General features: G+C 37.2%; 6 protein-coding genes, 2 long non-coding RNA genes and 3 pseudogenes across 11 annotated transcripts in view; 5 read left to right on the forward strand and 6 right to left on the reverse strand.

Annotated features, from left to right (window-relative positions):
• Positions 1-179574: 179574 nt before the first annotated feature.
• LOC122491374 lies at positions 179575-187118 on the reverse strand. Its single transcript, XR_006299342.1, has 2 exons — positions 186638-187118; positions 179575-182374 (listed from the first exon to the last, which is right to left on the reverse strand). It is a non-coding gene; the product is annotated as an uncharacterized LOC122491374 (long non-coding RNA).
• Positions 187119-187181: 63 nt separating this feature from the next.
• On the reverse strand, positions 187182-274648 carry IMPG2 (interphotoreceptor matrix proteoglycan 2). Of its 2 annotated transcripts, none has more exons than XM_043594035.1 (19): positions 274325-274648; positions 273613-273864; positions 260755-260921; positions 257541-257572; positions 249458-249507; positions 248464-248546; positions 242598-242759; positions 238233-238291; positions 236836-236856; positions 228927-229171; positions 225289-225374; positions 202404-202707; positions 200133-201415; positions 199058-199277; positions 193915-194125; positions 192502-192690; positions 190919-191114; positions 190340-190419; positions 187182-187933 (listed from the first exon to the last, which is right to left on the reverse strand). In XM_043594035.1, exons 1-19 carry the CDS (start codon positions 274407-274409, stop codon positions 187921-187923), a joined length of 3738 nt encoding a protein of 1245 aa, XP_043449970.1. In that variant the 5' UTR covers positions 274410-274648; the 3' UTR covers positions 187182-187920. The 2 variants fall into 2 exon arrangements, with proteins under 2 accessions (XP_043449970.1, XP_043449969.1); XM_043594034.1 differs by having other exon boundaries at positions 190919-191117.
• On the forward strand, positions 210297-211646 carry LOC122491376 (annotated as a pseudogene).
• Positions 274649-276919: 2271 nt separating the features above from the next.
• SENP7 (SUMO specific peptidase 7) lies at positions 276920-434647 on the reverse strand. The gene is given in 25 exon segments (XM_043594036.1): positions 276920-278777; positions 280807-280957; positions 282064-282132; positions 282227-282276; positions 283694-283746; positions 285585-285709; positions 286366-286458; positions 296036-296158; positions 300464-300580; positions 302173-302306; positions 304229-304491; positions 306091-306270; positions 315183-315216; positions 320390-320536; positions 323141-323295; positions 324390-324729; positions 325794-325978; positions 329976-330094; positions 351865-352059; positions 360169-360293; positions 360295-360367; positions 400065-400162; positions 418435-418533; positions 429041-429093; positions 434534-434647. Coding segments are annotated over 25 exon segments (3159 nt in total). The 5' UTR covers positions 434574-434647; the 3' UTR covers positions 276920-278639.
• On the forward strand, positions 342846-343697 carry LOC122491380 (annotated as a pseudogene).
• Positions 433977-447129, forward strand: LOC122491378 (putative protein FAM172B). Of its 2 annotated transcripts, none has more exons than XM_043594037.1 (2): positions 433977-434220; positions 445644-447129. In XM_043594037.1, the coding sequence occupies exon 2, from the start codon at positions 445935-445937 to the stop codon at positions 446736-446738; it is 804 nt and encodes a 267-aa protein (XP_043449972.1). In that variant the 5' UTR covers positions 433977-434220; positions 445644-445934; the 3' UTR covers positions 446739-447129. The 2 variants fall into 2 exon arrangements, with proteins under 2 accessions (XP_043449972.1, XP_043449973.1); XM_043594038.1 differs by lacking the exon at positions 433977-434220 and adding an exon at positions 434720-434814.
• An 8293-nt stretch (positions 447130-455422) lies between these two features.
• Positions 455423-468605, reverse strand: LOC122491383. Its single transcript, XR_006299345.1, has 3 exons — positions 468512-468605; positions 459743-459816; positions 455423-455700 (listed from the first exon to the last, which is right to left on the reverse strand). It is a non-coding gene; the product is annotated as an uncharacterized LOC122491383 (long non-coding RNA).
• On the forward strand, positions 455697-460099 carry TRMT10C (tRNA methyltransferase 10C, mitochondrial RNase P subunit). Its single transcript, XM_043594039.1, is given in 3 exon segments — positions 455697-455851; positions 458674-459067; positions 459070-460099. Coding segments are annotated over 2 exon segments (1269 nt in total). The 5' UTR covers positions 455697-455851; positions 458674-458685; the 3' UTR covers positions 459957-460099.
• Positions 468606-468667: 62 nt separating the features above from the next.
• Positions 468668-485815, forward strand: LOC122491382 (PEST proteolytic signal containing nuclear protein). Of its 2 annotated transcripts, none has more exons than XM_043594040.1 (5): positions 468668-468790; positions 474638-474852; positions 477920-477994; positions 483302-483357; positions 484025-485815. In XM_043594040.1, exons 1-5 carry the CDS (start codon positions 468727-468729, stop codon positions 484149-484151), a joined length of 537 nt encoding a protein of 178 aa, XP_043449975.1. In that variant the 5' UTR covers positions 468668-468726; the 3' UTR covers positions 484152-485815. The 2 variants fall into 2 exon arrangements, with proteins under 2 accessions (XP_043449975.1, XP_043449976.1); XM_043594041.1 differs by lacking the exon at positions 468668-468790 and adding an exon at positions 474544-474614 and having other exon boundaries at positions 474690-474852.
• A 7268-nt stretch (positions 485816-493083) lies between these two features.
• On the reverse strand, positions 493084-493159 carry LOC122492559 (annotated as a pseudogene).
• A 14620-nt stretch (positions 493160-507779) lies between these two features.
• ZBTB11 (zinc finger and BTB domain containing 11) overlaps positions 507780-525243 on the reverse strand; it is a 34690-nt gene continuing 17226 nt past the window's right edge. Inside the window, exons 4-11 of the mRNA XM_043594042.1 lie at positions 519649-520490; positions 519238-519417; positions 515948-516193; positions 514480-514624; positions 513555-513672; positions 510644-510802; positions 510346-510521; positions 507780-509967 (exon numbers count right to left, since the gene is read on the reverse strand). Of these exons, the coding sequence (XP_043449977.1) occupies positions 509450-509967; positions 510346-510521; positions 510644-510802; positions 513555-513672; positions 514480-514624; positions 515948-516193; positions 519238-519417; positions 519649-520490 (2384 nt within the window). The 3' untranslated portion in view covers positions 507780-509449. The remainder of the gene's footprint in view (positions 509968-510345; positions 510522-510643; positions 510803-513554; positions 513673-514479; positions 514625-515947; positions 516194-519237; positions 519418-519648; positions 520491-525243) is intronic.

The following is a 525243-nucleotide window of genomic DNA, read 5'->3' on the forward strand; positions in this document are numbered from 1 at the left end:
AGCAGCATGCCACCTCTTAAATTGGTAAAAAGAAGACATCAATTTTAAACGATCTGCTCTCAGCTAACCATATGGGCAATTGCATTTGTCTTCCATTACCTGAGGTCAATTTCTTCCATTTATAAGTGTTCCTACTGGACTATAGGCTAGTGGAGAAATAAATGTAGAAAATGTATGTAATTGCTCCAATCAACAGTTTTATAACTTGCCCTGAAAATCATAACACTAAGAACACAAATCTCCATTTGCCTCCAAATAAATACTGTGTTGACTATAGTTATGATTCCTGGAAATGTGTTCAGATTGTTTCAGTACAGAAAAGGAACTGAGTCTAAATCTAATTAGAATATCAACAAATATCCAGGTATTTCAAGCCAAAGCATTGTACACGTTCATGCTACCAACACTTGGCCAGTCCCATCCCCTACCACCCTTCCTACCTAGAGGCAGATGTGAAGAGGATTGTAGCATATATTCTTTCCAGTCCAAGCTTTTATACTTTCACCATATCTATGAATACAAAAACAATATATAGCATTGCTTTAGGCTTAATTTATGTAAATACTATTCTCTAACATGAATCATTCTGAAACTTGCTTTTTCATCTACCTTTGATACTAAGATTTCTCCATGATATGTATAGTTCTAGTTTGTTTTAATTGCTATTAATTTTCCAATATATAAATAAACTACATCTTATTCATTCCCCTCTTGATTGGTATTAAATATCTTCTAGTCTTTCACTATTACAAAAATATCACAATGAAGATATTTTACAAATCTTCCTATATACATGAGCAAGAGGTTCCAGATCAGCCTAGATCATTCTAAATCTAGGTCAAGGGAGTCATAGACTATCATTTCACTAGACATTGGTAAATGTCTCAAAAAGTGATGGGAACTATTAACACTTAGCAGCAGTGGGTAAGATTCTTTTTTACACACATCTGACTTGATGTTTGTCAAATGGATGTGAAATGGTATGTCATTTTAATCTTTTCTCCTGATTACTATATTACTAGTTAGGTTAAGCATACTTTCTATGTCTATTGTCTATTTGGTTTGCCTCTTCTTTGAACTGCTGTTCATATCTTTTGTTCATTTTTACACTCACTTGTCACTTTCTCCAGAGTTCTTTTCATACCATACATGTCTATACCTAAGGTAACCCAAATATAAAGCTATCCCTCCCAGTGTTCCAAATGAGAAGATACAAAAAGTTCTGTACAACTTTACCAAAAAAATATGTCTGTGTAAGGATAAAATGTCTATGTGTCATGTTTGATATCAATGTTATTTCAAATGCATATTTTAAATCATATATTACATAATAAAATATTTTTAAAATATTACTTTCTCCTTCACATTTCTTAAACAACTTTCATCAAATTTGTAATGAGCATGTCCAACGTCATTTGTCATTATTGAGGCACTTTATGCATCATTTACAGTTTTCTAAAGCAGATCGTCACTTCTATTCAGATGAATTTTGAATCTGATTTTAATATACTCACAAGACTTTGTTCTAAGCTACCAAATATCATATACTATTCAGGATCTTCACAATACGATCATGCATTATATTGCTTTTTGTGCCAGTTATCTTCTATTTCTACTTTCTGATCCACTCCCCTTCCTTCTCCACCCTACCTCCTGGAAACCTGATATGTATGAACCATATCCTCACAATCCCTTGGTCTCAGGATTCCTGACCAGGCTCCCAGCTCAGCCTATGGGAAGTCTAATAGGAGATGAGAGGGAGGGCAGACAATGAGGTTGGGGTATTTATTCTCTGGCTCTTTCTCTTAAACATCAGCTCAGTCTGGCTGCATCACTGGACAGAAGGCACCCTACTCCTCATGACTTTCTTCTTCTATGTCTAGAAAACTGTCCTTTCCCTTGATTTACCTCTGCAGACCTAGAAGGGGGCACAGTTCTGAGCCTGGTAGCTCTGGTTCCTGCAATTTTCCTTGTACCTCCCTTATTTCCCACCACACCTTATAATTAGTCTTTTGATTAATAAACCATCCTTGAATTGTCCAAACTTGAATGTGCCATCAATTTCCCATTGAGAAACTGATTTTGATATTCAAAAAATAATCTTTAGAAAGCTCATTTTCTATAACACCTAATCCTTAGTTTTGGGTCATTTCCCAGGAATCAATCATCTATATTAACCTTCTTTATAACATTTTGTTTGTTTATTTTGTCATTTTAACCAACTTCGATCTGAGTTTTGTCCACATAGGCAGAAATATCACTGACTGGGTGGTTTTAGGCTGCCATACATTTCAGATAAGCTCTCTTTTCTGAGCAGTCATTTTCAAGAAATAAACATTACCTTATGTTTCATCATTTATAGTATTCTGGATCCTAATCTTCTTTGTGTTGCAAAACGCTTCTTCTCATCTATCACTTGAATTTTAATGTTTTTTTTTTTTTTAATTTTTTTTTCAACGTTTATTTATTTTTGGGACAGAGAGAGACAGAGCATGAACAGGGGAGGGGCAGAGAGAGAGGGAGACACAGAATCGAAAGCAGGCTCCAGGCTCCGAGCCATCAGCCCAGAGCCTGATGCGGGGCTCGAACTCATGGACCGCGAGATCATGACCTGGCTGAAGTCGGACGCTTAACCGACTGCGCCACCCAGGCGCCCCAATGTTTATTTATTTTTGAAGGAGAGAGAGAGAGAGAGACAGCGTGAGCTGGGGAGGGGCAGAAAAAGAGGGAGACATAGAATCCGAAGTAGGCTCCAGGTTCTGAGCTGTCAGCACAGAGCCCGATGTGGGGCTCAAACCCACGAGCCACGAAATCATGACCTGAGCTGAAGTCAGACGCCTAACCGACTGAACCACCCAGATGCCGGATCACTTGACTTTTAAATTTGTTTGTGTTGTGTTTTGTTGAAAGGGATTTGTCTTAATTTAGATAAATCTTTTATTTTATAACTTTTGGGTTTTATCTGTTCTTTAAGAAATTCTTCCCTACCCCAAGTTCACAGATATTCTTTATGTTTACTTCTGAATGTTTTAGTTTCTTTTTTTATGTTCTGATATGCAATGCAAGATGGAGATCTACTTTCATATTTTTATGTATGGAGAGACAACTGTCATATTCATCTACTCAATAATGATATCCCCCAATGATTTGAATGCCACCTCTATTACAAGGGTTTGGTAGATGCACGGATCGTCTCTCAGCTGTGTCTTCTACTGCATTGTGTATTCCTGCACCAATTCTACACCATGGTTCTACAATGAGTCATGGTATCTAGCAGAACAGATGTACTCATTGTGTCTTTGTTCAAAATTCTTGATTATTTTTGGCCTTTGTACTGCTAAAACAGATTTCTTCTCCAAAGAATAAAATCTGAACAGTATCCCTTGGGTTGAGCATTTATGCTATTTGAATTTTAGAATCTAACCATCTCGTTACATGAAAAATCCTGCTGTGACTGTGTGTGTGAGATTGCATTAACTTTATAAATTAATTTGAGAGAGAAAAAGAATTCTTGCTTTTGCTTCAACTTTTCCATATATTCTATAGCTGAGTGCTGGGGGAGGCACTTTCCTTATCAACTCCAGTTTAGAAGACATCTCTAAGATGACATTTGGAAAAGCATCACTGGTCCAACAGAGTAGAAAATATTGAAGTCATTGGTCATTTATTGATCCCCTTGCTCAGCAAATTTTGTGAATGCCAGGTGTGTTAATATGTTTTATCTTCAGAAATACAAAGATTTTTCTCTTGGTTTAAGATATTCAATAAGAACACGTGAACATTTTAAAAACAAATTGTTTCACATTTCCATCAGATTTACAACAGGAAGAAAAAAACAAATAAGAACAAAATTGCTTCAGTAGTTAAATTATATTCTTTCTCCTTCCTGTAAACTGGCTTTGGAAAGAACACCCTAATTCATCTGAAATTGTTCATGTTTCCCATAACTTGAAGAAATGGCGTTTCTCTTTAGTGTGATTCTCTACAGCTGTAATGAGGTAGTCTCTAAATTTGACTACCAGGTAGAAATAACAAAGGAAACTTATTGTACTTAGGTGTTTTTTATCTGATTCCATTAAAAATATACAATATTTAGTAGCTATTTTTAAAATATTGACATCCCTAAAAGTTATACATTTAAAAAGTATTCAAGATTACATATTTAATCAGAGTTCAAAGTATCTCAGGAGAATTATTATTTGTTTTTGAGCTTCATGATCTTTTTCAACTGTATAGAACAAATAAATTAAAACATTTTAAATATATTACATTAAATATATTTTAATACATTAGAGAAATTAAGCACAGACAAAACTACCTTCTTAGGACTTATGTAAACTCACAGTAGGATCTCAAATTACAATGAAGAGCAAGAATTTAGAAATTTAAACCAGAGTAAAAATATTCTTAGCATCTCAGTCTTTAACAATCTCCACACACCCACTGTATACTTTATTAGCATCTCTATGAGAAGTTAGTTGGTTCACCCAATTGTTTATTAATACCAACAGTCATGGAGGGTACACACTGCCATAAATTCTGCTGCCATTCAGAAAATGTAACAGAGTAGCTAATAATTTAAAATCTAGCCTGTGTTGTAGTATGTCTCTCTTTGTTAAATTAAATGGTGGCTTATTGAAGCTAAATTGATTAATATGCCTTTAGCTGAGTTCTCCCCAATTGGAATTATTCTCTGATCCTTAAATGAATTAAGAAAATTGGTATCATTGTTCTCTGTGTTTGTATCCGTGTAGTATGTGTCCAAAAGTTTGTTTGGAAAAATTCTGATCAACTTAAACTCCATGGGGCAGATTTATCCACCATAATATAAGGTATGTTCTAGGCTCATCACACAAGCATCAAATGAATTCAAAGAACAAATGACAAAGAACAAAAGAATTGACCAGCAGTTGCAACTTTAACAAAATTTGAAATCTACAATCCCATCTAAATATTTAGGGCTATGAAGCTATTTGACATATTTAGTCCAGCTTTGATATCAGCTTCTTATAATTTTTCCCATGCCTAGTTTTCATTTAGGAAACTTTTTGTTTGTTTCAAACAACAGATGGGAGTAATCATAGCTGAAACTCTCACCCCTCCTCCTCTGTTGCTGGCCTAGTCCTTCCCAAGGGCACATCTGGGCCTGGGATGGGACCTTTTTATAGTTTTCTCAAGAGCATGTGACTAATACATTTCATGTCTTTAATTAAAAGCTTTTTTGTGTGTACCATGTGCAGTGAGGACCTCATGTGTTTCCAAGATCACATGTCTAAACTATAACACTGTGAACCTTTAATGTCTCACTCTGAAATCAAATTCATTAAATCAGAATGAGTGGATGGCTAGAAATGAATTGTTATAAATTAAGGATGTGCCCTAGAACATTACCATCAGCAGATCTTCTCAAATCAGATCTTCTCAAATCAAATCTCCCCACCTAGAATTGTCATCCTTGAGAACAGGAAAGGCCCCAGACAACACCTAGTCCAGTCCCCTCACTGTACAGATGAAGAAACCAAAGTACAAAGAGATTATATGATACACCCAAGATTGTACAGCTTGTTAATAATTGACCCAGAACTAGAACTCAGGTCTCCTAACTTGCATCTAGGGTCCTTCTCATTATACCTTAAACATGTTACTGAAATTTTAAAGCCAGAGTTAAGAAAAGCAAATTGTGTCCCTACCATTATTAGGCACTGTGCAATACCTGAAATTACAAAGATAAATAACTTAGGAGTCCTGCTCTCACAGGGTTTAGACTCCAGGGGGACAAAGGTAACAGATAAATAACTACCCACTGCAGTAACTACTGAGGTACATTAGCAAAGGGCTGAGAAGCCCCAAGGACAGAGTAACTTCTTACCTGGGAATTAATATTTTCTTAGATCTTGAAGGGTGAGTAGGAACTTGCCAGCAAAGAAAGGCTGTACCAGGCAGAGAAAAAGCAAAGGAGGACAACAGAGCCTTAAAGGATCTGGTGTGTTCCTGGAACTGAACTATACAGAAAGGAATAGTACAGAATGAGTTTGACAAGATTGATTAAGTCAAAGCTAAGAAGTTTCAGTTTGGTAATTTTAGCCACTTGAATTTAATAGATTTTCAAATCACATAGACAGTATTACTGAATAATCCTTTTGAAAACTGGCGTTGATTAAATGCCCAACTATTTTTAAGACAGACTAGAGTGGAAAGAGATTAATCTCAGGGACATGAATTGGGAATTGGTTACTACTCATCCCAAGAAGCAAAAGATGATGACAAAAGAGAAGAGCTGCATTTTATTTTGAAACTAAATGAACTGGTAGATTCAGAAGGGGGTTATAAATAGAATAGAGGAAAGAAAAGACTGGATGAAACACTGAGGTTTCTAACTTGGGAAGCTCAGTGATTTCATCAACCAAGATCAAGAATAAAAAAGATGTTAATTCTAAGAGTAAGAGAATGAGAATTTCATTTAAGAACTGTTCAAGTAGGGCATAAAAATCTAGAAAAAAGCTTACTTAATTCTATGAAGGAAGTTTAGAGATATTCTGGGCAGTGTGAAATATCCAGTCCTATAATTAATAACAGATTACTTCTCTGACTCAGTGATTACAGTTGAGACCCTAGAAATAAAAACATTATTAGTTTAAATAACCATCTACTCACAGTTGACTATACACGAAAACTTAATTATGACTAACAGATCTTGAGAGTAGCTGTTTCCTGTTTGTCTAAGTACAATCTTTTACCAGCGGCATCTAAATAAAAACATTATCATTAATTAAGATACATGAGTTCAGTTTTAAATAGCCTTTACTGAATGTCTACCTGGTACAAAACTTGTACCTCATTGCCAGGAAATGCAAAGAAAAATAAGGCACAGTACAAGTGATTAATAGCTTGGAGTGTGAATAATAGCAAATGTAAGTTTCCAAAATGCAGAATAAAACATCCTCTGGGTAAGGGAAGAACTCTTAGGGAAAAAGATACTTTTGCTGACTCATGTATGAAGCAGGAAGAGTTTAAGAATTAGTGTTGACAATAACAAATGAGAAAACGCATTCAAGGCTGGTCATTCTAGGAGAATAGTACAAAAAAAAAATGCATGGACAAGGAAAAGAGTTAAAATATTCAGAGAATATTACAGTTGCCCAGTATAATTGTAACTTATAGTATCTAAAAGTAAATGGTTTGAGTTGTGGCTGGAATGATAAATTGAAGTCAGTTTATGAAGGCCTTCAAAATGTTTCTAGACCTGACAGAGACAACATAACTTTGGAGAATATAGATTAGAATAATAGAGCTTTGCTCAGGCTCTGATGTGGAAGCCCTTGCTTCCTACATGACTGGGCTGCATCATTCTTGTTGCAAAGACTGGTCTAAGACTACACCTCCCACAAGACTGTTTTTATTATTATTATTATTATTATTATTATTATTATTATTCTTGCCACACCCTAGTTTCCACTTGACCCTCACCAAATTAGAAATATTACAAAAACCTTGCTTAATGTACAAAATACATGGACTTCTCAAAGCAGTCTGATATCCAAAATGAAGTTGTAATGATTATTAAAATAATAATAAAATTAGTAACAATAGCTAGTATTTGCAACATTCTCTTTATATGAAGAGTGTGCTGATTGTGTTGTTTGTTGGTTTGTCTCTACAATAATCCCTTTAGGAGGATACATTATCGTATCAGTTTTACTATTGAGAAAGGTTTAAACCTTTCCACTGTTGAGTATCCTGAGAGCGGGGTAACCAGTATTAAAGCCCAGGACTGCTGAACAGAAAAGCTCTGCTCTTTCCCTTATGCCACAGTTAGCAGTCACTTCTCTACAACACAACAACAACTTTTAAGGCATTTTCCTTCCAAAACTCATTTTTTATAACCCTCTTGTAATCCAAGGTAGCTGTGGCTTATAAAGACACATAAATGGAGCTATGTTGAATCTTTTCATGTGAAATCTCTAAAAGGAGGGGGTGAAATAAAGGAAGAAGCAAGGAAACCAGTACATTTGGGATTGTTACTTCTCAAGTACTACCCTGGTAAAAGAACTGCAGTTGTTCTCCAGTAATTCGGGAATAAACTCCCTCTGAGTCAGTGAATTTAGCAGCAAGACAGAAGATCTAGCCATTCTAAACCAATGATTCATTGACCTTGGAAATCTGGCTGGTTAGATATCTGATAAAAACAACCCCCTTCAGTTTAATATATGAGAAATTTACTCCACACCCAAATGAATTGTACAGGGGCCTTAGAAACTTTAAATTGCTTTTTCCAAAGCTGCGCAGATTTCTTCTCTTTCAAGAATGAGTAAAGCAATACTAAATAACATAAAGAAAGGAAATCCCTTAGGGATACAGGGCACACACATAAAATGATTTACTGTAAGAAACTGAAGATATTTTTAGAAATTATCTACTTTGTATTTTTAATAAAATTAAAAGAAAACAGACTTTTTGAAATGTAAGTCAAGAAATAAGTTTAAGGTAAAATAAACCAGAATAAAAGCTAAGCTTTAAATTAAAAAGGAATTGACCACTATAAGAAAAGAATGTAAGAAAAATCTTGTATTCTCATTACCAATTCCCTTGCCAAAAACAATTATAAAAGCTGAATCAAAGACATTTTTTAAAGTTTGAAACCATCGGTGAAGGCATTAGAGAACAACTAAGACAATCAGGAGTTGGGGGCAAAGACCCCACAACAAAGAGGGGCAGATTAAGATGAACCCACTTTGATGACTAGCTTTTCCCTCAGAGGTATTTTGGACCATCATTTTTAAACACAAGTGGTAGACTGTGGCTTAGAGCAGTTTCATCAGGCTAGGGAGACACAGACCAAAGGGGACAAAACATTACAGGAAGAGAACAACAGAAAAACCCAAAACGCAGCAGCAATTTGCCCTTGAGGAATTTCCAACTCCCAAGCCTTTCCAATGGAGAGTGAGAGTTGAAAACCCAAGCAAAAAAACCCTAGCTGACATGCCAGAGTATAAAGCCTAGACTCCAGGAGTCTATCAGTCTATCAGTTGGAATTCATGACCTACCCATGGGGAGACCATAGAAAACATCCCAGGATTTCAGTTAAGATATAAAAAGGAAGAAAGTCATAATTTTTAAAATTCCCTACATAATTACAATATCAATAATAAAAACCAAATACAAAAAAGATGTTAAGCAAAATAAAATTCAGATCCCTATAAGCCAAAACTTCGGGGTTATTACTGTAGATGTTAGAAATACTGACCTTGAAAAATAAGAATAAATGAATAAACATTCCATTATAAAATTAGAACTAGATTAAAAACAAACTTATAAAAACAAGGATAACAGATACAAATAAAGCAATGAAATTATTTTTTAAAAAAGTAGAAGTGACAGATACATCTGGCACACAACTAAAAAATTAGTTCTTTTCACTATTGAGAATGATGTTAGCTATAGGTTTGGTATATATGACTTTATATGTGGAGGTACATTTCTTCTATACATAATTTATAAGAGTTTTTTTTAATCATAAAAGGATGTTGAATTTTGCCAAATGCTTTTTTCTGCATCTATTGAGATGATCATATAATTTTTATTCTTTATTCTGTTAACGTGGTATTTCAGTTATTGATCTGTGTATGTTGAACCAGGAATGTATCTCACTTGATCATAGTGTATGGTTTTCTTAATATGCTGTTGAATTTGTTTGCTAGTATTTTTGTTGAGAATTTTTGCATCTATGTTCATAGGAATACATATATTGGCCTTAAAGTTTGTTTTCTTGTAGTGTCCTTGCCTGGCTTTGATATGAGGGTATTGCTGGTCTCATAAAATAAGTTTGGAGGTAGTCCCTCTTCTTCACTTTTTGGAAAAGTTTGGAAATTAGCATTAATTCTTTAAATGTTTGTAAAATTTATCTGTGAAGCCATCTGGTCCTGTGCTTCTTCTTTTGGGAAGTTGTTAACTACTGATTCAATCTCTTTACCCATTGTTGGCCTGTTCAGATTTTCTATTTCTTTAAGATTCAGTTTTGGTAAGTTGTATGTTTCTAGGAATTTATCAATTTCTTCTAGGTTATCCTATTTGTTGGTATATAATTTTTCATAGTAGTCTCATGATCCTCTGTATTTCCGTGGTATCAGTTATAATGTCTCCTACTTCATTTATAATTTTATCTATTTGAGTCCTCTCTCTTTTTCTCTTGGTGACTCCACCTAACAGTTTACGAATGTTATCTTTAAAAAAACCAACCCTAAGTTTGGTAGATCTTTCTGGTGTCTGTTTCATCTATTTCTGCTCTAATATTTATTTCCTTCCATCTGCTAACCTTGGGCTTAGTTTTTTTCTTTCTTTTTTTTTTTTTTCTAGTTCCTCATGGTGTAAGTTAGGTGCTTATTTGAGATCTCTTTCTTTTCTTAATATAGGGATTTATGCTATAAGCTTCCCTCTTAGAATTGCTTTTGTGGCATCCCCTAAGTTTTGGTATGTTGTGCCCCCCTTTTTTTTTGTTTTTCCCTATAATACTCTTATAATACTCCCTATAATACTCTTACAGCACTCACAAGAATTAAGTCAAACTAGATTAAAGCCTTAATTGTAATACCTGAAACCATAAAACTTCTGGAAGAAAACATGGCGGGTGTGGGGAAACCTCCTTGACACGGGTCTTGGCAATGATTTTTTGGATATGACAACAAAAGCACAGGAATGGGGCGCCTGGGTGGCGCAGTCGGTTAAGCGTCCGACTTCAGCCAGGTCACGATCTCGCGGTCCGTGAGTTCGAGCCCCGCATCGGGCTCTGGGCTGATGGCTCAGAGCCTGGAGCCTGTTTCCGATTCTGTGTCTCCCTCTCTCTCTGCCCCTCCCCCGTTCATGCTCTGTCTCTCTCTGTCCCAAAAATAAATAAACGTTGAAAAAAAAAATTAAAAAAAAAAAAAAAAGCACAGGAAAACACACACACACACACACACACACACACACACACACACAAAATTTATCAGTAAGACTACATCAAAATTAAAAGCTTCTGGAGACCAAAGGAAACCATCAATAAAATGAAAAGGCAACCTATAGAGGGGGAGAAAATATTTGCAAACCATATATCTAATAAGATGCTTATCTCCAAAATATATGAGGAACTTCTATAACTCATTAGAATAAAAACAGATACCTGATTATAAAAAGAGCTAACGACTTGAAAAGACATTTCCCCAAAGAAAACATACAAATAACCAACAAGTATATGGAAAGATGCTCAACATCATTAATCATCAGGGAAATGCAAATCAAAACCAGTCAGATATCACATCACATCCATTAAAATAGCTATTATAAAAAAGATAAGAGACAACAAGGGTGGGTGGGATGTGGGGAAAAGGGACCTCTTATCCACTGCTAGTGAGAATGTAAATTTGGTATAGCCATTATGAAAAACAATACAGAGGTTCTTCAAAATATTGAAAATAGAACTACCACTAGATATATATCCAAAGAAAACAAAATCAGTATATCAAAGAGATATTTGTATTCCCATGTTTATTGTAGCATTATTCTCAATAGCCAAAATATAGGAACAACCTAAGGATCCATCGACAGATGAACAGGTAATGGATATGTAGTGTGTTTGAACACACACACACACACACACGCACACAGGAATATTCAGTTATGTAAAAAGAGGAAATCTGCTATTTGTGGCAACGTGCATAAACCTGAAAGACATCATGCTAAGAGTAAGTGAGACAGAAAAAGACAAACACTACATGACCTCATTTATATGTGGATTCTTAAAAAGTTGAACTCAGAACCAGAGAGCAGAATGGTGGTTGTTGGGGGTTGGGGAGGAAGATAGGGGGTTTGGAGATATTGATCAAAGGGTACAAACTTTCAGTTATAAGATGAATAAGTTCTGAGGATCTATTGTATAACATAGTTATTATAGTTAATGATACCGTATTACACACTTGACAGTTGCTGAGAGAGTAGATCTTAAATGTTCTCACCACAAAAGGAAATGGTAACTATCAGATGTGATGGAAGCATCAGCTGACACTCTGATGGTAATTGTATTTCAAAATGTAAATGTACCAAATTTATGAAATCAACATGTTGGATACCTTAAACATACACAATGTTATATGTCAATTATATCTCAAAAAAGCTGGAAAAATAGCTTTGGAAATTAGTTTACAGAATGTACTACAACATTTTTAAAATATATGTTCATGGAAAAGACTAACAAGACATATCCTAAAATGATAAATAGCAGGATATTTATCTGGGTAGCAGGATTACAGGTTACACTATGTTCTTCTTTAGGCTTTGAAATTTTCCATAATAATGATTGAGAAAAATGATTAAAATAAACAAGTATTGATCTTCCTTAAACTGTATAAATACTTAGAAATTTTTTATTAACAAAAGTATGTGAAAGTAAGTGGAAGAAAAATGTGCTTTAAGTCACATAGTATTTATTTGTTTATTCTGTGAGAATTTTCAATAACATCTTTTAATTTGTTTTTTAGTCGTTTCATCACTTTGCTATTGCCTAAAAAAGACTATTCCCAACTTCTAGGAGTTGGAAAGAATGAATAAGCTACATACTACAAGTGTGTACCTGTCTACCTATGAGGCAGATTTTGTCAACTACTCAGCAATCAGCTATTTCAAGGAGTTCCGAGAGCTGAAATAAGATTTTCACTTATAGAAACCACAGCAAGTCCTTTTCTGTGTCCCCCACATTCCAGCTACCATTGTTCAGACTGTATACCATTACCATCAGGGCATTTCATCACAGACTACAGCTCTATCACTTGCACAAAGGTATCATTAACGTGAAAGAAATTGCTGCTAACCACAACAACAAAAATTTCAAAACTGATGTTTATCAAAATCATGGTTACTCTACTGGCGAGATGATGCCATTTTTTCCCACCTTGCACTGATATCCACTGGATTTATGATCTATGGGAACTATTTCCATTCAATATTTGTCCTAATTTAAGCGCTAACGGTTTTTAATATTTTTTATATTTTATTTATTTTTGAGACAGAGAGAGACAGAGCACAAGTGGGGGAGAGGCAGAGAGATGAGGGAGACAAAGAATCTTAAGCAGGCTCCAGGCTCTGAGCTGTCAGCACAGAGCCCGACACGGGGCTCGAACTCAGAAGCCGTGAGATCATGACCTGAGCCAAAGTTGGATACTTAACTGACAGAGCCACCCAGGCACCTCAAGTGCTAATGGTTTTTAAAGGATTATTACTTTATTAGTAATTGAGTTCTTTAAATTCCTTTCTATTTTACTCTCTCTCTACATCAGTTATTTCATTGGTAAAACTGAGATATGGTCTCCCATACATGGTAATTGTAAAGGTTAAATATATTTTTGCTTCCAGTAATTGGGATCATTTCTCCCACTGGGACCATACACTCCCACTGAAGATATGACAAAATACAAACCATGGAATCATTTGAAATCTAACAAGGTTGATAAAAACTATCAAACCAAGATATAAGAGAAGGGTAAGCCAGATATTTGGGACCTCTTTTCCTTGAAGACTGATTCTGTATGGGATTACCGAGAAATTCAGTTCCTAAGAGAGCACTGGACAGCCTCATAAGGTCAATGGACAAAAACTGGGCTCCAGGGGCTGCCAAAGACAAGAAAAAGTGGTACAACCCTCTGAGTTTTGGGCTGTAACACTGCACAACTACATACAAAATATGTTCTCTGACTACAACTGATGTAAGCCAAATATAAAAACAAGATAGTTTTTAAATCCTCAATTATTTGGAAATTAAGTACACATTTCTAAATAATCCACAGATTAAAAAAATCAAAATGAAAATTAGAAATCAATTGCAATAAATATACTATATATTAAAATGTGTAGAATGATGGGGCGCCTGGGTGGCACAGTCGGTTGGGCGTCCGACTTCAGCCAGGTCACGATCTCGCGGTCCGTGGGTTCGAGCCCCGCGTCAGGCTCTGGGCTGATGGCTCAGAGCCTGGAGCCTGTTTCTGATTCTGTGTCTCCCTCTCTCTCTGCCCCTCCCCCGTTCATGCTCTGTCTCTCTCTGTCCCAAAAATAAATAAACGTTAAAAAAAATAAATAAATAAAATGTGTAGAATGTAATGCAATTACAGTCATGGTCAGAGGGAAGCACAGCTTTAATGTTTATTAGAAAAAAGGAATAATTAAAAAGTGAGCTAAGAATCTACCTCAAGAAGTTGCAAAAAATAAAAACCAGAAGGCACCTGGGTGGCTCAGTCAGTTAAGCGTCCTACTTCAGCTCAGGTCTTGACTTTACGGTTCTTGAGTACGAGCGCTGTGTTGGGCTCTGTGCTGACAGCTCAGAGCCTGGAGCCTGCTTCAGATTCCTGGTCTCCATGTCTCTCTGCATCCCCACCCCCTCACGCTCTATCTCAAAAATAAATAAACATTTAAAAAAAATTGGGGGGTGCCTGGGTGGCTCAGTCCGTTAAGCGTCCGACTTCAGCTCAGGTCATGATCTCGCAGTCCGTGAATTCGAGCCCTGCATTGGGCTCTGGGCTGATGGCTCAGAGCCTGGAGCCTGCTTCCGATTTTGTGTCTCCCTCTCTCTCTGCCCCTCCCCCATTCATGCTCTGTCTCTCTCTGTCTCAAAAATAAATAAATGTTAAAAAAAAATTTTTAATAAAATAAAATAAAAAAATTTTTAAAAGACCAGAAAATTATACCCAAAATTAGGATTAAGAAAAACAGGATAAAGAAAAACAGGAATTAATGAAACAAGGAGACATTCGATCAGAAGAATAAATTTTGAATCTAATTCTTTAAGAGACTAATAAAATTTTTAAATTGGTGATGAAAGTGATCAAGAAAAAGAGTAATCTTAGAAATCTATTTTTGAGGGGGTGCCTGGGTGGCTCAGGTGGTTAAGCCTCCGACTCTAGATTTTGTCTCAGGTCATGATCTCACAGTTCGTAAATTCAAGCCCTGCATCAGGCTCTGCACTAGCACTGTAGAGCCTGCTTGGGATTCTGTCTCTTTTTCTCTCCCTGACCCTCTCCAGCTCTCGCTCTTGCTCTCTCTCTCAAAGTAAATGAGCAAACTTAAAAAAAAAAAAGCAACAGCAACAAAAATCCATTTTAAGGAATAAAAATGGGACATCACTAAAGATTCTACAGACATTCACATTGTGATAAGAGGATATCATAAGCATTCATGCCATTAATTTAAAAATTTGGATGAAATGACAGATTCCCATAAAACAAAACATAATTTACTGATATTGACTCAGGAATAGAAGTTCTGAATCAATGACCTCCTTTAATTTGTGTATCTAATTCATTATTTTAAACCTCGCTAATCCTCCAAAAAATATTTCCATACACAGACAGCTTTACTAATGAATTATACCAACAATTTTAAAGAAACAACATCTATTTTACAAAAACTCTCCCAAAGAATAGAAAAAGAAATGCTTCCCCTCTTTCTATGAAGTCAGTATAGCCTTGATATAGGCCAATTTTGCTCAAAATCATAGATGCAAAACCTCTAAACAAAATTTTAGCTAACTGATATGGAAAAAGAATAACATATCATGGCTAAATTGGATGATTCCACAAATACAAGATTGATTAAATATTAAAAAATCAAATCGTCACAATAGTGGAAAAAATGAGAAAACATAATTGATCATCTCAATAGATGCAAAAGGGCATTTGATAAAATTCTATATACAGCTCCTAGCAAACAAGATATATAATTTCTTAGAAGATATCTAGTGGGGAAAAATTGCACTAGATGTCATCCCCAAAATGGTACAGCACCAAAAGTTTTTTGGTTTTCCTGAGATCAGGAACAATACAAGGATATTTACTGTCTCTTTACTATCAAATGTTGTACTGGAAGTTCTAACTAGTGCAATAAGGCAATAAAAAGAAGAGATTTGAAGTCCAGCAAAGTAAGAAATAAAACAGTCATTATTTGTTTATGAGCTGCTTATGGAATATACAAGAGAATCTATAATAAATTATTAGAATAAATGAGTTTAGCAAGATTGTCGAATATAAGATAAATATATCAAAAATCAATTGTATTTCTATACCAACAGCAAACAGAAAATTAAATATTTAGAGATGTCATTTATAATAATATCAAAAATATTAAATCCCTATGAATAAATCCAACAAAAAATGTGAAAAAATTCCATGATGTTTGATAGGAAAAAAAGACCATGTAAGGAGTAGGACAATTTTTGGAAAACTCAATAGTGTAAAGAAGTCAGTTCTTCCCAAATGAGCCTATAGAGTAGTCAATAAAATCCTAATCAAAACCCAACAGGGTGGCTTAACCAGTTGGGTATCCAACTCTTCATTTCAGCTCAGGACATAATCTCACAACTCATGACATCAAGCCCTGCATGATCAGGCCCAGACAGTGCAGAGCCTGATTGGGATCCTCTCCCTTCCTCTCTCTCTCTGCCCTTCCCCCCACTCGTGTTCTCTCTCCCTCAAAATAAGTAAATGAACTTAAAAAAAACAAAACAAAACAGAATTTTGTGTGTGTGTATAACCTGACAAGCTTATTCTAAAATCTATATGGAAACACAAAGCACTCTTAAAAATAAAGAAGAGGGGCACCTGGGTGGTTCAGTGGGTTAAACGTCCAATTTAGGCTCAGGTCATGATCTCGCAGTTTGTGAGTTCAAGCCCTGTGCTGACTGCTCAGAGCCTGGAGCCTGTTTTTGATTCTGTGTCTCCCTCTCTCTCTGCCCCTCCCCCATTCATGCTGTCTCTCTCTCTCTCTCTCTCTCTCTCTCTCTCTCTCTCTCTCTCAAAAATAAATAAACATTAAAAACAATTTTAAAAAATAAAGTAGAAAAACTTATTCATATTATAAATATTAATAAATCTATATGATTAAAATCATATGGAATCATCACAGAAATATGCAAACAAACAAAATAAAGAGCTCAAAGACAAACCTAATGTGTACATTCCCTAATTATGATATGATAATTTAGGATAAAAATGGTACTACAGAGAAATGAAGAAAGGAATCTTTTCAACAAATTGTTAGAGGCAATTGGATAAGGGAAAAATATTAAATCAAGCCCTTATTTCACACCATACAAACACACAAAATGATTCCAAGCTGGATTGTAGATCTAATTGTAAAAGACAATACAATAAAGTTTGAAGAGTTGCTCTGACTGTCTGGTATAGTAGCTTTAGTAGTATAAGTAGATTTTTAAATTAATTAAAATTAAATAAAACTTAAAATTCAGCTCCTCAGTCACACTAGCCACATTTCAAGTGCTCAACAGCACTTAAAATTACTATTTGACAGTGCAGATACAGAACATTTTCATCACTGTAGAAAGTTCTACAATGTAGAAATTTCTAGAATATAATAAAAAATATCATTATAGTCTCAGTAATGGAAAGATTATTTGAATGGAACATACACATGTACACACACACACAACACGCACAACCTAACCATAAAGGGAAAAATTGATCAACAGCCTATAAGAAGTTCTATTCATCAAAAGACACCAGTAAGAGAATGAAAAAGCATTCAGATGAGAGCTGTCATTTGTAATACATATCATAAACAAAGGGCTTATATCCAGAATATACAACAAACTCACAAAAACCAATAAAGAGACATCCCAGTAGTAAAACAAATAGACAATCCAATACTATAATGAGCAAGAAATTGAAAGGCGCTTCGAAAAGAAGACATCAACATGACCTACTTTTCAGTAGCTGAGGAAATGAAAATTAAAACCATCCAAAAGGATGGCTAAAATTAAACAGACAGAAATACCAAGTATTGGTGTGAAGAAGGAATACTGGGAAAGGAACACTCATATATCGCTGATGAGACTGTAAATTCAAATAATTACTTTGGAAAATTGTTTGGTAGTATCAAATAAAGCTGTATATTTAAACCCACTCATATCCTATAACCAGCACTTCTACTCCTCATTATGAACCCAACAGAAATGCATACACGTGTACATCAAAATAGGTACAAGGATATTTAAAGCAGCAACATTATTCATGGTAGCCCAAACTACAAATATTCTAAATGATCAATCAGAAGTAAAATGGATAAATAAATCATGATATATTAATACAATAGAATAATACATGGTGTGCCTGGGTGGCTCAGCCATTTAAACACCTGACTCTTGATCTTGGCTCAGATCATGATCTCACAGCTCATGAGATTGAGCCTCACATCACTGCACTGACAATGCAGCCTGCTTGGGATTCTCTCTCCCCCTCTCTCTGCCCCTCCCCTGCTCATGCTCTCTCTCTCTCTCTCTCTCTCTCTCTCTCTCTCTCTCTCTCAAAATAGATAAATAAACTTTAAAAAATAGACTAATACACAGTACTTTTCCTTAAGCAGGTAAAACCAGAGGGTTAGAAGTCAAGATAGTGGTTTCTTTGGGGGGTGGGGAGGAGGAAGCATTTGAATGGGGACATGAAAGAGGCTTCTGGGATGCTGGAAACCCTCTACTTGTTGATCTTGGTGTTTATGTGAGTATTTGTTTAGTGTTATGAATACATTACATATGTTTTGAACACTTCTATATATGTGTGGTATACTATATAATTACAAGGTTAAATGTTTGTTTTACTCTTTAAAATAAGCCTCTAGGGACATAATATTTCTTGGAAATGTTCCTGTGAAATATCACATTAGTGACTCAAGCTTTTAAAAATAAAATGAGGAGCCCCAAGGAATAAAAGTTGCTCTAGTTTAAGTAACCATGGACAGAGTTTAGCACAACTGCTTAGTCTCTCTCATTCCCTTCTATATCACTCCCAACCCCCAAACTTGGGGCATAGCTAAAGAGCCCTAATCTCCTTGGAATGCAGTTTAAGAAGCACTGATATATAATTTTCTCTTTTTACAAATATTTGAGATCTTATTGAGACTGGAGGAATAGAAGACAGAACAATGAACAAAGCAAAGCCTTTGCCCTCATGGACCTTATATTCCTACAGGACACTGAAATAAATAGCTTAGCACATTTTCTTAACAGGAAGTTTAGTTTACAGAATTAGAGCTTTGAACTTAAAGAATTCAAGGCAATTTATTCCCATAAAAGAAATTTTGACATGACATTAGCCAGATCTAATGCTTTCTAAAGAGTATTTATAACTCAGATCTTTTTGTAAGCATTTCTCGGGGCATCTGGGTGGCCCAGTTGATTAAGCCTCTGACTTCGGCTCAGGTCATGATCTCATAGCTCATGGGTTCAAGACCCACGTCAGGCTCTGTGCTGACAGCTTGGAGCCTGGAGCCTGCTTCAGATTCTATGTCTCTGTCTCTCTCTGCCTCTCCCCTGCTCACATTCTGTCTCTCTCTCTCAAAAATAAATAAACATTAAAAATGTATAAGAATTTCTCTATTCATTCCATAATATTTTAGAGCCAACCATATGCTTAATACTGAATAGAGCCTTGAGAATACACAACAGATAACAATACAGAGATGTTCCCTGATCTCAGAGAGTTTACAGTCTAGATGGTGTGAGAGACATTAAACAAAGAACACAATCTGTAACTGAATTTAAGGAAAGAACAAGGGTTGAACATTATGCTGCTTCTTACTGACTGATCTGATCTGATTTGATCTGATATTATTTAATTTGACTCTGTGAAACGCCTGGATAAAGTCAATAAATTCTAATATATTTCAGTCTGTCAAACAGTTTTACCTAAGGCAGCTTTCTAAAAACCTTGATGGCTTGGGCACACCCATGACAAGATAAGTCAGCCTGACGTGTGACCAAAAAAACATCATGATTCTTAAAGCTCCTCATGTGATTCCAATGTGCAGCCAAGGTTGAGAATCTCTGCTCAAGGGATGAATTTAAATGTTTTAAATTTCTTTTATATTAACTTGCAAACCTATTTTCCATCATATTTAATACTTCAGGGCCTTCTAAATCATATAGGTTCTTACTCAAGAAAATATTTATGCTTAATTACCAAGTGCAAAATTTCAGAGTAAGCACCTATCCTAAGCCTAGTAGCTGGAATGTAAAACTGGCCATTTCAGATAATCTCAAGGAAACAGGAAGCAAGTTGTTCATCTATTATTTATTTCAGCTATTATCTAACTCCATGCTTCAAATTTCACCATAATTATATGTGAATCTAAACAAGAGTCACTTTTTTAAAATTTTTTAATGTTTATTTATTTTTGAGAGAGAGACAGACAGAGCACAAGTGGGGCAGGAGCAGAGACGGAGGGAGACACAGAATCCAAAGCAGGCTCCAGGCTCTGAGCTGTCAGCACAGACCCTGATACAGGGTTCAAACTCACAAACTGTGAGATCATGACCTGAGCTGAAGTCAGATGCTTAACCAACTGAGCCACCCAGGCGCCCCAAGAGTCACATGTTTCTGATGCCCTTTTTGCTTTGGAAAAGTGTGGTGACAGTGAAGGTGTCACACTCCCCTATGATGATAGCTTAATGTCACTACCTAAAAGCTAAATATTGAGCTCTGAAAAATATTACACTGATCCTCTATAGTCCTCTTTATATTACAAGACTTATCTAATATGTGTATGGACATGGGACAAATGTTAGGGTTTAGAGAAGCACTCCAAGTACTGTGGAGAGAATATAAAAAGTCTTATTACCAGAGAGGCAAAGAAAAGAAACAAACATAAACAGAGACCAGTGGCGCTCCAAAGTTTTCCTCCATTATTTTCCTCATTAATTATAAGGCTGTTTGAGGCTGTGATGTTTGGAGATCAGCCTGCTGGGCCTCCAAGGCCAAGAGCAAGCTGTCTGGCTCCAAGTACCTTGGGCTCCAATTTTGATGCAATAAGGATTTCTCTTTATGGGATAAAACAAAGTCCTGCCATTTTTCTCACAAGTTTCTAAGATTTATTGAGTTTCAGGACTCTTCCTAAAGCAGCAGTTCTTGGAATGATGTATTTACATTCAGAACTCACAAGTCTCTTCAAAGGCTCCCTTATCCCCATGTAATCACTCAAAAACGAAACCACAAGGAACACGTCTGTAGTAGGGAAGAGTTTTCTACAAAGCAAAAGATACATGAAGGATTCCTTAAGACTCCACAAAAAAATTTTAGTCTGTTTTCTAATTAGGGAGTTATTTCACAGCATTTAGAAAGAAATAAACCAAATATACATCATTGTTTGAAACTAGTTTGGCTACTTACTTCTAAGAGTCAGGGAACTGCAGAACCAGGAAAACGGACTCACATCCTGCAGCAGCTATTCTTTGCCAGGTGCCACGTTAGACCCAGAGGTTACAAGAGAAGAAAGAACCCGAAGTCTAGGGAAAAAAAGAAGACATAAATGACTTTATGAGGAAAGGAGTCAAGCAATCTTATCACCAGATTCCTTTGCTTCATGAGTTTTCATCCAGAACAATGTTCTCCCCTCTGCCTCCCAGGGAGGTACCTGGCCTTGAAAGCTCTGTAGTTTAAAAGCTCAATTTAATTTCCAGCTCTTCAAACACCATCAAGTTTTCTTCTTCAGGGACTAAATGGGAAAATGTTTTGTGATTCCCTTTGCGTATTATAATCAGTTGCAAAGAACAGAAACCAACTCTACCTGATTTAAGCAGAAAAAATAATACTAAAGGATATTGGTATCTCACATTTACTGAGGAGGCTGGAAAATCAGGCTCAGGATAGGTGGGGACAAAGAAAAGCTCTGCAGCTAGAGCCACCAGAGTTGTGGTACAGACCGCCTGGTGCAGCCCCTCCCCCACCACATGCACCCAGCACTGATTCCGGATTCTGGTTCTCCAGACACTCCTGCGGCTGCCCTCAGGGAGCCCCTTTCTATGTGTGCCTCAGCTCTGCCTCAGGGACTCCAGGGTGAACGTTCCCGCCACTACTGCCTACTAACCTAGTTTCAAAGGAGCTAAATAAACAGTTTCCGAGAATTTTCTGTGTCTATGGTAGTAAGGAATTTTCTGCTTCAGTAGTGCCCAAGTCATCAAGTTTGGGCTCTGTTTCTATCAAGTCATTTGTAGCAGGGAATTTTCAACATATAGGAAAGGAGGTAAAATGCTGGAGAGATGGAAAAAAAAGTGACTAAGAGACACTCTTCCACAAATTTCTCAGGCAATTCTTTCAGGGAGTGTGTTGTGGGCGTATTCTCTTCTCCCAGTACTCTAAGGAAAACTGGATTTTGATGGTCGTTTATATGTAAATAACATGTCTAATTTCAAAGGGAAGTCCAAACTTCTGTTACCCAAACGTTACTCTCTGGAAGTCCTTTACAAGACTGAAACGACAGGGTATTTTTGTGGGTGATCTTTCCCATAAAAACTGGTCTCTACTTCAGGCTCAACTGCCTGCATTATTTTGAAATCTAGCTCACAACTCACAGCCTCTTAGCTCGGGGAGAGGTTACACTAGGTTTTACTGATCTGTGAGATATCATTATCTTCTACCTTGCTTCCTTTGCTGTCCCAAGAGCCATGTCTAATGTACTTTGAGTCCTCCTTTCCTAGTCAAACCTCTGGCCAATTTCCCCTTCTGTAAGAACCCTTCCTGAGTTGCCATGATTTTATATTTGAATAAATTTATCAAATAGAAAAAGGTCACATAAAACAAAGCCCACCACTTTATAAAGTAAGCAGCAATGTCCTTGGCTAAATCTTAATTGAAGTTGAAGTACGTCTGAATGCTCCCAAGTATCCCGTGTCAACTACTTTCCTTCTACATCCAGTAGTACCATTTCTCTTGCTTAATACCTTCCAGCAAGAATCTAGAACTGGATCATATTAACATGTGAAGGAATGATACTAAGAGAAATCTGTCAGGGCTCAAACTTTTGCATCAAACAGCAATATCCTTGAGCTCTGCCAAGGTATTGCAAGGCTTTTTTGAAAAGAATTTTCCATACAACATTGCAAGCTTACTTTAACCAAAAATTCTTGCTTTTCCTTATTCTATTTGGTTTCTACACATATTTAGAATAGAGGGTCCAATACAAGGGTCAAACACTAATGCCAAATATTTTGAGGAAAAATCCATAATTCTATTTTTGGATGCTGAAATTCTGATTTACTTTTTTCCCCACTTAAAATTTTATTAGAGATTCCCCCCCAAAGAGTTACAGTCCTATGATTATGATTTAGATACCAAGTTTCCTTTAGTCAAAAATTTGTAACAAAAATCACTGTGCTTCCTATCTAATTTTATCAGGTCTGTGATGGCTGACAACCTAAACCATGACTTAGTTCAATAGTGCTTTTAAAAGGTACAAGTTCAGGGTGCCTGGGAGGCTCAGTCTAAGTATCTGACTTCAGCTGAGGTCATGAACTCATGGTTTGTGAATTCAAGCCCTGCACTGGGTGCCCTGCTGTCAGCACAGAGCCACCTTTGGCTCTTCTGTCTCCCTCTCTCTCTCTCTGCCCCTCCCCCATATGCCCTCCACACTCTCTCTCTCAAAAATTAAGAAAAATTTAAAAACTAAAAAGTACCAGTTCATATTCAGGTTAGTACTTATTCTGACAATGATATTGAAGTATGTGATCAAAAGGAATCCCATTAGCATCATTTGGACAAAACTCTAGAGCCATTTATCAGTATCATTTTTCTAAACCAAAATATCAAAGCTAGGTTTCTATGGTAAAAAGACATAATCAGGTTATTAATAAGACACTCCTTGGCATCTTATTTAATAAAGAAACTGTATGATGAGCCCATGAGAACAGGGTGATGGAGTGGTGAGTACAATTCATTAACTAGACATGTTGTACAGATAGAAGGAACCTAGATGTCCTTTACTCCAGAGGTTTCAATCTAACAGTTGTGTTTTCTTTGGTCTGCAATGTTTTGATTTAGTTCATTGCCAATATAAAACAATAGTACACTTCATATAAAGTATTCAGACTTTCATTTCTTCTTAAAAATCTAGAATGTCTGGCCCAATTTCTCACATTTATATGGGGCAAGTGTCTTCTAAAATGCAAAAGTTTCTCCACATCCTCTCCAGCATCTATAGTCTCCTGATTTGTTCATTTTGGCCACTCTGACTGGCGTGAGGTGATATCTGAGTGTGGTTTTGATTTGTATTTCCCTGATAAGGAGCGATGCTGAACATCTTTTCATGTGCCTGTTGGCCATCCGAATGTCTTCTTTAGAGAAGTGTCTATTCATGTTTTCTGCCCATTTCTTCACTGGGTTATTTGTTTTTTGGGTGTGGAGTTTGGTGAGCTCTTTATAGATTTTGGATACTAGCCCTTTGTCCGATAAGTCATTTGCAAATATCTTTTCCCATTCTGTTGGTTGCCTTTTAGTTTTGTTGATTGTTTCTTTTGGAGTGCAGAAGCTTTTTATCTTCATGAGGTCCCAATAGTTCATTTTTGCTTTTAATTCCCTTACCTTTGGGGATGTGTCAAGTAAGAAATTGCTGTGGCTGGGATCAGAGAGGTTTTTTTCTGCTTTCTCCTCTAGGGTTTTGATGGTTTCCTGTCTCACATTCAGGTCCTTTATCCATTTTAAGTTTATTTTTATGAATGGTGTAAGAAAGTGGTCTAGTTTCATTCTTCTGCCACTTTGGAAAACAGTGTGGAGGTTCCTCAAAAAATTAAAAATAGATCTACCCTAGGACCCAGAAATAGCACTACTAGTAATTTACCCAAGGGATACAGGAGTGCTGATGCATAGGGGCACCTGTACCCCAATGTTTATAGCAGCAATTTAAACAATAGCCAAATTATGGAAAGAGGCTAAATTTCTATCCACTGATGAATGGATAAAGAAATTGTGGTTTATATACACAATGGAATACTACGTGGAAATGAGAAAGAATGAAATATGGCCTTTTGCAGCAACGTGGATGGAACTGGAGAGTGTTATGCTAAGTGAAATAAATCATACAGAGAAAGACAGATACCATCTGTTTTCACTCTTATGTGGATCCTGAGAAACTTAACAGAAGACCATGGGGGGAGGGTAAGGAAAAAAATTGGTTAGAGAGGGAGGAAGCCAAAATATAAGAGACTCTTAAAAACTGAGAACAAACTGAGGGTTGATGGGGGCTGGGAGGGTGGGGAGGGTGGGTGATGGGAATTGAGGAGGACACCTGTTGGAATGAGCACTGGGTGTTGTATGGAAACCAATTTGACAATAAATTTCATATTAAAAATAATAATAAAAAATAAGATGCAAAAGTTATTTACTTAAATTACCTGCACAGCTTTTAATTTTGAGATTATTAACAGACTCTCTGCCATCACAGCTCCATCCTGGTATAGATGAGTATTCTAAACATGATATTAAAAAACAAACAAAGAGGAGGAGGGGAAGATGGCGGCGTAGGAGGACGCTGGGCTCACCGCGCATCCTGCTGATCACTTAGATTCCACCTACACCTGCCTAAATAACCCAGAAAACTGCCAGAGGATTAGCAGAACGGAGTCGCCAGAGCCAAGTGCAGACGAGAGGACCACGGAAGAGGGTACGAAGGGCGGCGAGGCGGTGCACGCTCCACGGATTGGCGGGAGGGAGCCGGGGCGGAGGGGCGGCTCGCCGGCCAAGCAGAGCCCCCGAGTCTGGCTTGCAAAAGCGGAGGGGTCTGACGGACTGTGTTCCGACAGCAAGCACGACTTAGCGTCTGGGAGGTCATAAGGTAACAGCTCTGCTCAGAAAACGGGAAGGCTGGAGGACAAAAGGAGGGAGAGCTGCTGAGCCCCCGGGCGACAGAGCTCAGTTTGGTGGGGAACAAAGGCGCTCGCCAGCGCCAACTCCCCCGCCCATCCCCCAGCCAAAATCCCAAAGGGAACCAGTTCCTGCCGGGGAAATTGCTCGCTCCGCGCAAACACCCAACTCTGTGCTTCTGCGGAGCCAAACCTCCGGCAGCGGATCTGACTCCCTCCTGCTGCCACAGGGCCCCTCCTAAAGTGGATCACCTAAGGAGAAGCGAGCTAAGCCCGCCCTGCCTGCCCCCGTGCACCTTGCCTACCCACCCCAGCTAATACGCCAGATCCCCAGCATCACAAGCCTGGGGGTGTGCAAGTAGCCCAGACGGGCCATGCCACCCCACAGTGAATCCCGCCTCTAGGAGAGGGGAAGAGAAGGCACACACCAGTCTGACTGTGGCCCCAGCGGTGGGCTGGGGGCAGACATCAGGTCTGACTGCGGCCCGGCCCACCAACTCCAGTTATACACCACAGCACAGGGGAAGTGCCCTGCAGGTCCTCACCACACCAGGGACTATCCAAAATGACCAAGCGGAAGAATTCCCCTCAGAAGAATCTCCAGGAAATAACAACAGCTAATGAGCTGATCAAAAAGGATTTAAATAATATAACAGAAAGTGAATTTAGAATAATAGTCATAAAATTAATCACTGGGCTTGAAAACAGTATACAGGACAGCAGAGAATCTCTTGCTACAGAGATCAAGGGACTAAGGAACAGTCACGAGGAGCTGAAAAACGCTTTAAATGAAATGCAAAACAAAATGGAAACCACCACGGCTCGGATTGAAGAGGCAGAGGAGAGAATAGGTGAACTAGAAGATAAAGTTATGGAAAAAGAGGAAGGTGAGAAAAAGAGAGATAAAAAAATCCAGGAGTATGAGGGGAAAATTGGAGAACTAAGTGACACACTAAAAAGAAATAATATATGCATAATTGGTATCCCAGAGGAGGAAGAGAGAGGGAAAGGTGCTGAAGGGGTACTTGAAGAAATCATAGCTGAGAACTTCCCTGAACTGGGGAAGGAAAAAGGCATTGAAATCCAAGAGGCACAGAGAACTCGCTTCAGACGTAACTTGAATCGATCTTCTGCACGACATATCATAGTGAAACTGGCAAAATACAAGGATAAAGAGAAAATTCTGAAAGCAGCAAGGGGTAAACGTGCCCTCACATATAAAGGGAGACCTATAAGACTCGTGACTGATCTCTCTTTTGAAACTTGGCAGGCCAGAAAGAACTGGCACGAGATTTTCAGTGTGCTAGACAGAAAAAATATGCAGCCGAGGATCCTTTATCCAACAAGTCTGTCATTTAGAATAGAAGGAGAGATAAAGGTCTTCCCAAACAAACAAAAACTGAAGGAATTTGTCACCACTAAACCAGCCCTACAAGAGATCCTAAGGGGGACCCTGTGAGACAAAGTCCCAGAGACATCACTACAAGCATAAAACATATAGACATCACAATGACTCTAAACCCGTATCTTTCTATAATAACATTGAATGTAAATGGATTAAATGCGCCAACCAAAAGACATAGGGTATCAGAATGGATAAAAAAACAAGACCCATCTATTTGCTGTCTACAAGAGACTCATTTTAGACCTGAGGACACCTTCAGATTGAGAGTGAGGGGATGGAGAACTATTTACCATGCTACTGGAAGCCAAAAGAAAGCTGGAGTAGCCATACTTATATCAGACAAACTAGACTTTAAATTAAAGGCTGTAACAAGAGATGAAGAAGGACATTATATAATAGTTACAGGGTCTATCCATCAGGAAGAGCTAACAATTATAAATATCTATGCGCCGAACACTGGAGCCCCCAAATATATAAAACAATTACTCATAAACATAAGCAACCTTATCGATAAGAATGTGGTAATTGCAGGGGACTTTAACACCCCACTTACAGAAATGGATAGATCATCTAGACACACGGTCAATAAAGAAACAAGGACCCTGAATGAGACATTGGATCAGATGGACTTGACAGATATATTTAGAACTCTGCATCCCAAAGCAACAGAATATACTTTCTTCTCGAGTGCACATGGAACATTCTCCAAGATAGATCACATACTGGGTCACAAAACAGCCCTTCATAAGTTTACCAGAATTGAAATTATACCATGCATACTTTCAGACCACAATGCTATGAAGCTTGAAATCAACCACAGAAAAAAGTCTGGAAAACCTCCAAAAGCATGGAGGTTAAAGAACACCCTACTAACGAATGAGTGGGTCAACCAGGCAATTAGAGAAGAAATAAAAAAATATATGGAAACAAACGAAAATGAAAATACAACAATCCAAATGCTTTGGGACGCAGCAAAGGCAGTCCTGAGAGGAAAATACATTGCAATCCAGGCCTATCTCAAGAAACAAGAAAAATCCCAAATACAAAATCTAACAGCACACCTAAAGGAACTAGAAGCAGAACAGCAAAGGCAGCCTAAGCCCAGCAGAAGAAGAGAAATAATAAAGATCAGAGCAGAAATAAACAATACAGAATCTAAAAAAACTGTAGAGCAGATCAATGAAACCAAGAGTTGGTTTTTTGAAAAAATAAACAAAATTGACAAACCTCTAGCCATGCTTCTCAAAAAGAAAAGGGAGATGACCCAAATAGATAAAATCATGAATGAAAATGGAATTATTACAACCAATCCCTCAGAGATACAAAGAATTATCAGGGAATACTATGAAAACTTATATGCCAAAAAATTGGACAACCTGGAAGAAATGGACGAATTCCTGAACACCCACACGCTTCCAAAACTCAATCAGGAGGAAATAGAAAGCTTGAACAGACCCATAACCAGCGAAGAAATTGAATCGGTTATCAAAAATCTCCCAACAAATAAGAGTCCAGGACCAGATGGCTTCCCAGGGGAGTTCTACCAGACGTTTAAAGCAGAGATAATACCTATCCTTCTCAAGCTATTCCAAGAAATAGAAAGGGAAGGAAAACTTCCAGACTCATTCTATGAAGCCAGTATTACTTTGATTCCTAAACCAGACAGACAGAGACCCAGTCAAAAAAGAGAACTACAGGCCAATATCCCTGATGAATATGGATGCAAAAATTCTCAATAAGATACTAGCAAATCGAATTCAACGGCATATAAAAAGAATTATTCACCATGATCGAGTGGGATTCATTCCTGGGATGCAGGGCTGGTTCAACATTCGCAAATCAGTCAACGTAATACATCACATTAACAAAAAAAAAGAGAAGAACCATATGATCCTGTCAATCGATGCAGAAAAGGCCTTTGACAAAATCCAGCACCCTTTCTTAATAAAAACCCTTGAGAAAGTCGGGATAGAAGGAACATACTTAAACATCATCAAAGCCATTTATGAAAAGCCCACAGCTAACATCATCCTCAACGGGGAAAAACTGAGAGCTTTTTCCCTGAGATCAGGAACACGACAAGGATGCCCACTCTCACCGCTGTTGTTTACCATAGTGTTGGAAGTTCTAGCATCAGCAATCAGACAACAAAAGGAAATCAAAGGCATCAAAATTGGCAAAGATGAAGTCAAGCTTTCGCTTTTTGCAGATGACATGATATTATACATGGAAAATCCGATAGACTCTACCAAAAGTCTGCTAGAACTGATACATGAATTCAGCAAAGTTGCAGGACACAAAATCAATGTACAGAAATCAGTTGCATTCTTATACACTAACAATGAAGCAACAGAAAGACAAATAAAGAAACTGATCCCATTCACAATTGCACCAAGAAGCATAAAATACCTAGGAATAAATCTAACCAAAGATGTAAAGGATCTGTATGCTGAAAACTATAGAAAGCTTATGAAGGCAATTGAAGAAGATTTAAAGAAATGGAAAGACATTCCCTGCTCATGGATTGGAAAAATAAATATTGTCAAAATGTCAATACTACCCAAAGCTATCTACACATTCAATGCAATCCCAATCAAAATTGCACCAGCATTCTTCTCGAAACTAGAACAAGCAATCCTAAAATTCATATGGAACCACAAAAGGCCCCGAATAGCCAAAGGAATTTTGAAGAAGAAGACCAAAGCAGGAGGTATCACAATCCCAGACTTTAGCCTCTACTACAAAGCTGTCATCATCAAGACAGCATGGTATTGGCACCAAAACAGACACATAGACCAATGGAATAGAATAGAAACCCCAGAACTAGACCCACAAACGTATGGCCAACTCATCTTTGACAAAGCAGGAAAGAACATCCAATGGAAAAAAGCCTCTTTAACAAATGGTGCTGGGAGAACTGGACAGCAACATGCAGAAGGTTGAAACTAGACCACTTTCTCACACCATTCACAAAAATAAACTCAAAATGGATAAAGGACCTAAATGTGAGACAGGAAACCATCAAAACCTTAGAGGAGAAAGCAGGAAAAGACCTCTCTGTCCTCAGCCGTAGCAATCTCTTACTCGACACATCCCCAAAGGCAAGGGAATTAAAAGCAAAAGTGAATTACTGGGACCTTATGAAGATAAAAAGCTTCTGCACAGCAAAGGAAACAACCAACAAAACTAAAAGGCAACCAATGGAATGGGAAAAGATATCTGCAAATGACATATCAGACAAAGGGCTAGTATCTAAAATCTAGAAAGAGCTCACCAAACTCCACACCCGAAAAACAAATAACCCAGTGAAGAAATGGGCAGAAAACATGAATAGACACTTCTCTAAAGAAGACATCCAGATGACCAACAGGCACATGAAAAGATGTTCAGCGTCGGTCCTTATCAGGGAAATACAAATCAAAACTACACTCAGGTATCACCTCACGCCAGTCAGAGTGGCCAAAATGAACAAATCAGGAGACTATAGATGCTGGAGAGGATGTGGAAAAACGGGAACCCTCTTGCACTGTTGTTGGGAATGCAAATTGGTGCAGCCACTCTGGAAAGCAGTGTGGAGGTTCCTCAGAAAATTAAAAATAGACCTACCCTATGACCCAGCAATAGCACTGCTAGGAATTTATCCAAGGGATACAGGAGTACTGATGCACAGGACCACTTGTACCCAAATGTTCATAGCAGCACTCTCAACAATAGCCAAGTTATGGAAAGAGCCTAAATGTCCATCAACTGATGAATGGATAAAGAAATTGTGGTTCATATACACAATGGAATATTACGTGGCAATGAGAAAAAATGAAATATGGCCTTTTGTAGCAACATGGATGGAACTGGAGAGTGTGATGCTAAGTGAAATAAGCCATACAGAGAAAGACAGATACCATATGGTTTCACTCTTATGTGGATCCTGAGAAACTTAACAGGAACCCATGGGGGAGGGGAAGGAAAAAAAAAAAAGAGGTTAGAATGGGAGAGAGCCAAAGCATAAGAGACCTGTTAAAAACTGAGAACAAACTGAGGGTTGATGGGGGGTGGGAGGGAGGGGAGGGTGGGTGATGGGTATTGAGGAGGGCACCTTTTGGGATGAGCACTGGGTGTTGTATGGAAACCAATTGGTCAATAAATTTCATATATATATAAAAATAAATAAAATAAATAAATAAATAAATAAATAAATAAAAAACAAACAAAACATCTAGCAAACCACTACCAAAAGGAATCATCGTTCTTGATTTCATTAGGGCCTGAAACCTACTTGATAAAACAGAGTATCACTGCTTAATCTAACTGAGACATAAATACTCTACTTCTAAAGCTCAAGGCAAGAATCCCCTTTTGTTTAATATTGCAGGATTACAGGGGCAGACCCAGATAGGTGAGGAGAGTATACTAATAGTTAAATTAGATACAACCCTTGAATTTTCACTATAGACAGAAAAAATAATTTTTACAGTGGCAGGTGCTTAATGTATGTTGTATCAAAGCAAAAGCTATATATTTTCTTTATCCATGCATCCATCAATGGACACTTAGGTTCTTTCCATACCTTTTTTTTTTTAACATATAATTGGCATACAGTGTTATATTAGTTTCAGGTGTACAATATATTGATTTGGCAATTCTGTATTTACTCAATGCTCACTACAAAAAGTGTAGTCACCATACTTATTTCCATATCTTGGCTATCATTAATAATGCCACAATGAACATGGGGGGTATAGAGAGCTCTTTGAGATACTAATTTTATTTCCTTTAGATAATACCCAGAAGTAGGATTGCTGTTCTGTTTTTAATTTTTTAAGGAACCATCATAGTGTTTTCCATAGTAGCTACACCAATTTAAATTTCCTTCAACAGAGTACACAGACTCCCTTTTCTCCACATCCTCAACCAAATTTGTTATCTTTTTTTTTTCCAATATATTGGTCATCTTAACAGGTGTGAGGTGCTATCTCACTGTGGTTTTGATTTGCATTTTCCTGGTGATTAATGATGTTAAGCAACTTTTCATTTACCTGTTGTCCATTTGTATGTCTTTGGGGAAATGTCTATTCAAATCCTTTTAAAATTGATTGAAATTAATTTAATTTATTTAAACATTTTTATTTTTTTGTCATTGAGTTTTATGAGTTCCTGACATATTTTAGATATTAACTTCTTATCAGATATATGACTTGCAAATATTTTCTCCCATTCCATAGGTTGCCTTTTTACTGATTTTTTTCTTTTGTTAGCACAGAAGCCTTTTACTTTAATGTAGTCCCACTCATTGATTTTTGCTTTTGTTGCTTATATTTTTGGTGTTATATACATAAAAAAATCATTGCCAAGACCAATGTCAAGTCTTTTTTTCCTATGTTTTCTCCTAGGAGGTTTATGGCTTCAGGTCTTCCATTTAAGGCTTTGACCCATTTTGAGTTGATTTTTGTGAGTGGTATAAGAAGATATGGGTCCACGTTCATTCTTTTGCATGTGGCTGTCCAGTTTTCCCAACACCATTGACTGAAGAAGCTATCCTTCCTCCATTGTGTATTCCCAACACTCTTGCCAAAGATTACTTGAACATCTATGTGGATTTATATCTGAGTTTTCTATTCCTTTTCACTAACCTTTGTGTCTGTTTTTATGCCAGTACCATTTTGTTTTGATTACTATAGCTTTGTAATATAGTTTGAAATCAGGAAGTGTGATGGCTCCAGCTTTGTCCTTTCTCAAGATTGCTTTGGCTGTTCAAATACTGCAGTTCCATGTGAATTTTAGTACTGTTTTTCATTTCTGTAAAAAGTGCCTTTGGGATTTTGACAGAGATTGCATTGAATCTGCAGAGTACTTGGGGTAGTATGGACATTTTAACAATATTAATTCTTCCAATCCCTGAGCAAGAATATATTTCCATTTATTTGTATCTTAATTACTTTCATCGATTTTTTGTAGTTTTCAGTGTATTGATCTTTAATCCTTGGTTAAATTCATTCATAGGTATTTTACCCTTTTTGATGATACTGTAAATGAATTGTTTCCTTAATTTCTCTTGTAGAAATTAAGGTAGTGTAAATGCAACTGATTTTTGTATATTAATTTTGTATTCTGAAACTTTAGTTTATTGGTGTGGTCTTTGTTATTTTGAGGGGTTGGTTTTTTTGAAATTTTTTGTGGAGCTTTCAATGGAGGGCTTTCTATGTATAAGATCATGTCATCTGCAAGAAAAGACCATTTCACTTGGATGCCTTTTTTTTCTTGCCTAATTGTTCTAGCTAAGACTTCCAGCACTATGTTGAATAGAAGTGATCAGAGTGGGCATCTCTATCTTGTTCCTGATCTTAGAGGAAAAGCTTTCAGCTTTTCACCACTGAGTATATTAGCTGTGGTCTATTATATATGGCCTTTGTTTTAGTGATTAGGGTACATTATGATATATATATTCTGGCATATTATGGTACATTCCTTCTGTTCTTAATTTGTTGAAAGCTTTTATCATGAAAGGATGTTGAATTTTGCCAAATGCTTTTTCTGCATCTATTAAAATAACCATATGGGTCATTCTGTGAATGTGGTATATTACATTTACCGATTTATGTATGTTGAACAATCCTTGCATCCCAGGGATAAATCCCACTTGATCATATTATATGATCCATTTGATGTGCTGTTGAATTGTGTTTGCTAGTATTTTGTCAAGGATTTTTGCATTTAGTTCACCATAGATATTGGGCTATAATTTTATTTTCTTGTAGTGTCCTTGTCTGGCGTTGGTGTCAGGGTAAAGCCATAAAAAATAAGGAAACCCTGTCATTTATGACAACATGGATAAATCCAGAGGATGTTATTCTAAGTGAAATAAGCCAGACAGAGAAAGACAAATACTATATGCTCTCACATATAATCGAATCTTTTCCTTAAAAAATTCAATTCATAGAAACAAAGTAGAATGGTGGTTGCCTGGAACTGGGGAGTGGGGGAAATGGAGAGATGTTTGTCCAAGTGTACAAACTTTCAGTTATGAAATGAATAACTTCCGGGGATTTAGTTTATAGCCTAATAACTATAGTTAATAATACTCAATTGTCAAGTTGAGATTTGCTGAGAGTAGATGTTAAACATTCTCACCACACAGAAAGAAAAATGGCAACTATATCAAGTGACAGATGTGTTACCTTGATTATGGTAACCATTTTATCTATGTATGTTGTCATGTTGTACAATTTAAATATATACAACTTTATTTGTCAATTATATCTTAATAAATCAGAGCAAGAATTAGCTTGAAAATGAGCACGGGGCTCTAGGAACTAACTCTGTGCATTTACCCTTGTGGTAAATGTGGTAAAGATAAACTTGTGGTTAGAATTGCATTTGTTACTTTATTGTAAGAAAGCCAAAACTATAGAGAATATGACCAAGTTTTTTGCCATCTTACATAAAAATATCCTTAATTTTTCCACCTACCTGGGATAATAAAGCCATTTTATATTCCTTAATAGCCTGGTCTGATATGTCAAATTTATAATCTTAAGGGATTGTCAGAAAGCAGCATGTTAGAATTCAAAATAATCTAAGAAAAATACTCCTTTAGAATGTTTATCTAAAAGCAAGTAACTTGTATAAAAGTTTACAAAAGCTTAAATAACCTTATTTTTAAAAAGTTCTAAATTCTTCCAAATTAGTACTTGTTTTAGTTTCATGGAGATACGTATCTAAGAATACCACTATATAATTAAAGAATAAAGAAGCAATATTTTCCTTATTATAAAAAAGTCTATAATAAAAATGGGTTGTTAGGCTTAAACAAAACATAGGTTTGCTTTAACAGTAGTTCCCTAACAAAACAATATCTATTCTGGAACATGGAATAATCTAATCCAGTCTTTTACACAACCATAGAGAGTTAAGACAGACTAAAAACAAACATTTAACAACAAAGCCTATAGAAATAAGTCCCAATTAAGGTCAATGCAGCAGCCACCTGTGGGAATATAAAGTTTGTTTCCCCATAAAACATCGTTTTTAAAAGGAAGTGCAAACTATAAAAGCTTAGGTTCTTCTGAAAACTTTCTGGTTAGTCATCTATTATCTATCTCTTCAAGCCAGTGGCCCACAGGCAACCAACTGTACAATGTATCACCCGGAAGAGGTGGTTAAGATAGATTTTGGTATGGTCAAACTTTATGAGTCAGTTGCACCAAATCTATAATCCAGTGACAGGGGTCTCAGAACAGAACCTCAGACAAAAGCTTCAAAAGCTGTAGTGCAATAAAGATTAAAGTCATAGGTGCACTCTGAAAAACAAACAAACAAAACTCTTAATGAAACTCAGAGTTTATTAAGAGATGGCCATGAAAATAGATTCCAAGTAACAGCTAGAACTTACTCATTTATGTGCAGATCTGAAGGCGACAAGTCATGTTGTAATTGTGGCCCCAGAGCTAAATGCTGTTTTGTAGCCAAGTTCCTTCCTAATACCATAAAGAGCATCAGTGCTGAGTGGTCTGCATTCCTTAGAATGTAGCAATGATCGGGATTCAACAGCTCCTGGTCATTAGGGAAGGCATCCTCATGCCAGCCAATGATTGCCTTCAATGGAAAAAAGCTACATGGGAAACCCTTGCCCCAAGAAGTCCAGAGGTTCTTGCATTGTGTCTGGAGTAGATGCAACAGGAACTGGATGGTTTTTTTTGTTTGTTTTTTGTTTTTTTAATTGGGTGGTCAGGCAATGACTAGCATCACTGAGGCAGTAATATGAAAAGATGACACAGTTTCAACTCTACAGCTGTCCTCTCACCAAACCCTCTGATGCTCATCAAACTAAGAGCAGTTCTTCCTTTCTCGTGGTCATCAGATTACTGTCTAAAAACAGCATGACGGGGCGCCTGGGTGGCGCAGTCGGTTAAGCGTCCGACTTCAGCCAGGTCACGATCTCGTGGTCCGTGAGTTCGAGCCCCGCGTCGGGCTCTGTGCTGATGGCTCAGAGCCTGGAGCCTGTTTCTGATTCTGTGTCTCCCTCTCTCTCTGCCCCTCCCCCGTTCATGCTCTGTCTCTCTCTGTCCCAAAAATAAAAATAAACGTTGAAAAAAAAAATTAAAAACAGCATGACAGGAAAACCTCTGAAAGCCAAGAAAATTTCACTCAAAGTTGTCAATGGAAAATGTCTTACAAAAGAATAACAGGGACAGCTATTGACAGTTTTTATAGTTAGTTTTCTCATGGTGTAAATGCCTAGAACGCTGATACCTAAAGGTCAATCAGTTCTTTTCTTAGACCTTTTGGCTATTTATCTAAGTGACTGCCAAAATCCATCCACATCCTCCACATGACGTTAGGAACTCCATATACTCTCCCTGAGATATCTATGCTCCTCATTCCCAACACTGCCATGTAATCCTATCAATCACTACAGGTTATCTTTCTATGAGGGCAGAATTTGACACATAGTTTGTTCCTGGTGATTATTAACCAATAACGTATATACATGGAAATAAATGAATTTCCATGAAGAAAGTAAAAACAAATTATGATCTTACTGATGGATCTCATGGAAAATGTGTTATAAAGTCTATTTTTTACTTTTTAACTACTTTGTGAAGGAGGCTTAGAACTTTAATCATAAAAGGCATAATTATCAATTATTGATATGTCATAATAGCTTTTTGTTTTAAGCTCCTGGTTAATTATGGGCATTATTGTAATTACTGCAGCTTCTTATATTGACTATGGATCTTGTCATCTGCTGTTGCGACAGTCAGAAATAATGACATCCCCCCTAAGATGTCCACATTCTAATCCCCAAAACCTGTGAATATGTCACCTTACATGGCAAAAGGGACTTTAGGGATCTTTAGATGGGGAGGTTACCCTGGATTACCTGGGTGAGCTCAACATAATAGCAAAGAAGACATGACAACAGAAGCAAAGGCCAGCATGATGTAGCAATGAGACAAGGAATGCAGGCCAGCTGTAGAAGCTGGAAAGACCATGGAAATAAATTATCCCCTACAGCCCTGCAGACTTATTTTAGACTCTGAACTATAAAATAATACATTTGTATTCTTTTAGCTATTAGTTTTGTGATAATTTGTTACAGCAGCAATAGAAAATTAAGATAGCTATGTATTGGGCATATGTAAAAAAAAAAAGTGATTGGTCATGAAAAATGGTGATAAGAGGAATGAAGCACACCTAGCAAAACCAAGATGGAGACACTAATGAGGGACACTAAAAGACACAATGCTGAGCAAACTGTTACAGGGAAATATCCAAGGTCTCCTGGAGAATCCATGAGCAACTAAAGATAAAGTTCTCTTTGCTTGGTGCCAACTCATCCACATCTTGCCCAATGAAAACAATTCGTTGTTTCTTCTTCTCCTCTTTGCTTCTTTTTCTTATATAAGTCCTGTCTTTTCCTTTAATAGATTATATCAGTCTCTTATTAGGTGTATTATTAATAGAGTACTAAGAATTAGTTATATGCTGTTTAGTTATATTTCAAAGTCTTTGCAAACAGAAGTTGCAAACAGATTTAAAATAATAGGTGATGGGGATTAAGAAGTGCACTTGTCATGATGACCATGGGGTAATGTATGAAAGTGTTGAATCACTATACTGCACACCTGAAACTAATATAACACTGTATGTTAACTGGAATTAAAATAAAAACTCTAAAAAAATAAATAAAACAAAAGCTACATTTTGAAATATTTGTGAAGGAAAACCTATTAACAGGTTTGGTTAAATGCTATTCAGCTAAGGAAAATTGCAAAAAGTAACTTAAAGCAAAAAGAAAAGAAAAGCCAACATGTAACAGTCTGAGTTCTTGGTCCTAAATGAAACCACTATTGGCTAATTAGAACAGAAAGGCAATCACATTATTGATATAAATGCAGGTCATTAAGTAAATTTATTAGATATTTAATAGATACTAAATATATACATACACACCAATTAAAAGATTCCTCAAAGAATTATAAATGCACTCTATTCTATCAACAAAATGCATCATTCTTTACACTCTAAGGACCTTCAATTTATGAATATAATAATTTTTAAAAATAAAGCTTAGTGGGGGTTTTTTGTGGCCATGGAAATTCTTAAGAGCATCACCACCTAACCCAAACTTTTCATTGTTGATGTCTTAATTCCATTTGAGTTTTTATAGAAATATATGGCTTAAAATACATTATGCTCATATCCCGTTTTTGTCTCAGCAAAGACAGTTTCCCCTTTTCTATTCTTTAATAGAAACAGAGGCATGGAGAGATTAAATAGCTTGCTCAACTCATACTACTGATTAATTCCAAATTCAACCTCCTGACTCCTACATAGCCCAAAACTACAAAAAAGAGTACCATGAAAAATGACACACACTACCAAATTCCACTACCATAAGAATTCAAATTTTGGATGGTTCAGGTTAAAGAGACTCTCAATTCAATCCTCTTCAGCTCTTGTGCATTTAACACTATGATTCAATACATTTTAGAGAAGGAGGGGAGATATGTTCCCAATTTCCACAAAGAACAAATATATTTTTTCTTTGTTTAAAGGTATACACATGTAAATATAGACCCTTGTTAAGATCCTCTTTGGTTTCATTCACCTGTAAAACTAACCCATTTTTAAAACCAGGAGAGATGAGGGTAGGATCTCTACATTAAAGAGACAATAAAGATTTTTAAATAAAGTTTTACCACAATTCACACCAGCAACTGTGTAGTTAACATCTCTTCTTACTTTGGGTATTCAAATGACATTTTCTCCTCTTCCTACTGAAAAATGTCCAAGAACTTATTTCCAGACTGTTTATTTTAAGTTAGATGAATTTAAACAAAGGTTAATCAGTCTCAATTGTTTAAAAGTGGGTCACAGATTTTGTTTCCCCTTAAATTAAAATGCCTCGTGGCTGTTGATGTGAGAATACAGAAAGGTCACCAGCTTCCTTCCCTTGCCTCTGAAAATAAACAATACACTGGGGAAATCTTTTGACCAATTAATTTTTAGAAAATTATTTATTATGTCTAAAATAATAAATACTAAGAATCCTTCCCACATACCATTTTCCCCCAAGTAATTGTATAGTCATAGAAATCCATGTAAAACATTGCCAAGAATAGGTGTAACATCCTCATGGGCTCCAGCTCTGTGTTGTATACAAGGTAGAGACTGCCAGAGCCAATGGCATGAGCCCACTTGGGGATTAATCACCTGCATGTTAACAAGAGGCTTCATGAGAGGTTATACTATAAAAACTCAATGTCAGCCTAATGTATTGTCTTCAACTTAATAATTACATACCATGGGATCACCTATATCACCCTTAAATCTAGCACGGCATTCCTACTATACTATTGGGGTGCTATACTATTTATAAAATGTTTACAAATTTTGAATTAGCTTGACACTTCAACTATCTAGTTCAATTTTCCGAATTTAAGAACTGATAGATGCATTCCACTTACACTTTTTTCCCTTTCTCACAAAAAAAGACCTAACAAAGAAAACTTGCAGATATAAGATTTATAGATTTGGATAAGCTGTGATATTTCATGTACTGCAAGCAATTAGGAAGAAATTTAATATTTTTCCTATGGTCACAGAAGGCTAATACAACAAGGACCATTAAGCATCTGACTCTTGATTTTGGCTCAAGTCATGATCTCATGGTTCATGGGATCAAGCCCCACATCAGGCTCTGTGCTGACAGAGTGGAGCCTACTTGGGATTCTCTCTCTCCCTCTCTGCCCCTTCCCTGCTCACGTGTGCATGCTCGCTCTCTCTCTCTCTCTCTCTCTCTCTCTCCCTCTGAAAATAAATAAACATTAAAAAAAAAAGACACAAGCTTTAAGCACCAGGTCTTCCCAACTAGTACTCAAACTAGTCAGGAACTACCTTATTTTGGGATGCTTTGCCCTTTGAGAATACAGTGGTCACTAGCACTAAACTTCCCTTTCCAGCTCATTCTTCTAATATAAAATTCATCTTTTATACTTATGATTCTTTAATAAGTCATAGCAATCACCAAACTTTATCTTTTATTTTTGTCTGTAAAAGTTACATTTAAGTAATGCTCACCATCATCATTATTAAAGTTATTTTCCATAATTTATTCATAATCCTAATGGGCTGATCAAGTTCCATGTGGTAGAAATTTACTGGCTTTAAGGACACAGAACTAAAACACAGGGATTAAGAAAGAAATTGATACAGGATTTTTCTGAGGTTCAATAATCCAAGGGATCAATCATGGTAGAATACATTTTATGGGAGGAACATGATGCTGTATACGGTTGAGGATATAAAGAAACTACTTAAGCAAAGCCCATTGGCAAGATGGAAAGCATTGAAGGAATAATTAGTAGTTAAGGAACAGAAGGGAAGTCATATTATTATCCTGTGAGATTAATGTCCACTCTACAGGATTGCAATACGGCTGAGAGTAAGGTACACACTATGCCACATACTTTCACGCACATGCAACCTTGCCCAAAGTAGATGACCAATAAATATTTGTTGAACCCCTGAATATGAAGAGCAGAGAGCGGTAGAAAAGTAAAAGTAGGAAGATGAAGCTTGGTTCTTATTTGAGCACTAGCTGCCTGGGAGGAACTCTACATAAATGGAACCATCTTTTATGGCAGCTAGAATCAATTCTCTTAGTTTTTATGACACATACACTGAAAACCTTCCTGTGTGAATTTCTCACTTTAACACATTCAAGTTTTTCAAGTTATTCAGATCTGGACTTATCTGTGAATTTAATAGTATACATGACCAAAAGCGCTAGAACTTTGTTTTAAAAAAAGCCAAATTTAACACGACTTTTGAAAATAGAATATAGTATAGCAAGACAACACCGTAAGCAACATATGAAAAATCAGCCTTACAACTGCTAAGATCCAAAGTTAACAAAACTTTGGACAAAACTGGCTCTACCATTAATTAACTAGTCACCATTTACATACCAAGCGAGACCTCAGTTAGCAAGCCAGACCTCAGTTTTAACAAATCCAGAGCCAGTGCGTGGAAATTCTGATTGTATTTCAAGCTTATTTAGAAAAAATAGTTCAACTTAATGGATCTATAAATATTTTATGGGTTTTATCATGGCTTACATTGAGCAGAAGCAATATGGCACAGAAAAAATACATACTTTTGAACCAGAATAGACTTCAGACTAGTTTCTTAGCGTCAGGGTAATCAGTCTTCTTGATTACTTTTATATATTAACCTCATTAATACCCATTTTAAAAGATTGTTATAAAACTTACAATAAAAGTATTTAAAAATACATCTCACCAGGAACTCTTATCCATTGTTAATGGAAAGCAAAATGGTACAACTACTATGGAAGACAGTTTAACAGTTTCTTATAAAGTAAACATATTCATACCATATGATCCAGCAATTTCTCTCCCTGGTATTTACCCAAAGGAGGTGAAAACATGTCCATGCAAGAACCACACACATCTATGTTTGTAGCAGCCTTATTTATCATTGCCAAAACTTGGAAACAACCAAGATGTTCTTTAGTAGGTGAGTCAATACATAAACTGCAGTCTATCCAGACAACGGAATATTATTCATTACTAAGAAGATATAACCTATCAGGCCATGAAACGACATGGAAGAACCTTAAGTGTGTATTACTAATTGAAAGAAGCCAATCTAAAAAGGCATTTTTACCTGTAGCACCAAGACTATTGAGTGTGGGGGATAATTCTGTGTCAATTAGGTTCATCATTTGTAACAAATATACCCATCTGTTGCAGGGTGTTGATAGTGAGGAAGATTGTGCCTATATAGAGCAGGAGATATATGGGAATTCTCTGTACTTTCTGCTCAGTTTTTCTGTGAATCTAAAACTACTCTAAAAAAGATAAAATTCATTTTTTCAAAAACTACAATGCACAAAAGGGGCTTTCAGAAAATTCTAACTTTGGCTATTTTCAGAGGTAAACAATGACTTATACATATGCATATATTTAATGTTATACATATATTCAACAAAATGGTTTTAGTGATTGCAAAAGGGATATGCTCTGGTTGCTCCAATTTACTCACAAGGGATGAAGGATAGAGAGAAAAAAAGTCTATTTGTACAATTAAGTATTAAAATACATTTATTTTAACATTAACCAAGTCATAATTATGAAATGAGTCATCTAATAAAAATTTTAGGTAGTATATAGTGAAGTGAGAGACAGAATAAAAAGCTATATCTTTAAGCTCTTCCTTTGGTCAGATAACCACAAACATCTTTTCAAAGAAGCATGACAAGATCCGTCCCACTCAAGCAGCTTCTTTCCAGACAGTGCAGCTGGGCTGTAATCTGGGTTATTGGAAATGCTCACAACTGTGGTATTATAGCCTATGAAAAGTAAATTAAAGCATTGGAAAAAGTCCACTGATTTCCAAAAAGAAGAAAAAGTACCTTGCATTTGCCCATAGTGAGTCATATATGTATTTGTTTTTCAAAGATAAAATCTTTCCAGTGTTGTTTCAGAGTCATTAAAAGTTTTTAGGCACCAGTCTGCAGAACTTTCTGTTACTTAAGTAAACAGATCACAAGTCGGAACATTTTCAAATACCTATGTAGGTGTTAGTTAGAACTGCACAGAGAATAGGAGACAGGTGGCGTTATGGAATCCTATCCATCACATAATCATTTCTTTCAAGTCCAAATCCCTAGCCAAGAGCATCTTCAATCTCTCTGGGTCATAAGCATATAACCAGATTATCCCTCGTTCAGCCAGTCACTCCAGCACAAACCAGAAAATATGAGGAGACGGAATATTAATATTCAAAGACCAGCCTCAAAAAGAAATATAGAAAAAGAATTCTAAAACATTTTTAAATTTTAAAACAAATGTCTTGGCTCTGCTCATTTGGAACCAAGCCTTTACTGTGCATCTGCTGTGCGTAAAGAACAATGGCACGTCTACAGAATTTTTGGATAATTACAGTAGAGTCTTCTCTAATTTCATCCCTTCTCTTTTCAAGGACTAAATAGTTATATATTATTTTCTTTAAAATAAACAAACAAACAATCAAAAAACCACTGAGGCCTGTGTTATAAAAGCTCATCTAAGGAAAATGAGTAACTCAGCATCACTGTTTATTTTCCAGCTAGGACTAAAGGTTTAACTAATGAGACTGGTTGAAGGTACGTTAGATTCTCTCTTATATGATATACTCAGAACCAGTAGTTAACTGTTTAAAGTAAAAGTTGGTTAATTTGGACAGTCAAAAATTGATTAGTATTCATATATGTTAACTAAAACATGTAAACATACGTGTATTTGCTCATCGTCAGATATAAGGAAAGTTATCACAATATCATCTTCAAATTTCCAATTAGTCTCAGGGCAGGAAGAAAACACAGGGTCTCCTGTCAAGCAGTTTAAGTGAAAACCCTTTATAGATTAATACAATTCCCGCCTCCAATCTCAATTACTCAGTCACACCTAATTAGGCAGCAAGCACAGTGTCATGTTTTTACCAACACCCAAAGCATTCAGTCTTAGTGTCCACAGAAATAATTCCCATCCCAATATTTATTTCATTGATTTATATAGTATCTAACTTGATTATATAATTATATAATAAATATATATTAAATTGTATAATAAAATACAACTGGAATAGATGGATTTTGGAACAATTTAAATAGTGGTAGCAGAACATGGATGTGCTAGAAAGTAGTCTACAGCTATGTGTTCTGGAAGCAGTCTTTAAGAGGGAACGAAAAATTTCTGCAAACCCAGAAAGCTGGTGAATAAAGATCAGTTGGAAGTGCTTTTATCAAATTAATTAGGGATTTGGATTATGCCCTTGAGAAAAGAGGCTTAATTAACACCCTTCCCAAATATAATTCCAAATCCACATCACTTGGTATCTCCAAAGTGTCGTACTACAGTGTGTGTGTGCACTTAGTGGAGGATGTTGTGGGCTGTATATAAGTGCTCTAAGAATGTTTTTAAACCTTGTATTTTTACTCAACAATTTAAAAAATGTATGTGAATATATTTCACATCATCTAGAAAGCAACCTCAAAGCTGAATGCTGCCGTCCAGGTATTAGGGTCATGGGAACACAACTGATCACTGAAAGTCACAGAATTTAACTGTATGTGTAAATAAGCATGACTAACTCCTCTTTGGTTAGTGCCACCTAAAATTAAGCTAATTGTTCTACACAGTATTTGTACTGAAAACTTTTTACCAGTCATAAGACAGTTTCCCTTTTATCAAAGAATCTGTAGTTGAAAGTCATGTCTTTCATAGGAACAGACTTCAGTTTAAAGTATTAACATTTAAGCAAATTTAATGTAAAAACATAGTACACTAGAGAAATATACTAAATTGATTGTCACAAATTATGAGAAATACCATAAATCTGGACTTCAATATATAAATGTACCCATATCAAGCCAAGGAAAATCACACCCAATTTATTATAAAAGGAGTTTTCAACAGTTCAAAATTTCTAGTTAAAGATCAAGAGAAGGAAAAAGGAAATTTGAGTTAAAGTCATGTCATTTTAAATGGGTGCACAAATTACTTCAAGTATCTATGGAATGATCTCAGCCTGAATCAGACTCAGTGTTTAAACTAAATTACTATTTCGCTTAGGATAATACCCTCCAGTTGCATCCACATTGTTGTAAATGGCAAGATTTCATTCTTTTTCATTGCTGAGTAGTATTCCATTCTGTATATATACCACATCTTCTTTATACATTCATCAGGTGATGGACATTTGGGATCTTTCCACAATTGGCTATTGTTTGTAGTGCTGCTATAAACATTGGGCATTATGCTAAGAGAAATAAGTCAGTCAGACAAAGTCAGATGTCATATGATTTCATTCATGTGTGGAATTTGAGAGACTCAACAGGTGAGCACAGGGGAAGGGAAGGAAAAATAAGATAAAAACAGAGAGGAAGGCAAACCATAAGAGACTCTTAAATATAGAGAACAAACTGAGGGTTGCTAGAGGGGAGGTTAAGTGAGGAGTGAGTTAAATGTGTGATGGCCTTAAAGGATGGCACTTTTCAGGATGATCACTGGGCATCATATGCAAGAGATGAATCACTGGGTTCTGCTCCTGAAGCCAAGACTACACTATATGTTAACTAACTTGAATATAAATTTTTTTAAAAAATGAAAAGGAGAAAAATAAAGTAAATTGTTATCTTGCAATGTCTGCAAATATTGAAAACTTTAGATATTTTTCTTCTGCAGCAATTGGACTTAGATGCCACTGTAATGTAGAATTCAATAACAACACAATAATCTTATCTGGAATGAACATGAAAGCTTTACAGTCACAGTAATATGTCATCAAGAATGACTTCTGGGGCACCTTGGTGGTTCAGTCAGTCAGGCATCTGACTTTGGCTCAGGTCATGATCTCATGGTCTGGGAGTTCGAGCCCCGCATTAGGCTCTGTGCTGACAGCTCAGAGCCTGGGGCCTGCTTTGGATTCTGTGTCTCCCTCTCTCTCTGCTCCTCCCCTGCTTGTGCTCTCTGTCTCTCAAAAACAAACATTAAAAATTAAAAAAAAAAAAAAAAGAATGACATCTAAGAGGGGCACCTGGGTGGCTCAATCAGTTAAGCGTCCGACTCTTGATTTCAGTTCAGGGCATGGTCTCACAGGTCGTGAGTTTGAGCCCCACATCACGCTCTACGCTGACAGTGTATAGTCTGCTTAGAATTCTCTCTCTCTGCCCCTCTCCTGCTCACACATACTTTCTCTGTCTATCTCTGGCTCAAAATAAACAAACAAACTTAAAAAAAAATGGCATTTAGGATTATTCCTTTGTAGATTTTTGGTTATAGGGTAAATCTAATTGTGTGTTTCAACAAATCTTCAGGTGAAAACAGTTCATTTGAATCGTATTTATTTTATTGTTTGTTTATTCGTAAATTTGGCTTACTTATATTCTGGTATAAGAGCCACAGGTACAAGGAGTTTACAAACATGTGCTAATGTAAAATAATATAAAATGTCTAAGTAATAGTTAACATAAAAAATAGTTTAAGTCCAAGTGGGAGGCCCTCCAGGCAGCTCTCACACTTTGGGGGTTTCACCTTGACACTGAGCATACATTTTTTGCTTGCTGGCACAAGGTGTTAGAGGCTCACCTGTGCCCTCCTTTCCCACGACTATAATCAGGCATTTCTCCAAAGAAGGAAGGAGAACACAAGTTCCAGGGACTAGGTAAGCTCATTATTACTGTAGTGTTATTGCTTCTATACTCTTCTATTGGGTATAATTAAGAAACATTTTTTTTTTTAGTACTGATGTCTCCAATTCAAATCCATTAATACAAGATTCTTTCTCACATTCCCCATTCCCTATTTGCTTGGGACCCTCATTCCCAACATCAGTAATTTTTACTCAAATCCTTTCTCACACAATGCACATAAAACAGTTTCAGAATTAACTCACCAGTAGCACAACCAACCTCAATGACTGTAAGTAAAGTTCAAGAATTCCATACTCCTCTACTCTGACTTCTTCCCAAACGCTTCAGTCCTAAAGCCATTAGATGCGGCAGAGCAGGGCAAGCATCCCTGTGTGATGGGGGAACATGGTAGTTCAGCATAAAGAGCAGAAAGCCACCCAGGGATCCCTGAGACCTGTTCAAGTGCTGTATAGGGTCAAAACTATTTTTTAAATAACACTAAGATATTACTTGCCTCTTGCACTTTTATTATCTAAGTGTTCTGTGGAGTTGTTCAAAAGCTATAGGATTTTATAACTGTATGGGGATGGGTTTTCTTCATATATTTCAACCAAAACAACCTAATACAATAGTTTGAATGCAAAGCAGATACAGAATACAGCTCTCTTCTAGTAGCCCAGACATTAGAGATTTGCAAAAATGTAAAACAATGCTACACTTCTCAGTTTTGCTTTGGAAAATATTTGTTTCTCATAAAACATTTTATTTATGTTAATATGCAGTGGGTTTGCTATTATTTTAAATGAAATTCTTATTTAAAATATTTTCATTAATAAAGATTTTAACTTCTTAGTTTTATTTTATGATATGGTAAATATCAATAGCTATTATTCACATAAATTAAACAAATTAAATTAATAAATAGCTCACATATATTAAAGGTCTTTGGAGTCCTCCATAATTTTTAAAAGTGTAACGAAGTCCTAAGGCAAAAAAAAAAAAAAAATTGAGAACCAGTACTCTAACGTATCACTGACAAGGAAAGAAGAGGGAGGGAAGAAGAACCCTAATGGATAGGAAACTTACATAACCAAATGCAATGAATGTGTCATTTTTGAATCCTAATTCTAAAAAGTCAAAAAGGACATTTTTGATATGCCAGGAAAATTAAAGTACATACTATTAGATGAAATTAAGGGGTTTTAATTTTTTTAAGTTTGATAATGGCAGAATGATTATGAAAAAAAAATACATGTGAAATGAAATGATGACTACAATTTGCTTTAAAATACTCCAGAAGAAGGATGCCTGGGTGGCTCAGTTGGTTGGCATCCAACTTTTGATTTCAGCTCAAGTCACAATCTCAGGGCCATTAGACTGAGCCCCACCTCGGGCTCCACACTGGGTGAGGAGCCTGCTTAGGATTCTTTCCCTTCCTCTCCCTCTGCCCTTCCCCCACTCAGGCTCTCTATAAACAAACAAACAAACAAATAATAGTCCAGAAGAAAAATGGTGGCAGAGGATAGATGGAATATAATTGGGAATGGTTGATAATTCTGGATGATGGACATAGAAGTTAATGATAATACTCTACATGTGTGTATTATTGAAATTTTCCAAAATAAAACTTATGAAAAAGAGAAACAACTTAGAATACATTGATTTTAAGATTTTCATGGCTACATATAGTTTAAGAATCAAACTTAATTTTTTAATCAATAAATTTCGATTTCTGCTTTCTCAAATCCCATGTCTAGTTAAAAGGAAATCCAATACATCAGTAAGCTAAGCACAGTTAAAAATAATGGGAATTTCAGTAGATGTTCACACACTTCATCTCCTACTTGACTTCAAAGATTTTCCTAGATATTCCTATAAATATCTATGGTTGGATGGGAAATCTCAGGAAACGGTGAAATTACAAAATAAATGTAGTTATTGGAATGAGAAGTGTCTAAATGGTGGATCTTATGAAGGAAAATAGAGGAAACAGGAAGTGAGCTTTTTTATTATTAACCAACTAAGATCAGTAACATTTTCTAGCAGAAAAAGGACGCTTGCTCAAACAATGAAGTCTTCTGAAAACAGGCTAATCAATGTTATGAAGCAACCATCTTGTGCAAAGCAGGATTTTGTGAGGTAAAGTATGTATATAATAGAGTTCCTACTCTGTAATCAAGTTAGAGTTTTAAGAGAAAGAAAACTTAATTATACAAACAGTAAAGTGTCCAAATGTTCATTAGAGATGATAAAAAGTTTACTATGTGCTTGGGTAGGAGCTATTCCAACCTATAGCACTATTCTTACCCTATCCTCTGATGTTAAAGCAAGGCTGTTCAGGAAAACTACTCACTCCATAGAGTCTTGGTAAGGATTTCAATTCAGGAAAGGCATTCAACTAGAAAATAAAACTATTCATAAAATAATAAAGAAGGCACATGCCAGTTATCTTATACTTTAATCATAAGTATAAATGAATAACCAAGGACTTCCAGGTGTATATGTTTGAAGAGAACCAACATTACAGAAGACAAAGATCTCTTCCTTCCAAAACAAAAAACAAAAAATAACAAAAGACTTTGGTAAAAAACAAAACAAAACAAAAAAAACAAATAGCGAGGTATAGAAGAAAAATTTTTAAGAGACAAAAGAAAATTTATAATTTACTAGAGTTAGAAATTACATCCATAATGCTAAAAGAGAAAGCAATGAAAAGAAAGAGAATAAGAAAGAGCTTTTAGGAATTTTTTTTAATGTTCATTTATTTTTGAGAGAGAGAAAGAGGGAGAGGCAAAGAGAAAGAAGATCCAAAGCAGGCTCTGCACTGAGAGCAGAGAGCCAGATGTGGGGCTTGAACCCATGAACTGGAAGATGATAACCTGAGCCTTAGTAGGACGCTTAACCAATTGAGCCACCCAGGCACCCCTAGGAATTTCTTTAATAGCCAAATAAAAATAAATGTTTAATAAAATGACTGGAAAATAATTTAGTAATCTCCTAGAATAATAAGACAAAGACATAGACTATGTTAAAGATAAGAAAAACGGAAAACTGATCCAGATTCATTTAACAAGAACCTCAAAGAGTAAAAAGAAAATAAATGGCAAGAAAAAAAATTATCAAAGGGGATAATTTCAGGGTTTAAGGACAAATCCTCAGACTGAAAGATGGAACAACTATACATTAAAATTATTTCCTAAAAATATATACTCAATTTTTAGGAAAGAAATTTTGAAATTTTAGGCCAAGGATAAAGAATAAATCCTAAACAAAAACAAAAGAATAAGAATTAGATTAGCACCAGACTTCTCATCGGCAACATTACATGCTAAAACACTGTGGTAAATTAGGTATATTAAAGGCCCAAAATAATGATCTTCCTGTAAAGAACCCTTTGTCTTATAAGTTTATTGTCCTCTCTCATCTGACTATCAGTTCAGCCACATGACTTGCTTTGACCAGTGAGTGTTAGTAAAAGAGATCTGAAAAGGAGCTTGTGTACTTCCAGTCTTTCTCTGGGATCTCTGCCACTATCATGAGAACATATTCAGGCTAGCCTGCTGGGAGAATAAGAAAGCAACATGGAAAACAGCTGAGTCATCCCATATGAAGTCATCCTAGACTAGCCTACAGCTAACCAATTTCCAAATATATGTGATTCCCGTTAAAATCAGCAGCCCCTTAACTGCTCTCAGCTGAACACAGACTCATCTGAGACCCAAAGGAGTGCCCAGACAACTCACAGAATTGGAAGCAATAATAAATGGTTGGATTTGTTAAAGCTACCACAATTAAGGTACTTTGCTATGTAACATTATTGTGGTGATAGATAATAGATAGAACACAGAGGATCAATGCCCTCAAAAAACTCTGAGGGAAAGTTTGAAACCTAAAAGTCAACAGTAGGCACCTGGGTGGTTCAGTCAGTTAAGTGTCTGACTCTTGATCTCTGCTCAGGTTATGATCACATGGTCATAGGATCAAACCCCACGTTGGGTTTTCTTGGGATTCTCTCCCTCCTTCTCTCTCTGCCCCTCTCCTGCACACATACTCTCTCTCAAAATAAATTTTAAAAAAGCATTTAAAAATAAGTAAATAAATAAATAAAAGTCAGTACCTAACCAAACCATCAATCAAGAGTGAAAGGCAAACAAACAAAAACTAAAGACTCCACCAAAAAAAATAAAAAACAAAACAAAACAAAACAAAAAAACACAAGAAACTATTAGAACTAATGGAATTCAGTAAAGTTACAAGATACAAAATTAATACACAGAAACTTGTTGTGTTTCTATACACTAATGATTAACCATCAGAGACTAGTTAAGAAAAGAATTCTACTTACAATTACATCAAAAAGAATAAAATACCTAGGAATAAATTTAACCAAGGAGTTAAAAGATTTGTATTCTGAAAACCATAAGACAGTGATGAAAGAAATTGAAGACACAAATAAATGGAAAGATACTGTGCTTATGGATTGGAAAAATTAATATTGTTAATATGTCCATACTACCCAAAGCAGTCTAAAAATTCAATGCAATCTCTATCAAAATACCAATAGTATGTTTCACAGAACTAATCTTAAAATGTGTATGGAACCACAAAATACCTCAAATAGCCAATGCAATCTTGAGAAAGAAGAACAAAGCTAAAGGTATCAAATCCACATTTTAAGATATACTACAAAACAGTATGGTACTGGCACAAAAACAGACACATAGATCAATAGAACAGGATAGAGAGCCCAGAAATAAACCCACAATTATAGGGTCACATTATAGTGACCTATAATTATAGGTCAATTATAGTATGGTTAATCTATAACAAAGGAGGCAAGAATATACATGAGGAAAAGACAGTCTCTTTAATAAATATGTTGAGAGAACTGGACAGCTACATGCAAAAGAATGAAACTTGACCATTTTCTTACACCATACACAAAAATAAATTCAAAATGGATTAAAGACTTAAATGTGGGATCTGAAACCATAAAACTCCTAGGAGAAAATTTGGCAGTAGCTCTTTGACATTGATTTTAGCAATATGTTTTTGGATCTGTCTCCTCAGGCAAAGACAATAAAAGCAAAAAATACAAATGGGACTACATCCAACTAAAATGCTTTTGCATGGTGAGGGAAACAACACAATGAAAAGACGACCTACTGAATGGGAGAAAATATTTGTAAATCAAGTATCTGATAAGAGGCTAATCCCCAAATATTTAAAGAATGTACACAACTCTATAGTGACAAAAACCCCAAACAATCCAATGAAAAAATGGGCAGACGATCTTAATAGTCATTTTTCCAAAGAAGACATACAGATGGCCAACAGGCACATGAAAAAAAAATGCTCAACATCATTAAGTACCAGAGAAATGCAAATCAAAACCACAATAAGGTATCCACCTCACCCATGTTAGAGTGGCTATTATAAAAAAAAAAACAAAAAAAACAAAAAAACAAGAAATAAATGTTGACAAGGATTTGGAGAAGAGGGAATCTTCATGCACTGTTGGTAGGAATGTAAACTGGTACAGCCACTAAGGAAAACAGCATGAAGTGTCCTCAAAAAGTTAAAAATGGAACTACCATACAATCTAGTAATTCTACTTCTAAGTATCTGTAGAAAATGAAAACCCTAATTCAAAAAGACATATGCATTCCCATGTTCATCACAGAATTACTTATAATAGCCAAGATATGGAAGCTACTTTATTGTCCATCAATAGATGAACACACACACACACACACACACACACACACACACACTGAAATGTTACTCAGCCATAGAAAAGAATGAAATCTTGCCATTTGTGATAACATGGAAGGACCTAGAGGGTATTATGCAAAGTAAGTAAGTCAAAGAAAAATACCATGTGATTTCATTTATATGTGGGATCTAAAAATAAAAATAGACTCATTAATAAGAAAAATAAACTGGTGATTGCCACAGGGGGAGGGAATAGAAGGATGAGTGAAATAGGTAAAGGGGATTAAGAAACATGATCTTCCAGTTATAAAATAAATAAGACACAAGGTAAAGTACAGCATAGGAAATATAATCAATAATATCATAACAATCTGTATGGTGACAGACGGATAAGTAGCCTTATTGTAGGGATCGTTTCATAATGATATAAATAGTGAGTCACTATGATCACTATGTTGTACACCTGAAACTAATACAATATTGTATGTCAATTATTCTTCAATTTTAAAAAAGTAAAGACAAGAACAAGACATTTCACAAATGCAAGAATACATACCTATTCTTTTGTCCCATGTCATTTTCTCAGGAAATTTCCTGAAAATGTTTTTCAGAAAAATGAGGAACAAAGTAAGATAAAACAAGCCACTCTATATAGAAAACAGTGAATCTGACCCAGAAATCTAGGATAAATTCATGCTGTAGACCCAGGGAGAATGTCAAAAAATTGGATAAGGAGCACACAGGTTCTGATCTGGGTGGGGGTGGAGTGACTCAATAAAACAGTTAAATATGACTGAGACATTAGAAAATAGTGAGAATGTGATTTAAAAAAAATAATAATAGTGCAAGAGTATTATCAGTGAAAATGGCAAGTAAGATCATTTGAAAAACTCTTCTCCATAAAAGCAATGAGAGCACTGGTAAATCTTGCCAGAACCAACCTTTTGGAACTGTGGAAATTAACCAAAGGCTTACAGTAATCCAGGGAGCATTTGTTCAAGACAGATAACTGGATCTCAGTAAGTACAGTGAGTTTTGCGGTATTTTAAGCTGCCCTACTCTCATCTCCCAGCCTTAGGCTCTGTAGCAGCACCCTATGATCATGGTAAAAACCAGTAGCTTGGAAGCCAAGAATTGCCATTATTTGACCTCTCTGGCCATTCTTTGTAAGACCCCACTCATGTCTTTACTTGACTATCTCAGAGCTCACCCAATGTGACAATTAGAGGCCCTATACAAAAGAATGAAGTTTAATATGTTTCTCACACAATATGCACAAATTAATAAAAATGAATCAAAGGCCTAAAATTAAGTGATAAAACTATAAAACTCTTATACAAAAATAGAGAATTTCTGTGGCCTTGGATTAGACAGTAGTTTCAGAGATATGACACCAAAAGCATAAAAACAATGGAAAAAATGGATAAATTGGACTTCATTAAAATTAGACAATTTTGTTCTTCAAAAACACTATCAAGAAAGTGAAAAGACAACCCACAGATGAAAATATCACATATCTGATAAGAGTTTAATATCCAGAATATATTTTTTAAAACTCTCAAAACTCAACTCATTAAAAAAATGGACAAAGAATCTGAATAGATACTTCTCCAAAGATATAAAAATGTTCAATAAGCTCATAAAAAAATGTTCACTGTCACTGGTCATTACAGAAATCTTAATCAAAACCACAGTAACATATTACTTTACACCCAGTAGGACGGCTCTAACTGAAAAAAAAAAGAGACAATAACAAGTATTGGTGAGATGTGAAGAAATCAGAACCCTCATACTTTGCTGGCAGGAATGTAAAATAATGCAAATGCACTACTCTAGTGGAGGACTTTGATAATAGGGAAGGATACGTATGTGTTGGGGTAGGGAATATATGGAAAATCTTGTTCTTTTCCTTTCAATTTTGCTGTGACTCTAAAGCTGCTCTAAAAAAACAAGCCTTAAAATACAAAAATCTATGTACTATTTTAATTACTTAATAATCATTTTCCGTAACAAACAAAAAACAGAGAGAGAATTCTGTAGCCCTGGAAACAAAGCACGTGGATTTCCAGGGCCTGGAGATAATGACATTGAATCTAGAGAGAAAGAAATGCAGTGAGGGTCAAGCTTTGAATATATATATAAAATAAAGCTATAATAATGTAGGCAATATTTATTGAATATAAACTTTTAGAGATAACCAAACACAGAAGAGTTAGAAGTGGTTGCAGATCAAAGGCAACTGAAGACTATAATAAAGACAGAAGGAAGGGAAAGTTCTCATTTTATAAAGAGGAGATCAAGAAATAATATCAAGAATTGAAGGACAAGAAAAAGTTATTTACAAAGGTTAAAGAAATACAAGTTAAAAATAACAGAATTAAATTTACAAATATAAATATCAGCACATCAGAAGAAAAGGAGGAAAAGAATCAAAAGATTCATCTTTTATATTGGGAGTCAATAGACATGAAGTAGCTAGGTCAATAAATAAATAAATACAAGTATAAGTACATTATCTACAACTTTTGAAGTGACCACTAGGAAGACAAAAAAGTTAGAGTGTGTTTCCTCTGAGAGTGGAAGTGCAGGTAGGGAAGGGAAAAGCAGAAAACACTGTTTTTCAGAAGTTGTTCTCCACTGCTCTGATGCCACGTACTTGAATTGGTTTATTTACAATGAGTTAATTAGGAACTTTACAACTCATTGGATTGGTAGCAAAGGAAAAAGGAATGAAGGCTGACCTTGGTTGAACCCAAATAATTGGGAAAGTGATCTCAGAGAAACAAAAAGCCAAGATAGGAAATTGGTAACTGGCCTGAGGGAAGAAGATAAGGACACTGGGAAATACAGTAAAAATATAACACAGTTACTGGATTATTGGGTAGCTCTATTGTTAACTTCTTGATAAACCTCCATACTGTTTTCCTGAATGGCTACACCAGTTTGCAAAGAGGGTTCCCTTTTCTCCACATCCTTGCCAACATCTGTTGTTGCCCCTGTTGTTAATCTTAGCCATTCTGACAAGTGTGAGGTGGTATCTCATCGTGATTTTCAGTTGTATTTCCTGGTATGACAGATATAGAGCATCTTTTCATGTGTTGATTAGCCATCTGGATGTCTTTTTTTGGAAAAGTGTCTATTCATGTCTTCTACCCATTGCAATTGCACTACTAGGTATTTACCCAAAAGATACAAAAATACTGATTTGAAGGAACACATGCATCCGAACAATTATAACAGCAGTATCAACAATAGCTAAATATGGAGAGAGCCCAAATGTCCATTGACTGATGAATGGATAAAGAGGATGTGATATAAAGATACACACACACACACACACACACACACACACACACACACACACACACGAATATCACTCAGCCATCAAAAAAAATGAAATCTTGCCATTTGCAATGATGCAGATGGAGCTAGAGTGTATTATGACACTCTAATAGTGTCAGAAAGACACTAATAGACACTAGTAGAGAAAGACAAATAGCATATTATTTCACTCATGTGTGGAACTTAAGAAACAAAACTGATGAATTTAAGAGGAATATAGGAAAAAAGAGAGAGAGGCAAACAATAAAACAAATTCTTAGCTATAGAGAAAAAACTCAGGGTTGCTAAGGGGGAAGGGGGATATGTATTTAATGGATGATGCATATTAAGGAGGGCACTTGTGATGAGCACGGGGTGTTATATGTAAGTGATAAATCACTAAATTCTACTCCTGAAACCCCTATTATACTATATGTTAACTAACTGGAATAAACTAGAAAGAAAAAAAGGAGGCTCAACCTAAAGAAATCTAGAGCACTCTTCTAAGACATAAACAGACATTGAGAAAGCTGAGGTGTGAGATTATACTGCTTGTCAGATCATGTACAATATGTTTAACAGAGGAATCTGGCTAAGGAAAGATAAATGGGCACTGCAGCCTGATTGTGTTAAACAACACATTCCAAGGTAGCATAAAGGAAAGAAACTTGAACAAATGGAACACCAGCCATGGAATCCTACTGTTGAATTTGTTTCTGGGATATCAGTTGATAAAACTGTTTTGTTATGCATTCTTTAAAGAAATCAGGTATAAAAATATGAGTGTATTACCAATATACTGGGTAGATGAATAGTACTTAGTACCGTTTATCTGTGTGGTCCTTCTAAGTTAACGTATTTTAATGTGACCAATAAAACTATTATGCTGTTAAAAAAAGAATATAATGCAGTTAAGTGAAAGTAATCGGTGGTAAAATACAAACTTGAGAGGCATTTACGTAAATGTGAGAGTTGAACTGATAGCTACAGAAGTTGGAAAAGGAAAACAAAAAAAAGAAAAAAAATTTAGGAGCATCCCAGTTAAACTTAGAGCACCTGTAGAGAAAGTGTAGCAACAGGAAGGAGAAAAATATCAGAGTGTAATGGGGTCCAAGGAATGAGAAAATTCACCACAATTATAAACACAGGCTTCATCAATTAGATTTAAAAGAGAAGAAAGTACAAATGCACCTGTGACATTCAAAGGTGATATTCAAAATAGGCACATGGAAATTGAAAGCTGATCCATAGCTTTCCTCACTATTTTTAACTGCCTCTTTCCTAACATAGTTGGAAAAAATACTGCTATTTATGATTTTTACTGCCTAACGCATGCAAAAAAAAAAAAAATGTTCTGCCAACTCTATTCTAAATCTCACTCACCCATTGTGACCTGATCCAAAAACATATCATTTGGGAGAAAGAGTACATGCAATCACAAAAAGCTTAAAGCCAATTTTTCATCAAACCCAGCAATGTAACCTTTGGGAATTACATCAGGCAGCATTGCTATGAAACAATTTGGCAACATTCACAGTTTGCTTATTTGTAAATGAAACTCTGTGCAGCTTTCACCTTGGGATCTCCAGAGAGATGGCATGCTATTACAAGTGTCATGGAGTTAGTATTAAAAGAAGGCTTACTATTGGAAAGGTCTCAAGTTACAATCTAAAGTTTGAAGGAAAGGTGCATTTGAAAAGGAAACCCAAGGGCCTTCTGAATAAATTATAAACACATATAGTTTTGTTTCTCAGTAATAGTATCAAAACCTCTATGTTTGTTTCATCCATCTAAGCTTCTTCAGTTTAAAACTCTACCATGCACATCCCCCTCCAGCTTTTCTCTCTATAATGGTCACACATAATTCAGAGATGCTTAAAGCAGTTTCATTTTCTTCCAACTCTTCTGATTTGCTTCCATTCCATCACTCTGTCCAAGCAGCTCTTGCTAATAAAGACTGTGATGTTTCGGAGCTCTTTCTATTTCATGTTAGGCTATATTTGATACCTTGAATTAGTCTTTCATTTTTGAAACACATTTTTTCCCTTGTTTTCAAGATAAAGGTCTCTTTCTGCCCCCACACAGGAACATAATTATCTACCAGGTTCCAATTACCCATCTTTAAGCCCAATACTGTAAAAGCTCACCGATATATACAAATATCTCCTCAACACCTACACTTGAACACCTGGAGGATCTCAACTGATCTCATGATATTTACCTGTGGACCTGATTTTCTTTGGTTCCTACCTCAATGAAGAGACTCACAAAGTATATGAGCTAAAAAAACTTGAAATTTTCTTTGACACCTCCTATATTCAACTCATCATTGATTTTTCTCTCTAAATGTCTCTTGAATGCATACAACTCTTTGTCTCCGCTATCACCCACTAGTCCAGGCTGCCTGTTACCTGAACTATGGCACCAGCTTCCTAACAGGACTTTCTACATTCACCTAGAACTCCTTCCAAACTGTTTTCCCTTATTGCAGAGTTATCTTTTATAAACCATAAATCTGACCTTGCACACAACCCTAATTCTATCAACCTCTCTTAAACACCCTCAATGTCTTCTCATTGTTCATAGGCTGCAGATCAAATTTCTTAGCATGATCTACCAGCCCTTGCATGACGGTCTGGCCGCTGCCTACTCCTCAGGCTCACCTCACACAACTCTCCTCTCTCTCACTGACTTAACTCTATCAACTGACATTCGAATTCTTCAAATAGGTCCTGCTGTCCTCACTCCCACCCGCAGCCCTGTTCACCCAGTCACCTACTGATCCTTCAGCTTTTCTCAACCACTATCTTCACAGAACATCACTTCTTGACTTCCAAGCCTAGGTTAGGTTCTTCCCTTATCTGTTCCTTTCTTTCACGGCATTTATCACAGTTTGTAATTGCACATTCAATCATGTAGTTCTTTTATGAATGCCATTCCTGGCCATTAGTCTGTGAGCTTCATGAAGTCGAGGGCCACATCGTTTCTGCTTATGATCCTATATCCAGATTCTAACTGTATTCTATATTCTTACATATAAAGTACTCGGTAAATATTTGCTGAATGAATGAATAAATGAATAAACAGCATATTTTGTTTTAAAAAAAAGTATATGGCTCATAAGTCCATCCCTCATGCTGATTCACACCTGATTTTCCACAATTTTTAGCTTAAATATGTTACTGTTTTCTTATGCATCTATGTTAATAAAGATTGTTCACAAGCCTGAAATGTTACAATCCTCATGAATATATTAAGTTCAGATAAACCGAATAGTAATAATATGAATACTGGATTTGTCATATGAAATAATTTTAGATAATTTCAGATAGATCCTAGACTAAGGGCCTGTTAATGCCCTTAGACAATACCAAAGAGTTGACCAATGTTTGTATGACATTCAGAGACATGTAGGTAATTTTACTGGCTCTTGTTCCGGCTCTCCTTCATAGAATTCAGGCAAGTATTTTAGGCCAGGCCTTTCTAGCCTGGGGCTGAAGGAGGGATAAAAACTTTCCCTTCCTTCTGCATTCTCTCATTTGACCTCTCAATTGTCATGGTGGTTCTTTGTTGTTCTTATTTTGCTATTTGATGTTATCCTCCCTTGGACAAAAAGGTACTTGTTGGGTGTCACTGGTGCCTAGGTCCTGTCTGTGACTGGATGGAACACAAGTGCATAAAACTGACTTTCCCCATGCCCAGGCCCCTACCAGGGGTGAAGGGCAACAGTAATTGCTGAATGGGGTAGGGGAGCAAGTGGCTGAGAACCCCACATGGAGAAGCAGAGAGAGGAAGGGAGGTGGTGGCAAGTGGGATCTCTCATGAGTCAAAGCTCCAAACCCCCACGTAAGTTTCATTCTGCCATCACACTTTACTCATAAAACACAAATTCAAAGACAAATTATTAAGAATTTTAAGACGGCAATAACAGCATTAAACCCCAAGTGCAGAGTTCCCTTTGGAGTATGGGTGCTATGCAGCTGCACTGGCCACACACACATGAAGCTGACCTTGCCCAGATGAGATGGTCTGTAGCCTAATTCAACATTATAAACTAGGCTGTAACACGAAGGGGAGAGTAATGCTCCCAGATAGTACAGTGGATCTTCACACACTCAAACATTACCATCTGCAACTGCGTGTACACTGTGCCTCCTGTCACAGTGTCAGATTTGTGTCCTTCTTTGGCAAATGTGAATCTCTGCTAAGCAGCCTAACTGTACTAACTTCACTCGGATAAGTGCATCTTGTGTAATTTACCCAAGTGTTGTTAGTACCTGGTACTTCCTCAAGTCCAACAGACATGCAGGCAGGAACCCATTGTTTTAAGAATTAATCTAGAGCATATGCTTTCTTAGGGCAGGACTGATCATCTTCTTATCTATAGCAACTCACAGTACTTTGGTATGTTGGTGCTCAGTAAATACGTCTTCAGTTGAAATCAGAACCCTGTGCTGCTCTTCATGTTACTCTGTTTCTAAAATAAAAGTCAACTTTTTAAAAGTGGATGTAGCTAGGGGCACATGGGTGGCTCAGTCGGTAGCAAAGTCAGCTCATCTGACTTTGGCTCAGGTCATGATCTTGCAGCTTGTGAGTTTGAGCCCCGTGTTGGAATCTGTGCTGACAGCTCAGAGCCTGGAGCCTGCTTCGTTCGGATTCTGTGTCTCCCTCTCTCTCTGCTCCTCCCTGCTTTCTCGCTCTCTCTCTCAAAAATAAATAAACATTAAAAAAATTTTAAGTGGATATAGCTAGAATTATCAAATCCCTTTAGTGTATGTATGTGTGTGTATATGTAAACACACACACACACACACACACACACACACACACACACAGAGTCTTAATTCCATACATGTATTCTCACAAGTTCAATGTGGTTATCAAGACTAATTCAACAAATAAATAGATTGAAAATTCACACAAAGTTATTGTCTTAAACAAAAGCTAATCCATTTTAAGGAAGCCCTAGTTAAAATGTAAAAAAAAAAAAAAAGCCTAAAACAATATTTACAAGGAAAATTTAAATAACATGGAGAAGAGCTTGTGGTATAGTTAAATGAAATATCAAGAGGAAACAATATAATATTGCAAGTCTTCAAAATAAGAACATGTACTTACATAAAATAAAAAGATTGGAAGGAAACATTATCCAGCAATATTAGTGTTTAAATCTTGGTGTATAAGATTATGAGGGACTTGGGGCATTTTCTATTTATTTTGCATATTAAACTCTTTCTCCCACAATGAGCATATGCTGATTTCATAATTAGAAAAAAATGTATAAAAAGTAAATCTTTGGAAAAAATAACTTTCATTATTTAAACAATACTTAAAATTATTTTTTAGTTACAAAAGTTTTTGGTATCAATATTCTGGAACCCCAATATATTTTAAAAAGTTAGTGGAGAGGAGGGCTTGGATGGTTCAGTGAAGCATCTGACTCTTGATCTCAGCTCAGTTCATAATCCCACAGTTTGTGAGTTTGAGCCTGCAACAAGCTTTGCACTGACGACACTGAGCCTGCTTGGGATTCTGTCTCTCCCTTTCTCTGCCCCTCCCCCACCCTCTCTCTATCTCTCAATCTCAAAACAAATAAATAAACTTTATTTAAAAAATTAGTGAAGAAAGGATTCCTTAGGCAGTTTAAATCTTCATCACAGGCAGAAAATTCTTCATCCTTTGGAAGCACTCCTCAAATGCCACTCAGACTCACTAATTTAAATCCAAATCCTATTCAGTGGTTGTAAAATAGGCACGTGGAGTGGCCTTTTATCCCATTTCACTGATTCATATTTCATGCATTTAAGTAATTCTCAGTTATGCCTCAATAACAAATAAATCTGATATCTCAGAAGCTTAACTACAATGGTTTGTTTTTCACTCATGTCAATTCAGTACACATCAGCTGGCCAAGCAGTGACCCAGGGGCCCAAGCTCTTCAATGTTGCAACTCCACCATCTTGGATTTCTTCTCTTCCAGCTACACTGATAAAAGAGAAAAAGAGATGGTGGAGACACTTGGTCCTTAACTGCTCTGGCCCAGAAACCATCTTTTTACCTATATATACACTTACGGGGGGGGGGGGGGGGGGAGGGGGGCCTAAAATAGTCACACGCCCCAATCTAAATGCAGAGGAGAGTGGGAAATGTCAAAAAGTACGAGAATATTTGGGTATTATTAACAGTGTCTGCCACAATATTTTGTTTTAAAATTTCAAATAACATTAAAGAAGGACATAAGATTTATCACAACAAGACAAAGGTTAAGAGAGGTTGTAAAACACTATATTCGCAGAAACTAATGTTTTTCTGAAGATTAATGTACTTAAAAAAATTCTAAGAGGATACAACCAGACAAATCATTGATATAAAGTAGTGGTGAGGATGAGATTAAATAGAGTTGAAACAATATCCTAAGATGTTCTATAATTCTACTTACCACCCTCTGATTTCTAAAGGTTCTATATTAAGACAGGTAAGTGGAGCTTTTAAAATGTCCCAGCAGAAGTAGAAAGCTGCCATAACTTAGGATAAGATTTGATTTGATTTGCGCTGCTTACAATAAATTTCAAAGAGATACATGCCAGTGGTTCCTAAATGTCATATAAACACAACTTCATGTAAACATCAGTCTGGAACTCTCCCAACCTATTCAGAGCTAGTAGACATTCAACAGAGCATACCAGCAAAAGACTTTATTCCCAAGTCTTCACAACTGAGGATAACATTGCCCATTTTTCTGCTTATTTAGTAGAGTGATTCTTTATTGTTTCCACTTTCAAGCAGCAATATATGTTCTCCACAGTTTTGCACTTCAGTTGTGATTCCTCAAGAACATTATAAACTTAAGGGAAAGACTATTTTCCAATCATGTATAACATACCTAGGATTGTGCTCTGTATACCAGCAGTCATTTCAGAATGTGGTGATTCATTTATAAATACAGGTACTGAAATCAATGGGAGATACACTTGAAAGATGATTCTACTAGCATATGTGCTTGAGATAATTTTTTATTTTTATTTTTTCTTTTCAAATTTCTATTTAAGTTCTAATTAGTCAATATATAGTATAATATGGGTTTCAGGATTTAGATGGAATTTAGTAATTCATCACCTACTTATAATGCCTAGTGCTCATCATAACAAGTGCCCTCCTTAACATCCATCACTCATTTCGTGCATCCCCTGCCCACCTCCCTCCATCAACCATCAGTTTGTTCTCTATCATTAAGAGTCTCTTAAGGTTTCCTTCATCATATAGTATTTGTCTTTCTCTGCCTGACTTACTTTGCAAACCATAATAACACTCTACTTCCAACCACATCATTGCAAATGGCAAGATTTCATTCTTTTTGATGGAGGAGTAATAGTCCATTGTATTTATATTCCACCTCTTCTTTATTCATTCATCAGTCAATGGACACTTGGGCTTTTTCCATAGTTTGGCTATTACTGATAATGCTGCTATAAACATCCGTGTGCATGCATCCCTTTCAATCTGTGTTTTTGTATGGTTTAGGTAAAATATCTAGTAGTAAAATTGCTGGGTCAAAGGTAGTTCTATCTTCAACTTTTTGAGGAACCTCCATACTATTTTCCAGAGTGGCTGCACCAGTTTACATTCCCACCAACAGTGCAAGAGGGTTCCCCTTTCTCCACATCCTTGCCAACATCTGTTGTTTCCTGTGTTGTTAATTTTAGCCATTCTGACAAGTGTGAGGTGGTATCTCATCCTGGTTTTGATTTATATTTCTCTGGTGATGAATGATGTTGAGCATCTTTTCATGTGTCTGTTAGCCATCTGGATGTCTTCTTTGGAAAAGTGCCTGTTCATGTCTTCTGCCCAGTACTTCACTGGATTATTTGTTTTTTGGGTGTTGAGTTTGGTAAGTTCTTTATAGATTTTGTATACTAACCCTTTATCAGATATGTCATTTGCAAATATCTTCTCCCATTCCATTGGCTGCCTTTTCATTTTGTTGATTGCTTCCTTCACTATGCAAAAGTTTTTTATCTTGATGAAGTCCTAATAGTTTATTTTTGCTTTTGTTTTCCTCGCTTCTGGCTGAGGTCAAAGAGGCTGCTGCCTGTGTTCTCCTCTAGGATTTTAATGGTTTCCTGTCTCACATTTAGGTCTTTCATCTACTTGGAATTTATTTTTGTGTATGACGTAAGAAAGGGCCCAGTAATACAATTCCTATCAAAATACCACCAGCATTTTTCACAGAGCTAGAACAAACAATCCTAAAATTTGTTTGGAACCACAAAAGATCCAGAATAGCCAAAGCAATCCTGAAAAGAAAAGAAAAGTTGGCAGTATCATGATTCTAGACTTCAAGCTATATTACATACAGTCATCAAGACAGTATGGTACTGGCACAAAAACAGATACCTAAATCAACGGAACAGAATACCTAGATCAATGGAAGAGAATAGAAAACCTGGAAACTGACCCATGGCTATATATATGGGCAACTAATCTTTGACAAGGCAGGAGAGAATATCCAATGAAAAAAAGACAGTCTTTTCAGCAAATGGTGCTGGGAAAACTGGAGAGCAACATGCAGAAGCATGAAATAATTTTTTTAAGTGTGGCCTCATTCCTATCACTGAAGTGTATCAGCACCAAAATGTAAGATCACTTCGTTCCATACCATATCTTCCTATAAATGTCTAAGAAAGTTTTAAGTTTAAACTAATGCTCAGAAATTTATAAAGTATAATCCTTGCTCCTCCACTCTAAAAGGAGGGAGGGAGGGAGGGAGGGAGGGAGGGAGGAAGGAAGAAAGGAAGGAAGGAAGGAAGGAAGGAAGGAAGGAAGGAAGGAAGGAAAGAAGGAAGGAAGGAAGGAAGGAAGGAAGGAAGGAAGGAAGGAAGAAGATATCTGTTTTGAAGTATTTAAAGAACATTTTGTACTCTCTTTAGATCATGGGTATTCAATTTCTTTATTATTCTCAATGGTTTTATACCTTATGGATGGCAAACTACAAAAGTCTTATTGGTTGTTAAATGGATAATATGAAATCAATAGTTTTATTCATTAAGGGATAGAACCTCTGAGTAAATAATTTTGTTTTATTACCTGACCTGCTTCTTCTCTGAAAAAGAATGAATCAACAATCTAATTCATCAAATCTCCAGGGGCACCTGGGTGGCTCAGTCAGTTAAGCCTCCAACTCTTGATTTCAGCTCAGGTCGTGATCTCAGGGTTCATGAGTTCGAACCCCTCACTGACGATGCAGAGCCTGCTTGGGATCTCTTTCCCCCTTTCTCTCTGCCCCACTGCCCACCCCCTCAAAAATAAATAAATATGTTTTTTTAATCTCTAGAAAAGTTCCCAAGTTTAACTTATTTTTTAAATGTTTATTTATTTATTTTGAGAAAGAGAGACAGAGAGAGAGCAAGCAGGGGCGGGGCAGAAAGAGAGGGAAGGAGAGAATCCCAAGCAGTTTCCAGGCTTCAGCACAGAGCCTGATGCGGGCTTGATCCCACAAAGTGTGAGATCATGACCTGAGCCAAAATTAGGAGTTGGATGCTTAACTGACTGAGCCACCCAGGTGCCTGAAAGTTCACTAGTAAAAAGTTTTAAAAGTTTAAAAAGGTGAAAGAGGTAAGGCCACGTCAGCAAATCTTTCAACAATCTTACCTGGGTCCAGAGACTGTTAAATTATCATATGAACGAATGATTGGATACATCATTTCAACTCTCCTATCTTGGGCCCATTGCTAACACAAACTTCCAATCAGGGAAATGAAATAGGTATGATTTGCTAAGAGCTTTGCTCCAATTGTTTTTGCTGGTAGAATAAGGCACTAAGATTTGTAACTGAAAACAATCTCAGAGACTTCGGACTCTGCCATTTTCCCAGCACCAAGGCTCCTGCAGCCACTATTCTACTCTTCCAGAACAAATGAGGACAGTCTTTACACTGCTGGACTTCTCATACGTGTGTAGCAGAATTAAGAACTTCTGTGACATCCAAAAAGCAGAGGGTGCTTGGGCATTTACATTGTTATTATTTTAATTATCTGCTTACTGGTCTGTCTCCCGTATTAAACTGTGAGCAACATGAGAGAGTTTCTGTTGCATATGATTGTGTTGTTTCCCATATATATCTCAACACTGACAAGTGTTCAATTCAATTTTTTTTTTTTTTTAAAGATGTGCCTGGGTGGCTCAGTTAGTTAAGCATTTCACTTTTGATTTTGGCTCAGGTCATAATCTCATAGTTAGTGAGTTCAAGCCCCACATCTGGCTCTGTGCTGACAGCATGGAGCCTGCTTGGGATTCAGTCTCTCCCTTTCTGTGCCCCTCCCTGGCTTGTGTTCTTACTCTCTCTCTCTCTCTCTCAAAAATAAATACACTTAAAAAAATTTTTTTTAATAAATAAAAATTTTTAAAAATATGTTCATGGAATACTAAATTTTAATTAAATTAATATATACAGAAGGAATTGGGGCAAATATCAAGTGGATATTCTTCTTTCCAACTTCTTTGCGAATTCTTTCCAAATGCCAATAATCCAACAAAAGGACCTCCTAGTAGCCTTGGCTTTAGCTAATGGGTGAAAAATAGAAAAAGGAGATTGTCTCAAATAAACTATGAATTATAACTACATAAAGAAAGATAAGAGGAACTTAAAAGGCTTAGAAATTTTATGTAAATTATTTTTCTTAACAAAAAAACAGAATATTAGTGAGAAACCTCAGCAGTTCTTTGATGGTAAAATTTCTGCTCATATTTGCAATCCAAATTTAGGTTTTGGATCACAGTTCTCTCCCTCATCTCCCTATTTCCTTTCCTGTCACCAACTTTCTTAGATGGAGCAAGACTTCTATTGTAAAATTTACTATGTAAGGAGCTTGGTCTAGAGAACTGGGAGCATTTAAAAAGCAAAGAAAGAAAGGTAACCAAGAAAATTACACTGACACAGCCTGTCACTCAAAATAGGAAAGAAAAACTAGAAGTGCATTAACCAGTTCTAGATCACTATTCACCTTAAACATGTCCTCCAGGCAAATTTCCACATATTCTTACCTAGTAAGAAACTGTTGGAATAATCTACGTGTGGAGCAATGCCAATCTGGACTAGACTCTAGGCCAGTGGTTATTGAATGCCACCCCAAATCAGAATCATTTGTCAACTGCTTGCCAAACCACAGTTAAAATACAGATTATAATTTAGAAAGTCTGGGATAGGACCTAGAATTTGCATTTCTAACAGACTTCCATGCTGTTGATCCACGGACCACTCACTCTGAGTAGCATTTCTCTAGACCACTGAGCTAAAAACAGCAAAAGCAAAAACTATTTTCACTAAGAGGCACGTGGGTAGCTTAGTCGGTTAAGCATCCCACTCCTGGTTTTGGCTCAGGTCATGATCTCACAGTTCATGGGTTCCAGCCACACATCGAGCCCTGCACTCACTGTGTGGAGCTTGCTTGGGATTCTCTCACTGTTTCTGCCTCTCCCTGGCTCATTCTCGCTTTCTCTCTCACTCTCTCTCAAAAGAAATAAATGAACTTTAAAAATTTTTATTAAAAAAATTTTTTTAACCTATTTTCACTAATATTCAAAATGTTATAAGAAAGCCTAGTTGTAAAAAGTAAGATACCAAAATTTCTAACATAATGGTGGGGTCAATGACCTTTATGGAAATTGGAAAAAAAAAACTGGTGGGACAAATGAGAGATAAATTTTGTTTTTATAAATGCTGGATTGGAGAAGGTATCAGGTTATCTACGGGTACATGATCTATAAAAAAACAGAAAATAGATGGCTGTCCCAGGCATATAGTTAGAATTCACATTTAAAGGTAGAGATATACAAGTCTAGTTAACAAAGTAACTAAACCCAAAAGACAATAAAGTCTCTGAGTTACAGGGGAAAAAACACAGCCATGCACTGAACCTCAAAGAATTTCTATTTCACAGGTTAGAAGAATGAAAGACAACCAAGAAGAAACAAGGAGGACTGGTTATAATGATTATGATGGAATAAGAGGAACTAATAGGTAAGTGTCATTGGCATTTAAAGAAGGGAAGGTTCATGAGGTGCCTGGGTGGCTCAGTTGGTTAAGCATCCAACACTTGATTTTGGCTCAGGTCATGATCTCAGGGTTCGTGAATTCAAGCCCCACATCAGGCTCCTTGCTCAGCCTGCCTAAGATTCTCTCTCTCTCTCTCCTGCTTGAGCTCTCTCTCACACTCAAAAAAAAAAAAAGAAAAACTCTTAAAAAAAATGAAAGGAAGAAAGAAGGGTTTCATTTATTAATAAGAGATCTATGCTAAACAATTCAAAGAGATGCACCAGGATTTGGCTCCACGGTCACTGATAAACTTGAAAGCATTTATCAGTAGCATGGAGCAGAAGCCAAACTGCAAGAGGTTAAGAATAAAATGGAAAAAGAAAAAGTGAGGCAGTTAGCATGATTAAAATAGGAGAATTACATTAAACTTGAATTAAACTTTGTTTACAGAACTAGGATTCCACGATATCTATTATGTTTATGGCTTCTTTTTCTTTCTTTTTTAAATTTCCAAAGAGCCTTATAAAGGTTGTGGAAGGCTAGATAATGGTCCCTCAAAAGGTGTCCACATCCTAATCCCTAAAACATGCGAATGTTACTGTATATGGGGAAAAAGCAGGGAGGGTCTTTGCAAATATGATTGACTTAAGGATCTTGAGATGGAAAAAATAGCCTGGACTATCCAGGTGTCTCCTAAATGCAATCACAAGTATTCTCTTTCCAAAAAAATTTCTTGAGTATGGTTGACACATGCTGTTAACAATAGTTTCAGGTTTATGACATAATGATTCAACACCTCTGTACTTTATGCTTTGCTCACCACAAGTATAGCTACCTTCTGTCTCCATACAATGCTGTTACAGCATCATTGACTATATTCCCTGTGTTGTGCCTTTACTGTCATGACTTATTCATTCTGTAACTGGAAGCCTGTATCTCTCTCTAACCCCTGCTTGAGCTCATCTTGCCCATCCTTTCATCCTCCTTCTCTCTGGCAACCAGCAGTTTGTACTCTGTATTTATGGTCGAATTCTGCTTTTTGTTTGTTTCTTTAGTTTCCACATGAGTGAAATCATATGGTATCTGTCCTTCTCAATCTGACTTATCTCCCTTAGCATAATACCCTCTGAGTCCACCCATGGTGTCGCAAATGGCAAGTACTCACGCTTTTTTATGGCTGTGTAACAGTCCATTGTAGATATACACCATAACTCTTTACTGCTTCATCTCTCAATGGACACAAGCTGCTTCCATGTTGGCTATTGTAAATTATGCTGCAATAAACATGGTGGTGTGTATATCTTTTCAAATTAGTGTTTTTGTTTTCTTTGGATAAATAGCCAGTGATGGAATTATTGACTTATATGTTATTTCTATTTTTAATTTTTTGAGGAACATCTATACTGTTTTAAATCTCAGGAATTCTTATGATGGAATCAGAAGGAAATTTCACACATTCAGAATAAGAAAGCATTGCTACACTAGAAACAAGATGTTACGTTTCTGGCTTTGAAGATGGAGGAAGAGGACACACAACAAGGAATCCAAGAAATGCTGCTCTGGGTGCTGGAAAAGGCAAGAAAACAGATTTTCCCCTATAGCCTCCAGAGGGAGTATGGTCCTGATAATGCCTTCATTTCAGTTCAGTGAACCTGATTTCAGGCTTCTGGGTCTCCAGTACTGCAAGAGCATAAATTTGTGCTACTTTAAGCTACCAAGGTTGTCATAACTTGTCATAGCAGCCATAGGAAACTATGGTCAATTCACAATCTGGTCTTGGTGATAAATTTAGTTATTATGTCATCTACTCTTAGATGAAAACAAACAAAAACAATTCTAAGTGATTATGAGATATTTCTCAGTTAAGCATCACAAAATTTTGTTGCTCTTCTCGCATCAAATTTGGTAAGAAACAGATGTGCTGTGTTATAAGACCTTGGAGAACATTATTTAAATAATTTGAAAACTTAGGGAGAAAATATGAATTTTAACTGCTAAAATGTAATCTTTTTAAAATATGGTTTGATCAACTTGCCATAGTGGTTTATCCAGCTAGCAACTAAATTAGAACACATGCCAAAAAGTACAGTCATCAGTATTTCATAACACAGATGCTAAAATGAAAATCCCAATTTCCCAGTAAACATGAAAACCCAATGAAAAAATTCTAACAGGAAAAAAAATGAAATTTGAGCATAGCAAACAAATTCCCAAAAATCAATACTATATGGAAATTGGAAACTTTTTCTAAAAAGATATTTTTTTAATATTACTCTTCAAAATGACATAGAACAACTCAACGACAACAACAACAACAACAACAACAACAACAAAAACCCAAGGCAATTAAAAATCGACAAAGAACTTAGATATCTCTCCCAAGGTATATTAATGGCCAACAAGCACAGAAAATAGATTGACAGTAACAACCAGTAGGGAAATGCAAAGTAAAAACCATAATGAATTATTACTTCATATGCATTGGGATAGATATTTATGAGAGGAGAGAGAGGGAGAGGAAGGGAGGGGTAGGGAGGGGAGGAGTGAGAAGGGGAGGGGAGGGGAAGGGAGGAGAAGAGAGAGGAGGGGAGAGGAGGGGAGGGGAGGGGAGGGGAGGGGAGGGGAGGAGAGGAAGAAAGAAAGAAAGAAAGAAAGAAAGAAAGAAAGAAAGAAAGAAAGAAAGAAAGAAAGAAAGAAAGAAGAAAGAAAAAGAAAGAAGCAGGAGAGAAGGAGGGAGGGAGGGAGGGAGGCAGGAAGGAAGAAGGGAAGAAAGAAAGAAAAAGAGTTGGCAAGATGTGAGGAAACTGAAACACTTGTGCAATGCTGGTGGAAATATAAGATGGTGCAGTCACTGTGGAAAGCATGGAGGTTCCTCAAAAAATTAAATATAGAACTACCACATGATCTGGCAATTCCACTTCTAAGTATATACTTAAAAGAATTGAAAGCTGGATGTCTTAGCTCAGGTTGCCATAAAATGTTATAGATGGTGTGGCTTAAAGCAAAAGAAATCTATTTTCTCACAGTTCTGGGGGCTGGAAATCCCAGATCAAGGTCCTGTGGGGTTCAGCTTCTGGTGAGAACTCTCTGGTTTGCAAATGGCCACCTTCTTGCTGCTTCAAATGACAGGGTGAGGGCTCTCTTCCTCTTTTTACAAAACCATGACCCTGTAGGATTAGTGCCCCACCTTTATGACCTCATTTACCTTAATTACTCCTAAAGGCCCTATCTCCAAATACAATCACGTTTTGAATTAGGGCTTCAACATATGAATCTGAAGGGACACAATTCAGTCTACAACACAAGAACTAAATCAGTACACCCATGTTCATAGTGCCTTATTCACAAAGCCAAAATGTGAAACAACCCAAATGTCTATGGACAGATGAATGAATAAACAAAATGTGGCACATACATTCAACTGACTATTATTCAGTCTTAAAAATGAATGATTGTGATACAGGCCACAATATGGATGAATCTTGATGTCATCATGGTAGGTGAAGTAGGTCAGGTAAGGTAACACCGAACTAGTTCAGATCTTCAAAGCCTATGTTCTAACTGGCCCTTCTCTTCTCTCTAGGCTATCCTTGCTGGAACACCTAATACAAAGTAAAAGGACAAAAATTTTTTTTTGTACAACAGGATGTTAAAATAGTATTCTTATGTCTGTTTTGGCTGAGAGTTCTAGGAGACAGGTAACTATTATTGTCACACCTGAGCAATATTCAGGTTGTGCAAGGCTTCTAAAAGAGGTAAAAAAAAAAAAAAAAAGAACCAGTTTTGTAAACCCTTGGCTTACCAAACATCGTCAGACTTCAGAAAAGAATGGGAAGCTAAATGGTGAGAAAACTTCTGTTGGTGGTATACAAACCTGGGGAAGAGGTCCTCAACTCTCCTCAAATTTCATGAGGGAGTCTTCATGAAGACTTGAGATATATATATATCTCCCTTGCATTTGGGAACACACAGTAGAGTCCCTAGATAAATGTCAGACACCAGAGCCCCTGCTCTAAAGACAGAGGAGGCATGATAGCTGCATTTTGGACAGTCTCTGTCTCAGTCAGCTTGTGCTATGATAACAAAATACCATAAACTGGGTGGCTCAAACAACAGACATGAACTTCTCACAGTTCTGGAAGCTGGGAAGTCCAAGATTGAGTTGCCAGAATGCCCCAGTTCTTGTGAGAACACTCTTCCTCACTTGTAGATGGCACCTTTATCCTCACCAGGTGAAGAGAGGAAGAGGAAGCAAGCTTTCTGGTGTTTCTACTTATAAGGGCACTAATCCCATCATGGGGAATCTACTCCTATAACTTCATTTAAACTAATTACCTCCCAAAGGCCCCACCTCCTAATACCATCATACTGAGCAGGTAGGGTTTCAACATACAAATTTTGAAGGGACACAATGTTCAGTCTATAATAGTCTGTAATCCCAGTATTCATGCTTCTCCGGGGCTAAAGATGATCAGGTGTTAGAACCTGCCCAGGAGGGCTGCCTGGAGGAGGGAGGACCTCAGCACAAAAAAAAACTAAAGTTGTACTGCCCAAAGTCTGAAGTCTGAAGGAGGAATTTTAAGTAACTTGCTGGAGAAAATGTATTAATCACTGAACTACATGTAAAGTGTTGCTGGTATTTGGTGGGGACAAGTTTCCTGAAGACCCTCAAAGCACCCTGTGAGCATTAGCTTTAAATATCCACCAAAGCTAGAACAAGTCAAGGTCCTCATAAATTGGGGCCACTCAAGTAAAAATCTTTTTTCCTTTTCTTCTTTCACTGTTTTCCAAACCAAGAGGGATCCAAAGCTGACACTAGGAAGTTAAGACTGGGGAAAAGGAGCTGGTGAAGAGCATAGTGAAGAGAAAAAAATAAAATCCCACCAGATCCCACCCTTCTGACTAAAGGCTGATGTAGTTTTGACTATTTTTGATTCTTGATATTTTATTAACTGAAATGAGACTGATGAGGAGTAAATAGGAGTGAAAGACAATACCTGGGCACAAGATTTCAGCCAGAAAGAGAAAACAATCTTCACAGAATGAGGGACCATACATGAATAAAAGTGCATCTGATTACACCTTCAACGTTTTGCTCCTTCAGCATACAAGTTAAATTTATAACTTGTATTAAGATTAAACAAGAAATTCACTTTTGTTTCTCCCTTTTATTTTAAAGCCAACTAACTGCCTCTGTTTCCTCACTACCCACTTATTCTTATAACCTTAAAACACATTTTCTATAGAAATTGCCAATACCAGTTATTGGCAGGTCCTGTCAAATAATTTTTTAAATTCTTTTATATGGCAAAATGTTTCAGAAAAATGAAACCCAGCCCAATCTTTTTTTTTTTTTAATAGGATTTTAAATTTTTTTTTTTTTCCAACGTTTATTTATTTTTGGGACAGAGAGAGACAGAGCATGAATGGGGGAGGGGCAGAGAGAGAGGGAGACACAGAATTGGAAACAGGCTCCAGGCTCTGAGCCATCAGCCCAGAGCCTGACGCGGGGCTCGAACTCATGGACCGCGAGATCGTGACCTGGCTGAAGTCGGACGCTTAACCGACTGCGCCACCCAGGCGCCCCTAGCCCAATCTTAAAAGAATGATACATGATGACATAGTTTGATTTCTTCCAAAAATGGAAGACTGGTTTCCTATTAGGGCATTATTAATATAATTCATCATATCAGTTGATCAAATGAGAAAAACTATATGATCATTACAAAATTCATAAAATCAGTACAGATTTTAAGAAATCTTAGAAAATGAAAAAAAAATGAATACTTTCTTGTGATAAAGACCTCAGACTTTCCAAGTCAACATCTTATTTAATGAGTTACCATGAAAGACAGTCTTCAAAGTCAGAAACAAAACAGCTTGAGAACCAATGAAAGATCAAGGATATAGAATAGAAATATTGAAAGAAAGATTCATTTATAGACAAAAAATATGGCCAGTATCATTTCAAATCAATGGGAAATTGATAGAGATGTCAATGAATGGCATTGGGACATTGGCCAACTTTTCAGGGAAGAAAACAGACTACTTCAAATACTTTCCACATGGATTTAAGATATAGCTATAAAAAATGATGAGAAGTGCCACTAGAAAGTATAGGTCAATATTATCTTGGGGCAGAGGAACCTCAGTTGTAATAAATAGGTAAAAACTATATACCCAGAAAGACATATTTGACTATGGAAATCTTCTATACAACAGAAGTTACCATTAAGCAAACACCCATCTGGAGGCACCTGAGGCTCAAGGACAAATTAAACTAGACTTATTCTCTGTCACCAGGTAATGCAACCATTTCAGAGTCTATCACTTAGACTCAATATTCATCAGAATTCTGTATGTGGACCTGGCCAGGTGTTTTATTACTTCACTCTACCACCCGCCTATGATAAGGGACTAGTGCCTGGGTCACAGAACCATGAGATGCTGTGATAAAGAGCTGATAATACCCCCAATTATTTCCAAGATGATTAAGTAAACATAATGTCATCTCATGGTGCAGTTGGGGTAGTGAGGTGATTCTTTACCCTAGCTGCACATTAACATCACCTATGGGGGGCACCTGGGTGGCTTAGTCGGTTAAGCATCTGATTCTTGGTTTCAGCTCAGGTCATGATCTCATAGTTTGTGAGTTTGAGCCCCACATTGGGTTCTGTGAAGACAGTGTAGAGCCTGCTCCAGATTCTCTCTCCCCACCCCTCTCTCTCTGCCTCTCTCTCTCTCAAAATAAATTAAATTTTTAAAAATATAAATAATAAATAAAATAAAATAAAATAAAATAAAATAAAATAAAATAAAATCACCTATAGGAAGCATAGGGCCTACCCCAGAGATTCTAATTCAGTTCATCTGAAGTGAGGCCTAAACCCTTTACTTTCTTATTTTGTGTGTTTGTTTGTTTTAAGTTTTCAGTTACATAGTATTTCATCAGAAAACAAAGGGGATGCAACTTACTACTAAGCAGCAAATCTGCAGCATAGGAAGACCTTTAAAAAATAAGAGTGATTTACTCTCTCTTCAAAAATATAGCCTTGGCAAGGGAATTAAAAGCAAAAGTGAATTTACTGGGACCTTATGAAGATAAAAAGCTTCTGCACAGCAAAGGAAACAACCAACAAAACTAAAAGGCAACCAACGGAATGGGAAAAGATATTTGCAAATGACATATCGGACAAAGGGCTAGTATCTAAAATCTATAAAGAGCTCACCAAACTCCACACCCAAAAAACAAATAACCCAGTGAAGAAATGGGCAGAAAACATGAATAGACACTTCTCTAAAGAAGACATCCGGATGGCCAACAGGCACATGAAAAGATGTTCAGCGTCGCTCCTTATCAGGGAAATACAAATCAAAACCACACTCAGGTATCACCTCACGCCAGTCAGAGTGGCCAAAATGAACAAATCAGGAGACTATAGATGCTGGAGAGGATGTGGAGAAACGGGAACCCTCTTGCACTGTTGGTGGGAATGCAAATTGGTGCAGCCACTCTGGAAAGCAGTGTGGAGGTTCCTCAGAAAATTAAAAATAGACCTACCCTAAGACCCAGCAATAGCACTGCTAGGAATTTATCCAAGGGATACAGGAGTACTGATGCATAGGGCCACTTGTACCCTAATGTTCATAGCAGCACTCTCAACAATAGCCAAATTATGGAAAGAGCCTAAATGTCCATCAACTGATGAATGGATAAAGAAATTGTGGTTTATATACACAATGGAATATTACGTGGCAATGAGAAAAAATGAAATATGGCCTTTTGTAGCAACATGGATGGAACTGGAGAGTGTGATGCTAAGTGAAATAAGCCATACAGAGAAAGACAGATACCATATGGTTTCACTCTTATGTGGATCCTGAGAAACTTAACAGGAACCCATGGGGGAGGGGAAGGAAAAAAAAAAAAAAAGAGGTTAGAGTGGGAGAGAGCCAAAGCATAAGAGACTGTTAAAAACTGAGAACAAACTGAGGGTTGATGGGGGGTGGGAGGGAGGAGAGGGTGGGTGATGGGTATTGAGGAGGGCACCTTTTGGGATGAGCACTGGGTGTTGTATGGAAACCAATTTGTCAATAAATTTCATAAAAAATATATATATATAGCCTTGGGCACATGGGTGGCTCAGTCAGTTAAGCATCTGACTTTGGCTCAGGTTATGACCTTACAGTTCATGAGTTTGAGCCCCCCATCAGCTCTCTACTGTCAGCACAGAGCCCACTTCTGATTCTCTCTCTCCGTCTCTCTCTACCCTTCCCCCTCCCTCTCTTAAAAATAAATAAACATTTAAAAAAATTACAGTCTTTTAACCTAAACAATCCTATTCAGTAATTCTGAAAGAAACACATTTCCTCAGAACAGATCTAGTTTCTGGTTAATGCTTCCAAAGCTACCATTTTGAGTCCCCCTGCACTCTAAAAACCTTTTACACTTCATCTTTGTCTCCCATACTTTATAACTAGTTTTTATGATTATAAATGTGTTCTCTTTAATGAGAGTACAATGCAAATGACTAATCAGTTAAAGAAACTTTATATTTGTATTTTTGAAGACAGGAGTAAAAGACAAGATCAGACAAGGCACATGGCACACATTCATGCTGGAACAATGAAAGCTCTTGCATTGTTTTTCCAAGACACTATGCTTACCAGGCAAACAAAACAAAACAATACAAAACCACCAAAACCTGCCGGGGGGGCAGGCAGACTTCAGCATGAACCCCTAAATATTCTGTACATAAGCAAAAAAATTTCTTCACACTGAGTACATAAACCCTAGTCGAATTCTCTCCCTGGAGAGAAAAGCATCCTTAAATTTTGGTGCTGTCTCTAATGACTTGGAAATGTGATCTTTACTCACCACTGAAAGCTTCACAACAACTACTTGGGCTGCTGGGTTTACATCCTAAAATTACTTATTTTTTGCAAAATTATTTGACCTTTTAGTGTATTTATTCTACTTAAACTATATAGTTTGAACTAGCTTCTTAAGGGCCAGGAATGTTCCTTTGTATCTTTATCCATGGTAATTGGTACCAATTAGCACTCACATAACAACTGAATAATAGTTTTTAAAAATCATCTCCTTCACCCTAAAGCAAGAGCTCACATGCACGTGAACCCAGGTACACAATCCTTAGGCAAAAGAAATCTCCCCAAACTCTATTTGTCAGAAAACCTGCCCTGTTAAGATACTCAGTTATAGGAGGAGAGGGGGGCAGGCAGCTGACAGTGGTAGAAAAGGCAGCATATTGGAGTTGGGAACATCAGAGGAAAGCTCCTTGGATCCTCCCTTCTCCAACCTTCGTCATTGCCACGAGGGGTTCCAAAGGGCATCAGAAACAGCAAACACCACCAAGGGAGAAGGAGAATAGGTTGGGGTTATTGTGGCTGTATACTGATTTGTGACCAAATGGCCAGCCCTTTGGGAGAAACCCAGAAATATTATAGGGGATGGTCTCTTTGTAAGAGGATGGAAAGTCCTACATAGGCAATTAGAAGCAAAAACAGGAACTTTGGCTTACTGCATCCTTGTGACCCCATTTGCATCCTGAAGCTGCTGAAATTTGGTCATATTGAGTTGTTACCATATGAGAATGCCAGAGATGTGCCAAATGTCCTTTCTCCTGATGCTCCTCCCAAGCCCTAAATCTATTTTTATTATGCCTTCCAGCTGTCCCAAACCCCTTCTCCAACAGCACAGCCCATATATGGGTAAGGGATGGGTTTGCAGAGTCAAGATTCAAACCTTATGGTGTATAACATATTCAAAACCCATGCATTTCCCCCCCACACACACCACACTAACATAGGTCAGACATACAAATAATTGAAACATAAAGTAGTATTTACTATTGTTAAGAAAAAATATCCAAAACAGAAATTTGGCAAAAGGAAGGCTGCATATCCTTTCAATGTCATACTTGAACATGATCTCATAGGTCCACCCAAGGATTATTTATTTCACTGGGAGAATATACCTTTCTTTGACTTGTTATTTAATATTGATTCTATGAGGTTATGTAAAACCTTGTAGATTTTTTTTCCAGCAGAGATGCCAGTGATTTCTATTCAGTGGAAAAAATAACCCCAAACATTATGATTTTACTGCCCTTTAGGATATTGACCATTTCGTCTCTAACTTAGCCAATTTAGTTAGTTTGCCATCCCCAGCAAACTATAGAATTCTCTGTTCTTCAAAAGGCCTGTGAGTCAATTTATTACCCTGCTAGCTCCTTTATTAACGAGTTAAATAAGTTTTTGACAAGGGCTCACTATGTACTTACATAAGTGTCATGTTAAATTCTTACAAATTATGCCTTGACACTACAACATGTTGTCAAGGTTTGACATAAGATGTGATTTCATGCAGTAGGGGCCAAGACAAAGGAAAGTTTGCCAATGAGGCTAGCCTCAAGGAACAGACGAGATTTCAGCTGCGGCTGTGGGAAGGAAAGCCATTGCAGACACAATTTTAAATATTTATACATTTACATGTAAAGCTAACAAAGAGGTTCTAACGTGGATCACTAAAAAATACTTATTTTAGACCTATTGTATGTGATCTTCTAGATAAAATAGTATCAAATAAGATCCATGAATGCATAAAGAGAACAATACATTATAACCAAAGAGAACTTATTCCAAGAAGTGAAAGGAGATTCAACAACTGAAAGTCTATTGTCATAATAAAGTATATCAAGAAATTACAGGAGAAATACCACGTGATACCAATAAATTCAGAAAAAGATACTCATAATCAGACCATTTCTAATACAGATGGTAAGCAAAATGGAAACAACTTAAATTTATCTAATCTAATCTAATTAGATTATCTAAATCTAATGAAAGCTATTTATTAAATTGCAATAGCAGATATCATTGTAGACAATGAAAACTGAAATCATTTTCCTTAATACCAATACCAGATAGAGATGATGGCTACCATCAGTATTTTTCACTGTCTTGCAGATGCTAATAAATGCCACACACATTTTAGAAAAATTAAATACCATGTAAAAATCATTGGAAAATGAGGTTAATCCCTTTGTTGATAAGACCATATTTTAAAAAAAGAGAGAGAAATTTTATATGAATTTGTCAGGTATATACATACAAGATAATTTTTTTAAAGCAATAAATTTTCCCTGTGTAGCAATAGTCACTGAGAAATGGAAATGGGGAAGGATTTCTAGTCTTAAGGATGATAACAAGAAAAAATATCTAGGACTAAGTTTAACAAGAATTTTCTATGAAGATCTACATGATGAAAATTTTACACTTTATTGAAAGACACAAAATAGGATATGAAGAAATGGAAAGATGCACATTATGTTCTTGGATTTGAAAAAAAAATATTATAGAAATACAAATTTCTCCAAAATTAATATATAAATGTAATTCAATTTCAATTAAAAACCTACCAGAGATAGTGAATTATATAATAAAGTGTTTATAGAATCTTAGTTCCCCTAGGTCCTATCTTGTGTTCTGAAAATTTCACAGCCTCATTGATAGCCTTTTTTTTTCTACCAAATTGCCACCAAAGGGAGGAAACAAAGCTCAGAATTCTTACACTGAGGGAGGAATAAGATGGGGTCTTTCTCCACCAACTCCCATCACTCATTGATTAAAGGTTGCTTCAAGAAATACCTCATATGAAGTTCTACCTGCCCCTGCAAGCCAAGAAAACTCCTGCAGCTAGAAAAATCATTCTGTAAAAAAGGTAAAAAGATGCAGGCATTTGGGGTTTGCTATGGTCTCAAGTTTTCAGCTTTCTACTTCTGTGTGGTTCCTGGCCAACAGAATACTCTATTAAGCACTAAAATAAGCAGAAAGGGGATTATTTTTCTAATCTGATGGATGGAGGAAGGGGGTGACAGAGATGAAGTGGGAGAATGTAGCACCACTCTCTGCTACAGCTTACTTTCTCTAAAGTATCTGAAGACAATTTTACTCTTTACTGTGAAGACCGCCCTCCTCATTACACGATATGGGTACAAGTCTATTGACATAATCTAGACCTCATTTCTTGAGAACAAATTACTTGCCTAAAAGAGCTTCTGCCCATCCCTGACCTGGGAGCATCTCTATATCATACAGTTTCCCCTCCTATTTTTCTTCCCTTTGTCCACTGGTCTGCAGCATAACAAGAATGTGTCAGCACCTCAGTTCATGCAGCCTCAATAAAATCGGTCAAGGAAAAGAATGGATATTTGCAGGTGAAGTTGCCTCCAGAGGTACTTAGAAGAGCAAGAAGCTCGGTGAAGTCTGACACTGACTTCATACCCAGCTCTGACACATTTTGCCTACAATTCCCGGAAACTTAGGACCTCCTGGAAACTTTCCAGACACCCTCGATGGCCATATGAACTTTTTTTTGCTTAGCTAAAATACTGTTGTGTTAAACTCTATTTCCTTTCACAAATCCATTTTTCCAAAAGAGGGATAGAAAATATTATTATCTCATTCAAAGTCTTCACTCTGTTAGAACTTCAGTTTAAAGTTTTGTAGAAAGGCAGCTACAATTAATTTATCCTAAGTCTGTCATTTCAACTTCCTAAAACCACAAATAATAGACTCTCCCCAGAAATAAGTGTCTTTAAATAGCAGGAGTTTTGTTGTTTGTTGTTTTTCTTTTTTAATAAAAGAGCTTTAGCCTCAAGAATCTCTATTGAAAGTCAGTCTCCGGAAAATCAGCTGTCCATACAGAGGAGTTAGAAAGAAGCTGGACAGGCTAGTTTGCCTTTAAACGACTTGAAACGACTTTATATGACTTTAAACCTTCATCCTCAAACTCATAACACTTTCAAACTCATTAAAAGAGGAATTGCTTCTGTCTGTCCTCTATGAAAAACACCAGCTGATACCACAAAAGATAGTAATCTGAGCAAAGCATCTTTTTTGGGAATAAAACCACAGCTGCTGTCCAGGCAACAACACTATTTATTATATTTAATTACTAAAGCAAAACAAATATAAGGTGTTTAAAATGGGCCAACTAATAAACAACCGTTATTTAGCACTTAAGTACCATCAGAAAATATTTTACATCATACATATCAGCTGATGAAGAAGACATTGTTATTGTAGTCAACATAAAGCTGTTTTTCAATCAATAGATACTCAATTCATCCTTCAAATCCCACTCCCTCTTCATCAATAATCATTTATAGGTACTTACTATGTGCCTGCCTCTAATGCTTCCTGAAGGATCCATATTAATTAGTGAGTTTTAACTTTTCATATTCTAAAATGTACCTTTCAGGATCGCCTGAGTGGCTCAGTTGGTTAAGCGTCCGCCTTCAGCTCAGGTCATGATCTCACGGTTTGTGAGTTTGAGCCCCAAATCGGGCTCTGTCTCAGAGCTCAGAGCCTGGAGCCTGCTTCTGATTCTGTGTCTCCCTCTCTCTCTGCCCCTCCCCAATTCATGCTCTGTCTCTCAAAAATAAATAAAATGTTAAAAAAATTTTTTTAACATACTTTTCACATCTGATAGTTCTAATGAAATGCAACTCCTTGTCATGTTAAGCAGTAGATATATTCTTTAAGTGTCACATTTTAAATCTAATCCCCTGAAGGGAATTCATTTTAGCAAATATGAATTAGCTCCTACAACACAAACTTTCCACTGCAGTAACTGTCTCTTGAAGGTTTTTTTTATTATTAAAATCAACCCCAAAGCTCAAGGCAAGAAAAAAAACTCCGAAAATCTCTTTGTCATTCCAAAAGCAACTAGGAAGTCCCAATGAGTGAAATGGAATTTGAATAGTTAATTACATCCTATTAAACATGCCAATAGTTTTATCAAAATATATATGTTCGCCAGCACAGGAAAACAGGTTGCTTACCTGTTTCCTGACATTGACTTGCTCTGCCAGCAAGGTTATTGTAAAAGTTAGGACATTTAGAAATGATTCAGACAGTGCTGGGAACATGTGGGTTCAGAGTGGCTTCCTGCTTCTATATGAAGCATTGTATAAAGCCATTAAAGCTGTAGGAAATGACTGGGGTAAGATGAGTGTGGCTGACATGTGATTATCACTCACCCCACCCTATGAGCTGCTCCACTTCTGAGCTGCTTCACCAAATCCCTGAAATGTTTTGAGAGCTTGATTCATCTGTTTGAAGACAAACCTTACTCAAGCCAAGTTCTAAATTTCTTGCAGGCACAGGTTTTCAAGTGCTCTGTAGTGTGATAAGAATCACATGGAGTGCCTCATTCTTGCTCTTCCCTCTCAGGATCTTTATGAAGCTGGGGGCTGGGAATGTGCTTGTTTATATGCTGCCCAGGTGTTTCTGAAAGAATTGATGCTGTTTTAGAAACACTGGTTTAGGACCAAAAAAAAAAAAGAGAGAGAGAGAGAGAGAGAAATCTACTCCCTAATGGACAGGAGGCAGAAATGAGAAATGACTGCTTTACAGTGAAAGAGGTCAGATTGGTGTTTAAAGGCTCCTACACGAAAAAGCTACCAGAGGTAGATAGATGATAGCTGACAGAAGATATAGATAAATGATGAAAGAAAGAAAGAAAGAAAGAAAGAAAGAAAGAAAGAAAGAAAGAAAGAAAGAAAGAAAGAAAGAAAGAAAGAGGAAGGAAGGAAGGAAGGAAGGAAGGAAGGAAGGAAGGAAGGAAGGAAGGAAGGAAAAAGAGTTGAGGTCTGGCTGAGGCTGGCAGCTAGATCACATCTCATTTAAATCTAGACCAGGTTATGCCATTGTTTCTTCAAAAGTGATACCATCCACTCTACTCAGTTAAATCACAGAGATATAAGACAGAGAGAAAGAGATGTCATCGAAATAAGATCGATTCTACAGTACGGAGCTTTTGGTACAGAAAGAGCCTGAACTAAGAACAAGATTATGAAAAGAATAAAATAACCTGTGTTCCCCAGAATCAGTGAGCTGAAGTACTTAAAAACAGAGACATAGAGCCCCAAATGAGTGGGGCAAAGGCATGACTATCCATAATGCCAGCTGTGTCTTTCAGATCTCAGACCTCAGCAGAAAGTCCCATGCAGCAAGATGCCATACCATCACACCTCTTCTGTCAACCAAGGTGACAAGCTCTCACTCTGTAGCCCACCTTCACCCTTCCCACCTGTCTTCTCCTTGATTAGCTCCCTTTTGGAAAGATCTAGTGTAAGCCCATGCCATTTTGCTGGATGGTAATAACTAGAAATGTATTGACGTAGATATAGGCATTAACTTCACTTATCAGAATTCAATTTGAACTCCATACTGGCCTCTAGAAAGCATCTTATTGAAGAAGGAAAGACTATCTCACCCTGTCCAGGAATTCCTTTGGAGGCACACCAATACTGAACCAGGTGTTTGGGGATCTGGCCATGCTTTCCTTCCTCAGCAGGGTTCCAATCCAAAATGGCTTTTGGGGGTTTGTTTGTTTCTTTGTTTGGTGCACTTATTATTAATACCAAACAATTAGCTCATATTATAGAGGTTTATTCAGTAAGTTCCATATGTGTGTCTGTTTTCTCCATGCTGAAAATTCCTTCTGGGCAAAGACTATGTGATTTCTCCTTTTATTCCCCTCTCATTGACACTCAATAAATTACCTTTGTTCTAACCATTATATCTTGAGAATTTCATAGGTATGATTTCAGCTCCTTAAAACCCCACGATCCCAAACCAGTCACAGTGGAGAAATACAGATATCAACTTTTTAAAAACATTAACTTGAAACGAGAAGAGAAAGGTTTTTTTAAGGTGTTATTCCTTATTGCTACCTGCACCTACTTCCTGTGAAGGATTTCCCCTGATATGTTTTAGAATAACATGCCATCAAACTAACAAGGGAAACTGATAATACAGACATAGAAAGCAGCTCAAACACTGTGCACGGAAGGGAACTTGACTATGGGGAAAAGTGGGTGAGATGCATGGTAAGCAGTGTTAGTTAGCCCTGCTGTACAACCCAGGATATAGTCTACAACATCTGATAATTGTTTGGAGGATATGTAGCCACACATCCCCAAAAGCAACCACTACCTACAACAACCAACAACAAACCAAGCAAACAAACAAAACAAGAAGATCCTCTTTTTCTATCTTCCTCAGTTTCATCTTTGGAAAGAAGCAGAGAATCTGGCTCCAGGCCAGTGGTCCAGGGAGCCCGGTCACACTTCTGCCTCTCTCCTCATTTTCCAATCTCCTTCCAAGTCCCTACCGGGAAATGTTTTGCCCACATATTGGGGATTGGACTGTACTGAGAATATGATCATTGAAAGTGAAACTGGGTCCTGACCCCCTGCAAAAACATTGCTATCTATGTGAACCAGTTCTTTGAATCAAGTGTGTATCTGGCCCCAGTATATTTCTACTGGCTGGTATTTCCATGAAATAGAAAAAATAGACAGTTAAAACCAGGTCTCTCTACCTATCTGATGAGGGAGCATAAAGCAAGCTGACGCCCTGCAAACCATTTCCCCCAAGGTGGAATATGTGTAATATTCCTCAGGCACTCCTGGCTGCCCAAGAACAAAGGAAAGGGGAAAACAAGTGGTTAAACTGATAGAGCTTCCATCAATTTACAAATATCTCAATAGCCTAATCTCTAGGAACTCCCTACTGTCTTAATGTTAATACTTTGCTAGAGGGAAAAGCAACCTTAGCTTGACAATAGTTAGGCCTTCAGTAATCTGTAAATCCTCTTTAGCATATGGAAATCCCTTTAAGAAACTTCCTCTTGATTTTACCTCCCTCAGCTCCACACAGTAAATAAGCAACCACTCTTTACAACCCCAGTACAGTTCTTTCTGCCCATTGATCCTGTCCCCATGCTTTAATAAAATCACCTTTTTGTACCAAAGACGTCTTCAAGAATTCTTTCTTGGCCATCAGCTCCAAACCCCCACCACTACCTCAAAACCTCATCATAACTGTCTCTCTCCCTCCCTCTTTTTCCTCCTACAACTAAAATGCTTACACTACCTTTTTCAATAGTACATGTTATTGAGTAGTAAAAACAGACTGTTAAATTGGCAAGAAAGCACAAGAAATCCTAGGTATCTAATAGCCTAAATTACTCAGACAGGGGATGCAGGTCCCCTACCCTATTGCACCTCTTCAATCTCCTTGGCATCCTGAAAATACTATTTGTTTAAATGTACTAAGCTACTTTCCTAAGTGTAAGTGATAATAGATATGGATTCAAATTGCAGGCTAAGAAATGAGAGCTTTGGAGATTTAAAAATAAAGAAAAGTGATCTCAGATGTATCATTCAGCAAATACTTACTGAATTCCTGCTGTGTGTTAGGCATTGTGATAGGAGCCTGGGGTAAAAGAGAACTAGTCAGACATGATGGGTTGCTCAGGTAGTAAAGGTTTTATCCAGAGAACTCTAAACACAGGATACATTCTCCCACTACCAGTATGGACTTTAGCCAGGTAACCATCTTCCTGCTGGATGCATGATTCTGAAGTTACCACATAATCCCATGCCCAGATCTACCATGGCACTGGCGTTTTTTCTTTTCTTTTTTCTTGTTTTTTGTTTTTGTTTTTGTTTTTATTTTTGTTTTTGAAAGAGAGAGCTCACATGTGTACAGGGGTTGGGAGAGGGGCAGATGGAGAGGGAGAGATGGAATCCCAAGGAGGCGCTGCCCTGCCAGGGCACAACCTGACATGGGGCTCAAGCTCACGAATTGTGAGATCATGACCTGAGCCAAAATCAAGTGAGACACTTAACTGACTGAGCCACCACACCATGGCACTGGTTTAAAGAGACTGTGACACTGTAGAGCATCAGTGACTGAGGCCTCTTGCCAAGTTTCCAAGGGTGACATCTTTAGTGTCATCCAGTGGGACATTTATTACAGGAGTTTTATTCATCAGACTGTAATTTTCTTAACCACTTGCCTCACTGTTAAGATAACATCTGGTTAGCACATTACTATCTTTAGAGGAAAAATACAATATAAATGTCACACCTCTGGTGTGCTTATTTTCTTATTATCTATATTGTAACTCTAAATTGCCATTCTTAGACTCTTGATTTGTAAGACACTGCACTCTTGCCGTTAGTATTTAATCTGTCTGCAGAGCAGTGGATGGGGTCACATTGGCCATAAGGCAGATCTGAGTGCTCTAAGCTTCAGAATTCTGAGGAGGGGCTGACTGGGAATGGGCAATTACATGCAGCTAAGGCATTCTCTTGTGACACCTAATTTTCCCTCAGGGTGGGTAGCACAGGCTCAGCATAATACCAGTGGGGTTCTGGGGGCCAAACCTTTATCTTGCCAATGGGTACACACAGTGGAAAAACACAGGGTAGTGCAAATCTCACCCAAGGAGATAGATCAAAACCAGAAAAGCATCACAAAAAGATAATACTGCATGATTCATTTATATGAAGTACCTAAAAGTGCCAAAGTTATAAAGCCAGAAGGTAGACAGGTGATTGCCAAGGGCTGAAGGGAAGAGGGGAATGGGGAGTTATTGTTTAATAGGCACCAAGTTTCAGTTCTGCAAGATGAAAAGAGTTCTGCAGATTGTATTGGTTGCACAACAATGTCAAAGTACTTATCACTGTTGAGCAGTGCAGTTAAAAATGTTTAAGATGGTACATTTTATGTCATATATTTTTTACCACAATTAAAAAGCAAAACAAAACAGGAAAATTAAGTGCTGATAGATCAAACATGTTTTAGTGGGGACAAAAATGGAAAGCAAAGCTCTAAACAGTTGGGTTTGGGCAGACAATGGCTCAGAGCAGAGGCCACAGTGAAGGAAGAGCACCCAGACTGTTTCCGAAATCAGGGTGTTATACTCAAAATATCTTTTTGTTGGAAATTAAATATGCATACTATCTATCTGTTCTAGTTTAGAGGCCCCCGTCACAGTGGTCATATAATGCCTCCCACACTATACTAAAGAGCAGAGGCATATACCTCAGAGATACGTAGTCCTGAACATAGTCCTATACATTCAGCTTAAGAACAGAACAAATCTCAAATTGTATTTAACATATTGTTTGTTTGGATGTTGCCTAGTTGGGCAGGGGCCTAAGAAAGAAAAGTATTCTTTCCTTGGTTAATGGTCTTCAGGAAGCAGAAAGAGGAGACGGAAAGAATTAAAATGCAAAGAGAATAAAAAAAAATATATTGAGTGTTATACTGTATCATAAAAAGTTTACTACTCATTCAGAAGTCTTTGTAATGTTCGCAATTTTGCCACTCCAAAATAATCTGGTCACTCCAAATTTAGACCAGGCAAGACTTTCAGCCTGCAGCCCATTACAACACTCTGTTCAAAGTGCCAGTCAAATGTTCAACTGCCAAAAGGCTATTGCCACATAGATGTGCCCCTGGACTTCAAGCTCAACATTTGCAAAACTGAGAAAACAGACCAGAGTCTTTTCCTTCTCAGTTCCCTTTCCAGTAATGGCACCAGGGTCCCCACAGTCACCCAGGCTTGAACTGTTGGAGTCAAAGAAATTCTCCTTAACCCACACCACTTCAGTTGCCAAACCCTTGAACTAAGTTTCAGTGAGATTTGCCTCACACATCTCCCCGCCCCACCTCTGCCGCTGCAATAATCCAGCTCTTTTTTATTTTTAATGTTTATTTATTTTTCAGAGAGAGAGAGACAGAGCATGAGTGGGGGAGGGGCAGAGACAGAGTGAGACACAGAATTCAAAGCAGGCTCCAGGCTCTGAGCTGTCAGCACAGAGCCTGACTTGGGGCTCAAACTCACAAACCACAAGATCATTACCTGAACAGAAGTCAAGGCTTAATGGACTTGAGCCACCCAGGCACCCCCGCAAATCCAGCTCTTAACATTAATCATTTGCTTGGTGTGTTCCTAGGGCTTCCTAACTGATCCAAGTTTACACTCCTTTTTTTTTTAATGTTTATTTATTGTTGAGAGAGAGAGCATGAGTGAAGGAGGGGCAGAGAAAGAAGGGGACAGAGGATCCAACACCGGCCTCACACTGACAGCAGTGAGCCCAATGTAGGGCTCAAACCCACAAGCCAGGATATCATGACCTGAGCCATGTTGGTTGCTCAACAAACTGAGCCACTCAGGTGCCCCAACACTCTTGACTTTAACTCCAACTTGGAAAAAAAAATTTTTTTTTTAATTTAATTTAATTTTATTTTATTTAAAAAAAAATTTTTTTAACGTTTATTTATTTTTGAGACAGAGAGAGACAGAGCATGAACGGGGGAGGGTCACAGAGAGAGGGAGACACAGAATCCGAAACAGGCTCCAGGCTCTGAGCTGTCAGCACAGAGCCCGTCGCAGGGCTCAAACCCATGGACCGTGAGATCATGACCTGAGCTGAAGTCGGATGCCCAACCGACCGAGCCACCCAGGCGCCCCAAATTTTTTTAATTTTAATTAGAGTAGTTGGCATATAGTGCTGTATTAGTTTCAGGTATACAATATAGCAATTAAACAATTCCATATATTGGTTTGCAAGCATAATTCTTTCTGGTAAAATGCTTGTAATCCAAAGCATTTGTATATCAAAGCAAATTTCAAGAACCATTGGCTCAGTTGTGATCCTGTGACATTTGGCATTGTGTACTATTCATATTGCAAGACATAGCTTGCTTATCATGTTAAAATTTATTAGAAATGTTTGCTTATCTTGTAGAACACTCACAGAACAAGTTACTCACAATCCAAGGTTTTACTGCATTTCTCAGTACTAATCAAGATAAGTTACTCTTCTCTCTCTCTCTCCCTCTGCCCCTCCCTGGCGTGTGCTCGCTCTCTCTCGCTCTCTCTCTCTCTCAATAAACAAACTTAAAAAAAAGAGAAGTGTATTTTAATGTCCTTCACCTATTTCACCCATAGTACCACCTCCCTCTGGTAACCCTCTGTTTACTCGCTGTAGTTAAGAGTCTGTTTTTTGATGTGTCTCTCTCTTTTTTTTTTTTTATTTGTTGGTTTGTTTCTTAAATCCAGCATATAAGTGAAATCATGTAGTATTTGTCTTTCTCTCTGACTAGCTTATTTCGCTTAACACAATACCTTCTAAGATCCCTCCATGTTGTTACAAATGGCAAGATTTCATCCTTCATTATGGCTGAGTAATATTCAGTGTGTGTGTAGACACTTGGGTTGCTTCCATATCTTGGCTATTGTAAATAATGCTGCAATAAACACAGGGGTGCATATATCTTTTTGAATTAATTTTTTGTTTGTTTTCTTTGGGTAAATATCCAGTAGTAGAATTACTAGATCATATGGTAATTCTATTTTTATTTTAATTTTTTATGCTATAAATGCTTGCATTAAGAAAAAAATTTCAAATAAATAAAATTACACCACAAGGAGCTAGAAAAAGAAACTTACCTGAAATTTAGCAGAGGAAGGAATTAACAAGAGAAAATCAGAAATAAATAAAATAGACACCAGAATAAATAATAACATAACATTGAAAGATTTTCCAAAAAAATAAACAAAATTGGCAATGCTTTAACTACATTAAGAAAAAAAAGAGAGAAGATTCAAAAACCAAAATATGGAAGACAGAACAATACAACAGATACCACAGAAATGAATAGTGTAATAACAGATTACTGTAAATAAATACTAACAACTCAGGTAACTTATGGGAAAAAAAACCATATAGTTCAAAAAATGCACAAGTTATCAAGATTCAAACATGAATCTTGAATCTGAGTAAGAGGAAATATTTGTAGACCAATAACAAGAATGGAAATTGAATTAGGAATCAAAACTCCCCAGCAAAGAAAAGTCATGTATTCTATTTTTTAAAACCTTACAGTGAGCTATAAAGAAAATATATTCTAGTCTTTACATTATTCTTTCCTATATTTTTTGTTTACATTTTATCTCTCCAGCAGGATTATAAATTTCTTGATGGCAGATATTATATCTCATTAATCTCTTTAACCACCAATGAACAACCTAATAATAGTGGTTTGAATTTAGTTGGTGCTCAATAAAATTCAACTGATTGAATGATAAAATAAATAAATAAATGGGGGCTCCTAGCTGACTCAGTCAGTTAAAGCGTTTGACTCTTGATTTTGGCTCAGGTCACGATCTCATGGTTGGTGAAATCGATCCCCACCTCGCGCTCCACGCTGACAGCGCCTGCTTGGGATTCTCTCTCTCCTCTCTCTCTGCCCCTCCCCCACTCACACACTCTTGTGCTTTCTCTCTCTCTCAAAATAAATAAATAAACTTTAAAAAAATGAGTGAATAAATGGAATAATTCATCTTTGTATGTCAATGTATTATACATTCTAGCCTTTCAAAGCAACGAAATTTCAAATATTTTCATTTGTGAGTTTTATTCCTAACCTGGAACTCAAAGTTATTCACACATTCTTTAAATCCAGTGGATTTGCCAAGCTGAAATCAAGCCACATATGCATCCCAAAATATCATGTACCTTCCTAAAAGGTTCTTTTTATTTATTTATTTTTTAATTGTTTTATTTATTTTTGAGAGAGACAGAGACAGAGCATGAGTGGAAGAGGGGCAGAGAGAGAGGGAGACACAGAATCTGAAGCAGCTCCAAGCTCTGAGCTGTCAGCACAGAGCCCGACACGGGGCTTGAACTCATGAACTACAAAATCATGACCTGAGCTGAACTCGGACTGAGCCACCCAGGTGCCCCATGGTTCTTTTTATTTTTTAACACCACTGCTAGTAGCCTTATTTGCCAGCTATAGAATGTTATATGCATCAATGTGGTATGGACATTTCCAAGAATATGCAGAAAAAAGTTGTTCTCCTCTCTAGTGTTGAATTATATTTTAATTCAGGGTCTATGGAAATGCTGAATGTGCACAAATTAGCCAGAATCTACAGCTAATACATTCTAAATTTTTGAGGTACATAAGTATATACCTTTGAGGAGAGATAGTGCTAGAGAGAATTCCACAAGATCCATAGAGAATCCTCAATCATTTGTCAACATTTCCTTAAGCAATATTCAAAAGGTAACGGGGAAAGATGCATGAACATCTTTGGTGGGTATGATAGATTACTGTTCAGAAATAGTCTCAAGCTCTCCCTCTCTGTCCCAAATTTGGCCATGGACTTGTGCACATCAATAGAACACTATGGCATATGACATGCCCGAAAGCTTGAAAAGCATTTGCTCAATTACCTTACACCCTTGCATGCCTGTCATCTCCACGAGAAAAGTATCCATGGGTGACATTGATGGTCCCAGGAGGAAGGGACACATGGAACAAGCTGCTCTGGCCAGCCCACCCCAACCAGGCCCAACCTAGAAAACACACAAACGTGGAAGCTAAATAAATGCTATTTCTTCATGCCACATTTTGTGTTGTTTACAGTGCAGCAATAATATGGTGAGCTAATAACCCCATATCCTCCGTCTGGCAAACAACCATCTTCATCATCATTTTTAGACTCAGTCCCATACCTGATATCTTGTGATGGACACATTTTATTTGCTCTTCCAGATCTATTCTCTATCTTTCTCTACCCTGCTTTCTCCCCTTGGACTCGGACCTGGAGAGAATGCATCAATAGGCTCCCTTCTCTCAGACCTCCAGTTGGGATCTGCCAGTGGGAAATCACAAAAAGAGATCACTGGAAGGGAGGAGAGTAAGACAGGGCACCTATTCCCCTGACTACCCACCTTATTGTGTCCCTTAACTGAAGGTCATTTCACTCAGAAAGGACTCCTTTACTCGATCTGGGTCCTGGGAACAGTTCCCTCCCTTGTCTATTTGGGCCTAGATAATAGTCCAATTGCCACTAATACCGGGTCATCTCCTGTGGTGCCCTACACCTCAGGACACTTTTACAGATAGTCCCTATGTAAATAAATCTACCTGAAAATGTCCTCATTTGAATGTTCGATCTCTTCCTTGTCAGGGTCTTGACTGATACGTGTCCCCCACAGGGCCTCTTGCACTCTCTGCCAAGCATCACTTTTCTGATGACAGCTGCCCTACTGGGTCCTTCACCAGTTGTCCATCCTTTAGGCCCCTGCTTAATCAATCCACTCAGGCTGATTTAACACCTCTGATCTCACACACGGTCAATGAGCCAGTCACTGAAATGATTTTGAGTGCATCCTGTTACTAGGCAGTGGAGATACAGAAGTCCCTACCTTCATCAACTAGTGGGAAAGATGGACAAATTAAAATCTAATGCGACAAGAATATTGACAGAGATATGCATAGAATGCTAATGAAGCCACAGAAGAAGGAATATTTAACACAGGACATTCCCCCTAAAATAGAAGCTGCAGCAGTCATCATGAGACAGAATATAATAATGTAAGGGAATAGCAGAATCAACTAACGGAATTGCAGGGCTGCATATGTCTAGCTGTGTGTCTTTGACCAGAAGAGTTCAGCTTTTATTTGTTTTACGTTTCATAAAATAATTCTTTTGAACAAGAATTCAAGGCATTTGAAATTTGAGAGCCTCTAAGTCAAGGAATAAGTGAAAACAAATTGGAAAACCGACAGTGCTAACATTTATGAACAAGGAATAATAAAATCAGATAGACAACAGAATGCAACTGGGAATGGTAAATGCTTGTGTTGCTTGGAACTAACAGCATTAACTGAACTAACTGCAGAAACTGAAGAGTAGCTTTTAGCAACACATATCTATGCTGTAGGGCAGAGGCAAAGGCAAAGGCAGAGAGAAGTTCTCATGTGTTTTGTTTTGTTATTTAATTGAGGATACACATGGTTTGATCAAATGTCAGCTTTAACTACATCTGATAAGATGTACTACCAAAAATGCTTTCTTGGTCTGAATTGCTGAATTCAAAAGATTATACTGTGCATACAAACATAACTAATAAACAGTTTTTTAAAAACCTATTCAAAAGACTAATTAGGAGTTTATTTTCCTGTCATTTGGAAATGACTGGGAAGGGAGTGTATGGAAGCAGTGGAGGGTTTGAGGAAAGGGTCTAAAAATACGTCTGGCCCAGGAAGAGCCAGTCAGTACTCAGGAGGGAGGGGAACAGTCTGCAGAGAGATAAAAAGACTCAATAATTATCAGCTATCACTAACTGAGCACCTGTTCTTTTGGGTTTTATTCTATGCACTGATTCTTATTATGAATAATAATAACGTAACCGGTATTGATAATAACCATTATTGATAATAAGCTAACCATTTATTGACTCCCAGTAATTATGCTATGAATTTTTATTACAATGATTGATAAAAATAATATAAAACTAATACTTTTCTAATAAAAATTATTATTAATTTTAAAAGAATCATTATTGATCACTTGCTACTTCCAGGTATTGTGCTAAGGATTTTATATACTTATTTCATCCTTACAATAACCATATGGGGTATTCATTCACTCATTCAACAAATATTTTACTTTTCTCCATTGTTCAAAAGAAACTATAAATTGTATAAACAAAAAAGACACAGATACATACAGGTGTTTTCTATATTCTGGCTCCTGTGCTGAAATTGGAGACACAGCCATGAACAAATAAAGAAGTAAATACAAAGTATTATGTATGGTAATAAATGGTAACATGATTTATTATCATTATAATAAATCATGAAGTGTGGAAAAATGAAAGAGAGTAAGAAAGATGATGAAGATATAGTAATGGAGGGGGCTAGAGAGGCTCATACATACAAGGCCGTAGGAAAGACCACTCTGTCTGAAAAACAGACATTTTAGCCGAGACCTGAAAGAGGTGAAAGGGGAGTTATTCCAAACAGATGTCACACCAGTAAATACCATTAGAAGACCCATCTGACAAATTAGAAATCAAGACCAGGATTGCGGCACAGGCAATGAAGTTCACCAGCTATTCCGCTATTCCATTTGTTCCCCTACATTTCCTGATCTCCCTTCAGCCTAGCGGCATCATGACAAGGTTAGTTGGTCACAATGAGATATACATAATTTGAGTCATTTGTGTTATTTACAGAATTATATGCCATTTATTGCATAATCAATTATGGTTTTGAAACCACTCCAACAATATAGAAATAGGTTAAGGAAAAGTGAAAGTCCCCTTAATCCTATGATTCCCTAGAAGGTTACTATAATGAATAAGTGTGTGTCCTTCCAAAAATTTTGTTATACTAGCATATTGTTTTGTAGAAATGAGAGCAATTTCATAACATGTATTAAAACTAAGTGTAGGGGCTCCTGGGTGGCTCAGTTGGTTAAGCATCTGATTCTCAACTTCAGCTCAGGTCGTGACCTCACGGTTGGTGAGCTGGAGCCCCACTCAGGCCCTGCATTGACAGCACAGAGACTGCTTGGGATTCTCTCTCTCCCTCTCTGCCCCTCCCCTACTCACCCTCTTTCTCTCGCTCAAAAATAAATGAAAATAAACTTAAAAAAATAAAAATCGAACAAAGTGTGAATACCACTTGACTAGCCAATACCACTAGTCTGGATGACTAAATGTAAGTGAAAATGACATATGTCACTTTCAGGGTAAGGCAGGGAAAAGCCTACACATGGTTCTCTAGCATTTCTCTCCCCCAGCTACTGCATATGTGGAGCTTCCATGTCCAGATGCAGATAGTGGAGACTTCATCAACCTGACCCACTGTATGGAACAGAGGCCTCCCCTCCTCCCTCCCTGGCTTGCATTATGAATGAACATAAAATTTATTATGCAAGTCTCTGAGTTGTGGACATTACTTGTTATTGCAGCAGAGTCCAGTCAATCCTGACTAATACAGAGAAGGTGAGGATACTGCCCAAGTTTTCCCAGCTACTAAGTGGAAGATCTACATTCAAACTTTGAGTGCAAAGTCTCCACTCTGTTATATGGCTCTCCATAAAATGTCATATTTGATTTTAATGAACAATCTGGGAAGACATATATTATTAGCCTCATCTTACAGAGGAGGAAACTGAGATTTAGAGATACTGTCATTTGTTGAAGATCACACAGCTGACAAGTAGCAGAGCTAAGATACAAACTACCTATACTGACAGCTCATACTCTCCATTCTTCCACACTGGAAATGAATGCTGCTCCTATTTATAACTCATCCTATTTAAGAACCCACAGCTGATGTTGGTATACTTTTTTTATTTTAGTAACCAATGTAGTTGAGAATTTTTAAGTCTTTTAGACTACCTCCCCATATATCTAATGTGAGGGAGTATTAGGAAAGACTTTCGGTAATATTCTCAACACTACCAAGAACCGATGTTGAGTAGTACACCTGCATTTCAATGTGTATGTGATTAATTTATACAATTTTGGAATAAGATAGTGAAAATATTATTTCACTTAAAATTTACCTACACACCACTTTCAAAAGTGCGTATGTTAGACCAACTGCCCGAACATGCCCCATCCCCCACATCAATATAGTTCAGGACCACTAGGAGCTGGCCAAGGGGGCGTTATGCAACAACACTCCCAACATGATCCAACGCAATTTCTCAGCTGGTATCCCCCAATCCAATCTCCACTAGATGCAGAAGCAGTGAAGGCTATTGACTGTAGACTCAAAATGAAAGGTGTCAGTTGTATAGGAAAAGGCAAGAGGGTCACATTTCTTAGGAAAAACATAGTAAAAGCATTTTCATCAAAATAAAAAGTGAACTTAGCTTGGAACATCAGAAACTAGGACAGAAAATATCCTTTGCAATTATGCCTCTGTGGGAGGAGATGCAGTGGACAGAGACTGTTTGCTAACAGCTCACAATAATAATCTATTATTTTTACCTCAAAGTGCTCATCTATTATCTCTCAATGTTTAGTGGGTTGCTAGAGTCAAAATTCAGCATGCATCAGAATCACTTGAAGAGTTTGTTAAAACACAAATTCCTGGGCCCATCCCCCAAAATTCTGATTCAGCAGGTCTCTGGGATGTCAAGAATTCCCATTTCTAACAAATTCCAAGGGTGCTTGGAGGGACCAATCTTTGAGAACCACATCATAGAGACTCTGCGGAGGATTGAGTAGATGGAAGAGAAACTTGTGCAAAGGAAATCACAGGAAAAAAAAAAAACAAAAAAAAACAGGTTTGTTTTTTTTTTCCTGAGCTGAAAAAACACTTCCCCGTAAAAGAGCACCCTGATAATTAGCAGACATTGTTGAAAGAAAATATAACTAAAATATTTTCTGGTGAGAGTTCTGAAATCAAAAATGAAGAGATGAATCTAATAAATGGAAAGACAAAATAAATATCCTTACAGACAGGAAAAATAAACTGAGAACAGTTATGTATAAACTTAATGCTAGGCAAAAATGGTATAATTTCTATAATATTCATTCACGGATTGTGACCCTGGAATTCAATATAGAAGCAAATTGTTTATTTTAATGTTTATTGATTTTTTTAATTGTTTATTTATTTTTGAGACAGAGCGTGAGCAGGGGAGGGGCAGAAAGAGAGAGAGGGAGACACAGAACCCAAAACAGTCTCCAGGGTCTAAGCTGTCAGCACAGAGCCTGACATGGGGCTTGAAGCCACGAACTGCAAGATCATGACCTGAGCCAAAGTAGGATGCTTAACTGACTGAGCCACCCAGGTACCCAGAAGCAAATTGCTGTTTAAATGTGATGGCAAAGAAGAAACACTTGCAAATGTGCAAGGACTCAAAAAATTTACTTCTCACTCATTCTTCCTGAAAAATATTGCTTAAGGGTGTCACCCAGAAAAATGGCTTAAAATTACCAAAAAATTTAAGAAAGCCAAATGGTATATAGGAAATAGCAATGAGACCGGTGCAGGGTTTCAAAATACTTAATTCTATATAATTGTTGCATATGGTTCTAATTCTAATAAAATTAAGAAAGGATTTCCAAAAAAAACACAAGGCAGGATATTTTTAAAAATCCAAACTGAAATTCCAAATGATTTCCGCCAAAACCTCTAGTGAGGGGTGACAGAGGTGTGGACGCTTCCTGCAGCTCAGGGTCGGCTGCATTCTACAAATCAGATGCACTCACTCTGGACTTTGAATCAAGAGCTGGGGACACACACGGAAATAAGCTCCACCAGGAAAAGCTCAGAAGTGGCAACTGAAATGGGTTGACTCTCTGGGGTCGGAGAAATAGTAGTATTGGATTTCACACCCAGTCCACGCCTCTGGTGCTACGAATCCAGATTCCGTGTCTAGAACTTGGCTTTCGTGATGGTGGAGCAAATATTCTCCCCCGGCCTCTTTCTGGGACAGTATATTTGGGCACTGTTCTTGGCTGTTTAGCCTCCAAGCCTGGTTCTTCAATCCTCATTACAATTCTGGAAGATGCTGAATTTCATTTGTAAATTGGAATGTTAAATGGGAGGCAGAGACTGAAAAGCACCTGAATACAATTGTCAAAACATTCCTAAGTGAGGAACCAAACCAACTGCAGAAATTTCCAAGCAAGTGGCTGAGAAATTACTCCTCCGCTTAAATTAACCAGAGTTACTTTCTACTCTTTGCAGTTGATACCTAACAGATACAATGACCTTAATCCCTAGCCAAAGTTGATTTGTCAAAGGATGGAAACTTCATTCCAGCTTGACTGTATGATTATGCAGTTTTGTGTAACAAAACCTAATGGCCTACAACAATAATTTATCTCTCAATGTTCAGTTGATTGCTGGAATCAGCTGGAAAGTATCACTTTGCATCTCTCATGCACTCACAATTATATATCAGCTGGGTCTGTAGTCGTCTTATAAAGGGCATTACAGTAAGCAGGAAAGTGGCCCTCCAGGGATGTTTATACTGTCATCTCGGGAACCTGTGACTGTATTACCTTACATGGCAAAGGGGACTTTGCAAATGTGATTAAGAGTATGGACCTTGACATAAGGAAATTATCCTTATTATCCAGGTGTGCTTGATCCCATCATATGAGCACTTCAAAATGGAAAAACTTGCCCTGCTCCAGAGAACCAGAGAGATGGCAGTGTGAGAAGGACTTGGCCCGTCACTACTAACATGAAGTGACGGAAGGGCTCAGGAGCCTAGAAAAGGCAAAAAAACTGATTCTCTGTTAGAGCTTCCAGAAAGGAATGCAGACCTGATGACACAGATCTTAGCTTGCTGAAACCTACGTTGGACTTATGACCAACGGAACTGCAAGCTAATAAACTGGTATTGTTTAAGCCACAAAATCTGTGGCAATTTGTTACAACAGGTAGTAAGAAACTTTTACAGGCATAACAGGGGGTATGGCTCAGTAGATCTTTGGACACCTGGTACCACACCCGATCTACAAGAGTCCCCTCTTAGGAATTTAGAATCAGAACTCAAAGATCATTCACTCTCTTAGACGAAAGACATTAAACCCAGAAACTGCTAACAGTAGCCCATTTTCTAATGACTGCTCTGTAAAATCAGAGTACACCACTTATAATTTTAAAAATAAATTAATGATGGCAACACTAATTGAAAAGTGAAAATTCTCAGATACTTAATATTTCATATTTCTTGTGTTGGACAGAGGCTTTACTGATTTACTTAAAACATCAGTCTATTTCCTTCAACCATGAAATTACTTAAGCCTAGAAAAGTCATTTTGCCTTAACTCATAAGTTCCTTGGGTAAGAAAGAAATGTATACATATGATTTGGAAGATATGAAATAAATATTCAAATGTACCCGAACTTAAGTAGGAACAAAAATGTGTAAAGCTGAGTATCTTGAGAGGAGCGTTTAAGAAACTAAGAATTAAACATATGAGTTGCCTACCTCATTGAAAGGCAACACATCTGTGCCAACAAACTGGAGAAGACTTGTCAGAGAGAGGTTAAATATTTAGGGGTTTCTTGTACACATTGTTTTCTGACTATACATCAAGTTTGGTTATAGGACAATGAGGTGAAAATAAGCTCAATTCTCAATAATGTTCATTTGCTTTGCCTTCTTCAATATTGTTCCTATAAGCAAAAAACTGAAATATAAATTTAGAGTACAAGGTTGTCCTGTTTTCAACTACCTCTTTCTACTCACCAGCACTTCCTTCCCCAGCAAATCTGTAATGAGATGATTGGCCAAGTTTGTGTTAATGGAAAGCTGCATTTTTAACTTCTTTAGAATAAACATAAAGTTGAACATACAGATAAAAAAGAACTGAGCTAGAATCTTCCCTAATACCAGAAAAACTTTGGTGGTGAATGAAGGAAAACCCTTGCCTTTAAATGTGCATGTCTCTGTCCTTCCCATCTAGACAGGGGACAGATATGAAAGCACCAAGAAAAAGTCATAGTTGCTTTAATAAAATAGGCCCAAACTATTTTTATGGGCAAGGTTAAGTTAATGAAACTTCTGGGTGATCCAAGGAGATAAAGGAGGTCAAATATTATAAGTTCACCCACAGTACTATTTATTATACTTATTACACAATTGAATATGTTGATTATTTTGTCTTTATAAGAAAAACAAATATACCCCAAGCATCCTTCCATCTATTTTGTACCCTACTAATTTTATTATTCTTATAATAAAGGTTTTAAAGATTGCTTTTCTACATGACTCCTTCAAAAAATATTATATAGAGAGCTGAAAATATTTCAAGAAATAATCTCTCCCCCCATGACCCCTATGACCAACCACTGCAAAGAAAAGTTGGGCAGGGGGTGTAGTACAAAATAACTTGGTCCCTGTTCCTTTCTATTTCAATCAGTTGCAGTGGACAATCTCACTCATCAGAACTGGAAGTCTCAGAGGCAGGAAACATGGACCACTCTCCTTCCTTTATCCTCTCAGTCCCCAGCACAGCCAATGGCACACATTCAGCTGACCTCCGTTGATGCCTTCTTTTCTATTCTCATTGTACTTCAGATTTCAGGTCCTTATTATCTGTCTCCCGTGGACTATCTTTAAAGCCTCTCAACTAGTCATTACCCTTGGACTTTACCTTCCACAATAGAACCATCTTTCACACAGAGTTAGACTCCTAAAATCCAGGCTTGAGGGTTGGGTTAGTCAGATTTCTAAAATCCATTCTTTGCTCACCCCCTGCAATGGTGTCTGTTGCCAACAGAATAAAATCCAAACTCTATATAATAATAAAGACCTCTATTATTTAGATTGAAGATCTCCTGTCTCAAACCCCTATGTCATTCCCCTCTTCCTCCTTCTCCTTCTCATCTCTAGCCTCATCCCTACTACTACCTAAACATGCGCTGCAATTTCCACCTTTGCTTACACTGTTTCCTCTACTTAAAATACCTTTCTTCTTCACCTCAATGTTTCCAAATTCTGTCCTCTCCCTAAAGCTTTGGTCCTCCACTCCCAAGTCAGATATAATCTCTCCTGTATATATGTACTATGGTGCTTCATTTTTATGTTTACTATATCCTCCATCATAGGCTGTCCTGTAGTATGGTTACTCATGAAATGAGGACAGGGATTGTGCCTCACACTTCATAACACAAAGCTTTGCTTATATTGAACCATGGTCATTAACTTTTTGCTGAAGTGAACTCAAAAGGGCTAGTCTAGACAAAAAAGGGGATGGGGTTGGGGGAATGATATTCTATTAAAATGAAAGGTTATCATTCTTAATTTGACAAATTCTAAATTCATTTACATCACAAAGAACCCACCCAAGAATACTGCTTGGGCAAAAGAAATGTGAATCTTTAAGCAAAAAGCTTAATGACAAAACCAAATCCATTCCTTTCAAAATTTTTATTTCAAAATCTTTGTTTTATCTCCTGGGACTTTTCCCAGTAAGAGCTGGAGGACTGGCTGGAACTGAGTCATGGATTCCACATGTTTATCGTTAGCAGACTGTCCAAGGCAGTGTAGACCAGAATTATCCATACACATGCCATTAGCCACAAAGAGCCTACCTGTGACTCACCTGCCATAAGCCAATCATCTGAGTGAGGGACAGGAGGATCTGAGATGACCATGTGCCAATGTGGATGATTTTTCATCACCCCTATTCCAAGAATATCATGCAGGAAATTGATTCTATTTATTAGCATCTCCCTGCCAATATCTGCTATGAATCCACAGTATGCCAGCAGACAATACACACAGCAGCCAGGGGTAACAAACACCATGTATTGTGCCCATGAGAATGGCTATATAACATAGTGATGAAGGGAACAGTTTCTGGATTTAAATCCTGACTATACCCCTTACTAGCTGCATAATCTCGGGAAAATTACTAAACCTATCTTTGCCTCAGTGTCTTTACCTCTTCAAAGAGGGCAATAATAGTAACTACCATTTTCCCCCCACTATTGGGAATATCTGAAGTTTGTTACTTAATTTACATATGGAAAATATGATCATTACTGGCCAGAATTAACACACGTGATAAATATTAGTTTTCACTATTAACATTATTATTATTTTAGTTAATGGAAAGATGTCTAAAGGAGAGCATAACTGAAATCAACAATATAAAGAAGAAAATAGATATTATAATTCTTACTTTCATTGGGAACATCTACACACATAATCAATCATAAACCCCAAACAAAATTAATAAAATCCAGATTGGCATTCATCATATTCATCTGGCAAAAGTTCCAAATCTCTTTATTAATAAATGCTAATATATGACTTTTCATCTCACACTCCAAGAAGAGCTCTTTAATGTGTAATTTATCTAGTATTTTCATCCTGTTCTCCATCAAACCCTAGATGGGCTAATTAATATAATAATATCAAGTGTTGTGTTGGCATATTCTCCTCCTTCCACTAACAGTATCTTAGGGGAGAATAAAGAGGTGAGAGGACAATATGGAGGCTCAAAAACAATCAGTGGTAAATATAAACACCCAAATCCAGGCAAAACACCAGATAGACAGTCATCTGACCATCAATTTCTGAATAATTGTGCATTGATTTTAGTAAACAAAATGAAGATATATTTGAAAGTATATGTTTTCAGCAGCACAGGATAAGAAGTGATGATCTGAATTCAGTAGAGTTGAATTTCTACAGCTCTTGAGACTATATCTCTATCCCCAAATGGTAAAATAATCAGCAGATTCCATAAAATAGTATTACAAGAAGTCATTTGATTTCTAACAAAAAAAAAAAATCTTGGCTTTCAAAGTGGTATTTGGAAGGCTGTTTTAGAAAAATTTTATTAGCCTCAGAAAGACAGAAATGAGCATCCCAGGTGTTATTCCATGAAATAAAGTAATGTGTTTCTTTCCTGCTTCATTATATATATTTAACAATCAAATGCCAGCTTAGTCCTTCCCAAAATTCAATTTTTAAACTAATTTAACTCTAAGAGCCATACTTAGGGGGAAAGTGGCAGTGTTCCTAAAGGGACAAGATATACTAATATATCTTACTGACTGTCTTTACATGTTTGACTCCCAGACCTACTATTTTTCCACTTCTGGAGTTCCTATCAGAAATGTGTGTATCTTCTTATGAAAACCATTTTGAAAGTACAATCAAGAAAATGCTTAGAGAACACTTGGTTCTCTAAGTGTTTCACATTCATGTTGTGGTCTCTGCAGAGAAATGAACAATAAAGTAAACTCATTGGGACCATACAATTTGACATGGTGGCAATATTCACATGCCAAAGATGAACCTTGAGCTCCAGATGAGCACTTGAGAGCACATAGCCCATATTTGATGCCTTTATAACTTTCCACCCCAGAAAGTCACAGGAACATGGAGAGTCAAGGAAGTTGTGTTCAATAAGTTCACTCTTGCCCCAACAGGTATTAATTATATTTTGTCCTCATCAATATAAGATCAGATGATACCAGCAGTGTCAAGGTGTGGGCTAGGATACAAATTTTCTCCATGCTGCTCATATTTGGGACTGCCTCACACTCTCCACATTGAACCCCACTGTGTTAGAAACAACTGTATTTCCAGGATCTTTGAACATGGTAAAAATTTTAAACAGTTTAAAAACAATACAAACTGAAGTCTCTTTAATTTGTGTTCATCTCTAACGGTATGAAACTGAGCAATTTGTTTATGCTTGTCTGGGTGCCCAACTTTTTCCAGGAGAGAGAAATTAGGAAGGTTGAGAGCTAAAAAAAATCACGATGCTCTCTTGGGAATGTTTAAGAATCATACCTTCTTCTAAACAAAAAATTATAGTCACATCAGGCTGTAGTTGTATATTGCACAACACAATGAAAGTTTCTTGAAATCAGTATCAATTTCAGGTCTATAAATATTTTCTTAAAAACAAGAAACCCACACACAACTATAATGGTGGCCAAATGAATGACTGCTATGAATAATCTGGGACCAGAACGTTTATCACAAGTGACCTCATATCCTCTTCTCTATTTCTAAGAACAGGAAAGACTTGTATGTACATGTTCAGGACTGCAATACAGTATTATTAGCACATGAAACAGTCTGAAGTGTCTTAATTTTGCTAAGTGTGGTGATGGCTACAAAAGAAGTGAGTTAGAGAACAATTTTACCATCATCTTCTTGTTAAACATGGAAGCAACTCTGTGAGAACTATTAGTTCTCTCGTGAGCTAATGTACTCCTCCTAAGATGTGGCAATTCTTCTGCGAAGCATTCTGTGAAACGCTTTCCAAGGCAAAGTGGTAAAAATGTTTCAGTAACTCAACATCCTCAGGCACTTCTAGTGGGAAAAATAATCCAGAAAGGCAATCCCCAGTATTGCCAGACTTTACACATGGACTTCAACCTTTGTTCTAATATCAGAGTTATTTACTGAAGCTGTGGGATGAAAGTGAAACAAATTTCATATTATATGCAATGAATCATGAATCATGTACACGTACCTAAGGGAGAAAATGGCAACTATTGTGAAATGTAACTTCTCAAAATTTAAAGGCAGTATATTACAAACTACCTTGTTTCCTAGGAATGTTTCCATGTATGATCAGTTCATACAGCAATTCTACATAAAACAGTATTGAGCAGTAATAGAGATAAACATATATTTTATACAGAAGTAAAATATTTTTTCCTCAATTGCTAGGTTTTTATTTTACTCAAATTTTATTTGTACTGAATTCTAAAACACTTCTGAAATGAAAAAATATTTTTCAGAAAAATAAAAGCTTCTAGCCGTTACTTGTAAATAAATGAGCGAATGAACACAATCTATACATAAAATCTAAAAAATAATAAAACGTAAAATTTCAAAATAAATGCCATCCTTGTATTTATGAAGCTAGTTACAACAGATGTTACAATAACCTATCAATATATTTTATAACTTCTCTCAGTCTCTCTGCAAAGGCTCTGGAGGAAGAGAAATTAGGTTACAATCCAGAAAGGTATTTCAGTTTATAAGCCACTCTAACCTTTATGAAATGGACCAAGTCCCTGAAAACCCACTTTATGGTTACAACTGATATAGATTATAGAGAAATTTAGAAGGCCTTGGAAATAGTATTTCAATTAGATACTGCCAAAATTCCATGAACAGCTACATCATATTTAAAATTCACATTTAGGGCATTCTTTTACTCAATTACAAGAAAAGAAGAGAAGGGACATCTTGTGTATTTTAGATATCTGTGACTCGATTTAAAGGGAATCTTCCTCTGAATTTAAATAGAAATACTCTTCTGGACAAGCACGTTTTTCATTTTAATGTGCTTACAAATCACTCAGACTTTGTTAAAATGCATTTTCTTCTTCCTACAGGTCTGGAGAAGGATCTGAGATTTTTTCCTTTCTAACAAGTCTCCAGGGGGTAGTGATACTGCTGGTCCCGGCCACACTCTGAATAAATAGCAAGATCCTGGGGACTTAACAGTATCTGACAAATCACTGTAGAGTCTCTTAAAATCATCAGTATCTCTAGAAACTTTGACTTTAACTCAAAATCTTAGTTGCTCAAGTGAGGAATCTAAATTTTTATTTCTTTTTTTAAATTTTTTTTTAATGTTTATTTATTATTGAGAGTCAGAGAGAGACGGAGACACAGAATCCAAAGCAGGCTCCAGGCTCTGAGCTGTCAGCACAGAGCCCAACGTGGGCTTGAACTCACAAACCACAAGATCATGACCTGAGCTGAAGTCGTAGGCTTAACCAACTGAGCCACCCAGGCTGCCCTAAATTTTTATTTCTAATACCATTAGATTTATTTTCTAAAACTGGCTACTTCCATAAAGTGCCAGAAAGACCTAAGATCTTCAGCATTTTTTCTATTTAAAAAAAGATAATAAGCAAAGAACATATTACATTCAGCTTCTTCTAATTGATACTATAAAGATTACTGTAGCCCACAGTAAATCATAGAAGAATCTAAATGAATGTTATATATGTGTGTGTTTGATGTAGTAGGGAGTTAGGATTGGATTTATCCCCTGGATGATATCAGTTGCCAGTTGGCTAAGCTTAAGAAATCCTGAACACTAGTCTTGCCAGAATTCTGCCCCCACAACCTGGCTGACAGCTTTATCAACAACCCAGGAGGGAGAACAGGCCCCAGCCTGTCCTCCATCTCTGTAATGCCAACTGTAGTCTGAATGTTTAGGCTTCATCAGTAATAGAAGCAAGCAGGCCTGAAAGATCTAGAGGGAGCATATGTTACTTTTACTAACAACAACAACGAAAAAAAATCTGTGATATTCAGAATATGTATGCACTTTTAAGACAATGATGCCTTAAGCAATCAGCAATGTAAGTTCCTCAGTGACAACTTACCGAATATTATATTCAAAATATAAATAATCACATTGATTAATTAAAATCACTTTTATTAAACACATATACTGTTCAGCCAGCTAGAAGGCAAACCATACCAAAAAGATCAGAACAATGAACAGATCAGAACAGGGAGTCAAGATATGTCAATCCTTCTTCACCTTCAAGGATAGTCAGAGCTGAAGATGACACACTAGAGAAAGAGCCTGTAAAGTTGGTGTGAATTTCTTGTTCCTTTACTATTTCTATCAAATGAAATTATGCTGGTGGTTCAAAATTGCCCTGCAGACTTCTCTATTATTCACTTATCAGTTTTCCAATGTTGGCTGGAGGTGACAAGAGGGGAATGATATCAACAAAGACCTCCAACGAGATAAGCAGCTCAGTCTTGGCAGTCTTGCTTTAGGGATAAGGCTATTCCAGAGGCAAGACTGGCTAGAAAGATGCAACCAGTGGCTCATAGGGACAAGCTAGGAAGCAGTAAATTAATATTAACCTTATTGTTTAATAATAAAACAACTAAAAAGTAGCTAAGATATCCATTAGGATGTCAATCACCAAAAAAGGAAGATAAAAAGAAAGAACGAAAGAAAGAATGAAAGAAAGAACGAAAGAAAGAAAGAGGAAGAAAAGAAAGAGAAAGGAAGAAAGGAGGGAGGGAGGGAGGGACGGGAGGAACAGAGGAAGGGAGGGAGGAAGGAAGGAAAGAACAAGTGTTGGCAAGGATGTGAAGATACTGAAATCCTTGTGCATTGCGTTGCTAGTGGAAATGTAAAAATAGTATAGCCATTGTGGAAAACTGTATGATGTTTCCTTAAAAAGTCAAATATACAAGTACCATTTGATCAGGGAATTTCACTTCTGAGTATATACACAGAAGAATTGAAAACAAGAACTCAACAGACACCTGTACACCAATTTTCATTGCACCATTATTTCACAATTGAAAACAACCCAAATGTCCATCAACAGATGAATGAATAAACAAAGTGGTGTGTGTGTGTGTGTGTGTGTGTGTGTGTGTGTGTGTAATATTATCAACCCTTAAAAAGGAATGAAATTCTAGTACATACTACAACATGGATAAATCTTGCAAACATTATGCTAAGAGAAATAAGTCAGACACAAAGGGATAAATATTGTGTCATTCCACTTAAGTGAGATACCTAGGATAGGCAAATACATGGAAACAAAAGGAAGAGTAGATGTTACCAGGGGCTAGAGGAAGAGAAACAGGGGGTTATTATTTAATGGGTAGTCTTTCTGTCTGGGATGATGAAAAAGTTCTGAAAATTCAGAAAAAGTTCTGAACCAATGATGGTTCAACAATGGTGTGAATGTACTTAATGCCACTGAATTGCCAGAGTGAATATATTTAATGCCACACTTAAAAATGGTTAAAATGGTAAATTTTGTTTTATATATTTTACTACAATAGAAAAACAGAAAAAATTCATTGAATATTTAAAGAATCTGATTTCAAACTTTCCTCTTTTATTCTTCCTCATAAATTAAATGTGGACAATTGTCCAAAAAAATTAAAAAGCTAAGAATAGAAAGTCTATTTTTAGAGAAAGACACATGTACTTGGAAGCATTTTCTTTGTTTTCTTTATTTCTCTATTGTTTATTTGATTATTGTCTGAACTAATACAAAGGATCAGATTCACACAAATTATGCTTTTAGCCAGTAAGCTTACAGTATTAAGGTTTTGTACTGATGTAAAAGATTCAAGTAATCCAGGGCTCAGACAAAGCAGAGAGAAGTCTGGGACATTGAGGGAGGCCCCCAGGTCCTTCCCTCCCACGATGATCACATGCTCTCAGGCCAAGGGTAATAGATGAGGTTTCCAGTGGAGAATTTATGGGTTCCCTCACACAGTAAGGGGAGCATTTCATTTATGAAACATCTGTTTTATTTTTTTAAATATAATTTATTGTCAGATTGACTTACATACGACACCCAGTGCTCATCCCAACAAGTGTCCTCCTCAATGCCCATCACCCACTTTGCCCTCTCCCCCACCCCCATCAACCCTCAGTTTGTTCTCTGTATTTAAGAGTCTCTTAAAGTTTGCCTCTATCCCTCTCTATTTGTTAACTATTTGTTTCCCCTCCCCCATGGTCTTTGGTTAAGTTTCTTAAGATCCACCTATGAGTAGAAACATATGATACCTGTCTTTCTCTGACTGACTTATTTCACTTAGCATAGCACCCTCCAGTTCCACCCACATTGCTACAAATGGCATGATTTTATTCTTTCTCATTGCCAAGTAGTGTTCCATTGTATATATAAACCACATCTTCTTTATCCATTCATCAGTTGGTGGACATTTAGGCTCTTTCCATATTTGAGCTATTGTTGAAAGTACTGCTATAAACATTGGGGTATATGTCCCCCTTATACATCAGCACTCCTGTATCCCTTGGGTAAATTCCTAGCAGTGCTATTGCTGGGTCATAGCATAGTTCCATTTTTAATTTTTTGAAGAACATCCACACAGTTTTCCACAGTGGCTTCACCAGTTTGCATTTCCACCAACAGTGCAAGAGGGTTCCCATTTCTCCACATCCTCATCAGCATCTATAGTTTCTTGATTTATTCATTTTAGCCGCTCTTACTGGTGTGAGGTGGTATCTCAGTGTGGCTTTGATTTGTATTTCCCTGATGATGAGTGACGTTGAGCATCATTTTATGTCTGTTGGCCATCTGGATGTGTTCTTTTGAAAAGTGTCTATTCATGTCTTCTGCCCATTTCTTCACTGGATTATTTGTTTTTTGGGTGTGGAGTTTGGTAAATTCTTTATATATTTTGGATACTAGCCCTTTATCCAATACGTCATTTGCAAATATCTTTTCCCATTCCATCAGTTGCTTTTTAGTTTTGTTAATTGTTTCCTTTGCAGTTCAGAAGCTTTTTATTTTGATGAGGTCCCAAATAGGTCATTTTTGCTTTTATTTTGTTAATATAATTTATTGACAAATTCAATCCCAATTAAAATTGCACCAGCATTCTTCTCAAAGCCAGAACATTTTTCCTTTTAATTCCCTTGCCTTTGGAGATATGTCAAGTAAGAAATTGTTGCAGCTGAGGTGAAAGGTTGTTGCCTGCTTTCTCCTCTACATGAATTCAGCAAAGTCACAGGGTACAAAATCAATGTACAGAAATCGATTGCATTTTTATACACCAATAATGAAGCAACAGAAAGAGCAATAAAGAAACTGATCCCATTTAGAGCTGCACCACAAACCATAAAATACCTAGGAATAAACCTAACCAAAGATGTAAAAGATCTGTATGCTAAAAACTATAGAAAGCTTATGAAGGAAATTGAAGAAGAACAAAGAAAAGAAAAAATATTCCATGCTCATGGATTGGAAGAATAAATATTGTTAAAATGTCAATACTACCTGGGGGGAAGAGCCAAGATGGCAGAAGAGCATGAAATTCTTTTGTGTGTCTCACAGCCAAGAAATACAGCTAAATCAACACTAACCCATCCTGCACACCTAGAAAACTGATTTGAGGAGTAACACAACAATCTACACAACCAGAACCACAAAACTCAGCAGGTATGCAGCGCAGAAAGGTGAACTGGGGGAGAGAGAAGCTGCGGAGGGCAGGAAACTGTGTTTGCTTTCAGAGAGAGGACAGAGACTGGGGGGGGGGGGGGTGGGGAGGAGAGTACGGGAAGAGCACCCCCCCCACCCCTGCAAAAGCAGCTGGAGAGAAAGTGGAAAAGTGGAAATAGCCACAGGGACTGAACTAAAAAGGAAGAAAGGAGAAAGGAGAGGGTTTAAATTCCATTAAGACTCTCTAAACAGCAGGAGCACAGAGTCTGAAACTCTGCAGATCAATACCTGGTGGTGCTCTGGTGGGAAGAGCAAATCCCCAGAAGCAGAGTAAAGTCTAGGTGGTCTTCGGGCTACATGGGGAGAGGTGGTTCCCTTGCTGGGAGGACATTTGGTAGAGGCTGTATAGCCTCCCCACAGTGGACCTTTGCCAGTGGCCACATCCACCGGTGTTGGAGTGAGGATGTTATGGGTGAAGCCTGGCACCAGATGTGTGTTGTGATTTGCCACAATCCCTGAAACGCTGCTGCTACATGATTGTGTGAACTTTTTCTGGGGTGAGCTGGCACCCAGCCACAGTCTGTAAGCATCAGCAGCAACACGGTCCTGCAAATGTTCCCGGGTACTGCTGTCACCTGGCCATTGCTCACTGAGACCCACCCACAGAGGGTCAGAACGGGTCAAAGCCACAGTCCCTCAGAAGTGAGAGGTCAGGAAACACAGCCACATCTGTGATAAAACTCAGGCGGGAGGTGCCGCCTGGCAGCCTGACAGCTTGGTCACAGACAGTGTAAAAGCAGGGAGTAGACAAAAACTGGAGACAAAGGACAGGTGCACAATTGCTGATTGGGGAGAACAGAATTCTGATACTAGAGACTGGGTAGCAGGGTGACGTCATATTCACCCCTCCTGCTCATGTGCATACACACCTAAGAGCGTCACAACAATCCACCCCAGTAAGCTAAGCAGCAGCATCTAGTGGAGAATGGAGCCATTACACTAAGCACAGGCCAACTGGACCAACCTCGCTCTTCAGGAACCCACAAGTCTCTCCACCTGATTAGTTTATGGACTATAAAGTGCTTCACAGTTCAACTTCCAGGAGAAAATGATGTAATTTTAATTGTATTTCAGTCTATTGACTGGTCCATTTTTCAATTTTCTTTTCTTTTTTTGTTTCTTTTCTTTTTCTTGAATACAGAAAGAGAAAAAATTTATTTTTATTTTCAAGTTTTATTTAAAATATTTTTAATTTTTTTCTACTATATTGTTTGCTTCTTTGTAAATTTTTCAAATTCTATTTTACTTCCATCATTTCATTTTATTCTATTTCATTGTATTCATTTTTTCAAATTTTCAAAAGTTTTCCTATTTTTTCTTTTTCCCTTTTTTCTCTAATCTATCAAGTGCCTTTCAGCAACCAGACCAAAATATACCTACGATCTAGCATCATTTATTTGATTTTTATATGTGTGTGTTGCTTTTAATTTTTTAATTTTAATTTTTTTACCTTATTAATTCCTTTTCTTCCTTCAAAATGACAAAACGAAGGAATTCACCCCAAAAGAAAGAGCAGAAAGCGATGACAGCCAGTGACTTAATCAAGACAGATATAAGCAAGATGTCTGAACCAAAATTTAGAATCACAATAATAAAAATACTAGCTAGGGTCAAAAATAGATTTGAATCCCTTTCTGCAGAGATAAAAGAAGTAAACGCTAGTCAGGATGAAATGCTATAACTGAGCTGCAGTCTCAAGTGGCTGCGATGTCGGCAAGCATGGATAAGGCACAACAGCGAATCAGCTATATAGAGGACAAACTTATGAACAATAATGAAACAGAAAAAAGAGGGAGACTAAGGCAAAAGAGCACAATTTAAGAATTAGAGAAATCAGTGACTCATTAAAAAGGAACAACATCAGAATCATAGGGGTCACAGAAGATCAACATAGAGAAAAAGGGGTAGAAGGGTTATGTGAGCAAATCATAGTTGAAAACTTTCTTAACCTAGGGAAGACACAGACGTCAAAATCCAGGAAGCACACAGGACTCCCATTAGATTCAACAAAAACTGACCATCAACAAGCCATACCATAGTCAAATTCACAAAATACTCAGGCAAGGAAAGAATCATGAAAGCACCAAGGGAAAAAAAAGTCCTTAACCTACAAGAGAAGACAGGTCAGGTTTGCAGCAAAACTTGCCACAGAAACTTGGCATACCAGAAAGGAGTAGCAGGATATATTCAATGTGCTGAATTGGAAAAATATGTAGCCAAAAATTCTTTATCCAGAAAGGCTGTCATTCAAAACACAAGGAGAGATTAAAAGTTTCCCAGACAAACAAAAATTAAAGGATTTCGTGACCACTAAAACAGCCCTGCAAGAAATTTTAAGGGGGGCTCTCTGAGGGGAGAAAAGACTAAAAAAAATCAGCAAAGACTACAAAGAACCAGAGAACACTACCAGAAAGTCCAACTCTACAGGCAACATAATGGCAATAAATACATATCTTTCAGTACTCACTCTAAATGTCAATGGACTAAACAATCCAATCAAAAGACATAGAGTAACAGAATGGATAATAAAATAAGATCCATCTATATGCTGTTTACAAGAGACCCACTTTAGACCTAAAGACACCTTCAGATTGAAAGTAAAGGGATAGAGAACCATCTATCATTCTAATGGTTGACAAAAGAAAGCCCAAGTAGCCATACTTATATCAGACAATCTACACTTTAAAATAAAGACTGTGATAAGAGATGAAGAAGGGCATTATATCATAATTAAGGGGTCTATCCACCAAGAAGACCTAACAATTATAAATATTCATGCTCCAAATGTGAAAGCACCCAAATATATATGTTAATTAATGACAAACATAAAGAAATTCATTGATATATTACCATAAGAGTAGGGGACTTCAACACCCCACTTACAGCAATGGACAGATCATCTAAACAGAAAATCAGCAATGAAATAATGGTTTTGAATGACACACTGGACCCCATGGACTTAACAGATATATTCAGAACATTTCATCCTAAAGCAGTGGATTATACATTCTTCTCCAATGCATATGTAATGTTCTTCAGAATAGATCACATACTGGGACACAAATCAGCCCTCAACAAGTACAAAAAGATCGAGAACATACTGTGCATATTTTCAGACCACAACGCTATGAAACTCGAAATCAACCACAAGAAAAATGTGGAAAGGTAACAAATACTTGGAGGCTAAAGAACAACCTACTGAAGAATGGATGGGTTAACTAAGAAGTTAAAGAGGAAATTAAAAAGTACATGGAAGCCAATGAAAATGATAACACCACAGCCCAAAACCTCTGGGATGCAGCAAAGGCAGTCATAAGAGGAAAGTATGTAGCAATCTGGGCCTTCCTAAAAAAGAAAGAAAGGTCTCAGATACACAACCTAATCTTACACCTTAAAGTGCTGGAAAAAGAATAGCAAATAAAACCCAAAACCAGCAGAAGTTAGGAAATAATAAAGATTAGAGCAGAAATTAATGCTATGAAAACCAAAAAAAAAAAAAAAAAAAAAAAAAACCCACAGTAGAACAGATCAATGAAACCAGAAGCTGGTTCTTTGAACAAATTAACAAAATTGATAAGCCCCTAGCCAATTTGATCAAAAAGAAAAAGGAAAGGACCCAAATAAATAAAATCAATAATGAAATAGGAGAGATCACAACCAACACAGCAGAAATGAAAACAATAATAAGAGAATATTATGAGCAATTATATGCCGATAAAATGGGCAATCTGGAAGAAATGGACACATTCCTAGAAACATATAAACTACCAAAATTGAAACAGGAAGAAATAGGAAATTTGAACAGATCCATCACCAGTAAAGAAATTGAATTAGTAATCAAAAATCTCCCAAAAAACAGAATTCAGGGCCAGATGGCTTTCCAGGGGAATTCTACGAAACATTTAAGGAAGAGTTAACACCTATTCTCTTGAAGCTGTTCCAAAAAATAGAAATGGAAGGAAAACTTCCAAACTCATTCTACAAAGCCAGCATCACCTTGATTCCAAAACCAGACAAAGACCCTACTAAAAAGGAGAATAAAAGACTAATTTCCCTGATGAACATGGATGGAAAAATCTTCAATAAAATATTAGCCAACCAGATCCAACAATACATTAAAAAAAATTATTCACCACGACCAAGTGGGATTTATACCTGGGATGCAGGACTGGTTCAATATCCACAAAACAATCAATGTGATTCATCACATCAATAAAAGAAAGGACAAGAACCACATGATCCTCTCAATAGATGCAGAAAAAAGCATTTGAGAAAATACAGCATCCTTTCTTGATAAAAACCCTCAAGAAAGTAGGAATAGAAATATCATATCTTGAGATCATAAAAGCCATATATGAAAAACCCACAGCTAATATCATCCTCAATGGGGAAAAACTGAGAGCCTTCCCCCTAAGGTCAGGAACACGACAGAGATGTCCATTCTCGCCACTGTTACTCAAAATAGTATTGCTTAGCCTCAGCAATCAGACAACACAAAGAAACAAAGGGCACCCAAATCAGCCAGGAGGAGCTCAAATTTTCCCTCTTTGCAGATGACATGATACTTTACATGGAAAACCCAAAAGATTCCACCAAAAAGCTGCTAGAATTGATCCATGAATTCAGCAAAGTTGCAAGATATAAAATCAATGCACAGAAATCGGTTGTATTCCTATACACCAACAATGAAGCCACAGAAAGAGAAATCAAGGAATTGATCCCATTTACAATAGCACCGAAAACGATAAAATACCTAGGAATAAATCTAAACAAAGAGGTGAAAAATCTATACACTGAAAACTATAGAAAGCTTATGAAAGAAATTGAAGAAGGCACAAAAAAATGGAAAAATATTCCCTGTTCCTGGATAGGAAGAACAAATATTGTTAAAATGTCACTACTACCCAAAGCAATCTACATATTCAATGCAATACCTATCAAAATAACACCATGATTCTTTACAGAGCTAAAACAAACAATCCTAAAATTTGTATGGAACCAGAAAAGACCCTGACTAGCCAAAGCAATCTTGAAAAAGAAAACCAAAGCAGGATGCATCACAATCCCAGACTTCAAGCTGTATTACAAAGTTGTAATCAACAAGACAGTATGGTACTGCCATAAAAACAGACACTCGTGTCAATGGAACAGAATAGAACCCAGAATTGGACCCAGAAACATGGGGCCAACTAATCTTTGACAAAGCAGGAAAGAATATCCAATGGAATAAAGACAGTCTCTTCAGCAAATGGTGCTGGGAAAACTGGACAGTGACATGCAAAAAAATGAACCTGGACCACTTTCTTACACCATACACAAAGAGAAACTCAAAATTCATGAGAGACCTAATGTAAGACACGAAGCCATCAAAATCCTCGAGGAATAAGCAGGCAAAAACCTTTCTGATCTTGGCTGCAGCAACTTCTTACTCAACATATCTCTGGAGGCAAGTGAAACAAAAGCAAAAATGAACTACTGGGACCTCATCAAAATAAAAGGCTTCTGCACAGCAAAGGAAACAGTCAGCAAAACCAAAAGGCAACCAATGGAATGGGAGAAGATATTTGCAAATGACATATCAGACAAAGGGTTAGTATCCAAAATCTATAAAGAACTTATCAAACTCAACACCAAAAAACAAATCCAGTGAAGAAATGGACAAAAGACATGAATAGACACTTCTCAAAAGACAACATCCAGATGGCCAACCAACACATGAAAAAATGCTCAACATCACTCATCATCAGGGAAATACAAATCAAAACCACAATGATATACCACCTCACACCTGTCAAAATGGCTAACATTAATAACTCAGGCAACAACAGATGCTGGTGAGGATGCGGAGAAAGAGGATCTCTTTTGTATTGTTGGTGGGAATGCAAACTGGTGCAGCCAGTCTGGAAAACAGTATTCCTCAAAACATTAAAAATAGAACTACCCTACAACCCAGCAATTGCACTACTAGGTATCTATCCAAGGGATACATGTATGCTGTTTTGAAGGGGCATATGCACCCCAAGGTTTATAGTAACACTATCAACAATAGCCAAATTATGGAAAGAGCCCAAGAATCCATTGATGGATGAATGGATAAAGATGTGCATGCACACACACACACACACACACACACACACACTGGAGTATTACTCAGTAATCAAAAAGAATGAAATCTTGCCACTTGCAACTACGTGAATGGAACTACAGAGTATAGTGCTAAGTGAAATTAGTCAGTCAGAGAAAGACAAATATCATATGACTTCACTTAGATGAGGACTTTAAGATACAAAACAAATGAACATAAGGGAAGGGAAGCAAAAATAAAATAAAACCAGGGAGGGGGACAAAACATAAGAGACTCTTAAATATGGAGAATAAACAGAGGGTTACTAGAGGGGTTGTGGGAGGGAGGATGGGCTAAATGGGTAAGGGACATTAAGAAATATATTCCTGAAATTGTTGTTGCATTATATGCTAACTAACATGGATATAAATTAAATAAATAAATTAAATTAAATGGTAAAAACAATGTCAATACTACCCAAAGAAATCTACACATTCAATTCAATCCCAATCAAAATTTACCAGCATTCTTCTCAAAGCTAGAACAAACAATCCTAAAATTTGTATGGAAACACAAAAGACCCCGAATAGCCAAAGTAATACTGAAGAAGAAAATCAAAGTGGGAGGCATCACAATCCCAGACTTTAGCTTCTATTACAAAGCTATAATCATCAAGACAGTATGTTATTAGCACAAAAACAGATACATAGACCAATGGAATAGAATAGAGAACCCAGAATTGGACTCACATATATATGCCCAACTAATCTTTGACAAAGCAGGAAAGAGTATCCAATGGAAAAAAAAGACAGTCTCTTTAGCAAATGGTGCTGGGAGAACAGGACAGCAACATGTAGAAAAATGAAACTAGGCCACTTTCTTGCACCATACACAAAAAGAAATTCAAAATGGATGAAAGACCAAATGTGAGACAGGAAACATCTGTTTTATACCTAAGCTTTCAGGTCAGTTTTCAAGGACATTCTGTGAAGAGTAGTCCATAGGAAAGATCCTCCTGCAAGTACATATCATTAGTGTATCTACTGGGAGGTCCAGAATCATTTTGTCTAGGAGATTAGACAGGATTACCTGCCTTCTTCATCCAACCCACGTGGAGCATTCCCTGGTAGTCAGGGGAAAACTGGGTCACTCCTTGAGTTAATTCCTTCCTATTTATTGACCAATTATTCTGACTGCACCCATGAACTAATACACAGGTACTTGTCTTTAGAAATAATCTTTTAATATACAAACATGGTATGATATTTCCATGGAAGTTTTCTACTCCTAAAGCTTGATATCTAGACCTCAGTATTAGGAACACTCCTTAAACAAGTGTATCAAACTATTACCTGGTGATGGTGAGGCAGAAAAGACAACTCCCTTCCCAGGGTCTCTAAGCCCTCATATAGCTTGACAAGTTCAGATGGAAGGAGGTATAGGCAAGGAAACCCTAAAGTAAAAGGCAAATTGTTTTTCCATCAGTCACACTTTAGGCTAAAAGGAACTGAAGGATCATTTCATCAGTGCCTCAGAAGGGCTTTCCAGGGTCTGCCTCGCTTACTCCATCTTTCCCGTTCTCTGTTGCCAACCTTCGATATGAGAGTTCTTGCTCTCCACCTACCCTCTGGGACTGCAGGATTCAGACATTTCTTCACATCCCAGGTCAACTCTGCCTTTAACATAACACAAATTGCCCCAAATCCTTGGTTAGGCCTTAGCCCATTCCATCCAGGTCCTAACTCTCCAGGACTAGAGCTGGATCAGGAGAAGCTAGATAAAACTCCCAAAGCCTTAGGGGTGCCTGGGTGGCTCAGTCAGTTAAGGATCTGACTCCCAATCTCAGCTCAGGTCATAATCTCATGGTTCATGAGTTTGAGCCCTACATTGGGCTTTGTACTGAGAGCAAGGAGCATTCTCTGTCCCTCTTTCTCTCTGCTCCTCCTCTCCTCAGGTGCTCACATGCACTCTCTGCCCTCTCTCTCTGAAAAAAAAAAATCCCCAAGCCTGAGAGCTGGTGGTGGCAGCAGTCTTCACCTCATCCTGACCACCACATAGAAGACTTGGCCCTTTCACAATCACTTGTCCTTGGCACAAGGTTTCCCCCTGCGCTGTTCCTCCTACCAGAGCAACTCCTTGCAAATGTGAACAACAGAGAAAGGGAGATGCATGGACCATGGTGTCTTAAAACCCTCCTCAAAGTTCCCTGATGGTGGTGGTGAGTCTGGACTCTACCACCAGTGACTCAAATTCTGAGATTAACAGTGGTGCCAGAGAGCAATGGGAATGGAACCAAAGCTGGCACTTGAGCCATGAGTATATAATGTCCTTAATTAATCCCACCTGGCTTCATACAATTATCTACGCAGAAGTGCCTTTGGCATTATTTGAATCACAGATTTAGCTCTGCCTTCTGCTGGTAGCTACCAAGCCCTTTCTTCAAAGCATGTAGCAATGAAAGCAAAAGGACTAATTTGCTTCTTATAGATATATGCCCTGGACAAGGGACATCTGCTGGGTGAAATACAACCAGAAACACAATTATAAGAACTACAACAATCCTTTTGTAAACAGTGCCAAATGCAATTTTAAAATCATGGTAGTTTAAACGTGAATGACACATCATAGCTTACAAAGTGTTTTCGCCAATTTTCCCATTTGAAAGGAAAATAGGGAGTAAATGTCACAACAACTTTAAACTAAAACAACAGAAGAAGACATAAGGCTGGTTGTATAGGCTTTTCAGAAACTCATAATGCTAGATAATTCATTCACAGGAAGAAAATTATTGGGTTTCAGCTACAGAATGTGTTTTCAAGAGCTTCTATGTTATGATCACACCCATCCTTTATAATCTTTATATTTCAGGCTCTGAAGAATGCAAAATATGATTTTCACCTCATTTATATGTGTCAGAGAAGTGCAAGAAAACATTTCCATGAAACCAACTATGGCAGTCTGCTTGACTGCAACAGTGTGTTTGATGTAGCTTCTGAACAAAGCAAACCCCCAAGGTTGGAATTGACAATGGATGCTTTTTTTTTTTTTTTCAACGTTTTTATTTATTTTTGGGACAGAGAGAGACAGAGCATGAACGGGGGAGGAGCAGAGAGAGAGGGAGACACAGAATCGGAAACAGGCTCCAGGCTCCGAGCCATCAGCCCAGAGCCTGACATGGGGCTCGAACTCACGGACCGCGAGATCGTGACCTGGCTGAAGTCGGACGCTTAACCGACTGCGCCACCCAGGCGCCCCGACAATGGATGCTTTTGCCAAAGCCTGCCAGTGGCTGGTGACCATGACCTGCCTGGTCCTGAATGCCTGACTCTTAGTGGTGGTTTCCTGTGCATGTGTGTGCCCCACCATGTTCTCTGGGTGGCCGACCTACAAAATATTTGGAAGTTATGGCCAACTTTGTCCACAATTAGGCTAATATATGAAATGCTGTTGCATGCTGTTTGTTGAGTGGCACCTACTTTATTTTCCCCAGAATCAAATCAAACACTAAGGATGCTATAAGATCATAGTTACTGTTAGAATGACTTCTTCATGAGCAAGAGGAGGAAAGGCCAACACATACAACATATCCTTCAGAGCCAGGGTGAAAAATGAATCATTCTTTGCCACTTCTTCAAAAAACAGAAGAGGAAGGGAGAAACAGAAAACATAGATTATATCCTGTGTGCGCCCATAGATAGCCTCTTTTTTCTACTAAGAGTTTCATTCTCTCTCTAGAGTTCTAATGTATGCCAAATCACTTTTCACATGATATCTCAAAATTTTGAATGTAAGGATTTCAAAGCAAAACAATCTATTGTTGAAAAAGAAGCCTCTCCTCATTATACAAATGATTATTCAAACACCATACTAAGTTATCATGTCTTCAATTTAGAAAAGTAATATCAAAGTACTTGACATCATACTTAGTATGAATAAAGGATATAACAATTGACTTTAACTGAAGAAGAAGGATTAAGAAGCTAACTCCTACCAATAAACAACTAACTTAAGACCAAACTTCAATATCAACTTTATATTTGCCATTTTAAGGGGACAAGAGAGAACCCATATGGGTTCAGATATTCCTACTAGTCTTAATTTCATCTTTGAAATGATGGATTCATTCCACATGTATTGAGCATCTAAAAGCATCTACTGTGTACTAGGCACTTTTCTAGATACTGAGAATAGAGCAGAGAACAAAATAAAGTCTCTGACTTCATGGAGATTTTAGTGCATTCTATCTTAATGTAATTACAATAAAAACAATGAGTACATTGATATCCAAATTTATAAAGCAGTGTATGCACCCACAACTCAGTACAAACACATAGTACCCTATTGTGATCCTCACTTTGGTCACCAATCCTTCTTTCCTAGGGATCAAGTCAAGACAACAAAAGTTTCCTCTTTAGCCCCAGAGTCAGACTCGAACCAATTTCTGTGCCTGTTTTGGCTTTTTCCACTCAGTCTTATTCTGTATCAGACTACATGGTCTGTGCACCAATCCCCATAACCCAGCTCTGGAGAGCTACCCTCCTCCGCTGAGAAACTGCCTCCAGCAACAGGCCAGTGGCAGAAACCCACCTGCTGCTTCTGGTCCACTCAGTGTCCTCAAAGCCTTCCTCTCTTACCCCCTTTCATCACGTGGCTTCTCTGACCTGCATGTTCTTAAACAACCCTAGCAGCACAGAACTTCTTTCTCAAAGTTCCCAATCTGTCTTGATTGCTGAGTGGAAAACAACAATTCCTACCCTTTGTTAGAATGAGACTATTAACTCCTCAGGCCACCTCTTTGCTATTCAGAGGCAGAAATTAGTTTCTGAAATGCTGCAGAATGATTCCTCCTACTAAAATAGCTCTTCCTCAACCTATCTCCTGTAAAGCTTTTTGAAAATACAAATGCCACCCTTGGAAAGTTCATTTTAATAGGAGTCAAGTGGAACCCAGACAACTATTTATTTTAACCATGTGGGCCATTCAGACGTGCACCTGTGTTTAGGAGCATTGCCCAGAGAGCTAATTCATTAAAATACAGTTGTTGTGGTGAGCTCTGCACTATGCCACTTGCCCTCACATGTGTCTTTCCCAGTCTTCCTCCAGACACATCACCTTCCATAGTATATTCAACCTTCACATTACATTTCTGACCACACTTGGGTTGCATTGTTCATGGTTTCATTCATCTCCATCCCTTTTATTCTCCTAAGTGATCTTAGCCTCAGTGCAGCCTCTATTTTGTTCTTTCCAAATTTATTCTAAACTACCTGTATTAGACTCCTGTCAAAATATAGGGTAACACCTTTGTCTAGGCCAGGCTTGACTTTAAGGTATTTTAAAACAAGTAGTAACTGACTTATTTCATTTAGCATAATATACTCTTGTTCCATCCACGTCGTTGCAAATGGCAATATATCATTCTTTTTTGATAGCTGAGTAATATTCCATTTTATATATATATACCATATCTTCTTTATCCATTTATCAGTCAATGGACACTTGGGCCCTTTTCATTAAGTCAGGCAGAGAAAGAAAAACATCATATGATCTCACTCATAGGTAGAATTTAAGAACCAAAACAGATGAACATAGAAGAAGGAAGGAAAGGCAAACCACAAGAGATTATTAACCATAGAGAACAATCTGGGGGTTTCTGGAAGGGAGGTAGGCAGGGGGGTGGGTAAAATGAGTGACAGGTATAAAGGAGGGCACTTGTGTGTTATATGTAAGTGATGAATTACTAAATTCTACTCCTGAAAACAATATTACACTATATGTTAACTAGAATTTAAATAAAAATTTGAAAAAACAAAAAATATGTTTTAAAAAAACAAGTAATGATGCAAACAATAACCTGGAAATCAAAGTGCTATCCTGCTTCCCTTATAACTTCCATTCAAAACAATTATACAGAATACTCTGGCTGTGGACCAGCCTGGATCTGACTGGGACATGGGCATCTATGGCCATCTTAGCTTCCTGGGAAAAGGCACTGTGAGCCTAGATTTCTTTATTTGGCATTAAGTAATAGAAAAAGCAACTTGTACCATGAAGTGGCCAACCCACCACAGTATTGCTGAAGACCATCGCTGAATGGAAAGGTCTATGAAGCAAGTGGTCTTTTAACACAGCAGGATTTGAAGGCCATTAACTTTTCTCTGTTTAAACCTCCACTAAGGGGCGCCTGGGTGGCTCAGTCCGTTAAGCGGCCGACTTCGGCTCAGGTCATGATCTTGCGGTCCGTGGGTTCGAGCCCGCGTCGGGCTCTGTGCTGACAGCTCAGAGCCTGGAGCCTGTTTCAGATTCTGCGTCTCCCTCTCTCTGACCCTCCCCCGTTCATGCTTTGTCTCTCTCTGTCTCAAAAATAAATAAATGTTAAAAAAATTAAAAAATAAAAAATAAAAAAATAAACCTCCACCAAATGCTCCAGAGAACAGAATACACTGCCCAAATAACATTTGAGCCCTTCAAAACTCCAGACTTGTACATAACCATGCAGCTGTTCTTGCACTGACAACATCCTGAGCATCAACACAAGTAAGAAAATTGGGGTGCCTGGGTGGCTCAGTTGGTTAAGCATCCAACTCTTGACTTTGGCTCAGGTCATGATCTCAGTTTGTGGGTTTGAGCCCTGCATTGGGTTCCACACTGACAGTGCAGAGCCTGCTTGGGATTCTCTTTCCTTTGCTCTCTGTCTCTCCCCTGCTCATACACTTGCGCGCGCTCGCTCTCTCTCTCTCTCTCTCTCTCTCTCTCTCTCTCTCTCTTTCTCTAAATAAATAAATAAATAAACTTTTAAAAAAGGTAAGAAAATTGATATGGTGTGACTGGTGTGATACCAGATAGTGAAGATGGCATCACTGCTGTCCTTCCTGTGGCTGAAGGACATGTGATCAACAGCTGTGGTAAGCACATTCCAATCTCAGGATGAGCTATAACATATTTCATTCAGCACCTGCTGAGAGGCTGAGAAGCACAAATTCCTCTAAAGCAATCCCTGGAAACAGTTATGGAAGTAAAGAAGTGCTATAGTTAGGTCTGCCCTGATTTAGTAAAAGAATTTAGCCAGTATGACCCAGAAGAGCCAAGTGGATTAAACAGTATACTGGAATCAAGGCAATCTTGAAGAAAGAATTTTCCACTGACATTCGTTATGACAGATCCTTGGGACCTGAAATCTTTTTCATCCAGAATTTGCTAATCTAGACTTCATACAACCTACCTAAGAAGTAGTAGATGAAGTAATTCAGAATTACCGTATTGGTGTCGGGGTTCTCTCTACAGGAACATTGATGTCACTGAACTGCGTGTGCGAGGATGTTGAGTGTCACTTTTCTATTTTGAAAGAAAAAGGTGACCAAGTAAGATACATTTCAAAAAGTAGCCTTGTTTATAACAAGGTGAATGTATTTAACGCCACTGAATTGTACACTTAAAAATAGTTAAAATGGTAAATTTTTATGCTCTGTTTTTATTTCCATAATCAAATAAATTTAAGAAAACACTTTAAAATAGCCCCATAACATTTGCCACTACTAATTTGTAGGGATTTCAGTAGTTAGGACAAGGGATTTCAGCAATTACGAATTGCTATCATTGTCACTAATGCTCCTTTTCACTATATCCTGACATGGTGAAGAAGAGATGCTCCAGTGTCTCTTCCTTTTCTTATAAGGGCATTAATTCCAACATGGGGGCTCACGACCTTCATGACCTAATCTAAACCAAATTATCTCCTTTCAAAGGCCCTCCCTCTTCATATCATCACATTGGGAGTAAGAGCTTCAGCATATGAATTTGGATGGGAGACAAACTTTCAGCCAATAGCACAACACAATAATATTCCCTTGTACAGATATATTACATTTTATTTATCCATTCATCAGTCAACAGGTATTTGGGTTGTCTCTGCTTTTTGGCTATTATGAACAATAGTGTTATGGACACTTGTGTATAAATTTTGTGTGGACACATGTTTTCAATTCTCTTGAGTATATACTTAGCAGTGGAATTGTTAGTTCATACGGTAACTCTATGTTTAACCACTTGAGGAATTGCAAATCTGATTTCCCAAGTGGCTGCACCATTTTACAATCCTACCAGCAATATATGAAGGTTCCAATTTCTCCAAATCCTCACTAACACTTATTATCTCTTTTTTTTATTATAACCATCCATCCTAGAGGGTGTGAAGTGATATTTCATTATAGTTTTGATTTGCATTTCCCTAATGACTAATAATGTTGAGCATCTTTTCATGTATGTATTGGTCATTTGTATATATTTATATTTCTTTGAAGAAATATCTATTTGAATCCTTTACCCATTTTTAATTGGGTTATTTGTCTTTTTGTTATTGAGTGTAAGAGTAATTTATATATTCTAGATACAAGCCCCTTATCAGATCTGCAAATATTTTATCCCTTACATGATTTGAAAATATTTTATACCATTCTTTGGATTGTTTTTTTACTTTCTTGATAGTGTCCTTAAAAGTACAAAAGTTTTATAGGTGCCTGAGTGGCTCAGTTGGTTAAGCATCTGACTCTTGGTTTCAGCTCAGGTCATGGTCTCACGCTTTGTGGGTTTGAGCCCCACATCGAGCTCTGTACTGACAATGTGGAGCCTGCTTGGGATTCTCTCTCACCCTCTCTCTCTGTCCCGCTCCTGCTCATGCTCTCTCTCTCAAAATAAATAATAAACTTTTTTTAATGCACAAACTTTTTAATTTTGATTACAAATTGCTTATTTAAAAATCTTTTGGAGATCTGAATCCAGAATAATGTTTCCCTAATATGTAATGAGTAGTTTCATAAAATTTTATAGCAAGTAGGAAAGTAATTCAGAGTGTATTACAAGAAGTTGAGAACCTAAATGACAACTAAAAGGGAAAATAGAAAAATATTTTCATGGATAGGAAATTAGTTACACATAGTTAATACATAAGAATAAGGTCTCTAATATATTTTTACTTCTTTTCATATGTGTAAATGCACATAAAGCAGATTGCAAGAAGTTATTTTACAAACACAAGCCAGAGAAAAATCATTGCTTGCCTCAAAATCTAAGTGTTGTTGAAGGGAAAATAGGCTTGATTACTCAGGTAAATGGATTGGTGTCTATAAATGACAAATGGCTATATTAAAGAAATAATTAACCTAATATTCTGAACCATAGCTAATGATATTTTAATTAATTAAAGTTGCTCTTGAAATAAACCCTTCTGGTTAATTTCTCCTCTCTCTTTGGGATCTTTGGTAGTTAAAAAAAAAAAAAACTGAACTAAATTCAATGCACATGTGAAACTTTTCCAAGAGTTCATGCAGAGCATACAAAATTAGCAGCTTATACATTCTCCTTACTTCTAGAAAGAAAATGGGAACAAGAAACTAAGAACCTCTATAGTCACCACTCCTGCTAAAAAACCTCTTCAGTATACTTTGAGCTATTCATCTCCTTTTTTCTTTTTCAGGTGTGATTGACATATGACATTCTATTAGTTTCAGATGTACAACATAATGATTTGATATTTGTATATATTGTGAAATTGTCACCACAATAAGTCTAATTATCATCTGTTACCACACATAATTATAAATTGTTTTCTGGTGATAAGAACATTTAAAATCTACTCTCTTAGGAACTTTCAAATATACAATACATTTATTAAATACAGTCACCATGCTGAACATTATACCGCCATGATTTATTTATCTTATAACTGGAAGTTTGTACCTTTTGACTACCTGCATCCATTTCACCCAATCCCCATCCCCCACCTCTGGCAACCACTAATCTATTCTTTGTATCTACAAGCTCTGTTTTTTGGGGTTTTTTTAGATTCCACATATAATTGAGATCATACAGGTATCCATTTTTCTCTGCCTGACCTGTTTCATTTAGCATAATACCTTCAAGATCCACTCATGTTGTCTCAAATGACAAGATTTCATTCTTTTTTAGAACTGAACAATATTTCATTGTGTATATATACCACACCTTGTTCATCCATTCATCCATCAATGAACATTTAGGTTACTTCTATGTCTTGGCTATTGTAAACAATGCTGCAATGAATATGGAGGTGCACATATCTTTTCAAATTAGTGTTTTCATTTCTTTCAGATAAATACCTAAAAGTGGAATTGCTGGATCATGTTAGTTCTATTTTTAATATTTTGAGGAATCTCCATACTATTTTCCATGGTGGTTCCACCAACTTACATTGTCATCAACAGTGCACAAGGGTTGCCTTTTCTCCACATCCACACCAACACCTGGTATTTCTTATCTTTTTAAAAATTTTTTTTTCAACGTTTATTTATTTTGGGGACAGAGAGAGACAGAGCATGAATGGGGGAGGGGCAGAGAGAGAGGGAGACACAGAATTGGAAACAGGCTCCAGGCTCTGAGCCATCAGCCCAGAGCCTGATGCGGGGCTTGAACTCATGGACCGCGAGATCGTGACCTGGCTGAAGTCGGACGCTTAACCGACTGTGCCACCCAGGCGCCCCATCTTATCTTTTTGATCATAGCCATTCTAACAGGCATGAGGTGATATCTCACTGTCTTTTTAATTTGCAATTCCCTGATGATTAATGATACTGAGTACCTTTTTATGTATCTGTTGGTTATCTGTCTTTTTTGAAAAAAATGTCTATTCAGATCCTCTGCCCATTTTTTAATCACATTGGTTTGTTTTGGGTTCTTTGGTTTTTGCTATTTAGTTGTATAAATTCTTCATATATTTTGGATATTAACCCTTATCAGATATATAATTTGCAAGTATTTTCTTCCATTTGGTAGGTTGCCTTTTCATTTTGTTTTATGGTTTTCTCTGTTGTGCGGAACCTCTCTGCTCTTTAATGGTAATATTAAACACCAAGATAATAATACTATATCATTTGTATAATAATAAGATATGATTTGTATCATTCCATTCTTGCAATAATATGAAATTTATCTTTCTTGAGAAAGATGCACTCAGATTTTGGTGTGCATTAGTTTTCAAAGCAATTTATTTCCATTTTTTCTCAAGGAAAAAGGATGAGACATTAATTGAATCTAAATACTAAGGGCTTAAGTCTTAGCTCTAATAAACTAGAGTCACATCTCACACAATTTATATACCCTCCATTCTCTAGCTGCTTCTGAAAAGAATGGAAGTGTTTTTGAGTAACACCTTTTACTGAGTGAGTTTTGAGACTCTCGCTGAGTCTCACCTTCCTACCCAGTGTCCTGATCAAGTCAATCATAGTTTATGTGGTCAGTAGTCTATGTCCAGAAATTTATGGGGCAATAAAAAGCCCTACAGTGGCATGTTATCCTTTCACCTTAGAACAAAATTTCCATCACCATCATCAATGTATAGAGTTGAGATGTGTTCATGTTTGTTTGTTTGTTTGTTTATAGTTCTAAAAAGAATAAGGAGGCTGGTAGATGACATGGCAAATTGGTGATCTGTTTCTGTACATCAAGCAAGCATTTATTAAGTATGTATTGTGTGGCCAGCATATAAAGCTAAAACATGGTTATTGTCCTCAAGGAGACTGCAACACATTTGGGAAGGCAAGATAAACACACAAGTTTTAGTCAGGAAGAAGCAGGCTTCAGGAAGGACATAGGATAGTGTCTCCTGGCTTAACATATTGTGTGGCACACCCATGTCTTGGCCAACCTTGTTTGCTCCTGATATTGGCTACATTGATTCTGGGTCCTTCCTGATCCTAACTCTCAACTAAATGAGAAGAAATCTTTTGTCCTTATTACTTCCAAAGTGCTACATTCCACCACTAGGTGCTCTGAAAATCTGAGAGGTCATCACTCTATCTACCCATGTTATGCTACAATGGAACATAGTGCTACCTTGTGACCTCAGTTTTTTGAAGATTTCACCCTGACTCTGGCTAGTCTTTGGAACTTGTCTCAATCCTACCTATTCCAAGCAATTTTCTCCAAGTGTCCCTACCCACTTACATTCTTAACTGTCCATGTTAATATATATTATATTCTGTCTTCCCCTACCTGTTAAGGTTCTGCATCTTTCCTAAAGCAAGTGAAACTTCCATGAGTTCAGATTCTTATGCTATACCCATAAACTTAAACTAGTAAGCACTTGACAAAGACATATTCAATTACTCTATATCAGTGGGTAACCCAAGAGGATGGAATTCACAGCTGTAGTAACACTAATATCAATAACAAAAATCTCAGTGATTGTACTGCAGACTCATTCCCCAGATTTTACACATCACAGGCTGAATCTGCTGTAGACCAATTAAAACCGAATGAATGAGACTCCAGGTCATTTCCCTGAGGTGCTACTCAAGGCTGATATTCCAATCCAACAGCTATTCTGTCACCTTTTCATTGTTTTGTGAAATAAAATGGGACATTTTGGAGGATCCCACAGCAAAACTTTACAATTCCTATAGCATCACAGTAATTAGTGATATTGAAGACTATTGGCACATTTAGGTTTCAGAACACAGAGGCTGTTGAGGCTGGGTATTAAATATGTGGGAAATAAAATGAATGAACCAGACTTTAAGAAAATCTTCAAATCCTCCTTTGTGATCCAAGTATGAATGAAACATTTTCTTTGAGTAGAATGGTCTTGAATAGGTATTTGCAAATTACCTTTACTTTTCTTCCTACTTTGGTTACAAACAATGGCTTTAGACAAACACTATTACCTCCATACCTTCTTGCCTATGAATTTTCAGGCCTCCCAAGTAGGAACCCATGACCTTCCTTATAAAATGCAGGGAACCTGAGGTCTTCAAGTGCAAAGCTAACCTTGCTTCAGGGAAGGACTTAAAATGGAATTATGACCAGTTATCCAGAGATACCATTAGGACAAGATGCACAGCAGACATTTCTCCTGCTGGCCTCTCCTGTTAATACAAGAGCTGAAATGTGACTAAGTGGGTAGGATTAGGAATCTATCATGGAGGACATATTGCTGATACATAAAATCTTTGTGGGAGTTTCCTTGTCTGAGTCAGCCTCAGACCAGGACATTGCCTGCCTCCTGTGGTATAGTGGAATCCATGTGGTCCATAAAATCTTCCAAGATTCTGCAAGCCAAGCAGTCATTGCCTCCCCTAAATTATCCGAGGATCCAAAAGGGGGTGTTTCTGGTGATACAACTCTTTCACTTACCACCAAAACTAGCTAAGCAAAGATTTCACACCCAGGCTCCACAAGTTCTATAGCAAAGACCCCACAATCCATCCACCCCTCCCACTGGCCTCCTCACCACCTGCCACAGCCACTGGGGCTGCAGAACTGCCACAGCGATCTCAAATGATTAATCCAGACATCAGTGCTTCTGCAAAGTACAAGTGCTCCCTCTCATTTTATGCTTGGTCAGGATGAGTTCCCAGGAAAATTGAGTCTCAAGAGGCTCCCATGTTCTTTCTCTTTATCCCTCCCTTTTCCTTCCCTTTGTGCTTTTTCTTTATCACATTTTTCTCTATCATATTTTCTCTCATTCTCTCTCTCATAAACACACACACACACACACACACACACACACACACACTTGAAGAGCCAGGTTTGGCTCATTATTTACTTTTCCATAAGTCACATTACCTCAACAGATTACCAAACATCAAAAAACTTTCCTAAGGTACTGGAAGAAAAGCACTGGCTTCTTTATGTGTAGATGTGTATGACATGCAAGGCCCTCTTGCTAGGTCTGTAGGTATACTACACACATGCACAGAGCTACCAGGATGCCTGACTGGCACAAATGCCACCAACCACCACATTGCTGGGTCTTCCAGGTCTTCATAGAAAATGCTCTCTCAGAGACCTACAACCTTTTTCTGAAATCTGGTCTCTACTGTTACACTTACGGTCTGCAAATAATTTTTGGACATTCCAGAATAGCAGTGCTCAACCTGGGCTGCACGTTAGAATCACCTGAGAAATTTTATTAAAAAGGTGATGCTTGCCCACCCTAGAGATTCTGGTTTCATTGGCCAAGGACATACTCTCAAATCAGGGAATTAAAAGTTCCCAGGTGGCTGTGATGTTTGGCACAGGTCAAGAGAACCTGGAGATAAAGGAGCAGGTCAGAGTTCCAGCCTCTTTTTACAAATGGCCCAGAGCCTTTATGTAAATTCATATTTGCAAGTAGATTTGAGAGATAAATGATATGCTAATTGTTCTCACCATGAGTATCTTAACCCTGCTTCTGCCCACCCATTACAACTATTTACCTTTCAATTATGACCAAAAACAAATATAAAAAAAATTTTATAAACAACATTATTTCTGGGGCGCCCGGGTGGCGCAGTCGGTTGAGCATCCGACTTCAGCCAGGTCACGATCTCGCGGTCCATGAGTTCTGGCCCCGCGTCAGGCTCTGGGCTGATGGCTCAGAGCCTGGAGCCTGTTTCCGATTCTGTGTCTCCCTCTCTCTGCCCCTCCCCCGTTCATGCTCTGTCTCTCTCTGTCCCAAAAATAAAGAAACGTTGAAAAAAAAAAATTAAACAACATTATTTCTCTTTTCATTTACTGTCTCAGTAGGGAGATGTTAACTGTTAGCATTGCCTTAGATAGTATAGAGAAAAAATATACCATTCCAAGGGACAGCAGAATGTGTTCCTCATATAATTTCGTTCCTCATTCATTGATTGTTATTCAAATTCAAATCAGGAAAGAGTCATAGCTCTTTTGTGCAAATATAAGCTATTTTAATTAAAAGCAAGCACAGTTAATTATCTGAAAGGTCTTCTATTGTTAGAAGCAAATAGTTCCTCCTAAAAATGCGAATAAATAACACCCTTACATGACAAATGATCATAATCTTGCTCCAAATGAGGATAAGACCAGTTTATCAGATTTTCCTCTGCCTCATAAAGTTCTCCACTCTTTCACAGCCTGCAATTTAATTGCAGAGAGAAACTATAAACAACCCTGCAGAGTGCATAAGAAAGAATTAGTGATTGTCTTTATTTATGAGTATTCTAAACAAAGAAGCTAGCAAATATGAATACAGTCAATGTCTCCCTGGCCACACCAAATGGAGGGTAAAAATAGGTCACCATATGATATAAAAAGGATTTATTGGCTTTGTTTTTCAATAACTCTGCCAAAACTCTGGTCCCCCATTAGATAAATCTCAAAGAATTCTGGGAGCCTTCAGGGGCCCAGGAACTAATGTTTATATTTGCCATGAATAGCTGCCCTTTTCTTCTGTACTGCTCAAGCTCATGAACATGACAGTGACTGTCTCAGAGGATTCCAGGGTTGTGAGCTACACCATCACCTCTCATTAAAGAAGACAGCACAGTTTCAGTGTTATAGCACTTGTTCTAAGAATGCCATGGCCACACGGTGAAGGGGCAGCCTTTATACCTGGAGTGGCTGCTATCACACAGCCAATCACATTGCCCTGGGACTTAAGTATGACTCCATGGAGTCGGGGCCAGAGCATAATATGGATGAAAGGCATTTGCTTTATTTAAAATCATCCCTCTCATCCTCCCCTCTGGCTTTGGTCCATTCTCCTAGAATCAAGTGTGTATCTTCATTTTCTCTTACCACATTTTTTAGTGGAGATTCTCCAGCGCACCTGTTCACCCCTCCTTACCCCCAGTCCTCTAGATGTATACATTCATTTATTTATTCATTCATTCATTCATTCACAGACTATGCTAGACATCGTTGAGGATACAACAGTAGCCTGGACATATATGGTCCTCTCCTCACAGACCAAGTACCATAGAGGGTTATGTGGTAGGAAGGCTCAGGATGCTGCACACACAGAGGGCAGGCACTTCCTCCTATTTGCACCATGAAGAAAAGGTTCTCAGAGGAAAGAAATGGCCTCAAAACTCAAACTTAACAAAACAGTAGTACCCAGGCAGGCAAGGTAGAGCAGGGCAGAACAAGAGTGCAAAGAGAGAGGTGGGGGGCAGGAAGAGGAAGGGGCACCTCCAGACATAAAGAACCTCATAATCAAAGCCCCAGAGGTTAGCTAGAACATATCAAATTCCAAAGATAATTTCAGAAGACTCACTTCCACCAAAATGTTAACTTTCTGCCCCAACAACTTGTAACCACAGAGCTTGATCTCCTGACTTTTTCTTGAAGAAGGTTTTAAGTAAAGACAGGCTCTGAAGTTCAATGAAAATAGAGTTGCCAGGTTAACTCCAGAACACCTAATTAAATTTAAATGTCAGACAAACAACGATAATTTTTTGGTCTCAATATGTCTCAAATATTGCATGGGATACACTTATACTAAAAAGTATTTGTTGTTTATCTGGAATCAAATAACTGGGTGTACTGTATTTTTATTTGTTAAGTCTGGCAACTGTAAATCATGAAAATGACCACATTCGCTGGAAAATCAATTGGAAAAAGGAGAGATAAGATTACAAAAGCAGACATCAATGGTAAAAACATAAAAATGCAACTCACAGAAAAAAAGACTACAACAGGCCAAGCAAATTTCCTTGTCTGAATTCTAAATAACTAAAACCCATGAGAATACTCTACAATAGCAAGTAGAGGGTTTGTTGCCAGAAGCACTTCATAAGAGCAAGACTGCAGAGAAAGGATCCCTAAAACTGAGTCCCCAGCTCCATAGTAACCACCAGCTTGGGCAATGAACATGATACCAACAGGAGACCTGCAGTCATTGAAAAACAGGGCCAGCCACCCCTGGATTCCTGGTCACACACAGCCAAGTGGTGACTGCATCAGGGTTCTTGAGAATTCTGATGGGTGGAAATACATCCAAATGCATGTGTGCTTGTCTTCTGTCATTTCATTATAATGTAGCCCAGTGCCCATATTTCAGGTTCAATCTCAATACGTAGGCCTCTGTCTCAGCAGAAAATGGATGAGAATCAGTGTGTCCTTGGAGAGATGGAAAGTTTATAGCAGCAGCAAACAAACAAACCAAAAAGATGGGAAGGAGGGAGGAGGAAGGCTTTCTGCTTTCTTAGTCCTAAAGAACAGTAGAGTTTGATGAATAAATTAAATAGGAAGGAGGGGAGTCGAAATAAAAATTTCATAGGTAGGGTTGCAGCAAATCTGGGCCTTTAATGTCTCCATAGCACTGGCTTTAGGTCTGTGTGCATGCGTGTGTGTGTGTGCGTGTGTGTGTGTGTGTGTGTGGTGGGGGGGAGAGACAAACACAGAGACACAATTCAAGGGATTAATATGATGGACACAAAAGAGAGATTGAAAAAAATATTCTTATTCTGTTGCAATTTCCATAAGATTGTTGACCTTAAGTAGAAATATACCAAATTTGAGACAGACAAGAACAAAACCAATAAACTTCATAAACCTGTAGTTAATACCAGGTGTTGAAAGTCTTACCAAACCAGGTGTCTGCTTTCATCTCTAAGAGACAAAAGAGATATATACTCTATAAACAGTATACATATATATGTATATATATGTACATACACATTATATATATATACACAAATATATACATATATATACATATATATAGATATATATGACACAAAAACAAGAAGCATTACAGATTACAAAGTGCGAATGCACAGCCCCAGTTTTAAAACCAAGATGCACCTTCATGGTCCATTGTCCATTTATTCCTTACTCCCAGTTTTCTACCCCAGACCCCTGAGCTTCCACAAGGACCTGTAGGTTTCAATTCTGTACATTCAGTCCTCATCTGAAATTATGGTTTGGGGTCCAGTTTTGAATAGTTCAAATGCCTAAAAGCCTTCTAATTCCCTACCCCCTTGAAACCATCCTCTCCTCAATAAACCTAAGTATATTCATTGCCAGCTTTCAAGATGGAGACAGCCTCTTCTTTCCAAAAGCAAGCAGAGCAGCAGAGTGGGCCAGGCAGGTTGATCTTCCTGTCCAGTTCTTTATATCACATTAAAATAAAAAATGGGTTTTGCTAGTAAGTTTCATACTTATAAACCTGAATACATATTATAACTTTTTACAATTAAAAAGTAGGATTTTTTTTTCTGGAGACATTCATAAAATGTAACTATTAAAAAGTAAAGTTAAGCTTTGCTTATATGAAATAACGTAAAATAGAGGTGAGCCATGTTAAAAATTATCTCAGATGGACATTCTAATGAACCAAAGCTGCTATGCTTAAAAATAAAATCAGCTATTGTAAAGTGAACATAGCCTTAAAACAGGTGATTACTTCCCATCCTTTTTCTTCTTTTTTTTTAAGAAGTAGTTTTCTTATTTCAAAAACATTAACAAAAGTTTAGGGAATCAAAAGCACAAAGAAGAACATTTAAATCACCTATAATCATACCCGTAAGAAGTAACCACTATTAATTAACAATTTTAACCTCCCAATCTTTGTTTTGTATTTACATGATATTGCTATAAAATGAGATCATCCTGTGTTTATTATTTACTAACAACTTTACCAATAAACATATATATAGGCAACAAGTATACATCATTAAAGATACTTCTAAAACACATAGGTTAATTTTTAAGCACTGTAAATATTTCATTGCTGACCTTAAATAGAAATGCACTAAATTTGATAACAAGTGAGAATAAAATCAGTACATTAGTTTTGTTTTGTGGATGTGCCTTAATTTATTTAACCAATCCTCCTCTGTTGTTGAGAATTTAGCTGCTCCTCTACCATATTAGTTCTCTCTCGTGCTCTCTCTCTTTCCCCTCCCTATCAGCATTAATAACTGTAACATCCTTGTAGCTAAACTTTTTGCACATTTAATTATTTCCTTGACATAAACTCCTAGAAGTGCAATTGCTGGGTCAAAAGGAATTTACTATGATTTCTAAACCAAATGTTTGTCTTTCTCCTGTTATTGGCTAGGATTAAGCAAGAGCTCCACATGGGTCTTCTCTATAATGCGTGCAGTTTACATGCATGTCTCTTCTTGTACAATTCATTGACAATTTCTAATTTCATCCTACCAAGTGGCAGATGCTAAGCACATGTGTATGTAATTATTTTTAAAAAATCAGAGCCACTGAAATTGTCTCATACTGATAGCTCCCATCATTTCCAGTTCATTAAACTATATCATAAAACTAAATCAACTCCTAGAAGCAACTTTACATTGTAAAACCAAGGAGGAATTCTGTCCAAAGTAATAGGGAGAACTATGTTATTTTTAACTCTAAAGTCAATAAACAGCAGGCACATACAACAACATGAATGAATCTTACAGGCATTATGTGGAGCAAAAGCTGAACACAAAAGAGCACATGTTTATGAAGGTTCATGAATAAACAGAACTAATAAAGGAGATAGAAGTCAAAATAGCGGTTACCTCTTGGGGTCAAGGAAGATGATATTGACTGGGAAACAGCCTAAAGGAAGCCTTCTTAGGTGTTGGAGATACTTTATCTATTGGTCTGAATGATGGTTACACAGGTGTATATAAAAAAATTACAATTTACATACAAAAATTGAATAATACACTTAAAATTTGTGGACTTTCATTTTATGTTCTGCATTATGGCTCAATTTTTTTTTAACTCAAAGAAATCTAAGTTCTACATCAATAATTTATGCATTTCCTAGGGCTGATTTAACAAAGTACTACAAAAGTGGGTGCCTTAAAACAACAGAAATGTATTCTCTCACAGTTTTGGAGGCTACAAGTTTCAAATCAAGGTGTCAGCAGGGCCATGCTACTTATAAAATCTTTAGGATAAACTTTTCCTTGCCTATTCCCAGCTTCTGGCAGTTTGCCAGCAACCTTTGGCGTTCCCTGGTTTGTAGATGTTTTGCTTCAATCCTCTGTCTTTACATGGCATCCTCCCTGTGTCTCTGTCTTCACATGGTCATGTCTTTATAAGGACACCAGTCATATTGAATTAATTCCCATATGACTTCATCTTATCTAATTCTATCTGCAATGGCCCTACTTTAAATAAGGTCATATTTTCAGGTACTGGGGGTTAGGACTTCAACATATATTTGGGGGAGCTGCAATTCAACCTGTGAAATTTTACAATATTGTTTTTAAATTCTCTTTCAAAAACTTAAATTCTGCAAAAGGAACCAAAATGAAGAAAATGGTGTCTGGAAGGGCTTATATTAGAGTTGGCAGTGAACAGACTCTTTGCAAGGAGATTCTGCAGGAAAGCCTCATAGTCAGGACTACAAATTTGTTCTTAGTTTCCAGAGTATAATATCAGAGGGAGTAAAGATAATTACTTGTAAATAATTACCCAAGGGGAATTTGAAGATATCATGAACGAGCTCACACAAGTAGCAAAGCAGTGTAATACTTCTGCCATTTTAAGATATGTTATGCTCATTGTTTTCCCACACCAGCCAGCTGGCTGCCTCAAAGGAAGCTTTTGGCAGTGCAGAAAACAGAATCAAACAAAGCAAAATCCGTATTTTGTGTTCTAGAGGGAGGAGATTAGATGTACAGACATAGCCTTTGGAGGCGAATCTCACCCCTGCCCCTTAGATGCGAGACAGATTCTTTCCACTTTGGGACACAAGAAAAAGAGAAAGGGGGCCTCCTTTCAGATTCCTAGTAGAGCCAATGAGATTAGGAGGATGGTTGTCAGATGTCAGAGAAGGAGTAACTACAGCAGAAAAGACTATGGACAGCCTCACAGATATTTCTGTGCTCAAGGTGTGGCACAACATCACCAGAGAAAGCTTCATGGTCCTGGGGCCATGTGGAAAGTCAAGGATCACCTCAAAAGAGAGCTACAAAAGCCAAGGACTGCATGAGCCTTTTACCTAACACATAGGGAAAAAAAGTGATTCATCAAATTGGTAATGAAATCCCACATAGTTTATCTCCATTTATAAGGCATTTCAAGTAAATAAATGCACAAATCAGAATAACCTATCCCTTGTCAGATCACATACTGTAATTTTTATTTCAGATGTCATGGTCACCTAAAAAATCCAGCAAAAGGGAAAAATATTTAGTGGCTCTAAATGTACCAAGAGGGACAGGAACTGAAACTGGATTCAAGCTAAAACCTGGAATCAATAATCTGACTTTTATTAACTGCTCAGTTCAGATCTAAAAAAGAAGAAACAAAAAGTATTTGTCAGGCTCTCCAGGATTTAAGAGCATAAAAGGAACTCAGACCAAGAATGATTGGTTAAGTCTTGTCCACAAAAATCAATTCAGAAGAAGAAAGCAACAGATAGGAAGCAAGGAGAGATGCTGTGAGAAGCATTTCAATGAGCAGGTCTTGTTATTTCTCTTAAATCCATCTGCCAACATTACCTTAACTCTGAGTGGCTCCTCAGTTGTAAAACATGTACTCCGCTAACAAAATGACTTTTAGAACAACACTGATTGAAAGCAGATATGTTTATACATACCTATACAAATTAATGTTGTCTTTAGCAGACAGAACTGGCCTGTATCCATTTGGTTTGTTCCTTCCTAAGTAGCTCTACTTAACTTTTAGCACCACTGAATATTTCTGCCTTTCACTTGACCTTGTAGATGACCGTGAGTCCTGAACCAAAATTTGGAAAATCTGATCCGAGAAAGTTTTTCCTCTGATTTGTGACTTTTTTTAAGAGAGAAAGTGAGTGCATGTGTGTATGTATGTGTGTGTGTGCACACGCGCACACACACACACACACACACACACATACACACACAAGTAGGGGAGGGGCAGAGAGAAAGGGAGAGAGAATCCCAAGCAGGCTCTAAGCTGCCAGCACTGAGCCTGAGGCAGAGCTCAGTCTCACCAACCACAAGATCATGACCTGAGCCAAAATCAAGAGTCTGCCACTTAACCAACTGAGCCACCCAGGTGCTCCATGCGAGATATATATATATATATATATATATACACATATATATATTCCTATAAATGCAGAACAATTATGTCACATTTAGTTAGAAATTTAATGAATGATTTTTCGAAAAGAATAAACTACATGAAATTGAGTCTCAGCTGGAAAACCTAGAACATATGATCATGATACAAAGAAAACAGGGCTTTGTAGAGAAGGGAGCAGCCATCATCTGGAAACTGTCCCTGGCTTCTGGCAACACAGGAATTTGCCTTAGGAAAATTGATCACTGTGAGCACAGGGTCCAGTTCGGCATCCCCTGCCAAGGAAGATCTAACTGTCATCTGGTGATGAAAACGAGAAAAGAATGATTCCACAAGCTGAAGCAGAGCATTTACTGTGACCCAATTCCCTTCCGCTGCATTCACATAGGCCCAGATCTGCTGTCATCAGTTCCCTACGTGCTCCTTTCCATCCTAAGTACACTTGTGCTGTTCCATGGACGTCTGAGGTTTCTTTCCAACAGACCTAACCACGAGACGGCCTTTTCCGCATGTTTGCCGATTCTGTTAGTTACATCTTGTGCCTTGCTTCTCAAATAATTCCTCAGCAGATGAACATTTTGGCCAGAGCAAAACTAGTGAATATTTCCATTTCTAAAATAGTAGAAATCATCAAAGAAAATAAACATTATTTCCACTCACTGATTACTCTCCACCACGTACCTATGCATTTAACTTTTAAAACAAAAGGCTGATTTCTTGGTTGAGGGTAAAAGTATCACACTTCCTTTTTTTCAATGTTTATTTACTTTTGAGAGAGAGAGAGACAGACAGACAGACAGACAAACAGAATGTTAGCAGGGAAGGGGCAGAGAGAGAGGGAGACACAGAATCCAAAGCAGGCTCTGGGCTCTGAGCTGTCAGCACAGACCGCAATGAGGGGCTCAAACTCATGACCTGAGCCGAAGTCATCCACTCAACTGACTGAGCCACCCAGGTGCCCCAAAAGTATCACACTTCTTAAATCATGAAAAAATAATTGAAATTTATCATTCTGGCACTATCCAGGACACCTGACAACATCTAATAAAGCAGTGCCTTTTATGAATGAGGAACTTGAGCCACAAAGAGCTTAAGGCAGCAGGTCTCAAACTTGAACATACACCAGAATTATGGACACGTTGACATCAGGACATATTGACAAATGAAACCCAACTCCAGCAGCAGAGATTGCTTCAGAGGCACTCAATGGGAGGGTCAGGAATCTGCTTGCAGGAGGGTATAACCTACATATTTAACAGCCATCCCGTGTGATTCTTATGCAGGTAGTGTCTAGAATACACTATGAAAATATATTGAAACCACCCCTAGGGTCACACAGAAATGTCAGAGTCTCAGCTTAGACTTTGAGGACTATGCTGAGAGGCAAGGAAGGTATCATGGCCCTTAAGCCTGACTCTTCCTCCTCAGCCCTGTTTCTCACTGTCCAGCTGCCCTCACACTGGGCAAAGCCATCTCATTTAATGATTATATTGGTATTAAAATCTGAATGGCACATTGCGAAATATACCTGACCATTATATACCTCACCATTATTAACTCCCCATAATAAATGTTAGGTACTTTTATTATTTTAATTTCACAAGAAATTAAAATGGGGCTCAAATAGTTAATCTGTCCAAAATCACACGAAAAGAAAGTACTGCAGCCATACACAAACCCACATTTTAGGCATATACCCTACCGCTTCCCTGAAGGGCCAAGTGCAACGGATCAGCTTTTCCTACTTGAAGTTTTGCCACCATCAAGCTTGTCCAGGTTCTCTCTGAGTCCTTCCATCAGTCAGTGAGTGGTATTTATTTGGCACCCACTGTGTGCAGAAAGCCAAGGAACTAAAACAAAGATCCACAATTGCTTTTACAGGAGCTTAGGATACTCTCAGGCCTTAGAATATTTTTCCTTTGTATCCCTTTGCTTTTTCACTTCTTCAGGAGCACATCTGGCCCTCTGAAGAGTGTTAACAATGGGTTATAATAAAACATTTTCCAAATTGCTTCCTGATTTGTATTCAGTTTTTAAAGCCCAACATGGTTTGGGAGGCTATTTAACTCATTCTAAAAGCAGAACAAGAATTCTTGAAAATAGAACTTTCACTTATCATTTAAGCCCCACTGCAAAATTCAGAGCCTTTTCAACTGAATGTGGGTGACCTCAAATTCGAGCAAAAAAATATTCAGTATCCTGAGGCACAAACACCCCCTCCAGGGCCAATCCAGGTACCATCACCCACCATCCCAGTACCACCCCTGTCTAGTCAGTATAAAAGTATTGGTGGGAGGGAGTGGGGTTTTCCAGAAGTCTGTGGAGAGTGTTTTGGCTTTTCCCACCTCTCCATAAGAGGGAGGAACTAAAAGAGACTATCTCGTAATATGAGGATTTACCTCAGCAGTCCTCACACTGTGGATCCCCAGGCTGTCTCCCAAACACCTTCAGACGGTTCACAAGGTCAAAACTCATTTCATCCTAAGACATTATTTGCCTTTGACCAGTGGTGTTTCCACTGATAATGCAAAAGCAATGGAGAGTAAAACCACTAGACCCTTCACACATATCAAGACAGTGACACCAAACTTACTAGTGGTCATGTGTTCTTTATTCCATAGATTCACAGTAAGAAAGGGGAAAGAAAAGTTCACATAAAGCTGGCCCTAATGAAGTAGTCAAAATTAATTTTATTACATCTTGTCATTTGGCTTCATGTCTTTTTAAAATTCTGTAAGACAATGAGTGGACGTGCAGGTCAAGCACTTTAGCTATACACTGAGGTACCATGTTAACTTCAGGAAAAGTACTTGCGTGATTGGCTTGTGAGCTGAATTGGCTGCTTTTTCACGGAATACTCTATTGGTTTCCTATTGCTGCTATAACAAAATGTCACAAACGTGGTATCTTCAAACAACACAAATTTAATATCTTAACATTTCTGGAGGTGAGTAGTGTGACACAGATCACACTGGGCTAAAATTAAGGTGTCAGCAGTGAGTTCTTTCTGGAAACTCTAAAGAAAAATCCTTTTCTTTTTCCTTTTCCAGTTTCTAGAATCCATCTGCATTTTTTGGCTTGTCGCTTCTTCCTCTATATTCAACAGTACAAGGATAGCATCTTCAAATCTCCTGCCTCTTTATGTTACTTAAAGGACCCTTGTGATGACTTTGGGCCCCACCATGATAATTCAGGATAGTCTCCCTATCTTAAAATCCTTAACTGAATCACATCTTCAATGCCTCTTTTGTCATGTAAAGTAATATAGTCATAGGTTTTAGGAATTAGGACATCTGGGGGGGGTGGGGGGGCGGGGCGCGCCTTATTCTAATTCCTACCATTTTTACTTGAAAGAATGAATAACAGACAAACTATTATTTTTCGGTCTTGGGTATTTGGCAAACACCTTCTTAAAATCAAAAAAGTAAGCCGATAACTTCTAGGAAAAGAGCTCATATTATTTGCTACCAAAGATAAAATTTAAGTTTTCAAGTAAAAATTAGAACGTTGGAAGACTTGTGTCTACTACAATGAAGTTAACAGTTTCCCAATATTTAACGACTTTTCTCTTTTTTTTTTTTCTTTTTCCTTTTTGGTAATGATTTTAATGTAGCTGTTTAAAAATACAAATGTGAAAACTGCCAAGTATCTTTTTACTCCTTCATGATCTTTCCATCTTACCCTTGGATTACTAGGTTTATCCCTGAGAGGTCTCAGGTGGTGCAGCAGAGTTGTTAGAGAATCTCCAGCTCCTGTGCCTTTTATCTTTATTCTCTTTTTTGGCCCTTCCTAGCCTCACCTGCCTTTTTATTCCTGTGCGACAACTTAGGTCCAGTTCCTCTCGACCAGAAGACTTCCTGCCCGCTGATATTTTTCTTTAATTATATGTAATTTATTGTCAAATTGGTTTCCATACAACACCCAGGGCTCATCCCAAAAGATACCCTCTTCAATACCCATCACCCACCCTCTCCTCCCTCCCACCCCCCATCAGCCCTCAGTTTGTTCTCAGTTTTTAAGAGTCTCTTATGCTTTGGCTCTCTCCCACTCTAACCTCTTTTTTTTTTTTCCTTCCCCTCCCCCATGGGTTCCTGTTAAGTTTCTCAGGATCCAGATAAGAGTGAAAACATATGGTATCTGTCTTTCTCTGTATGGCTTATTTCACTTACCATCACACTCTCCAGTTCCATCCACGTTGCTACAATGGGCCATATTTCATTCTTTCTCATTGCCATGTAGTACTCCATTGTGTATATAAACCACAATTTCTTTATCCATTCATCAGTTGATGGACATTTAGGCTTTTCCCACATTTCGCTATTGTTGAGAGTGCTGCTATAAACATTGGGGTACAAGTGCCCCTATGCACCAGTACTCCTGTGTCCCTTGGGTAAATTCCTAGCAGTGCTATTGCTGGGTCATAGGGTAGGTCTATTTTTAATTTTTTGAGGAAACTCCACACTGTTTTCCAGAGAGGCTGCACCAATTTGCATTCCCACCAACAGTGCAAGAGGGTTCCCGTTTCTCCACATCCTCTCCAGCATCTATAGTCTCCTGATTTGTTCATTTTGGCCACTCTGACTGGCGTGAGGTGATATCTGAGTGTGGTTTTGATTTGTATTTCCCTGATGAGGAGCGAAGTTGAGCATCTTTTCAAGTGCCTGTTGGCCATCCAGATGTATTCTTTAGAGAAGTGTCTATTCATGTTTTCTGCCCATTTCTTCACTGGGTTATTTGTTTTTCGGGTGTGGAGTTTGGTGAGCTCTTTATAGATTTTGGATACTAGCCCTTTGTCTGATATGTCACTTCCAAATATCTTTTCCCATTCCATTGGTTGCCTTTTAGTTTTGTTGATTGTTTCCTTTGCTGTGCAGAAGCTTTTTATCTTCATGAGGTCCCAATAGTTCATTTTTGCTTTTAATTCCCTTGCCTTTGGGGATGTGTCAAGTAAGAAATTGCTACGGCTGAGGACAGAGAGGTCTTTTCCTGTTCTCCTCTAGGGTTTTGGTGGTTTCCTGTCTCACATTTAGGTCCTTTATCCATTTTGAGTTTATTTTTGTGAATGGTGTGAGAAAGTGGTCTAGTTTCAACCTTCTGCATGTTGGTGTCCAGTTCTCCCAGCACCATTTGTGAAAGAGGCTGTCTTTTTTCCATTGGATGTTCTTTCCTGCTTTGTCAAAGATGAGTTGGCCATACGTTTGTGGGTCTAGTTCTGGGGTTTCTATTCTGTTCCATTGGTCTATGTGTCTATTTTTGTGCCAATACCATGCTGTCTTGATCATTACAGCTTTGTAGTAGAGGCTAAAGTCTGGGATTGTGATGCCTCCTGCTTTGGTCCTCTTCTTCAAAATAACTTTGGCTATTCGGGGCCTTTTGTGGTTCCATATGAATTTTAGGATTGCTTGTTCTAGCTTCGAGAAGAATGCTGGTGTAATTTTGATTGGGATTACATTGAATGTGTAGATAGCTTTGGGTAGTAATGACATTTTGACAACATTTATTCTTCCAACCCATGAGCATGGAATGTTTTTCCATTTCTTTATATCTTCTTCAATTTCCTTCATAAGTTTTCTATAGTTTTCAGCATACAGATCTTTTACATCTTTGGTTAGATTTATTCCTAGGTATTTTATGCTTCTTGGTGCAATTGTGAATGGGATCAGTTTCTTTGTCTTTCTGTCGCTTCATTATTAGTGTATAAGAATGCAACTGATTTCGGTACATTGACTTTGTATCCTGCGACTTTGCTGAATTCATGTATCAGTTCTAGCAGACTTTTGGTGGAGTCTATCGGATTTCCCATGTATAATATCATGTCATCTGCAAAAAGTGAAAGCTTGACTTCATCTTTGCCAATTTTTATGCCTTTGATTTCCTTTTGTTGTCTGATTGCTGATGCTAGCACTTCCAACACTATGTTTAACAACAGCGGTGAGAGTGGACATCCCTGTAGTGTTCCTGATCTCAGGGAAAAAGCTCTCAGTTTTTCCCATTGAGGATGATGTTAGCTGTGGGCTTTTCATAAATGGCTTTTATGATCTTTTAGTATGTTCCTTCTATCCCGACTTTCTCAAGGGTTTTTATTAAGAAAGGATGCTGAATTTTCTCAAATGCTTTTTCTGCATCAATTGACAGGATCATATGGTTCTTATCTTTTCTTTTATTAATGTGATGTATCACGTTGAGTGATTTCCAATGTTGAACCAGCCCTGCATCCCAGGAATGAATCCCACTTGATCATGGTGAATAATTCTTTTTATATGCTGTTGAATTCGATTTGCTAGTATCTTATTGAGAATGTTTGCATCCATATTCATCAGGGATATTGGCCTGTAGTTCTCTTTTTTTACTGGGTCTCTGTCTAGTTTAGGCATCAAAGTAATGCTGGCTTCATAGAATGAGTCTGGAAGTTTTCCTTCTCTTTCTATTTTTTGGAATAGCTTGAGAAGGATAGGTATTATCTCTGCTTTAAACGTCTGGTAGAACTCCCCTGGGAAGCCATCTGGTCCTGGACTCTTATTTGTTGGGAGATTTTTGATAACCGATTCAATTTCTTCACTGCATATGGGTCTGTTCAAGTTTTCTATTTCCTCCTGATTGAGTTTTGGAAGTGTGTGGGTGTTTAGGAATTTGTCCATTTCTTCCAGGTTGTCCAATTTGTTGGCATATAATTTTTCATAGTATTCCCTGATAATTGCTTGTATTTCTGAGGAATTGGTTGTATTAATTCCATTTTCATTCATGATTTTATCTATTTGGTCATCTCCCTTTTCTTTTTGAGAAGCCTGGCTAGAGATTTATCAATTTTGTTTATTTTTTCCAAAAACCAATGCTTGGTTTCATTGATCTGCTCTACAGTTTTTTTAGATTCTATATTGTTTATTTCTGCTCTGATCTTTATTATTTCTCTTCTTCTGCTGGGCTTAGGCTGCCTTTGCTGTTCTGCTTCCAGTTCCTTTAGGTGTGCTGTTAGGTTTTGTATTGGAGATTTTTCTTGTTTCTTGAGATAGGCCTGGATTGCAATGTATTTTCCTCTCAGGACTGCCTTCGCTGCATCCCAAAGCGTTTGGATTGTATTTTCATTTTCATTTGTTTCCATATATTTTTTAATTTCTTCTCTAATTGCCTGGTTGACCCACTCATTCATTAGTAGGGTGTTCTTTAACCTCCATGCTTTTGGAGGTTTTCCAGACTTTTTCCTGTGGTGATTTCAAGCTTCATAGCATTGTGGTCTAAAAGTATGCATGGTATGATCTCAATTCTTGTATACTTATGAAGGGCTCTTTTGTGACCCAGTATGTGATCTATCTTGGAGAATGTTCCATGTGCACTCGAGAAGAAAGTATATTCTGTTGCTTTGGGATGCAGAGTTCTAAATATATCTGTCAAGTCCATCTGATACAATGTATCATTCAGGGCCCTTGTTTCTTTTTTGACTGTGTGTCTAGATGATCTATCCATTTCTGTGAGTGGAGTGTTAAAGTCCCCTGCAATGACCACATTCTTATCAATAAGATTGCTTATGTTTATGAGTAATTGTTTTATATATTTGGGGGCTCCTGTATTCAGCACATAGACATTTATAATTGTTAGCTCTTCCTGATGGATGGACCCTGTAATTATTATATAATGCCCTTATTCATCTCTTGTTACAGCCTATAATTTAAAGTCTAGTTTGTCTGATAGAAGTATGGCTATTCCAGCTCTCTTTTGACTTCCTGTAGCATGATAAATAGTTCTCCATCCCCTCACTTTCAATCTGAAGGTGTCCTCAGGTCTAAAATGAGTCTCTTGTAGACAGCAAATAGATGGGTCTTGTTTTTTTATCCATTCTGATACCCTATGTCTTTTGGTTGGCGCATTTAGCCCATTTACATTCAGTGTTATTATAGAAAGATATGGGTTTAGAGTCATTGTGTAGTCTGTAGGTTTCATGCTTTTAGCAATGTCTCTGGTACTTTGTCTCACAAGATCCCCCTTAGGATCTCTTGTAGGGCTGGTTTAGTAGTGATGAATTCCTTCAGTTTTTCTTTGTTTGGGAAGACCTTTATCTCTCCTTCTATTCTAAATGACAGATTTGCTGGATAGAGGTTTCTCGGCTGCATATTTTTTCTGTTCATCACATTGAAGATTTCCTGCCATTGCTTTCTGCCCTGCCAAGTTTCAGCAGAGAGATCCGTCATGAGTCTTATCAGTCTCCCTTTATATGTTAGAGCACGTTTATCCCTAGCTGCTTTCAGAAGTTTCTCTTTATCCTTGTATTTTGCCAGTTTCACTATGATATGTCATGCAGAAGATCGATTCAAGTTACGTCTGAAGGGAGTTCTCTGTGCCTCTTGGATTTCAATGCCTTTTTCCTTCCCCAGATCAGGGAAGTTCTCAGCTATTATTTCTTCAAGTACCCCTTCAGCACATTTCCCTCTCTCTTCCTCCTCTGGAACTAATTATGCGTAGATTATTTCTCTTTACTGCATCACTTAGTTCTCTAATTTTCCCCTCATACTCCTGGATTTTTTTATCTCTCTTTTTCTCAGCTTCCTCTTTTTCCATAATTTTATCTTCTAGTTCACCTATTCTCTCCTCCGCCTCTTCCATCTGAGCTGTGGTTGTCTCCATTTTATTTTGCAGCTCATTTATAGCATTTGTTAGCTCCTCTTGGCTGTTCCTTAGTCCCTTGATCTCTGTAGCAAGAGATTCTCTGCTGTCCTCTATACTGTTTTCAAGCCCAGCGATTAATTTTATGACTATTATTCTAAATTCACTTTCTGTTATATTGTTTAAATCCTTTTTGATCAGTTCATTAGCTGTCATTATTTCCTGGAGATCCTTTTGAGGGGAATTCTTCCATTTCGTCATTTTGGATAGTCCCTGAAGTGGTGCAGAACTGCAGGGCACTTCCCCTGTGCTGTCTTGAATAACTTGCGTTGGTGGGTGGGGCCGCAGTCAGACCTGATGTCTGCCCCCAGCACACCACTGTTGCTAGAGTCAGACTGGTGTGTACCTTCTCTTCCCCTCTCCCAGGGGTGGGATTCCCTGTGGGGCGGCGTGGCCCATATGTGCTACTTGCACACTGCCAGGCTTGTGGTGCTGGGGACCTGGCGTATTAGCTGGGGTGGATTGGCAAGGTGCACAGGGGTGGGAGGGGCAGGTTCAGCTCACTTTTCCTATGGTGATCTGCTTTGGGAGGGGCCCTGCGGCACCAGGAGGGAGTCAGACCTGCGGCGGGAGGGATGGATCCACAGAAGCACAGCGTTGGGTGTTTGTGTGGTGCAAGCAAGTTCCCTGACAGAAACTGGTTCCCTTTGGGATTTTGGCTGGGGGATGGGTGGGGGAGATGGCCCTGGCAAGTGCCTTTGTTCCCCACCAAGCTGCGTTCTGTCATCCGGGGTCAACAACTCTCCCTGCCGTTGTCCTCCAGCCCTCCCGTTCTCCAGCCGAGCTGTTAGCTTATAACCTTCCAGATGTCAAGTCCCGCTTGCTGTCCGGACACACTCCGTCTGGCCCCTCCACTTTTTAAGCCAGACTTGGGGGCTCTGCTTTGCCGGCAGGCTGCCCCTCTGCCCCAACTCCCTCCCACCAGTCCGTGTAGTGAGCACCGCCTCTCCACCCTTCCTACCCTCTTCCATGGGCCTCTCATCTATGCTTGGCTCTGGAGAATCCGTTCTGCCAGTCTCCTGGCAGTTTTCTGGGTTATTTAGGCAGGTGTGGGTGGAATCTAAGTGATCAGCAGGACACGGTGAGACCAGCGTCCTCCTATGCCGCCATCTTCTTCCGTTGCTCCTCTTAACGACTTTTCTAATAAGATTGGTGGCATGCTTTTTTTTTTTACATTGAATAATGAAGATGTCCACCTTTGGAAGATCTGACTACGTAAACCAATATTTTTCACAAGACCGCTATGTACTATTACCAAATCATTCATGGGTAAATAACTATTCAATGTACAAAAAGGATCAATTGATTTTAATGTAAAGAGTATGAAAATTTGTTGATATGATTTTAAATTCCACATTACAACCATCCATTAAGAAACTACCACTTTCAAATGTTTGTGTAGTATTAAAGACTATTCACAATTACCTTAAGAGGCAATCAAAATACATCTCCCTCTGGGGTGCCTGGGTGCCTCAGCTTGTTAAGCTCCTGATTCTTGGTTTCAGCCCACATCATGATCTCCCAGTTTGTGGGTTTGAGTCCCATGTTGGGCTCCATGCTGATAGTGTGGAACCTGCTTGGGATTTTCTCTCCCCTCTCTCTGATCCTCCCCTGCTTGTTCTCTCTCAAAATAAATAAATAAACTTATAAAAATTAAAAAATATACATTTCCCTTTCCCACTGTGTATCTGTATTATGCCAGATTTTCTTTATTTGTCTCAATTTTTAAAAATCACAACAAATTAAATACAGAATAAGATTTTATTTTTTTAATTTTTTTTCAACGTTTTTTATTTATTTTTGGGACAGAGAGAGACAGAGCATGAACGGGGGAGGGGCAGAGAGAGAGGGAGACACAGAATCGGAAACAGGCTCCAGGCTCTGAGCCATCAGCCCAGAGCCCGACGTGGGGCTCGAACTCACGGACCGCGAGATCGTGACCTGGCTGAAGTCAGACGCTTAACCGACTGCGCCACCCAGGCGCCCCCAGAATAAGATTTTAAAATCCAATTGCCATCTATTAAGCCAGGCATTAAAGGTATTACCAAAAATAAAAAAGAAAGCTACTCTTCTCACTGACGTTTGTTTGGGAAGATATAGTTATTTTTCACTAAAAATAATTGATTATTGATGTGGAATTGGTTTATAAATGTTATTTTTAATGAATTAATAAATACTTTTCAGTTTCTCAGTTTTAATTTCTAATATGTAACTATTGACTACTATAATTTGCATAAATAAAAGACATTCAGTCCTCAATAATTTTAAGAATAAACTGGTCCTGACACCAAGAACTTCTCATCTACTTTATGCCTATCAGAACAGGAAACAGAAATGAAAAGATGATGGAGCAACAGTGAACCCTAATAATTATTCAACTAACACTGAGAAATGAAGTTTGAACCATCTTCACAGTGGTCTGTCCCCAGTGAGAGGGGATCCAAGTACAAAGCCAACTGAAGAGGATTGAAGAGGAATATACAGGACACTGTGCAATAGGTATCTCCCTACCAATCCCTGGGAGAACTTAATCATGTTCCCCACAAGAGCACCAACACTTGTGACACCTGCCACATAGAAGGCATCAGGATTTATTCAGGGTTAGCTAGAAAAGTAAGGTCATTCAACAAAATGTGACATTTGTCCCTTTCCTTCTCTTTAAAAAGAAAAAAGGGTAGGAGAAATAAGGATTACAGTATCACGAGGCATGGCAGTCTTCTCATCCAAGCAGATGAGTCTTTAAAGCCACTTCTGTTGTTAATTTTTCTTATTAGTAGTGTCCACAGCTCCTGGAATTTCTCAAGTGTTATACACAAAGAGACTTCTCAAGTGATAATCATTTCATAGTGTCTACCATTAGCATCATATTGTAAAGGACGCTGAAATCACACCTGGGCTCTGTTTGAAAAAGTATGGTTATTCATTAGAAAGGTCTGTCATGGTCATAGGAGAGAAAAGTAGCAGGATTCATGCCTCATATTTCTCATCCAGATCTAATCCTTTGACCTTAGCCCCAGATGCTTCTCTTGAGTTAAACCACCTGTAGATCCTCAAACTGTAAACATTGACTCTTCATTTTTGCCCCACTTACTGACCAGTCCAGACTCCGGTCCAAATTTCTCCCTTGGTGATAATGTTTAACTTCTAGTGACCTAGAGATTGTGTACCATCCAACAAGCACTACTGGCTCCAAATTCAAGTGCAACAATTGAGTCTTCACAGTTGTGCATTAGGCTAATTCCTCAATATGTTCTGAATGCCCAGACACAAAAAGGAGATGGCAGAGGTAGACTTAATTTCCAGTACAGCAGTGTTGTACAAACATTTCCACCCCTAGTGACCAAGGAGCATTAATTCCTTACCTCCAAGGCTCTGACCATATCACCACCAGTGGTATCATAGTTAACATTTGTGTATTTACTATGTGCCAGACATTAAGCCAGACACCTTTAATGTTCACACTAACTCTATAAGTCACATTAGCCACGTTTTATAGAAGAGGAAACTGAAGGGTAAGGAGGTTAAGTAACTTGCTTAGGTTTAACAAGGTTTTAAGTGGCTCACCTGAGTCCAGAGATTCCACTCTAACTATTACACTTTACTGCTTACATCTTGAAAATAACAACCAGGTGCAATACTGTTCTATGTTTTGAAGTCATACAGGTAACATTATCTACTCTACAATAAATCTGAGTGTTTATATAAAATATAAAATATATAAATATATAAAATATAAAACATATTATTTCCCAAACATCTTAATGAAGTTGATACTCCACCAGGAAATCCCATATTTATCCTAAGGCTCAATATTCCTCCTGGGGGGCCAGTACCCTGTGAGAGAAACAGTGCCAGTGCATTTGATTTTGGTGTACCTACACCTGCTGATAAAGTCTGTGAACTCAGAAAGCTGATGTTATTCTCCATAACATTCAACCATAGGCATCCTCCATAGGCATCCAACCTATGTTTGAGACTACGAACAATGGGGTGGAGGGTTCAAAAAAGAAAAAAAGGGATAGGATACTCTAGGCAAAAATAAGTAAATAAGTAAAGAAATAGAAAGAAAGAAAGAAGGAATTTCTCATTTGAATCATAGATACTCAGATTGACAGCATTTGAAAATTACTTCCTACTCTTATAGAGAAAACAGAAGTCATCATCACATTAATTGTAAAAAGCCCATTAAGTCAGTTTTATGTAAATGGTCATAAAAGTAAATAAGTTTTTTTTTTTTAAGTTCTAGGCTCCACTTCTTATTCCTTAGTCCCAGACCCAGAGCCTTTGCCCTATCATCTATACTAATATCAGTGACACATGTTTCACATCTAAGTACTTAGAGGAGAAAGTCCTACCTCATCTCAATCCCCATAGGCCAAAACTTGTAAGGTTGACAGCCACAAAGCATTGTGTAGTGAGACACATATAATTACAACATGAAATAGCACACAGCTTATGTCAGCAATATATCCTATACTGAGGCCAAATTTCCTAAATTTCGATTCTCTGGGGATAGAGTTGTACCGTATCTACCACAAAATACAACATTGCATACTTACAGTTATGTGTCATCCCCTGAAGTGTGTGACATTAATCTTGAGTATTTGATGAGTAACCTCCTGAAATATACATAATTAATCCTCAACATATCATGTGTTAGAAACCTGGCCAATATAAACCTAAAATCTTGACTCAGCTTTAGTCAGTGACAACCTACAGACAAAAATAATCAAAGAAACTAACAAACCAGAATGGCAATTGTTCTTCTTTTTCTGTATTCAAGAATACAGGAATGTTGTCCCATGAACAGAGGTTGTATTTTGAGTGTCATACTAGCAGCATATTGTTTTTCATATTCTTCTCCTCTATCCAAGTGGTGAGCCGATGTCACACTTAAGTAAACCTGAGGCCTGAAGCAGGAGGCCAAGCTTTCTTAAGTAGGAGGAAAGAAAAATATCATGTATAATCCCTGCTCCCAGCCCTTGACCAGCTACGGAGTCAGACTTTAACACCATCACAAGGAGGGCTGGCTATCAGCTCTACCAAGTCACTGGTGCCATTGTCAATGATGGCCAAAGACAGGCCTACCACCGGGGAAGGCAGAAGAGGAACAGGGAACAACAAAGTCAATGCTGACCATGTTGTTCCCAGGCAGAAGCATGAAGAAGAAAATTAGGTCTTCAGGCCACACCTCCTCTCCTCCCAGCCCCTTCATTACCCCACTCTCCACTGTTGGAGACAAAGAACTTATCAATAGATGCTTGAGTATCTGTATCAGGATACAAGGATATATGTATCTTTGTACCAGTCCTGGGCCTTTTGCTCTCGGTTCCATTCATAACCCTTCCTTTCCTCTGGATTCTACCTCAGGCTTTGTTTCCCAGGATCCTGTGGAGTTGGATTCTGGCCATGTCAGGCCAATGGGAGGTATTGAGAGTAGACTGGAGCGCAAGAAGAAGGAAGAAGCCTCCCCTCCTCACATGACTTATAGCAACTGCATCTCCTCCATGGCACAAGTTTACTCTGGACAGGTCCAATGTTTCTCGAGCTTATTCCAGATGACTTGACCTCCTGAGAACACTACATCCCTCTTTTGTTCCTCCAGTCTTAGGGTGTTAATGGTTACTCTGGGTTGCCTCACAGACCCCTATTGGGTTCTGGTCTCCCTATCACTAGTTTAACTGATTACCTAGATTAAATCCCCTCTGTTAGGGTCTGAAAGCAATGACACCTCAATAGCAATGAGCAGTCAGAACCAGATCTTGGTCTCTATATGTCATTCTCCACTTAAAAAGTCAGAGATCCTTAGAGATATGGCTGATCTCAGGGGCATGGCTGGGAAAGAGTAAGATGAGCCTGGAATATCTTTTGGGGACAGAATGTAAGAAAGTACTCAAAGGATGGTGGGACATGCCAAAAGGACACTGAAGCCAGCTTGAAGGGGCTGCCGATGGCCAAAATAGGGGCAATTTGAACATCAAAATAATGACAGTAATATAATTCTTTGAACAGATTACAGAACCAAGAATTTATACTGATACTGATTAATTAAAGTTTGATGATGAATAGGATATTTACACAGTCCCAAAGTAAACCCTCTCCTCAAATTCTTAGTAGCTACAAAGGGAAAAATATTAGTTTTGTGGTAAAGAAATCTGACAGACTCTACGAAAACAATCAAAATGAACATGATCAAAAACAGAAAAAATAAAAGTGTGTGCCACCTGATAGGATGCATGGAGAACATGGCATCACTTCTGTGCATTTTCCCCAAACACATGTAACCTGAATCCAATCATGAAGCAACATCAGACAAAGCCAAACTAAAGGAGAGTTTACAAAACAAATGGCCTGTAACCTTAAAAAGTGACAAGATCCTGAGAGTCTGTTGTCCTTTCAAAGAATGAATGAATGAATGAATGAATGAATCCCTCTGTTGAAAACTTAAAGTGGTTTGTTTTCTTGTCACACTTGATTGATACCCTTATCTTCTAAATAGTAAGCTCTTATTGGCAGAGAGCTTCTTTATATTTTCTACAACACAAGCCCAGTGGCACGCATATAGTTAATACCAAACAAATATTTGTTGGTTTGATAAATGTAAGAATTCAATAGTCCATGTTAGTGAATTAGTAAACTCCCATAGGCAAAGCCCGTTAGCCCAACTGACTAAATTGGTCCCAAGGTCAATCGTCCATCTTATGGCCATCTTATGCCGAATACTGGGCTTCATTTTAACTCCAGCTTGAGCTGGCATTTGTGCTGGGTATTAGGGTTTGGCAGCATGCTTTTACTTAAACCTCACATCATCTTGATGCCTTCACAGCAACCTGTGAGATAGGCACAGTGGGTATTTTACCTCTATCATATAGATGAGGACACAGGCACTCAGACTGCTAAGTGATTCAGTCAAAACTACCCAGTTAGGAAGAAGCAGAGTAGAGATTTGAACTCAGTTCTTCTGATTCCAAATCTTTTATACACATCTCTGAGCCTGGAAAGAACTAGGAAAGCAGTGTGCCTGTAAGGTGACCCATCCAGCCAGTTGTTCCAAAAAGGATTTAAATGGCTAAGAGTGTCAACAGTTTCATCTCCATATGTGAAGGGCCGAGTGGTTAGATAATAATGTCTGTCTTAAAATGAGTTCCCTCCTTGGGGTGCCTGGGTGGCTCAGCCAGTTAAGTGTCTGACTCTTGATTTCAGCCCAGGTCATGATCTCAGGGTTAGGGCCCCACGAGGGGCTCTGTGTTGACAATACTGAGGCTACTGGGGATTCTCTCTCTCCCTCTTTCTCTGCCCCTCCCCTGCTCTGTCTCTCTCTCTCAAAATAAATAAATAAACTTAAAAAAAAATGAGTTCCTTCCTGTTTTGAAGCAGAATTTAACAGCATCTTAACAGAGACTTAAAGGCCCTTAGGATGATGTAGCAATAACACCTTTATATACAATTGTACTATAAAAGCTTCTGGACATCAGAAATGTGGGTTATGAAAACCTGATCAGTTATTTTCAGAAGGCTTAAAAGCCATCTTGCTAATAAATATTCTATAAATTACAAGTAAATAAAACAAGGAACGCAAACATTAGACTTGATTATAAAGGGTGTTAGTTACATAAATATTTACATTTTGAAAAAAAACACACACAGGTACAAATACTTAAAATTAGGTTGTGTTTCACATTTTGCTTTATTTTCCAAAATCTTAACTGTGAGCATCTTCTACTTAATCATCTGCTTTTTCATTGCTATATTTTCAACACTAATTAGATTACTAAGTGAAAATTTGTTAAATTTATGAACCGATAGATCAATCAAAATGAGAATAAACCAAAATATGGAATCAAACTATTGTATTAATATTTTACTTCACATACTTCTTTCCATGTTTACATTTTTTAAATCAATATTAATTCAGATTACTAGACATTCCAACAAGATATTAAAAAGCAAAGTTGTAGAAGTTGTTGAGTTGGTATTTAGTACAACATTTAATAGTTTTACTTACTAAACAAGGTTTTCAAAAAAGACAGATTAGGGAATGTAGGCTAGGAATATAGCCAAAATGTAGACTTCAGAAAAAGAAAAATATAGTCCTGCTTAGCTAAAGTAAGGAATCTAAGCACTGACCTCACCCTTTCCCCTGTTCTATTAAGTGAAATTAAGTCAATTTCCAAGGATGTGTGGGTCTGACATCAGACTTCCCTGATGTATAGTGCAAGCTAGCCCAGGCATGTGGCAAATCCCATGGGATTAAAAATGGAGCCTTCAAGACACAGACCAAGAAAAAGGATACCTCCATAAAATAACTTGTTCTCTGTATACCATATATATGTCAAAAACAAAGGCAACAAAAAAGTCATAGAACTCTTGGAAAGGATCTTAGATGCTACCAAATTTAACCTCCTCCTAAACCCTAGCTCCCATTTACAGATAAGGACAACTAGGGCTAGAAATGGTGAGGTCTTTGCCCAGGTGGCAGAACTAGGAATAGAACAATATTGTTGAAATTCCAACCCAGCATTCCTTCTCCTTCCCCATAGTTTCCATAACTTAAATTTAAAACACAAATGAGGTACAAAACAAGGGTTAGCAAAATTTTTCTGTAAAATGCAAGACAGTAAATAATTTAGGCCTTACAGGTCATTTGGTTTCATATGGTCACAGCAACTCAACTCTGCCATTGTAGCATGAAAAGCAGCCATAAACAAAACAAATGAGTGTGCCTGTGTTCCAATAAACCTTTATTTTACAAAAAGAGGCAGCGGGCTGGATTTGTCCTGTTGGCAGTAGTTTAACGACCACCTGGCCTATAGGACAAAGTAGTGGACATCCTCAAACTTCTGATTCACTGCCTTCAGGTTCATTGTTCAGTCTATGGTATGAATGAGTGTGGAATAAGAGTTGTTTTGACAACCAATGTCATAAATTACTAAAATCACATACTAATACACACACCTCAGAAAGAGAGGTGCAAAGGTGGAGAGACATTATTAAAATAAATGGGACCTGGTTCTTTTTCCTTTCTGATGTTCAGAAAGTGAACATGTTGGTCCACCCAGCACATGTGACCATTGAGCATTTGAAATTAGAGTTCTAGTTATGAATCAACTACCTCTTTTTTCCTCATAGCCACTTAATTAAGATTTGAGATCAAGTCAACCGGCCAAATTTCTTTGGGTTTTTTTTTTTTTTTTTTTGGATTCTGGTGGGGGTTTTTTTGGCATTTAGGGTACTCATTAACTACCTACAAATCTCTGCTGCTCTCTGGTGGTAATATGAAGGCGTTAGAAGACATTCCAGAAAAGTTGAGTACAGTGGAATTTAGAAACTGAATTCACAAAATACTTTGGGACATTTTAAGAACTAAATAAGAGATGGAATATTTTCAAATTTGCTAGGAAGAATTATAATCAAATCACTAAAATACTTCTATAAATGGTTTTCCTTGGTCCTAAATCCCCATGTTTTTTCTATTAGGACAAGCACCAGTTTTTCTGACACTTGAAGGTTCTGTACTTTTTCTTTCTCCAAAGTAGAAGCATCATAATTGATGAACCATAGCTCAGAAGATGCTTTAATTCTTTCAGAATTTTTGGATTGGACACAAAAAAGTCCAGCAGAGAGTCAAAGGAGATTAAGTGTCTACCTGGCAGTTGGCTGACAGCAAAGGAATTTTTAATGCAAATTACAATTCCAGGCGGCACATGTATCTGAATGTCAGCAGATTTCACTTTGCCTTAATGCTGAAAAGATGATTCTCTCTTTCTAATTCCTTAATTACACTAGCAAAATGAAAAAAAACTCAACTTCAGTTTTCTCATTGCCAAAAAATGCCCTTTATGGATGGATTGACATTTTGTAGTAGGAAACAAAGTCAGACCACTGTTTTCATATCAGTAGGTTTGTGGCTCCTAGTGAATCATGCCAGACAAGGAGGAGAGGGATTCTAGAAACCAGGGATAAAGAAGAATAGAAACAATGAGACAGCTTGAATATGCTATGAACACAGGGGTCAAGCTTCTCCCACCCACTACTGTTAATGCATTCCAACTACTGGCACAGCAGCTGATAAATTGCAGGGACTCAATACATCTCTACTGAATGAGCAAATAAATTACATTAGAAGTAGAGAAGAGGTAATTACAAATCAGGAGATAATGGCAGAAAGTGGCACAGCTACTAAAGAAGGACGTTTTTTCCTAAATCATACTTCCATATCTCATTTCTCAGTATTATAGTATCATAAAATTCTGGGGTTGCAAGAAATTTTGAAGCTTTTCTTGTCTAAACAATCTATTTGATGGTTTTTATTCACAATATTCCTACCAAGCAGTGGTTACCCAGCCTCTTCTTGAATGCTCCCAGAGACAGGTAACTTGACATCTGCAAAGACATTTTGTGTTTTTGTACAGAAAGGGACTTCAAGTGGTTGATAAGAGTAGAAAAAGGAGATTCTAGGGGCGCCTGGGTGGCGCAGTCAGTTAAGCGTCCGACTTCAGCCAGGTCACGATCTCGCGGTCCGGGAGTTCGAGCCCCACGTCGGGCTCTGGGCTGATGGCTCAGAGCCTGGAGCCTGTTTCCGATTCTGTGTCTCCCTCTCTCTCTGCCCCTCCCCCGTTCATGCTCTGTCTCTCTCTGTCCCAAAAATAAATAAATGTTGAAAAAAAAAATTAAAAAAAAAAAAAGAAAAAGGAGATTCTAGAGCTGTGCTGATCAATATGGTAGCCACCTAGCACATCTGACCATTGAGCATTTGAAATGTGACAGGTTCAAATACTGAAGTCTGCTGTGATTTTGAAGACTTAGTACAAAAAAAAAGGATGCAAAATATTTCATGCATTCTTCATTCTTCATCATTCATTCATTCTTCATCATTACATGCTGAAATCACAAAATCCTGCATACGTTGAGTTAAATAAAAGATATAAAATTAATGGGACCTGGTTCTTTTTCCTTTTCAGTGTGATTACTAGAACATTTAAAACTATATATATAGTTCACATTATATTCTATGATCTAGAGAACATACTTTGGTTTTCAATTTAGCAGAATTAATGTCTCCTATGACCTTAGGAGACCCTGACTGGGAAACCCTGGTCTACAGCCATACCACCCTGAATGCACCTGATCTCATTTGGAAATCCTGGTCTACTTTTAGTAGGGAAATGAGTATCGTTACAATTTGAATTCCATTTACTCTTTTGTGGTGCTTTTGTCTGTGTCTGCTACCTATGAAATGGAAATAATATTTTCTTCTTCTACCTTTATAGACAGCCATAAGCTCATTATGAGCCTCTCATAATGACAGACTCCTACTGTCCTGGAGACCGTGTAGAAGAACTGCCTCAGCTCGGTAAATGAGGAATCTTCTAACATATGGAGAATGGTCAGCTTGATTGGACACTACCCTGGACAATAGGCAAATCCTACATCTTATATTATCTAAAGCGTCATTGCTGCTAAAAATAGGACAGGGAAAAAATGTTCTCAGAAGATCTTCCTGACAGCAAAAACAACAAATTTTAACCAGTTATTATAAAATGTACTGTTGCTTGACCATATGACTATAGCTTACATGCATGCCAATCACAAATAATAATTTTTCAGTTGAAAATGCCTACGGTATGTAGGATAAACAAAATCCTTCAGTAATGTGATAATTCCATTCTTAAAAATCCATTTGGTATCATTTGACATTGTACCTATACTTTATATTTTAAGCTTTTACAATAGTTTGTGGAACAGTCTTGAGACAATGGATAAAATATGAAATAATTTCACTGTACTCATTTTACTTCCTCATTTGCTCATTTTACTGTTATAATGTGTACAAGCTTTATGCATGACTCCACTAACTTTAGAGAGGAAGCACAGCCTCCTTCCTCACATGCATACACACACACACACACACACACACACACACACACACACACAGACTAATGACCTGACTTCAAGGATTTACTCTTATCCAATATTCAGATTAAAGAGATTTGGGTTGGGATGAGAGTAGTCTGTATTGATTTGGGCAGAATCATTTTTTCTCCTTTTTCATTAGCCCTGGAGGGTTATCCTGTCCCAAGCCATTGCTCAGCTATGAGCATTTGGAACAATAGAATTTGGCAACTGATGCGTCCTATCAACTATAAAAAATGGTTTTAGGCAATATTTGAATTGCCATGTGATCCTAACTTAGCAAATAGCATAGGAAATGTAAAAATGCATTTTCTGGCATTTATGGCTATTAAACTTTGAGTCTAATAACAAAATGAGTACAATCGATTGTGATTGTCTTTGGAGGATTTTAAGATCAGAGAAAAATCTTACTCTATTTGAGCAGAACATTCCCTTCAAAAGCAGTGAAATAAGTTCTCCAAGCTCCTTCCACCTACACAGATTTAGGTCCCTATTTCATGCAGCCCTTCAAGGAGTAAGAATTTTCACATCTTCAGGTATCTTTCCTCAGAGGTGTTTTTCTCTATTTTAGGGTGGAGAGTTCAGTTGAGCAACTGAGTTAAGCATTGTGCTATCATATAAATTCTAGGCATTCCAGGAAATCTAGTTCAACTTCCCAAAGAAAAGAAAAATTTGTTCTTTTATATGAGTGGGGGGAAAAACAGTAATGAGATTTCTCCTAACCGCTTGTAATAATCACAGTGGAAATAGAGGCTTCTCCTCATTCCATTCCATCACAACTTGGCCACATACTATTGAACAAATACATAAAGCTTGAAACAATCTAGCTCAGTGGTTCTCAAATTCAGAGACATGAGAAATACCCAGAGGTGTTGTGAGAACACATAGTGCTTGATCCCATTCTCCTAGTTTCCAATCCAGCAAGTCTGGGGTGGGATCTGACAGCTTGCATTTCTGACATGTTCCTGTGCAATCCTAATGCTGCTAGTCTGGAGACCGCCACACTTTGAGAATCACTGATCTAGATACAGATTATTCCAACAAAGGAGCACAGAGATAAACATGAGCAAGAGCTGTTCTTTCACAATTCGGACTGAGTTCTCCTCTTCAATTAATCTTTTCAAACAACGTATTGAAGTCATTTTTCAAATTATTACACCTAACCATCAAAATATGGTTCAGAAATATGGTTTCTCTATGCTTGATTAAATAAATAACTTGCAAATGTGGAGCATAACATTTGATTTGAAATATAGCCATTTTCCATGGTGATTGTTTCTACCAGGGAAAGCCCTGGAAAAATTAACTATATTCCTCAAATTTTAATCAGCATGAAAAAAATTCCATGTAATCATTCCACAGCTTTATATTTGTTCTCATAATATATACTTTTATTCTTAAATCTACCCAGTTTCAAGTAACTATAAAAATTTTTTTGAAACAATATCAAATGCACCTAGGATTTATACTTAAAATCTGGTCGAAAAACTAAAATAAAATAAAATCTGGTTCGCCTTGAAAATCTCTTAGTTTTACAAATTGTCTAAATCTTGCAGTAGCACTTCAGGATTACCAGAGGCCTTGCAACTTTTATACAACCAGATACTCAAGCTTTCAAATCTTAACACTAAAACATTTATACAAGCTACTACTGAATATTAAGATGACTGTTGTCACCAAATGAGGCTCTAAATAATGTTTAAGTAATGTTTCAAAATGTTATTTGGAACAAGTCTTTCAAAACACTTGGCCAAGTTCTTCCTGCCAGAAGAACACAATCCCTCATCCTCGGGCTACTCCAATGTCACAGGGCTCCAAGAAGATGAGATGAAACGGAATAGAGCGAAGAGCCTGAGCCATATGCCTGTGGAGAACATACCTTGTCCTCTCTGAAGAGTCAGATGACCTAACCTCTCATCAGGAGTTGACTAGATGCCCTCATGTGCATGAAAAAAAAAAAAAAAAAAAAACCCTTTCAGGGGCAGAGGAATGAAAACATGCCCTAAGAAACTCTGCTTAGCCACCTGCTTCTTTAGAATGTACCTACCCAGCTTCTAGCTACGGGAAGATGAAATGTTCCTGACTGTATCTCTTTAAGTTATGACTCAGTCATCATGTGAGCTTAACACATTCAAAACAATAAGCAGCAAATAAGGCATGGTCATAAGTAAATTTAATTAAGGCAAAAAAAAAAGTGAGGAGAAAAGTAGATCTATGAACTTTTTTGACAACAAACTAAGTCTGAGCCAAAATAGTGATGCAGCTGCCACTAAAAATGAACATTTTCCAGGTGAAGAGAAGCCATTCCCATTTTACTCAAAGCAGACTACTTCTGGAATGCTGTGGTAATTCTGCAGACTCCATCTGAGAAGCGTCATCAACACATAGGAGAGCCCTCAGAAGTGACCAGGACGGTAAAGGATCTAAAGAGCATGTGTTTGGGGGAACATTTGAAAGAACTTGAAGGGAATGACAGGAGAAGAGGTGGGCATGGGGGGAGGGGCACATGGACACATGAATGTTCTTGCGAAATATTTGAACAGCTGTCACAAGGGAGAGAAATTAAACTTGCTCTTTTTCTCTGCAGATGGAAAAATAGGAACCTATGAAAGTATCAGAAAGATTGAGAACACAGCTTTCAAGTCAGGAAATGAACTTAAACCTTGGTTCCAGCAACTGTTACATGTATAAACTTGGGTAAAATGTTTCAACCTCCATGAGCCTCAGTTGTTCATGTGGAAAGAGGGATATTAGAAGTAACTACTGCTCGGTAAGGATTAAATGAGATAACAGAGACAATGGACTCAGCACCATGCACCCGACAAGGGTTCATGCAATGTTAATTTGAACCAATGAATTAAACAGAAACGCCTGAAAATCTAATGAGTTGTCTCTAGAAGGGGGTTTCAGCACAGGCTAAATGACCATCTGACAGGGTGCTGTGCTATGTATCCTGCACTGGGTAGAACTAAGTAAACTGTAAGGACCATCCCAATGCAAAAATCCTTTACTGTTATTAACTAGCACTTAACTTGCTGTCTCTTGTGCCCCACAGCACTCTGTTCATATCCTTATTGTAGGATTTATCAGTTTCTCATTGCTAATTATGAACATGTATGTCTCCTACCTAGTCTGAGTTCCTCAAGGTCAGACTATGGATCATTCATCTTTGTTCCCTGTGTATCTTGCCCAGTACCTGGCATAAAGCAAGTATTCAGTAAACACTCAGGGCTAGGACCAATTTGGGCTCATGGCTGCTTCTCTGCGTGTGTGGCAATTCCTCCAAGAAAGGGCCCAGTCAATATTTAGTCCAGGAAATTTTAAAGTTCTTGTGATTATGTAAAAAAAAAAAAATAGAATTCTTGTGATTATTCTGGAAACATCACTCAGTGGATCTCAATTATGAATTCCCCTCCTAGACTCACAGGCCATTGCTCTTTGAGTTCTTATACACATTCTACAACTGCCTTTTCCAGCTGATAAAATAGTTCAATTCACACCCATGGTAATTCATATGTACCTCTTCCCTTTTCTGTACCAGAAGTTTCTAAAAGAGGCAAGAAGCATAGTACCGCACTCTAACATACCATAGTTTGGTATGTCAAAACTAACATCTGCTCATCTACCAGAAAAGCATGTTTGCATAATTACCAACTCTGATTCTCTAGTGCCTCACCTCTTCTCTGGATAAAACTGAGGCATCTTCCAGACTCATTAATCTTTAATATGTTTGTCCAAGTACTTACCAAGATACTAATGTTCTTTTGGTCACTCAATAAAAACTTGATGAGTAACTAAACACTATCCTGATGGCATGACAGAGCTAAGAAAACAGCTTCCAAATCTGCTTAAATTATAGCCATGGAGTAGCTCCAGCAATTAGACAAAGTGTTTTAACGATCATTCACTGCAGAAGAAAATTGTAATACTTTATACGCTGAATAAAACCAGTTCTCAAAGAACTGAAACTCCCCAAACCACCTGAAGACTCAGAATGAGATATATATAAAAGTAGCACATGAACTGCCAGGCCTGTTAACACACACATATGATCATGTGATCCTGAACATCCTGACAGTAGTTTAGTTTCAACACCACACGCTCTCTCTGCTCTGGACTGTGCTTAAGGGAAAGTCTGAAAGGAAAATCAGTCTTGGCAAAATCTCTTCTTCCTTCACAAATTCCAAAGACATGGGGCTTGGGGCGTGCTCAACTCCCCAGTCCTGGGCATGACTGAATCTGACTTTTACAAACTGCAGAACAATTTCCCTTCTGCCTCAAACGTACGTGCAGCACCAAGAGCACAGAACCTATTCAAACTGCAAAAACAAGAAAGCATATGCTTTCGTTCAGGACCAATTTCCTCAGTAATAATCTGTTATTTCTTTATGATATTCTAGAGGCCATTCTTTTTCTATAAACTGTGTATGACATTTTTGGTGAGAATAATAAAAAAAAAAAGCTTTTCATCAGACAGTGTTTTTCTACACCTCCACCCAACCTTCTAATTCTTTATGTCATTTGTTGTAATTCTTTGTCATTTATGTCCTTACTGATGAATCATCTATCCCAGCAGGAGAATCTATATACAGTCTATGACATTTGGCCAGTGATGATCATGACTTTTATATAGTTTTCTGACAACTATTGAAAGAGTAAGTCAAGAAATGTGAGACAAAATGGTAACCACCCTAATAACCTACTGACTCCATTGGTGTCTATTATTTATTATTACTGTGATGTATGTGGTAAATCATTCGTAGGCTTAATAAATTTGTGTTCCTCTTCCTTGGTGCATTGAATTTACGGTTGTGTGAGCTCAAAGTAGCTTTTGCAAAATGAAAAAACTTTCTTAGGCAAAATTATTAAATGAGTGTCTTATATGCAGAGTTCATTTGCCAGGGCCACTTGGCTAAACTAATTTGACATTTGTAATGACCCAAAAAAAAAAGAAAGCCTGCACAGTCATGGCATCTCATAGAAAGTAACTGGGAAGGACCTAACATACTGCCTGCAAAAGCCAGCAGGATGAACGGAATATAGGAACTGCAGGATATATGAAGATCAATTATGAAATATCAATCCTTGGGTGCCTGGATGGTTCAGTCAGTTAAGCAGCCGACTCTTGGTTTTAGCTCAGGTCATGATCTCCTAGTTGGTGAGATTCAATCTCTCTCTCTCTCTCTCTCTCTCTCTCTCTCTCTCTCTCTCTCTGCCCCTCCCCTTCTCTCTCTCGCTCTCTCTTAAAATAACTAAACTTAAAAAAAAAAAAAAAGTAAAGAAACACCAATCCTTGTTCAAAACAGTTCTCTGTTTACATGTGCCACAAAGTTTAAAACAGGAAGGAAAGACCACCGTGACAGAGATATGCTCTGTCATCAAAATTACAGTCATCAAAATAACGTCAAGAATTTTCATAGCCATTCACCTGGCAGCGAAGGATCTTGAATGTAGCCAAGCAGACTGCCCAGCATAAAGTTGAATTTGTAATAGTACTCATAAATGCCCATAAATAAAGTGGAAGCCACTCCTGAAGTGATAAAACCATACAAAATAAAGATAACTTTCACATGCTTTTTTCATTAGAACCTGAATAACAAAGATGTTAGGATCACTAACCATTCTCTTTGTAAGAGATTATAAAGCTTTCACTATTCACATGACTAAAACTGAGGATGTGCTTATATAGTATGGCTCCTCCAGATGGAAGAAACCCCTTATAAGAGATATTTCCAAAACCCCCTTGAGAAGGAATAATTTCACAAACCTAGTAATTAGTGCCACTGTGCATATACTAGTGAAAAAGTCTAGCTATAGAAACTGATAACAAATTCCCCAGGGTATTCTAGAAGGAATTCCAGCATAAAAAAGAAGGAAAGGGTGTCAGTCCATCTGGATCAAGCCTTTTCTTCATTTAATTTTCTTAAAAAGAAAAAAAAGGAAAAGAAAAAAGAAAGTTTGAAGCTGAGCCTGGATATCAATTATATGTATCCAGTGGTTACCTGTATCATATACATATAATTATATGTATCACACTGGTTACACTATCAGCAAATAATGATGGTAAGTAAGACAGGGGAAATGAGCTGTGGGAAAGAGGCAATAAAGTAATATATATATATATATATATATATATATATACACACACACACACACATACACATACACACACCCATTGCATCAATACTGGATTGTTTTTCTTGGGAGCTTTACAAAGTCTGACCACAGCCAAGTAGAACAAAAAATACAGGAAGCTATAATGAATACATAAATATTTCTAAGTCTGTGAGGAGTATTCCCAGTTAAGGAGTGCTTCACTTAGAGATTCTTTTATCCCTTAAATATTCCATTGCTTTATAAAGACCTTGCTTTCAACAATTCCAGATCTGTTATTGATGTTATAAATTGTAATTATTATACAGCATTTACAGTTTGTGACATAACTTTCCATAAATATTATCTCATTTAATACCTGTGAGATTGGTCTTATAATTTTTCCCAATTAATAGATGAGGACATTGAGGCTCAGAGGTGTAAATTATCTTCCCCATTATTGTACACCTATGAAAAAGTCAAGACTTGAACTCATATCTTCTCAATATGAATTCTCTGACCAGTTTTCTACATAATGTTCTCTGACCATTGATGAAACAACTGAAAGACTTAAGAAGGATCAATTTAGAAGCAGCCATAGAATATTTCAAAACATGGATGAAAGCAAGAGATATATAAAACCATAACCAGGCAACTTGTACTCATTTTTCAGTACAAAACTAGTTTTTGGGTGTCCTGTTGCTACTTTATTTCTACCATATTTTCCTTTCACAAAAGGCAGGTACTGCCAAATTATCATTACCTAATGGGAAAGGCTCTTTTTGGCAGGTCTTTGAGGACAATTTCCAAAATGTCAAGAAGCTTTTGACTCTAAACTCTGGGTTAGCACATGAACATGAATATAAACTTCTGTTTCTTCCCACTGACATTCCATTTACTAATGTTGGGACTGAGCTTCGCCACAAAATGCCAGCTGCCACAGAGTCCTGCTCATAAGTAACGTCCCATAACGAAAAGAATTGCAAATTGACAAAGAAGCTTTTGTGCCTGTCATAGACAACATGGATTTCCAAAACAATCACAGTATCAAGCCTTTATACTTTGCTCTATCATCAAACTATTGTTAGGTCTTTTTTCTAAAAATAGGCCTTTTCTGTCACTTCTGCTACTGTGTAGGCTGCTGTGGAGTCTTTCACTCAGTGACCATGACTGACTGCTTACACGTAAACCTGAAATGGTAGAACTGATGTAGAAAATGTTGAAGTTCAGAGACAACGGCCAAGAAAGAATTCTTGAGATGTCTTCAGTGCCAAAAGATGGCTTTACTAAAGCACAGGGACAGGACCTATCTGCAGAAAGATCTGTACTGGGGTTGAGACAGGTAACTGATTATATACCTTCATGTTGGGAGGGGATTAGGGACAGTGTAAGCCTCTAAGGTATTTTGGAAACAAGGTTTCCAGGACCTTGAGGGGCTAGCAGCTGTTAGAAAATGGTCATTTATTACCATTTAGTAAAAACTCAGTCATGAGATGCTTCAGATATATATCAGGGGCCATGAGCTTGGAGTATAATTGCCAACATATATCTTGGCAGGGGTAGAGATAAAGGAAGTTTCCAGAAAAATTTTTATATGTTAAAGTGGACTTACAGGATCCTGAAGGTTATAATAATGTTAAGTGAAGACTGCCTTTTGCCCTTAGCCAAGTGTCATCATCAAGGCAGCTGAGCTCCTAGAGGATTGCCACTCTGCCTGTCTCAAGGACTTGTCAATGGGCTATAAGTTGTAAGGAATTTTTTTTTTCTTTTGCCTTTGTTTCCCACATCAGAATTGCTTGCTGATGTCACTGAAATCACCATATTAAGTGCAGTCCTTTGCTGGAAGTTTTTATGTAAGAAAAACTATTCAACTTACCTTTATAAGCTGATCAAATCATTGGTCGATTGTCTCATATCTTAAGCTGGGTGTAGCTATAGGAATCTTGAAGAAAAACTGGTGGAGAAATTTTAATTTTCTCCTGAGCATTAATCACCTGTCCATAAAGGGGGTCTTTTATGGGCAAAGACTGAGCATTAATCACCTGTCCATAAAGGGGGTCTTTTATGGGCAATCATATGGTTATCCAGAGGGCTGCTGTTTCCAGTCTTTTCTGAAAGTGTTCATATCAATGTATTATCTTCAAACTACAACTGGAGACTTGACATTGATTTTGATATGAAAAGATTATAAATCACTGTAAAACATGCCAGGCCATTCAGTATAGCCCATGAAATACACATAGATTTCCATGTAAGTTAACCAAGGAAACATGATTAAAAAAAAATGCTATATTGATTTGGAAAAATCATTCCAGGAGAAGAAACTTGATTGCATGAGACCTCTACTCAAAATAGCTTGAAACAACCTTGGCTCCATCTTGCAAAACTACAAAATGAATCACAGAACTTTAGAATAAAAGAGACTTTATCATCTCATTCAAACTCCTCATTTTAGGTGGACAGGAAGGAGACGGGATGACATTTTTTCTTTTTATGTGCATTCCAAATTTTTTAACTTTTTATTATGTACATTTTTTTGACAGAGAGAGAGAGCACAAGCCAAGGATGGGCAGAGAGAGAGGAAGACAGAGGATCTGAAACATGGTCTTCACTGAGCAGAAAGCCTGGTGTGGGTCTCGAACTCACAAACGGTGAGATTATGACCTGGGCCAAAGTTGGACACAACCAACTGAGCCACCCAGGTGCCCCTATGTACATTAAAAAAAAAATTTTATGTTTTTATTTTATTTTTGAGAGAGAGAGAGAGAGACAGAGTGAGAGTGGGGGAGGGGCAGAGAGAGACAGAGACAGAATTTGAAGCAGGCTCCAGGCTCTAAGCTGTCAGTACAGATCCCTATAAGGGGCTTGAACTCACAGACTGTGAGATCATGACCTGAGCCGAAGTCAGACACCCAACCGACTGAGCCACCCAGGCACCCCCCCCCCCAGGCACATTTTAAAACATACTTACTTCAAGGTAGGGAAACAAGTGCAACAAACCCCCATGTGTGAGTACCAATCATAATATTTGAGTTGCTCATCTTTTAACCTCCTTGCTTTCCAAATGAGGAATTCAAACCCAGAGAAGTAATTTGACCAAGGTTATAGTTATACTGTGACTGATCCATGACTCCATGACTAAAAGTCCTAACTGTCCCCACTCCCAAAACAGTGCTTTCCCCCCTCTGCCTCACAGCTCTTGCCATTTGTTACACAGGGATTGGTCAGATACTTTCATTTCTAACAGAAATCTGTATTTATCAACACACAAACAGACCCATATGAATTGAAGGGACTTGTGATAGGGAAATTTTCCCAGATTGCCACTATTATACCTCTCTATCATCAAGAAAAAAGTCATTTTGGGGCGCCTGGGTGGCTCAGTCAGTTGAGTATCCGACTTCAGCACAGGTCAGGATCTCGTGGTTTGTGGGTTCGGGCCCTGTGTCGGGCTCTGTACTGACAGCTCAGAGCCTGGAGCATGTTACAGATTCTGTGTCTCCCTCTCTCTCTGCCCCCCCTCCCCCACTCACACTCTCTTTCTCCTTCAAAACTAAACAAACATTAAAAAAAAAAAAGAAAAAAGTCAGTACGAATGAATGTTACAGAAGACTAAGGACATCCTTGTCTAGACTGTGAGAACACCCTTGCCAACTAAGTTATCCAAAATGCCTCTCTACATTCAGCAACAGGAATTAGCTCTACTGATTTATAATGAAACAGCTTCTCAACAGCTGTCTTAACTATCTTCTCCCAGATCTGGCTGAGAATGTTTAACACAAATCAAAATACATCATTCTGTTTTTTGCTACATCTACTATTTTCTTGTTTTTAACACAGGAGACCAGAAAGCATGAAATCAAATCAAGGTAAAGCTATTTCATTATAATTTTCTCGGTCTTGTGTTATCTACCCCATTCTTTAAATCCAACCAAACTACCCATGCAACATTCAGCAAGCAGCTAATAAATAAAAGCAAGTCATAGGCAATCCTACTCTGGAATTGCCGTGTTTTATTCCTCATCTTGCTCTTGCTCCACACTGTCTCACTTTGGTCCAGCTTCCAACCCCTCCCTCACCATTTGCACTCTATGACTAACCTTCTCTTAACCAATTTGGTATCTTTCTTGCTCTTAAAGTATCACTTCACTCTTTGGCTCCACTTGGTGCTAAATGCCTCAACTCACTCTTTTTCATGCCATCTCTTTGGAACTCAAACCCCTACAAAGAGGGATGTTGGGATGTATCACATAAGGTCAAGGCTGCAGACAGAATACTGTGTGGCAACGTGCTGCAAAGTCATTGTTGCCTTCCAGGGAAACTTGACTACCATTGCTATTTGATGATGCTTTTTTATATGCTAGAACTTGATGCTTTTGCACTTAAACCAATCAAGAGCTCATCTCATCCACAAACATGAAGAAATCTTTCTTTTCTGCCTTTTACAACTGTTGAAAGTAACAGAGAAACTTGATGCTCCTTTCATTCTCATCTAATAACCTAGAAATAGTCTTGAAAATGGATTCCAATGTGCTTATTAAAAGAATTCATCTTGTTAATTTTCTTGCCAAGGAGTTCAAAATGAGTAGTTTTATTTCTCTTAAGTACACACAATTACACGTTACAGTGTTTAAGGTAAAATGACCCAGAGTAATGTTTGCATCTCTATCTCATGTTCTACAACCCAACACAACCCTTTAAACATTAAGATGCACTAATCTATTAATTTTCATTCATTTCTTATTCTTTCTTTGACATCTATTGTTGAAGAGTAAATAAGTTAGTAAAGGAATATATGGCCAAGGCTCTAAAAACATACACTAACCCACTGTAAGTACGGCATGGATCTGGATGTGTGTGTATATGTTTATCTGGAGTATGTGTATACACATATGTGAATATGTGTGCACTCATGGGTGCATGATTATGCATATACATGTTTTGGAAGTGGAAACTGATTTGTATTGATTTATTCTCCCAAACTCCTAATCTCCCAGATGTTAAAAGCATGAATTTGTAAACTGATTTGTTTATAATGAGGGGCAAAGTATGTTGCCAAAGAGCAGAGCAAAACTAATTAGTCCACATGGGAACAAAAGGAAACAAAACTCATGATCTTTGTCTTGGTAACATTATACCAATTAGCTAATTACGCTGGAACACAAATAGTTCATTAATCTTGGAAGAAAATCCTGCATCCATCAAAAGTAAACTGTTAACCCACTATTCCTCACCCTCAAACTCACCATCTAGCACTCTAATATCAACAAAACAAAACCTCAAGAGAAGAGGGGCCCAAAGGAGAAGTAGAAATCATTTCTATAGCTGGACATATAACCCTTTTAGCCGTAAAGTAATACCCAATCTAAGTATCCCTGTTTCTATTTTATTTTATTTTTTATTTTATTTTTTAAGAATAGTGTCTTTTTATTAATTTAACGGTGAATAACAAGGCATATTTGATGTGTCTTCCAAAGAAGTGTTTAATTTGTGGCACTACTTGATAATTTACACTTTCTAATTTTTTTTTAATATATAAAATTTATTGTCAAATAGATTTCCATACAACACCCAGTGCTCATCCCAAAAGATGCCCTCTTCAATACCCATCACCCACCCCCCTCCCACCTCCCTCCCACCCCCCATCAGCCCTCAGTTTATTCTCTTCCTGTTTCTATTTTAAAACTCCATAAAGCTCCTGGTGCCTAGAACTTGAAATTTTAGAGTTATCTGATGTTTTTATTTTTTCCTCTACTCGATATCTAGCCAGTCTTTAAATCCCATCAACTCTTTTCCCATGTAAAATTTCTTCAATGCATTCATTTTTATAAAATTTTCCACATTCCTACCCTGAGGCTTAAACTATAAGAACACCCATTGAACTGGCCTTCTTACCTTCTTTTCATACTCTAATATTATACAGGCATACCTTGGAGATGTTGTAGGTTCAGTTCCAGACCACCACAATAAAGCAAATATCACAAAAAAGAATCAAGTGAATTTCCCAGTGCATATAAAATTTACATTTACGCTATACTGTAGTTTATTAAGTGTGCAATAGTACTGTCTTAAAAAAAAGTACATACCTTAATTTAAAAATACGTTATTGCTTAAAAAAATGCTGACCATTATCTGAGATTTCAGAGAGCTGTAATCTTTTTGCTGGTGGAAGGTCTTGCCTTGATGTTGATGGCTGCTGACTGATCACGGTGGTGGCTGCTGAAGGCTGGGGTGGCTGTGGCAATTTCTTCAAATAAGACAACAATAAAGTCTGCCATATCGATTGACTCTTCCTTTCACTTGACATTTAGAGGCCTTTGCAGGGTTATTAATAGGCCTAGTTTCAATACTGTGTCTCAGGGAATAGGGAGGCTTAAAGGGAGGGAGAGATAGGACAACTGCTGGTTGGTAGAGCAGTCAGAACACACAAAATTTGTCCATTAAGTTTGCCATGTTATTTGGGCAGGGTTCATGATGCCCCAAAACAATTACAAGAGTAATATCAAAGATCACTTATCACAGACCACCACAACACTATAACAATAATGAAAACGTTTGAAATATTGTGGGAATTACCAAAATGTGACAGAGAGACATGAAATGAGCAAATGCTGTTGGAAAATGGCACCAATAGCCTTGATCCATGCAGGGTCATCACCATCCTTCGATCAGCAAAACACACATTATCTGCAAGCCCCAATAAAGTGAAGCACAATAATATACCTGTATCCTACAGTTCCAGGAAAGAAAAACAAAATCCCCCAAGGCTTTGCCACCAGCATGTTTCTTACCACCAACGGCTTCCTACTGTCTGTCAGAATAGGTTTACAATGCTCTGTCTGCTGCTCTGTATCTTACAACCACTGTACCTCTTTCCCTTCTAAATGCATCTTCCACTGCTTCCCAACCTGAACGCTCTGACCAGGTAGGCCAGTGTCCTTCTTGCCATGCCACAAACAGCTACTCTCACCCCAATCACCTATAATGTCTGGTAGAACCCAAGTTCAATCTAGGGCTAACCTTCCTGGCTAAGCCTCTTCCTCTGACTCTCCTGAGCACCAGAAATAACCTGCTCCATCCAAACTAGTATTTGATTACATTCACTGTGTTTGTGTCCTGTCTTCCCAACTAGATTACAAATTCTTTAAAAGGAAGGATTGTGCTTCACACATCTTTCACTTTCCCACAACAAGGTTCTGAATGTGTAGCAAGTATTTAAAAACTGTTTTTAAAAATATCCTCTTGAAACAATAAGTTGGAAATATTTCAAAAAGAAGATGAATCAAGATGAAATCTAGAGTAATGAAGATGAAGGGGAAAAATATACATGGAATTTCTTCTTTAAAAGAAGTATCAAGGTCAGGGCATCAGGGGTGGTTCAGTCAGTTAAGCATCCAACTCTTACTTTTGACTCAGGTCATGATCTCATGGTTTATGAGATAGAGCCCTGCATCAGACTCTGCGCTGACAGCATGGAACCTGCATGGGATTCTCTTTCTCCTTCTCTCTCTGCCCCTCCCCGACTTGCTCACACATGCACGCACTCTCTCTCTAAAAAATAAGTAAATAAAAAGTATCAAGGTCACGTGAACATTATTCATCATTCTATATTGGTATTTTTATATAATTACTACTAGTTTCTCATTTTGTATAGAGGGTTTATAAATATTAGTTCGGTAGAGACTTTTATCAAATAAGTATTTTTCTAAACATTATAGTGATACATTGAAACAACACCCAAAAGTTTATAACTCAGAATAAAAAATTAAGAATAATGTTAAATAATGGTAGTAAAAATTCACTTTTTAACAGTGATCTTATACTCAAGTAAAAAGTGACTAAATATCATAAAATTAACTTGTACTAACTCACCTTTGATTTTTAAAATAATAAACTAAATATCCTGGCCAAATTCAGTTGAGCCAAGGTCTTAGCAAACGAAGTGAGTGGAAAGTCAAGCCTGGACATGCTCTCATGCTGGCCGCCGACAGCCCCTCCATGCCAGGCCAGCAGGAGGCCCAGTCTGGTTAACACCCATGCAGTCAGTCCAAGAACCTGCTTTGCAGATACTATAAGCAGATTGGCCAAATGGAAAGAAAGTTCTATGACTTGATCGCCAAGAAAGTATGATAAGAAAAAACTTGAAAGCTCAATTAGATAAATAAATCTACAAATCTTTCTGAAGGCAATATTCAGAAATTCAGAAAATACAATGGTATTCCTCACATTAGTCATCCTGGCAACTTTCAAAATCAGAAATAATCTAAAATAAATCACAATATGCGAATGGCTAATGCAAGTTTTGGTAGAGCCATCCCAGAACTCTCAAAGCATGTGCTCAAAGTGGCCAGATAGATCACACAGACAAATTAAGTGGTCTGGCTGATGTGAAATCTCCTGATTTTAAATATTTTGCCAACAAATCCAAATATTTGTTAATAATGCAAAAGCCAAATAAAATACTTCCATGGGCCAGACTTGACCCACACACCAACTTGCTACCCCGATCTACATGGTAGAATGTTTTTGATGTGATTAAAGAATTTTTAATGAAAATGCTCTTTGTACAATATTAGGTTAAAAGAGGAGAGGGAAGTACAGTAGGAAAAAAGACTAGCAGAAAAGACATCAAAATAATATCTATATCGGGAGGTAGATCATAGATGATTTATTTTCTTTACACTTTTCCTTTTTTTTTTCAAAATTCCCCTAAAATGAAGATTTATTTCTCTATGTTTTTAAAAACCATCTTAAAGAAGGAAAAATACACTTTCTCAGCCCTTCCTTTGGGTTCAACATTAATGTCGCGTCATTAATTGGGTGATGTCCCTAAAAGGGGGCAACTCAGAAAGCCTCCAACCTTTTTTCCAGTCGTTAAACTGTTTGTGTTAATGGCTGCTTCTGAAGTCCCACAATCTTGAATAGCTCTAAGACTGGCTAATTTAACATTATTATTAACAGATTGGAAACATTGCCGAAGGTAGATACAAAAATGATGCAAAGAAATACTATATATAAAGCACTTAGCCAAAAAATACACTCAGTAAATGGTAACTTTTTTTTTATTTGAGAGAGAGAGAGAAAGCACGAGTGGCAGAGAGGGGCAGAAGGAGAGACAGAGAGAATCTCAAGCAGGCTCCACACTCAGCATGGAGGGGGACTGGGGGAAACTCAATCTCACAGCCCTGAGATCATGACCTGAGCCAAAATCAAGAGCTGGACACGCAACCAACTCCGGCTCAGATCACGATCTCATGGTTTGTGGGTTCAAGCCCCACATGGGGCCCTCTGCTGTCAACACAGAGCCCACTTAAGATCCTGTGTCCCCCTTGCTCTGTTCCTCCCCCACTTGCACTCTTGCGCATTCTCTCTCTCAAAAATAAATAAAAATATTTGGGGTGCCTGGGTGGCTCAGTCAGTTAAGCATCTGTTTAAGTGTCTGATTTCGGCTCTGGTCATGATCTCACACTTGTGGGTTCCAGCCCTATGTCGGGCTCTGAGCTGTCAGCACAGTAGCCTGGAGCCTGCTTCACATTCTGTGTCTTCCTCTCTCTCTGCCCCTCCCTGCTCACACTCTCTCTCAAAAATAAACAAACATTAAAAATTTTTAATAAATAAATATAAATAATATAAATATAAATATAAATAAATATAAATATAAGGTATTCACAATCAGTAGGGAGTAGAGATGTCTCATTTCCAAATGAGAACTGAAAATAAGCAACAGCATTGCTTTTTTGAGACAGGCATTCAACTGTAACAGCCAACAACAGGCATTTAAGAGTAAAACCAGGAATAAGTCTGTAAAACAAGTAAATACCAACTAAATACCAACAGAAGTATAATGCCTGTCAACATAAAATGTATCAATGTTTTTAAAAAGAGCAACAAGATGCATTGGCAGCTTGCATTTTGTGCCATCAATTAGATGTTGATTTAGGTTCACTTTTCAATTCTATGCCCAGAGGTTATTACTTTTAAGTCAGAATTCTGTGCTATAGGGAATGTTTTCCACTGCATTTCAATGGTTGCATTTGGTAGGATTTCATTTAAACTAATTTACAAACAGAAGAACCCTTCGACTAAGTCAATATGGCCTTCTGTAAATTTGAGAATTAAGAATACAGAACAGCCAAGTAACTCAGTGAGTAGCCAGCACCATAGGACTATCCCTGGGAAATCAGGTGCCCCTGATTTTCATTGTTATTTTCACACTACTGCTCCTTGCTCTCACCTCCCAGCCTCAGTCAGGCTCTTCCAATGCCTGCTTCTAGTGCAGAGCTCAGGCAGCACCAGAGGAGAAATCCTGGTCTCTCAGGAGCCATTGAAACCTAGAAGTAGGGACAGGAAATTTCTTCACATTGAAGGCATACTTGCTAGACTGTTCCTTTGTTCACTGATGTCTTTTCCTTTCATCTGCTATGGACTCTTCCATCCTGGACCCTGACTTGGACCTCAGAGCTCCTGTGTTGAACTTCTGAATTTTGTAGCAGCTTCTGGCTCTCATTGACTTGACTTCAGAAATAACTGCCTTTGGCTTGCCTGTCTTGATGCTAACCTCAGCCTGTCCTGATTTCAAAACCATTATCTATCTATGCCTCAGTTATTAGCCTTTCTGAACCCTCTGCCCACCTCCTCCTCATCACCATCACCACCACTTGTGTCTCAGATTCTCACCGGCATGGATGACAAAAAACCACATCCCTGATCACTTCCAGCTTCTCCTTGCCCAAGTCCCCAACCCCTGGTTATCAGAATCCAGCAATAAACTGTGATGCTAACTCCTTTGGGGAAGCCTAGGTCAATTACTCGTCAGAAGTTTTTAAAGTATGTGTTTGTCATAGCCCCCTTTTCCTTCTTCTCTTTTTGTTCCTTATGTAGCTAGTGTTTATGAGTTATTCCAGTGTTTCTTTTCCACTCTGCATCATTCTAAAACTCTCTGGTGTTTAGAGACTTAGAAGAACATCCCAAGATAAGACACTGGATAATCCTGTGTCTTCATGAAGCATATTCACCCAAATTTACATTCATGTTTTGATTAGCTAAATATGGAAGTTATTTTGCATGCTCCAAACCTAGATTATATGAGCATAAGGGAACCTGCTTATCTGTTAGAAAGATACAAAATTTGGGGCACCTAAGTGTTTCGGTCAGTTAAACATCCAACTATTGATTTCCATTCAGGTCATGATCTCACAGTTTATGGCTTTAGGCCCCACCTCAGGCTCTGTGCTGAGAGTGCAGAACCTGCTTTGGATTCTCTCTCTCCCTCCCTCTCTCTCTGCCCCTCCCCTACTCATGTGTGCTCTCCCACTCAAAATAAATAAACTGAAAAAAAAGAAAAGATATAAAATTTTACCATGGGTAAATTAGAGTTGCCTGTTGTCATCTTTCTTCAATAATTTTAGAATCACATAGGACACCCAAACTACTAGGAGACCAAAGAGAGGCATATGAAAGAAAACAAGAGTGTCTTTATTAAAAAAAAAAAAAAAAAAAAAAAAAGCATTCCTTTGGGAATGTAAATTTGATGACAATATTTACACATAGACCAGCTGATTTAATTTAGTGTTCATCTTAGCAAGAGTGACTAGTTTTGAGGCTAGGAGGAGAGATGTCATATTATTTACTGCCACACACCTCTACTAGCAACTTTAACAACAGATTGTACTTTCAGCCTCTGTTTTCAGACACCCACCCCAACCTGCTCTACCATCCACTCGGCACTGTGTATCACAGCCTTGGACACAAGTTCTCTGTGAAGGTGATGACCTTGGAGCACAGACACTGAGCTCACATAGCAACCATGAGTACACATGGCCAGGGTAGAAGAGGAAGCCAGAGCTGGAAGCCACCAGCGTCTCAAAACATGCAGAAGGACAAGAAATCACATTAAGAGGAGAGGAGAGGGAGAGACATTACATGTATGTACCCATCAACACAAAAGTACCTCCCTCCTCACTGGTGGCTGAGATGGGAGTTAGGTTTTCAGATATGGGTGGCTTGTGAGGTCTGTACAACATGGTGTAGGTTTTCGTGCTCGCTTCGGCAGCACATATACTAAAATTGCAACATGGTGTAGGTTTTGGCAAGTAGATTCAATACTGGAAAAATCAAGTCTCATGAACATCTCTGTTGGCTATAATTACTGCATTTTCCAGTTTCCTAGATGATAATAAAAAAAAAACTTCAAATGGGAAAGTTATTAAGGTATTTTACTTCCTATTTCTGCTTCTGAGGAATAGTTTTATTTATAACATGGAAATGGGAATATTAAATCCCACTTATACTTAAATCAGTATAAAAGTTGAGAGGTTAAGAACATTATGTTTCAGTTCATGTAACTTGGCAATAAAAGATGGCTTCAACAGTAAACATTTTAGGTAATAATTTAACCCAATCCTCTGTTCTAAATTAAACAATATTAGTGACAAAAAGTTTTTAAAACAATTAGATAGAAACTCTGGAGTAACTGAATTTTAAATTAACATATTTATCTCTGCATGTTGCCATGTAAATCTCATCTTTCCCCAGTAAGTTCTGGGACAAAGGGCAGGGATCTGGCCCTCCCCTGCTACATTGCTTAACCATCCCAAGTGATGGTCACTGTGAGGTCCTGATGTAACTGTGTAGGTAGATGAAGGGCAGCACAGTGTATCACAGGCCAGGGTCAAGAAGAAATGATTAAATGCCATCAATCAATGTGGCTCCCACCTGGGCCCTGAAGAAATTCTGGCAAAGCCAGTGTGTTTACAACATACTCACTAACATTACCAGATTCCTATTCTTTCCATCTTGGTTTAGAAAAACTGAGAAGAATCACCTGATTTTATAGATCTTTCTAAAATACCAATTTTATATATTTAAGTTGAAATTAACTTAAGACTACCCTCAAGACAGAATAATGTCTAAACCTGTTCATTAATGGAAAGTCCATTTAAGCTTGCAGCCTTGCAATTCCAAGTTAAATGCTGATTTTGAAACATCACTGGCAAATCTGAAAGTAAAATAAGAAGAAGTGAAGCAATGGAAATTTTTCCCCTGGCTGACACTATTGAACAGAAGGTATTTCCAATCCTCAACATGTGTTTTAGAGCTTTCTATTATGAGAAAGAGAGTACTGTCACGGAGAGCACTTCATAAGGAAAATACATATCTCTAGAAATAAGTTATCTTTACATTTACATTTTTAAAAGAAACAGGCAGTATCTTCAAGGTGCAATTCCAACCCAACAGTCTCCTTATGTAGATACTTTGAAGAGTATTCTCACCTTGGAAACAGGCCATCGAATCCATTTTCCCAGCAGAGACTGCAACATGAATTATTGATTGATTATTCATCTAAAATGAAATTGTCACTGAATGGTAGAATGTGATCTAGATGCTTATTTTATCTGTGGCCTTCCTAATCCAAATAATATTTAAAGAGAAAAGATACAGAACAATTTTTTCTTTAATTCAAATCAGCCTTCTCTCATTTATAGTAAATAAGAACTAAGAGAGCAGAAAGCAGATTCTTTGAGGAAATTTCATAAAAGCTTTCTGTATAAAAATTTTTAAATGTAAAAGTGGGACCCATGGTAAAATGTTGTAAAAAGGCAGGGAAAAAGGCATCATAGCTACTTATCAGTAAAATTCAATTAGAAATTAAATCTATACCTGTTTTCAAATCATTACAATTTAATTTTTCCTCAAACTTTAAAATAATTCTAATATATTTTTTTCTCTAACTTCAGAGCAATAGCAGTTTAAAACCTGAATCAAAAATGGGTTTTGCTCATTCATTATAGGAAATAAAATTTTTACCATTTGCTTTGTATCATACAAACCTTTGATGGTATCATATAAGCAGCAATATCATCTTTGTTGAGTATATGGCAATTATCTGACACTGAGCAAAACTAATACCCACCCCTTAGGAGCATGGAACCAAACAGATGCCTCCAAGAAGTCATATCATATATGGGAAATATGTTCTCGAGGAACCTGGCATGAAGCCTTCTCTCTTCAGGGCTTTTCCTTCAGAGAACAGAGACACCAGCCAGTCTGCTAGGTTTAGTTACCAATTTTCCCCTCATGGTAAACACTAGGAACCTTAGAGGAAATACGAAAATCAGTTGCTGTTATGCGCAAGACAAACATGACCAATAGTGAAGGCACATCATCACTAATTTTCAAAAGATACCATTACAAGAACATGAATAAAATAGGTTTAACCAACTATGTGTCCCTCTCTCTGGTAGCGTTTTCCTGTTGTTTGTTTTTTTAAGAAAGGGAAGAACTGAGTCACATCTTGCTCTTTTTATTTCAATCTTCCCTACACAATAAACAAATAAAAGCATTATAAAAAAAAACTTGTATTTTAAGATTAAACAGTACCTTCTATATGTATTATGCTCCCAAATCTACCAACAGAAAGTAGAGTCAAATTTTTGTTCCTACAAACCTACCTGTCTCTACAAGCTCTCCGATCTTGGCACCTCCACCAGCCATACACTGGAAGCGTGTTTCTACTCTCCTGGCACATTCCTCACACTCTTTCTCTTCATCCCAGCTTCCTCCTCGAGTCTGTGGTTGAGAAACTCAGGCTACTACATCTGGATGTAACAATCCATATATTGATAAGTTTTTGTAAAACGCTTACTACTTTATGATCTGTGAATTACTCAATGAGAATAAGATAGATATAAATGTTCAAATCTGATCTCTTGAAACCTTTATGGTTATTTTGAAATCTCTATAAACCATTTCTTTCAAAACAGTTTGTAAACCACACATAGGTCCAACTAATTTGTTCCAAAAATACAAGTTAATCATTTGCTTGCTAGTCATGAAATAGATATCTACATATAACCCATTATTTCAAGCCAATTGAATTAATAATCATTGTAGACAAACTCTGCAGTAGACAAATCACTCTTTGGTTTCATGAATAAATAACAAAGAGCAAGACATGACTTTAACATCAAAGAACTCAGTTTAGTGGAAAATCAGTGACACAAATAAAAAATTACAAAACAGCATTGGTAAATAATGAAATGAAGCATGTACATGATAGAAAAAGGCATGAAAGGAGTTTTTGTCAGTTTTCTGAAGCTTCTTCAAAGGCCCTCTGCTGAAAATGTGTGTATTCTTCCCCAAACCTGCCACAGTGTGTGAAATATTGACAATGGGAGTTATTCATTTGGAAAAATGATTTATACCCAAAAATCCCACATACCATGTTGGTGTTACTCAGAAAATCATGATTCCTTAACAGCTATTAATTATTATATGAGTAGAAATTCATTTATACTAAAAAGGGGGGTAGGACACAAAATGTGTGTGTGTGTGTGTGTGTGTGTGTGTGTGTGCATGTGCATTGCTGAGAAGATAATTTAAAGTTTAGTTCATGGAACACAGCCCATCAAGAACTAGCTCAGATGGGACATATATTCAGAAGGACCTAGAAAGCAGATTATCGTATGAGGGCAAGCACTAACAGTGACTAGGGCTTATCCTGACCAGACTTATTAAAAATAGGGCTACTGGGGCACCTGGGTGGCTCAGTTGGTTAAGTGTCCAACTTGGGCTTAGGTCTCAAGGTTTGTGAGTTCGAGCCCTGCATCGGGCTCTGTGCTAACAGCTCAGAGCCTGGAGTCTGCTTCAGATTCTGTGTCTCCCTCTCTCTCTGCCCCTCCTCTGCTCACATTCTGTCTCTCTCTCAAAAAATAAACACTAAAAAGACAATAAAAATTTTAAAAATAAAAATAATAGGGTTATTACTCTTTCTTCTAATTAGTAACTAAAACGAGGTTACTAATTAATTAGTTAACTGGTATTTTTATTGGACATATTTCTGTTTGTGTTTTTATAATGTTGTCTTTGGAATCAAATTAAGACTATCTTCCCCTGTCTAAGAATGATTTAGGATTTCCTCATGCCCTGTTGCCATAAAGCCAAGATGCAAATGTAGGAAGGAAAGAAATTGAAAATTGAGGTTTCTGATGATGATGCTTAGGTTGCTGGTACGTGATTTTCCTCCTGCCCTTCCCATGCAAAATTGGTTTAGACTGTTGTTACCATATTTAGGTCTTATCTGTTCTCTTTAGACAGGTGACCGATTCCTTCTCTAGTTACAGGACATTTGGTACTAGCTACCATCCTCACCAATCTTTTTTAAATCAACTCCATCAGTTTTCTTTCCATCCCTGCCTTAAGCAAATGAGGAAAAAATGAAAGTTTCTAAGAGCTTAAAAGAATAAAGTTCAAGAGAGGCGAAATAATGACTCAGCATCATTAACTATTAACAAAATTTAAGGCAAAAATTGGGCTCTAAATTTGTCTTCAGTTCACCTACATCCTCATTACACAAAGATTAATCAAAAGATGATTTTTATTTCCACCTCATGCTCATGTGTGTATCTCTGGTAATCATAACACAACTGTTGCTATAATCTACAGTGCTTTCTCTTAATTGACAAAAAAATATGTGGGGAGATTCTTAAAAGAGAAGTTTATTAATAATAAAAATAGCACAATTATATACATGAGAAAAGAAAGATCTTTTTATGTAAAGATTTTTAAACTTTTATTTCTAATTAGTTAATATTAAGACCAGCACATTTCAAGAAAAAAGTACAATAACATGAACTTAGTTGATCTATACTTTAAGTAAAATGTCATAAACAAGATGAAAAAGAAGAATCTCACATTATGCATACTCCATACTGAATATATATTATGGCATACACGATTGCTTCAGAATCATGACATAATCCTGACACATAAATAATTATGCATCTGTTCTCTAATATGATGTTTACTTTTTCCTACTAGTATCCATAATCTCTAAAAAAATAATTACATGTGAGAAAAAGAAAAGCCAGCATGAGGGACCATTTAATCTAGGCTATAGCTGTAAATTGCATAGTGGAGAAGAGTGTTTTAATCTGCGTTTTACTATCCTGAAGAGAGTGGTTTAACCTGTGTCTTATTAACTCATAGTGGTAGAAGGTTTTATAAAATGCCATTAGTCAAAAACATTTCCAGGCAGATTCTTTACATCACCAATTACTTTCTGGTACTCTCCCACCTTGCCACCTCCAGCCAGGATCTTTTGTGGAACACAATGCAATTGATTTAAGGACTGTACCCTTCACACTGTTTTTCTGCATTTATTACACACTAGGGAATAGAATGAGCTAGGCTCCATTACTCATCACAGCTGGATGGTAGATGAGGAAGACTGGTCCCACCCATTCCTACAAGGAATTGTTATAAATATTTTAGGGGAAAAAATTGACCCATATTTCTCTTGGTTAAAACATCTCAATGTCATAAAAATAAGTTATTCTCCTAAATCAGCTATCTCCTTATGGAATAAATATGTTGCCTTTTCTTCCCATTTCAGAATAAAAATTCAATCCACAGATTGACAGATATCAGAGTATCCATTACTGAAAACATGTAAATGATACAAAGATCCTAGCTGCCTAAAAATCATGAAACAGAGGCAAACATAAAACAAGCACACAAATGAATAACTAAATCAGGTATTATTTGAGCCAACATATTTTTAAAGCCTACAGAGAATATTTGCTCAGTTTCCATCTTTTTGTCAGAAGTAATATTAAGTCAAGTCATTATAATTCACTATGTGGGCACCAAAGGGGAAGGAGGAGGGGAGCAGCCAACTCATAATAACTAGATGCTGGAGAAGAAAAAACAAAGTGGGAATAAAATCAGGTAAAACCTGCACTTGCTTTATTATGTAAAGTAAATGAGACTGTAGGGCACATAAATGTGAACAAACACCCTTAAAATACTGCCATGGTAGAAATGAAGTCTTATTTACCAAATAAATTCCCCATCATCCAGACCCATGAAAATAGAAATTATGTAGGTACACTCACAGCTATATGTATAAGACTCCAAAGCACTTTATGAATCAAAAAAAAAGTTTGAGTTATTTACCATGCACTTTTAGCACTAACTGCATTTTAATGCCATCAAATAAGATGGCATTTTTATTAAATATATTGCTAGGTTATTGGGAGTGTTCTAATAATCAGAAAATTTCATTCCTCAATCACACAACCTAAAGAAGAGTTTAGCCCTCATCCTCTTAAATGACTATATGCCATTAAATTGTTTTAGGGAACACTCTTCTAAAAAGAAGCTCTTTTGGTGTACTTTGCCCTTTGAGAGTGAGAGAGCCTCTCTGGCACTATGGATGTTCGCCGTGGAAACTGCATTCTGCAGTCTTTCCTACTACAGTTCAGCTATAGCAAAAGTAGGGCATAAGTCTCATTCCTGCACTGAGGCCTCCAAGTTTCTCCCTGAGACTGTGGGAGTTCCCTTATTCTTCCATTTAATAGGTTTGAAACAGACATTCATGTAGAGTTAAATGATTTGCTCTTGACTAAAAAGGTCATATAAAAGGGAATCAGAGACAGAGATGTGTCAGAATTCTCAAATTCCCTCGTCACTGCTTGGCTTCCGGAAAACAACAATCCTTCTTTAGCTTTTTTAATTTGTGCTTCTCCTAACTGATCCACATGGTGACCTCTCTCCCCAGACTCCTTTTAAGCCCATGTAGACTCTGACAGCAAGCAGACATTCAAATGATTACATTCTAGGGTTAATGTGGGATAAAAACAAATCTTCTTTTCATTTAACATATATAAGTTTAGGAAAACAAGTTTAAAACGTAAACAGTTAAACAGAAGCCTTTTAAAAATAAAATTAAGCATTTAGTGATGGCAAATGTTATTACCATTTATAATGCTTTAAAGATCATTATCAATTACCTTTCAAATGAGCCCAGTACGAAATGTCCCAGCAGTGACTTGGACCTATACTGAACTTGTAGAAAATCCATTAAGTGAGTAGGGAATGAAAAACAATGCTGAGATAAGGGAACCAACTTCATACAAACACATACCATACATACTTTGTAAATTACCTGGATATCTTCTAGGCTTTCAATGGCTTTACTGGGGCATGCACTCATGCTTTAGTTTTGGGTGGCCCCATAATGAGTGCAATTGGCAATCATAAAGTTAAGAAAAAAAATAAGTGAACCAAGTATCTTATCGTATAGTCAATCTATCCTGGTTAGTTATATCTGGTCAGAAAGAAATCGAAATGTCAAGTTTGCTTTTGGCAAATATGAAGACATCTAACATGAAATAGCTTTATCAATAATAAGCTCTTTGTATATGCAATTTAATATTAATAGTGAAGATTATTTGGCCCTCTCCTTGCCCCCTCCAAAGCTACCCATTCAAAAACATACTAGAGAGAAAGAGGAAAACTTCCATTTTCAGTTAAAATTTATATAAGATGTGGACATTTCCTACCTATATACTTTTTTTTTTTCTGAAATTTATTGACAAATTGGTTTCCATACAACACCCAGTGCTCATCCCAAAAGGTGCCCTCCTCAATACCCATCACCCACCCTCTCCTCCCTCCCACCCCCCATCAACCCTCAGTTTGTTCTAGTTTTTAACAGTCTCTTATGCTTTGGCTCTCTCCCATTCTAACCTCTTTTTTTTTTTTTTCCTTCCCCTCCCCCATGGGTTCCTGTTAAGTTTCTCAGGATCCACATAAGAGTGAGACCATATGGTATCTGTCTTTCTCTGTATGGCTTATTTCACTTAGCATCACACTCTCCAGTTCCATCCACGTTGCTACAAAAGGCCATATTTCATTTTTTCTCATTGCCATGTAATATTCCATTGTGTATATAAACCACAATTTCTTTATCCATTCATCAGTTGATGGACATTTAGGCTCTTTCCATAATTTGGCTATTGTTGAGAGTGCTGCTATGAACATTGGGGTACAAGTGGCCCTATGCATCAGTGCTCCTGTATCCCTTGGATAAATTCCTAGCAGTGCTATTGCTGGGTCATAGGGTAGGTCTATTTTTAATTTTCTGAGGAACCTCCACACTGCTTTCCAGAGCGGCTGCACCAATTTGCATTCCCACCAACAGTGCAAGAGGGTTCCCGTTTCTCCACATCCTCTCCAGCATCTATAGTCTCCTGATTTGTTCATTTTGGCCACTCTGACTGGCGTGAGGTGATACCTGAGTGTGGTTTTGATTTGTATTTCCCTGATAAGGAGCGACGCTGAACATCTTTTCATGTGCCTGTTGGCCATCCAGATGTCTTCTTGAGAGAAGTGTCTATTCATGTTTTCTGCCCATTTCTTCACTGGGTTATTTGTTTTTTGGGTGTGGAGTTTGGTGAGCTCTTTATAGATTTTGGATACTAGCCCTTTGTCCGATATGTCATTTGTGAATATCTTTTCCCATTCCGTTGGATGCCTTTTAGTTTTGTTGGTTGTTTCCTTTGCTGTGCAGAAGCTTTTTATCTTCATAAGGTCCCAGTAATTCACTTTTGCTTTTAATTCCCTTGCCTTTGGGGATGTGTCGAGTAAGAGATTGCTACGGCTGAGGTCAGAGAGGTCTTTTCCTGCTTTCTCCTCTAAGGTTTTGATGGTTTCCTGTCTCACATTTAGGTCCTTTATCCATTTTGAGTTTATTTTTGTGAATGGTGTGAGAAAGTGGTCTAGTTTCAACCTTCTGCATGTTGCTGTCCAGTTCTCCCAGCACCATTTGTTAAAGAGGCTGTCTTTTTTCCATTGGATGTTCTTTCCTGCTTTGTCAAAGATGAGTTGGCCATACGTTTGTGGGTCTAGTTCTGGGGTTTCTATTCTATTCCATTGGTCTATGTGTCTGTTTTGGTGCCAATACCATGCTGTCTTGATGATGACAGCTTTGTAGTAGAGGCTAAAGTCTGGGATTGTGATGCCTCCTGCTTTGGTCTTCTTCTTCAAAATTCCTTTGGCTATTCGGGGCCTTTTGTGGTTCCATATGAATTTTAGGATGGCTTGTTCTAGTTTCGAGAAGAATGCTGGTGCAATTTTGATTGGGATTGCATTGAATGTGTAGATAGCTTTGGGTAGTATTGACACTTTGACAATATTTATTTTTCCAATCCATGAGCAGGGAATGTCTTTCCATTTCTTTAAATCTTCTTCAATTTCTTTCATAAGCTTTCTATAGTTTTCAGCATACAGATCTTTTACATCTTTGGTTAGATTTATTCCTAGGTATTTTATGCTTCTTGGTGCAATTGTGAATGGGATCAGTTTCTTTATTTGTCTTTCTGTTGCTTCATTGTTAGTGTATAAGAATGCAACTGATTTCTGTACATTGATTTTGTATCCTGCAACTTTGCTGAATTCCTGTATCAGTTCTAGCAGACTTTTGGTGGAGTCTATCGGATTTTCCATGTATAATATCATGTCATCTGCAAAAAGCGAAAGCTTGACTTCATCTTTGCCAATTTTGATGCCTTTGATTTCCTTTTGTTGTCTGATTGCTGATGCTAGAACTTCCAGCACTATGTTAAACAGCAGTGGTGAGAGTGGGCATCCTTGTCGTGTTCCTGATCTCAGGGAAAAAGCTTTCAGTTTTTCCCCGTTGAGGATGATGTTAGCTGTGGGCTTTTCATAAATGGCTTTTATGATCTTTAAGTATGTTCCTTCTATCCCGACTTTCTCAAGGGTTTTTATTAAGAAAGGGTGCTGGATTTTGTCGAAGGCCTTTTCTGCATCGATTGACAGGATCATATGGTTCTTCTCTCTTTTTTTGTTAATGTGATGTATCACGTTGATTGATTTGCGAATGTTGAACCAGCCCTGCATCCCAGGAATGAATCCCACTTGATCATGGTGAATCATTCTTTTTATATGCCATTGAATTCGAATTGCTAGTATCTTATTGAGAATTTTTGCATCCATATTCATCAGGGATATTGGCCTGTAGTTCTCTTTTTTTACTGGGTCTCTGTCTGGTTTAGGAATCAAAGTAATACTGGCTTCATAGAATGAGTCTGGAAGTTTTCCTTCCCTTTCTATTTCTTGGAATAGCTTGAGAAGGATAGGTATTATCTCTGCTTTAAACGTCTGGTAGAACTCCCCTGGGAAGCCATCTGGTCCTGGACTCTTATTTGTTGGGAGATTTTTGGTAACCGATTCAATTTCTTCGCTGGTTATGGGTCTGTTCAAGCTTTCTATTTCCTCCTGATTGAGTTTTGGAAGAGTGTGGGTGTTCAGGAATTTGTCCATTTCTTCCAGGTTGTCCAATTTGTTGGCATATAAGTTTTCATAGTATTCCCTGATAATTGTTTGTATCTCTGAGGGATTGGTTGTAATAATTCCATTTTCATTCATGATTTTATCTATTTGGGTCATCTCCCTTTTCTTTTTGAGAAGCCTGGCTAGAGGTTTGTCAATTTTGTTTATTTTTTCAAAAAACCAACTCTTGGTTTCGTTGATCTGCTCTACAGTTTTTTTAGTTTCTATATTGTTTATTTCTGCTCTGATCTTTATTATTTCTCTTCTTCTGCTGGGCTTAGGCTGCCTTTGCTGTTCTGCTTCTAGTTCCTTTAGGTGTGCTGTTAGATTTTGTATTTGGGATTTTTCTTGTTTCTTGAGATAGGCCTGGATTGCAATGTATTTTCCTCTCAGGACTGCCTTTGCTGCATCCCAAAGCGTTTGGATTGTTGTATTTTCATTTTCGTTTGTTTCCATATATTTTTTAATTTCTTCTCTAATTGCCTGGTTGACCCACTCATTCGTTAGTAGGGTGTTCTTTAACCTCCATGCTTTTGGAGGTTTTCCAGACTTTTTCCTGTGGTTGATTTCAAGCTTCATGGCATTGTGGTCTGAAAGTAAGCATGGTATAATTTCAATTCTTGTAAACTTATGAAGGGCTGTTTTGTGACCCAGTATATGATCTATCTTGGAGAATGTTCCATGTGCACTCGAGAAGAAAGTATATTCTGTTGCTTTGGGATGCAGAGTTCTAAATATATCTGTCAAGTCCATCTCATCCAATGTCTCATTCAGGGCCCTTGTTTCTTTATTGACCGTGTGTCTAGATGATCTATCCATTTCTGTAAGTGGTGTATTAAAGTCCCCTGCAATTACCACATTCTTATCAATAAGGTTGCTTATGTTTATGAGTAATTGTTTTATATATTTGGGGGCTCCGGTATTCGGTGCATAGACATTGATAATTGTTAGCTCTTCCTGATGGATAGACCCTGTAACTATTATATAATGTCCTTCTTCATCTCTTGTTACAGCCTTTAATTTAAAGTCTAGTTTGTCTGATATAAGTATGGCTACTCCAGCTTTCTTTTGGCTTCCAGTCGCATGATAAATAGTTCTCCATCCCCTCACTCTCAATCTAAAGGTGTCCTCAGGTCTAAAATGAGTCTCTTGTAGACAGCAAATAGATGGGTCTTGTTTTTTTATCCATTCTGATACCCTATGTCTTTTGGTTGGCGCATTTAATCCATTTACATTCAGTGTTATTATAGAAAGATACGGGTTTAGAGTCATTGTGATGTCTGTATGTTTTATGCTTATAGTGATGTCTCTGGGACTTTGTCTCACAGGGTCCCCCTTAGGATCTCTTGTAAGGCTGGTTTAGTGGTGACAAATTCCTTCAGTTTTTGTTTGTTTGGGAAGACCTTTATCTCTCCTTCTATTCTAAATGACAGACTTGCTGGATAAAGGATTCTCGGCTGCACATTTCCTACCTATATACTTAAAAACAATTTTAACTGCAATAAAAGTCCTGTCACATTTCATGTAAGCAGGAATTAATTTAGACACGAGTTATTACTACAAAGGAAAAGCAATGCAAAGAAGCTCACCTATACTAACCTATACTATGTGAGGTAGTTAAGTGCTGCTTTCCAAATTAATACACCAGGAACTAGAGAAGATCCAGAACTTGCCTAGGACAACATGAGATAGCCAAAGAAGAGTCAGGGTGCCTATTAGTTTGACTCGGCCCACCCATCGATCAGCCAAATACATTCTCAGGGCTGTGGCCTTGACCCAATGCCCATTTACTCCCTCCCTGTCCACATAGTTAAATTAATCTGTAGATAATGGGAACCCTTTAAACATTATACATATGAGGGGCGCTTGGGTGGCTCAGTCGGTTAAGCATCTGACTCTTGATTTCGGCTCGGGTCATGAACTCACTGTTCATGAGATTGAGCCCTGCACTGGGCTCTGCACTGACAGTGTGGAGCCTGCTTGGGATTCTCTCCCCCAACCCCTTTCTGCCCCCCCCCCAGCTCATACTCTCTCTCAAAATAAATAAATAAACATTTTTTTAAAATTATACATATGTAATGCCCTTGACAACTAAAAAAAATAGGATATTGACATACTTAACAATAATGTGGTCTTGATTCATATGCTCAGGAAATTCAAAATTCTGGTGGAAATTGAAGTACAAGCCTAACTCTATACTACAGCAAAAAGGTTACTTTTTCTACAATAGTGTAATTGCCAAAAAAAACTTAATATTTTTTATGTAGATGAATGTCTGACTATAAACTATATTAAAACTACTTCAAAAGCTTCTCCTTCCACCTAACAATAACAAACATGCTACAAAATATTGTTACTAAGCCTGCCTTCTCTTGCAATGGTCTCCTGTTATCTTCTTCCAGGAAAACCTGAGCCACAGTTAAGACACACTTTCGAGATTCAGAACAGATAATGAATTCAGTCCCAACTCCTATGCCCAAGTTTTTCTTGTAGAATACTTCCCAGAACCCATACAGCTTTGAGTTTCTTTAAATACAGCTTTTGGTCTTTGTAGGTATAAAAATGGTCACATCTCTTACTACATTCTGAAATTTTAAGCTAGAAAAAATTTTGTCCCCAAATTTAATTTTTTAATTTTTAATTTTTTCACTCTTCTTCCAACAGAGGTCAAAATCCAGGTTAATTATATGACATAGGTAACAAGTGATCTCCATCTTCTCTAGGCTTCTGATCAGTTTCATAATAAAAGTTTTGATTAAAGCTCTTCCCTGCCATGAAAAAAAACAAAGAACAATTAATTGAAAAAGCAAGAAATGCTCTGAAATTCACTTTTGTTATAATACATCACCAACATATGGTTCCTAAGACCAACAACATTTTCTATTTTCTTTCTTTGCAGAAAGTTGTCCTGTGCTTTGCTGAGCTAAAAAACAAACAAACCGCCTCCGCCCACCAAAAAAAGCCCCACTCTACCAAGACCATGTAATGTTTTTATGAATCCTAAATCAAGTCTATGAACATTTTCTTGGGCTACTGGTAGATGAAAATGCTGAGACTAAGTGAAATTGAAAATATATGAATTTACATACCTAACATTTTTTCAATGCCATCTTTCCTCAATGAACATCCCTCTTAAGGTTATAGTGTTTATGTGGACTTTCTTTTGTTTCACTGGATCTTCTTATTTAAATATTCTTTGCCACATGGAATTTTTTTTTTGGTATGTTTCAAAGGCAGTTACAAGAAACTGAAGCATGTAATTAATCTGTGTGTCACTAATTAAGGTCTCCTGAATCCCTTCTTTAAATGTCTTAGCCTAAATGAAATGCATTTTTAATTGAGAGAACACATTCAAGCAGGTGGCTCTGAGAGGCTTATGAAGAGTCTTAGGAAAGACAAAAACATCAGTTATGTTCTTTCTACTGGATACCACTGAAATGGAGCCATAGGCAATCTGCTGGCCAGAGTTGTAGGGATGAAGGGGAGTCCTGGTTTTTAAAAGGCAGTTTCCTGGTGTATATATATACAATGGGGTATTACTCGGCAATCAAAAAGGATGAAATCTTGCTATTTTGCAACTATGTGGATGGAACTGGAGGGTATTATGCTAAGTGAAATTAGCCAGTCAGAGAAAGACAAAAACCATATGACTTCACTCATAAGAGGACTTTAAGAGACAAAACAGATGAACATAAGGGAAGGGAAACAAAAATAATATAAAAACAGGGAGGGGGACAAAACAGAAAAGACTCATAACTATGGAGAACAAACTGAGGGTTACAAGAGGGGTTGTGGGAAGGAGGATGGGGTAAATGGGTAAGGGGCACTAAGGAATCTACTCCTGAAATCATTGTTGCACTATATGCTAACTAATTTGGATGTAAATTTAAAAAAATAAAAAATAAAACAAGTTTAAAAAAAAAGAAAGGCAGTTTCCTGGTAATATTGCTCTAACAACATTCAATAAGGTTGGCAGCACCTCCCAGGGACCAAGTCAGATGTTCAGAGATTTTTAAAGGAATCTCCACCATGTACTTGGAATTTAAAAACCATCTTCTTCAGTTTCCTTAGGTTCTAATTAATCCCTTCCTATCAGAGAGGAACCATAAGTGAAGGACTGCTTATCAGAGCAAAGGGATTCAGAGCAAAGGGGCAGAGGCTCCCATTAAGGCCATGTGTGTTATCATGACGCTTTATCAATTTCTTCTGCAAGCATGCACGAATTGCTGTGGTTTCTCTCTTCTAAAAGCCAGGCAAAGATATCTGGCCTCAGTGGAACCCCATCCATGAGGAAGTACCTTTATGAGGGCAGCAGGAACAAATATCAAAGCCAAATTATATCTCAGTCATCATATAGTCAATTAATGCCCACAATGGCCTCTCTATAAGATAGTTTTTTTATTTTTGGGTGGGGGAGAGAGACAGAATATGAGTATGGGAGGGACTTAGAGAGAGGGAGACACAAAATCTGAAGCAGGCTCCAGACTCTAAGCTGTCAGCAAAGAGCCCAATGCGGGGCTCGAACTCATGAACTGTGAGATCATGACCTGAGCCAGTCGGACACTTAAATGACTGAGCCACCTAGGTGACCCACGATAGTTTATTTTGGTAACCCAAGTATGGTTATGGATCCTGAGGAACAGAGAAAAATAGTTACAGAATTTGCCCAAAATGCATGCTGAGAAAAACAAATGGAAAGTGAAAGAGGGAAATGTAAGATTAACTTGATAAAAGCGAGATAAATACTTTAATGAGATTTCTGTATTTCAAAGCATACTGAAAACTGTCTACCAAGACAGCAATGGAAGGAAACATTCAAATGTGTGAGGATTTTTGGCTGCTCAAGTGCTTTTCATAGAAACTGTCCATGAAAAATATTTTAGAGCATTAAATCACAGGTGTTCTCTGTGGTAACAAGAGAGAAAATACAACATAGCCCAGGAATCTCTAGGTCAGAACAGATAGTTTTAAATCTCCTCTACCATTTGTTATCATTATGATCTTAAGTCCCTTCATGTATTGGCGGCTTCCCCTCCTCACTTATCAGTTAATAAGCATTGGTTATCACCAGAACCCATGTCATGAGGCAGGAATTATGTTATGTACCCACACTGGTGGCACTATTCTAAGGCACAGCTTAAGAACCTGCATAAGAGACTGTAACAAATGCTTACATTTGATGTTCTCTCACGAAAGCTACAAACTCAGGATCATTGGCATACAGTTCCAAAATTCTCATTCTTTCTTGAATTTCCTTAGAAAAGAAAAAAACACCATTAGAAAAACCCCGGCAGCTTTTTTTGAAGGAGTTCTCATTTTTTATAAGGAAGTGTGGCTTTCTGGGCTACCCAGAGGAGAGCTATAGGACAGAATGGCCTTTTCAGAGAAATGAGGGTTTGGTTACTGCATGAACCACTCTGGATAACTCAGACATATATTCCTAAGGAAAGAAGGGAGGAAAGAGAGAGCATTTGCTAATAATGGAAAAAGAAAGCACTGGAGGGGGAAATTAGGTATAGCTCAGAATTGCATATCCCCTGCATACCACATCGACTGGAAGATATCATGAGGTAAAAAAAAACTGACCAGGAAATATTTTTCACTCTTCCTTAAGGTCCATGTACTTTCATGTGTATGCATACACACACACACACACACACACACACACACACACACACACACACATACACACACACACACAGCAGCAGCAGCAGCAGCAGCAGCAGCAGCAACAGAAAAGCAAAGTTACCTACCTCTTTGGAAAGCTCACTGTTCTCATACATTTGCCTGATTTCTTCCCTGCTCAGACCACCAATCATCTCTCCACTTGCAGAGCTGTAGAAGGGGTTGTGAGGATAGGGCCCCTCATACTGCTCAGGTCCAGCCACATGGCTTTCATATGCAGGGTACTTCACAGCATTTTCAATTGATGAGAGGCTGTCAGGCTGCCTGCTGGAGCAAAAAACAAAAGTATGGTTGAAGAGGTTTTTCAGATGCTCAACTACTTCAAAGACTATTTACCTGAAGCACGATTTCTATTGGGCAAGAAAAAGAGGTGAGCTGGATACAGATGTGGGGAGGTAACTATGAAAAATATTCAGATCAATCTCAAATATTATTTATCAGGTGGTATCATTTCCTGAACTACATGGCAAGTGCCCTATGGAATGACTGTTTCATGTCCTATTTGTCTTTATTTGCCCCAAAATGCTTGTCAATAAATGTTGATGGGGAAATATGTCCTTCACCGTATAGTATTTCATTAAATGAATACAGTTCCATCATTCCCAGAGTATGCAAGTCAAAATCAGTATGCAACCTGAGTTGCATCAGTAAACAGAGAATTTGATAGAAAAGTAAATACAGGGAGACCTCAATGAAATTCCATTCAGATCTACAAATATTTACTGAGCATCAATTATGTGCCTAGGATTGTTCTAGATGCTGATGACACAAAGAGTTTGTTGGAACCCTGTCCTGAATACACTCTAAAGCAAAATCAGAATTAATAAAAAAAAATGTAACAACAATGATGGAAGTATGTCCTGGGTGCTCTAGGAACCTAGGAGAGGTGTCTCCCTAGCCATGCCAGAGAATGAGGACAGGTAACCTGAACCTGAAGCAGCAGATCTTACAGACTCGAGTAGCACAGAAGCAAAGTACAACCAAGGATCACGATCACATAACAACTAAAAGGTCTTTGAATCTCTATCCTACTAGGAAGAACAGGTTTCATTTCCCCCATTAATGAAGCTACTAAACAGAGAAACAGATTTTAGTTCTTGTCAGATTCTTACCCAGATTTACAATCTAGCTAATTACCACTGGTAAGAGCCAAAAGGGAACAAACTAACAGATCTGGTCTTCACACAGAGGTCTCACCTCAGTTCCATCACCCTTCTAATTCCACCCCAATGGCAAAACAGGCCTTCTGGCCACATTCAACAATGACATTCCTTCAGTGTGTCTTGAGATTCATGAATGCCTTCCTGACTTTGCTCATGCTCATTCAATTAACCACCACCACCACCACCCCCAGGAAACATCTACCCTCCTGTCCAGCTAAATATCATAACCATCATTAAAACTTCTAAGACACTCTCCCAGGCCAAATGAATTAATCCCTCATCTAGGCCCCTTAGCATCTTATTCATACTCTTGTTTACATTTGTTTCCAATCTGACATCCTTTGAGGATAGGGACCATGTTTTTATTCAACTTTATAGCTTCCTCTCCTCCAACCATATCCATATACCCAATAGGGCATTTAGTAAGTACAAAATAAATGAATAAAAGGAGTATTTTATTCCATTAGAGAGCAATTTTCTTTATATACCTGCTGAGCCTCTCTCTCTCTCTCCTAACATGACGAGTCTGAAGAGTCCTGACGAGGAAGAAGACAACAGCAGACGAAACGAGGACAAGTCCAACCACAGAGGCAATGGTGATGCCTATTACCAGGGGCTCAGACACAAACTCCTCACAGTGCTCACCTCGGTACCACCAGTTCTCACCCACCCGGCATCTGTAATGAGAAGAGACAAAGTCCAAAACCAGAACCACTGTGCTGAAAACAACAATGGCAGAACCTTTGGCAGGACCGGGGAAAGGTAGTGAAATAAATACTGACCACGTGAAGCTTCAGTAAAGGAGTGAACATAACAGGTTAAGTGATCATACAATTTAAGGTTGTGATTAATGGCTGGTGCAGACCTGGCAGGTCTTCCATGACGATTTGTAAATGACTAAATAAAAGACTGACTAGACCGAAAGAAAGTACTCTATTTAACTTTCTTACTTATACTTAACAAAACACAGGCCCACAAAGGAAAGTGACTATGAGATCACACATTAGTCAGCAACAAATCTGGGTCTAGACTCCAGTCTCCGAACTCCTCATCTCCTTTCACCACACTGCAGAGATCCCCCCAACCCTGAGGCCCCAGGCTTGGGCAAAAGTATCAATTCCCAGAGCAGCAAGAAAATGACTGCTTTTCAAAATAATATTAATTTCTCTGGAAATCAGCAAACTATTTTTCCTTGGAGTTTTCTAGTTCAACTTTATACTTTTTCATTCAAAAGAGTCTGATCATCCCCACCTAGGTCCTCCGTGTCTGGCATCTATACCAACATTCGCCCATTTTGACGTTCACAAACCATCTTCTTATTCATGTTTCTCCCATTTATTCTAAGCGTTTTCTCCATTTACACCCATGTGACTAGTTGTTGTGTAGTTCAGAGGTTGACTAGTTCTGTTTTGTTTAAGGGAAATGAGTACAGGAGAATGGTCAGGCTACCTGAATCTGCTCGTCTGTCTGTGGACTTTCTTAGGCTCTGCCTTTTAAAAAAATGGATCTTAGGAACTTTATTTTTGAATACTCAGTAGGACCAAGAGCAGCTCAAAGCCTTTAACAACACATCCAACAGGACCACAAAAACTTCACAGTATAAAGTATTAATCTTATGCCTAACAACACAGCCAACACCAACTACTGCAAGTACTCTCCAAGTAAGACATATTTAAATAATGTTTTTCTTATAGCTTCCTAAAAGTATAAAGAACTGGGTATAATTCAGGCCTATTAACTGACCCAGTCTTCACATGAGAACTAGATGGCATCCATCTATTGCCTAGATATAACTTTTATAATAAATATTGCTATGATTATCCTAAAGTCATAGGTGTAGACAATGACTATAGAAGAAGTTATCTGTAACCTTGGGAAGCCAAAATCTCTACGCAACATACCTACAAATGGCCCCATGTCCAGGCATAATGTCACACTTTCCATCATTCAAGCAGAAGTCAGGCTGTAGGTCACAGAGACTCTGACAGGGCAGTTCTTCCACACTCAGGTACCCAGGGTGGCATCTGCACTCTGCTTCTCCACTCCAGGGGTTGACTAAACACTCAGAAAATTCATTGCATGCCTGAAACTTGCAAGGGTTGGCTTGATCACCTAAAATATCAAACAAAGCAGAGAATTATACAAGAAAAGGCAAAATACAGGGGCTGGGATACATGAAGCCCCTCCAGTAACACTCTCCCACTGCAAAGTACCAGAGGGCAACCCCATTCCTGAACCATTAAAGTATACCATCGCCACCAATACCACAAAAAATTCTCACCCATCCTTGGATTGATGAACTTTTATCAAATTTTCTGAAACCCAGAACTAAAGGATAAAACCCAATGACCTGTTTTTTTTTACATGTTTTATCAAAGAAGCATGTGGAAGCCTTAAAACACATGCCATGTAATTGTCACTCTAAATTCAACATAGTTTTCATATATCATTCATTTGCACCAACCCTAACCTACTATAGTAGTTACAGTACTACCTGTGTTCTGTATACAATGCTAAATGCCAGTTCTCCACACTGAGAACATGGGATGAGGAAACAGAGCCCAGAGAAGAACTGATAGGAGCCTCAGGGGTGGATATAACCCAATAAGAGTAGCTAAGAACATCTGAAATTTGCTGAAGCCAATGTGAGAAAAATAAATCAGCCCTATACCACCTGAGGCCATTCCCAATAATATTTTGACTTCAGTAACTATTTTTCTTTATTAGATGAGAAAAAATAAAAATTTTAAATAATTATGACAATAACAAGTCAAAAGTGATACAAGACAATGACCATGATGGGTCTTCTATCCTACCGAAGAACATCCCGCTATATGTCTTCACTGATAAACAGCAATCTGTGAGTGGCAAATGGTGACACAGATACCAAAGACAGATGAAATAGGTGGAAATGATCCATAGACTCATCTAGATGAAAAATCATGAAGTTAAGCCAAAAGGCTAAGGGGAGCTAAAAAAAATAAAGAGCATAGTCTCTGTTTCCAGAGAAACTAATATGGTTTTGAGAATCAATGATTTCCTTGCTGCTCTGGAGATTAAAGATACCCTGCACAAATCTGTGGTCTTGGACTTTGGATCTCTGCAGCTTATTTTCCTTTATCCTATGAAGGAATGCAGAGACGAACGCAGTTGAATAGTATAGCCTCCAAAATTCATGTCCACTCAAAACCTCAGAATATGACCTTATTTGGAAACAGGTTCTTTGCAGATGTGATCAAGTTAAGATGAAGTCATATTTGATTAGGGTGGACCCTAACCCAATAACTGATGTCCTTAAAAGAAAAGGGAAATTTGAACACAGAGACACAAACACACAGAAAAGAAGGCCATATAAAGATGGAGACAGAGACTGGAGTGATGCATCCATAAGTCAAGATCATCAAGGATTGTCGACAAACACCAGAAGCTTAGAAGGAGGCAAGGAAGGAATTTTTCTTAGAGCTTTCAGAGGAAATGTAGCCCTACCAAACACCTTGATTTTGGATTTCTAGCTTCCAGAACTATGAGAGACTAAAGTGCTATGTTGTTAACAAACCAATCAGTTTGTGGTTCTTTGTTATAGCAGCCCTAGGACATTAATATAGGAGACACTAATAAGATGCTCTTATAACAAGGAGAGCATCCAAATGTGATGACAGATGGGCAGTTTCTATATGCAGGATTCATCTGTGTATTTCCTAAGTCTACACATCTTTACACTAGTATTCATTTTGTCACTCTGTAATCAGAAAATAATCTAATCTTAGACTTGAAGAAAAGGAGTGTATATAGGGGGTGGGAAGGATGGTATTGTGTGGCTCCCTTTTGTTGATAAAAGTTCAAGAATTTCTGAAACATGATGTGAAAACAAGTAAGGCAAGAGACAAGTCAGCCTTGTCTCTAGTCCATCGTGGGATAAAATAGTGTTTTAATTGGAAGTCTTTTAACTAAAAATATGCATGCTATAGGAAAATACCTACTTAGAAATTTGAAAACTTCGTGGCCATTCTATGTGGGTATAGGTGAATGTTTTTGCAGGAGGGAGGGAAGGAAAATAGAGTATAAGAGGGAAAAAAAATCTTGCTCCCTTTTGCTTCCAGACTGAGAAAAACCAAGACTAATATATAATCATGTAAATAAAAGGCTGTAGTTTGGAGGTCTCTTTCTAGGTCTTTGTGCGGGTTGAAGGTGAGGATGCCCAGAATGCATGACCCTCTGTTTGGAAGAATCAAAGGTAGACTTAGAGCTCAGCTTAAGATAGGAGACAGGATCTAAATTGTAGAATGAATACATTCTGGTTTTTTCCCAATAGAATGCTAAGAGAAGGATTTATGGGTTCAGGAAAATAAGAGTGAAGGAAATATGAAGAGGGTCTGGAAAGATAGCAAAAGCAGCCAGAATAACATGGTAGCTGACTAGGTTCTGGAGAAAAAGTTGGCCAGTAAGAGATGCCTTTGAAAGATTTGCTGAGGAATTTAGGATGGTTAAGCCTAATAGTAATATGCTTAAGCCACCTGCAACGCTACAATAAAGCCTCTTCCATCACCCTCATACCATCGGCAAATATCTGACAGAATCAACTACCTTGGGTTAGAGGTGTTCTGGGAAGTGAAAAATGGGACTGTGATCTGTGTTGGGTTCACATAAAGAACAACCACATGGGTCAAAGTAAATGTGAGACTGGAAACTCAGCTCAACTAACTCAGAGCTGGAGATAATTAAGAAATATTTAAATTCCCGGATAATTCCTAGAGATAGTGAGAGTGAGAAGGCCGTGAATGCAGGTTTTACACTGCACAAGGGAGAGGCTGATTCCAGTTCATTTGAATATTAAAGGAAAAGGTGACCCTATAAACCTAGATGACTTGCCATGCAGCTGACATGTGAGTTACACACAAAACTGAAGTGAACGCACTTCTTTATTGTAATTCTCTCTATTTTTTATTTTTTCAATGTTCATTCATTTCTGAGAGAGACAGAGACAGAGCAGGGGAGGGGCAGAGAGAGACGGAGACACAGAATCCAAAGCAGACTCCAGGCTCTGAGCTGTCAGCACAGAATCTGATACAGGGTTCAAACCCATGAACTGTGAGTTCATGACCTGAGCCAAAGTCGGACACTTAACTGACTGAGCCATCCAGGCGCCCCTATTATAATCTCTTTAAAAAGAAGTAGATGGACTTTTGCAAAAGTTGTATGAATCATAACTGTTTGTATTTGTGTGGGTAGTCAAATGTTTTTGCATGGTTTTTGTTTAATCCTTAGACTAGCCCCCATGAAATATATAGACCAGGTAATAATACTATCCCCATTTAACATATAAGTACTAAGCCTCAGAGATAAAATAGCTCATCTGGAGTTACACAAATGACAAACAACAGAGCAGAGGCAAGAAACCAGGCCTTCCAAATTATAATTTCTTCTTCCACTGCCCCACACTTTCCTCATTTTGAATGAATGATGTTCCTTCAAAAATTTCAAAGGGAAGAATGTTTGCTTTTCTCCCAGTTAAAGAATAGTGTTGACTCCCAAACCAGTTTGAGAGTAAAAGGCACTAGAGAAATACAAACCTAGGCATTTCACCTTACTCCTACTCAAAGTCACTGTTCTCTCTATGGAAGGAAAAAGAGAACAAAGTTTGAGGATCCAACAGTATCCTCTGCATCCAAGTGTTCCAAATAAAAACAATGGTTTATTTCAGCCAGTCACAGTATTTTTGAGTACCTCTTATATGCAAGATACTGTGCTAGGTTTGGGCCAGAAAGTGATTAATAAATCAGACAAGTCTCTGTCCTTGTGGACAGCTCAACTGGAAAAATAGCCACAAAGCAACTGTGTGCATAAATAATCATTATTACAAAAGTTATACACTCTATAGCAGGAAAGAATATTATATTACAGGAAAGACTAAAAGGAAAGACCCAATCCAGATTATGGGTGAGTCAGTGAAAATCTTGAGGAAAAAACATTTGAACTGAGGCATAAAAGGTGAACAGAAATCAGCAGAGAGGGGAAAGAGTTTTAGGCAACAGGGACAGTAAGTATATGCAAAGTTTCTTGCAAGTTTCTTGAATCTGAAGAAGTAAAACAAGCTAATTTGAGTACAATATGGTGAGCAAAGAAGTTAGTTTCACTGGATGATACGGGGGAAAAAATAGGGACCAGAGCTCATGGCTATTGAACCAGGCAGCCACTGAAGATTTCAAGTAGGGAAGTGAAATAATCTGATTGATGTTTTAGAAAGAGCACCCTGGCTGCGGTCTGTATAGGGGAGGGGAATAAGACAGGTAGTGGGGAAACTGGTTCAAACGAGAGGTGATAATGAAGTACACAGATTTAAGACATATTTAGAATTTTCAGAATTAATATAAGTTTGGGGGTGATGGAAACTGAGTTATCAGAATGACTTCCCAGGTTTCTGGCTCAAGTAGGTGAGTGAATATGGCTTTCATTTCTCAAGACAGTGAAGCTGACAGAAGGATTCAATTTACTTAAAAGATGTCTGCTTTGAATTCTGTGTCTCCCTCTCTTTCTGCCACTCCCCTGCTTGTGCACTCGCTCTCTCTCTCTCTCTCTCTCTCTCTCAAAAATAAATAAGCATTAATAAATGTGGAGAGTTACTGACATTTATGTAAGATTTACAATAATGGAAATGGATAAAACAGCTTAGGAAAGTAATATAGAAGGAAAGAGAGTGCAAATCTTTTGGGTTTGGCAACTCAGAGATGAGTAGAGCAGATCCAGGGGATAAGTAAAAGAGAGCTAGACAGAGCAGGTAGAAAAGGGAATGGGGAAAAAAAAGAAAAGAAAAGGGAATGGGAGGTAAACAAGGTAATACATGTGAACAACCCTTTTTAAAAGAGAATGATATTGATGTCCTTTGAAGAGATCATTTAATAATTACCAAGATGTGGAGATTCTGCCTGATATAATACTCTTTTTCCTACAAGTATTGAATTTACCTTGATTCACTATAGAAGAAAATGCACAAGAATAATAACCGGATTCCATTAAGAAACCACCATCAGCATTCAATACCATTACCTGATTCCACATCGAGGGAGTATTTATCAATAGCCAAGTTCATGGTCTGGTAGGCCGTGGTACAGAAGTCTTCCAGAATCATGTATACAGCATTGTTGACATTAGGAGGGACAGACTTGGCAAACTTCATTCGGCTGTTCACCACAATACTGCCATTTCTAAAGTTCAGGATTTCTAAATTCTGGAACCCTGTGAGATTTGACTGGAGGTAGGGAACCAGCTGCAATACATGAAAAGTAGTCAGTTTGTTTACAAGGTTTTGCTATTTTGTTCAAAACATACCAATGCCCACCCAAAAAACAAGAATGAGCCCCTCCCCCACTTTTTGACATTATATTCTATTTCAATTCTATATTCAGTATTTCAATTATTTAAACTGTTCATCAATAAAAGTATAAATTGCCAATCACTTGAGAGTCAAGAGATTTTCACAGCAATATTTAAGAATCCATGAAACTCACAGACAGTTTTAGATAACAGAGAGTTTATTCTCTCCGTTTCACTAAAGAATCACAACAGTCAAGGCGTGACTGAGTGGCTTAGCTGGTTAAGCATCCAACTTTGGCTCAGGTCATGATCTTGCAGTTCTCAAGTTCAAGCCCCATATCAGGCTCTCTGCTGTCTGTACAGAGACTGCTTCAGATCCTCTGTTCCCTTCTTTCTTTCTGCCTCTGCCCTGCTTGTGCTCTCTTACTACCCCCCCCAAAAAATAAAAATAACACATTTAACAAAAACCAAGGTTCACAACAGTCAAGGTATTATTAGTACCTACAGAAAACTGGTCTCATAATAAAATGTGAAAAGAAATTGTAAACTTGTTTCAGTTCCATGATTCATGGAATACAATCTTCAGTATCTAAGTTATTATATAATCTTCAGGCTATATTTGTGTTTCCCATTTCTTGTATCTATCTGTTGTATTGTTTTTCTACCAACCGTAGACTATGATGCTATTTACAAATCAATGTGCACAACAGACCAGACTTTCACTGGCTCAGATTTTATGTTTGGGAGAAAGAGGGTTAGTACATACACGATTATTCACTAATACCCATGTTGCATTTCTTGTGCTTACCAGTTCCAAAAATCTTTGCTCCAGTGCTCTATACTCCAAAGAGTTTTTATTAAATAGGTCTTCCGAAAACATCATGTTTGTCACTCGGAGGCTGAAGAAAACCACCAAAGCTCCTGCAGTCTGGGTATGACTCAAGTCACCTCCTTCTGTGGGTTGCACCACAATAGCCCTCTCTGTGGACTGAACATTTGTAGACATTTCCACATAACTACTAACCTTGCCATTTTCCTCAGGGATTACCTCAGGCTGATAGTAATCTGTGCCTATCCGGTCCAGTTCTAATGAAATATCCTGTACACCCATAATTACTTCATCCTCTAGCAGGGTGGAGCTTGTGGTTGGAGACAATTTGGTAGACTGTGTCATGGAAGATTTCAGCAAGAGCTTGTCAGTACTCTGCAGTGTAGTTGCCAATATGTCTCTGGACAATTTCCCCAGGGAAGAAGTTCTTGCCCAAATTACATCTGATTCTGGCAATATGGTCCCCAAAGGTTGCATATCTGGCTTCATTATTGAAACCTTGCTGTCAAACCATTCACGGTCGGATGACTCTATAGTTTGTTCCATATCCTTCTTTAGAAATGGTAGCTCTGGTTTACCAGTAGAAGCAGAGATTGCTATAGCTGTCAATAGAAGAGGTGCTTTGGTAACTGAGTAATCATCAATGTCAGGTGCCTCTGATATTTGCTTGGAGAGAATTAGAGATGCAGATTCAGTTGTGGTCTCTGCAAAGATGGGCACAGTAGGTCCACCAATGAGCTCTTCCTCTGCAAAGTGTGAGGATCTATCATAATATCCATATTTTAAATGCTCAGTACTTTGCCCTGTGGAATCTTTGTCATCTATACCTAATTTCTCATCTATACCTTCAGTTGGCATAAGTGATTCCTGATCTTCAAGCCATGACTTAGACAGTGGTTCAGAACTCTTCTCTAATGAAGTCTCACTCCATGGCCAAGTAATCATATCCACCTTTTGCCCAGATCCTGAACCTAAACCACTCTCAAATATAAACTCTTTTTCTATGGATGTGTCTGGCATCAAAGTGCTCACTTCTAATTGGCCTTTGACTTTGGAGGCCAAAGAGTCTAAGCCAAAAGGTATCATTGTTTCTTTAGCAAGATCCAAAGTGACAGAGGAGGCCAGATATGGTGAGGATGTCAAAGACACTTCAGAGTCTTCCACAGATGATATCGTTTCCTTTGGCACTGGATGAGTGAATGGACTTGAAGGCAATGAATGAGCAGAAAGAATATCTTCTGGCCCTTCAACTTTGATTAATCCTAAAAATAAAGTTTTCCATTAATTAATCTACAGAATTGCCAAAATGTATTCCTAGTTCTCCTAATAAAGCAAGCTATTTGTTTTCTCATTAAGTTAGGATGTACAGTGCTGATTTTTACTTTGATATATAAGCAAGCAAGAGGATCTCATGATTTTGTGATGTGGTACAATCACTCATGAATATACCCCCTTCCCTGAGGATAACAAGATCTCAGCTATTGAAATAATTCATCTTTAAAGATTTTAGTTTTTTACTCCATGAAAATAAAGAACCATATTGACAACAAAGACTGAATCTAGTGGAAACTAGACAGAAAATCCAGGAAATTTTGTCTTTGAATTCTGATTTCCTTATTATGTTTATTGCCCATCATCCTCCAGATTTACCCAATGTTTAAAATCCTGGACTCATTATTTATATCTTTAACTTCCTCTTTCACAAATATAGTCCATCCATAAGTCATATTGATTTTTCCTTTCTGCCACAACTAAATCATCTACTTGATTTTCATTTCCTAATCTCTGTATAGCTACCCTGGTTTACGTTCTCCCTTAGCTTGCATTCTCCCTAATGCAAGCTAAATTCTCTATATTGGGCCCCCGCAATTAATACTACTAAAAGATACTAGAATAATTTTCTTTGATGTTGTTTATCACCATAACATTTAACATCCAAGTTAATAAAGTAGTTCTTTAATAGTAATTTAATTCAATTATGTATTCTTTAATAGGATGTTCAAAACATCTATTAACTGATCCCCCACCCCCACCCCACCAAGTTCATTTCTTGTTAGTTACCTATTTGGAATCTCCATTCCAACCAATTAAATCTGATTGTTTCCTCTCTCACACAGCTTTTCCAAGATATTTCCTCCTAATAAATGTTACCATGCTTCTCTATTAGCCTTAGTGGCATTCTTTCTTCAAAACCTTTGTCATCTGATATAATAAAGTCAAAAAGTATGAAAAGTGGTTAGAATCACTTACCATCTTCTAATATGTGAGATCCAGAAGTTCCTTCCTTAGAAACCACAGGCAAGCCAGTCTGAAGCACTGCTGGGGTGACAGAATGAAGAGTCAAGCTGCTAACCTCTAAAACCTCTGGGGAAGAACTGAGGCCCACCTTCGCGGGAAAGGCTAATTCGGGTGTAGACACTAAATCACCCAAAGGGCTTTCTGACCAGAGTTCCCTGCCATTGGTTGAGGGAGGACCAGAGCTGAAATCAAGTGGTGAAATACTGCTGGTGGTGGATTCATCTGCTGAGGGCCATTCAGCTTGAAGGGTATTATCCTGGGGGGAAAAAAAGGCTAAATCATATCATAGATAAAAGAAACACACAAAAATGATTTCAAATATCACCTATGTGTAACATTCCCAGATTTTCTAGGGACACATAGACAATGTAATATTGGTGGGGAGGGGGTGGGGACATGGGTTCTCCAATCAAACAGATCTCTAATCAAACCCCTATTCAACCACACACTATTTGAAAACTCTAGGGAAAAACCACGTACCTCTTGAAACTCATCATAAATTGGGGAGAGATGAGATACCATATTTAAAAGATTCCAAAGTGAATTTGTGAGAAAAAAAAATTTCTCTTACTTTAGATGGTCCCTTACTCTGTCTTATTAGCTTAAATACTCTACATACAAAATTACTATTCTCTGTAATTTGATGTCAAAAACCTAAGCACATTGCCTACAGCAGGAAAGAACAATTAGAAATATTATTCATTCTGAAATGTATTTAACTACTTAAGGTTTTTTGTTTTGATATGAAATGTCACCACATCAAAATGTGGTCTTGCTACCTTGAAAGAATAGCAACATCTACGAAATGGCACCTCACTTAAAAAATACAATTTTCTCTTTCTAGTGACTTTTTACTAATGTAGTAATATAGTATTAATAACTTCCGGGATAGAAAAGTAGACAGAAACACAATCCTTGAACATGTTAATTATTTAATCATATAAAGATAAGTCTATGCAGAAAAGTTTAGATGTGATGCTAATGGGTAAAATGACCATGGCATTTCGTGGGAGTTTATGTAATTCAATCTATGCTTACTTCTAAAAAACAAAAAATAAGAAGTGCTATATGTATAGAAGAAATTCATGAAATATTTCCTTGGCAAAAACTGAAAAAGGAAAATAGAAAAGAACAATCATTCTCTACCCTAAATAACATTAAAATCACATGAAACCGTTTTAAAAACACCAGGGCACCTGGGTGACTCAGTTGGTTAAATGTCTGACTTGATTTCAACTCAGGTTATGATCTCACAGTTCCTGAGATTAATCCCACATGGGGCTCTGGGCTAACAGTGCAGAGCCTGCTTGGGTTCTCTCTCTCTCTCTCTCTCTCTCTCTCTCTCTCTCTCTCTCTCTCTCTCTCTCTCTCTCTCTCTCTCCCCCTCCCTCCCTCCCTCTCTCACTCTCTCTCTCTCAATTAAAAAACAAAAAACAAAAAAATACACCAATGTCCAGGCCTCACACCCTAGAGATACCAACTTAATTGGTTGAGGATAGGACCTAGACATGGTACTTTTAAGAGCTCCCCAGTAGAAGATACAGGCTGACCATATTCTGGCTACAGTATTACAGGCTGAATTTCTAAAATACTTCTTTCAATGTTGAATTGTTATATTTCTCGTGAGATAGATCCCTTAAGAAACCTCCTGGTGTTGGGTTCAAGATGTCAGCATCAGAAGATACTGAACATACCTTCACCTATATACACAACAAATATATAGCTACATATGGAAAATTTTCCTCTGAAAAAGTCCTGAAAACTAGGTGGACAGCATCTCCACAACAAAAGATAAAAGGGCCACACTGAGTTGGATAGGAGAGGCAGAGATATGCTTTCACCAAAACCCACCCAAAGACTTGCAATCCACAATCAGAATGAAATCTCACCAACATGGAACTTTTCCCTGAGGAGCAAGGAGTTTGTGCTCCATATCAGACACCTCAACCCTTCAGTCCTGCACCCCTGAGACCGGCCCTCCAAACATAAAACCAACAGGGACCGTGTCCAGAACTATAGGGAATGGAGAACCTGCCCTTAAAGGACTCACTCACAGATTTACTTGCCCCAGAACCCAGAGCAAAAGCAGAAATATCTGTTTGCTTTTTTGTTTGTTTGTTTGTTTGTTTCAAAGAGAGTTTTTCATCTCTTTTTAACTGAAGTAGAGTTGACACACAATGTTATATTCGTTTTAGGTGTACAACATAGTGATTCTACAACTCTATACATTATGCTATGTTCACCACAAGTATATCTACCATCTATCACCACAGAATGCTATTGTAATATCATTGACTATAATCCCTATGCTGTACCTTTCATCCCCATGACTCATTCACTCCATAACTGGAAACCTGTACCTCCTACTCCCCTTCTCTCTGATAACCACCCATAACCCCACCACCCTCTCCCCTGATAATCATCAGCTTGTTCTCTGTGTTTATGGATCTATTTCTGCTTTTTTTTGTTTATTTGTTCATTTGCATGTGTATGTGTATGTGTTTGTTTTGTTTTTTTTAGATTCCACATAAAGTTAAATTATATGGTTATTTGCTTTTCTCTGTCTGACTTACTTCACTTAGCATACTACCCACTAGGTCCATCCATGTTGTTGAAAATGGTGAGATCTCATTCTTTTTATGGCAGAATAATATTCCATCGCATGCGCATATATATATATATATATATATATATATATATACACATATATATGTGTGTGTGTGTGTGTATACACACACACCACATCTTCTTTATTCATCTATCAATGGCCTACTTAGGTTGCTTCCATATCTTAAACATAGGAGCACATGTATCTTTTTTAATTAGTGTTTTCATTTTCTTTGACTAAATAACCAGTAGTGGAATTACTAGATCTTATGGTATTAAAAGAAGTTTGAAAAGCACCTAAACCATATGTAAAGGAGACACACTAATCTTAAAGTAACTGCCAAAAAGAAGGGACCTGTTAGAGCTTTCTCTAAGGACAGAAGCACTGTAGGTGCCATTTTTGCAATCTTATTCTACCTTACTAACGCCAGTGCTGGTGAGTGCCATTTTGGCAACCTCCCTCCACACTGCCAGCACATGTGGGGCTCCCATCCCATACCACAGGAACATCACAGCCAGGCAGGCAAACACCACCCCACACCCCGTGCCACAGCTGAGCCATAGCCAGCCAGGTAAGTGCTACATCTTCCCCCATGCCCCCAATACAGCCACTGAGGAGAGCACCATGACCTGACCCCTGCCAAAAATATGTCACCGACAGCCTGGGAAAGAACCCTACCCACCCATTCCCCACACTACAGCCCAGCACATGCACACAGAGGGGATATCCATGGAGCACCTGGCTCTGGTGGCCAGAGGGGACTGTGCTTCTGGCCCCCATGGATAAAATCACTACTTAAGACCACTCCTACAAGACTCAGGGAGGTAGCTGTTTCATCTAATACATAGAAAACAAACACAAAGAATCAGACAAAATGAGGGGACAGAGGAATATGTTCCAAGTGAAAGAACAAGAGAAAACATCAGAAAAAGACCTTAATGAAATAGGGATAAGTAATCTACTTAATAAAGAACTCAAAATAATGTTCATAAAGGTGCTTACCAAACTTGGAAGTATAAGGGATGTGCACAGCAAGCACTTCAACAAAGAGAAAATATAAGAAAGTAACCAAACATAAATCACAGAACTGAAGGATACAATAACTGCACTAAAAAGTACATTAGAGGGTTTCAACAGCAGACTGGAAGAAGCAGAAAAACACAGATCAACAAGCTAGAAAACAAAGCAATGAAACTCACCCAGACAGAGCAGCAGAAAGAAAAAATAATTTTAACAAGTGACAATGCCTTAAGGGGCTTATGGGACAACATCAAATGGAATAATATACACATTATAGAGGTCTCAGAAAGAGAAGAGAGAGAAAAAGAGGCAGAAAACTTATCTAAATAAATAATGGCTGAAAAATTCCCTAATCTGGGAAGGAAACAGACATCCAAGTCCAGGAAGCACAGAGAGTTCCAAAAAAGATGAATCCAAAGCAATCTATACCAAGACACACTATAATTAAAATGTCAAAAGGTAAAGACAAAAGAGATACTCCCTAAATGCAGCACAAGGAAAAAAAAAAATTATGTTCAAGGGAAATCCCATAAGGCTGTCAGCAGATTTTTCGGCAGCAACACTGCAAGCCAGAAAGTAGTGGCATGAAATTTTCAAAGTACTGAAAGGAAAGAATACCCAACTACAGTGAGATTATCATTCAGAAATAGGTAAAGAGAGAGTTTTTCAGATAAGCAAAAGCTAAGGCAGTTCATCACCACTAAACAGGCCTTACAAGAAATATTAAACAGACTTCTTTCAGTTGAAAAGCAATGGAACTGATTAATGACAAGAAAACATGCAAAAGTAAAAGTCTCATAGGAAAAGTTAAACATATTATAAAAGTAATGGGTTAATCAATTATAAAGCTAGCATAAAGGTCAAAAGACAAATGTAGTAAAATTAACTAAAACTGCAATAATCAGTTAAGGGACATATGACATAAAAAGATGTAAAATATGACATCAAAAACATAAAACAGGGGCGCCTGGGTGGCTCAGTTGGTTAAGCATCTAACTCTCGATTCCAGCTCAGGTCATAATCTCATGGTTGTGAGATCAAGCCTGAGTCAGGCTCAGATTCTCTCTCTCCCTTTCTCTTTTCCTTCCCTAGTCAGGTTTGCTCTTATTCAAAATAAATAAATAAACATTAAAAAAAAATGGGGGGAGGTTAAAAATGTAGAGTGTTGAAATGTATTCAAATTTAAGTTGCTATCAAATTAAAATGGACTGTTATATATATAAGATATGTGAATCTCATGGTAATCACAAAGCAAAAACTTGTAGTAAATACACAAAAGAAAATTAGAAAGGAATCTAAATGCAATAATAAGGAAGGTTATCAAACCACAAGTGAAGAGAGAAAAAGAAGAAAGGGACAGAATAAACTACAAAAAAAGGCAGAAAACAAGTTAACAAAGTAGCAATAAGTAGATACCTATCAATAATTACATATAAATGGACTAGATCTTCTAATCAAAAGACAAAGAGTGGCTGAATGGATTCATACACATGGCTCATCTATATGCTGCCTACAAAAGATTCATTTCAGAAGTAAGGACATGCAACGGCTGAAACTGAAGGGATAGAAAAAGATATCCCATGCAAATGAAAACAAAAAGAAAGCTGGTACAGGTATACTCATCACTCATAATGATAAAGGGGTCAATCCAACCAGGATTATTATAAATGTTATTTATAACATTTATAAATACATATGCACCGAACATAGGAGGACCAAAATACATAAAGCAAATATTAACATGCCTAAAGGGAAAAATTGACAGAAATACAAAAATAGGTAGAGACTTTAATACCTCACTTACCAATGGATAGATCATCCAGACATAAAATCAACAGTGAAACACTGGATTTAAATGACACATTACACCATATAGACTTAAAATATATACATATGGAATATTCCATCCAAAAGCAGCAGAATACACATTCTTCTCATGCACCTGGAATGTTTTCCAGGACAGATCACATGTTGGGCCATGAAACAACTCAATAAATTCAAGAATATTGAAATCATATAAAACATCTTTTCTGACCACAATGGTGTGAAAATAGATATCAATTACAGAAAGAAAATGGTAAAAAAACAAAGAGATTAAACAACATGCTTCTGAATAGCCAAAGGATCATCAAAGAAATAAAAGAAATAAAAGGAGAAATGAAAAAATACCTACAGACAAATGAAAACAAAAATACATTACACAAAAATCTCTGGGGTGCAGCAAAAGTGGTTGTAAGAGACAAGTTCATAGCAAGAGATCTACCTCAAAAAGCAAGAAAAACCTCAAATAAACAAATTTCCTTTATACCTAAAGGAAACAGAAAAAGAAAAACAACAACAAAAGTCAGTAGAAGGAAGGAAATAAAAATCAGAGTGGAAATTAATGAAATGAAGACTAAAAAGACAAAAAAAAAATCAATGAAACAAGAACTGTTTCTTCAAAAAGATAAACAAAAGTGAAAAACCTTTAGCTAGATTCACCAAGGAAAAAAATAGAGAACTCAAATACATAAAACCAGAAATAAAAGAGAAGTTACAAATGATACCACAGAAATATGAAGGATCCTAAGAAACTATTATGGACAGTTGTATGCCAACAATTAGACAACCTACAAGATATGGAGACATTCTAACAACATAGAATCTACCAAGATTAAATCGAGAAGAAACAGAGAATATGAGTAAACCAATTACTAGTTAGGAGATTGAATAAAAAACTTCCCAACAAAAATCCAGGACCAGATTGTCTCACTGATAAATTCTACTAAACATGCAAAACAAAAAAAAAGATTTGATACCTATCCTTTTCAAGTTCTTCCAAAAATCTGAAAAGGAAGGAATGCTTCCACACTCATTTAATGAGATTAGCATTACCATGATACCAAAACCAGACAAGGTCACTACAAAAAAAGAAAATCACAGGTCAATATTCCTAATGAATATAGATGCAAAAATCTTCAAAAAATATTAGCAAACCAAATTCAACAATACATTAAAAAGATCATATACCATAATCAAGTAGGCTTCATTACAGAGATGCAAGAATGGTTCAACATCTGTAAATCAATCAATGTGATACAACACATTAACAAAATGAAAGATAAAAATTATGTGATCATCTCAATAGATGCAGGAAAAGCTTTTGACAAAATTCAGCATTCATTTATGATAAAAAATCTCAACAAAATGGGTATAGATGGCACACACCTCAACATAATAAAAGCCATATATTAAAACCCCATAGCTAATGTCATACTCAACAATGAATAGCTTAAAGCACTTCCTATAAGATCAGGAACAAGACAAGGATGCCCACTCTTGCCACTCTTATTCAACATTGCATTGAAAATACAACTTGGCAAGAAAAAGAAATAAAGGACAACCAAAATGGAAATTAAAAAAGTAAATTGTCACCATTTGCAGATGGACATGATACTACATATAAAAACCCCAAAAGAATCAACACACAAAAATGTTAGAGCTAATAAATGAGCTCAGTAAAGTTGCAGGATTCAAAATTAATATACAAAAATCTGTTGCATTTTTATACACTAATAAAATATCAGAAAAAATCATGAAAATAATCTTAAAATAAAGAAAATAATCATTTACAATTGTACCAAAGAATAACATATCCAGGAATAAATTTACTGAAGGAGGTGAAAGACCTGTACACTGAAAACTATAAGACATTGATGAAGAGACTAAAGACACAATAAATGGAAAGACATTCCATGCTCCTAGATTGGAAGAATTAATATTAAAATGTCCAAATGACCCAAAGTAATCTACACAGATTCAATGTAATCCATATCAAAATTTCAATGGTATTTTTCACAAAACTAGAAAAACCAATTCTAAAATTTGTACGGAACCACAAAAGACCCCCAAATAGGCAAAGTAATCTTGAGAAAGAACAAAGTCAGAGGTATCACACTCTCTGAGTTCACTATACTACGAAGCTATAATAATCAAAACAGTATAGTATTGGCATAAAAACAGACACATACATCAATGGAAAAGAAGAGAGAGCCCAGAAATAAACTCATGTACAAATGGTCAATGATTTATGACACAGGAAGCAATAATATACAATGAGGAAAGTACTGTTTCTTCAATAAATGGTGCTGGGAAAATGGGACAGCCACACACACACACACACACACACACACACACACACACACAAAATGAAGCTGGACCACTAATACCGTATATAGAAATTAACTCAAAATGATTAAAGACTTAAATGTAAGACCTGAAACCATAAAAGTCCTAGAAGAAAACATAGGCAGTAAGCTCCTTGACATTGATCTTAGCAATAAGTTTTGGATCTGGCTCCAAAGGCAGGGGCAACAAAAATAAATAAATGAGATTATATCAAACTGAAAAGCTTCCGTACAGTGAAGAAACCATCAACAAAATGAAAAGGCAATCTACTGAATGGGAAAAGATGTTTGCAAATCATATATTCAATAATGGGTTAATATCCAAAATATATAAAGTCCTCATACAATTCAGTAACAAAATTTACAATTTGATTTTAAAAATGGACAGAGATGACTCTTTCCCATCTTGCAAGATGGCAGGTGAAAAAGCTGAGAAGCCAGATACTAAGTAGAAGAAACGTGAAGCCAAGAAGGCTGATGCTGGTGGCAGGTTAAGAAGGGTAATCTCAATGCTAAAAACTCCAAAGAAGGGGAAGCCCCTCTGAAGGTGAAACCCTGTCCTCATCAGAGCAAGTGGCAGATATTCCTGATTAGCTATGTACTCCAGAAAGGCCATGTATAAGAGGAAGTATTTAGCAGCTAAATCCAGGTTGAAAAGAAAAAGAAGGAGAAGTTTCTTGCTATTGTCACAAAACCAGTTGGTGGTGACAAGAATTGTGGTACCTGAGTGGTTAAACTTCACAAAATGCCTAGGGATTACCCTACTGAAGATATGCCTCAAAAGCTCTTGAGCCACAGCAAAACAAAACAAAACAAAACAAAACAAAACCTTTCAGTCAGCATGTGAGAAAACTATGAGCTACCATCACTCCTGGGACCATTTGTTCATCCTTACTGGGTACCACAGAGGCAAGAGGGTGATTTTCCAGAAGCAACTGAGCAGTGGCTTAGTACTTATGACTGGACTTCTGGCCCTCAATCAAGGTCCTCTGTGTAGAACACATCAGAAATTTGTCATTGCCACCTCCACAAAAATTCATATCAGCAGTGTGCAAATCCTAAAACATCTCACTGATGCTTACTTCAAGAAAAAAAAAGGTGTGTAAACCCAGACACCGGGAAGGTGAGATCTTAAACATGGAGAAAGAGAAGTATGAGATGACAGAACAACACAAGGTTGATCAGAAAGCTGTAGACTCACAAATTCTGCCAAAAATCAAAGCTGTTCCTCAGCTTCAGGGCTACCTCTGCTCTGTTTTCTCTCACAAACAGAGTTTGTACTCACAAATTGGTGTTTTAAATTTCTTACAAAGAACCTAATTAAATAACTGATCCATTTTTCTAATGGACAGAGATCTAAATAGGCATTTTTTCAAAGAAGACAGACAAATGGCCAACAAACACATGAAAACATGTTCAATATTACTATCAAGGAACTGCAAATCAAAACCACAATGAGATATCACCTCACACCTGTAAGAATGGCTAAAATCAAAAGGACAAAAAACAAGAAGTGTTTGCGAGGATGTAGAGAAAAGGGAACATGTGCATATTGGTGGGAATGTAAACTGGTACAGCCATCGTGGAAAATAGTATAGAGTTTCCTCAAGAAATTAAAACTAGACCTACCACATGATCTAGCATTCTACTTCTGGGTATCTAACCAAAGAAAACAAAAACACTAACTCAAAAAGATATATGCACCCCTAAGTTTACTTCAGCATTATTTACAAAAGCCAAGATAGGGAAACAACCTACAAGCCAAGATATGTCCATCAATCAATGAATTGATAAAGATGTGGTGTGTATATACAATGGAATACTACTCAGTCATAAAAAAGAATGAGGTCTTGCCATTTGTGACAACATGGATGGACCTTGAGGCTATCATGCTAAGTGAAATGAGTCAGGCAGAGAAAGACAAATACTGCATGATTTCACTTATAAATAGAATCTAAAACACAAAATAGCAAACAACCAAAACCCAGACTCATAGATACAGAAAACAGAACAGTGATTGCCATGGGAAAGGGGGTTGGAGGAGGAAGACAAAATGGGTAAAGGGCATCAAGAAGTACAAACTTCTAGTTATAAAATAAATAAGTTATGGGGATATAAAGTAAAGCAACGGAAATATAGTCAATAATATATTATTAATTTTGTATGATGACAGATAGTAACTAGAACTACTGTGGTAATAAAATCACAATGCATTCAAACGTCTAATCACTATACTGTACACATGAAACTAATATAAAATTTCATGTCAATTATACTTCAATTTAAAAAATTCCCATACACATAAACCCATCTAAAGACTAGAATTCATGGAATAGCTATGAATAAAATGAAGCCCATGAAAAATAAAAAAATAAAAAACTATAAGAAAAATCAGCCCCCCTTCCTCCAGAGATTCCTAAACAGTGGTGGTGAGTATTCACTGACATACACTGTCAAGCCTAATACGCTTTTTAAACAAAAGCATACATTAATGTGGTTAATTATAGCTCAGTCTATGACCATGAAATAAAACAGAACTTACTGGCCTAAGGAGGGATTCAACCCAATGTTATGACCTAATTAGTCTTTTATGTTCTGCCTACACTTCCTCTTGTCCATCCATCAAAGGTCTATGTGAGGAAGCTTTAGGATAACACATTCTTCCAATCACAAGGGAGGGAACATGATGCAAGAAATCACTGGGCACATCCGACTTATCCCTTCTCCTAGTGACAAATGCACCAAATAGATAATAACAGAAGGTCATTGGGTATATGTACATATCCCCTCAGTTTCACCTACTATTTCTAAACTAACTATTCTTTTTTTTTCCTGAAATTTATTGACAAATTGGTTTCCATACAACACCCAGTGCTCATCCCAAGAGGTGCCCTCCTCAATACCCATCACCCACCCTCTCCTCCCTCCCACCCCCCATCAACCCTCAGTTTGTTCTCAGTTTTTAACAGTCTCTTATGCTTTGGCTCTCTCCCATTCTAACCTCTTTTTTTTTTTTTCCTTCCCCTCCCCCATGGGTTCCTGTTAAGTTTCTCAGGATCCACATAAGAGTGAAACCATATGGTATCTGTCTTTCTCTGTATGGCTTATTTCACTTAGCATCACACGCTCCAGTTCCATCCACGTTGCTACAAAAGGCCATATTTCATTTTTTCTCATTGCCACGTAATATTCCATTGTGTATATAAACCACAATTTCTTTATCCATTCATCAGCTGATGGACATTTAGGCTCTTTCCATAATTTGGCTATTGTTGAGAGTGCTGCTATGAACATTGGGGTACAAGTGGCCCTATGCATCAGTGCTCCTGTATCCCTTGGATAAATTCCTAGCAGTGCTATTGCTGGGTCATAGGGTAGGTCTAGTTTTAATTTTCTGAGGAACCTCCACACTGCTTTCCAGAGCGGCGGCACCAATTTGCATTCCCACCAACAGTGCAAGAGGGTTCCCGTTTCTCCACATCCTCTCCAGCATCTATAGTCTCCTGAATTGTTCATTTTGGCCACTCTGACTGGCGTGAGGTGATACCTGAGTGTGGTTTTGATTTGTATTTCCCTGATTAAGGAGCGACGCTGAACATCTTTTCATGTGCCTGTTGGCCATCCAGATGTCTTCTTGAGAGAAGTGTCTATTCATGTTTTCTGCCCATTTCTTCACTGGGTTATTTGTTTTTTGGGTGTGGAGTTTGGTGAGCTCTTTATAGATTTTGGATACTAGCCCTTTGTCCGATATGTCATTTGTGAATATCTTTTCCCATTCCGTTGGTTGCCTTTTAGTTTTGTTGGTTGTTTCCTTTGCTGTGCAGAAGCTTTTTATCTTCATAAGGTCCCAGTAATTCACTTTTGCTTTTAATTCCCTTGCCTTTGGGGATGTGTCGAGTAAGAGATTGCTACGGCTGAGGTCAGAGAGGTCTTTTCCTGCTTTCTCCTCTAAGGTTTTGATGGTTTCCTGTCTCACATTTAGGTCCTTTATCCATTTTGAGTTTATTTTTGTGAATGGTGTGAGAAAGTGGTCTAGTTTCAACCTTCTGCATGTTGCTGTCCAGTTCTCCCAGCACCATTTGTGAAAGAGGCTGTCTTTTTTCCATTGGATGTTCTTTCCTGCTTTGTCAAAGATGAGTTGGCCATACGTTTGTGGGTCTAGTTCTGGGGTTTCTATTCTATTCCATTGGTCTATGTGTCTGTTTTGGTGCCAATACCATGCTGTCTTGATGATGACAGCTTTGTAGTAGAGGCTAAAGTCTGGGATTGTGATGCCTCCTGCTTTGGTCTTCTTCTTCAAAATTCCTTTGGCTATTCGGGGCCTTTTGTGGTTCCATATGAATTTTAGGATGGCTTGTTCTAGTTTCGAGAAGAATGCTGGTGCAATTTTGATTGGGATTGCATTGAATGTGTAGATAGCTTTGGGTAGTATTGACATTTTGACAATATTTATTTTTCCAATCCATGAGCAGGGAATGTCTTTCCATTTCTTTAAATCTTCTTCAATTTCCTTCATAAGCTTTCTATAGTTTTCAGCATACAGATCCTTTACATCTTTGGTTAGATTTATTCCTAGGTATTTTTTGCTTCTTGGTGCAATTGTGAATGGGATCAGTTTCTTTATTTGTCTTTCTGTTGCTTCATTGTTAGTGTATAAGAATGCAACTGATTTCTGTACATTGATTTTGTATCCTGCAACTTTGCTGAATTCCTGTATCAGTTCTAGCAGACTTTTGGTGGAGTCTATCGGATTTTCCATGTATAATATCATGTCATCTGCAAAAAGCGAAAGCTTGACTTCATCTTTGCCAATTTTGATGCCTTTGATTTCCTTTTGTTGTCTGATTGCTGATGCTAGAACTTCCAGCACTATGTTAAACAGCAGCGGTGAGAGTGGGCATCCTTGTCGTGTTCCTGATCTCAGGGAAAAAGCTTTCAGTTTTTCCCCGTTGAGGATGATGTTAGCTGTGGGCTTTTCATAAATGGCTTTTATGATCTTTAAGTATGTTCCTTCTATCCCGACTTTCTCAAGGGTTTTTATTAAGAAAGGGTGCTGGATTTTGTCGAAGGCCTTTTCTGCATCGATTGACAGGATCATATGGTTCTTCTCTCTTTTTTTGTTAATGTGATGTATCACGTTGATTGATTTGCGAATGTTGAACCAGCCCTGCATCCCAGGAATGAATCCCACTTGATCATGGTGAATAATTCTTTTTATATGCCGTTGAATTCGATTTGCTAGTACCTTATTGAGAATTTTTGCATCCACATTCATCAGGGATATTGGCCTGTAGTTCTCTTTTTTTACTGGGTCTCTGTCTGGTTTAGGAATCAAAGTAATACTGGCTTCATAGAATGAGTCTGGAAGTTTTCCTTCCCTTTCTATTTCTTGGAATAGCTTGAGAAGGATAGGTATTATCTCTGCTTTAAACGTCTGGTAGAACTCCCCTGGGAAGCCATCTGGTCCTGGACTCTTATTTGTTGGGAGATTTTTGATAACCGATTCAATTTCTTCGCTGGTTATGGGTCTGTTCAAGCTTTCTATTTCCTCCTGATTGAGTTTTGGAAGAGTGTGGGTGTTCAGGAATTTGTCCATTTCTTCCAGGTTGTCCAATTTGTTGGCATATAAGTTTTCATAGTATTCCCTGATAATTGTTTGTATCTCTGAGGGATTGGTTGTAATAATTCCATTTTCATTCATGATTTTATCTATTTGGGTCATCTCCCTTTTCTTTTTGAGAAGCCTGGCTAGAGGTTTGTCAATTTTGTTTATTTTTTCAAAAAACCAACTCTTGGTTTCGTTGATCTGCTCTACAGTTTTTTTAGTTTCTATATTGTTTATTTCTGCTCTGATCTTTATTATTTCTCTTCTTCTGCTGGGCTTAGGCTGCCTTTGCTGTTCTGCTTCTAGTTCCTTTAGGTGTGCTGTTAGATTTTGTATTTGGGATTTTTCTTGTTTCTTGAGATAGGCCTGGATTGCAATGTATTTTCCTCTCAGGACTGCCTTTGCTGCGTCCCAAAGCGTTTGGATTGTTGTATTTTCATTTTCGTTTGTTTCCATATATTTTTTAATTTCTTCTCTAATTGCCTGGTTGACCCACTCATTCGTTAGTAGGGTGTTCTTTAACCTCCATGCTTTTGGAGGTTTTCCAGACTTTTTTCTGTGGTTGATTTCAAGCTTCATAGCATTGTGGTCTGAAAGTATGCATGGTATAATTTCAATTCTTGTAAACTTATGAAGGGCTGTTTTGTGACCCAGTATATGATCTATCTTGGAGAATGTTCCATGTGCACTCGAGAAGAAAGTATATTCTGTTGCTTTGGGATGCAGAGTTCTAAATATATCTGTCAAGTCCATCTGATCCAATGTCTCATTCAGGGCCCTTGTTTCTTTATTGACCGTGTGTCTAGATGATCTATCCATTTCTGTAAGTGGGGTATTAAAGTCCCCTGCAATTACCACATTCTTATCAATAAGGTTGCTTATGTTTATGAGTAATTGTTTTATATATTTGGGGGCTCCGGTATTCGGCGCATAGACATTTATAATTGTTAGCTCTTCCTGATGGATAGACCCTGTAACTATTATATAATGTCCTTCTTCATCTCTTGTTACAGCCTTTAATTTAAAGTCTAGTTTGTCTGATATAAGTATGGCTACTCCAGCTTTCTTTTGGCTTCCAGTCGCATGATAAATAGTTCTCCATCCCCTCACTCTCAATCTAAAGGTGTCCTCAGGTCTAAAATGAGTCTCTTGTAGACAGCAAATAGATGGGTCTTGTTTTTTTATCCATTCTGATACCCTATGTCTTTTGGTTGGCGCATTTAATCCATTTACATTCAGTGTTATTATAGAAAGATATGGGTTTAGAGTCATTGTGATGTCTGTATGTTTTATGCTTATAGTGATGTCTCTGGGACTTTGTCTCACAGGGTCCCCCTTAGGATCTCTTGTAGGGCTGGTTTAGTGGTGACAAATTCCTTCAGTTTTTGTTTGTTTGGGAAGACCTTTATCTCTCCTTCTATTCTAAATGACAGACTTGCTGGATAAAGGATTCTTGGCTGCATATTTTTTCTGTCTAGCACCCTGAAAATCTCGTGCCAGTTCTTTCTGGCCTGCCAAGTTTCAAAAGAGAGATCAGTCACGAGTCTTATAGGTCTCCCTTTATATGTGAGGGCATGTTTACCCCTTGCTGCTTTCAGAATTTTCTCTTTATCCTTGTATTTTGCCAGTTTCACTATGATATGTCATGCAGAAGATCGATTCAAGTTACGTCTGAAGGGAGTTCTCTGTGCCTCTTGGATTTCAATGCCTTTTTCCTTCCCCAGTTCAGGGAAGTTCTCAGCTATTATTTCTTCAAGTACCCCTTCAGCACCTTTCCCTCTCTCTTCCTCCTCTGGGATACCAATTATGCGTATATTATTTCTTTTTAGTGTATCACTTAGTTCTCTAATTTTCCCCTCATACTCCTGGATTTTTTTATCTCTCTTTTTCTCAGCTTCCTCTTTTTCCATAACTTTATCTTCTAGTTCACCTATTCTCTCCTCTGCCTCTTCAATCCGAGCCGTGGTGGTTTCCATTTTGTTATGCATTTCGTTTAAAGCATTTTTCAGCTCCTCGTGACTGTTCCTTAGTCCCTTGATCTCTGTAGCAAGAGATTCTCTGCTGTCCTGTATACTGTTTTCAAGCCCAGCGATTAATTTTATGACTATTATTCTAAATTCACTTTCTGTTATATTATTTAAATCCTTTTTGATCAGCTCATTAGCTGTTGTTATTTCCTGGAGATTCTTCTGAGGGGAGTTCTTCCGCTTGGTCATTTTGGATAGTCCCTGGCGTGGTGAGGACCTGCAGGGCACTTCCCCTGTGCTGTGGTGTATAACTGGAGTTGGTGGGCGGGGCCGCAGTCAGACCTGATGTCTGCCCCCAGCCCACCACTGGGGCCACAGTCAGACTGGTATGTGCCTTTTCTTCCCCTCTCCTAGGGGTGGGATTCACTGTGGGGTGGTGTGGCTCGTCTGGGCTACTTGCACCCTGCCAGGCTTGTGATGCTGGGGATCTGGCGTATTAGCTGGGGTGGGTAGGCAAGGTGCTCGGGGGCAGGAGGGGCAGGCTTAGATCGCTTCTCCTTAGGTGATCCACTTCAGGAGGGGCCCTGTGGCAGCGGGAGGGAGTCAGATCCGCTGCCGGAGGTTTGGCTCCGCAGAAGCGCAGAGTTGGGTGTTTGCGCGGAGCGAGCAAATTCCCTGGCAGGAACCGGTTCCCTTTGGGATTTCGGCTGGGGGATGGGCGGGGGAGATGGCGCTGGCAAGTGCCTTTGTTCCCCACCAAACTGAGCTCTGTTGTCAGGGGGCTCAGCAGCTCTCCCTCCCTTTGTCCTCCAGCCTTCCCGCTTTCCGAGCAGAGCTGTTAACTTATGACCTCCCAGAGCTAAGTCGCGCTTGTTGTGGGAACACAGTCCGTCAGGCCCCTCCGCTTTTGCAAGCCAGACTCGGGGGCTCTGCTTGGCCGGCGAGCCGCCCCTCCGCCCCGGCTCCCTCCCGCCAGTCCGTGGAGCGCGCACCGCCTCGCCGCCCTTCCTACCCTCTTCCGTGGGCCTCTCGTCTGCGTTTGGCTCCGGCAACTCTGTTCTGCTAATCCTCTGGCGGTTTTCTGGGTTATTTAGGCAGGTGTAGATGGAATCTAAGTGATCAGCAGGACGTGCGGTGAGCCCAGCGTCCTCCTAAGCCACCATCTTGCCGCAACTCCTCTCTAAACTAACTATTCTTAACTATTTCTGCCAAGTAAACTTATTTTCTTTTGTGGAACTCAGTGAAACAATCACTTCCTGTCTGTCCGTGCTGTTTTAATCAGGTCCTATTTTAAGTGGGCCATCATGCTGCTTATTCTTTATTGCCACCACCCCAGATTCTTCTCTTCCCTGCTTTCTTCCCTGGGAAGCTGACTCCTGATAACTTTATCATCCCTGCTTTTTTACCAACTCTCTTCTGTTTGAGTTTGTTCAATGGGATGTGCAAGCAGACAATCAAAGGATAAGAAAAGTGAGAGGTTTGGCTAATTCTTCCCTGCTCCCTCCAATAATGTGTCTCTTACAATAGCTGTATCCCTCTACAATTACAGCTTAAGCTATCACTGGGATCTGGTAACAGTTTTTCTCCCCTTGGCCTAAATCCAATAGATGGTAATGGCTTCTAACTACTAGTCTCTGCATACCTCAACATTCCTTTTTTTACTCCCTTAAGCCTATATATAGCTCTATCTTGGTGATTCTATTACTACTGAGACCCTTTTTCAAAAATAATAAATAATAATAAAGAACCATAAAAAAGAGTCATAATAAAGAACAAAACAAATTCTGAACTGAAGAATACAATGAATGAAGTGAAAAATACAATAGCATCAACAGCAGAATGTATCAAACAGAAGAAAGAATCTGTGAAGTAGAAAACAAATCTTTGAAATTATTCAGTCAGAAAAGAAGAAAAAACAAGAATAGAAAAAAGTGAAGAAAACCTACGTAACAGAAACAATGAGAAACATAAACAATGAGATACCATCAAAGGAGCAATCTGAATTACTGGAGTCCCAGGAGAACAGAGACAAGGGGCCAGAAAGTTTTCTTAATGAAATAATGGCTGAGAATTTCCCAAATCTGTGGAGATTTTGACCACCCAAGTTCATAACCTTCATAGAACCTCCAGCAAATTCAACTTGAAAAGACCTTCTCCAAGACACATTATAATAAAACCATCAAAAATCTAAGACAAAGAGAGACTCTTGAAGCAACAAGAGAAAAAAGCTGCTCACCTACATAGGAGTCCTCATTATGCTATCAGTGGATTTCTCAGCAGAAAATTTAAAGCCAATACAAACTGGGATGGTATATTCAAAGTGCTGACAGAAGTAAACGGCCAACCAAGAATACTTTATCCAACAAAGCTGCCCTTCAGAAGTGAAGGAGAGATAAGGACGTCCCCAGAAATACAAAAGTTGAGGGAATTCATTACTACTAAACCTGCTTTACAACAAATGCTGAAACTGAAATAAAAGGATGCCAATTAGTAACATGAAAACATATGAAAATATACAACATACTGGTAAAGTAGTATATAATAAAATACTGTAATGTGGGTAATATTGTGTGTTAACCACTGAACTATAGTAAAAAAGTTAAAAGACAAAAGTATTAAAAATAACTATAGCCATAATAATTTGTTAATGAATACAATATAAAAAGAATTAAATTGTAACATCAAAACCCAAAAGTAGAGGGGAGTAAAAGGGTAGAGTTTTTGTATGCCATGAAAGTTAAGTTACTAACATAAAAATAGACTTCTATATCTCTAAGATGTTCTATGTAAGCCTTATGGTCACCATAAAGCAAAAACCTACAGTAGATACACAAAAGAAAAACAAGAGAGAATCACAGCTTACCACTATGGAAAACAATGAATTCACACAGGAAGACACCAAGACAGAAACAAAGAAAGAAGGGAATTACAAAAGGGCCAGAAAACACTAACAAGGTAGAAATAAGTACTTACTCATCAAGTTACTCTGAATGTAAATGGACTAAATTCCCCAAAGGGCGAAAAGTGGCTAAATGTATAAGAAACAAGACCCAACTCTACTCTGACCACAACAGACTCACTTCAGTTAAATATACATAAAGGCTCAAAGTGAAGGGATAAGAAAAGATATTCCATACAAATAGAAAATCAAAGAGAGCAGGCATAGCTATACTTATATCAGACAAAATAGACTTTAAATCAAAAACTGTAACAAGAGACCAATAAGGTCATTATATAATAATAAAGATGTTAATTCATCAAGAGGATATAACAATTATAGATATAATGGCACCCAACATTGAGGCACTGGTATATATAAAGCAAATATTAACAGATCTGAAGGGAGAGGTATATAACAATATTATAATAGGGGATTTCCTCACTTATTATCAGGGAAATACAAATCAAAAACACAATGAGATACCATCTCACACCTGTCAGAATGGCTAAAATTAACAACACAGGAAACAACAGGTGTTGATGAGGATACAGAGAAAGGGGACCTATTGGTGGGAATGCAAACTGGTGCAGCCACTCTAGAGAACAGTATGGAGCTTCCTGAAGGAACTAAAAATAGAACTACCCTATGATCCAGCATTGCACCATTAGGTATGTACCCAAAGGATACAAACATGCTGGCTCAAAGGGGCACATGCACCCAATGTTTATAGCAGCATTATCAACAATAGCCAAACTATGGAGAGAGCCCAAATGTCCACCCTAGAATTTATTATGCTAAGGGAAGTAAGTCAATAAGAGAAAGACAAACACCATATGATTTCACTAATATGTGGAATTTAAGAAACAAAACAGATGAACATATGGGTGGCGTGAGAAGAGGACAGAGGGAAACAAACAAGAGACTCTTAATGACAGAGAACAAACTGAGAATTGATGGAGGGAGTTGGGTGGGAGATGGGCTAGATGGGTGATGGGTATTAAGGAGGGCACTTGTTGTGATGAGCACTGGGTGTTGTATGTAAATGATGAATCACTGAATTCTACTCTTAAAACCAATTTTGCACTGTATGTCAACTAAAATATAAATTAAAAAATAATAGGGGACAGCAAAATCCCCATTTTTAATACCAGCTAGATAATCCAGAGGAAAAAATCAATAAAAAATGATGTACTTGAACTATACTTTAGACCAAATGGACCTAACAAACATATATAGGACCAGATGGTTTCACTGGTAATTCTACCAAACACTTAAAGAAAAATTAATGCCAGCCCTTCTCAAATCCTTCCCAAAAATGAAACAGGAGTGAACACTCCCAAACATATTTTACAAGGCCAGCATTACCCTGATACCAAAACCATACAAAGATACTACAAAAAAAAATATATCCCTGATGAATATGATGCAAAAACTGCCAACAAAATATTAGCAAACTGAATTCAAGAGCAAATTAGAAGAATCATATACCATCCTATCAAGTGTAGTCTAACCTTGCCTATTAAAGAAACTGAGGTTCATAGAAATGAAATGCCCACAATCACAGAAAATAGAGGAAAGATTCAGAATTACACTCCTGAGTTTCCAGAGTTCTCAGTCCCCATACTTTCCCCACTATTCCAGACTGTTCACTGAGAGATACATACAAATGTCTACCACATTGGTAGGAATATAAACTGGCATAGCTATTACGGACAATAATACAGAGGTTCCTAAAAAATTAAAAATACAACTACTGGGGCGCCTGGGTGGCTCAGACACTTAAGCATCCAACTCGGCTCAGGTCATGATCTTGTGGTTCACAAGTTCGAGCCCCGCATCAGGCTCTGTACTGATAGCTCAGAGCCTGGAGCCTGCTTTGGATTCTGCATCTCCCTCTCTGTCTGCAACACCCCCCACACACACACTCTTTCTTTCTCAAAAATAAATAAACATTTAAAAATTTTTAAAAGTAAAAAAAGTGAAATGGCTTAAGCCCTTTATCCCATACTGAAAAAATTGAGTTTTATCAGACAGTTCCTGTGACCAGAAACACATTAGGAAAGCAGATCAACCCTCAATGAAAAAGAAATCCCTAAACAATATAGACAATTTCAGCATATACAAATAAAATGCCTTTCCATTCCATAAAAATTAAAAGTAAAACAATACATAACATCTTTGATGAAAGTCAAGTCTCAAGTAGACCACATAAAAAGTGAAAGGAAACAATTTGACTTTTTAAATAAGGATGACCATCTAATCTACTCCAAATAAGCACCCCCTAAAAAATGGCTTGGCAATAAAACTTTGTCATACATTTTGAAAGGTATGACATATACATGCCAGTAATAGCACTTCATTTATTTTCATAGGAATAGATGTTCCCATAGTAACAAATTCAACTCAAGAATTCTTCTTTTAGTTCAATGTAGTATATTAACTTATACCGGCCAGTTTCACTTCTGGGTATGCCAAATGAAAAGCTTGCTAGTGCTATAGAAAGCATACTGTGCAACATGTGATTTTCCAAGTCAGGATGCCAAAAGGTGTCAAATTCAGTATCCCAACATCCTACCTCTAAAATAATTTCTAAAAATCAAATCTGTAAAAAAAAATATTTTAAATCTCATTTCTATGAAAGAACAAAATCTTGTTAACAGTTGCCCAAAAAAAGAGGGAGGAAAACCAATAACCACACACTTCTAATTAATCATCCTTTTTTTCATGCCTTATTATCATCTATTAACATTCCACTGTCTCCTCAAATTGTTACTTAATGCCCCACAGTTATCACTATTCAAAAACCCGAGGGGTTGGCTTTGACGCAAATGGAACCACATTACAGGCATCATTAATAAACATCTGAGCCCAGTTAGTCAGTGCTTGTCATCATCGAAGGGCAGCCCCTTTTAGCCAAACCCTAGCCACTTTTCTGCAACAGGGGAATGTGAACCTAATGATACCAGATCACCCTGGTTTTCAAAAGAGGTTAGAAATCTTCATTTTTTCTGTAAAAATATCCTAATTGCTAAATATTGGCTTTGTAAAAAAACTGATCCCAAAGCACATGCTTATAGCTGGATCCAGCTGGCTGGTCTCCAGTTTGCAAACGTCTGGCTCATATAGAAACTCCTATCTTTACAACATCATTCTCAGTATCATCACAGGTCTGTGGTTAGAGAAGCCTGAAATGAACATGATTAGAAGGCATGGAGATTAGTGATGTCATGTTCACAGTGAATCACCATCGTCTGCCACTGCATCCTGAATGGACTTCTATGACAGCATCACCTTCTTTGTGTACACATCTGTCACCAGACTGAAAACTTCTTGTAGGCAAGCCCACACCCTTATTCATCTTAGTTTCCCCAGCACTTGGCACATGAAAATCACGAAATAAATATATTGGAATGAATGAGTCAGTGAATGAATAAATAAACACCAAATAATGCAATCTCTAATGTCAATAACCCCTAACTTTCCTTCTCCAACATAGAACTCAGTAAAAAGACTATTTCCAATGACATCACATTTCAAAACTGAGTTGCTCAATAGCTGAGTAGAAGAAATGGCTGCATATATCAGTGGTTAAATGAATTTGGGGGAGACGTTATGAATGTTCATTGAAGGATTAAAGTCAAGAAACAAATATTTTAAAAAGCTGATATGAGACAGAAAAAAGCTCAAGAGAGTAGGAGTAGGGAATGTAGAAGGAGCCCCCCTACTGTGTCTATGGGATAACAAAAGATTCATGTATGCATTGTAACCAGCTAGTCTCTAGTGGTGGTGGTGGTGTCGTTGTATAGTTGTCAGTGGTGGTGTTGTTTCAACTACACTGGAAGCCACTTTCTCTTCTACTAGATGCCTCTCTATAGGTGAAGTGGCAAGCGAAGATCTGGAGCCGATAGAGGATCACCTAGGGAAGTTGTGTGGTAAGAACAAAAAGGAAAGTTCATTCCATGCTCTTTCTGTGCAAATAGGAATGTTTTCAATCCAGGTTAAAAGGATGCCTGATGTTGAGTCCCTGTCATTTGTCAGCTAGCTGTTATTTTCACTCTTCTTTCTCTTTCTCTTCCACACACACACTATTGTATATGCCTTAAAGTCTAACATTTTTCTTCAATACAGTCCTTGGAGCACAAATCTATACTCTGTCCCTATGTACTTCAATTTATAGTCTTAGCTATAAAAACTATTTCTGAGTAACTTTTAGAGAACAACTCAGTGGGCACTTACAGCTTAATTATTACCAAACAAGTATAAACCATAAATAAGTTTTATACCACATGTGGAGCTTGGCAATTAACCACCGTAGACTTCATTTAACCACTGCAGAAGGCTTAAATTTTCTGAACCAATACTTGGGACTCTGGAGCTGACAACTGTGAATCATGTTCCAAGGATGATTTAAGAAAATGTTTGAAACAGGAACAGCTCAGGAAATTCATGATGCCAAAGTAATCAGGTGAGTGTACAAAGAAGAAAGCTTGAGGACCTAATTCTAGGCATAAAACATAGAAACATACTTACCAAAATGGATGGTAGGGTTGCCTGAAGACTTGAACTTTGGGTGTTCCAAACTAGGTCTTCAGTTTCAGGAAGTAAAACCCCTCTCACTGAAGAAAGAACAATATAGAAAACATTTTTAGTTGAGACACTATTGTATTTGAGGTTCAGGGACAACTAAAAATAAGTTTAGATTTTATAGTTTAGATCTTGGCACAGCAGATAACACAGACTTGCTTAGAAAATATCTGTTACTTTATTCAGAGAGTTTACTTATATTGAGAGGGGGAAACTGAAGGACTCCATAAAAATTTGCTTCTTGCTCTTTTTCCTGCTTCTATTCTTACTACGACCTACATCCTCACTTTACACATGCCTTATAGAACAAATAGTGTATGTCTTCCTGTGAGGGATAAGGAATTAATGATTTCTTTAGAGGCTTCCAGCACAAAAGGTAACATCTAAGGAAGGACCACACAAGAATGACCAGATGAGGTCATCGTATGCATGTTCCAGACCACCAGTACTAGACATCTCAATGCCAAGACCCCCTAGCTCCAAGGAATGTGACTTATGAAGAACACCTGGACCTGTCCTTGTTCTAAATGATTCCTGGATGCCTGAGAGGACAACATGTACACCAGACCACAATCCTCAGTAAAAACCCCAGACCCCAAAGACAAGACTCTCTCCTTTCCTTTTCCACCTCTCCCAGATACATCATCTATATCTGCATGCCCTCTCTCTCTCTCTCTCTCTCTCTCTCTCTCTACATTCATATATGTAGATATATATGAAGATATAGATAGATAGATAGATAGATAGATAGATAGATATCTTCAATAACTCTGCTCACTTCCTGCAGGCTTGCGTTTTATTTCTGTCCTGTGCATAGTCAAGGACCCTCTTGGCTTGTCCTGCAGGACCCTCTCTTGGCTGGTCTCCTCGAACCAAGCCTGCCTGCATCAATATTAACACAATCTATCTGAGTTACAAGACTCCAACATAAAATATTCTTCTCATTATTACATTTAAAACATTCCTATGTAATTTCTTTTTCTTTTTGCAAGCATTGTTTACTCTTTTCAAGATTCCTGTGAAGATGTTTTTAAATTGATTTTTTTTCACTTTAATAAAAAAGTTAAGCTGAAATTCCAACTCATTTGGTTGATGCTAAGAATGGAGAAAATTATGCAAAATGATTTCCTTTTTGGCAGAAAGGACCTGTGAAAAGTGGGCTAGGACACCAGAGAGTTTATCATTATACCAATATTAACGAGCAATAGAGGTAAGACAGTAGATTGTATAATTTAATTCAACAAAGGTTTACTGAATCCTTCTAGTTACACAGACTTTGATAAAGCTGAGACTATAAACATTAATAAAGCCAAGTTTCTCCTATGCAAGTATCCCCTATGTCAGAGAGATAAACACAAATTATACACTGAAGTGAGGGCATGTAATACTATGTATGGGATACAAAGAAGAAATTGATTTTGCCTGAAGGGGAGAGGGAATCTATAAAAGCTAAAGAAAAAAAAAGGATTGCCACAATTTGATCTGGTGTATGCACCAAAAATGGAAGCAGAATCTCTCTTTATTCACCTGTTACCACTGGCCTGACATAAAGGGATCAGTCAGAAGCCAAAAACCCTATTCGGTTTAAGTATTTCCCAAAACTCTTTTCAACTGTGTTTACAGATGTCTTCTATGGGTCAAGGATGATATATCTTTAAAAAATGATGACCAAGTTACCTAGAAAGCTGCAGCCATTCAGAACTCTCAGTTGGCATGACAACAGAAATAGATTTTAGGTATGAAATTTTATACAAGTGAAACATTCATCTAATGAAAGATCAAAGCACCTGAATTAGTTTGTACTGTATATCCTAAAGCTTTTGTTAAATTCTCTTAGAAATTCTCCGTTGTTGAACTCCTTTTTTAGGACATCTTCTAGGAGATATCTCTACTCCCAAGCTCCACATAAAAGGAAGACCTTGCTATGCTGGATTTAGTTTCCTACACAATCTCACTTGGCCTGCTGTATACCTTAATCTTCATGTCATTCTTCCACTACTTTCATTATTAACCTTGGTGTTTGTACCTTCTGTTCAGTTTAGGTTCCCATCTCCTTCAGGTCATGACCTCCTAGCGCTATCTTTTTTCTGATCCCAATATCCAGATTCCTGGGAACTTCTGCCTATTTGCTGTCCCCATAGGTAGTCTTCAACGAGTCTATACTAGCCTTGCCAAAAGGAATTCAGCAATTTCAGATTATAACAAGCCTCTTCTCTTTTCACTATTTTATCTAGGTCAGGTATTCCAACAAGATAGAATGATGAAAAAGGAGTGTATGAGAAAATAAGCCCAGGGTACCTGCACTGCTCCAAAATGCAAAGGTTCCTTAGTGTTTTAGAACTGATAGCCTAATGTCACTATCATCTACAAAGACAGTTTCTCCACTTTAAAGTCCTGTATAGCCTACATGAAGCCCAAGCTACTTTATGACCCTGACCTAGCACACTGTCATATTAAGGAAACATCATTCTAGCAGACAAAATAATTGAAAAACAATTTAAAGTTTTAGTTCAGCTCTCAAAAAATACCTTACTTAGGAAGAAAGAGTTATACATAGTAAAATTTTATTTAACCTTTTTTCTCTCTTTTCTCTGTCTTGTGTCTATTTGTGTTTGTTTATTTACACACACACGCACAAACACACACACACACACACACACACACACACACACACACACAGAGGCCTAGATGATAAATGCCTGAAAAGATACAGGATCTTTTCTCCTAAGAAAACGTGGGAACTGAAGAAGGTATAAAATGTATCATTGTTAGTATTGCCTATCATCCATGAATTTTCCTCTTTGGCAGCTGGTACTTCTATGCAATCACTTCAATAAAATATACTCCATGGACATTTTAAAAGCTAACTACTCTTGAGTGAAGAAATCATAAAGAAGGAAACATGAAGTAGCAAGTAATTTAACAGGACACCATGTCCCTGATGAGTTAAACTGTTGCAATACTAGTTACCAGATTCTTAGCAAACTTAAGTATGAGATTAACTAGGCCACTCTTTAGCCTCTAAATGAAAAGTAGTCAACCTCGCCCTGGTGATCCCAGATCCACCTATCGATTTCAGATCATAACTGGCTCTCTCCAGCTATCTAAATCCAAACTTAGTACTAAATTCTCTGGGATTCTCCCCATCACCCAGTATCAGTTCTTCTTTCACCAAGATCTTCCCTGAACTTTCCTGAGCTACTCTGTATCTTCTGGTCTCTGGCTTTTAAGTCATCACACCAGTTGATTTGCCTGTGGAGAATTAATGTATTGGTTGCTCGGGCAGCCCTATAACCTGTTTCAATTCACACTTACAGGTTCTATTTCTGTTTTTCTTATATTTTCCTCCTATTTCCCTAAACTATTTCTACATCTCATGCTCTTCTCTACTTTCTCCTCTCTTTATGGCCTTTTTTCTACAAGTATTCCTAAGAGCTCCTGACTGGTCTCTCCAAAAGAGCTGTGTCTCATGCAGTCTAGAGAATGCTCAGAACCACACATATTTAAGGAAATCAGTTTTCACCAGAGTATATTGGAAAAGAAGCGAAAGCTATACAAGGACTTTATGATGGATATCAACTCACCATTGATAAGCCGGAGGGAGTCAGGATCTGGATTCAAAGAGGAATTCCCCAACAAAAAATTCTGGTGCAGTGTCTCAGCAATATAATCTCTGAAGTTACTAATTGCATAAACAGCAGTGGGTTTATCATCCAGTCCCACAAGACCATGGTTTTCCACCTTGTTGGAATGAAGGCTAATTAGGTCCCAGGTGGTATTGCCGATGGCCTCACCATTGAAGGTCACTGCATAGTGAACATCTAAACCACTATGGATTAAAAGAGACAACAGATTAGGCCCTGCTAAGGAAGCACAAAGAAAGGAGCTTTGAACCCATGAAGAACAAATATTACACCTGGGTGTGGGGAGGGGCTCATAAGGCATGGATTCCACCACCATTCGCTGCAGACAATGTGACAGGTATTTCACATGCTTTATCTCATTTAATTTTCATAATAACCCTATAAAGTCTTTATTATCTTCAGGTTATTATTGAAAAAACTGAGCTTTAAAGAAGTCAGAAGATTTGCCTAAAATTTTGCAACATGTAAGTCAAGATTCAAACACATATCTGCTTGACTCCAGCACCTGCATTCTGAACTACTATGCTCCACTCTCAGTAGCTTTTATTAAACTATTATGCAAAAAAGTCATTAGGAGCTTTGCTCTAGTCATCACTTGGGCTTCCAGCCGGTCTATGAGATACGGCCATCAGAAGCAGTACCCATCAAGTCACATCAAGATCCTTCCACAGGAAAGGAGAACACTACCTTCTTGAAGATAAACCACTCAAGATAGACATGAGATGAAAACAATTTCCCTCCTTCAGACATTCTAATAGGAGGAAAATGACTCCCAAACAAAAGCATACAAATAATTTAAGCACTCCCTCCTCTGAACTTACTTATAAATTATTATATATTCTTTGATTACAGCCTTTATGGTTGTGTAAAAAGATTTTGTTTAAAGTGACTGCCTTTCAGTCTGCCTTTGAGTTTCTATCCCCAGTGTTCAGCATGGTACCTTCAGGGTACCCAGTGCCTACTAAATAAATAGAAATCTAAACTTGTCTGAATATAAAAAGAAAACTACAGTCTAATAAAGGTATACACATATCTAAACAAAAAGTATAAACATAATGAGACTGGTCTCATGGATTCTAGAAAAAGAGATTAGTCAACTAATTTATTTCACTATTTAGTGGAAATCTTCTGACCAATGTATTATGGCTTCCTTGTAAAAGTAGATCCTTAGATTGGAGAGAGCCACAAAAAGCTAGCATGGCTTGATGATACTGGCCATTAAGATCATCCAACTTCCTTTCTCTTATTTCAAGCTTGCAAAAAGACCTTTGATTATAACTCTCTACAGATTTTCCTATGGGTAAAGAATGTATGAGCCAGACAATGCAACAACTGGTCACTTGGCAAATCTCTTGCTTTAAATCAATCAATTGGCATCCTAGAGAGTGCATCATATCTTATGATTTGGTAAGCACGAATTGGTCTTAAGAGACCTGTTCTTCCTGGGAGTACAGGCAGTTTTGGACCTGTCCTAGGCCTGCTTCCTGCAGATCCACACCCTGGACTACAGGGGACACGATGAAAGTGACCTCCCTCACCAGTCATACAAATAATCAGGTTTGTAATGATGTTTTTATCTTACTCTGAGTAACTTCCATAAGATTTTCTTCCTAGATCTGATAAGCTATCACTTCTAATGGGATGGTTTAATGTGCTTTCAAGTGGTAACTGAGGATTTTGACATCCTGATGCTCTACAAAGTAGTAAGACATCAGCTTGTTATCTAGAGCTTCCTTCAGTCTCTTAATTTTTCATGTCAGAATATGTTGATTTATGGGTAATTCCTGACCCTCTTTGTAAAGTGTATTTCAGTAAAATACACTAAAATAACCAAATGATGGCACTGAGGTAGAATAAAATAGTAAGAGGGACACCTACTGGTCAGAATTCACCACACAGTATGTGTTCCAAGCATCTAGCATAATGCTTGACTCATAGTAGTTCAATAAATACTTTTGAAAATTATGAAAGAACAAATGGTCAATTTTATTCACTAATGCAGGCAGATAAGACAACTAATTTGTGCCACTTAAATAACAGTATGATATTCCTGACTTGATCCAAAGAATTTTAGTCTCTACATTTTTCACATTAAAGAGCATGCATTATCTTCATACATCTCTGTCTTCTGAGTAATCATTTTAGAGACATTACTTCACAGCCACAACCTACCCCTGAGGATATGCATGCTCTTCCCAAACTCTATGGGATGGACCATGACTACATCTCCAGAAAGGTGAGGTTCTTGGGGTCTCTGCAAAACCAATTTCATGTTAAGACAGAAACCAGTGATTAGGGAAAAAATGGAGGAAAAAAACTGATTTCATTCCTATGCTATGCAGAAAACCAGACAAGGAGAATCACTGGGAGTCTACCATGTGCCTTGCATGACTTTTAAATATCACACGGAGAAGATCAAGAGAAATGTTCTTGGATCAAGAAATCTGTGTAGTCTGGATTAGATTACAGGTTTTACTCTTTATTGACAAAATATAATTTGTCTCCAAAAATTTGCCTTGGATATCTAAAAATAATACTTCCGTTACAGTCTACGTTATCTAGTGAGGAGAAATTCATTAAAGAAGATAAAGTGCCTCAGAGATATGCTACAATTCTTTACCATGGTTTTGTACTAGAAAAAGAACTCAAAGAAATGCTTAAGGAATCAGGAAACCTTCTATCTCAGAGCTGAGACTGTCATTAGGAGCCAAAACAGACTGAGTTCTGGCATGGTAAATGTAGTAAAGTGACATCTTAGGATGAAGGACAGAATAAAAGAAAGCCCAGAGGCCAAGGAAGTACATAAGAGGCAGCAAGCACATTGGAAGACAAAACATGATCTGACTGAAGAAAGCAGGGCTGGTTCTCCACACTCAGCACCTCTGAGTTAATCAGCCACCACTGTATCATCATCTTTCATCTTCTGAACTAGACTGAAACAGCTGCTATATAGAGAAAGGTTCTCCAGAAACGTCAATCATGTGGAGGTGAAATTTACTCTTTCTTACTCTCTTACCTCAAATGCCCTGATTGGCTGTTTAACACGCACAGATTTTAAAGAGACAAAATAAAAATATTACCTCTCATTAACATCCACCAAAATAAACATATTTCAGAGAAACTCAGACATCTTTTATAAAATTTCTTCTATTACAAATAAGGAACACACTTACAAAGCCTGGAGCTGAAATTTTGAAGTATACCAAGCAGATATATTATTGATTCACTTCAAATGAGTAACCTACTAACTTAAAATAATATGTGAACCTTGAGACAGGTACAAAGCAAATAGAAAATTTCATATGCATATAAATGCTTATGGAATAAGAGAGAGAGGTTATATATTATATAAATGGACTATTTCTGTGCCACATATTCATTTATACACAGGTCAGGACACAAGTATACCAAAAAGTTATGAATAAATTCCATCAACTGGCTAATATCTGACAATACCGAACAATTTTGGAAACTCTACCTAGATTAACAATTCTATCATAAAATCTAATGGCTTCATATTGTTATCTGTGTCCCTATAGAGGACATAGCACTCAGTAACTGGATACCATTCTTTTGGTCATAGGATTAACATGAAAGTTTGGGTTGTTTTCATATTCTAATCATGCCAAGAGGGCAACAAACAATCAAGCCCTCTGGTTGAGAACTGGCCATCAACACATTACCTATAATATATACACACAAAACAGTTTACACATACTAACAGTATAGAAATCAAAATTCTGATTACCTTGGTCAAAATATCTGATACCTCCTAGTCATATAACTTATGGCAAATCAGTTTGTCTGCCTTGGGCAAAATATCCCCACCTCCAGAAGGAGAATAAATAATAGTTCTCATTTTCACTATCTCACAGGGATATTGAGAAAATAAAATGAAAAAAAAAGAGGCTGTACTTCGACATATCTCTAAAAGTGGTTTTCATTTGATTCTGTATTCCTAGAGGATATAAACCAAGAGTTATCATTTTTGTAGGCACGGGAATTGTCCAATTTCTAGGTACTTACTAAACACTTGCTTAAATAATATAAATGAAAATGAGGACGTCAGGAGGATTTAAGATGGTGGAGAAGTAGGGGGACTGGGATTTCCCTTGTCCCTCACACACAGCTGTATTGAGGTCAGAACACTTAGAACACCCAGGAATACAGTCTGCAGAGTGACAGAGAAGTCTCCACAGGTGGACAGAGACAGCTTGGTGAGACACAGGTGGATGTTTACAAATTGGTAGAGATAAAGTGCTGGGCCCCATAGGCACAGAGAGGAGGGGACCCCTTCCGTGGAGAGACAAAAGGAAGAGAAATAGAGGCTGTGAAAGTGTGGTATTATATTTGGAAAAGAGAAACACCTCTCTGAACCACAGACTGGGGAAGAAGAAATCAGCAGTTTGTACTTTGCAGTTTCTACTTTGCAAACAGCCTTAGTTTTTGAAGACCGGGGTTTTCAGGGGTGCCAGACTTTCTCCAGACTGGAGTCCATGCCCTGTGCGTGCACCTGGTGGGGAGAGGCCCAGGGTATGGAATTGACCTCAGGGGTGCACTGGGAGACCACAGTCCCTTCCCTAGAGTACTGTGGGAAAAAGGTTTAATGCTCCCCCCCCCACCAAAAGACCCTGCAGGCACCAGCCAGAGGCCCTTTGTGGACTGGGTAGAGTGGTGCTACCCCAGAAACAGGTCTAGGCAGTGAGGGATCCTTTAAGACATCGGGTTTTGAATCCCAGCCAAGAGCTTAGAAGGTGTGGAAGACTGTGGAGCAGGACAAACAGCATGGTTTGAGATACCCAGTGCGAAGAGCAGAGATTGAGGAGTTGCCATTTTTCTCCCCACCTACACGATGGGGCTTCAGAGAACAGCACAGCGCCCCCAGTGGAGGAAAAACACACTTACACCAAATCCCGCCCTTCTGTGCCTGGTGACTACATATCTAAAGGAGCAGAACTGACACTGAGTGAACCAGCAGGCATCTCCTCCAGACCAGCACAGTCACTGGTCTCAGGCACCAACAGACAAGTGTAGTGTTTTTGTCTGTTAGGCTGGGGTTTTTTTTTAATGTTTTTTTTTCTTTTTCTCTTTTCTTTCCTTCTCTTTCCCCCCTTTTTCCCCCTTCTACCCTCTTTTTTTTTCTTCCCTTTGGAATCAAGCTCATCATTTCTGATTGGATTTTTGGTCAATTCATCTCTCTCTCTCTCTCTCTCTCTCTCTCTATATATATATATATATATATATATATATATATCTTTCTTTCCTTTTCTGTTCTGGTTGTCTGTTTAATCAGGCATTTTTACTCTATTCTTTTTATACCTTTTCTGTATCTCCTTCCTCTTTATTTCCCTCTCTCTCTCTGTCTTTCTCTCTCTCTCTCTGAATTAAGCCTTATAGTTTCTTTGATTCTCTGCCTGGTATTTTTTTTTCACCCCTTTCATCTCTTTCTTTGTATGAGATAAATTTCCCCCCACACATTTTTCCTTTTTTCCAGGATTACTTCATATGGAATAAGGTTCCCCCACACACACACACACCTTTTTCACTTTTTCCAGGGTTATTTCAACAAACAAATCAACAATCCACCACTACGTGCAGTGGGATAGAGAGTCAAAGACTCAACAACAGAGTGCATGCAACACACTCCAAAAACACTGCCTAAAGTACCAGGCCCTGGACAGTGTATAACGCTTTTTAATATACTAGTATTCACAGGTATAGGACACATAACAAGCTATTAAATCACGTAAAAGACAGACACCTAGCCAAAATGAGGAAATGGAAGAATTCTCAAAAAAAAAAAAAATTCCAGGAAGAAATGACAGCCAGAGAATCGCTCAAAACAGATATAAACAACATATCTGAATAAGAATTTAGAATAACAGTCATAGGATAGTAGCTGGGTTTGAAAAAAAAAACATAGAAGACAACAGAGAATCCATTGCTGCAGAGATCAAAGACCTAAAAAATAGCCACAATGAATTAAAAAATGCTGCGATTGAGATAGAAAATAAACTAGATGCAGTGACAGCAAGGATGGAAGAAGCAGAGAAGAGAATAGGTGAAACAGAAGATAAAATTTTGGAAAATGATGAAGCTGAAAACAGAGGGACAGGAAATTACTAGACCATGAGGGGAGAATTAGAGACCTAAGTGATTCAATGAAACATAATATACATTTCATAGGAGTTCCAGAAGAAGAAGAGAGAGAGAAAGGGGCAGAAGGTTTATTTGAACAAATTATATATGAGGACTTGCCTAATCTGGGGAAGGAAACAGACATCCAAGTCCAGGAGGCACAAAGGACCCCCTTCAAAATCAACAACAGGTCAACACCATAACATATCATAGTGAAACTGGCAAAATACATAGATAAAGAGAGAATTCTGAAAGCATCTAGGGACTAAAGGTCCTTAACCTTTAAGGGTAGACACATAAGTTTAGTAGCAGACCTGTCCATTGAAACTTGGCAGGCCAGAAGACAGTGGCAGGAAATATTCAATGTGCTGAATAGGAAAAGTGTGCAGCCAAGAATCCTTTATCCAGCAAGGCTGTCATTCAGAATAGAAGGAGAGATAAAGATCTTCCCAAACAAAACTGAAGGACCTCATGACCACTAAACCAGCCCTGCAGGAAATCCTTAGGGGGACTCTGTGAGTGGAAAGCAGCAAAGACTACAAAGGACCCAAGACATCACTGCAAGCACAAAACGTACATATAACACAATAATTCTAAATGAGGAAGTCAGAATGCTCTTTTCAAATATTAAATATTACAATGAAGGAGTATTACTGTATGTCTAAACATGTCCATATTTAACCTATAAATTTGCTTCATAAATTTTCTATTATACTTATCAATATTGCAAGAGAAAATTAGTTTTCTAAATGTTTATTTATTTTTGATAGAGAAGGCAGGAACAGGGGAGATGCAGAGAGAAAGAGGGACAGAGGATCCAAAGTGGGCTCTGCACTGAAAGCAGAGAGCCAGATGCAGGGCTTGAACTTATGAACTGTGAAACCATGACCTGAGCCAAAGTTAGCCACTCAACCGACTGAGCCACCCAGGTACCCTGAGAAAATGAGTTTTAAATAAATTTGAGCCCAAAGGCAAAAAAAATGACAAGCAACTACCACAAAGAGTATTGACTATGTTTTTATATTATGCTTTTTCTAAGAAATTCTAGAGTGGATTTTGTTTTGCAAATGAACTATTGTAGAGATGATCTTTCTCCCATTCATTTGCCACTTAAAGTGACACTTGATTATGTTACTGAATGACAGTATACTTGAAAGTGCTTACATTAATGGCAGTTTTTATTCCTATTTTAATTAAGTATAGCTCAACATTTAAAGCACTTGATAGTCAACAGTGTATGGAGGGTTATATAAACTATATCCTGCGAGCTAAATCCAGCCCAGTGTCCATGAGTTAATGAATTTTCTTTTTTAAATAGTTTAAAATAATCAAAGCAAGAATATTTTGTGACATGTGAAAATCATGTGAACTTCAGATTTCAGTTTCCATAAACTAAGTTTTACTGGAATATAGGCACACTCATTCATTGTCAGTGTATTATCGATATCTACATTCATCTGATGGCTGAGTTAAGCAGTTGCAACAGAGAACATATAGCCTGAAAAGCTTAAAATATTTACTACCCGACCCTTAAGTGAAAAAGTTTGCCAACCTCTGATCTGTAAGGAGATGGAAACTGATACTGACACTAATATTGGAATATTGGACACTAATACTGGAAGTTATTCCACACTGAAAATACAACATACCATATTTTCTAAACTGCCTTTCAACCAGTGAACAGTATAAAAAGTGCCAAAAAGTACTCTACCTGCCATTTTCCTTGGGGGACCTGAAAATAAAAATTCAAAGTGTTAAGTAGAGTTTGAGACAGTTATAATTGTCACATCATTCATCAAAGTGCAAGTTCTTAATATATTTCCTCTAAAATGTTTCCTTAAATCAAAATGCTTATATAGTATCAGATGCTGACAAATGTCTGTAGATTGAAGGAAGTGAACAAAGGCAGAGAGAAGATTCTATTTTAAAAATAATAATATTTACTGTCTTTAAACTTACTTTTTAAACCACTCTTATAAGGTTTTCTCTCTCTAAATAAGCATTTTTTTTTTTTAGTAGATCAGCAGAGGACTCCAGTTGTTGGCATTAACAAAATTAGGAAACTTTTTTTTGGTAGATAATGAGTTTTGTAGTTTAAAATCAATGAAAAGTAAATAAGGTGTTATACAGAAAAGGGTTTAAGGGATTGGGAAAGGTCAGGACTGACTAAACTACAGGATATTGCATAGCCTTTAAAATTCATTAATTTTATGTAACAGACACTTAACAGAACTTCCCATGTGGCAGAAAACTGTGCTAAGTGTTTTACAAAAATGAATTCATTTAATCCTCATTAAGATTATTAAGAGCCATTAGAATCCCCATTTTACAGGTAAAGAAACTGAGGAACAAAGAAGCTACATAATTTACCCAAAGTATTTCTAAAGTTTTTTTAATAAAGCAGAATTAATAGTAAATTATCTTTTTTATACAAATATGACATTAAAACTTGGTAATTTATCTAAAATCATCTGGTCAGGAGTGCCAAAAGCAGGATTTGAACCCAGGGAAGTTGGCTGCAAGGTCATGTTGCCTTTTAGGTCACATAAGAGGGGTCTTCAAAGGCCTCACATCCTTAGGTTCTCACAGAGGCTTTGGTCACAACTGGAGGAAGTATTCTGTGAAAAGTGAGAAGGCTGAACTGGGGAGACTGGTCATGGCCCTCTCCCTTGCACAGACAACTACCTGAGTATCTTTGGGTAAATTACTGAAATTTCCTGTGCTCTGGAGTGCTTATTAGAAACAATGAAGAGTAATAATAACTATCTCATAGCATGGCTATTGGGAATAAATGAGTTAATATAGATATGAAGCCTGGCACACTGTAAATGCCACGTACATGCTTGCTGTTATTGCTAGTAAACACAGAAGTCGTGACAAGAGAGGGTGCCAAGTTTAAGATGTTGGCACTATTAATTATGCTGTGAGGTTACACAGTACCCCTACTCATGCTCCCCTACATCCAAGAGCTGGGCCACAACTATCCTCCAAATGCCCCAAACCCTAAGAATACTGAGTCTAGCATGGGGGATAAGAGAAAGAGCTAAAAAGGTATTACATTGAAATAAAGAGTGCTACTGAACATGTACATTTTTAGAGTCCGCTTACCTAAAGTCAAGTACACGGATGTCCTTATAGCCTGGTAACCCAGTAAATGCATTTTCAACCTGTTAAAAATAAAAATAAAATTTTTAGTATGTAGAAATGTGAAAAGGTACATATAAAATACTGCTTTAAGAGCTGACTATAAAGTGCACTGTTTATAAGTGGTGGAAGCTTGTACATGTATACAGATACATAGTGGACAGAATGTTACGTAAGAAAACTATAATAATTAACCTTGTTAGAAAATAGTTTTTACACAACACTGCCACATTTTTCTTTCACATTAAGGTTTTGATATGCTTTAATATTAGTTTATTTCCAAACTGTGAAAACCAACTTCTTGTTGGCAAAACACTGCTTTTTCCCTTGTGGGATGAAATGTAGATAACAGCATTAGTTTTCCCCCCAAAAAAGCTACAATAGCATTTTTAAAGGTAATTGTTTGGATTAGAAATCTGGTGCAGCATACACACTAACAGTGAAGTATTCGTTTTCTTTCAGTGTAAAGTTTCTGAAGGCATCTGTTTCCTGTTCCTACAACACAAGGGAACTGTGAACACAATCAAAATTAGAAAATAGTCCACAAGCTGAAGCTCAGTCCCCAGAAGAGAGGCCCTATTGATTGGGTGTCATGATGTAGGTTACGAAGCAGTGACCAGGTAACTTAATTGGTCAAAAGCTCAACTTATGAGCATCACATTAACAGGAAGCAAGTAGATATTTAAGATCCAGCCATGTAAATCAATATGAGCTTAGTGAATAGAGGGTTGGAAAGAATGCTAACTGAACTAAAAATCTAAAAATAGTCAGGTCATGCATAAATATGTATTTTAACAACATTGAGCATTTAACCCAGATTTCAGAAGGTGACACTCTCACCAGAAAAGTCACAATGGAACCAACACCAGAACAAAGGAAGGAAGTTATTAATGGATTCTGGAGACATCTCTCTCTGGGCATTTGCTTTTAAAGCCAAGTCTTGATAAAATTGGGAGAATGGGATTTTTTAAAAAAATGGTTCACCAAAGACCTTAACACCTTAAGGATAAAGAATCCAAACCCATGTAACTCTTTGGCTATCATAATTTGCCTTGTTTTATTCTCTTAGAGGAAAGACAGAAGTGCCATAATTCTTGTGGGATAAAAGTAGAGATGGAATCCGCAGGATAGGAACTCGAAAATGAGTCAGTCTCAACTGTTTCTGCTGGCAAAGTAAGTGCCTTATTTTATAGAACTAATCCTGCCCTGCCCACCAACCATATCAGTTTTCATAAGATTAAAATGAATGCACCTGAAAGTACTCCGTTAACTGAAAAATGCAATACAACTGTATGTTATTATTATCACTGGCCCATCTCATTTGGGGCTTTGCCAGCTCTTGAGTCTAACCACACACAGGTATTCTAATTCATCACATCTGGTTAGCTACCATACAGGTGTCCAGTTGAATCACTGCACTTTATTAACATCAAGATTAATAATGGGTACAGCCTACTGAATGACTTCTATGTGCCTGGTGCTTTGCAAAAGCACTTCTTGCAATAATGCCAAGAGATACCTATTTTCCCAGTTTTATAGATGAGAAAACGGAGATATCAACTAACTTACCCCAGTCCGTGCATTTGGTTATATGACTAAATCAGAATTTATTCAACCCAAAATCTTTCTAACACCAAAGCCCGTATTCTTCCCAATGAATTTCATGCTTTCTCCTCTTCCTCTTCTCCCTGCTTCATGATAAGGATGTTACAGAATTGGGACCAGGACTGGGAAAACCGTGAAGCTCACTTTAACTTCTCAGCTGAATTAAAATTAAGGGGAATGTACATGGTATAAAGGAAGGAACACTTTGAAGGGAAGGAGGAGACCTGATTTTCTCTTCTACTCCTAGAGGTTGAAATGACCATGAACAATTTACTCAGCCTCCTGAGCCTCATGTGTAAAATGGAGATGTTTACTCTCATGGTTGCTGTTAGCCAACAGACCAAGCAGCTTGCAGAACATAAGGCACAATGCAAGGACACTGTGTTGATGCTGTGGCTCTCTTCAGGTATCTATGCTCCCAAGCCTATCGTGCTGACCTTTTTCTCTCTGATGTCATACTTGGTGTCATCCCATGCTTATCTTACTCTTCTCATTTAAAAAAAGCAATTGCTCCTGAACCTCAATCCTCTTTAAGCAGGCTTTCTTTTTCCTTGTATGTCTTCCCGTGTTATTACCCAGGAAATAGTATTAAAGGAGCAATCCCTGTGACTGTGTCCTAAAGGGAGAGAGCTAGAGGGACCCCCTCAATTTGCAGTAAACACAGTGGCAGAACCTTTCAGACCCACAACCTCTGACTCTGCTGTTTTACACAAAGAAGTGGCTGTTGGTAGACATTTCATTGCAGGTAAGGGGATGGGGCTATACAGATTGGCCAGGGAAGAAACCATTTCATGGTAGGCCTAGACCATTCATCACCCCCCAGATCACCTCAAACCAAGAGCTATCTACCTCATAAAGTCTCTGTTGGAGATGTTTTTCAAAATGTTTATTAGACTTCCTATAAATATTCAGTCATACAGTGCAATTGTTTATCTAAACACTCAGGCTTCTTAAGGTTCTTTACTCCAAGAGCAGAGAGAACCAGAGAGCTGATCCAAGACACTATCTGATGCCAGGTGGCCACTAGCCTGACTGACATTTCTTCCACATACCATCCAGCCTTGCAACTTGGCCACACAGCTAGGAAAATTAATTGTCTGGCTTACACTCTCCATGTCTGATGGCTACAATGATGCTGTTTGGCTGAGAGATGCATATTTCTTTTTCTCATCTAGACACAGTGTCTAGGGAAGGAAATGAGTCCAAGGTAATGGAATTGGAAAACTTGGGCAAGGAGAGCCCCATCAAAAGGGAATGGAAAAGAAATAAACAGGAAGGAATGATGTCCCCTGTCAATGGACAGAGAGGGGAGATGGGCACTGAATGCCTCACCACACAAGAGAAAATCTACACAAGACGGGGGCCAAGTATCGATCATTTTTAACTGAAAAAATCTTGAGTTCAAGTCCTATATAGAATTCTTCCAGAAAGTAAAGTTGCAGGATAGTCTAATGTATGATTCTTTAAAGACCTTTTTAAAAATACCTCCAACCAAGGTGCCTGGGTGGCTCAGTGGGTTAAAGGTTCAACTTCAGCACAGGTCATGATCTCACAGTTCGTGGGTTCAAGCCCCACATCAGGCTCTCTGCTGTCAGCACGGAGCCCACTTGGGATCCTCTGTCCCCCCTCACTCTGTCTCTCCCCCACTCATGCTCTCTCTGTCTCTCCAAAATAAATAAACATTTTAAAAAAATAAAAAATAAATAAATATACCTCCAACCAAGGAACAGAGATAGGAAAATTTACTTTTCAGTGGATACTGTTTTGTCCTTTTGGACTAGGTACTGTATACTACCCATGTGTTAACTGCCTCAAATTTTTTAATTTAGAAAAAGAATATTAAATATGAAATTAAAAGAAATTAAATTTAATGTTCCTTCAAGAAAAACAATACAATACATGTAGTTTCTCAAAGATACGCATTTCTCCAAATACTGTCAAGTTAAAACCATGCCACAGAACACACTCTTCTTTGGCTGTGCAGCAAAAGTTTGGAAATAGTATTTATTTGTTAGCAGATGGCAAAGGTGTGAAAGGTTTTGCTTCAATTAAATAACTCATCTATCTTTCTGTGATCTTTTTACAGAATTTTCTGAAGAAGTGGCTAAGTTACAGCCCTCTGTACCAAGTAGAAGAGTTTGATTCCTTAACCCACCTTTAACCAGTCTTGTGAATATGGGAAATTTACAATCCCAGCAAAATTTCTTGTTGAAAGGAAGGAAGGAAGGAAGGAAGGAAGGAAGGAAGGAAGGAAGGAAGATGAAAGGAAGGGAAGGGAAGGAAGGAAAGGGAAGGAAAGAAGGAGGAAAGAAGGAGGAATGGAGGAAGGGAGGGAGGGATGGAGAGAGGGAGGGAGGGAGGGAAGAAATAAGGAAGGAAGGAAGGAAGGAAGGAAGGGAGGAAGGGAAAGAAAGAAAGAAAGAAAGAAAGAAAGAAAGAAAGAAAGAAAGAAAGAAAGAAAAAGATGAAAGGAAGGGAAGGGAAGGAAGGAAGGAGGGAAGGAGGAAGGGAGGGAGGAATGGAGGGAGGGAGGGAGGGAGGGAGGGAGGGAGGGAGGGAGGAAGGAAGGAAGGAAGGAAGGAAGGAAGAGAAAAACAGGAAAGGAAAGGAAAGGAAAGGAAAGGAAAGGAAAGGAAAGGAAAGGAAAGGAAAGGAAAGGAAAGGAAAGGAAAAGAAAGGAAAGGAAAGGAAAGGAGGAAGAAAGAAAACCAAAAAATCACCCACCTCTGAAATAAACTCTTCTACAAGGTGCTGGTGCTGAAAGTTGGAGGGATCCTGTAGTTCTTCCCTATATTGCTCTCCCAAAAGGTGGATACTAAACTCTGCAATCTGCTCAGTTGCTGGTTTTGTGGTTTCTTCCATGACATTCTCAATTTCATTACTAATCTGGATTTTTAGAGAAAAGGCAAAAAAATGTCAATGTTTACTCATGCAACCAACAAATACCTACTGATTGCTATATATCAGACACTGTGCCAAAAGAAACTGCTAATGATGGCCTTTTATATAGTGTTTGACTTTGGAACTAGCTGGGTAGACTTTAAGACACAGGCTAATATTAAAATTACTGTGCATTTGTACATTCCTTTGAACACACAAAGACTGCTTCAGGGAAAGACCGGAAAAATTTCCAGATAACCACCAAAGTTGACCGTCTGTTAGTTAAAAGAGTTGACTATACTAATATTATCATCTAAAAATAGGCTAGAAGAGTTGTCCTCAAATTTTTTGGTCTCAGGACCCCCCGAACTCTTAAAAACCATCAAGAAATACAAAGACATTTGGGGTTTTTTTTGGACTATCTCTATAGATATTTACCAAACAAAAAATTAAAAGAGAAATTTAAAAATATTTGTTAATTCATTTAAAAATAATAAACTCCTTGCATTGTAAAAAGTAATAACATATTTTGCAAAATAAAAAATTAACATGTAACATTGTTTACATTTTTACATACTCTTTAATTTGGTTGGCTTAATAAGAAGACAGTAGATTCTCATATCTGCTTCTACATTCAATCAGTAGCACTATGTTGTTTTAGTTGAAGTATATGAAGAAAAGTATTAAGGAAGGGAGAAATATAGATACACATAGACATAGACACAGATATATAGATATATATAATATATATTTTGAATGTTTATTTTGTGAGAGAGAGAGCTCATATGTACATGCAAGAGAGAGTGCAGAGGGACACTCGGGGGGAGGGACAGAGGGAGAAAGAAAGAGAATCCCAAGCAGGCACTGCTGTCAGCACAGAGCCCGATGTGGGACTCAATCTCATCAATGGTGAGATCATGACCTGAGCCAAAATCAAGAGTCAGACACTTAACCAACTGCACCATCCAGGTGCCCCAGGAAGGGGGAAATATATTAATAGCCTTTTCAAAATTGTACAGATACTTTTTATTTTTTTAATTTATTTTCTTAATTTACATCCAAGTTAGTTAGCATATAGTACAATGATTTCAGTAGTCGATTCCTTAATGCATCTTACCCATTTAGCCCATCTTCCCCTACAGCCCCTCCTGTAACGCTCTAATTTGTTCTCCATATTTAAGAGTCTCTTATGTTTTGTCCTCCTCCCTGTTTTTATATTATTTTTGCTTCCCTTCCCTTATGTTCATGTACAGATTCTTTTTAGATACTACACCAAACTCAACAAGTGGTAATTACTTAAAGATTAGTTGCTGTGTGGAATCTGAAACAGTATCAATGAACGTTTTATATTCTGTAACAGTAATATCCAGGTCTTCCAGTGGCCAATACTGTAACAATTTGAACAAAATAAATAACTGGTTATAATCCAAAGAATAAAATAAATATCCATGAGTCCATATTGATAGAAATAGATGATTTAATAAATAAATGAGAGTTGACATAGTCTCTTATGGAAGAATTCCAATTAATAAATGTAAAAAGAATGAGGGAAATAAAATATTGCTACTAGAATGCTATAGTAATAACTGCTACATGGCAGATACACTTGAGCTCATCCAAGTTCCTCCATTTTGATACACAAGAAGAGGGGCTGGAATGGAAGAATGGCTAGCCTAAGGGCTCAGAGCAACCCAATGGCAGAGTCAGGAAGACACTACAGAGGCTATGCTTCAGTGTATCATTTTTTATCCTTGATAGATCATATCATCAGACCTTCATAACCTCAGAATAGGAAAGAACCTGAATGATCCTACCATCCCTTGTGATGCTTGAAATTCTCTCTACAATATCCCTGACAAATGGCTGCTCATCTTCAGTTTAAATGTCTCTGATGAGAAAGAGTCATGATTTTCAAAGACAGACCATTACATTTCATATGAAAAAGCTCTCACGGTTGTAAAGTTCTTTAATTTTTTTTTTCTTCTTTGCCCTTCACAACTTGGTTCCTGCTTCCCTTTTCCAGCCTCATCTTCCTCCCCTCCCCCTTTCACTATCTACTCCAGCCATGTTAAATTCCTACTTACAGACCAAGGAATGGTCTAATTCTCTCATCTCAGGCCTAAGCAGTGTTATTCCCTTTGCTTTGAGACCTCAGGCCAAGACCCTTCACCTTTCTCTTCTTCTGGTAAGTTCTATTCACCCTCAGTTCAGACCTCACTCCCATCAGAAAATTTCTCAGAACTGCCCCCTCAAAACTGACCCAGTGCTCCTAATGTTCTAGTTCATTCTGCATTTGCCCTATCATAGTGCATACCATACAGAGATTATAGTGCATGTTTACTTATCAGTATGCCTCCTAAAACAGTAACAGGCACATATCAGGCACATATATTTTTTTGGCATTTTTATTAAGGTATAACTGATATATAACAAACATACATTACTTTCAGGTATACGATGTAATGATTCAATATTTTTATGTATCGAAAAATGATCATCACAATAATTCCAGTTAACATCCATCACATACACAGAAAATTTTTTTCTTGTGATGAGGACTTTCAAGATCCACTCTCCTAAGTACTTTCAAATAAGCAATATAGTATTGTTAACTACAGTTACATTATGTACTTTACATCCCCATGACATATTCATTTTATAACTAGAAATGTATACATCTTGTCCCCATCACCCATTTCACCCACTTCCATCCAAAGTTCTTAATATTAAGCCCAAATATATTTTCCTATAAGTTCCACCACTGATCTCAGTTCTGTAATCTGGGACATATATAAAAATTGTAGTCACCAGACAGCCTTTCAAATAAGTATAGACAGCTATCATGACTTCCCTGAGTCCTTTAGCTCCTCTCCTCCAGACATTTCTCAGGCTCTTAATATCTTCCTTAGAGTGTGGTATACACAAGTGAGGTCTGATCAATTAAAACATGATAGGATACCACCTATTATAACATATTCTATATTTCTATTAATGCAACGTACAGCTACACTAGTTTTTACTAGCTCTCCCCTAGTAACTGCATCATACTGCTGATGCATATAGAGACTAACATCAATAAAAATTCTTAGTCTTATGTAATTTTATACAAAATTTTGCATTTTTCAATATTAAATTTTATCTTGCTAAATTTGGACAGAAACTTCCATTCCCAGTATTATTATAAAAGAAATATCCTTAGTAATCTTGCTGCTACAGAAAGCCTAAAGTGCTGAATAAATATTTTTTAATGTTTCTAATGCATAGGTGGTTTGCAAGAAAGTTAAGGAAATCCTAACAGGTCAAGAAAAACAGGTTAGAAAAATCAAGAGAGATGAATCAGTGTTGCATGAGTACACAGTATATCTGCTGATCCTTTGTAACCTAGACTTTAGTTTTAAATACCACAAAAGGGATAGGATAAAAAGTTAAAGGTCTGTACATTTTGAAAGGTCAGATCAAAGACTCCCACATAATGGTGAAGAATATAGCTACACTTCTGGTGAGCATAGAATAAGTACAGACTTATCAAATTACTATGTCATACACCTGAAACTAAAGTAATACTGTGTGTCAACTATACTTCAATTTAAAAAAAAAGATTCAGGGCACCTGTGTGGCTCAGTTGTTAAGCATCCAACTCTTGATTTCAGCTCAGGTCATGACCTCACAGTTCAGGAGACTGAGCCCCACATGGGGCTGTGTGCTGACAGCATGGAGCCTGCTTGGGCTTCTCGCTCCCTCTCTCTCTGCTCCTTCCCCATGTGTGCACGTGTGCATGCACTCTCTCAAAATGAATAAACATTTAAAAAATATTTTTCTAGAATAAGGAAATAAGAAATTTTCAGACAAGCAAAATCTTAAAAGGAACCAATGAGAGACTCTCACTAAGGTATTATTAGAAGCATATATTTCAAAAAGAAAATTATCCTAGAAGGGAGATCTCAAATGCACAAAAAGAGGGGCGCCTGGGTCCCTCAGTCAGGTGAGCATCTGACTCTTGATTTCAGTTCAGGTCAGCATCTCATGGTTCGTGGATTCAAGCCCCACATCAGGCTTCCCACTGATAGCTAAGAGCCTGACAGGAGTCTTCTGTCTCCCTCTCTCTCTGACCCTGGCTGTGTGCTCTCTCGCTCTCTCTGTCTCTCAAAAATAAATAAACATTAAAAAAAAATTTTAATGTACAAAAATAATTTTATGAAAATAAAATAATACACATCCAGGTAAGTGTAAAACAAATTTTATGTGAAACAAACATAATACTGTCTAACTTGTGGGATTAAAAAGAAAACTAAAAGAGAAAGAAAGAACAAAAATATTTAAAAATAGAATATAAATCAGTAAAGGGATTATTTGAGTAACAATGTTCCAGTGTTCCTCATTGCTCAAGATAAGGATTAAGATTTGAAAAACTTACATTTTGCTAGATTATACATTATAATTCATGGGGTAATTTATAGAGTATATATATATTATATAGAATGTATTACAAATATTATATGTAATAATATATTACATATTAAGTAACATATAGGGTAACTACTAGCAAAACAGAAATGAGGTATACAGTTTCTAAAACAGTAGATGGAAAATTAGGAAAATAAGGAAAAAATGAACTGTAAAAATAACTTCGGGCTTCATTTTGAACTAGAGGTACAGGGATCTAATTCTTGTTAGGTATCTTTATACTGCTTTGCTTTCTTACTGATTCTATAAATTGGCTTGAAATTATCCTCTCTTTTAGATATTAATGTTCCAATTATATACAATTCAATTATGTACAATTCCTTCATGTTTATTATAGGGAATTCTATCTCATTCCATAAATGTTCCCATACCTAAACCATAACTATTGTGCTTCAAGTTCAGATCCATGGTATCACTTTTTATTCATTCATTCACAAATATTTATTGAATGACAATATTTCCCAGCACCATCTAGTCTGGACGAAGTTGTACAGAGGGTAAATGTATTGATTCAGGAATCAACCCAGGGGTCCAATATTATTACCAGCTTTGTTCAGTGAGAGGGAAGGTGGGAAGGCAGAGTAGGCTGATGTAACATGATTTCACAGAAGTTAAAATGTTGAAATTGGAAGAAAATGTGCAAGGTAACTAAATTGCATCTTTCTAGTGAATATGTTCAATCAGAGTTCGCACTGTATTAATATAAGATTTATGAACCCCAAAATTTTAAAAATTCATATTTAACAAAATTTCTAACAAAATATTTCTATCTTCCTAGGCAGCCTGTGTACTTTCTTTTTAAAACTGAATGTTACAGAAAGTAAACTTAATATTGTTTCATGGACAGGTTACTGTTAATAATGATGCATTTAAAAAACACGCTATTTCTTGATTTTTCAACTGCATAAAACCTACATCCTTTTCCTCTGAAGAAAACAGAGCAATAGAAGAACATAGGCAAATGACAGTAAATTATGTCACAAAGCCCACAAGTGACAATGAGTTTACCATGATAATTCCCCAAGCACAAGTCATTTCATTTACAACTTGAAGCTCTCTCTTGCAAAAGCAGATTGACTCAACTCTCCAAGGAATCTTAGGTTCTTTTTAATATACTGGTTTTAGAATCTACATTTCCATAAAGGAAACCACATGAAGTTTTGTGCAGTTTAGCAGTGGAACATAAGTCTCTCTTAACCCTGTTCTCCATGTTAGAAACTAAATAACAAAACAGAGCATCACTCACACTCTCCCCAGGCCTCTCCTTGCTGCTCTCTGAGATACCTTCAGAGGTGGTCACCCCTGGATATGGAACACTGACAACAGCACCTAAGTAGAAAAACAAAAACATGTACATGAACGTAGTCCCTAAGTCAGAATCATATCAGGAAATAACAAAGCTGACTTCAAAACCATTCCTGTAAGTCATTTGCTTTATCATCCTGGAAATTCAGTACATTCTAACCTTAAGAAACATTTGCATAGAATCTTCCTAGAACAGAAAATAATTACAACTCATTCATTCAAGCAACAAGCATTTAAAGAGCACCTACTATATGTCAGCCACTATGTAAGATTTGTTAAGGATACAGACAAAATTTTTATCCTTAAGGAGCTACCTAGTAAAGAGACAGATACTGAAAAATATAATGTTACCTGATAGGGAAAGTGAGTGAAGGTTGGACACTGGCTAGGAATTGATCATTGTTGAAGCTTGGCCTCATTGTGCTATTCTATTTTTTTGTATATGTTTGAAATTTGCAATAAGGAAAAGCTTTTTTAAAAAAAATTAAAAATAAAGAAAGCAACTTCCAATTCATAGGAAATACAAAAATCAAGGAAACGTGTTAAAGTACACCACAGAATGCAATCAAAAAAATCCTTACTCAGAGAAACTCGTAGAAGACAAATGACAAATGGTGGAACTAGAAAGGTTCTACTGTTGGCACAAGCAGTGGTTACAGAGTGTTTGCCTTAAAGTCATTCTTTAGGTCATACGTTTGTATTAAGTAGTTTTCTGATTTTTATTATACTCAATAATTAAAGGTCTTTAAGCACCCACAACATAATGCCTTAAAATAAATGAAAGCACAATCACTTTTTCTTGAGACTCTTGAACAACATATAAGGAGAGAGAAGCCTGGTACTTTTTAAATGTGAGGTGGAACATGTGCTTGCTTACAAGATCATCTTAAACCACAAATAATTTTTAAAAAGTGAATAAATGCACAAGAACATACCTCCTGATGTTGGGGCATCACCAACAGGAACTGGAGATGACAATTCAGGGCTAAGGTAAAAAATGTTTAACATTAATAAAAATGATAGAAATATGTGGATATATTTTGGGGTTTATTTTCCCAAAAGGAACTCACTAGATCTCCAAACAAGTGTTTCCAAACCCAAGTACTGATTTAACAAGGTTTAAGAAATAATAGTTTTCATAATTAATTTATCTACAGGTATTGATTTCTACTCAAGTAAAATCACCCTATACAAAGTACTTCCCTACTTACTATTTTATCAGCCTGTTTGATTTCTTCTCAGTTATTATCACTATGTGAAATTATTTGTTGATTTATTTATCTACTTCTTTATCTCTGTCTCTAATCTCTTAATACTCTAGAATGGCATTGTCATGGTAGTCACTGGACTTATGTGGTAATTTAAATTAACTAAAATTAAATAAAGTTTAAAATTCTGTTCCTCATTCATACTGGCCACATTTCAAGTGTTCCACAGTCACATGTGCCTAATGGCTATCATATTGGGCAGCACAGTAAAGAACATATCCTTCATCGCAGAAAGTTCTATTGAACAGGACTGCAGTTAAGAATATAAATTCTTTGAGATTAGGAATCTCATATTTTTAGTCTATCTCTAACCTAAAATAGTATCTAGGCATCTAGTATTTAGTAGGCACTAAGTAGATATTTTTAGGATAAATTAATAAAAAATACTATTAGCCAGGCAGTGTACAAGACATCGGGAATATTGTGTGGACAAAACAAACATGATCTATTAAAGTTATAGTCTTACAGAAAATAGACAACAAATAAATGATTACAAATTTAACAAATAGTACTGGTAGGAGGGTACTTGCTGCTCAGGGGGAAAAAACCCACAAATCTCATCTCATTTGAGGGATCACAGAAATCATAAAATGTTTTTATTTATAGAAAGTCAAGCTTAGAGAAATGACTTGCTATAGGTCATACTGCTAACAGGCTACAAGTAACCAGGTATCATTTAACCATGATGCTCTGCAACAAGAAGAAAAAATCGAAACAATTGGAAAAGTCCCTCCTCCAAAGGAAAGAAAATAGGTTTCTGCAAGTCCAAATTTCCACATACCCCCAAAATATAAAATTTAAAGTATAGTAATTTTAGGAAGTTTTAGAACTTTAAAGTTTGTGGATATGTCCTAAGGGAAAAGGGATGTTCCACTAAACTTTTACAAAGGAGTTGGATGGTGATTATATCTATTGGATGCTGATGACATTACTGTTAAGAGTTGAAAACTGTCTTCAACTTTACAAAAGTCAGCTTCCTAAGGTGATGTGATTACAGTCAAAAATGTCTCCCTCACAGTCTTGCCAATGTTCCAGTGACTCCCATCTTCAGAAGCACTCCTTTAGATTGTCTTAGTGCTCTAAATAAGGTCATTGGGGGGCGGAGGTAGGGGTTACTCAAAGCCACCAGACAAACATGATATACATACTGAAGCATCAGTTTTACTTGAAGCATAGGCAGGTAGGGAACTAAGTAAGAACTAATGTGTAACTCAAAACATTTTAATATTAAAACAAACACGGCTATATTGTGGAGTTGACTATAAAGTTAAAGTTAGTATTAAGATATTAAGATCTTTCAAAGACATTTCCTGACTGGCACTGGAGTTGGGGAGTCAACTAGGGCAATGCTCCCTAAACTCCCAAGCTTTGGTAGAAAATTTGAGAAACTGGGGCACCTGGCTGGCTCAGTTGGTGGAGCAAGTGACTCTTGAGCTTGGGGTTGTGAGTTCGAGCCCCATGGTGTGTGTAGAGATTACTTAAAAAACAAAAAAATCTTTAAAAAAAAAAAAAAAGAAAGAAAGAAAATTTGAGAAACTGAGTTTTTACAAATCTCATAAAGATTCTTCTGCTTTTTAAAAATACTATCTAGAAAGAATAACATATTAAACCATTACACTAAACCTATCACTTTTGGTTATTTTATAGTGCATTTGCAGGAAATTACTTCTCAGTGAGCTGTCATCTAGAAGAACCTAAGGAATATGACATCTGGATAAGTCATTATTATGAGTGATGAGTGGAGAAAGGGCCTGGGTGATGAGAAAGCATCAAGAGGCTTCTCAAGTTGCAGGGAATAGAGCTAAAAGCAAGTAAGATTCAAATGCATTTGAGACAGACATTAACATAATCAGGCCCGAATAGGATCTATCAGTTGTCCACAAATAGAACCCCTTGCCAATACCTTCATTTTATAGATGAAAAAATGAATAAAGCAATTTTTCCTGCATGACACAATGACTTGATATGGCCCAAGGCTATACTTAAAATTCCTGACAGTATCTAGTTCCCTTTTCAATAATAACACCAGCAGGAGTCAGTACACCTAGGGGCACCTGCGTGGCTCAGTTGGTTGAGTGTTCAACTCGTGATTTCAGCTCAGGTCATGACCCCAGAGTCATAAGATTGAGCCCTGGGTTAGGCTCTGTACCGAGCATGGAGTCTGCTTAAGATTCTGTCTCTCACCCTCTGCCTCTCCTCACCGCACTTATGCTCTCTCTCTCTCTCTAAAATAAAACAAAAACTAAAAAAAAAAAAAAAAAGAATGAGTACAACTAAATTTATCATAAATCATGCATTGTGTTAAGTGTTTTATCATGGTTAACTCACTTAATTGTGTCAACAACCTTAAAAGGAAGATACTAATATCCCCATTTATACCTATGAGGAAACTAATATTAGAAGAGGTTAAGATGGGGCGCCTGGGTGGCGCAGTCGGTTAAGCGTCCGACTTCAGCCAGGTCACGATCTCGCGGTCCGTGAGTTCGAGCCCCGCGTCGGGCTCTGAGCTGATGGCTCAGAGCCTGGAGCCTGTTTCCGATTCTGTGTCTCCCTCTCTCTCTGCCCCTCCCCCGTTCATGCTCTGTCTCTCTCTGTCCCAAAAATAAATAAACATTGAAAAAAAATTAAAAAAAAAAAAAAAAAGAAGAGGTTAAGAATTTGCTCAGAGTCACACAGTTAGACAATAGAGGAGCTATGATGTAAAACAGGTCCATTTGATTGAGAAACCTCACTCTCACTCATCTTAATTCCTCACAATATGGCCTTTACGTGAGCCATATTGACTAGAAGGGCAAACAACATGGTTGTAATGATAACAGCTTACATAAACTTAATGACCTAAAGGTCACAGTGTGTGAGGTCCCAGAAAGAGGAAAGGAAACCCAGTCAAAGTTGGAGAGCTATGGAGAGGAACCAGCTATGAGAACAAAGAGGTCAAAGCAAGACAGAGGGGCCAAAGCACAGCACAGTAACTAGAACTGGAAGTTGGGATGGCGTGGCCAAGAAACCAGACCTCACATGGTGTCAGTCAAATTGTCCCCCACACCAAATCACATTTGATAAATAATAAGCTACAGGGATAAGGATGAAGCGTAGGAAATACAGTCAATAATATAATAATAACCTTGTATGATGACAGATGGTAACTACACTTATGGTGGTAAGCATTTTGTGATTATATAATTGTTGAATGACTATGTTATGTTGAATGACAAAAAGTTGTATGTCAACTATACTTTAATTAAAAAATTTTTTTAATTTAAATTTAAAAAGAAATACTGCAACTAAAATAAGCAAATAGCTAATTAATTAAATTTAAGTTAATTCTCTAAGGAAGCATTCACAATGGAGAAGTTTGTTTACTTCAGAACTAGATTTCACTTACTGAATTCAAATTAACATTATTTTAATGATGGTAAGTAGGCAACTCTCAGTAATTCAAATCATTCCAACTCTTAATCCCTCATTTTCCCACTCTCCTTTCAGAAAACAGCAAAAAACACTTAACAACAAGAATCCTTTCAACATGTTCTCATTAGGTATGCCTCCTGCAGAGATCCCCTAAAATGTCACAACAGAACTAGAACACAGAGTTGTATTGAGTTTGGAGACAGAAATACTAGTTCATTTCTAGGCCGAACCACAAATTTGAGGTTGTTCAGCTAAGACCTTTAGCTTCATACCAGCAACAAACAACCTCCTACATTTTCATCTCCTCAGCTCAGCCAGCACATAATTTATTACTTCACCGCTACTGCCTAATTCTCTCAGAATTCAGGTAAGACTGTATCAAAAGATAGCATAGCCACACGGAGCATAAGCGTAATTTCACATCTAGATTACTACTCCCCTTGACAATTCTCTATACTCTGCTCTGCCCTTGAATCTGTTAACTGTGATCAGAACATGACACAAAAGAACTCAAGGCACAGAGCCAGGAATCCTTGGTGCTGGTCCCAGAAGTATCATTAACTTTGTGTACACCTTAGAAAAATATCTCAGTTGCTCTGGGCCTCAAGAACTTAATCTCCAAAACAGGAATACTTCCCTACCCTACCTATTTCTCAAAGGTATTGGTGAAAACTAAATGAAATATTATATGCAGAAGCATTACAAAAATATGAAATGTTAAACAAATATATGAGAAAACAGAGGATAATGGAGCAGGGATATACATGTACCAAATAAAATAAAACATTTGCTTAAAAAAAATGTATACTTGGTTTTGTGATCCATGATAGGCACCCTCAACTACAAATGTAAGTTAATTGATGTACAAAATAAAATCCCAAAGAACAGCTCTTATTTTAAGAATATCACCAGAGACCTGATAATAAACTTGGGTAATTGAGCAGAAACTCAGTTATTCATTTAACAACTATTTGGTGAACACATAACCTAGGTGGGGCTTTGTACTGATTATGGAGACTATACAGGAAGTCCAAAAGGTAGGGGGTTAAGCATTGACTGGAGCTAAGTGGAGATGCTTTCAAAATATGCAACTATAATGGAGACAAGTGCTGGAGGAGGGCCTTTTGTAAATAGGGAACATGGGAGAGATTTGAGCATGTTTAAATGCTCATAAGGAGTTAGTAATGGGAGAAGGTGAAGACTCAGGAGAGAGAGAAACAATGATCAGGAGATGTCTAAGAGGTAAGATTGGATGTAGGGTCCTAAGTAAGGTGAAAAATGCTTTTTTTTTTTTTTTTAAGACAGCGGACAGATGATAGTAGGAGAAGCTTAAAGTGATACAAAACAGAGTATTTGATGCAAGGCTTAGGTCAGCAGGTGGGTTAGAGTTCACAGAGAAGCAGCAATTTAAATTACAGAGAACTGTGATAGGAACAATAGTGGCCTCCACATCCTTATCCCCAGCACCTGTGAGTATGTTAAATTACATACAAAGGAGGATTAAGGTAGCAGTTGGAATTAAGGTTGCTCATCAGCTGGCCTTAAAATGGGGAGTGTAGCCAGGTTTATCCAGGTGGATCCAGCACAATCGTAAGGATCCTTAAATGTGGAAGAAGAGGCAGAAAAGTGTCAGAGTGATGAAATGTGAGAAAGACTTGACCAGCCATTACTAGCTTTGAAGATAGAAGGGGGTCATGAGCCAAGCAATGTGGGTGGTTTCTAGAAGCTGGAAAAGGCAAAAAAAAAAAAAAAAAAAACCAAAAACCAGATTCTCCACTACAGTTTCCAGAAAGGAATGCAAACCTGGCAACATCTTGAGACCCACGTCAGATTTCTGAGCTATGTAACTGTAGGACAAATTTGTGTTGTTTTAAACTACCAGAGTCTGTGGTAATTTGCTACAGCAGCAATAAAATCTAACACAAGAATCTCAACACTGAGAATATGAGAGTAATCTCAAAAAAAAACATAAAAATAAATTTGAATATAGAAAAGTGAAGAACACATAAAGGGTTACAATGGATCACTATAGAACTCGAGTTGGATAGGGGAGCCTGGGTGGCTCAGTGGTTTAAACATCCAACTTTAGCTCAGGTCATGATCTTGCAGTTTGTGGGTTCAAGCCCCGTGTTGGGCTCTGTGCTGACAGCTCCGACTGGAGCTGGAGGCTGGAGCCTGCTTCGGATTCTGTGACTCCCTGCTCACATTCTGTTTCTGTCTCTCAAAAATAAATAAATATTATTAAAAAAAAGAAAGAAAGAAAGAAAAGAACTCAAGTTGGATAAAGATGGGCTTAGTGAATTCTTAGGCCAGCCACTCTCATGGTTTCACTCCCAGTGTTACCTAACCCCAGGTCACCCCTTTCAGCAACTACCACGGTTGGCAGTTTTCACCCCACCCCAGCCTCATCTGTTCTAGTTAGATCGGAAAGATATTTTAAACTTTAAATTTCTCAATATTCATTTATATTTTCATATATTGTTATTTTAGTACATATGTTATTTTCTAAGCACGGTAAATCATATTTTCAGTTCCTTATACGTAGAACAGACAGCGCCTTATCAATAAAAATATACGATTCAGTGAGTCCTGCTATGATGCTTATTTATGAATTTGTTCCAGTGTGATTATCACAGTAAGAAATGAGCATAACACAAAATTTCTCCTTTATTTATGCATAATTTCATTGTGAGAAATGCTAGGAAGCCAAAGAAAGCTGCAGCCAGTTGAAGTGAACCACACAGGAATACACAAAACATACACACACCACACCTTACATATCTTCCGGCTACCCCTGTGCCATGAGCCACACCCACTCTCAGATAGTGTTACAATTGTCCACCCTATTTCAGGTAAGCTTCCTTCCACCACTTGATAATAACCCACAAGCTACAAACTTGCTAACATCCACTTCCCAGTAAACTTCAGAGCTTCTTCTAGGTTAAGTGCCATATGCATTATGCTGTTTACATACATCTTAACTATATAAGATGTGTAAAATGTGCCACCATTTCATTAGTTACAATCATGAAGATTACTAGGACTGGTGGGACTCAACAGAGTACTTAGTTCACTGCTTGGGTGTTGCAATGGCAATCACAAGCAACTTCCAAGCTCTGCTTCTCAGTGGTGAAAGCCCACACCTAAGAAAACACATGGCCCAGCATCTAAGTGGGTGTTCATCCCAGGCCCCAGCAGAGACCCAGTGGTAACATTAGTTGTATGAATGAGTGAGACCACAGAGTCCCCTTCCCTCCTGTTTACTCATGTTTGATCTGACCCCTACATATGCCCCACTAAGTCACATGTGTACTCCAACTATGCTTTGGCCTGGCCTCTGCTGCCCAGCTTGGATCTCCAGGCACTGACTCACCTAACTGGTTTTTCAGTCTGTCTTCCTCTCTCATTTGAGGCATTGATCTGGATTGTCCGCCCTAATGGTGTTTTTCTATATAATCATTCCTACACTGGCATAATCTAGATACTCTGAGTATGGACAGAATTGAAATCTTTAATCCTTATACACTAAATTCCTCACTTCCATGATCTGCTCTGTACTGCTATTGCTCAGGACCCAGAAATGACCTTAATCCTAAACCTAAAGGCTGATAGAGCCAAGAATCCTAATACTGCAGGATTCATCAAGGTTGTGTTATTCCTATATTTCTTTTAAGTTTACTTATTTTTGAGGGGGGGGGGGAGAGAGAAAGAGAGAGGGAAAGAGAGAGAGAGAGAATATGAATGGGGGAGGGGCAGACAGAAAGGGAGACAGAGAATCCCAAGCACACTCCACACTGTCAGTGCAGAGCCTGATGTGGGGCTCGAACCTATGAACTGTGAGATCATGACATGAACCAAAATGAAGAGTCAGATGCTTAACTGACTGAGCCACCCAAGGCACTCCATGTTATTCCTGTATTTCAAGATCATAATCATCATTTCTCAGTAAAGTGATCCATACTACCAACCATCATTTAATAAACTATTCTCCACTAAGGTGTAACATTTTATAACATTTTTACTATTAGTGCATAAACTTCAACTGAAGTAGATCATTCCATATTCCATTTCCAGAAGTCTATTTTTCTCACTCAAGAGAAAGGAATAAGTCTGCCTCCTGGCAAGTTCAGAAAGTAAACAAGCACAGTGACTGTGATGGTAGCCTTGAATGGGAAGTGGCTTCAAGATGAGGAAAACAATTTGGGACTTACCCACAGCCCTAGTGACTGCAGGAACTGGCAAGAAAATAGAACAGAGCCATTAAATTGGGGGTGAGTCTTGGAATACGTATGACATATCTTAGTTGCCAAACATGAAATTGGGGAAGAAAGACACTTACCTGCTTACAGTTTCCTTTGTATATGTCATTTTCTAAGGAAAACAAAGATAAACATGACTGTGTGAGTTAATGACAGTTAATAAGCAGTACATAAAATGTACTGCATGGAAAACACTAATGCCCTAACATTATACTGTTATTTTACAAATCTATGTTGTTTTTCTCTTTGGTTAAGCAAACAATTAAAGCAAGGTACTAATGATGCCAAGTTTGTTTTGTGACTGTGGGAATGTCCTGGCACTCAGTCTCTGTTTATGTTTCCAAAAGTTCCCGTGCTCTTTCTTAATGGGCACAGATTAATAGATTTTACTTGCTAATCATTCCAAAAAGATCTATAGATTGGAGATTGGTTGAGTTTTACATTAACCTTCCATGGACTTAGAATCAAAATTTTTCGTGACCTAACATGTTTATAGAAACTCTCATACTAGAATAATAGGGACATGTGGATAAAATAAATGCTAAATCTGTTTCTCCAGAATTCAGACAAAAAGATAAATTATATCAATAATTGGATTTCTCCTCTGGGACATTCTAAAGTAAACTGTCCCTAAGTTTCCTCTAAATTAGTGATTTTGTTTTGAGCCAATATAATAAAAAGAACACTAAGTTAGAAGACCTAACTTCAAGTCCCATTTTCTCTTGCTTAGATGTGAAGGCAAACCCCCAAATCTCTCAATATCTCCTCTATAAAATGGAAAGACTATTACTCTAAATAACTCTCATGATATTTATAAATAACTCATTGCTCTTCTTGCTCTACAAACTCTCCTAGAATAATCTCAGCCAGTCTAAATGCTTTCAATTGCCACGTCAAGCCAGATGACTCCTACAGCTATATTTATAACCCAAACCACTCTCCTTGGCTTCAAACCTAAATCAGGCAATTCGCATTTCACAGATTGCTCAAAACAACACATTCAAAAGTGAACTCAATCTCCCCACTACATCTACAAAGCTGCTTCTGTGCCCAAGTTCTTGGTCTTAGTCATCCAGACTAGAAATGAGGAAGCTTCCCAGGCCATTCCTTCTTCTTCTCCCACTCCCATCTGACCTGTCACAGAGTTCTACTAGTCTTTTTTCCTATTTGCATCTCTTGTGCTTCCTTTCTCTATCTTTTGTCTAGTTAGGACCCTCATTTCCTCAGATATGCAGTAATTACTAGTCTTCCTGCTCCAGTCTTGTTGCCTCCAATTCACCCCATGGTGTATAGAAACCATAATGACATTTTTTAATTCAAAACTGTCCAATCAGCCTCTGTGACTCACCTACTTATAATGTGGAGAACAAAGGCAAAAGAAATGTAGATAAATTTAAATTTCCTTATAACCTGCAGCCCATTGACAAACACTTGAGACAGGCAGAGTATGACATTTCTTCAGGAACTCTCAACTGTTTTAATGTCAATGCTTCGCTTGAGGTAAAAACAACCTTAGCTTGACAATAGCTAGGCCTTCAGGATCCTGTGAGTCTTCTTTAGCATTAGAAAAATCTTTTTGCCAACTTCCCCTCGACTTTACCTCCCCCAAGTCCCAGGTATATAATCAATTACTCAGGGCAATCCCAGGGCAGGTCTTCCTGCCCACAGGTCCTGTCACTTGTGCTGTAATAAAACCACCATTCTGCACCAAAGATGCCTGAAGAATTCTTTCTTGGCCAGTGGCTCTGAATCCCATTTCCACATCAACAGTTTCTTATCATCCCCAGAGTTATCTACTCTTCCAGCTTCCAGGCTGATCTCTTGTCACTTATTGTCTACCCTTCCCGTATATTGGCCCAAGTCATTCCCTATCAACATCTGTCTCGTGCTATCCCCCTCTGTCTGGACTGTTCATCCCAAACTCCTCATTCAGCTCACTTATGCTTGTTATTTAAGATTCAATCCAGGTCTCATATCACCCCCTTTGTCTCCATGTTGTACTAAATAATCATTGAAAGTGTATTTCCAACACCTTTAGATCTTACCTTTCTAAAAGTTGCACTTGTAAAAAAAAAAATACCTTGGAATGTAATATCACAAGAGGCTATTGTTAATGCTAATACTAACTATACATTTGCTATACATCATCTGTATTTGCTGCTCTGTCAACTGCTTCCATAGTGTGGACACAACTGAGATGGGCAATGCTGACATAAATATAAATGTGTGTAGATATGTATATGTGTATTTTTTTTTCAGTTAATAGCTATTCCATTATTAGCCACTGCAATTTGCAAAAGTGGTAATGACTAGAAGGAAGGCCCAATGGTAAAGGGTAAAAAAATAACTTTTTTAAAAAAGAAAACTATGCTTGATTTTAAGCTCCAGCCCATCTGGTTTTATAATCTAGAGTAAGGAATAACTCTGATGCCTAATGTTCTTATCTATAAATTGCGGATATTAGTAACTCCTTGTAGAGTTGTTATTAAATATGCTTTTAATAGGCTTAATATGTGGCCTGGTACATGGTACATACATAACTGGTAGCTATTCTCATATTTATTAATATTGAGCCGTTAAAAACATAACAGAAGAGGGACACCTGGGTGGTTCAGTTGGTTAAGTGTCCGACTCCAGCTCAGGTCATGATCTCAAGGTTCATGGGACAGAGCCCGCATCAGGCTCTCTGTTGCTAGCATGGAGCCCACTTTGGTTCTTCTGTCTCCCTCTCTCTCTGCCTCTCCCCCTTCTCATTCTCTATTTTCTCATAATGAATACATGCATGCTACATGAAAAGGGAAAGGTGGGCAGGTAATTTGTCTATATGCATGCTTATTTATCCTTTGCTAAGAATAAGATAGCTCTAAAAGAAGGAAAATAAGTAAGCAAATTCATTAAGTAGAATCATATTTATACTTTACTAAACATTTATTCAATGAACTATATCTTAGTGTCATTGGTAGCTACTCTGAATTGATAATATGCAAAACCTTGGCAAGAGTGACTCTCGCAGACTTATACTCTTAGCCTAAACCTTTGCTGAGTATTATTTCCAAATATTCACATTTATAAACATAAGCCCGAGGCTCTTACTGGGTTAACAATGTTTATTTTAATAGCCAGAGCTAGGGATACAAAGACTCAGCTATGCCCTATGGCAGCTCATTCAAATAGCCTAATTCAACAACAAAAGTAATGCAGGTGTTTGGTGTTGCTCTTTCTTCCTTCAAGCCTGAGCTGTGTGTAGGCACTCCTACAATAGTCCAGCAATTCTGCCCTTGTTAGTACACTTACCTTCATAATTAAATTTCTATGTTCCACAGACTGACTAAAATTTGTGCCCATTTCAAATATAGTTGTGTTTCCATCCTCACACAAATTCATCCAGTAACGATATTCCTCACGTCCAGGAAGTCGATCCCAAAATGTCCGGAAGGCTTCCCAGACAGCTTCCTGACACACTGGACAACAGACAAAGAGGAATTTTTATGGAAAGTACTTTCAGGTTCTCACAATAATCATGAACTTATTTATTCAGATTTCCAAGGCACTCTTGCCCACAGTGTCCATTCTAGAAGGACATAGGAATGATTCTCAAAGTTCTTCTGTTTATGTATGTCCAGTTTAAACTTTTCAGATATGAAGAGAATGTGCACTCCCCACTCCTTTCCTTTACAGAGGAATTTAATTCACTTTCTAATAGGCAGGGGTTTTTTTTTTCCCCATCTCTTAAAAAAAAATCCACGTTTGTGCTTTATGAGAGTGAAGCAGATGTTGAAAATACTTAAAAAGGCGAAAAAATAAACAAACTGTGATATATCCATATGATGCAGTATTATTCAGTGATAAAAATAAATGAGGTTTCAAGCTATGAAAAGACATGGTGAAGACTTAAATGCATATTGCTAAGTAAAAGAAGCCAGTCTGAAAAAGCTACATACTGTATAATTCCAATGATGTGACATTCTGGAAAGGGCCAAAGTATGAAAATTGTAAAAAGATCAGTGGTTGCCAGGGGCTGGGGGAAGGGAAAGACAAAGAGGTGAAGAACAGTGTTTTTTTTTAGGGCAAGGAAGTCACTCTGTATGACTCTGTAATAATGGAAATACATCATTATACATTTCTCAAAACACAATACGAGCTCTAGTTAAGAATAGTGTGTCCATTTTGGCTCATCAATTGTAACAAATGTGCTACACTAATACAAAATGCTAATAAGAGGGGAAAATGTGTGTGTGGAAGAGTGGCAGTATAGGTAACTCTCTGGACTTTCTGCTCAATTTTTCTGTAAACCTGAAACTTCTCTAAACATTAAAATCTATTAACTAAAAAAAAGATATAAGTAGAGAACAAACGGGTGGTTGCCTGAGGGGAGGGAGGTGGGAGGATACTAAATGGGTGAAGGGAAGTGAGAGATATAGGGTTCCAGTTATGGGATGAATAAGTCACAGGAATATAACTCACAGCATAAGGAATATAGTCAATGACATTGTAATAGCATTGCATGGTGACAGATTGTAGCTACACTTGTGGTGAGCATGGCATAATGTAGAAACTTGCAGAATCACTACCTTGTATATTTGAAAGTTATTTAGTTATTTATTTTTATTTTTTAATGTTTATTTTTGAAAAGAGAGCATAAGTGGGGGAGGGGCAGAGAGAGAGGAAGACACAGAAACCAAAGCACATTCCAGGCTCTGAGCTGTCAGCACAGAGCCTGACGTGGGGCTCAAACTCACGAACTGTGAGATCATGACCTAAGCCAAAGTCAGACACTCAACCCACTGAGCCACCCAGGCACCCAGAAACTAATTTAATATTGTATGTCAATTACACTCAAAAAAATTGTTTTACGATATGAGGACTAAAAAATTAATGATTTTTAGGAGAAATGTACTACTATATTAAAAACAAATTCAGTCTATCTGCTAAGTTATTCCAAAGCATCAAATCTGAATGGATGCTAAACAGACTGCCTGCACATTTTGTATACATTAAGTATATTGGTTTCCTGTAACCATTTCATTCGCCAAATGCCAGACACTGTGGACAACAGACAGACTGAGATGGGAGGGAAGAGGAGCAGAGCAATAAGGGAGAGAGAAGGATTTAAATGCACAGAGATCAAGACCATTATTTTTCATCTCAAGAAAGCTGAATGCTTATCCAGTAACATATTGAGGTGGAGCCCCTGAACTCACAGAGTCAGATCTAAATTCTAGCCCCAGCTTCATAACCACAGGTAACTTACCTAGCCGGTCAGCGCTGCAATGTGCTTTATTTATTTGTTTATTTGAGAGACAGCGAGCGAGCGAGAGACAGAGTGAGCAAACTCGAGTCGGGGAGACAGGGAGAGCGACAGAATCTTAAGCAGGCTCCATGCACAACACAGAGCCTGACACCGGGCTCAATCCCACAACACTGGGATAACAACATGAGCCAAAATCAAGAATCAGAGACTCAAATGACTGAACCACCCAAACGCCCCTCATCCCTCTTATTTAATTGGATAAATCATTACTGCCTTACCTACCTACCTGTGAGAGTATTTTATAAATCACATAGTGCTACATGAATATCAGTGTTATAACCATAATGGATTCTGGGTGTCTGACAGTTGTTTGATGGAAGAAGATAGTCTAAGCCAAAGAACAAGACTCGAGTTTTAACAGAAAGGAAAATATATGAATATTTAAAGTTTCTCCATCAATTGATTTTTCAGGGTTAAAATAAACCTTTGTTTGCAAACTTAGTTTTCTCTTTCAGTGAACTAACTGCATCTTTATAACTGTTCTTTCGAACTTGTGATCATACAGTATACAGAAGAATCCAGCCAAGGCTGACTGAGACAGAGCTGACCACCTGCAGATTCATAGTTCTTCCTTTCTTCATCCTAAAACTTCCAAATGAAAATTTAGTGCCCACCAGAAGACAATGCAAAGGTGAAAGTCTAGGTTGGTAAAAACTAAAAAAAAAAAAATGAACGTCTGTAAGGTCTGGTTATGAAATAAAGTGATTCAAAGAAACTATAAAAAATATTGTGACTGAATAACCATACAATAAAACCTTGGATTGCAAGTAACTTGTTCTGTGAGTGTTCTGCAAGTTAAGCAAACACTTTAAATTTTAACTTGATAAACGAGCAATGAATGGCAATACAAGTAGCACATGATGCCTAATGTCACATGATCACAACTAAGCCAGTGGTGTGTTCAATCTCTCTCTCTCTCTCTCTCTCTCTCTCTCTCTCTCTCTCTCTCTCTCTCACTGCAGGATTGTGAGTGATCCTCTCCCATGCTCAGATGCTCAATCTCAGGCTGTGGTGTTTGGAAGCAATCAGTGATTTTTCAGAATGTTGGTAGGTGCCCACAACTAGCACTAAAGCATTTTTTGCCACTTCAAAGCACCTGTGGACAGTCCTTTGCTTTTCCATACAAGAGTTTGCTTAGGAATGCTTTGCTTCATTCTAGGTCAGGCTGACTGCAGATAGAGACCCTTTCCTCTGCTCCCTTATTGCCGGTTACCTTAAATACAGTATATGACAAAAGGTTATTAATACTGTATTGTAGTCAACATCTGTGCGAATGTATACAATTGTCCCTATGCCCAAAAAGATTCCACTGAGCCAATAGATAACAGTGATTCTGTTAGTGATAGGGAAAGTCCTACACAATTACCCTCCTCTCTCTTGTCTCCCTCACACCAGCCACGAAGGTTTTCAAGGGTAAGTGCAGTTATTTTTCCTTCTATTTTGTATTTTCTTTATTATTTTGTATTATATTACAGCATTGTAATATTTTTTTAATCTTTTTAATGTTTGTTTATTTTTGAGAGAGAGAGAGAGAGACAGACAGAGCATGAGCAAGTGAGGGGCAGAGAGACAAGGAGACACAGAATCCAAAGCATGCTCCAGGCTCTGAGCTATCAGCACAGGGCACGATGCAGGGCTTGAACTCATGAACTGTGAGATCGTGACGTGAGCCAAAGTTGGACGCTTAACCGACTGAGTCACCCAGGTGCCCTAGTATTGTAATCATTTTTATATGAATATTTTTGGCTTGTGGAATGAACCATTTGAGTTTCCATTATTTCTTATGAGGAAATTTGCTTTGATATACAAGTGCTTTCGATTATAAGCATGTTTCTAGAACAAATTAAGCTCACAAACCAAGGTTTTACTATATATCTCTATAGAAAGAAAAAAAATCTCAATAACTTATTTATAGTACACACAGAAAATAATTTGAAATATGAAGGCTAATATTATGAAGATCCTAAGAGAAAAGACAGAAGAACATTTATATGACTTGAGGATAGGCAAAGCTTTCATAAACAGGACATAGAAAGCAACAACTATAGGGGCACCTAGGTGTCTCAGTTGATTGAGTGTCTGACTCTTGATTTTGGCTCAGGTCATGATCACAGATTGTGGGATTGAGCCATGCATCTGGCTCTGCGTGGAGCCTACTTAAGATTCTCTCTCTCTCTCTCTCTCTCTCTCTCTCTCTCTGCCCCTTGCTTGCTCTGTCTCTCTACAATAAAATTTTTTTTTAATTTTTTTTTTTCAACGTTTTTATTTATTTTTGGGACAGAGAGAGACAGAGCATGAACGGGGGAGGGGCAGAAAGAGAGGGAGACACAGAATCGGAAACAGGCTCCAGGCTCGGAGCCATCAGCCCAGAGCCTGATGCGGGGCTCGAACTCACGGACCGCGAGATCGTGACCTGGCTGAAGTCGGACGCTTAACCGACTGCACCACCCAGGCGCCCCTACAATAAAATTTTTTAAAAGCAGCAATTATAAAAGAAAAAAATAGAAATTAGAATTTATCACAATTAGCAACTATTTATCAAAGACACTATTAATAAAAAATGGATAGGCAAATGATACCTCTGGCAGAAAATATTCAAAATACATATATGACACAGAACTGGTACTTAGGATATTTAAAGAATTTCTACAACTCTCTAATAAAAAGTCAAACAATCCAATTTTTAAAACAGGTAAAAGGGGCGCCTGGGTGGCTCAGTTGGTTGAGTGTCTGACTTCAGCTCAGGTCATGATTTCACAGTTCGTGGGTTCGAGGCCCACATCGGGTTCTGTGCTGAGAGCTCAGAGCCTGGAGCCTGTTTCAGATTCTGTGTCTCCCTCTCTCTGCCCCTACCCCGCTCATGCTCTGTCTCAAAAATAAACATTAAAAAAAAAAAAAAAAACTTGTAAAAGACTGGAACACTTTACAAAGGAAGAGATACAAAAAGCCAATAAATGTGTGAAAAAGTGCTATCATTCATCTTCAGAGAAATGCAAATTAAAGCATCCAGACATGAATCATTAACATTATTAATATAGTAATATCTCCAACTTGATCCAATGCAATCCTATCAAAATGCTGGTTGACTTCTTTATAGAAATTGACAAGCTAGTCCTAAAATTCATATGGAGGGGTGGCTGCATGGCTCAGTCGGTTCAGTGTCTGACTCTTGATTTTGGCTCAGGTCGTGGCAATGAGCCCCACATCGGGCTCCATGCTGAGCGTGTCACCTGCCTCACATTCTCTTTCTCTTCCTCTGCCCCTCTCCCCCTGCTTGTACTCTCTTTCTCTCTAAAATAAAGAAAAATAAAATTCATATGGAATTACAATGAATCTAAATAACCAAAACTATTTTGAAAAAGAACAAATAGATAAATTGGACTTTATCAAAAACAAAAACTTTAGTACATGGAAGACACCATCAAGAAAGTGAAAAGAGGGGCGCCTGGGTGGCGCAGTCGGTTGAGCGTCCGACTTCAACCAGGTCACGATCTCGCGGTCCGTGAGTTCGAGCCCCGCGTCAGGCTCTGGGCTGATGGCTCAGAGCCTGGAGCCTGTTTCCCATTCTGTGTCTCCCTCTCTCTCTGCCCCTCCCCCGTTCATGCTCTGTCTCTCTCTGTCCCAAAAATAAATAAACGTTGAAAAAAAAAAAAAAAAGAAAGTGAAAAGACAACCCACAGAATGAGAAAAAATACTTTCAATTCATTTATCCAATAAGAAACTTGTATCTAGAATATATAAAGAACTGTTATAACTCAATAATAAAAAAACCAACCCAATTAAAAAATAGGGAAGGATCTAAAGATATTCTTCAAAAGAGGATATTCAAATGACCAAAAAGCAAATAAAAAGATGTCCAATGTTATTAATCACTAGAGAAATGCAAATCAAAACCAGGGCATATCATTTCACACCTACTAGGATGGTTGTAATTTTTTTTTTTTAAGGAAAATCATAGTGCTGGCAAAGATGTAGAAAAATCAGAATCTTACACACTGCTGTTGTGAATGTAAGATGGTGCAGCTACTTTAGAAAACTATCTGGCCTTCCTCATATGGATAAACACAGAGTTACCATAAAATCCCAAAATTCTACTCCTAGGTACACACCTAAATAGCTAAAAACAACCCAAGTGCCCATCAACTAAGAAATGGATACACGAAATGTGGTATATCCATACAAGAAAATAATATTAGGCCATAAAACAGAATAAACTACTGATACATGCTACAGCATGGATGAACCTTGAAAACATTACGCAAAATGAAAGAAGACTGTCACAAAAGATCACATATTATATTACCTCATTTATTTGACATATCCATAACAGACAAGTTTATAGAAGTAAAAAGCAGATTCATGATTGCTTAATGAATGATTGCTTAATGATTCATGATTGCATAATGACTAAAGAGTATGAGGTTTCTTTTTGAAGTGATGTAGTATTTTTAAACTAAGTGTGATAACGGTTGCAGGTTTCTGTGAATATACTAGAAAACCATTGAATTCTATACATTAAATGGATGAGTTGCATGATATGTAAATTATGTCTCAATAAAATTGTAAAAAAATGTAATTCCCTCCAGAAAGGTAATACATCCTTAATTTATCCAATGGCTTTCCAGTTAAGAGCTATCTGACAAGAAGGTCCAATTAACTAGCTTGGGATAACAGGATTCAGAACACTTACATTTTGATAAAGGAAGAGAACTGGGAGGAAGTCTGGAGCATTCATGCAGCTCGGAGATGGGAAACCTAAACAGGACACTGCAGGCAGTAAACAGTAAAATCATCATGACTCCAGGGAAAGAGGTACTAAGAAGGGCAAAGCACCACCAGAGATAATTGCCACATACTTCATTATGGCCTAGAATTAGACCTGTTCTGAAGTCCCACCCTTGTGACACAATTTTCATGTAGCCTTTAGTGACTGCTAAAGGTAACTTTCTATTTTTGAGAAGATAACTGATCTATAAATGTCTCTCTTGTGGTGGAGAAAACCTGCCCTGAAAACTGCTGGAGGAAAGCAAAATATGGATGACAGTATTCTGAATAACGAAGGGCCTGCATTTAATCTGTCTTTAATCCTTTTACTAGGGCTCAGGCTGTGCGTCTTATCCAGTAAATAGAAATCCATTATGGAACAAAGTCTTATTTTCCTCTCAGAATCGTGGTACCCAAAACATATACAACAGTCAATTTGGTGCAATAAAGCAAGAAATAAAAGGCATATAAGTTGGAATATGAGAAGTAAAATTATCTTTATATGCAAATAATCATCTTTGTAGAAAACCTTAAGGAATACACAAAAAAGCTACTAGAACAAATAAGTGAATTTAGCAAATTACAGAATAAAAGGCCAATATACAAAATGCAGTTGTATGCCTCTTATACTGGCAAGAACAATCAGAAACTAAAATAACATTGGGGAACCTGGGTGGCTTATTCAGTTAAGTGCCCAACTCTTGGCTTTGGCTCAGGTCATGATCTCATGGTTCATGAGTTTGAGCCCTGTGTTGGGCTCTGTGTTGATATCAAGGAGCCTGCTTGGGATTCTCTCTCTCCCACTCTCTCTCTCTGCCTCTCCCCCATTCATACTCTCCTTCTCAGAATAAATAAATAAACATTTTTTAAAAAGAAATTAAAATAACATTAACAATGGCATAAAAAATAAAAATATATAAATCTGATAAAAAGAGCTCTAAGACCTATATACTGAAAATTACAAAACACTGTCAAGAGAAATTGAAGAAGACCTAAGTAAATGGTGGGCTGTATCACATTCATAGAGCAGAAGACCCAATACTGTTAAGATGACAATTCTTCCTAAATTGATCAATAAATTCAACACAACCCCAATCAAAATTCCAGCCACCCTTTTTGTATAAGTTGGCAAGCTGATGCTAATATTTATATGAAAGACAAAGAACCTAGCATTATGAAGTGAATTTGAAAAAAGAAGAACAAAGTTGAAGAACCTTCCCTATCTGATTCAAAGACTTATTGGTTTTTTTTTTTTAATTTTTTTTTCAACGTTTATTTATTTTTGGGACAGAGAGAGACAGAGCATGAACGGGGGAGGGGCAGAGAGAGAGGGAGACACAGAATCGAAAACAGTCTCCAGGCTCTGAGCCATCAGCCCAGAGCCTGACGCGGGGCTCGAACTCAGGGACCGCGAGATCGTGACCTGGTTGAAGTCGGACGCTTAACCGACTGCGCCACCCAGGCGCCCCTCAAAGACTTATTGTCATCAAGCCAGAGTCGTATTGGCATAAAAACAGGCATATAGATCAGTGGAAGAAAATGAAGAAATCGACTCACTAAATACAGAAGACTGATTTTTCAACAAAGCCTTAAAGGCAAGAAAGGATAATCTTTTTAATAAATGGTGCTGGAACAATTGGCTAAGCATATGCAAATATTTAACTCTGATCCATATACCCCACATACAAAATTTAACTCAGAGTAGATCATAGACCTAAATGTAAAACCTGAAAATTATAAAATTTTTACAGGAAAAGATAGAAAATTCTTTTGACTTTGGGTTAGGCAAACTTAGATAAAACCAAAAACAAGCATGACCCCCCCCCAAAAAAAAACAACAAAAAAAAAACTTTTAAGTTGAACTTCATCAAAATTGAAAACTTCTGTTTCTCAAAAGATATTATTAAGAAAAGCAAAAGACAAGCCACACACTGGGTGAAAATGTATGCAAAACATGTATCTGACAAAGAGCTTGTATTTAGAATATATTAAGAACTCTTACAATTCTATAAGACAAATGACCCAATTATTTTTTTTTTTAATGAGCAAAATATTTGAATAAACTCTTCACCAAAAAAGATAAGCAAATGGTAAATGAGCACATGAAAAAGGTGCTCAACATCACTAGCCATTAAGAAAATGCATATTGGGGCGCCTGGGTGGCGCAGTCGGTTAAGCGTCCGACTTCAGCCAGGTCACGATCTCGCGGTCCGTGAGATCGAGCCCCGCGTCAGGCTCTGGGCTGATGGCTCGGAGCCTGGAGCCTGTTTCCAATTCTGTGTCTCCCTCTCTCTCTGCCCCTCCCCCGTTCATGCTCTGTCTCTCTCTGTCCCAAAAATAAATAAAAAACGTTGAAAAAAAAATTTTTTTTAAAAAAGAAAATGCATATTAAAACCACAATTGCTTCATAGTCACTAGAATGGTTACAGTTTAAAAAGACTGACTACACCAAGTATTGCAAGGATGTGGAAAAACTGGAACTCTAATACAGTGCAGGTGGTACAGCCACATTGGGAAACAGTTTAGCAACTTCATAAAGAGTTAAACATACACCTATCATGAGACCCAGCCATTCCACTATTTTTTTCTAATTTTTTTTAATGTTTATTTTTGAGAGAGACACAGAGAGCTTGAGCGGGGGAGGGGCAGAGAGAGAGGGAGACACAGAATCTGAAGCAGGCTCCAGGCTCCGAGCTGTCAGCACAGAGCCCGTCGTGGGGCTCGAACCCACAGGCCGTGAGATCATGACCTGAGCCAAACAAAGTCAGACACCCAACTGACTGAGCCACCGAGGCAGCCCTCCAGCCATTGCACTATTAACCAAAAGGTTTTGTTGACACAAAAACTTGAATGCAAATGTTCATGACAGCTTTCTTTATAATAACTGAAAAAAACCCTAATATCCCAAAATGTGGTATATCCCTAAAATAGAATACTACTCAACAATAAAAGGAAACAAACTACTGATAAAAAAAAAAAGTCACAAATGAGTCTCGAAATAATAATTGCACTGAGCAAAAGAAGCCAGACGAAAAAGTGTACATATATGATTACATTTATATATAAAAGTGTAGAAAATGCAAACAATCCATAGTGATAAAAAGCAGATTAGGTTGCCTCAGTACTGGGATAAAGGGAAGTGCTGAGAGGGGACAGATTACAAAGGCAAATAAGAAAATGTTTAGTGGTGAGTGATACATTCATTATCTTAACTGCATGATTTCAAGGGTAAATATGTTTGTCAAAACTAATCAGATTATGTAATTTAAAAATGCAGCAATAATCCATCAAAGTATACCTCAATAAAGTTATATTTTAAAAGTCCACCTACAAATATAATTTTTTAAAGTAGGAGGAGGGGCGCCTGGGTGGCGCAGTCGGTTAAGCGTCCGAGTTCAGCTCAGGTCACGATCTTGCGGTCTGTGAGTTCGAGCCCCACGTCAGGCTCTGGGCTGATGGCTCAGAGCCTGGAGCCTGCTTCTGATTCTGTGTCTCCTTCTCTCTCTGCCCCTCCCCCCTTCATGCTCTATCTCTCTCTGTCTCAAAAATAAATAAGCGTTAAAAAAAAAAATAAAGTAGGAGGAGAATATTAACTGCATTCAACCCCAAGCACCCTAAATATCTGTTTAATTTCACAAATCATTAGGTTAAATGCAGTTGCTTCTTGCTTAAATGAAGGTATTTTTCAAATTTGTTACACCGCCTAGCAACTGAAGCCAAATTCTCTATTAAGGAAAAATTGGGCAAACCACTAAAATGAATTAGCTTGGTAGAAAGAGCTAAGATCCTCAGTTGGACATTGAATGGATCTCTCCCTCTAATTTCCAAATATTTGGTTCTAAGGGCATAATCCAATTATCCCTACAAAATCTCTTCAAGACCTTTGCTGAAATATTCATTTTTCCTAATTTTCAAAAACATAAAATATTTACTCTTTACAATGACAGTAATAGCTATATCAACACTGTTACAGTCCTGATATGCTGTGCCGAGTCTTTTAGGTCTGTGAGGTCCCTTTCTAATGGTCCTATTCATAGCATCTGTATTTTAAAATCAATTACTCTAGGAATGCTTTTCTTTTTGTTGGCTTCTTTTTCAATAGTATCTCTTGAATTTATAAACATCAGAGCAAAGAAATTAAAAGATATAACCACATTGCTTAAATGGTTATTTCCTCTTCACCACTTACCCAGCATCTACCTAGATATTCTGATCTATTTATTTTAAAAGGAAAAACCAAGGCAATAGAAATAACGTTTTGATAAGTTATGAGCTGTCATTCCCATTCATCTTCAGTCTTTTATTCTCTTCCCACTCTCTTTGGAATTTGCCACTTCTGGCACTTGCCCTATACACAAAAGTCAGAATCAATGGATTTCCATTACAAAAGTAAAAGGGAAGCTTATTGCTTAGTAATGTTTGATAATCTCACAGTATAATCAAGAGTTGTAAATACACTCCTTAAAAAATGTGTTAATACAGTGGCACTTAAAAAATTAGGGGTGCCTGGGCGGCTCAGTTGGTTAAGATTTCAACTTCAGCTCAGGTCATGATCTCGCAGTCTGTGAGTTCGAGCCCCGCGTCAGGCTGTGTGCTGACAGCTCAGAGCCTGGAGCCTGCTTCGGATTCTGTCTCCCTCTCTCTCTGCCTGACTCCCGCTCACACTCGGTCTCTCTTTCTCTCTCTCAAAATAAGGAATAAACATTAAAAAATTATTTTAACAAAAAAATTTTATATATGTAATATCTGGTATTACTTTATTTTAAAAACACTTGCTTAGAGAGTATTATGCTATGCAAAATAAAGTAGTCAAAGAAAGACAGATTACCGTGTGATTTCACTCATATGTGGAATTTAAGAAACAAAACAAATAAGCATAGGTTAAAAAAGAGAGAGGCAAACCAAGAAACAGACTCTTAACTATAGAGAACAAACTGATGGTTACCAGTAGGGAGATAGGTAGGGGGATAGGAGATAGGGATTAAGGAGTGCACTTGTTCTGATGAGAACTTGGTGCTGTATGTTAAGTGTTGAATCGCATACATTGTATACCTGAAACTAATACTGTACTGTATGTTGAATAGCTGGAATTTAAATAACAACTTAAAACAGAAAACACTAGCTCTGAAATGAATAAATGAATGAATCAATCAATCAATCGCTTGCTTTGGTGACGGAGGAGGAGGGGGAGGGGAAGGACAAGACGGAGGAAAATAAAAAAGGAGAAGATAAAGTAGCAGCTTAGACTTGAAGGTTCATAGAGCCCAACATATGGAAAATGGCAAGTGCTCCACAAACATTTGTTGAAAACATACATAAATGAACTAGCCTCATTTCACTATCATTTAATCATCCACCTCCACTTTAGTTTACTAGCATCACATCCATCGTATCACATTGTCTCTTTAGCAGCAAAAAAGCAAAGTTTGAGAATCGTTTAAATCTGAGGGACATATTATGGTCAATTAAGCAATTTTGGTTAGTAAATTTAAGATAGTAAATTTAAGAAACAGAATGAATTCACCTAATGAAAAAGTATTCAATCAAGAATAATACTGTTAAATTAAAAATAAAATCCTAGTTTTGTTGCTTTAGGGTCTATTGTGAGAGTTGTCATCATCTTAGATATAAGGTTTATGTGTACCAACCAGAGTATAACCAGCATGAATCTGCAGAATGTCTAAACTATAAAATATAGACATGTATTATATTTTCATGTACATAAAGTAACTAATTAGCCAAATAGGTAAGTATACCATGGTAAATACATTTTGTGGGCATATTTAGACTAATTACTTAATTAAGAAGTAAAAATAGTTAAATCTTCCAGTAACATAAACTGGTATTTTTGAAGTGCTTCAAAGATTTAAGCCATTTCCTCTCTTAATGCAAACTTTCCTCTGAAGCTATATAAATACTATACTTATAGCAAGTCCTTTTTCCATAGCTAAGAGAAAGATAATATTTGGCTCCGTGTCTAAATTATCACATACTCTGAATTTTAACAAGATACAACAACATGCTAGGAGTATGTTTGAATTTCATCACGGAGTCCCAAGGTTTGGATGTTCACTTACCTCGTACTTTAAAGTACTTTACATGCTTTGCCACAGCCTCTGTAATGCTTTCATCTGGGCAGGTTTTTACACCATTAGGAAACAGGATAGATCGCCTTCTTCTGAGCAACCACTGTTTTTCAGCTTCTCTGTGGTCCAAAAGTAGTTTCTTTTCAGTAGAATGAGAAGGCTCCCCGGATTCCTTGTCAGTCAGGCGAAAAGAAACTGCACTCTTGGGTTCTTGGATATCTTCTAAAGATATGTAGGTTTGTGCTACATAGTGAAAGCATAGACAAGTCTTCTGATAATGAATGAAGATACAGAATGAAAAGTAACAAAGAAAAACTGACTTTTGTGCCACATTTGGATTTTGAAGTCAATGCTCAAATTGTAAACATGCATACTTAAGAGGGGAGGAGTGAGCAGTCAATCTTTTCTCCATCTAATTCCTACTCCTTTATTTCAAGATTCTTAGTTGTTAAAATCGACTATACATCCAATTTCAATACAAGAAATAAGCGGAAGTAAGTCTGAAGAAGAAATTACTAATGAAAAGGAAAACCAAAAATATTGAGAGATTTTAAAAGTTTAAATGAAGCAATATCAAAGCCTAACAGAGTAGTATTTGATTCAAGTTCTTACAATGGTCATATTAAATTAAATAATGTTAAAGAGAATACACTAGAGATATAAAGAAAAATAAAAAATTAAAATTACAAAGCTTTTTAAATACCTGTTAATGATGGAAGGTTTCCTTCTATCACGACAAATATCAAAATACCCAGAGAAATCTTCCCAAAATGAGGAAACATAATCATTTGGGCCAAAATCAAAGGAATAAGGAGAGGCCAAAATCCTTGAGCACCCAAAAAAGCCTTGAAACTTCCAGTAACAAGTTATTATAGAAAAGGTCTAACATTTCAAAGTTTATCTTTGAAAACTGACAACCATTCCAAAACCATTATAAATTAGCTTAAATAAAAATGGTGTCCTTTCAAAATACCTCTCACTTCTTTTCTGAAAGAAGCAGCACGCTATGAAAGCAGAAGAGATAAGCTAATTAGAACAGATGGAGAGAGACAATTTCTTTATTCTAATCCAGTCAGCTAAGCTCTTTACAAACACGTTCTTTGCCATTACCAGACAGTCCACTTAAAAATAATGTTTCACATATAATTCACTGAGCTTTACAATTTTTCTGAATCTACTAGTTGAACCTGATAGATTCACATGTACTTTGGGTTTTTCTAGGGCCTGTTATTTGTAAACATATAGTTTGTAAGCCCAGACTCACTATACCTATCTACTTCAGAAATACAGAGCTACACACAAAACTAGCTCTAGTTTTGTCATAGTTACTGTCTTTCAAATCTCTCTCCTTGGTTAGAAATTTGAAAATCTTTGGCTCTAACCACTTAATAACTTCTTCCTTTTATAGAAAATGGGATAGGAAGATAAAGCTAACTCATGATAGAACTGCTGTGAGGATTAAATTTGTTAATACACAGAAAATGCACTATTAGAATACTGCCTGGCACATACTAATCATACAGTATTAATGACAGCCACGTGATAACTGTGTTGCTTAATTAGCTATTAAACATGAGGCCCAGAATGTTTATGTACATGAGGAACTCGCAACCAACAAAGGATAACTTTTACCACCATGGGACTAGATAAAATTCTTTGTATTAGAGCAGTTGTTTTTATCAAACAAACCTAGTAAAAAGCAATTAAACTAGTCAAAGTCCCTGTGGAAGCTAGGATTTACTATCAAATAGCACTGGATTTACATCTTATGTCCTGTGTCTTTGGAGAAGTTCTCTAAAAAAAGAAAAAAAAGTTTTGTTTTTATTTATTTTTGAGAGAGAGAGACAGTGTGTGTGTGTGTGTGTGTGTGTGTGTGTGTGTGTGTGTGTGTTTGCGCGCGTGCGTGCGTGCACATTAGTGGGGGAGGAGAAGAGGATATGAAGCAGGCTCTGTGTTGACAGCAGGGAGCCCAATGCGGGGCTCCAACTCACGAACTGTGAGATCATGATCTAAGCCAAAGTTGGACACTTAACCAACTGAGCCACCAGGAGCCCCTGAAAAAAGAAAAGTTTTGTAAAGATTTAAAGCACATTTCTCTTGAGAATTCTAAAATAGTCAACCCCGATTTCTTCAGCCCTCAAAGGGATGTACTCAGTTTTAAGAAAAGAGACCAGGTAGGTGTGTGTAGACAGGGAAGCCACATACCCACAGAAGTTTGTCTTTTAGCAGCTCCTGGACAATGTTCCCAAATTTCCACAAGATCAAGTTCAGTTACAAGAGACTCTACAGAAGGAAGGAAAAGCCTATGATTTCCCATAAGGTTTTATATACTTCCAGTCAAGCAAGCCTTCAGAGTATACAAGTCCACTCACAGTTCTCCCAGTCCAGACATAGTTTAACAATTACAGGTCGTTTTCACAATTAAAAAAAAAAATACTGAATACAGATGACATTTCATATTTATTTTAGTTCAGCACATTTCCAAATAAACATTACTGAAAGAAAGAAAACCCAAGATAATTTGCTATGAGTAAAAGGCTTAAGCTTGGTATTAAGCCAAAAGCAATTACAGCATAAATGAGTAATTTTATAGAATTAAAAAGCAGGTGACAGTGGAAAGATGAGGACAGCACATAGATTAGAACCAGGTTAGAAATGGCTCTGTATGACAAGAACCTTATTTCCCCCGTAACATAAAAAGAAAACAAACTGATTATAAGAGGCATTAAACTTTTCCTAAATCCTAGTTAAGTGATTAGATATGACACACACACACACAAAAAAGCTACCACTTTTGTTTATCCCAAGAGTTGCAAATTAAAATTAATATTATCTTCTCTAGGAAGACTTTCCCTGTCCAGTGACAACCCTCTTACTACCTCTCTACCACATCTCACTCTCTCTCTCCCCCGCCACCTCTCTCTCTCTCTCTCTCTCTCTCTCACACACACACACACACACATGCAGCAAGGCTGAATTCCCTCCTGAGCCCCCAAGAAACTCTATGATCGTTTTTACCAGTAATATTAAAACTATGCATATGTCCATTTCTCCCATTAGCTATAAATGACTCAGGAATAAAAGCTGTGGTTCATTGTTTTGTACCTAGCAAACTGCCTGCTAATAGTACATGCTCCAAAAATGTCTCCTGAACAATCAAATTAACTATATGCTTGTTAAGGCAGAAAGAAAAATTCATCTAACCATCAGTTATTGGAGATGCACTGGGTATTATAAATTCAACAATTTATTTCTAAGAATGGCTCATGATTCTTAAGAAAGGAAAATTACACCTTAATTTGATGAATTGGAAACATGTTTAATATAAAATGTTGATATTCTCAACACATTATTTCCACATGAATTTAGGAAAATGAATTTTAAACAATCTTTAAAACATGATAAAGGACAGTGGTACCTTTGAAAAACATACAAACACAAAAGTTAAGAAGTCATATGAAGATGTATTATATACTTGCTTTCCCAAAGTTAGATGTACAAAATAATTAATAGTCATTTTAAAAAAAATCCCCTCCCATACACACACATACTGGGAATAAAATCATGTAATTATAATCATCTTTCTGAGAAATCCCCAAAAGACAAATATCTTTAACAATATAAAGATGGTGACAAGATTAACAAAAATTCAAAAATACTGAGGCTTAACTGACAACTTCAAATTCACATGATTTTGAAATAAAATGTTCCAATTTTTAGCTTCATCTTAAATTGCCTTTGCTTCACTGCCTTATATACAGTTAACAATATAAATCCAAGAGATACTTAAAACAGAAGATTAAAATAATATTCTTAAAAAACATGGTTTTTTAATCTGAGAAAATACAATATAATTGTCCCCTCAAAATTTTCCTGATAACATTAAAAGGTTGTAAAGTGTTTAATCACATATAATACCACCATCATCACATGAATTCAAAACTGTTCCCTAAACATTTAATAAAAACTTATGCTTCATAGGGATCATAGGTCTCTAAAAACTACAATTTAAAAATATAAAAGCAATTCGAGCAATCTGACTTTGCAGATAAATACTGGGTAAACAGAGCTATAAAATTATATATTTAGTTCTAACAATTAATAAATAAGATTTTGAGGGTATTCTTTAATTAAAGTTATGAGGACATCAATTTTATCTTTGATACTTACAGAAAGTGTATACGTATATTCTAGGATATCAGAATAGGATAGAAGTCAATATTGATATAGCTATTACCTCAAAGAACTATGTTGAGCTACATATGTCATTGTAAAAACCTATTTTGGGTAGCTAAATTTTTTTTGTTCCAAATTTCATTCTGAATGAATGAACTAATTTCCCAGATCCCCATATATGACATCAAAAGAAAAAGAAAACATGTAACAATCACAGCAGAGTAACAATTCCATTTAGCAACTGAGAAAAATAAGCTGCGCTTTGAAAGAGTCAATTTCAATCATCTTCCTAACATCATGTCTTCTTTTACACTATACAGAAAGGATGCCGTAAATGGCATTTTCTGAAGCCTTAATACTAAATTCTTCTTTAAAAAAATACATAGTATTCATATTGCATGCTTGAGCCGCAAAGAATAGTATTACAATATAATGTGACTTGTCAACAAATGTGACAAGCACTGGGGCTGGCACCAGGGAGGACCTAACTCCCCTCAACTCCCAGTTATATGGAAGTACAGATCACTTGGTTTTATTATCTACAAAAACATTCCCACATTTACATATGCTATTGCATAATCAGAAGCAAATTTGATCAGAAAAATATCAAATATTTATGAAAGTTTAATTTCTAATAAGTTTCTCTATATCACCCCCATTTTCCACTACATCTACCAGATCCCAACAATCTAATAATATATCTTATTTATTTTAAATAATGTTCAATGACTTATAAAACTACCACAAGTTATTTTCTTCTCTGTGAGCTGACTAACACAAATGCTGGTAAGCAGCTTTCCAGTAATCTTATAGGACATCTGTGTCATGTTTGTACAGATTAACTAGCTACTGCTGCCCTTCTGTTGCTGTAAATGAAGTTTCAAAATGAGCTCTCGAATATCTTCCCGTTTGGTCTTTATTACATGACGAGGAAACCATTTCTCCAAATGAATTGGAAGTTCAAAATTAACAATAGGATCCTAATGAGAGAAAAGAAAATGAAATCCCTTTAGCAGGACAATTCAAACTTGTTTTAATTTCATTTTACAAGAAATGAAAAATTCCTAACTTTTTTTAGCTTTTTATTTTTAAGTTAAGTCCTCTCTACACCCCACATGGGGCTCAAAGTCATGACTTTGAGATCGTCACATGCTCTTCTGGCTAAGCCAGCCAGGCACCCTGAAAAATTGCTAACTTTTTAAAATAGCAGCTTTACTGAGATAGAATTCACATACTATACAATTCACCTAAAACTATATATTATCATTCCTCCCCAATTATATCAAAAGTTCCAACTGTATACTATAACCCTCACATGCTGAAAGTACCTTTAAGAATTCTCCAAGCAAGGGGCACCTGGGTAGCTCAGTCAGTTACTTGTCCAAATCTTGATCTCAGCTCAGGTCAAGATCTCATGGTTTGGGCAGGGGGTGGTAAGGAGCCCCGTGCTGGCTTCTGCACTAACAGTGCAGAGCCTGCTAGGGATTGTCTCTCTGTCTCTGCCTCTCACCCACTCATGCTCTCTCAGAATAAAGAAAATAAATATGAAAAAAAAGAATTCTCCAAGCAAGCTTCTAGTCAAAAATACCCTGCTTCTGTACCCACCTTCGTAACACCACACCAAAAAAAATGGGGCTGGTTGCCAAGACAACCAACAATGTAATTAGAGAGTTGGAACTTTCAGCCTCGCCTCCCTGACCTCCAGAGAGAGGAGAGGGGCCTCACAAGTAACCCTGGTAATGACTGAAGTAATGAGCTGACGGTTTAAAAAGCAAAGAGTGGTCCCTTGCTTTTAAAATGTCAATACTGTTACCTATAGCATGGCTGATGAGCTAGAAAAGAACACTCATGCTTGTCACTGTACTCATCTAGCTTATGGCTTTCTGAGCTTCTTGAATATATGGGTCTTTTAGTTTTGAAATTTTTCCTTCAAATTTTTGTCTGCCTTTCTCTTCCAACCTAATCTTTCTGGAATTCCAATTACATGTAAATTCAAATTTTTTACTCACATCACACTTGTCTATTCTGTTCTTTACGTTCTTTTTTCTCTCTCAAATACAGTTGAATACTTTCTATTGCCCTATTTATTTGTTATTTATTTACTCATTTATGGAAGTTTATTTATTTTGAGAGAGAGACAGTGAGCAGGGGAAGGGCAGAGAGAAAGAATCGCAAGCAGGCTGCACACTGTCAGTGCAGAGCCCAACGTGGAGCTTGAACCCACAAACTGTGAGATTGTGACCTGAGCCAAAATCAAGAGCCAGATGCTTAACCAACTGAGCCACCCAGGTGCCTCTATTGCTCTTTTTTTTTTTTTTTAATTCTAATCCTGTCTTCTGCTACATCCAAGTCTGCTATTAAACTCAAGCAATAAGTTCCTATTTTTTCTTCCAAGTTTTTATTTAAATTCGTTAGTTAACATATGTACAATATTAATTTCAGGTGTAGGATTTAGTGATTCATCACTTGCATACAATGCCGAGTATTCATCACAAGTCCCAATAAATTCTTTTTTTTTTCTTATGTTCTATTTATTTTTGAGACAGAGAGAGAGAGAGACAGCCTGAGCAGGGGAGGGACAGAAAGAGAGGGAGACACAGAATCTTGAAGACAGGCTCCAGGCTCTGAGCTAGCTGTCAGCACAGAGCCCGACACGGGGCTTGAGATCATGACCTGAGTTGAAGAAGGATGCTTAACCAACTGAGCCATGCAGGCACCCCAGTGCCAATAAATTCTTAATTTCAGATATATTATTATGAAATTTTAGCTGTAGAATACCCACGTGATCTTTTTTAGCAGGTTCCATCTTTTCATCCATTTTGTTCACTCTATTCTCTCTAACATATTATTCAAATCATTTTAAAGTTCTTATCCATTAAATAACTCTAATATCTGGATTATATGTGATTTACTTTTTCTTTCTTGATTACCTGTAATATTTTGCTTCTTTGTTTGCCCAGTAATTTGTAATTATATGCTGGTAACTGTGAATAAAGAATTTTTACATACCTTAAAGAAGCTCTCCACATACTGCAGTAAATATACTCCACAATCACTGCTATTATCTTGTTTAGGAACTTTAGGGCATAGGTCCACCATGTTTGTTTTGCTGAATTCACGATGAGTTTTTCGTTTAACTTCCCACTCTACTTCTAAATACCTTGAATCATCAAAAAAGTAGAGTGACTCTAGTAGAAATCTCTTTACTATTATTCAACACAAAGATGGAAAATATTTGCTATCAAATGTGTTGCCTCAAGTCAAATTTCCAAGTTTAACAGTACAAATTATAATATGTGAGGCTTCAAGGGTTGCTATTTAAAAGAAAATCATCTGAGTTTCTAACTAAAAGCTAGACTTTTTTCAACAATCCAACTTTCATAACTCACACACATAAGCTCATTTATATTACTAACAAATTACTAAATTTGTTAATTACTAAACTAATAAATTACTTTAAAACTTGAGTTCCCAGTTGTTTCCAGATCCTACAGTAATTACAAAATTACACACATACATATACACACACACACTTATATACACACACAAATACCAACCCCCCTTTTTTTTTTGAGTAAGCTCCACACTCAACATGGGGCTTAAACTCAAGACCCTGAGATCAAGAGTCACACGCTTGGGGGCGCCTGGGTGGCGCAGTCGGTTAAGCGTCCGACTTCAGCCAGGTCACGATCTTGCGGTCCGTGAGTTCGAGCCCCGCGTCGGGCTCTGGGCCGATGGCTCAGAGCCTGGAGCCTGTTTCCGATTCTGTGTCTCCCTCTCTCTCTGCCCCTCCCCCGTTCATGCTCTGTCTCTCTCTGTCCCAAAAATAAATAAACGTTGAAAAAAAAATTAAAAAAAAAAAAAAAAAGTCACACGCTTGCTCTACAACTGAGACAGCCAGGCTCCCCAATATATACACAAAGAAGTAATAAAAAGGTGAAAAAGCTCTTATTTTCTCTAAAATGATACTTTTGATAACCACTAATAGCTGCAACGCTCCTTTGTAAAATTATGCTTTTTGTTCAGTTATGAATACAAATTTTGATTTTACTTTCAATATATACAAGTTATTATCTGAGAAATATTAGTGCTTTAATATTAACATACAATAGGGGATGTTTATTATTGATTAGATTGTAGACCTCATGTAAATACATAATAAAATATAATTCCTGATACAGTCTTTTCAGTAATTCTTAAATATCGTAGCTTCAAAATTATTGAGATTTTAGATAACAGACTGAGAGAAAAATTGTCATTACTTACTCTCGTAAATTCTGAACTGTGTTTTGTATAGAAGCAGCTTTCAAGGAATCTAGTATGAGAATGCATGGCCTATGAAAATCAAAAGAAGAAATCAAGATGTACATACTTGTACATGAATTAAACTTAAATATCTGATAAAACTATTATTATAGCATGTACATACCTTTTACACATTTTCTTTGGTACTGGTACTGATATATTTGTCTCGGTACTCTGAAATAAAACAGGAATTTTTATGGCTTTGCAATTAAAACCAGTTTGAATACATTAGTGTTCAGTTAATCTTTAAAATGTTTGAAATACTCTGAAATTAAAATTTCAAGTAAGAGTCCTTTTCATCATCTAAAGTGAGCCAATGTTGTTTTTTCAGAAATTCATTGATTTATTTCCTTATACTAGTGAAACAGTATCTTATACTTTTACATGTAGTTTCAAGAAGTTCTAGAACTTTGACATAGCCTAAAAAACAACCTAGAACTTTAATTACTTCTATTCAGAGTTACCATCTCAAGCAAAGATAAACAAGTTAATTTAACCTGCCTTTACATACATTCTCTAACTCAATGTATGATGTCACTGGAGACAAATCTGGGAAACAACAGGCCAAACTTAAGCAGAATTCTTTAATGCATAACTTCTTAGTACCTTTATTATTCTAATGTAACAGTGAATCTTTAAGAGATGAATAGGACACAGAGTTTAACCAACTTAACTGACCTTACAATCCTTTTTATCATACTCTGCATCTTACAACAGTTGGTCTAAGGAACTTAATTTGGGAAGACTGTTGTACAAGCAAGAAGGTCTCCTATTGTGCCACTGTTAGAACAGAAAAGGAAACTTCCTTTCTTCTGCCCACCCTATACCAGTAACAGTAAAGACATAAGCCTCTGCCAGGATAGCAAGGCTGCTACTGTCTATACATACAAAAAAAAAAAAAAATCGCTAGGTGCCTACCTTAATCAATTAAGACACCAAATCTAGACCATACATAACAGTTTGGAAGTCCATAAAAGAAAAGTTAGGGGTGCCTGGGTGGCTCAGCCGGTTGAGTGTCTGACTTCGGCTCAGGTCATGATCTCATGGCTGGTGAGTTCGAGCCCCGCCTCAGGCTCTGTGCTGACAGCTCAGAGCCTGGAACCTGCTTTGGATTCTGTGTCTCCCTCTCTCTCTGCCCCTCCCCCGCTCTTGCTCTGTCACTCTCTCTCTCTCACAAATAAACATTCAAAAAAAGAAAAAAGAAAAAGAAAAGTTAACAGAACCTAAAAATGTGGACACTAAACCTATTAAACAACCAATGGGTCAACAAAGAACTCAAGGAGGAAATCACAAAACTACATGGCAACAAATGAAAATGAAAACACATTAGCCCAAAATCTTTGGGATGCTAGGAAAGCAGTTCTAAGAGGTTAGTTTATAGTGATATAGGCATACCTCAAAAAATAAGAAAAATTTCAAATAAACAATCTAACCTTACACCTAAAGAAACTAGAAAAGTTAGATCCAACAAAGCCCAAAGGTAGTAGAAGGAAAGAAATAATAAAGACCAGGGTGGAAATAAATGAAATAAAAACTAAAAAATAACAATAGAAAAGATTCCTTCTTTCATATCTATAAAGAACACACTTACTTGGGAATCCTCTGTGCCCAAGGACAGTGTTGAAGTAGTATGTACATCATTATCTAGTTAGAAATAATAAAGCAATAATGAGTGCTTATTTTATATCTAATATCAAGTATTTAGATGTGGTTTGGACCAGTATTAATGGCAATGGCTATTAATATTCTGCCTACTGCTTAGACTACAGCTATAAAACATGTAATTTTCTTTTTTTCTCGAAATAAGTAGGCTTATTATTTGCTTAGTGAATTAACATTTGGGTTGTAACATAAGAAAAATCATGGAAGAAGTTTAAGAGACCTGAAGTTTAAGTAAGAATTTTAAGAATTTTAAGTAAACCTAGTCAGTTTACTAGCATTAACAAGAAATGTGTTCATTTAAATTGAGAAAAAATGTGGGATTTCACCACCAAAAAACTCTTAAAATACATTAATTCAGTAGGGTTGCAAGATACAAAATTAATTTACAGAAATTTGTTGCAGTTCTATATACTAATAACAAAGTAGCAGAAAGAGATATTAAGAAAACAATTCCATTTACAATTGCACTAAAAAGAATATATATATATATATATATATATATATATATATATATATATATGGTATCATGTCATCTGCAAATAGTGACAATTTTACTTCTACCTTACCAATTTGGTTGCCTTTTCTTTATTTTCTTGTCTAATTGCTGGACTTCAGTACTATGTTGAATGAAAGTGGTGACAGTGGACATCTTTGTTCCTGATCGTAAAGGAGAAGCTTTTAGCTTTTCTCCATAAGTATGATGTTAGGTATGGGTTGTCATTCATGGGCTTTATGATGCTGCTGAACTATGTTCCCTCTAAACCCACTTTGTTGGGAGTTTTTATCATGAATGGATCCTTTTTCTGCATCGTTTAAGATGAGCAAATGGTTTTTATCCTTTAATTTGTTAATGTGATGTGTCACGTTGGTTGATTTGCAGATACTGAACCATCCTTTCATAGCTGGAATAAATCCCACTTAACTGTCTTTAAATGTAGTTTTGGATTCAGTTTGTTAATATTTTGCTGATGACTTTTCCTTCTGTGTTCATCAGGGATATTGGCTTGTAGTTTTCTTGTTTTTTAGTGTCTTTGTCTGGCTTCAGTATCAGAGTAATGCTGGCCTCATTGAATCAATTTGGAAGCCTCTCTTCTTTTTTTTGGCGGGGGGGAATAGTTTGAAGACAGTAGATACTAACTCTTCTTTACATGTTTGGTAGAATTCATCTGTGAATTTATCTGGTCATTGATTTTTTTCTTTGGTTTTTGATAATTGGTTTAGTTTCTTTACTAGTAAAAAAAAAAAAAGAATACAATACCTAGGAATAAACTTAACAAAGGAGGCCAAAGACCTGAACTGGTCTATGCCTGAAGATCCATAGTATGAATTCTTAGTCATGTTAGCAAGATTATTTTATAAAAAATGCTATGATAAAACTTGACATAACATTATAACTTAAGAATTACATTTTGTCTATACATGAGGTTGGGCATCTATATGAAAATTTCAGATTTCTTATTCTTTCTACTAGTTTCATTAAAAAAAAAAAAAATACTACCACCAGGGCTCCTGGGTAGTTCAGTCAGTTGAGCATCCAACTCTTGATTTCAGTTCAGTTCATGATCTCATGGTTGTGAGATCGAGCCCCACACTGGACTCTGTGCTGAGCATGGAGCCTACTTCAGATTCTCTCTCTGGCTCCTTCTGTCCCTCCCCCTTTGTCTCTCTCTCTCTCTCTCTCTCTCTCCCTCCCTCCCTCCCTCCCTCAAATATATATATATATATTTTTTTTTTAACATCTTTTAACCTCATATTGTTCACTAAAATCATTCTACTGTTGTCATCATCATTAAAAACAGTATGTACATTAAGTTTACCACCTATTATTTTGTTGTCATGTTGAGATGGCTGAGCCTGTGAGTGCTGGGATACAGTTTGTGGAAAATCTTCATATACAGCTTCTTCTAACCATGGAAAACAAATGACAGCAAGATACCAATGAGATCTGTTGAAAAAGAAACACAATCTTAATAACACGAAATCTAAACAATGCAGAGCAATGTGTTTTGGATCTACAGCTGAGAAAGTGGGTAAAACAAACTTCATACCAATTAACAATTAACATACCAATTAACAATGTAATATCTGACATAACACGGACCACACATTCCAAAAGTAATTAAATGAGTAGTAAGACTACTTAGGGTAAAATCTGAGTTATTTCAAATTTATTTACTTTCATATAATCAGTGCTTCCTATTGAAGAACTGCTTTAATAAATAAACTCATAGCATCATCTTTTTTCTGTTAGTGCTTAAACAGTTTGTTCTCTTAAATATTTTAAGGTTTATTCTAAAATCTTTTCATCTTTTACTTAGTAAGAAATTCTTTTGAGCCCAAAAGAGAAAAATTCAATGTCTCAGTCATTACAGTCTTATGGGCATTTGTCATTTTTATTTTTTCTACTATATTTACAATATGACCATTTGTCAAACCAAAATCTAATATAGTCACTCATAGTTTTAGCTACTTCTTTGGAAAATTTAAACATAGTATTTGAGATGCATACCCATACCTTTTACTGATTATTAATCTAAAAATGCACAAAATATTTTTTTCTGTACTCTCCAATTTTGTTTTTAAATAATCCGAAATACTCACGACTCATTTACAGGCACAAAGATGTAATCTTTGTTAAAGATGTTTATGTGACGAGTCCATGTTCTTACTCTTTTATGTCTCCTCTGTGCCATTCTGGGAATATGAAAGATACATGTATTTTACGTATAAAAAATTAAAAATTGAAGATACAGATTTCAGGAGTCATTTTTATACACTGAAAAATGTGAGATTCAGTTTACTTAACCATCTTCTTCAAGATATATAATATTTAACGCATATTAAGATATATAATACTCATTTCCTTTCATTAATTTCTAATTGTTGTTAAACTTAATGACTGTTTATAAACAATGTCATAGATAGAATAGAAGGAGCAATTTATAAAAGGGTTTATAGACTCCAAAAATAGCTCAGTAACTGTATGTAAACAGCTAAACCTATTTATTTACTTTAGTTCCATCTGGGCATGATAAAAATATTATCATTAGGGAGGACGGCGGCAAGATGGCGGCTTAGGAGGACGCTGGGCTCACCGCACGTCCTGCTGATCACTTAGATTCCATCTACACCTGCCTAAATAACCCAGAAAACCGCCAGAGGATTAGCAGAACAGAGTCGCCGGAGCCAAACGCAGACGAGAGGCCCACGGAAGAGGGTAGGAAGGGCGGCAAGGCGGTGCGCGCTCCACGGACTGGCGGGAGGGAGCCGGGGCGGAGGGGAGGCTCGCCGGCCAAGCAGAGCCCCCGAGTCGGGCTTGCAAAAGCGGAGGGGCCGGGCGGACTGTGTTCCGACAGCAAGCGCGACTTAGCGTCTGGGAGGTCAGAAATTAACAGCTCTGCTCGGAAAGCGGGAAGGCTGGAGGACAAAGGGAAGGAGAGCTGCTGAGCCCCCTGACAACAGAGCTCAGTTTGGTGGGGAACAAAGGCGCTCGCCAGCGCCATTTCCCCCGCCCATCCCCCAGCCGAAATCCCAAAGGGAACCGGTTCCTGCCAGGGAACTTGCTCGCTCCGCGCAAACACCCAACTCTGCGCTTCTGCGGAGCCAAACCTCCGGCAGCGGATCTGACTCCCTCCCGCTGCCACAGGGCCCCTCCTGAAGTGGATCACCTAAGGAGAAGCGATCTAAGCCTGCCCCTCCTGCCCCCGAGCACCTTGCCTACCCACCCCAGCTAATACGCCAGATCCCCAGCATCACAAGCCTGGCAGGGTGCAAGTAGCCCAGACGAGCCACACCACCCCACAGTGAATCCCGCCCCTAGGAGAGGGGAAGAGAAGGCACACACCAGTCTGACTGTGGCCCCAGCGGTGGGCTGGGGGCAGACATCAGGTCTGACTGCGGCCCCGCCCACCAACTCCAGGTATACACCACAGCACAGGGGAAGTGCCCTGCAGGTCCTCACCACGCCAGGGACTATCCAAAATGACCAAGCGGAAGAACTCCCCTCAGAAGAATCTCCAGGAAATAACAACAGCTAATGAGCTGATCAAAAAGGATTTAAATAATATAACAGAAAGTGAATTTAGAATAATAGTCATAAAATTAATCGCTGGGCTTGAAAACAGTATACAGGACAGCAGAGAATCTCTTGCTACAGAGATCAAGGGACTAAGGAACAGTCACGAGGAGCTGAAAAATGCTTTAAACGAAATGCATAACAAAATGGAAACCACCACAGCTCGGCTTGAAGAGGCAGAGGAGAGAATAGGTGAACTAGAAGATAAAGTTATGGAAAAAGAGGAAGCTGAGAAAAAGAGAGATAAAAAAATCCAGGAGTATGAGGGGAAAATTAGAGAATTAAGTGATACACTAAAAAGAAATAATATACGCATAATTGGTATCCCAGAGGAGGAAGAGAGAGGGAAAGGTGCTGAAGGGGTACTTGAAGAAATCATAGCTGAGAACTTCCCTGAACTGGGGAAGGAAAAAGGCATTGAAATCCAAGAGGCACAGAGAACTCCCTTCAGACGTAACTTGAATCGATCTTCTGCACGACATATCATAGTGAAACTGGCAAAATACAAGGATAAAGAGAAAATTCTGAAAGCAGCAAGGGGTAAACGTGCCCTCACATATAAAGGGAGACCTATAAGACTCGTGACTGATCTCTCTTTTGAAACTTGGCAGGCCAGAAAGAATTGGCACGAGATTTTCAGGGTGCTAGACAGAAAAAATATGCAGCCAAGAATCCTTTATCCAGCAAGTCTGTCATTTAGAATAGAAGGAGAGATAAAGGTCTTCCCAAACAAACAAAAACTGAAGGAATTTGTCACCACTAAACCAGCCCTACAAGAGATCCTAAGGGGGACCCTGTGAGACAAAGTCCCAGAGACATCACTATAAGCATAAAACATACAGACATCACAATGACTCTAAACCCGTATCTTTCTATAATAACACTGAATGTAAATGGATTAAATGCGCCAACCAAAAGACATAGGGTATCAGAATGGATAAAAAAACAAGACCCATCTATTTGCTGTCTACAAGAGACTCATTTTAGACCTGAGGACACCTTTAGATTGAGAGTGAGGGGATGGAGAACTATTTATCATGCGACTGGAAGCCAAAAGAAAGCTGGAGTAGCCATACTTATATCAGACAAACTAGACTTTAAACTAAAGGCTGTAACAAGAGATGAAGAAGGACATTATATAATAGTTACAGGGTCTATCCATCAGGAAGAGCTAACAATTATAAATGTCTATGCGCCGAATACCGGAGCCCCCAAATATATAAAACAATTACTCATAAACATAAGCAACCTTATTGATAAGAATGTGGTAATTGCAGGGGACTTTAATACCCCACTTACAGAAATGGATAGATCATCTAGACACACGGTCAATAAAGAAACAAGGGCCCTGAATGAGACATTGGATGAGATGGACTTGACAGATATATTTAGAACTCTGCATCCCAAAGCAACAGAATATACTTTCTTCTCGAGTGCACATGGAACATTCTCCAAGATAGATCATATACTGGGTCACAAAACAGCCCTTCATAAGTTTACAAGAATTGAAATTATACCATGCTTACTTTCAGACCACAATGCCATGAAGCTTGAAATCAACCACAGGAAAAAGTCTGGAAAACCTCCAAAAGCATGGAGGTTAAAGAACACCCTACTAACGAATGAGTGGGTCAACCAGGCAATTAGAGAAGAAATTAAAAAATATATGGAAACAAACGAAAATGAAAATACAACAATCCAAACGCTTTGGGACGCAGCAAAGGCAGTCCTGAGAGGAAAATACATTGCAATCCAGGCCTATCTCAAGAAACAAGAAAAATCCCAAATACAAAATCTAACAGCACACCTAAAGGAACTAGAAGCAGAACAGCAAAGGCAGCCTAAGCCCAGCAGAAGAAGAGAAATAATAAAGATCAGAGCAGAAATAAATAATATAGAATCTAAAAAAACTGTAGAGCAGATCAACGAAACCAAGAGTTGGTTTTTTGAAAAAATAAACAAAATTGACAAACCTCTAGCCAGGCTTCTCAAAAAGAAAAGGGAGATGACCCAAATAGATAAAATCATGAATGAAAATGGAATTATTACAACCAATCCCTCAGAGATACAAACAATTATCAGGGAATACTATGAAAACTTATATGCCAACAAATTGGACAACCTGGAAGAAATGGACAAATTCCTGAACACCCACACTCTTCCAAAACTCAATCAGGAGGAAATAGAAAGCTTGAACAGACCCATAACCAGCGAAGAAATTGAATCGGTTATCAAAAATCTCCCAACAAATAAGAGTCCAGGACCAGATGGCTTCCCAGGGGAGTTCTACCAGACGTTTAAAGCAGAGATAATACCTATCCTTCTCAAGCTATTCCAAGAAATAGAAAGGGAAGGAAAACTTCCAGACTCATTCTATGAAGCCAGTATTACTTTGATTCCTAAACCAGACAGAGACCCAGTAAAAAAAGAGAACTACAGGCCAATATCCCTGATGAATATGGATGCAAAAATTCTCAATAAGATACTAGCAAATCGAATTCAACGGCATATAAAAAGAATTATTCACCATGATCAAGTGGGATTCATTCCTGGGATGCAGGGCTGGTTCAACATTCGCAAATCAATCAACGTGATACATCACATTAACAAAAAAAAAGAGAAGAACCATATGATCCTGTCAATCGATGCAGAAAAGGCCTTTGACAAAATCCAGCACCCTTTCTTAATAAAAACCCTTGAGAAAGTCGGGATAGAAGGAACATACTTAAAGATCATAAAAGCCATTTATGAAAAGCCCACAGCTAACATCATCCTCAACGGGGAAAAACTGAGAGCTTTTTCCCTGAGATCAGGAACACGACAAGGATGCCCACTCTCACCGCTGCTGTTTAACATAGTGCTGGAAGTTCTAGCATCAGCAATCAGACAACAAAAGGAAATCAAAGGCATCAAAATTGGCAAAGATGAAGTCAAGCTTTCGCTTTTTGCAGATGACATGATATTATACATGGAAAATCCGATAGACTCCACCAAAAGTCTGCTAGAACTGATACAGGAATTCAGCAAAGTTGCAGGATACAAAATCAATGTACAGAAATCAGTTGCATTCTTATACACTAACAATGAAGCAACAGAAAGACAAATAAAGAAACTGATCCCATTCACAATTGCACCAAGAAGCATAAAATACCTAGGAATAAATCTAACCAAAGATGTAAAGGATCTGTATGCTGAAAACTATAGAAAGCTTCTGAAGGAAATTGAAGAAGATTTAAAGAAATGGAAAGACATTCCCTGCTCATGGATTGGAAAAATAAATATTGTCAAAATGTCAATACTACCCAAAGCTATCTACACATTCAATGCAATCCCAATCAAAATTGCACCAGCATTCTTCTCGAAACTAGAACAAGCAATCCTAAAATTCATATGGAACCACAAAAGGCCCCGAATAGCCAAAGGAATTTTGAAGAAGAAGACCAAAGCAGGAGGCATCACAATCCCAGACTTTAGCCTCTACTACAAAGCTGTCATCATCAAGACAGCATGGTATTGGCACCAAAACAGACACATAGACCAATGGAATAGAATAGAAACCCCAGAACTAGACCCACAAACGTATGGCCAACTCATCTTTGACAAAGCAGGAAAGAACATCCAATGGAAAAAAGACAGCCTCTTTAACAAATGGTGCTGGGAGAACTGGACAGCAACATGCAGAAGGTTGAAACTAGACCACTTTCTCACACCATTCACAAAAATAAACTCAAAATGGATAAAGGACCTAAATGTGAGACAGGAAACCATCAAAACCTTAGAGGAGAAAGCAGGAAAAGACCTCTCTGACCTCAGCCGTAGCAATCTCTTACTCGACACATCCCCAAAGGCAAGGGAATTAAAAGCAAAAGTGAATTACTGGGACCTTATGAAGATAAAAAGCTTCTGCACAGCAAAGGAAACAACCAACAAAACTAAAAGGCAACCAACGGAATGGGAAAAGATATTCGCAAATGACATATCGGACAAAGGGCTAGTCTCCAAAATCTATAAAGAGCTCACCAAACTCCACACCCGAAAAACAAATAACCCAGTGAAGAAATGGGCAGAAAACATGAATAGACACTTCTCTAAAGAAGACATCCGGATGGCCAACAGGCACATGAAAAGATGTTCAGCGTCGCTCCTTATCAGGGAAATACAAATCAAAACCACACTCAGGTATCACCTCACGCCAGTCAGAGTGGCCAAAATGAACAAATCAGGAGACTATAGATGCTGGCGAGGATGTGGAGAAACGGGAACCCTCTTGCACTGTTGGTGGGAATGCAAATTGGTGCAGCCGCTCTGGAAAGCAGTGTGGAGGTTCCTCAGAAAATTAAAAATAGACCTACCCTATGACCCAGCAATAGCACTGCTAGGAATTTATCCAAGGGATACAGGAGCACTGATGCATAGGGCCACTTGTACCCCAATGTTCATAGCAGCACTCTCAACAATAGCCAAATTATGGAAAGAGCCTAAATGTCCATCAACTGATGAATGGATAAAGAAATTGTGGTTTATATACACAATGGAATATTACATGGCAATGAGAAAAAATGAAATATGGCCTTTTGTAGCAACGTGGATGGAACTGGAGAGTGTGATGCTAAGTGAAATAAGCCATACAGAGAAAGACAGATACCATATGGTCTCACTCTTATGTGGATCCTGAGAAACTTAACAGGAACCCATGGGGGAGGGGAAGGAAAAAAAAAAAAAAGAGGTTAGAATGGGAGAGAGCCAAAGCATAAGAGACTGTTAAAAACTGAGAACAAACTGAGGGTTGATGGGGGGTGGGAGGGAGGAGAGGGTGGGTGATGGGTATTGAGGAGGGCACCTTTTGGGATGAGCACTGGGTGTTGTATGGAAACCAATTTGTCAATAAATTTCAGAAAAAAAAAAAATATTATCATTAAACCTTAAAAGAATTGTCTAAATGTTATACCTGTGATGAGGGAGGTGTTAAAGTTAACAGGAGGAATGAGGCATATATTCTTAGATTTTTTTAAAGATGACAGTCATATCCTTTCATTTTATATATAAGGAAATTATAAGACAATGAGTTGAAAATACCCACTATTCATCCATCTTTCATTTACTTCTTCAACATAGATTTATTAGGTTCTTAAGAATAAATAATAAAAATCACCCACGCTGCCCTTAAGGAGTTCACAAAATGAAGAGGGTAGAAAAAAACCATGACTAAAATATAAGTGTCATAAGGGACACAAAGGAATTATGTTATAGCATTTAGAAAAGCCACCTAGAAAAGAACTAGGACACACAAATAATTGTTTCTTTTCTTTATCTTATCAGGAAAATAAGGAAGGAAGATATTAAACCAAGTTTGAATATCAAAAAAAAAGTTTTAAGGGAGGTGCCTGAGTGGCTCAGTTGGTTAACCATTCAACTCTTGATTTTGGCGCAGGTCATGATCCCAGGGTCATAGGATTGAGCCCAGCGTCAGGCTTATGAAGCCTGCATAAGATTCTCTCTCTCCTCCCTCTCCCCCTCTGCCCCTCTCCCTGTTCATGCTCTGTCTAAAATAAAAATTAAAAAAAAAAATAAACATTTAAAAAGTAAAACTTAAAAAAAAAAGACTTTCAAAGTCTTGCTTAAAAAAAAGTTTTAGAAAAGACGTGGTGTGTAACTTCTGGCTCAGGGCCTCCAAGAATTTTTTTTTTTAATGTGTATTTTTGAGACAAAGAGAGACAGAGTTGGAGCGGGGGAGGGGCAGAGAGAGAGGGAGACACAGAATCTGAAGCAGGCTCCAGGCTCTGAGCTATCAGCACAGAGCCTGATGCAGGGCTCAAACCCATGAACTGTGACATCATGACCTGAGCCAAAGTCAGAGGCTTAACCAAGTGAGCTACCTTGGCGCCCTCAAGAACCTCCTTTTTATGCAAGGAATTAAGTAAGTTGTTTTATATTTATATACCAAATAATATAGGAAAAGAAATCTTTGTCCCATCCTTGTTCATCTGAATATTTAACCATACTCACAGGAGTAAACATTAGGAGAAGATGGAATTTAGAATGAGCTAATAAAAGGTGGTAGGAATTAGACACTATGTAGACTTTAACTTCATAAAATGATCAGAAGTCACATGTTTACTGAATTTTGTTTCAGAATGACCCAATCATTATAATGATTATGAACAATTATTTTCAAATAGTGCATAGCCTATTAATTTGCTTTTCCATTTGAAAATCTTAAAGATAGACACCTGGTTTTCTTTTGTTTTGTTATGTTGGTGTTTGATTTCCTGATCATACTGGACTTATTTGATTGATATATTAGACACTAGATGGAACAAGGAGAATGGGAGAGGTTATGGGAAACACAATATAATCTCTTATTCTCAGTTCCTAACTCTTTGGAAGATCTTTAATTATATGTCTAAGAGTTCTCTCCCATTCAATAAAATATATTACTATTCTCTTTCGAGTTCCTACTATGTTACCAGCACTGAGCAAAAGGCACTGGGACAGAGTAGAAAATAAGACAGATAAAGTCCATGACCTCATGAAGTTTAACCTTAGGACAAGCAAACAAACCAATGACACAAACCATGTTATAATACAAAAAAAGTGCCAGGAGAAGAAATTTCAGTCAGAAAATAGGAAAAGAGCTTAGCATATTTGAAAACTGAAAAGAGGAAGGCTGAGCTGAAGGAGGGTAAGTGAGGAGAAAGAATGTCATGAGGTGAGAGTAGGGAGACGGGCAGAAGCCAGATCTCTCAGCATCTCATAATCCATAGTAATGAGTTTGTGCATCATTTAGTCTGCAATTCCCTTACACTAGTAGTTGGAGTGTCTTGTCAGAGATTTATTTACCATTAAGGTTTATACCCCTTACCACTCTGCTTTGTGGCTATCTTCTTATTTTTTTACTGATTTGTAGAAATTCTTTGTGTGATAACTAATTACATATATATCAGGCCAAGCATTAACCTAAGTATTTACCTGTGAGGGGATAGGGGAACTGAGCCTCGCCATGGAGTTAAAAATCCACCTATATAATTTTTGGATCCCCAAACCTTAACTACTACTAATAGCCTACTGTTGACCAGAAGCTTTACTGATAACATAAAGCCAATTAACACACATTTTGTGGTATATGTATTATATATTTTTATAATACAGTAAGCTAAAGAAAAGAAAATGTTGAATCATAAGGAAGAGAAAATACATTTGCAGTATTTACAGTATATACATGTACACTGTATTTATCCCAAAAAATCTGCATATAAATGGACTCCCACGGTTGAAATCCATGTTGTTCAAGGGTCAACTGTGTGTATGTGTGTGTATATAAGATATGAAGTACAGTATCTTAGTACCTTATATATGTCTTACCCTGGAATATGCCACTTATGTAACACTGTTTTATATTACTTTTATATATGATCAAACATGTAACTTCTAATTTTAAAAAATTACTTTAAAATTTAAAACCACAGCAGAATCCACTTGCTTTCATTTCATCAGTTTCTAGGTGGCTATGCCAAATAATGACTAGTAATCTTAAAACAAAACATAAGATTAAATGCATGGTACCAACCATCAATTTCTATATACATAAAATAGAACAGGAAGCCATCAAATAAGTTAAATATAGGGGCACCTGGGTGGCTCAGTCAGTTAAGCATCCAACTCTAGATTTCGGCTCACGTTCTGATCTCACGATTCTTGGGTTTGAGCCCCGCAGTGAGCCCTGTGTTGAGTGCCACACTAACAATGTAGAGCCTGCTTGGGACTCTCTCTCTGCCCCTCCCCTCACATGTGCACATGCTTGTTCGCTCGCTCGCTCGTTCTCTCTCTCTCTCTCTCTCTCTCTCAATAAATAAACTTAAAAAATAAATAAATAAGATGGGACCCATAGAGGAAATAGAGCCACTGCCAAAATCACTGCCCAATGCAAAAAGGTTAAGAAAGAAATAACCTGACTTTTTCCTCCCTTGCCCTCCAACTTCCAGTGTCCCCCACAGAACATGCACTTGGAAATGCAGCCTGCAAGAGTCAGCCTCCTCTGATAGGGAAAAGAACAGTGGGGTGAGAAAGAGCTGAAAGGCCTGCACAAATGGTAATACTGATCACTCTAGGAAACACTGTAAGAAGTTTTTTTTACTAGGAGCATCAACACAGCATATTTTTCTCTTAAAACTGAAGTACGTTGAAAGACTGACTTACGAAAGATTTGGATTATCTTCAGTCAAATTATTTTCTTTTCTTGTCAAGCATTTATAGAAAAAGCTACTAAAAATGTGACTTCGTTCAACAAGTTCATCTGATGCCTTCTCCAATATAAGATATCTGTAAAATAGCAAAACCACAGAAGTTATTTTTAGATTTTACCTAATCTTCCCCCAATTTTCTTCTGTGTTCTGTAAATCTTCATTTTTATGACCACTTAGATTCAAAGCAATCTTGCAATCTGCTCAGATTCCAGCTAAAATTGTTCTTTATTTACCTCACCTTCCATCAAGATTGTTTAAAGCAGAAAATGCCCACTTATTAACTCATTTACTTAACAATTACTTATCAAATTCCTAACATGTACAGAGCACCATAATTATATTAGAGACATAAAATGGGGAAAGGGGGGGTAGTACATGCTGCCATATAGCTTACAATCCAGAGGAGTGAGTATAGAAGGAAATATTAATCAAATACCACACAGAGATAAGATTGAAACCCTGACACTCCTAAAATAAATCTAGAAAAATTTTAATTACTGTGAGATATGTCCAATATATAAATCCTGAGTCCATTTCTACTAAAACAATTCTTCAACATAAGCTTGTAATTGAATCATTTAGTGATTAAACTCTTCACATTAGTGAACTCTGCTATTCTTAACTCTGCTTTTGAATCTCTGCAGATTCAAAAATGACCTTGTAATTGCTTTAAGAAAAAAAGCATAGAAGACAAATACAACCTGACATTTTTTTAAATGTGGTTATGGACAGGCTTTGCTACATGGAAGGAGACACAAAGGATGCTTCTGGTGTGCTGGAAATGTTCTTTACCTTGATCTAAATGATGATATTATGGGTGCATACATTTGTGAACATTCACTAGCTGCACACTTAAGATTTATGTACTTTACTACTTGAAAGTTACACCTTAATTTAAAAAATAAATAGAAAGTCATTTAAAACCTAAAGTTAGGGGGCGCCTGGGTGGTTCAAATTAACCATCCAACTTTGGCTCAGGTCATCTTCTCACAGTTCCTGAGTTCAAGCCCCACATTGGGCTCTGTGCTGACAGCTCAGAGCCTGGAGCCTGCTTCTGATTCTGTCTCTCTCTCTCTCTCTCTCTCTCTCTCTCTCTCTCTCTCTCTCTGCCCTTCCCTTACTTGCATTCTCTCTCCCAAAAATAAATAAAAACATTAAAAAATTATTAAAAAAAAAACAACACTAAAGTTAGAATCCTCTCTGAAAATAAGTCAATGAGACAGAGAAACAGGTAATTTAGTGAATAGGAAATACAGAAAAGTACTACTGGAAATAAATTAGGAATAGAATTGTATTCGTTAATTCTAATAAAACATATAACGACTAACAATATGATCCAGTTCATCTCACCAAATATAAATTTGGCACTGTTATACGGATACAAAAATAAGTAAGATGGAGGTGCCTGGGTGGCTCACTTGGTTAAGCCTCTAACTTCAGGCCACATCATGATGTCACCGTTCATCTAGCCCCACATTGGGTTCTGTGCTGACAGCTCAGAGCCTGCTTCAGATTCTGTGTCTCCCTCTCTCCCTGCCCCTCCCCAACTTGCGCTCTGTCTCTCTCTCTCTCTCTCAAAAATAAATAAACATTAAAAAAAAAAAATTAAAAAAAAAAAGACATAAGATGCTTAACCTTTAGAATAAGAATGATCATAAAATCACCAACTAACTGGGGCACTTGGGTGGCTCAGGCGGTTGAGCGACCGACTTCGGCTCAGGTCATGATTTCACGGTTTGTGAGTTCAAGCCCCGCATCAGGTTCTATGCTGACAGCTCAGAGCCTGGAGCCTGCTTCGGATTCTGTGTCTCCCTTTCTCTCTGCCCCTCCCCCACTCATGCTCTGTCTCTGTCTCAGAAATAAATAAACATTAAAATTAAAAAAAAAATAAAAATCACCAACTAACTTTAAAAGAATGCAAAATAAGGGGTGCCTGGGTGACTCAATCAGTTAAGTGTCTGACTTCGGCTCAGGTCATGATCCTGCAGTTCATGGGTTCGAGCCCCACATCCGGCTCTATGCTGACAGCTCAGAGCTTGGAGCCTGCTTTGGATTCTGTTTGGATTCTGTGTCTCCCTCTCTCTCTGCCCCTCCCCTGCTCATGCTCTGCCTCTCTCTGAAAAAAAATTAAATAAACATTAAAAAAATAAAGAAAAATATTATAAGTAACATAAAAAAGATGCAAATGGAGTATTATGGGAATTAATAATATCTGTTTAGAAGATCAGGAAAAGTTTTGAGGAAGGTACCATTTGAGAGGAACCATGAAAGAGGAATAAAACTTCCACAGGTTGAGATAAAGAGGAAAGTCTTCCAAGAAACAAGAGAGCAGGGCATTAAGGCAGAAGAGTGACTAAGAATAGGCTTTGTTTAGTAAACTGTTTATAATTCAATTTTGCTGGACTATGAAATACGTGTAAAAGGCTAAAGAGATAGATTAGTGTCATATTATCAAGACTCAAAAGCCAGATGGTCTGAACTCATTTTGACAGGTAATAAGAAATTACTATAAGTTTCTAATGGGAACTGCATTCATAGAGTGGTTTAAGAATACTGGTGGTCATAATACACCTAATGCACAGGAAAACAGAGATAAAAAATACAAGGACACTAGTTAAAAAGACAGAACAATTCAGGTAAGAAGTACTAGGAAATCATGATGACAAAAGAAAAAGAATAAATGAATTTGAAAGACAGAATCTACTAAAATTGGCAACTGAGTATGCAGATAGGGAAGGAAGGGTGAAGAGTCAATGATGATGAAGACTTCTGCTTCCAGCCAAGACAGAACAATAGGGACCAGATTTACCCACCTGGATGAAAGAAGCGAAAAATCACACAAAATACATGTGAATCAATAGTTTTCAAAACACTAGACATCAGGAAACAAAGAAGAGTGGTCTTTGAGAAATGAAAATAAACGGGGCGCCTGGGTGGCGCAGTCGGTTGGGCGTCCGACTTCAGCCAGGTCACGATCTCGCTGTCCGGGAGTTCGAGCCCCGCATCGGGCTCTGGGCTGATGGCTCGGAGCCTGGAGCCTGTTTCCGATTCTGTGTCTCCCTCTCTCTCTGCCCCTCCCCCGTTCAAGCTCTGTCTCTCTCTGTCCCAAAAATGAATAAACGTTGGAAAAAAAAAAATTAAAAAAAAAAAATACCAGATGCGATTCAGTGTTACCTGAATCCTTCATCTTAAAAAAAAAAAAAAAAAAGAGAGAAATGAAAATAAACAAGGTGAGTTCCACTCATGCCCCAGTTTACTGTTTTGGTAGTTTCCAGGTGGCAGCACAGGAAGGAGTAACCCAGGTGGCAGACTCCACATTGAGATGCTGAAAGTCAGGAGAGACCAAGACAGCTAGAATTTACAGATCAGAATACTAAAAAGGGAAGAGTCGTAGATAAACAGAACTCCAGACATCTGCAGAGTCCTCCTCAAGTATTTAGAAGAATGACCATTGCATGTGTGTGAGGAAAATGCTGGGGTGAGAACTACCTGAAAAGATGAGAGGGAATGAGCCAGTGACAAGAATAGTGCCTGTTCTTACCAGACAGGCTGGAAAACCCCCTAATTCATGGAGGCCCTAGGTATAAGATATTAAAAAAGACCCAGATCAAACTTCTAGAGGTCAAATGTACAGTATCTGAGATGAAGGGCTAGTGATAGAGATTCAGAGACTGAGTGACTGGAATAAGGCTAGTATACATAAACAATAGGACTCAGGAAAGATGCAGGCTAGAAACTTTGCATCAAAGTTTATAAAACCTTCCTATGTATTCCTTCAACTAAGCTATGCAAAGTTGAAAATTATTTTTTAATGGCATAGTGATATGGGTTTTTTAAATGACAGGTAACTCTTACAGCACTTGAAGACAGAATAGATAACTACAGAGTTGCTTCTTTTCCTTTCCCAAAGTGATCTGTAATTTTTAGATACTTCCTTCACCACAGTAATACAACAGTTAAGAAGTATAAATAAAAAAAAATAAACAAATAAACAAAAACTAAAACAAAAAATAGCAACTCTTCTGGAGTATATACAAACTGAAGTAGTCAACTGTAGAAAACCTCGGTAGGAAACAAAACAATTTTTTCAACATGTATTTATTTTGAGAGAGAAAGAGAATCCCAGGCAGGTTCCACCCTGTTGGCGCAGAGCCCAACACAGGGCTCAATCCCACCACTGTGAGATCATGACCTGAGCTGAAGTCAAGAGTCGAACACCTAACCAACTGAGCCACCCTGGCGCCCCGGCAAAAATTTCTAAAATCTGAATTGTTGGCAGGTTACTTTTAGCTAGAGTTAAAATACTTCAGTGATAGACATGCAGTTTAAAGTTCACATCAAAACTGATAAAACAAATGAGATCATTCATCACTGTACTTACTTAAGATAGAAATCAATGATTACATCATTAAGAAATTCTCCTTCTTCTAAGCATTCCAGATCTTCATTAGTTACTCCTAATCCCCCTTTAGTAGGTGGTGGAGGATATACAATCAACCTTAAAAAAGTAAAACTGAAGTTAAAACACATTGGTAGTGAAAATTCTAGTATCAAAGAGATTTGTTACATGGAACAATACTAGGGCAGTGTATTCAATAACTATAATGTACAGAGTAAAAATAATTGACAGGATACAAGCAATTATATTTTCCTTTATTTTCAGAAGCTAGTAATAGTACTTCCATTATCTTTTCATTTCCAGTCCTTCCCATGTGACCTAGTCTCATATTTGTCTAACCAACACGTTATGTCTCAGTTGTAATGCCATCTAAGATGTCTCTCTTCTGCACAATTTTTAACTTTCAACACACTGATGTAATAAACCATGAAAGATTTTCCTGTGCTCTACCTTCCAACTCTAAGTTTGAATCCCCAAGACTAGTTCCTTTCCATTCAAAAAAGCAAGCAGTCAAAAACTATGTTCTTCTACTTGTGGCTAGTCTACACCAACAGCCGAACAATACAGAAATAACAAGGGAGCATAGAAGCAAGTTTCCTTATAATAAAGTGCTTATAATGTAAAACTTAACAGAATATAGGAAACAAGTAATTACAACACAACCAGAAAGAAGTAGGAAACAGATGACAACTAATTAGGCATCTTTCTTCTGGCACCTTTTCTTAAAACTCAGAAGAGCAGTTGTGAGTTTCCAACTATAATCTTGGAATAGACAGGATGGTCCTCACTGCACAAATGTAGTAAAAAATAAAGGTATAACTATACTTCCTGAACTAGAAAGATTCAAGAAGATGGAGTCAACTGCAACTGATTTAATCTAGGCAACCAAAGCACTTAAATCAAATAAGAATATGTGAAAACTTTAAATGCTAATATGATAGTATTTTATTGGCTATTTTCTATCCTATTCTTTCACTCGCTTTTTTTTAACAGAAAAAAGGAATCACACAGAAGAACAGAAGTCACCCTTAAATGCACAGAATCCCTATTCTGCCTGACTACCCTAAGAAGACATATAAAAGAGAAAATATGAGTAACATAGCAACTTCAGAAAAGAAAGTTCTGATAAACTCCGAAGTATCTTAAATTGAGGCATACTTTACTAAAAATAATGGAATGGCACTGTTTTCTTAATAAATGTTTTTAACTTTCTCTAAAATAAAAAATTATTATTTCTATCACTAACCATCAGTATAAGAATAAAACTCAAAACACTGGGGCGCCTGGGTGGCTCAGTCAGTTGGGTGTCCGACTTAGGCTCAGGTCATGATCTCATGGTTTGTGGGTTCAAGCCCCGTATCAGGCTCTGTGCTGACAGCTTGGAGCCTGGAGCCTGCTTCAGATTCTGTGTCTCCTTCTCTCTCTGCCCCTCCCCAACTTGTGCTCTGTCTCTCTATGTCTCTCAAAAAATAAATAAATGTAAAAAAAAAATTTTTTTAAGAATAAAACTCAAAACATTTACAAAGGCAAACTATTGTCAAACCATTATGGTCTACACCTGAAACGAATATAATATTGTATGTCAACTATACCTCAATTAAAAAGAAAAAGTCAAACTACTTAAAATCAGCAACATGCCTGAAAACTACTAACGTGTCTACCTATCACAAACAGCCTATGATAGTACGTACTTCTGAACAGGTCCCGTGTGCCTGACTTCTCGCCATTCTTCATCTGGATTAGATGTAATAGAAAGTGAGTAGCAACCGCTAGTTTGCTTCTGTAGGAAGGTGTAAGTAGGCTTGGCTCTATCCATATTTGAAGGCTGCTAAGAAATGGCAAAGAAAAAGATTTCCTTATAAATACATAAATGCACATTAGCTCTCAAAAGGACAAAGTCAAAACCTAAACTTCTATGAGAAAATGTGACTAAATCAATATCAATGAGTTATATCTATACATTTGGAGTTTCTACAAAGATATAGCTGAGGGGCGCCTGGGTGGCGCAGTCGGTTAAGCGTCCGACTTCAGCCAGGTCACGATCTCGCGGTCCGGGAGTTCGAGCCCCACGTCGGGCTCTGGGCTGATGGCTCAGAGCCTGGAGCCTGTTTCCGATTCTGTGTCTCCCTCTCTCTCTGCCCCTCCCCCGTTCATGCTCTGTCTCTCTCTGTCCCAAAAATAAATAAACGTTGAAAAAAAAAAATTTAAAAAAAAAAAAAAGATATAGCTGAATCAAAATAACACTCTTGATCAAAACATATTGTATATACAAAGATCAAAGTTTAACTTGAAGTGTTACAGATCTGGGCTCTATAATTAAAGAACAATGTGAAAACTTTACAGTTCAAAATGAACAAAAGATACAATAAATAGGACAAAATAAAATTTAAAAGACAAAAAGTTTATATTTGTCATAGCAAACTTTAAAAACTTTCTTTCTAGAGATATTTGGCAGAGATATACAAGCCTCTCCTAGATTCCCCTAATATTAACATCTTATATAACCACAGTACAATTTTCAAAACTAAGTAATTAACATTGGAATAATAACATAAACTAGAGACTTTATTCTGATCTCACTAGTTTTTTTACTAATATCTTTTTTTCTGTATCAGTACCCTTTAATTCCTGTCTTTCCTTGTCTTTCATGACTTTGATATTTTCGAGAGTACTGGTCAGTTATTTTGAAACTGAATTTGTTTGATTTTTCTCATGATTACACTGAGGCTACACAATATTGGGGAAAATACCAGAGAAGTCATGTACCCTCTCAGTGTATTATGTGACAGGTACACCATGTCGGTATCTTATTCCTGGTGATATCTGCCACATTTCTCCACTGTAAAGTTAGTACTTTTCTTTTGGTGACAAATAAATATTTTGGTTGAGAAACTTTGAGATTATGCACATATCCTGTTTCTCCTTAAGTTTTTACCCATTAAATTTAGTATCTCTTAGTGGGCCTTGCCTGTAACAATCATTAACTATGGTTTTTCTTTCTTTTTAATTTATATATATATATATATATATATATATATATATATATATATATATATATTTTGTTTTTGAGAGAGAGAGAGAAAGAGAGAGAAATAGAGTGTGAGCAGTGAAAGAGCAGAGAAAGAAGGAGACACAGAATACAAAGCAGGCCCCAGGCTGTGAGCTGTCAGCACAGAGCGTGACGCGGAGCCCAAACCCACGGACTGTGAAATCATGACCTGAGCTGAAGTCAGAAACTCAACCGACTGAGCCACCCAGGTGCCCCTAACTATGGTTTTTCTATGGTGGCTTTGTAATTTTTATTCCTTTTACATTTATTAGTTAAATACTTTCCTAAGAAAGAACTGTCAATTATCCACCATCAGGATTTTCCATTCATTGATTCTGAAATTTATTTGCATCAATATAGATTTTGGGTATTTATTTTATTCTTTGGTAATAATCATGTTATCATTACTGATTTTATTGATTCAATTATTCTAGCTGTGGGGTATCTGGCTGGCTCAGTCAGTGAAGCATGTGACTCTTGATCTTGGGGTTGTGAGTTTGAGCCCCACATTGGGTGTAGAGTTTACTTAAAAATAAAATAAATTAAAAATAAAATAAGACTATTTTAGATTTGGTATTCAGAGTTCTCTCAGGTTGACTCCTGAGCACTTAGGACAAAACACAGCATTTTGAAATCACCTGATTTTCAGGGAAAAAGTTTTTACTAAAACTTGACAATTATATTAATCAGATGCTAACCTGAGACACTGATTTCATCTTCATTTCTTCAGCAGCAACAGCGGGAAAAGAATAAGTCGAAGCACAATAATAATGAACAAAAGAACTTTCTTTTGAAGAGAGGTTCTGAAATAAAGGAAGTGCCTGAAACCAAGACAATGGATAAGAAAGTTCCAATTCTCCACTGGTTGTACTTATTTCTGTCATTATATCTTTTAATTTCAATTCTTCTCTTTGCGAAATAGGATTGTATAGCTCAAGAAAAATGAATTCACTGGATTTTGCTATAAAAGAAAAAATAAATCAATTTTAATCAAGTATTATATTTCAAGAGGACTATAAATAATTTAATTATTAATAACAGCATTTTGTATGTTAGTTAATAACCGAGGGAAATTAAATCCCCAAACAGGCTATTAGTAACCTAGATTCAAAACCCAAGTTTTAAACTCCTCCTGCATTAAAATGGAAACTTCACAATGGCATTAGCTACTGTATCTCTACTACCTGGCATTTGTTAATGAATGTATGAATAAATGAATGAATGATAACTAAGGAACTAATTATTTTTCTCTAGCCTCCTCCATTTATCAAATCTACCAATTAAAAAATTATTCCAACCAACCAAACACTTCCTTCAAAATCATTATGTTTCATCAAACATTTCAACAATCGTCTCAAATTATATTCTCTCCACCCATAATAATTATAAATGGCTAGCTTTATTCCCCCAACTTCTCTGCTATTTAATCATGAATTCTCCCAATTAATTTGGAAGTAGGACAGCAAAGTAACTAAGTAGTCCTCCTTTATCCATGGTTTCATTTTCCACAGTTAGAGTTACCCATGGTCAACAGCAGTCCAGAAGCAGATCTTTTTTCTGGCCTGTTGCCATAAGGTCAACAGTAGGCTAACACTACATCAAAATGCCTGTGTCATTCACCTCATTTCATGTCATCACATAAGCATTCCCTCTTCTCACATAATCACAAGAAGATGTTACACATTCATGTAACTTTTCTTACAGGATATTGTTATAATTATTCTTAGTTATTATTGTTAATCTCTTAGTGTAGCTAATTTGTATATTAAATTTCATATGTATAGGAAAGTATGTAGGTATGTCTAGGGGAAAAAAACATAATATATAGAGAGTTCAGTACTATTTGTGGTTCCAGGCATCCACCGAGGTTCTTGGAATATATCCTCCATGGATAAGGGAGGGACTACTATAATATTAAAGGTATAAAATTTATTCACTACTTAACATCTTTAATATATAAGGGAGTAGAAACAGCAAGGTAGAGAGATCAAAGAGGTAAGAAAGAAGCTTACTAATCTGATTTACCCAATTCTAAACTAGACTCCTTTAGGAATTGAAAACTAAACAAAGTTGGGAGATGTTTAAGATGCATATATATAGACCAGTTTATGGGAACATACAGAAAAGTATTCAATCCAGTCTTAGAGAAATGATATATATAAGTAACTAGGTTTTATTTTTTAAAAAACTAAAGAAAATGTTGAAGGTAAAGATTTCTGTATTTTATTTAACTTTGCCATTGATTAGCTGCCACAGTTCTTTATGCAACAAGGGCAAGAAATTCATAAGAAAGGTAGCCAAGGATGGCAACTGACTAAAAGATAAAGTATTCCTTTTATTTTAGCAGATAATTTCTCTTGGTTGAGTAAAATTATCAGGAGAAATTGTGTAGAATAAATAATTTACCTTGTATAATATTAAGGGCTAAAATTATTTTTAATCAAGTCTACTTAATTTCAATTCAATGAAATAACTACATTCTATTAAATTGTTTTAGAAGAAAACTATACACAGGACTTCTCAGGTTATTCTGAAATATAGAAATATTTCATATACTCACAGTGCTGGCTTAATATGGAGTTTTCTAGTTGGGTCTGAATCTCTTGAAGATAATTTGCAGAGACCCAAAGGAAAAGGATAGCTTGATTCCTTTTACTGTGATCATCATCCTTATTTTTCCATAACCCAAACCTCTTTAAGTGTGTGGTATCCACTAGCAATGAAACCTCATTCAGGGAGACTGAAACAAATAAAAGGTAACAAGTTAATAAGTTATCCATTTAGGAATTAACACTGATATGCCTTATGACTCTTCTTTAATACATGATGTTTTTCAAAAAGAATGATATGTGAAGTTTTACAAAAATCATTTCCAGTGTACTTCACTAACCTTGGCTGAAATACCTCAAACAATATTATTAGCATAAAAAAGATCATATTGCAATTAGAAAGGCCCAAATAATTATCAATCTCAGTTATATCCAGGAAAGGGAAATATGAAATTAAATTTTCATAGCATATAAACTTGTCCAGAGAGATTTCTTACTGGAAGTGCTATATCACTGGAAGAAAATAAAATAAGAAGGAGAAGGAGGAAGGGTGGGGGAGGGGAGAGGGAGTGGAAGAAGGGGAAGCAGGGGGAGAGGGGAAGAAAGGAAAGAAGATGACTTTATCAATGCACACAACTAGCACGGTTTTAACCTAGAAAATTATATATTTCTATCTTGGTTAAAAGATCAACCAAAATCCCCAAATGCTATCATTAGCCAATTTATTCTTATGTTTCTTCTCCTAAAATATCTGCATTCCCCTATACAGACTAGCCACTATCAAAAGATTCTCAAAAATAACATGAGCTTTTGAATGGTCTAAGGTAGTATTTTTTTTTTAATTCTCCCATGTTTTGGTGCACCTGACTGGCTCAGTTGGAAGAGCATGTAACTCTTAATCTCAGGGTCATGAGTTCAAGCCCCACATAGGGTATAGAGATTAAATAAATATATAAAACTTAAAATAAAATAAAATTCTTCCAGATTAGATTTTACTTCTTGAAACTTCTAGGAAATCACCTAGAATTTTGGGTCCTTCTCTGAGTTAGCAAAAGAATCTTTCCTAAAGATTTTTTTTTTAATTCAAAGAAATAGAGAACTGGTATAAAGAAGTCCTGAAGGTCATCTGACCCAACTTTAAGAAAACAAGCAGTTGAACAACTAATACAAGTATTGGTTAAGTATAAACTCAAGATGAATACCTATTTGAAACAAATCTCTTCGTACTCCTCCTCCTATTATCTCCTGGCACCTTGCTACTTAAAATCTACTTCTGAGCCTGAGACACTGGCATCACACTGGAACCTGTTACAAATGTAGAATATCAGGCCACACCTTAGATGTACTGAATCAGAATTGATTTACAAACAAAACAAAAACAAAAACCCCAGATGATTTATATCACTCAACACTGAAGTTTGAAAAGCATTTTACAATAAGTACTTACATACTTAACTAGTCATCTTAATGTTCCCACACGAGCCATTCTACTTTTAAATATTTTCTTATAATCAATTAATCCATTTTAAACACGTCTTTATTTCTTTCATATTTCCTCTTTCCTTCATTCATTCTCTCCTTCCCTTATTCCATTTCTCCATGCCTTTTTCTTGCTCCTTTTCTGTGTTTCAATTTTTTCCTCTGTGTCTGTCTGCATGCATACCTGCCTACTTACTCTCTATTTCACGGACATTTTTAAAAACATTTTACGGGGCGCCTGGGTGGCGCAGTCGGTTAAGCGTCCGACTTCAGCCAGGTCACGATCTCGCGGTCCAGGAGTTCGAGCCCCGCGTCAGGCTCTGGGCTGATGGCTCGGAGCCTGGAGCCTGTTTCCGATTCTGTGTCTCCCTCTCTCTCTGTCCCTCCCCCATTCATGCTCTGTCTCTCTCTGTCCCAAAAATAAATAAAAAACGTTGAAAAACATTTTACATTTATTCTTTCCCTTTCTAACTCTCTTTCTGCCTCTTATTTATTGACATTTTCTTGGGTAATCCTTTTTAAAATCGCTTCTATCTATCAATCTCTAGCTACCTACTTACCTATCCATCACCTACCTATGGATCTATTTGTATTTTGTACAGCTGCCTACATACCTGTCTACCTTCCTATCTAGCTGTCACCCAGTCATCAATCTTATTTTTACTGTAGCATTTTGACTGAGTTACTTTTAGATTTCTTTCCCCACTGTCCACTATTGTACTTTATTTTCTTACTGGCTCCTCCTTTCAAACCCTTCTTTTTATCTCTCATTCCCACATTCTTTCCTTCATTTCTGTTGTATTTTACTCTTAGAGACTCATCACTTTAAACTTCTCTCTCTTGCCTCCCCTTTCCTATCTTGGCCACTTCCTTTTTCTTCTCTCTTTGATAGCTTTTTTTCTTTATCTTTTCTCAGTCTAATTTATTCACTGTCCTTTTCTTTCTCTATTCTTACCGTGTTGTATACTGCCTGCTTTCCATTCTTCTTAACTTCCTCCCTTTCTCTCCTTCTTTTATCCCTTTATCTCTCCTTTCTCCTTTCCTTTCATTCCTCCCTCTATTCTATCTTTGTACTTTTAAACTTTTTTCTTTTCATTACTCTTTTGTTCTCTTTCTCTTTGCATCTATTTTGTAGTCTTTCATACTGACTTAGGCCATTTAAAGTCTGCTCTGTCTCTCCCTATCTCCCTCTCTCTCTTTACCTAGCTATTCTGCTTTATATATTTTTTACACTTACTTTGACCTTTCATTTTATTTTTTCCAGATAAAATTTACTGGCATAAAATTATCATATAACATTGTGTAAGTTTAAGCTAATGTTAATTTGATATATTTATTGCAAAACAATTACCATCAAAGCATTAGCTAACACCTCTGTAACTACCATTTCATATTCGTGATGAGAACATGTAAGATCAACTCTCTTAGCAATTTTCAAGTATATAATAACAGTATTATTAACTGTGATCACAATTCTGTACATTATTGATCTTATAACTGCAAGTCTATACTCTCTGACCAACATCTTCCCATTTCCCCCATGTCCCAGTCCCTGGTAACCATGATGTCTAGTCTCTGTTTTTATGGTTCAGCCTTTTTAGTTTCCACATATAAGCAATATCATGCAGTATTTGTCTTCCTCTGACTTATTTCAATTAGTAAAGGCCCCCAAGGTCCATCCATGTTGTCGCAAATGGCAAGATTTCATTCTTTCTCAAGATTAATATTCCATTGTACATATACACCACAAAATTATCCATTCATCAACAGACACTTAGGTGGCTTCCAAATTTTGGCTACATGAATAATGAGGGGTGCATATATCTTCTCAAAATCCCATTTTCATTTCTTTTGGATATAAACCCAAAAATGGGACTGCTGGATCATATAGTAGTTTTATTTGTAATTTCTTAAGTCTATAGACCATTTTCCACAGTAGCTGTACCAGTTTACAATCTCAACAGTGTACTTGCTCATTTCTTGTCATTTTGATGATAGCCATTCTAACAGGTGTAAGGGAATATCTCATTGTGGTTTTGATTTGCATTTTGGTAATGATTAGTGATGTTTACCCTCTTTTCATGTGCTTATTTGCCATTTGTATATCTTCTTTGGAAAAATGTGTATTCAGTTCCTCTGCCCATTTTTTAATCAGACTTTTTTTTTTCCTGTTGAATTCTCTGAGTTCTTTATATATTTTGGATATTAACTCCTTCTCAGATATTCCACAGAATGCTTTTTCTTTTTTGCTGATTCTTCCCTTTGCTATGCAGAAGCTTTTTTGTTTGATGTAGCTCCACTTGTTTATTTTAGCTTTTGCTGTCTTTGCTTTTAGTATCGAATCCTAAAAAATCATTGCCAAGAATGATAGAAAAAAGCATTGGGGATAAGTTTTTTCACAAGTTTTATGGCTTAAGATCTTACACTTAAGGCTTTAATCCATTTTGAGTTGACTTTTGTATATAATACAGGTAGGAGTCCAGTTTCATTCTTTTCCTTGTGGCTGTACAGCTTTCCCAACATCATTTATTGAAAAGACTACCCTGTCTCCATTGTATATTCTTGGCTCCTTTGTTGAAAATTAACTGACCATATATGCCTGGGTTTGTTTCTGGGTTATTAATTTTGTTCCACTGTCCTATGTGTCTGTTTTTATGCCAATACAAAACTATATTGATTACTATAGCTTCGTAATATAGTCTGAAATCAGGAAGTGTGAGGACTCCAGCCACGTTCTTCTCACGACTGTTTTGGCTATTTGGGGTCTTTTGTTGTTCCAGACAGATGTTAGAACTGTTTTTTCTATTTCTATAAAAAATGTCATTGAGATTTTGATAGATATTACATTGAATCTGCAGATCACTTTGGGTAGTATGGACATCTTAACAACAATAATTCTTCTAATCCATAAGCTATGTAACTTCCCCATTCTGAAAATGTCAGTGAAACTGGCAGCAAAGACAAACAGATTAAAAGAGTAAAAACCTTCAGGAAACTTCTCAGCATTTCTTCCTCAGTCAGCTCACAACCCCAAATAATTGATATTATTTCTGTGCAATCTAGACAATTATTACTAATCCAAATGTACCAACCTCTTGGCATAAAAGCTTAATTTTCTTTAGAAAAAAGATTTAACACCATCATTAAGGAAAGTTTACCTCATTACCAAATTTTCCCCCAATATTTGGTTTATTCTGTAACAGGAATATAGCAGTAACTGAAAATGGGAGTTGTCTATCATCTGTCCTACCCACTATTAGCGATCTTAGTAACAGAGCCTAATTTTATTTAGAAACCAAGATACTTAGCTGTTAGAAACTATTTCCTAGCTTCCTTTGCAAATAGATGTGTGGTCAAAGGACTACCTTCTAGCTAAGAAAATGTAAGTAGAAGTTAGGTGGCATGCACATCTAAGAAACCTCCTTAAAAAGGCAAGAGAGGGGCACCTAAGTGGCTCAGTTGGTTGAGCGTCCAACTCTTGATTTTGGCTCAGGACATGACAACAGTCATGGGATCAAGCCCCATATCGACCTCTGCACAGAGCCTGGAGCCTGCTTAAGATTTTCTCTTTCTCTTGGGGCGCCTGGGTGGCGTAGTCGGTTAAGCGTCCGACTTCAGCCAGGTCACGATCTCACGGTCCGTGGGTTCGAGCCCCGCGTCAGGCTCTGGGCTGATGGCTCAGAGCCTGGAGCCTGTTTCCGATTCTGTGTCTCTCTCTCTCTCTGCCCCTCCCCCGTTCATGCTCTGTCTCTCTCTGTCCCAAAAATAAATAAACGTTGAAAAAAAAAATTTTAAGATTTTCTCTTTCTCTCTCCTCCCTCTGCCCCTCTCCCGTGCATATGCACTCTTTCTCTAAACAAACAAATTTTTTAAAAAGACAGGAAATAGGTGGTATGTGTGTGTTGTTGGGGTTTTTTTGTTTTGTTTTTTGTTTTTTGTTTTTTTTTTTTACCATTTTCCCCTTCCTCCTGCTTTCTACCTAGAACGCAAACATGATGACTAAAGTACAAGCAGCCATTTGGACCATGAGACAAACTTAGGAATAGAAGTCATACATTAGGAATGACACAGTACAAAAACAATAGGGCCAGGACCTCTGATGACCAAACGAAATACCATATCAGCCCTCTTCAGCCTACCTCTGGATTTCTTCTTTGGAAAGGAAAAATAAATTATTTTCTTTAAGCCACAGCCAAACATAATTAATAGCTAATATAAATATGTAAATCATTATTTCTCTCAGCTACTACAGAAAAAGAATAAACATTTAGATCTAGGTTCCTTATGTATAAAAACATTTTATATGCATGCCTTGTTTATAAAAGATTTTTATATATGCATATACAGAATTTGTGGAAGAAGACTAATGTTTTCCTCTTATATTACAAAATCATAAAGCCATTACTACTGAAGAGAGTATTTTCCCTAATTGTTAATTTTAAAATACTTTTTAAATGTTTGTTTATTTTTGAGAGATTGAGAAAGACAGAGCATGAGCAGGGAAGGGACAGAGAGACAGAGACACAGAATCTGAAGCAGGCTCCAGGCTCCAAGCTGTCACCACAGAGCCCAATGCGGGGCTTGAACTCGTGAACCTTTCCATAATTTTTTATTAAAAATGTCTTTCAAAAATCACTTGGAACAGAAAAGTTATAAAAGCAATACTTGAAACAAGATATAAATATTAACTATTAAAACCTAAAATATTATTTTTGAGGTTTGTATCATACATATTTAAGAAGTAGCTCTGTTACACAGGTCTTTATAGATTATAGATGATGTAGTGGGATTACAACAAACTGAAAATCTTCTGCACAGCAAAGGAAATCATTAACAAAATGAAAAGGCAACCTATGGAATGAGAGAAAATATTTGCAAACCATATATCTGATAAAGGGTTAATATCCAAAATATATAAAGAACCCAGAGAACCCAACAGAAAAAAAAAATCCATTTAAAAAATGGGCAGAGGGACGCCTGGGTGGCTCAGTCAGTTAAGCATCCGACTTTGGCTCAAATCATGATCTCACAGTTCGTGCTCAAGCCCTGCGCTGGGCTTTGTGCGGACAGCTCGGAGCCTGGAGCCTACTTCAAGTTCTGTGTCTCCCTGTCTCTCTGCCCCTCCCATGCTCACACTCTGTCTCTGTCTCTGTCTCTCTCTCAATAATAAATAAACATTAAAAAAAAATTTTTTTTTTAATGAGCAGAAGGGCACCTGGGTGGCTCACTCAGTTAAGTGTCTAACTTGTTTTCAGCTCAGGTCATGATCTCAAGATAGTGAGACTGAGCCCCACATGGGCCTCATGCTGGGCATGAAGCCTGCTTAAGGTACCCTCTTTCTCTTTCCCTCTCGTTCTCTCTCTCCACCCTCCCCACCCTATCCTGCCCCATGTGGGCATGCATGTGCAATCTCTCTCTTTAAAAAAAGAAGAAGAAGAATGGGCAGAGAAAATGAATAGACATTTTTCCAGAGAAATCATACAGACGGCAAACAGATACATGAAGAGACACTCAACATCATTAATCACCATAAAAATGCAAATCAAAACCACAATGAGATATCCTCGCATACCTGTCACAATGGTCATTATTTAAAAAAAAAAAAAGTGTCAATAAGGACGTGGAGAAAAGGGAACCCTTGGGGCACTAGGTGGCTCAGTTGGTTAAGAGTCCAAGACTTTGGCTCAGGTCATGATCTCGTGGTTTGTGAGTTCAAGCCCCACACTGGGCTCACTGCTGTCAGCCTATCTGCACCAAAGCCTGCTTCAGATCCTCTGTTCCCCTTTCTCTGCCCCTCCCCCATTTGTGCTCTCTCAAAAATAAATAATAAAACATTAAAAAAAGAAAAGGGAACAATGAACACTGTTGGTAGAAATGTAAACTGGTGCAGCTACTGTGGAAAACAGTCTGTAGGTTCCTCAAAAAATTAAGAGAACTACCATACAACCCAGCAATTCTAGTTCTGAGTATCTATCCAAAAGAAAAGAAAAAACATTAAGTCAAAAAGATGCATGGACCCCCACGTTCACTGTCCCATTATTCACAATAGCAAAGATATGGAAATGACCTACGTATCCATCAAAGGATGAACGAATAAAGAAGATGTGTTATGTATATAAAACGGAATATTATTCAGCCACTAAAAAGAAAGAAATTTTGTCATTTGAGACAACATGGATGGGCCCTAAGGGCATTGTACTAAGTCAGACAGAGAAATACAAATACTGCATGATATCACCTATATGTGAAATTAAAACACACACACACACACACACACACACACACACACACACACACAGACAAGCTCATAGATACAGAGATCAGATTACTGGTTGCCAAAGACAGAGGGTGGAGTCGGCAAAATGGGTAAAGAGGGTCAAAAGGTATAAACTTACAGTTATAAAATAAATAAGTCATGGGGATATACCCTAAAGCGTGTGACTATAATTACTAATACAGTATTGCATATGTGAAAGTTGCTAAGAGAGATCTTAAAGTCATCAATCACCAAAAGAGAAAAAAAAACCTTTTGCAACTGTGTATGGGGAAAGATGTTAACTAGACATACAGTCGGGATCATTTTGCAATATATACAAACACCAAATCATTATGGTGTACACCTGAAACCAATATAAAGTTACATGTCAACTGTACCTCAAGTTAATTTAAAAAAAAAAAAAGAATATGAGAGAAGCACTGTCACATAGGTATTTTTTTAATGAAAAAAAGCACTTTCTTTTATGAAATTATTTCCTTTTAAATCACAGGTTTTTGCTTCTTCTATTTAGAAGTTAATGTTATATTATTCCATAACTTGTTTAAAAATCCTAATTAGGAATATCAATATATTTATTCTGTGCCTAGCCTTATTATTCTTACCACTTATAGCAGCTTCCTGATTATTAGATTATCATAATATATAGTTGTGGTTCTGTGCATGGGTACCTGCAGAGTCTGATTAAAATTACTTTGATCACTTCTTCAGTCTTGGAACAGAAGCTTCCTCTCTTCCCTAGTTCATTTGTGAAGTGGATATTTGTGTATATTTTTCTTCCTCATTCTTTTCCTTATTCATTCTCTAAAGAGACTATTCTCTATTGCTTCTTATTTTTCTTATTGTCATTATTATTCTGAAATGATTTTACTTGGGGAAAGAATAAGAAAACGTTCTGAGTCTTTGCATATTATAGGTACAATTTCACATCTACTTTGCTTTACTCAGATAAGAAAAAGATATTAAAAATCTCTAACTCCTATGCAAAACCATTTTACATATTTTGTACAGCATTATAAATTTTCCTTACACTTCCTATTTTTCATACATTTCATCATACCAAAATCTTCGTGCTATCAAAACTTTATTTCTGTTAATCCCAAAAAGTTACCATGAGTCCCTTATTATTCAAGCCATTAAAACAATAGTTTACTATTTTCAATGTTATAAAACACTTTAACACCTTTTGAAGCTGCTTAAAAAAGTGTTAACTTGAAACACATTATTAACCTTAGTTTTACTTAATTTCTATACTGGAAAAAAATTATGGCTGCAGAAAGATTTCAAAGTTTTGCTATTTTATGTTCAAAATTACAGTGAAAAAAAGATCATAAGACAATGATAGCTTACCTTGAAATGGGATCTTAACATACTTTGTCGTGAACTAAAGAAAAAACAGAAAAGCAAAAATGAGTTACCACTCAACGTATGTTTCCATTCAAAATTTTCAATTTTTCTTTTTCAAACACAAGTATATATTCAAAGTCGATACTAAAAGTGCTCAAGCCTTTTTTTATTTTCTTATTATTTTCAAATGTTTATTTGTTTATTTTGAGAGAGAAAAAGAGAGAGCATGAGCAAGGGAAGGGCAGAGAGAGAGAGGGAGACAAAGGATGTGAAGCAGGCTTTGTGCTGACAGCAGAGAGTCAGATGTGGGGCTTGAACCCACTAATCGTGAGATCATGACCTGAGCCAGAGTCGGACACTTAACCAACTGAGCCACCCAGGAGCCCCTCAAGTCTTTTTATAAATAAACCAAGAAAATGTAAAGACTTAGTTTTTATGGAAGAACCCAGCACATGTAATTTAATTCTCAATATGCTCATTTATAAAAACCAGTAAGACTTTATTTAACATATTTTCAAAAATGTTTCCTGAATATTTATAGAAGAAATAAGACAAAGTCTTAAGAAACTGCCAAGAAACCCAACAAGGTATCAGTGATTTTGGTAAATAAACCACAAAACAAGGTTTAATTCTTGGCTTTGTTGACATTCCGGCACTCATATTTCTTTCCATGTTATAAATCCCCTTCCAACTGAGGATTTAGCCAAGTTTTTGTTCTTTCTGCTCTTCTGTGCCAGGACACTAATTTTCTCTAGGAATCTTTTGTATACATCTGACCTTAAGTATTGCTTTTATAATAAACTCAAGAATCGTGGAGCACCTAAATCTTACATGTTCTACCTAAAATAGGCTTGTGCTCTTAAGTTTGTTTTTCCGTTAATGCCAAATATTTATTTATTTATTTATTCAGGTTCTCTTTTGATCAATACATTTATTTATTTATTTATACATTTATTACATTTATTTATTTATTTATTTATTTATTTATTTATTTATTTATTTATTTATTATTCAGGTTCTCCTTTGATCAATACATTTGTGAAACTATTTACCAAATGAAGGGTACAGTCTGTGAACACAAAACAAAATCAAAAAGGGTCTTGGTACATGGATACCTAAATTAACTACCAACAGAGTTCCAAATAAGTAGCAAACAATGCCCAGTGAAACCACAAGGTTACTGTGACTCCATTTCTTTTTCCAATTTAAGACTTACTTCATATTGTAGTTTCATAAATATAAAACTCATATGGCAGAGTCTAAGTCAGCCGCTAAAGCAAAATTCAAGCAAATGGACATATGAGTTAAAAGCTGAATTTGAGGTTCAAATCCTATCTCTAACACTACCACTTACACAAACAGTTAAGTAGGTAAATTTAGGTAACTTACTGAACCTCTGTCAGCTTTAGATTAAAAGCCTTAATCAAAAGGAGCTATTATCATTAGACACAGCATCTGATTAAGTGTATTATCTAGTTTAATTTAGTCAAATACATCTCATTATTCTGTCACTTTCACACAACTGTTATATATATATGCATACACACACACACACATATATATGGTGTATATTTTCCTTTCTCAAATTCTGACTTATTTCACTGTGTCTTTAATCTCATAAAATATATCTTGGCAAATGTAAATAACTAGTTACAGAAAAATGAATATAAGGAATGTTTGCTTTTGAGATTTTATAGACATTACTATAAAATTATGAATTAGAAGTAGTGTATTTATGTATCTTGGCCTCAACTTTGTCATCAGTCTCTCATTCTTCCACAATAAGCATTCTTGTCCTACCAAATCTTTCAGCATGGCAAAGATCTGATACTCATTTACACCTTTGTGTGATGACTAAGCCAACATGTAACCTCTCCCAAAAGCAAAGCCCTATTCCCAGCAAAAATTTAATCCCCTGTTGGGAAAATAAGGCAGATGTTTTTGTCAGAGTAAGGTAAACTCAGTTCTCTGAAATCATACCATATCCATTTTGTAACTTCTTACAAAAGCCAGTATAGTTCTCTGAACACAATGTGTACTTAATAAACATTTGTCCTACTATCAACAAAGTTGAGAAATAAAAACTAAAATGTTCACGTCCATTGCAGCATTCTCTACTTTAAAAAATAATAATACTAACTTAAATGTCCAACTCTATGAAAATGGGCTCTAATTTAAGTAAATAGTTTCCCACTCCAGGTATTTTTCAGGTTTAGCTAAAATGTAATTATCATGAGAGTGAGAACAATATCTATCTCTAGCTAATCTATAACAACACATTAAAACTCATTAAACATCTGGAAAATGACTGAGTTTAATTATCTTATTTACTCCCCCACAAAAAATTCTTCAATTTCTAAGTTACAGAGCATTATGAACAGTGTCTGAAAAGAGATTATATAAAAAGTCTTTTGAGAGATGCCTGGATGGCTCAATCAGTTAAGCGTCCGACTACAGCTCAGGGCATGATGTCACAATTTGTGAGTTCGAGTCCTACGTGGGGCTCTGTGCTATCAGCGCAGAGCTGCTTCAGATCCTGTGTCCCTATCTCTCTCTATCCCCCTCCCTCTCTGCCCAACTCTCAAAAGTAAATACACATTAAAAAATAATAAAAATAAATACGTCTTTTGAATCCTTCAAAGTTTTTTTTTTTTTTAGTTTATTTACTTATTTTGAGAAAGAGAGCGAGTCCACGCATGCGAGTGCAGGAGGTGCAGAAAGAGGGAGAGAGATAGAGAGAGAGAATCCCAGGCAGGCTCTGCACTGACAGTGCAAATCAGGGGTGTGAACTCATGAACCATGAGATTATGACATAAGCCAACGTCAGACACTTAACCAACTGAGCCACCCAAGTGCCCGAATCCTTGAAAGTTTTAAGACTTTTCCCTTTTTCCCTTTTGCATGTTATTCATTATTTTTAATTTCTAAAATTGCTTATGCTCTCTCCTTAGTAACATAACTTTTAATTTTTGTAGAATTCTTCTCAGTATTTCTTCATATACATATATTATACCTGCATATATTTGCTTTATTTTACTAAATTATTTTCTTTTAATTAAACATTTAAGTTTTCATTTCAATTATAACAAATGTTCCAACAAACATGAAACACATTTTTAAAACCTACTTTATCACATTTATTGAGTATTTGCACTCCCCTACTACCAATAACAAATACTGGGACAACCAAAATGTCCCAACAGTCAGGAATTAAGGACAACACAAATACCCCCAAATAGGTACATGAACTAACTTCATATAATAATGGCAAGTTACAAAACAGTATATATGTCACATGCTTTTGATTTAAACATATATATGTATCTAACGAAGAATACAGAATGATATATATACCGTAGAGTTACTGGCAATGGTCTCTGGGTAAGCAAGATTATAGGTATTCTTTAAACTGTTTCTTTATTCAATTGTTCTCTTAAAAAAATTTGTTTTAACGCTTATGTATTTTTTGAGACAAAGAGAGACAGAGCGTGAGCAGGGGAGGGGCAGAGAGAGAGGGAGTCACAGATTCCAAAGCAGGCTCCAGGCTCCAAGCTGTCAGCACAGAGCCTGACGTGGGGCTCGAACTCACGACTGCAAGATCATGACCTGAGCTGAAGTCAGACACTTAACCAACTGAGCCACCCAGGCACCCCTCAATTGCTTTTCTGTTTGGTCTTCGTTTTTGCCCATAACAAGCCCACCTAACTGTAATATACAATTAATATATTAACTAATGACAATCCACTGCTGAATATTTATGTTGGATTTTCCTCCCCTGACTTATCAATTGTTGTCATATATTTATATTATCTAATTTTTTACCATCACAAAGAAACCAACAGAAAAAAAGTGATTAAACTGAATTTAAAATAAAAAAGTAAAATGGGGATAAGGGGAGTGAAGATTGTAAAAAGTGCATGAAATTCCTTAACAGAAAAAAATTGTAATATCACCCCAGGCATGCCAAAAGCATTAATATCTAAAAACTACTGTTTAGGGAATATTAATTTTAAACAAACTATTCTTGTGTTTTCATCCAAAGCAATTTTAACTATATCACAAGTTACTACTATTTGTAGAACACAGAATTTGCTAGATTTATACATGAAATTAGGTCTTCCTCCTGCATGGTCACCAAGTAAACATACACTTTACGTCTTAAATCATATGCTGTCTTCTCTGTGAAGTCTTCTCTGATTCTTCCAGACAGATATTCCCATATGCACCCTTCTTGCCCATATTTCCATTGTACAAAATATCTATCTATGTGTCTGTCTCTTCCATTAGACTACAAGTTCCATGAAAACAGAGACCATGTCTTACCATTTTAATATTCCCTGCCCTATCCCTAACACAGTAAATATTAATAAAACTTCCGGGAGAATACCTCAGTTATAATCTGACATGGTCAATACAATTCAACCAACGTTTTAAGTGCCTATTTAGGTGTGAACCATTTATGGAATATGTAAAAGCGAATAAAAGTATGGCTCTTCACCACAAGATGTTTAAAGGCTAAAATTGAGAGGTTTAGGCAAAAATGTAAAAACAATTATGAACACAAAGAATAAATCTTACAACAGATGTACAAAGTGTTATAAGTACATAGTAAAGGGAGAAGTTATTTCTGGTTAGAAAAATCAGGAAAGGTTTCCTGGAAGAGGAAGTATTTCAGATAAACCTTAAAAGATAGTTAGAATTTTAATAGGTAGAAATAGAAAATATAGAGACCAGAGTAAAATCCAGTATAGTTTTCATAATATAATATGTGAGACAGAACACTGAAAAAAAAATGGAAAAGAACTATTCCTGGAGACCTTTAAATAAATTTAGGAATTTGATGAACTCAGTTTACAATTTAAGCCAGCAAAATAAGATTTCTTTTTGCTCTCAACTATACCCTGAATAAAAATTTACTTTACCACCAAATAAGTTTAGGAACCCAAGGAATATCAGTATTGTGTATGATTTTCATACATGATCTTCATTAGAATAGTCAGATCAAAGATGTAATTTTAAGATATTCCCTTATGATTTTAGGATTTCCCCCAATTAAAGACATGTATCAAAGTAGGTATAATATATATTCAAAATGTCCCATATAAAATTAAACTCAATTCTATTTTCATTTGTAGTAAAAAAAAAAAAAAAAGATAATATGTAAATGCTTTGTCCAAAATCTAAAACAAAAACATATTAAATATACTTACTGTAACGCAACCTTTAGAAGCTCCTTTTATTTTACCAATATAAACAGAAGTAAATATAAAATCCAGTTGTAGATCCATGTCATTACTAGGTAAAATACAGGAAATGTTTTCCATGACAGGATTATATGGACATAATTCAGATGAAGCCTAACAAGGAATAAATTATAAAATGCATATAACCCTAAGTATTATACAAATGTGACAATGATTTTCAAAGTGAAATACTTCTTTAAATTACTATTAATGCGTTTATGAAGGATTTTGTACTGTTCTTACTGTGAAAAAATACTTATCTAGATTTTTTTTTCTTAAAAAGTATATGATTTACTTTGAGACTATTACTCTTAATAGTTGAATCTTAAATTAACTCCATAGGCCTAAACTCCAGAAATATATCTTCCTTTATATTAAAGCCATGATTGTAAATTCAGTATTCCCTAATAGGCTTTATTCATTTTTAGCTCAACAGAAATAAATTAAGATTTACATAGTATTTTAGTTTAAAATGAGTTCCTAAATATTATCTCTTTTAATCGCCATAACCACCCCATGAGGTAGTCTGGGTGTTTTGTTTTTTTGTTTTTGTTTTTTTTCCATTTCATAAGTAAAACTAATAGATGCGTGGATTGGTTAAGTTACTTGTCCAAGGTCATGAAGTTAGGATGAAACAAACCCAGGTTTCTATCTCCAGGTCAAGGGTTATTTCAACCATATACAATTGCTTCATAAACCAAGATGATGCTCTTAGGTAATGCACTTCAAGGGATGTAAGTACCTAAGAATCATCTGTTATATCAAATCTATATGTTTTTTACTCTTTCCATGTCTGAAAATAGCCAACCAGTTGCCTAAAACTTCAAAATTCATAGTGCTTCCAAACAACTACATAACTGTACTTTTAAATTAGAATAGACTACCAGGAAGTATCAGCAGCAGCTGTTTCCCACAATCTCTTCCGAATTTTAAACTGCTTTCAAATGACTTTTTGAACTCCACATTTCCCTACCCTTGATACATTATTCCTCTTTAACCCTAACATCACTAACAACCAAATAAATTACCACAAGAGCAATTATGCATGTGTATTCACTCTCCTCCTACCTCTAGGAAATGCGATTATTCTTACTCTGAAACACATGTAGTACTCATTCTTCACTCAGCTCACAAACGCATTTATCTGCTTAATAAAAAAATCTTTGTCATTCTCATCTTTTATTGCTTACTGTACTATTCTTATTCCTTAAAGAACAGGTGCTAAATCAACTACATGTGATTCTAATCAGTCAGACAGCTAACTGTTTGTAAGCATGTGTGTTTTAAGTGATAAAATGAGAAGATGGGATAAAAAGAATTTCTCATTGGGGCCTCAAATTTTGCAAAGACTAACTACCTCCTAAAAATGGCCAACCCATGTTTCTCATAACTTCCTTTAAAACTGAAAACAAAGGAAGGTGTGGAGATATTAAGGTATACTGCCCTATAGATCTTAGTAGGTCTTCACATTATTTATTGCCTAGTTGTGATCACATTCAGTCAGTTCTACAAAAAAAGTTACTTTCTTATAATATGATCATTTCACACTGTATTATCAAGGTATATACTGCCAAGGAAACTATAATTCATTTAGAAATTTGAACTCCTTATCAATAATGACACGGTTTTCATTACAAATACAACTAAACCATTAAGTAGGCTACTTGCCCAATCAAGCAAAAATGGCTACATTTTAACAAAACTTCCAAACATAGCTGCTAAGGTGCTTTCTGTATAGTGTACCAAATGCAATAGAAACAGCAGTGAAACAATAATCAGACCACCAGACTTTTTATAGAACTGACCTAATTCTTCATCACACCTTAGAGGATAATAGCCTCAGACATTATTAAAAAACAAACCAACAGAAGTTTACCATAATCATTACGATTATGATTAATGATTATGATTATCATAATCAAATTATCTCCATTGATAATCATTTCTTTAAAATAGGATAATTAGAGGCTGATAATAAGAATGAATACTGAAAACAAATGATTTGAACCTCATTTTACAGCTACACTCTTATAGTACTATGTCAAAACACAACTCGCTGACATTAAACCAACAAGACATTTCCCATTTATTATTTTCTGTAAGAAGGAGAAGACAAAGGACTTACCACATTGATAGGTTTTCTAAATGCTTTCTCTCTCTAAATGCTTCACTCTTCTAAATGCTTTCATATGTTACTTCACTTAAAATAATCTTATTATCCTCATGGAACATATGAGGAAACTCAGGCTTAAAGAAGTTAAGTGACTTGCCCAAATGACAGAGCCAGGATTTGAACCCAGGTCTGTAATCTCCATAAGCCATGTTCATTCCTCTATATCATGCTGCCTTAAGAGCATGTGAGGAAAAAAGTAATCACAGTACTGGAAGACCAGACAGACTAATATTGGCAACTGCTTAATTCTAAGAAATTTTGATAAAGTGGTTAACTGCCCAATTAGAATATTTAAGAAAAAAAAAAAAAGTATTCAAGTCATAGAATATTTACACTGAAAAAATATAAATGACAAAAAAATAATTCCTTCACTTCAAAATAAGACCAACTACATATTTCCTTCAAACTAATATGAAAATTATCTCAAAATTCAAACTAAGAAAATTTGTAATTTTTACAATAATATTCTGCTTGATGAAAGAAACAATCATTAGCCAATAGTGTATATTTCACTGTTAATCTATGAGAAAGCAGAAATAAATTACCTGTACAGATTCACATGTCATCAATGGTTCTGACAATGCTGCTTCAGAAGTACTCTCATTGTCATTAGTGATGACATGGTCTTGCTTAGGTTGTAACTTAAGAATTTCTGAACTTTTATGTTCAACAGGTCCTTCTTCATCACTGGAAACAACAACTAAAAAGGAAAAATCATTCTTTAAATGTATCGCAATAATCACACATCAAACAGAAAACTTTCCAATTGAAGCAACATATCCCTTCATAATACCATTAAAATTTAATCATCTAACTTTGTTCAACTTAGAAACTGGACTACCATTCATTATCTGATTTATACTAGTTAAATGCAATATTCCATATCACTGCTATTATTTAGCAGTTATCTACAACCTCACCTTCTGGAGGATCAAGACATTTAAAAATGTATAAAGACATGAGGAGAACTTAGGGACAAGTTCTAGTTAGAATAATAAAAATGTATTATGCCACCAGTCTAAATTGTACTGTAACTCCGGTTACATTCAGTTTCTTCCAGAAGGAAACAATGGATGGCTAAGAGAAGATGTGGGAGACTATTCACTGTATATCCTTTAAAACCTTTTTTTGTACCATGTGAGTGTACCAAATACTTGCAAATAAATCAAAATTAATGACCATAATTATATAGCACTCAAATTCTGCACTTCAGCTTCATCAACCAAAATGTCAATAATAATGGTCCTTCCAGAATCCTTTTAAAAACTACTGAGCTGGGGCCACTGGGTGGCTCAGTTAAGCACCTGACTCTTGATTCTGCTTCAGTTCATGCTCTCACGCACACTTGAGATCTGCACGCACAGTGCCAAGCCTGCTTAGGATTCTCTCTCTCTCTCTCTCTCTCTCTCTCTCTCTCTCTCTCTCTCTCTCCATCCCCTGCTTGTTCATTCTATCTCAAGTTCATTCTATCTCAAGCACGTGTGCATGCACATTTGCTCTATCAAAATAAAATAAACTTAAAAAAATAAAATAAAAAATAAAAACTACTGAGGAAATGAATGACAGTTCACACACACACAAAAAAAAATACTCCTGCCTTCAAGTGATCCACTGTTTACCTAAATTAATACTAAAACAAAGTCCCAAAACTCCAGGTCTTTTTTTTTTCCTCAAGTTAATATATTCCACAGTGATGTTACAAACAGCTTATTGCCTTGGAAAAATTTATTTGAGAGGAGAAACAGAACTAAAGCAGAGAAAATTAAAAGATATTACAATCCTACTGTTACTTACTTGGTTCAACGGATACCAAAGACTGGCTCCCTTCACTGTGTTCACTTAAAGCAGGCTTTTCTATTACATTCAACTCACTCTCATTCTTCTCAACCAGGGTAGAATTCCCCATGGAATCAGTGGAACTAGAGCTCTCAAAAGTTTCAGTGGCTGAAGAGTCAGAGGTACTTTTGGGAGCAGCACTCAAAGCCAACTCCTGACTATCAAGTGAGGATAGTTTAGCAAAATCACTTTCTATAGGTTCAGGTGTAATTTCCTCAAGCACTTTTGAGTCTTGATGATAGTTTTCACTTGACTTTTTAAACTCGGCAGATACTGTGGAGTCATTTTCTTGTTTTATCTGAACATAAATAAATGCACACAAAAAATTAGTACTTTTCAAATTTGGCTAAAGAATTTTTTAAAGTTTGAATTCCTAAAGAAGAATATAAATGTAAAAATATTATACAGGGACAGAAAACTACACAATTATACTATATTACTCTTGCCAGGGTCTCCCAAGTAAAAAGATAGAGAGTTTGGTCTGTCCAATCAAATACCCAAACATTTTTTTTAAAAGGCCAGGAAATGGAAATTCCCATACGTATTTACAAGTGGTTTAGATGGTCTCCCACAAACTAAGTCAACTTAGAATAAGAGGAACTTTTCTTTTACAATTTTATTTTGCAAAAGTACTGAGGCCATATGACATCATGTGATTTCATTAACAAAAGCAAAAAATTAAAACTTAGGAAAACAATATGAAAAACTATTCATCAATCACTGCCTTCACACCGCTATTACCATTTAAATCTAAATCATGTTTATAACTCAAAGGTCCTGAAAAGTTCTGAAACGCCTTGTGAATCAAAGGAGTAAAAAAATTATCTTCTTATACTTTTATTAACTGTATACTAAGTTTTGAAAATAGGTAATGTGTGCATGAAGTATCATAATTCTTTACATACAACAAACTCCCTAAACTCTAGGCAGAGAAAGGCTTCAAGAAGTTGGCAAGTAAATTACTACCGATCAAAGAAATCTGGTAGTACTTTTACACAGCATATGAAAAAGCAATTGACTGGACAGTATGGATAGAGTATTAATAGTATTTGTTAAAATAAGAGAAAATAAAACAAGTCTGATGGATAAATACCAAACTACTAAGTAAGGAGTGGTATCAGAGAAGGAACATATTTAATTTTTTTACTTGTTCATGTTTCAAATTTGCTCTAATAGCTATATTACTGAAAAAAGTTTCATTTAAATTATTTTTTAAAAACCAAAGAATTAAAAAATTGCCAAAAAAAAGAAAGAAATCTGATGAAAAAAGCAGAAAGCTTAAGAACAATATCTAATTCATAGTCAATTCATTTTTATCATAGCATAAATTATTTCACATGATATCTAAATACCTATACTTACTATCTGTTCTGCTGACTCATACAAAGAAGAAGTAGAATTATGAGAATCAGGTAAATTACTTCTAAGCCTTTTCTTTCTCTTCCTGGAAGTCAGAGTGGGTTCCATTTTTGAATGAGAAAATGTTTCATCCTTATTTTTGCTCCCCTCTTCAAGATGATCACAATCTCTACTTCCACTACTGAAGTCTTAAAAAACAAAAGAGACATAAATATGGCCAAAAAGTACAGAAAGAATCCCTTTTAGAAGAGCTCAAATAAGCATCATCAAAATTGCTACACAACTTTTAAAACTAATTTAAAACGAAGTTCACTTGGACATGAATATAAAGAAATACCCTATTTTAAACTGCATCGACAAAATAAATGTTCACTGTACGATAATGAATGAGGAAAACATAAAAAGGGAGTATTCTTTAGTAACCAAAGCAAAGCAATCAAAACATGTTTTGTTTTGTTCTTGCTATAATCACATTTGACTGTAATACAAAAAGAATGGTGGGGGGGAGGGGTGTTAATAAAATTTGGAAAATTCCAATCTTAAAATGTTTTGATAATTCATTGTGACTTTAGAAATTAGTTGTCTTTTGGGGCGCCTGGGTGGCACAGTCGGTTAAGCGTCCGACTTCAGCCAGGTCACGATCTCGCGGTCCGTGAGTTCGAGCCCTGCGTCAGGCTCTGGGCTGATGGCTCAGAGCCTGGAGCCTGTTTCCGATTCTGTGTCTCCCTCTCTCTCTGCCCCTCCCCCATTCATGTTCTGTCTCTCTCTGTCCCAAAAATAAATAAACGTTGAAAAAAAAATTTTTTTTAAAGAAATTAGTTGTCTTTTTAAAATTTGAGTGTTATATACATGTATGTACTTTGTAAGTGAAAAAGGACAATAATTACAAAGAGTATTAGTCACTATCAATTTGTTTCTTCTTTTTAAAACTCAAGATCTCGTTTTAAGTGTACAATAAGTCTACTAAATGCTCCATTTTTTAAATCAACAAAGCATTATTTGAAACCCATGTCAATTATTACTAAAAATGCTTAGTATTTCAGTTAGCAAATATATGCAGTATACAAAAATACCTTCCAAAAAGTTCTACCTAACCAACTGAAGATTATCCTGAATTATATTTCTTTCCGAATCTATATAAGTACCAACCCAAAGTTTATGTAAACAAAATCACAAAGCAGCTTCCTTGAACTCCTAACTGATAATTTATGTAACACTGGGCCTGACCTCTCCATTCACTCAAAGTTCTTCAATACCACCCACCTTCTCTTCAGACTATTCTTGCTTATTCTAGCTTCACAGAAACCTAACAGCTAACATTCATTATATCTGTCATTGCTTAAAAGGTAGGCAGTGGGGCATGATTAAGGCAAAACTCCAAGACGATCAACAGTTTTCCAATTTGCAGGGCACCTGGGTGGCTGGGTCAGCTAAGCATCTGACACTTCATATTAGCTCAGGTCTTGATCTCAGGGTCATGAGTTCAAACCCTGCATTGGGCTCCATGCTGGGAGCAGAGCCTACTTAAAAACAAGAATAAAAAGAAGAGTCTTCCAATTGCCGGAGAAAACATTCTTCACTCTCCCAAAAATTAAAATCTCCTCCTAAATAATCAACACATTATTTTGAAAAGCACAATATTTTTTTGTAATTTTGTAAAGGTAGTCAAATATAATTTCTACATATAAATGCATCAAATTACAATTTCTAAACATAAATACTACAGCAAAAAGATTGAGAAAATAAAAGGGGCTTGAGAAAAATGCTACTATACAAGAATTTTCCTCTTTCAGTTTATTTACTATTCATAAGACTATACCATGGGAAACAAGAATAAATATATTAGATAGAGCTTGCCATTGTAAAAATAGGATTCTGCCTACATAACATATACAATTTAACTTGCTAGTATATAAAATTAAAGTGACAAATTCCTGTAAACAAAATATTAAATATTTCCAATATAGGGGTGCCTCACTGGCTCAGCTGGTAAAGCATACAACTGATATCAGGGTTGTGAGTTTGAACCCCACATTGGGTACAGAGTTACTTCAAAATAAAACCTTTAAGGGGCACATGGGTGACTCAGTCAGTTGAGCACAGTACTTCAGCTCAGATCATGACTTCATGGTTCTTGAGTTTGAGCCCTGCATCAGGCTCACTGTTGTCAGTGCAGAGCCAGCTTCAGATCCTCTGTCCCTCTCTCTATGTCCTTCCCTCACTTGTGCATGCACGCACTCTCTCTCTCAAAAATAAACATTTAAAAATAAATAAAACCTTTAAAATAAATTTTTCCCCAATACGTTATTTTCATAAAAGCTAATTCCACAAGACAAACTTAATATACCACAAAAGAAGGGCACACCTGGAGTTTAATTCAGAATTCCCATTAATTTATGGGCTTATATTAAAAAACTGGTACTGGACACAATTATCTGTAGTATGGAAACATGATGAGTTTCAATAGTTTCAATAGTCACTTTTCTTAACAACACTTTATCTCTGAAAAGAACCTCCAGAGTAGGTACTAAGAAACTATGAAGTGTTTCTTTTATTATGCATTTTTTCACTGTGACTTTGGAGAAATACTAAAGGACATAAATCAGAAAGCTTTTTATTTAACTATTTCTACTCTATCTAGGAAATCAGTGGAATGTGAGGGTTTAACAGTACCTTAATGGTATGTGAACTGAGCCAACTTATACAAATATTTTTTATTTGGTAATTAATGAGAATTATTTCTGGGAAAAGTACAATCCATAAGAAAATAAATGTCTTTCATTTTATGCAGCTAGGGCTTAGTAGCTAATTGAAAGATTATGTCTAGGGGCGCCTGGGTGGCTTGGTCGGTTAAGTGTCCGACTTCAGCTCAGGTCATGATCTCACGGTCTGTGAGTTCGAGCCCTGCGTCGAGCTTTGTGTTGACAGCTCAGAGCCTGGAGTCTGTTTCCGATTCTGTGTCTCCCTCTCTCTCTGCCCCTCCCCTGTTCATGCTCTGTCTCTCTCTGTCTCAAAAATAAATAAACGTTAAAAAAGAAAAAAAGAAAAAAATTTTAAAAAAAAGAAAGATTATGTCTACACAGTTAAAATGCTTTCTCCAGATTTCCCTCGTAAGAGTTGAAGCTGGTTATTAGTCTAGTTTATTTTTAAGTTTTCCTCCTGTATGAAAAAAACTACTAAAAATTGTAAATAGCTGTGTTTCAAATAATGCGCAAAGAATTATTGCATAGTGCCATTGCAGAAGCATTTTTTTCTCATGAATAGTTTCTGAAATCATTCAGAAAATAAAGATCTCAACCAGTTTTAAGTGATCGCGGGGCGCCTGGGTGGCTCAGTCAATTAAACATCTGACTCTTGGTTTTGTCTGAGGTCATGATCTCATGGTTTGTGGGTTTGAGCCCGGCATCGGGCTCCACACTGGCAGTGTGGAGGCTGCTTGGGATTCTATCTCCTCTCTCTCTGCTCATCCTTCACTTTCTCCCTCTTTCTCTCTCTCTCTCAAAATAAATAAACTTAAAAAAAAAAAAAAGCAATCAGTAATCCAAGAGATCCCTGAAGATATGTGTTCCACAAGATGTGACTAATGTAGTTAAGTGTTTTGGTGCAAAATTTTGTAAATTATTTTAAAATCTTAAAAGAAAGACAAAAAGGAGAAAAGTCAATTAATTAACCCTACACATGCAAGGAGGCCTAAAAAGAATGTTCAGAAGTCTGGGATGTATTTACTTTTAAAATTGCTAATAGTGGCTGGTAAAGGCATCATCCTACAGTTGAGAGAAATTCTAATGAATAAAGAATGTATGCCATAGGATGATAGACAGTGGGAAGCTAAGAATAATAATCAAATTAGCAGTAATATCAATTATTACCACAAATATCCATGGAAATAATACTTACAAATAGCTAAACTAACATTATAATTGTATAGCTGTATGCCCAGCCCCAACAACAAAAAAGAAATGGTATTTAAATGTAACTTATAGATTCAGTAAATAAATCAAGAAATGAATACTACAGTGTACAAATGGCAAACTTTGCAATTTCCTTTGTGTTGCTAAATAATCTCCCTTTACTTTCACAGACCCTTTAAATGTAAGATTAAATAAAGTTAACTATAACTTAAAAATTATTATAAATGCAAAAGACAAAAATTCAAATGACAAAAATTTTCTAGTGTTCACAAACCTTTAGGTTGAGCATCAGACATTACAAGAGAAATGCCATCATCATCTCTTTGCTTTTCTTTAGTGTGTGAGGCTTGCTTTGCATAATTATTATCTACAGTCTTACTTGGTTGTGAATCCCTGCAAAAGAAAGTAAATATTATACTCAATTCTTCTATGTCCAAATGAATTAAGAAGTTAATTGATATATATATACAAGATAAAAATCCAGTTGGTTAAAAATACAGTCCCATATAGCAGAGTATATGATCTGAACAAAAGAAAGAATATTGAAATAATATTTGAGAAGTAAGTTCTCATCCCTACTCTACTATAAATTCTCCCTATTTCTTTGGGGGGGAAGGGGGAAACACATGGATACCACAGAAATGGGCACATGCAAAATGAACAAAAGAATAATAAGAGTATTTAAATACATCAAAGAAGTTTAAAAAGTAAAAATTCCATGGACAGAAGTACATGATAAGTGCATCTATACATAATCAAAAAATAATAACCCAGGGCACATGGGTGACTCAGGTAAGCATCCATCTTCGACTCAGGTCATGATCTCACAATTTGTAAGTTCGAGCCCCACGTCGGACTCTGTGCTAACAGCTCAGAGCTGGAAGCCTGCTTCAGATTCTGTGTCTCATTCTCTGTCTGCCCCTCACCAACTTGTGCTCTCTGTCTCTCAAAAATAAATAAATGTAAAAAAAAAAATTCTTTTTATCAAAAAATTTATCAATTTTTTTCTTTTTTTCTTTTTTTTTTTTTTTACATAATAACCCAGAGGAGCCTGGGTGGCTCAGTCAGTTAAGCAACTAACTCAACGTCAGCTCAGGTCATGATCTCACAGTTTGTGGGACTGAGTTCCACAATGACAGCACAGAGCCTGCTTGGGATCCTCTCTCTCCCTCTCTTTCTGCCCCTCTCCCACTCACACACATGCATGTGTGCTCTCTGTCTGAAAATAATTAACTTTAAAACTAATAATAATAACCCAAAGGTAATTGTTAATATGTTCCAAGCATGGTTCATATATCAACAGTTAGGTATAAAATAAAGTATGGAGTGTGGTAACAAATTTTACCTACAGAATGAATAATTTATAGGGTACTAGGTTAAATATATAAAATATAAGGTTGTGTGAAAAACAAGTTTTGGAAGGACAAGCCCAACATCACCATTAATGAAAACTTAATAATAATAAAGGAATTCAATACCCCACTTTCAGCAATGGATAAATCATCCAGACCAAACAATCAAAAAGAAAACACTGTACTAAAAGCATACATTAAACTAAATTGACCTAATATGCATTTATAGAACATGCCATCCAATAGCACCAGAATACACAATTCTCAAGTGCACACAGAACATTCATAATCATATGACAACTATAAATCATATGGAAGACCACAAAAACAGTTGTAGCAAATTTAGGAAAATTTAAGTTATACTAAGTATCTTTAACCACAATAGTATTAAAATAAAAACCAAAACAGAGGAAAAAGCTAAAATATTCACAAATACATGGAGATTAACTAATAAATTCCTGAACAAACAATTTGTCAAAGAAGAAATTGAGGCACGCCTGGGTGCCTAGGTTAGTTAAGTGTCCAACTCTTGGTTTGAGCTCAGGTCATGACCTTACGGTTCATGAGTTCGAGCCCTGCGTCAGGCTCTGCACTGACAGCATGGAGTCTCCTTGGGATTCTGTCTCCCTCTCTCTCTGCCCCTCCCTTGCTCACTTTCTCTGTTTCTCTCAAAAATAAATAAATATTAAAAAAGAATAAATCAAAAAGGAGACCAAAAAATATCTTGAAGCTATTAAAAATGTAAGCACAATATATCAAAACTTAGTGAATGCTGCAAAAACAGGTCTAAGAGGAAAGTCTATAATAATAAAAGCCTACATTAAGAAACAAGAAATCCAATAAACAACCTTACTTTACACATTAAAAAACAGAAAAGGAAGAACTAAGCCCAAAGTTAGCAGAAAGAAAGGAATAACAAAGATCAGAACATAAATAATGAAAACCAGAAAAACAACAGAAAAGATCAACACAAGAGCTAGTGTTTTGAAAAGACAAACAAAATATCCAAAGCTTTTGCTAAACAAACTAGAAAAAGAAGACTTAAATAAAGAAATGAAATAGGAAACATTAAAATTGATACCACACTAATATACAGCATCAAGAGACTACTACGAAATAATCATATGCCAACAAATTGGATAACCTAAATGAAATGGGTAAGTAACTAGAAACATACAACCTACCAAGACTGAATCATGAAAAAAAGGAAAATCTGAATGGTTCGATAAGAAGTAAGGAGATTGAATTAATAATCAAAAACCTCCCAAGGAGCCTGGGTGGCTCAGTCAGTTAAGCATCCAACTTCTGCTCAGGTCATAATCTTGCAGTTCATAAATTCAAGCCCCGTGCTAGACTCTGTGCTGACAGCTCAGAGGCTGGAACCTGCTTTGGATTCTGTGTCTCCCTCTCTCTCTGCCCCTCCCCTGCTTGTACTCTGTCTCTCTCTCTCTCTCTAAAAATAAACATTAATAATTAAAAACCTCCCAATACAAAAAACCCCAGGACTAGATAGTTTCCATGGTAATTCTACAAACAATTAAAGAAGTAATCCTAATCCTTCTCAAACTCTTCCAAAAAACTGAAGAGGGAATACTCCTAAAATCATTTTATTGGGTCATCATCACCCTGATACCAAAGCCAGATAAGGACACTACAAGAAAAGAAAACTATATACCAATATGCCTGATGCATATAGATGCAAACATTTTCAACAAAGTATTAGGAAACCAAATTCAGTAATACATTAAAAGGATCATACATCATGATCAAGTGGGAATTATTCCAGGGATGCAAGGATGATTCAATATCCACAAATCAATGTGGGACACCACATTAACAGAATGAAACATTAAAAGGATCTGATCACTGCATACATGTAGAAAATGCACCTGACAAAATTCAGTATCTTTTATGATAAAACTCTCACCAAACTGGGTATATAAGGAATGCATGTCAATATAATAAAGGTCAATACAACCAACCCACATCTAATATCATAATCAATAGTAAAAGATTAAAAGTTTTTCTTCTAAGATGAGGAACAGGACAAGGGTGCTCATTCTCACCACTCTTATTCAACACAGTACTAAAAATCCTAGCCAGCACAATTAGGTAAGAAAAAGAAATAAAAGGCATTCAAAAGCATTAATTGTCATTATATGCAGATGATATGACTTTATATAGAACGCTCCCTCCCCCCCCAAAAAAAAACACCAAAAAACTTTTTTTTTTTTAATTTTTTTTTTCAACGTTTTTTATTTATTTTTGGGGACAGAGAGAGACAGAGCATGAATGGGGGAGGGGCAGAGAGAGAGGGAGACACAGAATCGGAAACAGGCTCCAGGCTCTGAGCCATCAGCCCAGAGCCTGATGCGGGGCTCGAACTCACGGACCGCGAGATCGTGACCTGGCTGAAGTCGGATGCTTAACCGACTGCGCCACCCAGGCGCCCCCAAAAAACTTTTAAAATAAAAAAAATTCAGTAAAGTTGCAGGATACAAAATCAATACACAAAACTCAGTTGCTTTTCTATACACTAACAGTGAACTAGCAGAAAGAGAAATTAAGAAAACTATCTCATTTACAATTGTATTAAAAAGAATAAAATACCTAGGAAAAATATAGCCAAGGAAAAAAAAGAACTATACACAAAAACCTTAAGGCACTGATGGAAAAAAAACAAAACAAAACAAAACAAAACAAAAAACCACCACGAAGATGACAGAAATAAATTGAAAGACATTCCATACTCATGGATGGGAAGAATTAAGAGTGTTAAAATGTCCACCATACACAAAGCAACCTAAGATTCAATGCAATCCCTACCAACATTCCAATGCCCTTTTTCACAGAAATGTAATTATCTTAAAATCTATACGTAACCACCAAAGACCCCAAATAGACAAAGAAATCTTCAGAAAGAACAACAAAGCTGGGATCATCACACTTTCTGATTTTAAACTACATTACAAAGCTGTATTAATCAAAACAGTATGGGATGGCCTAAATATAGACATACAGGTCAAAGGAATAGAATCAAGAGTCAGAAATAAATCCACATATATATGGTCAATTAATTTATGGCAAAAGAGACACAAATATACAAGAGGGAAAGGAGAGTCTCTTCAACTCATAGTGTTGGGAAAATGGGACAGCCACTTGCAAGAGGACAAAACTGGATCCCTATCTTGCACCATAAAAAAAAAAAAAAAAAACAAATCAAAAGTAATTAAAACCTTAAATGTAAGACATAAAACCATGTAAGTCCTAGAAGAAAACATGGGGGTAAGCTTGTTGACATCAGTCTTGGCAATGATTATTTGGAATTAATACCAAAACAAAGGCCACAAAAGCAAAATGAACAAGTGGGACTACATCAAACTAAAAAGCTTCTGCAAACCAAATGAAACTATCAACAAAATGAAAAGGCAATACATGGAATGGGAGAAATATTTGCAAACCATACATCTAATAAGGGGTTAATATCTAAAATATATAAGGAACTCATACAACTCAATAGAAAACATTCTATTAAAAAATTGGCAGAGAAACTGAACAGACACTTTTCTAAAGAAGACATATACATGGCCAACTGGTACATGAAAAGTAATGCATTAATGGTATATCACTAATTGCAGGGAAATGCAAATTAAAACCACAATGAGATATCACCTCACACCTGTCAGAGTGATTATCATTAAAAAAAAAAAAACTCGATAACACACCTTGCTAAAACGTAGGGAAAAAGGAACCCCTGGGCAATCTTGATGAAAATGTAAATTGGTGCACTACTGTGGAAAATAGTATGGGTTCCTCAAAAAAATTAAAAATAAGGGAGTAGTTAAGATGGTGGAGAAGTAGAGGAAGCCTGGGATTTTCTAGTCCCTCAATCACAGCTGTATTGAGGTAAGATCAAGTGGAACACCCAGGAAATCGATCTGTGGAATGGCAGAAGAATCTCCATGGTTGGAGGAAGACAGAGAAGCAGGTGCAAGGCATGTGGAAGTGAATTGGGGAAGAAAAAAATGGCGGTGCCATGAGGGGGAGCAAACCCTTTCCATGCAAACACAAAAGGGAGAAAAAGTGAGAGGATTTGGGAAAGCATGGCATCTGCTTTGCACAAGATGAAAACCTCTCTGGACCATGGACTGGGGAGCAAGAAGTATTGAGTGTCACAGGGTTTTTTTCACAAAGAGACTTTGGAGTTCAAACTCTGATTTTGGAAGTGAGTGATTTTCTCCAGAATGTAGCTGGGGCATGCACTGCTGGGGAGGAAGGAGGTGGAGCCAGAGCGCATAGTGTGGTGTAGGGATCTCCAGGGTGCACTGGAAGAGAACATTCCCCTTCCTGGAGTATTTCTGGAAGAGGTTCCCTCCCAGGGACACAAGACCTTGTAGGTGCCAACAAAAGGTCTTTCATTAGCAGGGGACAGAGACACAACAAGAAAGAGAACCTTTGCTGCTTTTAGCGGTGCTACACCATAGATTCCACACACTGCACAGGCGTGGGACTATTTTTCAAAGAAAAAGGACTTCAGACACAGTGTAGAGAGGCTCTACTCAGGAACAGGGAGGCGGTACAGGGTCCATTAAGACTTCCAGTTTTCGGGTGACTAGATGGAGTAGTCAGTTAAGCCTCCAAATCTTGGGTTTAGCTCAGGTCATGATCTAGTGGTTCATGAGATCGACTGTCAGCACTGAGCCTGCTTATGCCAAGAAACTGCTTACTCCCAGGGCAAGACTGACTCTGAGCCAACACAGGGGCCTCTCCTCCAGAAGACCAGGACAGTCAGCACCCCACATGCACCAAGTGTACTGAAATTGAGTGCTTCATAACATCACCTGCAGTTCTAGCGGAAATAGACCAAGGCTAATCATTTTTTCTTTTTTGTCTTCTTTATTCTTTCTTTTCTGTTGGAATCAGGCTAAGAATTTCTTGTTTGTTATTTTTTTATCTCCTTTTTTTTTTTCTTTTTATTGGATCAGGCTTCTTTTTTTTTCCTTTCTTTTTCTTTGGAATCAATCTTAAAGTTTTTTGATTCTCTGTTTGGTTGGATTTTTTTCCCTTTTCTTTTCCTTTTTTTGGGATCAGGTTTGGTTATTTTTTTTTTCCTTTTTTCCAGGCTTTTCTTAACAAACAAATCAGCTTCATTAGGCTTATTTTAACACACAAATCAAAGCACACCTAGTTAAACGTCCAAACACTTCCCAATGCAAGCAAGTTGGGGCTCTGCAGAAGACTGGCCAGTGGGAAAGAGCAGCCAAAACACAACAGCAGAATGCACACACCATACACCATAAACACTTCATGAAGTGCCAGGCCCTGGTCAGCGTACGACTTCTTTTTAATACAGCATTATTCTCGGGTGAGGAAACATAACACACTTTTAAAACACACAAAAGACAGAAACAGCAAAAATGACAAGATGGAAAAATTCTCCCCAAAAGAAAGGTCAGGAAGAAATCACAGCCAGGGACTTGCTCAAAAGAGATATAAGGAATATATCTGAACAAGAATTTAGAATAACAGTTATAAGATTACTAGCTGGGCTTGAAAAAAGCATAGAACACACCAGACAAACTCTTGCTGTGGAGATCAAAGACCTAAAAACTATTCAGGCTAAAATAAAAAATGCTATAATTGAGATGCAAAACCAAGTGGATATAGTCACAAGGATTGAAGAAGCAGAGTAGAGAATAGTGAGAAAGAAGATAAAATTATAGAAAATAATGAAGCTGAAAAGAAGAGGGAAAGGAAACTATTAGATCACTAGTGGAGAGTTAGAGAACTTAGTGATTCCATAAAATGAAGTCACATCCATATCATAGCACTCCCAGAAGAATAGTGAGAAAAAGGGACAGAAGATTTATTTGAACAAACTATAGCTGAGAACTTCCCTAATATGGGGAGGGAAACATATTCAAGTCCAAGAGGCACAGAAAACTCCCCTCAAAATAAAAAAAAAATGGGTCAACACCACAACATATCATAATGAAACTTGCAAAATACAAAGATAAAGAGAGAATTCTGAAAGCAGCTAAGGACAACACATCCTTAACCAAAAGGGTAGACACATAAGATTAGCAGACTTGTCCACTGACACCTGGCAGGCCAGAAGGAAGTGGCAGGAAATATTCAGTGTGCTGAAGAGGAAAAATACGCAACCAAGAATTCTTTATCCAGCAAGGTTGTAATTCAGAATAGAAGGCAAGATAAAGAGTTTCCCAGACAAGCAAAACTAAAGGAGTTCATGACCACTAAACCAGCCCTGTAAGAAATTTTAAGGGGGACTGAGTAGAGGGGGGGAAAAAAGGAGAAGAAGATGACCAAAGAAACAAAGATTACAAATGACCATAGAACATCACCAGAAACACAACTTTACAGGTTAATACAATGGCACTAAATCCATATTTTTCAAAAACCACTCTGAATGTAAATAGACTAAATGCTCCAATCAAAAGACACAGGGTTATCAGAATGAATTAAAAAAAAAAAAGATGCATCTATGTGCTGCCTATAAGAGACTCATTTTAGACCTAAAGACACATGCAGATTGAATATAAGGGGATGCAGAACTATCCTGCTAATGTAGGACATCATGCTAATGTAGAATATAGAACATCATGCTAATGGACATCAAAAGAAATCCAGAATATTCATACTTACACCAAACTAGATTTTAAAACAGAGACTGCAGGGGCGCCTGGGTGGCTTAGTCAGTTAAGTGGCTGACTTCAGCTCAGATCGTGATCTCATAGTTCATGGGTTTGAGCCCCGCGTCGGGCTCTGAGCTGACAGCTCAGAGCCTGGAGCCTGCTTCAGATTCTGTGTCTCCCTCTCTCTCTCTATCCCTCCCTGCTCACACTCTGTCTCTCTCTCTCAAAAATAAATAAACATTGAAGAAAAAAAAAAGACTGCAACAAGAGATGAGGAAGGGCACTAAATCATAATTAAGGGTCTATCCATCAAGATCTAACAATTGTAAATATTTATTCCCCCAACTTGGATGCAACCAAATATATAAATCAATTAATCACAAAAATGAAGAGATTAATTGATAATAACACAGTAATCGTAGGTGACTTTAATACCCCACTAACAACAATGGACAGATCATCTAAGCAGAAAATCCACAAGGAAGACATGGCTTTGAATGACACACTGGACTGAATGGATTTAACAGATATCATCAGAACATTTCACCCTAAAACAACAGAATACACATGCTTCTCGAATGTTCATGGAACATTCTCCACAACAGATCACATACTGGGTCACAAATCAGCCCTCAACAGGTATAAAAAGATTGAGATCATACCATCCATATTTTCAGACCACAACAATATGAAACATGAAACCAACCACATGAAAAAATTTAGAAAACTCTCAAATACATGGAGGTTAAAGGACATCCTACCAAAGAATGAATGGGTTAACCAGGAAATTAAAGAAGAAATAAAAAGATACATGGAAGCAAACGAAAATGAAAACAAAACAGTCCAAATCCTTTAGGATGTAACAAAGGCAGTCCTAAGAGGAAAGTATATTGCAATTCAGGTCTATCTCAAGAAGCAAGAAAGGTCCCAAATACACAATCTAAACTTACATCTAGAGATGTAAAGAAAAGAAACAGCAAATGAAGCCTAAAGCTAGCAGAAGGTAAATAATAAAGACTAGAGCAGAAATAAACGATATAGAAACAAACAAACAAACAACTGTAGAACATATCAACGAAACTAAGAGCTGGCTCTTTGAAAGAATAAGCAAAATTGATAAACCCATAGCCAGACTTTTCAAAAAGAAAAGACTTATCAAAAAGAAAAGAGAAAGGACCCAAACAGATAAAATCATGAATGAAAGAGGAGAGATCACAACCTATACCACAGATATATAAACAATTATGAGAGAATACTATGAAAAATTATATTTCAACAAACTGGACAATCTGGAAAAAATGCACAAATACCTGGAAACATACAAATTACCAAAACCAAAACAGGAAGAAATAGAAAGTTTGAACAGACCCATTAACAGGCAAGGAAACTGAATCAGTAATCAAAAATTTCAAACATGAGTCCTGAGCCAGACGTCTTCCCAGGGGAATTCTATCAGACATTTAAAGAAGAATTAATACCTATTCTTCTCAACAAACAGAAATGGAAGGAAAGCTTCCAAACTGATTCTATGAAGCCAGCATTACCATGATTCCAAAACAAGACAAAGATCCCAGTAAAAAGAAGAATTACAGGCCAATATCCCTGATAAACATGAATATAAAAATTCTCAACAAGATACTAGCAAACTGAACCAACCATACATTAAAAGAATTATTCACCATGATCAAGTGGGATTTATTCCTGGGCTGCAGGGCTGATTCAATATTTGTAAGTCAATCAATGTGATACACCACATTAACTAAGAAAGGATAAGAACCATATGATCCTCTCAATAGATAGAGAAAAAGCAATTAACAAAATACAGGATCCTATCCTGATAAAAACCCTCAAGAAAGTAGGGATACAAGAAATATACCTTAACATCATAAAGGCCACATATGAAAGACTCACAGCTAATATCCTCAATGGGGAAAAACTCAGAGCTTTCCCTTTAAGGTCAGGAACACGACAGGGATGTCCACTCTTACCACTGTTGTTCACATAGTATTGGAAGTCTCAGCTTCAGCAGTCAGATAACAAAAAGAAATAAAGGCATACAGATCAGCAAGGAAGAAGTCAAACTCTCACTCTTCGCAAATGACATGATACTCTATGTGGAAAACCCAAAAGACTCCATAGAAAACCTGCTAGACCTGATACATGAATTCAGTAAAGTTGCAGGATATAAACCAACATACAGAAATCAGTTACATTTCTATACACCAATAATGAAGCAGCAGAAACAGAAATCAAGGAATCGACCCCATGTATAATTGCACCAAAAACCCTAAGATATCCAGGAATAAACCTAACCAAAGAGGTAAAAGATCTGTGTGCTGAAAACTATAGAAAGCTTATGAAAGAAACTGAAGATACAAAGAAATGGAAAAACATCCTATGCTTATGGATTGGAAGAACAAATATTGTTAAAATGTTTATACCACCCAAGTAATCTACACATTCAATGCAACCCCTATCAAAATAACACCAGTGTTCTTCACAGAACTAAAACAAACAATCCTAAAATTTGTATGGAACCAGAAAATACCCCAAAAAACCTAAGTAGTGTTGAAAAAGAAAACCAAATCTGGGGGTGCCTGGGTGGCTTAGTCAGTTGGGCATCCAACTTCGGCTCGGGTCATTATCTCGTGGTTTGTGAGTTCGAGTCCCACATCAGGCTCTGTGCTGACAGCTCGGAGCCTGGAGCCTGCTTCAGATTCTGTGTCTCCTCCTCTCTCTGCCCTCCAATGCTCATGCTCTCTCTCTGTCTCTCAATAATAAATAAACGTTAAAAAATTTAAAAAAAAAAGAGAAAGGAAGGAAGGAAGGAAGGAAGGAAGGAAGGAAGGAAGGAAGGAAGAAAGAAAGAAAGAAAGAAGAAAGAAAGAAAGAAAGAAAGAAAGAAAGAAAGAAAGAAAGAAGAAAACCAAAACTGGAGGCATCACAATTCCGGAGTTCAAAATGTATTACAAAGCTATAATCATCAACACAATATGGTAATGGCACAAACACAGACACAGAGATCAATGGAACAGAGGAGAGAGCCCCAAAAAGGACCCACAAATATACGGCCAACTAATCTTTGAAAATGCAGGAAAGAATATCCAATGGAAAAAAGATAGTCTCTTCAGCAAATGGCGCTGGGAAAACTGGACAGCCACATGCAGAAGTATAAAACTGGACCACTTTCTTACTTCATACACAAAAATAAACTCAAAATGGATGAAAGAACTAAATGTTAAGACAGGAAACCATCAAAATCCTAGAGAAAAAAACAGGCAGCCACCTCTTTGACCTCGGCCACAGCAACTTCTTTCTAGACATGTCTCCGGAGGCAAGGGAAACAAAAGTGAAAATGATGCTGGATGGATGGAAAAAGATGAATGGATGAAGAAAATATAAGACACAAAAATGAACTACTGGACCTCATCAAGATAAAAAGCTTATGCATAGTGAAGGAAACACTCAAACAAACTAAAAGGCTACCTACAGAATGGGAGAAGATATTTGCAAATGACGTACCAGATAAATGGTTAGTATCCAAAATCTATAAAGAACTTATCAAACTCAACACCCAAAAAACAAATAATCCAATGAAGTACTTGACAGAAGACATGAATAGACACTTTTCCAAAGAAGATGTCCAGATAGCCAGCAGACACATGAAAAGATGTTCAACTTCACTCGTCAAGGAAATATAAATCAAAACCACAATGAGATACCACCTCATACCCATCAGAATGGCTAAAATTAACAACTCAGGCAACAAGAGACGTTGGCAAGGATGCAGAGAAAGGGGGTTCCCCTTTTGCACTGCTGGTGGGAATGCAAACTAGTGAAGCCACTCTGGAAAACAATATGGAAGTTCCTCAAGAAGTTAAAAATAGAACTACCTTATGACCCAGCAATTGCACTACTAGGTATTTATCCAAAAGATACAAAAATGCTGAATCAAAGGTGCACAATGCACCTTGATGTTTACAGCAGCACTACCAATAATAGCCAAATTATGGAAATAGCCCAAATGTCCATCAACTGATAAATGGATAAAGAACAGGTTGTGTATGTATGTGTGTGTGTGTATGTGTATGTATGCGTATATATATTTTTTATTATATATATTTATTTATTATAAATATATTATAATTGAATATAATATAAATATATTCTTATAATATTATTATATAAATATTATTATATTATAATATAAATATATTATATTATAATATAAATAAGTATAATATAAATATATTATTATTTATTATATATATATTTACACACACCCACATACATATACACAATGGAATATTACTTGGTGATCAAAAAGAATGAAATCTTGCCATTTGCAACAATGTGGATGGAACTAGAATGCATTATGCTAAGCAAAATAAGTCAGAGAAAAGACAAATATGATTTCACTCATATGTGGAATTTAAGAAACAAATCAGATGAACACAGGGGAAGGGACAGAAAAATTAGTTTTTTAACAGACAAGAAGGTAAACCATAAGAGACTCTTAAAGACAGAGCTCAAACTGAGGGTTGCTGGAGGGGAGGTCGGTGGGGGGATGGGCTAGATGGGTGATGGGCATTAAGGAGGGCACTTGTTGGGATGAGCACTGGGTGTGTGTGTATGTGTGTGTGTGTGTGTGTGTGTGTGTGTATATACATATATATATATACGTATATACATATGCGTATATATATATACATATATATATATATATATATGATGAACCACTACATTCTATTCCTGAAACCAACACTATACTATATTAACAAATATAACTAACTTGAATTTAAATTTTTTTTTAAAGGAAAAAAATTAAAAATAGAACTGACATATGTTCCAGCTTTTTCACTTCTGGGTATTTATGCTTAGGAAAACAAAATCATTACCTCAAAAAGATATCTGTGCCCCAATGTTCAGTGCAGTGCAATTTACAAGAGACAAGACATGGAAATAACCTAAATGTCCACTAAAGATGAATGGATGAAGCAAATATAAGACACATACACAGGAATACTATTCAGCCACAAAAAAAAAAAAAAAAAAAAAAAAAAAAAAAAAAAAGCCTGACATATACAGTAACATGGATGGAACTTGAGGGCATTATGCCAAGTGAAATAAATCAAAAAGAGAAAGACAAATACTGTATGATCTCACTTTTGTGTAAAACCTTGAAAAAAAAATGGGAGGGACTGGCCAATGGCCTACAAGAGCAACACATCTAAGTTCTACTGTAACTACTGCAACACATACCTCAACCATGACTCTCCATCTGTGAGAAAGACACAGAGCAGTGGTAGGAAACACAAAGAGAATGTGAAAGACTACTATCAGAAATGGATGGAAGAGCAGGCTCAGAGCCTGATCAACAAAACAGCTGCTACATTTCAACGAGGAAAGATATCTCCTACTTGATTCTCTGTTCCTCCTCCTAAGGGGCAATGATCCCACCTCCTCCCAGTCTCTTGGGTCTTCCTTGCCCTGGTATGATGCCAGCACCTCATATGGGGGGCCCTTCCATGATGCCAATGATGGGTCCTCCTCCTCCTCCTGGGATGATGCCAGTGGGACCTGCTCCTGGAATGAGGCCACCTATGTGAGGCCAATTGCCAATTATGCCTGAGCCCCCAATGATGAGACCTCCCTACCTATCCCATGATGGTGCCTAGTTGGCCAGGAAAGAGTCAACAAGACTGATAAGGAGAAATGTGAACATCTTTATATCCATTTTATATTACATGTTCTACTTCACCAGTAGATCATGGTGCTGTGACTCTGGGTGTTTTCTAACAGCATGACAAGGAAGACTTGCTCTCCCTTCCTGTCAAAGACACAATTGTTTTGGCAGGGGAGTAGTGGAACAAAAAAAAAAAAAAGCAATTATCAATTTTTATTTGTATTGTGAAATGTGAAAATAAAATTGTCAACTGTTTTAGTCAAAAAAAACCCCCACACATCTAGATACAGTCAATAGATTGGTAGTTTTATGGAATGGGGGGGGGGGGGGTTGGAGAGAAGAGAAGGTATTAAAAAGGTACAAGTTTCTAGTATTAAGACAAGTAAGTGCTAAGGGTGTAACATACATACAGCATAGTGACTATAGTAAACAACAGTGTATTGTGTATTTGAAAGTTGCTAAAACAGTAGATCTTCAAAGTTCTCATCACAAGAAATTTAATAACTATATGCACGATGATGAATGTTAACTAAATTTATTGTATTAATATCACAATATAGGGGCACCTGGGTGGCTGGGTCAGTTGGGCATCCGACTCTTGATTTCAGCTCAGGTCATGATCCCAGGGTCAAGGGACCAAGCCACAAACTGGGCTCCCCACTGAGCATGGAACCTGCTTAAGATTCTTTTTTCTTTCCCTCTGCTCATTTCCCCCACTTGTGCGTGCTCTCTCTCTCTCTAAAATAATAATAGTTTCACAATATAAACATACATAAAATGGTGATATTGTATACCTAAAGCTAATACAATGTTCTGTCAATAATATATCAGCAAAATTAATTTTTAAAAATAAATTGATAGAAAACACTGGGAAAGCAATTTGGTATTAATTAAAATAGCCAGAGAATGAATTAAATCTTTATACACACAAAACTCTAACTCATAATAATTATTATTAACAAAACAACTCATAACGGTTATATTAAACTAGGCCAAAATTTTTAAATAAAAAAAACTATATAAAATTACTAACCTATATTATTCTCTTATAATAAAAAATATTATATAGTATTTGCTGCATTTTCAACACTATTCAAGAACATGGAAATTTTTACATCATTTATAAGCACTAAAAAATTCAGATACCAAGAATAACTCAAGGATCCCTGTGCAGTAAACTATAAAACATATACCAAGTGATCACAGGAAGACTGTGGAGTCAGAACCACCTACCATCCTCCCACCTACACAACATCTACACTAGCAGAATCTGTCTGTGCAACTATTTTGGGATTCTAGAGTCTATTGAAGGCCTGCAACTACTAGTCAAAAGATTCAACCGCAAGTTACAGTTAATTTCGGTCAATTTGAGCTCCAACAGTGGTAGCAGTGACCCAGTCCCCTACCCCTACAACAAAGTAAGCAGCAAAGCTTGAGTTCTTAAAATAGTTTGCACAGGCTTGCAATCACCAAGGTAAGCAAGAAGAACCTTATTCTCCAAATATTGGGAATCTGTATTCTGATCACTGATTGCTGTTTCTGTTCATGGATGAGCAGACATAGAGAAAGGCAGCCAGTGTTGCAGCAACCACCACCATTGTTACAACACTTATGACTTCCAAGAGACTTAAAGGGTTAGACCTATTTTGTTTTATCTACTCCCCCCTTTAATTTTTCCCCTTTTCTCTTTTTGGAAACCAAACATTTAAGGATTGTGATTGTTAGAAAGTAATCACATACATGAGGGAATTCAGAAAGGCACAAACATTACTACAAGGGGTGCCTGGGTGGCTCAGTCAGTTAAGTGTCCAACTTCAGCTCAGGTCCTGATCTCACGGCTTGTGAGTGTGAGCCTGAGTGTGAGCTCCACATCGTGCTCTGTGCTGACAGCTCAGAGCCCAGAGGCTGCTTCAGATTCTGTCTCAGTCTCTCTGCCCCTCCCCTGCTTGCGCACTCTCTTTCCCTGTCTCTCTCAAATATAAACATTAAAAAAAAAAATTACTACAAAAAGACCAAGCTTATAAAGGACCTGGGAAGATCTTATATTTATACATCAAGCTGATGTGTGGAACAGAGTCATGTGAACAATAAAGAACAAGAGAGAGAGAGAGAGAGAGAGAGAGAGAAGAAGGAAGGAAGGAAAAGAGTGAAAGAGGGAGGGAGGGAGAGAAAGAGGAGAAGGAAGGAAGAAGGAAGGAAGGAAGGAAGGAAGGAAGGAAGGAAGGAAGGAAAGAAGGGAGGGAGGGAGGGAGGAAAAAAAGCAGCAAACCCTTGGGAAGGGGAAGAATCAGATTTCCAGACTTACCACATAATAAGATTGAAATGTTGCATTTTCAACAACACCAAAAAATCACAAGGCATACAAACAGGAAACCATGGATGATTCAAAATGAAAAAAAAAAAAAAATCAACAGAACATGTCCCTGAAAAAAATTCAGAAAGCAGACTCAAGAGAAGAAAAAGACATTATAACAACTGTCTTAAAGATCATCAAAAAGCTACAAAAAAAAAAAAAGGAAGTCTTGGACAGTCAAGAAAATGATTAATGGGTAAACAAAAATATCAAGAAGCAAAATATATAAATAAATCAAAAGGAAATTCTGGAGTTAAAAAGTTAATAACTAAAATTAAAAACTCACGGGGCACCTGGCTGGATCAGTTGGGAGAACATGAGACTCTTAATCTTGGGGTTATGAGTTCAAGCCCCACATTGGGCACAGAGATTACTTAAATAAACTTTAAAAAAGCAGATTTGAACCGGCAGAAGAAATGTCCATCATCAACCCTAAGTTTGGGAATGGGAATGGGAATGGGAATGGGAATGGGAAAGGGAAAGGGAAAGGGAAAGGGAAAGGGAAAGGGAAAGGGAAAGGGAAAGGGAAAGGGAAAGGGAAAGGGAAAGGGAAGGAAGGACAGGAAGAGAACTTGAATATATGATCATGGAAATTATCAAATCTGAGGATCAAAAAAATTTTGAAAAAAGTGAATAGAGCCTAAGGGACCTGTGGGACAACAACAAGCAGACCAATATATGCAATACTGGTATCTCAGTAGGAGAAAAAATAAAGGAGAAGAGAAATTACTGAAATAAATAATCACAAAAAATTCCAAATTTGATGAAAGACATGAATACAAACATCCAAGAAGTCCAAAGAACTATAAGCAGAATAAACTCAATGAGACCTGTACCAAGAAACATTATAATCAAGTTGTCAGAAGACAAAGACAAAGAATCTTGAAGGCACCAAGAAAGAAGCGACTCATCACATACCAAGGACACTCCATATGATTATGAGAGTTCTCATCACTAACCATAGTAGTCAGAAGGCATTGGGTTGGTATATTCAAAGTACTGAATAAAAAAACCTGTCAACAAAAATCCTGTATCTGGCAAAACTATTCTTTTTCCAGTTCCTTAAGTTGTAAAGTCAGGTTGTTGATTTGAGATATTTCTTCTTTTTTAATGTAAGCATCTACAGCTATACATTTATTTTGCCTTTAGCACTGCTTTTAATGCATACCATATGTTTTGATATGCTATATTTTCATTTTCTTTCATTCTTAACCATTTTTTAATTTCCTTGTGATTTCTTCTTCGACCCACTGGTTGCTTTAAGTATGTTAATTTCCACAACCTTGTGAGTTTCCCAGTTTTCCTTCCATTAATAATTTCTAACTTCATATCATATGGTCAGAGAACAATGGGAGAAAATATTTCAAAATCATATTTCTGACAAGAAATTAATATTCAGAATATATAGAGAACTCCTAAAACTCAAAAGTAAAACACAACCTAATTCATCAAAGGGCACAGGACTTGAACAGACATTTCTCCAAAGAAGATATATGAACGGCCAATAAGCACATGAAAAGATGCTCAGCATCACTAATCATTAGGGAAACCCATAACAAAACCACAATGAGCTATCATGTCACACCCATTAGGATGACTATTACATAAAAACAGAAAACAAGTTTTAACAAGGATGTGGAGAAATTGGGACCCCTAACCACTGCTAATGGCAATGTAAAATGGTGCAGCCACTATACAAAAGAGTAATGGTGGTGCCTCAAAAATTATTAATAGAATTACTATATGATCCAGAAATCCCACTTCTGGGTAGATATGCAAAAGAACTTATAAGTAGGGATAGAGATGCCTGCATACCAGTGTTCATAACAGTGTTATTCACAACAGCAAAAAGGTGAAAGCCACCCAACCATCCAAAGACATTTATACCAGACTACAGAGAGGCAAAAAAAAAAGGAATTAGAACTTCAATTAGGAAAGTGATCCCCAGACTGTTGTTCTGGATCTGTCACCCCATCTACATCATCACAAATTAAGACACCGGTTGACTAACCTATTTCTGTACTTGGGGTTGAAGAGGTCTTTCCAAGGATAAACCAAAACACAGGGGTCAAGCCCTAACATATTTTTTATAAAATAAAATTTAAAAAAATTATACTACAGAAGATACTATAAACAAAGTAAAATTAACAAACAGGAAACTTGAAAAATTTTTTCCAAAACACTGGTAACAAAGAGTTAATACCTTTATTAAGAGTTCTTACAAGTCAGTAAGAAGCAGAACACCTGAATACATACAAAGACTACAGAGAAAACTTATATAAAAAATACAAAATCCATCTTCACTAAAAATAAAAAATGGCTGAAATGAAAACAATTTTATGTAAAGTTATATTTATTTTTATCAATAGAGTCTGAAAAAAATTTTCTTTTTAACGTTTATTTAGATTTGAGACACAGAGAGACAGAGCATGAACAGGGGAGGGGCAGAGAGAGAGGGAGAAACAGAATCTGAAACAGGCTCCAGGCTCTGAGCTGTCAGCACAGAGCCCGACGCGGGGCTCGAACTCACGGACCGTGAGATCATGACCTGAGGTGAAGTCGGATGCTTAACCGACTGAGCCACCCAGGCGCCCCTGAAAAAAATTTTCAATGATAACACTTAATTCTGGTTAAATGAATGGCACTATAAGAATTTATAAAAATACACAAACTTACTGTACCAAAGCTATACAGACAAAAAATGAAAAATACCCTAAATGTCCACTCATAAGGAAACACATATTTGTAAAAGTAGATATATCTCAATATATTTATTGGCAAGTTATCAAATTAAAAGAGAAAAGCTAATTCTTTATTCTCCAGCATACCTACGTATTATTGTGATTTACAGATGAGGTAAACTGAGGCACAGAGAAAGAAATTAAGCAAACAGACTGAGATGAATTTCATTTATCACAGTATAATATCACAAATACTTAACAAATTTTAGTTAAAAGTTTTTAAAGGATAATATAAAGTTTAATAATTAAGTATTTTAAAATAATTAATTGCCAACTAGAAAAAACAAATATGCTACTTCAAAGAGATCATTTTAATTCAAATTTCCTATTCATTCGTGATTTTTTTTTACTATTCCTTTATTTTGGACATAAAACACAATTTCTTTTTCCTGCATAAGTCCATTTAAGTTATTATTATAGTCAACAATAACAGTTCTGAACACTAAAGACAGGCTAAGGCTAAAATAAGACTCTTAGCCTTGGGGCACCTGGGTGGCTCAGTCAGTTAAGCAGCCAAATTAGGCTCAGGCCATGATCTGGCAGTTTGTGAGTTCAAGCCCTGCATCAGGTTCTCTGCCATAGCACAGAGCCTGCTTTGGATCGTGTCTCCCTCTCTGTCCCCCTCCTCCCTCCCTCCCCCCCCCCTCCCTCTCTCTCTCTCTCTCTCTCTCTCTCTCTCTCTCTCTCTCTCTCTCTCAAAAATATATAAATAGACTTTTAGCCTTTATAAAACACTTTTCCACAAATATCATAAGGGGCATAAGTGCTAGGTTTTCAAAGAAAACTTCCTCAGTTTTCAGTCATAGCCTCCATTCTCCCACCCACCAATTTTTAGTTGTTATTCGACATTCTATCTTTGTAACAAAGAGCTGACATGTTTACCACATTCTCTGCAATAACAACAATTACAATAATGTCAGAACATGTGTCTCCTAAAAAGATCTACATAATTTATATTGCAATAATTGATTGAAATAGGCAGGCTGGAAAGAGGCTGGTTACAACAAGAGTCCCATCCTTGAGCCTATCCTGTCCATGCTATAGTGAGTTCTAATGGGGCACATCTAACTCAAGTGATGGTATGGCCACACATGCAATTTATTTCCATTGGGCACTCTGGATTCTCCTCAAAGTGAACTCATCTTAAGGGAAAAGAGAACTAAAGCTTGGTTTAAGGAGTACAGTACTCCTCCTTAAACCAAATGGTAATACTTAGTATGGCTGTGACAATTGCCTTGGCAGTACTGGTAATGGTAATGGAGTAACAGTGATCTCAGGATCAGACACTAGCATCCTCACCATAGAAGACTTCAGTAGCATCAACATATAGCACCAGCCTTTAATGGTACTTTTGACAAAAGTATCAATAAGAGAGACACAAAAATAATGACTACCACCTATTAAATTTCAAGCATTATATTAAGAACATCACATAGTTATCTCCTTAAATCCGCACAATAATCTTCTAAGATGTGTGTTACTATCTGTGTTTTAAAGATCAAAGTAACTTGCCCAAGGTAAATCAGCATGTTTGCAATACTGATGTCTGGTTCCAAAGTCTATGCCTATTCTAAATGCAACAAATAAAGCAAATAACCACCAAGAAAATGAATTTTCAGAGCCCACATCAAACACCACCTGGAAATTTCATAAATATTTAGGAAGGACTTGAAGAGAGCTAGAATTCTCACTGAATAGATTTTAGGAACAACTAGAAATTTGAGACTTATTATTATTAAATCTTAGCCCCAAATTGGTATAAAACCTGTACAGTACAGATTATAATTTGATGGTTCCATTGAATCCTCATAATAGTGCTATTTTTTTAACAGTATGAATGTGCACTGATGTCTTTTGAATTCCACAGGGACAGTACATAATAAGTGACTTTTTCTATAGAAAGTATCATCAATAACAAAATTTTTAAATGCATGATGTTTTATGTGCACAAAGAATTCTGACGTGATATTTATTAAAAAGATAATAACTATGTGATGTATAAGGTCGAAGGTCATTTCTCTTCTTCCAACTCAGGAAACCAAAGCTCGAGATTAAATGACATGAACATTAATCCAAGTGCACAAAATTAAAGTATGTATTTTAGCTAAGCACTGGGCATAAATGTAATTAAGACATAATGCTTCTCCTTAAGGAACTCATGGACTAGTAGAGGAGGCAGAAACAAAATAACTATATTACAAACTGATAAGTGCATTTCTAACATCTCTAATTATACCTTAATTTATACATTAAATACATTATTAATTGGATAATGACACTGAAACTCAGTTCTTCTGGTAAATTCAGAAAAAGACCAAATAAAGTATAAAGTTAAAATTGCCATTAATAATTCACTAAGTAGAACTGATGTGAAACATAAAATATTCTCCAAAAGGAGAAAAATTTGTAAAATTTATAAATTCATAAGAAATAAACAGAGTTTATAAAAATAAAGTGCGTTAGAAATATAAAAAAATTATTAAAAATCTTTAAAAAGTCAGCTATAAATACTCTTTAGTGTAATTAGGCTTACAAGAGAAATACAAACTAGAAGTTACCTTTGGATGGTTCAGGGAAAATTAAAAAAACAAAACAAAACAAAACAAAACAAAAAACAAGATTAGATCAATAATTTTTCACTGAGATCAAAACTACTTTATTGTACTAGCAACAAGGCAAGAAATTAAAAAGAGAAGTTCATGGTAAAAGAAAGTGGAGAGATTTAGTAGTATTTATTAACTGACATCCCTTAGCTTTATCCCACAATTTCTTTTATTTACAGTCCCCACAGAAGCATCTCCTATAGGTTAAAACAAAAGCAACTTCAGATTTCCATTTCTCTCACTGGCTCAGCAGGCCATGTTTGTTAATGGAATCTCAAACCATTTTTTTGAGGAACACATTCAGCAATTCATTCAGCAAATATTTACTGAGGACTAAATGCCAGGTCTAGTTCTAGAATCTGGATATAAAAACAGTGACTATGTCAAGATGGAGAGATGGTTGAATGAACAGACCAATAGATGGCCAGATGGATAAAAAGGAAAGAGGAGGAAGAGGAACAGAAAAATGTCAGAGGAACAAATCTTAATTATATCACATAAATTGAAATATTGAAATAGGTAACTAAATTTTCATTAAAGTCTACATCTATTTTCCCAAAACACAAGTACAGTGTACTTTCTGAAACTGATTATTAGCCACAGACTGTTGGTTCCAACAGCCATCTCGAGCCACCAGGGGAGAAAAGTCACACTAGCCAACAGAGCACATCTGCCTCACTTTTAGGAATAATGCATCTATGGGGGGAAGAATAGAGAGGCTCATTAGAGTAAATATATTATTTATTTTGAGTAAAGTTATCACTAAACATACCTTTCAGATAAAAAGGAGCTCTTGTGAGGATTTAGATTTTGACAAGACTCTAGGCTGCCATCAGATGATGAAGAAAGCTGCTCTGATTGCAAGTTGTCTGTATCACCCAAACTGGCCTCAGTTACAGATGAGGTCTTTATGTATTTTCTTCCTAACTCCGTTCCCAGGACATTCGTCAATATAACTCTGGGTATCCTGTCACACAAAATAACAAACACTGTACTGTACTGAGGTTTGCAGTGAAAAATGTATTCTAGGAAGTTGAATTTTCAAACATTTTCATCTATACCACTCTAGAAATCAACCCATTAAACACTCAAAATTCTGTATGAACACATTCTTTTTTTTATTTTTAGAAGTACTAGTGTCTTATAAATTGGCACAGATTAGCCTGCCACAGTAACGGCTTTAACTAAACTAATGGATGCTATTGGGGTGCTTAAAACTTTAATCACTTTTTCTCAAAAAATGCTTTTTCCCCAATAGTTATTAAAAACACAGAGTACTTTAAACCAATTCAAGAAATCTTTATTCTTCTCATTCAACAGAAAGTTTCTTGATAAATAATTACATACTTGTAATTGGCAAATGAGAAATGCTAAATCCAACAGGAAAGACATCATTCAGATTGCATCTGTGGTAATGATAGATTCCATAAGTAAAACAGCACATATAGTGATTATAATATATATGCTTTATATAACAGCACCAAGGAAGGAGCCAACAAATCAAATGTCTAGATAATTAAAGTGTATTTTTAAAGCTCCACACTTTTTAAAATTGGTGTTCACATCAAAATGTACTACATAAAAGCCTGCTATCTCCTTAAATGGAAGAGGATAATATAATCTTCTCTTGGTTAGCCAACTGTTTTTACAAACACCTTATATACTTTGCCACACTATAATGACGCCCTTAGGCAATTATTTGGCCCTGAACTGACAACCCAAACCAAATTACTGTATTGGTTTTTAGTTCTTGTTACTGAATTTTTTAAGTTTTCCTATCTCCTCTTCATCAGATGTCCCCCTGACTTTATCAATATGTCACCTGCAACACTTTATTGACCCTTTGTGAGAAACAACAAAAAACACTTAGAAAGGGCCTGAGTGCTTCTATTTAAGTGAAACATGTGAGCTTCCCTGTACTTTGTTATATTTGCTATAGTACCTAGAGGTACTCATTTTCACTACACAGAGGCATTATGTTCTTTTCACTATGTTCTAGACAGCATGGAATTTCAGATCTTGAAAACTTTAAAATAATTTAGTATTACCTTTATTTTAAATATGAAGAATTCAAATCTCAGAAAAATTAAATGGCTGAAGGTATAACTCTTCCTAGTAGAAGAACCTGGGCCTATTATCTTTTGGTTTCTTTATTTCATTACATTACAGGTATCCTTAATACTAAGTTGCCAGAGGATCCAGATAACTGAGCTTTTCTATAGATACTGCAGGAAATTCTTGAAAATATGCATTTTCCAGCAGAACCTCCACAAAAAAATATTGCAATGATTAAGTAGTATGTATGACATAGGGGCGCCTGGGTGGCTCAGTCGGTTGAGCATTTATTTGACTTTGGCTCAGGTCATGATCTCGTGGTTCACGAGTTCAAGCCCCACATCAGACTCTCTATTGACAGCTCAGAGCCTGGAGCCTGCTTCGGAATCTGAGTCTCCTTTTCTCTGCCCCTCCCCCGCTCATGCTCTGTCTCTCTCTCTCTCTCTCTCTCTTCCCCCCAAAAATAAACAAACATTAAAAAAAAAAAGTAGTATGTATGATGTAAAAGCAAAGGCAGGTAGTAAATACAATCCCCTAAACTCAGAGTTTGAGTAAAGAAAAAGTGGGAAAGAAGTTAGCTATCTAGCATAACCACCAATTATAAGGAGGAGAAGGCAGATACATTTTTCTACCTTCTCATATGATTTAAATCTCCAAGGATCCTAGTTGCCATTGTGAGCTTTGTGTATCTGATGCCTGACAGAACCTCCTTAATATCTTGGACCTGAAGTAGGAATGTAAGTAATATAGGACCACTAAGGAGTCTCAAGATTTCTTTTATCTGACCTCACACTAGAAATTGCTATGAAATAAAAAACTTCACTCACTAAAAAACTTCAACTATAATTCAATAAAAAAAAAAACCTCATCTTGTGTTTCTCAATATTTTAGGGAAAATATAGGAATGCTAGCAGAGGCTAGAACTATTTCAGGTTAGAACTATTATTTTCCAGATCAATACCTTAATGTAAATAAGTTTTATTTACTTTTAAGAGATGAGAGAATCTGGTATACTAACTTGATAAATCATTTTAAGAATTGATAATATACTATTTTTATGGTCCCCTATAATTACTGAATTCTAAAATGTGGCTCATAATAAAATAATCCAAAAACTGTAGTATTTAAGCAAAGAGAAAATTTGTGGCACATAAGGAGACACATCAAAGAAATGCCAACTATCATGTAGTATCTCTGTTTAAATGCCTGACTATATTATGTTTAAGTATGTTTTAGAATGTTGAGTCCCTTAAAAAAGCAGTCCCTCCAAATAGGAGCAATGCAGTCCATAAAAGATTACTTTTGTACAAAGTGCTGAAGAGAATAATCAACAACAACAAAAAATACAAATATCAGCAAGCAAAGGGAAAATTTTTAAAGATTAGAATTCTCTTCTGAGTAATAAATGATCATCATCCTATTCTTGTATGGTTTATTTAAAGAAAGAAAAAAGCAAAGGAGATATGAAAAAAGAACCCTGGAGGATAAATGAGACCTTTTAAGTTAGACAAATATGTTAACAAATAGCTGAAACAAACATCTGAAAGTCTTTCCTAGAAGAGAAAAAGTTAAATGGTCAAACAAATAGCTGCCAAGTTTTTCCTAGAAGATAAAAAATATCAAAATTGACCCCAAAACTGGTTGAAAAGATGATATACCAAGCTGCAGTAGAACCCGCAACTCTAAAGCACAACAGCCCTAGAGAGCCCTTGAAGTCCTCAGAAGGTTCCAGCCACTACCCTCAGCATCTCCACCGTGGTAGATCTTTCAGTGAGACAGTACTCTATTATAACGTGAACAAAATACCACAAGAAAAAAAATTAAAGAATAAATAGAATATTTAAAGGTCAATAATTTAGATCTCACAGATAATAAGTAATAAAGTCCAATTCCTACTTTACTTACGAAAAAATTAAATTTCAGAGGAGTGAAAAGCACTGGTACAGGGGTTAAGAACAAGGACTCTAGAGTCAGAAAAAAAATAGGGGTCAGGTTTTGACTTTGGCACCTAATAATATAATTTAGGCAAGCTATTTACTATAATTTATTCCCCTTAGCATTGATCTTTTCATCTCTAAAATTAGGAGAAAACCTACCTTACAAAGTTGTTAAGACTAAATGAAATAAATTAGATGTAAAGCAGTTGGTATAAGTCCTGGCACGTAGTAGGTACACAGTGAGAAGAAAATCACTTTAATTTTCCTATTACTGAAGTCTTCCTCAAAGTTATAAAGTATCCTTTCAAATGATGCATAATTGTCCTGGGCTCCTGGGTGGCTTAGTCGGTTAAGCATCTAACTTCGGTTCAGGTCATGATCTCATGGTTCGTGAGTTCAAGCCCCATATCGGGTTCTCTGCTGTCAGGTCAGAGGCCACTTCAGATCCTCTGTCCCTCTCTTTCTCTGTGCCCCTCCCCTGCTGGTTCTCCCCACCCCCCAAAATAAATAAATAAACTTAAAAAAGAAAAGAGCAAATGGTGCTTAATTGTCCTAATTCATCATTCTCTGTAATCCTGATGAAAACATCTTATTAAAAAAGTACATAACTAAACACTTAGCAATGCCCTTAGTACACTCAGCTCTTCACAACACATAGCCACAGCCCAAACATCTTTCAACAACCATTTGCAACTCATGTAATTTGGTTACCTTGAAGAAAAAGAGCTCTCTGTAAGAGCCTTCCAGAGTACAAATCCAGGTAGTGGTGATTAAGCTCATAATACCTAAGCTACCTTTTGGTGTACAATTAAATAAGTTAGCAGTGTCATGGAAATTCCATGGCTAGCCGGAATTTCAAAATATTCTAAATTTTCACAAGAAATATATAAAGGTATACATTTCATCCTTCATACTAACTCAATATGGAAGAAAGTGCTAAAAAAAACCTGTCATTTTACAGTCTATCCAATTTTTCCTTAGTATGTAAACAATAACAGTAAGTAAAATAAAATGCCATTTATGGGGCACCTGCATGGCTCAGTTGGTTAAGCGTCTGACTCTTGGTTCAGGTCAGGTCATGATTTCATGGTCCCTGAGATCGAGCCCTGAATGGGGCTCAGTGCTGTCAGCAAAGGATTCTTTCTCTCCCTTTCTTTCTGCCCCTCACCCACTCTCATGCTCTCTCTCTCTCTCACTCTCTCTCACACAAAATAAACTTTTAAGAAAATGTACTTTCTAAATCAGTTTCTTAAGCTATATAGTGAAAATAATTTTAATTGCTGAGTAACTGTTATTCACAGATTTTCTAAGTTTGCTCCTTTCTTTTACTAAGCTAATTTTAAATGAATAAATTATCACTCAACTAAAATTACACTGGCTGAAAGGTGACAGGAATACTATAGTGTCCCAAAAGTCTTACCATCACAACATCTAAATTGTGTATTTTTTTAAAACTTCAAATATATGTAAATTTAAGAGACAAATGAATAAATGTAATTAGGGATATTCCAAGAACTAGGACCTAACTTTTCTTAATGGAATATGGGTAGTACACCGTCTCCATATTTCTCTAATAATCTCTGGTGCCAACTGATGAAAAGAAGAGAAAGATGGTTTATCTTCTCAAAAGCCTTGTGGTATGTGTCCCACAAGGCTCTTTCCTGCCTAATGATCAAGGTTTATCAATGCCTCAAAGTTATCTCTCAGAAAAATAGATGTGAATCACATGGAAATAAAAACCTACACTAAAATATTGTTTACTTATTTAAAAGAAATTTGTGCATTCCACATACTGCTAGTTTCATATTTCTAAAACTCTTCACCCTTTTCCTCACTATTTAAGAAGACGGATTTGGATTATGTTTTGTTTTTCTTCTCAATATTGTTCAGAAATTAAAATTCTAAATTGTCCTGATATAAAACCCAACAAAATACAAATAAGGGGCACCTGGGTGGCTCAGTCGGTTGAGCATTCAACTTCAGCTCAGGTCATGATCTCAAGGTTCATGAGTTTGAGCCCCACATCAGGCTCTGTGCTGACAACTCAGAGCCTGGAGCCTGCCTCAGATTCTGTGTCTCCCTCTCTCTGCCCCCTCCCCTGCTCTCTTTCTTTCTCCCTCTCTCTCTCAAAAATAAATAAACATTTAAAAAAAATCTAAAATGCAAATAAAACTTCTAAAAAATGTCATTTTGGGGACTGAATGAGTAATTTTGGTTGACTCAATAGTCGATCTTTTTTTGTTTTTTGTGTTTTTTTTTGGTGTTTTGTGTTTTTTTAAATAGTGTACAGTGGGGACAGGGGCAGTGGGAGACAGACAGAATCTTAAGTAGGCTTCACACTCAACTCAGAGCCTGACATGGGGCTCGATCCCAAGACCCTGGGATCATGACCTAAACCAAATCAACAGTCAGACACTCAACTGACTGAACAACCCAGGGGCCCCTCAACAGTTACACTTTAAGATAAAATTGAAAACCAAAAATAAATTTTTCTCCCTTTCATCTTTCTGAAATAATAAAGTCCTAGCTAAGTAAAATGAAAGTAAAACAAAAAGCAAAAGTTAAGCTAAGCCTGAAGAAAGAACAAGCCAGATATTCCAGATCATTCCAGATAGCAAGTAAGTCTCTGAAAGAAAACACTGTCCAAACCGATACCCTAAACTGTTCAGTTCTCCAGTATTCTTATTCTCCAGTATTCTTATTCTCCAGTATTCTTATTTGAAGCTTGTAATATCCCTTTTCCTGGTTGTCACCAAAATTACAGAGCAAATAAATGGTTCTAATGGATGAAAATACATTTTAATCAAAGAGACTGGAGATGTAACTCTGCTGAGAAGCAACCTTCTTTGAATTCAGCAAAAACTGAGCATTTAGTAAGCACCCAGCAATGTGCTAGGTATTAGTATCAGAGTAAAAAATAATAAAATGTAGTCCCTGTAAGCTTCCCTTGTGAAGCTTACTGTCAGGGAGGCAGAAAAACTAAAACTCATAATATAATGTGGTAAGTGTTATGATATATAAACAGGCTGCTTAACAAAGCAAAAAATGAGATTAAATGCAAATGAGGAGGGTGGAATCAAGGAAGCTGTCCCAAAAAGATGGCATATGAGTTCAATGGTAAAGACTAAAAAATACCAGTAAATGGGAAAGGAGAACAGTTTCCAAGATAAGAAAGCAAACAGAATGAGCTCGGAGGTATACAACAGCACTATACATTTACTGAGCTACCACCAGTTTCTTACAGACTAAAGCTCAGTTATGAATGTGTAGACAGGCACAAAGCTAGACAGGCAAAGGTGAGACCATTAAGGACCCTGTATGCTAAAGTGAGGAGTTTGAACTTTATCCTGAAGATTATGTGGAGCCACAGAAAGATGTTAAACTAGAGAGCTAAAAGTAACATCTGCCTTTCAGAACGATTAACTCAACAACAATATAGGGAAATTATTAAGAAGAAAAGGCCATACATGGGAAGCCCAATACTAATAGTAATAAAGGCACAAAGTTATCAGGGCTTGAACTGAGGCAGTGGCAATAAAAGTGGAGAAGAGATCATTTCAAAACTGATTTAGGAGGCAAAAATAACTACACATGAAAAAAGACTGAATATAAAGGGTGAGAAAGAAAGAGTCGTCATATATTCAGACAGGGAGGGGATACAGAAATAGGAATAAGTCTGAGAAGAAAGATAATGCATTCACTTTGGAACAGTTCAATTTAGGACCCCTGGAGATGAGAGAAAAGGTCTCCATTAGCTGGTAATGACAGAAAGGAAAAAAAAACACAGACACATACTATAAAAACCAAATTAGAATCTTATTGAGACTTTTAACTTCATACTAAATTTTAATTTCATGAACACATAAGGAAATTCTTCTACTTAACTTTGTTTTTGCCTTTTTTAAGAGGTATCCTCCTTTAAAATTAACATGTAACACTATATCCAGATGTCTTGACAGAGTTCTACTTTTATTTTTTAAATAATTGTGCTGAAAGTTATCAGTTTTGGAGAGCCTAGGTGGCCCAGTCAGTTGAGCATTCGACTTCGGCCCAGCTCATGATCTCGTGGTTCACGAGTTCAAGTCTCATGTTGGGCTCTGTGCTGACAGCTGAGAGCCTGGAGCTTGCTTAGGATTCTGTCTCCGTCTCTCTCTGCCCCTCTCTAGCTCACGCTCTCTATCTCTATCTCTCCCAAAAATAAATAAAACATTTTTTAAAAATTTATCAGTTTTTTTCTGGACTTGGCTTAAAGCACTTATATATTACAGACCATATAACCAAAGCACTACCTAGCTAATGACAAATTTTTCTAATTAAAAGCTAAGTATTTCCATCAAAACATTAAGGGTTAAAACTGTAAGTAGAAACACATTAAAAATATTATGTCACAGATAACAAATTCCCAGAGCTAATTCCCAGTATTTAGCCCCAAATTCCATACACAATTCCTTTAAAAAATATAAAACAAAACTGGTCTTATTTATAAAATTAAACTGCATATTTACTATTAAAAATCTAGGGGTATTATTTTAATATCACCTCACTTATTTACAAATGCATGTAAAATACAAGAAAACTCAAAGTCAAAAGTGGTAAGGACTATATTAAACACTATTTAATAGATATGTTAAAGATGCAGAAAATAAAAAAATGAACTATTAATTCTGTCAACTCTATCAAGGCATAAATAGATAAATATATATATACCTTTATTTTCTCCATCTTTAACATATCTTTCGTAAGTTACTTAATCTAGGTCCTTACCTACCTATATATATATAAGTATCTTCATTTTATATCATAAATGAATCTATAAAAATATGTGTATGTGAATCAAATTATAAGTTAAATATAATGATAATTGGTTTTAAAAATAATTCTATGTCAACTTAATGAAATGCAAAAATACCATTAACTTTGTAAATTGAGACTGTCAGCTTTATGATTTGCTTTAGAGTGGGGCACACCTGTATATGCAGATTTTCTTAAAAATCATTTCCAACAATCTTAACAATTTTAAGATTATTGGAGTTTTACTACTTCAAATGTGGTAAGTTGAACAAAATCAATACTGAACAACATACCTTTTAGATAAATTAAGGCTTTGGTGAAGAGGTTCTAATTTTTGACATGTCTCTAGGCTGTCAACAGATGTCGAAGGCAATGAGTCTGATTGCACCTTGTTGGCATCACACAAATTAGCATCGTTTTCTAGGTAGGATCTTTCTGAATTTTCGTCCTAAATCCGTCCATAGGACATTCGTCAACACAACTTTGAGTTGCCTGTTACACACATAAATAATTAACACATAAAGTACTAAACAGTGTATAATACATGATTAATCACAAACTATACCAAAAGAAAACCTCCAGGAATTCTTAATTTCAGTTCTTGAAGCAATTAACTAGAGCAGTAAATAAGTAAAATATTTGCTTAACCATTCTCAAATGTATATTAAAAAGTAAAGCCTATTTCACTTATATTGGAACTTTCTTCAGAATTCTGTCTAGTATACTATAACTATGGCCACACACACGTATAGCTGTTGAGATTCCTGGTAACCCATCTGCACCTATTTACACTTTTAGTAAAACAATTGTACACATCTGCATATCTCATCACAAAGGCAACCACTTTCTGCAATGTAAATGTATTTTGTTTTAGCATTTGTTAATTTGGAAAGCATTATTAAAACTACAGGTGAAACGTGTATCATCTACAGCCTTACTAAAGCTACATAGTCTTAAGTCTTCATAGTCTTAAGATATAGACTTAATTTTACCTCGTTTCTACAAATAGGTCGATTTAAAACATTTATTTTTACTGTACCTATACCCTTTTAATAAGTAAAACTGATAAATGCAAGCAGCTCCAGCTTTTTGTCTCATTACATTTTGGTCGTTACTCATTCAATAAATCTTTTGCTGGTAATACTTGAAGAGCTATGTTCAGTTCTGGAACCAGAGAATAGTTCTTGCAGTAGTCTGGATAGGCTACCAAGTAGACTTGAGACAGTATCAAATGAGAAATGTCTTAAAGAATTGGAAATGTTTGATCAGAAGAGTGTCTGTTCTATTTTATCTATAAAGCTGTCCTGTAACCAGTTTTAGGGATTTTTTTTTAATGCTTATTTTATTTTGAGAGACAAAGGGGAGAGAGAGAGAGAGAGAGAGAGAGAGAGAGAGCGAGCACAAGCGGGGAAGGGGAGAGACAGAGAGAGAGACACAGAATCCGAAGCAAGCTCCAGGCTCTCAGCTGTCAGCACAGAGCCTGACAGGGGGGTTTAAATCCACAAATGTGAGCTCATGACCTGAGCTGAAGTCAGAAGCCTAACTGACCGAGCCACCCAGGCACCCCAAGGGATTGTTTAACAAAAGTAAGACGGTGCCTGGGTAGCTCAGTTGATAAGCATTCAACTCAATTTAGCCTCAGGTCATTATCTCACAGTCTGTGAGTCTAAGCCCTATGTCCTGCTCCACACTGACAGTGCAGAGCCTACTTGGGATTCGCTCTCTCCCTCTGCACTCCCAGCTTGCATGTGCATGCATGTGCTCTCTTTCTCTCAAAATAAATTTATAAACTTTTAAATAAATAAATAAGTCTAAGACTTAAGAAACAGGGGCATCTGGCTGGCTCAGTAGGTGGAACATGCAACTCTTGATCGAGTGGTTATGAGTTTGAGCCCCACATTGGGTATAGAGATTACTTAAAAATAAAATATTTTTTTAAAAAAGAATATTAGGAAACACAAAGCAAAGTGTTCAAATATTTTAAAGATAAAACTGATCTTGGGTGCCTGGCTGGCTTAGTTGGTAAAGCATGCAACTACTGATTTTTTTTGGGGGGGGGGGGTCGTCTTAAGTTTAAGCCCCACACTGAGCCAGAACTTACTTTAAAAAAAAATTAAAGGGGCACCTGGGTGGCTCAGTCGGTTAAGGGGCCAACTTCAGCTCAGGTCATGATCTCACAGTTAATGAGTTCAAACCCATACTAGGCTCTCTGCTGTCAGCATAGAGCCCACTTCAGATCCTCTGGTTCTCTCTCTCTCTCTCTCTCTCTCTCTCTCTCTCTCTCTCTCTCTCTGCCTCTCCCACACATATGCACTCTCTCTCCCCTCTCTCTCAAAAATAAACATATAAAAAAATAAAATTAAAAATACATTAAATTAAAAAAATTAAAGAGGGGCACCTGGGTGGCTCAGTCAGTTAAGTGTCCAACTTCAGCTCAGGTCATGATCTTAACGGTTCATGAGTTCGAGCCCATATCTGGCTCACTGCTGTCAGCCCAGAGCCTGCTTCAGAGCTTCTGTCCCCCTCTCTTTCTGCCCCTCCCCCACTCACACTCTCTCTCTCAAAAATAAACATTTTTTTAAGAAATTAAGATAAAATCAATTTCAAAGATATCACTTGCATGCAGCAGCCACTTAAGGCTATCCTTTCAGACCATCTGGAAAAAGGCAGTACAAGTCTTCAGGGGAACCTCCATAAAATACACAGAAACTTCAAATAAATCATACAGAGATAAGTGACATTTCTATGACTAAATAATAGTAATTCATTCTTCATTCAACAAGTACTTATCAAATACCTCCTAGCAAAACAACTGTACTAGCAGAATCTGGAGATACATCGATGAACATGATGGTTATAGTGCCTGCCTTCATGGGGCTCACATTCCAGAGAATTACCCAATTCATTATTTAATTATAATTGTAATAAGTGATATGAAGTTAAAGTACAGATGCTGCACTTCTGAACTAGATCAGGGAAGGTTTTACTGAGAATACGACTTTTGAGCTGAAACCAGACACTATCCAAAGAAACAGGTGGAAAATAAAGAGTGGTCCACAAGTGGGGACAAAATGCAAATGCTCTGGTGTGAGTAAAGCTTGTTGAAGAAAATCAAAGGACTTAGCGGGCTCAAGTGCTTAGCCTGAAGAGGACATGCGTACAAGATCAGTATGGGTAGTTAGGCAGGACCAATGAACTACATTAATGATTTGAGATTTTATGACAAAAACAATTGAAACCCACTAGTTTTTACAAGAGAATGATGAGCTCACAGCTGCACTATTGATCTCTTATGAAGAATGAAATGGAAGCACTAAGGGTAAGGGTAATAAAAATGAATTTAGAGATGGAACGGTGACTTTATTGGGGGCAGTTTAGTGGAATGGTGGGAGCAGAAACCAGAATACAATGGGATGAGTAAATGGAAAAATCTGTGTTAAGTTTAAGTGCCTAAGGAAGAGGTGAACAGAATAGGAGAGGTTGAAGATACAAAAGACAGTATAATTCACACAGTAAATTTTTTAAGAAATGGTATAATAAGAGCTAATATCTATTGCACATGTACGATATACCAGGCACTATGCTAATGATTTTACAATGATTTACCTTATTTAAACCTCACAAACTACTCTATGAGGTACAATGGTAATTCTTCTGTAATTAAGACCAAGATAGAATGATTTAAACCCAAACTGAAATGAGTGAGTAGTGAAAGTGGGATCCAAAACCATTCACTCTCAACTCTATTGCCAGCACTCTTAACTGCTCCATAGTGCTAGTTTATGATGGAAGAAGAGGCACCCCTTTCCTTCTTCTGGGAAGTAGAAGAAATCAAGATCCCCTTTTCAAAATGATACAAAAGATAAAGGAACAAAGGCTTGAGAAGAGAAAGATCTTAAATCATCATTGTGGAGAGGGGGAACACAAGCTGACTAAAGGAACACAGGATTATCTTGCAGTACAGAAATCCAGTGAGATTAATAGTCATGAATTTATAATGCCACAAATAGACGCTGTTTTGAGATTGTTTTTTCCAGCAATGCTCAGCCTTAGCGTCAGCCCAATGCAAACAAGATAATTAAGTTCACAGGCGATTATTAACTACAGAAGAGAAAGGCACCTTCATAATATTAACTACAGAAGAGAAAGGCACCTTCATAATAGAGCAATCTTAACCAAATGATCAGATGTAGAACCACCAACACAGGGACAAGTAGACACTATATATCCTCTGATATGATGCAGTAAGCAAATGACATCAGCTATTAAGTATTCTTGACAAAAACGTAATGTGAACCTAATTCATGAGAACAAACCGAGACAAATCATAAAAATCTAGAACACATGACATTATACAAGACAACTGGCCTAAACTCTTCAAAAAAGTAATGACGTGATTTTTAATAAAAGGCACAGACGGGTATTGTAAGATTAAGAGCCTACTGAGACTTAATAACCAAAATACATGATGCATAAACTTCAATTTGATCCTAAATTTAAAATTTTTTTAATGTTTATTTATTTTCAAGAGAGAGAGACAGAGTGCGAGTGAGGGAGGGACAGAGAGAGAGGGAGACACAGAATCCTAAGCAGGCTCCAGGCTTCAAGCTATTAGCACACAGCCCAACACAGGGCTCAAACTCACAAACCCTGAGTTCATGACCTGAGCCAAAGTCCGACATTTAACCAACTGAGCCACCCAGGTGCTCCACTAAATTGTAAAAAGTAATAAAATAAAAAACATTTTGGAGACATTTAGGAATTCTGATTGATTCTAGACTTCATATTCGTTGATAAAATGAGACTACTGTTAATTTTCTTCATAAAATATTACAGCATGGGATAAAAGAATCTCCCTTGTTCTTCGAAAATGCAGGTTGAAGTATTTAGAGGTGACACTCCATGATGTCTGCAATTTACTTTCAAATGGTTCTGGGAAAAAATGTGTATTATATTCTTATCTACATGTGTATATCAGATACACACATACACGCATACAGAGACTGAAAGAAGGCATAACAACTGGTGAATCTAGAAGAAGAATATATATGAATGTTTGTTATGCTCTTGACAAAATAATCCCATGTTTGGAATCCTAAACCAAGAAATGTATGAAATACAGGGAGAAGTTTTATGCACAAAGATATTCATGATGGTATCATTTATAAAAGCAGCAAACTAAAAGTAGCCTGTTTCTACCCAGAAACTACAGAATAGTTAAGTAAGCCAGGATAAATCCACTTAATGAAATGTTACTTATTAGTCTCTCAAAATCTTCTACTTTAAATTTTAAGGGTGGTTTACCCTCTGTGTTTTCTTTTTTCCACTTGTCTTTATTTCTGTTTTCTATACAAAGCAAGTACTATTCATATGAAAAGAAAGGTCAACTAATTAATTTTTTTAAAGAATGGTCAACAGAGCCTGGGTGGCTCAGATGGTTAAGCATCTGACTTCGGCTCAGGTCATGATCTCATGGTTGATGAGTTCGAGTGCTGCACAGGGTGAGCTCCAGCTCCACTTTGGATGAGCTCAAGCCCCTCTTCCGGTGAGCTGGATCCTCACTTTGGGTGAGCACGAGGCCTGCTTCGGGTCAGGTGGAGTCCTGCTTAGGGTGAGCACAAGCCCCACTTCGGGTAAAAAAAAATAAAAAATAAAAAAATAAAACACAAGCCCTGCTTTGGGTGACTCTCTCTCTCTGCCTCTCTCTCTCTCTCTCTCTCTCTGTTGTGTGTGTGTGACCCTGCTGGGATTCTCCCTCTCTCTGCCCTTTGCTCACTTGTACCCTCTCTCTAAAAAAAATAAAAATAAAGGGGCGCCTGGGTGGCGCAGTCGGTTAAGCGTCCGACTTCAGCCAGGTCACAATCTCGCAGTCCGTGAGTTCAAGCCCCGCGTCAGGCTCTGGGCTGATGGCTCAGAGCCTGGAGCCTGTTTCCGATTCTGTGTCTCCCTCTCTCTCTGCCCCTCCCCCATTCATGCTCTGTCTCTCTCTGTCCCAAAAATAAATAAACGTTGAAAAAAATAAAATAAAAAAGAATAGTAAATAATTCAGGTTTACCTAGCCAAAAGCTACCAGTTGACTCATAAGTATGTTTTTTTACATTTAGGAAATTAGACTATTTCATGTAAAAGATTTTACAAATGTACAGTCTAAAATTCCAAATAATAAAAATACTTACAAAATCTTAAGGATATATAAGGTATACTTTTGGTGTAATAGGAAAAATACTGAAAATTAGTAATTTGATAAATTATTTGAAAAATTATTATCCCAATGGTAATTGTAATAATTTTAAATATGAAAATATCCAATGCTGGAAAAAGCCATTTTTCTGTTCACCCAGACCAATTAAAAATTTGTGTTGGAAAATAGCAAACCATTGCCGATTTTACTGATTGTTCTAAAAATGTGACTCTAACTGAAAAAGACAATTTGGATTCTTTGGGAAAAATTTCACATTTATATATTTGGCTTTACTGTAATTTGGCTGACTAGTCGCATGCTAAAGCACAAGTCAGCAATCTTTTTTCCCCATAATATTAAAGTAAAAAATGTTTACGGGGCGCCTGGGTGGCTCAGTCGGTTGAGCATCTGACTTCGGCTCAGGTCATGATCTCAAGGTTCATGAGTTCAAGCCCCGCGTCGGGCTCTGTGCTGATGGCTCAGAGCCTGCAGCCTGCTTCAGATTCTGTGTCTCCCTCTCTCTCTCTCTCTCTGCCCCTCCCCCACTTGTGCTCTGTCTCTGTCTCTCAAAAATAAATAAATGTAAAAAAAAAATTTTTTTAGGTGAAAAATGTTTAATTTCTACATTCAAATGCTGTAAGATTTCTATAGATACTAGAATAGAAACTTAAGGGTAAGGAACAACATTCAAACCACACAAGACCTAAACTTTGTATTTTGGAAACCACACTTAGGTAGAAATACTATACAAAAGGAAGGAAGGAAGGAAGGAAGGAAGGAAGGAAGGAAGGAAGGAAGGAAGGAAGGAAGGAAAAAAGAAGTCAGGAGACAGGTTCTTCTTTTTTCTTTTCTTTTCTCTTTTAAGAGAGAGAGAGCATGTGCGAGTGAGCTCAGGAAAGGTGGCAGAGGGAGAGAGAGAATCTTAAGCAGGCTCCACACTCAGCACAGAGTCTGATGCAGGGTTGGATCCCATGTCCCTGGAACCATAACCTAAGCTGAAATCAAGAGTTGGACGCTTAACCAATTGAGGTACCCAGGTGCCCCTCCTTTCCTCTCTTTTAAAAGGAACCTGTCAGGGATGCCTGGCTCAGTCGGTTGAGTGTCTGACTCTTGATTCTGGCTCAGGTCATGATGCCCCAGTGGGTTGGAGCTTGGCAGGGGGCTCCACCCTGACAGTGCGGAACCTGCTTGGGATTCTCTCTATCCTTCTCTCTCTCCGCCCCTGCTCCCCTTTCAAAATAAATAAATAAACTTTAAATAAATAAAAAAAATAAAAAATAAAGGAGAGGAAAGGAATTGTAACTGCACAGGCACAAGAGAACTTCTGGGGTAGTTTTCTCTTTTGTCCCTGAATCGTGGTTAAACTTAAGTATATTTGACTTATAAAAGATTTTTAAATTATAATAAGTAACTTATTAAATTGTTTACCTTTTATTCACCTTTTGGCAGGTGTATTACATTTCACAGTAAAAATAAAGAATAGAGAACAGCTAAACAGAGAACTTCATCTAACCCACATTGTATACCATTCTTGCTAAAGTACTTGCCTAGTCTTTTTAGAACTATCCAATTATCTGTTTACAAAATAACCCTAAGATGTCAACCATTATACTACTAATTATTTACAGTTGATCTATGAAAAACATGGGTTTGAACTGTGCAGTTCCACTTATATGAGGATTGTTTTTTGGATAAATACAGTACAGTACTGTAAATGTGTTTTTCCTTTCCTTATGATTTTCTTAATGACATTGTCTGTTCTCAAGCATATTGTACTGTAAGAATACAGTATACAATACATATAGCATACAAAATATGTGTTAACTATTTATGTTATTATTAAATAATCAGCTATTAGTAGTTCAGTTTTTGGAAAGTCGGAAGTTTAATGCAGATGCATCTGGGTGGCTCAGTCAGTTGAGCATCTGACTTTAGCTCCAGTCATGATCTCACAGTTCGTTAGTTCAAGCCCCACATTGGGCTTTGCACTGACAGCTCAGAGCCTGGAGCCTGCTTCAGATTCTGTGTCTCCCTCTCTCTATGTCCCTCCCCTGCTCGCATTCCATCTCTCAAAAATAAATAAACATTAAAACATATATATTAAAAAAAAAAAGTTAACTGCAGATTTTCAGCTGAGCCGAGGGTTGGCACCACTAAACCCCAAGTTGTTCAAGGATCAAATGTAATTTCATTTACAAGGGAAATCATCACTGATCTTTGTCTCAAGTCTAAAAAATACCACTCCTAGAAATAAAAAACTATATCTCTTCTAGTGTACTATTTTATTATACATTTAAAAATCTCTAATTGTAGGAAAACTCATAACCACAGCAGGAAAAAATTCAATTTTTTTTTGCCTATGAACAAAACACATATATTAGGTTTTCTAAAAAAGTTCAAATTTAGTTATAATTTTCAACAAAAGCAGTTTATGCAATGAATACATAAATATAAGTTAACTATATCGCTTGGCTAAATAAATTGAGAAATCAGAAAAAAATAACCATTGCTCAAAACTTGGGAGTCCTGGAGCACCTGGGTGACTCAGTCAGTTGAGCATGCAACTTCAGCTCAGGTCAAGATCTCACAGTTTTTGAGCCCCCATTGGGCTCACCACTGTCAGTGCAGAGTTTGCTTTGGATCTTCTGTCCTCCTCTCTCTCTGCCCCTCCCCCGTTCACTCTCTCTCTGTCTCAAACATTAATAAACATTAAAAAAAAAACTTGGAGTCCTGTTTTCTGGTTCTTCCAACTAACCAGAATAAAAGCAGTGCTTTAATTTCTTTTTTCATAATTGAATTGAGAGCATTTCTTGTCCTTCAAAAATAATAGGTGTAGGAAATCAGAATATGTCACCCTAAAATATGTCACTGTGGCGCAAGGATTGTTTTGAACTAAAGACAACCGAGAAACCTCTGTCCACCTACCACTTGTCTAAATGCAGGCTTAGACTGTTCATTGCTAGAAATTCTTATGAGCTCAGAGATTGAATCTATATAACAAGCCTACACCTTATTTTCATTAGATTTCTCCATATATTTACTTTCCCACAGTTTGCCATCCTTGGGATTCTCAAGCCTTCTCTAAAAATGTATTTAATCTTTGTTAGACACTGCATAAGCCCAAGTTGTAGCTACCCCTTTGGGGTACGCATCATAGAATTTCTCCCTCATATATGCACATTAGATGTGTTAGTAAGCTCTGTCTTTTTCTCTAACAAATCTGTATTTTGTCAGTCTAATATGCAAGGCCTCAGTCAGAGAACCAAGGAGGGTAGAGGAAAACGGTTTTGTCACTACATAGACAAAATATTTCCATTCTTCGTAAGAAAAATACATACGAATGGCTAACATACAAATGAAAAGATCCTGGGTATTATTTTCTTGTCTTTCTGGTATAAAAAAAAAAAGGTCTCTGTCTATAAAAGGGAGAGAGATGGATACACCAAAAATGAAGCAAAAGAAAGAGAAATCAAGGAATCCATCCCATTTACAATTGCACCAAAAAACATAAGATACCTAAAATAAATCTAACCAAAGAGGTGAAAAATCTATACACTGAAAACTATAGAAAGCTTATAAAGAAATTGAAGAAGACACAAAAAAATGGAAAAATATCCCATGCTCCTGGATAGGAAGAACAAATACTGTTAAAATGTTAACACTACCCAAAGCAATCTACATATTCAATGCAATACCTATCAAAATAACATCAGCATTCTTCACAGAGCTGGGACAAACAATCCAAAAATTTATATGGAACCAGAAAAGACCCTGACTAGCCAAAGCAATCCTGAAAAAGAAAACCAAAGCAGGAGACATCACAATTCAGGACTTCAAGATGTATTACAAAGCTGTAATCACCAAGACAGTACAGTACTGGCATAAAAACAGACACTCAGATCAATGGAACAGAACAGAACCCAGAAATGGACCCACAAACGTATGCCCAACTAATCTTTGACAAAGCAGGAAAGAATAGTCAATGGAATAAAGACAGTCTCTTCAGCATGTGGTGCTGGGAAAACAGGACAGCGACATGCTGGATGAACCTGGACCACTTTCATACACCATATGAACCTGGACCACTTTCTTACACCATACACAAAAAGAAACTCAAAATGGATGAAAGACCTAAACGTAAGACAGGAAGCCATCAAAATCCTCAAGGAGAAAGCAGGCAAAAACCTCTTTGACCTCAGCTGCACCAACTTCTTTCTAGACATGTCTCCAGAGGCAAGGGAAACAAATTAACTTTTGGGACCTCATCCAAATAAAACTTCTGCACAGCAAAGGAAACAATCAGCAAAACTAAAAGGCAACCAACGGAATGGGAAAAGATATTTGCAAATGACATATTGGACAAAGGGCTAGTATCCAAAATCTATAAAGAATTCACCAAACTACACACCTGAAAAACAAATAATCCACTGTGGAAAACAGTTTGACAGTTCCTGACAAAACTGAAAATGCACTTGCAATGACTCAGCAATCTAGCTCCTAGGTAATTACCCAAAAGAAATGAAAACATGTCCACATAAGCATTTGTAAATGAATATTCACCGCAGCTTTATTCATAGTAGCAAAAAACTGGAAACAACCCAAATGTCCACCAATAGCTGAATGGATTCACCCCATTCAAAACACGTCACCCCAAAATACACCAATCTGGCATATTATTTTGAGCTGAAGCCATCTGAGAAAGAGCAGATGCCAGAAAGACTCTCTGACCTCCCCCTTTCTACCTGAAGGAAAGTCATAAAATTTCCCTTGAGAAAAGTGCCCTTTCTATACCAGGAAGACATTCTTATCACTGCAGACTGGGAGTAGACACCAAAACGGATCTATACAAATAAACCTACTAAAATAACCCTTATCTTCCATTAGTTTCCCCCATATATTTCTAGTCACTTTCCCACAATTTACTGTGCCTGGAAACATAAACCCTTTTCTTTTGTCTTGTCACTTCACAAATTTATTATTCCTTGTTAAAAAAAATATATAGGCTTTCAGGCCTAGCCATGTCTTCAGGTCTCCATTTTTCCTATAAAAGCTCCCATGTGCACTTTTAAAAAATTAAATAATATTTGTATGCTTTTTTTTCCTGTTGCTCTGTCTTGCCAGTTTAATTCACAGGCCCAGCAAAAGAATCTTAGAGGGTAATATGGAGAATCTCCAAAACATTGTGCTCAGTGAAAAAAAAAAAAAAACAGACATAAAAGAATACACATACTTTGTTTTCATATATGTCCAACTCTAGAAAGACAAACCTAATCTATAGTGACAGCAGATCAGTGACTAGAATTGGAGGAAGGGGGTTGTGGGTTAAGTGGGAAAGGGTACATGAAAAGTCTTTGGGGAAGTGGATGTTTTTAGATTGTGGTGGTAGTGGTAACATGGGTATACAAATTAGTTAAAATTCATCAAAATATACACATAAAATGTGTGTACTTTATTCTATATAAATTATACATCAATAAAGGTGATTAAAAGTCATTGACAATATGCAAAAACATTTCTATTGCCTTTAAAAAATGAGTCTACCTTATTAGTTTACCTCATCACAGCCAAATTAAATGAATTAAATGACTAACATTTTTATTAATTTATAAAGTATACTTTGTTAAGATTTGGACTGAAAAAACTCATGAGTTAGAATAAGTTCAAAGGCTCTAAAGAATAATCATCACTGCAGTATGCCTTAGATGCCACCTTTCTAGTACATGAATTTGTTACCTGGCAACTGGCCAAATGCCTCAGCAAGCACCTTTTAAATAAGAAAGGTACTTAAACTGATTCTTTGAAATTTAAAAAAAACTGGCACTTAACACATATACTACAGTGTTTGGACTTTGAGTAAACCACAGTTGAGTGAATAATTTTAATCCATATAGTTAACACAGTACACTGCATGCCTCTGCCCTATTCCCCTTTCTTACTGTCAGTCCACTCAGGCTACTTTAATAAAAATACCATAAACAGGATAGATTAACAACAAACAAGTGTTTCTCACAGTTCTGTAGGCTGGGGAGTCCAAGATCAAGACACCAGCAGATGCAATTTGTGGTAAGAGCTTCCTGTTTCACAGGTGGCCATCTTCTCACTGTATCTTCACATGGCAGAAAGGATGAAAGAGCTCTCTGGGGTCTCTTTTATAAGAGACTTTACTAGAGGCTCCACCCTCATGACCAAATCACCTCCCAAAGACTTCCCATCTCCTAATACATTACATTAGGGATTAGGATTTCAACAAATAGATTTTGGGGCGGACACAACAATTCAATCCATAACACATACTTAATTTCAGCTATACTTCAAGTTTCTTTATCACCTATTGATGATAATCTTTTTTTTTTCCTCTGAAGCTGCTCTGAGTAAACATTTCCATCTTATTTTACTTGCCTCCATCAGCAGCTTCATTGACATGCAACCTGTACAGCATACAGGACCCTAGGCTCAAGACCCTATACTTGTTTTAATGCTCTGCCGTTACAATCCTGAAATTCTTAAAAATTTTATCTTTGAACCTGTACTTTGTAAGTGAAATTCATGAAACAATGAAGCATGCACAAGAGCAGAGAAAATATTCATCATATGCATGGTCAAACATTCCTGGCTGTTCCATTCACATATAATATTTGAGATGTCCATGAGGAGAAAATTCTGGTGAATTTACTATGTATGGAAGTTCGATGAAATTCAAAGTGAGAAAAAGGCAGGCAAAGGCACTGAAAGTCCTGAGAGGCCACATTTTTTTCATTCAAACCAGTAAATGGTTCCAAGAGAGAAAGTGAAAAAAAAGAATGGTATCCTAAGAAACAGAAATGACTAAGGTGCCCTACTGTATCCTTTCTTACTTGTGTTATTTCCCTGTGTTAGTCAACCACTTGTGCTGAAAACAATGACATAGCAGGAAAAGGAATGACAGGGAAACTCTTAGTTCCTTTTACTTTCATTCATTCTTTTACATATCATTATGCAAAGACAGAAAGTGTTGGTAGAATATAGATGTAACAAAAAGTGAAAAGCTAAGTGGGGAGGGGCCAAGATGGAGAAGCAGCATGGAATGTTTTTATTTCTCTTGTCCCTGAAATGCAGCTAGATGAACACCAAAGCATCGTGTACACCTAAAAAATTGATCCAAGGATTAACAAAACACTTTGCATAACTTGAACCACAGAATTCGGCAAGTATGCAACACAGAGAGGGGAAGTGGGGGAGAGAGAAGGCGTGGAGGACAGGGAGCTGTTTTTGCTTGTGGAGTGAGAAGCGACACAGGGGGAAAAGTACAGGAAAAGCACTCCCCCCGAAAGAAGCTGGAGAGAAAGAGAAAGAGTGGAAACACCCATAAGGGACTTAACATGAAAGGGAGAAAGGAGAAAGAACAGGGTTTAAATACCATCAAGACTCTATACACAGGGGAGCATAGATTCTAAAAACTCCACAGCTCGATACGTGGTGGAGCTATGGTGGGAAGGGTGAATACCCAGGAGCAGAGAGTGAAGTCCAAGGGGTCCTCAGGCCACAAGGAGAGAGGTGGTTCTCTAGCTGAGAGGCAATTTGGTAGAGGCTGTGCAGCCTCCCCACAGGCAAAGGTCCCAGAGGACCACAGAGAACAGTCACGTTTGCTGGTGTTGGAACAAGGACATGAAGGGATGGTGAAGCCTGGCACCAGATGTGTGTTGTGATTACCATAATCCCTGAAACACTGCTGCTACATGATTGCATCAACTTTTTCAGGTGTGGGCTAGCACCTGGCCGCAGTCTCTGGGCATCTACAGCATTGCGGTTGAGGGAAGTTCCTGGAGGCAAGCCAGCACCCAACCAATGCTCGCTGAGACTCTCCTCCAGAGAGTCTGAGCAGGTCAAAGCCACAGGGTTCTCAGAGGTGAGGGGATTGGAAATACAGCCCCACCTGAGATAAAACTCGGAAGGGAGGTAACGCCTGACAGACAGACAGCTTGGACGTGGACAGGTAGAAGTGGGGAGTGGTCAGAAAGTGGAGACAAAGGAGGGTGCTTGACTGCCTGTAGGTGAGAGCACAGAGTTCTGGGGTTAGAGACTGGGTAGCTGGGTGATGCTATTTTCACCTCTCCTGCATGCACATACCCACATACACGTGCCACAATGATCCACCCCAGTAAGCAAAGCAGCACCACTTAGAACAAAGCCTGTCCAACTGTGCCAACCATGCTTTGCAGAAATACCACAAGTCTCTCCACCTGCTTACTTTACAGACTATAAAGTGCTTCATAGTTTGACACCTAGGGGAAACTGGATGTAATTTCAATCATATTTCATTTTGTTCACTGGCTCATCTATTCAATTTTTTTTTCTTTTTGTATTCTTTAATACAGAAAGAGAAAAACATTTATTTTTATTTTCTGTTTTTATAAAAAAGATTTTTCTTTTATTTTTTCTACACTACTTTTTAATTTTCTAAATTTTTTATTCTATTTTATTCTTGTAATTTCATTTTATTCTATATTATTGTATTCATACTTTTAAATTTACAAACATTTACCTTTTTTTTCCTTTTTTTTTTTCCTTTTCTTTTCTTTCCTTTTTTCTCTATTATATCAAGCTTCTTTCAACAACCAGAACAAAACACATCTAGGATCTAGCATCCATTATTTGGTATTTTTGTGTTGTTTTCAGTTTTTTAATTTTTTTTACTTGATTAATTTTTTTTCTCTCTCCAAAATGACAAAATGAAGGAATTCACCCCAAAAGAAAGAACAGGAAGAAGTAACAGCCAAGGACTTAACACACATACAAGCAAGATGTCTGAACCAGATTTTAGAATCATGACAATAGGAATACTAGCTAGGGTTGAAAACAGATTAGAATCCCTTCTGTTGAGATAAAAGAAGTAAAATCTAGTCAGGATGAAATTAAAAATGCTATAACTGAGTGGCAATCTCGAACGACTGCCACAGCAGCAAGGATGGATGAAGCAGAGCAGCTAACAGCAATACAGAGGACAAACTTAAGGAGAATGAAGCAGGAAAAAAAAAAAAAAAAGGGCAGCCTAAGGCAAAAGAACACAATATATGAACTAGAGAACTCAGTGACTCATTAAAAAGAAATAACATCAGAATCATAGGGGTCCCAGAAGATGAAGAGAGAGAGAAGGGGGTAGAAGGTTTATGTGACCAAATCATAGCAGAAAACTTTCCTAACCTGGGGAAAGACACAGACATCAAAATCCAGGATGCACAGAGAACTCCCATTAGATTCAACAAAAACCGACCATCAACAAGGCATACCATAGTCAAATTCACAAAATACTCAGGCAAGGAAAGAATCATGAAAGCAGCAAGGGAAAAAATGTCCTGAACCTACAAGGGAAAACAGATCAGGTTTGCAGCAGACCTATCCACAGAAACTTGGCAGGCCAGAAAAGAGTAGCAGGATAAATTCAATGTGCTGAATTGAAAAAATATGCAACCAAGAATTCTTTATCAAGCAAGGATGTCATTCAAAATAGAGAGATAAAAAGTTTCCCAAACAAAAACTAAAAGAGTTTGTGAACACTAAACCAGCCCTGCAAGAAATTTTAAGGAGGATTCTCTGAGTGGAGAAGAGATGAAACAAAACAAAAAAGTTCAAAAGCAAAAAAGACTTGAAAGGACCAGAGAACACCACCAGAAACTCCAACTCTACAGGCAACACAATGGCAATAAATTTGTATCTTGCAATACTCACTCTAAATGTCAATGGACTAAACGATCCAATCAAAAGACACAGGGTAACAGAATGGATACAAAAACAAGATCCATTGATATGCTGTTTACAGGAGACCCATTTTATACCCAAAAACACCTTCAGATTCAAAGTTAGGGGATAGGGAACCATCTATCACACTAATGGTTGCTAAAAGAAAGCCAGAGTAAGCATACTTATATCAGACAATCTAGATTTTAAAATTAAGACTGTAACAAGAGATGAAGAAGGGTTTCATATCATAATTTAGGGGTCTATCCACCAAGAAGACCTAACAATTGTACACATTTATGCCCCCCATGTGAAAACACCCAAATATATAAATCTATTAATCACAAACATAAAGAAACTCATTGATAATAATACATAATAGTAGGGGACTTCGACACCCCACTTAACAACAATGGACAGATCATCTAAAAAGAAAATCAACAAGGAAGCAATGGCTTTAATTGACACACTATATGGGTGGACTTAAACATATTCAGAACATTTCATACTAAAGCAGCAGAATGCACATTCTTCTTGAGTGCACATGGAATAAATCACATCCTGGGACACAAATCAGCTCTCAGCAAGTACAAAAAGATCGAGATCATACCTTGTATATTTTCAGACCACAACGCTATGTAACTTGAAATCAACCACAAGAAAAAATTTGGAAAGACAACAAATACTTGAAGACTAAACAATATCTTCCTAAAGAATGAATGGGCTAACCAAGAAGATTAAAAAGTACATGGAAGCCAATGAAAATGATAACACCAAAGCCCAAAACCTCTGGCACACAGCAAAGGCAGTCATATGAAGTAAGTATATAGCAATCCAAGCCTTCCTAAGAAGGAGGAAAGGTCTCAGATACACAACCTAACCTTATAGCTTAAGAGATGGAAAAAGAACAGCAAATAAAACCCAAACCAGCAGAAGACAGTGAATAATGAAGATTAGAGCAGAAATCAATGCTATTGAAATCAAAAGAACAGAACAGATCAATGAAACCAGGACCTGGGTCTTTGAAATAACTAACAAAATTGTTAAACCTCTAGCCAGTTTGATCAAAAAGAAAAAAGAGGGGCGCCTGGGTGGCACAGTCGGTTAAGCGTCCGACTTCAGCCAGGTCATGATCTCGCGGTCCGGGAGTTCGAGCCCCGCGTCGGGCTCCGGGCTGATGGCTCAGAGCCTGGAGCCTGTTTCCGATTCTGTGTTCCCTCTCTCTCTGCCCCTCCCCCGTTCATGCTCTGTCTCTCTCTGTCCCAAAAATAAATAAACGTTAAAAAAAAAAAGAAAGAAAAAAGAAAGCACCCAAATAAACAAAATCAAGAATCAAAGAGGAGAGATCACAACCAACACAGCAGAAGTATAAACAATAACAAGAGAATATTATAAACTATTATATGCCAATAAATTGGGCAAACTGAAAGAATGGACAAACTCCTAGAAACACATAAACTACCAAAACTGAGACAAGAAATAGAAAATTTGAACATATCCATAACCAGTCAAGAAATTGAATTAGTAATCAAAAATCTCCCAAAACACAAGAGTCTAGGGCCAGATGGCCTTCCAGGTTCTCCTAGAAAATGTGCTTCCAAACATTTAAAGAAAAGTTAACACTGGGGCACCTGGGTAGCTCAGTCAGTTAAGCATCTGACTTCAGCTCAGGTCATGATCTCGTGGTTCATGGGTTCAATCCCCACATTGGGCTCTGTGCTGACAGCTCAGGGCCTGGAGCCTGCATTGGATTCTGTGTCTCCCTCTCTCTTTGCCCCTTCCCTGTTCGTGCTCTCTCTCTCTAAGAATACACACTTAAAATTTTTTAAAGAGTTAACACCTATTCTTTTGAAGCTGTTCCAAAAAATAGAAATGGAAGGAAAACTTCCAAACTCATTCTATGAAGTCAATATAACCTTGATTCCAAAACCTGACAAAGACCCCACTAAAAAGAAGAACTACATAACAATTTCCCTGATGAACATGCATGCAAAAATCCTCAAGAAGATACTAGCCAACCAGATCCATCAATTACATTAAAAGGATTATTCACCACGACCAAGTGGGATTTTTACCTGGGATGCAGGGCTGGTTCAACATCCGCAAAAAAATCAATATGATACATCACATCAATAAAAGAAAAGACAGGAACCATATGATCCTCTCAGTAGATGCAGAGAAAACATCTGACAAAATACCACATCCTTCCTTGATAAAAACTCTCAAGAAAGTAGGGATAGAAGGATCATACCTCAAGATCATAAAAGCCATATATGAAAGACCCACTGCTAATATCCTCCTCAGTGGAGAAAAACCGAAAGCTCTCCCCCTAAGGTAAGGAACACAACAGAGATGTCCACTCTCGCCACTGTTATTCAACATAGTGTTGGAAGTCTTAGCCTCAGCAATCAGACAACAAAAAGGAATAAAAGGCATCCAAATCAGCCAGGAGGAGGTCAAACTTTTACTCTTCACAGATAACATGATACTCTATATGGAAAACCCAAAAGATTCTATCAAAAAACTGCTAGAACTGATCCATGAATACAGCAAAGTCACAGGATATAAAAAATCAATGCACAGAAATCGGTTGCATTCCTATACACCAATAATGAAGCAACAGAAAGCAAAATCAAGGAATCCATCCCATTTACAACTGCACCAAAACCCATAAAATACCTAGGAATAAATCTAACCAAAGAGGTGAAAAATCTATACACTGAAAACTACAGAAAGCTTATGAAAGAAACTGAAGATGACACAAAGAAATGAAAAACCATTCCATCCTCATGGATTGGAAGAACAAATACTGTTAAAATGTTAACACTACCCAAAGCAATCTACATATTCAATGCAATACCTATCAAAATAACATCAGCATTCTTCACAGAGCTGGGACAAACAATCCTAAAATTCGTGTGGAACCAGAAAAGACCCTGACTAGCCAAAGCAATCCTGAAAAAGAAAACCAAAGCAGGAGACATCACAATTCAGGACTTCAAGATGTATTACAAAGCTGTAATCATCAAGACAGTATGGTACTGGCACAGTAACAGACACTCAGATCAATGGAACAGAATAGAACCCAGAAATGGACCCACATATGTATGGCCAACTAATCTTTGACAAAGCAGGAAAGAATAGTCAATGGAATAAAGACAGTCTCTTCAGCAAGTGGTACTCGGAAAACCAGACAGCAACATGCAGAAAAATGAACCTGGACCACTTTCTTACACCATACACAAAAAAGAAACTCAAAATGGATGAAAGACCTAAACGTAAGACAGGAAGCCATCAAAATCCTCAAGGAGAAAGCAGGCAAAAACCTCTTTGACCTCAGCTGCACCAACTTCTTTCTAGACGTGTCTCCAGAGGCAAGGGAATCAAAAGCAAAAATGAACTTTTGGGACCTCATCCAAATAAAACTTCTGCACAGCAAAGGAAACAATCAGCAAAATTAAAAAGGCAACCAACAGAATGGGAGAAGATATTTGCAAATGACGTATCAGATAAAGGGCTAATATCCAAAATCTATAAAGAACAAACTCAACCCCCCAAAACCAAATAATCCAGTGAAGAAATGGGCAAAAGACATGAATAGACACTTTTCCAAAGAAGACATCCAGATGGCCAACCAACACATGAAAAAATGCTCAAAATCACTCATCATCAGGGAAATACAAATCAAAACCACAATGAGATACCACCTCACACATGTCAAAATGGCTAGCATTAACAACTCAGGCAACAACAGATGATGGCGAGGATGTGGAGAAAGAGGATTTCTTTTGCATTTTTGGTGGGAATGCAAACTGGTGCAGCAACTCTGGAAAACAGTATGGAGGCTCCTCAAAAAGTTAAAAATAGAACTACCCAATGACCCAGCAACTGCACTACTAGGTATTTATCCAAGGGATACAGGTGTCCTGTTTTGAAGGGGGACATGCACCCCAATGTTTATAGCAGTGCTATCGACAATAGCCAAAGTATGGAAAAAGCCTAAATGTCCATTGACGAATGAATGGATAAAGAAGATGTGGGGTGTGTGTGTGTACATATATACAATGGAGTATTACTCAGCAATCAAAAAGAATGAAATCTTGCCATCTGCAACAATGTGGATGGAAATAGAGGGTATTGTGCTAATCAAAATTAGTCAGAGAAAGACAAATATTATATCACTTCACTCATGTGGAATTTAAAATACAAAACAGATGAACATAAGGGAAAGGAAGCAAAAATAATATAAAAACAGGGAGGGGGGCAAAACATAAGAGACTCTTAAGTACAGAGGACAAACTGAGGGTTGCTGGAAGGGTTGTGGGTGGGGGGATTGGCTAAATGGTAAGGGGCATTAAGGAAGGCAGTTGTTGGGACGAGCACTGGGTGTTATACATAGGGGATGAATCACTGGAATCTACTTCTGAAATCATTTGTTGCACTATATGCTAACTAACTTGGAAGTAAATTAAAAAGTAAATAAATAAATAAATAAATTTTTAAATAAAATAAAATAAAAGCTAAATTAGGTTTGTGCAGCATTTCTATTGTTCCAGAAGAACAAAATATGTATATATATAAACCGTGAAATATAAGTCGTATAATTTCAGTAACTGTACATACAGGCCCAATGCTCAATGCTTCATTTAAAAAGGAGAATTGAACAGTATAAAGGTGAAAAATAAAATTAATTCTAATAACTTAGAATTTTTACTTTGCTTAGAACAACATATAGATACAAATAAAAAACACCATAATTGAGAAAGAGACAACATAAGAAAGGAAGATGCTTTCTAGTTTAGCACTGGGATATAATGGGAAATAGACATTTGGTCTTTTTCTCTGGTAAACATATGAAGGTGCAGACAGGGTGACACACCCAAAGAGGTCATGAAAGCTCCACACCTCCAATCCATACCATGCCCTATAGATCTCTTCTATTAGGCTGTTCTTGGGTTGTATCCTTTATAATAAACCTATAAATGTAAATAAAACATTGTCTTAAGCTTTGTGAGCCATTCTAACAAATCATCAAAACTGAAGAGGGGGTCATGGAAATGCCCAGTTGATAGCCGACCAGTCAGAAATACCGGTAACAACTTGAGACTTTCAGCTGGCATATGAAGTGAGTACAGTCTTATGGGAATGAGCCCTTAAATTGTGAGATCTGATACTAATTCCCAGTAGAGTGTCAAAAGTGAATAGCACCACACCCAGTTGAAACCTGAAACCATAAATCTCTTGCAAGAAAATATAGGCAGCAATCTTTGGATATCGGCCTTAGCAGCATACTTACGGGTATGTCTTCTCAGGCAAGGAAAACAAAAGCAAAAATAAGCTATTGGGACTACACCAAAATAAAAAGGAAACCATCAACAAAACAAAAAGGCAATGTACTGAATGGGAGAAGATCTTTGCAAATGATAGATCTGATAAGGAGTTAATATCCAGAATATGTAAGAAAGTTATACAACTCAACACCAAAAATAAATTTTTTTTTTTCAATTAAAAAATTAGCAGAGACACCTGGGTTGCTCAGTTGGTTGAGCAACCGATTCTTGATTTTGGCTCAGGTCATGATCTCACGGTTCGTGGGATCTAGCCCCGCATTGGGGTCTGTGCTGATAGCATGGAGCCTGCTTGGGATTCTTTCTCTCCCTCACTCACCTCCCCTTCCCCACTCACACACGAGCTCTCTTTTAAAAACAAATAAATAAGCATTTTGTTTTAAATGGGCAGGGGTGCCTGGGTGGTGCATTCAGTTGAGCATCCAACTTTGGTTCAGGTCATGATCTCAAGGTTCATGAGTTTGACCCCTGCTTCGGGCTCCCTACTGTCATCTCAGAGCCCACTCTGGATCCTCTCTTCCCCCTCTCTCTCTGCCTGTCCCCTGTTTTCACCCTCTTAAAAAAAAAAAAGAAAAGAAAAAGAAAAGAAAACCTTAAAAAAAAGTGAGAAGACCAAAATAGACCTTTTTCCTAAGAAGCCACACAAATGGCAAACAGACACATGAAGAGATACTCAACATCACTAATCCTCAGGGAAATGCAAGTCAAAACCACAATGAGATAGCACCTCACACTAGTCAGAATAGCTAGTAACAAAAAGACAAGAAATAACAACTTGGTGAATATGTAGACAAAAGGGTACCCTCATGCATCGTTGGTAGGAATGGAAATTAGTGCAACCAATGTGGAAAATAGTATGAAGGTTTCTCAAAAAACTAAAAATAGAATTACCATATGATCCAGTAATTCCACCACTGGGTGTTTCCCCACAAAAATGCAAACACTAATTTGTAAAGATACACCCCTATGTTTATTGCAGCATTATTTATAATAGCCAAGATATGATGGCAACCCACATGTCCACTGATAGATGAATGGATAAAGATGATGTGGTATATACACACAATAGAATATTACTCAGTCATACAAAAGAATGAGATCTTGCTATGTGCGACAGTATGGATGAACCTAGAGTGTATTATATACTAAGTGGAAAAGTCAAAGACAGACAGATGCTTATGATTTCACTTACACGTGAAGTGAAAAAACAAAAACAGCATTGTTTCCCTCCTGTTAATCTGTCTTTTCTCAGTTTATATGCAGACCCAGTCAGTGAACCTAAACTGCTGTAAGAATTTTTTCTTCCCCGAAACGTCATACATGATTAACTGAATTGTGTGTCTCCACTGATCTATAGGAACAAATTTCTTATTAACCAAACTCTAGTTGCGGTTGTCACCTTTGCCCAGGCATATGAACTTTGACCTACTCTCAGCCTGAGCCAGGATACAACCCTTGCCTAGAATAGACTGACCTCAAGCTAAAACATTTTCTGATCTATGGTGCTATCTCATTTGGTTTCTCATTCTGCTTCCCCAAACCCAGGTATTTCAAGTCTTGTTTACTTCTCCCTAAAAGAGAAAAGCCTTTTTCTGGCTAACTTTTGAGACACTTAAAGATCTTACGGTCAGAGTATTCTCCCTATTACAATAGACCTTTTCCTCCTCTTGCAAATATTCCTTTATTTTTCAACTGCAGGTCACTTTATTTTTCAGGGAAAGTTCTCTTATCTTTCACATGGTACCACAGTAGTATCTGTGCAGGAAAAAAATGTATTTGTACATCTTAATTATAAAATTATATGCTTTCTCTGAATATTACAAGTAAAAGAAAATCATTCAAGTCTGACTTTTACTGCCTTATAGTCCAGATTCTGCTTTAGTTATACAAGTAACTATTATTTTCTCTTTCCCCAAAAAGGTGCTACATATATAACGTTATATAACTTAAATATAAGGAAGTATTAGGTAATCCCAGAACTACCACTGAGGAAACACCTCTCAGATTTCAATTAGCCTATAATGTCTTCACTAAGTCCCCTAAACAGAATTTTCTGACATAACTGATGATTTGATTTCCTTTGTATGAATGACAAATTCTTATTACAGAATTCATGTTGAAACAATCCACTGCCCCATCCTTCTCTACTCCCCAATGAAACTGTTCTACTATTTTTCCTACTAATTACTGGCACTGATTTTTTTTCTTTTAAACAATATCCACTGATAGAATAGGAGCATTTTGCAATCTCTGTTCCAACATTTCCCCTTCCATCCAATAAATTCCCAATATCCTTATATCACAAATTATATTTAAATCTGCAGTTGTTAATCCTTACATGAATGTTCTTCAAAGCTGATCCATATATCCACTACAGTTACATTTCCTTTCTTATACAGTGTTTAGTTTTTCTAGGAGTTAATTACCTAAATTTTTATACAGTCAATTTACTTTTTTTTCCCCATGTAATATCACTTATGTTTCACTGATTAACAACATATACAGAATTCCTCTCAATAAAGCCAAAACATCAGGTAGCCTATCATCTCCAGGAGGAGAAGAATATGGGACATTGTGGACCACAAAGCCTGAATTATTTACTACCTGGCCTTCTACAAAAAAAAGTGTGCCCTGTTACATGCTCATTTTAGTGAAGCATATCGTAAAGGAGCTTCCTAAGAAAGTATACATGGCAGATGATTTTTTTGAGAACCTCTATGTCTAAAAACGTATTGAATCTACTCTTACACTTGATGAATTAGGTATAGAACAACAGGCTAGAAATAATGTTCTCTTTGAATTTTGAAGATACAGATTCATAATTTTCTACCTTCCAGAGCAGCTAAGAATATCAATGCCATTATGATTCTTGATCCTCATAGGTGACAAGTTTTTTGTTTTGTTTTTTGCGGGTTTTTTTTTTGCCTCTGAAAGCTGTTAAGATCTCTTCTACCTTACCTCTGGTACTCTGATATATCATAATGTGCCTTAGTGAAGGTTTCTCTTTCTCCCTTTTTTTACCCCTCTGACACAGTGCTAATATTCATTAAGGCTTTTCAATCTGGAAACTTATTTTTCAAATGTTGGAGATGTCCTTTAGTATTTTCTTGATAAATTCTTCCCTGCATTTTCTCTAAACTATGTGATATTCCTATTATTTAGATGTTGTACTACCCGGTTTGAGTCTCTTCTTTTCTGTTCTACTATATTTATTCTATTTACTAGGGGAAATTTTAGCTACATCTTCTATAGGACTTTCTTTATTGCTACGATCATTTTGTAATTTCCAAGAGCTTTTTCTTATTCTCTAAATGTCAGTTTTTATAGTTACCTATCTACTCTTCATGAATGTGATATCACTCCGTAAAAGAAAAAAACAAACATGATAGAAGGTCTCCAGTTTTCTCCTTGCTTTTTGCCTTTGCCCTTCTGGGGGTTTTTTGTACCTACCTCCAGCATCCAGAAAACTTTAAGCAGCTGATGATCTACAAGGTTTACAAAAAATCCTGAAAAATATTGTAGTGATGGTTATCTGGACCCTAAGTAAAGGCACAGAAATAGGACTGACCTATAGGAATAGGAAAGAAAACAAAGATATATCTACATAGTCAAACACTATATTTAACAGGATGGACTTAGATTCCTTTGCTATTTGGTTATGTCTTCAATTTCCCATCCCACTTTCCTTACATAACAGGCAAAGGAAAAACAGTAAGAATTTTTTAAAGAAATATCAATGTTTAAGAAAGATAAGACAACATGTAGGAAAAAAATGCTCCAACCTTTCACTCTTCCTTTACTCCTGTTCTCCTTCACAGTTATTGTCTTCTTATTTTGTCTCTAAATTCAATTAAGTCTTGTGTTGTTTTTTTCTGACTCCTCCCTTTTAATATACTGTTTCCCTGGTTGGCAAATTTTACTTCTAACTTTTTATTGATGGTAGGAAAAAGATGGATTTTGGGAAAGAGAACAAAGAAATAAACACAAATTGTTGAAATTTAATGTAAGCACACCACACATTTCAATAAATATTCAAAAGAATACTCCTTTCTTAGAAAGCAATACAAAGGGGATTCTGGGAAGATGGTGGAGTAGGACTCACCAAGAATCGATCTCCCAACCCACAGAACTGCACTAGCAAAATCTGTCTGATATAACTGTTTTTAGAAATCTGGAGATTATTGAAGGCTTACAACTTCAGGAAAAGGCATAGGCAGTAAAATGTCATTGATTTTGGTTAATTTCAGTTCTTAGCATGGTAGAAGCTACCCACCCCAAGCCCCCAGACCCTCAGCAACAGCTGAGCATATGTTACAGGAACAGCTTACACTCACAGCATTGTAGGAACCAAAGGAGAAAAAATGGTCTTATCCTTTAAATATCAGGGATCTGTTCTCTGATCACTGATTACTGCTTCTTATGTCAGAGGTGCAGAAAAAGAGGCAAGCAATCATTGTGGTTGCACCTCCCTCCATCTCTGCAAGCCTTACCCTTTCTAGAAGTGACTTCCAGGGAATTTAAAAAGCTAATGCCCCTTTTTCATCTCTTAATTTTTCCCTTTTTCCCCATTTAGGAGCCATACATTAAACACTAAAACATTCAAAAGTGAATGCATAAAAGGATGAAATTAGAAAGTTACCACGTATACATAGGGAAAGGCACAGGCTCAAACAAAACCTGAAAAGACCATAAGTTTATAGATATAATGAACTTTGACAAAGAGACAGCCTACAACAATAAAAAATAAATAAATGAATGAAATAAACAAAATAAAAAATAATAACAGCAAACCCTGGGAAAGAGACAGAATCTGATTTTCAACATTATCACATTTAGATTCAAATGTCCAATTTTCAACAACAAAAAATCATAATATGACAAAGAAAGAGGAAAGTATGGCCCATTCAGAGGAAAAAAAAATATATCAATCAAACTGTCCCTGAATAAGACCTGATATCAGATCTACTAGACAAATTATTTTAAAACAATTGTCTTAAGAATGATCAAAGAATGTAAGAAGATCTGAGAAAAGTCAAGAAAGCAATTTGTGAACAAAATAGAAATACCAACAAAGAGGCTGAACACCAAAAAGTAAGACAAAAAAAATTCTGGAGCTGAAAGTACAGTAATTAAAATGAAATGTTCACTAGAGGGATTCGAAAGCAGATTTGAGCAGGCAGAAGAATTAGCAAACTTGATGACTTTTCTCCTAATTTCACAGATAAGCAACTGTCTTAGAGGTTATATCACTTTCCCTTGAATAAACAATATCTACATCATGGCATGGCTGAGAACATCTGTGCCTGGCACTTTATTAGTGAGGGACACACAAAAAAGTCAAAGAGCATATTCAAATTAAAATAATTCAATGAAGGTTTTATTTACAAATAAATAAAATTTGTATTATTTGTTGTTTCTATTTCTAATTTACTTTTAGTGTCTTTCGTTTATCACTCTGAGACACATTATAATCAAACTCCTGAAAGACACACTTGAAAGCAGCAAAAGAAAAGTGATTTGTCACATACAAAAATGTTCAACAAGATAGTAAGATTTCTCATCAGAAATTTTGGAAGATAGAAGGCTATGGCTTGATATATTTGAAGTTCTAAAAGAAAAAAACCCATGAACCAAAAATCCTATATTCAGCAAAACTGTGCTTCAAGAGTAGAGAGAAATTAAGACATGCCTGGACAAATGAAAACTGACAGTTTGCAACCATAAGACCTGCCCTGCACCAAATGCTCAAGAGAATCCTGCAAGGGGAAACAAAACAACACCACACAGTTAACTCAGTACCATATGAGAAAATAAAGATCTCAATATAAGTAAATACATGAGGGGCACCTAGGTGGCTCATTTGGTTAAGTATCCGACTCTTGATTTCAGCTCAGGTCATGATCTCATGGTGGTGATATCCAGCTACATGTCGGACTCCATGCTGGGTGTGGAGCCTACTTAAGGGTCTCTCTCTTCTACTCTCTTTCCCCCCTGCCGGCCCTCCCCCACTTGCACTTTCCCTCTCTCAAAAAAAATAAAAATAAAAAGTAAATATATGAGCAATGGTGTAACTTTGGTTTGAAACTCCGCTTTTTGTTTTCCACATGATTTGACAGACTAATATTTTATTTAAAAAAAAATTAGTCTAAAAGCTAGTATTACTTCAACTTTGGTTTATAACTGCAAATTTTGTTTTCTACATAATATAAAGAAAACCATCAGAGTCTATGCTGACAGTGTGTAGCCTGCTTGGAATTCTCTGTCCCCTCTCAATCTCTCTGCCCCTACTCCACTTGCTCTCCCTCTCAAAATAAATAAACTTAAATAAAAATTGTTTTAAAAACTGTAAGGAAATAGAATTTTTACGTGTTATTCAAGATAAGTAAGTAGAGATTCAAGTTAGACTACCACAACTTTATAATGTTAAACATAATCCCACGTGATAACCACAAAGAAAATAGCTACATAAGAGGAAATGAGAAGGGAAGTTAAGCATTTCACTATGAAAAAAAAAATCCACAAAGCAAAAAAAGAGAATAATGCAGGAAAGTTGGGACCAAAGAAAAGGGTAAGACATGTAAAATTAACAGAAAAATGACAGAAATAAGTCACTCCTCATCACTACTTACTTTAAATGTAAATTGATTAAACTCTCCAATACAAAGAGTGACAGAATGACTAAAAAAAAGATCCAATTATATGCTGTCTACACCAGATTCACATTAGATCCAAAGACAGGTTAAAAGTCAAAGTATGGAAAAAGATATTCCATGCAAATACTACCAAAAGAGAGCAAGGTTATATTGATACCAGACAAAATACAAAATCAAAAAAAGACTAGAAGACACAAAGATGTAATTATATATTAATACAAGGTATAACAGAGCTAGAAGATCTAACTATTATAAACATCTACATACCTAATAACAAACTATCAAAATATATAAAGCATTAATTGGGGCACCTGATTGGCTTAGTGAGTTAAGCATTCGACTCTTGATTTCAGCTCAGGTCATGATCTCACAGTTTATGAGACTGAGCTGACAGCACGAAGCCTGCTTGGGATTCTCTCCTTTTCTCTCTCTCTCTCTCTCTCTCTCTCTCTGCTCCTCTCCCACTAGCATGCTCATGCTCTCTTGCTCTCTCTCAAACACAAAAATAAACTTTAACAAATAGCCAAAAACAATATATATATAAAGAATAAATTAATAGAAAATGAAAATAGACAGTTCTACAATAATAGTTGGGAGACTTCAATGCCCCACTCTCAATAAGGGATAGAACAATCTGACAGAAAAAAAGAAATTAGAGGGCTTAAAAGACACAATAAACCTACTGGATCTAATTGATATACGCGAAACAATCCATCCAACAAGAGAATACACATTTTTCTTAAGTGCACATAAGACATTCTTCAAGACAGACCATATTCTGGGGAACAAATTAAGTCTCGATAGATTTAGAAAGATATCACACAAAGCATCTTCTCTGACCACAATGGAATGAAGTTAGAACTCATTAACACAAGGAAAACTGGAAAACTCACAAATCTGTGGAAATTAAACAACATACTTTTTAATAACCAATGGTTCAAAGAAGAAATCACAAATTAGGAAATACTTGAGATGAATGAAAACAGAAACAAAAACAAATTCAAAAATATAAAAGATTTAATTTTTTGAAATCAAAAACTGAAAAAGATAGAGATAAAACTATAAGGAAATAGGGATGCCTACATACAAAATTTATACAAAAATTAGCAAAACACAACAAGAACACTAGTACCAAGAAGCATTTTTCGCTATAAATGCTCACATTACAAACATAAAGACCTCAAATCAACAACTTTATAATTTGAAGAACCAGAAGAAAAAAAAACTACATTCAAAGCTAACAGAAAAAAAGAAATAATAAAGAACAGAGCAAATGACATACAGAATAGAAAAATAAGAGAATGGGGTGCCTGGCTGGCTCAGTGGGTACAGCATCTGACTCTTGATCTCAGGGGTCTGAGTTCAAGCTCCACGTTGGGCAGGGCACCATTAAAAAAAAAAGGTGGGGGGAAGAAAAATAGAAGAAATTAATGAAACTAAAAGTTTGTTCACAAATATGGCAAACCTGAGCTAGATGAGCTAAGAAAAAGAGAGAAGATGCAAATAACTAAAATCAGAAATGAAAGTGGGGACATTACTAATGATTCCACAAAAATAAAAAGGATTATATATGAGTACTATGAACTGTATCTCAACAAATTAGATAATATAGATAAAATGGACAAATTCCTAAAAACAAAAAACCTAGATAGAATCACAAAGAAACAGAAAATTTGACTTGACCTAAAATTAGTAAGAAGATTGAATCAGTAATCAAAACTCCCAGGAAAGAAAGCCCTGGCCTTGATGCTTTCACTGGTGAATTTCAAAATTTTATGAAGAACAGCAATCATTCTCAAACTCGTCCCAAAAATGGAAGTGAAAATAATTTCCAACTTAGGGGTGCCTGAATGGCTCAGTTGGTTAAGCGTCCGACTTAGGCTCAGGTCATGATCTCACGGTTCGTGGGTTCAAGCCCCGTGTCGGGCTCTGTGCTGACAGCTCAGAACCTGGAGCCTGCTTCAGATTCTGTGTCTCCCTCTATCTGCCCCTCCACTGCTTGCACTCTGTCTCTCACATTGTCTCAAAAATAAACAAACATCAAAAAAAAATGTTTTAAATAATAATAATTTCCAACTTATTTTATGTAGCCAGCATTACCCTGATACTGAAGCCAGACAAAGACACCACAAGGAAAGAAGACTAAAGACCATTATTTTTATGAACATTGTTTCAAAAAATCCTCAACAAAATATTAACAAACCAAATTTGGCAGCAAATTAAAAACACTATACACCATGACCAAATGGGATTTATTCCTGTAATGCAAGAATGGTTCAACCTACAAAAATTGGTCACTAAAAAGATGAGAGTAACAGAATGAATAGAAAAAAAAAAAAAAATATGATCATCCCAATTGATGCAAAAAAAAAAAAAAAAGCGGCAAAATTCAACATCTTTCATGACAAAAGCACACAACCAGGAATGGAAGGAAACTGCTTCAACATAATAAAAGCTATATATGCAAAACCCAAGCAAACATCATACTTATTGGTGAAAGACTCTTTTCCTGTAAGATGAGGAACAAGAAAAGGATGTTCATTTTTGCCATTTCTATTCAACATACTACATAGCCAATTAGACAAAATATAAAGAAAAAAAAAGGCATCAAAATTGAAAAGGAATAAGTAAAATGATCTCTGCTCACAAATGGTATCATCTTATATGTAGAAAACCCTAAAGATTCCACAAAAAGACTGTTTCAAAAATGAATACAACAAAGTGATAGGATATAAACTCAACACAAAAATCACCTACATAATGTGGGTGCCTGGGTGGCTCAAGTTGGTTAAATGTCTGACTTTGGCTCAGGTCATGATCTCGCAGTTTGGGAGTTCGGGCCCCGCGACAGGCTCTGTGCTGACAGCTCAGAGCCTGCAGCCTGCTTCAAATTCTGTGTCTCCCTCTCTCTCTGCCCCTCCCCTGCTCATACTCTGTCTCTGTCTCTCAAAAATAAATAAATGTTAAAAAAAAATTTAAAAATCACCTGCATACCTATACATTTAACAATGAAAAATCTGAATAGGAAATCATGAAAACAATTCCACTTATAATAGTACTAAAAAGAAGAAAATGCTTAGGAACTAACTTAAAGAGGCAAAAAAATTATAAAATTAAAACTACAAAACAAGGCTAGAGGAAACAAAATACATGAATAAATGTAATCACAACCCATTTGCAGGGATTAGAAGGCTAAATGTTAAAATGTCAATACTACTCAAGACAATCTATCGGTTCAATGCAACTGTATCAAAGTCATGATGTTTTTTGCAGAAATAAAAAATCTTATCTCAAAACTCATATAAGGGACTCCCAATAGCCAAAACAATCTTGAAAAAGAATAACAAAACTGGAGGACTCACACTTCATTATTTCAAAACTTACTACAGGGATACCTGGATGTTAAGTCAGTTAACCATCTGACTCTTGATTTTGGCTCAGGTCATGACATGATCTTACAGTTTGTGAGAGATCAAGCCCCATGTCAGGTTCCACACTAACAGCATGAAACCCTCCTTGGGAGTCTCTCGATCTCGATCTCTCTCTCTCTCTCTCTCTCTCTCTCTCTTTCTCTCTCTCTCTCTCTCTCTGCCCCTCACCTGCTCACACATGCATGCTCGTTCTCTCTCTCTTTTTCTCAAAAAGAAACACTAAAAAAAGCCTACTACAAAGTTACAGTAATGAAAACGTGTGGTATTGGCATAAGGACAAACACACAGATCAAGAAAATGGAATAAGGAACCCAGAAATAAACTCTCATATACATAGAAAATGTTTTTTAGCAACAATGCCAAGACTAGTCAATTGGGAAAGAAGAGACTTTTGGACAAATGGTCCTAGAAAAACTGGATATCCACATTCCAAAGAATGAAGTTGGACCTCTACTCAACTCCATAGACAAACATTAACTCAAAATGGGTCAAAGAACTAAATGTAAGAGCTAAAATTATAAAATGCATATAAGAAAACATAGGGAAAAGCTTCATGGCCATGACATTGGATTTGGCACTGATTTCTTGGATATAACACCGAAAACACAGGCAACAACACAAAACAAACGAAATGTACTTTATAAAGTATTTAATTTTTATAGCATCTAAAGACACCGTCAAGAGAGCAAAAAGGCAACCCCAAAAATGGGATAAAATATTTGCAAGTCATGAATCTGATAAGGGATTGATATTCTGAATATATACACAACCCCTTAAAACTCAACAACAAAAAAACTTGACCTTTAAAAGTGGGCAAAGAACTTGAATAAACATTTCTCCAACGATATACAAATGGCCATAAGCACATGGAAAGATGTTCAACATCACTAATTATTAGGGAAACACAAATCAAAAACACAATCACCTATGACTTCACATAGGATGGCTATTATGAATTAAATGAAAGTAAGTGTTGATGAAGATGCAGAGAAAGTAGCACATTACTACTGGCAATGTAAGATGATGCAGCTGCTATGGAAAAGAGTATGGTGATCCTCAAAAATCAAAAACAGATTTACCATATGGTCCAGAAATTTCACTTGGGGATATATACCCCAAATTCAAAGAAATGAAAGCAAGGTTTCGAAAACATATTCATATAGCCATGTTCATATCACCATTATTCACAATAGCAAAAATGGGGAAGCAATGCAAGTGTCCACTGACAGATGAATGACTAAGCAAAACAGCATGTGTATAACATAAGTACACAATGGGATATCATTTAGCCTAAAAAGGAAGTAAATTCTGACATGTTGCAACATGAATGAACTTGGTGACAATATGCTAAGTAAAATAAGCCCACCACAAAAAAGATAAATAATGAATGATTCCACTTACATGAAGTACTTAAAGTAGTCAAATTCATGGAAAGTAGAATGGGTGGTTGCTTGGGGCTATAAGGGAGAAACTGGGAGTCACTGTTTAATGGGTATATAGTGTAAGTAGTACAAGATGAAAAGTGTAGAGATGGTTGGTGGTGATGTTAGTACAACATTAGAAATGGATTTAAAACTACTGAACTATGTATTTAAAAATGGTTAAGATGGTAAATTTTATGGGGCACCTAGATGGCTCAGTTGGTCAAGCATCTGACTTCGGCTCAGGTCATGATCTCGTGGTTCGTGGGTGTGATCCCCATGTCAGGCTCTGTGCTGACAACTCAGAGCCTGGAGCCTGCTTCGGATTCTGTGTCTCCCTCTCTCTCTGGCCCTCCCCATCTTATACTCTGTCTCTCTCTCTCTCAAAAATAAATACACAACGGGGCGCCTGGGTGGCGCAGTCGGTTGAGCGTCCGACTTCAGCCAGGTCACGATCTCGCGGTCCGTGAGTTCGAGCCCCGCGTCAGGCTCTGGGCTGATGGCTCAGAGCCTGGAGCCTGTTTCTGATTCTGTGCCTCCCTCTCTCTCTGCCCCTGCCCCGTTCATGCTCTGTCTCTCTCTGTCCCAAAAACAAATAAACGTTGAAAAAAAAAAATTTAAAAAAAAAAAATAAATACACATTTAAAAAAAATTTGTTTAAGACAGTAAATTTTATGTTGTGTAAATTTTATAATAAAAAAGCAATATATCTGACAAAAATTATAAAAACTTATAATTGACACATATTCCTCTAAGTAAATGATACACAATAAAGTTGATTTAAAAAAAAAGAATAGAAAACCTGAATAGTTCTATAATTAGAAGCAACACACAAACACAAAGGTAATACAAAAAAACAAATATTCATTTTAATTGCAGGTCACTGAAGAAGGACTGAATTTTTAAGAAGCAATAAAGAATGAGAAAAAGGAAACTGACAGGCTGCCAATTCATTTCCTAAAAAAAAGAAATTACTGTTCCCAAAAGAAGCTCAGTTCCTCTCCCTTGTTCAAGGTGTCTGTCTGGGGTTGAATTGTGCCCCCCTCCAAAAGACATTCTAAACTCTTAACCCCAGTATCTCAGAATGTTAACTTATTTGGAAATACTGTCTTCACAGAAATCAAATTAAAATAATGGCAATAAGGCTGTAATAGATTATGACTGGTGTCTTTCTAAAAACTGCAAACTGAACATAGAAACAGAAATACACATATGACAATGTGAGGACACACATAGAGATCATGTAAACAGATAAGACAGCAGTAATGCATCCAAAGTACAAGGAATGCCCAAAGAAAAGAGAGAGACATGGAATAAATCCTTCCCTAATGCCTTCAGAGGAAGCATGGCCCTACTGACACTTTCACATGAAATGTGAGTGGAGTAAACAATCTAGTCCAAAGACAGAGATTTCCAGAAGAGATGAGAAATCCACATCTGCTATGTTCTGAATGTTTGCTTCCCTTAAAAATTCATGTGTTAAAATCCTAAACCCCCAAAATGATGGTATTAGGAGTGGGGCCTTTGGGAAGTGAATAGATCACAACAGTGGAACCCTCATAAATGGTATTAGTACGCTTATAAAGGAGACTTAAGAGAGGCCCCATCCACCCCTTCAGGACACAATGAAAAGATGCCATCTATACGAACCAAGAAGCTCTCATAGACAATGAACCTTCTGGTGCCACGATAATGGGCTTCCCAGCCACCAGAATTATAAAAAATAATTATTTGTTGTTTATATGCCACCCAGTCTATGGTGTTTTACTATAGCAGCCCAAAACCACTAGAGCAAGATCCAACTAAAGGCTCTCAACTAGAGACAATTTGGATTCCAAGAAATAAATAGGTTCAAAGTAAAAGGATGGAAAAAGGTGTACCATGCAAACAGCAACCTTAGGACAAATGGAGTAGTTATATGAACATTAGATCCAATAGACTTTAAAACAAATAAAAATAGACAATGAGGGACATTATCGATAAAAGGGTTAATTCATCAGAAAGATATACCAATTACAAATACACATATACTTAACAACAGGACCACAAAATACATTAAGCAGAAACTGACAAAACATAAGGGAGAAATGAACATTTCAACAATAATATGTAGGTACTTCAAAACACCAGTCTTGATAACGGATAGATATACTAGACTGAAAATCTGCAAGGATAACAGGAGCTTGAATAATAGTATCATCCAATTCAATCTAACAGACATCTATAGAACACTCCACCAAATAGGAACAGAATACACATTCTTCTCAAATACACAAACCATTCTGCAAGCAAGACCATATGCAAAACCATAAAATGAAACTCAGTAAATTTATAAGAAAGAAAACCATACAGGGACACCTGGATGCCATAGTCGGTTAAGTATCTGACTCTTGATCTCGGCTCAGGTCATCATCTTGCTGTTCATGAACTTGAGCCCCACATCAGGCTCTGCAGTGATGGTCCAGAGCCTGCTTGGGGTCCTGTCTCTCCTTCTCTCTGTCACTTCCCCACTTGTGCTCTCTCTTTCTCTCTCTCTCTCTCAAGACAAATAAAGTTAAAAAAAATTTTTTTAAAGGAAATCATATAGAATGTTCTCAGACCACAATGGAATTCAATTAAATATTAACAAGAGGTAAGTAAGTCATGACAATATAATATAAAGCATGGTGACTGTAGTTAATAAAACTGTATCATGTATTTGAAAATGGCTAAGAAAGTAAATCTTAACGGTTCTCATCACAAGGAAAAGGATGTATAACTATGCATGGTGATAGACGTTAACTAGACTTACTATAGTGATCATTTCTCAATATATATAAATAATGAATCACTACATTGTACACCTGAACTAATATAATGTTATGTCAATTATATCTCAATTAGGATCTTGCAAGTTTTCAAAAATGCAGAAATTAAATAATACACATTTTCACAACAAATGAGTCAAAAAAGTCACACCAGAATTTAGAAAATACTTTTGAGATTAATGAATAGAACATCACAACACACCAAAATTTATGAGATGCAGCTAATGCAGTGCTCAAGGAAATTTTAAAATTGCAAAATGGCTATGTTAGAAAAGAAGAAAGATCTCAAATCAATAATCTTACCAGACACCTTAAGATTTAGAAAAAGCAGCACTATTTCCAAAACAAAAACAAAGAAAATAAGACTATAGTGGAAATAAATGAAAACGAATACAGAAAACCAAGAGACAAAATTGATGAAGTCAAAAGTTGGTTCTTTGAAAAGATCAACAAAATTAACAAATCTTTAGGGAGACTGAACAGAAAAAGAGAGGAAAAAAAGATGTAAATTTATAAATAAGAAAAAGAGATCACTAACAATATTACAGAAATTAAAAAGACTGTAAGAGAGTATTTTGAACAAATGTATGCCAACAAATTAGATAACTTACACAATGTACAAATTCCTAGAAAGGCACAAGGTACCAAAACTGACTCATACATGGCTATCAGGCTGGCTCACTCAGTGAAGCATGCAATTCTTGTAGTCGGGGCTGTGAGTTTGAGCACCACACTGAGTGTAGAAATTTCTTAAATTAAAACTGAAAAAAAAAAACAAACCTGACTCATAAAAAAACAGAAAATCTGAATAGAGCTGTAACAAATAAAAATTTAAACTTGTAACGTGATATCCTCAGGGACACACACATACACATGCAAAATGCCAATGTCTACATGGCCTACTGGTGCCTTTCATCAAACATTTAAAGAAAAATTGTGGGGGGGTGGGGGGGAGGTGCCTGGGTGGCTGAGTCAGTTAAGCGTCCGACTTCGGCTCAGGTCATGATCTCATGGTTCCTAGGTTTCAGCCCCTTGACAGGCTCTGTGCTGACAGCTCAGAGCCTAGAGCCTGCTTCAGATGTTGCATCTCCCTCTCTCTCTCTGCCCCTCCCCCACTTGTTCTCTCTCTCTCTCTCTCTCTCTCTCTCTCTCAAAAATAAATAAACATAAAAAAAAAAAAAAACCTGGGTGCCTGGCTGGCTCAGTTGGTAGAGCGAGCAACTCTGACCATCATGAACTCAAGCCCCATGTTAGGTGTAGAGATTACTTAAAAATAAAATCGTGGGGCACCTGCGTGGCTCAGTCGGTTGAGCATCCGACTTCGGCTCAGGTCATGATCTCCCGGTTTGTGAGTTCGAGCCCCACGTCAGCTCTGTGCTGATAGCTCAGAGCCTGGAGCCTGCTTCTGCTTCTGTGTCTCCCTCTCTCTCTGCCCCTAACCCACTTGCATTCTGTCTCTGTCTCTCTCAAAAAAAAATAAACATTAAAAAAAATTTTTTTTAATAATAAAATCGTAAAAAAATTAAAAATAAAATAAATAAATAAAATAAAATCGTAACAAAAAAAAATTTAAAGAAACTTAACATCAATTCTCCAAAAATTCTTCCAGAAAACAAAGGAAGAGAAAACACCTGTCAACTCATTCTACAAGGTCAGTATTAGCCTGATTCCAAATCCCAGACAAGACAACATAAGAAAACAGCAGATGAATTTCTCTTCTTTTTTAAGTTTATTTATTTTGAAAGTAAGAGAGAATGTGAGTGGGGGAGGGGCAGAAAGAAAGAGGGAGAGAGAGAATCCCAAGCAGACTCCTCATTGTCAGCACAGAGCCTGACACAGGGTTCAATCTCACAAATCATGAGATCATGACCTGAGCAAAAATCAAGAGTCAGACACTTAACCAACTAAGCCACTGCTCCTGATCAATTTCTCTTCCTAATACAAATGAAAATATCCTCAAAAAAATCCTAGCAAACTAAATCCAGCAACATATCAATGGGATCATAAATCAGGATCATGTGGGATTTATCTCAAGAATGCAAATTTAGCTTAAGGTCTAAAAATAAATTTATGTAACACATTAATTAAAAGATACACATTACATGATATGAATGCAAAAAAGGCATTTGACAAAACCTGACACACATTCATGATAAAAAGCTTCAAACAAATTAGGAATGGAAAGGAACTTCCTCCATGAAAAAGAGCATACTTTAGTCTATTTGTGTTACTATAACAAAATACCATAAAATGGGTGGCTTATAAACAACAGACATTCATTTCTTATGTTCTGGAGGCTGGGAAGTCCAGGATCAGGGTGCCAGACAGCATGCTCAGGCTCTGGTGAAGGCCTCTTCTGTACTGCAAACTGCTAACTTTTCACTGTGTCCTCAAAAGGTGAAACTAGGAAGCTCTGTGAGGTCTCTTTTATAAAGGCAGTAATCCCATTCATGAGCGCTCCACCCTCATGACTTAACCTCCCAAGGGCCCCACCTCCAAATGCCATCACACTGGGCATTAGGATTTCAACATAAACATTTTGAGGGGACACAAACATTCAAACCATAGCAAAGCATCTATGAAAATCTAGCTAACATGACACGTAATGGTAAAATACGAATGCTTTCCCTCTGAGAGTGGGAACAAAACAAAAATGTCCACTCTCACCACTTCTATTCTACATCATACTAGATGTTCTAACCAGAACATTAAGCAAAGAAAAAAAAAATTAAAGGCATCCAGTTGGAAATAAAGAAGTAAACTGTCTTTATGTATAAAACTCCAAGCAATCTACTAAAAACTTCTAGAACTAGGAAGCCTTAAACAAGATCACAGCATATAATGTCCACATACATAAATCAAGTGAATTCCTATACACTAACAATGAACAGTCTGAAAATAATATTAAGAAAACAATTCCACAACAGCATCAAAAAGAAGAAAATAAATTACCAAAAGCTGCAGAAAGAAATTAAAAAGGATCTAAATGGAAAGATATCTCATGTTCATGAATCAGAAGACTTAATATTAAGATGGCCAAACTCCCCAAATTAGTCTACAGATTTAACACATCCTCTCTCAAAATCCTTATTGGCTTTTTTGTTATAATTGACAACCTGATTCAAAATTCAACTGAAAATGCAACAAATCTAGAACAACTGAAACAATTTTGAAAAACACAATAAAGCTGGAAGACTCTCACTTTCTAATTTCAAAACTTAATGCAAAGTTATAGTAATCAAGACACAGTGGTAATGGCATAAGGACAAACATATAGATCAATGGAATAAAATTCCAAATCCAGAAATAAACCCTTATATTTGTAGGCAATTGATTTTCATCAAAGTTACCCCAAAACATTGGTACCTCTTCCACCAATGGTGCTAGGACAATTGCATATTCACAAACAAAAATATAAATTTGGATGCCTATTTCATATCATATCCAAAAATTAATTCTGAATGAATAAAAGACCTAACTCTAACCCTTAGAAGAAAACTCAAGAATAAGTCATTCTAACCTGAGATTAGGCAATAGTTTAGACATGACAACAAAAAAGCACCATGACAAAAGAAAAATAGATAAATGGGACTTCATCAAAATGAAAACAACCTCTGCTTCAAAAGACAACATCAAGAAAGTGAAAAGCTGTATAGGAGAAAATATTTGCAAACCATATATCTGTTAAAGACTTGTATACAGAATATATAAAGAAGTCTTACAACTCAACAGAAACATATCAACACAATTTTAAAATGGCAAAAATCTAAGTAGACATTTCTCCAAAGAAGATATAAAAATCACCAACAAACACATAAAAAGACAAACGTCATTAGGAAATGCATATCAAAACCACAATGAGACACAGGTTTACACCCACAAGGACATTGGAAGGAAGGAAGGAAGGAAGGAAGGAAGGAAGGAAGGAAGGAAGGAAGGAAGAGAGGGAGGGAGGGAGGGAGGAAGGGAATTAAGTAGTGATAAGGATATGGAATACCAATGTTTTTCATTTCCTATAGACAATTTACTCGAAAAGGGAGAATAATACTAAGTACCTTACAAAGTGCTCTGACATAAATTTAAGAACTTCAATTAGTCTTCTAATTTGTGTGACCTCCCAATAATTACAACTTTTACTTTGCCACACTCATTTTTTTTATTCATTCACTATTCCATAAAAGAAAATTCAACACTCTTTTATAGAACAATTTTTTAATTATTTACAAATATCCAATCCTGAAATGCTCTAAATTCCTTCTGATAACTGCAATTTGAATCTCCCAAATATTTAACTCTAGTATAATCATAATTTACTAACACTAAGTGCTAAATTCAGCATCTTTTTTACTGCAGACCACAAATAATGAATCAAGCATTATAATCAAGTCTATATGTAACTATTGTTTTATCAGCTAAAGTTTATCAAGATGTTCCAAATGCACAAAAAGAAAAGAGTTAAGATGACTTAGAATCACAGAAAGTTCACACTTGAACCTTAGAGGACATTGAATTCAGTCCTTGTATTTCAAAATTATGTATCTGAGATCCAAAGAAGCTAAATGAATCACCATAGTCAGTCACACTATTTATACACAATATAAGCCCATCCTATGTCATATACACATATATCTTACCTTTCTGGTGATGTCTTAGAGGTGACAGGACGCCCACGAACACTTTTTCTACTTTTATGGTCTAGAGAGAGGACCTTATTTCTTAGGCTTCTTTTCCACTGGTGGGGGAAAAATGGAATTTAATACTAAGTATAACAATATGATAATTAAGAGGCATTTAAGTTTTTTTTTTATTTAAAACTTCAAGATGATTGGCCAAATTCATAGTAATTCACAGAGGAAAACAAGTGCAGTCTACAAACCCACCTGGCTCTTTTGCTAGTGTAGAAATATAAGTCTACCAAAAAAATAGAAGAAAGATATTTAAAAATCGCAAGGTAAATTTAGTCCGGAAACCAACACTTTGAGATCCTAAAGCTTATATAATTATAAAATTTTTCAAAGAGTTTAAAAAAAAATAGACATTATTATATGCCAAGTTAAATAGGACCTGTGATTTTGAAGTTACCATATTTATAATAATTGAAAGGGATTACAACTTGCTCCCGATGAATTGCTGCATGGAAATTTTTAGGGAAGAGTCAGACATCTTATTAACAGGGTTTATATTTAATCTAACTAGACACAAAAGTTAAAATTATTTAATACAAAACAGTATCAATCTAGACAAATAAATTATTTATCTTCTCTTCATTAGTTACCTTACCTGAAAATAGACGTAATAATAGCTATCTCACAAGGATGTAAACATGACTATATATGTAGTCAGTTTAAAACACTGTTTTCCTGGAGTGCCTGGGTGGTTTGGTCAGTTAACCGACTATTGGTTTCAGCTCAGGTCATGTGAGCGGTTTCGTGGGTTCCAGCCCCACACGCTGGGCTCTGAGCTGGCAGCACAGAGCCTGCTTGGGATTTCTCTCTCTCTCTCTCTCTCTCTCTCTCTCTCTCTCTCTCTCTCTCTCTCTGCCCCTCCCCTACTAGTGCTCTGTCTCAATCAAAATAAACAAACTTATTTTAAAAAATAAAAAAAATAAAAATAAAAGTTTACTCCTGAGAGATTTGTACAGTGTTTATAGCAGCATTGTTCACAACAGCTAAAAGATAGAAGCAATTCAAGTGTCCCATCAATAAGTGAATGGATAAACAAAATGAGGTATATACAATGAAATATTATTCAGTCTTAAAAAAGAAACTGACACATGCTACATGGATGACCCTTGATGACTGTGAAAGAACAAAATATATATATATATATATATATATATATAATATATATATATATATATATATATATATATATATATATATATTGGTTTCTGCCCCCAGTTCCTGGCCTAGAACTCTGAAACCCTTGTAATTTACTGGGTGATAGGAGCATCTTTTGTTATATTATTTGGTCTATGAAACCCTCCCAGGCCTCGCCCTATGTATCTCTTCATCTGGCTCTTCAGTGGTGTTATGTTGTCAAATCCTTTAATAAACTGATAAATATAAGTGTTTCCCTGAGTTCTCTTAGCAGCTCTAGCATAAATTAATTGAACCTGTGGTGGGGAGGGGGTGAAGCTGTGGAACTTCAGATTTATAACCAGTTCATCACAAGCAAAGTGACAGCTGGACTTCTGACTGGCATTTGAAGTGCTGTGGGAGCAGTCTTGTGTGACTGCGCCCTTAACTTGTGGGATCGGACACTATTTCCAAGTAGTGTCAGAATTGAATTAAATTGTAGGATACCCAGTTGGTGTCACAGAGGATTGATGGGTGGGGGAAATCCACACACATCTGGCATCAAAAATTGTTGTAAATATGATGCCTGGGTGGCTCAGTTGGTTAAGCCTCCAACTTCAACTGGGGTCATGATCTCACAGTTCGTGAGCTCAAGCCCTGCATCAGATGAGCTTGAATCACACTCCAGGATCTGCACTCTCTCTCTGCACCTGGTGGGATTCTCTCTCTCTCCCTCTCTCTCTGCCCCTTACTCACTTGCATGCTCTCATGAATGAATGAATGAATGAATGAATAGAAATGTGGTTAAAATGGGGTGCTAGGGTGGCTCAATTGGTTAAGCATCCAACTCTTAATTTTGGCTCAGGTCATGATCTCATGGTTCATGAGTGTAAGCCTCACATCAGGCTCTGCACTGACAGCATGGAGCCTGCTTGGGATTCTCTCTTTGCCTCTCTCTCTCTGCCCCTCCACCACTCATGTTGTCTTTCTCTCTCCCTCTCTCTCAAAATAAATAAATAAATAAATAAACATTTAAAAAATGGTTAAAATGATAAATTTTGTTATTTTTTCCACAATTTAAAATAAATTTTTAAAAGATAAAAAAATAATGCTTCGACAAAGCAGAAAAGAATATCCAGTGGAAAAAAGCCAGACTCCAACAAATGTTGGGAAAACCGGACAGCAACATGCAGAATGAAACTAAACCACTTTCTTACACCACACACAAAAATAAATTCAAGGGATGCCTGGATGGCTCAGTATGTTCAGTGCCCAACCTCAGCTCAGGTCATGATTTCACAGTTTGTGAGTTTGAGCCCCTCATTAGGCTCTCTGCTATTAGCACAAAGCCCACTTTGAATCCTCTGTCTCCCTCTCTCTCTGCCTCTCCCCTGCTCGGTCTCTCTCTCTCTTTCAAAAATAAACAAATATTAAAAATAATAATAATAAATAAATTCAAAATGGATGAAAGACCTAAATATAAGACAGTAAACCATCAAAATCCTGGAGAAGAACACAGGTAGCAACCTCTTTGACATCAGCTATAGCAACTTCTTACTAGACATGTCGCCAGAGGCAAGGAAAACAAAAGCAAAAATGGACTATTGGGACTTCATCAAGATAAAAAGCTTCTGCACAATGAAAGAAACACTCAACAAAACTAAAAGGCAACCTACAGAATTGGAGAAGATAATTTGCAAATGACATAACGGATAAAGGGTTAGTATCCAAAATCTACAAAGAACTTATCAAACTTAACACCCAAAAAACAAATAATCCAGTGAAGAAAGGGAGAGAAGACATGAGTAGATATTTTTCCAAAGAAGACATCCAGATGGCTAACAAACACATGAAAAGATGCTTACCATCGCTCATCATGAGGGAAATACAAATCAAAACCACAATGAAATACCAGCTCACACCTGTCAGAATGGCTAAAATTAGCAATACAGAAAACAACAGATGTTGGCGAGGATGCACAGAAAAGGGAACCTCTTACATTGTTGATGGGAATGCAAACTGGTGCAGCCACTCCGGAAAACAGCATGGAGGTTCCTCAAAAAGTTAAAAATAGAACTACTCTCCAACACAGCAATTACACTAGTAGGTATTTACCCAACGGACACAAAAATACCAATTTGAAGGAGCACATGCACACCGATGTTTATAGCAGCACTACCAACAAGAGCCAAACTATGGAAAGAGCCCAAATGTCCATCAACTGATGAATGAATAAAGAAGATGTGGTGTGTATTTATGTGTACACATATACATACACACGCATGCACATACATACACACACACAATGGAATATTAGCCATGAGAAGAAATGAAATCTTGCCATTTGCAATGATGTGGATGGAGCTAGAGTATATTATGCTAAGCGAAATAAGTCAGTCAGTGAAAGACAAATGCCATATCTTTGCACACAAATGTGGAATTTAAGAAACAAAATAGATCAACATAGAGGGGTATAATGGGTTAAAAAAAACAGAGAGAGAGAGAAACCATAGGAGACTCTTAACTATAGAGAACAAACTGAGCATTTCTAGAAAGGAAGTAGGCAGGGCATGAGCTAAATGGGCGATGTGTATTGAGAAGGGCACTTGTGGGGTACCTGGGTGGCTCCAGTTGAGCGTCCAACTTCAGCTTAGGTCATGATCTCACTGTTTGTGGGTTCAAGCCCTGCGTTGGGCTCTGTGCTGACAGCTCAGAACCTGGAGCCTGCTTCAGATTGTGTCTCCCTTTCTCTCTAACCCTCTCCTGCTTGCACTCTCTCTCTCTCTCAAAAATAAATAAACATTAAAAAAAATTTTTTTTAAAGAAGGGCATTTATGATGAGCACCAGGTGTTTTATGTAAGTGATGAATCACGAAATTCTATTCCTAAAACTAATATTACACTATATATTAACTAAATTTTAAATAAAAACTAAAAATTAATAAAAAAAGTAAACCAATTCATTTCCACCTGTACAAAAAAAAAGTCATTTAACAAAAGAAAAAAATGTTTCAAGTAATGAAAAACAAAACGCTGTCCTGAACATGACAGCCTTCAATAAACATCCTTTTTAATTTTCCAAGCATTATGTTATCTCCTTATCATCACAGCCCTGCATGGTATAAAACATATCACTTTAATCAAAGGTAAGTGAGGCTTGACCAATGAACCTAGGTTTGACTCCCATAAAAGCCTATGTTTCTTCCAATGCTTTAATTCTAAATTATACAAGTTCTCAAAAATCTCCAAGGTATCAACCTAAACATACATCTGTCACTCCCATTCTTCTACGAAATGTAAATGTATCAATATAACAAGATTAAAACTATATCTTCTCTCCATTTTCGTTATCACTGTCTTAGTTCTGCCTCTTCTTATTTGTCACCTGGACTCTTACAATGTTAAACTAATGGGATTCCCTGCCAATGGTCTCTTACTCCCTTACTCTAGCATCTAGTCCATCATGACAGTTAAATCTTTTTTTTTTTTTTTTTTTAACGCCTCATTTATTTTTGAGACAGGGAGAGACAGAGCATGAACAGGGGAGGGTCAGAGAGAGGGAGACACAGAATCCGAAACAGGCTCCAGGCTCTGAGCTGTCAGCACAGAGCCCGACGCGAGGCTCGAACTCACAGACCGCGAGATCATGACCTGAGCCAAAGTCGGCCGCTTAACCAACTGAGCCACCCAGGAGCCCCATGACATTTAAATCTTAAAAAAATGCAAAACTGTTATCATTCTCTTGTTTAAATTTCTATCCTGACTACCTATAGGATGGGGAAAAAAATTTTGTTTTTATTTCTCACTTCTGTTTCCCATACATCTTGTATTCTGACCATACTAAATTATTTGTAGTTCCCTAAAAGAGCCAAGCAGTTTCATCCTTCAACATCTGTTTCCTTTTACTAGAATGTGCTTTGCCCTCCCTAATCCTCTTTGTCCATTAAGCCCCAATCTAGTACCATCAAGAAACCTTTCTCACCCTCTAGCAGAGTGAATCAATTTCTTCTACAACACCATTATAAGTTTTGTATATCCCTATTATTGATAAGACTTCTCACAATGAATTACACTATCTGTTTACACCAAAACTACCACCAGGACTGGGAATGATTAAGGGCTGAACTCTCAAAACTACTGTCCAATTAGGTCCTTGTAATATTCCATTAATCTCACAGTAAAATGCAGCCTTCACATTTTATGTTACTGAATTTTTTGTACCCCACTATCATATTGTAAAAAAGTTTGCCTCTATGTGCAAAACAATGGAAGTACTAGTCTTTGAACCTATAGTACTATATATTCTATATAGGAAAAAAAAAACAAAACATTATTCCCACCAAAAAGGAAATGAACACCAAAATGAACTCATGGGGACAAACTGGAGATAACATAAATAGGAAGGAAATTAATTAAAATGTCATTAACTCCAAATTCTTGAATCCTATCATATTTAAGGGTAACCTGAAGTATATCTGGAGATATTATCAAATGATAACAAAATTCACTTAGACTTTGATCAATTGTTTACAGATACTATCACACTAAAATATTTATATATTTTCTTCTTAAAAATTATATAAGAATTACAGGCTGGGTTAATAATTTGTATTTTTCACAAATTATGATTTGTTTTTCTTTTAGTCTGTGAACCTATTATACACTAGCTCTGAAAAATAAAATCAGATAACAAAGATTTCTCCTACAAACTGATTATGAATGGGAATTTATTCACATACATATTTTGAAAGCTACCTGACCACACTATGAAACTTAAGATGGTATAAATAATTTTAATTTAAATATGAAAAAAGCTTTTGGAAGAATAAAAGACTTTGTTTACAAACAAGATCAAAGCATTCAGTTACCTAATTCTGAAGCTTTCATTCTGAGAAAAATGCCAAAATAAAATATAATGCTAATTAAAATTAAAACTCCATAGTATCCTGACTAAAAGTTTGCTTGAACAAAATCAACCCTACATGCATTCTAAATGGTGTGGGGTTTACAACCTCAACTGAGTGCTTTCTTAAATATTAAAAAAGAACTAAAGTTGTATCCTAAGGAAAATACTTTGTTCACAACCACTACCACTATCACAGCTTATTGAAATAAAAATATACGATGACTTTCTAACCAATTGAGATTACTGGTCTGGATTTAACTTTTTTTTAATAGATTTTTTAAGTTTACTTATTTATTTCAATAGAGTAAGAGAGACGCAGAAAAAGAAGGGAGAGAGAGAATCCCAAACAGGCTCCATATTGTCAGTACAGAGCTCGATGCGGGGTTCAAACCCACGAACCATGAGAGCATGACTTGAGCCATAATCAAGAGTCAGGAGCTTAACCAACTGAGCCATCCAGGCAACCCAACTGATTGATTATTTATTCATTCATTCATTCATTCATTCATTTATATTCAAGTTAGTTAACATATAGTGTAGTACTGGTTTCAGGAGTAGAACCCAGTGACTCATCACTTATATAGAAGACCCAGTGCTTATCCCAACAAGTGCCCTCCTTAACGTCCATCACCCATTTAGCCCATCTCCCTACCCACCTCCCCTCCAGCAAACCTCAGTTTGTTCTCTGAATTTAAGAGTCTCTTATGGTTTGCCTCCCTGTCTCTTTTTAGCTTATTTTCCTTTCCTTCTTATGTATGTTCATTTAACTTTAAATCAGAATTTCAACTCTATTGATTCTTCACCCAGTTTCCAAAGTAAGAAACATGTAATGCCAACACTGAAAACACTTGACAAAAACCATGAGCTGAAGTTATTTGCTAACCAGTATCTAGTGAACCAGTGGATGAATTATGGGATAATGTCTGAGGAATCCTGTATACTCTTCAAGCAATTTTCCTCAGTGTTTTCCCCAAACACCCTGCATAACTCTAGAAAAATATATAACCAGGAAATTAACAATGACACAATCCATGACCTTATCAAGATTTCACCTGTTTTATTTTTTTTAATAATTTTTAAGTGTTTATTTATTTTGAAAGAGAGTGTACATGAACGGGGGAGGGGCAGAGAGAGAGGGAGAGAGAGAGAATCCCAGGCAGGCTCCATGCTGTCAATGCAGAGCCCAATGCAGGGCTCAATCCAACAAACCATGAGACCATGACCGAGCCAAAATCAACAGTTGGGCACTTAACCTATTGAGGCACTCAGGCACCCCAAATTTCACATACATTTGTGTGTGCATGCATATTTAGTTCAATGCAGTTTTATCATATGTGCACATCTCTGTGACTGCAACCTATGTCAAGATATAGAACAGCTGTGTCACACCAATCTTTCTGCTATCCTTTTACAAACACAGCTACCACCTTCCCTCCCACTAACTCCTAGCTCCTGTAGACCTTGAGAGTTTTCCTAGAAATTCACACAAACATTTACGTAAGGAATAAAATGAATTCTAAACACTCTATTCTATTAACTAGAAGAGAAGGGAACAATTCTCAATTCATTCTATAAGGCAAACAATTACACCGATACTGAATCCATATAGTGGCAGTACAAGAAGAGAAAACTAAAGACCAGTATCTGTGATAAGCATAAACAAAAACACTCAACAACAACAAAAAAAAATCAGTAGATCAAAACAAGTAATACATAAAAAGAATACTACAATACATCCAATTAGGGTTTATTCCAGGACAGAAAAGTGGTTAAATATTCAAAGATCAATCCAAAAAAGAAAAAGAAAAAGACCCAACTATACATTGTACACAATAAACTCACCTTAAATATAAAGACACAAACAGATGAAAAGTAAAGGAATAAAGAGATACCATTCTAACAGAGATCAAAAGAAAACTAGAGTAGCAATACTAATTTCAGACTCAACAAACTTCAGAGAAAGAAAAATTATCAAATTTGGAAGATACAGGGATAAAGAGACATCCTACATAATGATAAAAGGGTCAATTCTCCAAGAAGACATAACAATCTTTAATGCATATGTACTCAACAACAGAGCATCAAAATACATAAGGCAAAAACCAATAGAAATACAAGGACGAATAAAAGAATCAACAATTATAGCTTCAATTCCCCTCATTTAGAAACAGATCCAGCAGAAAATCAATAAGGACAGAGTTAAGCTGAAAAACACCATTAATCAATTGTATCCAATTAACATTTATAGAATATTTCATCTAAAAACAGAAGAATATGCATTCTTCTCAAGCTCATATGCTAAAAGGGGAACTTATAGCATTGAATGCATCTGTTAAAAAAAGAGACAATTCTAAAATCAATAATCTAAACTTCCATCTTTGGTAACTAAAATAATGAGGAGCAAATTAATTTCAAAGAAAGGAGATGAAAATTTCTAAAAATAGGACAGAAATCAATAAAACTGAAAGCAAGAAATCAATAGATAAAATCAACAAAACTGTAAGTTGCTTCTTTAAAAAGATCAATAAAATTGACAAACTTCTACCCATGTTAACTAAGAAAAAAAGACAAGCTCTAATTAGTAATATAGGAAATGAAAGAGAGGTGATCACTACTAATCCCATGGACACTATATAAAAATGATAAAGAAATGCTAGACACAACTCTACTCCCACATATTTGATAAACTGGGCCTGTATCTTTAAAAACACAATCTACCAAAACTTGCACAATGAGAAATACGTAATCTGAATTGTCTCATAGCTGTTAAATTAACTGAATCAATATTTAATACCTTCAAAAACAGAATGCACTGGGCCCAGACTGGTTCACTGGTGAATTTTACCAAACATTTAAGGAAACCATTTATACAAATTCTCAACAATTTCTTCCAAAAAACAAAAGCAGAGGAACACTTCCAAACTCATTCTGAGGACAGCATTACCTTAATACCAAAACCAGAAAAATACATTACAAGATAATAAAGCTACACAATCTCTCTTACAAACATAGATGTAAAAATCTCAAAAGAATCAAGTCCAACAACGTATAAAGAGAATTATACACCAGGGCACCTGGGTGGCTCAGTTGGTTAAGCGTCTGACTTTGGCTCAGGTCATGATCTCACAGTTCATAAGTTAAAGCCCTACATCAGGCTCTGCACTATTAGTGCAGAGCCTGCTTGGAATTCTCTCTCTCTCTCTCTCTCTCTCTCTCTCTCTCTCTGCTCCTATTCCACTTGTGCTCTCTCTCTGTCTCAAATAAACTGAAAGAAAGAAAGAAAGAAAGAAAGAAAGAAAGAAAGAAAGAAAGAAAGAAAGAAAGAAAGAAACCAATGAAATTAAGAGTTGGTATTTTGAAAAGATAAACAAAATTGGCAAACCTTTAGTTAAACTCACCAAGAAAAAAAAAGAAAGAGAAGTCAATAAATAAAACCGTAAGTGAAAGAGGAGACATTCCTAATGATACCACCAAACTACATAAGGTCCTAAGAGGTTACTATAAAAAATTATACAACAAACTAGACAACCTAGAAAAAATGAGTAAATTTCTAGAAACACAGCCTACCAAGACTGAATCATGAAGAAGCAGAAAATCTGATCAGACAATTACTAGTAAGATTGAATGAGTAATCAAAAACTCCCAAGAAACAAAAGTACAGGACAAGAGAACTTGTCTGGTAAAGTATACCAGACACTTAAATAATGATTATTACCGATTTTTCTTAATTTCCTCCAAAAAAGAGAAGAGGAGGAATCACTCCCAAACTCATTTTATGAGGCCATCAATACCCTAATACCAAAATCAGACCAGTACACTCAAGAAAATTTCAGAGCAAAATATCTGATGAAAACAGACACAAAAATCCTCAACAAAATATTAGCAAACCCAATACAACGACAGAAAAGAATTATATACCATGATCAAATAGTACTCATTCCAGAGATGAAAGGAAGGTTCCAACATCCACAAGTCAATCAATGTGAAATACCACATTAACAAAATAAAAGATGGAACATATGATCATCTCAAAAGATGCAGAAAAACCATCTGACAAATTCAACATCCATTCACAATAAAAACTCTCAGCAAAATAAATATATATGGAGTGTACCTAAACATAATAAGACCATATATCACAAGATGACAGCTCCTATCATATTCAATCATGAAAAGTTCAAAGTATTTTCTCTAAAATCAGGAAGAAGACAAGGTTTCCAACTTCCCACACTTTTATTTAACAGAATACTAGAAGTCCTAACCAAATCTTGCATTAGGCATGCATGCATGCATAAAAATTTAATAACAGACAACCAGATTAAAAAGAAGTAAAGTTGTTTCTATTCACAGACGACATGATGTAATACATAGAAAAGTTTAAAGGGGCACGTAGGTGACTCAGTTCATTGGGCATACAACTCTTAATTTTAGCTCAGCTCATGATCTCACAGTTCGTGGGATCAAGCCCCATGTCAGCACAGGGCCTGCTTGGGATTCTCTCTTCCTCTCTCTCTCTGCCCCTCCCCAGCTCGCTCATACTCATGCTCTCTCTGTCCCTCAAAATATATAAATAAACAGAAAAAAAAAAGCTTAAAGATTCCACCAAAAACTGCTAAAACTAATCAACAAATTCAATAAAGTTACAGGATACAAAATCACTATCCAAAAATCAATTTCATTTCCATATATTAACAACAAAATATCAGGGATATTAAGAAAATAATCCCATATATAAAGCAAACAAAAAAAAAAGAAAAACCTAGGAATAAATTAAACCAAGATGAAAGTCCAATACAGTGAAAACTATAAGGCGCTGATTAAAGAAACTGAAAAAGACATAAATGAAAAATATCCTGTGCTTATGGATTAGAAGAATATTGATAAAATGTCCACACTACTCAGAGCAATCTATAAATTCAATGCAATCCCTATCAACATTCCAACAGCATTTTTCACAGAAAGAGAACAATCTTAAAATCTGTATGGAACAACAAAAGACCCCAAAAAGTCAAAGAAGTCTTTAAAAAGAAGAAAAATGCCAGAGGCATCATACTTCCTCATTTGAAACTATATTATAAAGCTATAGTAATCAAAACAGAATGGTACTGGCATAGAATGGTACACATACATGAATGGAGCAGAACAGAGCCCAGAAATAAACCCATGCATATATGTTCAATTAATATATAAGAGGAGCCAAAAATAACACAATGGGGAAAGAAGTCTATTCAATAAATGGTGCTGGGAAATAGTCATATGTGAAAGAATGAAACTGGATCGCTATCTTACACCATATACAAAAATCAACTCAAAATGGATTAAAGACTTAAACATAAGACCTAAAACCATAAAACTTCTAGAAAATGGTAAGGTCCTTAACAGTGGTCTTAGGAATGTTTTTTTGGATCTGACATGTAAGCAAAGGCAACAAAGAAAGAAATAAGTAGGACTATATCACACTAAAAAGCTTCTATACAGCAAAATGAAAAGGCAATGTACAGAATCTATGAAATTATTTGAAAATCATATATCTAATAAGAGGTTAATATCCAAAATATTTAAAGAACTCATAAAACTCAGGGCACCTGTATGGCTCTGTCAATTCAGCATCCAACTCTTGATTTCGGCTCAGGTCATGACCTCACAGTTCTGTGAGTTTAAGCCCTACACTGGGCTCTGTGCTGATAGCAGATAGTCTCCCTCTCTCTCAGTCCCTCTCTAGCTCCCCACCCCTCTCAAAAATAAGTAAAAACAAACCCAAAAAAATTGAAAAATGGGCAGAGGGTCTGAATATTTTTCCAAAAAAGACATACAAATGAGCAATACCTACATGAAAAGCTGCTCAACATCACTAATCATCAATGCCTGTTAGAACCGCCATTATCATAAAGACATAGACATAACAAGTGCTGGCAAGGATGTGGAGAAAGAGAAATCTTTGTGCACTGCAAGTGGGAATGTAAACTGGTGCAACCACTAGGGAGAACAGTATAGAGGTTCCTCCAAAAAGTAAAAACAGAACTACCATATAATCCAGCAATTCCACTTCCACTTCTGAGTAGTTATCCTTAGGAAATGAAATCACCACTTCAAAAAGATATATGCAACCTCATGTTCATTTCAGCGTTATTTAAAATAGCTAAGACAGGGGCGCCTGGGTGGCTCAGTCAGTTAAGCCTCCGACTTCAGCTCATGTCACAATCTCGCGGTCCGTGAGTTCAAGCCCCGCGTCGGGCTCTGGGCTGATGGCTTGGAGCCTGGAGCCTGCTTCCGATTCTGTGTCTCCCTCTCTCTCTGCCCCTCCCCCGTTCGTGCTCTGTCTCTGTCTCAAAAAAAAATAAACTTTAAAAAAAATAATAATATGGGGCGCCTGGGTGGCTCAGTCAGTTAAGCCTCTGACTTCGGCTCAGGTCACGATCTTGCGTGAGTTTGAGCCCCGCATCGGGCTCTGTGCTTACTGCTCAGAGCCTGGAGCCTGTTTCAGATTCTGTGTCTCCCTCTCTCTCTGCCCCTCCCCCGTTCGTGCTCTATCTCTGTCTCAAAAATAAACTTTAAAAAAAAATAATAATAAAATAAAATAGCTAAGACATGGAAACAATATGTCCACCAATAGATGAATAAAGAAAATGTGGTATGCATACACAATGGAATATTATCCAACCATCAAAAGAAATCTTGCCATTTGCACAACATGGATGGACCTTGAGGGCATAAGGCTAAGTGAAATAAATCAGACCAAAAAAACAAATACTGTATGATCTCACTTATATGAAGAATCTGAAAAAAAAAAATCTGAAGTTATAAAGAGAACAGATTTGTGGTTGCCAAAGGTGGGGAGTGGGCAAAGTGGGTGAAGGGGGTCAAAATGTACAAAGTTTTAGTTACAATATAAATAAGTCCTGGGAATGTAATATACAGCATGGTGACTTAATGATATTGGGAATGTAATACACAGTATGGTGACTTACTGATATTGATTGTTCATCTGAAAGTTACTAAGAGAGTAGATCTTAAAAGTCTCATCATAAGAAAACTATGACTATGTGTGGTGATGGATGTTAACTAAATTTACTGTGCTAATCATTCTGCAATATATACATATACCAAATTATGTTGTATACCTAAAATCAGTACAATGTTATATGTCAGTTACATCTCAATACATAATAATATCAGTATTGACTCACCAATTGTAATAAATGTACTACACTAATGCAAAGATATTAATAAATGAAATTGTGTGGGGGTAACAGGGGAGGGGGAATTAAGGGGTTTATGGGTACTACCTGTACTATTCCTTCAATTTTTCTGTAAACCTAAAATTACTCTTAAAATATAGATTCCGTTAATTTAAAAAAAGCAAATAAACTGGGGCCACCTGGGTGGCTCAGTTGGTTAAGTATCCAACTTTGGCTCAGGTTATGATTTCACAGCTCAGGGCATGATTTCACAGCTTTTAAGTTCGAGCCCCACATCAGGCTCCATGCTGACAGCTCAGAGCCTGGAGCCTGCTTCAAATTCAGTGTCTCCCTCTCTCTCTGCCCTCCCCTTCTCACACTCTTTCAAAAATAAATAAACATTTTTTACAAAGTAAATAAATTGTCAATACCAAGTGCTAAGAAAGATACAGAGCACCCAGAACTCTCCATACATTGCTGGTGGGAATGCAAAATCATAAAACCACTATGGTAATCAGTTTGGCAATTAAATATATACTTACCATATAATCCAGGATCCCACTCCTAAGTATTTACCCTAGAGAAATTAAAAACTTATGCTCACAAAAAAAAAACATGTATGCAAATATGTATAGCAGCTTTATTCCCAATTGCCAAAAACCTAGAAACAACCCATATGAATGTCAACGGCGGAAACAGATAAACTACTGACACACACAAAAACATGAATTTCTTTCTTTTTTTTTTTTTTAATGTTTTATTTATTTTTGAGACAGAGAGAGACAGAGCATGAACAGGGGAGGGTCAGAGAGAGAGGGAGACACAGAATCTGAAGCAGGCTCCAGGCTCTAAGCTGTCAGCACAGAGCCCGACGCAGGCTCGAACTCACAGACCATGAGATCATGACCTGAGCCGAAGTCGGACGCCTAACCGACTGAGCCACCCAGGTGCCCCAAAACATGAATGAATTTCAATGGCATTATGCTGAGAGTAAAAGTCATTCTCAAAACATTACACATTCTATGATTCCATTTGTGTGACATTCTGGAAAATGTACAAGTATAGCTACAGAAAACAATGTTACCATGGGTGAAAACTGGAGCCACAGAACAATTACATAGGGACAGCACCAGGGAATGTTTTGGACTGATAGAACTATGTATAGTATCTTCATTGTCATAATACTTCTATGAGCCTGTACAGAACTTGTAACTCAGAGCTGTACACTGAGAAAAAAACTATAAATACAAACACACACACATGCACGCAACACCTTTATTATCGTGGTGGTTGCAAAAGCATATACACTTGTCAAAATTCAAAAAGAATTAAAATGGATTAACTTAATTGTATATAAATTAATTCTCAATAAAATTTATTTTTTAAATTAAGGGTGAAAAAATTGAACACACACTTCACAAAAAAATATATACAAAAGCCAATCAACATATAAAATGTTTTAACGCCATTAGTCACCAGGAAAATGCAAATTAAAACCAAGTCCAAGGGCACCCGGGTGGCTTAGTCAGTTGAAGATCCAACTTTGCTTTCAGCTCAGGTCATGATCTCATAGTTGTGAGATCAAGCCCTGCATTGGCTCCACACTGCATGTGGAACCTGCTTAATATTCTCTCTTTCCCTCTCCCTCTGCTCCTCCCTGGTGTGTGCACATGCACACACTTGCTTTCTCTGTATATAAAAAAAAGGAAAAAAAAGTCCAAAAGTCTATCAACAGAATTAAATAAACTGTATTATGGCCACATCATGGAGTATGATTTAGCAATAAAAAGTAACAAACCACTGATCGATGCAAAACAGGGATGAAATGCAACATTTTGCTGAGCCAAAGAAAGCACAAAAGAGTATATGTTGTATGAACAGGCAAAACTATCCTACAGAAACAGAATTCAGAAAAGTGGTTGCTAGTAGTGGGCTAGGGACTGGGAGAGAGGAAAAGATACAATGGAAAGGGGCACAAACAACTCTCAAGGTTCATGACTGCTCTATCCCTCTGGAAACACTGCAACAGTGAACATCATTTCTCACACTGTAGGGAACTATTTTTGAGCAGGATTGGTTACCTATGTCACATTAGTCAAACTTATTCAATTATATACCTAAGACCTGTGTAACCTATTTCATATCATTTTATCTCAATAAAAATCACAAACATGTAAATAAAGGAGTTAAAATTCTACTAAAGACTATGTTATCTCTTTGTTGTACATTGAAACCCTCTAAAAACAACTTAAAAAAGGGTGTGTGAGAGAAACAATAAAGCAAAATACTGGTACAGCCTCAAACTCTACAAACTATGAAGCATACTTAGCAAACGTGAAATCTAAAGTAACAAGACAGCATGGCAATGCTGACACATGAGCCACTTCAAATCTCAAACAGAATACAGATTTCCAAAAAGTAACACTAACTTAAGGAAGACATCCAACTAGGGTGGGAAACTAGTCATGGGAAAAGAAAGTATGTCTCTGAAAGATCTTGTTTCACTCAGTGAGTTAGAAGGAACTAAATAAATAAATGGTTAGTTTCTCAGGAAAAGGAGACTGCTGAAATAAACAGTTAAGGAAAAAGAGAAGGCAGAAGACTATAACACAAGCACTTAATATCCAAAGAGCTCTCAGGTGATCCACATCTACCTCTTGAAAGCCAAAAACTAAGGAAGACATGTATGACTGAAGGGTAAAGGAAAAAAAGCATTTAATAAGATACTGCTTAAGAAAACAAACCCAACAAAAAGCCTACGTCTACTACCAAGGGGCAGTGTATGTGTGTGTGTGTGTGTGTGTATGTATACTTAAAATTATATATAGTATATATAACATTTATTCCACAATAAATTCAATGTCCTAACAAAATACATACATGCAAAGTGATTAAATTTCCTTTAAAATTATTTTTTTCTTCCTATTAAATTGGCAACAATTTTACTGTGTGATAATATCCAGTGCCAGTAAGTTTCTAGCAAAATGGGAGCTTTCATTGGTGGCAATATAAATTAGTGCACAGTTTCTGTAAGACAATTTTGCAATGTTTATTAAAATTTAACATACAAATTCCCTTCAACCCAGTAATCCCACTCAAAAATAGTTTTCTACATATGAAAAATGATATTCAAAAAAAAAATGATGTTTGCTGCAGCAATGTTTCTATTAGCAAAACTCTGGAAACAATCTAATACCAGTGCACTAAGTAAATTATATATGGTGACAGATGGTTAACTATGCTTGTGGTGAGCACAGCAAAACATAAAGAGAAGCTGAATCACTATGCTGTACACTTGAAACTAATGTAATATTGTGTGACAACTATATTCAAAAAAAATTTTTAATTATAGCATTTTTATATTTTTAGAGTACTACAAAGCCAAAAAAAAATAAAGGAAGTATATCTAAATGTGTTAAAATAGAAAAAAAATTTTAAGAAATATTAAATGCAAACAAAGCACAGAACAGTGTAGATTTCATGATCCCTGTTCTGTAACAATCAAAAAATAATATAAATTATTATTTTTATGGGCATATGTATTTTTTTTCTTGAAAGGAACGAAAAAAAGCTATTAATAGTGGTTGCCTTTAGGAAAAAGGAACAGAGAAAGATTCTTTAGTCTTTTCACCTGTACCTTTATATACACCCCAAATTTTCTAACCTTACACAATTTCTTTTCTGTCAACAGAAGTCATCTTGACTCATTTATCATTTTTTTATACAAAATCAAAAAAGAGAAACAAATGTATTATTTGATGATGTGAACTGAATTGTGCTCCCCATACCCATTCTATATGTTGAAGTCCTAACTGTCAAGACAACTGTTTGTGGAGATGGGCTCTTTACAAAGGTAATTAAGTTTAAATGAGGTCATAAGGGTAGGGACTTACTTAACCCAGGGATTAGTTTGCTTTTAAGAAGAGAAGCACCAGGATGTAGGTACACAGAAAAAAAGGTCATAGGCAGACACAGCAATCAGATGGCCATCTCTAAGCCAAGGAGAAAGGCAATAGAGAAATCAACCCTACCAGCACCTTGATCTTGGACTTCAGCCTCTAGAACTATTGGGAAACAAATTTCTGTTGAGCCACCCACACCATGGTATTTTGCTACATGAGCCCTAGGAAATGAACACAGGCTCAAATGGATAAACTGGAAAATCTGAGAAAAATTCTATTTTTAAAAAGTGACCAGGCAACAAAAAATATATATATACTTAAAATGTGCCATCTTAAGAGTTATTCACAAAAGCTCCATAAAAATGCTTAATAGTGATAAAATTAAAGTTCAAATTTATAATCAGAATATCTTCTAAAGTACAGTTGTGTCACATTTTAAAATATACCCTCTATAATTTACAAAACAAGAGCAAAAGAGCAAATGATTCTAATAAGCTTAATATTCTTGTAAATTTAAAATACATTGTACAATAATGAGATTTAAATTTCAAGAAAACACTCATGCAAAATAAGGTATACTTAGATTTAAACTAAAGGAGACCCTAACTTCATCACTTCAACAAATACCAGAAATACACTAATTAAAAACTTGGGATTAAATAACACAAAAAACCCAAACAAGGACATATAAAAAAATGAAAACTCAATTTTATTAAAATATTTTAAACATCACCAGACACCTGGGTGGCTCAGTCAGTTAAGCATCTGACTTCAGCTCAGGTCAGGATCTCACAGTTTGTGAGTTCAAGCCCCATGTGGGGCTCTGTGCTAACAGCTAAGAGCCTGGAGCCTGCTTCAGATTCTGTATTTTCCTTTCTCTCTGCCCTTCCCTGCTAGCATTCTGTCTCTCTTTCTCAAAAATAAATAAACACTGGGGCACCTGGGTGGCTCAGTAGGTTAAGTGTCCGACTTCAGCTCAGGTCATGATCAATGGTTCGTGGGTTTGAGCCCCGCATCAGGCTCTGTGCTGACAGCTCAAAGCCTGGAGCCACTTTGGATTCTGTGTCTCTCTCTTTCTCTTCCCCTCCCCCACTCACACTCTTGTCTCTCTAATATAATTAAGCATTTAAAAAATTAAAAAATAAACATTAAAAAATGTTTTAATATTTTCAACACACTAAATGATATTATGTACTTTAAAAAAAATAGTTTTTATTTACCCCCTGCAAAGGGAGATCCCAGCGTTCTGAGCTTCTGAGTTTGGACAGTGATGACTGAACACGAACATCCTCTGATTTTGCATTTAACATCTTTGTTATCTGAAAGCAGAATGAGAAAATAATTGATCTAACTGAAATATAAATAAGAACTGAATCAGCTAACAGAATCATTATATTACCTGCGTTAATATTTTACTACTAGTTTTTCAGTTTTTTTAAATAAACTCAACACCTAATGTGAGGCTTTAACTCACGACCCTGAGATCAAGACTTGCATCGTGTACTAAGCCAACCACATACCCCATTTTGCTATTAGTTTTAAGTAGTTTTAAATTCCGTGGTTAATTTATAGGCAGTTTAATATAATTTTATTCTAAAAACCTCTCATTCAGTATTAAGGTAGATAAATAAAGTATCACAATAGCTTCCTAGCTATAGTTAGGCTTTGCCTAGTATGAGCAAGCCATACTATATTCTCTTACCTACAGTCTCTATCCCTTCTAATCTTTCAAATACTATCTCTGGAGTTCTTTAGTACACAAATCTAAATATGGCTACAATACTTAACATACAACAACCACACCTACTACATACAGATAAAACTCTTAACAATCTGGGCTCTTTAACATCACCCACACATCACAAACTCTACATCCCACCACACTGTTTACTCAACCTCCTTCAAACACATCGTATTATTTCATATCTCTAGACCTTTGTATGTACTGCTCCCTTTGTATGTATGTATGAAGATTGCCCTCCCCTCTACTTGTCCCTTATAAAACACTTCAGATTCTGCTCAAAATTTGTCTCCTATCCACACAACTGTCACTCCCAAACCAAGGTATTCCTTTCTCTGGGTGTTAGTAGTTGGTTCATTTTTATTACACTATTTATATTACATGTATCATACTATATTATAAATATTTGTCTATATGTCCATCTTCTTCTCCAGGCTATGGAGGTCCTAAAGCAGAGGACCCTAACTTAGTCACCTTTAGATCTCTGAAGTGTATGACTCATGTATGCTGTATAAACAAACGAATGTATGGATTACAACCACAAGTTTGAAATCATTTGTTTAGAATTTAAATACCTTAAATTTCACATTAAGTTATAAATGATAGTTAAGCATCAAATTCAGCCTACAAAATATAACATAATAAGTACTATATCAACTACATCCATTAGCAATCCATAAAATAATTTCACTGAGAGTAAAGTGTAAGTCATGAGAACACAGTAAATTTGAACAAAGGTTATCGCAACCCTTATTTCACAGCAATCTGAGTTGATCCTCCAAGGCACTAATAACTTCTTAATTACTTATACCTAATCTGTATAAAAAGGTACCTATTTTTAAGTTTTCATCTGCAAAAGACAATATTATCTCTAAGTCATTTCCTTCATATTCTTAATTAGGGAACAACAATTGCTTCCTCAAAGGGTAACGATAAGGTCTTCAGGCTGTTCACACCCATGGATTCGCTGTGAGCAGGTTATTTAGCCTATATTGGATAATGTGGCATATTATATTTTTCCAAAAATGGCCACACCAATATTCCACATTCCACATGCTCTTCTTACAATGTGACAATGACAGTCCTCCAACATCAGGTGCAGTTTACGTTCCTTCCCCTTGAATCTGGGCAGACCTGTGACTTCCAAGGCTAGATCATTAAAAGTAATACTTATATTGCTTCAGCCTGGCTTTTGCATGCTTCTGTGTTCTCTCTTCCTTCCTCTCTTTTTTCCCCCCCTTTCCCTCAATACACATTCCTCAGGAGACCTGAGCCAATAGAAAAAAATCTTGGACACCCTTAAGCCACTATACTGGAAACATCGAAAAAGAAATAAATCTAGGCGCGCCTGGGTGGCTCGGTCGGTTACGCATCCAACTTCACATCAGGTCATGATCTCACGGTCCGTGAGTTCGAGCCCCGCGTCGGGCTCTGGGCTGATGGCTCAGAGCCTGGAGCCTGCTTCCGATTCTGTGTCTCCCTCTCTCTCTGCCCCTCCCCCGTTCATGCTCTGTCTCTGTCTCAAAAATAAATAAATGTTAAAAAAAAAAATTTTTTTTTAAATTTAAAAAAAGAAATAAATCTACACCACGATACTGAGTTTTCTCAGCACAGGAATCAAGATAAGTGAGTGAGCAAGCCTTCAAAGTGATCAAAGGCCCTGACCTCCAAGCCAACCTAGCTAACTCGCAAGTGAAAAAAAGAAAAGTTATCTCCAATTGAACCATGCCCAGACTGCAGATTCCTGAATAAAATAAGTTCAAACCACTAAGTTTGGGGTAAGTAGTTACATGGCCCTTATAATAACCTAAAAAGTTGCCCAGTTCAGGGAAACAATCAGCAGAACTAGAAGGCAACCTATGGAATGGGAGAAGATATTTCTGAAATACTTATTTGATAAAGGGTTAGTATCCAAAATCTATAAAGAACTTATCAAACTCAACACCCCAAAAACAAATAATCCAGTGAACTATTGCGAAGAAGACATAAACAGGCACTATTCCCAAGGAGACATCCAGATGGCTAACATGAAAAGATGCTCAACATCACTCATCAGGGAAATCCAAATCAAAACCACAATGAGATACTACCTCACACAGGTCAAAATGGCTAAAATTAACAATTCAAGAAACAACATATGTTGGCAAGGATGTAGCAAAAAGGGAATCCTCTGACACTGTTGGTGGGAATGCAAACTGGTATAGCCACTCTGGAAAACAGTATGGAGGTTCCTCAAAAAATTAAAAATAGAACTACCCTATGAACCAGCAACTGCTCTACTGGGTATTTATCCAAGGGATACAGGTATGCTGTTTCAAAGGGACACGTGCACCCCATGTTTATAGCAGCACTATCAACAATAGCCAAAGTATGGAAAGAGCCCAAATGTCCATCGGCTGATAAGCGGATGAAGAAGATGTGGGGTATATACAAAATGGAATAATACTTGGCAATCAAAAAGAATGAAATCTTGCCATTTGCAACAATGGGGATGCAGCTGGAGTGTATTACACTAAGCAAAATAAGTCAATCAGAGAAAGACAAATATTATACAATTTTACTTATCTGTGGAATTTAAGAAAAAACAGATGAGCATAGAGGAAAGGAAGTAAAAATAAGTTAAAAATAGGGAGGCAAACCATAAGAGACTTTTTTTTTTCATAAGAGACTTAAATAGTGAGAGCAAAATGAGGGTTGCTGGAGGGAAAAGGGGAAGGAAATGGGCTAAATGGGTGATGGGCATTAAGAAGGGCACTTGTTGGGATGAGCACTGGATGTTATATGTAGGTGACAAATCACTAAATTCTACTCCTGAAACCAATACTACACTATACGTTAACTACCTTGGATACTAAAAAAAAAAAAAAAGAAAGAAAGAAAGAAAAAAAAAGTTACCCAGTTCAAACTTGTAGGACAGTAACTAAAATTTAGAAAAGTACTGCGTATTCTGTAAAATTAGTTTCTTATAAAATACTGCTGATGTCTTCTGTAGAATATTTTATATTCTTTTTCCACAGTAACTTGTTTTCAATCATTTTACCTATGAATGGCTTATACTCAGTATCAATGAATTATTCACCCTAATAAATATTTATGTACACTTCCATTAGGACAGACACAAAATATAATTTATCCTATATTCAAAAAGGGCAGTTCTTGGGGCACAAGGGTGGCTCAGTTGGTTAAGCATCTGACTTCCTGATTCCATTTCAGGTCATTATCTTATGGTTTGTGAGACTGAGCCCGTGATGGGCTCTACACTGACACTGTGCAGCCCACTTAGGATTCTCCTCTCCCTCTCTCTCTGTCCTTTCCCTGCTCATTCTCTCTCTCTCTCTCTCTCTCTCTCTCAAAAATAAACAAACATTAAAAGAAAAAGGGCAGTTCTCTATTCCCTCCAAAGTATAGACACATGAAATATGGATATTTATTAAAACTCTATAAACTAGCATTAAAAGCTTTGAAAATAAAAGTATATATAAATATTTATGAAAAGGGATATAGACCACACATTATTTTAATATAGAAAAACTAGAAATAATAATAAAAGAACAATAATACAAAATTATGGCAAAATTAAACCAAGTAAGATACTATTCAGTTGTTATTAAATAACATGTTCCAGAAGATTAATGATATTAAGAAATTATTTTGGGGGAGCCTGACTGCCTCAGTCAGAAAAACATGCAACTCCTGATCTCAGGGTCATGAGTTTGAGCCCCACATTGGGTGCAGAGATTACCAAAAAAAATAAACTTAAAAAAAATTATTTCAAATAAAATAAGTATAAAAGAAAAACACAGATTCAGAATGATCTTTCTTTATAAGACAAAAAAAAATCCATGAATAGAAATAAAATGTGAAAGGCTGTACATAACAATGTTTGACAGTGATTATCTCTAGTGAGATAAGAGATGAATTTTATTTTCATTTTTGTGTTTTCCTAGCTTCCAAATGTTTTGATAGGAATACAATGCAACTGTTAAAGGTAAGGGAAAAAATATTAATATTTAAAGCTCCAGAAAAGCCTCTGCTGTAGCTTCCTGATTAATAAATTATAGATTTAAATCTCTCACACTAATATTGTATACAAGCATAGGACAAGCAGGTTTCAGGTACAACTAACTACTGTCAGTTTTTTCCACGCTCACTTTTTTCTTAATGACTGATAAAAAAATAATGTAAGCCTTTTTGCAACAACCTGATCTATTCTTACACAAATTTTAATCATGGTCTCAGCTGTGTACAACCAATAAAGATTCTAAGCTACTCATGATTCTATAAAGCATATATTATAATTCCATTTACAAGAATCAGAAGGGACTTCTAACACTCTCAAGTATTTCAACAGGCTTCTAATAAAGATTCAAATTTAAACTTTTAAGGCAAAAATGGGTTCTAAATCTCCTTCCCTTCACATTACACTTAAATATATCAATAGAACTCTAATAACTTCCCCAAAACAAAGCTCAAGAACATTTATTTTACTTACTAATGTTCAAATGTAATACTAAACAAGCTCTTCAGCAGATCAAGTCATGTAGTCACCTTCAGGTTCATTCTATACCTGATTCATTATAGTATAGCCTTCAAAAAGAAAATGCTATCAAAAGCAGATAAACCAGGAGAAAAAAAAGATGCTGGAATCCACTGACAAGTTACACATTACTAACATAGGCTCATTAAATTGTTCAGGCTAAAATGATCTCTGCCATGTTCTTAATACAGAACTTCAGAATCTTAATCGCTTACTTATTCAGATACTACTTAAATATAAAGCTATTATTTAAAGAAAAATGGGGGTCTGTCCAAAGGTATGGCTATTACTTACCAAGGAAGAATAAAAGTCTTATTTTTCAGGGTGCTTGGATGGATCAGTTGATTAAGTGTCGGACTCTTGATCTCTGCTCAGGTCATGATCTCATGGTTCATGAGATTCAGCCCTCTGAAGTGCAGAGCCTGCTTAGAATTCTCTCTCCCCCTCACTCTCTGTCTCCCCATCCCCACCCTCTCAAAATAAATAAATAAATAATTTTTTAAACTCTCATTTTTCAATATTCAAACTAGAATAGCAACTTCCTCATACGTAAATCCAAAAACTATGGATCTCCCCATTAGCAGAATTCAAGGTATTCACACTCTTACTTCACATATACCAAGATATCAGCTTTGGGGCACCTGGGTGGCTCAGTCAATTAAGATTAAGCATATGACTCTTGATCTCAGCTCAGGTCATGATCTCATGGTAAGTTCCAGCCCGCACTGAAAGGAGACTGCTTGGAATTCTCTCTCTGCCAATCTCTCTGCTCCTCCCTCCGTGTGTTTTCTCTTTTTGTCTCTCTCTCTCCCTCCCTCTCTCTTTCTCTCTCAAAATAAATATATAAACTTGAAAAAAAAAGAAAAACAAAACAGGGAGCGAGACGGTGAACAGCCTTGAATTAACCTACATTCAGCTATTAAAAGGCCAGTGGCACCTGGGTGGCTCAGTCAGTTAAGTGTCCGACTCTTGGCTTCACTCAGGTCATGTCTCACAGTTTGTGAGTTGGAGCCCCACATCAGTCAGTCTCTGCGCTATAAGCTTGGGATTCCCTCTCTCTCCACCCCTCCCCTGCTCATACTCTCTCTCTCTCTCTCAAAATAAATAAACTTAAAAAAATATATCCAAAAAAAAAAAAGGCCAGGAATAATTTAGGAAATAATGATGTTCCAGAGATTTAGCTACAAGGATAGCGACTACAGCACTGTTCATAATTTCTTTTTTTAATTAAAAACAATTCAAGGGGTGCCTGGCTAGCTCAGTTAGTAAAACATGTGACTCCTGATCTCAGCGTCATGAGTTTGAGCCCCATGTTGGGCGTAGTTTACTTAAAAAACAAACAAACAAACAAAACTCAAAAATACAATAGGATATTGATTAAATTAACTGTGACACACCCATATAACTGAATACAATGTAGCCATTAAAAATGTTTGCTACCGTTTTCCTGGCACTTATGCCTAGTATAGTGTCCAATACATGTTAAGTACTCAACAAATATCTACTGAGCCATACTTTAAATTTGATTTCAGAAAATGATGTTCATAATATATAGTTAAGCAGAAAAAGCAAATTATAAAACAGTATTCGGTGGTTTTCTATTTTTTAATATTTAAATATGTGTTTGTTATACATGGATATGCAAATAGAAAAACTAGGTGGGAATGCAAGCTGGTGCAGCCACTCTGGAAAACAGTATGAAGGTTCCTCAAAAAATTAAAAATAGAGCTACCCTATGACCCAGCAATTGCACTACTAGGCATTTATCCAAGGGATACAGGTATGCTGTTTCGAAGGGACACGAAACTATGTAACTATGTACTACATAACTATTAGTTATATGCTAACTAATTTGGATGTAAATTAAAAAAAAATAAAACATAAAACAAGTTAAAATAAAAACAAAACAAACAAAAAAAATAGGAAAACTAGGAAGATATACATCCAAACATTAATTTTGGTCCTGCCTGAGTGGTCTTTTTTCCTCAACTCACTTTTCTAATTTCTCTACAACAAACTGGTATTGCTTTAGAAAAAATTTTTTTAAGTTTATTTGTTTATTTTGAAAGAGAGAGCGAGCAATGGGAGGGGCAGAGACAGAGAATCCCAAGCAGGCTCTGCACTGTCAGCACAGAGCCCTCACAAACCATGCAGGGCTCAAACTCACAAACCATGAAACCATGACCTGAGCTGAAATCAATAGTCCGATGCTTAACTGACTGAGCCATCCAGGGGCCCCTTTAGAAATATTTTTCAAATACTTTAAAGTCAAAATGTATCAGTGTCTTATACCTATACCCATCACAGTCCTAATTCTTTCAGTAATTTATTTCCCTAGCTACCTTGAGAGAAAAAGCAGTAATGTAAACTACTAACAAGAATTTAATATGCTGGGGCACCTGCATGGTGCAGTTGGTTAAGTATCTGACAGCTCAGGTCATTATCTTGCCGTTGGTGGGTTCGAGCCCCATGTCGGACTCTGTGCTGACAGCTGAGTCTGGAGCCTGCTTCAGATTCTGTGTCTCCCTCTCTCTCTCTCTCTCTCTGCCCATCTTCTGCTTGCACTCTCTCCCTCTTGAAAATAAATAAATATAAAAAAATTTTTTTTAAGAATTTAATATACTGGGGCACCTGGGTGGCTCAGTCGGTTAAGCGCCGACTTCAGCTCAGGTCATTATCTCATCGTTCGTGAGTTCGAGCCCCGCATCAGGCTCTGTGCTGACAGCTCAGAGCCTGGAGCCTGCTTTGGATTCTGTGTCTCCCTCTCTCTCTACTCCTTCCCCACTCGTGCTCTTTCTCCATCTCTCAAAAATAAATAAACACTAAAAAAAATTTTTTTTTAAAGTATCAGTACTGAGGGGCACCTGGGTTATTCAATCATTTAAGCATCTGACTCTTGACTTCAGCTCAGGTCATGATCTCACAGATTCAAGCGCACTAGCTTCTCTCTTCCTCCCTCTCTGCCCCTCTTCCCCCTCAAAATAAATAAACTTAAAAAACAACAACAACAAAAAAAGCAGCATGTCCAGAGGGCACAGAAGCCAAACTAAAAGATCTGTCAATACCAAAACTAGAACATTTGAGCAACAAAACCAATAATGCTACAATAAATTATAACCCATAGGATAAAATACCTATGAATCCATATTGATAAAAATAAATAACTGAATAAATAAATAAGGAGGGAAGAGAGGCAGGTCTCCCTTACAGAAGAACTTCAATTAATAAATATGAAGGGAATGAGGGAAATAGAAAATCACCAATAGACTATTGTATACACAATCGCTGCAGGCAAGATCCACCACTAGGTGGCTAAACAGTGAGCGAAAGTTTAAGAAACAGTGTATTTGCAGTACAGATTCAAAGTAGCTCTCCCAAGATACCTATTACAAAGTGAAGGTGTAACCAGATAGAAGCCATCTTAAGCAGGCAGTCAGGACTGACATAACCAGTAATGGTTACACTGATAGGATACACTGAGAAGGGCACATCACATATTCTTTCCAAAACACCGTAACTTTAATCTAATTATAAGAAACCAGAGACAAACCCAAATTGAGAGATATTCAACAAAATACTGAGAAAATCACAGTACTCTTTTAAAATGTCATGACCATGAAGGAATAGAGACTGAAGAACTGTCACAGAATGAAGGAAATCAAGGAGACATGACACCTAAACGCAACGTGGGATCCTGGAACAGAAAAATGACATTAGTGTGAAAAACAAAAGAAAACAAAACAAAACTGGGGCACCTGGCTGGCTCAGTCGGTGGCGCATGCGACTCTTAATTTCAGGGTTTTGAGTTCAAACCCCACATTGAGTGTAGAGATTACTTTAAAATAAGATTTTTTTTAATGTTTATTTATTATTGAGAGAGAGAGAGAGACACAGAGTGCGAGTGGGGGAGGGGCAGAGAGAGATGGGGACACAGAATCCGAAGCAGGCTTCAGGCTCCGAGCTGTCAGCACAGAGCCTGATACAGGGCTTAAACTCGTGAACCATGAGATCATGACCTGAGCCAACATCGGATGCTTAACCGACTGAGACACCCAGTCCCCCCCAAAACAAAATCTTTAAAAAACCTTAAGAAATCCAAATGTCTGTAGCTTAAGGTATTGTACCAACATTAATTTCTTAATTGTGGTCATTGCACTGTGGTTATGTAAGATATTAACACTAGGGGAAGCTGAGTGAAGGGTAGATGCAAACGCTGTACTATTTCTGTAAATTTTCTGTAAATCTAAAGGTACTGGAAAATAAAAAGTTTAAAAAAATAGTGCAGTTCATCTAAAAATAAACAAACGTATTTACTCAATACTATGAACTTCTAATGGTGGACTTTCAGATTCAACTGCATGAAGCAACAGCCTAAAACAGAGCATTTCACTTCACTGGAGGTATTAAACACAGAAGCAGCAGTAGTCAATACAGAGGTATGTAAAACTGGGAATGGTAGCAATGTGAGAATTTCTTTTTATCCCCCTCATTTACGCCACTGAAGCCAAATCCAGAATTTTGAGTGAAGAAACCACACCCTACAAATGTGAAGTCAGCCAAGGCAGAAGAGTACCTAAAGCCATACTTTCTGTTTGGTCTTGTGGTCTGTGTGCTCTTGATTCTCTCTCAAAGCCCTCTTTATGGTTTCTTCTCCCTCTTTGTTCCATGAAATGTACCAAATTGAAGTTCTCTCTATCAAATTAAAAGTCCTCTCTGCATAATTTGGAATGCTTCAGTAAAATGTGTCTAATAAATTATTACAATGTATATCAGGATACTACTGTGCTTAAGTCACAAAATGCTAGGGGCGCCTGGGTGGCTCTGTTAAGCATCAGACTTCGGCTGAGGCTGTAATCTCACAGGCTAGAGCCCTCCATCAGGCTTTGCACTGACAGTGCAGAGCCTGCTTGGAATTCTCGGTCTCTCCCTCTCTCTCTCCAGCCCTCCCCCACTTGCATTCTCTCCCTCTCCCTCCCTCCCTCTCTCTCTCTCTCTCTCTCTCTCAGAATAAACTTAAATAAATAAAATATCACATAATTCTAGAGGAAAAAAGATCATTTTTCTAAAAACAAATTATATTTTTTGAAACACTTTCTACATAGGTAGAAACTTCATTTTGCTTCTTTTGCTACTCTTGGCTTACATAAAAGAACTAAATTTTTTTAAAAGTTTCACAGGAAATATTTTAAATAGTAATTTTCAGCACATGACTTGAGCACAACTTTTGTATATCTACAGTATTAAAATGAATGAATGATAACTAATATATTCAGTTATCAAAGAAATGCTGGGTTATGTTTTATATAAAATCTAAAATAAGGTCTGGAAACTGTACTGATACATCTCACAATGATTTAAGTAAGTCACATCCCAGAAATTTTCTTGGTTAACCCTTGAAATAATTAGGATATACCATTCCCTATAAAACACTGATTAAGTTTTTATAATATTTTCTTTAAATTTTTGTTTAAAAAATAAATAGCAAAATACTTTCAATATTAGTAACTCTGAAGATAATGAACAGATTAAAAGCAAAACTAATGCATACCTTATGTAACTCAGAAGATGAAGACTTTTTCCTTTTTCCTTCTGTGACAATTTCTACAAAGACATGGTAAAAATTATCATTTAATATCTAAATGAAATACACAATGTAATAAAATAAATCCTCTCACAGCTATCCTTTGATTTAAATTAACCTGTTAGAATTTGAATTTACATTGATACATTTTACAGAATCTAATGGACTAAACATAAAGGTCAAAAAATAATCTGAAGAGCAGCAAGTTCTCACAAAATGTCTTCATTAAATAATATATATGATGACAATAGAAAAAAGAAGAAAACTTGGCTCTAAGAACTAAATAAAATATTACCCAGCAAAAGTCCAATAGGTGTTCAACAAATGTTGGTTGAACCATATGACCAGATAGATTTTTGTAATTGGGAAGCAGGGGAATGAAGCAAAAGGTGAGAGGTACATTGGGAATATTCTACAAAAACATTTTCAGGGGCATCTGGGTGGTTCTGTCAGTTAAGTTCCGACTCTTGATTTTGACACAGTTCTTGAGATTGAGCCCCGCATCAGGCTCTACACAGTGTGGAGGCTGCGTGGGATTCTCTCTCAAAATAAACTTAAAAAAAAAAATCTGCAAATGTGTTATTAGCTCCCTCTCCCTTTATAAAAGATATGTTTTTTGCCCCAAATTCTTGCTCTTAGACTTGTTAGCACTTCTGAAGAAAGTCACATAATAGTAACTGCAAATACTACTTACAACTATTACTACTACTAACTACAAAACTCACACTTGTTTGTTTTTTTTTTTAATGTTTATTCATTTTTGAGAGAGAGACACACAGTGTGAACAGGGGAGGGGCAGAGAGAGAGGGAGACAGAAGTTGAAGCAGGCTCCAGGCTCTAAGCTAGGTGCACAGAGCCCCACATAGGGCTTGAACCCATGGCCTGCAAGATCATGACCTAAGCCCAAGTCAGCCACTTAACCTACTGAGCCACCCAGGTGCCCCAAAATTCACAATTGTTTTAACAAAGACTTTCAAAGTTAGTTAACAGTTCTTTTATTCATCCCTGACTACTTATTCCATTTTGAGCTCCTATTACCACTTGAAAGTCCTTTTTGTTTTTTCAAAAGATGATCTTTCTTTGCGTCACTTAGAAGCCATGACTACAATATCATTAACTTCTCAAAATGTATTTGTATCTTTAACCATCTTCCCTCCTTTCTGCCCATCTCAAGAAACTCTTGATTCCAATCTCCCCCATTTCTTTTGAAACCTCACCCCATCAATTATCTCCTACTTAATATCTTTCTCTTTCCACTGACCCCTTTCCAGCTCCATACCAATCTGATTTAAGTGTCTTAGAGTCTTAAGGAAAAAAAATTCCTTTCTACCTAATGTCCTACTCCAACTTGTTCAGAAATCTTTTTTTCTTTTTCTTTCTTTCTTTTTTTTTTTTTTTTTACATTTTGTTTTCCTTGTTTCATTCAGCCTCTTGAAATCTGGCTTCCGTCCTACTAAAATCAGTGGTAAAAGTAACCTCCTAATTGCCAAATTCAGCACTCTCACACTATTTTAACTCTGTAATTTACATTGCTTTTCACTCTCCTTGTTTCCTAATTTGCCCATCTGCCCACCAATGTCTCTTCCTCTTTACATTGAAATTAAATGTATGTGATTCAAGATGTTTTTCTCTCTGTACGGTCTGTGGGTAATTCCATTCATGCCAATGGCTTCAGCTAACATCTATGCACATAATGTAGTTTTATCATGATTAATTGCAGATTCTGATTTTGACCTTCAAGTATCGTTCATTACACCTATAATGCAAAATATGCAGACAGCACCAGGGGCTACTAAAAAAATAAAGGCATATCATCATGGGACACTAGATCCTCAAGATAAAGCGGGGGGGGGGGGGGGGGGGGGGGGGACGGGAGGAGAGAAGAGTTTCACTTGTTTGAATAACAGTGAATGCTCAGCTACTCTTTTGCAGAGGCTCAGTGTACTATAGCATAACAAAGGCTCTAAAAATTCTGCAATAAATTAATTTTTCTTGTAACTACAGCTCTCATACTTATTTGTCCACAGAAACTTCTTTTTTCCAAGTGAGACTCACCCATGCCCTGTGACAGCAAAAGAAGTTAAAATTATATATTTTGTAATCAGACCAGACTTTGAATCCTGGCTCTGCTTCTTACTTGCTAACAGTTGCTTACCCTCTCTAAATCCAGTTGTCTCATCTGTATATCAGAAATAATAACCACTTCACAGGGCTTTTGAAAGAATTAAAGTCCCTAAAATTCTTAGTACACTGCTTAGTACCAAAGTACTCAACGTATGTACCCTTAACTTAAATGAAAGTGAACACAGATTCCTTGCATGTTGCCTGAAGCAATCCATTGAAAACCTAAAATTCACTTGAACTTTCCTGTTTGAAATCAAAGATTCATTTGAAAATTGTTATCTATGACTCTAATTTATGTTATACTTTCGTTATTAAACCTTTCTAATGGTCATTCTCCCTTGAATGACCTGTGCATTATTTAATTATTATTTTACTCAGTTGTTAGTGGACCTGTCTCTGGCATCAGTAAATTTTTTATCTGTGTCCCATTTAATTTACTGCTTTTGACATTCTGTGAACTTGAAAATAAGATATTCATGCTCATTGGGGTTACAAATAATTTTAAAATATAGATACAACGTACTCTGAAGAAAAGCTAGAGAAGCTTCTCACAAGTAAACTTTAGCATACAGACTTTGTAATTTCTCGTCTCACTGCTCAAAGGTGCTTTGTGCTTAATTCCTGATTCATGGACACATTACAGAAAAGTTAATCAGAGCTTTTGTGATTCTTCTACTTATAAAATTTTTCTTTTAATTTTAAAATATCAATTCATTTAAAAACAATAAACTCATTGCATGCTAACATCGCTCAAGTATTATATGAAAAATAATTGTTTTAATGCTGAGAAGAATGGCAGTATTTTACTTATTTGCAAATCTCTTTCATGTCTAGCTTAATAAAAGACAACTGTTTCCCCCCCATCTGTTTCTGCATTCAATTTGTTGTGATACATGTCATGTAGCCTCTGGAAAACTCTACTGTACACATGTGGGAGAATAAGAGGAAAAGGTAAACAGTGTCTTAGAATTGTTACAAAAAACAATTTTGACCTCACAGACCCAGAAGGGTCTAAGGGAACCCAGAGGTCCCCAACACACCTTAAGAACCAGTGCCTAAAGTAGATTATAACCATGCTGGAAACCATCCCACTCTTAGAGTTATCAGGTACATGAATCCATAAATACTTGTTTTGTGTTTAACTTAAACCAATTGCAAGTGAGTGCTACTTGCAACTAAAAGATATATCAGGAATACACTATGTAACCCTTCACAGTTTCTTCTTTAGGTGTATGTTTTAGGGAAACCTAGTGCAGTCTCACAGAGGAAACTTTGAAACTTCATTTTTTTTTTCCCTACTGCTATCTACATTCTACTTCTAACTAAATAGAATTCTTCCTATTTTATTATCAAATTCCTCTCTTTGGAGCTCTTGGAAATTCTGATGACCACAAATGTCACTTCCGGTCATGAGTTCAAGCTAGTAACCACTCCTAATGAAATGGCAAATATATGCATACAAATATCACACAGAATCCAGAATCCCTTCAAACCAACTGATTAGTTTTATTTCTGATAATCTGTGGAGAAAATTAAACATACTTTAGAATCATTCTTAAAAATTAATATTCGTCTCTTAAAACCAGATGAATACTGGAAAACAGCTAGGTAATATTAGATTTTAAAATGGGTTTTATACAATAGCAATTATTTTTCAAAAAGGACAGCTCCAAAAAGAAAATCACCAGGAAAAAAACAAAAAACAAAAAACTTCTCCAGAGGTATAGGTAACATAAACATCACTATCTTTTATGAAATAACAGCTGTGTTTTCAAATTTTACCTCCCACAGCTACTTGCATCATGTTAACTGTAATAAATAAGTGTGACAAGTGAAAGGAGATGGGATTTGCTGAAGGACAGGGTTAATATCTTGCTGCTCCCCCTCAAAAGAAATGTATTAAGATGAAATGCACTTATTGAAAAAAGGCTGTGCATCTTAAACTGAAGAATAATAATCCCTAAAGCTCTGTTAGAAAGCATGCAATTGGCAGCAGATAAACAATGCGCATTTTCCTAATGTGTAAATTTTACATGAAGGTCTTAGAAGAGGAAAAAAAGTATATTAAAATAAACACTGATCTATTGCAGGCCGGTACTTTCATATATGCAATGCACGTACTTTCAGAGGCAAAGAATATCCCTAGAAAACACACACACACACACACACACACACACACACACACACACACACACGGCTGCTTATGAAAAGGGAGTCAGGTTTTTAACTGCTTCAAGCAATGTCCCAGAAATCCTGTTCACTCCTCCTTTGCAAATAAGGCAGAAAAAGGTTTGAGACGCACTGCCATCAGAGACTCCTAATAAATTTGTAATTGCTAAGACTGTCTCTGCAAAAATAAACGGTACAGTAAGAAAGGAGACAATGAATTAACTGATTCATTGGGTGTTAGTTTGTGGACTGAACTGTAAGCTTATTAAAAATAGAGTCCTCCCCCTCTCCTCCTCTAGTGCATCCACAGGACTTAACACGAGGAAATGAGGTACTCTTAGCAGATGAGATCTTTGACAAAAACTTGTTGACTACGAGGAGCTCTAGCTCATGTCTTACAACTCCACTTTTGTGTTTCCAACATGTAGTACCCCGAGCTGAAGCCATAAAGCAATTTCAAAAACAAAAACACACGGCGAATAAAAACACAATGGAAGCACGACTTCAAATCCTTTGTTCGACTTTTTACTCACTTCTGGAAGAAGCAGCAGGAGGCTGGAAAAGAAAAAGGTTATTAAGAGGGCCTGTTCAAAAGACCGAAACGCGTCGCAGCGCTGATCTGAGCGATGAAGTGTCAATTAACAAGCCCCGCCTCTCCCCCTTTGCAGCCGCGGCTATACCTGCCCCGAGGTAAGGGGGTGAGAAGGAAGCTGAATCGAGAATCAAAGAAATAGAGAAAAAGTGGGGTCAGGGGCTGGAAGTGAAACTGGTACACTGGTGGAATTAGAAGAAGGCGTGGCAGGGGAGCGGCAAGCCAACCGGGAAGATTCCTGGGCCGACGAGACTCACGCAAGGTGTTCGGGGGACGAGGGAAAACCTGAAGGGGTGTTGGGGTTAAGAGCGGCCAGGGCTTTGATGACAGCTAGGACTCGGTCTCCGACTGGCAGAGGCGGGGACGCCCCGGGAGTCTTCCATTGTGCGCGCCCCTCCGCTCGTACCCTCCCCGCCCCTCCCCTCCCCTCCCCGCGCGAACGGGAGCCCGAGCCCCCACGGGAGCTCGAGCCCGAGCCCTCTCTGGTCCGGGCCGCCGCACCCGTCGCCGCCTGTACCTCCCATTTGCCCAAGGTTGAAGAGAATATGCTCAGCCCTCCTCCGACCCGTTCTCACCGGATGAAGATCGACGTCGCCCGGCCTTCCCCTTGTCCATCTTCTCTTCCTCCTGCTGGAGTCGCAGTTGCTGTCGCTGTCACCTCAAGACCCCTCAGGCTGGGGAAGAGAGGGGGAGGGGAGGGGGGGGAAAGGAAAGCCAGGAAAGTACGAACAGCGCTTGCGCAAGAGCCGTCGCCTGCCCTCAGACCGGAAATCAGCTGCCCCTCCCACCTCACCCGGAAATCACTTCCTGGGACTTGTTTTCTCTGCGGGTTGCCACCTCGAATGCCTATTTAGTGGTACTAATTCTTATTATCTCTGAACCTATCGGAAAGTGAGGTTGTGTGCGTGGTTTTAGCCCGAGATCGTCTGCGGCTTTGTTTACTTTCAAGGCTGGGGTAGACTGAAAATTGAAAAAGGGGAAACTTTAGGAATTCCTGTAGTTTAAGGACTCTCGCGAGGTGGCCCAGAAAAATGAAAATAAAAGGAATACTACACGGTCTCTCCTAGCTACTTGTCCTCAAGAGTGTCCTCAAACTCAGAAATAAAAAGACGGTAAAGCCACCTGTTAGCCTAGACATTGGCTTAGCATTTGGAGTGGAAATGTATTTGGTCAGCTGAGGAAAAATGTCATAGTAATAAAGAGCATCTCTTTTTAAAATTCACACTCATCATTTTTAAAGGTCCAGAAAAAAAGGTAAACTAGAACTCAGTTTTTTTAAAACATAAAACGCTGAAGTTATAGAAAGTGGATGGCTGTAAACTGGAATTCGTTCAACTATTATTAAAGTACTTAAGAGACTAGCCCAGTCCTCAATGAACTCAGACTATTTTTAGACTTATTTTTCTTTTTCAGTTCTTTCAAAGGGCTCATCAGTTTAGAAAATTGCCCTGTTTTATTGGCCACGATATACATATTAGTTTTTTAAATGTGTAAGATGTAATCAGAGTAAGTTAAACATAATTCAGCTCACGCATGATTAGTCAGAGGCAAAACGATCTTAGAATGTTCCAAGCAGAAGGGATCTTGGAGCTCCTTGAGCTTAACATCCCATCCCCTTTCCCCATTTGACCAAGGCCAATAAAGGGACTTACCTAACTGGCCCTAGAGCCCAGTCTCCTGCTTCTTGAGTCAAGCGTCCTTAATTACTGTATGATGTGTGCTGAGGTACAGGTAAGCCTCCAGGTGTTAAAGCCTAGTTGGGCTCTTGGGCCCGGGGGAGTGTTTTACAGGGCAGGAATAGTTGAAAAGCAGGAATATTTCAGAGCTTGATGAGATTGAAATTCACGACAAGGGTTTCATTTAGAGGCCCTAGTTTATTTCTGTTTAGCAAAGCAAAACACTGTTTAAAGAAAAAAAATAGCTGAATTTTAAGTTTCTTCATAAATCAACGTTTTTCATTGAATAATTTAGCTCCGGAATCAAACCAGCTTAATTCATTTGCCAATATTGTAGGAAACAAATTAACTGCAAAAGATGGAAATAGAGCTGAGAGATGGGAACATAAAAAAGGAAAGTGTAAGTAGGCCTTATCGATTTCCACCCAAATTAGCAGCTTCCATAAAAGTAAGTGGTTTTAAAGTTTAGCAGTAAGACATTAGCTTATAAGAAATGAAATTATAAGAAGTTAATTATTCAGTTTGCAAATGTGTCACTTAGACTTCTTGAAACAAATATACCGTTCTGCTAATATACCGTGTAGCCAATTTGTCTCTTTGAATTGGAACTTGTTTCAAATAACGTTTGAAGATAAATGAACTTGAAGCTCAAGAATTTCAAATTTGCTTTTGGACCAGTATTTTTATTGTTAGAGCATTAATCTCTGTCTCATAGTTAACTGCATTGCAAACAACTAAAGGACTAAAAGTTCAGTTTCTACTTTTGAGAGAGTCACTTAACCTCACTTTGCCTTTCATAAAAATAAGTGATGCTCAGGTGAGAGGTTTCTTATGTTAAAAATAAGAAAGACCAAAAAAAAAAAAAAGTGATTGTCTTAGTATGTTTGGGGATAATGTCATTTTGTTTATGTACATTTAACTCACACTGTATAGAACCTTTCAAATTAAAATTATTTGAGATTAGAAATTCGTCAGCCCAGTATTTTATAAGAGACGATGGACAGGTGTTATCTAATGGGTACGGCTCTTTATTGAGCATTAAAGGTGCGTAAAAGTGATTACATTAAGTATTATATTTTTATTTTTGTTCTATGCATTGAGTTTGGTTTTAATAGTTTCAAGACAAAGAGACAGTATGAAATTGATCAACCCTTTATTTTACCCCTGGATTAGCAATTTCTTTGAAGAGAGCTTAATAAAATCTGCAAAAGGCCCTTTCTCATCACAAGTGAATTAACTTTAAGTACAATATGAATGTAAAGAGGTTTAGATGGGCACTGTAGATATCTGGACTTCCTATTTTAAAAACTAAAAGAAACAATGTGGAATTTCTTACCATGGGCTCCAGGAAACCTACAGTTTGCAAAGATACATGGAGTTATGTTGCTATTCACTCCATTTTCATTAGTAATTGACTTTTATCTTTAAAATATTGAGAATTCTTATGTGAAGCAAGTTTTTGTTCCACATATAAATGAAGTAATCTGTAATTCATGAAAAGATACATAAGATTGTTTAGTTTTAAAGGTATCTTTTTAAGTTAGTTTTAAAGATATCTTTTTTTTTTTTTTTAACAGTCACCAACTGTAACTGCCCTGCAGTGGAACGGCCTGTTTCCACAAGTTATGAAAACCTGCAGTAACTCTAGGTATTTGAGGAGTAGATGGATAATCTGTTGTCCAAAAATCTATAGAAGGAATCTGTGCACAAATCTTTAACCTAAGATCCCTAAACTGTCATTTGGCCCTGGGCCAGCCAAGCCCAAGATATCTTGTACATATACTGCTAACTTCTTTGAAGTGTCCTATCTTAAAATGTTACATTTATTTAGCATTTCTTTGCCTTAATACATTTGTTTCTTAGGCACATCTGTTTCTTAGGCACACATAATGTATTAAGGCACATTTCTGTTGTTATTGAGGCACAGAAATGTGCCTTAATACATTAGTTTCAAGAGAAATTTTTCAATTTATATTATTGTTAGTAAAAACTGAGGCTTTAGGTAGTCTCATCTTCTTTAGCCTTTAACTTTTGGTACCCACTTGCCTCTGAATAATCCAAATCAAGAAACATGAAATGTAGGGTCTAGGACTGCACAAAGTCGGTAAATCCAAAAATCTAGTTTTCAGAATTATTTGGGAGCATCTTTTCTTAAACTACCTACTCCAGGTCCCACCTCAGACCTTTTAAATCAGAACCTCCTACAAGTGGGGCCTGATAATCTGTATGTTTAAAATTTATCCCAGGAAGACATATCAAGTATTTCTTTTTTTAAGTATAACACTAAACTATAATTTATAGCGCTGTATACTTAGGAGATAAAACCATAAAGAAATGCAAAGCACTGATTTCTATAAAAGTCCAGAGTGGTTACTTTAGGAGAGAGAGAGAAGCATTGGAAGGCCCTTTAGGGATGGCTGGCAACACTAACCATCAGTTGTTATGAGATGTTTCTCTTTATAATAGTTGACTAAACTTTTTTTTCTTTAACTTTTCCAGAAATTTCTGTCGCATACTCAAATTTGAAAACCCAAGATTTGGTGACATCTAACTTTTTTTCTTTCTATTTCTAATATTCTATTTCTATTCTATTCTATTTTTCTATTTCTAATAGCCTATTTCTGTGTCTTTACCTCAGCTACATTAAATTCAGCCACTTTAGTCTTTCCTGGGGAGAGGTAGGTAGGGAGAAGGAATCCTAGGAGGAAGGGATTTAGTTTGCTTTTTTTGAACCTTTCACATATGTTATTTCATTAGCTTTATCATTTTCTAGTTTTTTTCTGTAATTTACTAAATAGAATTGTATACAAGCATAATTTTAGTAAAAAACTTCATTTTTGCATTCTGTGTTGAGAATAATCTGCTTTTGTATGAAAATAGTAATTATTTTCTTAAGACATGTTTTCTAGGATTCTTTATTTTGTTTTTGTAAATAAATAAAATCATGGTCATTGTAATAAAAAGCATTTAGATATTCTTAAATTTTCTGAGTGAAGCATCCTTCACTCTGTGCTTCCTAATGGCATAGGATATACAAAAGACCTCCAAAGTATACCAAAGGACTATAATCACTGTAATAAGGTATTACTGAGTAACCAGGGTTTTAGATGCTAACTTCTCAGGTTGTAAAATTTTATTTTCATAAAAGCTTACTGTTCATCTGTGAAGAATGTAAAATATTGCTTAGTAAAGCCAATTGATGATCCTGGAGAGAAAAGGAGCTCCTTAAAATCAAGCTAATTAAAATTATGTGCATCTGTGATTCTATTGCCCCAACTACTCACTTGTCAAATTCCTAGCAAGTAGAATGGTTTGCTGGGGGCTGGGGCAATGGGGAAATGAGTAGTTATCCCTTAATGGTTACAAAGTTAGATTTTGGCAAGATGAAAAACGTTCTATGGATAGATAGCAGTAACGGTGGCACAACAATGTGAATCTATTTAATGTCACTGAACTACACAAATAAAAATGGCTAAAATAGTAAATTTTAGTATATTATACTACAATTTTTAAAATAAATAATTAGAGGGGCGCCTGGGTGGCTCATTCAGCTGAGCGTCCAACTTCAGCTCAGGTCATGATCTCGCAGTTCATGAGTTCGAGCCCCTATTGGGCTCTGTGCTGACAGCTCAGAACCTGGAGCCTGCTTTGGATTCTGTGTCTCCCTCTCTCTGCCCCTTTCCCACTCACACTCTGTCTCTCTCTTTTTCTCAAAAAATGAATAAACGTTAAAAAAAATTTTTTTAAATAAGTAATTAGAAACAATAGCCATCCCTAAAACAAAAAATAACAGCTGTGTCAATCACCTAATCCAGGTTACTAGAAGAACCTAATTTGAAATTCTCATTAATAATTATTACTTTTTAAATTTTTCTTATATTTATTTTTGAGAGAGAGTACGAAGGGGGAGGGGCAGAGAGAGAGAGAGAGAGAGAGAGAGAGAGAGAGAGAGAGAGACACGCAGAATCCAAAGCAGGCCCCAGGCTCCATGCTGTCAGCGCAGAGCCCAACAGGAGGCTCCAAACTCATGTAGCATAAGATCATGACCTGAGCCAAAATCAGACGCTTAATCAACTGAGCCACCCAGACACCCCTAGTATTCTAATTAATGATTATATACTATTCTCCATTATTCCATTCAATGTAAAATGACTAGGCTACTTGATGTAAGACACTAAGTGTCTAACAAATACCTTCACTAAATTTTTGGAAGATGAATGAAATAAGTTAAATACTATGCATTTACAAGATCATCGGTAAAAAATGAATCTTCTCTCAGTCTCCTAGAGCTGCCTGAGTTACTTTGGGTATGTCATTTTACTTTGAAAATCCTTACTTCTCTATAAAAAACACATTAACAATGAATATCAATAACATGCTTTGCAGCTCTAATAATCTTATTCCTAAAACTAAGCTATCTTGTTCAACCCAATCCTTAGAGAACTAAAAACAGTTTGATGATTTTTCTCCTTTATTTAAATGAACCATCTTGATTTTTAAAAGAAAAAAACATAAATGCATAGGATATTCTCTAAGAATGATTAATAAATTGACATTTATTAACTTTAAAATTATACAAGAAGCCTCTATAATTTTTAGAGAGCTTTGTGTGCATCTTTCTCCTGTATATGCAGCTAGAGGTCTTTTGCTCTTTACTAACTTATGCCCTTAGCAAAAATTGTAAATTTCTAACAATAATATTTAAGTGCTTAGTATGTACCGGGCATTATTCCAAGAACTAGAGATACAGTAGTGAACAAAACAAAGTCTTTGTCCCTGTTCTCATGGAACTTACATTCTAATGGGTTGGTGGGGGAAGGGGGTGCAGAAAATAAGCAAGTATGTGTCAGCTGGTAGGAAATAAGTGCTTTAAAAAAAGAGAGGTAGAGGGAGGAAAGTGAAGGGAAAGGAAGGAAAGAGAAGGGAAGGAGCTAAGCATAGATAGGAGAATGAGGAAGAATTAGAATTGCCCTTTCAGATAGAATGCTCACATCTCTGATCAGATAACAAGTGGACAGAAATGTGAAGGAAATGAAATATCTACAGGAAGAGTGTTCCAAGCTGTGGGCATAGTGAAGGGGAATGCCCTAAACAGGAGCTTGCTTCACAGTTGGAGGCAAAAAGGCCAGGTGTGGCTAGAGTGAAGTAAGCAAGAGCATAGTGGGAAATGACACCTGAGAAAGAGCTAAGAGCCAGATCCTGCAGCTAGATGAGTAGGCATGTAAGGCAATGACATTGAAGAGCTAAGGGCCATGTGGGACCTTGCAGGCAGTGATAAGGACCTAATCTTTTATTCTGAGAGGGGAAACCATTGAGAATTTTGAACAGGTGTGTGAGATCCAATTTAGAGGTTTTGAAAAGATCACTCTAGCTGCTATGTGGAAAACAGACTGCATGATGATAAGAGCTTATGCAAAGAGATTATATAGGAGACTTGATAATGTTACTTGATAAAGTTATTGTTGAGTTGAACTAGGGTGATAGAGGTGGAAGGCTGATAAGTGATTAGATTACAGGTGTATCTCAAATAACAGAGCCTAGGGATGCCTGGGTGGCTCAGTCTGTTGAGCTTCACATGTGACTCTTGATTTTGGCTCAGGGCATGAGCTCACATTCCTGAGATGGAGCCTGCTTGGGATTCTGTCTCTCTCTCTCTCTCTCTCTCTCTCTCTCTCTCTCTCTCTCTCTCAATCTCTCTCTCTCTCTCTCTCTCTCTCTCTCTCTCTCCCCCTCTCCCCTCCCCTGCACACACATGCACTCTCTCAAAAAATAAAAAATTAAAATACATTAAAAAAAATAAGAGCCTAAAGATTTGCTGATTGATTGGATTGAGTGTAAAAGAGAGAAGGAACATTTAAAGCATGAGCAACTGAAAGAATAAAGTTGTCACGTACTAAGATAGCAAAGAGTAGAGAGAGCAGATTGAAGAAGGTATTTTGGGCATGTTAAGCTTGAGATGGCTATTTAACATCTAAGTCAATATACCTAGTAGACAATTAGATATAAATTTAGGGGAGAGTTTCAGGTTGGAGGATATTAGCTAAGCAAAATGTGCTAGAAATCATCTAGCTTTTCATTCTGGAAGATACTCTCTACCTTGCTCCTGTTCACCCCATCACCACCTATCCTTTATATATCTATGTGCCATTTTGTTTTTCCAGTTTGCAAACTCTCATTCTTCAGCCCTGAGAAGTGTCTCAAACAACTAAGTATACAAACACTGAACAAAAGTGGAAAAGATCATTAAATGTTGTCCTATGTGCTATTAGAAAATACTGATTAAGGGGCACCTGGGTGGCTCAGTCAGTTAGGTGTCAGACTTTGGCTCAGGTCATGATATCATGGTTAACGAGTTCAAGCCCCACATTGGGCTCTGTGCTGATAGCTCAAGGCCTGGAGACTGCTTCGGATTCTATGTGTCTCTCTGCTCCTCCCCACTTGCACTCTGTCTTTCTCTCAAGAATAAATAAACATTAAAAAAAATTTTTTTAAATACTGATTAAAAAAGAATGAAAATACTGATTTTGTTTATTTTACTTTCTGATTAAAAAAGAGTTAAATAGCTAACAAAATTCTTTGCTTAGTTCTTTGAGGTTTTCTTTTTAAGAAGAAGAAATTGATGTGTTTTTTAAAAATTTTTTTAATGTTTTTATTTATTTTTGAGACACAGAGAGACAGAGCATGAGCAGGGGAGAGGCAGAGAGAGAGGGAGACACAGAGTCCGAAGCAGGTTTCAATCTCTGAGCTGTCAGCACAGAGCCTGATTCAGGGCTCGAACTCACTGACTGTGCGATCATGACCTGAGCCGAAGTCGTACACCCAACCGACTGAGCCACCCAGGTGCCCCAGTTCTTTGAGCTTTAAATATACTGTATCTCAGTAGAGGAAAAGGCAATTTTCAGACCAACATCTGAATAAACAGTATTTTTTAAATTTTATTTATTTAAGTAATCTCTACCCCTAACATGGGGCTCTACCTCATGACCCCAATATCAAGAGTCACATATTCTTCCTACTGAACCAGCCAGGCACTCCTAAACAGGGTATTTTAGATCTGAGAGACTATTGGTTTTCTGTGCAAACCTGGTCATCCATTCCAATTTATAAAATAGAACTTTCTTTTTAAAGAGCAATTTGGCAATGTCTGGTGAAGTGAAAGATGCTGATATAACCTAGAAATTCCACCTTCAAGTATATTGCCTAGGGAAATTTTTGATATGTGCACAAAAATATAGCTATAAAAATACCCATTTCAGTTTTGTATATAATAGTAGAAAATTAGAGCAATCTAAATGTTCTTCCACAGGAAAATGGTTAAACTATGGCATATTCAAGAAATGGAACACCAAAAACAAAATGAATGATGTAGAAATACATTTATTAATATGGATAAATATCACAATGTTAAGTGAATAAGGAAGGCTGGAAAGAGATATATACGGTTTTTTATTTCACATTTCTCAAAAATGAATATCATCCTGTCTAATTTCACAGAACCTTCCATGCGTGAGACACTATGTAGTATGGTTTTTGCCTACATTAGTTAATTTCACACAACAGCCTTGTGAAATATTGTTATCCCTGTTTTGCATTTATTCTCTCAAAAAATATTTATATAATATGTGCCAGAGGGCATTCTAAACACTGAAGCTATAGTTAAATAAAATTCCTGTTCTCCTATAGCTTTCATTCTAGTGAGGGAAGACGTAAAGTTGAAAAATATACAAGCAATTATGTGTTAAGTGGTAATGTAGACTATGAAGAAAAATAAAGCAGAGTAGCAAGATAGAGAGTAATAAGGATCACTATTAAATAGCATAAAGTAAAACTCAGAAGATGAAGAAACGCATAGAAGGTAAGAACCTGCTGAAAGTCACTCGAACTGAAAATTTGGAGCTAGGGTTTAAACCTAAATCAATCTAATTCGACAGACTTCTCTCTATATATATGTATTTATTTATTTAAATTCTAGTTAACATATAGTGTAATATTGGTTTCAGGAATAGAATTTAGAGATTCATCACTTACATACAATACCCAGTGCTCATTACAGCAAGTGCCTCCATAATACCCATCACCCATTTTGCCCATTCCCCACCCACCTTCCCTCCAAGAGGTTTCTCCTTTTAATTTTTTTTTAATGTTTTATTTATTCTTGAGAGAGAGCAACAGAGCACCAGCAGGGGAAGAGCAGAGCAAGAGAGGGACACAAAATCTGAACCAGGCTCCAGGCTCTGAGCTGTCAGCACAGAGCCCGACACAGGGCTTGAACTCACAACCCATGAAGATCATGACCTGAGCCGAATTTGGATGCCCAGCCCAACAGGCTGAGCCACCCAGGCACCCCAAGGCTTCTCCTTTTAAAGGATAATTAGGTCTATCTGTCATTTACACTTTGGAAAGACATTAATTACATAATGGCCTCTGAGATCAGCAACACTAGAAGAAACAGTTTGTTTTTTTTAACGTTTTATTCATTATTGAGAGAGACACACACACACAGAGCATGAGCAGGGGAGGGGAAGACACAGAATCCGAAGCAGGCTCCAGGCTCCAAGCTGTCAGCACAGAGCCCGATGCGGGCCTTGAACTCACAAACCACGATATCATGACCTGAGCCGAAGTTGGTCGCTCAACTAACTGAGTCACCCAGGCACCCCAGAAAACAGTTTTTTAATGGAACAGGAGGGAATAGAGAACAGTCTAGATACGTTGGGTGGTTTGGACAACCAAACACCTTCATAACATAGCCGTTACATATGGGAATCAGAATAAGTTTCAGAAAGTGAGAAAATAGTTAAGAAAATAAAGTAAGCAAGCACCATCTTAATTTTGCCATAAGCCTTGATAGTTTCATGAGTGTAATTAAAAATCATTTTCACTGCTACTTATTGGAAGTGAGTCATGGATTACCACTGTCAATGTTAAGAAATTAAGCAGAGAACATATTCATGTATTAGTTAAGAACATGAATTTTAGAGTCCAACAACCTCAGTACCCAATCGTGTATTTAATAATAATTTAATGAATAATCTTCAGGGCAAGCCACTTAACCTTTCAAAGTCTTTTCCTTTTAGGCTTTGTCCACAATAACTGTCTAAATTAACTTTTTAGTCAGCCACTTTTTTCTTCTCAGACATCTGAAATACCATATCTTCATTGTAAGATAAATTGATCATAACCTGTACTGCCTGGTTTGCATTTCACCCCCACTGCCATCCCCTGCCATTTATTTAACAGCAAAAATTATTGAATGCTGACTGTGGAAATAAAGCCAAACCAAATGAGAAAAGCAAAACCTATTTATTCTGTGCTAGCTATATCAATGTAGTCAACCACATCACTTGCATTTTGGCAGAGACTCAAAGGAAGGCAGAAAACTGGGAAAGCTTTATAGTGGAAAATAAGAAAGGCTGTTGGTATGTCCTGATTGGAGGCTGTTGGCCTGGGGAAGCTGCAGGTGGGCTAACTAAAAGCAGAATATCCTGTGTGATTGGTTAGGGATGCATATTTGGCTTTTTCTCATGGGTCCTAATTTGGAAGCAGGGATAAAAATTAGGAAAGCTCTCAGTTATTAGTCAAGTCCTGGCCATTTGTGGCCAGTTGTAACAGAGGTTATTGTTTAGCTTGCTGGATTGTCACTAGAGGTAGTAGTCTGACTTCGTACAAATCTGACTTATAGCAGGCTGGCTTCCTGGGCTATTTATTGTAGATAAGGGGTTGGCTTCCTGGGCAAGTTGCTATGGATTGTGGGTCAGTTCTGTCATTATGTATGGTCTGGCCATTTTCCCATACTTAATTATCCCTTACTACTTTGCATCATTCACAATTATTTTGAGTTAAAGTCCTTAACTCAGATTAAGTCCTTAACTCAGTCCTTAATTTAGATTAAAAGGGTAATGTATTAGTGAAGTACTTAATTTTAGAATGATTTCCCACAGGAATAATTTAACAAGCGGTATTTTTAGTTTTTTCTACCACTGACAGATTATTGCTTTTTTATTTTCAGTGGTTACCAGTTACTCGGGAGCTGAGCTTCCAAAAATTTATTGAACAATCTGACTTACTAGAAGAACTTAAATATGACTTCAATGAAAAAGCTGAATTGAGACACACTGAGACACAAAGGCCTTTTGTTTTTAACTATTATAAAAATGTCTTTGAGAGGAACAGCAAGCGCTACCAGGCCCTTGGCTATTTGCTTGAACAATATATTTATGAGCTTTTGGAGAAAGTATGCAAATTACAAAAAGTATATATCCCACCAGAGGCTGATAAAGAACCAAGAAGCTTCTTTTTCATGAGTGAGAGAGCATTAACAAGTCATCGTTCTGTTCTTCTTGTTCTTCTTCAAGACCAAGGAGTCTTTAGAGCTGGTCAGTGGAGTCAGCAGGCAATAATACATCATGGTCTCCAACATGGAAGTCAGATACCATGTATTCAAATGGCATTGCAGGCACATTATGATGTAATTGTGCTAAACCCCAATGACAATTTCATCGACCTAAACATGGAAGAAGAGCGGAAAGGCCTTTTAACCCAAACTAAGGGGTCATCTTCCCTAAAAATGGTTCCAGCAGAGAACTTTTTATCTGTCCAGCAACCTCTCCAGTGCACCCCTAAAAGATGCAGCAACACTCCTGAAGAACACATGGCTTACATTTGGGATTACTTCATTTCAAAGACTGAAGGCAAGGATGTTGCCTTCATTGTACATGGTTACGGAGGCTTGGTTTTTATGGACTTACTTGTTCGTAAAAAGTGGGAAGTGATGAACAAAGTATATGCTGTTGCCTTTATTGACTCTGAACATCATGTAGGACACCAGCTGGGAAGTGATGTTCAGTTATTGGCCTGGATAAAGCACCACTGCCGTGAATGGGTGACAAGCCCTAAGCCTTTGGATAAACCTGCAGCTACTGTTTTAAAACAGGAGTTTCCTATGGTTTCTGCTGGTACAGAAAAACACAACTTAGCCCCTTCCTCTAGCCTTCAGTCAATTTTTAAATACTTTAAAAAAGCTTTGAAAGCCAAAACAACTATTAATTTTTCTCGAGTGCCAATAGTAACTAGAAGCTCCACAAAAAGAAAGCAAATTGCTTAACTTACTTTTTTGTCACCTAAGATTTTTTTGTCCCACTGAAATGCTGCGAATGTAGATGCTAGAAGAAAAAGAATACTCTGCAGTATTATGTTATGAAAAGAATATACACAGTGTTATATTCTGGCTTGAGGTTTGATTTGTTACTTTTTTTGAAAAGTGAATATGTTCTTTTTTGTAGCCTATTGATGAGCTGGGCATCAGTCAATGCCATAATTAATATTTTACAGTATTAGTCAAGTTAGAGGATCTTTTGAAAACCTGTCTTATGTCTTAATAGAATGACACCAAAACTGCAGTTGATAGAAATTAAACACTAAGTCAGTCTTCAGTTTCTATGTTGTTAATGCCATACTAAAATTATAAGTGAACATAAAAATGATTATAAACTCCATTTTTGTATGTTTGTGTTCTGTTTGAATTTATTGTTCTTATGTTGAAGTTTACTTTAGGTGTTTACTCATACCTTCAGCTAATATTTGAGTGTCTACTATGTCCCCATCAATAGTACGTGTTGAGGACACCAGCAAACAAGACCAACGTTGCCTTTATCCATATGGAGTTCACAATGAACAACAAATTGAAAGTGTGAAGAGTGTTCAGAAATTCAAGGTGCCATGGAACATCTAGTATGAGAGCTAACAGCCTTGGGGTACAGGTAATACGTCTGTGAGAAAATGACGCTTAGTTTGAAAGACAACAGCAGTTGGGAAAACAAATTCATAGGCAAAGGAATAGCATATGCAAAGGTCTTGAGGTGGGAGAAAATAGTCCAGTTAACTGAAGCTAAAAAATTATGGGAGAGCCGTGTTAAAGAAAAAATTATTCATGACATTTATTAAAGACATAAGGAAGACTTTAAGAGGGATTGCTGCATTGGGGGTTTTGAAGTTGGAGAGAGAAATCAGCCTCAACTTCTAATTCACCAAGGACAATTGAGGGGGCAATATTATAGCCAAAGTGTAGGGTGAGGATCAGTGAATGGAAAATTAACTAAGAGGAAAGAAACATCAGGCATAAGAGAGATTCTTACTAGACTGACTCAGCGTAATTCTTACTGAAGCCAGGCCAGGTTGATAACACATTGACAGTGGAGGATGAGGAATTTTATCAGATCTAGAGGATGATTAAGTGCCAAAAATGAGAAATTTTCACTGACAGCCAAATTCTTGCTAAAACTAGACTAAGTGACAACAACATCAACAACAACAACAACAACAACTGGACTAAGTGGACCAACGATGGAGTCCAACATCAGAGCCTAGCTGAGAGGAGGGCTCAGAGGAGCCAGACTCAGATTTGGTCAAGGAGAGGTTTTGTCAGTAGTTAGAAAGTTAAGTTAACGAAATAAGCAGAGGCAGCTTGCTTAAGGCTGCAATGGCCATGGTTATGATTTTTGACTTTATTCTCATAACAGTAGAAAACACTGGATGGTTTTAGACAGGAGAATATTCTCAGATTTACATTTTATAAAGAATATCCTGGAGTGCCTGGGTGGCTCAGTTGGTTGAGCATCTGACTTCAGCTCAGGTCATGATCTCATGGTTTGTGGGTTGGAGCCCCATGTCGGGCTCTGTGCTGACAGCTCAGAGCCTAGAGCCTGCTTCGGATTCTGTGTCTCCCTCTCTCTTTCTGCCCTACCCACCCACTTCTGTGCTCGCTCTCTCTCTCCCTCTCTGTCAAAAATAAACATTAAAAATTAAAAAAAAAAAGAATATCCTAATTACAGTTCAGAGAATAGATTAGAAGAAGCACAAGCTTGTAGGCTGGGAGACCAAATTAATTTTGGTAGTATTCTGAGAAATGCTTAATATTAATTCTTAACTACGAATACTAATATAGTTAACACTAATACTTAAATACTAATATTTAATTACTTAATACTTATGCTAAATACTAATACTGTGATTCCTATGAACAAAATTTTATGATTGGAGGTTAGGAATAAGGAGAAGGAAGTAAGAAGGAGGACTCCTGGATTTTTGGCTTGAGCAACTAGATGGATAGAAATACTATTTGTTGAAATAGGGACTACTGACAAAAAAAAATTTATTTTGGCTGTTCCCGAAGTTTTTTTTTTTAAGTTTATTTATTTACTTTGAGAGAGAGAGGAGAGAGAGAGAGCACAAACAGGGGAGGGGCAGAGAGAGAGGGAGAGAGAGGATCCCAAGCAGGCTCTGTGCTATCAGTGCAGAGGTGGACGAAGGTTTGAGCCCATGAACTGTGAGATGATGACCTGAGCTGAAAACCAAGAGTCAGATGCTTAAATGACTGAACCACCCAGATGCCCCTGTTCCAGAAGTTTAAAAAGAGAAAAAGGAGGGGGTTACAAATTATCTTTAGCTCTGTCCATAGATGGGTAAGAGAAGAACCCATACAAGACATGACATTTGAAGAATTAACTCTACCACATCTAATAGGACATGAAGATTTTTCTCTTCATTTTTTTTAATGTTCATTTTTGAGAGAGGGAGAGAGAGAGAGAGAGAGAGAGAAACATAGACTGAGCAGAGGAGGGGCAGAGAGAGAGGGAGACACAGAATCCAAAGCAGGCTCCAGGCTTTGAGCTGTCAGCACAGAGGCCAATGCAGGGCTTGAACCCACGAACCATGAGATCATGACCTGAGCTGAAGTCAGATGCTTAGCCGACTAAGCCACCCAGGAGTCCCAACATACAGATTTTTCTGATACAGCTATTTCTAGTGTCTTTCTAATATTCCTATTCACAGTGTTTTTTTAACCCAGCATATACTATAATCCCTGTTATGTACTGAATGTTTGTGTCCCTCTGAAATTTATATGTTACAATCTTAATCCTCAATGTGATAGGTGTGGGTCCTTTGAAAGGTGATTAGGTCATGAAGGTGGAGTCCTTATGAATGGGATGAGTGCTCTTATGAAGGACACCCCAGAGAACTCCCTTCTGCTATGTGAGGACACAGCAAGAAAAGAGTCGTCTGTAAATCAGGAAGTAGCCCTTAACCAGACATGGAATCTGCCAGTGCCTTGCTCTTGGCATTTCCTAGCCTCTAGAAAAGTGAGGAATAAACATTCGTTTAAGCCTCCAAGTCTGTGATACTCTGTTATAGCAACCCAGACAAACTAAGACAAATCTTTATCAGAAAGACATATTTCAAATTTCTTTCTGTACCATGTCTTAAGTGGCATAATGGGGGGAAAAAACACTGAGTTGTAAATCAGGATGTGCAGGTTTTAAATGAACCTTTGCTTAAGGAAAGGTTAGTGAAGGCTTTTAATGAAGGCTTGCTTAAACCAGTTACTCTCTCCCAGTCCTTACTTTCCAATTTGTAAATGAGGTGAGCTTTGAAGTCCTTTTTGACATAGTCTAACTAGAATGCATTTAATGCACTTAATATGAAAAGCACCAAAAAAGAAAAAAGTTTTTTTAAAAAGTTTCCATGAAAGTTATTCTATCTTGCACTTAACTAACTTGGAGTTGATGTTTCTCATAACTCCCAATTTACTATTTAATCTGGTAGTCAGGTGTATTAGTTACCTATAGCTGCATAATAGATTAACCTCAAAATTTGGTGGCTTAAAACAAAAAATATTAGTTCACAGTTTCTCTTGTTCAGAAATTCAGAAGAAGTTTAGTGGGTAATTTTGGCTCAGTATTGCTTAGGAGCATACAGTCAAGATTGTCTGGAGTTGCAGTGATCTAAAACCTGACTGGCTATTTGGCAGGAAGCCTTGGTTCCTCACCAGGTGGACCTTTTCCATAGGCTGCTTCTGCTAAAGAAAAAAATTATTCTGACACTTGTTAAAATGGTAAGGAAGACTTTATTCAAAACTGTTGCAACTAGGGATATTGCAATAGGGAAGAGAGAATGAATTCACCTCTGAATACAGCAAAGATAGCTGGAAATTTGTAACCAAAGAGCAGAGTGAGGGTGTCAGTGACAGAAAACTACTAAGAGGAGACATCAGGATAAGGGGCTTATTACTAAAGGCAGGTCAAGGACTTAGACATCAAGAGTGGGGAATGAGGAACATGATCAGATATCAAGAGTGGGGTGTTGATTTAGCAAGATTCTTGCTAAGACTAAACTGTGCAGCCTTACAGAAGGCCAAGGTTGAGGACTATTCCAGAAGAGGGCTCAGAGGAGCCTAACTGAAGTTTCTGAAATTTGTCACTTGGGTGTCTTCAGGACATGACAGTCAGCTTCCCCAAGGGTGAATCATCCAGGTGAAGGAGCAATCAGGAAAATGCACTGCCTCTTTATGACCTACTCTCTGAAGTTGCATACTGGCCCACTTTTATTTTTTAATTGGTTAGAAGTGAGTCACTAAATCCAATGGAAGAGGAATTAGGCTCCACTTTTTAGAGAGAGTGTCAAAAAATTGGGGAACATATTTTGGACCACATCAGAAATGATGTCAGTTGAAACTAATGGTATAGGAACTCAACTCAGTTGTTGGTCATAAGATTATCTTTGCTCTAAAACTATGTTTATCTTGCCATTTTATTTTTTTTCAACGTTTATTTATTTTTGGGACAGAGAGAGACAGAGCATGAACGGGGGAGGGGCAGAGAGAGAGGGAGACACAGAATCGGAAACAGGCTCCAGGCTCTGAGCCATCAGCCCAGAGCCTGACGCGGGGCTTGAACTCACGGACTGCAAGATTGTGACCTGGCTGAAGTCGGACGCTTAACCGACTGCGCCACCCAGGCGCCCCAATATCTTGCCATTTTAATTTTTTTCTTGTTTTAATAAACTTCTCTGTATGTTTATTTTTTAATGTTTATTTATTTTCGAGAAAGAGAGAGCAGGGGATGGGGCAGACAGAGAGGGAGAGAGAAAATCCCAAGCAGGCTCTGTGCAGTTGGCACAGAGCCCAACGTGCGACTTGATCTCACGACCATGAGATCATGGCCTCAGCCGAAATGAAGAGTCAGCTGCTTAACAGACTGAGCCACCCAGGTGCCCCAACAGCTCTGTACATTTAGAAACTGGTTTCTCCTTTTCTTCAAAACATCAGCATTTTTGCTACAGATAAATGCTTGCTTTGAAAATTAAGGTTTTTTAAGCTTTCTCTCCCAAGCATCACCCTATCTGTTCCCATACTCTGACTTCTGATATCTATGTTTTTGAAGCCTGAAGGGAAAAAGGACATGTCCAGTTCTCAGCTATAAACTGCATACCAGAGATGTATATTGATATTGATGGGGCGCCTGGGTGGCGCAGTCGGTTAAGCGTCCGACTTCAGCCAGGTCACGATCTCGCAGTCCGGAGTTCGAGCCCCGCGTCGGGCTCTGGGCTGATGGCTCAGAGCCTGGAGCCTGTTTCCGATTCTGTGTCTCCCTCTCTCTCTGCCCCTCCCCCGTTCATGCTCTGTCTCTCTCTGTCTCAAAAACAAATAAATGTTAAAAAAAAAAAAATTAAAAAAAAAAAAAAAAAAAGATATTGAAAAGACTGACATGAGAGGGGCGCCTGGGTGGCTCAGTTAGTTAAACATCTGACTTCAGCTCAGGTCATGATCTCACAGCTCACGGGTTCAAGTCCCGCATTGCGCTCTGTACCGACAGCTGAGAGCCTGGAGCCTGCATCAGATTCTGTGTATCCCTCTCTCTCTGCCCCTCCCCAACTAGTGCTCTGTCTCTGTCTCTCAAAAAATAAAATAAAAACATAAAATAAATAAATAAAATTTTTAAAAAGACTGATATGAGAGGCCTTCAGGAAAATCCTAAGATCTTGTGACGTCAATATGATGATTTTTTTCTCCCTTTCTTGTGGAAAATAGTTAGAGGTAATAGGCTATTATCATTGTTTGTAAGCAGAATGCATCAAGATTTTCCAATACTTGGGGCACCTGGGTGGCTCAGTCGGTTGAGCTCCCAACTTCAGCTCAGGTCACGATCTCACAGTCTGTGAGTTCAAGCCCCACGTCGGGCTCTGCGCTGACAGCTCAGAGCCTGGAACCTGCTTCAGATTCTGTGTCTCATCTCCCTCTCTCTCTGACCCTCCCCCGTTCATGCTCTGTCTCTCTCTGTCTCAAAAATAAATAAACAGTTTTTAAAAATTAAAAAAAAAGATTTTTGAATACTAAACATATCTTAACAAAAAGGAGAACACTGTTTGCAAATTTGCTAAGGTAAGTCTATTAAAAAGAAAACAAGAATGGGGTGCCTGGGTAGCTCAGTCTGTTAAGCATCCGACTTCAGTTCAGGTCATGATCTCACAGTTCAGGAGTTTAAGCCCTGCGTAGGGTTCTGTGCTGACAGCTCAGAGCCTGGAGCCTGCTTTGGATTCTGTGTCTCCCTCTCTCTGCCCCTCCCACAGTTTGTGCTCTGGCTCTCTCTCAAAAATAAATAAAAACATTAAAGAAATTCCTTACTTGCTTTTCAATGTTTCTTCAAACACAGTGGTTCTCTAACATTAGAGCGTATTAGGATAACCTGGAGGTCTTATTAAGACAAAGATTGATGGGTGTTACTGCCATAGTTTCTGATTCAGTAGAATTGGTAGGTGGGGCATGAAATTTTGCCTTTCTAACTAGTTTCCAAGGGATGCTGATGCTGATCTTGCTGGTCTAGGGACCATACTTTGTGAACCACTGTTAGAAAGACTAAATAATAAATGGCTACAGAGCTAATAAAGTTAAATTTACCTCCTGTGAGGTCAAAGTTATGATGGATTATCATGTGGCCTATAATTTCCTCCCCGAGGAAAGCAACAAAAGGGGTTTCTTCATTAAGCCTATGATTATGATCCATGTGAACTGACACATTTATCTTTTCCTCCTGTAGTGAGGCAAGGGTCACATCTCACTCTTCAAAACCAATCCTTCCAGTTGTATTCCACATAATTTAAAAACAAATACAAATTAAAAATAAGAGACTTAATTCAATTTCCAGAAATGGAAATGCAAAGTAAGCTGTCATGTCTATAAATTGGCTTCTATCCCCACCTATTTCTTCGTGTCTTCCTGTTATAGAAGTAGAATTTTCTCCTACTGTCCAAGACCAATTCCCTCCACTGTCCTCTGAATACCACTTCTTTCAATCTTCTCAGGATGTTCCCTCTTCTCACTGTCTTTTATTTTCCTAATTCCCTTGCTAACAATCCTTTAAGTTGATCAAGTCTCTCCCAACATAGCAGTCATAATAATTAACACAAATTTCCTAGATCCCACATCTGGGGTCTGAATCCATTGTATATTGCCCCTGCCAAATTTCATTAAAACACTTACACTTGCTGACTCCATTTTCTCATAATCCACTCATTCCTTACCCACTCTTCATCTGGCTTCAGCCTCCAAGTCTCAGTATATGGTCCCAAAGCAATGGATGCTTTTCAGACTGTGCTACATAATGTATAGGCAGCATTTGACCTAGTTGACCCATTTGAAGCCCATTGGGTCTCTCTCTTCCTTGAAACACTCTTCCCTTGGTTTCTCTCATATTCTGATTATTTTCTTCCTGTCTCTCTAGCTGCTCATTTTCAGTCTCCTTTGTTTACTCTTCCTCTCTACTCAGACACTGGGTAATCTCTTCCACCCACATAGTTTCACAGACTCTGGTTTCAAAGACTCTTTCATAGCTCTCAAATCTCTGCCTATGGTCCATTCTCTTTCTCCTTAACTCTAGACCCATGCAGGGGTGCCTGGGTGGATCAGTCAGTTAGGCATCCAACTTTGGCTCAGGTTGTGATCTCATGGCTCATGAGTTCAAGTCCCGCATCGGGCTCTGTGCTGACAGCTTAGAGCCTGGAGCCTGCTGCAGGTTCGGTGTCTCCCTCTCTCTGCCCCTCCCCCACTTGCACATGTGCACTCTCTCTCTCTCTCAAAAATAAATAAACATTAAAAAAATTTTTAAAAATTTAAAAATCCCACAAACTCTAGACCCATGCAGCCAACTACCATATACTGTAAAGGAGACATCATCTGATTTTGAAGGGAGCTCAGTCATCAGGTCTAAAACTGCTCACACCATCTCTGCCCTCACCCCATCCACTCCTTTTCCCCATTTGCTGCACTACTAATCACGTCTACCCTGGTGCTCAAACTAGAATATTGGCTTCTTCTTCTCCTTCTACACCAAAATCCCAATCAATCAGCAAATTCTACCATTTTTACCTCTTAAATATATTCCACATCTATAACTCTGTCAATAGTGTCCTTTGATGTACAAAAGTTTGTAATTTTGGTTAAGTGCAAAATGTCCATTTTTTCTTTTGTTGCCTGTGCTTTTGGGGTCATCCAAGAAATTATCACCAAATCCAATGTCATTAAGTTTTCTACGTCTTCTTCTAAGAGTTTTATAGTTTTGACTTTTATGTTGGAGTCTTTGATCCATTTTGAGTTAATTTTTATATGGTTTTAGGTTGAGGGTCCAACTTTGTCCAGCACCATTCTTTGAAAAAGACTGTCCTTTCCCCCAGTGTTTGATTTTGTGCCTTATAATTTAATAATGACAACTGAATTAAAATACTTGAAAATGTGCTGACTGAACAAAACACCTGCAGACTGCATTTTGACCCAAAGGCCACTAATTTGCACTATGTGGCTTTAATTTAATTTTCACATTAAATTTAACAAATGAGTTAAGGGGAGTGAGAGATAGTGTCGCCTACCATCGTCCAAGCATTGTACCAGGTGCTGGTGATAAACTAGGCACAAAGTTTCATATGTTACATTCCTACCATCAGTTTAAAGTTGAGTGAGACTTGTGAAAACATTTTATTTTAACACCATGTTAAATGCTTATACATACGGGGAGCAAGCAGAGAATAAGTTAAGAGAGGAGGAAAATAAATTTTTTAAATAGTTGTGTAATAGACTAAAACCAGCTACAAGCACACCCTGTTAAGAGGCCGTGGGCATGGCCTCAAGGCCAGCTACCAGCTTTCTTCCCGACCGCGCTGTTTTTCAGACCAGAAGGCTTTCCCCTGGTATCGGGACGTCATCCGGAAGCGCCGGGAAGAGGGGGCGGGATTTCCGGCTTCTGGAACGGAAAGGGACGGAAACTAAATGAACCAACGGGCTTAATTCCGTGTGAGGCACGTATTTGGGCTCAGCACTTCACTACAGAGTTCTGCGTCCTCTCCAGGTCTCCGCGGTTTGCACGAGCCGGAGCCACTGTTTCTGCACTCCTGGTATGGGCATGTTTCTTATCTTAGTTGTGTGTGTTGCGGTGGGACAACTCGGGAAACCATTGTAAGATACACGTTGTGGAGCATGCGTGCTAAGAAGGCCCACAGATAAGTGGAAGCCCAGCGATTTAATAAACTATAAGCAGCACAATACCTGGAACAAGAGGAATGTTTACCAAAATGATTACCTTATTTGTTTTAAAATTTGGGTTTCATTGCTCTGATATCCTAAAAAAATCTTAACCAATTATAAAGACAAAACTCAGAAGACCTTTGTTTTTGAAATGTTTTTTCATAACAGGATCGAGGACTCCTGGTGAAATAGGGAGTCTAACTTTTTTCTTCTTTAAATGGTGGCCAAACATGGAGCGCCCGGCTGACTCAATCCGAAGAAACTGTGACTCTTGATCTTGGGGTCGTGAATATGAGCCCTACATTGGGTGATTACTTGGAAAAAAAAAAAAGCGAATTTTTTTTTTTTAATTGGGGGCACCCAAGTGGCTCAGTGGGCTCAGCCTGAGGCTTTTGGTGTCAGCTCAGGTCATGATCTCAGGGTTCCCCATAGGGCTCTGCACTGACAGCGTGGAGCCTGCTTGGGATTCTGTCCCTCTCTCTGTCCCTCTCCTCTTGCTGTCTCTCAAATTTAAAACAAATTTTTAAAAATGCAGGTGTCTCAACATGTTTTATATGTGAAAAGCATTGGTCCAGGATATCTATTTGAAAAATACTTGAGTGATTACTGTGAGCCATAAACTGCCAAATGTTGGGTTCAATTTTAATATAAATACAGTCCTTGTCCTGATAGAGTTTACTGTCTAGTCAGGCAAATAAGTAACCAGGCAATTACAAAAGAGTGTTGCAAGTACTGTGATAGAGAGGTACAGGGTGCTGTAAGAACTACTAGGAGGAATACTTGGTCTAAAGTTTGAGATGAAGTATAGCTAGAGATGTAGCTGAAGAGGTAAACAAAGGATGATTTTGTGGAAAACTTTATAAGCCATGTTTGTAAGTTTGGGATTTAACCTGGCAGCAATGAGCTTAAAAATACACGTTGGGGATGATACAAGTGCATTGATCAGATTTGCACTAACTTCAAATGGCTTAGAGATGAGGCAGAGCAAATCTGGAGGCTAGGGGATGCAGTTAGGGTAATGGGATTCAAGAGAAGTGAATGGCTCAAGATGTATGTAGAAAGTAAAGTGAATTGAGGCCCCTGTATGGCTCAATTGATTACGTGTCCAATTTTTGGCTCAGGTCATGATCTCAAGGTTCATGAGTTCGAGCCCTGATTCAGACTCTTTCCTGACAGCTTGGAGCCTGGAGCCTGCTTCAGATTCATTGTCTCCCTCTTTCTCTGCCCCTTCCCCCCTCTCAACAATAAACATTAAAAAAAAAGAAAGTAAAGTGAATATAATTCAGATGGATTAGATATGGGGGGTGTGAGAGAGGACGGTAATAAAATGACTTCCAGTTTCTGGCTTAAGCAAATGAATGGATAGCAGTGTCCCTCCCTAAAACCATGTGTAAGGAGAAGCAGATTGGAAAGGGAAGGGAGAGAGATTATTTTAATATGTTGCATATGAAGTGTTTCTTCTGATGCGTGGTGGTTGAAGCCATGGAGGAAGATCAGACCTCATACAGAAAATTTTAGATTGCAAAAAAAAAGGGGGGGGGGGGGGCTAAGGACAAAAATTCAGAGGCACATCTGCTTTTAAGGGAGGGGCATCATCTGGGCATCAGGACACAGGTTAGAGAGTCACTCCCAAAAGCATGCAGTCATTAAATGAAGCCAAGGGAAGAAGGAATTTTTCAAGTATTTCAACTGCATTTGGTAAAAAGTTGTTTTTTTTCTTCAAATCTCATACTAGTTTCACAATGTTTTAAGTTTATTTCTTTATTTTGAGAGAGAGAGAGCAAGCAAGAGTGAGCATCCATGGGCAGACGGAGAGGGGGAGAGAGAATCCCAAGCAAGCTCCGAGCTGTCAGCACAGAGTCAGAAGCAGAACTCGATCTCACCAACCAAACACTAGATCAGACCTGAGCCGAAATCAAGAGTTGGCCCCTTAACCAACTGAGCCACCCAGGTGCCCCCTAGTTTAACATTTTTAAGCATCTTCATTGTTCGATGTATGTCCACACCTTGAGGATAAAATTGTGGAGCTTATATATATTTGCCCTAATTTTGGACATTTTTGTTTGGCAGTAACATTATTTGCTACAAAATAAACTCTGAACTGGAGAAAAGAGGTTTGTTTTTAAATCAGTAGATCTCTCTATATTCCTGTTTTGAAAACATATGAGGGCATTGATACAGCAGCTCCTAAGTGCTTTTTACTAGTTGCCATCCTTTATAAAACTTTTCTGCTTTTTATCTTCTTGTCTTCATGTGTTGCTTATGTTAAGGATCTTGTGTTTGGGCCTGTATCTGTTAGGGGCTTAGTATAGAATGGAGAAGAAACAGCATCATGATCTAACCCATATCAGTAGTACATAACTTTGTGGTTATCCAGTAATACAGATATTCTGGGCTCCTAGCTGCAAATCTGAAAGGGATCTTTAAGGTATTCTTTTCCCTAAAGCAATAGTGAAATTCGTGTTTAAAATAAGATCCCATATAAGCTTTAAACTTTGTGCCTGGTGAGTGATCACAGACTCTAGGCCATAGGAGTCTAGGAAAAATTAACGGTACAGCAAATAAAGTTGTGCTTACTGTGTGTTTCAAAAATCAGTTGCATTTTGGTGTCTCAAATTTATACTTGCACAATTAGTTGAGAGGTTTTAAAAGTCTTTATCTAACTTTTTACTACACTTTGCTTTTTTTATAGGTGTTTTCTTACATGCCTGTTTTCCTCAAAATGAGTGGTAGTATCACCTTAAGATCTTTTGGCAGATTTTTGGTGCCATTTACCATTCATAGGAAAAAAGGGGTTTTATGTTCAACAATTCTGCAGAGATCTGTGTCTTCCAAAATACCAACTGTGTCCTATCCTAAGAAGGAGAGTACATCACCTCCTGAACAGCTGGGATTGGATGGGTGGAAAATTACAATGAAATCTAGCATGCAAGAAGAAGATGCTTCAGCAGTCTCAAGCAGCAAGGATGAAGACCCTCTAGTTGCCATCAGGGAGTTAATTGAGATGTGGAGATTGTTTGGCAAAGAAGTACCAGAACAAATTAGTGAAGAAGAACTCAAAACTGCTATGGAATGTGTTTCTAAATCATCAAAAAAAAATACTTAAAATATTTATATATTAAGGAAAAAATTAAAAAAGCCAAGCAAATAAAAAAGGAAACGAAAGCAGCATTAAAGGAAAAAGCCAAAAAAGACCAATTACTGGAAACCACTAAGGAAGATAAACAGCAAAACTTTCTATTTCTACGACTTTGGGATAGGAATATAGACATTGCCATGGGCTGGAAAGGTATTCAAGCCATGCAGTTTGGACAACCTTTGGTTTTTGACATGGATTATGAAAATTATATGAAACCAAAGGAACTTAAGAATACTGTTTCCCAACTTTTAGAAAGTGAAGGATGGAACAGAAGAAATGTTGATCCTTTCCATATTTATTTCTGCAACCTTAAAGTAGAAGGCGCTTATCATAAAGAGTTAGTTAAACGTTATGGAGAAAAATGGGACAAATTGCTATTAACAGCAACAGAAAAGTCTCATGTAGACTTATTCCCAAAGGATAGTATTATATATTTAACTGCAGATTCTCCCAATGTTATGACAACTTTCAAGCATGATAAGATTTATATAGTGGGATCTTTTGTTGATAAGGCTATGCAGACAGGCACATCCCTAGCCAAGGCAAAACGGCTGAAACTGGCAACAGAATGCCTTCCATTAGATAGGTATTTACAGTGGGACACTGGTACCAAAAATCTCACCTTAGATCAGATGATGCGTATTTTGTTATGTCTGAAAAACACTGGTAGTTGGGAAGAGGCTCTGAAGTTTGTTCCTAGGAGAAAACATACTGGTTGTATGGAGATTTCTCAACATTCTCAAGAGCTTGTCAACAGATTAAAGAAGTCAAAACCTTTTAATTCATTTCCAAAAGTCTCTCTAAATATACACACACAGAAAAGGTGGCTTGAATGAGAATATTTGATAACTTAAAAAATAAGTGGTCACAATATGTGTAAATTGAACCATGATGCTGTATGCCTTAAACTCTTACTGTGATTTATGTCAATTATTTCTCAATAAAATTGGGGGGGGAAGCATATGGAGTAGAAATACAATTCTATTGGTCTATTTCTTCCTAAATGGAATTCATTTGTTCTTTTAAAGGTTGTCATTCCAGGGGCACCTAGGTGGCTCACTTGGTTAAGCTTCCAACTTCAATGATTTTTTTTTTTTAACGTTTATTTATTTTTGAGACAGAGAGAGACAGAGCATGAACAGGGGAGGGTCAGAGAGAGGGAGACACAGAATCCGAAACAGGCTCCAGGCTCTGAGCTGTCAGCACAGAGCCCGACACGGGGCTCGAACTCACGGACCGCGAGATCATGACCTGAGCCAAAGTCAGCTGCTTAACCAACTAAGCCACCCAGGTGCCCCAAGCTTCCAATTTCAGCTCAGGTCATGATTTCACGGTTCATGAGTTTGAGCCCTGCATCAGGGTCTGTGCTGATAGCTCAGAGCCTGGAACCTGCTTCAGATTCTGTGTCTCCCTCTCAGGCTCTCTCAAAACCAAATAAAACATTAAGAAAAAAATTTAAAGGTTGTCTTTCCAAATAAACTGAAGTGTGTGTCTTTTTGCCCACTTAAATTTCCGCAAGACTTTGGAAATACCGTTTATCATAAACTTAATAGCTTTTGAAAGTAAAAAGAATCATCCAAGTTTGTTGAGTACAGTAAAACAATTGTACCATGTCTGTGGCTTTTTTATGAATACTTTTGAGTCTTAGACTCCATTTTCCTTCTTAGATGTTCTTTGAGCCATGTCAACTGCCCTTTCATCAAAAATTGATACAAAAAAGATTTTAAACTTCAGGTGATGTTTCACTTATTAAGGTAACATTTGGTACAGTGCTTGGCATGTCATAGGGACTAAAGTATATTTAACTGAATCTTTGTTAAACAAAAGTTTAAGACCTTCCTTGGCATGTCATGGGATTTGGCTATGTTATGAAAAATGTGTTTGAGGGAACAAAATTCATTTCTTGTTCTCTTAGAAAAAAAATTTATTTGATAAATGTTACATACAGCACTTCCCTATTAGTGTATAGCTAGCTTTCCCTTCTTGGGAAAAAACTTCCTTTTCTCCAGCCATGTGATTTGAATGGAAGCTGCCATACTTTTACAGACCTTGCCCTGGCCACAGCTGAATATCCCAAAGGAGACACCTCACTCAAACTTAGAGATGGGGATCTGATAGGCCAATCAGAACACTCTTCCAGTATTTTTGGGTTTGAGAACTAAGATAACCTGTGTCACTATCTGATTGTGAACTCTTGACAGATGGGAAGCTCTGGAATTGATGGTGGCCTTCCTTTCCATGAAGGAAGACAGGCTATAGTAGGAGAGAGTGAAGCTTGCATATAAAAATAAGACCAATTTTTGGAGCTGTTTAAATCATCGTTCCCAATCATCCCTGAGATCCAGCTATAGGTTTACCTTTAGTATTTACTGGTTGTTCAAACCTCATGCAATAACCCATCTAATAGATCCCCCTTTTTTGCCTAAGCCAGTTTAAAGCTGGGTTTCTGCCTCTTGCTACCTACTAAGTCCTAATATACTTGAGAAAATGTGTACTTATTCCCTAAAACTTTAGGAAACGTTCATTGTAGACTACCTGCACCATTAAATTTTTTGAAAACATGGAAAATAGAGATGGATGGCCAACTATTTGTACCTAGTTTCTGAACTAGAAATTAACATGAGATATGCTGTCCAATACATTTCTTAAAGCAGCTAATCTTTTACCAAATACTAAGTATCTACTCTGCCAAACAAAATGCAGTTTACATGAATAATTTAAGTTATAGGTACTGTAACTTAAGTGTTACAGTACTTGTAACTTACTTGTTTAATAGTATCTTTTTTACAGATAAAAATTTACTCAAAATTCAGCCTTTAAGTGTAGTCTCAGAATTCAAAAGATCTGTTTGATTTTAAAGTCCTAGGCTTCAGGGGCGCCTGGGTGGCTCAGTTGGTTAAGCGACCGACTTTGGCTCAGGTCATGATCTCGCAGTTTGTAAATTTGAGCCCTGCGTTGGGCTCTGTGCTGACAGCTCAGAGCCTGGAGCCTACTTCAGATTATGTGTCTCCCCCTCTCTCTACCCCTCCCTGCTCACGCTCTGTGTCTCTCTGTCTCTCAATAATAAACATTAAAAAAAAGTTTAAAATATAAATAAAGTCCTAGGCTTCAACCTATAAATTATACCCTCTATAATAAGAGAGTATTAAGTGCAAATGGAAAAATAATGGATGCCTAACCTAAGCTTGTGAGTGGGATCAGGAAAGGCCTTGAGAAAGTGATATGTAAACGAAGAATAAGTGTGATATGAATGAATTTCAACCGTTAGACCCAGCTAAGTGGCAAAATGCTAATACCTGACCCATTTGAGACACAATGGAGATAAAATATCATAGTGGTTCAGAACAAGGGGTTAGGATTGCCTAGCAGGACTGGCACCAAGAGTGAGACAAACAAGGCTCCTAGCGTGCCTTACTGATCTCCCAAGTCCCAGACATACTCCCTGGGTTTCAGCTTCACCTGAGGCTCTGATGTTACCTAAATTGCTTAATCTCTTGAAATTTCAGTTCTCCTCATATGTGAAAAGGAGATAAATAGTTCTTGACTCATAAAACATTTAATATGGTGTCTGGCCCATAAATACTAAGTAAAATATTAACTAGTTATCTAGTTTAGACTACCTTCGAAATGTATGGAATTTCTAATACTAGTATATGCAAGTTATTTGTCCTTTTGAGGAGTACATTTTTATTTCTTCCTGCGTAATAGTATGCTAAGGTATTTCACTGGGTAACACTAGAATTAAAAAAATAAATTCCGGGGCACCTGGCTGGCTCAGTCGGTTGAGCATCCAACTTTGGCTCAGGTCGTGGTCTCACAGTCCGTGAGTTCGAGCCCTGCATCAGGCTCCGTGCTGACAGCTCAGAGCCTGGACCCGGCTTCGGATTCTGTGTCTCCCTCTCTGCCCCTCCCCCACTCATGCATGCGCACGCACTCTCTCTCTCTCTCTCAAAAATAAACATTAAAATTTTTTTAATAAAATAAAATAAATTCCTTCCAAATAGCTAAGCAGTAACTAATTTCTAAGACTCCTCTCTTATGCGGATAAATCACAATGGCAAACTCATCCACAGTTTGAACTCGATACAATTTTAATTTTCCAAATGTTTTGGAATTTGGAACTTAACAGACCCCAGACACCGCTTCAATTTCTCCAAACTAAATGATCTGATTTCCCAGTCACTAGGTGGCTTTTCCCTATCTCAAACACCCAATAATTTATAGTATTCTTCCACTTTGAAGGTAATTTTTGTTGCCTATATTCTAATCATCTCTTCTTACCTATTATTTTCATGTAATACCATTTCTAGCTCTCTCCTTGTGCTCTCTTCAAACATACTATCAACTTCCCAGATTTTAATAATTAAAAGTTTTATAAGAAAGTCTTGGGGCACCTGGGTGGCTCAGTTAAGCATCTGACTCGACTTTGGTTCGGGCCATGATCTCATGGTTCATGAGTTAGAGCCCTGCATCAGGTTCTGCTGACAGCATGGAGCCTGCTTGGGATTCTTTCTCTCCCTGTCTGCCCCTCCCCCACTTGCACACACATTTACTCGCAAAATAAATATTTCTAAAAATGAAAAAAGTCTTTACTTGTTAACTATTATCCCTATTATGTTACCCAGTTTAATACCTAAACCATATCCTTCAAGCAAGTATTCAAAGCACACCTGAAGAGCAGACATGAAGGAAGTAACAAGAGAACTTTGAGTGCAAAAACCTGAGAGTTCAAGGTACAAGGAGCTGAAGCAGAGTGAGTAGAGAGCTGAAGATGAAGTCAGAGTAATTAGAGGTCCATCGTGTAAGCCTCTTACGCCATTGTTAAGGATTTTGGTGTTTTTAAATATTTATTTATTTATTGGGGGGGGGGGGCAGGACACAGGGAGAAAATCCCAAGCAGGCCCCGTGCTGTCAGGACAGAGCCTGATACAGAGCTTGATCTCATGAACCATGAGATCATGACCTAAGCTGAAAGCAAGACGTCAGATGCTCAACTGACTGAGCCACCCAGGTGCCCCTTGGTTTTTACTGTGAATGAGATTGGAAGATCCATGGTCTTGATGACATATTCCTGATGTTTTAATAGGATAACTAGAATCCATGGGGGCAGGAACTTTTTTTTTTTTTTCTGATTTATTCACTGCTATATTCCCAGGGCCTGGTACAGTGCCTAGCACATAATAAAATTTTCTGTAGGGAATGAATCTGATTCATCTTAAAAGGATTACTTTGGCTGCTGTATCAAGATTCTAAGACAGGGACCAGTTAAGAAATTACTGCCATAACAAAAGTGAAAGATAATAGTAGGTTGGACCAGGGTAGTAGCACAGTAGGTACCAGATACCAAAGAGATATTGGAGACAGTGAATATGAATAAGCCTTTCAAGGGTTGCTATATGAATGAAAATGGTAACGAGCTAGAGGTAGATATGAGATACCTACCTCATATAATAGAAGGGTCTTCTGTTTTTGTTGGTTTTGCAAAGATGAGAGATATAAAACCATGTATGTATGCTGTTGGGAATGATCCAGTTATGGAGGGGAATCTGATAATCTGATGAAGCAGTGGAGTGAGAGAAGTGACAACCTTGTGCATAAGCAAGAAGGATGGGATCTACTGCATAAGTAACACAGAAAAAGACCATAGAAGTACAAATAAAGGTACTACACCACAGATATGGTGAGAATATGCAGGAATTCTGTTTTCATTTCTATTATTTTCTCCATGAAAATAAGAAGTGAAGTCATCAGCTGAGGGGGAGTACCTATTGGACTTTTGTGGAGAGCAGAGAACGTGTGAAATAGTGTAAGAAAGTGAAATAATCAGGGTAGTGGTTCCCAAAGTTTGGTCCCTAGTCCAGCAGTATCAATATCATTTGGGAACTAGTTAGAAATGTACATTTTGGGGCTCCATTGAGTCAAAATCTCGGCAGTAGCACCAGAGTTTCAACTGTATTTTAACAAGCCCTTCAGGTGATGCTGATGTACACTCAAATTTGAGGATGGTACTGGGAAATATAATAAAATTACAAGGCTGTATTAAGAATCTACTCAGTCGGCTGAGCGTCTTAACTCTTGATTTTTGGCTCAGGTCGTGATCTTGCGTTTCGTGGGTTCGAGCCCCCAATGGGCTCCAGGCTGACAGTACACAGCCTGCTTGGGATTCTTTCTCTCCCCCTCTCTCTCTCTGCCTCTCCTCTGCTTGTACTCTCTCTTGCTCTCTCTCTCAAAATAAATAAACAACAACAACAAAAAGAATCTACTCAAAGTGGGAGATACAGGCTTCTAGACATGGAATGAGTAAGTCACAGGAATAAGAGGCACAGCATAAAGAATGCAGTTGGTTATATTGTAATAGCATAGTATGGTGACAGATGGTAGCTACACTTGCAGCAAGCATAGCCTAGTGTGGAGACTTGTCAAATACTATGTCGTACACCTGCACCTAATGTAACATTGTATGTGAACTACACTAAAAACTTTTAAATAAAATACGATAAAATAATCTCCGGGAGGTTAGTGAAACCCCGATTAGCTACCTTTCCTCTCTGATTTTGTTGTAGCTCTCTGCCTGAATTTTAAGTTTAACTCCACCTCTTACTTGCCTTTCCAGTGTCCCAGTTTCTTCTTCCATAAAAATGATAATAGTAGCACTTAATTCATATGTTTGTTGTGATGATTTAATGTACTTGATATCATGTTAAAAACTAGCAAATTATGCTTGGCATATAGTAAACATGAATAAATGTTAGATATTATAGCTGTCACCTCACAAATTAAACATCTAAATTAAAATAATAGCTGTCTAGGGGTGCCTAGGTGGCTCAGTCGGTTAAGGGTCCAACTCTTGACTTCGGCTTAAGCCATGATCTCACAGTTCGTGAGGTCAAGCCCTGCATCGGGCTCTGTGCTGACAGGGTGGAGCCTGCTTGGGATTCTCTCCCTCTCCCTCCCTCAAAATAAATAAATAAACTTAAAAAAAATAAATATAAAAACCAAAATAAAATAGTTGTCCATATTGCCTTCTATTTCCAGCTTTTTAAACCATTATTGGAATAACTCTTTAGAGGTGACAAAAAAATAGCTACCGTTAAGTGCCCACCATGAGTGAAGCCCTGCATTACAATTTTTACCAGTATGATCTCACCTAATCCTCTCAGTAATCCTATATTAATACATTTTTGTAGCTAAAATATATTCGCTAAGATTGTTTTATCAGTTCAAACTCACAGAATTAGCAAATGGCAGAGTTAGAGTTTAAATTCATTTTTAATGCAATAAATACTGTTGCTCTTTGCCCTGCACTACTCTAACTCATTTGTAGAGGGTTACTGAAGCTTGCACTCATTTCTTCAATGAATATTTATCGAAACTGGTATAATCTAGGTACTGGGAAACAATGCTGTGCGAGATAAGCACCATATGACTTCCTGGACTGACAAGTGAATGGATTACTATTTTCCATCCTTAATTTCTACAGTGTGGTATATGGAACTGGATCTGCTTTTAGATAGCTACATGGGACCTCTCTAAACTTCATTTTCCTCATTCAAAAATACAGGCATCTATAAATAAATACTTAGTTTCACATACAAGTCATGTTTACATCTCCATTTAAAAAATAATGTGTGAGTCTCAGTAATTAACACGTCTAAGGAAAAAGAAACAAATGTGAATTTAATACTTGCTCTTTAAAATATTTTGCTGGAGCGCCTCGGTAGCTCGGTCCGTTTAGCGTCTGACTTTGGCTCAGGTCACGATCTCACATCTTGTGAGTTCAAGCCCCGCGTCGGGCTGTGCTGACAACTCAGAGCCTGGAGCCTGCTTCGGATTCTGTGTTTCCCTCTCACTCTCTGCCCCTCCCCTGCTTGTGTTCACTCTCTCTCACTCTCAAAAATAAAAATAAACATTTAAAAAAGTAAATAAAATAAAATGTTTTGCTGAGTTTTACATATATTGACATAAATGGGTGGGCCAGGGACTTCAAATCACAACAGCACCATATCACCACCAAACTGCTCTACTTCTGTCATGAGACATGCTTTGATTCTTTCTCCATTCCCCAGACTTGGAGCCTGAGGAGTCATCCACGCATAAATACTAAGCACTTTTCACATATGAAATATGCAATACAAAGAGCTGTGAACAAAAACATTTTTTTTAAGTTTATTTATTTATTTTGAGTGAGAGAGAGAACCAGCAGGGAAGGGGCAGAGAGAGCAGACAGAGGATCCAAAGCAGGCTCCATGCTGAGAGTGGAGAGCCTGATATGGGCTCCAACTCACAAACCGCAAGATCATGACCTGAGCCTAAGTCAGATGCTTAACCGACTAAGCCACGCAGAAGCTCCCCCCCCCCCAAAAAAAATTTCTTTTAATTGTGTCTGTTGTCAAATAACTTTTAAGCCATCTATGGAGACATTTTTTTAAACACATACTTGAGGGAAATATAAAGCGACCAAAGTGGTATATAGAAATTATCTCATCTGATCCCCATGACCACTCTTTGATGAGGTACAATTATTATTTTTTTGTAAAGAAAACATATGTCTGTAGATAGTAAGAAACCCTCAAGGTTCACTCAGCCAGGAAAGGGCAGAACCGGGATTCAAACCCAAATTCTGACTCCTTAAGACTACTTTCTGAAACACTCACTTTTTAATGTAGGGCAAACCCACAAACTCCAGTTAGTTCCCTAGACAAGGAATTGACCCCATTTGGCAAGAGGGTAGTATAAATACAGAGAGTAAGGGAAGATGAGGCTAAAAAGTTAGGCTGGGGCCCAATATAACACGTGGGACTTCATCTTAAAAACCCTAGGGATCCATTAAAGGTTTCTAAATAAGGCGGAAATTACTGCAATTTTAACTGAATGAGGTAATTTCTCTTGATAGGAAAATTGCGACCTGTAGAAAAAGTAGTTTTATCACTTGGCTATGTGACCTCAGACAAATAACTCTTTGGCCTCAACTCTCATAGCTCATTAGAGAATACCACAATGGACTGTCGTGGGGATTAAACAAGATAGTGTCTGACACAAGAGGGCGCTCGATAAACGTCGATTTTTTTTTAATGCACCACCCCCCCACCCCACTTTTTTACAAGTTTTATTTATCTCTACACTCAACTTGGTGCTCAAACTCACAACCCGGAGATCAAGAGTCGCGGGTTCTTCTGAGCCAGCCAGGCACCCCACGGCCCTCTTTTTTTTTTTTTTTTTTAAAGGCACAGGTGGTCCAGCAAGACCAGAATGAAAACAGCCTGATCGCTTCAGCTGTAGCCACACCCTAGTCCGCAAAAACCTTACAAAACTCCACCAACGTTTCCGGAGTGGTGCTCCCTCACTTCTCTGGGCCATGAAAACCTAAGCAACCTCTAGTCAAGCCACTAACCAGAGCTCCACAGACACAGCACAACATTCCCCGCTCTCCCTTCAGAGGCCGCTTGTGGATGACGTCACATTCACTTCCGTTTCCAAAACGGCATCTTTTTACTTTCCAGGGTCGCTCTAGGCTGCAGCCTCGCGAGCTGGCTCCGAAACTCAATGGTTGCTGGGCGGGGCCGTGACGTCCTTGGCGTGGCTGCAGCGGAGGCCGCGGCGGGGAAAATGGCGGACGGGAAGGCGGGAGAGGAGAAGCCTGAGAAGCCGCAACGAGCTGGAGCCGCCGGAGGTGAACACAACCCCAGCGTCGCGGGCTGCGTGGGATGCTCTGGGCCTTTCTTTGAGCGCCCCGGGGTGGGGGGAATAGGATGGGGACGAAAATGGGCGGATCTGGCGCTCACCCGGCCAGGTGCTGGGCCCAGACGAGACCCGGGCACGCCCGGCGCGGCCCGCTGGGATCCGGGCCCACATCGCCTCCTTGCCGGGGGAGAGCCGACCACTGTTGGTCACCTGCTGGCCCCAGCGGAGGCTCTGCTTCCAATGAGAAGGGAGATGGGTACCAGAGAGGGGTATCGAACTCGGGGTGGGACCAGGAGCGGCAGTGCAGGAGCCGCTACCGCCACACCGGAGACGCACATCACACAAAACACGCGCACACACACAGGAAGAGTCACCGAGCGGTGGCCGCAGGCACTGGCCACAGGCCGAGTTTCCAATGGTGCTGGCCTCTAAGTTACACCTAGGAGTTAGTTTGCTTCTCCCTTTTCGCTGAGGTGGTGTACGACCCCGGCCTTTTCTCTTTCATTTCCAAGCTGAATACCGACCCTGTAATGGGGATGGGTCGAGGAGATGGAGGGAAAGAATACCATTGCCTGCCCGCTGGTTTAAGATGCGGGGTCTTAGGGTTAGGGTTTGGTTGCCTTTCTTCTAAGTGTCTGCTTTTTCTCAGTTAGGTTCTTGCCAGCTAACTGCTGACAGATATTTAGGTGGCTTAATAGGCTAGTGTGACTTTTCCTGTATTTTGTTACGATGTGAACTCGGATTACAGTTGTCTTCATTCTGTACCCTCCACTCTTATAAATTTGGGCCTTGTGCATGAAGGGAAAGAAACATCTTTCCAGGCGCCCGCCCATCCCCCTTTGTCGTAACAAGGCAAGTAACTTAACACGTGGGAGGTGATCATAATGTCTTGAGAACGTTTTAAGTATTACTCTCTTTTCTGACTTCCTCAAGTCTTATCCTTGAAGTATTTAAAGAAAATACAGATTATTAGCATATGAAAGCAGTTACTAGGACCTTATTAATATGATGTTTAATGTGAATTGCCTTGGGAATAAAAAACAGCAGTTTAAACCATTTAGTACTACCTCGTTAGGGATTTTTCCCCCCTCAAAAATTATCTTGGAAATTATTGAGTAAAATTACGTTAAAAATTAGTAGTTTGAGGAAAAACAAAGATCTGTGACCTAAAGAATTTTACCTGGCTTTTAGACTATCTTTTAATTTTGTAAGATAGCTTTTTAAGTGTCTTGAGAATATGGGAGATGTGTTTAATGTGTTGCCAAAATGTACTTTAAGTGTCAACATAACTCCACTGTGTAATTTATCCACCACCCTTTCAGTTAGGGATAATTAGCTGTATAGCATGAACATTGATGTTTTTATTTTAGCATATTTTTGTGTGTTTGGTGGTGGTATAAAATTATCTTGGGTGATATCAAAAATTTTATGGTATCCTTGGTGATTTAGAATAATATCCCTTAATAACCTCATCATAATTTGCCTTGGATTTGCCTGCCTTTACAAGAAAATGGTGCTGTTGCATATTAAACCATTTTTGAATGTCAGGTATTTTTAATGAATTTATACAGAGGAATCATAGCTAAAACACTTAACACTGTGGATGTTGCTGAATTGCTAATTTTATGGCAAGTGGTCACTATTTTCAAACACTATCAAGCTTATCTTAGGGACTTACCTAGAGAATATTCTGATTTTTAGTTCCTTTTGAACAGTCCAGTAAGTTGGAAGTGTATTTTCTTATAAGTAGTTATGAATGAATTTATGTCAGTAAGAGAAGCTACTTACTTGAGCTTGCTCTCACCTTAAAGAAGGGGGGGGGGCGGGGGAATAAGGCTTTGGGCAGATTTTTTTTCTCCTTTGGCTAAATTTTTGTAGCTCCTTGAAATAGAAATTTTAGAAAAGCTGTCCATATCATAATCATGGCCACCTCATGCTGTTTCAGGTTATCTAAGAACTACTTGAATGAAATTGACATTTATTATACCAGCCACTAGGAGGGTCTTGAATATGTTCTCATTTAAACTGCTTGTCAGTCCTTTTGGAGAGGTAGCTGTGTACTCTTTTATCAAATGAAGAAGCTACCAAAATACAAATGGATCATGAAGAATATATCCTTATGGAGTTAAACTTTATTAGCTAATTTTTTTTTCAAAATAAGGTAACTTTGTCCTACAAAGCCCTCCTTTCCAACTATTCAGTGGAAAAGAAAAAATGTGCTAGTACCATGTGTAATTTGATTTCACATTAATCTACATACTTTGTTTGCTCGGAATGAATACAAACTCAATAAAATCCCTTTTATTAAAATAATCCTTGATAAAGAATCTAGTACTTTTATATAATTTTATGCATTTATATTTTGCTGTAAATTGTTTTGTGATTTTCTTATTTTTAAAAAACTGATCACATATTCTTTAAAATGTAAGTTGCCGGGCGCCTGGGTGGCTCAGTCGGTTAAGGGTCTAATTCTTTATTTCGGTTGAGGTCGTGATCTTGCGCAGTCCCTGAGTTCAGGCCTGCACTGATGGTGCGGAGCCTGCTTGGAATTCTCTCTTTCTGCCCCTCTCCTGAGCTTGCTCTCATTCTCTCTCTCTCTCTCTCTCAAGATAAATAAACTTAAAAATAAATAGGGGTGCCTGGGTGGCTCAGTTAAGTGTCCTACTTTGGCTCAGGGTCATGATCTTGGGGTTCTTGAGTTGGAGCCCCCATCTGGCTCTCTACTGTCAGTGATCCTCTAGCTCCCTCTCTCTCTTTCCCTCCCCTGCACACTCTCTCTTCTCTCTCCCTCTCTCTCTCTCTCTCTCTTAAAAATAAACATTTTTTTAAAAAGCATTAAAAAATAAATAAAAGTCACATTCTCTAGAGCATGGATATTCTGACAGATGACTCTTGCTTCTCCCTCAGAATCTAAAAGTTCCAACCTTGAACTACTTTTAATGAGGGATGTGTAGTGAGATTCAATGAATAGGAAATAAAGAGAATTTCAAATCCCTATTAAAAACAACAAAAATGTAAGTCATATTGCTAAAATTTTCACATTGCCAAACTATGGCCATCTAAAAATTTTTTCACTTTCCAAAATTCAGCGATCTCATTAAATAAATTGAAAACAGGAGTTCTTGATTAAAAGCCCCCAAATGCTAAAGTGCAGAACATGTTGTATTTAAAGATAAACACTTTAATGGACCTTGAAATTAGTGTTGATATTTAATGGTATATTTCAAAGCTCAAATTAGGTTGAAATAATTTTCTCTTCTGATGAACTATAGATTTGTAGAAACTGTGACAACAGTCTCATTGATAATATGGATTTGTCTGTCACATTTTTCTGTTTTCATTTGCTGTATTTCCTAAATGTTTTGTGTATTTTACTACGTAATTATTAGATTACCTAAAGAGAAAATAGCAGCTCCAATCCATGTGATACATTGAGCCATTTAAGGCTAAGTAATAAATACTAATAGTACACCTACTTTCCTTCACTCCCTTTCCCCCATCCCTTTGTTGAAGAGCGGATGTTTTCTAAAGTTGTTGAGTATTTACAGTTGTTTAAAAAAAAAAAAAAAGCTTCTTGAGAAGAGCAAGGCCAAAGAGTTATTTACTATGTCCAAAAATAATTGCTGGATCTGGAATCAGTCGTGTTTAGAAATGACCTACTAGACATAGCATGTTTCATCTTCAGTGTGGACCTGAAATGTGGGTGGTCTTAATAGTCTGCCTCTTAAGGTGTCAAGAGGGCAGATAAAAATAAAATTGAGTTGCTGCCAGTTGGTTACCTAATTAATGGTAGTTTTCCCAACTTCCCCGTTCATGCTACCTTTTTTACAGCAGTGTCTATAGAAATCTTCCCTATAGCATCATGGGATTGGACAGATAGTATTGTTTCATATATTATCACATACGAGTTCAGCCAGTTATCACGCTTAATTGTACTAATATTATAGTAAGATTTATGTTTTTCATTCTGTTTCATATTTATGCTATCGTTTTTCTAGATTCTTTGTTCCAGAATTTTGTGGGTAAAAGGAGACCTAGAATTAAGAAAAGATAGGTTTTTTTTAAAGAACTGGAGATCTTGAGTAATTATGTATAGTTCTTGAGTCACAGTTCAAAAGCAGAGTTGTATATACCACAGTCAAGACTAAATGTTCTTTATGCTATTTGATGTTTTCTAGAGTTTGTGTTTGCACAAAATTTGTGCCTTAATATATATAGATTGTTTCTTTTTGTAAACCCAGTGCATTTTCTATATGTTTATATGTGTTCCCATACATAGAGACTGAGTTTTCAATTTTAGCCGTCAGTCACAAAGAAATAGTTATTATTGTTTAGGTTCTACAATATAATTCATAATTGATCAAAACTATAAACAATGCAGAATGAAATTTAGAACACTGCTTTTAGTTATAAACTAATGTTGGCATAATACTGTCTTATTTTTAAGAAATTCTACATTTCTGTATTTCAACTATTGAATATTAATCTTACATTCTTCAGGTGCTTTTGTAATTTCATATCTAAATAAGTGACTGGCACCTCCAGCAACCATTCCAGTGCTATCTTTGTCTCCTGGGGAAATCCCAAAAGCTAATCCTGCTTAATTCCTCCTCAACATTTTTATTATAACTTTCACCACTGTCCAAAGGGGATAGAGTTCCTGTTGTCTTTCCTATAAACGAAATCAAATGTTCTGTTCAAAGTGCTTATTAATTTAGAGACCTCATCATTCCAGAAATACATGGATTAAGATATATAGTCTCTGGATTTTTTAATATTACTTGTCCATCTATCTGTGTTTGATTTCCCGCTTTCCCCCCATTCTAGAAATGTCCTGTTTTCTTAACAGTTGTCAGGGATATTGCTTAGAGCATCTTGTCTTCATAAACTAGTGTAACAGAAAACATTCTCTAGGGTGAATTGGGGCAAGAAAATAAAATTTTTAATAATCAACCAAACTTCTTCTATCTTACATTCCAATATATTAAGTAGCCTTCTTGTGCAAAGGACCAAAAATACTCAAAATAAAAACTTACTGTTACCATTCATTGATTAATACAGACTCAAGTCAGATCATTGAAAGCCCTCTTAGATTCCTAGTCTACATATGTATGGCTTCTACTATTTGAAATTATAATTAGTTCATCTTTCTTTCATTATAAAAAGTAGTGTATGAACCTAAGTATGATCATTAAAACAGATGATAACCAAGCTTTCAAAGTAGAATTAAGTTACATTAGAGGGGATGACTTGAAGGCTTCCTTGAGTTTCCTTTTCAACTCTAAAAATCGTGTGAGAGGTACATGAGGCACACATCACTCAAGAAAATTACTCCAGGCTGTATTAGCACTGTAGTTCAGGTAATAATGGACCATTCATAGCTAGGTACTTTGTATAACTAGTAGTATATAATTGAAGAATGTTAGAATTTAGTAGTCAAATGTGTTTTCCTGTGATGTGGACTAATATTCACAAGCTAGTTTGTGTAGAAGAACCTACAGGCCTTAATTTCTAAAAAGCAAAATTCCACAAATAAGTAGATTATTAGATAACTTCTATAATAGTGTTTAGTTGAAGGGTCTTACATTATATGAACTCTACGTTTATAATTTTAAATTGCTCTGTATTTTATGCTAGTTAATTCATGGGACCCTCTTCTACTGCCACACAATCTCAGTTCCTGCTGTACACTCTAACACAGTGGAAGAGACTGTTGGGTCAGTAGGTGACACCTGCAGAGGTATCTTCCTTATAACGATGCTTTTTGAGGTTGCTGCTCCCATCAATCTGCTCAGTAAAAATAGCTCATCTTGGTAAGTTGTTTCGACTTCACCAGGACCTGAAGAAGAAGCAGAAAAACCTGTGAAAACTAAGACTGTTTCTTCCAGTAATGGAGGGGAAAGTTCCAGTCGCAGCGCTGAGAAGCGATCAGCTGAAGAAGAAGCTGCAGACCTCCCAACAAAGCCTACAAAGATCTCCAAGTTTGGATTTGCCATAGGTAGTCAGACGACAAAGAAAGCCTCAGCCATATCCATCAAACTTGGATCAAGTGTGAGTTGTTATTTGATCTATATGGTGTGCATAATGGGGCTTAAGAATTTGTTTTGGAAACCTGCTTTTATGGGGTTATGGTAAATTGAGTGTAAAAAGGTACTTTGGTACATGAACTTACATGTTAAGTATTTAAGAAGTTATTAGCTCTATATTCAAGAACAATATGGATAAATCATAACTCAGTAAAACTTTTTCAAAAAAGTTTGGAGTATGAGAAGGAGCAACTATTATAGGGAATATATGATTTATAAAGTAACAGCTTAGAATTTTTCTCAGTTGAGTAAAACCTCTGAAAAACATTTTCAGAAAGAATTTCATTTTTTTTCCTTATTTTTCAATTCCAGTAATATTAAAAATAATATTTCTAGAAATAAGTACTAGTAAGATACTGCTTGATAAGAAGAGCTTCCTGGTCACTTTACTTTGGAGCTACAAATGGACATTGAGTTCTATATATCCAATGACAGATCAACTTTTGTTCCCTTGTTTTAAATATAAACCTTAAGTTAATAATTAACTGTGGAGTATCTGGAAAGTTTTGAAATAATAGATTGAAGCTTATTATGAAGTTTTGATATTTGACTAATTTTGACCTACAAAAGTGACAATTTCATATGCTTCAACCACATAGGTCTTTCAGAAAAAAATGTTACTTAAATAGTGTACACTGTTGGCTTTAGAAAATAGTCACATTCTTGTGTAAGGAGAATAATCCTAAAATTACTGGGATTACTACTTTTGAGTTGTTTATTCATGTCTGTTCTGTGAAAATTAATGCTTATTTGCCAGGTGCACACAGCTTTATTCTGTGTATGATGTTCATTCCAAGATCTTAAAAATATGATATGGATCAAGTTCCTACTAGAGTCAATGTGTTTGAGTTATACTTACAGTTTTAGAAGAGCTACCATTTCTCAGGACCCCTACTCCTACCCTATATTGTTTTGCTTTTTCCTATTTGTTTTCTTTTTATTCCTTTAAAAAATTCATTCCAAACAAAAGACATTCTGCTTATAACTTCATTACTTCATGACTATTCTTCCTATTTGAGCTGATTTCTTTTTGTTTAATATTTTTTTTTATAAAGTTGCATAGACCTAACTGCATAAGTATTTGTGTTTTTCTGATAGTCATTCAACGTGTATTCTCAGACACACTTCAATATAGATATTCTTGTCGATAATAGATTCTGCTGTGGTTCAACACACCCCTAAATTAGATATGCAAATCCCTACTTTTTCTAAATCATTGACATGATGTAGTAATTCCTCCTCATTTTAGAAGGGAGGGTTTTGTTTGAGAAAGTCTACTCAGTAAAAACTTCCTAATCTTTGGAAAACAAAAACTTGTTTTCATAAAATATAGTATAACTACAGTTGTCTTAGGGAGGTGGGATGTAAGATACAAAAAAATAGTTGAAACTATTGCTTTTATTATATGATATGAAAAGATAGTTGATCAGCAGATACTTGTGTCATATGTGTATGTACAACATCAAATACCTGACATCTTTAAAAGAGTAAAGGGTATTTCTAGAGTCTTTATGCATAATCTCCAAATTAATGGTTTTTATTCCTTCAAAAGCAATCATTATTGACAAAAGTGTGTTATAAAAAGAAAGCGTGGTTCATTTTGTTTCAGGAGATCAGAGAAGATTTCACTGATGAAGTGATGCTTGAGTTGGCCTTAACTGTATAGACAGGAGGCAAAGGGCATCTCAGATAAAAAGAATTTCATGCAAAAGTAGTTTAGATGTGAAGCCACATGGTACATTCAGGAAAATGTTTGTAGTTGGAAATTGGTATGCAAATGTAGGGACGAAAAGCCCCCTAAATGAGACCATAGAACCAAATCATAAAGGACTTGCATAGTTTGGTTTTATTCTTTAAGTTCTAGTGGAGCTATGAAACTGTTGTAAGGAAGCTTAACCCTTAAACAGATGTGCATTTTAGAAATATCACTTTGGTGCCATTATAGAGGAGAAAATTGAGAGTAGGGGATGGTATTTCTAACAGTAGTTCAGGCAAGTAATGCTAAAGGGCCTTAGGTGTCCGTAGTATGGTAGTTGATGGGAAGGCAGAGGGAGACGTAAGTCTATTAAATATTTAATCTACAGGACTTTATGATAGAGTGCAAGTTGAAGAAAAGGATTTCTGGCTTGGGTACTTAGAACACTGTCAAACTAAAGTACCCATCGGAGCTCTTAAGTGGAGCTCCAGTAGGCATGTGACATTCTATTTGGGGGTAGACATTTAAGATTTGGTAGTTAAAACCATGGGAGTGAATGGAGTTGACCAGGGAAGTACAGAGAAGGAAAGGTCACTAAGAACAGAATCTTGGGTATGTGTTATTTAGGGGGGGAACAGGAGGAAACAAAGAACAAAAGGTCAGAGAATTAGAATAGCCTATAAAAAGCAGTGTCAGAGAATTCAAGGTAGGAGTGTTTTCAAAAAGGAGCTGGTGATTAGAGTCAAAAGCAGCACACCAGTCATTGGTGACCCTACAGAATCAAGGTCACCTGATTCTAGGTGAGTGAGGAGCCATGGGAGGATGAGGGAGGAAGCCTGATTGCAGTGGGTTGAAGACCAGATTGATGGTGAGAGGATGATGATAGGGCAGTTTACCTCAAAAACTTAGGTTGGATAGAAGAGAAACATATTTACAGGCTACAGGGCAGAACACTAGTAGGGAGAGGAGTCTTGGTGTCTTTTATGTTCTTAAGTCACACTGCAGTTCATTCTTGGCCACTGTGGGCAAGTACTACTAATCATTTACGTTTACCTTTACCAGGTATCCCTTAGCTAAATGATATTAAATTACAGATCCTGACTAGAAAATCTTTTACAGGATGAAAACAAATGGACGTATCATTAATAAAATTAAAGCTACCCATTGATAACCACATTTGTAAAAAGAGAAAATGGAGTTCTTTAAAGTTTGTTCTGAGTTCCTTAGTATGTTTCTATGAAAACATAAAATTGAATCTTTGAAGATAAATTATTTGTATCATTAAACAAGCCTGTGTAAACATTATGTGATACTTCTTAATGTGTTTCTTCTTCAGAAGCCTAAAGAAACTGTTCCAACTCTTGCTCCAAAAACTCTTTCAGTAGCAGCAGCTTTTAATGAAGATGAAGATGTAAGTTGATACCTAGTTTTGTTTATTTTACTTGAATCAGTTCTTTAATGAAGTTAGTGGCAGGTTGTAGGTTGCATTAATGGTACTAGTGAATTTTCTTTGTAATTCTGAATAGATTTTTTGTGATGCCTGCAAAATCTGGATATTTCTATTTATGTAGTTGTAGGATTATTTAAAATATAACTGCCTTTGGGGGCAATGACCTTAAGAATCAAATCAACAAATGCCTGATGTATATGTTGATATATATATCATATATATGTGCTAGGAAATATGTAGGATCCAGGAAAAGACAGATTTAATGCTGCTGCCTTTAATAATTTTATAGTTGGAGTCTTCAGTGTTCAGGCATCATGCATTCATTCAGCTTACAAAAGACAGCTATAGTGTTTTCTCCCATGAGGAATAGCTAATAGTGCAGGTGATTCTGCTAGAAGTTCTGTTCATTAAGCATGTGTTCCAAAGTGAGCACGAGTTGCTTATCTGCTATTCTCTTAGACAGTCTTAGCTCTTTCATGCCTCTCACAGTGTCCCTCTCTTCTTGTGCTTATGAATAACGTATGGAATTTAAAGCATCATTTTGACTGATTTTTTTTCCTTTGGTCTCTGACTTTAGAAACCTAACCCCCTCTTAAGATGTGACCCCATTGTATAACAATTAACTGTTAACAGGGTACATGAGTAATTGCTCTCAAAAACAATATGGATAAGAATTACACATTCAGAGGAGCACAGTGTGGGCTGAAATAATTGGGAAGAACATAAAAGAGAAGAAGTAAGAATTGGATACTAAAACATCAGGCAGGGTTTTGACAAAGCAAAGAATACTTTTATAAGCTAAGACAAGTCATAAATACTAGCAGCTGTATTTGTCTGGACTGGAGATTGCTGTAGACGTTTGGGCAAGGATAAGTATGGAATGATTAGAGCCCAGATCAATAGGTAAAGAATTACTGTGGTTATCTCTGGATTCTTTGCACTTAACTCATTGCACACACTTGAGCAACTTTTTTTAATGTTTATTTATTTTTGGGAGAGAGCGAGAGCGAGCGAGTGAATGAGCATGAGCTGAGGAGGGGCAGAGAGAGAGGGAGACACAGAATCTGAAGCAGACTCCAGGCTCCGAGCTGTCAGCACAGAGCCTGACACAGGGCTTGAACTCACAAACCGTGAGATCATGACCTGAGCTGAAGTCAGTCGCCCAATCGACTGAGCCACCCAGGCGCCCCTGAGTAATTTCTATATGCTAGGCACAGTGAGATTGCAAAGATAATTCAGACATGTCCCTCCAGGAACTCAGTCTCATAGGGCATAAAATAGTACAAAATGAAACTCAAAAGTATACAAAGATATGAAGTGATAATAGAAATTCAAGGCAGGAAGAGAGGCCAAGTAACTAGATGCCAGCACTGAACTGGCAGTGGGAAGACCTGGATTCTTCTCCTGTCTTGTCCAGTTACTAACTAGTAGAAAGCCTGTGAAATAAATCACTTTTCCTTTTTGGAGCCTTCGTTTTTCAGTTGTAAAATGAAAAGTCAGTTTAAATCATACATTTTTAAACTACTTGTCAGAGTTGTAGGATTCTGTGGAAATGTCTATGCTGACAGCTCAGAGCCTGGAGCCTGCTCTAGATTCTATGTCTACCTCTCTTTCTGTCCCTACCCTACCCACACTCTGTCTCTCTCTAAAGTAAATAATAAAACGTTAAAAAAAAAAAAAACTAAAAAATAATATCCCATGTTTTCTGTTATCTCTAACATTCTTGAGAGATTAGGTAGCTTTTTGCTATGTACAGAATGTATGAGAGGACAATATACGAAAAAGGGAACAGCGTGTGTGAAAAGAGAGGCTGGAAATGGTAAACACCTACATGATAGTAATGGCTTTTTTTGAATGCCTAACAATTTGGGTCTTTTCATATAACTTTATTTTATCCTCCATATATTTCTATGAATCATGCGATGTAGTTATTCCTGTTTGGCAAATGGAGAAATTAACAAGTTAATGATGGTAAAGGATATTAATTTTAACTTGTCTCTTAGATAAAAGAATGTGTGTATCTAAAATCATCTGGTTTTTCCTTTTTCTGCAGAACATAAGTAACACGGGATATATATCTGGGCCTAAAATATATTTGACAAAGAGGGCATCCATTTAATTAATTTTAAATTTTAAAAATATATTTTTCATTGTTACCTTTTTAGTCTCCTTTAATTTGGACAATTCCTTGGCCTCTGTTCCATGGCATTAACATTTTTGAAGAGTCCAGGCCAGTTATTTTGTAAAGTTTTCCTTAGTTTGAATTTGTGTGATGTTTCCTTATGATTAGATTCACATTACTTACTTTGGCAGGAGTACCACAGAAGCTATGCCAAGTTCTTAATGCATCATAATCAGGGTGCACATGTTGTCAATATGTCCCATTACTGACGGTGTTAACTTTGATCTTTTGGTTAAAGTGATGTCTGCCAGATTCCCCTGCTTTTCAAAAAAAAAATTTTTTAATGTTTATTTATCTTTGAGCATTAGCAGGGGAGGGGCAGAGAGCCGGCTCCAGGCTCCAAGCTGTCAGCACAGAGCCCGACGCCAGCCTCGAACTCCCGAACCACAAGATCACAACCTGAGCCAAAGTCGGTAGCTTAACCAACTGAATCACCCGGGCACCCTTCTGCTTTTCAGATTATTGTTTTACCTTTTGTAATTAAAGATTATATGGGGGGGCATCTGGCTGGTTTAGTTGGTAGAGCTTGCAACTCTTGATCTTGGGGTTTATATTTGAGCCCCAAGTTGGGTGTAGAGATTACTTAAAAATAAAGTCTGTAATTAAAAAAAAAAAAATACAAGGCACCTGGCTGGATGAGTCAGTTAAACCTCTGACTTCAGCTCGGGTCATGATCTCATGAAACGGGCTCTCTGCTGTCTCTGCTGCTCCCCTGCTTGTGCTCTTTCTCTCAAAAATAAACATTTAAGAAAATAGTAATAATAAAAACATTCTCATGAGTGTTAACATCCATTGAGGGATTCCTACCAGAATCAATTATGATTTTTCTTGTTCTTTTATCTCTTGTATATTTATTGTCTCTTACTATAAGGAAGAACTTCCCCTTATTTATGTAAGTGTAGGCTCATCAGTTCTTTATTCAGTAAGCTATAGTGCTTGCCCCAGATTTGACCAGTAGAAACCCCTTTAGACTAGATCTTGAGAACACTCTTTTAAAAAAATATTTAGAGGTGCCTGGCTGACTCAGTAGTATGTAAGCACGCATGACTGTTGATCTGAGGGTTGTTGGAGCTTACCTAAAAGGGGGCTTGGGGGTCACCTGTCTGTCTCAGTCAGTAGGATGTGCATGAGACTCTTCATCCTGGGTCATGAGTTCAAGCCCATGTTGGACTTGGAGCCTACTTTAAAAAAAAAAAAGAATATTGGGGCGCCTGGGTCGCACAGTCGGTTAAGCGTCCGACTTCAGCCAGGTCACGATCTCGCGGTCCGTGAGTTCGAGCCCCGCGTCAGGCTCTGGGCTGATGGCTCAGAGCCTGGAGCCTGTTTCCGATTCTGTGTCTCCCTCTCTCTCTGCCCCTCCCCCGTTCATGCTCTGTCTCTCTCTGTCCCAAAAATAAATAAACGTTGAAAAAAAAATTAAAAAAAAAAAAAAAGAATATTTAGCTCAGCAGCAACATTTATTTGACTTACCAGTCAGTTAAGCCTCTGACTTAGGCTCAGGTCATGATCTCACGGTTTGTGAGTTCGAGCCCTGCATCAGGCTCCATACTGACAATGCAGAGCCTGCTTGGCATTCTGTCTCTCTCCCTGTCTTTGCCCCTTACCTGCTTGCTTGTGCACGCTCACTCTCTCAAAAATAAATAAACTTAAAAAAAAAAAAAGGAATTTAACTTACCATATATCTTTTCAACATTTATGTAAGTACTAATGAATGAACTTTCAAGATTTTCGAGATATCTTTATAGTGAAGGAGACGTTTTTAGAAGGAACAATACCATAAAGTTACTAAGATTCTTTGCTTTGGCATCCAACTCTTTTGCTATTTATTAGCTTTGTGACTTTGGACAAACTAACCTTGTTTCCTCAACTTTAAAATGCAAATGCTCAGCCAGTTGAGCAGCCAAATTTTTTTTTTTTAATTTTTAAAATATTTATTTGTTTTTGAGAGAGGGAGAGCACGCGCTTGGGTGCACAAGTGGGGGAGGCGCAGACGGAGAGGGAGACACAGAATCCGAAGCAGGCTCCAGGCTCTGAACTGTCAGCACAGAGCCAGACATGGGGCTCAAACTCAGAAATGGTGAGATCAGGACCTGAGCAGAAGCTGGCCACTCAGCTGACTGAGCCACCCAGGTGCCCTGAGCAGCCAACTCTTTTGATTTCAGCTCAGGTCCTAATCCCAGGGCCTTGGGCTCCAAGCTGAGTGTGGACCCTGCTTGAGATTCTCTCTCCCTCCCTCCGCCCCCTCTCCCCTACTTGCGAGTTTTCACTCTTTTTCTCTCAAATAAATAAATAAAATGCAAGTGATGATAAGATTTGTTAGGGTTTATTTGTTTGGGGGAGGGGTTTGTTTTGTATTATTTTAGGATGTGATTAGGGTTTTATTTTATTTTAATGTTTATTTTTGAGAGAGCTCAAGCAGGGGAGGTGCAGAGAAAAAGGGAGACAGGATCTGAAGTGGGTTCTGTGCTGACAGCTCAGAACCTGGAACTTGCTTCAGAGTCTATGTCTCTGTCTCTCTGCCTCTGCCCCTTCCTCCCTCTCCCTCCCTCACTCTCAAAAAAAAAAAAAAAGATAGTGCATATTAATTTTAATTTTTTTTAACGTGTATTCATTTTTGAGAGACAAAGAGTGCAAGCAGGGGTGGGGCAGAGAGAGGGAGACACAGAATCAGAAGCAGGCTCCAGGCTCTGAGCTGTCAGCACAGAGTCCAATGCAGGGCTGGCACTCATCAACCGTGAAGATCATGACCTGAGCCAAAGTCGGATGCTTAACCGACTGAGCCACCCAGGCACCCCTAAAGATGGTACATATTAAAGAATTTAGCACAATGTGTATGTGTAGCATAGTAAGCAAATGGTTTTGGTTCTAGAATACCAAGTTTTTCCAGATTTTTTTCTTTATGCAAAATCAACACTTGAAGCTGTGTTTCTTTTTAAAATGTAGTTAAGATAAATAATTTTTTCCTTTTACAAAGATTTACAGTATTGAAAATGCTAAAAGGCTTAGATACAAATTTAGTATTATGAGTTAGCAAGTGAATTTTAATAAACCTGTAATGAGTCATCTCTGCTTTTTTTCCCCTCCAGAGTGAACCAGAGGAAATGCCTCCAGAAGCAAAGATGAGGATGAAGAATATTGGAAGGTATGTGCTTTTTTATAAAGATTGTAGAGAATGATCTTTTAGTGTTCCAACTTTTCTTAAATATTCGGGCAAAACAATTCTGTGAGCTGTCAGTGATGTTATTTTCCCTTCTGGTAAGAGAAAAGGAGTACCTTCCTTTCATACTGGGACCCAAAGTAAGACTTTAGACTTACTGTCGAACCCAGTCTAAATTCCCAGTTTGTATGTGTGTGTGTGTGTGTACACACACACACATTTAAAAACATGTAAAACATAAAATTGAAGTAAATATGACACAAGTCCACAGTGGCACTGAACCCTTTTATGTGTAATGCATCTTCATGTTTTTCTTCGATTTCATTTTTTATAGATGCTGATGGCAAGCCATCAGTTGATTTTTATGACCCTGTTAGTGGGTTTCAAGCACCAGTTTTAAAAACTGTCATGGTTGCCTCCCTTAGCTGTGTGTCAAAAGTACCTTACATGTTTGTTAAAACTACAAATTTGCTTGGTCCCTCTTCAGACCTACTGAATCTGAAATTTTAGGAATGGGTCTTATAGAAAGTATTTTTTTTTAATTGTGTAGGGATTTCTGATGTTCAGCTTGTGTTCATAATAGGTACTAAACAAATATGTTTTGAAAGGCCTTATATAACTTTTAAAATAAATTTCCTGTCTTTTAACACAGGGATACACCAACATCAGCAGGACCAAACTCCTTCAATAAAGGAAAGCATGGTTTTTCTGATAACCAGAAGCTATGGGAGCGAAATATAAAATCTCATCTTGGAAATGTCCATGACCAAGACAATTAAATGATGTGTTTTGAAATTGGGTGTGGGGTGGGTGTAAAGTTAAAAGGAACAGTTTCCTTTTTTAAAGAATGGTATAAGACTATCTTTGGAGCCGCCTTTTTTTTTTTTTTTTTAAGATTGAGTGGTACACTAATAAATGAGAGTTTGAAATTAGAGGTAATTTATGTTTTATATACAGATTTCAAGACATTTGCTAATTTTGTAGTTTCATGTGATTAGTTTCCAAAGGTTACAGATAATAAAAAAATCAGAAATGGTACCTTTCTAAGAATTGCATATTTTTTTAGACGCAATTATTAGCACATTAAGAGGGACGCAAAAAGTTATTGTCTATTTAAACTGCAAGCAATTACTCTTAACTCCCTTATTACACTGAAGTGTTTGGCTCCCAGGAACAGCCTTATAGAGAGGGAGTATTGTATTGGGAGGAAAATGTTACTGGACTATTGACTGAAAGTACATTAGATAAAATGAAAGTACAGCCTTTTTTTTTTCCTAATGGGCATTTGTTTTGTTTCAAGTCATCAAAAACTAGGTATTGCATTACTATCAGTTGGTACAGATGCTTAGCTCTTGAAAAAAAAATTTTTTTTAATTTTATGTAAATTGTTGAGTATTTGAAATAGCCCACTTCACCTTGACGGGTCTTGTCTACCTTCATTAGTCTTCAAAGACCATATGCTACCAAAGTAAATCAGTATTTTGAATGTGCTTCTCTTGGTTTTTGTTACTAGTTAGTTGCTGCAAGCATTTCCACCAGATCTTGAGGCAAATCATAAGGAAGCTGTTTCTTTTAAAATACAAACCACCACCAAAAATTTAAATGTACATAATACTTAAATATGTGGCTGTTTTTATTTTTTAAAAAGTAGAAACACCAAAAAGACAACATTGTATGAAGATGAAAATGAGAAAGATGCACTTTCTGTAACTTTGTTAAAGCTTAATTTAAGTTACTAACTTGTGAAAGCAAATTTGATTTGAACTTAATACAAGAATTCTTTATTTTAGGACAGTACTGTGGTTTATTTGAGTGTATACCTATTAACCAATGGCCTCTCAAAAGCACATTTTAGGTACTGAAGATAAAAAGAAAATGCATCTTTAAACATATTTTATGGAATCTTTGACCACATATACGTTGTTAGATCTGTGTATTGTAGGGTTTTTTTTTAATTTTTGTATATGAATTCTTTTTTAATGTGATAGTTAAACACATCTTTAAAAACCTAGTCACAGATAAAAGAAACAAAAATTGAAAATTCCTGCAATGTTTAATTTGGAGGCAGCTTCAGACTATTTTATTGGTGGGAACTACTCGCCAAGCTCTTTTAATAAGTAATAACTCCAGAGAAGCAGCCTGTATATATTCCTAACACTTGTTCATTTGCATTTAAGTTTAGAGTAAGCCCCAAGTAAAACAATGGAAATGTATATAGAACTATTAGTTCTTACATGATTTAATTATATCAAGATACATGAATTTAACTTGCTTTAATGTAGGCAAACTTTCCACTTTTGTCCATTTTACTGTTTATGTTAAAATAACATCCCTCTCCTACATATTCTTTTCTTGACTCAAATATTAGCCTAAGGTCAAGATGGGAGAGAAACGACTGAGATGAATGTCTTTACTAAAATACCAATAAATTTGTCAAACTCAATAGTGTTCTTATTTTCTATTCTGCTTAATTGTCGCTGGTTTTTTTGTTTTGTTTTTTAACGTAAAAGAAGAGACAGATATTATGATTGTTGCTCTTTTCCAGATTGTTGGCCAAAGTAAAGGGAGTTTTAAAACTATTACTTAGTGTAGTCTTCCTAACTTAGCACATAGTTCTATAGCATTATAATATCTGGGGTTGGAAAAGACTTAATCCAAATCCTCCCTCTCCACTGCCAAAGTATTGCCTGTCTTGTGCTGTAGAAAATCCTGCTAAGGCCTACCTTTGAAAATCCCTAAGTGTTAGAAGGTATTCTAGTGTCTACCATCCATTAACTCCATGTAATATGTTTTCTGAATGTTTCTAATGCTGCTTCCCAATAGATCAGGTCTTAGTAAATAAAAAATTGAACTCCACTTTAGAATTAAGGTTAACTCTAATTTGAATAATTACAAATGAAGGCTGAGTTTCAGATGTTGTTCCTTAACTCTAATAATCAAGGTTAGCTTGATTTATTTTGGAGGGGTTGTCCAAGTTACTTTTAAGTGAAGGTACTTCTTTTGAATTTTAAACTTCATTTTGAAAAGACTTCAGACTTTGAAAACATTGCAAAAATATTGCAAGATATTTCCATGTTCTCCAAGTGTTAACATCTTCAGTAACTCCAGGACAGTTGTCAAAATCAGGGAATTAACATTATTACATTACCTTAATATATCACCTTATACTGTTGTTCTACAGATCTTTTTCACATTTCACTTTTTGTTCCACTAATGTCTCGTCAAAGATCCACTTCATTATCACACATTGTTTAGTTGTCATCTGTCTCTAGCTTCCTTAATCTGAGACACTTCTTCAGTGTTTGTCTTTCATGACCTTAGACTTTTTAAAAAGTATAGGCCAATTATTTATAAAAGATTCTCAGCTAGGGCCTTGCCTTCTGTTTCCTCATGATTAAATTCCATGTATGCATTTTTGGCGAGAATAGCACAGAACTGCTGTGTCCTCAGTGTAGCAGCAAGAGCATGATGTTAATTTGTCCCATTGCTAGTAATGTTAATTTTCATCACTTGGTTAAGGTGGTGTCTGTCAGATTTCTCCACTGTCAAATTACTACTTTCTCTTTGTAATTAGTATCTTGTGGAGAAATTCTTGGGATGGTGTAAGTACCCTATTTCTCACACTATTGCCCACTTAATTGGCAGGCATTCATGGTTCTTTGTCCCCCATGGTTCTTTTCCTGAAACAGTTGTCAGTGTAGTATTGGCCAAATGATGATTTTCTGTTTCCATCATTCCTTCTACTTTTAGTAGTTGAAATTCTGTTGTGAGGAAGGTTTTTTCCCCCATTCATTACACATTTATTTTATTGATAATGGGCCCGTGTATCCTTACATTATTCTATAGGTTACAACCCATTCCTACCATTATTTACTTTGTTACCCAGAATGTCCCAGATTTGCCCATGTGAACTCTCTCCAGTTGACCCTCATGTCTTTTTGACATCTCCAACTTTTAATACTCCCTTAATTTTTGGCAACAAAAGATATACTGGACTCATCTTGTATTTTCTCCAGCCCTGGAAACTGATTTTTTGTAAGTATCCATAGTTCCTTCTATGAAACAGTGGTATTTAGAAACCAAAATCAACACTAGATGTAGTCATCGGTACCGAGGTATTATTGCTTCTAGCCTGCTTAACAGAGCTAGAAAATGTATGTAATATATACATCCATTTCTAGATCTATATGTGTGTTATAGGTATGTGTATACCATATGTGTGTGTATATCCATTAATTCATAATGATACTTCTAATACCAGACCAATCCCACAGAGTTCATTATAGTCTTTCTCTTTTTGAAACTTTTATCCAACAGTAAGAAATCTGACTTTGTAATATGCTCACTTCTTTTATTTGCTTAATTTCTAGGATACATGTACTTTCAGAATTACTAGTTCATCTATCTACCAACAAAAAAACAGCCTAACAGTGCAGTATTTGTCTATAGTTCCCTTTTTTACTCTTCTAGTGCATAATCAAAATACTGTTTTACAAAATAATGTGGGTTCTTTTCTCTGCTCCCCCTTTCAGTATCGTTTTGTTATTGATTTGTAATGCAGATAGTTAATTTGGTGTTGTTTGTATTTCATAATGAATGCTACCCATTCTTTGTTAATCTGTTTGGTTTTTTGTGTTTTTTTTTTTTTTGTATGTAAAACATTAGCATAGTTCTAAAAGTTAGAACTATACAGAAAGTGTCCCTCCTCTCTATCCTTTCTGCCTTCTCCTTGTAGCCTTTCTGTCCCGCTTGAACTTATTCCCTATAGGTAATCTATCTCTAGTTTCTGTATTATTCTTCCTATGCCTCTTTTGAATAAATAAATAGCTGAGTGGATATTATTTCCCTTTTTTTCTTACATGAAATGTAGCATGTTTTAGTTAACTCTTTTATATTTTGGTGGTTTTTTTCTACTTTACAGTATACCCTGGAAACTATACCAGTTCATGGAGATCTTACTCCAAAAACGTTTTTAACAACTATATAGTGTGAATATACTACAGTTTATGTAAATACTCTTCTGTTCCATTGTGTGACTATACTATAGCTTATGCAATTACTCTTCTATGTATGGGCATTTAGGTCCTTTCCAGTATTTTGCCATTACAATGCTATAATTGAATAACCTTGTGCATGTGTATTTTCATATTGTTGGAATGTATCTTCCTTCAGGTAAATTCCCAGAAATAGGATTGCTGGGTCAAAATATATAAGTGCATATGTACTTTTATTAGATATTGCCAAATTCTCCTCCAAAAGGGTTGTACCAGTTTGTTTTCCCACCAGGAATGTATGAGAGTGCCTCTTTTCACAGCCTTGCCAACAGGATGTTTATGTCATACTTGGTAATTTTTGCCAAATCTGATAGGTAAAAAATGGTATTTCAGATTAGTTTTAGTTTGTATCTCTAGCTATGAATAAGGTAGGGTATCTTTTCATATATTTAAGGACCATCTGAATATCTTTATGAATAGTCTTCATGTCATTCCTATTTTACTATGAGTTTTGGTCCTTTCTCAATTTTTAAGAATTCTTTATATACTAAATCTTTATCTTTGAGATGTTATAGTTTTCCCAATTAATTGTCTTTTGTCTTTGATGATGATATTTTTTTGCAATGCAAACAGCTTCCATTTTTTATGTAGTAAACTTTGTTAATCTCTTACTGCCTCTCAATTGTAAGTATTTAGAAAGCCTTTCTTCATACTGAGGTTAGAGATGAATTTACTCATGTTTTTCTTGTGCTTGTATTATTTCATTTTTTTTTTTTTTAATTTAAGTAGATTCCTGACAATTTAGAGTATATTCCTATGCATTTGTGAGATCAGGATCTAATTTCATTTAACTGTTGTCTTTATGATAATAAGCCATCATAATTGAGAGCACTCTGCTTTTGTGTCTTTCAGGGGTGTTTCTAAATTTTTCTCATTTTTGCATATTTTTTGTAAGCTTAGTCCTAAGTATTTTAATCTTCTTTATTATTACAGAAATGGGGTTTTCTCTACCATTGTGTGCTGATTGTTTTAGGATATGAAGGCAATTTCTGTATGTTAATTCTGTATCTTGCTATCTTCCTCAATTCTTTTACTGAATTTTATCATTGTTTCTCTAGGATTTTTCAGGTGTGCAATCATATCACCTGCAAATAGAGCTGGTTTTACTTCTTTACCAATTTTTGTGCCTGTAATTCATTTTTCTTGTCTAACAGCCTTGCTTAATACTGCTAGTACAGTATTGAATAAGAGAAATAATGCGCACCCTTGCCTTATTCTTGTTGTCAGTAGGAATGTCTCCAGTATTTTACCATTAAATAAGACACTGACTTTAGGATTAAGGTAAACATTTTTTCATGTTAAAGATACCCACCAATTCGTTTTCGTAAGTGCTTTTATCAGGAATGGGTGTTGAATTTTTTCAAAGGCTTTTTCAGCATTATATCAACAAGGGAAAACTAATGCAGATGGTCCCAAACTTATGAATGGTTTGACTTGTAATTTTTCAACTCTATGATGGTGTAAAAGTGATACACATTTGGGGTGGTGGGGTGCCTGGCTGGCTCAGAAAAGCATGTGACTGATCTCAGGGTTGGGGGGTCAGAGTCCCACATTGGGTGTAGAGATTACTAATAAATAAATAAATAATAATATACATTCAGTAGAAACCATACTTTGAATTTTATTTTTTTCATACATCAAATTTGAAATATTTATCTTTTCCCAGACTGGAAGTATGAAGTACCACACTGTCTGGTGATACTGGGCAACAGCGAGCCACAACTCCCAGTCAGCCATGGGATCACAAGTATAAGCAATCGATACACTTAAAACTATTCTGTACACATAAAATCATTCTTTTTTTTTTTTTTTTAAATGTTTGTTTATTTTTGAGAGAGCGTGAGCAGGAGAGGGCAGAGAGAGAGAGACAGAATCCGAAGCAGGCCCCAGGCTCTGAATGGTCAACACAGAGCCCAACATGGAGCTTGAACTCACGAACTGTGAAATCGTGACCTGAGCCAAAGTTGGATGCTTAACTGACTTTTTTCTGTTTTTCACCTTCACTACAGTATTCAATAAATTACATGAGGTATTAGACACTTTATTATAAAACAGTGTTACATGGTTTTGCCCAACTGTAGGCTAATGTCAGTGTTCTGAGCGAGCACCTTTAAGTTAGGCTAGGCTAAGCTATGGTGTTCAGTAGGCTAGGTGTACTAATGCATTTTTGACTTAATATTTTCAACTACAGTGGATTTATGGGGAAGTAACACCATCCTAAGTTGAGAAAGATCTGTATAAAGATTGTTAACATGTCAGGGCGCCTGGGTGGCTCAGTCGGTTAAGCGTCCGACTTCAGCCCAGGTCATGATCTCACGGTCTGTGAATTCGAGCCCCATGTTGGGCTCTGTGCTTACAGCTCAGACCCTGGAGCCTGCTTCAGATTCTGTGTCTCCCTCTCTCTCTGCCCACCCCCTGCTCATGCTGTCTCTGTCTCAAAAATAAAAACATTTAAAAATAAATAAATAAAGATTGTTAACAGAACTCTCAGGTGGAGCAGAAGTAGTGTCTGTAAGAAGAAACACCATCCTAAGGCAGAGGAAAGAAGTAAGAAAGGAAAAGATTTAACATCTTAGAGGAGGAACCAAGAGGCCAACTTTCAGATCTTTGAGGAGATGATGTGCCTGCAGCAGGGAAGAGCAGCATACCAAGGTGCTCACCATCAACGATGAAGAAGAAATTTGGAAATCCCTAATTCAGCTGCATGACAAGTCCCTAGTGATCTGTAACCTTTCACCTTCATGGGAATCGTTGGTTAGCAATAATTCTTGCTTTTAGTTTTTGTTTTTTACTTTTTTTCATGTAGTACACTTTGCAAATTTCCTATATTGATCCTGCATTACTTGGATCATTGGAGAAATGAGTGGGAGTGGAAGTATCCCTAAATAAGGTGAATTAGGGTAGATGTCATTCTAGCATGTCTGAATTAGATATGTGAGAATTTTTCTTACTTAGACCAAAGGCTTTGACCCACATCACAATAGATACCCACTTAATTATTGCACATGGACATATACGTCTTTGTCCATTTTTCATGTAGTGCAAGTGTGCTGTTATCCTAAATCTGTGTTTTTTTTCTAAGAGTAAGTCCTTTTGGGGAACACTTTATCTGCAGTATTCATTGCATTCACATTGCTTAATATTTAGGAAAAATAAAAACTGTTATGTACTATGTAAAATATCAAGGATAACCACTATAACATTACTTCAGGAACAGTTGCCTGAACTCTTGCATGTATCACTGATTGGTATTGTCATACAAATGCATTTCACTGAGAATCTAGTGTTGTCCTTATGCTGGTCATACACCTGGAGTTGCTTATTTTAATATTTCTGCTTCTTTTAGAATTCCATAACTAAATCATAGTTGATGTAAAACTTGGATAGATCGATAGGAACTATGAATTTACCCACATAACCATGTCTCGAAATAAAGCAAAGTTCCTATATAATTTATATACCTTGATTATAAAAAAAGAAAGATCAAAATAAGCAGAACACTTGAAATCCAGTAATGCAAAGAAAGTAACATTGAAAGAATTTAAGTACTAATTAGATGTTGAAACATTTATTTGCAAATGTTTAAAGCAAGTCTAACTGAAGATGCAATTTTTTTTTAACATTTTATTTTTAGGTGGGGTGTCTGGGTGGCTCAGTCAGTTAAGCATCTGACTTCGGCTCAGGTCATGATCTCACAGTTTGTGGGTTCAAGCCCTGTGTCGGGCTCTGTGTTGACAGCTCAGAGTCTGGAGCCTGCTTCAGATTCTGTGTCCGTCTCTCTCTGCTCCTCCCCCATTCATGCTCTATCTCTCTCTCTCAGAAATAAACGTTAAAAAAAAATAATTTAAAAAAAAAAAAGATTTTTAGGTAATCTCTACACCCAACATGGGGCTTGAACTTTAAACCCTCAGATCAAGAGTTGTATGCTTTACTGATTGAGCCAGCCAGGCACCCCAATGAAGATGCAAATTGAGAATGATGTGTAATGTGTGGGGACAGGGTATATAGGAACTGCTTTTCTGCCCAATTTTGCAGTGAACCTAAAATGGCTCTTTAAAAAAAGTTTATTAGGTGTCCACTGATGGATGAATGGATAAAGAAGATGTGGTATATAAATATACAATGGAGTATCACTCGGCAATCAAAAAAGAATGAAATCTTGCCATTTGCAACTACATGGATGGAACTAGAGGTTTTTTTTTTTTTTAATGTTTATTTTTGACAGAGACACAGAGCATGAGCGGGGGAGGGGCAGAGAGAGAAGGAGACACAGAATCCGAAGCAGGCTCCAGGCTCTGAGCTGTCAGCACAGAGCCCAACGCGGGGCTCAAACTCACAGACTGCAAGATCATGACCTGAGCCGAAGTCGCTCAACTGACTGAGCCACCCAGACGCCCTTAGAGGGTATTCTGCTGAGCGAAATTAAGGAAAGACAAATGTATGACTTCACTCACATGAGGACTTCAAGATACAAAACAGATGAACATAAGGGAAGGGAAGCAAAAGTAATGTAAAAACAGGGAGGGGGACAAAAGAGACTCTTAAATGTGGAGAACAAACAGGGTTGCCAGAGGGTTTGTGGGGCGGGGGATGGGCTAAATGGATAAGGGGCATTAAGGAATCTACGGAAATCATTGTTGCGCTATATGCTAACTAACTTGGATGTAAATTTAAAAAATAAATTAAAAATAATAAAAATACACTTGATCTTAGCCAAAAGGCCAAGAAGTGATTAAAAAATAATAAAAATAAAGGTTTATTAGGACGCCTGGGTGACTCAATCAGTTAAGCGTCTGACTTTGGCTCAGGTCATGATCTCACGGCTTTTGGGTTTGGGCCCTGTGTGGGGCTCTGTGCTGACACCTTGGAGCCTGGAGCCTGCTTCAGATTCGGTGTCTCCCTCTCTCTCTTCCCCTCTCCCTACTCTATCTGTCTGTCTCTCTCAAAAAGAAACAAAGTTTAAAAAAATTTTTAATAAAAAATCAAGGTGTGAGCAATGGTTTGACTCAGTTTCACAAGATGCCTCTCTTCACCATAAATATAAGTAATATTTAGTTGGGTATAAAATCCCCCAAATATTCTAACACTAACACTATTGTAATGCTGTGTGTGGGTATAAACTTAATCTGTGTATAAACATTCATACCTATATAACCATACAAGCAAATTTCTCAAAACAAGATGTCAGTGTAATTATACTCAGAGGACCACTTTGAGAAAAAAAAAAAAAAAGGTCACTCTCCCAGCTGATTGTTCTCATTCTATCCCATGCTATGGATGGTAGGCATTGGCCATGTGACACTCTAAGGAAGAAAATCGGGAATCTTTATCACTTTTATCAGAGATTTTGCTTTCTCTGATAGGAGTGACTTAAGCAGTTGCTTTTCTATGCCAGCGTTTAATAAGGTATGCTGGTAGTGCCACCATGCTGAAATGGAGAATTATAACAGGAATCTCTTGCCCCATACAAAGTTACTTTCATCCCTATTTGTAGTTTCTTTGCTCTAGGCACAGAGCCATTAGAGAACTGGGGAGCTTCAAGATGAAGGGCAGTTTTAAATAATCTGGAAGTAATGTGCGTAAAGCAAAAAGGAAATAGGGCATGCATGAATATTGGTATTGGTAGCATGCTGCATGAATGAGTTCATAAAAGCTCCTAGTGGTATGTTAGCAGTAATGAGATAGAAGTAACAGATCAGAGGTTTTACTAAGGAAGGCAGTGGCTGAATCGGTGGGAGAAATGGAAACATCCCAGATGACTTAAGAGTTTGGACCTACGTACATGGGAGAATGGTAGATGCTGAAGAGGGGGAAATGTTTACAAATATATACAGGGTAGCTTTTAAAGATTTTAAGAAAAACCTCCAGCCAGAATTTAGGTAAGTAACAGATGATGACAGAAAGTCAATAGAGAGTTTTCAAAGGGCACTAGGATATTTGAAAGCATGTGGTCAACACGAGACCTGATTGTATAATGGTAAGTACCACTTAGGTATGGGAGTTGAGAGACCATTTCACTGCTTCTGTCTGTTTCCGCATCTTCTGAATGGGATTATACGTATCTGAATGTACACAGCTCTACAGCTCATCAAGTGGATGCCCATGAAATAGAAGACACTGTGCCAAGAATTTGAATACCAAGCAAACTACTGAGTAACAGTTAAAACAATATATAAATAACAAGCTAAATGGAGGAGGGGAACGGAATTTTTCAAAAAGTCTGAAAAGAAAAATGTGGAACAGGCAGGGCAAAAAAAAAGTTAAATGACAGATTTGTATGCACATATGTTGGTAATTATGCCTTACTTTTTAATTGAACTAAATATTACACTACTATGGAAAGACAAAGATTGGCAGCCTGGATTTAAAAAAAAAAAAAAAGGCAATGGGGGCAGGGTGCCTGGGTGGTTCAGTTGGTTAAGCATCTGACTTTGGCTCAGGTCATGATATCACAGTTCATGAGTTTGAGGGCCAAATTGGGCTCGACACTGAAAGTGCAGAGCCTGCTTGAGACTCTCCCTTTCTCTCTCTGTGCCTCCCCTACATGTGTGTGCTTGCACACACTCTCTCAAAATAAATAAACTTAAAAAATAATAAATAGGAACGCCTGGGTGGCTCAGTCAGTTAAGCTTCTGACTTCAGCTCAGTTCATGATCTCAAGGTTCATGAGTTCAAGCCCTGTGTCAGGCTCTGTGCTGACAGCTCAGAGCCTGGAGCCTGCTTAAGATTCTGTGTCTCTCTCTCTCCCCCCTCCCCTGCTTGTGCTCTGTCTCAAAAAAATAAACATTAAAAAACTTAAAAATAATAATCATAAAAAAGGGCAACTATACAAGAATCCTTTAAAAATTTTTTTAATGCTTATTTATTTTTGAGAGAGACAGAGCTTGAGCAGGGGAGAAGCAGAGAGACAGGGAGACACAGAATCTGAATCTGAGCTGTCAGCACAGAGCCCAACACAGGGCTCAAACCCAGGAACCATGAGATCACGACCTGAGCCAAAGTTGAACACTGAGCCAACTGAGCCACCCAGACATCCCAAGAGATCTTGATATGGACAGGTTGAAAGCATGAGGATGGTAAAATACACCACGTAAATGCCAGAAAAGCTGATCTAGCGATTTTAATTTCAGCCAAAGTACTTGAAGCCAAGAGTATTATAAAGGGCACTTAAGAAGATAGAATTCTATATTTTATTTACCTAATAACACTTTAAGATACATATGTATAGCAAAAATTGTCAGAATTAAAAGGAGAAATAGGCATATTCACATTTATACAGGGATATTTTAATAAGCTACTCATAGTAACCAATAGAACAAGCAGGCCAAAACATAATCAGTATGGGTACAGAATATTTGAACAACAAAAGTAATATTTAAACCTAATTGACACATTAAAACAGTGCCCAAAATGCAGAATTTTTAAGTTTATTTTGAGAGAGACAGAGAGCGAGCATGAGTGGGGGAGGGACAGAGGGAGAGGGAGAATCCTAAAGAGGCTCTGCTTTGTCAGCGTGGAGCCCAATGCTGGCCTGGATCCCATGAACAGTGAGATCATGATCTGAGCTGAAATCCAGAGTCAGACGCTTAACCAACTGAGCCATCCAGGTGCCCAGATATTTTTACATTTTTATGAAACATTTGCAAAAACTGACCATGTGCGTGTTCATAAAATAATCATCATATTTCAAGAATAGAAAATATACAGAATATGTTTGGCTACAGAATTATTAGAAATCTATAAAAAGACTTAAAAATCCATGTTTAATATAGAGCAATACTCTTCTAAATAACATGTCAAAGAATTATGAAAATTTAAAAATATTTTGAAAGTTTATTTATTTTGAGAAAGAGAGAGAGAGCACATGTGGGTAATGGGGGAGGGGTAGAGAGAGGGAGAGAATCCAAAGCAGCCTCCCCAATATCAGCACAGAGCTGACTAGAGGCTCGATCCCACTAGAGGCTCGATCCCACGAATTGTGAGATTATGACCTGAGCAGAAATCCAGAGTCAGACACTCAACCGACTGAGCCACCCAGGCACCCCGAAATTTAAAAATATTTTGAATCTTCAGTAATAATGAAAGAATTCCATATCCAGATTTGTAGAATGCCACTAAAGCAGAGCTTAGAGAAAACTTGGAACACGGGAGGATTAGATGGCAGTAATGTATCAGTGTTAATTTCCTGACTGTATTGCCGTATGCAAAACAATACTTCTTTATAAGACATGCAATTTCAGTTGTGATGGGACATCAGGTTGACAAGTTACTCTAAAATGTCTCACGAAAAAAATTACTTGTAATTTTTCTATAAGTTTGATTATCCAAAATAATAGATTTTTAATACTATATTCCTTGTGCTGTACTTTTCATCTCCATGACTATTTTATAACTGGAAGTTTGTACCTCTTAATCCTCCTCACATATTTTGACTATCCCCAGGCCCCTCCCTTCTGCACAGGAATTACTGGATCATATGGTGTTTCTATGTTCTATGGGGAACCCCCATACTGTTTACCACAGTGGCTGCACCAGTTTGCATTCTCAACAACAGTGCACGAGTGTTCCTTTTCTCCACATCTTTAACAACTTATTTCTTGTGTTTTTGATTATAACTATTCTGACTAGCGTGAGGTGATTACTCATTTGTGGTTTTATTTTGCGTTTCTCTGGTGTTAGTGATGTTGAACGTATTTTGTCTGTTGGCTCATCTGTATATCATCTTTGGGAAAATATCTATTCAGGTCCTCTGCCCATTTTTTACTCGTCTTGGTTTCTGGTGTTGAATTGTATAACGTCCTTATATATTTTAGTTATTAACCCCTAGCAGGGTATAGGATTTGCAAATATCTTCTCCCATTCTCTAGGTTGCCTTTTTGTTTCATTGATGGTCTCCCTTGCTATGCAAAAGCTTTTTATTTTGCTGTACTCCCAATAGTTTACTTTTGCTTTTGTTTCCCTTGCCTGAGGAAATACATCCATAAATATGTTAAGGCCAATGTCCAAGAGATTAATGCCTCTGCTTTCTTGAAGGAATTTTATAGTTTCAGGTGTCACATTTAGATTTTAGTCTATTTTGAGTTTATTTTTGGGTGTGGTAGGAGAAAGCTGTCCAGTTTCATTCTTTCGCATGTAGCTGTCCAATTTTCCCAACACCATTTATTTATTTATTTTTAAGTTTATTTTGGGAGAGACCCAGAGAGAGAGGATACAGGCAGGGGAGGAGTAGTGAGAGGGAAGACAGAGAATGTGAAGTGGGCTCTATGCTGACAGCAGAGAGCCTGACTCTGGGCTTGATCCCATGAACAGTGAGATCATGACCTGAGCCAAAATCAAGAGTCTACGGCTTAACCAACTGAGCCACCCAGGTGCCTCTCCCAACACCATTTATTAAAGAGACCATCTTTCCCATTGTATGTTTTTGCCTCCTATATCTTCGATTAATTGACCGTATAAGCATAAGTTCATTTCTAGGCTCTCTAGTCTGTTACATTGATTTACATGTCTATCTTTGTGCCAGTACCTTACTGTTTTGATTACTGTAGCTTTGTAGTGTATCTTGAAATCTGGGATTGTGATTCCCCCACCTTTGTTCTTTCTTAAGATTGCTTTAGCTTTTCAGGAGCTTTTGAGATTCCATACAAATTTTAGGATTATTTGTTCTAGTTCTGTGAAAAATTATCTTTGTATTTTGTTAGGGATTGCTTTGAATCTGTAGGCTGCTTTGGGTGGTATGGATATTTTAACAATATTCATTTTTCCAATTAAAGAATACAGTATATCCTTTTATTTGTGCCATCCTTAATTTCATCAATCGTTTTCAGGGCATTGGTCTTTTACCTTCTTGGATAAATTTATTTCTAGATATCTTATTATTTTTGTTGCAGTTGCAAATGGGAATATGTTTTAAATTTATTTTTCTGTCACTTCATTATTGGTGTATAGAAACACAACAGATTAAGGGGTGCCTGGGTGGCTCAGTCGGTTAAGCATCCGACTTCGGCTTAGGTCATGATCTCATGACTCATGAGTTTGAGCCCTGTGAGTTCGAGCCCTGTGTCGGGCTCTGTGCTGACAGCTCAGAGCCTGGAACCTGCTTCGGATTCTATGTCTCTCTCTCTCTGCCCCTCCCCAGCCTGCACTCTCTCTCTCTCTCTCTCAAAAATAAATTTAAAACTTAAAAAAAAAAAAGAGAACAGATTTTAAGTTTATTTAAAATAAACTTCTTATATTTTTAAATTAATTTTTAAATATAACTTATTGTAAAATTGGCTTACATATAACACCCAGTGCTCATCCCAACAAGTGCCCTCCCCACTGCCCATCACCCATTTTCCCCTCTCCCCCACCCCCATCAAAATAGAGAACGGGGGACAGGCAGAGAGAGAGAAGGAGAGAGAGAATCCCAAGCAGTCTCGTGCTATCAGTACAGAGCCTGATGAGGGGCTTGATCTCACAAACTAAGATCATGACCTGCACAGAAATCAAGAGATGGATGCCTGACTAAGTCACCCAGGTGCCCCTAGAAACACAACAGATTTCTGCATGCTAATTTTGTATCCTGCAACTTTACTGAATTCATTTATTCTAATAGTCTTTTGGTAGAATCTTTAGGGTATTCGATACAGTATCATGTCATCTTCAAATATTGACAGTTTTACTTCTTCCTTGCCAACTTGGATACCTTTTGTTTCTTTTTCATGTCTGATTTCCAGTACTATGTTGAATAAATGTGATGAGAATGGACATTCTTGTCTTGTTCCTGACCTTAGAGGAAACGCTTTCAGTTTGTCACCATTGATATGATGTTATCTGTAGGTTTTTCATATATGGGTTTTATTATATTGAGATATGTTCCCTCAAAGAACCCACTTTGTTGAGAATTTTCATCATGAACAAATGTTGTATTTTGTCAGATGCTTTTTATGCATGTATTGAAATGATCATATGGCTTTTTTTTCTTCTTGCTAATGTGATGTATCACATTTATTGATTTACAAATATTAAACCATCCTCACATCCCTAGAATACTTCCCACTTGATGATGGTGAATGATCTTTATGTATATACATATATGTATACATATATATACACACATATATGTGTATATATACACACATATATGTGTGTGTATATATATATATATATATATATATATATATATGTATAGTTTTTTTTTAAGTAGACTCTACCCCCAACATAGAGCTCAAAATCATGACCCCAAGGTCAAGTCACATGCTATACAAACTGAGCCAGCCAAGTGCCCCAGTGAATGATCTTTTTGAATTTAGTTTGCTAATATTTGATGGGTTTTTTTTTATCTATGTTCATCAGGGATATTGGCCCATTTGTTTGTTTTATGTTGTATTTGGATTTTTTTTTCTTTTTTTTTTTTTAGCATCTTTGTCTGGTTTTGGTAATGCTGGCCTTGTAGAATGAATTTGGAAATTTTCCATTTTTGGAATAGTTTGACAAGGATAGGTATTAACCCTTCTTTAAATGTTTGGTACAATTCACCTATGAAGGCATCTGGTTCTGGATTTTTGTTTGTTGGGAGTTTTTTGATTACCAATTCAAGTTAATTACTAACAATTGGTCTGTTCAAATTTCCTATTTCTTCCTGATTCAGTTTTGGAAGAATATGTTTGTAGGAATTGATCCATTTTTCTACGTTATCAAGTTTGTTGGCATATAATTTTTCTTACTATTCTCTTATAATCCTTTGTATTCCTTTGGTATTGGTTGTTATTTTTCCTCTTTCATTTCTGACTTTATTTATTTTTAAGCAGGCTCCATACCTATCGTGGGGCTTGAACTCATGACTCGGAGATCAAGAGTCATACACTCCATCAACTGAGCCAGCCAGGCAGCCCTCATTTTTTATTTTATTTATTGGAGTCCTCTCTCTTGATGATTCTGCCTAAAGAATTATAATTTTGTTTATCTTTTGAAAGAGCCAGGTCTTGGTTTCATTGATCTATTGTTTATTTTTAGTCTCTCCATTTATTTCTTCTGTAATGTTTGTTATTTCCCTCCTACTAACTTTGGCCTTTTTCTTCTTTTTCTAGTTCTTTCAGGTGTAAGGTTAGATGGTTTGAGATTTTTCTTATTTAATGTTTTTTAATGTTAGTCTATTTATCTTAGCATGCAGGAGCAGGGAGGGGCAGAGAGAGAGGGAGACAGAGAATCTGAAGCAAACTCTGTGCTGTCAGCGCAAAGCCTGATGTGGGGCTCAAACTCACAAACTCAGATTATGACCAGAGCCCAAATCGGACGCTAAACCAACTGAGTCACCCAGGTGCCCCAGATTTTTCTTATTTCTTAAGGGTAGGTCTGTATTGCTATAAACTTTCCTCCTAGAACTGCTTTTGCTGCACCCCAAGGATTTATGAGAGTGTTGTATTTCCATTTTCATTTTTTCCATGTATTTTTTGATTTCTACTTTGGCTTCTCTGTTGTCCCATATATTTTTTAGTAGCATATTGTTTAGTGTCCATGTGTTTATGTTTTTTCCAGTTTTTTTTTTCTTGTAATTAATTTCTAGTTTCATACAGTTGTGGTCAGAAAGTTACTTGATACAATTTCAGTCTTCTTAAATTATTGAATCTTGTGGCCTAACGTGATCTATCCTGAAGAATGTTACATGTGCGCCTGAAAAGAACACTGAAATATTGAAAACGGTTTTTAAAAATGTTTAATGTTTATTCACTTTGAGAAAGAGAGCATGTGAGCAAGTGGGGGAGGAGCCTAGTAAGAGGGAGAGAGAGGATCCCAAGCAGGCTCTGTGCTGTCAGCAAAGAGCCTGGCATGGGGCTTTATCTCATGAACTTTAACCGACCAAGCCACCTAGGTGCCCCTAAAATATTGAAAATGTCTTGGAGGAGGATCAACTTCTTGTATGACAGATGAGGAGTTGTGCTAACATGCTTCCCAGTGAAACCAGTGAAAATTGTAAAAACAGAAATAAAAGCAACCATTTAAAGTCTCTGGAAATGATCAAACAGCAAATGAAGGACATCTATTCAAGAAAAATCTATGAAAGTTTGTTAAGAAAGGCAACCACCACCTCATGAACAGAGACAACAGTGGTCAGAGCTTCAATCTTCTCAGCTCACTTTGCCCAAGGTGGAACCTTTGTTCCACAAGTGGTAGCTGGGAGCAAGAAGGGAGCCGCCAGCTTTCAACTACACATACCAGACCTTATCTCAGTACCAGATAGCTGGGAGCAGGATGTGAAAGACTGATGGCCTGAACCTCCCAGGAAGATAGCCCTCCAACTGGGAGCTGGTGGGAGAGTGAGTCCTGTGATCTTGGATGCGGCAGTCTGGAGTGGTGTCTTCAACTCCCTGAGCTGAGATAGTTGGGAAAGGAGTGGTCCTTAGTTCACATACCACAGACTTTTACATACAATTCATTTAAGACACCACCTGGAGTTAGCACAGACCCCACACCACAAGTAAGGGCTCAGTCCCACAAGACTGCATCCACTTCAGATGCCAGCTGCGAGTCTTGGATATCCCCAAACCACCCACTCTTCTGCCTGGCTGATTACAAATTCGGGGGCTTCTCTGGAGCTCCTCCTTTGATAATTTACTAGAACAACTCAAAGAAGTCACTAAAAGTGCTATACTTAAAATTACAGTTTTATTATAAAGGATACAACTCGGGAATAGCCAGGTGGAAGAAACCTATAGCGCAAGATCTGGAAGCAAGGAGCACAGGACCTTCTATCCCTATGGAGTTGGGGTGTGACACCCACCTAGTCCATCAGCATGTGCAGCAACCAGGAAGCTCTCTGAGCCTCTTCAAGCTTTGTTGAGGTTTCATTACATGAGCACGGTTAACTAAATTAATGAATTAAGGGGCACCTGGGTGGCTCAGTCAGTTAAGCGACCCATTCTTGATTTTGGCTCAGGTCATGATCTCATGGTTCTTGAGATGGAGCCCCGCAGGAGGCTATGCACTGACAGCACAGAGCCTGCTTGGGATATTCTCTCTCCTCTCTCTTGCCCCTCCCCTGCTAGTGCTCACTCTCTGTCTGAAAATAAACATTTTTAAAGAATAAATTAATCAACGGACGCCTGGGTGGCTCGGTTAATAAACAGCTGACTTCAGCTCAGGTCATGATCTCACGGTTTGTGAGTTCAAGCCCTGCATTGGGCTCTTTGTGGTCAGCACAGAACCCACTTCAGACCCTCTGTCCCCCTCGCTCTCTGCCCCTCCCCTGCTTGCATTCTCTCTCTGTAAAATAAACATTAAAAAAAAATTAATTCAGAGCTGGAGACCCTCTCCCCTCCTCTGGAGGTTGGGAGATGGGGATAAAAGTTCTCTCTCTAATCACATGGTCAGTTTTTCTGGCAATAAGCCCCCATTCTGAAGCTATCTACTTCACCATGTTAATCTCAGATTTTCACTCCAAGATGGGAAAAGAGATAAGGATTCCAACTGTCACATTCACTTAACATTGTATTAGAAGTCCTATAGAGGTCAATAAGGCAAGCTAGAATTGGAATAGGAGAAATAAAACTTATTTGCAGATAACATAACTGGGTATGGAGACAGTCAAAACTATCGAAATTAATAAGGGAATTTAGAAACGTTGTTGGATAAAATGTCTTATTTCCAATGTCAGAAAATTTTAACCAGTTTTCATCTTTTGGAATGTTTTGCTGTGGTTTTGTACACAGCATTTATCAGACGAAAGTTCCCATAATATGGGGGCGCCTGGGTGGCGCAGTCGGTTAAGCGTTCGACTTCAACCAGGTCACGATCTCGCGGTCCGGGAGTTCGAGCCCCGCGTCAGGCTCTGGGCTGATGGCTCAGAGCCTGGAGCCTGTTTCTGATTCTGTGTCTCCCTCTCTCTCTCTGCCCCTCCCCCGTTCATGCTCTGTCTCTGTCCTAAAAAATAAATAAACGTTGAAAAAAAAATTAAAAAAAAAAAAAGAAAGTTCCCATAATATACAAAAGTGTTTTGTATTTTTATATGCCAACAAACTGAAAAATAAAAAATAGCATTTGCAATTGAATAAATATATGTTTACACCAACTGTAAAATATTTTGAGAGATATTAAAGATGACTTAAATAAGTGAAGAAATATGTTCATGGAATGAAAATTCAGTTATAAATATATCAATTCTCTCCAAACTGATCTCTATAAGTTCAATGCAATTCCAGTCAAAATCCCAACAGGATTTTATTACAGAAATTGGTAAGTTCATTATAGATTTTACAGGGAGAGAGCATACAAGACAATCTGAAATAAGAGTAAAGTGAGAGGATTTACTCTATCAGATATCAAAATTATTGTAAACCTACAATAATTAAGAAACTAAGACAGTATGGTCCTAATTACTGTAAGGATTCAGTATTGTTGCAAGTTGGTATTGCAAGGAATTGGTGCAAGAATGTAGAAATAAAGCAAAGAGGCAGAATAGATTCCAGAAAGAAATCAACATATGCATGGACCTTTGATTTATAAGATGGCATTCCTGAACAATGGAAAAAATCAGCGTATTCAGAAAATTGTGTACACAACTGGAAATCCACACATATAAAAAAGCTTGACACATACCTCTACTTCAGATGGGTTATAAATCTAAATACAAAAGGCAAAAGTAGAAAACTTTTAAAAGATAAGATTGGAAAATATTATAATGATCTTTGGGCAGGGAAAGATTTTGTAAAAGGGCATAAATTTATAAATTGGGACTACCTTAAAATTAAACACATTCACCAAAAGATATCATTAAGAGAATGAAAAGACAAGCTCTAAAACGGGAGATGGCAATTGTAAAACAGTAACAAATGGCTTGTTTTCTGAAAGAGAAAAAAGACAATCTAATTACAAAATGGGTAGGATATTCAATGACCTCACAACAAGGATATCTAAACGGCCTGCAAATATATGAAAAGGTGTTCAGCTTTATTAGTCATCTGGGCAGTGTAAATTAAAACGACATGGGATACGAAGCACAGACATCTCAGAACAGCACACAGTAAGTAAGCAAGCACACTGAGCAGCCGCCACTGGTGAGGGTAACTGGAATAATCTCTTTGGAAAATATTTTGGTTCACAAATCCAAGTACCTCAGATTCTACTGTAAGTCACGTACCCAACAGAAAAGCATACCCATAAATGCCAAGGAAATAAAAATGGTCCTTACAGCATTCTTCAGGATAACCCTAAACTGAAAATAACCCAAACATCCATCAGTGGTAGAATGTGAAGTTGTGGTATACACATGTAATTTTTTGCAGATCACAAGAACACAGCAAGAATTTAAAATGAACATAATACATCCCACCAGCAAAATAAGATGAATGGAAAAGGGAAGCAGGAATAAGCACCTATGAAGAACCAACTGTAAATGCTAGTATAAGGAATATAATTTTAGGGGCGCCTGGGTGGCTCAGTTGGTTAAACATCCAACTCTTGATTTTGTCTCAGGTCATGATCTCACATTCATGAGATTGAGCTGACAGTGCAGACCCTGCTTGGGATTCTCTCTGCCCCTTCCCATTTGTGCTCTCTCAAATAAACATGAAAATTTTTTTTCAATCTTTATCATTTTATTTTTTGAGAAAGAGATTGAGCAGGGGAGAGGGGCAGAGGGAGAGAAAGAATCTCAAGCAGGTTCCATGCTCAGCATGGGGGCTGATATAGGGTTTCATCCCATGACCCTGGGATCATGACCTGAGCCAAAATCAAGAGTTGGGACACTCAACTGGCTGAGCCACCCAGGTGTTCTTTAGTCTTTATTTTTTTAAAGTAGGCTCCATGCCCAACACAGGGCTTGAAATCATGACCCTCAGATCAAGTTTCATGCTCTACTGGCCAAGCCAGCCAGGCACCCAGAAATAAATAAATAAATAAATAAATAAATATTTTGAGAGAGAGAGAGATAGGATGGGGAGATAGAGGGAGGAGAACTTCAAGCAGGCTCCATGCTGTCAGTGCAGAGCCCAGTGCGGGGCTCAAACCCACAAACTGTGAGATCATAACCTGAGCCAAGATCAAGAGGTGGACACTCAGGAGTGCCTGGCTGGTTCAGTTGGTTAGGTGTCCAACTCTTCATTTCAGCTCAGGTCATGATCTCACGGTTTGTGAGTTTGAGCCCTGCATCAGGCTCTGTGCTAACAGTATGGAGCCTGCTTGGGATTCTCTCTTTCCCTCTCTCCTTACCCCACTTGCTCTCTCTCTCAAAATAAATAAACTTAAAAAAAAAAAAAAGACGCTTAACTGAGCCACCCAGGTGCCCCCAGAAATATAATTTTTAAAATGAATATATAATTAAGAACAGCTGAAGATCAGGTTGAGGAACACCAAGGTTATGAGAAATGGTAGCTAAGATGAGGGGAAATGAAAGAGGTATTGAGGATAGAAATAAAACTTTTGGAAGTAAAGAGTAAACAGAGGGGAAAATATATAAAGAAACAACATGATTTGGTTTCCAGAGTTTGGAAGAGATTAAAATACCTGAAACTCTCCACTAGATAAAATGTAACAAACTCCTTTCAAAATCATACTAAGTTTATAAGAAAGGCAGTGTTCTAGGGTCCCCAAATAAGAGGAAACTGAATTAAACCTGTAGTAGCCTTGTGACAGATGAGATTGGCCGTTTCAGAGAGGCTGGCTTTTGACAGCTAAAAGGAAACATCAGGATTTAGGTCTACAGAAATTGGAAAAAGTAATTCCACACAACACTGAGACAACTGAGCACCAGGCTGGCTCAGTCAGCAGAGCATGTGACTCTTGATCTCAGGGTCAGGATTTCAAGACCCACGTTGGGCATGGAGCCTACTTTAAAATGAAAAAACAAAAACAACCCCCCCCCCCCCCCCCGCCCAAAACCTGGGACCACTTAAGAACTACATCTTCAATGAAAGAACAATTAAGAAAAAACTCAGTTCAGGGGCACCTGGCTGGCTCAGTTCATTAAATGTCTCTTGATTTCAGTCATGATCTCACAGTTTATGAGATCAAGGTCTACCCCTGTCCCCCTCAACCCAACAAGGCTCTGTGTTCAATGTATAGCCTGCTTAGGATTCTTTCTCTCCTCCCTCTCAAAATACACAAAGAAGGGAAAGGAAGAGAAGGAAAAGAAGGAAGGGAGAAAGAAGAAAAGAAGAAAGAAAAAAAGAGAGAAAAGAAAAGAAAAAGAAAGGAAAAGAAAAGAAAAAAGAAAAAAAGAAAAGAAACAGTTCCCTAGCGTAGGCAGATATATGAATTTGTCCCAGGCTGGGCTCTCAGTGGGCAAAAGGTCTCCCTTGAAGATTTAGAACAACGAATTTGCCCTCAGACTCGCCTGAAGTTCAAATTTACAGGCAATGGTCCAAGAAACCATAGTACCTAACCACTGATACTCCTGGAGACACCTAGCAGAAGTAAACAAAAAACTGATCTGGAAGGACCCACCCTCAACCTAGGTGGGTGGCACAGGCTTCCTAAATATAAGGCTCTATTGGAGAGGAGTTCATACTCTAAAATTTATAAAACTCTCGAGGAAAAATCCAATAAACAGCAGTATTTAAACTTTATAAGCATATTTTTAAATATTTATTTTGAGAGAAAGAAAGAGAGCAAATGGTGGGGGGGGGGGGGGGGGGGAGGGGGGCGGAAACAAAGGGTGAGAGAGAGAGAATCCCAAGCAGGTTCTGCACTGCCAAGGGCAGAGCCCCATATAGGTCTCTATCCCATGTGAGATCATGACCTGAGCTTAAGTCAAGAGTTGGAAGCTTAACCAACCAAGTCATTCAGGGACCCCAAGCATGATATATTTAAACTGATTAAATAAGTTACTTATGTACCTTTGCTCCACAAGCCTCTATAACTGATCAAATATATAAGATCAGGGGAAGGAAAGGCTTTTATTGTGTATGTTCCAAACATTAGATGTAAATTTAGGAACTCCCAAGAGATTACAGTTTTGACAAGAATCATGAGCAGGAAATATCATGCATGCACAGTTTACACCAATGCTATTAAAAATCACAAAACACTGAATGAAGGTTTGGATTAGCTCTAAGCCCAGCAGTTCAGGCAACCTTGTGAAATTCTGTGAGCCACTTTTAATAAAACAGATTAAAAGCCGTGTTAGAAAATTAATTCATTTCTATCAACAACATATACGTTTCGGTGACTAACAGCAAAGACTCAAACTGCATAGCAGCAGTAGTGATAATTGGGAGTGCCCAATGGGGAAAGTCACTGCAACAACAAAACAGTGCGTGTTTCTAAAAAGGAACTGTAAACAGAGAAGATCCCCCCATGCCACTATAAAACTGAATCAACCTATCAAATAACGGCCACTGATTTATAATTTGAAAATAGTGACAAGCTCAACTCCAAAGCTTATGCTTTTAAACAAGATTCGACATGTTTTATTTACATATTTTTGACATACATCAACGGTCTTATACAATTAACTAAATCTAATAACAGTGAGGATGGAACATAAAAGACACAATTCCAAATTTTAGTCAGGTTGAAACACATTTTCACTAACTGAAAGATACAATAAACAAGCAGCCATTGTAAAGTTATAGACTGTATGTCAATTCACTTAAAATTCAAAAGTCAGCCACACAGCTATAGAGACAATGGGAAATTTGCAAATGCAAATATTACATATGCAGGTAGAACGCATGCATGGCATCACATTTATTCTTTATCTTTTAAGCTATTCTTAAAGTAAACTGGAATAAGTATCTTAATATATGTACATCAAGGCACATTCTTTTCTTGTGCTTTAGGAATGATTTACATGTGATTTGCTTTTATTTTCATTTTATACCTTATATTAGCGGCTAATACTTAAAAAGTTTAATTTTAACAATTATAGTTTGAGTGGTAGCTACCCACAGGAGAGAAATGTGGCATCTCCCTATGGTTATTTTGAAAATCAGAAAACTGGATAGCTTCTACAAGTGGGAATTTAAAAATCAAACACACAAATTAATATAATTCACAGGTAACTTTTAAAAATAATTTACTTCCAACAATTTGGTGGACCATAATCAATTTCTTTGAGTAGTATACTATAATGAGGGCTGAATTGAAGACTTCACTATTCTGAAGTTACTCAACAATTATATGGTATCCTCAGGACCGCTTTAGATGTCTATATTGCTATCCTATTTCTAAATTGCAGTTTTTCAACAAAATTGAACAATTAAACATGATACAAAAGCTGCAAACATACCAAATCTAGTTTTAACTTGTTCATTCTTTCAGCAAAAGAATGAGATTTTTTTTTTTTTCCATTTATTGTCCCATGTTATCAAGAAGAAATTTCCCATCAACAGTGTTTAATAACAGTGTTCTTTGCTCGTGGTCAATTTACTTGCCTTGAAGAGATAGTATATAGTAAGGCTTTAATAGGCATTTCATGCATTTTAAAAATCAGCTATGTATTTAAGGGCTCCCCATATAGATAAGTATACTGTGCAAACTTGATTACAACATGTAACTCATTAAGTGCTTTAAAACAGAATAAATCCCTGACTTATAAGGGGTTAAAATAAATAGTAAGTCAAGAATCACAGACCTGAAGCATTTTAAAAATGTAATGTACCTATGCATCCTACTAAAATGCTTTATATTAGATTTTTTTTAGACCTATAAACAGGGCAAATGAAATCACAGAACCTATTTTGAGAATAAAAGAAGAAAATCTGACTAGTACAGCCTTTTAAACTCAAAGTAGATGATCATGTCAAAATGCAAGTGAAACTATACAGTTTTTAATTTAGTACAGTCCTTTATAAACATCAATTCATAAAAAGTACACCATGATAAACCAATGCCATCAAGTACATTTGTTTTCAACTTCTTTACAGTAAATGGACTTTTCAACAGAACCTATAGCCAGACAAATCGTTTAGAAGTGTTAAAACCTCACCCAAGAGCCCAGAGCCTTGACATACAGGCTCTAGGCAGACAGTCGCACAGTACTGTAAACAAATGTTCTGTGAGTTCAGTATACAATGCTAGGACCCTTCTTTTTTTCTCCAAGACTATATTCACTCTGTTTCTGAAATATGTGCCACCTCTACTTCGACAGTTTGAATCGCTTCTGCAACTTCAGACAGCTTCTGTCCTTGCTGTTGTGCCAACACGTAATTAACCACTTGCATAATACTTTGGTCAGAAAGCGTAGATACTGATGGACACTCTTCCGTAGCTGCCACGGCTTCGAGGGCTTCCATGGTCTCTCCTGTCACGACCACAGTCTCAAGTTCTTGAGGACCACTGCTTTCTTGTTCCTGCATGTCTGCTGTTAAGATACTAACAGCATGCTCCACTTGAGTTCCTTGGTTATGAAACTGAAGGGTATCTTTTTCCAGCATAATTTTGCAAGGCACATAATCTCTGTGGAATTTAGTCATATGTTTACGGAGGGTTCGAGCATCTATGTAGGCTTCGCTACATACAGGGCAGACGTAGGGCCGTTCACCAGTATGCGTTCTGACGTGGCGTTTTAGAGATCGGGCATCAGCCCAAGCTACTCCACATGTTAAGCATTCAAATGGCTTAACTCCTATTAAGAGAGAGAGGTGTTCCCAGAGATACAAGTTACTGAGAGGCAATTCTGATTCCATGAACAGTCTCATTTAACCTTCCCAGCAATCCTGTAATCTTAGGATAAGGAAACAGAAGCTTCAAATAACCCAGTTCAGCATAAAAATGCTGACCTACAATATTAAGCTCACTAAAAAAGGAATCCATCTACATACACAACAATCAGGTATCCAGGTTCAGGATCACCTCAATCATGTGAATAAATCTTACATAATATAGAACTCATCTCTTGTCAAGGAAGGTGAGGTAACAGGCAAGAAGGCTGGTAAAGGGGGAATCACTATTAGACTGGCTTTTTATTCTATTTACATATATACACAGTATGAAGTATAGTTACCTTCATGGTTGTTCATGTGTCTCCTATACTCTCTTAGCTGAGTGAATTTTCTTCCACATTGTTCACATACCCGTTCCAGGTTCTGCTTCGCTCTTCCTTTTTTTCCATGGGTAGCTTTCTTTACATGCCTTCTGAACAATGCTTTTTCATAAAATTCTTTGCCACATATATTACACCTATAATGGCGGGGGGGGGGGGGGGGAACCTAAATTATTTTTTCCAAAGCACCAGCATACAAAAAAATTAATCCAAGTATATACATCTCAATTAAGTTCAGATCCTGCTCCAATCTACCTACCTATAAGGCTCAGTGACAGAATGAGACTTCACATGGGAATACCAATCTTTCTTCCAACTATAGCACTTATCACAAAATTGGCACTGGAATGGCTTCACACCAAGATGTTTGTTCATGTGCTGACGAAGATCTCTAGCTTCAAAGAAACTTTTTTCACATCTGCAATAAAATTCAAGCACTCGATCAGATCACTGTATTATTTTTTTAAAACAAATTTCCAAGACTCGGTGTATTTTTGGGTTTTATAACTCTAGAAAATGATCCCAATTGAAAACACAAGAATGCGCTACTATTCCAATCTTGCAGTAAAGGCTTCAAGGTTTTAAGTTCTTTTAGCTCTTAACTACTAGAGACATTTATACTTTTTAATGTTTTTATCTAAATTCCAGTGAGTTAACCTACAATATAATACTAGGGGTACAATATAGTGATTCAAAACTTCTGTACATCCAGTGCTCATCGAAACAAGTGCACTCCTTAATCCCCATCACTTACTTAACCCATCTTCCCACCCACGGCCCCTCTAGTAACCCTTGGTTTGTTTTCTATAGTTAAGAGTCTGTTTCTTGGCTTGCCCCACACCCTCTTTTTTCCCTTTGCTGGTTTGTTTTGTTTCTAGTACTAGAAACATTTTAGAAAGAACCATGCAGAGCTCTCAAAGGCTACTGTATAAGACATTTATTTTCTTTCTCTCCCTAAACCCCATCTGATCTCCCTTTTTATCCTCGCCCATTTTCCGTCCATGTGTTTGGAGTAGGCCTCACCATCGACCATAAAGATGGAGCAATTGTCTCAGGCCTGAGTCAATCAGAGCACAGCATTCCCTTGGCTATAATTACTGATCCAGGGATAATCGAATGACTTAACTAGATCCAATGGGCGTCGATCTCAGAACCTGTATAGGAACTACCAGAAAAGCAGCTTGACAATTTGGGAGTCGAGAGGATGTGAGGCTGAAACCATTGTTACTGCCATGTCCACAGAGCCTCAGAGACCAAGTGCTAACAGATGGTAATCTCGTTTACATTAAACTATTCAAACTCCCTAGATTTTACCACCTTTCATTCAGGCCAGTTTAGGTAGTGTTTTCTTTCACTTGCAACTAAAAATCTATTAATAATAAAATAATTTTATTAAAAAAATTTTTTTTAAACCTTTATTTTTGAGAGACAGAGCACGAGCAGGGGAGGAACAGAGAGAGAGGGGAGACACAATCCGAAGCAGACTCCAGGCTCTCAGCTGTCAGCACAGGGCCCAGTGCAAACCCACAAACTGCAAGTTCATGACCTGAGCTGAAGTCGGACCTTTAACCGAGTGAGCCAGCCAGGCACTCCTAAAATATTTTTTTTTATAATAAGACTAATAAAAGTGAGAAAAGAAAATATGGCAGAGTAGGAAACCCCACAAGCTCACAAAAGCAGTGGCCAAAACTAGCCAAAACTATGGGGATCAATTTTATTAGAACCCCAGAAATGGATTAAAAGTGTACAGTGGCCAGGCAAATGTTTAATTAAAAAAAAAATCAGGGGCGCCTGGGTGGCTCGGTCGGTTAAGCATCCGACTTCGGCTCAGGTCATGATCTCCCAGTTTGTGGGTTTCAGTCCCGTGTCGGGCTCTGTGCTGACAGCTCAGAGCCTGGAGCCTGCTTCAGATTCTGTATCTCCCTCTCTCTCTGCCCCTCCCCCATTCACGCTGTCTCAAAAATAAATAAACGTTAAATAATTTTAAAAAAATCATTAAATCGGGGCGCCTGGGTGGCGCAGTCGGTTAAGCGTCCGACTTCAGCCAGGTCACAATCTCGCAGTCCGTGAGTTCGAGCCCCGTGTCAGGCTCTGGGCTGATGGCTCGGAACCTGGAGCCTGTTTCCGATTCTGTGTCTCCCTCTCTCTCTGCCCCTCCCCCGTTCATGCTCTGTCTCTCTCTGTCCCAAAAATAAATAAACGTTGAAAAAAAAAAATTTTTTTTAATTAAAAAAAAAAAAAATCATTAAATCTTGTGAGAGAGCTTTGTAGCATTTGAACTCCCCTGATCCCCTTTCCCTGCTTCTCAGCTGAGCAGCAGCCATGAAGACTGCATTCCCACGATGGGCTCCTGGTGCCAGAGGGACTTCTTCTTAAAGAACTGTGCTGGTCTCTTTTGACCTATCCGGTGACTCCCTCAAGGATCCCCCCAAAAGGGCCTGCATTCTAGAATCAGACAGTGGTGATGTTTCCACAATGTACTGAATGTACTAAAAGTTAGTGAACTGTACACTTTAAAATGATGAATTTTTTGTGAGTTTTACCTCAATTATAAAAGAGATTTCAAGATGCTTTGGAAAATAAAAAGAGGAAGAGAAGAAAAAGAGTCTAAAGAGAGGAAAAACTAGCAGACGGCTTAGCACTTTAGATGAACAACCTAGAACAAAATCTCTGGCTCGCACTGGGGGCTCTCACTTCCTACAATCTCTGCCTCCAAGTAGTACGTTTGAAGAATGTCTTTAAAGTATTTCAAGTGAGTGATTTACATGGTATAGGATATCTAAATAAAACTTAAAAACCATAAATAGCAATATCTAGGCAAAAAAAAGACATTACAATAAAAAATAAGTAACAACTGAATATTATCTTCAAACAGTTTTTTTCAGGTTTATCAAGTTATAAAATTGTAAGATATCTGAAATGCACATCATAATGGTTTGATACATATATCCATTGTGAAAGGATTCCTCCCATTTAATGTATCCATCACGTCAGATATATATATATACATGTGTGTGTGTATGTTTAAGTTCTACTCCTTTATCAAATTTCAATTATATAATAGTATTATCAACTATAGCTACCTCAAATATTTTCTTCTGAAAACAATTTTCAAATAAACCTATTAAGAAACACAAGGAAACTGAATAGTTTGTGTATTAAATACTTACTGAGTACAATGATAGCCTCGAACTTCAGGCTTTGGCTGGTGTTTCTTTAGGTGCTTGCTGAGGCCAGAGCCCCTGTGAAAAGACTTTCCACAAACTGAGCAAAGGTACTTGGACTCTCCTATAAAAAATAAAAAACATGTCACAAATCCAGCAATCAGGTGCTCTTCCAACAGAATACTTTATGTTACACTTCAGATGTTACTTTACCAAAGGGACACAGAAGCTGTAACATTTGGCAGCCATCTTCTCAGAACAACAACAAGCCAAGTCAAAATCTTCTGTTTCTTCTCAACTACAGTACTAGCAAGGCTACTACCACTACCCAAAGAACGTGACACGCTTGCATAATCATCTGGATTATAATAATACAGAGTTGAACCCAAGTCCTAGAGCCAATATCTACCCTTCACTAGCCATGGCTACATTATCTAAATTATGCATGATTCACTAGTGAGTACACATTTTGCTACACTGAGGGAAACAATGACTATTTTTATACCAATAAGATAGCTCTAAACTAGATTTAAAGAACACTTTTTAGCTTTAATTTGAATTTTTTTAAATGTTTATTTATTTTTGAGAATGAGACAGAGCGCAAGTGGAAGAGGGGCAGAAAGAGAGAGAGAGAGAGAGAGAGAGAGAGAGAGAGAGAGAGAGAGAGAGAATCTGAAGCAGGCTCCAGGCTCTGAGCTGTCAGCACAGAGCCTGACACAGGGCTCGAACTCATGAACATGTGAGATCATGACCTGGGCTGAACTCAGACACTTAACTGACTGAGCCACCCAGGCACCCCAGCCTTAATGAAAAAAACTGCACACACACAGCCGTTAGTATATCAATATAATTTCTAAAACATATATAGCACAATAATTAATTGAATTATGGTATATAATGGGTAGCTAAGTTAATACAAATTTCTCATTACCTGTGTGAATACTCATATGTTCTTGAAGACTCCGTTTGGTAACAAATGACTTAACACATAGTTCACACTGGAACTGCTTTTGTGATTGATGGAGACTCTGGTGCAATTTTAGACCATGTTTATAGATGAAAGTCTTTCCACAGACCTAAGATGGCACAGGTATTTATGCCAGTAAAACAGAAAAGAGAAACCGGGGCTGTTTCTGAAGAATGAGGCTAGAGAAACTATATGCCATTTGAAAGAAAAAAATTATAAACAAAATGACAAACTGAAGCTGAAACAAATGTCAAGGATATTTAGCTGGCTGACCATCTTCTGACTCAGAACTTAACAAATATCGCTACTTTTCTTATATCCACTGGAGGTCAAAGCCATACAAAAGACCCTCATGCTGTCCTTGTGAGACTAATAAACAGTATACCTTATATTAAGAGACATGACAGCTTAATCAAGAAAATATACTAATTTATTGCTACACAAACTAGAACAGTGCTTCTCAAACTCTGTGATGAATCGGTCTTCCTTTTGTCAATCCATTTTTGTTAAATATGCTAAAAATGTCACAACAATGAACTGCCATGAGAGTTTCTAAAAGTCCACTCTCCATTTCTGTACATATCTTCCATGGACCACACATTTTGAGTAGTGCTACACTACAAGACCAGAGGCCCAATTAATACTCAGTTTTAAAATTCATGAGTAAAATGATGCTTAGGACTTGGCTTCAAAAGAAATGAGGGGAAAGGGAAGTAGGGCAGTGAGGGATAGTATACATAAAACACAGATGATCATGTGTTCATAGCTACTGAAGCTGGATAAAGGGTCCATGAGAGTCTATTCTATTCTATTCTCATATAACAAAAAGCTAAAAAAAGGGGGGGGGGAGAGAAACATTAAAAATTTCACTGGGGAAAAAAACTCATTGTTTCCAAAACTGTTTATTAATACAAACGAGTTCCACTTATATGCAAGGCTACAGGGGCTACTGGAAAATTTTCACTGTTCCAAACAGCCCAAAGCTGGCTAATCACAGGATTCTTAGCTAGAAGCTGTATTTTGGCATTCAGATAGTCTCAGTCCTCAGCTCTAGAGAAGAACACACAGCTTAGGGAGGATTTTTGCTAAGAAGATTTGTTTAAGCCATGGGTTCCTTTCCAGTCCAGGTAGGTCCTGCTGAAGCTTAAAGGGATGAATGGGATAATGAACTAGTTATTCTCACCTAACATCTTCTGAATCACAGTTAAGTTTCATGAACATCCTAAACTGATTCATTTCAAATTACAACAAATTAAATAGCAAATCAAAGAACACAACTGGGAATTTCCCTTAAACCAGGCAACAAACTGAAAAAGTCACAGAATTCTCTGTGACATTTTACAAGAGTAAGGGTGACTCCAGAATCAACCAGTCTCATCACTAGTTAAGTTCAAATTTTCTTTACATAACAAAGTAAATGTCATGGCTTTACCTGGCATGCATGTGGCTTTACACCTGTATGCTTTAACATGTGTATTCGAAGAGAATATAATTTAGGTAATGTCCTTCCACATATGGAACATATAAATTCTCGTTTGGTTCTCCCCTTCTCAGACGATGTTCCTGATGCCTCATTAGACGTGGAATTGGAAGAAGATGAAGTGGGTGCATCTTTTCTGGTATGTCGAATAAGATGTGCTCGCAAGGAGGCACTGTACTGAAACTGTTTTTTACACAACTAAAAGGAAAAGTAAATAAAATTCTGTCTAAATGTAGTTCCATAACAAATGTTAAGTGACACCTGACTCCTATTTCAAATTCCCGTTTCTTTGTTACGATTATATAAATCAAAAAACCCACACACTATATAAAAGATGATATGCTAGGTATCAGACATAAGGATGAAAGGGGTTAAAGACCCAGACTCTACTCTGGAGAGGTTTATAATCTAACCACAGAAACAGGATTTACATGTGAAAGAGTGAAGTATTTAGGAAGAGGGAGTAATTGAAGCAATAGACAAAGGCATCAATGAGGAGACTAGTAGAGGAAAAGTAGAAAAAACTCTGATGGTCCTTGGATTTTATTCTGTAGTTGTTAGGGATTCATGAAATATTTTGTTCATTTTTTTAAAAAAATCAAAGTTATATATGCTCACAACCTCTAATATTTAATTTTTTTAAATAAATAAAACTCATCTCTTGCTCTATTTCTGCCATTGTTTTTTAACTCTCTCATGATGCTTGCTTACCTTGGTAACTCTAAGTAACATGAATAATGAATGGATGATGACTCTCTCCCTTCACCCTTCCACTCCCTACACATATGCAGACCTATTACCTTATTTTCTCAATACAGCTATGTTGTAGTTTTGATTAATTTCTACATTCACATTTTTTCAATGAAGTAATTACTATTACAGCTGGGCCACAGAGTACACTATGATTCTCTTTCCCTTCTTTTTGTTTTGTTTTGCTTATTTCTGTTTGTATTTACTGATTATTCATCACCAAAACTTTCCCTCAATTGTCTACTGAGGGGAGATTTAAAGACATCACCTATGAAAGAGATCTCCTTCAAAGCATTTTGTCCTGCTCCAACCTGGACTGGTTGTTTCCTATGCTTGGACTCTGTAGAATTGGACCCCATGTTTCCTGGTTTTCCAGGTCTTTCTCACTTTAGTGGAACACCTCTGCAAATAGCTTCCTGAGAAAGGGAGTCTGGGAGGTAAAACTTTTGAGACCTTGCATGTCTGAAACTGTTCTTATCTACCATCACAAATAACTCATAGTTTGGTTACAGATTTTAAGTTAGAAATCAGGGCCCTTTAGAATTTTAAAGACATTATGCTTTTCTTTGTCTTTTAGCTTCCACTGCTGCTGCTGAAAAGCCTGAAGCCATTCTGATCTTTATCTTTTCTATGAGTCTGACCATCTGTTTTCTCTATTGTTATTTATAAGAATTTTCTTTGCCCCTTAATTAGAAGATTTCATAATTTATCTTGATATAGATTTACTTTCATCCATGGTTCAGGGCCTGCAACATGCCCTGTTTCACAACTTTTTTTTTTTTTTTTTTTTTAATTTTAGAGAAAGAGAGAGGAAGCAGGAGAGGGGGCAGAGGGGGAGAGAGAGCAAGCAGGGGAGAGGGAGAGAGATAAAGAATCTCAAGCAAGCTCCATTTGTAGCATGGAGCACTTAATCCCACGATCCTGGGATCATGACCTGAGCCGAAACCAAGAGTTGAACACTGAACTGAGCCACCCAGGTGCCCCCATAAGGAAACTTCTAAATTCTGATATTTTTCTTTATTGCACCAATGATTTCCTGATCTCTGTGTCCTCTTTTTGGTGTTATCTGGATATTAGATATCCTACGCCAATTCTCTAAATTCCTTCACTTTCATTTTCTAACTGGTCTTCTGCATTATTTGAGAGATTTAGTCTATTTCCCAATTTTTCTGAGATTTTTGTATTTGTGGATTCTTCAAAGTTGCTTTTATTTCCTTGAGATATTTATTCCTGAATCTGATGATCCCTGACATCTACTCATCTTTCAGAATGTTAAAAAATGGATTGGAATTTCTGTGTAAGTATGTGGGGGGTGGCGGGGAGTTGTCAACCACTGGCTTTAGTCAGCACTATCTTCAGGTCCTTTGTTATTGTGCTTCGGATTTCTCACCTCTGAGAAACTTTTTTGCTTTTGGGTTAAGGGTCTGACTGCTAACATTCTGGGACTTGAGAAGGGACAGAGGACTTGAAGGGTTTCAATATTCAGTAAATAAGGTTTTCCTTTTCCTTGTTTTGGGTATAGTACATTCACGTTCACTGTATGCAGTGTTCCCCAAAACAGTCATGGTTTTAGCTCTTCCAGAGTAGAAGATGGATCTTTGGCTGAGGGAGTGGTTGTGACTTAACTGCTTCTTACAAAATTTTCTAACAACCAGATTAACTTCTGCTTTCAAAGTAGCTATATAACACCAACTCCTGAGGCATTTGGTAGTTCTGCAATACAATTCAGATGGATTCTTAGCTTTCCCCACTGAAAGCCTGGAATGAGCCCTTTTAAATCTGTTAAATCAGTTACTACCTCCATTTATCAGGGTCCAGGATATAGTTGATTTCCTCTTTACTCTTTTATGAACTTACATTTTTGTTTAAATTTATTTATTGTTTTTTTTAAGTTTATTTACTTATCTTCAAGTAATCTCTACCCACAAGGGGGGCCTCAAACTTATAATAATAACCCTGAGATTAAGAGTCATATGCTCGGGGCGCCTGGGTGGCTCAGTCAGTTAAGCGGCCGACTTCGGCTCAGGTCATGATCTCGCAGTCTGTGAGTTCGAGCCCCGCGTCGGGCTCTGTGCTGACAGCTCAGAGCCTGGAGCCTGTTTCGGATTCTGTGTCTCCCTCTCTCTGACCCTCCCCTGTTCATGCTCTGTCTCTCACTGTCTCAAAAATAAATAAAATGTTAAAAAAAAAAAAAAAGAGTCACATGCTCTAAGAGTCATATGCCAGGCACCCCTGAGCTTATATTTTTTTCAGTGATAATTTTACTCTTGTCTTACTAGGGTATCAGGAAGAAGCAAAGACAGGTCACTGTTTTTGTTTTTCTTTGTCAAGGAAATGACATGTACAAATCAAAGATGACTCTTATAGCAATATAAGGGAGACAGAGAAACACAGAGACTATGAGTAGTAGAATAACAATGAAGCAGCAAAACTGGGTTCTATTTATCACGAAGTTAGATAAATCATCATTAATTAGCTTTCCAATTACTTACCGGACATTTGTAATCTCTAGCTCTTTCATGTTTCAGTGTATGCATTATAAGGGCATATCGTCTCTGAAAAACCATTCCACATTCCCCACATTTATGGGATGCTGCTTCTTCAGTATTCTCTTTCGTATCCCTTTTTGGCTGTTTCATTTTTTTCCCTCTTTGAACTAATTTCTGGGCTACCTAAGTAAGGGATGGAAAACACAATCTAAGTAAGTACAGCCATTTTGATTTTTAAAGTCATATAATATTTCAAACTGGCATTACGTTATTAATACCGGTATTTAAAACATTAAGTTGCTTTCCTGCACCTACTGCCCTTCCTCCCCAAATAATTTCACCACAGGTATAAGTTGATGAATAGAATACTTTTTACTTAAAGGTAAAACTACAAAGGTCAACTCTTCGTCATACCTGTTGAACTGCTGACTTGGGAATGGCTTTCCGTTTCTGTAGCTTTTTCTCCATTCCTTTGTGTAGTCGGATATATCCCCCTTCATTAACAGAACGCTGCCGAAGTCTGCTTCTGTAAGTTTCATCATCAGTGCTAAGGTCTGGCTTTGCTGTCAGTGCAACTAGATTTTCCTGATCTTTTAAAGACTGGCTAAGGTTCTGCATTTGCTCTGGAATGTCTTCAGCACAGATATCTTCACTTGATGGGTCATTTCCCATATCACTGTTTTCTGGAGAGTTACTGATCACATTCTCTTTTGAAAGTTTGGGATTAATATCAGAAGGTGCGCTATCTTCTCTGTTTAAAGTTTCTACTTCTGTCTCATCATTTTTTGTTACTAAATCAACAGACTCCATTTCAGGATGGGAACCAGTTATACAGCCTGCAGGTGACAGAGTGGCTTCAGCTTCTGAAGAAACCTGGGGTTCAGGGTGCTGTCCTAGCTCTCCATTCTGCTCAGTTTCTGGCAATTCTCCATTCACCAATAGTACAATTTCACAATCCCCAAGTTCAGTAGATAATGTTGTTGTGGTCCCCTCGTTGCTAGCCACAGGAGGCACAGTGCCTCCATTTTGTTCTGGTAAGTCCTGGGTGGATGCAACTGTTTGTACTTCACCCTTCTTATATACTGTTAGCTGCTTCTCTTCCATTAGTTTATGCACACTCTCACAGATTTCTAAAACTTCCGACATGAAAAGATGACGAGCCAGGATGGCTACATCAGCCATGCTACAGAAGTCAAAACTTAGTACAGAAGTGTAGGCAAATTCCAATAAAGGAAGGAAGCTTGCCTTACAAAAACCTGCATGAAACAAAAAAAATGGGGGTACAGAAAAGTTAAAGGTCTACTAAAACACCTTAGAATAACAATTAATACATGATTATGATATATAAAATAGAATATAAAGGCAAATATGACCATTTATTCTGCAATTAAACACTGTGGATTTGTTTTGTGTTCTGGTTGCTTAATAAACCTTGACTAACTCACTTCAATGAGCCGAGTCTCTCAATACCTAAAATAGAAAATAGTATCAGACTTACTACCTCAAAGAGTTGCTGTAAGGCAGTCATTTTCAAACTGTACTCCTTAGAACCCCGGGGGTTCCTCAAATTCCCCTCAAGAAACAGCTGCTGGAGAATGGAGGGTAAAAAAAGAGAGGGAGGCAGGTGAGTAGGCAGGGTTCAACCAACCTGTCCCCTAACCTCACTTCTGTAAGTATAACCATATATTTTAATAACAGAAGTCCATATAAAAATGATTGTGAACAAAGGGTTCTACTACTGAAAATTTAAAAATAAGATCTAACACAGGGGGTCAGCAAAGTTTTTCTGTAAAGAATCAGTTAATAATTATTGCAGGCCATAAGGTGTCTGTTTCAACTACTCAACTCTGCCACTGTAGCTGAAAAGTACAGCCACAGATAACACATACGCAAATACACATGGCTGTGTTCCAATATACTTTACAAAAAGAGAGGGAAATGAGGATTGCTCTGTGGGCTACAGTTTGCGTATTACTGGCGTAAGGAAGGAAATAATTACCATACACATGAGGTATTACATTTTTATTTTATGTGAGAAAATGAGATCAGTTTATTTCTAAGTTCTCAATACTTCACTATTTTACAAAAGCCAATATTCATAATTCAAAAATAAAACAGTGATAAGTCCAACTCCATCTCCATAACCAGTATGAATAAGAATCTGTATAGCTTTCCAGAGCTTCTTTATACAATTAAGCAAATAATCTTATTCCTCCTTCTTGCAGTAGGTGGCATATAACTTATACTTATTCCATGCGTTGTTTTCTCATATCATAATTTGGCTTAAAGATCTTTTACAAAAATATAAAGCGCCAAAGCAACCTTTTAAAAACTCACATTTGCTGTATTATTCAGTTTTGACTCAAGGTACATAAAATGTAGTCCTTTTATAGAAGTAGATGATGAACAAGGAAGAGAAGCCTTAAACTGTGAGATACATTAGCATTCCAGTTGATCATGGCTAATTCAGCCATCCTAGGAAAGTTGGTAATTAAATAGGCTGAAGCCATGTTAATCCTGCTACAAATTATAAGACCAAGTTAAATAAGCTTGAGGTAAGTATTTCTTTAAAAAAAGGTGGCGCGGGGGGAAGGAAACCCACAAACAAAATAATGTATTTTGGTCTTTTACCTATACCTTTTTAAATTTTTTTAATGTTTATTTATTTTTGAGACAGAGAGCGAGCGTGAGCAGGGGATGGGCAGGGAGAGAGGGAGATACAGAATCTGAAGCGGGCTCCAGGCTCTGAGCTGTCAGCACAGAGCCCGATGCAGGGATTGAACCCACGGACGTGAGATCATGACCTGAGGCAAAGTTGCATGTTCAACTGACTGAGCCCCCCAGGTGCCCCTTATCTATACCTTTTTAAGTCTGAAGTCATGAGAAAAATTTCCCATGAAAGAATTAACACTGTTCCAAGTAACAGTTTAAATATATAAAACAGTTTTTTTCAAGGACAAAAGTCATGTTTGCCATAAAATACAAAAACACAAAGGAAAAAAAAAATCATTCATAATTTTGTCAAGAGACAATAGGCAGATAATTTCAGTATCTTGTTTTTACCCCTAGCCTTTTTACATACAATATACACACTCTGCAAAACAATCAAAATGACAACAATTTTGCAAGATAATAAAAAATTCCAGAGATCCATTACACAACAATGTGAACATGATTAACAATAGTGAACTGTATACTTAAAAATCATTAAGGCTGGGGGGCGGGGGCGCCTGGGTGGCTCAGTTTGTTAAGTGTTCAACTTCAGCTTAGGTCATGATCTCACGGTTCCGTTCGTGAGTTCAAGCCCCGCATCGGGTTCTCTGCTGTCAGCACAGAGTCTGCTTCAGATCCTGTCTCTCTGCTCCTTCCTTGCTCACGTTCACTCTCTCCCTCTCAAAAATAAACATTAAAAAAAATTAGGAGGGTAAATTTTATATTGTGTTTACCAAAATTAAAAACTAAAAAAAGAAAAAAAAAAGGACAATGGTTGGTAATAGATGGTGTTAGGGAATGTGATCAAAAAGACAGGTTTGCCAGCTGATACGTGAACTGGATGGACCCTGGGCACTCAAAGGCTCCCCACCTTCTTCCCTGTCCTTGGAATGTGAGTTCACTTGCCTTTCCTGCTCCCAGAGACTGCTCTAAGGACATAACCTTGAGATAGTGACGTGATACTGAAAATATCTACACAGTTTATGTGACTGGACCCAGTTAAGGACTCTTACAAACTTTTAAGATTTGGTGGGCAGGTGCAGAGATACATTCATCTTGCTGCCACCTAAGACAAGCCTCGTACATAAGCGCCCTTTGCTTGTTAAAACTGCCACCTACCAACCTGGAATGGTTTGCCCATTTCTTTGGTCTCTCCCTGCCTTTTGAGTACAGGGACCAATTTCACATTACACCAGGGAAGCTCGTGGGAGAGTTATGAACCAACAGACAGAAGAATTATGACAGGGACTTCCACATCCAACAGTATGGCAGACTAACATACCCTAATTTGACCCAATTACTTAAAAAAAAATAGGACATAAAAATTTTTTTAAGTATTATTTTAAATATACTTGGTGCCCCAGCATTGAGTGAAACAGGTAAGAAATCCTTCCTGATTAGTCATGACCTCAAACCAGGCTTAATCTAGTAGGATATTTTGTTGAATATATAGCACTTTGGTAGTCAAAAAGTCCTCACGCTCAGAATTTAAAGTAGTCCCAGACTGGTAATGCCCTCAGAATCTTAAGAACCAAATGTTTTCTCTGTGGAAAACACTTTAAACCAAAAACTCAAAGTTTCCTACAAAGTTCTGAAGAATATAAATTCAGTGTGCACAGATTTTTAATTACAAACAAGGCACCATGAATAAGAGCTAGTGGAAACAAACAGCATGAATCAAACCAGCAAAGATTTTTTATTGCTATGATCACATATAGAAAAGTCAACGGTGGCATAACACCAGTAAAGAGCAAAAGGTCATAAAAAGTAGCCCCCTAAAAGAGACACATGAAAAGAACTACATAGAGCCTCTAAAAAATGGGAAAGAAGGGCCCCTGGATGGCTCAGTCAGCAGAACATGCAACTCTTGATCTCAAGTATGTGAGTTCAAACCCCATATTGGGCACAGAGCTTACTTAAAAAAAAAAATAAATAATAAAATAAAATAATAAAAATAGAAAAGAGACTGGAATAAAAAAAAAAAAACCTCAGTAAATGAATTTAAGGGCAAATTAAACAAAGCTAAAGAGTAGGTGAACTAAAATTTTCCAGAATATCCTACATAGAGATAACCAAAATATAAAAGAAATTAAGAGACACAGACTATAAAATGAGAATGTCTATCTAACTCGAGTTTCAGAAATGTAGAAAAGAGAAATTGAGGCAGAAACGATTTTTGAAGAGATACTAGCTGAGACTTTTTCTCAACTGAGAAAAACAATCTCAATTGCTGGGTTCAGGAAGTCCAAGAATTTCTATGCAGGACAGTTAAAAGTCAAAGATTCCCATACTGGATTAAGAACAAAATCCATAAATATGATGATGTTTAAAGAGAAATCTAAAACCTCAAGATACAAAAAGGTTGAAAAACAAAAGATGGAAAATATCCTAGGCAAATAGTTATGAAAATATTGTTTACATACCTAAAAAATATTTACTAAAGTAGTCAAAATAGAAAAATAAAAAAATACTGTTTACAAGATTTTAATGGTAAAAAGTATTACTAAACATAAAGAGGGTCATTATGTAATGATAAAAGGAAATTTTAAACTGTTTTGTATCTAATAATACATCCTCAAGATACATAAGACAAAAACTGAAGAAACTTGGTAACAGATGAATCACACTAGTTAATACTCTAAAGCACCTCTGTCTATAACTGATAGATCTAGGGGTGGCTGTGTGGCTCAGGTCATGATCTCATGTTTTGTGGGTTCAAGCTCTGCGTGGGCCTCTGCACTGACACTGCATAGCCTATTTGGGATTCTCTCTTTGTCCCTCCCCCACTCAACACTCTCATGCACATGGGCTTTCTCTCTCTCCCAAAACAAGTAAACTTTAAATAAAAACCTGAGAGATCAAGCACACAAAATAATCAGTAAAGAATTAACAAGCCATGGGGCGCCTGGGTTGCGCAGTCGGTTAAGCGTCCGGCTTCAGCCAGGTCACGATCTCGCAGTCTGTGAGTTCGAGCCCCGCGTCAGGCTCTGGGCTGATGGCTCAGAGCCTGGAGCCTGTTTCCGATTCTGTGTCTCCCTCTCTCTCTGCCCCTCCCCCGTTCATGCTCTGTCTCTCTCTGTCCCAAAAATAAATAAACGTTGAAAAAAAAAAAATTAACAAGCCACAATATATTGAATATTGCTTCCAACTAAAAACATTTAAGTTCTATTCAAGCAAAATGAAACTTATAAAAATAGACCACATGTAGGATTAAAAGCAACAGAACTGCAGTATTAAAGGGAAATTTATAGCCTGGAACGCTTAAACTAGAAAGTTGGAACGGCTGGGAGTTAATGG

This window comes from Prionailurus bengalensis, chromosome C2, assembly GCF_016509475.1.
Source record: "Prionailurus bengalensis isolate Pbe53 chromosome C2, Fcat_Pben_1.1_paternal_pri, whole genome shotgun sequence".
Taxonomy (NCBI): domain Eukaryota; kingdom Metazoa; phylum Chordata; class Mammalia; order Carnivora; family Felidae; genus Prionailurus; species Prionailurus bengalensis.

What these genes read in the sequence shown, in the direction of transcription:
- LOC122491378 (XM_043594037.1), top strand. Translation starts at nt 445,935, where the DNA reads ATGAGTGAGAGAGCATTAACAAGTCATCGTTCTGTTCTTCTTGTTCTT.
- IMPG2 (XM_043594034.1), bottom strand. Translation starts at nt 274,409, where the DNA reads ATGATTATGTTTCCTCATTTTGGGAAGATTTCTCTGGGTATTTTGATA. An exon ending in ACAAAGGAAACTGTAAGCAG is followed by an intron (nt 249,508 to 257,540) that starts GTAAGTGTCTTT and finishes TTTTTACCTTAG; the next exon opens with CCCTGAATTGTCATCTCCAG. An exon ending in GAGAGAGAGAGGCTCAGCAG is followed by an intron (nt 191,118 to 192,501) that starts GTATATAAAGAA and finishes TTTTTGCTCCAG; the next exon opens with CAGGCAGCCTGACAGCCTCT.
- LOC122491382 (XM_043594040.1), top strand. Translation starts at nt 468,727, where the DNA reads ATGGCGGACGGGAAGGCGGGAGAGGAGAAGCCTGAGAAGCCGCAACGA. An exon ending in CCATCAAACTTGGATCAAGT is followed by an intron (nt 474,853 to 477,919) that starts GTGAGTTGTTAT and finishes TTTCTTCTTCAG; the next exon opens with AAGCCTAAAGAAACTGTTCC. An exon ending in AGGATGAAGAATATTGGAAG is followed by an intron (nt 483,358 to 484,024) that starts GTATGTGCTTTT and finishes CTTTTAACACAG; the next exon opens with GGATACACCAACATCAGCAG.